Here is a 487,587-nt window from a genome sequence, read left to right as displayed (position 1 = left end):
AAGGATGGCAGCCTCTGTCTTGTCCTAGATCTGCACCCTCTCAACAACTTACTGAAAAAGGAGAAATACAAGATGCTAACATTGGCTCAGAGTCTGTCTGCCCTTGACCCTTGAGATTAGATGGTAGCACTGGACTTGCACAGCACCTACTTCCATATCCCTGTCCTGCCTGTCCACATGCATTTTCTGCAGTTCACATTATTCTGAGAACATTTGGCCTTGCCACTGCCCATTTGTTGTTTTCAAAAGCGATGGTGGTGGTTGCAGCACATCTGAAGAGGTCAGGTTTCTCAGTCTTCCCCTACCTCAAAAGCTGGCTGTTAAAGGCAGCCACACCCCAGGCAGCCATCTCCCTCCTTCAGACAATGGCAAACATTCAGCATTTGCTAGGGTTAACTATCAACATGCTGAAGTGACACCTGGCCCCTCTCAGACGCTCCCTTTCATTGGAGCTATTCTGGATACCGTGCAGTTTCAGGCATATCCTCTGGAACAGCGAGTTCAGGATATTCAAGCTATGATTCTGATGTTTCAGCCTCTATCATGGATGCCACTGAGATGACTATAAGGCTGCTGGGTCTCATGGCCTCCTGCATCCTTCTGGTTTAACATGCCCATTGACATTTGCGGGCTCTGCAGTGAGACCTGAATTCTCAGTGGGCACAGCATCAGGGAATTACTCGGACCTGGTCCAGATACCGGAGGGAACTGAAAAAGATCTGCAGTGGTGGCTCACAGACCATGACTGGGTCAACAGCAGACCCCGCTCTCTTCCCCAATCCAGAGCTTACTGTGGTGACAGATGTGCCACTTCTGTGTTTGGGCAACCATTTGGGAGACATGGAGATCAGAGGACCTTGGTCTGCAGAGGGGTCTCAACTCCACATTAACCTATTGCAACTAGGCGATTTGCTTGGCATTGAAAGCCTTTCTTCCTTCCATCAAAAGAAGGCTGATTCAGGTGTTTAACAGACACCACCACATGGTATTGCAACAAGTACGACAGAATGGGGCCATGGACTCAGTGTCAAGAGGCCGTGTGACTCTGGACATGGCTGGAACATCAAGACATATTCCTGGTGGTTCAATAATCTGGCAGACTTGCTGAATTCCAGAGCCGACTAACTTAGCTAGTGATGGCTCAAAAATCACATCTTCATTAGGATGTAGTGCAAGTCTCTTCAGAGATTGGGGAGAACCTTTGGTAGATCTATTTGCTACCACCGAGAATGTGCAGCGTCAGCACTTCTGCATGCTGGCGTTTCCAAGGAGGCTCTCACTCAGAGACACATTTAGTCTCAAGTGGAGTTCAGGACCCCTATATGTTTTTCTGGTGATACTATCCTTGACCAGAGATCTCAAGAAGATCAAAAATGACAAGACCCAAGTCATCTTAGTGGCCCCGAATTGGGCAAAGAGAGTTTATGTACTGAACTCCGGAGCGTGAGCTTCTGTCCTCCGATCAGTCTGTCCCTTAGGGAGGAACTCCTGTTGGAGCAACAGAACAAGGTCTTGCACCTGAACCTGCACACTTTCCACCTACATGCATGAAGATTGAGTGGTGACTGTTGAGGGTGCTTGAGCTCCCTCCTGAAGTGTGTGGTGTCCTCTTGGCGGCCAAGCGCCCCTCCACAAAAACAATTTACGCCTGCTGATGGGGCAAATTTGTGGCCTGGTGTGCTAACAAATCAGTTGATCCTCTTGTCTGCGCCCTTGCCTGAAGTCCTTTTGTTAGCCCTATTCCGTGCCCAGCAAGGCCTTGTTTTGGGCACAGTTTAGATACCTTTGCACCATTTTAGACTTCCAGTACTTGCCAGACCAAGCTTCCCTGTTCAAGTCAACTGTTGTGACTCGTTTCCTAAAAGGTTTACAACAGGTTTCCTTCTATGCCCTTCATTATTCCCCAATGTGATATTAATTTAGTTCTAACCTTTCTCATGTATTCACCATTTGAGCCAATGCACAGCTGCCCTATCAGACTGCTGACCATCAAATCAGTTTTCCTTGCAGCAGTAACATTTACCCAAAGGGTTAGTGAGTTGCAGGCCCTTTATTTTACCATGAACTGTATTTCACTCCTTCAGAATTCCGCCTGTTATAGCCCACACAAGCAAGAAGCCTTAAGAATTGTTGTCTCAATAGGCACACCACTGTTTTGTTTTTGTATTTTATTACAACTGCTCATCACAAACCATTTTAGGCGCATGCATGTCATGATTCTCCTGAACTCTTCCGGTTAAGCACTAGGCAAAGGAGAAGGTTCATGAAATGTGTCCCTATTGATAAGGTAAAGCTGCACATTGGCCCAAGGTAGCTTTTTACACGTGCTCTCCTTTTTCAAGGATTCCTACTGCAGCACAGGACGTTTTCCTAAGTTGTGCCACAATATTTTGAAGCAGAATAGCCGATAGTCGGAAATTGATCCATGGTGACATTTGTTGATGACAGCTGTATTCATACTGGAGAAGGATGGCTCACGATTTGCCCTCAAGCCCCCTTCCAACAGGAGAGCTTGCACTTTGGATTTCATTTGCTACTGTCCGCATTTATGCTTCTGCAACTGAGTCCGCTGTGGCCAACACCGAGAGCTGCTCCTTAATGGGAATGAAGTGCAGGAAAGCACACTTCTGTGCCCTGCCACAAAGTCTCAAGTGGCCGAGGTGATGAAGTATAGACTTGTGCAAAGGCCTGCAGCTGGAGATCCCATGTTTTGGCCAGGCACAAAGGCGGCCGTTTTGAAGACAGGCAGAGAAGCATCAAACACAGAGGAAGATATCAAAATGAGATAAATAACTGCAAGCGAACCCCTTAAAGGAGTGGGAGATAGGTGACTTAATCCGTCAGCTGACTTTCAGGTGCAGGCAAAACAGATCACCAGAACGAAAGATGCTGAATGCGTTTGAGGCTGGAGTAATGGCATGAGTACCAGTATTCTCTAAACTCAACACCATGTGGCACGAGCTCTAAGGAGAGTCCAAATGTTCTTCATTGCCCAATACATTTTCCAAGAAGAAGACTGCATGTGGAGTTCAAGTTCATTGAGTGATATCTGTTGGCAGTTTGTTTCCTAATGAGAAGTAAAATTCAGTACTATGGTTCCTTGAATTTGACAGGATGCTTCACTGCATGACCAATCGATTTAAGTGGCTGCACAGTGAATGCACTTACTTTTGACATTTCCCAGCTCTTTTCCAAAATTGTAGTTTGGGCCCAATTGTCCATCCACAGCTGTGATATGTAGAGACAGACTGAATTTGCATTAACCCCTCAATGCAATGCTCCCTTTTCTCTCAGAGTCCAATCCAGTATTGGTTCTACAGATCCAGAATGTGGCAGATCCACCTAACTGAGAAGAGCCAGAACTAGGTGTCATCAGTGTACACAATCATCAAAGGGCATCTTCCGGCCATTTTCACACACAAACTTGGCTAAGCTGGCGAATCCAATCCTCCTTTCAAATGTCAACAAGGTCTTTCAGCCTCTGCTCCCCCACCTCTCAAGTGCTAGCGATAGCCTTTACTAACTGACGAAAGTCAACTACTGTTTGTAGAGTGACAAGGCTCAAGGAGAATACCCAAGAAATCATAATAACAAGACCATCATCAGATTACTCTTGGCAGCGTAATATCCCAACACAAGCTTCTGGTGTTCTGCGTGGATTTTTTGGGGAGGTGGGAGAGCGGAGGTGTGGTCAACGGACAGCAAGACAGAACAGACGTGCATTGTATCTTTTCTTCAGGTCTTACGAAAGACATCTCCAACTCAGGCCAACACTCTAGCACAGTACAAGTCCAGGCAGTTTTGGGCATCTGTATTACACATAAAAACATTTCAAAGCAAACAAAGACTCACAATAACAAAGCAGCAGCTAGAGAGACTATGCAAAGCTTTCACAAATGGGGAGGGTGTCCTCTTGTGACCCGCCTCAGTGATTTGGAAAACCCTCCATTTATCGCTTGATTACTAAGTATATGATGATGGGGAAGGCAATTCTAAACACGCTACAATGTACCGCTTGGGAACTCTCTGTGGACTGCAGGCCAGATTTTGCAGTAAATTGCCATTTTAAACAAAACTGCAGCAAAAAAAAGGTAGACGCAGCAGAATTAGGTTGTTCAGCTCGAAAATATAAAGAAAAAAAACAGTAATTCAATGTTTGTCACATTGTCACAGTAAAAGAGTTTACATCTCCCATCACTTATTCACATATTTTGCTGGTAAGGCTCACAGAAAACGCAACAGACAAAGCATTTTTTTCACCTCCGAGTTCTGACAACTCTGCCACTTTTGGGTCTGGAGGGGTTTTCTTTCTAAAACAGATAAGAGATCTCGGTATTTCTCTTCTTCTGTGATATGGATTGTCAGCAAATTACTAAACTTAAGGGCATTTCTAACAGCACTAATGTCACCTTTTTGGTACCATGCGGAAATAATCTTCGCCTCAGTAGAAGACCCTTAGCTCCAAAAAGCGATCCAGTTCACATATATATACTTCTTCCGGTGCGGTCGGTAAAAAGGAAGTGAAACAGAACAAAAGGAAACTGATATGTAAAGAACTCAGACCAACTTCAAAAGACTGCTGTAGAGTCAGATTACTGCAGATGTCTGTAGACACTGAAATCGCATCAGGAGTTTGGAGCCAGACAGGCCAACATGGTAGTTTTGCGCCTCATATGATCAACTTCGATTTTGGGCTATTTAAATCGAAAAGCGCACACAAAGAATAGTCCGTTTCACCCATGCTCAGCAGTGGGGTTCTGCCAAACAATATTGCTAAGTGAAGATCTTAGTCTGTGTGAAGATGACGTTCTCATCATGCCATTCTCCGTTCGTCAGTATCCTTTGGGTGAGGCCGTCTCCATCATCACCAGCTACCTGTCCTCCATCTTGTGCATCTGCAGGCTGAGCGAGGTGAAGCTGGCCAGGAGATCCGTCACTTCATCCACCTGCAAGGGCGAGAGGAGGCAACAGTTAGAACAAGTTGGCATCTCCGTGAGACCAGCACTACAGCAGCCATCTTAAGGAAGCAGGCCATTCATGTGCAACATCGGGATGGGGTTACCTTAGTTGGAGCTTAAAGTTTAATATTTACATTTATTTGTTGACTTCTAAAGCTCGACCTCTGCCCCGCTTAATTTTAGAACACTGTACAGAGGAACAGTAGAGAACAACAGCCAAAGTCAGCCATAGAATTAACCTATACACTACTGTGCTGAAGATGTAATACTACTGGTTAAGCTATAAGCGACTGGTGCTGTGCTATAAGGAGTTTTTCTATAGGGAAAACCGGACTGAAGTGGTACAATAGCGGAACAGTTGACTGGGGTAGTGCACTGGTCATGACGTGGAGGGTGCGTAGGAAGTATGCAAAACAATTTAAATTGCATTTAAAACGAGCGCACACACTCCAAATGGGTATCAACTCGCATCGAATCAAGATGCAAGCACGTTGGGTTGAAATGTATGAAATAATGTTAGAAAGGAGGTGGCATTTCACGTGAAAGTTATGTATTTGTATCTTGGGGAAAACACCAGTAAACAAGGTATATGCCAAGCCGTGCTATGTCCTCTCTCACAGGATCAGCGTGTGCCAGTGATCTGAAACACCCCGAACAAGACAGGCTTGTTCTCCTGTGAGTTTAGTAGAAGGCCAGACAAAACAACGGCTCTGAAATGTCATCCGGGCTGGGAAAGGGTCAAGCACATAATCATGTGACCGAGTACGTTTCAAGTCCACCGGCCACTACGAAGCACCAGCCAGTTAGGGCATTCCCATATCGCCCTACACACCTGTGCCTGGGCCCCGTTCACCACTACAGTGCTGAGCTAACGAGGAACCCTCCCCCACTCCAACTCCACCCCCACTCCCTCCGACAAAGATCTCTCTGAAACACTGGGTGGACTCTGAGCGGATGAGGGGCTGCATCAGCATTCCGTCACCGTGTTTATGGAACGCGGGCTACAATCCCATTTGTAGGTGTGGCTGGTTCGATGCTTACGCATAATTACAGGGAAGCTTCTCCATCGAGGCCAACCCGTCTGTGGAGCAAGCAACAGTGTCGACCTGACCCGACACGTTCCCCTGTAAAACACGCTCCAGGGCAGCGGGGGTTTATTGTGGATACGAGAGCGCGGGCACCACCTTAGTGGTGCACGGTGGGAAATGCGTGAAGGCTGTCATCACTATCCTCGTTCGGGAGGGGGCTAGATGCACGGGTATGTGAGGGCAGGTGTGGCACGAGAATGCGTTATACCAGCTTGGTTTGGATACAGAATTCCCTGGAGACGCGCACACAACCCGAATCTTAATCACTCTTGTATTTCCAAGCTTCTGCCCCACCCCCAGCTGGAGGCCCGTGCTATCATGCCCACCAGCCACTGCAGCTGGATGAATGTCGGTGCTTACCAGCCACAGCAGCTGGCTGACTGTCTGTGCACGTATGAAAGCATGGCGATGATGACATCAGAGCCGTGTGACAATCGACCCCCCCCCCCTATTTCTTTTCCTCATGAATCAGGTTACAGCCAGCAGGGTCGGTCCAAAAATTCTTGGCAACATCGAGCAAAGTTGCATTTTGCTGCCTTCTCGCTTCAACAAAGAGACTGACTACATGTGATGCTTCTAGGTCAAATTTTGGGTTTCCTTGCCGATGGCGCCCTGGTCAGCTGCCTAATTGTACTTTAATGTAGCAGCGGCTCTGGAAGCCAAAACCTAATCTTTGATACCCTTGGTGGGTGTTGTGTCATTCTGTATGGCCCGAGAGGCGAGGTCTGGAACCACAACCATCCTCGACAATCGGGTGAATCCAACATAGAGCCAGGAGGCCCATTTCCATGCCAGATTACCACGATATCCACATAAATACATTCAATTAGTCTAACAGTACGAAATTATTTACAGAGCGGTTAATCTGAAAATGTGGCATGGATCTGGCTCCCTGTACACTTGTGTCATACACCCTTCTTTGAGGTGGGCGAAACAGGCATAAAGGACCCGAGAACATACATAAATGGCCATTCCAGGCACGCCCATAGCTGATGGAGCTGGTTTCCTAGAACAGTATTCCAAGTGCACAGTCGCCACCTGGACACAGTACATACGGTTCTGGTCAACCGCGGAAGGGCTGTTGGTCGAGTTATTCGCCTGCAGGTGGAAAGCCCACAGTCTCTCGCAGGAAGCCTTCCTACTGTGTGAACAGTAAAATGCCTCTCACCATCAGCCCTGCCTCTTCACAACTCCAACATGGCAGAAAACCATGCTTTAAGTAGTAATTAGTTGAAGCTGCATACTTTAAAGCAGTGTTTAACCTTTTGACTTCGGTGGACCCACACTTAATCATTACTGGAACCCGGGGACCCACTCTGAATCATTATTGGATTCCGGGGACACACATTGAGTCATTACTGAAAGCCGGGAACCCCGGCTTAAGAATTGGATGACGAATCGCAAAACAATACACACGAAAAAGACAAAAACAAGCATTCACAAAACAAATACACAAATTCTAAAATATTTTATTAAATTCACAAACAAATATAAAAAAAAGTACGTTTGAATTTCAATCAGAAAGTTGGAGCTAGTCTAAATATAGTTGATGCCACTCCTCATCATACTATATTCTGTTTGCTGTACTTACACTGCTCCAACAAATTAATCTGAGGATACCAATTTAATTTTTAGCTAAAAAATGTTAGAATTTTTAATTTTATGTTTTGCTTCTTAATTTATATACGCTCTGTTAATCTGCAGATATTTTTTAATTTTCTAAGTATTTACGGACACCAATTAGTAGACTGCATGTGCCTCCAGTGGTCCCCGTACCCCAGGTTAAGAACCACGGGTTTAAAGGATTCCTGCACATCAGCTAATTTTCCTGTACTGCGATTCCTGACTCGCTGTCTATCAGCAATTTGGAGTTTCTTACAATGTAACTGTATTTTACTTAAAGCAGCTTCTCCTACTATAGCTCCCACCTTCCACGTGAAATCCAAAAAGCATTCCTGCATCAAGGAAAAGTCAGCAGTGGTGAACAGGGCTTGGTGAGTCTCTCTGTAGCACTCTGAGGCATAGGCTAGGCGCTTCAGCTTCCTAAACACCCAAGCACTCTTTACCTGTTCCTTGGTGCTGGTGATCTGTAAGCGGGAGCACAGGTCATCCAACTGCTCTTTCTGCTCATGGCGGCCTAGTTTGTCCAGGTACTCACGAAGCATCTGGATGATCTGTAGAATGAGGCAAGTGAGAGGGGAAAAAAAGTCAACAGTGAAAGATTTAAAGGGAAGCACAAACCCACGACACACAAGTGAAGCTAAGGATCTGAGACTCACACTGCAAAGCTAAATGACAAGCATGACTCTGGTAGATTAAATGCTAGGAAAAGGAGACCACAAAGAGCGAGAGAAATGATCTTGTGACTCAAGAATTTGTTTCTCTTCTGAAAACTGTACAAGGGCCACGCACATTCATCAAGGGGAAGTGGTTTTTCCAGACACAAACAGACGGTACTAATCTTATGGTGAGTTTGAACTGGTTTACCTCTAGGCACACAAGTCAATTCACAAAATGTTAATTTTTGTTACATTAAAATCAAGGTATCCCTGTGTTCCCACTAAAATGCTTTGGGTTTAGAATAGTAGGACATAGATCATGCCAACGGAAGGGCAGCTCCTTGCACTGCCAACCAGTGTGTATCAAACTTTCCCAAAAGGTCAAGAGGGGAGGCCTGTGCAATCCTTTATTTTCTGCTGAATCTACAATAGGTGTGACAAGTCATACTGAAGTGTAAAGGTGGGCATTGCCCTTTGAAGAGGGGCCAGACTGAGATACGAGATAAGGCTCTCAGAGGTGCATGTACATATAGATGGGATACTAAAGGAGAAATCAGTGTACAGAAGATAACAGTTTTAGGCTCACGCTGCAGGAAGGCAGGCGCAAGATTAAACGCACTGTAATTTTAACATGCTGCAAATACAATTTTAAATTGAGATATACATTTATATCCTACAGCACTGTGTATCACATAAAAGTGTAGCGAAGATTTCATCCTAATCTAGACCCCAGATGGGTGCTAGAAAGCTTTGGAGATTGCGCTGCAGAAACTACAAGCTGCGATGATGGAAATGTTAGCATAATATTGGATGTAATTGGCATTGTAGTCCATATGATGCACAAACCCATTTTTTTATTTCAATATACTTTTTATTGTTTTTTTTTTTTTATAACATATAACATGTGATCGTCAACGCTTTGTTGTTACAGGGCAGCCAAAACTGGCTGTGTTAGCTGTAGTACATTTTCGGTAGCTTGACTGCCCCCCATCCACTGTCATCGTATGGGAAAGAGAGAGTGAAAGGGGCAAAGATAAGAATTAGGGTAGAGAGAGAAAGAGATAGCATGCCAGAAGTTTTTTCTATTTTCCTCGCTAGTGTCTTGATCTCGTGAGGGTGTGCTTTGAGTCGTTCTTCTAGTCCTACTCAGGGCGGCTCATATGGGTCTAGGTACTTTTCCAGGGATGCCCACATTCGCCTGCAGGGCTGTCTCCATGGTGAGTCTCGTAGGGCAGTTGTGTCAGCGCCTCTATGATACGTCACCCAATTGAGCCATCCCTTGAACGTTGCCTTGGAAGTGTCTTTCCATTTGGTGAGTATCATTTTGACTCCAGCTGTTAGAAGGAGATCCAGTAGGTCTCCATCTTGTTGCGAGTCTACCTCTGTTGTAATAAATGCAGTTGCTAGGGTAGCACATTTCGTTTTTAGTGTGCAGCCTAACATTTTGTTTAAGAATGTGAAAATCTTCTCCCAGAATTTTTTTACTTTGGGACAGTGATAGATAAGGTGTGCCAGGTCCCCCTTTTCGTTATCGCAATTCCAGCACTGATCATTGTCCCTCAGGCCCAGGGTCGCCAGGCGAGCCGGGGTCCAGTAGGTTTTGTGTAGAATTTTGTCTGAGCTAAAACCGGAGATATTTTGTTTTGCATGGGGGAGGTCCATAGCATATGGATCTCTTTCTCGCTGAGTGTAGATCTAAGTTGAGACTCCCAGTAAATGAGTGTCTTTTCATTAAGTTTGGTTGAGCTGGATCGTAGTAGTCTGTAAAGGTGTGATACCTGGTGGCCTATTCTGTTGAGATTTGCCATGTATTGGATGATTGAGGGCTTGTGTTTAGAGAGTTTCGCTTTGGCCAGGGCTGTTTTAATTTTAATGAAGTTGTACAGTTCTATGTCTGGTAAATTGTGCTTGTTTTTTAGCATGCTGAAGGTGGAGGGGCTTCTCCCTCTTCTACCCTGGTAGGAGATACCCATTTTTTTCCATGAGTCTATAGATAGCGGTTTACCTCTGTATTTTATCCTTGCGTTTGCTCACAGTGACTCCCACCTTGAGTTTTTTATGCTGTGTTCCATCTTTTGGTCTACTTTTAGTAGGGCATTTCTCGTGTTTTTGAGCATTGGGTTTGCGGCCAGTGTCTGTTTATTGGCTGTTAGGAGAGCTAATGGCTCAAGGTTGTTTAACATGGCACTCTCAATTATAAGCCAGACCGGCGTGTAGTCCTGGCTGGGCAGGACCCAGTAGGTCCCCTGTTTCGCTAGAAATGCAGTTTGGAAAGTTTTGAAGTCAGCCACATTTAGTCCCCCTAGTTTTTTGTCTAGCCGTAATTTTTTAAGGCTTATCCTCGCTTTTTTGTCTCGCCAGAGGAATTTGTTTATCATTTTGTCTATTTTGCGATGGAAATCATCCGTGAGCCCACCAGGTTATAAATTTGGGCGACCAGTCCTCCAACAGCATCTTTGTCTTGTCTAGCATTCGTTTTTCATTTTGTTAGAGTGTGCTTTTGAGGTAATTACCGAAGTGTATACCTAGGTATTTAATGAAACCGGTTTGCCAGGCTAGGCCAGATTCCCCCAGTATCTCTCTAGTGGTGTAGATGTTAGGTGGTTTACATTCTGACTTGTCCTTATTTAGCTTATATCCAGAAAGGGCTGAATACTTCTCTATGGTCTCCATGAGGGCCGTGATGGAGGATTTTGGGCTCTCTGTGACAATGAGACTGTCATCCGCGTCTGCAGCTAGTTTGACTGTGACCTCATTGATGGTGACACCTTTCATCTCCTCATTGACCCCGATATCTCTGATCAGTGGTTCTAGAGCCAGCAGAAACAGCGAGGGGGACAGGGGACATCCCTGCCTTGTCCCTCGCTGTAGGGTGAAGGGTTCTGAGACCACCCTATTGACTACAATTCGAGCTCTAGGTTTTTCGTATAATGCCATAACTTTCCGTGTATATGATTCCCCCAAGTTGTATGTCCGCATGCACTGCTCCAGGAAGTGCCATGATACCCTATCAAACGCTTTCTCAGCGTCTAGTGTAATGGTCACCGCTGGTTCGCCAATCTTGGCAGCCCTTTCGAGTATATGGCACAGGAGTCTGGTGTTATCATGTGATATGCGTGTCTTTAGGAATCCTACCGGTGCGTTACTCATCAGCTGTGGTAGAACCGTGTTAAGTCTTGTTGCCAGGATTTTGGCGTATACTTTGCAATCAATATTGATTAGTGAGATGGGCCCATAGTTTTGGGGCATCTGAGTGTATTTGCCTTCCTTCGGGATAACTATTCTATTTGCTCCAGACATGGTTTGTGAGACCACTCCCGCCCCCTCGCAGTGGTTGAATACTTTTTTTATAATTGGTTGAAGGTGAGTTAAGAAAGTCTTATAGAAGGTGGCCGTGTACTCATCTGGCCCGGGTGCCCTGTTATCTTTAGGACACTTCACTGCCATACCAATTTCTGCTGAGCTTATCTCCCGTCCCAATGTATGTGCTTCCTCAGACGTTATCTTCGGGAGGTTTAGTCTGTCTAGGTATTCTGTGCAACCACCTTCGTCCACAGATTGGTCTTTTTTGTAGAGATCTTCATAGAACTCACTGAATGTTCGTAGGATCTCCTTGTGTCTTGTGTGTGTGATGTTTTGTGAGTCCGTGATTGTTGAGATAGTATGCTGTCTTGGTTTGTGTTTCAGGTAAGAGGCCAGGATCTTCCCTGCTTTGTTAGCCCTTGCAGAGGTTAATTGCTTTATATTTGTTTATCCACATTCCGGCCCTTTCGCTCAAGATTCTGTTGTATTCGTATTTTTTCTTTGTGAGCTCTGTCAGTGCACAAGTCTTCTCTGAGTCTGTGATATGGGTTGCCTCTAACCTTTTGATGTCCTTTTCTAGTTGGTCTAAATGCGCTTTCGCATTTCTGTTAATTTTGGCTTTAATGTCTATAATTGTGCCCCGGATTGTGGCCTTGAGTGTGCATCCCACATGGTCTTAGGGTCCGTGCCGGGTGTATCATTAAATCTGATGTATTCTTTAATGGCTTCTTCTATTTTATCTTTGTTGGCCTGGTCTGACAAGATGTCGCTATTGAACTGCCATCTACGTGGATGGTCTTCGTTGTGTCGCCCGCACAACAATAGGCTGATGCACAAGTGGTCCGAGACAGTTCTTGTCGCAATGTCAGTGTGTTCTATTAAGTGGGTGTGTGTGCCCGAGATTAATATGTAGTCTAGCCTGCTGTACGAGTCGTGTGGGTTGGAATAAAAGGTGTAGTCTCTAGTGTCGGGGTGTTGTAGTCGCCACGGATCTTTAAGGTTGAACCTGGTGCATAGGTTTTTTTAGTGTGATGTGTGCGTTTGGGGGGAGTGAGTGGCACCGTGATTATCTGTCAAGAGTGTAATCTAGTGCTATGTTAACGTCGCCTGCCATCACGGTTAAGTCATTTTGTGGAATTGCTTCCAGTCTTTTCGAAATGTCCTCCCAAAATTCGGAGTCATCAGTGTTGGGGCCGTAGATGTTCACTACATGTATGCTTTCTTCCCCCCTTTGAAAATGCATAACAAGTATCCTCCCTTCTTCATCGCATTGTTGATCCTCTATTGCTACTTTGGAGTTCTTGTTTATCAGGGTGATCACTCCCCGCTTTTTCCCTGTGGCCGGAGAGCAGGCCATCTGTCCGATCCATCTCGCTCTAATTCATTCGGCATCATCTAAAGATAGCCTGGTCTCCTGCAGCTGGAAGACATCTCCTTTTGTCTTATCTAGGTAGTGTAGTATTTTCTTCCTCTTGGCTGGGTGACTGAGACCCTTAACATTTAGGGAGACTATCTTTAGGTTGGACGCTAAGGATTTTGGGCTGTCTTGCGGCATTTGCTTCCAATGGGTGTTTGCTGTTCGCCCAAAACCTCCCTTGCGATGTGTTCGCACTCCTCCCTCCCCCTTTGGTATTCTGCCTAGTAGGTGGGTACTGTCTGTGTCTCCCCCTGTTGGGTCTTCTTCTGTACTCCCCCCCCCCCCCTTCTCCCCGTCCCCAGATCCTAGTGGCATGTTCTTTCTTGCATGCAGAAGTGTAGAGAGAAAGGTTAACCTAGGATAGTGGATAGATTCAGAATAGATTTCCAAAACATCGTATTCTAGACGTGCGACGGCAAGAGCCCGCTCCACCCCCCCCGGGATACTTTGATTCTTTGTTAGTGTTGCTAATACGGATACCCCTCCTCATTCCTTATCTGCCTTGCTCTCTATTGTCCTTAGTTACCAATGTAGGTATTTCCCTCATGGTTGCTTCGTTTCCCCTTATTTCGTTCCTTTAGTCCCCCCCCCCCAAAAGAATCTAATGTTAGATTGTTCTCTCTTGAGTCCCGTCATCTGGTGTTATTCTCGTTTCAGTCTCTGTTTCTGTAGATTCTCTGTCCTCAGCACCTCTTGCGCTGGTTCAAATTCTAGTTTCATTCTTGCAAGTGAGTCATCCGTTAGAGGTAGATATTTGGGACCTTTTGTTTCGCCTGAGGTAGGTCATGTGTACTGAGGTAGAAATGGTTTCAGTTCCTGAGTGTGCCTAAGTGTTCGATTTTAGTCTTTGCTCCTTCAGTCATTCCACTCTTGGTTCCGGCGAGGCTCTCCTCTTGCTCGTTCCTGCTTACGAAATTTCCATCTCTTGGTGTGATGGTCCTTGTAGATATCTGGACAACTCTGTTGGGTCTTCGAAGACGTGCGATCTTCCTTGGTCACGGATTCTGAACTTTGTAGGGCCTACAAATGAGAAAATGATGTTCTCCTTCCTTAGTTTGTCTCGCTGGGCCAGAAACCCTTTTCTTATGTCAACTGTGGGCTCAGAGTAGTCCTGTGTGAGGATTATCTTGTGTCCGTTCCACTGCATAGTTTGGTTTTTTCTAGCCACAGCGAAAATAGCTTCAGTGTGTTGCAATCGGAGTGGTTTGCATATTATGGGGCGTGGTACCGCCCTATTCGTGGGTTTGTAGGCTGGTACTCTGTATGCCTTGTCAAGCGCGAGAGGGTGGTCGAATTTGAGGTTCGTAATTTTGGGGATCATGTCTTCTATAAAGGCCATGCATGACCCTGTTTTGTCTTCCTCACCCTCCGGAACACCCAGGATTCTAAGGTTCCCCCTTCTGTTTCGATCGTCCAGTTCAGCCGTTTGTCTTTGGGGTATTGCCGTTGTTTTGGTTAGATCCAGCAGTGCTTTGTTTGTCTTTTGCTCCCCATCCTCTATGTTGCTAACCCTCTGTTCCACTTCCGTCAGTCTGTTGTTTGCCGCGTGTATTTCCGCTCTAACCGCGGCCAGTTCTAATTGTATTGCATTCGTAGTTTGTTTAGTTGTTTTGGCTAGGTCGTGGACCTCTGCCAATTTTTTCAGAATCATGTCCAGTGTGCTATTGATATTGATATCAGGTCTTTGTTTGATGGGGGAGTCTGTTAGTGTGTTGCTCCTGTTCTTCTTTGACTGCTGCGTCGTTTCCAGCCATGATTGGTAACCCTCTCTTCTCTTGTTGTAGTTTGAATCTTTCGCCCCCCTTTCTGCGCTATGGATTGATGCCTCTGCACTTGTGAGGTTTCTTTATGACCCCTTTTGATTTTCAATTTCTCTTTCAGCCACGTTTGTTGTGAGTCACTGTCTTGTGGGGGTCTTCTGCGATCCTCTGCCCAGAGTGGGTTGTGCTATATTGGGTGCCTTATCCTGATGTTGTACTGATTGCCTACACTTTGCTCGTCGATGCCACCCCTACTATTTGAGGTGGCTGACTGCCACTCGACCCTTCTCGTGTGCTGGCTTAGCGGTGTACTTGCGCTTTATAGGCAGTTGTGTGCTTCCTTGTCTGATCTTTCTTCAGTTGTTGGTTGTGGTGGTCCCCTGTATTGCGATGTCGCAGTTTTCCCGGGATCTGTTCTGTCTTCCTCTGTGTTGGACGCGGCCGTGGGCGTCACCTGTATCTTAACTCTATACTACTGTGTTCCCCGTTGTCGGCGTTGTTCCTGTCACCTGGGCGTGGCTTGGACGGCAATGGGAGGAGTTGCCTAAATCCATCGCTCTGCCAAACCTGGGAGCAAGCAACCAAACGAACATATAAGCGCCGAACTAAGAGTGGGAAGAACCCCACCAAAACACGTCGGAAGGGCATCGGAAGAAGTTGATCTGGGTGACCCAACCCCACAGCGTAGAGAAAACCACCCTCAAAAAAAGGATCCCGCTGTGGGCAGAAGAACCTCAAGATGGCACCCATCAATTGAGAGCACCGCCGCCACAACTGCTGCTGTGTCGCTGCGCCCAAAAAGAAACACCGGAGTGCGTCCCACCATTCAGCGCGACTAAGGTCAGTGCTAGGAGTTTGCGGGGGCTTACCGCCATTTTAGAGACAAACGAGAAACTAACGCGGATAAGAAGTACGGGACAAGGAGTGCTGCGTCTGTGGTGGGAGAATAAGAGAAGCGGGGTCTGCAGACATAAAAGAGCAGAGTCTGTGTGCACATATAGCGCGCGCATGACAGAGGAATAAGACCCCTCCGACAACGCCAATCCTCTAGCAGCATAGCAAAAGGGGGGAAGAAACGAAACTTAAACAGCCAGTGCGGACCGCCATTTTGCAATAAGAAAGACTGGAATAATCGGCAGGAAAACCAGTGCGAGCCCTGTACGGGGGAGAAGAGAGGAGGAGACGATCAATGACGATTAGGACATTATGAGGACAGGATCATAGTATTTGACAACGAAGGACAGAAAAACCATAAAAAAGTGGAGGAACACTGTATACACAGTCTGGATGGGCCAATAACATGCCAGGGAGCAGCAGAAACAAGAGTGACGGAAAAAGGTCTCGCAGATCACCAAGCCTTCAAAGTAGACACAGGATGCCACTTGCGAAACCAGCGAGAAGCGTAACAAGGTCACTGTCAAGGAGGAGCGATCCAGGTGCACGGGTATAATGTGTGGTTGTATTGCCTCTAGTTGACATATGCTGATACAGATGCACGTGTAAAGGGGGCTCTGGTCCATAACACGCAGACCACCATACCTTCACAGTAAGCACAGTGTCACATTGAAATAACCAGCGGAAATGAGAAAACAATGCCACATCAAGCGTGAACTGAGTTAAGGCCACGCAACACACGAGCCCAAACCCAGAGACCTACAACTACGCATTCTAAAAGGGTCAAAGTCCAAACTCAGTGGGGTACATAACGAGAACACTGCAAGCGTGAAGGGCCTAGTCAGGGAGACCAAGAGCTTAACAACAATAGCACAAACCTATTTTTTAATCATATCTGGGGTATCTAATAATAAAGTAAGTTTCCTTGGGTTTACCCCTTGGTATTTTAGTCAATCTGGAACCCAGGTATTATCCAGTTTTCGATTTATCAAGAACTCCCTCCTAATGGGGTTGAGTCCTCCATGGTACTATCAACTTACCAGGGTATGATGAGGTCACGGAGTATGACTTATACCACAAAATGTGGGCGAGGCTTCCTCACCCAAAGTAGAACTGCTCCCTTTTCACATCTCAGGATCATTTAATAGCTTAATAGATCATTCTGGCCTCCCCCACTGTATCTTTAGTGTTTGCTTGATAGCGGGTATATGGCGATATAAACCTCTTCCTTTATGTTTTTCCTGTTTAGAATAAATATATATTTTTTCAAACGCTTCAATTAATGGTCTTTTGGGTGTGCATGTGTCACGATAACGAACACTTTAAAGAGGCAGAATTTGTAATAATGCCCGGGAGCAGATATATAGCCTCAGACACATCTGTGATAACCAGCAAGTCAGAAGGCGAAAAAGCTTGTCCGAGCTCAGAGGAGCCAACAGACTGTAAATGCTCAGCACCACAAGCTTCCCCAGAAGACAAGTTAGTATTTTGTGGTACAGCATCTCCAGAGGGTGATCATGTACTTACAGCAGGAGCCTTTCCCGACAGCCCTTTTCCTCCCATCTTGTGGTAAGTCAGAGCTAGAGCTTTCTGTGCCCTTCCTCCATGTGGGGGGGGGGTGAAATACAAGCTGCAGAGGTGTAGCATATACTCACCTGTCGGACTTCCAGCTGCAGTGCCTCCAGACTCTGCGAGTGTCCCTCTTGCAAGATGTTCAGCTTGGATTTAGCCAAGTGGAGGGGTGTCCGTCCTGCTCGGTCCAAAGCATCCACCCTCGCACCTGATCAGAGGATGGAAATCAGGCATGTGGGTGTCAGGGAGAAACAAGGAAAGACATGAAAACATGAAAAAAGACCAGCAGTGAAGGATGCCTTTCCTAAAGCTAGGGAGATGCAAGGGTTGTAAAAACATCTGCAGGGATCTGCAAAGGTGAGCCACTGCTTTGGAGAGATGCGAAGAGACGAGTAGAATGAGCGGTTTCTTAAGCTGGATAAGATCTCAAAGAGCATTTCAAGTGATAAGGAAGCTCACTCGCACGAAGTTTCGGGAGCAGCTGTTTAAAATGAACTTTCCCTCAACAGATTATGGCCGAAGGCAACAAAGCACAATCTGAAACCAGGCAAACATGACACAATTAAAGTATAAAGATTCAGGGTGAATGAGTCGTTTTAGAAGAGTGGCAGGGCTCAAACAGGGAGCTAAAAAAGGGCAAAGTACATAAATGCAGTGTGTTCTATGGGTATTTCTGGAGGTGCTACACAGACATTCCCATATATCCAGGGCGTCTATTTTTTAGGAGTTGATAGGGTGAGCTCACAGTGTGTTGGACTGCTAAAGACTGAGAAAGAGGAAATTCAGGGGAAGCGAGAAACCAATCTCAAGACCTAAACTCTATTTATTGTGAAGATGGCTTGTGTAAGCTCTATGGGTGAGAGGCAAGAAAAAGTAGTGCACAAGCAAGTCATCACAAAAGGCAGATCACCCAAGTAGATTAAAAAAAAAAAAAACGAGAGCAGGAAGCAAAACTTGTTCTATTAGGAAGGAAACGGGACAAATGACCCGTACCTGGGTTCTGCCTTGAGTCATACAATGAGAACAACAATATTGGCGTATTAATATTTTCTTTCTTTTGAGAACACCGGGGAACGGATAGCTGGTGCAGGACCAACCCTCACAACGAAGTATTCAAATTAATGTGGAATAACTGGAATGAGCAGTTCCTGATACGCCATCTACATAACTCCCTAGGACAGCATCTCTTTTTCAAAGGCATATGGTGAAATACTCTGAATGAGCAAGCGGGAAAATATTTGTTTTTGTGTTGCTGTCCATTCACCTGAAAAAATGAAAACACCTTAACCTTTTGTAATTTTAAATGTAAACTGGTCATCTTTATGAACTCGGTGTGGCATACTGAGGACACTTGTAGGAGTAAAAAAAAAAAAAAAAAAAAAAAACAGAATGGCACAGCACATACTAACTAGAGTGGAAAAGGTGGCAATGTAGTCATAACTAGTAACAATTATTTACAGTCATTAGAAGCAGAGTGCCAATCTGGTCAAAGGCAGTGATGGTGACGGTGTAGGAAATATTAAAGTACGAGTGGATAAACGTGGTCTCCCAGAAACAACACTTCACTTAAATGAGTGCTACCTTGGATCACCACGGTCGTCAAGATGATTTAGAAAAAACTAAAAACCAAATATTCTATCAAACTCACTGAAGATCAACAGCATGCTGGCAACAGCCTGCTCATGTGTTGCTTACATGCGAAAGAGAACAAAGCAAAAAAAAAAAAAAAAATGACGGCCCTTTTGGTTGCAAAGGTATATCGGTTCATACTAAGCACATAGGGAGCTTTCTGTGTCTCCAGGAAGCATCATGGGTAAGAGGCTGGAAAGAGATCAGTTCGCTAGACAAGTTGCTCTTTAGTCTTCTTCTGAAGATGACAAGTTTTAACTATTATTACACACTGACCTCTGAAATGTCACTCCACCAAACCAACTTCTCAATTAATTGGCATGTACACGTTTTCTCAGCGTTTGTGTTATGCTACCTTTAACAAGCAATGAAAAATGTAAGAACGACAGAACATGCCTTGCTTCTTCAGTTTCTGTTTACTAAAACAGTATCACTGCTAAACATTTGCTTTATTTTTGAAGCCACATTTTCCCTCGCTCAGCTAGGTGGCCCATCCATCCCTTTCTCCAATCAGGTCTTTCACTTCTACATTTCACACCTGCTGCAAGATCCTGCCCTTCCTTTTCAAATAAGAGCAACTTGCCTGGCACCTTCCTCTTTCCACAGCTGCCCCCGTTACATTGCACCAAGTGCCTTTTACTATTTGACTGGCACATCTAATATCATGCCTACTCACTTGGGTAGTAGTTTTCCATCCGCTGCACATCGTTACACTATATATCTTAATATTTTGCAACATCCCCTTCATGGAGTCCGCTGTGCAGTGAACGTGCTCCTCATGTTCTTCGGGCCTCTAGTTAAGATCCTTAGTCCCCCACCTATTTTTAGGTCTCGCCTGACCCAGCGCATGCGCTGGTCTGGCGAGACTTATTGAGAGGGCTCCAAAAAGTGCTACCAGGCCAGCCTAGAGCTACAGTGCATGTGCGCGGGCGCGCGCGCTTTACCGCAATTACTTTCACTTTCGTGGCCGCTTTGATGTTTGATCGTGATCGCGATCACTTTCACTTTCGCGGCCCCACCGCCGCTTTGCATAGCCAATAGGTCTCGCTTTTGGGACCTTATAAGTATTTAGTTATGCAACTGTTGCATGGCTAAACACTTATAAGGTCCCAAAGGCGAGACCTATTGGCTATGCCAATGCTAGTTTTAGGTCCTATCAGAAAGTTTGCATGGAAGTAGAACTTTACTCTCTGTACTTTCACTGGTTTGGTGTAAATCGGTTTAGAAGTTTGAGTCGCAAGCATTTAAAAAAAGAAAGAAAAAAAGTGCAGAGTGGGCTGTATAGAGTCAAAACTTTTACTGTTTAAACACGCAAGTCATGACTTGCGTATCCCTTCAGTCACATTTTTAATTTTGGGAAAAATGTGACTGGCTGGAGAAAGATAATCAAAATGTTGTTTTCTGCCATCTTGAAATTCGAGGCAGTTCTGACTCGAGAGTTTTGCACTGTTGAAACAAATGCACAGCCCTGGGAGGACACCCTCAAAAGTGCCTTATCTCAATGGGCACTTAAAAAATGTTACGGAGAAACGTGGAAAATTTAAATCCCACACAAGGAACAAAACACCAAAATTCACACATGAAATGAAAGTCTCTAAAGGTTGGAGAATTCATGAGAAGTCATTTTAGGTGTTGGAATCAAAGGCCGTGCGGAGCAGTGGGTGGCTGATGACAGAGGGTTAGGTGGCTCAACCTGCGCCCAACTCCCGCACTGCACAACCAAAGGCTGTGTAGAAGATTTGGTTGATAATAGTGCACAGTCCATACCATGTGGCAAACCCCTACTGTGCACAGCCAAAGGCCAAGGGGAATTGCTGAAGGTGTGCATTGGATGGGAAGGCTCTTTCCTTAATTTTTGAACTGTATGCAAATTGATGTTGAGAGAACAAGGTTTTTTGGTTTTTTTTATCAGTTAATTCTTTATTTCGGTTACAATAACCATAAAAGAGTTCCATGCAATATGAAAAACAATCATTATGACAAAATGCAGCATTTCTAATGGGTACAAATAATCCATACATAAATACAATATAAAAGGTTTTAAATATTAGTTTAAGCACAATATTGGTTTATCAACCATTTGAAATAAGAGTAAAAAAGTTTAAGAGCCAGGGATAAATGACAGTACCATTACATTTTTTGACCATTTCTTTTCCTAATTATCGCAACATTAAGTAAAAAACGACTCAGGCTAAATACTATACTCTGTGATGTGTCGCCCTTAAATAATCTTCCCCATCCTGGACACACCGAAGACCCAGATTTAAACAGATGGGTTTAATCCATTTTATCCTTGCCCGCATATATGCAGGGCATATAAATAGGACATGGGTCTCATCCTCCTTAGTGTCCATATCGCACAAATCAGATTTATTATTGTTGTTATTGGGCGCCCACTTCGATGTTCTAGAATTAAGTTGTAAAATGCCATAGCGATACTTTAAATACAGTGATTTAGCCAAAGGGGGTTCAATTTCATCCATAAAATATTCAAATTTGCTTCCACATTTAAAATATAAAAATGTAAGGGTCAATGATCCAAGTTTGGGGTTATGTAGTACAGAATTATAAATATAGTCCCAATATGTGTCCTTCAGCAATTTTTTGGAAGAATTAGTAAGAGAATCAGGATCTGTCCAAAAATTGCGTAAGCCCAACTTTATAAACCAGTTTTCGATATACGCTAACCAAACCAGCCGAGTAGCATTCTTTATTTGAATTATTTCCTTCAATGCATCTCTGTAGTCTGCAAGCTCATCGGTGGACCACAGGCGCACCCAGTACAGTAATGGGCGTAAATGAGCATGATCGTCCAAACGACGTATATTCAGATCCCAAAATAACGGCACAAGAGGGGTGCAGCCCGGGACCGCTAGAAGTTGCCTAAATAAGCTGTTTTCTTGGGCTGAAAAGGAATCTCGTACTACATAGCCCCATAACTCTGCCCCATATAGGGTAGCTGATTGGACTTTATATTTAAAGAGCTCAATAGCAGGTGATATTGCTGTAGTAGGGCTATTTTTAAACTTCCTAATTATAGGGGCTTGGTTTTGTATTAATGTTAGCCTCGATTTTTCTATTTGCGGTTTCCAATTCATTTTAGTATCGAGGGTAATACCCAAATATTTAAAATTATTCACTTGTTCAATCTTTTCATTATTTACATCAAAGACTTTATTAAACCCTCTATGGGGGCTAATCGTCATAACCTTCGTTTTGGAAGCATTAATTTCAAGGTTTTTATCCAGGCAGTAGGTCAGAAATTTGTTCAGGAGATTTTGTAGTCCTTTAGGCGTCTGGGAGATTAAAATCGTATCATCCGCAAATAATAAGGCCGGAACGGCTTGACCACACAACTTGGGAGAGTCATGCTCGCAGCCCAAGAGGGTGTCAGGGATGTCATTTACATAAAGAGAGAAAAGGGTTGGTGCCAGAACGCAGCCTTGTCGGACGCCTCTCTTTATATCTATTCTCTCCGATAGCTCTCCATTAGGGCCCCACCTCACTCTTGCATAATTACCCTCGTGTAGCCTGATCAATTGATGGCAAATGTCCCCAGGGGCGCCCATATCCCTTAACCTTTTCCATAGCTGCCCCCTGGGAACCAAATCAAAGGCTGCTTTAAGGTCCACGAAGGCTACATATAGATGGGATTTCCTTATATTAATGTATTTCCATATTAAACATGAAAATCTAAATACCTGGTCTATTGTACTAATTCTGGCTCTAAAACCTGCCTGGTATTTGGTAAAAATAGAGTTATCCTCAATCCACATGTTTAATTTATTAAGAAGTTGACGCGCATAGATCTTTTGCAGGACATCTATCAAACTGATAGGTCTATAATGTGATGGGTTGGATCTATCCCCCTTCTTAAAAATGGTCACAATTTCTGCACCCTGCCAGGTTTCTGGAATTGGGGCACCTCTTGCAATATCATTGCTAAGTAGATTAATATAAGGGGCCCACAAGTTGTTCTCATGTTTCCAGAGATCCCCAGGGATTTTGTCTGGTCCTGGGGCTTTACCTTGTTTGACTGTGTTAATGGCTAGTATGGTATCTGCCAGGCTGAATGTTAACGTTGTATCACAAGTGTTTTGCCCTAGGTATTCATTTGATTTTCCTTCCTCCTCCCCTTCACATGAATACAATGTGGAGAAATGTTTAACACAGACTTTTTCTTCTAAAAACCTGTCCCTGGATTGCACACCTTCTTTGGTGCCCTTCGCTATAAGATTCCAGAACAGCGTTTGGTCTTTTAGTTTACAAGCTTGGAGTAAATCTGCCCAAACTTGTTCATCCCATAGTCTTTTTGCTAATAAAATAGTATTTTTATAAAATGTTCTCTTTTCTCTCAGGATATTTATTTGCTTCCCTTTTATAGCCTTTATTACTTCTAATTTAGCCTGCCGGCAGGCTTTATTATACCAAGGTCCCTCCTTTGGCCGGTTATTCCGACAGAGTTGACCTTTGTTGTCCTCTTTTGAAAGGATTTTTCTAAGTTGCTGCATCAAGTTCCTATGTACTAATATTACCGAATGTTCCTCAATATTGGTATTGACTAAAGGCGACATAAGTTTTACATAGAGTTCATAGATTTCCCTAATAGTACCAACATTACCCATTACAGCAGGCCATTTTAGAGACCTGCAATTGTTGGACTCTAAGGGGTCATGAATGGAGTTGTAATCACTAGGTATCAATGCCTTAGGGAACATGAACAATGAGCCAGTGATAGTCAAAGAAAGAGGAAAATGGTCCCTTTCAATACGGTTGTCCACATTCAGATCTATGAGCATTGGCCATAGATTTAAAGAGACCAATATGTAATCAAGATGGCTAGTGGAACAACCTCTTCCAAAGGTCGGTTTGCTTGGGCAATCAGAAGGGAGTCGACCATTACAAGAGCGTAGTCCATATTCCATAATCATTCTTAGCACCTGCAATGAACCATTTGTACAAGGTGTTATGTAATTTACGTCAATGCTAGGGATGTTATAGGCCTTATCTTCTTCTCCATAAATATCATCTAACCCCGTAATTGGTTCGAAACTCCTATTAAAATCTCCCCCTATAATCAACATAGTTTTGTGATCTAGGCTACGAATAAAGCCATCTAGTTGGGCTATTGTCTCAGATTCTTTATTTGACGAATGGGGTCTGTTGTAGATATTGATAATACAGATTGCCCGTCCTTTAGTATCATGAAATTTTATAGCCAAAATATCAGGGCTATTAGAATCCATTTGTGTAAAGTCAATGCCCAGCGTAATTCTTGCCCAGATTATCAAACCACCAGATGGTCTACCTTTGTTTAAATGTGATGCTGCTATATGAAAAGACCTATAGCCTACTTAAAAAAAAAATTCTACTCCCCATGTTTCTTGGAATAAGATAAGATCCGCATCGCTAATATAATTATGCCATGCAGGATCGGACATGTTTTTCTTTATACCAGCGATATTCCAAGAAATTAGTTTGACCACAACTTCCTTGGTACTATCAGATTGGCTCAAGTCTAAATTTATAACTTCATCAGTTCTTGTTATTGATGAATTATTATTCCCCACTTCTTCTTGCAGGATTGGGTTGTTATCCTGTTTGGCTATGTCCCTAATAGTACACCCGTCCATAGTTACCTCAATGGGGTCGACAATTATATCATTCTCTTTACCATGACTTTCTTCCAGTCAGTTTGTCTCATCTAACCCATATAACTCTGAAAAACGATTATTTATAGGTATCTGAAAATAGGTGTCAGGCCCCCGCGGCATAACTTCATATGCCGGGTTTGCCCGGCATCTATATGTACGGATAGCCTTCTCACTATAAAAATAGTTACGATTTTTAATTCTGATGAGGCCCTTGTCATTATAGTATTCGTCATTGCAGACTAGTGCCACTACATTCCTATCCCTGAAATTAACTATAATCGTGTCTCCTTGTATGTCTTTTAGCTTTCTTCCTATCCAGCCAACCCTTCTAACAAACAATATTTCTCCATTTAAATGTCTAGGGATCATCCTGTTCGTATTCAACCAGAATAGCACCTTGTTCTTTAACTCCTGGTAGGATTCTGATTTCCCATTCTTCAGTTCTGGGACGCCAGTAAGTGCAATTGTATAGGGTAGTGACTCTGGTGGTAGGTCGATTGTTACCAGAGGAGTTTTTATACTTCCTTCATGCTTATGTGTTATTTTTTCTGTGCTTTGTAGTATGGCAGCTCTTTCCTTCATAATCTTCCCTGCACTAGATGTTGGGCTTTGAGCACGTTTTTCTAGTTTTTGTTTATTACAATTCAGACCTTTACAATTTGGTACCTTTGTTGGTTGTACTATAGATACCGCACTTACAGCACTTGCAGCACTTGTGGTGTTTGCAGAATCAACATTAGATGGTGATAAATTCTCTAATCTCCCTCTAACTTCTACCTTTATCAGGTTTTTTAGGGAAATAAAATTATCCAGAGTTAACTGTTCCAATTTCTCCAACTTTTCATCTACCAATTTAATCCTTTCAAGGACTGGCAAAACCATTGACCTAACAATGTGCTCTATATGTGCCAGTGACCCATAGACACCTTCGGTAGAAGCAGGAGTTATAGTTTCAGTAAGGCTGCCTGTAGTGGTTTGAGTAGATCGCCCATGATTATCATCAGGCCTTACAGGTATCCTTTTTAGGTCGAGGACTACCGGTCTGCCGAAAGGCAGAACCGGAAGTTGGAGATTTAATGACTTGGAGAAGAGGGGCTTGAACCAGCCTCTCTTCTCCCCTGTTCTCCATTGGCTGGCCTCGTAAATGCTGGCCAGCCACTGGAGAAGAGGTCAGTCACTCTGATTAGGCCCAGTCCTTTTCGGATCGGGGGGCGTGTTTTTTGCGAGAAGTCTCAAGGAGGAGACAACAGCAAAACACGCCCCCCAATCTGAAAAGGACGCTGCGTTTCTCTGTGAAATGCTCCGTGAAATACTGCGAACAGCGTATAGTCCGTTTTAAAACCATTCCTCCTGGGCCCGGCCAAGCGATTCCCCACGTCTGCTGAGACTAGTGTTTTTCTGGAACATTCTTTCCCCACAAATGACAAATGTTGCTTAGGACAGGTGCTGGGTCAACACCATGCAAGGGCGGGCATTGAGTGCTCAGGATGCACCCGGTGGGTAGCTGGTGGAGCAGCTTAAGGTTGTCCTGCGCGGTGCGAGCTCCGGAAAGCTTTCACAAGATGACAGTGTGGTCACTGTCTATCCGGGCGCATGGTGGAGGCACTAACGCCAATGATTCCTAAGGGGGCTGCCTGGCAGTGGGGTCGGGGCAGCAGCGCTGCTGTAAAGGGAGCCTGCAGAACCATGCCCAGACCTGGCTCCGCGGCCCCGCCATTGCTGCAGCGAGAGAAGTCCTGCCCTAGGACAGGGCACTGCCGCTCTGTTGGGAACACATGAATAGGGTGCAGGCGAGTCTCTCCCCACTTTCGTTTCTCCTGCGGCCCCGCCCACCCCAGCATGCTGCACAGCCGCAGTCTGATCTGCCACAGAAGACGCAAGCAGCACTTCGCGCAGCAGGCCGGCCATAGAGTTATTCAAACTAAAAGGCAGTAAGTAAGTAAAGATTGTGTAACTTGCTAGAAACGGGATGTGAAGTTACTGTGAAGCAAGTGATGTAAGGTCAAATGTACGGACCTGTGGTTCTTCTGGTAACGTGACTCTCACTCAGGCGCGCAACACCCATTGGGCTCACCGGGCTTCAGCCCCCTCCGTCATGTTTGTCAGCCCGGCCGAGACAGCCTCGCGGGCTGGCGTCCGTCTAATTGCAGCTGCACCCGAGTACTTCACAGGTCTTTAAAAGACCATTTACTCGTTAATGAGGATCTTGCTGTGTTACTTTTCACCCCTTCTTACAGCTACTCTGCCTATGGCTGGAAGACTTAGCCCCCCCTGAAATCTTTTTCAGCCCCCCCCCCCCCCGAAATTTGGCTCTAGTTGCCCGCCTGCTCTCACTAGTTCTGTCTGCAAATATAGGGCAGCCCGGTCCATGCTGCTGAATGCGTGACTCTCTTCTAGTGATCAACTGTGTGCATCTTTGGTGAATATGTGTTAGTGTTAGAGGACAAAACGTATGGTAATGTGGCGAAGTGTTAAAAGATATGATTATCTGTGACTGCAGAAATACTTTGTGACGGTCTTGCAGGGACAGACAAGTCTACTCTATGCGGCGTGTGCAGGTGTTGAATAAACAATGGGGCATCCTTACAGCCTGCTCTTGCCATGGGGAAAAACGGGCTAAATTTTGAATATACACATAACTGGTAAGTGAACGTGCCACATGTTCTCTCTGAAGCATCAATAGGCTAGAGCCCCTTAACTGTTTTGTCAGTTTCGGTTAAAACAAAACATAAAGGCAAAGGGCAAACATTACAAAGACTTGCTTCACAGTACCATAAAAGAGGAACGTGCAGTCTTCGTTCTTAAAAACTCCTATATTCTGCAAGACTTGAGGACACTTGCACAGAAAACAATCTTTTCTTGCCACACCTTAAACTTTTAACTTGAGGTGTTACTTAGAGCTGCTCTTCTCCCCATATATGTACCTTGACAGTATTTGTATTGCCATACCAATAAAGAATCTGGGATGTGGCACAAAGTTAGGCTGGAGTGATTTTTTTTCCACCTCCTCGCACTTTGAGTTCTCCACAAACGCTGCGCATTCTTTCAAAGGCGGGAACCGCCATTCTTTGATATGCCTCGCTTAAAAGTATGTAGTGCTTTACGTGAGAGGTAGGTGCCGGACTCAGCTTCTCCTCTGCGAGCTTTAAACATTGTGGCTTTCGTCATGGAGACGTAGAAGGAACAACCTGTGAATTAGATTGCATGGATGGGGTAACTTTCTTTCAACATGTGAGTTGCTAGCTACATTTCCAAGAGTAAAATACCGACTGTTTGTTGTTTTTAAGAGTCATTTGTAACTTGGCTCGTCTTTTATTACTTAATTATTAGTCAAGGATACTTAACTAAGGGCTAAGAATACCAGCTTTAGGAGATTCTGCTTATTTTTTTACCGACCAAGATATTAAATACCATTGATGACATTATGAAACTGTCTGGTGGAAATCCTAGAAAGTGCAGCAAATGTGGCACTACATTTGGGGTGGAGGTTTGGAGAGTGGGGGTATCTGCTCACATCTCAACAACAGCGGAAGACTCACTTGAATTTTGTGCTTTATTAGTTCAAAAGGCATTGTGGAAGCCTCTCTGAATGTAGTTCAATTTCTTACTTCATTTTGAAATAGGTGGCAGTGGCATTTGGTGTCTCACAGCCTGCTCGTAGAAGAAAACTATTTCTTTAAAGCATGAGAGCCCGATTCTCTATCAAAACCTAATCGCGATGGTATAACTGGCACTGTGTTATCTTTTATAAGGAATACTTAGGAAGAGGTAAATAAATCAAGGGAAAGGTCTTCGGTGCAAGGAGAATCAAATAAGAAACAAAAAGGATTTATAACAATGCACCTGTGAAAAGTGCACTATGATTTAAGTGAACAATCCTTGGAACTCACCACAATTTTAAAGATAAACACATAACATTGCATACAGTAAATCTAAAAGGAACTCATTCACATAGTTACACTTCAAACAATGGGGCGGAGCTATCCTTAGAGCCAATTCAAGAAAGTAGAATGATAAATTGTGACTAAACCTGATATAGCTACAACAAACATGTTTTAGTGGATGGGACAATGTTTATAGGCTACTGAAAGAGATCTTAACAAGCATTTACAATGCAATGGTCTCGGCATTGTTAAAGTTAGAGCTATTGGCATTGCTCATGACATTATTTTTGGTTTAAAAACATCTCTCTCTCTCACAAAAAAAAGACTTATTTTGGTGACAGAGACAGATGTTTTAAAAACAAAAATAATGTCATGAGCAATGCCAATAGCTCAAACTTTAACAATGCCGAGACCATTGCATTGTAAATGCTTGTTATAGGAAGTCCTTGTTTGAGGGTTACCGAATCTTGGGTTTTGAATAGTTTTGGTTCCCTCCCTTTTTGTACCGCTTCTATTATTTTCCTCTTCGAAGCCCCGCCAGTTCTTACTCGATTTGCAGTGCGTCTGTTGATCGTTTTGGACGGTGGAGCTTTGGTCGTTAAGGGTGTCTCTTTATATGGCGTCATGTCGCTGTGATTTAAATGACTGATGTTCCCATTAGCAAGCAAGGGTGGAGACCTATCTAGAGCAGTAAGGCTCCCACTCTGGTTCAGTGACGCCAAGGAGGAGAGGGCCAGGTCCTCCGTGGCCACTGAATCAATTGTTGTAGCATGAGTCTCTACAAATATATCTTGGTGCTGCATAGTTGGTATGTGTGGCGCACTAATTGCACTTGTTGCAGAAAGAGACATTACGGGAGAAGGATTTTTTAAGGATGGAATATTGTGACTTCCCTCAACTCCTGGGAGCCCTACATAAGAGTCCAAGAAGGTAGATCCAGGTGAATCTACTCGTTGTTCATTAGAGGTAGGGTGTAGCGAAGCAAGGCGCATGTTGGGGGGGGGGGGGGGAGTGATAGGCGTCTCTCAGTGCTCTCTATGGCAGTTACAACAACACCTATGGTTTTCTGCAACATCCTATCAATCGCAGTCAAACTCGGCAAGGGGACCATGGTATGTTTGTTCTGCGGATCCATAGATCGTTTCTTCGTAGTAGTTTTTTTCCCCATAATTCAATTGCCGGGTCGGCCTCCTAGACAGTACAACAGAAATACTTTGTCAGCAGAATGCGGGATCATCAGGGAGGCGCCTCAATAGACCTCAGGGAGTGGGCCCCAGCCCAGCCTCCTCCGGCCCCGGACGGCCACAGACGGTCCCGCCCTTGTCCCGGGCTTCTCCCGGCGCTACCCGCGCGCGGTCCCGCGACGCGGGAGCGGCGTCGTGAATTTATGCGCCTCCTGGCGCGCAACTCTAGGTCACGTGGTTCGTGACCGCTAGAGCTCCTGGGTCTTGTGGTCCGGTCTCCCCACTGCGGCCGCGCAAGATGGTGATGCGGCGGCGGGAGGCCGGAGCCGCTTCAGGCAACAAGGGAGCAGGGGCAGGCAGCAGGGTCCACGGGTCGTCAGGGCCGAAGAAATCAACTTGCCAGGTAGGTTCACGGGAGACAAGGAACCCGCTCTGCTGCAGCAGCGTCGTGAATTTATGCGCCTTCTGGCGCGCAACTCTAGGTCACGTGGTTCGTGACCGCTAGAGCTCCTGGGTCTTGTGGTCCGGTCTCCCCACTGCGGCCGCGCAAGATGGTGATGCGGCGGCGGGAGGCCGGAGCCGCTTCAGGCAACAAGGGAGCAGGGGCAGGCAGCAGGGTCCACGGGTCGTCAGGGCCGAAGAAATCAACTTGCCAGGTAGGTTTTCACGGGAGACAAGGAACTTAAAGAATACATTTCTCAAAGTAACACCTTAGTTCAGTGGTTCTCGACTTTTCAACTTGTGTGTGCCCTCCAATTAATCATTGCTGGAACCCAAAGACCCCCAGTGAATCATTATTGGAATCTGGGTACCCCATGAGTCATTACTGGAAGGCGGGGACCCCGGCCTTAGCATTTTTGATGATTTGAACTGCAAAACAATACACACAAAAAAGCAGAGAAACAAGCATTCTTCAAACAAATTTACTAATGGTGACATATTTGATTTAATTCACAAATATAAAACATATTTTTAAAAATCTAAATTTTAATGGGAAGGTTAGAGCTTTTCTAAATGTAATTGAGGTAAATCATCATCCATACTATATTCCAAATGATGCACTTGCACTGTTCTCACAAATCAATCTGAGGATGCCAACTTAATTTTTGATCTCCAATTTCAAATTACTTCACACTTACAGCACATATTAATATTGTCAAGTTTACATCTTGCTTCTTTATTTATATATGCTTTATTGATCTGTTACAATGTTATTTTCTAAGCAGTCATGGACTTCTGGAGTAGACTTCATTAACCCCCGAAGGGTCCGCGTACAAAAGGTTAGGAACCACGGCTTTAGATTAAATATTTCTCAAAGAGATACTTTTGAAACCGCAGTATATTATCACGGATGCTCATAGAAAAAGCTCAGGATGTCCGTGATTAGGGCACTGCCATTATAATTGAGAAACAGAAACCTGAACATCTGATGACCATCACAAAAGTTGTTATAATGGCGCACAGTGTGTGTTCAAGTGACATCAAAAGCCCTGTGCAGTTCGTAACTAGGATTTGTTTTTGCACATATTGTTTTAAGATCAATGTATTTGAACCAACTATGTTCAGTCCAACCAGGTGGTGTAGATAATTCACATCTTTGCAATCCTGCATTGGTAATCAAACTAATGGTTAAAGGTGTCCATTTGCAGAGCACAGTTCATAAAGGTTATTCAGTAAAAGTAGAACATGGCAACTGCTTCGAAGGACATTTTAATAAGAAGACTCCATGGTGTCAAGAATTACCACTACAGTCTGGCAAACACTTGGCGAACGAGGACCAGGTACCATTCAAAAACTGGTAATGTACTGTTTCAATTGTGTTCTGTTGTAGTGTATATTTTTTTGTGGCGAAGATGGTTGGTTCCTCTATATTAATGTATTTCTTGGACAACAACCAGACTTGTAAAACACTTGGGCAATTCTTTCACTGGGCTTGGAATTACTAACAAAACAAAAAGTGGACGTTGTTAGATGTACTGTAGGACACAAAGATCGCACATACACCGGAGTTTTGAAGTTGATACCTGAAGGGGGCATTGAGTCCACAGATCTGTTGCCATTTTGTTTGTGTAATAGCAAACATATGTAGACAGTATGCTGGTGTGTGGATACTATCCAGAGGTCTTGATTATTAAGCTCAAACTGTGTGGGATTCTTTTTGTTTACGGGAATATAGTTTTTCTTCAATACAACTGATCCTAAACATAGGTTTTCTAGACTAAGAATAGTACATTTCTTACAAATGTTGTCTGTATCGTGACTTCTATACATCAAGTCGGAGCTTTTTATGTATTTGTGAAGCTACATCTACCTTGTTTTCTCATCAACAGCAGATCTGCTGTGATCTAAAGAGGAGGCTAGTGTGACGACTAGAGTAATGAAATGCATTATCTGAACATACTGGGCCAGATAGACATAATAAAAAATTGTACAAGTACGTTGAGAAATGTCCTCCCCTGCTTAAAGGTGTAGTACATTTTTTATATTCCACAGAGCTTTTCCAGGGACTGCATAGAAAGCTGCTCCAGTGGCAGTAGTTCTGGAAAAAGCTGTGTCCCTTGTAGCTAGTATTCCCACAAAGCAGAACTCTACATGTAGTACAATTTTGCATTTTGGAAGCCAGTGCCTGTGGACAATTCCACCCCCCAACCCCCACCGCCGACCCGCTTTAGGAAAACATTTTCATGTGAGGAAACCCCTTCACCTACACCCCTGTGAACTTTGGGGGTGTTGCAGATCGCTTCCCACCCAGGAAAGGCATTTACTCCAGCTCTTAACGGGTGTAAATTGATTTACACTCAGTCTCTTTTTGTGAGGGTGTAAATGCAGACACTTGGGAGACAAACGTTTACAAACTAAATATCGAAACACTTTGGGCCTTTGTTAACGAGCCCCACAGTGTTTGGTTATTAAAATAAAAAAGGATCAGCATCTGTGATTTGGGCATTTTATTTTCTGGACTCCAAGCGTAAGCCCTCCCTTTGCGCGGGTATCTTTTGTAGAATTCAGAGAAACACTATCGTATTGCGAACGAGTGAACAGTATTGGGCAAAAGAATGAAATTACAAAACAAATCACGAGAAACTTGTTCCGAGTTTCAGAAAAGTTGCAATTACTTAAAGTCCAAAAGAAGAGTCAGCAGTAACATACGGAGAGCTGGTTGATGGGAGTTTTACCCTGTGCAGAGAATCGGCAGCAGGGTGGCGTGGACGGGAGCACGGAGTTTCAAACTGAGGTCAGACAGTGTATGTAATATATATGAAACAAAAAGGTGAAAAACAGCAGAGCGCCACACAGATGGGGTATAAAAGAAGACAATTACATAAAGCAGGGAGACAGATGCACAAAACTACACAGAAGGGAAAGACGTGGCTTGTTTATCTGCCAAGGTCTGATTGGGGGTGGCGGGACAGGGCTGTGGGTAGTTACATCTTAGGGCTAGGGGCGGTAAAATCAATTAAGAGGTGAGATTACAGATAGCTCACAGTGTTTAGGCAGTTAGATACAAAAGGACTGCACGGAGTCTTTCATATTAAGGCAGCAGAGACTTACAAATAGGAGAACAAAGTTTCATTCAGAAACCAGAAAAAACCATAGAGGTACATAAGGGAGAGAACTGTAGGAATCACAAACCAAGGAGGTAAAGAACTGCAATGATTCTATTCAGAGGGCAGAGGGGACTAGAGGGTAATAAGATGCCCATATTTGGAGCTTCAATCAGTCACAGCCACAGTGTTCACAATCCGCTCACATACCTCCACGCAGCAAGGTGGTGATGACCGGGACGTGATTGGTGCAGGCAGCTGCAGGGAGACAAACAACGTTATTCTCAGTTATTCTACTTTATTTCCTTAAAATATCCAGTCACTTTGTCAGCCTCTCAGGAGCCAGTGGTCAGCAACACAATGCTTGGTCATAAGTGCTACCCATTTAATCGGTGTCCTCTTCTTAGGGGGAGCGTGTCACACCTGACAAGTACATGTTCAGTCCCCTGGAGACGCTGTCCTGAATTTGGAACAGTTGTCTAGCCATCATATCCACAGCTGTCCCTGCAGCTCCCATCCCCTGCATATTGGGTGGGCTCAAGGTGCACTGTTGATTCCACCACCATTCCATTTGGCCTAAACTGCACCTATAAAAGGTAACTCCATTACAACAAAGATGCAAATCCTCAGATCTGGATTTTCTTTTAGAAATCAATGTTTTCAGGAGTGTAAATTAATTTAGCTCAACTGAAATTAACCAGGACTAAAAAAATGTATTAGGTTTTTAAACAAAACTCATAACACAAAAACTGCATCCTTGAAAACATGGTATCATCTCCTATCATTACTGAAGATGCATAGCATTAGCCAAGTGCTGGTGAGTGTTGCTCGGATGATTACCCCGACACAACTAGGATGATCCACTGAAATCCCCGACTCTGCGCTAAGACATAGCATGAGACTTGCAAAGCCCCACACAACCACATAATTTGCATGCTTTGTTCCAAGGAACTGATATGCCTTTAGTGAATGAACCTTTACTGAACAAGCAACAAAGGCTGGTTATTGACAAATCATCACTGTTGGACCGATATTTTACAAGGTTTTTGCATGGCCTGCAGGAAATAAACACGAAATCTCACATTATAAGTGGCCTCCTAATTCTGATAGGGTCTGAAGCAGCTGAAATCTATGGGTGAAATTCCAGGAAAGAAAAACAAAATAATTACTGGGGAATTACTCTGGATTCCCGTTTTCTAAGTTAAATAATTTCTCAGGGAAACCTCAGGGTTCCTCTTCTAATCCCGGTTAACTCCCCAACCATCCCATCTCCCACTGGAGTTACTTGTACATCCGCTATTGGTAGCATTGGGGGGTTGCGACCCTAAGAAGGTAAATCGGAGTCACTGATGAGGATCTAGTGTCTGAAATGTAAGAACACAGGGACAGCAAACCTACCAACAATACTGGGGTGGCTCATTGCTTGAAACCTCCAACCTTATGACACTTTCTGGAGGACAAGAACAGTGCTTCTTCTGTGAAGAGTTGCCCCTCTATGAACATTTAATTAATTTCATTGACAATTTCTACCTCATCCCACCCCAGTACTCCTCACTGCCAGTTGCAGATTTCTGCGAGGGAGTGCGGATGTTTATTTGGGTGATTACTGGATTTTTTTTTTTTAAAAAAAGACTTGTTACTAAGAAGGTCATGCACAACAATGAAGGAAACAACATACTGAAGAACCAGGAAAGGGAATGTTACTGATTTGTGATTCTCCCTCAAGACTGGGCCCAAATCTGGGAAATCGCCTGGCTACTGGACTGTAGAAAAATGAAAGAATCTTACTTGCACAAAAATACGAAGTGCAGTCATTAGGAAGCAGCGTCCTCACCTACTGATGCCAGCTAAGGTGGCTGAAAGGACATGCGAGGATGACATCTCCAAAAATGAATACTGCCCAGAAGCCAGGAGGTCACCCAACTTGCTGTCTAGGAACCATCAACACCCCTTAGGTCGTGGAACCTGCTCCATTGCCTACACAAAGGGGGGTGAGCCCGCATCCTCTCCAACCTTTCTCATACCTGTGCTTACGGAGGTTTTGAGAAGCTTGACACCGACTCCTGGCCAGTGGTCCAGTGCCATAGGCTGCAAGACGTCAACCTGATGTCGCAACTGTTGAAATCAACTTTCTAGCTATTAGCGGTTATGGAGATAGACACAGTTGACTTAGTTGGGTTCTCAATCAGTTTCACAGAATGTTCCCCCATTGGATAAAAAAAAAAATCGCTAAAGGGTGCAAAGGTAACTGAAAATGAAGCACCTAAGGCACAAGAACCACAAAAGTTTGTGGGGTGAAAACTCTGGTTCAGCAGGTCCAATAACCCCCTAGTTTTCGAATGTAGAATACATATCTGTAAATAAAGTAATGTTCTTTTATAACGTACAGAACTGTCTTGACATTGAAATTATTTCAAATATTATTTTCTACGATATGTTGTTTCTCAGCATCTCACTTTGCACTACCCACTGCTCAATACCACTACTAAGAGAGTCATATGCTAAAAGGGAGAACTTGGTCATTCGGTATGAGTGCAACAGTATTAGTGGGTAGAAGTTCCCAGGATGCATAACCTTTTGTGTATCACTGTAATGTGAAAAACAGTATAATCATGTATAATATTTTTGATTTACACATGAAACTAATTTTAAATTTTTGTAAGGTGTGGCTCTGCTGCAGAGAGTAGTTGATACTTGCTCCTTTTCCCATCCCATCAGCTCTGGAATGTCGTTTTTGCAGAGCATCCCTGGATGTTCTGTACAGAGGGGGAGGGGTCTCCTTTGTGCCAGGAGGCGAAGGCAATATCTTCACTCCTGAATCTTGAATTTTCTTTCCTCCTGTGGGTCTTCGAACACTGAAGGATTACTTAAACTGCTTACCTCACCTTTCCCCCAGCCTTACTGCTATTTCTTCTACTTTGTAAAGCGAGAGCACACAAATATGCCTCTAGGCAAAATGCCTTCTGTCTGCAAGTGATATAATGTTTTTTGTGGAAATAGCACTAGAAAAGTACAGACGTGTCTAATGCACACACATTTGCAATTTGTCTTTCTTCGTTCACTTGCTGCATAAAGAGCAAACATTGCAGGTTACCTGCCCAGAGCACAGCAAATCAAACACTGGACCTGCTCTGGCATTATATGATGAATGCTAATTTAATATCCTCGCTTTTTCCTTGGTGTGGGCCTCAAGTATTTGCAGCTATAGTACACCCCTTATGCTCTCTAAAGCAAGTGAAATGATAAAGATGATGACAAAAAAAAAGTGGCTTCAGCAATGGAACCAGACAAATTTTTATCCAACACTTGCACAACCTTTCCACTGGTACAGCTTCCCAGGTCATCAGGGCAGGTTGTACAGATGTACATACCAGCATTGAGAGTTGTAAAAACGATTTCAGTTTACACTCTTCTAACAGAGTCCTACATTTGAGAGCTCCCTCAACCCTGAGCACAAGGCACAGTTGCAATCCAAATGAGCAGCCTCTGAGAGGTGGCGAAAATGAAGGAAATATATTAAGAAACGCGCGTATCTTTACAGTAATGCTTCCTTTTACTGGGCCCACTGCTGGACTGTCACTTGTTGCTTAGGCCCAGTCCCCACGTACCTAGAGCCCTTACTTTTACTTTACCCTTACACACAAAGACTTACCCAAATGCAGGGGTGTGTTACCAAGCCCATCCCTCTGGTTCGGGTCAGCACCATGGTCCAACAGCAGGTGCACTACAAAAAAAAAGCAAATCCCTTGTTACAGTACTTGTGTATGACAATGACCACAACATAAGAGACATACAATGGAATACACCAACACAATACTCCTTACCGATTCCATCGTTGCCATTACAGGAAGCGAAGTGTAGTGCGGTACGGCCTTTGTCGTCGGCAGCACAAGGATCCACCCCATCCATGAGAAGGTACTGCACTAATCGCAGAATGAAAGAAGGGAAATTACTATTCACTGCTATGGTCCTATTCAATAAAATCAGTTTGCATTTGTAACCTATTCTTTCATCTAGCAATGCTTAAATTTCAGATTTGTTTGTTTTCGTGACATTATTGGGCACTTATTAAATCTGTCCATGAAAGGTGTTAAACAGTTCACCGTACGGACCGCCGAAAACCCGTATTAGCCAGGCCTAACAATCTTTAAAAAAAACACCCCCCCCGCACAGTGAGACCGCACTCCCAACCTATAAATCTCTATAGAGTAGGAGACAGTATCACATGCACCATTTCACTCAGAATGGAAGGTGGATAACGAAGTTCCATCTTAAGTGACTGTTTCTGATGTTCTGTGCACAGGTGGTCCTCAGTTTCAGATCTGGTACACTTCACAGATTTCATGAACCAGATGACTGTTTCAATCCACATCACATGATGCATTTGCATCCAAACAGACTCAAAGCGAAGAGAAAAAGTGCACTCTGAAATGAGCAGCACCAAGGCCGTACCAGTTTCTACATCATTGCAGTTTGCTGCTTCACGGAACTTCTTCAGGGCTGCAAAAAGAAATAAGGAATGTCAGGAAACTGAGGTCAGAGCCAGATCTTTAGCAGCAGATGGAATGGGATGAACAGGTTTGTAAAGAGACAGAAAACAAAGGGGTCTATCCGGTAGGGAGGTTAGTCGGCATTCCTCCTTGGAAATGTATATAAAGCTTCAGAAGATATCCATATAACCTGAAGCCATTTGTGCCGCTCATTCAAATCGTACAACCTTGATAGGTGCATAACAGCTGGCAGACACAAACAAAATGCAAAGACCATGAAGAAGACACCTCAAACAGATGGAGAAAAGGGACCACCAACTCCACTTTTTAGAAGGTGGGAGCCAGAGAGACATGCAGCCACTAAAATCAGGAAGAAAATGTTGAATGTCAGCAGCTATGGAAGATCAGATAGTGGGGAAGCTGCGGTTGGTCAAAGCTGGAGCGGAAAGGGAACAACGGTGGTTGGTGAGAGACACAGAAGACAAAAGGCTAGACATCATGGAGAGCTCTGTGGGCGGGAAGGCTACAACAGTGGAATCTAAGGCCAGAGCTGAAGAAATACCGATACACGCTCATTTATGTCGAAAATAAAACACAAAAGAAAAAATTATACTGCAACTTTAACACACAAACCCCTTTTTATAGGTCTGGCTTGACAGCCTATGCGATCAACAGAAAAAGAGATTTAAGAAGCACTACTGAGCAAGGGTATTTGACTACTGGATTTGATTGTGCAAAGGTTGTATGCTTCCTCTGAAAAAAGGAATTGTATTCCACAGATTATTCTCGTTTCGGTGGACCGGAGTTGGTTCTGGTAACAAACCAATGATCAAGACTGCAGACATGATTGGTTCAATGGGCAAAGTTATGTCAGATTCTGTAGGTCTAATCTGTTTATTTATAAAGGTAGGATAAAGGCAGTGAGCCTGAATTATTTACTGTGAAAAATATATGTTAAAACAAGCGGGCAGTTATGGATGCATTTCTATTAAACTTTGATAAGGCCTATTGACAATTGTTTTCTAACAGACCCCAGGTAAAATACAGAAGGATGGGGTAATGCATCTAGTAACCCTGTGACTATTACAATAGCAAGGGGTTTCACGTTGTGAAGTCTCTCACAAATGTTACAGGAAGAGGTTTTACATTGAAGTACATACTAAAAACCAGATTAAAGTGGCTTTACGTTCTGAACTCTCTTCCAAGTACAATATAGTGGTGGCTTACAGTATGAACGGTTTCTCAAACACCGAAGGAATGTACTTTACAGTGTGAAAACCCTTGCCGAACACCAAAGGAATGCACTTTACCCTGCGAACACCCTGACAAATCAAACAGTAAGGGGTTTGATGATAGCAGTAGCAAAGGGATGTATACAATTTGGAGGGTTTTACATAGTGAACTCTCAGACAAATGCAACTGGAACAGGTTTAGTACAGAGGTCCCTTTTTAGATCGAACCTGGGCAGCGCATGCTGTATTCGGGTATGAACTTGAAGCTCCGCCCACTCTCCGTCCATATTTTTCCATTGGCTTGTGTCATTGTCCACTGTATACTGTGGCTTTTCATAGGTCAATAGGCTTAGTAGTCCCTCCTTAATACCACCTGGTCTCATTTTGTAACCTCCCATGAGAACATCCCGTTACGTGTCTTGTTACCCGGTAGGCTTTAATTACTGCCTCCGAGCACTATTTTCTCAAATATCTTTGTCCTGCCTGCCGTTGTAGGCAGGAGGCGCTCTATCCTAAGGCTTTAAAAAAAAATCTTTATAGCACGGGCACTGAATGCATTTGCAATGCAATAGGTCTCGCATTTGCGAGAGTTTACGCTATCAGCATTGTAAATGACAATGCCTTTTATTTATCTGTTCTAAAAACAACCCAAAAAAGGCATTGCCATTTACAGTGCCAATAGCTCAAACTCTCGTAAATGCAAGACCTATTGCACTGCAAATGCTTGTTGGGTCTGGCCGCTACTAAATGCTTGCAGTTTGAAAACAGGGAGTTTATGTTTACGTCAATGTATACTTTGGGTCTAGCTAACATGTTTAATACCTACTTTCTAGACGAAGGCCACTTGGTCATGTTTATATTTATGTTGAAGCCAGTAGACTTGCTTTATTGATTTTTAAGCGTGGTGACAAAGGCAGTAGGACTCTCATTTAACATTGTGATGACCTGACTAAACCTGTAGACTTAATCTTTTTTATTATGAAAAGCCTGAGATTTTCCAAAAGGCATGAATGGTACCACTGCTGTTTTTTTTTAATGTTTAGAGCCTGATGGTGCAGAAATTGTTGCATGGTAGCTCAAACATAATGGGAGAAGCCTCCATTTACAGGGTTAGTTGTCCCCTTTGAAATTTCTTAATAGTATGTGATTTGCAGAATGAGTATTCTGAAAGAGTATTATAGGATGGGTTTCAATTTTTAATTCCACCTTCAGTCTTGTGAATGTTTTTAATTTAGATTATAGTATTCAATAGTGCATTCATCAAATACGTTCTCTAGCAGGTTGCAAACAGATCACTTGGTTTTATAAGACTCTTTCCCTATATCTCACTATCACACCTGTGTGACAAAAGGGCGATTGAGGCGGGCAGGGTGTTCCATGAAAATGAGTGGTTGAGAGACCTAGCTTTCCAACACTACAATATACTTTCTGAATACTAAAGTATCCTGAAATGCTAAATTCAAGTTGATTCAATACTTCAAATTACATAGAGCTTATCTGGCCTCCGCTGGCGTTAATAAGTAGTTCCCCTAGGCGAGTGCCTTTTGTGCCTGCTGTTCTGCAGAAACAGCAGATGTTTCTCACATGCTTTGGGCATGCCCCTCCCTGGGAAGTTACTGGGCCCAAATAATAGAACTACAGTCAACCATCACAGTGAAACCCATCCCCAGTGATTGGGAGTCAGTGGCTCTTGGCACTTACCAGTGCCCTAAGAGAGGCAAAGAGGCTTCCACTGGAAGGCCAAATTCACTCCCTCCTTAATGGTATGGCAGAACTTCCTTTGCAAAAGGGTGGAGACTGAAAGTAAAGCCTTGCACAGAGAAGAATCCAGAGGCTTTCACAGGCGCCCTATTGCTGAGTCTTGGAACACCATTTTGGAAAACCTGAAAGTGCCACTTGCAGGGGACTTGGCAACCCAACAACTCATAAGGCTGTCCACTAAGTCTTGTAATGAGCCTACACTACTCGCTAGTAATTCAGACCCTGGCTAGGGCAGCTCAGTGCCCCATCGTTAAAAAGTTGATAGCTCCTAGAAGTACATACTACCTTTGCATGATAGCAATGCATTTATAAGTACAGCGCATCTATCTCATCAGGATCTATAATGGCCATGGGTCACTTTTTAGGTCTCGCCTGAGACAGCGCTTTAGCGCTGTTCTGGCGAGACTTATAGTAAGCGAGTTCTGGAAGTGCAAACAGTGCTTTTCAGGCCCCCAACTACAGTGCATGTGCTCCGGCCGCGCGCACCATTTGGCAGCCTGAAAAGCACTGCCTGATCACTTCCCGGCCCCTTTGATGTCAGTCAGTGAGCCGCGCGGCCACTGAGGACATCAAAGGGCACACCATTTGCACTGTGCCCGCCCCCACTCCCCCCTCCCACTTCCTCCTCATCAACTTCAGTGCGTCACAGATCGGAGAATGCCGGCACGAGAGGACAAACACGTCTTTGAACAATACACACTGGAGGTAACTGTCACAAATAAAAGTGACTCTCATGCGCCGTTATTATAAAGATGGATAAACTTTGAGGAGTTATTTTGAAAGTTAAAATTTATCTTTGCACATCACCAACGCACAAACCTCCTCTAGTTTCTTGAAGTCGTTTTCAATCGGACACGTTGTTGTAGTATCATTACATGAACTCTTCTACATTATTACTTTATTTATTTAATGCGTTTTTATATAGCGCGGACTTTACCCGAAGGTGTCAGAGCGCTTCACAATAGCAGCAGTAATGATACATAAGGAGCAAAAATACAAGTGAGCATGTTACAGAATTATTATTTAGTTTGTTTCCCTTTAAGCTGTTAATACGCGTCCTATTCCATTTTAGAACTATGTGACGGGAAGGCAGTCATTGTTAGCCTGACCTTCCTCGTATGCAGTGCTTGCTGTGCCGTGGGTCCTATTATTCTCTTAAACTTAAAAGAAACAATAAAAGACAGCTGTTATTGTCACCGTCGTTTTCCGACTCCTTTCCTTCATCGCTAACCCGCTACTACAATTAGGTACCAGGAGGGGGTTACTTTTCTGCTGTTTCTCTTCGCTGGAGGAAGTCTTTCACAGTCCAGGAGCCCTTGACACAAGTTTTGCCTTTTGGCACCAAGATTAATGTTTTCTCTCGGTTCATTAATTATACACAAACGGGGAGACGAAGGCGGCCTTGGAGGGGACTTTATTAAAATCACCGGTGCAGCCTACGTTTTTCAAATATCGTCTTCCTATATTTATCACATGAGGTGATAGGAGGCGCCATGACTCCGAGAGGACTGGAAGGGCCAGGGACACAGGCGCTCAGAAATGAGAAAGGGCACTACTAATTATGTTCAGTATTAGATGAAGTTGTGAACTTCATCCGGAAGGGACGTCACTTCCTAGTTGTTTAGGTAACGTGCCCTTACCGGTACCAAAAAGCAGCGGAGCTTGAAAGAGCAGTCTCTTCCCTGTCCGGGGCCCTAATACAGAGCTCCACGCAGCCTCGACGCTGCGCCTTCCCGTCCCACCTCCTTCTCTGGACCCCGCAGCCCCACGAACCTCCACCCATGGTGGAGGCATCGCTGATCAACGTCTCGGACCTACAGCTTGCAACGCATCTGCCCTGCTGCCGGCCTCCCCCGAGGAGACAGCGCTGGACTACGGGAGGCTGATGATCATGGCGCTGCTGCCCATCTTTTACGGAGTCCTGCGGAGCGTGACCTGCGCCAACAGCAAGGTATGGAGCTTAGAGGGTATGGTGTAAGTGGGAAGAGAGTGGACTAGCCTTGTGTGTGCAGGATATAAATGAAGGGGTCTCCCAGCTATGGGAAAAATGGTGTCCTTTACCCAGTCTTGCACCTCTAACATTTGCCAGCAACATGCATTCTAAAACGTTGCTGATGCTGTCTGTCTTGGTGTGAGATGTAATGTGACGCCAATAGTCACTTTACACCAGCACCTCCTTTTTGAAACAACATTTACAGACAGGTCTAGAACGCCAGTGTTTTGAATCTGATGACGTCTCGATTTGGCAAGGAAATGTGGACGAAACGGTTAACACCGAACACTGATTTTAATGTACTTGTGCAAATCGACATTTGCAGTGTGTTTATAGCTTTATATTGACCTTATTTAACTGTTTGACCCCTAACAAAAACATACCCCTGATGTGGCTTAATTCTTAGTTTTAGAAAGCCAGAGGTGGGGCTATAGCTTAGGTTATGATTTACCACGTGGAAGCGAGTGTCGGATTCTGCATCCATTTATGTTTTGTACTATCAACCATTGAAATTAAATGAATGACTCAATAGTTGGCAAAATTCATTGGCACATAATATTTCCCCCACAAGAGGAGCACAACGCGTCTAGTGGTAGAACCTTCAAATTAGTGAACGTCCCTCAAGTCTTTAATAGTTTTCTTCTTCAGGCATTGTTAGTGTATAACAAGTACCTTGGAGAAATACATCCACCTGTTTTCAGCACAAATGTATTTTGCTTCTGCAGAACTCAGAGATGTTTGTATAAACAGTAGGATGTACTGTAGTAGGGTATAAATGTAAATACAAGAATACTATTTACATTATTTGGTAATATCCGCATGGGAGCAGGCCACTCATCTACACAAGTTGCAGATTTTCAAAAGTTTCCTTTTCAAATTAAATGAGCTGTACCTTTTCCTGGTTTTTGGTCCTGGTATATGCTGGACTTATTTGTGGTGTTACTAGGCCTATAAGTGTCATCTTATCGGACAAGAAGCATATGCTGCTATAGCAAACCTCTGTTTTACTGGATAAAAAGTACAGTCATTGCTTTGGGAAATTTCATTGGCTTGATTCCATAGCATGCATAAATTACACTTAAGCAATATCATGTTTACATTTCCGTCATTGCTTGATGTGTTTTGTATGGCCTTGCACAATAATAAGCATGAAGTGTATTGCTTAACAATATTCTATAAATATTTCCCAGTTATTGTTCTGTCGTGTTGCTTAACTAGGCCTCAGTTGACTCTTGAACAATGTTATAAGCCGGTAGGAAATCTGCCTTTTCTATATAGTCACCCCAGATTTTTCGTCTTTTGCTGGACCCTATATTTGTGCTGGCTTTAGAACTCTGTTAACCAGAAATGGAGTCCCATTGCTCCCCCTTTAAACATACTTAAATTGGCTTATTCCTAATTGGCTCATTTAACTTTCCTGTAAGCCCCCAGTATATGGTGTAGAAAGTGTTTAGGACCTGGAAGTTAAATGCTGCTTGTGGAGGACAGCACCTGTTGTGCCATCCACTATAGTAGCTGGAGAAATATGGCTTCAGTCCTACCTTTTGTAGCCGGGCTGCTGCAGTGGAAAACCTGCAGTGCAACCTGTTTGCATAACCCTTTGACAGGTAAAAATGCCCTTTTAAATGTAGTCCAGCTTGTGTAAGCCTGGTAGCCTGCAAGGTAGGTTGCATGGTATTTAAAACAAGCATTTGCAATGCAATAGGTCTTGCATTTGCGAAAGTTTGAGCTATTGACATTGTAAATGACATGCCTTTTATTTTTGCGTTTGAAAAACCTGCAAGCTGTGCGTAAACAAGCACTTTGTACTTATAGTCCATGCTTATGAGAAGCAAGGCTGGCAGTCTCTTTTACTGCCAGCCTTGCTTCTCGTAAAGTGCGTGTTTATGCACCGCTTGCAGGTTTACAAAACAAATGAATAAAAGGCATTGTCATTTACAATGCCAATAGCTCCAACTCTCGCAAATGCGAGACCTATTGCATTGCAAATGCTTGTTTCCCCTCCTGTTTCTCATGTCCCCTCCCAGTTTAGTATTCAGTACTGGCTACCGATCGAGAGGATCGTGACCGTTTAAGGTCCCACATTATAAGGTGACTCCTGCAACACTGCGCATCTACTGATCATCGAAGTAGGCTTAGAATATCTGCATTAGATTACAACAGAAATGCATGCCAGACTTGAATTCAAGATGAATCTCAAAGCCACTACATTTGATTCATGTCTATTGCTGCTGGTAATTAATCAAGATTTCAAATAGAAAACAAAAATGCCAATAAAGTTGGTAACAAAAAAAAAAATAAGTTTTCTGTTCTAAAAGACATAGTACTGGGTTGTATAGTTGCCCTATGACAAGAGTTGAAAGGGGCACCTGGCCCTCAATTTGAGGAACAAGGGTAAGGTGGCACAGGACACCAAAGGAGAAAGAGCACCATTCACACCACTGGAGCCCAGTAACTACTGACTGACATGGGGCATCCCAAGTCGGATTTCTCAGATACATAGCAAGAGATATTGCATTGTGAACTCTGTGAAGGGGTATTACATTACAAACTTGAACTAACTAAACAGGAATGGATATTACATAGTGAATTCGGACAAACGCACCCAAAAGTGATTTTAAATGATGAACTTTCTGGCAAACATAATAGGAAGGCATTTTACACTATGAACTTCAAAACAAACACCATAGGAAGTGGCTTTACTTTTTAGGACTCGCCTGAGCCAGCGCTTGCGCTGCACTGGCGAGATTAGGTCTCGCCTGAGGCAGCGCATGCGTTGCTCTGGCGAGACTTTTAGTAAGTGCGCTTTTGAAAATGCTGCCATGGCCTAGAGCTTGCGGTAACGTGCGCGCGATCAGGCGCTATCTGGCTTTCCTCAGGCGCCATCTCGCTTTCCACCCTTACACTCGCAGAGGCTTTCATCGCTCGCAATTACTTTCACGGCCGCGCGGCCAATGCTTGTTCAAAGATGCATTGCAGTGTGACCCTCATCTAGGCCTCGAAAAGAGCGTGCTAGAGGCTGTCAGAGGAAACATGATGTCATGCCCTTGAAGGACGCAGTAAATTATGGCGCGCCTAATGACCACCACACTTAACATGCCCACCTCACTTGAAAGAGCAGCCAGTAATGAGTTAAGTGTTTGTGTACATCAGCACACAGTAGTGTAACCGCACTCCCGGCTTCTGTGCCGGCGGCATTTATCATCCTAATTTCTCCTTAGCATCTCGAACCGTTTCTGCAGTTGTGACACACACCATGCTTCTGCAGGATGGCAGCAGCCCCGATGATTAATGTGCCCTTTGCCCCCCTAACCGCCAGCCAGAGATCAAGAATTCGAGAAACAGTCCCAGCTAATTAGCGGGCAGTCAGGCCACTGTTTTCCCCCTTCAGCGTGACACACCCTCCAGACGGTGCAAACTATGTGCACAGTGTCTGTAGCATTCACGCTAATGATGGCGCCCTGTTCATCGTCAAGATAAGAGCGTCCGTATCTGTCTCCTCCGTTCCTGGTTTACATTGCATAATGCAATAATCATATTCACACGAGTATATATAATGTGGTCCATTAATAACTGGCTTAACAGCCAGCACTGGGCTGTTTCAGATTTATGCGAAAAGATAAGCCCCTTTATGCATGTCTTGGTTTCTCTTTTGTCTCACATTCTCCCGTTTTCACTCTCACATACCCCTTTCCCCATCAACAGTTCCTTCCCTCTCGTTCTTTTCCCTCTTCTTTCTCCTGTTCCCTTCTTCCCTTTCCCGTTCTTTCTTCCCTCCGCTTCTAACCTCTACAGTCCATTCCTTGCTCCTCCGTCTCCTCGTTCCCTGTAATATTCCCTCCTTCAACACCTGCTGCCTCTCGGTGCTTCGAAGTGTCATTTTGTCGGTATAAGCGCTATTCCTCCCATGAGGGGAGAGGATGTGGCGTAACAGCCAGAGCTGCCGACTTTTCAGTTGGAGAAGCAGGTTCGAGTCTCGGTGCCTGCTCAACATACTGTGATTCTGGGCATATCACTTCATGTCCCCGCGCCTGCCATCAATGAATATGCCCTTGTGTAATACAATTGGCGCTAATGTAAAGCGCTTCAATACATTAGGGTCGAGTTCGCGCTATCTAAAACTACAGAAAACAAGCATTGGCATAGCCAATAGGTCTCGCCTTTAGGACCTTATAAGTGTTTAGCCATGCAACAGTTAATGTTGTTGCACCAAGGATATTGTGCCGCATAACTAAATACTTATAAGGTCTCAAAGGCGAGATCTATTGGCTATGCCAATGCTTGTTAACTATCTTACCAATACAAAAACAAGGTGGTTTACATTGTGAATTCTCTGACAAATAACATAAGATGGAGATTGCATAGTCCACTTTCCTTGGTCTGGAACCGGAAAACTCTTGCTATCGCCAGAGGGTGATTTAAGGTTTGTCTTTAATGCATAATTCTTAACATGTTTGATGGGCCTCTCTAGGTAGACACCACATGGCCATATTTATTTTCACACTAAAGACAAAAGCCTTGAGCTGATGATCAAATGTGGTGGCAGAGGCATTATTCTCTCATTTTAAGTTTTTTTTTTATTTTTATTTTTTAAAACCTTTATTGACATTTTAATCAATTACACATATGGGCCTACAACCCCCGGGGCCGGCCGCTAAACAGTCAGAATAACAGAAAGCAGGGCTATCACAGTCCGTACCTCGGGGAGCAAAATCTTGTCGCTAGCATACTCTCAGTCTCTGAACAGCCCAAGTGGGAGACCAGGATAATAAAGGTTTACATTTTATAATAGAAAAGGATGGAAGGATCAGGTGCCAAACAGGTTCCCAGCAGCGAAAAATGGCAGGCAGAGTGATGAACGTCAACAATATATAGCAGTCTATCTTAGCAATGGCGCTTGAAACAGGAAGTTCAGGATGTGGAGAAAGGACACGGCCATTTGCGCCTGCAACCCCCTGCCCCAAGACCCAGGAAACTCCACGGAAATTATGGCACTCCGGAAACAGCAGTAATTAACAACTAAGGAGTTCTACCATGCTGATCCCAGAAAAAGACAGGGAAGAATAAGAGAAGAAAAAGAGGCCATAGAAAAAGGAGGTGAAAGACTAAAGAATCCCCCCCCCCAACCCCCCACCCTGCACCTCTGCAGATGAGTACGGCCCCTCCCCCCAGCAGTGTGCCTGTCGCCCCGGAACCAGACCCGAAATATAGAAGAAACAGAGAAAAGGAGTAGGAAAAGAGCCCCCACCAGACGGGGGGGGGGTAGAAAGAGTATTAATAAACTGGAGGAGGGCCTACAAAACACGCCCCCGGCTTCTCCCTCCCGCGCCATACGTTTTCCCATAAAGCATACAATAAAGAACACAAAATCGACCCTGTCAAAAAGGAGTAAGGAGCATTACGTACTTAGTACACTAACAGTTATGCCGTGTGAGCACACAAGTCCCGAGCCCGCCCGCCTAGTAGGTGACCACCTCTGAAGGGTCAGCCTCATCCTTGGCCACTCTTTGCAAACCCACCCATGCATACCCCTCGTCCCAGTGCCATGTCCAATGTTACCAGGGAGAGAAGTGTCCAATAGAACTCAGGGGCGACACACACAGGTAGGGTAGAGGGCCCTGAAGATCGACACAGTCAGCTCCATGGAGGATCATCTTTCCCAGTGCCGAGCCAGGATTTACACTGCACACCAGGCCCAGGAAGGCGGAATCAGCCAGGGCGGGCGACCGCAGCCTGGATGTTGCCTGGGTCGTCGGAGGCCGCGCACGGGACAAGGCCACCACCCCCCCACTCAGGCCCGAAACCTCCGGAACCGACCAGATCCACCGCCGGCTGATCGCACGTTAACATACTGTCCGGAAAGTCCAGGCGTGCAATATTCACCGGGGCGGCCACGACACTGTCCCCCCGTGCGCGGCGTAAGAAGTCCCAGTGTACCTGGGGACAGGCAGGCGGCGACTGTTCCGACGCTAATGTCACTCCATCGAGCTTGCTCCCCAACACCCAGGCGCCGTGAATCAAGGTGGAGTGAAGGGCACCGAGAGCCTCGAGAATGTCACCGTACCCCAATACAGCTCCCGGCGCTCGCTCCGCTACGCTCCTCAGAGTCGCACCCTCCCAATCCTGCTGCAACCCAGTGTACAGGATGGTGGACTCTGGCATACCAAAATGGCCGCTGGATAGGTCCATCCCAGATCGGGACCGGGACTCAGACACCAGCGCCTCGGGTTCCATGGCACTGGTAACAGGGTTCCGAGGGCAGGCAAACAATGTGTCCGGTGTGTGGTCACGGGCCACAGTCGTCCCCACCACGGACCAGCGCCCGCGAAAATCCGGGAGCGGCCCGCAAGAATCAGGGCAAGGTACGGGCGGCGTCCGGGCAGCTCACCGGCGAAGGATGAAGCAATCACCGGAGAGTCTTGGAGTTGCCACCTCGGGCACGCACGCGGTCAGCTACGCTTAGGGGTAGGAGCGACCTCGGCGAAGCGCAGTCCGGCATTCGCACCACTCCGGTAGTCCGGCCCCACCCAGTCACCAAAGGCCGCTGTTGTTGCACTGCCGCCCGGCCACGGCGTCCACTCGAGGTCCCGGCTCCAGGGCTGCACAGGCCGCAAACTTCAGACGGACATTCCTCCGGCGATACCGCTGCCAGAAACTTCGGGGTCACACGGCCGGTCGCCGCTCGCGTTCACAAACACGGATAGATAGCGCAGGCTAAGGATCTCGTGCAGGATATCTGTGCAGGGTGCGGAGGTTCACGGAGCCGGGAGCCTACGCTGCCGTCCCGGTCGCCATCTTGGCTCCTCCCTCATTTTAAGTTTTGAAAGACTTGACAACACCTGTAGGCTTACCCTTTTTTAGTGTGAAAAGCCTCAAGCGTTCCAATAGACCCATATATTAAAATTGATAGTGTTTGGGATTAAACCCTGCTGCTGCCCAAATAGTCACATGGTACCTCACAGATAACATCAGACTACATTTACAGGGACCAGTGGCCCCTGCGAAACCTTTTTTTAGGGTTTGTGATATGCCCACTGTTTAACTGGTGAGGCCTCTCAAGGATGGTTTTCAATTGTATTACCACCTTTAATCTTGAAATAGTTGTCATTGTGAGTATTGTATTTGGTTTAATGTGCATTAAAATAATTTTCTTTAAAAAAAATACAAAATTCATTTGTCATTTATGGTGTTAATTTTGTATGTTGTTCAGTTCTAAGTTTCTAGTCCCAAATATATCCCCGAGTCAGCTTTGGACTGCTGTGCCTCAGTTCCCTGAGAATCAGGTTTTACATTTTTAACAAATACACTACAAAGGGGACTTGCGTTGTGAACTCTCTGAGAAATCCAAAAGGAAAGGATTTTACATTGAGAACTTTGTGACAACTGCAAAAGAAAGTTCTTCACTTGATAAACAGCGAATGCCTATACAATATTAAACACCAAGAGGCTTTGTGGCAAATAACTTTAGTTAGTTCAGGTGGTGCTAGAGAGGTCTCCATTTAATTGTATTGTAATTGCTTTTATATAGCGCTTACTACCTCATACGAGGCGTTAATGCGCTTTTTCAGCGAGTAGCACGCTACTCCGGAACCCATAAAGAATTGGTGGTTAATTAGTATTGTGTAACATGAAATCTAATTGAGTGGTGGATATGTTAGTCAGTTATTTGGATTGGGAAGGATAGTGGAGGGATAGAAGAGTGGGAAAGGTTTGTATTTATATAGCCATTGCTACCCTTGATGAGGTGTTCAAGCACTTTTTCAGTGAGTAGCACGCAGCTCTGGAACCCATAAAGAATTGGTGGTTAATTAGTATAGTCAAATATGAAATTAATTTGAGTGGTAGACATGTTAATATAAGTAAGTAACCTCTAAGGTAGGCCTCGTATAGCCCAGGAGGCAGAGTGCATTATATTATATATTAATGGTGTAGATAAATATGTTTGGACTTACATATGTCTACAGTAACCCTGTAAAGCAAGGTTTATTGTAAGTAACCGGCAGTCCATAGGATAACATGGGCTTGCTACTGATCAAACTCGAAATAACCAGCTCCATTATGATATCACCGAATTGAATCATGTTTGGCTTCAAACACTGCTTTTTAGGTCGAGCCTACAGCAGCGCATGCGCTGTTGCTCGGCTTTTACTAAGGGGCTTTTCAAAGTGCTACCCACAAGCTTTTCTTGGCCTGAAGCTTGTGTGCCTGTGCGCAGCCACCATCTGCCTTTATCTCTTTCTCCTCGCTGGCCATTACTTTCACGGCAATGGCTCTCCTCCAAGAATATTCAGGAGAATATTCTGAGTTCTAGCTACCAAAAACTAAAATTCCAAGCAATGACGGAGTGTACTGCAGCAACTACATCAAACATTGGGAGCCCTACATGCAAGGTAATGTTTTTGTACAAAAGGCACATATATTGTCCTTCGAAACTCTCTTACAATACATGTAAAACTTTCGAGATGGCCTCAAAGTCCTTCTGAAATGACTTCAGAGGTTAAAGATGCTTTTCTTGAAAGTTCTGTGCTCAGTTTGGAAAGGTGGCCCAAGAATCCGCGGGTTTGAACTCATTTTTAATACAGAAATAAGCACCGTACTTTCAACTAAGTGCATGCCGACTGTGGAGACCGCTGGAACAGACTTCATTAGCAGCCCTCTGTGTGATTCCCACATCTAGCCTAACGTAGAGATGTGGCTTCACTGCTATTGCATAAACTGCATGGACAGTGTGCGTTTTATACACCACAGGGATAAGTCCATTAGAAGACAGACCACTGCTGGGATCGTGTGAAATCGACAACTGCATAAAATTGCAACTTGTGGAACTTTTTTTTTTAACCTAAAAAGCTTCGGTTTAAGCGGGTATTTCTCGTGGCGGGAAACTGTGAGTGGTTTCTACGTGTAGGCAGTATGGAAGAGCCCACGCCAACTGGCCCTCTCCTGCCCACTCCACCTGGCCCTCTCCTGCCCACTCCACCTGGCCCTCTCCTGCCCGCTCCACCTGGCCCGCTCCACCTCGCCCTCTCCAGCCCGCTACACCTCGCCCTCTCCAGCCCGCTACACCTCGCCCTCTCCAGCCCGCTACACCCGGCCCTCTCCAGCCCGCTCCACCCGGCCCTCTCCAGCCCGCTCCACCCGGCCCTCTCCAGCCCGCTCCACCCGGCCCTCTCCAGCCCGCTCCACCCGGCCCTCTCCAGCCCGCTCCACCCGGCCCTCTCCAGCCCGCTCCACCCGGCCCACTCCCGCCCGCTCCACCTGGCCCACTCCCGCCCGCTCCACCTGGCCCACTCCACCTGGCCCACTCCCGCCCGCTCCACCTGGCCCACTCCCGCCCGCTCCACCTGGCCCACTCCCGCCCGCTCCACCTGGCCCACTCCCGCCCGCTCCACCCGGCCCACTCCCGCCCGCTCCACCCGGCCCACTCCCGCCCGCTCCACCCGGCCCACTCCCGCCCGCTCCACCCGGCCCACTCCCGCCCGCTCCACCCGGCCCACTCCACCTCACGCTCCACCCGGCCCACTCCACCTGGCCTTCTCCTGCCGGCCCACTCCACCTGGCCTTCTCCTGCCGGCCCACTCCACCTGGCCCTCTGCCGGCCCACTCCACCTGGCCCTCTGCCGGCCCACTCCACCTGGCCCTCTGCCGGCCCACTCCACCTGGCCCTCTGCCGGCCCATTATACCTCGCCCTCTCCTGTCCGCTCCAACCCGCCCTCTCCTGTCCGCTCCAACCCGCCCTCTCCTGTCCGCTCCAACCCGCCCTCTCCTGTCCGCTCCAACCCGCCCTCTCCTGTCCGCTCCAACCCGCCCTCTCCTGTCCGCTCCAACCCGCCCTCTCCTGCCCTCTCCTGTCCGCTCCAACCCGCCCTCTCCTGTCCGCTCCAACCCGCCCTCTCCTGTCCGCTCCAACCCGCCCTCTCCTGTCCGCTCCAACCCGCCCTCTCCTGTCCGCTCCAACCCGCCCTCTCCTGTCCGCTCCAACCCGCCCTCTCCTGTCCGCTCCAACCCGCCCTCTCCTGTCCGCTCCAACCCGCCCTCTCCTGTCCGCTCCAACCCGCCCTCTCCTGTCCGCTCCAACCCGCCCTCTCCTGTCCGCTCCAACCCGCCCTCTCCTGTCCGCTCCAACCCGCCCTCTCCTGTCCGCTCCAACCCGCCCTCTCCTGTCCGCTCCAACCCGCCCTCTCCTGTCCGCTCCAACCCGCCCTCTCCTGTCCGCTCCAACCCGCCCTCTCCTGTCCGCTCCAACCCGCCCTCTCCTGTCCGCTCCAACCCGCCCTCTCCTGTCCGCTCCAACCCGCCCTCTCCTGTCCGCTCCAACCCGCCCTCTCCTGTCCGCTCCAACCCGCCCTCTCCTGTCCGCTCCAACCCGCCCTCTCCTGTCCGCTCCAACCCGCCCTCTCCTGTCCGCTCCAACCCGCCCTCTCCTGTCCGCTCCAACCCGCCCTCTCCTGTCCGCTCCAACCCGCCCTCTCCAGCCCGCTCCACCTCGCCCTCTCCAGCCCGCTCCACCTCGCCCTCTCCAGCCCGCTCCACCTCGCCCTCTCCAGCCCGCTACACCTCGCCCTCTCCAGCCCGCTACAACTCGCCCTCTCCTGCCCGCTCCAACTCGCCCTCTCCTGCCCGCTCCAACTCGCCCTCTCCTGCCCGCTCCAACTCGCCCTCTCCTGCCCGCTCCAACACGCCTTCTCCTGCCCGCTCCACCCGGCCCTCTCCCGCCCGCTCCACCCGGCCCTCTCCCGCCCGCTCCACCCGGCCCTCTCCCGCCCGCTCCACCCGGCCCTCTCCCGCCCGCTCCACCTGGCCCTCTCCCGCCCGCTCCACCCGGCCCACTCCCGCCCGCTCCACCCGGCCCACTCCCGCCCGCTCCACCCGGCCCACTCCCGCCCGCTCCACCCGGCCCACTCCCGCCCGCTCCACCCGGCCCACTCCACCTCACCCTCTCCTGCCCACTCCACCTGGCCTTCTCCTGCCCACTCCAACCCGCCCTCTCCGAACCCGCCCTCTCCTGTCCACTCCAACCCGCCCTCTCCTGTCCACTCCAACCCGCCCTCTCCTGTCCACTCCAACCCGCCCTCTCCTGTCCACTCCAACCCGCCCTCTCCTGTCCACTCCAACCCGCCCTCTCCTACCCACTCCAACCCGCCCTCTCCTGCCCACTCCAACTCGCCCTCTCCTGCCCACTCCACCCGGCCCTCTCCTGCCCACTCCACCCGGCCCTCTCCTGCCCACTCCACCCGGCCCTCTCCTGCCCACTCCACCCGGCCCTCTCCTGCCCACTCCACCCGGCCCTCTCCTGCCCACTCCACCCGGCCCTCTCCTGCCCACTCCACCCGGCCCTCTCCTGCCCACTCCACCTGGCCCTCTCCTGCCCACTCCACCTGGCCCTCTCCTGCCCACTCCACCTGGCCCTCTCCTGCCCACTCCACCTGACCACTCACCTCGTCCTCTTTCACATTTCCCATGAAATTCATGGACCTCAGTGCGTAATAATAAAATATAAATAAGTGCAGGTACCCAAACGTTTTTTAGGAGGCCACCACCCACTTCAGCACTGGCGCTATATCACTCATGGCATGGATACTGCCCTAAATTTGGTTGGAGCAAGCAAATTAAGAGAGCCTGCCTTCTACCAAGGGTCAATGTGATACCTGCGCTACCCAACTTTCGAAGTCACATGTCTGATAGATAACTCACTCCAGAGGCCTTTCAGAGACCTTACTTAGATCTGAAGTCACCAAACTGACTGAACTATGACTATCACTCTAGAGTCCTGCTAGTCAGACTAACTCCTGCCTGACATCTGACTGACTACCTCTTGTCCAGCTCTATCAGTCTTTCACTCACTGGAGTTGACCGGGCACTTTTTTTTATCCCCCTCACCCTCTCCTGCCCATTCTACCTCGCCCTCTCCTGCCCGCTCCAACTCGCCCTCTCCTGCCCGCTCCACCTGGCCCTCTCCTGCCCACTCCACCTGGCCCTCTCCTGCCCACTCCACCTGGCCCTCTCCTGCCCACTCCACCTGGCCCTCTCCTGCCCACTCCACCTGGCCCTCTCCTGCCCACTCCACCTGGCCCTCTCCTGCCCACTCACCTCGTCCTCTTTCACATTTCCCATGAAATTCATGGACCTCAGTGCGTAATAATAAAATATAAATAAGTGCAGGTACCCAAACGTTTTTTAGGAGGCCACCACCCACTTCAGCACTGGCGCTATATCACCCATGGCATGGATACTGCCCTAAATTTGGTTGGAGCAAGCAAATTAAGAGAGCCTGCCTTCCACCAAGGGTCAATGTGATACCTGCGATACCCATCTTTCGAAGTCACATGTCTGATAGATAACTCACTCCAGAGGCCTTTCAGAGACCTTACTTAGATCTGAATTCACCAAACTGACTGAACTATGACTATCACTCTAGAGTCCTGCTAGTCAGACTAACTCCTGCCTGACATCTGACTGACTACCTCTTGTCCAGCTCTATCTGTCTTTCACTCACTGGCGTGAACAGGGCATTTTTTTATCCCCCTTTCCCTTTAGGGTGTGACTGTAAATGTTATCAGATTCATTACAGAACCAGGAGCATCATCTGCCTCTCATTCTATCCACCAAACCACCATCACAACAAGCTCTGCACTTCAGCAGGGAGGCCATGCAATGGATGCTCATGCATGGCCTTTGAACTCCCAGGCTGGGCAGCTCGGTTGTCCATCCGTCAGAATCCTGCAGGTCCTTCGGGCTCTTGTTCTACAAACCCGGCAACTTTTACAGCAGCAGAATCCAGATTTGAACTAAGTTGGAATATAGTGCGCCAATCACATGTTGTACGCTGTACGTGGAAGCATACTCGCCCATCCAAGCTCCGCACAAGTCTGGCGTCCTTTATGTACAAAGCAATCTGTGGCATGATAGCATACAGATACAGTTACTATATCACAGCAACACGGATGCCGCCTAACTCCGCCTTAGCCATGCCTTCGCGGCATAGCCAATAGGTCTCGCTTTTGGGACCTTATAAGTATTTAGTTATGCAGCACAATATCCTTGGTGCAACAACATCAACTGTTGCATGGCTAAACACTTATAAGGTCCCAAAGGCGAGACCTATTGGCTATCCCAATGCTTGTTTACCCCTGATACGATTCCTATGCCAAGGGTGAGCTGGCATGCACAGGGGTGCCACCCTGAGTCTGTTCCCCCTAGGAAACAGTAACCCAGTGCATTGGCGGGCATCCCAGAGCGGTTTGCCGCCAGGACAAAAAAGTCTATCCTGCTGGTGTGTTGTGCTAGCACTTCACTAGGTAGTATCCATGCCACATCTGATTATCAGCTTAGCTGCCTGCTGTCCATCTCTAAATAGGTTTTCATCAGAACGGCGGTTAACTGGAAGCAACATGGTCTGCGAAGTACCCCACAAAGCGTAGGAAAACCACACAAGAACACAGGACTTGTTTGCGGATCTTAAATAAGGCTCCCGGTTTTCCACTTAAACAGATTTTTACATATAAATACAGACTGAAAACATTTTGTTTTTGGTCTGTATTTATTTATAGAAACGTGAAAATACTAACAAAACAAATGCTTCTGCCGCCTCTGTGCTCCTCTATAAAATTCGTGTCAGAGACGCACAGGGGCTGCCGGAAGAAATCTGAAACTGCTGCCCTCAAACTGCCGCTCTGGAGAGGGGTGCACAAGTGCAGCTGGGAGCGCCGTGTCTCCAGAGACCCTCCAGCACCCCTCACCCCGGTGGTCACGCAAGATAAATTGTTGGAGCAGTGCAAGCAGCCGATATCCATTAAGATGTGTTTAAAAAACACCCCATGACATTGGCTGCATCCCCAGCAACCTTTTTGTTTTGTTCTATGGGAAAGGGAAGGAGGTCGATGGGGCAGGGCAACCGAATGCAAATGTGCATGTCAATTTAAATAAATGTGGAAAAATACTAGCTGCAGCGTCTGTTTGCTTGCGGCAAAAAAACAAGCATTGGCATAGCCAATTGGTCTCGCTTTGGGACCTTATAAGTGTTTAGCCATGCAACAGTTGCATAACTAAATACTTATAAGGTCCCAAAAGCGAGACCTATTGGCTATGCCAAGTGGCCGTGCGGCCGCAAAGTGAAAGTGATCGCGCTCAAACATCAAAGCGGCCGTAAAAGTGAAAGTAATCGCGGTAAAGCGCGGCGCGCTCGCCCACGCACATGCACTGTAGCTCTAGACTGGCCTGGTAGCACTTTTTGGAGCCCTCTCAATAAGTCTCGCCCGACCAGCGCTTGCGCTGGGTCAGGCGAGACCTAAAAAAGGAAGAATACTGATAAAATGACCAAAAAATAAACATGGATAACTAGAGATGGAAATATTAAAAAATAAAGAATATAAAACAGAGAGCCCTAATCTTAACGCATAACTAGCAAAAGCAAAGATGTGTCTGCCACATGCATCTTGACCCCTAGATTCCTTATTGAACTGACTTTAAGGTGTATAATCCCCATCCTGTGAGGCTGTAGCAGCCTGAACTAACAGGTTACAAGTGGTAGGATACTGAGGAGACAAACTGGGTCTTCTGAAGCAGGTAGATGCCTATGAGATATAGCACAGTCCACCGAAACCCCTGAATCGGGCTCGGCCCATGTTCCTAACAATATGTCAAACAGGGCCTCATTGTATGGAAGAACAGGTTCTTCTCCGGACTGTTCTCCGTAAAGGATATCCTCAATCAGAGAGTTGGTGGGCTTCTCCACCCTAGGCAGTGACAAGTCCAAAACTGCTGCTACTCTCGACAACACTTCTGCAAAGGAGGCACTTGCCTCAGTATCATGACTAGAAGGTGAAAGTAGCCCCAAGGCTGGAGAGGACTCTAGACCACTAGCCTCACCAAGAGCAGATATCCAACTCTCCTCTACTTGTGACTGAATAATTTCAGAAATGGGTTGAAAGAGCCCAGACCTCCTTACATCACCCATTATAAGAGGATGCTCCGAAGTCTGACTCGGAGAAGGAAGTGATAATGCCACAATCCCCTCAGTTTGCTATATTGACTTCGCAACCGACGCTGAGAAGGCAAGGCTGCGATGTGAATCGGAGGAGGGACTTCAATCTACGCCCTTCGATATCAATGTTGGAGTCGGCTGATCGACTACAGACGCCCAAGGTAGAGTCCCCGAACATTGTGTTCATCTGTAACTTTAGGCTTAATTTGTAATTATGTGTGAATTAAATAATCACTTTAAAACAAAAGAGGGTAAAAACACTAAACATTGATTAATTAGAAATTACTGTGCACTTTCTAGTATTCTTTAACTTTTATTTAAATCTTTTAGTTGCTTTAATTTGTAATTTTGCCTTTTCTTTTTTGAACCACTCATTTATATTCAATTTGTGATACAATAAAGTGCTAGTAACTTTGATAATCCTGTTATACTTCTGGAAGTCTTGCTTCAGACATGTGTTTGATTACCAATAACCTTTTGAATTTAAATGTTGATAAAAGGGGGGTATTGGTTCTAAGGAATCATTCTTGGGTCCAGGCCGCTGTTTGGAAGTCACTGACCCCTGGCCCACTTCCAGACCCTACTACTACTACTACTACTACTACTACTATGACCAAAAATGTTGGTGTTACTATAAGCACAGTGTTTACCATCTGACTGCATGGCAAGATGCTCACTGGTACACCCTTTCGAAAAGCTTAAGGAAAATTCATCATTGCCTGTGTCCATGGGCGAAGGTTGGTGATCAACACAGCTATCTCATCCTGTTTGGATGATAGGAATTCGGTCTTTCTTGGTTTACCTAAATAACTTATCTGTCTCCTTCAAAGTCACTGAAAATGCAGCTGCCGTGTCTGTTGCTTAATATAGCCTTAGAGGCCGACCTAGCGGGCTCTGGCCATTATGGGCCTGCTCCAGCGTTAAAGGCCCTAGCCAAAGGCTCGGACCTTTAACAAGGGAGCGGGACTTTCAATGGCCGGTAGAGCCCACTAGGAGGGCCCTAAGGTTATTAGAACATTCCGCCCCAGAGAGAGGAATGTTCTAATTGTTAAAAAGAAAAAAAGGCCTCTTGGAGCCAGAGGGGATTTAAATCCCCTCCGGCCCCAAGAGGCCTTAGTTCACAGCAGCAGCTGTGAATGAAAAACAACATTAGAATGTTGTTCTGTGGGCTTCTACCGGCCCTTAGAAGCCCAGAGCACTCCATTCTCTGCAATGGATTGCTCAACATTCTAATGTTCTAATTGACCTTACAGCGCTTCCGTTAAATCCTATTTGATTTCTCCATAGGTTACCAGTGAATGTTTGCCACTGCTCGTCTCTTTTGTTTTACCTAGTTTTCACTTATTCTCATTTTCTTTCTTTCCTTATTTTCTCTAGTCTTCCATTTTCTTTTTTGTTCTCCTTTATGCTCTTTAGCAATGTTTCTCCTTTTCCGTTCCTTTTCTTACCCTCCTTTTTCCTCTAGGTTTTCTCCCGTTTTCCATTTTGTTTCTTTTTTCTCTTGCCTTGTTTCTCATTTTGTTGCTTTCCTCTCTCACTTTCTCTATCCTTTTTCTTTCTTGAATTTGAATTTAAAATTATTTATACAGCGCACGTACACCAGCGGTTTCATGGCGCTACAACTGACAGAGAACTGGGCAAGGGAGCTGGAGCTAAGTAAGAAAAAGATGAACTGCTAATGAATTAATTGAAGAATTTAGCAAAGAGATGTGCCTTGAGCTGTGTCCGGAAATGCGGGTACAGGGTTGAAGCTCTAAGCTCGAGAGGCAGGGAGTTCCAGAAGATCGTGGCGAGGGTCGCAAATTTCGAGCCTCCCCATTTCTTTCTCTGGAACCGTGGGACTGTAAGAAGGGATTGGGTAGATGAACGCAGTTCCCTGGATGGAACATAAGGGATAATCTCAGATGAGATGAAAGCCGGTGCCGTGCCCAGTCGTGCTTGAAAGGTGATGGAAGCAAGCTTTAACTGGACACGAGCACGGACAGGAAGCCAATGTAGGGACTTTAGGAGGGGGGTGATATGGTGGGACTTTGGAAGTTTGAACACCAGGCGCGCCGCCTGGTTTTGGATCTGCTACAGACGCCGGAGACTATATGCAGGTATACCTGCATATAGGGCGTTGCCATAATCCAGGAGGGATACGACCATGGCCAGGGTGATCAATTTTAAAGCATCAAATGAGAAGAAACGGGACACCTTGCGTATAGTGCGCAGTGAAAGAAAGGAAGAAGAAACCACAGAGCTGACCTGGGAGTGAAGGGTGAGTTGAGAATTGAGCTTAATGCCTAGATTTTTGACTGAGGTAGAGGGAACAGGTGGGGGACCTAGGGAAGGCGGCCAGAAGAGAGGGGACCAGGGGCTGGATGAACCACCCATCAACACCAGCTCGGTCTTGTCTGGGTTGAGTTTCAGATGGTTGTGGTTCATCCAGTCCCGAATATGAATCATGATGGTTTGGAAATTAAGAACAGAATCGGGGGAAGAGGAAAGATTGAAGACAAGCTGGAGGTCGTCCGCATAAATAAATACGGCGACCTCCATTTGTTGCAGTGAAAAAATAAGAGGGGAAATATAAAGATTAAATAAAAGGGGGGAAAGGGAGGAGCCTTGGGGGACCCCGCACTGAACATTGCGAAAGTCCGCAGTAAAATCACCCAGGCGAACTGCCTGGGTACGGTCCCTCAGGAAGGAGGATAACCAAACCAACGCGGTGCCCCCGATCCCCGCCGCCCTGACACGGGAAAGCAAGATGGAGTGATCCACCGTGTCAAAGGCGGCTGAGAGATCGAGGAGGACCAAGGCCTGGGGTTGGTTGGTATCCATTCCCTCCCTGAGCTTATCAAGGACCGAGAGAACTACGGACTCCGTAGAGTGTGCGGGGCGGAAACCGATCTGGCGGGGGGCGAGAGCCCCGTTCTTCTCCACGAAAGAGCTCAGGGCGCAGGTGACGTGGCGCTCGAGTACTTTCGCCAGGAACGGCAGAAGGGAGATGGGGCGAAAATTAGCGGGAACTGAGGGGTCGGCGCCCGGTTTTTTTAAAATGGGGACAATGACTGCGGTTTTAAGTGGGTTAGGTACCACGCCCTGGGAAAGAGAGCTGTTAAGGAGATGAAGGGGGGGGGTCTGAACAGCTGGTAAAGATATGACGAAGAATATGAGCCGGGCAGGGATCTAACGGGGAACCAGATTTGACAAGTGGAATTATGGCAGTCAGAGATTCCTTAGTCAGAGGTGGGAGGGAGGTGAGTTGTCCCTTGGGGGGGGTGGGACACTGGGGATCCACAAAAGTAGGGGAAGGAGGGGGGATGTTAGCTTTGATGGTGACTATTTTCTGAATGAAAAAGTTATTGAGGGAATGACAGAGTTCCTGAGAAGGGGTGGGCTTAAGAGAGGTTCTGTCCGAAAACGCCAGATTGTGTACAATCGAGAAAATTTCCTTCGATTGGTTTTCGGCAGCGAGGATTTTGGAGGAGAAATAGGTGGTTTTTGCCTCCAGGATATCCTTTTTGTATAGGGTCAGGATGTTAATAAACTCCAATCGTAGAGAGGGGCAGTAGTTTCTCCTCCAGGCCCGCTCCGCTTGACGTACCGCCAATTTAGTGGCTTTGAGATCTTCGTTAAACCACTGATTGGCGTCCTTCTCTCGTTTGGTTGAGACCCGTTTCAAGGGGGCGATGGAGTCACAGCCTGAGGAGAGCCATTGTTCAATGGCCGTGACCTGGGAACGGGTGGATAAACCTTGCAGGGAAGGAAGAGAGGTGGTAAGTAGGGAGGATAAACTTTCGGGATCTACTCGTCCCCAGGCACGAACCCAGATGTTTTTGGGGAGTGGGGGCTTGACCGGGGGGTGTATGGGAAGAGCAAAAGAGATCAGGTGATGGTCAGACCATGTACAGGGCGAGATGGTAAGGGACTCTACGGGGCAATTTAGGGACCAAACCTGGTCAAGAATGTGACCTTTGATATGGGCGGGAGAATGAATGTGAGGTATGAAGTTGAGAGAATAAAGGGTATCAGAGAATTCCTTAGAGGATGGGCATTCAGCTGGGTCAGAGGGCCAAAAATTAAAATCACCCAAGAGCAGAATGGAAGAGTTATTAACTGTAATAGTGGCCAGAACTTCCAAAAAGTCAGGGAGAAACAATAAAGGGGATTGAGGGGGGCGATAGATAAGTATGCAGGTGAGAGGGGGCGTGATGGAAGTAGTACGAATAGCTAAGTACTCCGTGGTAGCGACATCTTGCAGGGACAGAGTTTGAAAGGGAAGGTCGGTTCGGGCGATGACCGCCACCCCGCCCCCGGCTCTACCATTTTGACGGTCTGCACGGAGGGCGTAATATGGAGCTGGTAGGGTGGCCAGTAAGGCAGGGAGGGAGTCATCACAAAACCAAGTTTCCGTTAAAAAAAGAAGGTCAGGGGCATGAAGGTCCAGTAGTACCGAAAGTTCGTGGGCATGGGCTACTGCAGACCGGGTGTTCAGATAGTATGCCGCCAAGGTTTTAGAGGTAGCAGGAAAAACATTACCTCTAGAGGGAAGAGGGAGGGCAAGTTGGGGAGGGGGGATGGCGAGAAGAGCAGGCGGAGACAAGCCAAGAGACGAAATACGAGAACAGGTAGAGGCTGGTAGCGACCATGGGCCCCGGAGGCAGCGTAATTGGGCGGGGGAATAGATGGTAAGATGAGCAGAGTGACGTGCCCCTAGCCCTGGACAGTCGCGGATGAGCTTGCCTTAAGCGCGCCTTCGGCGCGCCATCGTCGCGCCCGCTGCACTCGTCCGCTGCGCTTCCTGCCAAGGCACATAATTTATATTAGATGGTCCGGGCGTTGGAGGGGGCGTGGCCAACAGAGATGGGCGTGTCTCGTGGCTCACCTCGCCGTCGGGAATGGCGACCAGGAGGTAGGTGATTCGTTGCAGCGTTGGATCCGCTGTTTAGGGAAGAGCGAGGAAGTGCAAAGAGATCAAATGATTTAAAAGTAACAAAGTATCACACCAATTTTAAAAATATAGCTTTCGCGCCCCCGGCTTTCCGCCTCAGGAGTCTCTCGTTTCATTTGCTCTCTTTGCTCTTTCCTTTTCTCTTGCCTTTTCTTTTTTGTGTTCTTTCTCCTACTTTGCTTCAGTAAACAGTAGCCAGTTTGTCCTCATATCACAGAAAAGAAATCCCACAGCATAACGTTTTTCATTCCCAGGGTTTATTTCCATAACATTTCATTTAAAGTTGAGGTAAACGTCAGCAAAGTTGTGAAGACAAACTGTCCATGTCAAACTGACATTTTTACAAATTCTCGGTTTGTTTTTCCTTTCTCTCTTCTTTCCTTTTGTGTCTAGTTATCTTTTTCTGTTTTAGGTTTGATTTGGGAGAGCAACTATCCCTACACATTATGTGACTAACAGAAAAAAAAGAGCATTCCGATTCACTAGTAAGGTTTCTGGTTTGGCTCCACCCGCATGTTGATCATCCTTCCTACATAATTTATTCAGGTAAAAGTTATGTGCTTCCATTGAAAAAATTTGCTTGTGTTGTACAGTTTACGCTCGATACAGTACGCCTGAGTTGGTTACGGTAAAAAGTAAATCTCACACTTTTCTACCAAACACAGAATTCTTGATGACCTAAACATTTGATTTAGCCGAAAACCAATGCTACAGCCAAACAGCATTGCATCAAATCTGGAACCTCCATTAATTAACTACTGGGGCACCCATGCACACCTTGGGGCGTAATATTCAGCCCTCCTGGAATCATCAACATCACAGGCAACCAATGAGCACCACCCCATTTTTCACCCATAAACTCTCACTACAAAACAGAGCTCAACACCTACAGATACTGGAACAAACCTGACCTTGCTGAAGTCAACTTCTATTTGCCTGTGCTTTCACTTCCCTAGCAAATAATGTAAGGCAAGCAGTTTTAATTGGCTCTAGCAAACATCCAGCAAGCTGATCTCCCTTAAAACATTTATACAACCTAAATAATGCCAGATGACACAAAGGAATGAAATAAAGAGTATTACATTACACTTGACTGCTCTTTAACATCAACTGAATCAAAAAACATGAAGGAAAATATCCACCACCAGAGACTCAACAGTATCAACAAATCTACCATTTAAAAAGCAGAGACCTTCACTACTCAAACTAGATCTCTATTGCAGGTGTCCCAGAAGCGATCTCCCAAGAAATCTCCTCAGCATTCAGCAACTGATATTGCATGTCCACAAAGACTCAGCTGGATAACTGCTACACATACATCTCTGTGACAACATCTCCCCAGCCACAGAAGCCTCCGACTTCTCATTAGATCATTAACCTTCGAGATACTCTGCTATAAGGATAAGGTTGTCAAAGGCAAAGGCCCTTCCTTCTTCCAAGTACGAAACTAATGATATTCTCAGAACAGAAATCTGTTACCTAAACTAGTATCTTAACTGATCATCCCATCCTACAATAAGTGCGTAGGTGGAACCTCTATCTCAGTTTGTGGCTGAACTCTGTAACTTGCTCTGGCAAGAGTAAGGACAATCGATGCCCGTCTGGAATTTTAAAAGACTTTAAAGACCTAGCTATACCCATAAAAGTGGAGAATGATAATGCCCAAAACTCCACTAAAGTGGGCTGCACATAAGAATTGTGTGCATTTAAGTCATTAAGTAACAGAATTCAGGTGTGTAGTCCCTCATGTGTGGACTTCAGTGTTTGACCAAATATATGCCAGACATGGGTACTCCCAGAAATGTGGCCTGGTATGCAATACGGACTGACCCGGAAAAAAGACTGACTATCTGGGCTGGGACAAATTGAGTTAAGTCAGTTTGAACCTGCCCAGAGCAAAAGTCACACATTACTGTACTGCTCTCACAAAGCCTACTTAAAATGAAAGGTGTTAATGTGTGCATGAACCAGCGCTCCAAGGAATCCATTACTCACTGTACAGCTCTTTATGTTTCCAGTAAATATGCAAAAATGGATATTTAATCACCCAGGTCTTCTAGGAAAAGGCAATGGCCTCTTAAAATTTACCGTATTACCATTACTATGCGTACTCACCCACTAGAAGATAACTATAATTAAATTGTATGCCATAACCAGGCTATAGAGAAATGTGTAACCTACTGTACTTCTACTATATATCGGATTTCATAAATGACAAGAACGGATATATAGCTGAACTGTAAAAGACCTATTGAAACAGCACGTGGATTCTGCCAGCATGATCGCTTACAAGACCACCTGCATAACAAACTGCAAAATTAATTGATTGCCAATTTGCATGTCAACATGTTCTAGACGTGACCTCTCTCTCACACATTTCATTCCAAGCTGTGGCATAGGTGCAATGAGAAAAAACCCAGATAAGATCACAAGTCTAGTCCTCATACAAGACTTACACTACACACAAATTCAATATAACCTGTACTCTTTCATCCATTACACCACCACACAGTGGCATGCTATCTGTCAAAGAAAGAACTTCAACCCTTGCTGGGTAAGAAGCACTATATAAGTGAACATACATTACAATGCAGTGCATATGCTTCGGAAAAATTAAACATTTAGATATTTGAAAGAATTCAGATTTAAGAGGGTTATGCAAGGAATACTATAACATTTATATTGCAATATCAGACAACTGTAAACACAAACCAAATCAGCAGTTCCAAGAGGTTCTTACTACTGTTTTTTCATTAGGATCATGGTCTTTGTTGGGGCGGAATTGTCCATACAATGTAAACAAGTGTGTACCCATGCCGAGTGCCCGACTGCATCTGAAACTGGTATCCTGACTTTTCTTTGGGCCTGGCATGTGAGTAGTGGCCTAGGTCTGTGCCTGAGAACACAAGGATCAGAACCTATAGTGCAACCAAGAGGGGCACATCAAGCTTGCTCTCAGATAAATCATTGGACCACTATTTATGCACTGGGTAAGTCATATAAAGTAGCGGTAGCAACAATGCAAGTTTTGTCAATCATTATGATAAGACCAATTTCTCTCTGTCCAGGAAAGTGTGGGCTACTGTCCCCTCTTGGGTAAAGCTCTATTTTTATGTGAGCCACAGATTCTTGCTTAGACATGGTGCGTGCACCTGTATGTGTAGCAAGTGTGTGGTACATGTATGCTAGAACGACTGTGTGTGTGTGGTGACAGCCTTGTACTGCACAAGATGGAGGGTGGATACAGCTTTACAATAGAGTGGTTGTGTACTGACTACATTCCAGTAGCTGGTATATCTTGATGAGTCCACATCTGGATTCCACGGTCCAAGGGTAAAAGCAGACAAAGCCTAGATCTCTTAAAACATTGAAAGATCAATATCTTGAGTCCACATCTGGATTCCACGGTCCAAGGGAAAAAGCAGACAAAGCCTAGATCTCTTAAAACATTGAAAGATCATTCGGATATGCTAAATCTACAAGATCCTTGGCGAACAGCATATCCGACTTTAAAGAAATTTACATGTGGATCAGGACGGTTTGGATCTTCCTCACGCATTGATTTTTTTTTGATCTCTCAGAATTTAGTTTTTTTTCAACAAAATTTCTTTTTCAATGGATTTTCGGATCATGCAATGCTATCTCTGGAAATCCATGTGGGCTCTGGTTTAAAAACACCTAAACGCTGGTTATTTAATAAGCTGCATCTGAATGATGCTGAGTGGGTAAAGTTTATGGATACTGAGATCAGACAATTCTTAATCCAGAACATTCATTCTGCAGAACCCAATATAGTTTGGGACACACTTAAAGCCTTTATTCGGGGGTTAGTAGTAAGTAAAGAGGCAGTTAGTGCCAAAAATGCTAAGATCAAGAAATTAAAAATTGAAGATAAGATCCATATTTGTAATGCGGCCTTTTTAAAGAATCCCTCTTCCACCACCAAAGTTCAGCTTGAACAAGCCAAGCGTGAGCTTTGCACTGTATATAGCACTCAAAGACAGTGTCAGCAGAAAATCTATGAGGAAAGTAACTTTACTGGTAGGCTGTTGGCGTGGCAGGCCAAGGACAAGCAGCCACAAATCAAATCAAAGCTTTGAATTGCCCATGCCTAGCAGGCTTTACGGAGGATCCAGGTGAGATTAATCGTATTATGCTTGCTCACTATCAGACCATCTATGGCCAACTTCAGTCAGTCGATGATCTGTTGTTGACAAAGTTCCTGCTTGAAATTCCACCGCCTATGTTGATCGAAACAGATAAAAATCTTATGGCCCGCTCGTTTTCATTAATGGAGTTGGAAGAGGTGATAAAGAGCTTACCTAATGCTAAAGCATGTGGCCCAGATGGCTTACCCGCCGAATTTTATAAAAAAAAATTTAAGGCGTTTGGTGAATTCTTTCTCTCCTTGATAAATTCTATGCTAGATGGCGGGGGTATTCCAGAATCTTTTAAACAGGGAAACATTGTTAGCTTCCCGAAGAAGAGTAAAAATAAAAGGGATCCCAATTCTTATCGTCCAATTACACTGTTGAATTCGGACTATAAGATTGTTACAAAACTTTCATCTCTTCGGTTCAATAAATATGCGGCAAAATTGATACATGTCGACCAAAATGGATTTTTGCCGGGCAGACAGTTAGCCACCAACACCCATTTTCTAGCCGAAGCCTTGGATTATTTTGAAATTCAGAACATCCCCGCGTTAGTTTTATTGATCGACGCGGAAAAAGCTTTTGATTTGGTTGTTTGGAAGACGTTGTTTTGTATTTTTAATTCTTTTAATATTCCAACGTCTTTTATACTCTTAATACAGAATTTGTATAAGAATGCAGCGGCAAATGTAATTATTAACTCGACCGTGGCAGGGTCCATTAATATTAAGCGTGGCACAAGGCAAGGATGCCCTTTATCGCCAGTAATATTTGCCTTTTTTATTGAACCCTTGGCAATCGCAATACGAAACTCCCCAGATATCCTTCCTCCAATCCAGACTATGCCGTAGTTAAAACTTTATGCAGACGATATTATGTTGTTAATTAAGCCTACAATAGAAGTACAAATCAAAGTCTTCAAACTATTTGAGGACTTTGAAGCATTAGGAGGGTATCGAATAAATAGAGCCAAAACGGAAGTTATACAATGTGGGAGAGCTGTTTTTGATTCACATCCAGATATCCAAGGCTCAGTAAATCTCAACCCAAAAAGATATCTGGGGATTTTCTATTCCGCGTCGTTTGAAGATTTATTTACACTAAACTATACGCCACTTTTAAGGAAAGTTCAAGGGTTATTGATTTGTTGGAATATGCTTCCTTTATCCATCTTCGGTCGTGTGGCTCTTATCAAGATGTCTATTTTACCATTGTTTAATTTTCTGTTTTCTTCAATACCATGCACTTTATCAAGCTCGTTTTTCTCTCACGTTGAGTCTATATTTACAACTTTTGTATGGGCAAAAAAAAAAAAAACCCTCGTTTAGCACTTGGCACTCTATATGAAGATGTAGATAAGGGAGGGCTTGCACTTCCGAATCTGAAATATTACTATGATGCTTATTTTGCACAGTATTTATCGAGGTTCAAGCCTCTACCACAAGCACATTTTTATTGCAATTTCTTTTTTAATTTAATTTGTACTGAAACTCAGATTAACTCTCCCATGTTATTGTTTAGGTACCCAAAGTTGGTACGATATAAATGTCTCCAATGTATTTTTAAAAGAAGTCAGGCCTTCTTTAAAAAATATTCTATCTCAGCAATTAATTCAGCCACCTTAATAGAAGAAATCCTCCCTTTAATAGGAATTAAACAATCTACCCACCTGACATCAAAATGGGCGGAAGTCGGGTACTTTAAAAAATATCAGACTTCTTAAAGGACGGTAACTGGATGACGGTAGCAGAAATATCTTCCAGGATCGCTAAGGATTTTATTTTGGTTAACTCTTATGGCTGTTTATATAAACATTTAGTACAAGTAAATCCCACCTCTTTTATGATCCAAAATCAACTTGTAGAGGATTTGTTAGTTAAAGCAGTCAATAAGAATCCAGGTGCTTGGAAAATTTTCCTGGCCTCTTTCAAACAACTGGATCTTGAGTCAAAAGCAATTAAGAAATGGGCTGATCATGGGAATTGTGTAGTCTCTCCTCAGATTTGATCTACAATTAATAAGTTAAATTTCTGCACTCTCAGAGGGGCTAATTGGCGTAGGATGCTGTTTTTTAGTAAATGGCTATTGTATCGAACCCCCACTGTTTTAGCTAGGATGTTCACTAACCAGTCCTCTCAATGCTTTCGCTGCATGAATTATGCGCACGATAATTGGTCACATAGTATGATGAGCTGTCCAAATATCAATATTTATTGGACAGATATTTTTTTCATTAGAACAAGAGTGCAATATAAAGCTTGAGGTTAATAGTAGGCTAATTTTACTTGGTTATGACCCAGATCTTCTCTTTTCGGAATCCATGATTAGATTACTCTACATAGCAATAGCGATCGCAAGGTCGCTTCTGTTGCAAAATTGGCGTTCGGATTCCATACCCTCAGCTATACAATGGGCCCAGAAGATGAGGAGGGTCAAGAAGAGCGAATATGCTTATGCCGCACGCATTGGACGCCTTAAGAAGTTTGAGAAAATATGGGGAAATAAGTTTGATTTTTGATTATTAGCCTTGGGAGATATATGAAATTGCTCTTAAGACGTGATTGAGTAAGGGGAGGCTTGAGCTCTTTATGAATTTTACTAAAGTTGCCTCTAAGTTAATTAATTTTTTGCTATAGATTGTTAAACAGGCAGAGAATTTGTAATATTTTGTGATCTATTAATCAATTATTTGTGTTGCAATATAATATCATGTTTTTTATCTGGTTGCAATAAAAAAAAATATTAAAAAAAAAAAATACATTCCAGTAGCTGGACAGTCGAGGTGCAGGCATTGAAGTGAAGGAGGATGGAGACAGAGCTTCCCTTAGCAATTCTATGAGGTCCTTGAAAGCAGAGGGCTGCTGAGTAGTCCATGCTGAGCAGTTTAGTGGATTGTAGAGGAGAAGGGTGAGACTGCAGTTCCAGTAATTCAAAAAATAGGTAGAGATAGATGGAGATAATAGTACTTGCAGGACTCGTTGAGAGAAAGTGTGTCAAACCCAACAATATTGTGATATGGCACAGGATTGGTAGCCAATGAGGATAGCCCAGAGTACCAAATTGCCCATGCTGAGGTAGAATTCAATAGCAAGTCCGTCATGTTTTATGTAGGAGTGAGAGAGAAGCAATGTGAGTGATTTGTCTTGGACAGTGGTGCAATCTCACCTGGTTTACCACCAGGACTAGATGCCTACATGGCTTGGACCATGTCAGCAATGTCGACCAGAGCACAAGATGCACTTCAGTATCAAGAAGAAACTGGGAACATCCCAAATTTCCAATTGTCAGAGAAATGTAGGCTGTGGATGATGGAAGACTGAGAAGGTACAAGCAGTGGTGCCCATCGCCTCTGCTCCAGATGGAAAGGAGGATGTAACACCTGAAGTGTTGGATTCTGAGTCACTGCCTGAGCTGGAGGGATTGTTAGCTTTGGGAGGACCAACCTGGGAGAAATTCAGTCACACTTAATTTTGGAAGGAAGCCCAGGAGTGGATCAACAATGTAGTGGTCGGATGACATTATGCTGGATGGGAGGATTGACTGATATAGTGAGCCTGTGAATGCTGAGCGAGGAGCCAGGAAGAGGCTGTTAGTTCCCATAGTGCACATAAAATTCCTGTTATTACTGCCCCATGAGGTGCCTTTAGAGGGTCACTTGGCCATAAAAAATACAAGGAAAGTTTTGGATTTTTTGTTCTATCGGCCCAGAATGAGCAGAGTCAGGTTCCGTAGACCCTGTCTGACTTGCCAACTGAGTGATAAGCCAGGAGGTAGGACCAAGGCACTGTTAGTACTAATGCAATTTTTTGTTCTATCGGCCCAGAATGAGCAGAGTCAGGTTCCGTAGACCCTGTCTGACTTGCCAACTGAGTGATAAGCCAGGAGGTAGGACCAAGGCACTGTTAGTACTAATGCAATCAGAAGTAGGTGCTCCATTGAGTAGGGGACTTAGTTTGGAGGGTTCACTAACAGGTTGGTCCGTATGACCCTCCTTAGCATCAGGATACAAGTTTATCTTGGTTGTAGCCGAAAATGCCACCAGGTATCGCGAGGAGGTACCTTGAGAAGCACAACTGCTAGTTTTGTTTGTCATTAATGTGGCCCTTTTGTTGGGTTGGATTTCCTAAGATGGTGATTTCTGAAAAGGGAAAAAATTTCATTGTCTCTAATATGAAAGACATGTTGCAGCAAGCATGACCTACCATTTCTCCACACCATACGACCCACAGACCAATGGGTTGGAAGAATGCTTAAACTAAACCCATGATGGGAACTCTGCCAGAGAACTTCAAGAGGAATTGGGATCTTCCCCAGTCATGTCTTGTTTGTCTACACAAATTCCCCAGAAATTAATTTGGCTCAGTTCCTTTGAATTTATGTTTGGACACTTGTGTGTAGTCCACTAACCTTAATCAGAGAAGGAACTTCTGAGCCACCACAGTAGATGAGGTAGACAATGGTTTGGCGTCAGACGTTGATGGCACAATACATGAATTAGGCAAAGAAAAACCTTCATGCAAGTCAAGACCTGGTAAAGTAATGGTATGAAATTCCATGAGGTCCAAGTAAGCAGAGAGCTGCTGATTAGGGTTTCTGTGGACTGCCAGCTGGTGAATAGTATGTGTGAGGGATGAGACTTTCTGCTGTTCAAGGTGAGGAAGTTTCTAAGCAAGACCTGTCCACTTGTGACTAATTACTGCTTCAAGAAGGCTGATGAGAGTCAGGTGCAGACATCTCACTTAAACGTTCCCTTGTTTCGGCTACTCCTCCTTAGTGCCAACATCACTGCTTCCTGATGTGATAGCCATCACCTTATACAAAGGCTATGTCTGAGAAATAGCCTGGAAATTGCATTTGAATGAGAACCCACTTTGTTTCAGTCCTATGTTCATCGTGGCCAAGGACGGAAGTCCTCCGGAGAGTACTTGAAGTACTGCTGTGTGGGAACAGCTGGTATCTGCAGGACGTTAGGGGGCATACCTGAAGTGTTAACTTTATGTAGGCAGAGAAAGGGCATACGGACAGGAGAACCCGAGACAGACCAGGTGCTACATTTGATAATGACACAAGGGGGACATTGCCATGCAAGGACATTATTTTTGCAGTCTAATTAGACAATCGCAATGTAAAGACCGGAAAGACCGGAGGGCAAAGTGGGAGCAGCTACGTCTGAAGGGTTTTTAGTAACTCAGGAAAAAAGGCGCACAGTTCAATAAACGGTTATGTGTAAACTAAATCTAAGTGTATGGTGCTACCAGGTAAGGGGATAATTCCCTAAATCCCCTTAATGTGTGTAAGGTCAAGCCCTACACAATGTCAATGCAATGTGAGTCCCGGGCACACGTGAACAACAACTGATGGTTTATAAAGTTTCAAAAAAGTCTCAATGTTTAATCTCAAGTGTATTCATTCTTGTTTTTATTGTTCAATGGAACACACGAAAACCAGCCTACACGTGTTTCGTCGCCAATGGGAGTGATCCCGCGACTTCCTCAGGGCTTAAGCGGCGTCTGAGGAGCAGAGCAGGTAGAGCAAAGGATACAGTCAATCAGGACATCAAATTTTTAAAACTCGTACCCATGTCAAACAACAAACCACCACAACTCCAGAATGTGCATGAACTCATTGTGGGGAATATATCGTATGTGGGTAATTCAGCCAGCACTGTTGAAACTTATAGTTTTAGTTACCTTTAGATCAGAGGTCTTCAAACTGCAGGGTTGCAGGCGGGGCACCAGGCTCTGACCTACAGAAGCATTATGGCTGATAAAAGTGTTTTGTTTTAAGTGGAGAAACATAAGAGTCAGTAAGCCACTATGTAATAGGCCATCACTAACACCTTTTGTCATTTATATACTGTCTGGTAGTAGGCGTCCAGGGGAAGGAACTCCAAACCGGTCTTCCCCACCATTACTGATAATCACACTATGGATGATTTTTTACACTTTAGCAAGGCCTGGCTGACGAGAAGAGAATGTCTGGCAATCATGTATTTGATTGCATTTTTTAAAGGGGTAATATAACAACTTAAATGCAATGTTAAAATATATTTAAACATTGCCAATTTATTAGTTTAAGTTTGAAAAATTTGTTGGGGGGGGGAAGGGGGGGGGGGGGGTCCTGGTGATTTTATGTTTTTTAACCCGAGGTGCGGCGCGCCTGTAAAAAGTTTGAAGACCACTGCTCTAGACATACATGCTGCTTTTAAGAACAAGATTAGTCTGGATAATTTGGCCGTAGCCAGATATGTTGCAATTCATTGTCCTCGACATCTTTTACTTAATTTTTTGTTTCTCTTTATTATTATTACCTTAGCACCAATATACACATGATGTGCTTGTAATACCATGAGTAATGCCATATGATATATGCAATTGTGCTTGCAGTATTACATTGAATATTAGTAGACTATTTAAAAAACAAAGTATTCATTTTATGTTGAGTGGATGGGCGTCTGCCAAGAACCGAGAAGCCTGTCTGCTGAGAGAGGAACGAGGATGCCTAGCCATTCAGAATGACAGACTACCCAGGAGGGGAGGCCTAGCGCGAGAAACAACCAAAGAAAGCAAGTGGCGACAAAGAAGCGAAGCCAGGGGTAACCTGTGCGTGAAGGGGTCTTCCGCTCTCCCCTAGCAGTTCTTGCTGTAGACTGTGCCAAACCTACGATACTGCCAAACAAAGTATGTGATCGACATCCTGTCTTGTGCCCAGAAGACTTGTGCTCCTTCTGCAGATGTTGAAGATTCCTCACTGCAGCCAAGGTTCAACTGTCAAAGACACCCCCTACCAACGACAAGCCCAAGTTCCACACCTGCCATCCAAGCACCCTTCTGCACCAGGCCTAGGGTGGATTCTACTGCCAAAGACAAGTGTTGCTTGCTGATCTCACCCAGCAGTCAAATTACGAGTGAGGTTGCAGCTGTGGTCTCTGCAGTCCAAGAGTCCCCATCAAAGGAGAGGGACCACTACACGTGCCCATCAAAACTGCATCCCACATCCTAGAACTGCACATACAGAACATAGGGAACGTTCAGGGCCCAAACTGTATGTGGAAAGATAGACTGAGGAAGCAGAAAGAATTCCGCTATATGAACTCAAGTCTTTTTCCGGGTGAACTTGAAATGTGGAAGCAAACTAAATTGATGTGTGCATCCACACTATAGGGAATTTTGAGTGAACTGACCATGTGCCTAATCAATGTCTTACCCTGTGTTACACACCCAGAAAAGCAGACACTAAGAAACTGTGCTAAGGAGGTTGGGGGTACTGAAAGATGAACATTGGACAATATTGATCTATCCGTTAGGATTGTGCAAAAGACTGCGGGGGTTGAAATGTGTCATAGAAAGCATTGGGCAACGTCAAACCAAGTGGATAATACAATGGTGCAAGAATTAGTTTGGCTAATGTGACAGATAACTTTTGGCTGATCTTTGGTGAATCTAATGAAGTGTAAAGCATCTAATTTTGCTTTTTAAAATTGATTGATGAAATTTGTGCCTGCCACATTGATGCACTCTACTGCCCATATAGTTATATTTTACGTATCTTTCTACTGATCACCGATCCAACTTCTGCCAGTCCTAGGCAAACCATGGTCAAATACCATAACTTAAGATTTCAAGGCATTAGCAAACAAACTGTTCTTTATATTATTCACACACATGGAGCACTGAAAACGTTTGGTGTTGACCAATCAATCAATCAGGGATGTGTAAAGCGTGCTACACACCCGTGAGGATCTCAAGGCGCTTGTGGGAGGGGGTGGAGGGGTCGTGCAACTACTGATTCAGCCGAAGAGCCAGGTCTTGAGGTTCTTCCTGAAAGTGTGCAGAGTGGGGAAACGTCTGATGTTGAGCAGGAGTTTGTTCTTTGCCGCGATTTAAGAGTAGGCTCTTCCACCCCTTCTGGCTCCGCGTATGCGCTGGGTTTCGGAGAGGGCAAGTTCGGCTAAGCCAAGGTTTCTCTTGGGTACGTGGAAGGAGACTCTTTCGTTGAGGTATTAGAGTACGGTGATGTGGAGGGAATTGTAGGCATGAGTGAGTAGCTTGAAGGTGTTGGAAACAGCCCACTCCCACTCCGCAGGGTGGTGGTGGACCTTCCCGACACAATGGGGTAGCTTGGCTCGAGTGGTCAGGAAACAGGCGCAGTGCTAAGCATACAATATACCCATACAGTAACCATGCGTGCATCCGTTCCAAAAACGACTCTACACCGTAAAAATTATGAAAATATGCTTTCTTTATCTTTCTTCTCTTAGTTGCTGATTGGGAAAATAAATAACAATCACAATATACAAATTCTTAAATAGAGCAGGTCAAATAAATAATTGCTGTTTGCTGAAATAAATAGGGGTGATCATAAATAACAGGGCATAAATACAAGTGCAATATATACAGACAATTAAATACTTTGAGGTAATAAATACTGTACCAATAATTACTGTTCCAATAAATACTGTACACCAACAAGTCCTGTGGACCTATAAATTCAGTGCAACAATAGATAGATAAGAACTTAATAAATACAGTATCCCCAATAAATAATTAGAAGTATACAGTACACTTTGTGAATCAGATGACACTTCACTTCTGAAGGGCTGATTTGACCCAGGCACAGCTTGTAGGGTGTGGAAGGCTTGAGGGGGGCTACTCCCTGGCTGAGGCAAAGGCTGAGGCCTAAACTGAGGTAGATCACAAAGGGGGGAAATTCCAATACCCTGGCTTCCCTCTCCACACAACCTCTCTAGGTTAGTCCCAGTTCACCCCAGGCACAGTCAGGTGGGTTTCAGCTCCTCCCTAGCCCCTTAGAGTAGTCTCTCAGGTCTCCACAGGGCCTTAGGCGCCCTCTACTCCACTTACTGCCCTTTTCTGATGTTCCGACGCCGCTGGAGTCGTGTCGACGCCGTGAGGCGGTTCCGGTTCGGTCTCGGCGGCCTCGGCACAATGTCAGTTCTTTGTCGACGCCGGCAGGCGGTTCCGGTCCGATGTCGGTGGCCTCGGTTCGACCTCTACCTTCGATTCGACGGCGTCGGGCAGTCTCTTCACGATGTCGACTTCGGGCGGCTCCGGTCCGATGGCGCACTCGGCTCCGATGACGTCGGCCGGCCTGGCCTCGCTGTCGACTTCCGGCGACTCCGGGGTGCGATCCTCACCCCCGACCTCCGGTGTTCCTCCTCACAGGTTCCGGGCGACTCCGGAGTGCGATCCTCACTCCCGACCTCCGGTGCTCCTCTACCTCGGTCTCCGACGACTCCGGAGGGCGGACTTCACTCCTCCGATGACGCCGCTCGCTCGACCTCGGTTTCACCTCCTTCTCGACCCTTGGTATTCCTCTCGACCTCCGCCGGCGCCCTCTTATGACCTCAGGCGGCTCCGGGTACGACGTCTGCTACCTCAGTCAGCGCCGCTTCTCCACCTCGGGCTCCAGGTCTTCGGCTACTCGACGCCAGGCTCCAGGGAAACCAGTTCTCAGGTCAGAATCTTGCTGCTTTCTTGGGTCTAAGGCCTGTTCCTGCTGTCCAGGTCCTTAGGATGGTTTTCTTCTGACTTCTTCCCACACAGGGCTATAGGCTGGGATCCATCAGCTGGGACAAGTATCAAGGGTGGGTTTATGGACCCCACTCCAGGCACAAGTTTCCACCCCTGCTGCTTCACTCCTTCCTCCCTCACTATTGTGCTCCTCTCTCTTCACCAGTCAGGTGCCAACTGCCAGCTCCAACTGCCAACTGCCTCTCTTATCCTCCCAACATTCTAAACGGTTTCCAACTGTCACACAGTTCTGGAATCTCCTGGAAGGTTCTGGAAGGTGCTGGTAGGTTCCAGTGGATGCTGGTGATGTCACAGGAGGCCACCATTTTGTGCTTCAGGCCCTCAGACAGAAGTTTCAGGGGTAGCTAAAATGGCTCCCTGAATCTGTAGCAACACGAAAAAGTCTGGTGGTTCCCAAAAAGGAAAAATTCAAACAGGGTTTGAGGCAAAAGTGGGACAAAATAAATAATGATGAGGAGGGACCACCCAAAGGGCTGACAGGTCTAACACGCGTCCCCCCCAGCTGAAAGTGGGGAGAGCTACCCAACCCCTTGGGAGTTCTCATCACTAAGGCGGAAATACCTTGAGAGACCGTCTGCATTGGCGTGGTCCACTCCAGGCCGATGTTCCACCTGAAAGTCCATCCCCTGTAGGGAAATAGACCACCTCAACAACTTGGGATTCTCCCCCTTCATCTGCATCAGCCAGCGAAGGGGTCTGTGGTCGGTCTGAACCAGGAAGTGCGAGCCAAACAGGTATGGCCGCAACTTCTTCAGAGCCCATACCACTGCAAAGGCTTCACGCTCTATTGCACTCCACTTCTGTTCCCTGGGAAGTAGTCTCCTGGATAGGAAGACCACGGGTTGATCCAGACCCTCTTCGTTGAGTTGCGATAACACTGCCCCAATGCCATGTTCTGATGCATCTGTCTGGACAATGAACTTCTTGGAAAAGTCTGGGGCCCTTAAGACCGGGGCCTCGCACATGGCTTTCTTCAATTTCTCAAAGGCTTGCTGACAAGCCTCCGTCCAGACTACCCGTCGAGGTTGTTTCTTGGACGTGAGCTCCGTGAGAGGGGCTACGATGGTACCGTACCCCTTCATGAAGCGGCGATAGTATCCCGTGAGGCCCAAAAATGCTCGGACCTCAGTCTGTGTCTTGGGGGGTTCCCAGGCCATGATGGCCTCGATCTTCGCCTGGAGGGGCTGCACCGTTCCCCTACCCACCAAGTGTCCAAGGTACACTACCGACCCCTGCCCGATCTGGCACTTGCTGGCCTTGATCGTCAATCCAGCTTGTCTCAGGGCCTGGAGAACAGCTTGCAGGTGACGCAAGTGATCCTCCCAGCTGTTACTGAAGACGGCTATGTCATCCAGATAAGCAGCAGAGAAACTCTCCATTCCGGTGAGGATCTGGTTGACCAGGCGCTGAAACGTGGCAGGTGCGTTCTTGAGCCCAAAGGGCATCACACAGAACTGGTAGTGGCCATTGGGCGTGGAGAAGGCTGACCTTTCCCTTGCTCCATCAGTCAACGAGATCTGCCAGTACCCCGAAGTAAGGTCAAAGGTACTTAGATATTGGGCAGCTCCCAGCCGGTCAATCAATTCATCCGCCCTAGGGATCGGATGAGCATCAGTCTTTGTCACTGAATTCAGTCCCCGGTAGTCCACACAGAACCTCAGTTCTGGTTGGGTACCCGGTGGTGCAGCTTTTGGTACTAACACCACCGGACTGGACCAGGGGCTGCTAGAAGGTTCAACCACTCCTAGCTCCAGCATCTTAGTGACTTCACTATGAATGCTGGCCTTCACCTTGTCTGACATCCGGTAGATCTTGGACTTCACAGGTGGGCTGTCTCCTGTGTCCACGTCATGGACGCACAGGTGAGTCCTACCCGGGACAAGGGAGAACAACGAAGAGTACTGCCCCAAGACCTGGCGACAGTCCTCCTGCTGTTCAGGAGTTAGGGATGGGGAGAGAATCACTCCCTCCACCGACCCATCCTTTTCTTGAGACTCAAACAGATCAGGGAGAGGCTCGCTTTCCACGTCCTCTCCTCCGTCAGTCACCATCATCAAGATGACTTCGGGCCTCTCGTGGTGGGGTTTGAGGCGGTTGGCATGCAGCACCCGCAGGGGCTGACGAGGGGTCTTCAGGTCCACCAAGTAGGTAGCCTTACCCTTCTTCTCCAACACCTCAAAGGGTCCTGACCAGCGATCCTGGAGGGCGCTAAGCTCTCCGGGTTCGATCACCCACACCTTCTGGCCAGGCTCCAACTCCACCGGGTGAGCGTTGTGGTCATACCACGCCTTCATCACTGCTTGGCTGGCTTCCAAGTTGTCAGAAGCTTGCTTCCACAACTTAGCCATTTGGCTCCGGAAGGCCAGCATGTAGCTCACCACATCCTGGGGGAGCTTTCTGGGAGTTCTTTCCCATCCGTCTCTCACCAGGTTAAGAGGTCCGCGTACAGGGTGCCCATACAGAAGCTCGAAGGGGCTGAAGCCCACTCCCTTCTGTGGCACTTCCCTGTAAGAAAAGAGTAAACAGGGTAGGAGGACGTCCCATTTCCTCCGCAGGCTTTCAGGCAGACTTCTGATCATGCCTTTCAGGGTTTTATTAAACCTCTCCACCAGACCATTGGTCTGGGGGTGGTAAGGAGTGGTGAACCGGTAGGTCACTCCACACTCCTTCCACATTGCCCGCATATATGCTGACATGAAGTTGGTCCCCCTGTCGGACACAACTTCCTTGGGAAAACCCACTCGGGTAAAGATTCCCATCAGGGCCCTAGCCACAACAGGTGCGGTTATGGTCCTCAGAGGTATTGCCTCTGGGTACCGTGTGGCATGATCCACCAGAACCAGGATAAACCTGTGACCAGCTGTAGTTGGCGGATCTAACGGACCCACAATGTCGATGCCCACCCTTTCAAAGGGGGTGCTAACGACAGGAAGTGGTTCCAGGGGAGCTTTCAGCTTCACCCCTGTTTTCCCACTGGCTTGGCAAGACACACATGTCCGGCAGTAGGTATCGGACGACACTTTCATCTGAGGCCAATAAAAGTGTGGGACAAGACGGGCGAAGGTCTTGTCTTGCCCCAGGTGTCCTGCCAAGGGTATCTCGTGAGCCAACTCTAAAAGGAAGGCTCGATAACGTTGAGGGACTACCAAGGCTCGTGACGATCCATGTAGGGGTGCCTTGGGTTCACTGTAGAGGAGGCCATCCTCCCAGTAAACACTGTAGTTCCCTTCAACGTTCCCTGCTGCCTGGGCTTCGGCCTGTCGCCTCAGCCCCTCAAGGGTAGGGCACCCCCTCTGGCCCTGGCAGAATTCCTCCCTGGACGGGCCTCCCTCCACGTGCCACTCGGCCGGGATGGGTAAGTCCTCCAGATTGGTAACGTCCCCCTCCGCAGACTCCTGGTCCACCACCTCCGGTGGCCTATCCGTCCTACGGGGTGGAGACGCCGAGGCAGGCTCCTCCTGTCCTCGGTTCTTCCCTTGACTGGCAGCTGGCTGGGCCTTTGTTCCAGGCTCCAGCCGGAATGAACTCCCTCTTCGGGTAGTCACGGACCTTGTGCTAACACAGGCCCAGTCAGGTGTACCCAGCATCTCGGTGTGAGTCCGGTATTCCACCTCCTTCCAAGCGTTGTGCTCCATGTCATTGCCCAGCAGACAATCGACTGGCACGGCAGGGCTTACGGCAACTCGAAGTGAACCTGCAACCCCCCCCCATTCAAAGGGAACCTCGGCCACTGGATAGTGACCGGTTCTGCCGTCAGCCATCGCGGCTGGGTGGAGTACATCGGGAATGACTTGCTCTGGAGACACCAGTTGGCTACGTACCATAGTCATACTGGCTCCTGTGTCTCTCAGAGCCTCCCCTCTTTGGCCATTGATGGTGATCCACTGCCCATACTTTGCAGTATTTGCGGGCACCTGGATCTTAGGAACCATCTCCCGTTCTCCCAGGGACACTAAAGTGACACCCGCCCACTCCCTTCCCTTAGTTAAGGGCATCTCCTCCCCGAGCACTACACTAGCTACTCCGGGGGGCTTTCCTCCAGTGGGAGGGGGTGATCGTTTCTGACACTTCGGATCTCCTTTATAGTGTCCAACGCCACCGCACTCATAGCAATGGACAACCCTTGGCTGCTGACTCTGGCCAGGATTAGGGTTTCTGGGTGGGTTAGCCTTAGAGGTGAATCCTGATCCCTTCCCTTGGAAGTTATTTTGGGGGCCTTTGGAGAACTCCTTTTTCTTTTCCCCTCCTTCTTTCTTCTGGGGGGCGCCCTGTCCGGCCTTTTGAGTATCCCCTCCAGTCCCCCTTGTGGACACCCGGGTACTAGCCCAAATGTCCGCCTCCTCAGCAAGCTTCCGGGGGCTGGTCAGCTTGCTATCCACCAGGTGTTGCCGCAGTTCAGGGAAACATTTCTCGAGTAGGTGTTCCTTCAATACTAGGTCAAACAGCTCCTCGTAGTTCCTTACTTCACTGCCCTGAATCCAACCTTCCAATGCCTTCTTTGCATAGTCCAGGAAGTCCACCCAATTCTGTGTGCCCAGTTTGTGACTACCCCTGAACTTCTGTCTGTACTTTTCCGGAGTTAGTCCAAACTTCCTGATGAGCGCCAGTTTCATGGTGGGGTAGTGGGTTTGCTCCTCCTCTTCGAGGGCCAATAAAGCATCCCTACCAGCCGGAGGCATATATTTGTACAACCCCCCTCCCCAGTACTTCACTGGAACCCCATGGGCCCTCAATGAGACCTCATAGGCCGCGAGCCACTTGGCGATGTCGTCACCCGCCCCATAGCTTGCTACAATGTCCTTTGGCAGGTAAGGTTTGGATTCCCTAGTGGACTCTTGGTTTTGGCTGCCACCATTAGGAACAGTTGGTGCCCCAATTCTTAGGATCTGAAGCTCTATCTCTTTCAGTCTTATCTCATGAGCCATCCTCTCTTTCTCCGTCTCATGAGCCAACCTCTGTTCCTCCTTCTCCTTCTCCAGCTTTGCTAAATCCCATGTGAGCTGTCTTTTCTCTCTCCGATCTGCTAACTCCACGTTGGATAAGCCCCCACTAGAGGCACGGCTGCCCCCCCTAGAAAGTGTCCTGGGCCCTGCTGACAGGTTCCCCACCTCAGGTTGGTACATCTCAGCCCCCTCGGGGTCAGGCTCTCCATCCCTGTCTTCCTCCTCAGCCTTGCTTTCCCTGCGTGCCTCCCCCCAAGCCCTTAAGCTGGTTTGAAGTGCACCCTTCTTTGCTCCTGGGGGACAGTACACCCCCTCTCGCTGGCAAAACTCCCTGAGTTGGGCCACAGTGTATGTTTCTAAATCTTCAAGAACAAACTCCATCTTGCCCACTCAGGTTAGCGGACAGGTGTTGTGTGGTAACAATGCAGGGGGGTACCTTTAATAATACCTCCTCCCACCACCAGAGTAAATTTGGAAAAAACAAAAACCCACAATTAGGAAGGCCGCTTTGAGAAAACTCCCGGTGTAGGCCTATGGACTACCCACAGTTATTGTTGAGTATATGTAGGCACAGCTCTATCCCACCGCTGAACACCAATTTATGTTGGAAACAGCCCACTCCCACTCCGCAGGGTGGTGGTGGACCTTCCCGACACAATGGGGTAGCTTGGCTCGAGTGGTCAGGAAACAGGCGCAGTGCTAAGCATACAATATACCCATACAGTAACCATGCGTGCATCCGTTCCAAAAACGACTCTACACCGTAAAAATTATGAAAATATGCTTTCTTTATCTTTCTTCTCTTAGTTGCTGATTGGGAAAATAAATAACAATCACAATATACAAATTCTTAAATAGAGCAGGTCAAATAAATAATTGCTGTTTGCTGAAATAAAAAGGGGTGATCATAAATAACAGGGCATAAATACAAGTGCAATATATACAGACAATTAAATACTTTGAGGTAATAAATACTGTACCAATAATTACTGTTCCAATAAATACTGTACACCAACAAGTCCTGTGGACCTATAAATTCAGTGCAACAATAGATAGATAAGAACTTAATAAATACAGTATCCCCAATAAATAATTAGAAGTATACAGTACACTTTGTGAATCAGATGACACTTCACTTCTGAAGGGCTGATTTGACCCAGGCACAGCTTGTAGGGTGTGGAAGGCTTGAGGGGGGCTACTCCCTGGCTGAGGCAAAGGCTGAGGCCTAAACTGAGGTAGATCACAAAGGGGGGAAATTCCAATACCCTGGCTTCCCTCTCCACACAACCTCTCTAGGTTAGTCCCAGTTCACCCCAGGCACAGTCAGGTGGGTTTCAGCTCCTCCCTAGCCCCTTAGAGTAGTCTCTCAGGTCTCCACAGGGCCTTAGGCGCCCTCTACTCCACTTACTGCCCTTTTCTGATGTTCCGACGCCGCTGGAGTCGTGTCGACGCCGTGAGGCGGTTCCGGTTCGGTCTCGGCGGCCTCGGCACAATGTCAGTTCTTTGTCGACGCCGGCAGGCGGTTCCGGTCCGATGTCGGTGGCCTCGGTTCGACCTCTACCTTCGATTCGACGGCGTCGGGCAGTCTCTTCACGATGTCGACTTCGGGCGGCTCCGGTCCGATGGCGCACTCGGCTCCGATGACGTCGGCCGGCCTGGCCTCGCTGTCGACTTCCGGCGACTCCGGGGTGCGATCCTCACCCCCGACCTCCGGTGTTCCTCCTCACAGGTTCCGGGCGACTCCGGAGTGCGATCCTCACTCCCGACCTCCGGTGCTCCTCTACCTCGGTCTCCGACGACTCCGGAGGGCGGACTTTACTCCTCCGATGACGCCGCTCGCTCGACCTCGGTTTCACCTCCTTCTCGACCCTTGGTATTCCTCTCGACCTCCGCCGGCGCCCTCTTATGACCTCAGGCGGCTCCGGGTACGACGTCTGCTACCTCAGTCAGCGCCGCTTCTCCACCTCGGGCTCCAGGTCTTCGGCTACTCGACGCCAGGCTCCAGGGAAACCAGTTCTCAGGTCAGAATCTTGCTGCTTTCTTGGGTCTAAGGCCTGTTCCTGCTGTCCAGGTCCTTAGGATGGTTTTCTTCTGACTTCTTCCCACACAGGGCTATAGGCTGGGATCCATCAGCTGGGACAAGTATCAAGGGTGGGTTTATGGACCCCACTCCAGGCACAAGTTTCCACCCCTGCTGCTTCACTCCTTCCTCCCTCACTATTGTGCTCCTCTCTCTTCACCAGTCAGGTGCCAACTGCCAGCTCCAACTGCCAACTGCCTCTCTTATCCTCCCAACATTCTAAACGGTTTCCAACTGTCACACAGTTCTGGAATCTCCTGGAAGGTTCTGGAAGGTGCTGGTAGGTTCCAGTGGATGCTGGTGATGTCACAGGAGGCCACCATTTTGTGCTTCAGGCCCTCAGACAGAAGTTTCAGGGGTAGCTAAAATGGCTCCCTGAATCTGTAGCAACACGAAAAAGTCTGGTGGTTCCCAAAAAGGAAAAATTCAAACAGGGTTTGAGGCAAAAGTGGGACAAAATAAATAATGATGAGGAGGGACCACCCAAAGGGCTGACAGGTCTAACAGAAGGTTACTCTCTTCTCGACAGGGAGCCAGTGGAGGTGTCATAGGTGCTAGGTGATGTGTTCATGTCGTGGGATGCCGAGGATGAGTTTGTTGGCGGTGTTCTGGATGGTCTGGACTCAGTTTCCGGAGCAGGGATTTGTTGATTTCGGCATAGAGGGCTTTTCCGTAGTCCAGTCTGCTGGTAATGAGTGCGTGGGTGACAGTCTTTCTTGATTCGTGGGGGGATCCACTTGAAGGTCTTGCAGTGAGTGTTGTAGCATGAGGAGGAGACGGCGTTGATCTGTCGGGTCATGGTGAGGGAGGATTCGAGTATGATGCGGAGGTTGCAGGTGTGGTCTGTGGGAGTGGGGGGACTGCCGAGGGCAGAGGGCCACCAGGTGTTGTGCCATGCTGAGTGGGTGGGTCCGAAGAGGAGGACTTCTGTCTTCTCCAAGTTGAGCTTCAGGCAGCTATTGCTCATCCAGGATTCAATGTCTTTCATTACATCCTGGAAGCTGGGCCTGGTGATGTTGGGTTGCCTCGTGAGGGAGAGGATAATCTGGGTGTCGTCGGCGTAGGATACTATGCTGAGCCCATGTTTTCTGACTATGACGGCAAGGGTGGTCATGTTGATATTGAAGAGTGTGGGGCTGAGCGACGATCCTTGGGGTACTCCGCAGTTGATCTCTGTGGGTTTGGAGAGAAAAGGCAAGAGTCTGATTCTTTGGGTTCGGCTGGTGAGGAAGGAGCGGATCCAGTCGAGAGCGGTTCCCTGTATGACAGTGTCACGGAGTCGTGCTGTGAGAGCGAGGTGGGAGACTGTGCCGAAGGCTGCAGAGAGGTCAAGTAAGATGAGGGCTGCTGTGTGGCCCTGGTCGAGGAGGGTGCAGATGTTGTCTGTGATGGCGAGGAGGGCAGTTTCGGTGCTGCGGAATCTGGATTGGGAAAAGTCGAGGATGGAGTTGGCTTCAATGAAGTTTGTGAGTTCGCTGTTGACGATCTTCTCTGTGACTTTAGCCGTGAACAGGAGGAGAGAGATAGGTCTGTAGTTTTTGAGGTCCGTGGGGTCTGCGGAGGGCTTTTCGAGGAGGGCTTGACTTCTGCGCATTACTAGCCGTTTGGGAAATTACTGGATTCGAAGAAGGCATTGATGGTGCGGCATAGTTCGGGACCTATAGTGGCAGCAGCTCTGTGGAAGATGTGTGGCGGGCAGGAGTCCGTAGGGGCTCTGGGGCAGGAGTCCGTAGGGGCTCTGGGTGAATGCGCTTCATGGCCGAGGCGGTGTCTTCGGTGGTGATCGGGATCCAGGTACAGATGGTGGGCTGGCTGGCTGGAGTTTTGGTGGATCTAATATGTTGATGGTATTCTGTCATGGCTTTCTTGTAGGTGGCCTTAGCTTTCGTGGTTTTGGTATTTCTTCACACTTTCTTGAGGCGTCTGCAGGTGCGTCTGAACCAGGCGGTTTTCATGGGGCGCTGTCTATCGGAGTTACAGAGGGGCGAGTTTGTCTGTGCAGTTGGTGATCCAAGTGTGGAGTTCGTTGGCTGCAGAGTTTACGTTGGTCGTGGTGGGAGGGGGATCATGTTAGAGAGAGGAGTTGAGGTGCTCCTCAGTGATCTTGCTCCAATTCCTTCATGGAGGACATGGTGTATGTTTGTGAGCAATGTTTTTTTCGAAGGAGAAGTATACGCAGTGGTGGTCTGTCCAGGGGGGCTGTGTGGTGAGGCTGAAGTGTATGTTGTTTCCTCCTGCGAAGATGGGGGACGAGGTTGTGTTCTGCCTTGTGGGTGGGGGTGGTGATGAGCGGTTTCATTCTGATGCTGGCGAGGTTGTCCAGGAGAGCAGTGGACTTGGGGTCGATGAGGTTGTCGAGGTGGAAGTTCAGGTCTCCCAGCAGTATGTAGACCAAGGAGGTGATGGCGTGGGGCGCGATGAGGTCCGTGATGGTTGTCGTGAACGCGGTTTATGGACCAGGAGGTCTGTAGGCAAGTATGCCATGTAGGGTAGTTCTGTGGCTAGTCTGGATCAGGAAATGAAGGTGTTCCGTGGGGGACGAGGAGTCGTTCTTGCTGGAAGTGGTGAGTGGGAGGGAGCTCTTGTGCGTGATGGCGAGTCCTCCTCCTTGGTGGTTGGGGCAGTCCTTCCTCAGGATGTTGTCTCCGTCTGGGATGGCGGTGGCATGTTGGGGGCAGAGGTGGAGTTGGTCCAGGTTTCCGTAAGGAAGGCGACGTGTGAAGAAAAGGTGTCGAAGAGGTCCCAGATCTCTACTGCGTGTCTGTGCAGGGTGCGTACGTTGAGGAGGACGCACCTCAGGGGTTTGGGTGCGCTGGTGTCCAACGGTGTGCGGAGGCAGTGGGGGCGCGAAGGTAGGAGAAGGTTTGGCGGCAGTGTCTGCAGGAAAACTATTAGGTGAAGTTTTTCATTTTATGTATATTTGTTGTTAATTGCTACAATATCGGTCTCCGAACTGTGTATGCCTTCTGCTTCATGACTGTGTTCTCAATTATGTTCCCTCAGTTTCATTCGTTTTCGAATCAGACTGTGCCATTTTACCACTTTGATATCTGACCTTGGTGAAGATTCTCAATCTATTTCACGTACTAAAATAAGAGTTGGCAAAGCCAATAGGTCTCTCCTGTGACGTGTATTGGCTTTGCCAAGATAGGTTTAACTCTCTAAATGACTGCCATGCGTGTGCACGTGAGTGCAGCAGCCATCTTTTAATAATAGTTCTTAAAGCCACAGAAAAAAATTGAGGAGGACTGCTATGTGCACAAACATTCCCATGCAGCGACCATTTTGGAATGTTTTTCTTTTCGTTTCAGAATAACCATTTTAAAAAACTGATAACTAAAAGAAAAGATTGTTAAAAAAAACTGGGACGAAAGAGATGGGCGTAGAGGGAGGGGTGAGGTACATTTTCTCATGGAATGCTAAAAGGGAAATATAAAAGTAGCTCTCTCACATTAGCAGCAGAAGTATACGAATCATGCAATCAAAAAATGTTTAGCAGGAATTATTCAGAGGCAGGACAAACACAAAAACATGAAATAAAGCAACTGAATAAGGAGTAGGGAACCGAGATAGGCAAAAAGACCATCAATCATGAACATGGGGCTAACCCAAATTCCACTCTATGAAATGTCTTTTACACAATAGATCGTCAACAACCATCTGATAAAGCTTCTTGTAAGCGAGACTTAAAAATAAGAAAGAGGCGTCAGCCTCAGTCAAACCACAAGAAACTAGCATTTACGAAGTCTCAAAGAGGAGATTCAACAAAGCAAGAACAGTACATGGCCATGGTATCATTATCCTAACTCTCACCATAGACGTCTTTCCCCAGCGGGCCGATGTACCTCCGCATCCTCTTGCAACTCTTGAGTCTCTGGGCAGCACTCCTCCTCTGTAACCGGTCCATTCCAGGGGTTTGCTGCCATATCGTGCATGGAGGGCTGGTGGAAATGTCCAGTGTGATCCCTGGAGTAGGCAAACTAACACCTCCTCCCGTCCAAGCCATCGGGAACAACCCCCCACCTTCTGTTCCCAGAGAGGCGCCTTCACCCTCAGTGCTCTGAACAGGCCCTGACCAGCCAAGACTTCCACTGCCCATGGATCTGAAATGCCCAGCCATTCTTCCTGCCCCTCCGCAATCCAGTCCAGGCCCTAGGGCCCCGCTTTCTACACCCGAGGCTGGATCACCTTCCTGCAGTCCTAGGGTTCCATCCTCTGCTCTCAGCACAGAGACATTTCCGTCCCTGACCTGCTCCTGACCCCTGTGCATTTCGAGGGTTGAACTTCCTCCTTCCATGTCATGCAAAAAGCCCCTCAACCAGCACTGCCCCTATTTGCAAATCACTCCCACTATATACACCTCTATCCAAACGAAGTCACCAACCGGCAAGGACCCTGCCCACAAGTGGTCTCCCCACCCTTATTTAAGCCTCTTAGCCTACCTAGCCCATTCACCCACCTACAATGGCTTATCACTACACCTCCAATGAGCAGCTGAACCCTCTGTTGTGGTCGTCCGACTTCCCCAACGCCCCGTGTGTTCAATGTTGCGCTGGGTTTCTGGTCTCTCAAACCTTAGTTCTCTCACTCACCCCAGCCTTGGCACCTCTGCCCTATAAACATATGGAAATAAACTGAGGTAATATGTTCCCCTTTCAATCGCCTTGAAGTTAAGGAGATTGTAGGTAAAGCGATGGGAAAGCAAAGCGATTTATTGAAGATAAAAACTAGAACCTCCTGTCGGAATCGGGTGTTTTCTCGCGAAACTTTCGCTCTCTCGGTGTTTTACTCACCTCCTTTTCAGAGCATCCACTCCCTTTTCTGAACTGTGCCTCTCAACCACTGCACATGCACTGCGGTTCTGGCATCTCTATGAGTAGTACACTCGACTTTCCTCTACTCTAGACCTCTCTCTCTCACCTCCAATACATCACCCTTTGCATTTACCGTACACAAAGCATTGTCGTCCCAACATTGGATCAAATTTCCTTCTCCATTCCCTATACCGAGTCTCGCTAGGGAAACGGAAAGCGCTATATAAATAGCGATAAAACACAATCTACACAGCACCCCACATTCCGTACTTCAGGCCTCTCGCATCATCTACATTCTTCCTATCATTCTAGTTTATTCGCCAACCTAGCATTGAAGTTACCCAATCACGAGTCACTGTTTGTTAATATCCCATGGATCTCAGCCAATCATTAGCTGCTTGAGAGACGGAAGTCGTAAAAAAGCCAACCAAGCCCTGTTTGGAACGCAGAAAAGCAAACCCGGCTGCACTGTAGCGCTTTTCCGGCAGGTCAGCGGGTAATTACGTCAAAGCATAGACCGAGTCATTAAAGACCTTGGAAAGGAAGAGGTTGAGGTGACGAGTTTGATAGCCATCTTAGAGAATACTCTTTATTAGACCAGTGGAGTAGACAAGCCACATAATACCAAGTAGCAGGTAATTTAAAAATAACAATAGAACGATTCTCGGTAACTATATTTTATATACTGGTCTTATATTTTAGTCTGACCAACTAAAATAGGCAAACATACTCGTAAAACAAATAAGGTTGATTTACTCTTTGACACGTTTTGTTGATTTCTTTGAACGGTCCGATTTGGTATCAAATTTGGTACAAACGGCTTTAGAAACTGAATGCCACTTCTTGTCCTCTGTCTGTGTTGGCAAGCGCAACGGAAGTGACGTAAAATAGCGGCGTCCGATCTTTTCCACTACTCGCGGTATCGTGCTAAGAGCACCGGCTGCAGCGGGAACACCATGGGAGACTATGAAGGGGAGGTAATGGTCTGCAGGGGAAGGGGATCACTTCAACGGGAATTGAGGGAGGTACCTGGGAGGGTATTGCACCCCTGGGTATCCCTGATCTCAGTGCTTTAAACCTCAACCCCAGTGGCAGCATTCCCCTATTTTGTGATAATTGGCCCAAGAAGAAGGTATCAAGTTTTGTGTCTGTTATCGGAGGAACAGCGGACTGTCACACCAAATCAAGCAAGCCCCTCCCTACTTACCTTAAGAACATTTATATTGAACATTTTAGTTATAAAGGAAAAGTACTAACTGGTTTCTTATGATTAGAAATATTTTTGAATGGTCAGAAACCAGGGTTAACGGTGGAATATTCAAAATTAAATTCTCACAACGACAAGTTACATACTTGGGCATGAAATCTGCGAGGAAGTTGTTGCACCCAAGTTTTATTTTTAATGAATGGCATTAAAGAAGCGCCTGCACCTCAAAATAAAAAAGGTTCTTAGGTCCTTCCTTGAGTTAGTGGAGTTTTATGCTAAATTTGTAAGGACATTTTCCATGAAAACATCCGTTAAAGCGGTGTTGTTGGAGCCCACAATTTGCATGATCTAAGGAGTGTGAAAGAGAATTTGCTGGGATTAAAAGCTATATTGTTTCTGCACGTGCTCTACAAGGATTTGATCCACAATTTATTTGTTTATTTATTTGAAAAGTTTTATATAGCGCTGGCTAGACCCGGAGGTATCTGAGCGCTTTACATGAGGACGAGCAATGTTTCAGAGCAAAGTTACAAGTTGCTGGAGCGTAGTTACATGCGTAAAAAACATACGTAAGGGAAAAAGCAGGTAAGGGGAAAGTTTCAGGGGAGAGAGGATAGAAGCAGGGGAGGTAGACAAAGAATGAAAGAGGAGGGGGCGGGTGAAAGAAACACAACCGGGAGACGAGAAAAAACAGTGTCCAACGTCCGGTGTGCTGTGATCCAAGAGGAAATGTGTGGCTCCCTTTACACTGCGGCCTCTCAGAGGGGTCGCTGAGACTCCAGGGTATACAAACTGGATCCCTTCCCAAAAAGGGGAGAGGGAGTGCTTTGGCAAGGAGTGCCATTCCCACACCTCTGCTGTGTGTGGCTCCCTTGACGCTGTGGACTCTCTCAGAGAGGTCTCTGAGACTCCAGGGTCTACATGCTGGATCCCTCCCCAACAAGGGGAGAAGGAGTTCTTTGGTAAAGGGTACATGGTTACAATAGTTATGTTACAGAAGTCCAATAGAGAAGAAACAAGTCCCCAGGAGAGAGAAGGGGGAACCAGGGGGTTGGGAAGCGGTTCAGTATCTCCGTGGGGTACAAAATGGGGCATGTGGATAAGTGGTTTGGATGACCAAGATAGCTAGTGCAAACACTCGTGTCTTGTTGAGTTCAGGATGCCCTGTGTTACCAACCCCTTCAACAGCAGACCCCGTGATTGTATATTGGCAAGGCGTCATGCACTCTATTATGTTTACAGCAAGTCCAGAATATGAGGAGGTCAAATCAGCTAATTGGCACCATAGGTAGTATCGACACTCGTGTCCTCCAGTAGGCCCCAGCGAGATGCAGTCAGGTGTGGCTCATCGGGGGAGGGGGCGCGTAGTCTGTGGGGCCCCTCTTGAATACGTCAGTGCACACAAGGGCCCAGACACAGTTCCCCTCCCCCATTTCAGGATCAAGAGGGAACTGGGGGGGGGGGGGGGTTCAGATGTAGCTTCTGCGCCCGCAAGTGAGACCACAGTATTCCGTCCGGCACTTGCAGGACACAAAGCACTCTCCATTTCAGTACAGCCCATTGGGTCCGCTCCAGTCTCAAGATGGTGGCCCCGAATCCTCTGCACTCCACGGACTGAGACCCACACGTCCAGTAGTCCAGACACAGGGCGCTCCAGTATCCGAGCGGGGGCCGGAGGGGGGTACAAGCATTCACCCACCACCTCCAGGTGTGGGCTCACGGTGGTCCGTTAGGCTGCACTCGTCTCACAGCTCCTCCGCATCGGGGCAATCCGCCACGGTCCGTCTAGTATAAAATGGCATCCCTGGTCTCGTAGCAGACCACAGGCCGGGGACCGCGAGCGCCTCGAGTTAGGCTCCGAGTCTCAGGTGACAAACCCAGCAGTGCCCAGCGAAGCAGGGACCATGCACCAGATAGTTGGGTCATGTTACGAGGCAAGTCGCGTCAGCCGCACCAGACCACCGTAGCGCTCCGCTCACAGGGCTAGGGGGCCGCGGGTTGTAGTGGTCCCGTTAATCCTCCCAACAATGTCAAGAATAACGAGGACCGGTGACCATCCGGTGCAGTGTTTGTACAGGATATCGGGGCAGGTAAGCGGAATTCAGGCTGTTGCGGGTGCAGAGCGGAGCTCAATGTTACAGCTGCGTTACCACTAATGCCAGTAATAAGGATATTGGTGCTGGGCTGTCACAATAGAATGAGGAGAGAGCGGAAGTTGTAGTGGCATTTGATTCTAAAAGTTTACCTCCAGCAGAATAGAAATCTGATGTTATTGAAAAAGAAGCATTAGCATGTGTTTGGGCAATGGGATATTTTCGCCCATTTTTGTGGGGGTAAGAAGTAATAGTGAGATGTGACGATAAACGTTGATCAAGGTGTTAACATTGGATGGGCTAGCCAACGCTTCTCCACAGATAGCGCGCATATCAAAGCAGCTATAGATTTTGTTTATAAAATTGTGTATATCCCAAGAAGGAAGAATGCTGTAGCAGATTTCTTTTTTTTTGTTGTCAAGGATGCCAACTGACTTGACAGAAAATGATGAGTTCCAAGAGGATATGAAGGTGGCAATAGTTTAAGACTGTGGTACTCAAGCGTTTTGCTAAGATATGGGAGGAGGAATGTCGTAAAGATGAGTTATTATAAAGTGTAATTAAATGTATTGAAGGTTGGATGGCCAGTCAAGACAAAATTGGGTAATTTGAAGCCATTTTGGGAGGTACACAATTATCTCAAAGTGAACCAACATTATGTGGGGGCACTAGAATTGTTCCCCTGTGTGCTTTGAGGAAAAGGATTAGTTCAATGTGCCAAAAAGGTCATTTAGGGATTGTGAAAACCAAATGTGCAGTGAGGAATACGTATTGGTGGCTTGGAGTGGATCAGAATGTGGTGAATGTATAATGACTGATAAAACATTAAAAACCCTGAGGCTGCCCATAGCACATTTTGAGTGTCCAAAAGCACCATGGAAAAGCATTATGTGACCCTTTGGTGTTGACAGTAACTACATTATTGTAGTTATGGATGTTTTTCTATTTGTAAATACAAAAAGAACTGTGAGTCTGTCGGGCTAGGTGACCTTTATACAGCTACACCATCATTACTAAACGAAAAATGTGTTTCTACCAAAATATCTCTCTGGATATGTGCATGCATTTAAGATCTGAGAATGCATCAAAGGTTCCCATCACCCACATACAGTGGCTTGCTTCATCATTTGGGAGACCAGGGACTTATCTGAGGACCGGATGCCACCAAGTTGTCATGGGGCAGGGTTCCGAGTTCGTCCCGGATGTACCTATGGCGAGGTTGTTCCAATGAGAAGACCACTCTAGAGATTTGTGTGGGGTGATGTATGCAGTGCAAGTGGGGTGAATGTGATATAATAAAATTGGGAACAAGGCACAAAAATCATTTATTAAAGTGCTACCTTGGTACCAAATTAAAACAGTGCTTTTGGCAGTTTTAACCAATAACTGCGATGGAAGTGGTCGACATGTTTCAGCCCTGGGTGGATGTACCCTAGCTTTCGTCAGGACCGTTATAAGCTACTGCATAATGATTGTGCAAAAAAAGGTAAATCATACAACCTGCACCTGGGATAGGTGTGGAAGAAATTACCTATACAGGTAGAAATAAACATAATAAGACTTAGTGTATCAGAGGTGAAAACCTTGTACATGATAGATCACACAATGCATAAAGTTTGTTATTCAATTTAGCCAAATACATATTAGTAAGAACACCCTTTCAAAACAGTAGAGGTGCTGCAAATTTTCACTTACCCGAATGAATCTGGGTATTCGCCTCGCCTCACCTGGCACTTGCTCAGGCGTCGGGAGGCACCGCTCTAAGGAATGAATAAATAAAATAAAAGGCATGGTCCAAAATTAAAGTGACACAATACCTTAAAAAGAAAAGCGCTTATCCTTAAAACCACAGGCAGAAAAACAATGGCGTAATCCAAAAACGGGGCAAAGCCCTCTATAAACAAGATGTCAGGAAATTTCTGAGGGTTATCTTACAAAGGACAGATAACTAATGTGGTGTTGTTTGTTCGTGTGTAGACGCAAAGATTTAATAATGTCTGTGCTAGTTTACAGACACATGTGCGCTATCGTCTGTCGAAATCAACAGTTAATACGAGGCCACAAGGGGAACAATAGGGTCCGTTATGCGAATAGCGGGTCTATCTCAAAGCCCCTATAGAATAGCGCCAGTAACATAACAAACAAAAAGCTCGTATATACGACAAGGAGTGGCGTGCAGATCGTTGCGTGTATGTACACAGGGCTTACCTCTCCGTCGGTACCTCGGGCGGCTGCTGAGCCAGAGGGGAGGTAAGCACTCCTAATGGCATCGTTCTTTTATACAACATAAATCCAGGATGTCGGGATAACGTGCAAGAAAGGTGCCCAGGAATGACGAAGTCGCACGTGACAACAAGTATCATGGGAATTGTAGTTTGGAAGTGCCAAGCAGTAATACTAATCAAGTCAGTAACGGTTCATAAGGATACAAACATGTATTAGAACGATGTCGTACCTCATTATACAACCCAGAATCCATTATTATGTTGTCAGAAGTGATCAAGATAAAGCGCGCATTCATTATTTTAAGTAATTTTTAAATGTGGCGCGCATTGATAAAGGACGCCCAGAAGTGTCAGAATAACACGTAACCTGGGTATCCTGGGAGTTGTAGTTTTAAGGTGCCGGGTGATACTTATAGATCAAATCAGTTATAGGTCTTACGGATACAATAATGTAGTGGTGTCGTATCTCAATTATGCAGCCACAAAACCTGTTTATGTATTATTTGAAACGATCAAAGTAAAGCAATTCCCGTACTTTGAGTAATTTCAGTTAAGGCGCGCATTGTTAACTGAACATCATAAGATATACCCCAGGCTGTGATGGGATCATTGACAGATGGTATAACCATTTCACTTAAAACCTAGTGAAGCAACTCAGGTTGTGTGAGAAGTCTAACTGAAAGTAACATTAGCACTCTTTGCTGCTGGTCATTATAGCGATGTCCATGGTATTTGGTCATTTAATCCCAGGATGTCGCTCTTTAGTTTGAACACCCATTTCTGCTCTTTATGAAAAAGAAATTTCTTAATGTCACTGATATGTGATGGGATAAAAGGTTGTTCAAGAATAACCCATCTCAGATCTTCAGGTTTGTGATTAAGAGCAAGAAAGTGACTGGTCAATCTAGTCGCTTGTTTATTGCGTCTTATAGTGCTCTTGTGTTCACTGATACGGATTTTGATCTTTCGTGTCGTCATGCCGATATATCGAAGTGAGCAAGGGCATGTTATCTGGTACATGACTTTGTCAGAATTGCAACTTGTATGCTTGCGTAAGATCCAAGGATTGGCCAGCCCTAGATCAACCGATTTGGCTTGATGTGTCTGAGGACATACAGAACAGGAGCCACAAGGGTAGTGGCCCTGTACTGGTGGCAGATCCCACAATGCTGACGCCCCCAAAGCTGGTTTAGTTTTGGGTCTTGTGTGAACAAGATTATCACGCAGACTAGACCCTTGTTTAAAAGAAAACAGAGGGGGTGGGATCTTATCATTACCAACGTTTAGAATGTGCCAATGTTTTCGTACCGACTTCTGAACACTGTTGGAAAATGTACTAAAAGTGGTAACTAACGTCATCCTGGTTAGAGGTTCCTTAGGAACCGCAGGTTCAAGTAAGGCATCCCTGTTGTTATTGGACGCCCGTTTGTGGGCTTGTTTCACCAGACGAGATAGATATTGTCTGGCTTTGAGTTGTTTTGAAAGTTGATCAGCATGTACCAGAAAACTATCCATCGTAGAACAATTCCTACGAATCCGTAAGAACTGTCCCACTGGCAAATTCTATCGGAGTGATTTGGGATGATGACTATGAAAACTCAGGAGAGAGTTTTTCGTCTGAGGTTTCTTATACAATTCACTGGCCAGAGTACCTAGTGCAGGATAGATCGTGATATCCAAAAAGGGAAGTCTGGTCTTATCATATGTGACCGTGAAATTCAGAAAGTCATTCTGAGAGTTCAGCCATGAATGAAAATCCAGGAGGGTAGCCACAGTGCCGTGCCAGATTACCAAGATATCATCTATGTACCTTTTCCAGCAGGCAATTTGGCCGCGGAAGGGATTCTGGTCGGTGAGCACAATGTCTTGTTCGAAACAGTGAACATAGAGATTTGCCAGACTGGGAGCAAAAATGCTCCCCATTGATGTACCGGAGACTTGGAGAAAGATGGTTTCTTCAAATCTGAAGAAGTTCTCCATCATTGCCAGTCTGGCGCATTCCATAATGAAGTATGTTGGTGTAATTGTATCGCGATCTCTATTATCCAGGAGACCCCTGAAACCATCTTTCTCCAAGTCTCCGGTACATCAATGGGGAGCATTTTTGCTCCCAGTCTGGCAAATCTCTATGATAAGACCAGACTTCCCTTTTTGGATATCACGATCTATCCTGCACTAGGTACTCTGGCCAGTGAATTGTATAAGAAACCTCAGACGAAAAACTCTCTCCTGGGTTTTCATAGTCATCATCCCAAATCACTCCGACAGAATTTGCCAGTGGGACAGTTCTTACGGATTCGTAGGAATTGTTCCACGATGGATAGTTTTCTGGTACATGCTGATCAACTTTCAAAACAACTCAAAGCCAGACAATATCCATCTCGTCTGGTGAAACAAGCCCACAAACGGGCGTCCAATAACAACAGGGATGCCTTACTTGAACCTGCGGTTCCTAAGGAACCTCTAACCAGGTTGACGTTAGTTACCACTTTTAGTACATTTTCCAACAGTGTTCAGAAGTCGGTACGAAAACATTGGCACATTCTAAACGTTGGTAATGATAAGATCCCACCCCCTCTGTTTTCTTTTAAACAAGGGTCTAGTCTGCGTGATAATCTTGTTCACACAAGACCCAAAACTAAACCAGCTTTGGGGGCATCAGCATTGTGGGATCTGCCACCAGTACAGGGCCACTACCCTTGTGGCTCCTGTTCTGTATGTCCTCAGACACATCAAGCCAAATCGGTTGATCTAGGGCTGGCCAATCCTTGGATCTTACGCAAGCTTACAAATTGCAATTCTGACAAGTTATTTACCAGATAACATGCCCTTGCTCACTTCGATATATCGGCATGACGACACGAAAGATCAAAATCCGTATCAGTGAACACGAGCACTATAAGACGCAATAAACAAGCGACTAGATTGACCAGTCACTTTCTTGCTCTTAATCACAAACCTGAAGATCTGAGATGGGTTATTCTTGAACAACCTTTTATCCCATCACATATCAGTGACATTAAGAAATTTCTTTTTCATAAAGAGCAGAAATGGGTGTTCAAACTAAAGAGCGACATCCTGGGATTAAATGACCAAATACCATGGACATCGCTATAATGACCAGCAGCAAAGAGTGCTAATGTTACTTTCAGTTAGACTTCTCACACAACCTGAGTTGCTTCACTAGGTTTTAAGTGAAATGGTTATACCATCTGTGAATGATCCCATCACAGCCTGGGGTATATCTTATGATGTTCAGTTAACAATGCGCGCCTTAACTGAAATTACTCAAAGTACGGAAATTGCTTTACTTTGATCGTTTCAAATAATACATAAACGGGTTTTGTGGCTGCATAATTGAGATACGACACCACTACATTATTGTATCCGTAAGACCTATTACTGATTTGATCTATAAGTATCACCCGGCACCTTAAAACGACAACTCCCAGGATACCCAGGTTACGTGTTATTCTGACACTTCTGGGCGTCCTTTATCAATGCGCGCCACATTTAAAAATTACTTAAAATAATGAATGCGCGCTTTATCTTGATCACTTCTGACAACATAATAATGGATTCTGGGTTGTATAATGAGGTACGACATCGTTCTAATACATGTTTGTATCCTTATGAACCGTTACTGACTTGATTAGTATTACTGCTTGGCACTTCCAAACTACAATTCCCATGATACTTGTTGTCACGTGCGACTTCGTCATTCCTGGGCGCCTTTCTTGCACGTTATCCCGACATCCTGGATTTATGTTGTATAAAAGAACGATGCCATTAGGAGTGCTTACCTCCCCTCTGGCTCAGCAGCCGCCCGAGGTACCGACGGAGAGGTAAGCCCTGTGTACATACACGCAACGATCTGCACGCCACTCCTTGTCGTATATACGAGCTTTTTGTTTATATTACTGGCGCTATACTATAGGGGCTTTGAGATAGACCCGCTATTCGCATAACGGACCCTATTGTTCCCCTTGTGGCCTCGTATTAACTGTTGATTTCGACAGACGATAGCGCACATGTGTCTGTAAACTAGCACAGACATTATTAAATCTTTGCGTCTACACACGAACAAACAACACCACATTAGTTATCTGTCCTTTGTAAGATAACCCTCAGAAATTTCCTGACATCTTGTTTATAGAGGGCTTTGCCCCGTTTTTGGATTACGCCATTGTTTTTCTGCCTGTGGTTTTAAGGATAAGCGCTTTTCTTTTCTTTTTAAGGTATTGTGTCACTTTAATTTTGGACCATGCCTTTTATTTTATTTATTCATTCCTTAGAGCGGTGCCTCCCGACGCCTGAGCAAGTGCCAGGTGAGGCGAGGCGAATACCCAGATTCATTCGGGTAAGTGAAAATTTGCAGCACCTCTACTGTTTTGAAAGGGTGTTCTTACTAATATGTATTTGGCTAAATTGAATAACAAACTTTATGCATTGTGTGATCTATCATGTACAAGGTTTTCACCTCTGATACACTAAGTCTTATTATGTTTATTTCTACCTGTATAGGTAATTTCTTCCACACCTATCCCAGGTGCAGGTCGTATGATTTACCTTTTTTTCACAATCATTATGCAGTAGCTTATAACGGTCCTGACGAAAGCTAGGGTACATCCACCCAGGGCTGAAACATGTCGACCACTTCCATCGCAGTTATTTGTTAAAACTGCCAAAAGCACTGTTTTAATTTGGTACCAAGGTAGCACTTTAATGATTTTTGTGCCTTGTTCCCAATTTTATTACATCACATTCACCCCACTTGCACTGCATACATCACCCCACACAAATCTCTAGAGTGGTCTTCTCATTGGAACAACCTCGCCATAGGTGCATCCGGGACGAACTCGGAACCCTGCCCCATGACAACTTGGTGGCATCCGGTCCTCAGATAAGTCCCTGGTCTCCCAAATGATGAAGCAAGCCACTGTATGTGGGTGATGGGAACCTTTGATGCATTCTCAGATCTTAAATGCATGCACATATCCAGAGAGATATTTTGGTAGAAACACATTTTTCGTTTAGTAATGATGGTGTAGCTGTATAAAGGTCACCTAGCCCGACAGACTCACAGTTCTTTTTGTATTTAGATTTAGGATTGGGATTCTTACTGTTTGAGTCTTTAAACCTATATCCCTTAGACCCTCCACTCTGTTTTGAGATGCGTTTATTATTGTTTTTCTATTTGGCCTTATGCTGAAGTAAGATTGACACTGATTGTTTAAAAAAAAAAAAATGTTTTAGACTTTTTATTTCAACGTCAGGGTTTGCCTAAGTACATTTTAATTGATAATACTGTACAATTCACTTCCACCAAACAAAAGAAGTGTATGTAATTGTGTGGCATAATTCTTTGGGCAAAGCTGGCCGTGCCTGGAATTTATTGCCCTTGGCTCTTCGGGCTACCAAGGACCCTCTTTTGTTTAAGAAAAAACTAAAAACACTGCTTTTTTAGTCTGGTTTTGGTGTGCACTTCTTCTCTTTTTTCCGAAGCTAGCGACGAGACACTTTTGAGTAGCCGTGCGCTGTATAAATTAAACATAACAATTAAACATAACATAACATCACTTTATAATCCGTGTGGAAATGAAATGGTGAAGCGTTTTAATGGAGTTTTGAAGGGGGCCATCCAAAATTGCTTACAAAAAATTGTATGAGTTGGGAGAAACAGATCATGAAAATTGTATGCTCTTATGGACAACAGTAGTTACTGTTGCAGGTTACTCTCCTTTTGAGATTATGAGAGGGAGGAAACCTACTTCAAAGTTTAAACCTCATTGGTTAATAGGTGCTAAGATGGTGCATTCGTCAGTGGAGGAAGTACAAAACAATCTACAGAAAAACATTGTGTATATGAGTTACTATGAAAATAGGCACTGTGTTAAACAGTATGATATCAAGGTGGGTGACTGGGTTAGCATAAAGAAACCTCATAAAGGTGTTAGTATGTTCTTTCGATCCTCATAAGATTCAATGCCGGATTCAATGCCTATATAAATTTGGTAAGAATGAAGGATGGTAGGTGTTGGTATTTAAGTAGAGTACCCATGTACCAATTGTAATGGCAATATGCATACACAAAAGTTTAATGTTACTTGTTATGAAAGTGATGTTGAGTATGATGACAAAGTGTTTGGTGAAGTGCTGAAATTTCGGCTTCATCAATGTCAAGCGAAGATGGATCTTCGACTTGTGATGTACAAGTGTCTACATTTGATTCTGATATTGATTCTAATGTTCACGCAAATCTGTTGGAAACTGAATTCCCCGCAGAATCTTCTGTTTCTGTTCCACAGGGAATAGAAACTGAGAAGGAAACACGAGACTTTAGAATAGGGTAACTAAACTTCCTAAAGCTTCAGATCACTTTGTGCGATTATAATTGTTTACTGATGAATAGGAATGAAGGTTATTTACTGATGTTTTTTTACTAAGATTTATCTCTGTGTAGGATTTTATGTCTTATTCACCGTTTTATAAATTTTGTTTATATGTGAGAATAGGTTCATTATAGCTTTTGGTATTAAGGGGGAAAAACTTTAATTCGGTTATAAGGGGAAGGAATTGGTAGTGTTGGGTTGAAGTTGGAATGTAGTAGTGGAATTGGAATGTGGTTGAAACGAAGGTTAGGAGGAGCGGGGGCGAGTTGAAGTGAGAAGCGATGTTGTAGCTGATCCGGTCTGCTTAAGGAATAAATGTGTTTACCTACTCCTTTCTGTGCGTGATTACTACACTTCCTCTCACTCATCTCTCTCTCCTGACCCCACCTCTCCTCCTGACAAACTGCATAGGTCTGGAATGTAGGATGTAATCAGGATTGTAGGACCTTGGTAGGATTTAAAACCTTTTAACACAGGGAAGAAAATAGTAAATCCACCCTCTGAATGATGATTCTGATGACAGTTGCAATGCCTGTCTGAATATGGACCAAAACAAGAGATACATCTCTAAAGACTTTGTCAGCTATATTGTGTCATATTAGAGAGAGAAAATGGGTTTCCTTTAGACTGAGAGACCTATGACCTCACATTAGTCCCTGCTAGGACAATTTCAAAGGCCTTCTAATGGCAGCTCACCTTTCCACTAGTTAGTGAGGGACTTTGTGGAACAGGAATGGAGAGACCCTGATAAAATAATGTTTTAAAGATTGATTACCAGATTGTACAATCTAGATAATATGGAGCGAGTTTTGCGGGGCAATAGTCACATAGATTTTGTGGTGGCCAGTCTGTTCTTCCATAGTAGAGGAAACTATTCTTAGAATACCAGTGTTTCCGTACCTGGACAACTGGTTTCTTCAGTCTCCATCAGAAGGAGAGACTCCCTCTTATTTAATGCCACACAGTGAACATCATCATATGTCAAGGTCCTCTCCTGAGCATTATGAAATGTCAGCATCAGCCTTCCAAGGTAGTGAATTTCATCAGTACTACACTGTCTTCCTTGATTTCTTTAAAAACGGCACCAGCTTGGCCAGTGAATGAACTGCCGGTGACCAGAATCTGGCTAGATGCCACAGAAGAGGAAGCAGATGGATCTTTGACATGTGTGAAGACATGATGCCATATGACTCTGGACCTTTAGTCATAGACTGGCTAGGTCCTCCTGGCTGGGCAGCAATTTGTTAAGTAATAATTGGAGGCGTGCAATCCTCTTCGCCTATTATCAGATTCCTGTGATATGGTATTATTCTTAAGCCTGTTCCTACTTTTGTAACTAAAGTGAACTCTGTTTTTCACAGATTGCAGGAAGTTATACTTCTTCCATCTCCTTATACTGTTGAAGAAACATTTTTTAGAGACTAAGATGTTAAAAGAGCGCTCTCAACATATATCGACAGGTCTCCGAATAAGAGCAAAACTGATCACTTATTTGTGACTTTTGGCCATTGTGGAAGAGGTAAAAATACTACAAAAATGACTTTGAGCAGATGAATAAGGTCAGCCGTACTTTTGGTAGGACTAGCTGGTCCTGGAAATCTTCCAGTCCAATGGAGATCAACAAAAAGGGATGGCTACATCCTAGGCGGATAACAGGGACTATCTATTAATGAGATTTGAAGAGATGCAATGTTGGTCATCGGAGTATATTATTGGTTAGACATCCAACGATTTGAATAGGGTTTCAGACTTGCAATAACATTTGGGTATAGGTGTTCTCAGATCTGCAATGCCATGACGTATTATTTACTAGTTTTCTGGTGTATTTTCTTATATTTATTAAATGAGGGTGTTGCATGTTTAAGATTCCTCCACATGTTTGCTCTTTTTTTATTGTAGAGGGCTGTAGCTTTGGTATATCTCATTAGTAACGACTGCAACGAGGAACATAGGGCTGATGGCCCCATTATTTACTGGTAACCTGCCTTACTCAGTCCATCTCATCCTCATCAGTCATCCATCCATCCAGTCGCCTTAATTTCAGTCCTTTAACAGGGCTTCGACATACACACGGGAAGACTAGAAGTGCCTGCCCTATATGGTACCCAGTGTGAGTCGGTGGGGCTTGCATTTTAGGATCCTCCTGCTCTGTTCCTGTCTAAAGTGGCAGCCAACTTATTAGTACGGACCTTGAAAAGAGCGAGATAGACTACAAATAATGAAGATTACTGTTAATTATTAGTGCCATTGGACAAAGTAGTTTGGCTCTTCTAACACTGGTGTGGCTTCTTGACTTTTTGCCATCCTGCGTCTTCCTATTTCAGTTGTCTTGGATCTTGGCTGCTGGAGGCCCTGGCTCTGATTAGGATTCCTTGTTACATCCATCAAAGTCTGCCTTTTGGCAAGATTTATCATTTATAGCAATTGGGTTTTGTGGTTATCTTTATCATAAGAGAGTGAAAATGGTGACTAAGCTACAGTAAGACGGTAGAAACACTTATTTTAAGCATGAAGTTTCCAGGATCTTTTTTAAAAGTTTACAGTATGCCTCAGACTGTCAGATGAACAAGCAATATGGGGGAATAGCTTTTCAACACCTTTCTTTGTTGTTCTTGGAATACCAATACATTTTTAGGTCTCCCCTACACAGCGCGCAAGCGCTGCTTTGGCGTGACCTCCTGGAATCACTCTGGGCTTTTGTGGAAACTTGTGCATGTTCTGCACTGTTTCCAATCAGCCCTCGTGCATGTACGGTGTTTAACTTGCGGGAGCGAGCAGCGGCGCCATCTGTTTGCAATTATCGCGCACGCCACTGCTCGCTCTCGTAAGGTAAACGCTATAGATGGACTTTAACTTTCGCGGGCTGCGCTTGTCTTTCAGCGCTTGTCCTGCTTTGTTTGCCACAACATGCTGTACTCCAACCCGAATGAAAGCTCTGTGTTGTATTTAATTGCCTCTAAGTGTATGTACAAAAAAAAGAGAACGGCGCAGAAGAATAAAACTTTAATTAGGAAAACGAAGTGCTCGCCATGAAGTATCTCTCCTCCACTCATGTATTAACCCTCTCGCCATAAATCTATCACCCTGGAAGAAATCTGCCTTCTTCGGTAAGCCTACTCAGGGCGCATTATTTTATTCAGTTCGGGGGTTTTAATACATTATTGACTTACGGGGGAATGAGAACGCGGCGGCATCAGGTCCAGGTTGCTTATTCTTCCCTTTTTTTTTTTTTTTTTTTTTTTTTTTAAAACCTTTATTGACCAAGTGCAAAGCATACACAGCTTCTTGCCTACAACCATGTCACCTGGCCGGCAGCAACCACAAGCAGCGCAATAGACAAAAAACATTTGTTAAATAGGAGTAAGGCAGGCTCGCAGCATGTCGCCAACAACCTATATCTACCGGCCGTTGGATAGTACGATAGTGCTGGTGAGTCAGGTAGACAATGGCAATGATAACAGCAAGAAGCACACAATCAATTACCCTGCTAGGTTCCGTTTTCCATTTTATCAAAACCAACTTTCAACTTCAATGAGAACTGTACACCCCCAGTGTGTGTCCACCATACGTAGTATGTGGTGTGAGAAACTAGTGAGCGCAGAGCCATGGTATAAGGCGTACCCATGGTCGGGTACGAATCAACTGTGGGGGTATGTTGCTCTGCCCGTAACTGGTCTAGCCAGTGACCTGGGGGAAAAACTTCCTTGATGCAGTGTAGTGAACGTGAACTGGTGCTACATACGACACAACCTGCGCTGCGGCGGGGAAAGCTCGGTGGCATCTCAAGCTGGGGAAGTGGCATCCCGCCCCCTCCCATCCATGTAGTGGGCGCAGAAAAATCCGCGCACCCCCGCAAGCATTTACTCGGTCCAAGCAAGCGGAAAGCGCCCCGGACACCCAACCCGATGGGGGGGGGGGGGGGGGGGGGAAACAGAAGGGTGAGAAAGAGGGTCAAGGCAAACAATCCGTCGTAACGGTCTATGGGGTAGAGACTGCACAGGGCGCGGCCGAGGGGTCGACACTTCCAGCACCCTCCATCCCGCCCCCATCGGCATCTCCCTCCTCGGCGACCCGCAGGAGATAAGCGACGAGAGGTCCCCAGAGGTCCCTAGGCCGCGATTTAGGGGGCAAGATATCAGCATATTGCTGAAGCCTTTCCTGCCATGTAGACATGGTGCTCAGCCAATCCTTGAATTTAGGCGCCCGTCCACGTCCCCATCTACACGCCACGTGACGCTTGGCCAGCAGAAGTCCCAGAGCAAAGAATTTCCGATGCGTCTTGAGCACCGGGTGCAACCTGCCCAACAGAGCGAGCTCAGGGCAAGGCGCGGTGGGCACCTCGACCATTTCGGACAGGGCCGAGAAGACCTCCTTCCAATAAGCGGCTACAGCCGGGCATAGCCAGGCCAGATGGAGAAAACCAGCGCCCAACCTCCTGCATCTCACACAGCGGTCATCATCTCGCAGTCCGATTCGACACAGTTTGGCGGGGGTATAGTAAAGGCGGTGCAAATATTTAAAGTGGACTAATCTGAGTCGTGCATTCCCGGTGACCGCGGTGGCATGCGAGCAGCTCTCCTCCCACTGTTCGTCCGACATCGGGTTCCCCAGGTCATTATCCCAGTCCGTCCGCGCCCTAAGGGAGGGGGGGGACGGAGCCGATTGCACGTGGGCATACAACATGGAGACCACATGCTTCGGGGTGTCCGTTTGTAACATAGCATGTAGAGGCGCCAAGACCTCAGGCTCGTCCGGGAAATTAGGCGTGACCGCCTTTATGTTCTGTCGCAGTCGGACATAAAGGAACGTCTCCATTACCGACGGGGACATCTCGCCAAAGAAGTGCGCCGCCGAGCGGAAACTCCCCTCGTGATATAGGTCACCCCACGTGCAGATCGCGAACTTTGTAAGCATTTTGCGACCGAGCCCCTCACGTGCAACACTCAGTCGAGGATCGTGTGCTATGACCATACGGGGAGAATACAGAAAGGGGGTCCCCATGCGCTCCGCTATGCGCTTCCAGGCCCGTACCGTACAGTCAACCGTAGTGGGGTCACGTTCTCCCAAACGGACCTCCGAATAGAGATAACCGGAAGGTTGCTCAGGGCGCATGTACCCATCCTCCACCGCCAGGTGCGCCATAAAGGGTGGGGGGTGAAGCCAGTAGGCCGCAAAGTGCCCCTGGGCACAGTCATAGTAGCGCTGGAAATTAGGCACCTCAAACCCACCTTGGTGGTAAGGCAACATAAGGGTGCGCAGCCCAATTCTTGCCTGCTTCCCGCCCCAAACCAGACGAGACATTTGGGAGTTAAGAGCTCGGAAGAAGTGGGGACCCGGGCTATAGGGGATGTTGGTGAAAAGGTATAATAATTTGGGGAGAACCACCATCTTGATCAGGGAAACACGCCCCGCCATGGACAGCGGGAGATGAATCCATTTAGTGACATTCTCGGTAATTTTGTCTAGTGCCGTCCCATAGTTAGCTCGGATTAGAGCCTCTCGGTCTCTGGTCACCCTGATGCCCAGGTATTTAACCTCCTCCGACTCCCACTGCAATGGGTAGTCCAGGGGGAACGGTAGGGTTTTGTCTGTCAAGGGGAATAGGGCTGATTTCGCCCAATTGATCTGAATCCCAGATATTGCTCCGAATTTCGTGATTTCACGTAACAGAGGATTCAGGTTTTCCTGCGGCTTATGCACATAGAGCGTGATGTCATCCGCATATAATGCGACCAGCAGTTGACGCTCTGGGTAGACAAGAGAGCGATGATTGTGGTGCTGCCTAAGTTTAGCCGCGAGGGGCTCGATCGCAACCGCGAACAGCACTGGGGAGAGGGGGCACCCCTGTCTGGTACCTCTGCGGATGGCAAAGGGGGCAGATCGGGCACCATTTAGTAAGACCGCGGCTTGGGGCCGGGTATACAACAACTTGATCCAGTTCAGAAAGCTGAAGGGGATGCCCATGCGCTCCAGCAGTGCCAAAAGGTAGTCCCACTCCAGGGAATCAAATGCCTTAGTGGCGTCGAGGAAAATGGCAGCCGCCTCGCACTGTGGGTTAATATCCTGCAGCACAGCTTGCAACGTGCGCAGATTATGGGCAGTCGCACGGTTAGGGACAAATCCGGCCTGATCCGGAAGGACCAGGCGCTCCATCAGTAAATTAAGGCGTGTAGCCAGTACCTTCGCCAAAATTTTACTGTCCACGTTCAGTAGCGATAGAGGTCTGTACGAATCACATTGGTCCGGCGGCTTCCCGGGCTTCAACAAGGACGTGATAAGGGCTTCGCGCATCGTAGCCGGTAGAGAGCCCTCCTCTAGCGCAGTATAGTATACCTGTTTCAGCACCGGGGCCAGTGTGTGGATGAAAGTTTTGTAGAACTCGATCGGTATACCGTCCGAGCCCGGCGCCTTGCCCGATGACATGGACATTATGGCGTCTTTTATTTCATCTAATTCGATTTCGTGGTGGAGAAATTCCTGCTGTGTTGGTCCCAGCCATGCTATGGCCGTGTCGTCAAGATAATCATGTAGGTTAATCGGTGACGACCGATGTGTGGTGTAGAGTCTAGTATAATGGTCAGTGAGGACCCGAAGCTGATCCGGGAGGTTGCGCTGCGGGATCTCCCGCTCGTCGAGTAGGGAGGCCACGAAATTTCGGTATCTAGGGGGGCGGACAGCCGAGGCCAATGCCCTACCCGGTCTGTCTCCCTCTCCATATATCCTTGCCACAAATGGTGTCCCCAAAAACCTACTCTCCCTATCCGCCGCTTCCGTGTATTCATTCATCGTTTCTCGGAGCTGTGCGGTCACCGCAGTCCCCCGCGGGAGCCGCGTCAGCTCGTCCTCCAGGCGACGTATCTCGAGCTCGAGTCTGCGCAGGTCCCCTCGCAGGAACTTGAGGACCCCACCTCCCTTAGCTATGCACCAGCCTCTCACAGTAACCTTGAAGGCTTCCCAAACCGTGGCAATACTGGACACGGAGTCCACATTGCGGTCAAAAAACTCCGGTATGTCTTGCTCCAGTTCCGCTCTAAAGACCGAGTCCAGGAGATGAGCCGGGTTGAGGCGCCAACCAAGAAAGGGGGAAACTGCCACGGGAACGCGCAGCGAAAGGAGGACCGGGGAGTGATCAGAAAGCGTACGGGCGAGGTGTTGTGTACGGCCGATCCAGGAAGAGAGACCCGCCGTGAGAAAGATATAATCTATGCGGGCCCACGTGGAGTGCACCGCCGAGTAATGTGTACCTTGTCCGAGCGAGGGGTGCGAGTAGCGCCACGCGTCTATCAAGTGGTGTTCGTCAATAATGGTTGATAATGTGCGTTGGGTCTGCGTGTAGTGCGACGCTTGAGGGTGTGATCTGTCCGCCGTGGGCCGAATCGCAGTATTGAAATCGCCTCCCATTACGACATGTGCCACCCCCAATGTTTGAATCTTTCCCCACAGTGTGAGAAACGGGGCCGGGTCGTCTGTGTTGGGGCCATAGTAACAGGCAAAGAGTATCGTGTGTGAGTGTAGTGTCCCCCAGACCAGACAGTACCTTCCGCCCGAGTCCACCTCAGTTCCCTCAGGCACAAACCCCACTCCCCTTCGCACCAGAATCGTAACCCCTCTAGCGTAGTTAGAGTAGGATGAAAATACCCTACAGGTAGCCCAGCGGGATGCAAATAAGGGGGACCCACCCCGTAAGAGATGCGTCTCCTGCAGCATGGCAATGGAAACCCCCTGCCTGTCCAGATATCCCAGGACCTGTCTCTTCTTTCTCGGGTTGTTCAACCCCCGTACATTCCAGGATATAAATTGCAGTTGTATAGAGGGCTGCGAATCAGCTACGTCACCCATTCACCCAGACCCAAACATTTACAGTTGAAAGCCATAGCATACGAGGTCGTGTAGCACTCAAATTCACCAACATGATAAACTCCCACAACAACTGTCCCTTCCCCCCGACTCCCGGTAACTGGCAGTGCCACATCTAAGATCTCAGCAACTAGCCGGAGTCGGTTCCCTCCCACACCGGCAAACCCCCCTAGCCGGGTACCTAGCTCCCTCCCCGTCCCCCCCTCCACAAACAAGACCATCCCTAATAACATGAGGGAAACAACTGACGCCCTCCCCACGCTGCGGAAGGGGGAATATAGGGGTTCGCCCATTAGGGGACGATACCTAGGGGTGCCAGACCTGCCCTCCCCCTCTCTACTTTCACCCACTGGGAACCAGGTATGTGCCTGGTAACACAATGTGGGACAGAGGCGGGTGACCAGGCACAAGTAATGGAATAGTTCAGTTCAGCTCAACACCTGACCTGTTCATCGGGAGTGTCTCACCAGAATGTGTGTCTGATAGTCCAGGAATGTGCAGCAGCAGTGGCCTCTCGCGGCCCGCATGGCGTCCCAGCACAATCAGTCCTGCTGCTCCATTGGCGACGGTGCCCTCGAACGTCCCCCCCCCCGCCGCCTCCGCGGCCACGTCTTTTTTATAGGATTTGAGGAAGTCTTCTGCCTGTTGTGGGGTTTGAAATAAATGCTGTCGGCCCTGGCAAGATATTTTGAGCTTCGCCGGGTAGAGCATGGCGTAGGGCAGCTCCAGGGACTGTAGTTTCTTTTTCACCCCGGTGAATTTGCGACGAGCTTCCTGGACCGAGGCGGTGAAGTCAGGAAAAAAGGATAACGTGGCATTACCATACACCACCGTGCCAATCTCACGTGCTCGCCTCAGCACCGCGTCACGGTCCCTGTAGTTAAGGAAGCGCGCCACGATGGGTCGCGGCGGGGCTCCCGGCGGAGGCCTGGCAGCCAAGGATCTATGGGCTCGTTCCACTATAAGAGATGAGGAGAAGGAGTCTTTCCCGAACAGTTCAACCACAAGGCGCTCCATGAAAATTTCCATTTTCCCCGTATTGGTGGACTCAGCCAGACCCAGCACGCGGACGTTGTTGCGACGGGACCTCGCTTCCAAATCCTCGTTTTTGTCCGCAATGATCTTAAGGAGCCGATCCATCTGGGTCACCTGCCTGGCCGCAGAAGAGGCCCCGTCCTCCAGGGTAGAGATCCGCTCCTCCGTTTCTTTAATGCGAGTGTCATGGTGCTCCAGCCTGGCGACAACACTGTCCAGCCTGGTATTAATGCTGTCCACCTTGGCGTCTATGGAGGTCAGACTGTGCCGCATACCCATTAGTAGAGCCTTCCAGTCTTCGTCGGGTGCCCACGCAGCGGGCATCTCGCTCCCCGACACTGGCACTGTCGCGGATTTCTTCGCGGCCTCGAACGGCAGCGTGGACTGCTTTGCATCCTTGCGACCCATGTTCAGGACCGTCCCTTCCAGCGTCCGGCCCCCTCCGGCTGACCGGTCGATCAGAGGAGCACCCCCGGCCGGCGCAGCAGCCGAGCAGTCCGCAGTCCGCAGGCACAGTCTTCAACTGGCAAATGGCGATTCAGCGCAGCTCCCCCCAACCGAAGGTCCGCAAGCAGGGAGACCCAGGCAGCACACAGCGGGTCAACCCCAGGGCGAGCGCCGCAGTCGCGAGCCCCGGTCAAGGCTCTCAGCATATGGGCGCTCCACAGCTCCTGCACTCCCCCACGTCCAGCGCCGATCCCCACCGCACCCCGCCGACAGAGAAAGGACCAGCGGGGGGGGGGTCCCAGCCGATCCGCCCGTCAAGGATGGGGTCGTGTCCCTGATGTACCGCTCGCCCGCGGTATTGCCACGGAATCACTGGGACACGTGGTGGGTAGGTATGTATAGACTGGGCCTCCTCCGCCGATCCCTGACAGGCCGCACCGCGCGGGGAGCTCTCACCGTCCTCCACGTGGCCCGCAGTCCGCAGCCACTCGCTCCACCGGGGACAGAGAAAGGTAGGCCGTCAGCCGTCTGGGGGCCGCACCCCACCAGGCCACCCACCCAGGGAAGCCACCGGACCGGTGGGATCGTCGCCAGGCCCCGGCCCCGTCCTACCAGAGTCGCCGGGAAGAGGCCGCTCACTCCGCCGCCAGTCACGCCGGCTCCTCCGCTCAAGCACCAGGGGGTCACCTCACGATCGGGGCACAGCAGGCTCCAGCGCTCCCATCCGATTCCCCCGGTGCAGCTCTCTCCCCCAGGGGGGCGCCCCCGCAGCAGCGCAAGGCCCCAGAAGCCTCGGAGTTTCCTGGTCGGCGACTCCGCCTCCCCGCCAGCGTCGAGACTGCCAGTAGCTCCGCTCGGGAAGGGCCGCCGACGATATCTCCGCCGTTCGGGAGGGCTGCCGCACTCAACGAGCACCGCCGTGATCAGCAGACATTCCGGCGTTCAGTCAAAGCAGTTGTGGGTAGGATAGTGCGGTCAGGATAGCTGCAGGATCAGAAGAGTGCCCGGTCGGGCGAGAGCCTTGCTAATGCGCGGCCATCTTGGTTTGGCGCCACCTAGCGCCCCCCAGGTTGCTTATTCTTCCCTTATATGACATTTAGGTACTTGTGAAAAATTATACCAATTATGAATTCAGCCATTTACGGCTTCAAACTGCAATCAGTTGTCAGACTGGAGAGCAGCTGCTGCGGAATATTATTAGCCGGGCTCAGCGCGAAGAAAAGTGCTGAGAGTAGAGACTTTAACCAAAGGGCAATTGCATGAAATTTACTTAAGAATGGCTATTTATCACCCTAGGATTTCCGACTGCTCAGATCCAGTGCAGACACTTTAGGGAACGAAACAGCTATCTACCCGATATAACTTGGCCATTTGAAGGATTTTTTTACACTTCGCTGACATTAAATGAACATTTTTAAAGTCATGTTAACAGCTTAAAGAAGCATTATACCTTTTGATGTGCAATTTGAGCTTCACACTAAAAAGCAACTCGCGGAAGCCCACATGATAGGATCCCTGTAAAGTTTTTATGACCTATGGTTCATCGCTGCTTTTTACACATTTAAAGAGCGATTTCCTCTGAGAGCCGTTTTATCTCGGTGGCTGCCGTGCTCTGCGTGGGATTACAGGCACTTACCTGGCGGAAGGAGATTGACTCGGCCGCGTGGGTTCAAAGAGTGTCTCGTGGTGCGAGGGTCACGCGCGTTCCGTTTAAACATCCTATCGTATTACTCCAATATTTTGAAGATTATACTTACATTAATAATGGTGCGCTACCAGAGTTAGTGCACCAATCCTTAACCCAGGATCCGAGATGTGTAGTTTTGCACCACCCCGTCTTGGCTACATACAAAATTTGCAGCAGCCGATTTTGCACCAAAGTATGCAGATTGAACTCAGTGCAAACTGCAATATAATCATCAGTCCACAAGTAAATATGTTGCAGCGCACAATGGATCGAGATGGTCCAAAGGTTAGTACAAAATTGAACCTGTGCAATCAACACGATTTCAAAATGACAAGGCCAATGTAAACATGAGGCAGTCCGTGCAATCTAAAAATGTCTGAGAAAATGTACATCAGCAGCAGTGCAATGCATGTCGTCTGGAAATGGAAGTGCAAATTTGCACAAGCAGCAGCCAGCAGTGATCTGGAAATCTGCAACAGTGCAATCAATATAATCTGTGAATACCGATGCAAATTAGCAAAACCACGTGCCCAGTACTAATCTACAAAGCTACGTATAAATTTGCAGTAGTGTAGTCTATATAGAGTGCTTAATTTCTACTGGTGTTTGCCTGTGCTCGGCACCAGCACTTAATTGTTAACATCTCCACTTACCACACGGTGGCGCTGTTTTTGTATTTTAAAGGGAGCACATCAGGTAAACTATTAATACCCATTTAAACATAATTGTAGGTTTCGGTGGGCTGGAGATGTTCCAACACCCACATTTATAGGAGTATGATGTTTAGTAGAGAGTGTATGCAGCAGTGATGGCTGTGCCAGTCAGTAGTGCATGCTGCAGCGGCCTCCGGAGCAATATCTTGGTCTCTGGCACGTGTATATTTATAAATTAAGCACTAGCACAATGTCAGTGCAAATTTGCGCCAGAACATCTGCACAATGAATAATAAAGGATCGGGTTTTGATATATTCTGCTATCTGACGTCGGAGTATTTGTGCATAGTAACTCTCACTGTGACCACCATGTTGCACTCACATTGCATGAGCATAATTTGCAACACAAACTTTGATTGTTCAAAGTGCTCCACAAGTTCATTACGTGCTCCAGGCTTTTTTCGGAAGGCAGTTGATGATTATCAGACCGTTTTCATTTAATTGTTTTAGGTTTTGTTACACATTGGGTGGTCTGGTAATGTGCAGATTCGCTAAACACATATAAGGTCCCAAAGGTGAGACCTATTGGCTATGCCAATGCTTGTTTTCTAGGAGATCATGGAGCTATGGTAGAGTTATCAAGCTTGAAAACTTTGTGCAATTAGGCAGAGTCTGAGTAATAGTCACTTGTGCACAGTTATCTTAATTCTAATAGCCAACAGGAGGCAATGCAGTTTCCTTAACAAAGATCAAATGCACTAACTTAATAAGAGTACACACTGCTCTTACTATAGAATTGTGAATGACACAAGTGTTTGTGGCATGATACCATTCTCTCTTCCTAGGTTCTTAGTCTACAAACCTTCTTTTCAGGTTGTGGTCCACTGAATATATAAATTTGGTCTGAACCCACATTTGTGGTTTACTTTGGTTCAAATTAAATGCCATTTTCTTTGAATGACGCCACTGATGGTATACTTTGAGCATGCCTCATAAGTATGTAGGAGTGCATGTTATGTCTTCATATTGGGGCCTGCTATCTGCTTCGCGGTTGCTTCCACTTTTTAATTACCGTACTATTTTATTTTTGCATCTATTGAGGATGTCTGCCTCTCTTCTCTAGTTTACTGAAGTTAGCTATCCCCTCCCTTTGTCTGAATTCGGCTCAACCTCTTGATGGGTTAGCAGGTACAGGATGTATCTCTGACTGGTGGTAGGGCTACCTTCTCTGGCGATGTCTGATAGTTCTTCCATCTTTTAGGAAAGGCAGGCAGAGTTAATCTCCTTGGATGGGAGGTGCAGCTCTCTTTTTCTGGAGTTAGCAGGCACAGCTTTGCTCTTTCTTTTGTCTCTATGGGAATTTGTCTGTTTTCTAACCCAGGCTTTTTAGGTCGAGCCTGGACAGGGCACACGCTGCTCTGCAAGGCGTGCTGTATTGTGGTACGAACTTGAAGCTCCGACCTCTCTCCGCCTATATTTTTAATTGGCTTTTGTGATTTGTTCTTTGGAAACTGTGGATTTTCATTGGTCAAGAGGCTGAGTAGTCCCTCCTTGGTACCGCCTTGTCTCAATTTGCAAACCTACCATGGCGACATCACCTGTTACATGTGTCGTTACTCGGTAGGCTTTAATTACAGCCTCTGAGCACTATTTTTCTAAATGGTTTCCTGCTGTGCTGTTGCAGGCAGGACAAGCTCTCTCACAACACTTTCTGTTTTTTATTTTAAAATAGCGGCCCACCTCTTTCTTTAGACTCGGCTGGCTCCTGTATAGAACGGGCAAAACACACAAAATTGATGGACTGAATGCGGAACAAATCAAAACATTAGCCCCCAGTCAAGAGATCTGGGTTAAATCCATCATTCTTTTGCTCACCATGCCACCCCAGTTTAGATCTGGCCATATGCAAATCAGCCTTGACCATGTGCCTCATGGGAACAGTCCAGCCCGAACTGCCAAGCCAGGTCCTCCCTGGACCGGAAACAAGCATCCTAGGACCGGTTTCGAACTTTCAGCCCTCATCAGCCAGGATAGCTTGATTCCAGTGGCACAGTGAGCTCGTCTGGGCATACCCGGCGCACTTAGGGCGAGAAAGCAATAGACACACAATTGATGGACGGAATGCTGAACAAATCAAAATATTCACCCCCATTCAAGAGATCTGGGTTAAATCCATCCTTCTTTTGCTCACCATGCCACCCCAGTGTATAGAACTGGGGCAGCCGACATTATTGTGAAAAAGGTCATGTGGCGCTTTTACAAAAAAGCATTTCTTTGTCAACTTGACAAACAAATGCTTGTTTTGTGCGCCCATTCAAACAAGCATTGGCATAGCCAATAGGTTTTGCCCTTGGGACCTTATACGTTTTTTGCCATGCAACAGTTGATGTTGCACAAAGGATATTGTGCTGCATAACTAAATACTTATAAGGCTCCAAAGGCAAGACCTATTGGCTATGCCAATGCTTGTTTCCCAATAGATTCTCAGAGGGAGGTCTCTGCCCCTCTAGTGGAGATCACCGTCTATGTATGAAAACTTAGTAGGAGTAACTTTACACTCGGAAATTCTGTCTTAGATGTCTCCACCCACAGAGTGGGTCGAGAGCTCCCCTTCAGAGATGTACCCTTCAGAATTGGTGAATAGTGACATAGTGTAGACTTGTATCTAAATGCAAGAGTGCATTTACACATGAGCAAGTCTACATATCTAAATTTACCTTTGTAAATAGAGCCCAATGTTTCTGACAATTTTAGTTACCTCAGTGCCTTTGTGAGGCAATTCTCCGCATGGATGCTCCAAAAATCAGGCAGAATTAATGCTTGTAATTATTGCTCTTAGATTAAATACATCTTAAAACATTATTCATGTAGTATGCTCTAAAGTGCGGTAAGTGACTAGGACAATATATCACAGCATTGGTAAAAATATGAATGTATCCGTAGCAAAACAAGCATTTATTGCTGAAATCAGCAGCCATCCTAAACATTTCCTGAAATACACCTTTATCCTCCATTCATTTATCAACTTTGAACTAATATGTGTCCTTTGTGGTTCTGATAGGATATAGGCTACATGTTCAATCCGTCCTGTGGCCAAAGATTTGTCCACCATATAATTCTGTCATTTCTTTAATTTACCTTCATTATCTATACTGCTTATTGCTGTGAAGCAGCTGGTTAGTGGCATTTAGCGCTTTACAAAAACTATATCAAAAGTGATTTTAGAACAAGGGTGTTTGTTTTTTCCACATATGTCCACCTAAAGGGAATGTGCCACATATATCTATTTCTGTGCGTACTACATATAATCAACATAATATTTCTTTGTCTAGAAAAACTTTAACATTTAACTCTCATGAATGGACTAAAGGCCTCAGGGTAGAGGAAATCTGTGGCACAGTTGTGGCAAATGCCCCATGTAGCTGGAGTAATCGGTGCACCTTGTTTTCTTTTTCTTAATTAGTATTAAATAAGTTCATTAGCCATCCAGGCTACATAAACCAATTAACCAACAATAAAGGTACAAAAACCTAAATAAGATCATCAATTCATTAAAAACATTCTGAAGATTTTTAAGATCCCACAAGGCTGCCAGCGCTGTTATTGATGAAGTCAGCAGAAAAACTAAATTCATTGGCTGCAGTCATGCATCCTACAGAATTTGCATTATACAGAAAACTAATAAGTGGTTTACGTTCATTCTGGTACTTGGTACAAGTAAAGCAAGAAGAGCTGCTACAAGCCATTCAGTAATCACTTTCTTCAAGAGCATTTTTTAGTGTTCTCTGTTATTAAGACTGAGTGTTAGTTCTCAGTTTCTGCCCACGACCTGCCCCCGTTCCTAAACAGTATCTTTTCAAAATTCTGTTTTGAAAATAATCTCAACACAGTGGACGATCAACAAGGGTTAATACGGTGTCCGGTGCAGCACCACGTATGTCCCATAAGACTCTCGAGAAACTTAGTCCTGGTCCCAGTCACAAATCAAGGTGTAAGTTATGTATTATTTACTAAATTAAATGGCTCTGCCAATTTGAATATATAATATGTATTACATAAACAATATATTAATGATATCGAAATAAATGATAGATAAGATGTAAACGGTTAAACGTTCTTATGGATAATTGACTTCAAATAAGACCAGTATGATAAAAAATAAAAAAAAATATTCCCATTGGGCTATTAAAACCTCATTTAAACTGGCATTAAAAACAGCTTGCCTAAGTAGGTGTTTTTGCACTGGATTTAAATTTGGGTTGTAAAAATGGGGAATGATGGGTGCAGTTGCTTTTGGTGCCCATTGTGGGTGCCTAGTGCTTAGAACTGGCGAAGGGCTTTTTTGTTTTGTTTATTTTACCTTCAGTGCATGGGTTTAAATTATCCTGTAAATGAGGCCTGTAAGTAAATATTCAAATTATCATTGCTCCTGGCTGCCTCATTGACTGATCTTTGGTTGCCATGGCAAGGGACAGACTTTCTGCACACACCTAGCAACAGGTAAAGTACACTACTATTTAAATTTTTTTATCCGCCCTGAGGCAGTTCACTCGCGGCCATGTTGGCAAATAAATAAACCGTGAGCCGCGTACTTTCATTCCTTTCACCACCGCATCACGTCCGGTTTCCCTGAAATTTGCGAGCAACAAGGAGGGCCAGTTTCCATGTCGTTCTAAATATTATGGCTTTTTGTCTCCCTATCAAGATGCGTGCCAGGAACGCAGTTTGCTGTGCTGTGCAACCTTCGCCTTTCAGATAAGCGAGCCCATAAAAACTGAAACTATTCCGAGAATGTTTGACGCGCAGTAAAAGGCAAGCAGAGTTTCTCTTTCCACCCGGGAGGACAAACGCTGCTGCCATATTTGGTGACACGTGGGGCAATTCCCAAACCACTTTTGCATGTGCCTTGGAGATAAGGCGCAGGCGGCGGGAGCGCAGTAGTAATATGAAAACTGGAAGCAGGCACTTTGCTTTCGTTTTCTTTTCTGTCCCTCATGCCTGGGCATGTTTTCCATGTCGAGTGAGCGCCTGATGTTTTGCACACAAATTTATGCAATGCTGTGAAGAAGAGAAATCCCATCAGAACATAGAGGTGGCCAAGCCAACTGATTAACAGAAAGAGAGGCGAGACACAGCGAGGCATAATTTGTCTCATAGAGCTCGTGCATAAGCAGAGTTTTGAAAGAGTTGACTTGTAAATCATGTAAAAACATGCGTTAAACAAGCACAAGCTCGCGCGGCAGCAGGGGGAGAGAGGAGGGGGCCTGCGCGATTCACTTGCGGGAGCGAGCGGCTGGCGCTGCGGTAATTGATAACATATGGTGCCAGCCGCTCGCTCCCGCAAGTGAATCGCCGCATGTGTACCCGTTGCCATTGAAGGCAATGGGACGCGTGCGCGTTTTTGGCCGCAAAGCTGTGCCGATGACTAAAGGTCTCTCCTAAGCAGCGCATTGGTGCTGCGTAGGCGAGACCTAAAAAGGGAAACGCGCTGAGAGCTGCACAAAGGGAAGAAAAAAAGGAAAGCTTTACTGTGGCTCTTCCCGGCTCAGTAGGGGAGCCGATACTATAATATATACTGCACTACAAACTCGTCCCATAATGCTTTGCTTGGCCCTTTATTCAGAACACATTTTTGCCCATAACTCAGCCTCTGGTAGGCCTAGTACAATGGGAACACCACAAAATCATTCCACACAGCATGCTTTTCCATTCTAGGGTTATCATCTGGAACCTCCCCTTTAGTTGGAGGGCAAAATAATCCCCTTTTCCATTGTCAGATGAATTTTAAATCTACCCTTCCATAGTTGGAGCTAATGCTTTACAACTGGAAGGAGGTGTTTAAGCAAATTTTTCCCTTCCTTTAGACTAGCTGCTTTTAAAAATTTGTGCAGCTACGTGGCATGGGGCACGTTTACAAAAATAAAGCATTGTTTTGTCAACTTGACAAATATGTTTTTTTTTTGGTGTAAAAGCGAAAATGCGAGAATTATTGCATTGCAAATGCTTGTTTTGAGTTGTAAGTTTTCAGGTGTGTCAGCCATCTGGGGTTTGAAAGAGTTCCTTTCCTCATTATTGGAAGTCTGGGCTCTTCCCGCTTTCATTCATTCATTCATTCATTTATTTATTTATTTATTTATTTATTGGTGTGTTTTTTTGTTTGGTAGACGCAGGTTTCTGTCTGGAGATGTAGAAGTTATTCATTTTGGCAGTACCAGGCACTGCTCTGGGTCTTCCAAGCCGGGGATCTAGTTTTACCATCTGTTAAGAATGGCAGGCACATCCCATGCTTTGTCTCTCTAAGGCTACAGTTCTCTTCCGGAGGGTTTGGCATTTGCAGTTAACTCCTGTCTTCGTCTGCTTGGTTGTTCTTCTCTCTGCCCTCCCTCCCCGGCTGAAGTTCTACCCCTTTATCTTTGTCTGGTGATGCAGGTTTTCTGTTTTGGTGGTTAGTATGCATATTTAACTCTTTAATGCCCTGGAGATGCAGATCTTCCTTTATAGGATTCACAGCTTTATGGCCTTTGTCAGTATAAGAAATGAATGTTGTTTTCTTTTTCCTCTCAGGGCCTCTATGATCCATACAACTACCAGGCCGAATATGACATGCACACAGGTGAGTAACGTTAACCTATAATGAATGAGGAAATATCACGTGTGTCTTTCCAGCCTTCTAAACCTCTGTACCTTGGCGCATCTCTGGTGAAGTGGTGTCAGATCATTTCATGTAGTGCCATGGTTGCCCCTCTCTGTTGCCTTTAGAGTTTGTCACAAAGCCCTGTTGAGACCCATGAGATAAAGATTGTCAACTAAAAATTAGAATTGTTGCAGTGAAGTGTAGCACTTGACTCCTAAACACCGTACATTTTCAACGTTCTTGTTTTAATAAAGCAAACTCAAATCACCAAATCATTAAGACACTATAAAATCATGCATGCTGTAGCTGGGCAAACAGTTGCTACTTTCAAACTACACACAGAAAGCACTGTTTTAAATTAACGTGATTGTGTGTTCCAGAACAGAAGGGCATACATTCTCTTCATAGCCATTGAACTCCATGATGTGTGCGCTGTAGATAGAGGTATTTGCTTCTCTGTGCACTTGCATGTGGCCAAAGATTTGCTCACACAGTGTGCCCACAGGAACTTGGACCTGGTTAGTGTCCATCCATTCTGTGGCAACTGTTCTTCTTGTGTGACTAGTCCAGCAACAGTGTAGATTGTCTTGATGAAAGTATATCCTCCAGTTGAGTTCATCTGCCATTTAAAAAAAAAAAAATGAAAATGTATTTGGCTGTTCTGGGGGACTTCTGAAAACAGGGTGGTGTGGTTCTTCGAATTTAGGAAAATCTCTTTGGCAGTCGTTTTGGGGCACTATTGAACAATAGAAGATAGTCCGCAATGACACTGGTTGCTTGGGGCATAACATTTGGCATCAGTCTAAAAAGTGGCAATTCTGAAAGGCTGGACCAAACTTGACTTTCTGTAATCGCAAGCACCTGCAGTATAGTGAGAGATACAGATTCTGCGTAGGTGCGAGTGACTGTTACTTTTTGTTGAGATAACTTGGCACCAGTGTCGTGCATGAAAATGTTCTGTTTGGTAGAGGACATTAGGAGTCTCTCCAGTTAGTAAGCAGTTGAAGCTGTTTGTATGGCACCCACTGTCTGGGGACATCCTTCCATGTCATCATTCCATGATTCTTAGCTAGATGACCTCTAACTCAAAATAGCAACAGAAGTACTTTGGTTAGAAATTCTTCAGATCTAGGAGTACTCTGTTGACCTTTCATACATTCGTTAGTTTAGACTCTGGTGCAAAAAGAAGGGAGGTGTGCATCAATAGGGGACTGTCTGTGTGATGCGTTTGTGCCCTTCCTTCACCTTTTTCCTCTCAGGAGACCCAAAGCAGGACCTGGCCTACGAGCGGCAGTATGAGCAACAGACCTACCAGGTCATCCCCGACGTAATAAAGAACTTCATCAACTACTTTCACAAGACAGTCTCCGAGCTCATTGACCAGAAGGTGTATGAGCTCCAGGCCAGCCGCGTGTCCAGTGACCTCATTGACCAGAAGGTGTATGAGATCCAGGACATCTACGAGAACAGGTACAGTTCACCCTGGCAGCCAGCAGTGTGTATGCATTGTTTAGGAAGAATTCTTCTGTTCCATAGTATGTATGATATGGCAGTCAAAGCCAAACACACTCAAATGGAGAATGGCCCAAAGACGCCAGATTTTATTTTTGGGCATAGCTGGACTTGGAAAACAAAACCCTTTAAATTTTATTAGAAGAGAACATTAGAATCTGTCTCAATGGGGTCCCATGGGTAACCGCTGCATGAACTTAGTACAAGGAGCTAGCCACATCAATGAATTAGGTATCTGGTGTATGCGACTCTTGGCAAACAATTTATGATCATGAGGTGTAATTCTGATCTTGTGTGCATGAAGATATCTTGTTTATGGTCAAGGGTGTCCGCATTAGTACAACAGCACTCTGAAATTAAATCTTAATTTTCTTAGAACGTCTTTTGACCATGGGTTTTGGTCAATTGCACATGCACCGAGTTGTACAGTAATGAGTGAAGCATAGGTAGAGCGCTCCATCGGCATGGATAAAGTACTAGTTGGACATTTAGTTGTAGCTTTGGTAGCAAGCTAGATTTCTGATTTAACTCCATATTATTCAGCATCACATGAGCTAGAATACTGATCTTCTTAAACCAAGAACAGGTTCGCTGTCGCATTTCTTGATGCTTGATTAGTTGCAGAAGTTGACTAAAAACTCCCTGGCTTTTTTATTTAAAGTTGTTTGAGAGAATGTCTAAAAATTGCAAAACAAAGCCCCGGGATGGCTTCTCTCTCTGTAAACTTGGAATTCCCAGAGTTCCTGGTCTGTCTCCCTATTCGGCCGCAATGTTTTCAGGGCCGACACCAATGATGTAAACTCACGATCCAGCAAGACATGACTAAGCACTTCATGCCTAATCTAAGACTCACTCAGCTGACCGCAATAAGCGTCGCCTTAACATTTGACTCTTTGATGGGGTTATGTTTTTGCACCTAGTTTGACTTTCTCACAGTACCTGTGTGAAATACATGTTCTTGACCTTGTTGTCCTGAGGAGGACTAAAGATATTGGCTGAAACTCATTGACCTTGACATTGCCACCAAAACTTTGATTGCAATGAATTGCTTCTCTGTAGGGTATTATACATATTGAACGTTCTTCTACCTTACCCTCACAACGGGGTGCCGGTCTACTTTTATGCAGACCACGGACTAATTACTTTAAGTTCAATGTATGTAAGCGAGCAAACCATTTGTTGAGGTCACTCAGAAATATCAAACCTTTCCTTCCACTAAAGGATTTCAAGCAGGTAGTCCAAGCGCTTGTCTTGCCGAGGCTTAACTACGGCAGCGCTACCCTCTGTGGCTTTCCCAAATACGTCCTGGCTCCACTAAAGTCAACTCTGAACGCGGCAGCTAGACTGGTCACAGGCACCAAACGATACAATCATATATCTCCAGTCCTAAAATCACTCAATTGGCTACCCTACGAAGCTCGAATTCAGTTAAAGATTGCTGTTCTGGCTCACAAAGCTCATCACTTCAATACTCCCAGGTACCTCGCGCAAAAACTTGACTTATCCTGTGGTTTAAAAGCCTCAAGAAGGGCCACTACCCTCCTCCTGAAACCACTCATCCTGAACAAAAAAATAACTTGTCACCGAGCCTTCTCCGGCGCTGCACCAAAGATTTGGAACCCTCTTCTACCGGAAGTACACAGAATCTCTTCAACAAAGGCTTTGAAATTGGAAGCTAAACGATTCCTTATGAACAAATTCTTACCCTAAGAGGGATATGTTTACTTGCTCGGATGTTGATACTGCATTTATGTTGTTCCTCCCATTCAAATTGTAAAGCGCTCTGTTATCCATTCGGGATCTTGTTTGCGCTATATAAAACTTTATAAATAAGTGGACACCTGGAAAATATAATTTGTAAGGATTATTGTGGTTAAGAGTTGGTTTATAGTGATGTAATCGGGAGTTATATAATGAATTTATGCCAATAGAATTCAATTAATGTTTTATTGTTTGGACTGTATTTGCATGCATATTTATAATGTGACAAAGTAACTGTGTAAACTGGCGCATTCATGCAAAGCTTTGGCCTGCTAATTAAATTTGTCTATCCAATAATATTTGTTTATTATTGTAGACTGAGTGATAGGTTAGGTGAATTTATCCCTATAGAGAACACTTTTGTAATGATAATGGCATACATAGCTGATCCACAGTTTCTGATAATTGTGATCACTATAAATATTTTGTAGCTGGTGTCATCCATTTTCTTGAGGAGTCTCGACTTGTCCCATTTGCCAGAACTGGCTAGAGTAATCTGCCATATTGGAGGGGGGAAGGGGGGATCACAGGGTAGGGGGGATGTGTAGCTTGTGCCTTAGATCATTTGTGTTGTAGGAGGTTTGCAAAAGAGGACAAGATTTGGGACTGAGGTAGACTTGAATGTCAGCTAATCCCTCAACCTGACAAGTTACCAGCTCACTCAACATCGTCTGATCTGCTGACATCTTCTGAACTTTCTCCTGTAGTTGGGCCAAGCTGACAGAGCGGTTCTTCAAAACGTCACCCTGGCCAGAAGCAGAGTCTATCGCCGCCCAGGTTGGAAATGGTAAGCTTTAAGTGCGCTTCAGCATTAAGAAATGGTCAGTCATGACTGGGCAAGCAGCAAGAAGTTGATAATGGGGATTTGAGGTGGGGGCGGGGTGCAGCAACATAAAGCAATGATGGTAAGATGAGATTGGACCATAAGCTTGAGGAGACTTCCAGTGACTTAGCATTACTATATTGTGTTTCTGAATCTTGTTCATTGTCCACGCCAGATGCTGTGTTCCTGATCCTGTACAAGGAACTTTACTTCCGCCACATCTATGCAAAAGTCAGCGTAAGTATTGCTGTGTGTACAGAGGGGGGAAGGTTGCTGCATGCATGGTGTGATTAGCAGGTTAAATGGATGGTTCTGGGAATGGCACTCTGCTACTCTCACTGGATAGTAATGAGCAGGGAATTGGTAGTGCACAGTTCCTTCTTGACGTATGATCTTTCTTACTAGCAGTGCACACACATAGAAAAAAGAGGGGCAGTCTATCTCGTAGCCCGTCTGCTTTCCTGCTCCAACTCTCTCTTCAGTTGAGGATCCAATTGTCGATAGCAGTTCTTAAGTGGCAGCATGAAAGGCCTGGTGGGGTTGGCTCCGTTTCTCTCTGACTGCAACGCAGCTCCTGCTACCTCTTTCCTGACCTAATGCTTAAGGTTTGACCACTAACACTGCACTAACTATCCAGTGAAATAGAAGCCTTTTGGATAAGATTCTCGTTAAAATTATTTCTCTTTCCTTTTTTCTCTTCTCCTCTCTCCTATCCCCCCTTTCCATTGCTAATGTACCCTTTCAATTGTTGGATTTGGCCTTGATTGCTCAAAACTATATACAAGCTCCCTTCTATGTCAAAAATTTTGGATGGAAGAAAAACGGTTTGCAATAGTAGCTTAAAACATTACAGCAAGTGCACTGTAACGTTATGTTGTCATTGCTTTGCAAACAGTACTGTCTCTACAGCATAGTGCTGGCCATGTCTGGTCAGGTGAGAGTTATCTTGCAAGTATAATTGAATAGTCTCATTTAGTGCAAGCTAGTCCTTGTAGGTAAAGATAGCTTGGAATTTCAGCTCTGCAAGATTGAGCTCTAACTGTACAAAAAAATAATATATGGACTAATGGGTAACTCTCACTTTAGACACTAAGTGGCAGATGTACATACCTTTAGGATAACCATTTCCAAATAGTTTTTTCACCCTTTTTCTTTTCCTGAATTGCCATTTGGTTAGCGCTATACTAAATTTATGAAAGATTTTTCTTATTTAATGATTCCTAACGGCGTCGCAAATCGACCTACCTCATTAAAATTAATGAGGTAAGTCACAACTTGTGACCCATTAAGATTGACAAACATCAAAGGGATGGCGGCCTCCTGAGCTCTGCAGACCACCACGTCCGTGATTGCTTTTCAAATCAAGCAATCACTGTGGCTGTAGGGAGAGGTGGGGCTCCTGTATTGCATTGACTGAAGGGAGGGGAAACATCGCGCGTGGGACCGGGGTAGCAGACGGGGGCACACTGACAGAGGGTGGGGGGCAGGGGGGGAAGGGGCCGGGTGGGACAGCTGAGGGGAAGTGCTGGTATATGTGGGGAATTTCCTGACTGGGCGGGGATTGAGAGCTGGTTGTTGTATTGCTGTGTATGAAAACAATAAAAAAATGTTACAACTTGTTCAAATAAAGCAATCATTTTTTTTCTTTTTAAATGTAATCCGATTTCCTTAAAGGGAAAAAGCGGGATGAGTTTAAAAAATAAAAATGTAACTTATTTTTGTAAGTATTTTTTGACATTCTTTAAGGGTCCTCGTAGAGATCCCTTCCCGCCTGTGAACGGGTTACCACCACTTTTCAATTGCTGGTGAAGTATTAATGTTTGTAACCGAATTTGGTTGCAAAATATTAATACATACTTATGGGAATCCGTATTTAGAAGGGACTCTCTAAACGCGTCCCTTCAGAATATCAAGCGTCAAGCGTCAAATGCAAATTGCAGTTCGGCAACAGGTTGCCTAATAGCATTTTACCTTTTGTACATTAAAACCATTTTTTTTGCCGTTGAAAATGAAGCGATTCTTCGAACCGGACTGTTTGCGACTTCAAAAAACCCTTTGTGAATTTGGCCCTTAGTGTGTGCAAGGGTACCTGTCCATCCCAGTGCGGTGGTGTTGTGTGTTTTTTTTTATTTCTTTTTTATTTTTTTTGCTTGCCCTGAAGTGGACCATACCAGGCGTATATGTCAGGGAAGTTAACTTGACCACTTTCTCTCCGTGAGACATAGATATAACATCTGATGTCACTGTCCTGCCACTTCATGTGGCATAGGTATGACACACTCTGATGCTTAAGGGATAATGCTTGTACTCTAGAATAATTCTTTGATTTGCATCGTCTGCTTGCCTGGAGAAAAGTAGACCTTTTAAGCCATCAAATGGCAGCCATTTGGGTAAGGAGTAATCACTGGGCGTTTAAGCTTCTCTGGTGTTAATGCTCCCGTCTCATCTGTTCAGGGAGGCCCAACGTTGGAGCAGCGCTTCGAGTCCTACTACAACTACTGCAACCTCTTCAACTACATCTTAAGTATGTAATTTACATGTTTTGGCCTGATGGTGGGGAACATGGTTTTCATTCCATTGTGGAACTGTGAATTTCTTAATTTTTATCTGTTTCGCAGATGCTGACGGACCAGCTCCCCTGGAGCTCCCCAACCAGTGGCTATGGGATATAATTGATGAGTTCATCTACCAGGTAACTGCACCTTTTTTGCAGCACTACAGGTAAAGAGTGTTTTTGAATGCTTTATGTACATTACGTATAGCTCCCTGGTTATAAATAGCGCACAAAAGATTTGTAAAGAAACTGAGAGCAGGGAATATGGAGGAGCAGATTGGAGTTTTACAACTGCAGGAACAAGTATGCATGGGAGGACTTTTATGGTTTTGTTGTAGAATTAAAGGGTAACCGTAAAATCAAATCTCCCCTTGGGAAAATGTTGTGTTGCCACCAATACACTCAAACACTATTCACAAAGATCCTGATACAGTTCACTCGGTGCTCAGAAAGATTCTTCAATCAAACTAGTAACCAAGTTTTTAATGATGAGTTTTGTATACACCTTATGCAATTTTATAAGTAGTTATAGTCTCAATTTGTGTAAGTCTGTGATCACATCACCATCATACAAGTTAAAACATTGTTATACAATGGCATATTCAAATCTGGCGCAAAGGAATAACCGAAACATAAAAATGAGACTATGAAAAAGGGAGAAATGTACAAGACAAACTATTGTCTATTTTGGTAGTACTATTCTGTACAAAACATTATGCCAGATACATGACCTATTGTGAAAATGAACCTCTATTGTATAGAGAAATTGCAACCAATTTGGTAAATCAAGAGCATCAACACTTTTTGGTGGACTTCCAATTTTTCCCACCTTCCTCAGGACAGCAACATATATTGTCCCTCACAAATAGCCTAAAATACATAAAACCTGTAGACACAAAAATATATGAAATATAATCCTTATAAGAAAATCAATAGCCCCATCTGGGGCACACTAAGACAAGCTTGCTTCTTCCTCATGGCACAACATCATGTTGCAGAGTGCCCAATAATGTAGTGGTAATTCTATTACAAGCATCCATCATGGGTACTATCATCTGACACACTCCCGCTCCTTCTTTGGATACCTCACCCGTATTCACCTCATTCATTACTCCTCTGTTTGACTACCCAGACACACCATCATCAGATGCATCACACAAACACCCACCTGTGTGTATGGTTTAAAAACTCCTGCCTAGGATCTGTACTCAAAGTGCCCCACTTTACTTTGTCATGTGTGCTGGGATCTATTGAAGAATTAAAGGGTAACATGGACAGGGGAGTATGACATATCGGGACATGCCCCTGACAGAAAAAGGACTGACACGAACAGGAGATGCTGTGATTGAGAGGAATGTAATTGTGAGTAATAGTGAAGATGGGAGAAACGGGTAAAACGTGAAAGCAATGGAGAAAAGCAGACACACTGGATTTCTTACTTCGGCAAAGTGCACACATCTTTCCTTTATTTGTAGCTGTTTGGAGTTGTACGCAAACTGATAGCAGTACAGGTCTTGTGTTCAAGATTGTTGATTCACAGTTGTGAAGCTATTGAGGCTCAATCTGAGTCTTACGCTTTGTATGTTCTTTCTTCCAGTTTCAGTCTTTTAGCCAGTATCGTTGCAAAACCTCAAAAAAATCAGAGGAGGAGATAGACTTCCTGCGTTCCAACCCCAAGATCTGGAATGTGCATAGTGTCTTAAACGTGCTGCACTCTTTGGTGGACAAGTCTAACATCAACCGGCAGCTGGAGGTCTACACCAGTGGAGGTGAGAAAGCAGCAGTGGATTTGTAGTGAGAGAAGCTACTCTCCAACTGGTGGAGATCTTAATCAGGGTATTTGTAAGCTTTTCCTCTTCAAGATTATCCTCAGTAGTTTTCACTCTAAGCAGGAACTATTTCAGGTGCTTGCAATAGCACACTTATCTTTCTTACTGGACATCTGTTGGCTAAACAAGTTGTGGGCCTTGTTTATGGCCTTTTTTATGGCGCAAAATACAGCAGGATCCTGTTTACCTCTCCACTTGGTGTAAATGCAGCCAAGTTTTCAATGAAGTGATAAATCATGGTTGAGCTGCACCAGTTTTAAATCACTTTGTGATTTCTCCTCTCTCACTCAGGGGACCCGGAGAGCGTTGCTGGCGAGTATGGCCGTCATTCACTATACAAGATGTTGGGTTACTTCAGCCTTGTGGGACTCCTACGTCTGCATTCTCTGCTTGGAGACTACTATCAGGCTATCAAAGTATTAGAAAACATTGAGCTCAACAAGAAGGTGAGTGCACTGAGGCTTGCTCTCCCAGCCAATGGGGATGGAAACATGAGTCATTCGATGGGACAGTTCAGGAAATCGGGTTCTACGGGGGGGGGAGGGGAAATAGGCAATGAGGTGACAGCTGATGAGTAAAGGGGCGGCCAAAAGCTAAAGAAAAAAAGGGTCAAGGTGGTCAAGAGAAATGGGGCCTTCTCAGAGAATAGGCGGGTGAATAAGTGCTGTGACGAGTTAGAAAGGAAAAGGGAGATGATGCATTTACCAAGTGGAAAGGGGGCCAATGTGGAAGACGAGGTAGCAATTCATAAGGAGAAGGGTGCAGTGAGGTAAGAGGAGGGGCAGCTAGGAGAAACTAGTGAGAAGATGAAGCGGGGTTATCTGCTAATTGATGGCATGGCAGTGAGAGAGTGAACTGCTGTCAAGGGCTGCTATCTGTTTGGGCCTAAGGATGTTTGCAAACAGGATTCTGCAGTCCTCCAAAAGAGCCAATGCAGCTTAGTCTTGTGTACCTGTATATGCTTCTTTGTTACATTTATTCTTTCTGTTTTCCCACAGAGCATGTACTCCCGCGTGCCTGAGTGCCAAGTCACCACCTATTACTATGTGGGCTTTGCCTACCTGATGATGCGGCGCTACCAAGATGCCATCCGCATCTTCGCCAACATCCTCCTATACGTGCAACGCACAAAGAGCATGATCCAAAGGAGCACATACAAGTATGAGATGGTATGAGCCACTTTACATTCCTTTTTTGTATCCTGCAGAATTTCCTCCTGACCTGTGGTGTTGCCACCCTCTTCAGTACTCTGTGCCTAGTCACCACCATCTGTTTTCTAATCTACCCCCCCCCCCTCCTCGCCTCACGGGCTCTCTCCAGGAGTGTGTGAATCAAAGTAGTGTGTGCAAGTACAAGATGTACAATACTGGCCTTGTCTTAGCACTTCCTCTTTACCTTGCATTATCCATCACCCATATACCCATTCACCCCTTGTGAGAAAAGAAGGATGGACAACTGTGATGTGTTTCAAGGAAACTTAAAAATAAAGAACAAGACCCATGACAATGTAAAAACAGCTCTTTACTGTTGCGGCAGTGAGAGTGACTGACCCCACACAGGTAAACCGTCATTCTCCGTTTGCTGCTTCAGAGGCTGCTACTTTTATACACAGTCAAACAATACTTATTACAAAACATCAAATGATGAGTTACTTGGCGGTTGCAGATTGATTATGGAAAAACACAGCATCACTGGTGATCCCAATTGTAACCTAATTGTATACACATCCTTTATTGCAGTCGTAACAATGCTTAACAAAGTAAATACTCTTCTACTTCTGAATGTTGGTGTATTTGTGGTGAATGCATATTTGCGTGTGCTTTATCATTGTGCTCCCAAGCTCTTATTGAATGAATTCCGTGCTTTCCTGGTAATTCAATCTACTGAGAATACCGAATACATGCCTGTGTGCTAAGACCATAAATTCTTTCAAACTTGCCAAACACAGGGTTTACTCTAGCTGCGACCTTACAAGTTATTCATTTTGTATTCAATTGAACTCTTCACCTCTCTCTCTCATCAGCGCAAGTTTTTAGGCTTGTACTGCTCTTTCAACATGTATAACTTTCTGACGCTCTCTACGGTTGTCTGCTGTTGCGCCGTACTGTTATATTTCATTTCTTATTTAACATTTCCCCCTCTAGTTGTTATTTCAGCACCTTGATCTAAACCTTGGGCTATTCTTGGCACTAGGTGATATATGTTGTCCTGAGCATCTACTACTCAAGTTGGTCTCCTTACTGGAAACATCCTTCCTTCCTTGGTACCAGTTCTTCTACAACATGCTTGAACTAACTGGATAGCACAATACATAACTAATCTGGTCACAATAGCTGGCAACAAGGCTCCCGACATCCAGGATGGCAGAAAAGAAAACCATCTGGTAAACCAATTATCTGGGACACTTCCTTCATCTACCATTTTCTTCTGTAGATTGTGCGAAGTTTGTATAGGCTCTGTCAGAGTTCCATTGTCTGCATTGTTTGCTGGGATAAAAGTACAGCAAGCAGTCCCTATCTTTATACATATTCCTCCTTGCTTGGCTGTCATACGGTCAAGTACACAACAGTGCTGCACTATCCTCATTCCCATAGTAATCAGCTCTTCCTTTGTGGCATTAAATCCATATTTTGTAGTGTTGATGCACTTGAGGAGCTCCCATCAAGCTGTTGCCTTATCCTGAACAAACCGCAAAATGCTTCCAAAGAACAACTGTGCATAATTTAATAACCTATACACTTGAGGAATATCGTTCCAGGTAATAGTGCCATAATACTCTTCAGTTATCTTCCTTCAATTATAACGTAACAGTGATTGGACAGCTTATGGGTGTTCATGTAAACTTGATGTGTTAACTCCAGGAATTACCAAAACAGGGGCATACAAGCTGACCAATGAGCAGAGTCCTCCCCAGTTCAGTGGTAACTGGGTGTACAATAGTTCTCCATACTGCCAATAATAGTCCATGCGGTTGGCGGTCGGTGCCTCCCTTCATTTGGTGTTGTGGCACTACAGTTAAAATTGTGTTCTACATTAACGGTGCCGTTTCCGCTGAAACATAAAGAAACAACTTAATATCATGACGGTCTGATGACTTACTCTACTAAGTGTAACATACAAGGTTATTACCCCATATTCGTGCACACTTGTTTGCTGCACCCTGACTTACATCAGTACTATTCCATAAAGACATAACCCTACAGGAAAATTCGATATCAGAATGCCATTGATTATGGGCAAAATCTGATCTAGTAACTGAATGCTAGCCTATGAGCACAATCTATGGGTAGAGGATTTACTAAATCATTATTACACTCGGTGGGCGGGCATTTTAGTCATAAAAACCCTAAATCTAAGACAATATATTTTCTGCAGTAATGGAATGACCGGTTTTCTTCATGCGTGCTTTCTTCATGCGTGCTATCTCATCAATAATGTCCTGTCTATATGTAAGGATATATAAAACTTCTGTTGAAGAGTAATATTTTCTGGCATTGACTAAAAAAGTTGCTACTTTAACATGTGTTAATTGCATTTGGGCCTTAATCCTACACAAGTAGAGCTGCAGTAGACATAGAGCTGTGCATTGGGTGTGGGGGTGTCCTTCTTTGGTGAATATATCCTATCTGATCCTCTAACATGAGGTGTTAGAGAGCAGGCAAAACATGATTCATTAGTACTCTCGAAACTATGTCTGAGATATGCTGAGACCACATATTATTTGACAATCTGGTATGAACACTGTGAGATACATTAGAATGAATAGAAAGTTCTTTGTTGGTTTGTGAGATTAGAGCTAGAAGATACTTTGCTCTAAAAGAGCAACAATACAAAAGATATTATTGAGACAAAAAAGAAAAGCTATTGTTTAACCTTTGTGCCGTTAATCCCAAAAATTGTCGAAAGGTTAAAGGTGGAGGGGGTATTTTTACGATGACCATCTTCTCCCCTCCTGTTCCATTTACTTTGATGGTGAGGTGAAGCCAATATTTCCTGCCATCTACCTTGAGGGCAGTGGGGGTGCCCATGGTCACAGTAAACGGTCCGTTGAATCTGGGCTGTCTCCATTTCTGGACAAAATTGCGTACAAAAACCTAGTCACCTATGTGCACAACTAGGATGTCTACCTCCGGGGTGGCGTGCTTCTCCTTCCCTTTGGTTGCCTGTTTAGAAATTAACTTTGCAACTTTGATTAATTCACAGAGTTGAACATGTATTTAATCGTTTAAGATTTCTGCTGTTCTTTTTTTCCCCTGTACATTACTCCTAGTGGCGGGTGTTTGTACATTCATGGATCTCCCTGTCACTGTCTGTTGGGTTGTCAGCTGATGATGAGATCCAGGTGTATTACCAAGGGAAAGGAGTGCAAATGGTAGGCAATACAACCACGTCTTATGCAACATGGCACATAGCTTGCTGATCTAATTTTTTAGCAGGCTGTTTAGGCACTCTACGATGCCATAGCTTTGAGGATGATAAACGGAGGATAATGTATGCTTCCAAACATTGTCGTAAGTTGTGTAAAGATTGCGTTAACAAAGGGTGTGCTGTTGTCTGTTATTGCTTCTGGAATTTCCCAGCGTGGAATCGCCTCCCGAATCAGAAAGATAGCAGCTGACTTAGCAGTACAATGATTTCACAATCCTGCTTCAGTCTATTGGGGGAAAAGGACAAACTATAAGATACCAAAAGTTGTTGAAACTTTCCAGCATGTCCACAAAGTCGATATAGAGAGCTTTAAAAGGACCTTGTGGTTGTGGAGTATTAGAATTTATCAATTTCAAAGTGAGCTTGGGAGAGAATGGTTGGCTGACCGTTATGAACATAAATGATATGGATAGCATGTAAATTGGTTATAAACCAGTCTTCTTGTATTTTCATGGACAAATGCTCTCTTGAATTATGGGCTGGTAAATGCAACTGATCTACAGCCATCGTAAGTATCGTAAGCCTTGGGCGTTACTGGTTTACCTGTAGATATTAGTCTATATACTAGATCCTCCCCTGACTGGGAGCACCTCTAGCTTCCCATGACTGTTTCTCATGTAGTGGAGCAGCTTCCTGCAACTCTAAAAGATGTAAACTTGCTGTCTCCGCATAATGAGGTGTTAGATTATGTGTAGTACGGTAAGCCCCAGGCCCAGCTCTCACGTGCCGCTGCCCAGCTCTCCCGTGCCGCTGCACAACTCTGCTTCCTCCCTGTTTTTCAGAGTGCTTTCTCCTGCTTTTCCCCCCCCATCTTTTTCTGAATGCTTTCTCTTGCTTTCCCTCTGTTTTCTGAATGCTTTCTCTTGCTTTGCCTAGTTTTTCACTGCTCTCGCCCTCCTTTGCTCCTGGTTCTTTGAGTGCTTTCTCCTGCTTTTCTATCATTTTTCACTGTTTCTCCTTACTATTTCCTCCCATTTGCCGCTCTCGCTTTCCCGCCTAGCCTCGCCTCCCAGCACCCCTCCCGTCTCCGAGGACTTACTTAAAGGAGGCTGCACCGTGACCACATTGAACAGGTCCCAGACTTGGATCTCCCATGCTGCTGCACCACTCTGCTTCATCCCTGTTTTTCTGAGTGCTTTCTCATATTTTTTCCTCCTGTATTACTGCTTTCTCATTCCTCCCTGTCGTTTTTCGGAGTGCTTTTTCCTCGTTTTTCACTTTCTCTGTCCTTTCCCCCTGTGTTTTTGAGTGCTTGCTCCCACGCTTGCCGCTTTTTAAAAATCTTTCTTTTTTTACTACTTTCTCTTTCCTCTCCCCGTTTTTCTGAGTGCATTCTCCTGCTTTGGCATTGTTTTTCACTGATTTCTCAGTGATGCAGCTACCCGCTGAACCCCGTTTGCGATAGGGATTGGGGATTGCAATTATTTCCCATCAACGAGGAATTCCCAAAAAGTGCGGGCCATAAGCTCGCATTGATTAAGTTCCTGCCCTTTGTACACGGCAAAAGCATGTGCTGGGAATCTTTGGAAAAATTAATAAAAAGTGAATGAATTATCACTGAGACGTCTTTGGACTTCTTACATGGTTTACTCACCGGTTGTCTCATTAGATTGTCCTTTTTAACACCTGTCAAAGACTGCATTTGTATTTAGATCTTGTTCATTACCTGTCCAATACTGACCCTCACGGGTGATTTGCCATGCTTTATAAATCTTGAATGGTTGGTTCAGATCGTGAGACAGTCTGAGCCACTAAAACAGGGACATGTTAAGCCTAGTTGCATCTTTGGCTGTCCATTATGCTAGTGCATTACCCTGTGACACAAAATGCTGTCCATTTGTAGGTGTTACACCTTTGACAACTGCCACTGCCTGTGGTAACTCAAGTGCCTCTATTAAAGTCTCGAGGAGATTCCTATGCATAACAGGTCTTGTGTCTAATTTAAGGAAACCTCGTCTGCTCCATATCATAATGCTGGAATGTACAGTGGTAGTCATAGGCTGAATCTGATTAGACTGTGCAGACTTTTCCTGCTCCTTGCTTAAAAGCAGTCATCAGTTCTGCTGCTTGTTCAGAATAATGTGCTGGTAGTGTTAAATGCGATGCTATGTGGAGTGTATCTGAAGAATCATTGATGTTGTGCTCCGACTACTGCTGCACCTGTGTGCCTCACTTCTGTATCCTGGTCAATAATAGAACTATCGACAAAATAGACCTTTTTACTTGGTATAGGGTCCTCTGTTGGTTGACTAGATTCATTAGTAATATATGTTGCGCAGTCATGCGCATCATCCTCACAGTTTAGTAGGGTATGAGCAAAGAATGTTGCAGTATTCACTGTATGACTTTTCACAACCTTCAAAGAGGTAGTGACTGTATCACTTCCTATCCTGACACACTATGTAGTCAGAGTAGTCTTAGCCTTCTGAATGATAGCAAACACTGCATGCTCCGCATAGAGCATCAAAGCTGCCACCATGACAATGGGGTTACTCTTCTGTAGTGCAAAGGCTGCTGTGGCAAGAGCTTGCTTGCAAGGATACTATCCGCTCATCACGGAATCTGACAGCCCACTAAAATATGCATTAGGTTTGCGTCCTAAAGTACATTTCTGCGTAAGGACAGCTGTCATCACTTGACCATTGCAGATACAAAAGAGAAAACTTTTTAGCATAATCTGGAGTTCCCAAAACTCTGCATTTGGTCTGTCTTCGATTTCTGAAAAGTCTCCTTCATTCCTGGTGTTCACTTATCTTGTCATTCCTATCTCTTGCTTATTTGATAGAAGCCAGCAAAGGCGCTATTAGGGCACTGTAGTCAAACTCATTGTCTCACATAATTACAGAGACCAAGAAACCTCTGCATTCCCTTAACGGTTTCTGGCTCAGTCATTTGACAAATGGATGCTGCGCTCTCTCTGGGGTTCTTTGTCGAACAGAAGCTGATAAATGCCTTAAATAATGCATTTCCTCCTGACAATACTGGACTTTGTCTCCCTCTACTGTGTATCCTCTCTTTACAAGAGTACCCAAAAGAGATATAGTATCTTTCCTACACTACTGTTCTGTAGGACTGCAAACTAGTAAGTCATCGACCTACTGTAACAACATACTATCATACTGAAAGTTTGACAGATCATTTTTCACAACCCTTTTGAAAATGCTAGGAGACTCCCAATACCCTTGAGGTAAACTAGTACAAATACTGAGTCCCCTGATAGGAGAACTCTGTCAAATAATGGCTGCTTTGATAATGAGGGATGCTAAAAAAAAAGAAGGCATTCTTCAGATCTAGAACAGAGAAATATTTAGCAATTTGAGGAATATATGTCAGGATGATGGAGGCGTCAGAAACAATAGGAAATTCTGGTGACACTGTATTCAGGGGTGCAGATCTTGAACCATACTCCAAGTATTAACCTTTGACTGCTTAACTGGGTAAATTTGGGTGTTATAAGGAGATACTACGGGGAAATTACTCCTTGCTCTAGCAGCACCTGCATTGTAGGGGCGATGCCCTCATCTGCTTCTTTAGAAAGAGAATACTGCCTCCCTCTAGGTAAGATGGCACCTTCCTTTAATTTAATTCTAACTGGTGTAGCAGTAAGGATGGGGCCTACATCCTGGGGACCCTTAGTCTACAAGGTGTCTGGTATTTAGGAAAGATCTGCTTTCTTAACAGAATCAAAAGCTCTACCTGGTGTGGTCATCCTTACTTCAGCACTGTCCTCAACTGTACATCTTCCTGAAAGACCAACTGTTTTCTTGGAATTGTCATCAATCAGTTGATCTCCCAATATTTCCCTAACCGTTTTACCTGGTTCAATTAATATAACATATGCCCATAAAACATGGTTATGGTCACTGGCTGTCGGAGCACTGTAGGTTGGTTTTACCTCCTAAGGCCTCTGTGTGCAATATTAATTATGTGTCGGGTATCCAAGAATCTTGCCCTTCTCGTCGGAAAAGGAACTCTGAGTAACTGGACCTCCCTTCCTAGTATCTCTGGCATATCTGCTATGATTGTATACACTGCCATGGTAGATGCTTCCATATCAGCAGGTCACGCTCTAATTTGATATCCAGTAGAGGAATCTGTTGTCACTGCCATAATCTTGGAAGGTAAAACTCAAGAACAAATCATGGGACCACCAGACTCCAAATGAATGTTCATATTTAACTTGGCAATAAGACCTCTCCTTAACAGATTGGCTGGGGCAGCTAGAGAAAACAGCCATCAATGTACCTCCCTCCTATTTCCAATGGTTTGGTAAAGGGAACCCTCCTTGCGTCCCCAGAGAATCCTTGTGTCCATTGATCAATTGGAGTTTGGAAATTCTCCCTCTGTTACAAGATCAGGTTGCTCCTGCATCTGATGAATGCACACCTCTTGGTATTGATGGCTACTGTCACAGTGTGTTCCTTATCTAGCCTGTGCCTCACTGACAATACTGGACACAAGGAAATACTCTGAGCACCTTAATTGCGTGTATCCTCCCACATAATTTGTCTGGAACGGTTTTCCTCCTCTCACAACTACCCCTCCCTGTCCACTTTGGGGTGGAGCCACCATTGGAGGTGCTTGGTAACTTTTCTGTTTCGGCAGTTGTTGTACTTGGGTCATTACAGTTTGGCACGTATATTGTTTGCAGGTTTGACTGTGGCTGTAGTATTGTGTTTCTGGCTGGTTGTAGACTCCTTTCCTTCCATTTTGTTTAGTTGTGCAATCCCTTATAAAGTATCCATATCTATGACAGTAATGACATAATTGGCCCATCCTTTGGGGACCTACCCTGCCTCTTCCTCCTCATCCTCCTCTGCTACTTCCTTGTGCCCTCACACTATCCTGTTGCAGGTACTGTTGTTGGGTAGGCCCTGAGATCAATCCCACAGACATTGCAGTAATCTGAGTGGTGGCTGCTACTATAGCTCCTTCCACTGCTCCTTTCTTTGGCAAAGTTTGCTGCGATAAATTTGCTGCTGCTTTCTCTAACTTTGCTGCTGCTTTCTCTGTTATCTTCTGCTTGTTTCTCGCTTTCTCCTGGTTTTTCTTTCAAAATGGATTATATGAGCCTGTATCTCATGTATGTTATCAAGATAATCCTGTACCCAAGGGTAACACTTTCTTCACTACATTGTCAAATATCACAGCATTTATTCCTGATATTTCCCAACCATGACCTTAATTTTAAGGTCCACTGTTCTTTCATCCTGCTGAGAAATTGAGCGGTTCCTTTATTTGGCTGCATTGATTGAGCCATGAGGGACCCATTGTCCGGCCTGTCAAGATACATTTTCCTCAGCTGATCTCAAACTACTGTCCTAACTAAGTTAAATTGAGATCCACCGTATCTAGTGTCAGTGAGGGTAACAGTTCTCTACCAGCGTTCTGAAAAAGTGTCTGTTTCATCTCCTGTAAGAGACTAAGCAAACTTTTTATGTCTCCTACTGCGAAGGTGATGCCTGCAGCTGCTTTTCAAAATCTCTGGTCCATTTCCCTCCTCCCTCTGTAAGTGGTGGTAACGATTACTTAAGATTTTCCTTGTGTATTTGTGGCCAAGAAGCATAATGAAGTGCCCTAGGTCCCCTGCGTAATGGGGACATTTAATACATGGGACTGGCAGAATTTTTGGTATTGTGCTGTCTGGCATATTTTTGCAAACATATTTCCGCATGTAGGGATGCTCCCAGTCTGGATTACCCTCACCATAAAAAAGGCAATCCTCCGCATTTGCCATATCCCGTGGATCAAAGGACCCTTTTTGTGGCCAAGGACTCATCTGTGGAGCTAACCCTTCTGTCCATTCTGCCAAATTATCCACATATCGTGCAACACTGTGCCAACTATTTTCTCCTTCAGCAACTATCTCACTAGGGGTGAAAGTCGCGTTGCGCAAAACTGATTGCACACTCAGCTGCTACATTGGCCTATCATGTAGTGTCAATCTCCCATAGCCTCACAAGATCCTATCCTGGGGTCTGGTGTTCTATATGTTTCCTTAAAGTAAAACCACTCAATCTGTTGCTCTGGGTTTCCTATCTTTGGAGAGAAAGTCCTGCTATGTTCTCTAGTGTTAGTGCGATTAGGCAATCCCATTGCAACCTTTGTATGATTAAAAATTAATAAGGGGCCTTTCTTGAGTACTAATATATAAGTGGAGTGCCTAGCCTTTGTATGGACTCTACATCCTCCCAAAACCTTCCTAAATTTGCTATGAAAGATCATCACAATATCCTTCTCTCCTTACTTTTCTCTCATCTTTCCTACCCTCCCTTTATGATATCCACTCTCTGGTGAAACTACTACGTTACCTTTCTCCTTCGGCCAAGGTGGTAGATTTGTACAGTGCTATCTATTTCTTGGTATACTGGCCATACTAGCAGCCCTATCCACATAGGCCTTCCATATAACATCATCTGCATCTCTTCAGTGTGGAGTAGACATTTGTTCCCTAACCACCTTTTCTGTTTTGTCTTTTCTGTAATAAACGAGATGTTGCTGATAAAACATGACTGGTACATGCCACTCCACAATGCATCGCTGCACTCTACTCTATATATACCATTCTACTCTGCCACTTCAGTCCATGCCTCTACTCTGCATTACTGTATGCCATTGCACTTCTTCCACTGTACTACTACGCACCACTGCACTCTATGCTGCTCTGCGCTACGCCTCTCTGCGCCGGGAGGGAGATGGTACCTTGTGTGGAAATCCCAAATGAGGGAAAATTTGTATCAGCGTTTTTATAGTGACAGAGCTTGATCTTTCTAGTTTTTCCACTTGGGAATTCATCGATAGCTTGGAGTCCATGGTCATTCCGAGGTTTCTTCGATACTTTAGGCAGTGATGTCAGTTCATCAGGCCAGGCGGCAAGCGGATCATAATGTTTCCAATCGCCACACTGAGTATTTCTGTTTTGGAAGCATTCAATCTGAGATGGCTCCAAGTCATCCACGGCTCTTAGACAACTGAAAATTGGGGATTTTCCAATGTCTTTGCGTGTCATCTGCATAGTTATAGCACGTGAGGTGAAATTGATTGATCAGTACTGGTAATGACTTCATGTAGATGTTGAATAGTATGGGCAAGATGATAGAGCCTTGAGGGACCCCTGCTTTTGTGGAGTATGGTTTGGATGAGAAAGGTGGGGTATGGATGACATTAGTTCTGTTTCGAAGGTAGGACGCGATCCAGTCTAGAGCGGTTCCCTCTATGCCGGCTTCATAGTCTTTGTTTCAGAGTGTCATGGTCAACTGTGTCAAAAGCAGCCGAGAGGTCCAAGAGGAGTAGGGCTGCAACCCCGTTGCTGTCTACTGTATTCTTCAGGTCATCCCACATGGCAAGGAGTGCAGATTCAGTGCCTGTTCCTGGATGGAATCTGTTTGGAAGTCTGAAAGTATGTCATTCTCTTCAATGAATTGTGACATCTGGGCGAACGCTGCTCTTTTTATCAGTTTGCCCAGGAAAGGTCCATTTGTAATGGGTCTGTAGTTGTCAGGGTTCAGCGGGTCCAAGTTTGTTTTCTTCAGTAAAGGGCGTATGTTTTGACTTTTTCATTTCTTCTGGAAATATTCCGGTAGTTAAGGAATCACTTATGATTCCTATTGGAGTGGCAGCAGTGGGTGTTAAAAGAATTGTCTTGAATGTTTGTGGTGGACACGTTCATAAGGGCTGCCGGCAGGCCTGTTTGCTTTGACCAGGTCCATAAATTCATTGTGTGAGATGTTGGAAGGAACAGAGAGGCTGGGTTACAGTATTCTTGGATTGTTGTTTTGTACAAGGGTTAGTGCTGGTGCTTTGTTTTAGTTTTAAGTACGAGTCGAATGTGTCTGCTTTGTCCATATAATGATTTGCCAGTTTGTCTGTGAAATCTTGAGTAACAGGATGAGTTCCTTCTAGACAATTTGGTTTGCGAAATTCATTGAGTATTTTATAGAACTCTTTATTTGCACATTTAGCAGTTTGGATTCTGCCTGAATAGTACCTTTTCTTAGCTTTTTTGATAGCTGACTTGTATAATCTGTTAATTTTCTGTAGGCGAAGCTTGTCTTGTTTGGCATTTGTTTTGAGCGAGGTATGTTGCAGCTTTCTAATTTGTTGTTTTATGTCTTTTATTTCTGTGTTTCTCCAAGGTGCTTTTTTTTTCTTCTGTTGTGTGGTTGAGTGGTATCAGGATGTCAAAAGCTTCCCCTAGCCACTTATATAGTTTTTGAACAGAATGTATTGTTTCCAGATTTGTACTGGGTGTTAGTTGGGTTTTTAAGTTTTCCAAATTGAGATTGTTCCACGGCCGATAGGTGGATGGATGTAAGGTAGTTTTAGGTGAGTCGCTTAGTGTTGTTTTATGTTGGGAAGCAAGTGGGGGTCTGACCATGTGACTGGAGTTATAGTTTGAAAGGTGACTAGTTCAGTATTTGCAAAAATAACATCTAGGATATGTCCAGCGATGTGTGGGTTTGTGGACAATCGGATGCAGGTTCAGTGCGTCTAGGCCAGTGATTGTTTTTGGATGGGTCATATTGGGTTTGTCAAACTAAATGTTGAGGTCACCCCGAACACTTAGGTTGGAGTGTATTGTTATCAGGTTTGAAACTGTGTCTAGAAGTGCGTCTGGGAATGTCGCCTTGCTAGGTGGAGGTCTGTAAAGGAGCAGGAAGTTACAGGAGGAAGACTGTGTAGAATTGCATCTGGTGAGAAGTGCCTCACAATTCTTTATGTTGATGTTGTCAACTTTAGTGATATGTAATGTTTGCCTGAAAACAGCTAGACCACCGCCTATACAATTCTGGGTGATCATTTGATAGCAAACACCACCGAGAGACTCTGCTCTATGGTGGCCGGGCGATAGAGTGGAGATGCAGGGGCACTAAGAAGAGGTGAAATACAACAAAGCCTCATTAACAAGTAAATGGTCTTTTAAAGACCTGTGAAGTACTCTGGTGCGGCTGTGTGTCAGCCCGGGAAGCTATCTCAGCCTGGGCTGCCACATACGCGGGGTGAGGTGACAGAGAACAGCAGGGAGTGAGAGCTGAGTGAGGTGACAGAGGGCAGCTGGGAGTGAGAGCCAGGTGAGAGTCGGTGGGGTGACAGAGAGCAGCAGGGACTAAGAGCCGGGTGAGGTAACAGAGGACAGTAGGGAGTGAGAGCCGGGTGAGGTGTGCGTTAAGAGCCTGTGATGTGATGTTTCCCGCCAGCCTGTAGTCAGAGGGTTGAGCCAAGGCCAGGGAGCTCATGCCTGGTCTCAGCTCTCGCAGCACAGCGCACAAATGCTCGCCGAAGAAAGGCGAGCGGAGGCGGGCAGAGAGCGGAGGCGGGCAGAGAGCGGAGGCGGGCAGAGAGCGGAGGCGGGCAGAGAGCGGAGGCGGGCAGAGAGCGGAGGCGGGCAGAGAGCGGAGGCGGGCAGAGAGCGGAGGCGGGCAGAGAGCGGAGGCGGGCAGAGAGCGGAGGCGGGCAGAGAGCGGAGGCGGGCAGAGAGCGGAGGCGGGCAGAGAGAGGAGGCGGGCAGAGAGGAGGCGGGCAGAGCGGAGGCGGGCAGAGAGCAGGCGGGCAGAGAGCGGGGGCAGAGAGCGGAGGCGGAGACAGAGCTAGATGGAGGCGGAGACAGAGCTAGATGGAGGCGGAGACAGAGCTAGATGGAGGCGGAGACAGAGCTAGATGGAGGCGGAGACAGAGCTAGATGGAGGCGGAGACAGAGCTAGATGGAGGCGGAGACAGAGCTAGATGGAGGCGGAGACAGAGCTAGATGGAGGCGGAGACAGAGCTAGATGGAGGCGGAGACAGAGCTAGATGGAGGCGGGGAGGGAGACGGAAACGGAGCTAGATGGAGGCGGGGAGGGAGACGGAAACGGAGCTAGATGGAGGCGGGGAGGGAGACGGAAACGGAGCTAGATGGAGGCGGGGAGGGAGACGGAAACGGAGCTAGATGGAGGCGGGGAGGGAGACGGAAACGGAGCTAGATGGAGGCGGGGAGGGAGACGGAAACGGAGCTAGATGGAGGCGGGGAGGGAGACGGAAACGGAGCTAGATGGAGGCGGGGAGGGAGACGGAAACGGAGCTAGATGGAGGCGGGGAGGGAGACGGAAACGGAGCTAGATGGAGGCGGGGAGGGAGACGGAAACGGAGCTAGATGGAGGCGGGGAGGGAGACGGAAACGGAGCTAGATGGAGGCGGGGAGGGAGACGGAAACGGAGCTAGATGGAGGCGGGGAGGGAGACGGAAACGGAGCTAGATGGAGGCGGGGAGGGAGACGGAAACGGAGCTAGATGGAGGCGGGGAGGGAGACGGAAACGGAGCTAGATGGAGGCGGGGAGGGAGACGGAAACGGAGCTAGATGGAGGCGGGGAGGGAGACGGAAACGGAGCTAGATGGAGGCGGGGAGGGAGACGGAAACGGAGCTAGATGGAGGCGGGGAGGGAGACGGAAACGGAGCTAGGTGGAGGCGGGGAGGGAGACGGAAACGGAGCTAGGTGGAGGCGGGGAGGGAGACGGAAACGGAGCTAGGTGGAGGCGGGGAGGGAGACGGAAACGGAGCTAGGTGGAGGCGGGGAGGGAGACGGAAACGGAGCTAGGTGGAGGCGGGGAGGGAGACGGAAACGGAGCTAGGTGGAGGCGGGGAGGGAGACGGAAACGGAGCTAGGTGGAGGCGGGGAGGGAGACGGAAACAGAGCTAGATGGAGGCGGGGAGGGAGACGGAAACAGAGCTAGATGGAGGCGGGGAGGGAGACGGAAACAGAGCTAGATGGAGGCGGGGAGGGAGACGGAAACAGAGCTAGATGGAGGCGGAAACGGGGGAGACGGAAACAGAGCCAGATGGAGGCGGAAACGGGGGAGACAGAGCCAGATGGAGGCGGAAACGGGGGAGACAGAGCCAGATGGAGGCGGAAACGGGGGAGACAGAGCCAGATGGAGGCGGAAACGGGGAGACAGAGCCAGATGGAGGCGGAAACGGGAAGGGAGATGGAGACAGAGGGCGAGAGAGAGAGGGAGGGAGGGAGACAGGGAGACAGAGGGCGAGAGAGATGTGTGTATGCCGGGTCTGGTGGCTCAGTGGACGAAGGCGTCCGCTGCAGGAGCCTGTATTTAAACCTCATGGTCACTTTTTTTTTTTGCTCTAACCCTGCCCCCCTCCTCCACTGCCCCGCCCCGACCGGTGCGGCCCTCGGCCTCAAACCACACTGTAAATTTGGCCCCCAAGAGAAAGTTTGTGAGTACCCATGGCCTAGAGGAACGGCTTCATGCAGGACTGGAGCCATATCCTCTCCCAACCATAATTCAGTTATGGATTGTATGTCTGGTTTTGCATCTGTGAGAAGGTCGTAGATGTGATGTTTGTTTTTAGAGAAGGATCGAGCATTTATTAGTAGACAGTTTAGAGAATGGGCTTTGGTGATATTGTGTGGGTTTGTAGCAGGTGTGTTTTAGTGCTGGCATTAGCTGTATTAGGATAGCAATTGTTTAGCTGTTCTGTATCATGTTCCTCATCCAGCATGCTAAGAAGGCATTTTGATGGGTCTGCGTGTGTATGTGGTGGAGAAGGTATTTGAGAGTGAGTTGGTGTGCTGTTGTTTTCCTGGTGTAACATTGTTGTGCAGTAGACATGGGGAAGCGAAGTTGTGAGGTGTGGCACATCGCTTATATTGTTTGTGTGTGTTTAGGGCAGAAGGTGTATGAATTAGGGGTGGTGGTGCAGCATGAGGGTCATTTAGTAAGTTTCTATTGTGTGGTTTGAAAGGTGGGTGTATGTTTGTATTTTGTGATGGTAAGTATTATGAGGTGTTGCGCTTTGAAGATCTTGTTGTGACGGGGTGTGTGTGTGATATTATTTTGTTTTTGAGGAGTAGTGAAAAGGGGTGCTGGTGTAATTGTTTCATGCAATGGATTTGTTTGAATAGTATTATTTATGAGAGGAGGTTGTAAGGTAGAGGGGGTGGTGATGTGTTTGAGTAGAGTGTGTGTTTTGTGTAGGAGGGAGTTAATTAGAAGTAAGAGTGTGTCTTAGACTGGTTTGTTGCAAGAATTAACAAGCATTTACAATGCAATAGGTCTCGCATTTATAAGAGTTTGAGCTATTGGCATTGTAAAATTACAATGCCTTTTATTTATGTTTTGGTTTTAAAACAAATAAAAGGCATTGTCATTTACAAGGTCAGTAGCATAAACTCGCATAAAAGCAGTGTGTGGCGTGCGGCAGTGTGTGGCGTGCGGCAGTGTGTGGCGTGCGGCAGTGTGTGGCGTGGTTTGTAAACAACAAGAAAAGCGGACATCAAAGGAAGGGTGGGAGGGAACGAGCATATGGGGTGTGAGTTATAACGAAAGTTAATTGCTGTAAGAGGGGATGCAGGAAGTGAGGCCGAGCGCGCGCTGGCGAAAGCAGTCTGCTGCTTTCAAGTCCGATGCCAGCTTCGCGCTTGAATGTCTCACATGCACTGGCCATAAACCGCATTCCTAAGGTCTTGTGCCCCTCACTAAATCTCTCAATGCGTGAGGCGGCGCACACACAGAAAGTAGCTGGTGGCAAATGGAATGCACGTGGTTGTGCGCGTAACCGCCACCCGATCCACCTGGGAAGCCTTTGGGAGCATTTTCTGAAGCCCCTACATAAGTCTCGCTGAGCGATCGCTTACGTGATAGCCAGACGAGACCTAAAAAGCGATACATGAAAAATCGCACACAACAAAAAAAGAATTATACTAGAACGACAAAAATTGAATCGGTAAAACAGGAGATACTAGATTTCAAAGTTTAGAGAAGTATTGCGCCTAAAAGCACAGTACGCCTCTGGAGGTCATCGAGCCGTGCTAGACCGGGAAAAATGTATAAGTTCAGGCAAACCGCAATGGCGAGCAGGCATGTGACAGGAACCAGGTTAGTCCCACTGAAAAAGCTATGTTCTCAAAGTTTGGCGTGAAGAGTTCCATTCGCAGTGGAGGAGGCCGCGAGGAGCAGGGAGAGCATCCAGGATGTTCGCTGCTGTAAATAGAAGAGCAAGCCTGGCAACTTTTTAAGCTCAGACCATTCAAGACGGCCAGGATGCAGCTAAATATGTCATTTTAGCTGGCCTGGATGCGTCTGACTTCTTGGGGCGTGCAATGGTGCATGTGTTCTGCCCCCAAGCATGTATGCAAGCTACTGGATTTTCTGGGGATATGCAGGTGTCTAATAGATATGCCATTTGATGGGCCTTATCTTTTTGGCAAAAAAGGCTTATTCAGCCCTTGAGCACTTTAAAAGGAGCAGGGCCATAGCACACAGCTCGGTTCTAGGGCATTTCAATCTCTTTTTGACAGTTTCCTCATCAGTTTCAGCCTTTTCAAGGCTACTCCAGAGGGATGACGTACAGGCAATGCACACACTGCAGTCACCCCATTCCTTTCTTGGTAGAGGACAGGGATCAGGCAGACAATGCATAGTTCACAAGGGTCATCAATCTTCCCAGTCCTCCCCTCCGGCATGAGCACATAAGTCACTCAGTTTGCCCTTAGTGGTGCACACGCACCCTGTGGGAGATAATATCCATCACTTTCTCCTCAGACACCAGTCCATCACAACTAACAGACAGGTACTCCATATATTTCAGCAGGGCTATGCTCCTCCATTCCTTTCTGACCTGCCTCAGCTCTCTCTCACATAAGAGTGGCTCACAGAAGAGCACCTATCCATCCTACTGCAATAGGTGTGAGCTCTAACATTCAAAGGGGCCACTGAGAGGAGTTCAAATTCGGTAAATAGCGACTGGTTGTTACTCCCGCTATTTCCTCAAGCCACAAAAGGATAGAGGCCTTCGTCCTATTTGAGATCTTTGTCCTCTGAATGCCTTCCTGAGGAAGGACACATTCAAAATGGTTGCACTGGCCCAGGGCATGTTGCCTTGAATCTGTACAACTGGATCATAGTTTTTGACCTGTAGAATGCGTACTTTTATGTACCCAACCAACAAACCTTCTGTCATCGTTTGGGTTCTGTTAGACCCGACACCCTTGGACGGTAGTCCCCAAAACGTTTTGCCTTCACCCCTCCCATTTTGCAGAATTTTTGTTGGAACTTTTTCCCGGTCTAGCATTGCCAGATGACGGCGATTGGCACGCTGTGCTTTTATGCTCTAAACTTTCCTGAAACTTTGAAATATGTCCAGTTCTGCTGATTAGATCTTTGTCATTCTGGTATAATTTTATTTATTAAAATATCCTCTATTTTTCTAAATTGGTTTGGGACTTTTCCTGTGTTGTGTTTTCACATCATTACTGTTTGAGTGCTACATAAATACTTTACACATTGCCTCTAAGTTAAGCTGGACTGCTATGAGCCAAGCTACCAGAGGGTAAAACACAGGTTAATTTAGTGATTTGTTGTGGGTTCACCATGACAAGGAATGTGGCTGTAACCTGAATAAAGCGATATCAAAGGGGATGATGGACGGAGCGCTTGAGCAAATCAAACACTCACCCCCAGTCAACTGATCTGGGTTTAATCGATCATCCTTCTTTAGCTCACTCCACCACCCCAGTTCAGACATGGCCATATGCAAATCAGTCGTGACCCTGTGCCTCATGGGAACAGTCCAGCCCGAACTGCCAAGCCATATCTTCCCTGGACCGGAATCAAGCATCCTAGGACCGGTTTCGGGGTTTCACCCCTCCTCATCCAGGATAGCTTGACTGGAGTAAAGCGATCCTGGCTGAAGACACACACACACTCACACACACACACACACACACACACACACACACACACACACACACGCGCACGCACCCAACCACACGCACACACACACACACACACACGCGCACGCACCCAACCACACGCACCCACCCACCCAACCACCCACACATAACCAACCACCCACCTACACCCAACCACTCACCCACCCACACACCCCCAACCACCCACCCCCCCAACCACCCACCCCCCAACCACCCACCCCCCAACCACCCACACACCCCCAACCACCCACACACCCCCAACCACCCACACACCCCCAACCACCCACACACCCCCAACCACCCACACACACCCCCAACCACCCACACACACCCCCAACCACCCACACACACACACCCAACCACCCACACACACACCCAACCACCCACACACACACACCCAACCACCCACACACACACACCCAACCACCCACACACACACACCCAACCACCCACACACACACCCACACCCAACCACACACACCCAACCACACGCACCCAACCACACGCACCCAACCACACGCACCCAACCACACGCACCCAACCACACGCACGCACCCACCCAACCGCACGCACGCACCCACCCAACCACACGCACCCATCCGCACCCACCCGCACGCACGCACGCACCCACCCACACGCACGCACGCACCCACCCAACCGCACCCAACCACCCACCCAACCACACGCACCCAACCACACGCACCCACCCACACGCCCGCACCCACCCACACGCCCGCACCCACCCACACGCACGCACCCACCCAACCACACCCACCCACCCAACCACACGCACCCACCCACACCCACCCAACCACCCACCCACACCCAACCACCCACACACACCCAACCACCCACACACACCCAACCACCCACACACACCCAACCACCCACACACACCCAACCACCCACACCCAACCACCCACACACACACCCAACCACCCACACCCAACCACCCACACCCAACCACCCACACCCAACCACCCACACCCAACCACCCACACCCAACCACCCACACCCACCCAACCACCCACACACACCCAACCACCCACACACACACCCAACCACCCACACACACACCCAACCACACACACACACACCCAACCACACACACACACACCCAACCACACACACACACACCCAACCACACACACACACACACCCAACCACACACACCCACACACACACACCCAACCACACACACACACACACCCAACCACACACACACCCAACCACCCACACACACACCCAACCACCCACACACACACACACCCAACCACCCACACACACACCCAACCACCCACACACACACACACCCAACCACACACACCCAACCACACGCACCCAACCACACGCACCCAACCACACGCACCCACCCACCCAACCACACGCACCCACCCAACCACACGCACCCACCCAACCACACGCACCCAACCACACGCACCCAACCACCCAACCGCACCCAACCACCCACCCAACCACACGCACCCAACCACACGCACCCACCCAACCACACGCACCCACCCACCCACACGCACCCACCCACCCAACCACACGCACCCACCCACCCAACCACACGCACCCACCCACCCAACCACACGCACCCACCCACACCCACCCAACCACCCACACACACCCAACCACCCACACACACCCAACCACCCACACACACCCAACCACCCACACACACCCAACCACCCACACACACCCAACCAACCACCCACACACACACCCAACCACCCACACACACACCCAACCACCCACACACACACCCAACCACCCACACACACACCCAACCACACACACACACACCCAACCACACACACACACACACCCAACCACACACACACACACACCCAACCACACACACACACACACCCAACCACACACACACACCCAACCACACACCCACACACACAACCACACACACCCACACCCAACCACACACACACACACCCAACCAACCAACCACACACACACACACCCAACCACACCCACACCCAACCACACACACCCACACCCAACCACACACACACCCAACCACCCACACACACACACCCAACCACCCACACACACACACACCCAACCACCCACACACACCCAACCACCCACACACACACACACCCAACCACACGCACCCAACCACACGCACCCAACCACCCACACACACCCAACCATATGCACCCAACCGCACGCACCCAACCGCACGCACCCACCCAACCACCCACCCACCCACACCCACCCACCCACACCCAACCACCCAACCACCCACACCCACCCACCCACACCCACCCACACCCAACCACCCCCAACCACCCACCCACACCCAACCACCCACCCACACCCAACCACCCACACACACCCAACCACACACACACACCCAACCACCCACCCACCCACACACACACACACACCCAACCACCCACACACACACCCAACCACACACACACACACCCAACCACACACACCCAACCACACGCACACACCCACCCAACCGCACCCAACCACCCACCCAACCACACGCACCCAACCACACGCACCCACCCACACGCACACACCCACCCAACCACACGCACCCACCCACCCAACCACACGCACCCACCCACCCAACCACACGCACCCACCCACACCCACCCAACCACCCACCCACACCCAACCAACCACCCACCCACACCCAACCACCCACACACACCCAACCACCCACACACACCCAACCACCCACACACACCCAACCACCCACACACACCCAACCACCCACACACACCCAACCACCCACACACACACCCAACCACCCACACACACACCCAACCACCCACACACACACCCAACCACCCACACACACACCCAACCACACACACACACCCAACCACACACACCCACACACACCCAACCACACACACCCACACACACCCAACCACACACACACCCAACCACACACACACCCAACCACACACACACCCAACCACCCACACACACACACCCAACCACCCACACACACACACCCAACCACACACACACACACCCAACCACCCACACACACACACCCAACCACACGCACCCAACCACACACACCCAACCACCCACACGCACCCAACCGCACGCACCCACCCAACCACCCACCCACCCACACCCAACCACCCACCCACACCCAACCACCCACACGCACCCAACCACACACACCCAACCACCCACACGCACCCAACCGCACGCACCCACCCAACCACCCACCCACCCACACCCAACCACCCACCCACACCCAACCACCCACACCCACCCACCCACCCACACACACACACACACACCCACCCACCCACACACACCCAACCACACACCCACCCAACCACACACCCACCCAACCACACACACACACACACACACACACACACAACCACACACACACAACCACACACACACACACACACAACCACACACACACACACACACACACACACACCCACACACACACCCAACCACCCACACCCACCGACACACACCCACCCACGCACCCACCCAACTACCCACACATAACCAACCACCCACCCACACCCAACCACCCACCCACACCCAACCACCCACACACACACACCCACCCACCCAACCACACACACCCACCCACCCAACCACACACACCCAACCACCCACACACACACACACCCAACCACACACACACACACACCCAACCACCCACACACACACACACCCAACCACACGCACCCAACCACACACACCCAACCACCCACACCCAACCACCCACACACACCCAACCATACGCACCCAACCACACGCACCCAACCGCACGCACCCACCCAACCACCCACCCACCCACACCCAACCACCCACCCACACCCAACCACACCCACCCACCCACCCACCCACACACACACCCACCCACCCACACACACCCAACCACACACCCACCCAACCACACACCCACCCAACCACACACACACACACACACACACACACAACCACACACACACACACACACACACCCACACACACACACACCCAACCACCCACACCCACCGACACACACCCACCCACCCACCCACCCAACTACCCACCCACACCCAACCACCCACCCACACCCAACCACCCACCCACACCCACCCACACCCAACCACCCACACACACACACACACACACCCACCCACCCAACCACACACACCCAACCACCCACACACACACTCAACCACCCACACACACACCCAACCAACCACCCACACACACCCAACCACACACACACCCAACCACACACACACACAACCACCCACACATACCCAACCACCTACACACACCCAACCACCCAAACACCCACCCACCCACCCAACCACACACACACACCCAACCACACACACACACACCCAACCAACCACCCACACACACACACCCAACCAACCACCCACACACACCCAACCAACCACCCACACACACACCCAACCAACCACCCACACACACCCAACCAACCACCCACACACACACCCAACCAACCACCCCCACACACACCCAACCAACCACCCACACACACACCCACCCACCCCCCCACACACACCCCCAACCACCCACACACACCCCCAACCACACACACACACCCAACCACCCACACACACACCCAACCACCCACACACACACCCAACCACCCACACACACACCCAACCACCCACACACACACCCAACCACCCACACACACACCCAACCACCCACACACACACCCAACCACCCACACACACACCCAACCACCCACACACACACCCAACCACCCACACACACACCCAACCACCCACACACACACCCAACCACCCACACACACACCCAACCACCCACACACACACCCAACCACCCACACACACCCAACCACACACACACACCAAACCACCACACACACACCCAACCACCACACACACACACACACCCAACCACCCACCCACACACCCAACCACCCACACACCCAACCACCCACCCACACACCCAACCACCCACCCACCCACACACCCAACCACCCACCCACACACACACCCAACCACCCACACACACACACCCAACCACACACACACACACCCAACCACCCACACCCACCCAACCACCCACACACACACCCAACCACCCACACACACACACACACACCCAACCACCCACACACACACACACACCCAACCACCCACACACACACACCCAACCACCCACACACACACACCCAACCACCCACACCCACCCACACACACACCCAACCACCCACACCCACACACACCCAACCAACCACCCACACACACACCCAACCACCCACACACAACCACCCACCCAACCACCCACACACAACCACCCACCCAACCACCCACACACACACACCCAACCAACCACACACACACACACCCACCCACACCCAACCACCCACCCACACACAAACGTTTTTGGGGCTGTCAGCATAAATACTCTGTCACCAAACACGATGAACACCTCGGGAAAGTTTGTGAAGTCACCCCCAATTTTGAAACCACTTGCTGTTGCAGATTGTGTGCTGTACAGATGGCACTACCTTGACACAGCGGACTGTTGCAAGGAATGCTTTGGGCCTTGGAGGCTGACAGACCTCACACATAAAGGAGCACTGGCAATGCTTATAAAATGGATTTCATTTTGAGTAGTGACTAAAACTTTAAAAAAGCCTACAGTACTGAAACGTGCATTTGCAATGCAATGGTTCTCGCATTTGCAAAAGTTTAAGCTATAGGCATTGTTCATGACAATGCCTTTTTTATCTATTTTATAAAACAAACACATAAATAAATGCCATTATCATTTACAATGCCAATAGCTAGTGTTGCATTATTATTAGCAGTGCCAACTGCTCACACTTTTATAATGTGAGACCTATTGCATTGCAAAAGCTTGTTATAAACAAGGAAGCTAGAGTCTTCGGATAGCCCAGTTCTCGTGGTCTTCTACCATGATTGACTCCACGTCACTAGCAAGTGTTTTGTATGAGACATTAAAATTACCAGCTACAATAAATGGGATTCAAATTGCCCGATAGTTGCAGATTCCATACTCCCTTTGGTGGATGGGTTCGAGATACAATCAATGTATACTCTTGGGGCTCAAGGTGTTTTTTTTGTTTTTTGGGTGGGGGTAACACCCAGAATATCCAACAATGGTACCTTTAGCAATTTGATCAGGCAATTGAAAGTAATTTTGATCCACACTACTAGCCCAGCAGATGGTTTGTCAACTTCTTTTGTACTGCAATATAGAAATTACTGTATCCTAATCTTAAGAGCGGGACGATACACCGTGTCTCCTGGAGCATACCTATGTCGTTATTGTCCATAAGGGCATCCCAATCTTAGGTCCACTAATTCGGGTTACAAGCCTTTAAATAGGTTTAATAATATCTGTAGTAAAGTAGCCCTTTTTGACATGGTCACCCACACTTTTTGCCTGGTAACGGAAGTGATGTAAACTGGAACTGTTCGAGGCATGTGGGCTGCTGAATTCATATCTGTGCATAGATCGCCGCCTAGTGTTGGGTCCGGATGTTTGCACGTTGTTGTCCTGGAAGAGTCTTCGAAGTATCCTGGGATAGGTGACTCCTCCCCTGGACTACAGTGCGCATGGGCATCCTCTCCATCCTCAGATTGTTTTTTTCCGCCATTGGGTTCGGATGTGCTATCTTGACTCAAGTTAGGAAAATATTTTATCGAGGCCAAAAGGCCTTTAGTTCGCGTCGGTACTGTTTCTCGATCGGTATCGATAGTATCTTTGTTAGTTTACTAACTTCCAGAACCAACTTTTCGCATTTTACCTGGCCATCGACCCGACATCGACGATGGAATCGAGGACACCATTCAAGAGGTGTCCGGTATGCAATGCGAAATATCCACACATCGACGTCCATCCGGTGTGCAACAAATGCCTTTCGCCGGATCACGACGAATCTACATGCATGGCCTGTGCACGGTTCCGATCCAAGAAGACTCTACGGAATCGACGAGCGGCGAGGCTCGAGGCACAGCACGCGGCACCGGCCCCGGCCGACATCTTCAACGCCGAGACCGAAGATGTCGAAGAATTGGAGAACCTACCCTCCAGTCCCGCTTCCGAACATGACTCCGGCTCGGAAGACGTCGACGAAACACTCTTTCGCAGAGATGAAGACGACACCGAGGTAGGAGACTACAATGAGGCCTTAGGGGCCGAAGAAAGTAGCTCTGGTGACGAGCAAGGCCTACCCGTTCAGACTGAAGAGAGCCCAGTGCAACAGTCTATGGCTCCGGTCGAGGGATCGCCTTCGGGCCTTACCCGAGACCTATCCCGCAGTTCTTCGGCCCCGCCCTCGGACATTCAGCGGCAGCCATTAATGCCCAAACCGGCTGGTTTCCCTTCTTCGAAACCGAAACCGAAAGCTGTTCAGGTTCAATTGAAACCGAAACTGAAAGTGGCGCTGGTCGGATCGAGGACTTCCACACCTTCGACGCCATCGAAACGCGTCGGCGCCGAGCGCACCAAGCGAGACTTCGGTGCCGAACTCGAAGCGGCCGACATCGGAGTCGGCCTACGGAAAAAGGCCGTCGGTGCCACCAAACCTGCTCGGCTCCCGGCGCCGACGCAATTGACTCCGACCCCAAAGGTCAAACTGCCTGCTGCGTCTCACATCGCTTCGACGGCAACACCAAAGCCTCATACATCGAAGACGTTGACGGCCATTCCCGCACCTCGACTCGATGACCCGCCGGCGCCGAAAAAGTCCACGGCCGCCTCTACAGAACCGGTCGGCGCTAAAGACTCGAGGGCGCTCCAGATGCGACCCGTTGCGGCACAAAGCAACAAGACCAAAACAGTCCTCCAGGACACGTCGGGCTCCGAGCCAATCAAAGCTCCAGCAGCCTCTTCGGCGCCAGCCAACATTACTTTTGGCCTACCACCATCCACGGTCCCGAAACTGTTCCAAATCAGGACACGGGTCACCCACACCACGGTCACACCTGCAGACCGCAATGATGAGACGTCTCCATCACATCTCATCGACGCCGACACCGGCAGGATGATTATCCACAAACGGAGGATAACTTCAGAGCCAGCTTTGGACTCCTTCCGGATCCCACTAAAAAGAAAGCTGCCTGTGGTTTCAGAACCTGTTCTTTACGAACCTTTCCAATCACCCTACCAGGATCCACAATCCTTCTCTCCCACACAGTCCGACACGGATGCGTTGGAGGACTACATGGGTGACCAAGTCCCCTACCACGGAGACATGGACCCTGTCGACCAACAGGACCCTGATCAAGCTTGGGATGACCCTGTGGACCCAGGTGCACCTCTAGATGCACAGGACCCGCAACTCTATGGAGCAAAAACATCTCCCACAGAAGACACTGCATCGTTCAACGCTCTAATTGAACGGGCTGCGGCCAATCATGGGGTGCAGCTTCACTCTGACACCGTCGAGGACGACTTTCTTATGGACACTTTCGCATCCTCAGAAAGGCATGTAAAGACTCTGCCCATGTTGAAAGGGGTCCTCAAACCAGCCAAGGACATCTTCAAGGAACCCACCAGGGCAAGGGTGATAAACCCCAGGATCGACAAGAAATACAGATCAGCGCCTGGGGACTGTTGGACCCGGCCTCGTAGCGTGGCTCTACTTGTCCCCGCACCACCTAACCTGGTACCTGCAGCCCCAAGCACACGGCCTAGCCGATCCTTCCCCCCCAGAACACACGCACCCGACCCGGACATCCTCGTCCATGGCCTCTCTCCTTTCGGCCACCCCGGGCCCGCGTGCCCACTTCATGCACCAAGATGGCCGCCCGGCCCCAGCGCGACCCGGGCCTAGAGGCGCCACTCCGGCTGGAGGACATCACGCTTCCAGGGGATGAGAGAGGGAGGAGCAGTTTCCATCGCACCTCTGGACTCCCCTGGGACGATGGGTTTCGATCGGCCCTCCGGCCTCCCTAAGGGCTGGCTCCACGCCTGCTGGGTGTCTGGGACTCCTCCCGACCCGGCCCTGAAAGGATCAAAAGACAATGGCAGGAAATCCCGACAAGCGACCCCCAGGTGACAAGACCCCTGCCTGCACAGAGTCCGGACATCAAAGAGGGGTCGACCTATAACAAGGGGTGCTCTGAGACTGTCCGGCAGATTCGACGCTGGAACAACGAAAGCCTGCTGAGTGACTCGCGGCTCCTGGAAGATCGTAACCCCTCCGAACTTGTGCCTAAGCCTGCTGAGTGACTCGCGGCTCCTGGAAGATCGTAACCCCTCCGAACTTGTGCCTAAGCCTGCTGAGTGACTCGCGGCTCCTGGAAGATCGTAACACCTCCGAACTTGTGCCTAAGCCTGCTGAGTGACTCGCGGCTCCTGGAAGATCGTAACACCTCCGAACTTGTACCTGAGCCCGCTGAGTGACTCGCGGCTCCTTGAAGATCGCACACCTCCGAACTGGCACCTGAGCCCGCTGAGTGACTCGCGGCTCCCTCAGACTCTCACGGTCCCGCCGGACCCCGACTACGACCACGTATCCCCCAGCTCGAGGATTGTGAGCTGTGCGCCGGATACGTCCCTGCCGGAACTTTTGCCAAAGACTGTCCCGCTACCCCCTACCTTTCCGAGACTCTTGAGCCCGCGCTCACATTGTACATATTTTGCCGTGATAACCTAATTGATAAAAGATTGTTTTCTGAGAATACCCAGTGTGGTTACTCTGTGTCGTGTGGTGCCAGAAGTACGATCCTAGCCGCGAGATTCCTCCCCCTGGGGAATCTCCCGCCAGTGCCCGGCTACGATACTACGAGGGTGGGTCTCAGGGTAGTCAGGACCCCCTTCCGGGCTCCTCTGAGGTCGCCGTCTAACATTGGTGGCAAGCGACGGGATTCGGGCCCATCACCTAGAGATCGTACCGTGAACAACGGACGCACTACCGACAAAGATGGCAGAAGGAAGCGCCATGAGCCCCGCAGAAACCAACGCCAACAGGGTGTTCCAGGTGGAGCATCTAGAAGAATATACACACAAGGAGCTGAAGCAATTTTGCAAAGAACTTAAAATCGCTACCACTGGTCTCAACACGAAGGAAGATTTGCAGAAAGCACTGAAAACTTGGGTGGAGACCGGGGCCTCCCGCCTGGAAGGCACGGGGGAGCGCCCCGACGAAACCGAGCCTCCCCAAAGTGAAAGCGGCAGCAATCAGGTGCGAGGCGGCATACCAGACGGGGGCTTATCCCCAGAAGAACTCGCGGACAGAGAGAGAAGCCGCAATCATGAACTAGAGCTGGCCAAACTCAAAATTGAGGGCGAATTGAAGCTAGCGGAAAAAAAGCTAGCAGTAGAACAAATGCGTGTACAAGGCGAACTGGAGGAGAAAAAGCTCCAACGGGAGCACGAAGGAAGGAAGCTCCAACTGGAGCATGAACGCAGCTTAAAGGAACTCGAGCTCAAGGCCCGAAACGAGGGAGGGAGGCCCCCAGGAAACCGAGAGACGGCCTCCCCAGCGGAACAGAAGGTCCACATCCCGAAGGATGTGGTCAAGGAATATTATAAAAACGATGACATTCAGCAATGGTTTCGGGCCTACGAGGTCGCCATGACCTCCCATCGGATCCCGGAGAAGGACTGGGGGGCGGGGTTGTGGGGGCGGTTTCTGAGCGAAGGAAGGGACACCCTGCTCGACCTACCCCTCTCCCTGCAGACCTCCTACAGCCACATGAAAGAGGCTCTACTCACAAGATACGGCCTCACCCCAGAAATGTACCGTCAACGGTTCCGGGACTGCAGGAAGATCCCGGGCACCACATGGGTGGAATATGTAAACTTTTTCAGTCGGGCCTTCGATGGGTGGGTCAAGGGCAGCAAAGTCACCACCCTCGCCGAACTCACTGATCTCATGTTGTGGGAACATCTAGCTGCGAACTGCTTCGTAGAACTACGTCCGCATCTGCTGGACAGCAAGCTCACAGATCCCCGGAAGCTGGCTGTGGAGGCCGATCGCTGGACCAACACCCGGGTCTCCCGGGGCATGGTAGGAGAGTACCCCCGAACCAGTCAGGGACCACCCCGCCAGAGAGGAGGAGGGAACCAGGGAGGGCCGAGAGAGTCCCAGCCTAGCCCCCCGAAGACACAACCTCCACCTTTCCCGGCGCCCCCTCCACCAGTGACCGGGACCCCTGGGAAACGGGGACACCGGGTGACCGTCACATGTTTCCGTTGCCAGAAACCAGGGCACTACGCCAATGACCCAGAGTGCCCCATGGCCGCCCAAGTCCCCCCGACGAGACAGATAGCCAACGTAGCCCTGGGGGAGGAGGTTGAGGAAGCCGAAGAGTGGGAACCCGCAGCGATGGCCCTAGTATCCCTGGGAGATAGGGAGATGATCCCTGGTAGCCTCCTCCCCTCCAACACCCAGAAGTATGGGCAGCTTGTCAAAATCAATGGCCACCAGGTAGAGGCCCTGCGAGACACCGGGGCCAGTATCACCGGTGTCCTCAAGCACCTAGTCCCCGAAGAGCAGATCCTCCCCAACGTCTTTTGCCCTGTAATATCCGCAGACAATAGAGAGAGTATGTGCCAGGTAGCCCTGGTGCCATTTGAGTGGGGAGGGGTGATAGGCAAACTCAAGGTGGCCGTAAGAACCTCCCAGCCGGTCGACTGCCTTTTAGGGAACGACCTAGAGAGTTCCCCATGGAAGCACGTAGAGCGTAAGGCCCACCTGGGAATGATGGGACTCCCCGAGTGGGTGTGCACCACCACCCGATCTATGTCCGCCCGACTCACTCCCCAGAGGGAAGTCGAGAGCACCCCGATCGGAGAGACCAGAACAGTCCCCACCGAGGTAACAATGATGCCACGCGAGTAGCCGGCAGATACAACTGAAAAGATAATACCTGACTGAGGAAAGGCGGATACTGATTAATCTAACAAACTGGAAAAATAAAAGGAACTGGCTTTTCAATCGCCTGAGCACTCTGTCAGATATTATAAAACATACACAGCAAATAGACTACCCACGACCGTAAGGAAAGAGCCCAGACCAGAGAAAAAACAAAGCCACTATTTTATGCCCTGAAGAAGTCCGTGAGGATGAAACGCGTTGGCTATGGTCTGTTTTAATATGTTGAAAGAAAATTTCTGAATAAAGGATCAAAAAAAGACAAGAATCGTCTCTGCTGAAAGTCCATTTCTTGAAAGATTAACTATCGACTTTTATTCATGTCATGCACAAATGTCTAATATGTGTTGCTTCTTGGGTGCTGGACCATTAAATTTTGCTTTAGTCCCCACCGAGGGTCCTTCCGTCCCCCCATCAGAAGGGTCCGTCGCTAGCGATGAACCCGCACCCTCCGACCCCGCCCCGGTCCCTGAGTTAGGGGATCTACCCGAGTTGGCCCAATGGCGCCACGAGGGCGGACCCACCCGGGAAGAGTTTTGCAGGGAGCAAGCCACTTGTCCTTCCCTGGTCGGGCTGCGGCGCCAAGCCGAGAGCCAAGCCGCAGGTGACCAGACCGGGACGCACCGAATTTATTGGGAGAATAGCATCCTGTACAGTGAGCAGAAGTCGGTGGAGCTGGGGTCCGGGCGGGTACTAGTGGTACCCCTCCGCTTCCGAGACTTCCTCCTGGGTTTAGCCCACGACGTCCCCCTCGCCGGCCACCTGGGACAGGACAAGACGTACAACCGTCTTGTGACCCATTTTTATTGGCCTAAGATGAGAGCAGCGGTAGAGGCCCATTGCAAGTCCTGCCCCACGTGCCAGGCTAGTGGAAAGAGTGGAGGGAAACTCAAGGCTCCCCTCCAACCATTCCCGGTCGTCAGTACCCCCTTCGAACGAGTCGGGATCGACATCGTGGGGCCACTGGACCCCCCCACCTCCCAAGGCCACCGTTTTATCTTGGTCCTAGTGGACCACGCCACCCGCTATCCGGAGGCTATCCCACTGCGCACCATTACGGCCCCTGTGGTGGGCCGGGCCCTGATGGGGATCTTTTCCAGGGTGGGGTTCCCCCGCGAGGTCGTGAGCGATCGCGGCACTAATTTCATCTCAAAGTATATGACGTCCCTGTGGCAACAATGCGGGGTGGCCTATAAGTTCACCACCCCGTATCCCCCCCAAGGAAACGGCCTAGTAGAAAGGTTTAATAGGACTTTGAAAGGGATGATCGCTGGCCTAGAAGAGCCCCTCCGGCGTAAGTGGGACGTCCTGCTCCCCTGCCTCTTGTTCGCTTACCGGGAGGTCCCCCAGAAGTCCTTAGGGTTCAGCCCGTTTGAGTTACTCTATGGGCACCCCGTCCGAGGTCCCCTCAGTTTGGTTAAAGAAGAGTGGGAGACAGCACCCCAGACCACCCCCCGAGATGTGTTCCAATACGTCCTTGGCCTCCGGAACCAGACCAGGAAGTTCCGAGAACTGGCCGAGGCCAACCTGGAGGCGAGTCAAGAAGAGATGAAACGCTGGTACGACCAGAATGCCACTCTGGTCGAGTTCCAGCCGGGCCAGCAAGTGTGGGTCATGGCCCCCGTGAAGCCTGGCGCCCTCCAGGACCGATGCACTGGGCCTTACAAGGTGGTTGAGCGGAAGAGTCCAGTTACATACTTGGTGGACGTCCAGTCACCTCGGGATCCCCTCCCGGGTCCTGCACGTGAACCGCCTCAAGCCTCACTTCGTGCGGACAGAACTAAGCCTCCTGCTGGCCACCGATGACGGGGCCGAAGATGAGTCGGATCCCCTCCCGGACCTCCTGTGTGTCAAGGAGCAGGATGGCTCCGTGGAGGGAGTGAACCTCTCCCCAGCCCTCACTGCCCAGCAACAAGCGGACTGCCGCCAGCTCCTCAGACAATTTGCCGACCTCTTCTCTCTGACCCCCCGGGTCACCAACTGGTGTGTTCATGACGTGGACACCGGGGACAGCCCGCCGGTGAGACACCGAGCCTACCGGGTTCCTGACTGGGTCCGGTCCTGCATTCAAGATGAAGTCTCAAAGATGCTGACCCTGGGGGTGATTGAACCCTCTGACAGCCCCTGGGCCAGCCCCGTGGTCCTGGTCCCGAAGGCAGCGGCCCCCGGTGTCGCCCCCGAGCTCCGATTCTGCGTGGATTACCGGGGGCTCAATGACGTTACCCGAGCCGATGCCCACCCCATTCCACGAGCCGACGAACTCATTGACCGACTAGGGGCAGCCCGGTTCCTCAGCACCTTCGACCTCACCTGCGGATACTGGCAGATTGCGCTCACCGAAGGGGCCAAGGAGCGGTCCGCTTTCTCCACCACCGACGGGCACTACCGCTTCCGCGTGATGCCCTTCGGGATGAAAAATGCCCCGGCCACTTTCCAGCGACTGGTGAATAGGGTCCTGGCCGGGTTGGAACAGTTCAGCGCGGCATATCTAGACGATATCGCCGTCTTCAGTTCAGAGTGGAGTGAGCACCTCCAGCACCTCCGGAGGGTGCTAACCGCCCTGCGCCAGGCAGGCCTCACAGTAAAAGCCAGCAAGTGCCAGATCGGGCAAGGCTCCGTAGTCTACCTGGGGCACCAGGTCGGGAGCGGCCAGGTAGCCCCTCTACAGCCAAAGATCGACGCCATCCTGGCCTGGGAACCACCCATCACCCAGACGGAGGTCCGTGCCTTCCTGGGCCTCACTGGCTACTACCGAAGATTCATCAAGGGGTATGGCAGCATTGTCGGCCCTCTCACCGAACTCACATCTAAAAGACAGCCAAAGAAGGTGCAGTGGACGGCTGCCTGCCAGGAGGCTTTCGATGCTCTAAAAAAGGCCATGTGCACTGCTCCCGTCCTCCAAGCTCCCGACTATGCCAAGGAGTTCATAGTCCAGACCGATGCCTCCGAACATGGCATTGGGGCCGTCCTGTCCCAAGTGAATGACCAAGGCCTAGACCAGCCCGTCGCCTTCCTCAGTCGGCGGCTGCTGCCCCGAGAGCAGAGGTGGAGCACCATAGAGCGCGAAGCCTTTGCCGTGGTCTGGGCACTCAAAAAACTACGACCCTACCTGTTCGGCACGCACTTCAGAGTCCAAACTGACCATCGGCCCTTGCGATGGCTCATGCAGATGCGAGGAGAAAATCCCAAGCTACTGCGGTGGTCAATCTCCCTCCAGGGGATGGATTTCACCGTAGAACACCGCCCTGGTACGGACCACGCCAACGCTGACGGCCTCTCCCGGTTCTTCCGCCTCAGCGAAGAGAACCCCCCAAGTTGATGGGCAGTTCTCTCCGGCTTTCAGCTGGGGGGGACGCGTGTTGGACCCGGCCTCGTAGCGTGGCTCTACTTGTCCCCGCACCACCTAACCTGGTACCTGCAGCCCCAAGCACACGGCCTAGCCGATCCTTCCCCCCAGAACACACGCACCCGACCCGGACATCCTCGTCCATGGCCTCTCTCCTTTCGGCCACCCCGGGCCCGCGTGCCCACTTCATGCACCAAGATGGCCGCCCGGCCCCAGCGCGACCCGGGCCTAGAGGCGCCACTCCGGCTGGAGGACATCACGCTTCCAGGGGATGAGAGAGGGAGGAGCAGTTTCCATCGCACCTCTGGACTCCCCTGGGACGATGGGTTTCGATCGGCCCTCCGGCCTCCCTAAGGGCTGGCTCCACGCCTGCTGGGTGTCTGGGACTCCTCCCGACCCGGCCCTGAAAGGATCAAAAGACAATGGCAGGAAATCCCGACAAGCGACCCCCAGGTGACAAGACCCCTGCCTGCACAGAGTCCGGACATCAAAGAGGGGTCGACCTATAACAAGGGGTGCTCTGAGACTGTCCGGCAGATTCGACGCTGGAACAACGAAAGCCTGCTGAGTGACTCGCGGCTCCTGGAAGATCGTAACCCCTCCGAACTTGTGCCTAAGCCTGCTGAGTGACTCGCGGCTCCTGGAAGATCGTAACCCCTCCGAACTTGTGCCTAAGCCTGCTGAGTGACTCGCGGCTCCTGGAAGATCGTAACACCTCCGAACTTGTGCCTAAGCCCGCTGAGTGACTCGCGGCTCCTTGAAGATCGCACACCTCCGAACTGGCACCTGAGCCCGCTGAGTGACTCGCGGCTCCCTCAGACTCTCACGGTCCCGCCGGACCCCGACTACGACCACGTATCCCCCAGCTCGAGGATTGTGAGCTGTGCGCCGGATACGTCCCTGCCGGAACTTTTGCCAAAGACTGTCCCACTACCCCTACCTTTCCGAGACTCTTGAGCCCGCGCTCACATTGTACATATTTTGCCGTGATAACCTAATTGATAAAAGATTGTTTTCTGAGAATACCCAGTGTGGTTACTCTGTGTCGTGTGGTGCCAGAAGTACGATCCTAGCCGCGAGATTCCTCCCCCTGGGGAATCTCCCGCCAGTGCCCGGCTACGATACTACGAGGGTGGGTCTCAGGGTAGTCAGGACCCCCTTCCGGGCTCCTCTGAGGTCGCCGTCTAACAGGGACCCTACTTACATCAGAGGCCAATTACCTCTAGACTCCATTGTCGTTGCGAATGCTCGCAAGAGGGCACACTCGCAAACGACAGGTGACGCTCCTCCCCCCGACAAAGAGTCCAAGGTGTTAGAGACCTCTGGCAAACGGGTTGCCGCCCAGGCTGCCAACATATGGCGCATAGCCAATACTCAAGCGCTCCTCGCTCGCTACGATAGAGCGCACTACGACACATTAGAGCAATTACTCCAACATCTCCCTGACCAATTCAAAGAAGGTGCAGAAATCCTTATCAGGGAGGGACAGCTCCTCATAAACGCATCCATCAAGTGGGCACTGGATGCCGCAGACACAGCTGCCAGGGCCATAAACACAAGCGTCATGCTGCGACGACATGCCTGGTTGCGAATCTCCGGATTCCAACCTGAGGTGCAAAATAATATACTCAACCAGCCTTTCAACCCCGACTATTTATTCGGGCCGGAGGTTGACACCACCCTTGAGAAGATAAAAAAGGACACGGACACTGCAAAGTCCATGGGGGCTCTCCAGACTCAGTCCTTTCGGAGCGGCTCCTTTCGTCGCCACGGAAATAGAGGAGCAGGTAGAGGACAGGGGTCACAGCAGACATACAACAAGGGCAATACACAAACCACCTACGATAAAAACACCCGGGGTGGATGTCGTGGCTCCAGTACAAAGGGCAGAGGACGATGCTACGGCAACACCAGGTCCTCCCCCAAGAACAAGCAGTGACGCCCTCTCCCTTCCTCCCGACCACATAACACCTGTCGGGGGAAGGCTACAAAGGTTCCTGTCCACGTGGAACTCCATCACCACGGACAGGTGGGTCAAAGATATTGTCAAATACGGTTACTGTCTGGAGTTAACCTCCACTCCACCCACAATACCACCAAGAAACCGTCCTATGTCCTCAGAGCACTTAACGCTCTTACAGCAGGAGGTGCAAAGTATGCTTCTAAAAGGCGCTATAGAGGTCGTACCCGTCCACGAGCAGGGTACGGGAGTGTACTCCCTGTACTTCTTAATACCGAAAAAGGACGGGTCACTCAGACCTATATTAGACCTGAGACCCCTGAACCGATACATTCTTTCAGAGCACTTTCACATGCTCACTCTACAGCAAGTCCTTCCGCTTCTCAAGCAGGGAGACTTCCTGGCCACACTGGACCTCAAGGATGCGTATTTCCACATACCCATTCACCCCTCACACAAAAAATACCTCAGGTTCACTGTTCACGGACAGCACTACCAATTCAAAGTCCTGCCCTTCGGCGTGACAACAGCACCCAGGGTTTTCACAAAGTGCCTAGCTACTGTGGCGGCACATCTACGGAGGCAGCACATACACGTCTACCCCTACCTGGACGACTGGCTCATTCAAGCGAAGTCAGCCCAGCAATGTGCCAGCCACATGTCCCGCACCATTCACCTCCTTCACAGTCTGGGATTCTCACTAAATTACCCAAAATCCCATCTCCAGCCCGCACACGTACAACAGTACCTAGGTGCGACTATAGACACTCTGGCGGCCACAGCTCAGCCAAATTTAGTGAGGATCAACAGCATGCAAATGCTGATTTCCAAGCTCAAACCCCAACACTCCCTTCCTGCGCCAGTGTTCATGCAGTTGATAGGCATGATGGCCTCCTGCATTTTCATAGTCCCGCACGTGAGATTACATATGCGCCCGCTTCAGGAGTGCTTAGCACGTCAGTGGAATCAGGCTCAAGGACAGTTGAAAGACCTAGTGTTGGTGAGCGGTCTGGCATACAACTCTCTGCATTGGTGGAATCCACAAAACCTTTGCAAGGGCCGACCGTTCCAAGAGCCTGTTCCATAGATAATACTGACGGCGGACGCGTCTCTCCAGGGATGGGGAGCTCATGTACTCCACTACACAGTGCAGGGACTATGGACAAAACAACAGAAAAAGATGCACATCAACCTTCTGGAACTGATGGCAATCTTCCTAGCTATGACAGCATTCAAAGTACATCTATACAACAAGGTCGTGTTGATCCGGACGGACAACATGACCGCTATGTACTACATACAGAAACAGGGAGGAACACACTCTCCACAGTTGTCTCATCTGGCTCAGAGCATGTGGAAGTGGGCCATTCAGAGGAACAAGTTCCTCATGGCAGAACACCTCCCCGGCAAGGACAACCAGATGGCGGATCTGCTCAGCAGACACAGCCACCAGATGCACGAGTGGGAGTTACACCCATCAGTACTCCAGCCGTACTTCCAGCAGTGGGGTCATCCAGAGATAGACCTATTCGCCACAAGCGAAAACGCAAAATGCCAAAGCTTTGCCGCCAGGTTCCCACATCCGCAGTCGCAGGGCAATGCGATATGGATGAACTGGTCCGGCAGATTTGCGTACGCTTTTCCCCCAGCACCACTGATACCGCTGGTGGCACGCAAACTCAGACAACACTCACTGACACTCGTCCTGGTTGCTCCAACGTGGGCACGCCAGCCGTGGTACACCACCTTTCTCGAACTTTCCGTGGTGCCGCATCAAAGGCTGCGGATCAAACTCGCGCATTTGACGCAGAACCATGGAGACATTCAGCACCCAGATCCGCAACAGCTGAACCTGGCAATCTGGCTCCTGAAGTCCTAGAGTTTGGCTACCTAAACCTGCCACCTGACTGCATGGACATCATTAAGGAGGCCAGGAGACCCACTACCAGAGCTTGCTATGCAGCCAAATGGAAGAGGTTCGTCATTTATTGCAGTAATAATGACAACCCGCTAGACGCATCCATACAAAACATAATTTGTTATCTCTTACACCTATACCGATGCAATCTGGCGTACACCTCTATACGTGTCCATTTGACCGCCATATCAGCCTATCTGCAGACCAGGCAGCACCTCTCTCTATTCAGAGTGCCTGCCATCAAAGCATTCTTGGAAGGACTCAAACGAGTCATTCCTCCAAGCCACCCACCGGCTCCAATGTGGAACCTCAACTTGGTCCTCACACGCCTGATGGGTCCACCCTTTGAACCTCTACACTCATGCGAGCTTCAATTCCTTACCTGGAAAGTAGCTTTCTTAGTAGCGATCACTTCTTTAAGAAGAGTTAGTGAACTCCAGGCACTAACCGTTCAAGAGCCATTTATACAGGTTCACGCCAACAGGGTCGTACTACGTACCAACCCAAAATTCATGCCCAAGGTAATATCGCAGTTCCACATGAATCAAACTATTGAACTGCCTGTTTTCTTCCAAAACCCACAAACTGTCGCAGAAAGAGCCCTCCATACACTAGATGTAAAGAGGGCCATAATGTACTACATCGACAGGACTAAAGCCTTTAGGAAGACAAAACAACTTTTCGTTGCCTTTGCCCCACACCACAAAGGTAACGCTATCTCCAAAGCAGGTATAGCCAGATGGATCGTTAAATGTATTCAAATTTGCTATCAAAAGGCTAAGCGCACTTTAACGATTCCCCCGAGAGCCCACTCAACACATAAGTTAGGGGCCTCCATGGCTTTTCTAGGAAACATTCCCCTGCATGACATATGTAGAGCAGCCACCTGATCCACTACACACACATTTACAAAACACTATTGTGTAGATGTGCAATCAAAACAGCAGGCAGCTGTAGGACAGGCTGTTCTCAAAACTCTTTTTCAGACCGCTGCAGCTGGCACTGGTAGCCGCCGCTAATAAGAGGGCACTGCTATATATTCTATGCACAGATATGAATTCAGCAGCCCACATGCCTCGAACTGAATATGCTACTTACCAGTATGCATCTGTTCTTGGCATGTAGGGCTGCTGACATTCATATCGCCCTCCCTATTCCCCGGCGCCTGTAGCAGCTGCAGCTCTCAGAATTACTGTAAGCATGGTCATCATTTTCTGTATCTACTCCATCACTGCCACAATGGCGAAAAACAATCTGAGGATGGAGAGGATGCCCATGCGCACTGTAGTCCAGGGGAGGAGTCACCTATCCCAGGATACTTCGAAGACTCTTCCAGGACAACAACGTGCAAACATCCGGACCCAACACTAGGCTGCGATCTATGCACAGATATGAATGTCAGCAGCCCTACATGCCAAGAACAGATGCATACTGGTAAGTAGCATATTCAATACTGGATGCCTGTTAACCAGGTCCCCAGTGTCAGAGCTTTTTCCCAAAACTGTACAATCGTTTTCCCCGATTGGCAGAACCTTTAGCACCCTTAAAGTCGCTACTAAATGGTACCTAGGGCCTGAGGTACAAGAAGGTCTCTAAGGGGCCCCTCACCAAGCACATGCAAGGCTGTTGTTGCCGGCTGCATGTCTTGGTGCAGACAAAAGTGAAAACATCCCTGCGTGCCATTTCCCCTAACACTGCATGTAATATTTGTAAGTCACCCTCCAGCGGGCCTGACAGCCCTAAGGCAGAATGCTGAATATTAAATGTGAGGGCATACCTGCATGAGCAGATATGCCTCTGTGCTGGTCAGTCCTATTTCTGCCAGTGCGAGTGACCAGGGAAGCCATTTTCAAACATGTGCTGGACACTGGTGAAAACAAGTTCCCCAGCTACGTGAGGGCTTCAGTGAAGATAGAGATGTTTGATATCAAACATCTTGTATTGATAAACCCACACTGATTCTAGTGATGGATTTACCAATACATGCACCCAGAGGGCACCTTAGAGGTGTCCCCTGAAAACCTACCAGCCTCTGGTGTGCTCCCTGACTGGTTTCTGCTAGCCTGCCACCAGAGCCACTGTTCTGACCTCCCAGGATGAGAGCAGTTTGCTCACAGGAGACCCAGAACAAAAGCCTGTCAAGGAAGAATGTGTCACATCTCCTCCCACAGGGTGACCTGCTAATTAACCTTCCTACACCGGCAAGCTTCAAAGTGGTGCCAACTTTGAAATGCGCATCTGGCTTCCCCTTACAGGAGAGGAATCCAACCCCCTTGTCCAGAGCCCATTGGCACCTGGAAAGGTGGAAAAATTAGCTAGTCAGTAACGCGTGCCACCCCAAGGCTAGTACCACCCCTAAGGTGGGCTAAACTGAGGTGGACATGATTTTTCAGAAGTAGCCATCTTTGTGATGGCATACTTAGGAATTTTGGAGCAGAGGTATGCCAACTTGTAACAGAAAGTGGTCATATAGGCGGCGTAGTGACCCCAAGGGTCAGTCGCCCATTGGCTACTAGCCTACACTTCCCTAGATACCCCTAAATCCAGTATTTAGAGGAGCCCCTGGCACCAGAGAAGCAGATTCTGACAACCTAAAGAAAGAAGATTGACAAGAAGAGTCTCACCGCAAGAACAGAAGCCCCAGCAACTGACTTGGAGCCAACCCTGCCGGCCTGCCTGCTGACTATGCCCATTGCAACAAAAGTCAAATTGTACTGCAGCTGCTCAGTCCTCAAAGCCCTGGAGATCCTCCAGCCTTCGCCTAGGAACCAGGCCTCCTGTGGCACAGCAGAACTCTCCCCCTACATCCTGCAGACAGCAGAAGGAGGACCAAGAGGACTCCGGTCCGGCAAAACCTGATGTCACCAGTCACTGCACCCGAACCCCCAGTCCATGTCGAAACAGTCCAACAGTATTTGCGTGATCCCAAGCCCTCCAGGTACTGAGTCCACTGTGGAGTGCCGCCTCGTGAACTCCCCGATGTAGCCTGCGATCTCTATTGGTGGGCCCTCTCAACCGTGAGTGTTGCCAGAGAGAGAAACCGGACACCCCAAAGACCCTCTGTACCCGGACTCCCCATCCCAAGGAGAAGAGGACCAAAGGTGCCCCCCCCCCCCCACACACATCACAAGAACTGAAGCCACTCGCTGGTTTCACTGAACTGGCATCTGTCACCTCCTGCAGCATTTTTGTACAGGAACTGTTTTCCATAGGATAACATTAAGCACCCAACACCGTTTTGCACCTGGCCGCCCTAGTGCCGCTGGTGGTGTTCTGCTGGCCCTGCCTTGGACCTTGTCCACTATTCACCTTTACTCTTGGAGAAGTGTCCTGTAAGTCTCTGTACTGTGCCAAAACGAAACATTGACTTTTCCTTCCATATGATAACATTTCAGAATTTGCACCGTCGACTTTTGTAGCTTAAAATAATTCATATTTAAAAACTTACTTACCTGAACGATTTTTTTCTGATGCCTAAACCCATTTAGCTCGCACTAAATGTGAACAGCCCAAGCAGCATGACGCGCTGAGCTCCTCTCCCAAGACTTTCCAAATATGAACTGGGAGTGACTTTAACTAAACTTATTGGCAGCAAATCGTTAAGCGCAACTTATACAGCTGACCCTGCCTTTCAAGTTTACACCCATGTGATATTCTCACGCTCGTACCTTCAGGGACTTATTCTGGGTGAACTTGTCTACCCTCAGCTGTTTTCTGAAGCCCTCAATTGCTCTTCCTTGCGCTACGAATAATTGCATCAATTCAGCTTGCTCACCCGTTATATGTCCTGATGATGATCTCGAACAGTTGAGATCGAAACGCTGTTGACCCTTTACAACAAAACTCTTCCTATTCTATAAAGTTGCTTGAGGAGTTTTACACTATTGTTGTCAATGCGATGCCGTTATTTTAAACTTCACCATCACTCTGCACGTCACGCCTCTTTCACTTATTGTGTGAGCACCTGAATTCTATTGTTGTGGAAATAAATGTTTCACATGAACTGACTTATGTCCCTATGTACATTATTAATTTTTTTGCTCCTTTAAAATAATTAATCTTCAACTCTCTAACCATAAGTGCTCTCCTTAGGATCACTTTATTATTGGACCTTTTGGCCACACCTGAACCATTGTTTTTTATTTTTTTACTGCATAAACCCATTAAAGGATAGTTGCGTTTTTTTTTTTATAAATTGGTGTGAATCTGCTTTTTGAATCATGTTTCACTTATTGACCATTCATGTGTATTTTCCTATACGTCTTGCACTCCTCTGTGTTAAGCATAAGGCTGCTCGACCACACCACTCCCTAACAGAGCCTGTTGGGATTGCCATAACAAGCCGCCTGTCCACTCATAAGGGAACCCCTAGACTCTTTATATGATAGATCTCCATATGATATATAAAGAGCCAGCTTCCTACAGTATTTATCCCAGATTGTTGTGGATACTAGGCACCTACTCCTGCTGGGATTAGATTGTTATACAATGACTTTAACTCCTCTATCCTGACTGGCGATTTTACTGATGGGCAGTGTTAAAGAACAAGGCTCCCTCTAAGGTGCCCTGTATTTAAATTGGATGGCAAAGCTTGCTATTGATGAAGCACGAAAAATTTAGTGTGTTGTGTCTTAATTATTGACTTTTGGTGGTACTACATACCATGGAGCTGGTGACTTTTTCCCCCTGGAGTTTCAAGACCATCGTTATTTTATTTTGCCCACCATATTTTAACACGTACTTGGACACACCTACTGAATGGCTGCAGACTTAAAGGACAGGGCAGCGCGTCTGCGCAGCTGTCCCAGCAACTTGAGTGAGGCCTGTACGGATCGTATTTGCTTTCCTTGTAGGCAGCTACACTGCCATTTTTCAGGGGGGGCCTGGCTTCCTCGCGTACAGGGGCCATCTTCTAAGGGTAAAAACCTTCATATTTTTCTGTTTTTATAATTTTAAATTTCCCATTGTTTGGTTTCTGTACTTTAGTTTACTAGTAGAGTTCAAGTCACTTGGGAGGCAGTGACTGGTCCCAGGGGTTGCTAGACACTCGTTAATTTTATTTTACCCACCTGATTTGAACATTTAATTGGACATGCCTACTGAATGGCTGCAAATTTAAAGGACTGGTGTAGGAGAGTAGGGTCTGCTATCCTATGGTCACCCCAAATTTTTGCTTTTTGCTTCACTGGTTTTTGACATATTGAGGCTGTGGGCCTGCCAATCAGACCCCCAGCCTGCTGTTCTCTCTACTAAATTAAAACTATGCACCCTAGGTGCATAACCAATTGGAAGTGGATCACCCTGTCAGCCCCTGTACCAGTGTACACTAGGTACCCAGGGCATTGGTGTACCCAAGGCCTGCCCGGGGCTGAAGCATGTATTATGCCACCCCAGGCTTGGCCTAACAAATCTGACACAACTGGCTGATCACTCAGCTGGGTTAGTTGGTGTAACCACCTCTTACTTAGGTGTAGTATACCTATACCTAACCTTAAATGGGACACCTGGTAACCTATAAGTCACTCCTATGGCAGGCCTTAACAATCCTGAAGGCAGAGTGCTTGGTTCCATGTGAGATAGTGCTCTGGCATGAGCTGAGCCTGTCTGCAGTGGTCGGAACAACTTCCTTCTACTGTTTCCAGATATCGTCATACCATATACTCTTAAGTGCATTATGAACCTCGCGGTTACATGCTAACTTTGGTTTGGCTTTATCAAAACATGTCGAGTAAGGTGTCATACGAATTGGAATACTAACCCCTCGCCAATTCTGGCGACGGGGTTAGCATTCCACCCTTCTAGAGGGACACGACATGTACAGTACCTGAAACCCGGGTAAAATCAGACATAGCCTCAGCTCCACAAAATGGATGCTGCCACCACAGACACAAGTCTGCCCTCCTGCTGCTGGGAGTCCTTCCAGCTTGGGAGGTGTGGACAAAGGGTTTCCTGCCAGGGGAGGAGCGTGCACCACCCCAGACAGGATTTTGTGTATTGGTCAGGTAGGGCTTGAAAGAAACCAGACATGCCTGTGGCTCACAAGGAGCCTCGGGGCATATGCCAGTTCAAACCGGTCCTGGGGCACACCAGTCCCGGGCCTGGGGCGAGCTGGACAAAGGATTGGGGGTGTAACCACCCCCCTTCCTGGTCCCACCCTTAGGGAGGGACCTAGCAGGTAGTCCGGCCCCTAGAATCCGCTTAAAGGTAGGAGCTGTGTCCTAAGACTTCAGACATCCTGGAATCAACTTGAAACTAAGAAGAAGACGGGAACTTCGACGCTCTGCCGCACAGAGGACTGAAGCCAATCTCCCCTGTGGTCAGGGAGTGACCACCTTGCTAACGCAAGCACCATCCAGCGAATCAACGTCTGCTTTGCCGCCGCCTCCCGCCGGAGCCCGAGCCCAGAGACTGACAAGACCTGGACCTCCAGACCTCTCACCGCCCGATCCACAGTCCCTGAAAAGAGGAGACCCGTGGAGGCACCGAGACACGTGGAGCCAGCCATCTTGGAACGACTACGACAAGCTGACAAGTGCAACAACCGAGGCTCCCTCCAAGTTGTGCTTTGGGATCTGAGAAGCCCAACCCTCGAGCAGCATCTGCACCAAAGGTGAGCCCTCCAGCATCTCCACGATCTGCGTGGGGCCCTTCTGCATTTTGCCACTCGACGCGCCTAACCGGTTGCTGGCCCGCTGGCTAGTGGCCATCTTGGCGACGAACTCTACGAAATACACCGCTGGTCTGGTTGCTCCAGACTGGCCCTTGCTCCCCTCCAAAGGAGCAGTTCCTCTGACCTTGCTGGTCAGAGCCATCAGCTTATTTCCTTTCCTACAACAATTGCTTTTGCCAAGGCTTGTTTGCTTCGATCAAGTCGCCGACACCGCCGACAGCGAGAGCCTGCGTGGGACAGCTCGTGACTCGACTCCTGGACGTCGTCGACCTTCAGAGACCACGTGGCTGCAGAGACAAGCTACACCTTTCTTCCTGTTTGCACCCGACATCGCCTGGTACCCACCTGGTGCCACGCTGGTCACTGGCTAGTGACTGTGAACACTGTCCCCTCTGCTTACAGGTCTTCAACATCTCCGATCCACCCTTGGATCCACTGCACCTCCTCCGGGCCGGTCGCCTGCAGCATCTTTGTCTTCAGGCTCCACGGAACAGATAGAAGAAACCCGACGCACTTCGAGGCCTATGCACCCGCTTCCTGTGGGTGAGGTAAAGCACTCCTGTGCCCAAGTGTAGTATTACATCTCTAGTGCCAGTGTTCCAAATCTTGAGTTCCTAGCCCATCCGGAAGATCCTCTTTGCAGTAACTTTGTACTTTTTACGCACCCATTGAAACCTATGGGAGCACGCGTGTGACTATTTGCTCTGCACACGCAACCCGTGGACCTCCTGGTCACTAACTGAAGTTAGCTCCTTGTAGGCCCAGCGATTCTAGAGGCCCTAGGCCTTTTCCCTTTTCTGTTCGTGGTACTTATACCACTATTTTAGTATATGGTTCGAGTGGCCACCAGGGCCTATCCATATAAAGTGCAACTTCTGTGTATTCTGTGATAATCTTGTTTGACGATTTGTGCTCCTGTGCTCATAAAGAGACTAGGGGTTACTTTGAGAAATAAATACATATATATTTTGAATATATATCTGTGTGGTGTCCTTTCATTGGTATAAAAGGGGGTTGCATTTGGTAAAACAGCTGGCTTAACACGCATCACGAGTTTAGCCTCAAAGACTGCTTAGCCTACGCTACCACTAGGGCAGCTAGTCCGAAAAGGTTGACTTACAACCACACCATAAGGGTTGCTTGGCATGGTACAAGGTGGTCACTTTAACTAGTGAACATCATATACCAGGCCAACTTCTCACAACTGGGCATGGCGTCCGTGCCTCTGGTGCACCAAAGGGAAGCCAGCCTGCACCTGGACCGACACCCTGGTCCTTTCAAATCAGATTTACCAAATTCTCAACTAAATCGAGAAGCCATACTAGCGCTAAACAAAGGTAAGAGGGAAAGTTGTATTAACCATGAATGTTCTTTGTTAGCATCATATACCTGTCAAATGTCCCATCATGCGAACTAAAGGTTATGGCTCAGCCCAGCAAGCTTTCTTGAGAGCAACCCCCCATTCATCCAAAATAGTCCCATCTGTACTATTCTAGTAAACGGTTGAATAATGTTGTCAAAGATAACACATCACAGGCGCAGAATAAACAAGATAACAATGTGCCACGCCTTGTCATGTGTTCTGCTAAATAGGAGATCTGTAATCAAACACAGCTGTGAGTTTAATTTTTTATGGAAACCCACAGACCCGCGCCATCTCTTATCACTGAAACCTGGGCCGACTGCACATGCAACATGGATATGCAGGCTGCATTACCACAAGGTTTTAATATTTTTAGATGCAACAGGGAACAAGTGTGGAGGTGGCGTAGATGTTCTTGTCAAAAGACGTAGCATCCAACCTTCTCTGTTTTCCTTTGGGGCAAAAAATCCTTTTTTCATAGAGGTTAATAAGCAACAATCTTTTAAAGGTATGGTCCTATGTAGACCATCTGACTCCAGAAAACGTTTTCCTCACGAAATAGCCATCCTTCTAGAGGAACCTATTTCAGAAGCTAATTACATAGTCCTTGGTGACTTTAATTACCATTTAGAGGCAATTGCAGACCCTGATACTGCAGCACTTCTGCAAACTTTCTCTGCTTTTGGCCTAGATCAAATAGGAGGAGGACCAACACATCAGGCGGGGTCATACCTTAAATGGGATTTTCACAAATAATCCAGACCTAATCAATGTGAAGACATCTCAACTAGCATGTTCCAATCATAGCGCAGTCTTCTTTGAACTATCCATCCTACAGTCCAATTCCAACACAAAGAAATCACCGTCTACTTTCCCCCCACAAGCTTGGTGAAATGTGCAACTAGAGCTTCTTATTGAAGTTTTGGATGACACATCCCTGGTTCTTTCTAATGATGAGGCCGCAGCCAAACAACATTATCGGTGGCTGAAAATGGCTTCTAATCGACTAGCTCCTGTTAGAACGTTAAAATAAAATGGCATAGTCCTTCTGCCCCCTGGTTCCCTCCAGAATTTGGGGAGTGTAAGCAAAATTGTAGAAAGTAGGAAAGGAGATGGAGAACTGCCTATAAAGAAGAGAAGATAAAATATAAACAGTGCATAGCTATCTACAAAGATCTTATCCTGAAAACCAAAGCATTATATTTCACAAGAAGGATCGAAGAAGCTAAAGACTCGACTAAAGAACTCTTTTGGCCAATTGCAGAATTAAGTAATATCTAACACAAAATCTGATTGCTGTTCAATAATTCATAGATACTGCAGCAAAGTTCTTTCTAGAAAAAGTGGAAACAGTCTTTTAAAAAGTTCTGCAATTCGAAGTCTGCATCTCCCATGCTACTTGCTGATATGGTTGACCTAACCCCCCTCCCCCCCCCTCTCTCTTTCCCCCAGAGCAACACAAATTCTGAATGCGTTTACTGCCCCACCCAGTGAGGAGATTAGGAATCTATTGAAAGCCTCCACTTCAGGTTCTCCATACGGTTCCTGCTGGCACAATATAGCTAAACTTGCAGCAGAGGTCATCGCGTCCAAATTAGCCTCCATCTTTCAAGCCATGTGTAAAACCGGCATCTTTCCCAGTATTTGGAAGAATGCAGACTAGATTTCTCTTTTTAAAAAAGCCTCACTGGACCAGAACGACCCAACTAACTTTCTCTTCTTCCTTTACCCTTCTAAATAGCTGAAAAATGTCTGAAAAACCAGCTGGTGACCTTTATTGAATCTAATAAACTATTAGACCACACCCAATAAGGTTTTACAAAAGGGCACAGCACACAGATTGCTTATCTCAAGGCAACCTAAGGGATCTGGCAGGCTTTGGAGCTCGAGCAAATGGTAAGATTGGAGAACGACACCTCTCATTCTTTTTCCCTTTCATTCGGGTCCCTCCGGGATGCTCACTGAGACCTACCCTTTTTAATATTTGTCTCCCTTATGGCTAAGTTGAAAAAAAGCTTTGGATTCTCCCTGACCTCCTATGCGGATGACACCCAAATTATCGCATCCATAGGAAACTAGGCAGGCACAGGGCTCTAATTTCATAATTGCATGTTGGCTGTCCACGGGGAGATGAACTTCAACTGCCTGAAACTAAATGCAAGAAAAACAGAAGTTCTACTTTTTGGACACCAATCCTCTTTTTGGGTTCCATCAGCTTGGCCTTGGGTTCTATCCCTACCCCAGTTGTAAAGGCTCGTAATCTGGGAGTTATTGACAATAAATTAAACTTTACAGATCAGGTAAATATGCTCACCTCATCCACCTTCTGCACCCTTAGAACAATCCAAAAGATCATGCTTTTCATACCTGACAAATTGCAAAAGACATTAATCACCTCTTTGATCCTCTTGAAAATAAACTATTGTAAAAGTCTACTTCTTACTACTCATAAATACAATATCAACAAACTTCAGGTCCTCCAAAATGCTGCAGCTAGACTTCTGCTAACAATTCCCAAATTCTGCTCAGTGCTCAGGATATTAAATACTGCACTGGCTTCCCATTAACGTAAGAATCACCTTGAAGGTGCCTTGTCTAGCTTATAAGGCACCTTATGATCTGAGCTCTGATTTTCTGAGTCATAGCTTTAAATGGTATCGCCCTACCAGAAACCTTCGCTCGGCAAAAGCTAAATTAGCGGAACTACTAAGATTCAATCGAGTAAGGTGGGGTGACAGGAGCATTGTGCTTAAAGCATCCAAAGTATGGATTACATTAACTCACTGCATAAAAACAGCTCCCAGTCTCCTTGCCTTCAGAAAAGCTGTAAAGATCTGGTGGTTTTGGTCCTGGTAATTCTGTGGTCCTGCAACATTTTTAGGTGGAACTGAATAGCACCTAGACTCCTCCAGGCAGCAGCGCGCTCTACAAATCCTGTTAACATATTAAATGCTTTACGTTTGTTCCTTAGATTAAGCTTAACTGCCTAACACGCAACTACCCAGGACTGACCTAAGAGTTTTTTCTTAAAAAACCTAACTGGATCTGATGGAGATTGTGACATTGTTACATGGTGAGTTCTCACAACCGCACCCCATAATAATCTACTTTCCTACACTCGATAAATAGAAACCAGTATTGGCAAAGCCAATAGGACTCTTTTTTTGTTTGCTAGAGTTCGAGCTGTTGGTGTTGTAAATGACAATGTCTTTTACCCATGTGTTATGGAGTGGATGTATGTGGTGTGAAGTGGAAATATGTGGGTTGGATTGGAATTGTTAGTTGTGTTTAGTGAATTTGTTTGTTGAAATTATATGGCATGGTGGGCAGTGGAATAATGTGGTATTAAGTGTCCTGGTATTATATGGAGTGAAATTTTGTGTATCATGGAGTGTAACTATGTGCAATGATATTTTGTGTTGTCGAGTGGTATGTTTTGAAGTTTAATTATGTGGTGTGCTGTTGAATTTTTTTGGCATGTGGAATTCTTTGGTGTGGATTTGATGTATGTGGTATGTTATGTTATTGTGGTGTTGAATTGTGTGGTTTTTAAATTAGATGATGTGGAACGGAACTGTGTGGAAGTTGAATTGTGTGGCATGGAACTGTGTGGCGTTGAATAAAATTATGCTGATTGAAATTATCTGACGTGGATTGTTGCTCTGTGGCATAGAATGGCTTTATGTGGGTTGTATTTATGTGGTATTGAGTAGTGTAATTATGTGGAGTTAAATTTTGTTGCTTTTCGTGGTAATATGTGGAGTGTAATTATGTTGGGTGGTTTGGAATTGTGATGTGGAATTGTGTGGTTTGGCGCACTAAACATCCAGGTATGCTCACAGAATTGGAAGCCCCAGATCAACCTACAGAAAAATAGATAATAAGCAGTCACCAAGAATTAAATAAAGTAAGGATCTGGCTGTTGCCTAAAACAAGCATTTCAATGCACCTCAACTGAAAATAAATATTCTTTTTATACTCCCATCTCCCACACTCTATTGAGCCTCCCCTCATTCAATAAAGCCCTGAGACATTCTTGTCTCAACATGAACGGTGCACTCATCTAAAAGTCATACTCCCAAACGTGGCCATTTATAGGCCACATCTCACCCAACATTCTTCCAGTCATGCATGACTGAGTAGCTATTACAGTAGTGCAGTATAAATGCCAATACAATACTGCTTGCACTCTAATGTTGACGCATCAGTATGTGCCTCTAAGCACTGCCCTTGCTGTAAATACTTGGCCGCCATCTGTGCGTGGGGCCCGCTAAACACTAAAATATTTACAACATTTAGACAGATTAAAAGAGCGTTAATCTAATTTTACCATGATGATACACATTCAATGCTTTCCCCCATTTTAAACGCAAACATTTAATGGTGATTAACAATTTTAAAGCTGGAATTTATCAGTTAAGGTTTCAAATATTTACATCTGATATTTTCCCTGTAAGTAAATGACTGTGCTTGAGCTGCATTAAACTGTGAAGTTACCAGAACCGGGGACACAAAGTGAGACACACTAAGAAGGCAACCTTGTAGAGGCCAAATCAAAGTGAAATTGTATGCTCTGAAACAGAAAGTTGAAAGTCCAAATGAAAAGATTAGGAATGGGGTTGTAATAGGATATGATAAATAATAACAATGTAGTTTGAAAGCTCCTGGTATTGCACATTTAGATAGTCTTGAAACGGTTAATGCAATGGAAGGTGTTACCTGATAAATTGTTTCATCCTTATATTGTACACATGCTGCAAGTTATTCTGTGGCAAGTAAGTGCGTCCTCTGAATATTATCAGTAAACGGTGGACATTTGGTTATTAAACCGGTACTGATGAGGTGCAACCAGTGCGCAGACAGTGTTATCAAGTCTAGAAATAATGAAGTGATACTATTACAAAGTGTTCCATTATGTTGCATAATTTTCATTTTCTTCTCGCATGGTTTACTCAACCCTGCCACATAATTTGTCCCTCTCCTGTCGATTAATTCCAGTGGCTGTGGGTATTGTATGGTATGGGCTATCATTGTATAGCATGGTATGGGCTGTCATATAGATGGACACATCTCTCACTTCCTTTAGTTAACCACCTTAGTTGCAATTTGCATTTCCACTCTGGTTTAGTCCACTCTTCCTCCACCAGTAGACGGCTGTCTGAACCTTTCACATAGACTGTGGGCTTTGGCTCAATTTTTGTTTGAGACCGCAAAGGTGACAAAAACTGGAGGCTTTGCTTACAGGGTGGAGTGTTGAGAACCATGATGGGGACGGCCAGCTCACAGACTCCATGAAGGACCGGAAAAAATATACCAGCCTAGACAAATGTGAATAGAGCCTTGAAATTCTGAGCATATGGCCGCAAACAGGCTTCCAAGTCACTCATGACCTATCATCCAATAACACTTGCCACATAGTGACTTGTAGTCTGACACGTGGGAAGACGAGACTATGCACCTCAGAATGAATGGTGCAGATTACTGTCAGACTGAGTAAATGTGAGAGGATGTGGCAGTGAGAGCGACTTTGAAACTGTATTACTGTACAGCACAAGAAGTAAGTTTGCGGTGATAACGGATTCTATTTGTTCATGCAGTTATGATCGTTTTACTCACTTCTGAAGGATTAAAGACTGAGTGAAGCCACTGCAATTGGAGTCAATGACACAGGTTCATTTAGTGAAACCAAGCCAATGTGAGTGCAAATGCATTGTGAAAGCATTGTGAGCAGAACCAGCTAGTCGAACTAATCCATTCATTAAAATTCTCACAAATGGGAGGAAGTGAATGGTTTTTTTATGAGAACCAGCTCACATTTTTAATAGTTTTTAATATATTTTTTTAAGTTCTGATTGACAAGTGCAACCATTCGTTAACAATGCCTACCTAAAATTGATTTGTCTGTGAACTCAGAAAGATGATACAACGTGCCAGAGCTTCAGAAAGGCTTGTGAAGCTGAGGCAGTCAATTAAATAGGCAGGTTCCAGCTACCAGTATCTGTTAGGTAGCTCAGCAGGTTAATGCAGTTCATAAAAGTATCTTTGCATAAGGTAAATGCCATATGATCACATGCTGTTGCTTGCAACTGTGTTCTTTAAGCTTCATATACGTTGAGCCCCCTTGTTAGAAAAAATGTTGCATCAAATCTGTCTTAAAAAAAGTATGGCTATTTGGCTGCAGAACCGTGCCAGGGAGAAAAGGCTTGCGTACGTTTGTGATCAGGTACAGGACTGTTTGTGAAGTAAACAGGGTGCATGGCACACTTTTATCATGTAGAATAGAGCCATACCTACTTCATGTGTGCAAATCAGTACACACCTGTTCTTGAGGGTATATTGAGATCTGCCTTTAAATGTATATATGCACAGATTGGGAGGGGGTGGTGAGTGGAGGTAATCTCCTTGCATTTGAGAGTGCTATACGTGCCAACATTTTAGAACAGGGAAGTGGTATATTTTGGAAAAAGGTGTAAGGTGTAAGATCATTTTTGTTGTAGTAACATCCATGCAAGAATTATGCTGTAAACCTGTATTCTGCTCTTCTAAAAAAACAGCAATTTTTTTTTTTTTTTACTTTAACTGTAGCTTATATGACATTTGTCGAAATAAAGCTTATATTGATTGATTGAAATAAAATCCGGGGGATGTATTTCCCCCCATATACTTTTAATAAAATGAAAGCCGTTTCAAACATCCAAAGTCTTCCGCCTGAACCTGATCTGTTGCCATGTATGGGGAGACAACATGTTTATTGTGCATGGAGGCGCTTTAGTCAGACCCATGGCAGCCATTCCCTTTCACAGCCTGCTCCTGCATTTGACTTAGACATACTTGGCAGCTGTGCCCCCTCCCATGCCATCAGCTATTCTGATTTCATGTTTTGATGGTTTCTCCATTCCTGTTCGCAATTAGTTCCTTACGAGTTCTCAGAAGAACGAGAGGTGGAAGCCTGGTGCAAGGGAGGAGCCAGCTGGGGGCTTTCCGCTGCCGGGGACTGACAAATGGTAATCTCCAGTGTTAGCCTGTGTAGGCAGCACATCTGAGGGGGAAGGGCACGAGTGTTTGCATTTGAAAATACACTCTCCAAAATCCTGTTTGCATTTTTCTTTATTGATTTTTCATGTTATTTACAAAGTGACACGTATAGTAACAAGGTGGGTAAAGGATCATACCCATGTAGTAACGAGAAGGAAAACTTATCTTGCACCTACTCGTGGCTACTCTTGAAAGCAGACGTGAAAATCCCAGATATATGTACGACGAAAACTGGATGCATCGATCCACTGGTGCTTGTTACCAATACGATCACACATGAATACTAGGAGGAAAAACAATTAAAAGATCGGAGATCACAGTGGACATCACTTGCAGACATTCGAAACAAAACACTGAAAACGGATCAGGACACGAAAGCAAAAAGATCACTCACTATGTAATCTATTATTCTAGTGCAATGACATTACAAAGCAAACCAGGGGAAGGAGGAGGTGTAATAGTCAGGCATGCATAAGAAAAAGTAATAGGAGATGAACAAAAGATCAGTGGAAGATGGGCTCTCAGCTACTCCAGGGCGGAGTTGTATCATTTCATATGCAGAGGCACAATTAGCCACAGTTTGCACATGCTTTTGACCCTTTCGGCGGAACGTACATGTGATTCACAGTACTCCCACTTCTGTCGCTTTCCTTGATAGCTGGGGAGCGACTGATACACTGTGCGAAAACTGCTGGGGCTCCTCATGAAGTTTCCTTTCTGGTACAACGCAATCTTGGAGGCAGTTTCTCGCTTTTCTGTTTTTTACACTCACCACATCACTGTTATAGCTTGGCGCCTTTCCCGCGTGCCTCGGTATGCAACATGGAATTACAGCTGAATGCCAGCTTTACAGGGCTCTGCTTCTCACAATTCCGATTGAGTGTGAGTCAACCATTTTGGAAGGCTGCACAACCGAAATCCTGATAAAAAAGAACCAAAACAAGCTCTATGCCACAGAACGACAACACAAGTTAAACAAAAATACACGGGCACACTGATTATTTAGTGCGCCCTAGAAAAAGTAATTATTTGTCTTTGGAGCAGCAGCATTTGTGACAAGATCAGAACAAGATTAACCTCCCCGTTACAGAAACTGGGATCAGAGCAATCGTTTACATGCTCAAAATTCAAAGGGAGCAGCTGTGCCAAGAAAGCGGTACCTTCCTGAAACACATGCAGAAACAAAAGGAAACCAATTGTGTGCAGAAACCAACCTAAATGCACACAAGTTGAAGGCTACAAGTAAAAGGGACATGCTCTGTAGGATGAAGCAACACTGGAGAAGAACGAAGATAAAGGGAAGATTAACTGCTTGCAAGCAAGCCTTTTGAAAACATTTGAAGAAACAAATGAAAAGCAATGGGCAGCTATAAGCTCACAAAGTATATACATATCTCGAAGAGAGCACTGCCTAGGCTTAACCTAAAAACTGCTTGCATCATTTTATAGCACATATGTGCTGTGTAGGCCTACAAAATGCTGTGGCTGCCACATCACAGTGCCCTTTTCTGTTTGTTTTCTTTAGTCATGATGTGTAGCATGGCAAAAAACTATTGGCAATGCCAAATGTTCCCAAAGACTGGACCGATTTTTCCTTTGCCAAGACTTGTTCTTTGCTGTCTTTTTTTTTTTTACTTCATACCACCTGCCTAACATTTGGAGTTTGTCCCATTCCACACATTTGTCTGGAAAAAATGCCTCGATTTCCAGCTCACTGTATACCATATGCTGGTAAAATTCCCCCTATGTGTTCAATTCTTGAATGTAACAAAGCACAAGGTCTTTACAACCTTTTTAAAAATATTTTATTATTGAGTCTTCTCTATTCTAACAACTAGTGTGAAATACTGCTCAGTTTGATAAACACACATTTCTTTCTCATCTAGTTGTTTACATTTGTCCGTATATAAACAAAAATAAAACAAAACTGCAGGCTGATGCCAGTAGTGGATTTATTAAGATACGCACCAATAGGACACCTTAGAGGTGCCCCCTGAAAAACCTATCCCTATCTAGTGTGCTGGCTGGTTGGTATCGTCCAACCTGCCACCACAGACCTGTTTCTGACCCCTGCAGGTGAAAGCCCAAGCTCTCTGAGGCCTCCAACAATGCCCGCTCTGGAAGACTGTGTTCATACATCCTCCATCTGGATGGCTAGTTATTTAGCATACCAAGGCCAGGGGCTTCAAAGCCCCTGCTACTTTGGATATGCGACCCCGGCTTTCCCCAGACCTGGGATATGCCACCCCCTGCCCTGATACCCATTTGGCACCCGGGCAGGCGGGTGTCTCTTTGGCCCTGAGGTCCCCCAAGAGTGGAGACCCCTTTTGGTTTCTGCTGGACTGGTCCCCCAGTCCCCTCTTGCAGCCTCTTTTCTACAGGTACTTTTCTCATTGTCTACACAGTGTAGCTTCCGAGGCATTCACTGCTGAAAGCACCTCTGCACCCGGACACTCCAGGGCACGTAAAACTAAACTCTTGGTGCTTTCTTGGACCTTGGCCCTTACCCACCTTAAGTCCAGACGAACTGTCATGTAAGTCATTTGCAAGTGACCCTATGCAGTGAATGTATCTTCCATAGAAGAACATTACCATGTTCGAGGCTCATGCCTCCAAGCTGACAGCTGTCATTTTCTACTGTTTCTATTGTAAAGTTTGACATCCAAAGTACTTACCCGATTACCGAGTTTTTGGTTTCTATTAATCTATAAAAAAAAAAATATTTTCTAAATTGGTCTCGAGCTTCTTCTTGCGTGTGTGTCTCATTGACTCTTGTGTACAACAAATGCTTAACACTACCCCTGATAAGCGTACACTGCTCACCCATTTTACACAAAAAAGAATTCGCGATTATCAACTTAATCCCTTTAAGCCAGTAAGGGTCGTCTGGCCTTTATACATAATGTACCTCATTTTGTTACTCTACATAAAAAGCAAGCTTCCCACGCTTGCCATTTGGTCGCTTTCCAGCTGCTTACTGTGCAGTCACACTCCCTTCTTGCTTCAGTCACAAGGATCCAAGAAGTGTCTGGTTTGCATGATTTTACCTAATGATGGCAGCAGACCATTAAAACATACATTTGACAGACTTACTTCAAATTATTTCCACCGTTGCTCAGGGAGCCATGACACGGAGAACGTCTGTGAATAACTGCCACATGACGTTATTTGAACTTGTTGACGCTGTGTTCTGGCGGCTTCTAAAAAGGTTCCTCATTTAACAGATGAGATTAGTGCCAAATAAGTCCCTGAAATTGTTTTTTCTTACATGATGTAGCAACCCTTGGTCTCATGACTACTGCTGGTGACACAAACTGGCAGCATTCCTCGACAAAATGTCTGTCTATCTTGTGATTTGAGTATGTTGTCTTTACTATTTTTCCTACTAGTTGTCTTTTTTAAAATGTATTTATTTACTTGTTTTGGTGTTACTGTGCTTGAAAAGAAGCCTCGAAGTTTTTGTTCCAGTGGCAATAAAAAGATATTGTTGCAGGGAAATCTGAGATACCAAGGGAAGCGGTCTTTTGAACCATAGAATTCTTTTCGCAAGACTGATAGTACTTTGCTTAAGATCCCCTATTACCTTGGATTAATGGCATTGAGGGATGGGACTAGTAAATGTCGCGTGTTGAAGTATGTTACTGAATGCAAAAATATGCATTTGGGATTGTCCTCTTCCTTACGGTCTCTAAATTCATTGCCCGCTATCTCATTTAGACTTTTTATTTTTTATCTTTTGCTTCTCTTATCTCTTTACCACCTCTTTTACTCCTCTTAAAAATATCCCTCTCCTTTCCTTCCCAGTTATGGCATTTGTATTCCTCTCTCCTTCTGGTTCATTGCATTTCTGTTCCCTCTTTTCGCCCCACCCCACCCCTTAGTTCCAGTCACCTTATGGCACCTCATCGCTCCCTTTTGTGTCTTCAGATTAACAAACAGAGCGAGCAGATGCATGCCCTTCTGGCCATTGCACTCACCATGTATCCCATGCGCATCGATGAGAGTATCCACACCCAACTGCGGGAGAAATACGGCGACAAGATGCTGCGCATGCAAAAAGGGTAAGAGATGTATAACACATCAGCAGGGTGTCCCAACAAATATTAAATTAGCTCCTTGGGAAGGGGATTTATTTACGACATAGGGACTCGCATACATTTTTCCATGGACCAAAATATTTGGAGTGTGATGTGACCGAGGCCTGAATTGATGCCAGCAGTGTGGGTTGTTGTTAAGGTGGATGTAAGGAAAGCAAAAAATGTATATCTTGTGGCTGAATTGCACCATATGAAACCAGAAAACATGGGATTAATCCCGGCTTACCCCCTTAAACAAATTGTGTGATCTTCGCTAATTTCCCTCTTTTCTTCATTATTGCATATAAGAGTGTAGTAATGTAGTCCGCGCTGGTATGATGTAATCCAAGTAGGTATATTCAGGTAGATAACCAGTAGCTTAGATCCTGTACAGCAGCCTACAAGTCCTCATCAGCAAGTGTATAAGTGCTGTAGAGCAGCCCCACCAGGAGCAGCCTGCTAGCTGCTCAACCCCATCCACCAACTGTCATCACCCATCCAGTCACCCAAACATTCCACTCATGGCCCATTCACCAACATTCCATACAGAACACACACACACACCCAGGCTGAGCAGCTCGGACAAGATAACATAGGGCATGAATCATAACGCAAGAATACTACATTATCTCTTCCCTATTGAACAGAAGAATAACAAAAGCAAAACATTAAAACTATAAGCATAAAAGTAAAACTATAAACATGAAAGTACAGCAAACGTAAAAAGTCCACAACCCAAAGATGAGGGAAACACCGCCCGCATCATAAAATGGATATGAACTATTACAATAAGAGTCAAAAGCCCAGACCCTGGGATTCACGAGAGGGAAAGGAACTAAAGACCAGAAGGAAAGATGGATAAAGAATACCCATCCCCCTCCTCAAATAAGGCAAAAAAAATGAACGTCAAAATGTAAGCTCTCCATGTGAGGAGACTAAATGTAAGCTCTCCATGTGGGGAGACAAAATGTAAGCTCTCCATGTGAGGAGACTAGTCATGTGGACCAAAGGCACTGAAACCCAATATCCTGCCCCCACTTTTACAAGGGACCACAATGTTACGTATATGCTTTCCATCTGAGGGGGCAAACGAGGACAAAACAATGCTCAACAAAAACCAAACGTGATGGTGTCTTACGCACACAGGAACCTAGACCCTGCAACAAAAAATCGTGCGGCAGAAGGTGTCTTACGCACACAAGGAAAGTGACTCCTTGCAACAGGACAAAAAATGGAACAAAACCCTTAGAGCCCACCCTCATGTAAGAGCACTATGTCACAAAATGTGGATACGGGACTAAATCCCATTTCTGTGCGAAGGGGAAAACAAAACCCATACGTCAAACCCCATGTAGGGCTCGTACCACCAAACTAGCATGCAACACTGGGAATGCAACCCAAACCCATCCTTCACATGAAGGATAAAACCATGACTGCCAGCAACAAGAACATCCCTTGCGTAAGAGAAACACAATAGCTTAACGGGTTTCTAAAGTTGAGAAAAGAAAACATGAGCTACAATTCAAACAACCACATTTTGTCAGTAAACACTACACATTTTTAAGCGAAATACAGCTCATTCCAACCGCAACACCTGTGAGCGATGTCTCACAAGAATTAGCTACAGTCATTTATCTGGGGTGCACAGCAGTGTCCAACAGCTGCTTCTCTTAGAGCATGTATGGCCAATAACAGTCTTACCAAACGCCCAGATCATGCTCCTTATTGTATAGAGAGAGAGTTATTGGATAACCAGACCTCTGCGTGTAAGGAAATAGGCCGTAGAATGTAACCATGTGCGAGGAAATGGCAATGAATGACAGTACCTCGTTTTTTCCAAAATCGACCATCCAAGGTGAAAATGAAGAAAGCGAAAAGATAACTTCACAAGACATCACATCCCGCCACACTTCCCGTATTTACAAAAGCGTTTAAGGCATGGTTGGCAAGAATTACAAGAACAACGCCTCAGATCGAGTATGCTGCAGTAAGTAATCCCAAGATGGAGGCAGACTGTATCACGCCAGGTGGCTTGCGGTGAAAGCGTGCTGCCCAACGTTGCACCGCAGCAGGCTGTGGCGCGAAGAGGAAAGACGTCACAGTGGATCCATGACAGGCAGCAGGACAACGGTATATGTGCACGCGCTACCTATGGCTCACGCCTCCGTTTTTGAAAGAACACATAGCTGGTGAACAGGAACTGTTGCTCAAACAGCAGAAACAATAAAAGACAAAGAATGCCTCACCTGATCCAATTGCCACAGTTAGTGAAAGGAAGCATGTGAGCATGTAGAAGCACTCCGCAACTTGTGACTTATCACAAATAATGACACATCTCTCTTTACCCCGTTTAGCACGTAAATGTTTGGCACCAAAAAACTTTTCAAACAAGTTCACATTCTGCCAGGCACTGCTAGGAAATACGCCCAGCAGCTTGTGAGTTGCGATCCAAAAGTCCATGTGTTTGTTTGTGGACAAACATGCCTCTCTGCGAGTCCCAGTGTGCACGGACCACCGCTCCAGTGCAGGCAGAAAACAGTTTGTAGGCGTTTAAGGTGTAGGTTATGAGGAACACACACACATAGTGCAGGCCCTTCCCAAGTGGGAAACACGGTAACATTTTTACGAGTTTTTGGGTTCTCAATGTACATGAGAAGCATACTGTAAAATTATGATAGATGCTCATGTTGAATGAAATAAGATAACGTTTTTTCCAGAGAAAGGATAAGTCCCATCCATCAGCTAGCTTCTGCCAGATGCAACTGACTTGCTAGTAACTTCTCAGCATTTCATTGCCATGGAGCTAATCAAACAATAACTTGAGCATGCAAAGAAAATAAGTAAATGAGCACTATGTTACACATCTTCCCTCCACACACAGAACAAAAAAAAAGAAAATCTTTAGGTTAAATAGTTCATATTAAAAGGTTCAATAGTTCATATTAAAATCCTTGAATCTAGAAGGTACAATTCTCATTCTACGTTTCCTTTAAGAAGAGATAGGAGTATCATTAGATGTAATCAACTGCGGCTTATCTTTGTCATCAATCAAGTCTTTTAAACAAAGAGATTCAGAGGTGTTTCTTCTTCCTTGTCTTCTAAACCAATAAAATGTCTTGATGTTGAGACATATCCTTGTTGATCAATATCTGGATACACAGGGTAGGTTTCAAACCATCGTCGCCAGTGTAAAATTATGATAGATGCTCATGTTGAATAAAATAAAATAAAGTTTATTTCAGAGAAAGGATAAGTCCCATCCATCAGCTAGCTTCTGCCAGATGCAACGGACTTGCTAGTAACTTCTCAGCATTCCATTGCCATGGAGCTAATCAAACAATAACTTGATCATGCAAAGAAAATAAGTAAATGAGCACTATGTTACACATACTATGCGCAGCGTCCATGTAATAGAATAGTTTTACTGTACTTAAAGGCTCACTCGGCGCAGCATCCATGAAGTTAAAGAAGTGGCTCGCTGTATTTGAAGTCTCAGATCTTGTTGTTGTGGTACAGCACGGTTGGTCTGGGCTGTTCAATTTAAATGGACACTGGTGGGGCTGCCTGGTGTGCTCTTTGTTCCCTTTGAGGCACCTTAAGTTTCTGTGTTGCATCTTGTGGCTCATTCTTGTTGCGTCTTGTTCCTGTTGTCTGCGCATGTCGTTTTCTCCCTGTTGTAGTTTCTTCCCAACATGTTGTAGACTGCATCATGAGGTATCTTTTAGATCACTTGTACAAAAACCGTAGAGCATGGGGAAGTCTTCAACTCGTCGCCAAAATAAATGTAGTAATGTAGTCCACGCTGGCATGATGTAATCCAAGTAGGTTTATTCAGGTAAGTAAACAAGTAGCATAAATCCTCATCAGCAAGTGTACAAGTGCTGAAGCGCAGCCCCACCAGGAGCAGCCTGCTAGCTGCTCAGCTCTATCCCCCAACTGTGGTCACTCATCGAGTCACCCAAACATTCCACTCATGGCCCATTCACCAACATTCCATACAGAACACACACACACAGGCTGGGCAGCTAGGACAAGATAACATGGGCATGAATTATAACGTAAGAATACTACAAAGAGGACCTTGAAATGCATTACTTTAGGATTTGTGCTGTAAAAACCTTCTCCTGTGTTGGATTTTTGTATTTTTATTTGTTTTTATTGATTTTACAAAATCAGTGATCCAGACATCATAAAAAGGCTATAATGACCTACAGACATATGGCCTAGTGGGACATGTGTACAACCAATGCAGGATGATATACTTAACAATATCAGGCGCCTATTAGTGTCATCATATGCGTTATATAGCGGTCTAGGCTCAGCAAAATAAGTCACTAACGGTTTGCCAATACAGATTATTCACAGCATTCTCGTCTATATCAGGAATTCCGCTAATCAAAGGACTATTTGTCAAAGCTGTCAACAATCATTACAATTATAACATCCTAACAAAAAAAAAAAAACCCTTTACCAGCCCCCCCCCCCCTCTCTTAGCGCGCTTGGGTCACCATATCCAACAGTAGCATTTATGTATCGATCATGTGCACAGGTGTGTGTATATCGGTTCCAGAGTCTGTCGTATTTACACCTGTGTTGGATTTGTTAAACTGTTTTTCATGTATGATGGGAACCCAGGCCACCCAAAGAGTGACTCTTCGTTTTCAAACATGGTTTTAGAAACCTTCATTCTTCCTCCTCACTCTGACAACAATGCCATTAGTGAACTATATATATTTTTTTTAAACTTCTCAATGCACTGATGATCTTGCGTACTAAGGCGAGTTGGTTCTGTATGTCACTTTTTGTATTTTGAATGTACTTTATCATATTTTTACACTTTTGCTGCAAGATGCCTTTAAAAAATTAGGGTGTTCCTAAAGTTAAATGGTACAGGACATCCTAGTTAATTCCTTACTTTAACATCAATTAACTCTTGGGTGCAGTGGACTTACTGGAGCCGTCCACAGCACATCCTGCACCAGAGGGATTTCCTTTAACCCCTTGCATGCCCGCCCCTTTCCCCGCCCAGTGCCGCGCCTTGCATTAGCGGGCGGAGTTCATGACGAGCTGGACTCGTCATGGGCACAGCGCCACCGCAGCCCATGACGAGTCCAGCTCGTCATGGGCACTGAAGGGGTTAATTGAATTCAGCCTCAGGAGCTGGAAAGAGACTTCCCCAGTAACCGAGGCGTTTTTTGTTGTTGTTTTTTTTTCTCTTCTCCAAAAGGAAGATCAGCGTGCATGGTTTGCTGAGGTACTTTCACGGAAAGTGAAATGAGACAATTGGCTTATTTCACTTCTACAGCTTTGGTGCTTGGGAGCATACCCCGGCCACTGATGCAGATGGAAGAGGCCTTATTGGAAAGAGGGAAATCGACTGCCTTTCCAATTGTACAGTTCCCTAGTGGATCCCTGTTTGGCAATCGGCGCAGTAGGGCGATCCCCTATTAAGGATCCACCCACCATACACCAGGGATTGTTTTTTCTGAGCCAGGGAAAATAGGTTCTTTACCAGGCAGTGTGCTTTGAGGGGGAAGCGCCCAACCCTCTCAATGGGCTAATGCTCCTCCCAAACCTTCTGCCCACCAATAACTGCCCTCCATCTTCCCCCTTCATTTCCATTATCGGGGCCAGATTGAAGATTATTACCTCCAGTCTGCCCCGGGTGGGCAGAAAGCCCACTGGGCACCAGGGATTTTTTGTGTGGAAAAATGGGTGGGGGTGGCTCATCCAGGCATTGGGTGTAGCTCCACCACTCGGTGACCTGCAGCAGTCATTCATCCCACTCTACCCAGGGACAGGTAAGAGGTCTTTAACTGTAATCTGCCCTGCTGTGGGGGAGTGGAGGTGGGCAGAAAGCCCTCTAGACAGGGAGTTTTTATATGTTCGAGGCATGTGGGCTGCTGAATTCATATCTGTGCATAGATCGCCGCCTAGTGTTGGGTCCGGATGTTTGCACGTTGTTGTCCTGGAAGAGTCTTCGAAGTATCCTTGGATAGGTGACTCCTCCCCTGGACTACAGTGCGCATGGGCATCCTCTCCATCCTCAGATTGTTTTTTTCCGCCATTGGGTTTGGATGTGCTATCTTAGCTTAAGTTAGGAAAATATTTTGTCGAGGCCAAAAGGCCTTTAGTTCGCGTCGGTACTGTTTATCGATCGGTTTTCGATACCACCTTGTTAGTTTACTAACTTTCAGCACCGACTTTTTTCGCATTTACCTGTCCATCAACTACTTCGACGATGGAATCGAGGACGCCATTCAAGAGGTGTCCGGTATGCAATGCGAAGTACCCCCACATCGACGTCCATCCGATGTGCAACAAATGCCTTTCGCCGGACCACGACGAATCGACATGCATGGCCTGTGCCCGGTTCCGTTCCAAAAAGACTCTACGGAATCGACGAGCGGCGAGACTCGAAGCGCAGCACGCGGCACCGGCCCCAGCAGACATCTTCAACGAGGCCGAAGATATCGAAGAATTGGAAGTCTTACCCTCCAGTCCCGTTTCCGAACACGACTCCGGATCGGACGAAGTCGACGAATCACTCTTCCACAGAGGTGAAGACGACACCGAGGTAGGAGACGACGAGGAGGCCTTAGGGGCCGAAGAGAGTAGCTCCAATGATGAACAAGGCCTACCTGTTCAGACCGAAGAAAGCCCAGTGCCACAGTCTATGGCTCCGGTCGAGGGATCGCCTTCGGGCCTTACCCGAGACCCATCCCGCAGTTCTTCGGCCCCGCCCTCAGGCCCGGCCTCGGACATTCAGCGGCAGCCATTACTGCCTAAACCGGCTGGTTTCCCTTCCATAAAACCGAAACCGAAAGCTGCACCGGTTCCAACGAAACCGAAACTGAAAGTGGCGCTGGTCGGATCGAGGCCTTCCACGCCTTCGACGCCAGCGAAACGCGTCGGCACCGACCGCACCAAGAGAGACTTCGGTGCCGAACTTGAAGCGGGCGACGTCGGAGTCGACATACGGAAAAAGGCCTTCGGCGCCGACAAACCTGCTCCGCTCCCGGCGCCGACGCCACTGACACCGAGGGCCGCACCGCCTGCTGCGTCTCGCATCGCTCCCTCGACAACACCAAAGCCTCACGCATCGAAGACGTCGACGGTCATCTCCGCACCTCGACTCGATGAACCACCGGCGCCGAAAAAGTCCACGGCCGCCTCTACGAACCTGGTCGGTGCAAAAGCCTCAAAGGCGCTCCAAGTGCGACCTGTTGCGGCACAAAGCAGCAAAACCAAGACTGCCCTCCAGGACCCGTCGGGTTCCGGACCGATCGAAGCTCCAGCAGCCTCTTCGGTGCCAGCCAACATTACCTTTGGCTTGCCTCCGTCCACAATCCCGAAAATATTCCAACTCAGGACACGGGTCACCCAGACTACGATTACACCTGCTGAGACGTCTCCGTCACATGTCATCGACGCCAACACTGGCAGGATGATTCTCCACGAGCGAAGGATAACTTCGGAACCACCGTTGGACCCTTTCAGGATCCCACTAAAAAGGAAGCTACCTGTAGAATCAGAACCTGTCCTTTATGAACCTTTCCACTCATCCTACCAGGATCCACAACTATTCTCCCCCACACACTCCGACACGGATGCGTTGGAGGACTACATGGATGACCAAGTCCCCTACCATGGAGACATAGACCCTGATGACCAGCAGGACCCTGATCACACTTGGGGCGACCCTGTAGACCCAGGTGCACCTCTCGATGCACAGGACCCACAACTCTATGGGGCAAAAACATCTCCCACAGAGGATACTGCAGCGTTCAACGCTCTTATTGAACGTGCTGCAAATAACCATGGGGTGCAGCTTCACTCTGACACCATCGAAGATGACTTTCTTATGGACACTTTTGCATCCTCAGAAAGGCATGTAAAGACTCTGCCCATGTTGAAAGGAGTCCTCAAACCAGCCAAGGACATTTTCAAGGAACCCACCAGGGCACGAGTGATAAACCCCAGGATTGATAAGAAATACAGATCAGCACCTGGGGATCCTACTTACATCAGAGGCCAATTACCACTAGACTCCATTGTCGTAGCGAATGCTCGCAAGAGGGCACACTCGCAAACGACAGGTGACGCTCCTCCCCCGGACAAAGAGTCCAAGGTGTTAGAGACCTCTGGCAAGCGAGTTGCCGCCCAAGCTGCCAACATATGGCGCATAGCCAACACTCAAGCGCTCCTCGCTCGCTACGATAGAGCGCACTATGACACATTGGAGCAACTACTCCAACATCTCCCTGACCCCTACAAAGAAGGTGCAGAAATTCTTATCAGAGAGGGACAGCTACTCACAAATGCTTCCATCAAGTGTGCACTAGATGCTGCAGACACGGCTGCCAGGGCCATAAACACAAGCGTCATGCTGCGACGACATGCCTGGTTACGAATCTCTGGATTCAAGCCTGAGGTACAAAATAATATACTCAACCAGCCTGTCAACCCCGACTATTTATTCGGGCCAGAGGTTGACACCACCCTTGAGAAGATAAAAAAGGACACGGACACTGCAAAGTCCATGGGCGCTCTCCAAACTCAGTCCTTTCGGAGCGGCTCCTTTCGTCGCCCCGGAAACAAGGGAGCAGGTAGAGGACAGGGGTCACAACAAACGTATAACAAAGGCAATACACAGACCACCTACGATTAAAAACACCCGAGGTGGATATCGTGGCTCCAGTACAAAGGGCAGAGGACGCGGCTACGGCAACACCAGGTCCTCCCCCAAGAACAAGCAGTGACGCCCTCTCCCTTCCTCCCGACCACATAACACCTGTCGGGGGAAGGCTACAAAGGTTCCTGTCCACGTGGAACTCCATCACCACGGACAGGTGGGTCAAAGATATTGTCAAATACGGTTACTGTCTGGAGTTAACCTCCACTCCACCCACAATACCACCAAGAAACCGTCCTATGTCCTCAGAGCACTTAACGCTCTTACAGCAGGAGGTGCAAAGTATGCTTCTAAAAGGCGCTATAGAGGTCGTACCCGTCCACGAGCAGGGTATGGGGGTGTACTCCCTCTACTTCTTAATTCCAAAAAAGGACGGGTCACTCAGACCTATATTAGACCTGAGACCCCTGAACCGGTACATTCTTTCAGAGCACTTTCACATGCTCACTCTCCAGCAAGTCCTTCCGCTTCTCAAGCAGGGAGACTTCCTAGCCACGCTGGACCTCAAGGATGCGTATTTCCACATACCCATTCACCCCTCACACAAAAAATACCTCAGGTTCACTGTTCAGGGGCAGCACTATCAATTCAAAGTCCTTCCCTTCGGCGTGACAACAGCGCCCAGGGTTTTCACGAAGTGCCTAGCTACGGTGGCAGCACATCTACGGAGGCAGCATATACACGTCTACCCCTACCTGGACGACTGGCTCGTTCAAGCGAAGTCAGCCCAGCAATGTGCCAGCCACATGTCCCGCACCATTCACCTTCTTCACAGTCTGGGATTCTCACTAAATTACCCAAGGTCCCATCTCCAGCCCGCACACGTACAACAGTACCTAGGTGCGACTATAGACACTCTGGCGGCCACAGCTCAGCCAAATTTAGTGAGGATCAACAGCATGCAACTGCTGATCTCCAAGTTCAAACCCAATCACTCACTTCCAGCGCGAGTGTTTATGCAGTTGATAGGCATGATGGCCTCCTGCATCTTCATAGTCCCACACGCGAGATTACATATGCGCCCGCTCCAGGAGTGCCTAGCACGTCAGTGGAATCAGGCTCAAGGACAGTTGAAAGACCTAGTGTTGGTGAGCGGTCGGGCATACAACTCTCTGCATTGGTGGAATCCACAAAACCTTTGCAAGGGCCGACCGTTCCAAGAGCCTGTCCCACAAATAGTACTGACAGCGGACGCGTCTCTCCAGGGATGGGGAGCTCATGTACTCCACTACACAGTGCAGGGACTATGGACGACACAACAGAAGAAGATGCACATCAACCTTCTGGAACTGATGGCAATCTTCCTGGCCATGAAGGCATTCAAAGTACATCTGTGCAACAAGGTCGTGTTGATCCGGACGGACAACATGACCGCAATGTACTACATACAGAAGCAGGGAGGAACACACTCTCCACAGTTGTCTCATCTGGCTCAGAGCATGTGGAAGTGGGCCATTCAGAGGAACATGTTCCTCATGGCGGAACACCTCCCCGGCAAGGACAACCAGATGGCGGATCTGCTCAGCAGACACAGCCACCAGATGCACGAGTGGGAGTTACACCCATCAGTACTCCAACCGTACTTCCAGCAGTGGGGTCATCCAGAGATAGACCTATTCGCGACAAGCGAAAACGCAAAATGCCAAAGCTTCGCCGCCAGGTTCCCACATCCGCAGTCGCAGGGCAATGTGATATGGATGAACTGGTCCGGCAGATTTGCGTACGCTTTTCCCCCAGCGCCGTTGATACCGCTGGTGGCTCGCAAACTCAGACAACACTCCCTGACACTCGTCCTAGTTGCTCCTACGTGGGCACGCCAGCCGTGGTACACCACCTTCCTCGAACTTTCCGTGGTGCCGCATCAAAGGCTGCGGATCAAACCCGCGCATTTGACGCAGAACCATGGAGAGATTCAGCACCCAGATCCCTAACAGCTGAACCTGGCGATCTGGCTCCTGAAGTCCTAGAGTTTGGCTATCTCAACCTGCCACCTGACTGTATGGACATCATCAAGGAGGCCAGGAGACCCACTACAAGAGCTTGCTATGCAGCCAAATGGAAAAGGTTCGTCATTTATTGCAGTAATAATGACATTAACCCGCTGGACGCATCCATCCAAAACATCATCTGTTACCTCTTACACCTATACCGATGCAATCTGGCGTACACCTCTATACGTGTCAGTTTGACCGCAATATCAGCCTATCTGCAAACCAGGCAGCACCTCTCACTATTCAGAGTGCCTGCCATCAAAGCATTCTTGGAAGGACTCAAACGAGTCATTCCACCAAGCCACCCACCGGCTCCAATGTGGAACCTCAACTTGGTCCTCACACGCCTGATGGGTCCACCCTTTGAACCTCTACACTCATGCGAGATTCAATTCCTTACCTGGAAAGTAGCCTTCCTGGTAGCGATCACTTCCTTAAGAAGAGTTAGTGAACTCCAGGCACTAACCGTTCAAGAGCCATTTATACAGGTTCACGCCAACAGGGTCGTACTACGTACCAACCCCAAATTCATGCCCAAAGTAATATCGCAGTTCCACATGAATCAGACTATTGAACTGCCCGTTTTCTTCCAAAACCCACAAACTGTCGCAGAAAGGGCACTCCATATACTAGATGTACGGAGGGCCCTCATGTACTACATCGACAGGACTAAACCCTTCAGGAAGACAAAACAACTGTTCGTTGCCTTTGCCCCGCACCACAAAGGTAACGCCATCTCCAAAGCAGGGATAGCCAGATGGATAGTTAAGTGTATTCAAATCTGTTATCAAAAGGCAAAACGCACATTAACTATTCCACCACAAGCCCACTCAACACGTAAGTTGGGGGCTTCCATGGCTTTTCTAGGAAATATTCCCCTGCATGATATATGCAGAGCAGCCACATGGTCCACTACACACACATTTACAAAACACTATTGTGTAGATGTGCAGTCAAAACAGCAGGCAGCTGTAGGACAGGCTGTTCTCAAAACACTTTTTCAGACCGCTGCAGCTGGCACTGGTAGCCGCCGCTAATAGAGGGCACTGCTATGTATTCTATGCACAGATATGAATTCAGCAGCCCACATGCCTCGAACTGAATATGCTACTTACCAGTATGCATCTGTTCTTGGCATGTAGGGCTGCTGACATTCATATCGCCCTCCCTCCTCCCCGGCGCCTGTAGCAGCTGCAGCTCTCAGAATTACTGTATAGCATGGTCATCACTTTCTGTATCTACTCCATCACTGCCACAATGGCGAAAAACAATCTGAGGATGGAGAGGATGCCCATGCGCACTGTAGTCCAGGGGAGGAGTCACCTATCCAAGAATACTTCGAAGACTCTTCCAGGACAACAACGTGCAAACATCCGGACCCAACACTAGGCGGCGATCTATGCACAGATATGAATGTCAGCAGCCCTACATGCCAAGAACAGATGCATACTGGTAAGTAGCATATTCAATTTTTTTATTGCTACAAGGCGGGGATGGCTTGCCCACACAAATGGGCCTACCCTCACATTGGGCATCTCCATCTTTATGGCAAGAAGGCAATTACATTTTTTTTTCTTTATATGTGTAGATATATATATATATAATATGTAGATATGTGTATATATATGTAGATATGTGTATATATATCTATATATATCTATCTCTGTATTGGGCTAAGTCCCAATATCGTCCTACTTCTGACCTGAATGGCTGTGCTTTTCCGGCTCAGGTCAGCTGCCACCTGGGGAAACCTACCAAAGCCAGACATTTCTGAAAACTAAACACCTGGGTCAGTCCAAGATGGTGTGACTTGTGTGGATCCCATGACATTTTCTTACAATGCCCTGAAAATCTCAAACTTTTCCTTAATTTTGCCTCCAAGAAATGTGAGGAAAATGTGTTTTAGTCTAACTTGAGGTTTGCGAGGGCTTTTGGGTAGGAAAACCTGGTGGGCGCCACAAAAGTCACTCCATCCTGCATTTCCCTGGATGTCTACCTTTAAAAAATGTGCAGGTTTGCTAGATATCTCTAGGTGCCTGCTGAGTTAGGGCCCAAAATCCACAGCTAGCCGCATTAACAAAATGTGTAGCAGTTTTCAGTGAAAAAATGTGATGTGTCCATGTTGTGTTTATGGCCTTTTCCTGTCACAGGCACTAGGCCTACCCACACAAGTGATGCACCATTTTAATCAGGAGACATGTAGCAATAGAAATAGCAGAGCATTTGTTATTACCAATTGTATTTCTGTGCATTTGTGCCTTCTGAATGTAAGGCAGTGTGTAATATAGAAGACATTTTGATAAATGCCCTCTGAATCACATGGTAGTATGGTTGCCGAAAAATTCAGAGATGTACAATTAACCACTGTTAATAAACTCTGTATCTAGGTTTCTTTGATACCCATGTTTCACTCTTTATATTTTACCATATGAATTGCTCTATACCTGTACGCAACGAAAATCCATTGTGAGGTGCAGTTCAGTTGTTGGCTCCGGGTACCTCGAGTTCTTGGAGAACCTACAAACCCTTTATATCCCTGCAACCAGAAGGGTCTAGCAGACAGTGGTGTATTGCTTTTGTAAATCGGCTGTTGTGACAAGAATCGATGTTTTTTCCTACTTATTTTCAATACCTTGAGGGATCTATACATGACCTTGTTAGGAATGGGTTTTCTGGTTGGCTAGGGTTTGCGCCTAAACCAGGCAGAATACACCACTCTAGTCAGGATAAGGGGGGGGGCTGCATGTCTAAACCCCTGCTAACCCCCTTGGTAGCTTGGTACGAACAGTCCGGCTTATTCTAGAGGCAGTGTATAAAGCTTTTGCACATAACCAACAGTAATACAGTGAAAACGCCACAAAAGGCCTCCACTCCAGTTTTAGAAAAATATTCAATATTTATCTGTGTTAAGCAAGACCAAAACGAGCAAAATCCAACATACAGCGATCAAAATAATAATAATGCAAAAAGAGGCTTTATATACAGTTCCTTGAAGTTGATCGCTCCGTGTAGGGCTATCACAGTGTCGCGAACAAACAAATCCAACAGTTCAGGCCGGTCGCAGGCCAGCTACGGTGTCGGGGAAAACCTGTAAAACCGTACCTCTGGAGGTGCAGGACGTCGGACCTTCCGGTGAGCTCCAGAGAAGGGACAGCTGTTCCGGATGTCAGTGCAGGAGTCGTCGGGCCCTTGAAGTCACAAGCGTTGCAGGTCGAACTCTGTGAGTTTGAAGTCAGAAGCGACGGCATCAAAGCTGCAGTGTGAAGTGGTGCAATGTGCGGAACCCTCCGCAGGCAGCGGGTCGGTGACGGTCGTCCAGCGGTATCAGTGAGACCTACTGTGCGAAGTGGGGCAGTGCGAAGTGGGGCGGTGCTGAGAGGTCCCAGTGCAGGCAGCAGCATCTGCTTTGCTGAAGTGCTGTTGTCTGTTGACTCCAGGCTGTGGTGTGAGACTGGGCAATGCAGTGTGCAGGGGCCCCCAGGCCACAGTCGCGGTGCAGGCAACGGCGTCCGTTGACGATCTGTAGTCGCTGGCGTTGGTGGGCCAAGGCTGCAGTGTGGAACAGGGCGGTGCATCGTGTAACGTACAAGCAGTGCCCCTAAACCACGGTGCCGGCAGCAGCGTCTATGTATGCTTGGAGCAGTGTCGTCGGTGAGGCCAGGGCTGCGGTACAAAGCGGGAAGGTGCTTCGCGTTCTCCACGAGCGGCATCAACAGGTCACGGTGCAGGCAGCGGTGATAGCGTCATCAGGGATGTCAGGGCGGTGGTGTGAAATGAGGCGGTTCGGAATGCGGTGTCCACAGGTCACGGTGCAAGCAGCGGCTTGGTAATGGTGTCAGGTGGCGGTTGTGGTGCGAAGTGTGGTGGTGCCCTCCACAGTGCCTTCAGGTCACGTAGCCGCCGCTGGCAGCGTTTATGGCATCTGGTTACCTTTTTCCTCTGTGGTAGCTGAAACATCCAGTTCCAGAAGCCGGTACCCAGAAGATTTCTTTGATTTCCTTGAGACTTCCAACAGGAGGCAAGCCATCATGCCCTTGGAGATACTTGGTGTGTATATTTGTGTATGTGTGTGTGTAGATTTGTGTATGTGTGTGTGTGTGCGCATATATGTATGTGTGTGTGTATGTATGTGTGTGTATATATATGTATGTGTTTTTGGTTTTCTTAATAACCGCAGCAAAGCCGCTAATAAAGTTTGCATGTCTGGGGCAAATTGGGCACCCCTCAAGCTTTAGATATAAATGACGTAACTTGCTTTCTATTGTCCTCCCTTACCATAAGTTAAAAGATCATTTCTATTCCTGGTGTGCCTCTCGCCATCGCTCTTGTCTCGATCAGTCAGCAAAGTTTATTTTCTCTTTCCAGTGATGCTCAGATCTTTGAAGAACTCTACAGCTACTCGTGCCCAAAGTTCTTGTCGCCAGTTGTCCCCAACTATGATAATGTGCACCCCAACTACCACAAGGAGCCATACCTACAGCAGCTAAAGGTCTTCTTAGATGAGGTGCAGCAGCAGGCCCAGCTTTCAACCATCCGCAGGTGTGTTCTGCTATCAGTGTGATAAAAGGGAAGGGGGTCTACAAGAGTAAACCTAATATGAGGATTGTTTTTCTTGTGCCATAGTCTACTCTCAATCGATAATTGTTGAAGTCTGATTTTAATAATGCAATACTACTTGAAATAAATCTTACCCAGCATTAGACAAGATCTTTTTTTAAAATATATAATCTGTTGCCTTGCTGTGGCTTAACTACCCCTTTGTCATGGTTCTGGTCTAGCATCAATTTGTGATGATATCTTACCTACACCTCCTGATCTATCTTGTTACAGCTACCTGAAGCTGTATACCACTATGCCGGTGGCCAAGCTGGCAGGGTTCCTGGACCTAACTGAGCAAGAGTTCCGCATTCAGCTGCTGGTCTTCAAACACAAGATGAAGAACTTGGTTTGGACGAGCGGGGTCTCTGCCCTGGACGGAGAGTTCCAGTCTGCTTCTGAAGTCGACTTCTACATAGACAAGGTGAACTTTGTGCCCCTTGGATGTTTTGTTGTTTATTCTTGAGCATGCATGGGGTCACTTAGACCAAGTGATGCAGAAATAATCCCTTCAGCCCTATGGACACATTTCTTAGATCTAGGGGTGTGGGGGGGACATATTCTCTTTATTGATAATGCCTTGAAGGAGCCGGTTTAATATAACAGCAAGAAAGCAACCTTGCAGCAGTGCACATATCCTGCTGCTGAATGTCCCACTCTAGAAGACGAGGGCACAATGCCATAGGAAATGGTGGTGAACACCACAACCGAGCTAAAATTGCAAATTTGAGGACATGGGGCTTCTTGCAAAGCACCGGGGAGAGAGAAGACTCAGCAGTGGTGTCAGTGCCTTATAAAGTAGTCTAGACTTGTACAATGTAACATTGTCAGTCTGTCTGTGAGGGCTGACAGCATGGGACGTGTGAATGTGGCAGAGCAGCAACCATCCTCCTTGATCAGCACTGGATTCCCACTACCATTTGTGGGCTGCTAAAACAGACCACCTTGGTTTTAATTTTTCATCCACAGGCCATAGCTTGTAGTACTTCTAAATTAATTGCCCAAGGAATTAGACGAGCCACGTTTTACTCATAGTGACACCAACTACTAGGGGATAGTAATGCTTCCAAAACAGCGCAGTCCTTAGGGGACCGATATCTTATCTAATTATTGCTCTTAGTGCCCAGGGCTGTGAAACCAACTGAACTACTACACTCTTGGGGAAGAGTGGTATTGATGCTACAATGGGCTCTGCGGAACAGTTCCCAAACTGCTACTGAGGAGGTGAAGACTTGTAGAGCAGGTGTATCTTGGCACTCTAATGATGACTGCTTAATAAAGGGCACTAACCAGACCCCCCAGGATATTGTGGCATCAATTAGTAAATTAAGCGGCACAAATTTGGAAATTTTGCGGCACTTTATTTTGCTAGTCTGCATAAAATAACCCTCTGCCCCCACCCCCCCTTGTGTCTGACGCATGATCCATGTCCACTATAACCTTCCACCCCACTACCTACCGACCACCACCCTGCTGGCATTATTGTAGCCCTCGGTCACACCACAGACCATACTTTTTGGCCCCTGGGAAAATGTTTGGCAGTACCTATGTGTAAGAAACTGGCTCTATATATACTGCCCCAAAGTGAGGTACAGTGTGTATAGAGTCCAAGAGTCTCCAGAGGTTTGCCAGAGGTTAAAGTTAGATAGAACCTTACTCTCTAAAGTGGTAGCTTGGTCGAGCAGTAGGGCAGTATCAGAGGACAGTGTAAAGCATTTGATGTCCACACTCAGTCAGCAAATGATCTCACACACTCAAGAACTGAGCTCTAGGCCAATTGTCTGTATAAACAAATATACTGTTTAATTTTAGAAACACAGGTTTGCATAAAATACTTTCTCAAAATAAGACGCTGTACTTTCAATGAGCAAAATAGACTTTGAATGTAATAAGGTACAGGGGTTGCAATAGGCAACACAATACTTTGTATATCTATAACATTGAGCTCAATGGGATTTTTAAGTAAACTACAATAGAATTACTTTACGACCGCTTTTCTTACTCAGGGCTGGATCCTGGATTCAGCCCTGGTGCATTTCCTGTAAACAGTTGAAAAAATCTTTTTTGTTAGGCGATTTTTAAGGAATATTTGTATGTTGTAAAAATCGACACTTAGAAGAATTTCTGGTAAAAAACAGGCAATATTATCCTATGGAGGAAAACCAGGTTATCGGAAAATCACAGTTGTAACAACTTTTTCTGGTCCGTGCTGGGCACCTAAGTCCAGCATTGGGATCTCTCCTGAAAACAGGTGAGTAATTTCGTTTTCGTTAATCAGGTGATTTTTAGTGAACATTTCAAAGTTTCAAAACTCGACACTTAGAAGAATTTCCAGGTGAAAACCAGTCAATGTTACCCTATGGAGAAAATGTAAGTTATCGGCTTTCAGGTAAGTACGCGGCTGCCAGAGTTAAGGTTCTGGGGCAAGACTCAGGGGTCTCCCAGGTTCAGGATTGTACTGTTACACCCTCAGCGACACAGGGGCAGAGAGAGTAGGCCCAATGTTAGCCTATGGCGGGCAGGGGGCCTTTGGTTGGTGCATGCTAGCAGGCAGGCCACACGGCTGTGGGAGCAAAGCTCCTGGTCACTTAGTCAGGGCAAGTGGGGAAGTTGAACAGGGTAGTTGGTGCACCCTCAGCGGCATTGGGGCAGCCGGGTGCAGTGGGCTTCTGGGCTGTCGGGCACCCAATAGATATCAATGGGAAAGCTGCGAGACGAGCAAAGGCTGCAAACTCTGGGACGGTGATTCTTCAGGTGCGACCACCACTTCGAGGGGTAAGTTGGGAAGCTGTAGGTTGGGTAGACACCCAGGAGTTGGGCACAGGGGGCGGTGAGCCGCCAGCTGCAGGGGTGTCTTTAGGCGTCGGGAAATCTTGCCCTCTGCTGGTCGCGTTTGAAGGGGTCCCTGGTGTTGAGGCTGCAGGCGTCGTCTGGAGCGTCGAGGTGAGTCCTTGGGTGCTGGATTCTTGGTCACTGTCGCCGGGGGGAGATCCTTGTGGTCTTTGTCCATTCAGGCCGGGCCGGGCTCGGCAGGTGCAGTGTGGGCAGGATCCGCGGTTTCAGGCTGGGGCCTGGGGTTGCAGATGTTTGAGCAGTGCCACTACTCATGGGAGTCCCAGTCTTTAGTTGAGCAAGGCAGTCAGGTCCTCCGGGGTTTTTGGAGGTTGCTGACCACTTGAGACGCCGGGGTTTAGCTGGAGCCGGTTCGAGGGTCGACAGGCCGGTAGAGCTGGGGATAAGTCAGTTGGTGTCCTCCTCTTGTTAGCAGCTACACGCAGGTCTTCTTTCTTCTTGTAGTTTTGTAATCTGGATCTGAGGAAGGAAGGTTCAGGGTGCCCCAAAATACAAAATTTTGCGGTGTTACAGGTAGGTAAAGGGCAGGGACCAATGGGTCCCTTCCCTGGGGTTGGTACACCCCCTATTCTGCTACTCTCCAGTGGGAGGGGGCCAGGAGCCTGTCCCTGGTTGGCTGTGTCCCCCCCCATCCTCAAGATGGCGGGGACGCGAGGTTGTGCTTCACCTCACCTCCCCCACCTTAGGAGTGGGATTGGCAGAGGTGGGCACTCCTCTCATCCTCACTAGTTTTTCCTGCTGGTTCTCCCACCCAAAGTGGGGGGGGGGGGTAGAGCCAGTGGGGGCCAGTTGCTGAAAGCAGCAAATGGTCTGGAGAAGCTCACAAAGGCAGCATGCCTTTGAAGCTTCTCCTTCGTGAACCCTGCCCATCTTGGGGGAGTAGGCTTGGCACCTAATCCCAGGATGTGCATTGTTTCAGGCCCCCGAGAGCAGCAGGCTCTCGACCAAGGGGTCCAGAAACATGTCTGGTGGTGGCAGCCTGCGCAGCCACTCAGTCAGGTCACTGGTAATTGTTCGTTTTTCAGGGGGCATCTCTAAGATGCCCTCTGTGGTGCATTTTACATTCAATCCCACACTGGCATCAGTGTGGGTTTAATGTGCTGAGAAGTTTGATACCAAACCTCTCTGTCTTCAGTGCAGCCATTATGGGGCTGTGGAGTTCGTCATGACAACCTCCCAGCACCATATACTCTTAATGGCAGCACTGCACTTACAGGACCCAGGAATGGACCTGGACACTGTATGGGTACAGGGCTCATGCACCTGTACCCTCACCACTGGCATAGGGCACCCAGCTTGAGGGGTGACTGATGTATGCCAGGGCAGTGGTTTGTGGGCATGGCACACAGGGATGGGTGCCATGTCGTCTATTTGTTTTGTTCTGCTCCCAGACACTCAGCCTGCAAAGTGTGTGTGTGTGTGTGTGTCTGTCTGTCTCTCTCGCGCCTCTAAGGGTGGCACAATAAGTGCTGCAGTCCTCGGGGGCCTTCTCTGGTCACAGTGCCCTGGGTACCTATGGTACCATTTACCAAGGGCTGACCTGTGGCCAGAGATGCCAATTGGGTTTAGGCTTCAATGCATTTTTAGGGAAGGAACACAGGCCCAGGCCCTGGGTACCTGATTGGCAGGAGCCGAGGGCACACTCAGTCAAAGTACATAAGCAAAAAGTGGGGGCATACCATGCAAGACAGAGGGCACTGTCTCACACTATGCAATAGGGACTGGTGAGGCAAGTGTGGCGGTGTTGACGTAGGGTGGGGATGAGAAAGTAATCGGGTAAGTGAGATGGGACATAAGTAGATGGGTCATCATAGGTTCATCGTGGCATTATGAACAGTTGCAGATGTGGGGGAGGGAGAAGGCCAATGTATACATCTCTGGCCTGGTCATCTAAGGGTGAGTGACTACTTGACTATGGTCGGTCCCAGTAGTCTGACATGAGGCTGTAAGCATTTTAAGATGAAATCCTATCCATCACTTATAATTCTAGCTCTAGGAGGTGAAATTCAGTAGATTTTTTTTTTAAAAGAATGGTCTGTATGTAAAATAATGTCAAAGCAAATGGGAGGCTACTTCAGTGATTGTGGTGAGAAAGGTAAGGTGGGGTACTGGAAATACTGTCACATGGGGCTGTCAAATTGGCACTGTAGGTTTTTATCAGAGGGTAAGTTCATAGTGATGCAAACAGGAAATAATCGGGGAATAAAGCGGGAAGAAACTGTAAACCTTTGTGTGGCTTATGGTTATGTTTTTTTTTTACCAGACTTAGTTGGCAGTTTTATTCTGCGCTGATTTCGTGGAAGGCAAGTTGTCATTCTGCTACTATTTTTTTTTTTTCATGTCCTTTTTTAATGTCATTGCTGAATAGCAGTTTTATTCTAGCACATTTACTGTGCTGCTAGCACATTTACTGTGCTGCTAGCACATTTACTGTGCTGCCAAATCAATAAATCTGCTTTTCCAATTTGATGACTGTTCAGTTTAAAAACCTGAGTGTGATGACAGAATTGTGTATCCATCCAAAAATCTGATAGGTCTACAGGCATCTGCTTGTGTTCCTCCCCTTCACTGTTTCTTCTGGGTATGTCTGCTTTTTGAAAGTGGGATACTTTACCAGTACATATATAAATCATACCCTTTTGGCTTTTGAAAACAGGCAAAATTCATCCAGTGCTGTTGTGTATTTTAAGCCCTTCTGATTTTTGAAAACTGTAACCTAGTGTTAAGTAAATATGGTTTTGCAGTTGTGCAGTAAGCCGTGTTAAACCAAAAATATCGGGGAAATTAAACCTATTCACCAATGATTTATGGGGCTTATTATCTTCAATCAGAAGAAGTCAGCCAGCATTTTCCTCCAACTTGCTATCAGAATGCACCTTTTTTTTAATATTACCTTCTTTCTGTTGCTTTGCTAACATCACGGGCAGGCGGTGGGGAGGGCAAAAGTTTAAGCATTCTCCAAATTTCGTGGTCACTTTTGTAAAAAAAAAAAAAAAAAGTTTTTTTAAAAGCGTTGCCTTCTCTTTAGGTCTCGTCTGAGCCAGCGCGTGCGCTTGTCTGGCGAGACATTTAGTGATTGAGCTTTAGAAATCCGACAACAAGCTTTTTCTTGTGGCCTAAAGCTTGCGGTTACGCGTGCGGGCACATGCACAGCCACCATCTGGCTTTCCTCTCGCTTCCTCTCCCAAGCGCCTCGCTCCGCCCCTCCCCCACCACAGAGTGCGTCTCGCGGCCGCACGTCTTGTTTGCTTTCCTTCCGTTTCCTGCCCATGCGTGCCTCTCAGTTGTCTGTATTATTTCCTGCAGCCATTTCACTCTTTCTACCTCTGCCAGTAATAGGGTCCTCGCCTTTCTTTCTACAGTCACATCTCCTCTCTTGTTCCTACAACAGATTCCAGCTTGAAAACATTTGGAAAATGGGTCGTTTTCGGAACTTTTGACTCGACTCAATTATTGCTTTTCACTCTTCACTCTTTACTCTTTAGACCCAGTGCAAACTATTTTTAGTTCTCCTACTTCTTCAATGCCCACTCTTCGTTATCTTCCTTTCACTCCTGGCTTCTCCCTCAGTGTGTTTGTATTACATTTACAACAGATGTTTACCTTTGTTTACCCGCAAACTCGTGTAAATGCTGCAGCGCATGCCAAGCCCACCACATGATATTTTTTTAAGGTGAGACCCCCTGGGCTGTCAGGCGTGGTTCTACTTCCTGCTCAATTGCTTTCCTGTTCTCTCCCCTGCGCCGAGGGACACAAGCCCCATTCATGGTGATCGATAACTGAAGCGCTTTGAAATCAAAGCCATGTTGAAACTTTGTGCCGCAGCAGTGCAATGACCGGTCTATATGTTCACCGGTACACAACTATGCGTCTTTAGCTAGAAATGAAGGTGAAAGGCCGACCGACCTAATTTGTCAATGTTATTATGTCTGCTATAGATCCAAGTCCGGTATACTTGTTTATCAGTTCAGTGAAATTCATCCCTGTACCAGACCTTTCTGAATGCCAATATTATCTTCAACACCTCTATCTGTGATTTGGTGCATGTGGTCACCAATTTCTCAGTAATGGTAAATACCTTATATATAGTGCACACCACAAACGTAATTGCTTTTAAGCGCTTCAATAAGAGATATTCTAATTTCCAACTCGTGTAGACATTTATAAGAGTGACGGAGTGAGAAGATCCTGTCGAATTCATGTGATCAGTTGGTGTGGGCTGGCGGTCAGCTCTCAGACTCGGTTAAAATGTTTTTATCTAAGCTTCTCCAAACCCCCGTCTTACCTGTGTAATGCTTTGGGAAAGGCAGAGCTGCGAACTGCGTGTTGTTTTCTTCATAAGTCTGAAGAATTGCGCGACAGCATCCTTGACTGAGTCTACCACACTGACCTTTGCTGAACGCGTGCCTGGGTTAATTGCATCAAGCTGCTGGCCTCGTATGGAAAATTGGACTAACATGGAATTTGAAGTTATCTTTATTTATAAAATGTGCTCATGGTGTCAGTTAAGTGAGGACGAGAGTCTATTTTTACACAGTCTGCTTTGTATTTCTCTCAAGGAAGGTATATTTCTTGGCGTAAGGTGTAATCGCGCTGCTTCGAGGCAGCCATTCCCCAATTAGCTTCAGTAAAACTGCCAATCAAAGAATGTAGCTTTACATTTTTTTATTGTTGTTCATTTAATTGCGGGATAATTGAACTCAAGTAAAATATTCATTCCAGAATACATGGCATTTGACTTTTGAGTATCCTTATCAGCCAGAATACTGAACCGGGGACACAGGAACGTGAACTTGACTGTTCTGGTGCTTACTGTAATTTTTAGATGTGCTTCCTGTTTTTGGTTGAATAATGAAGAGAGGAGTGTGGTGTTATAGCCAGAGATGCCAAGTAGGGAACTAGGTTATAGTCGCAGCATTAGCTCAACATCTTATGATTCTGGGCAAATTACATTATCTACCTTGCCTAAGCAATTAACATGAACTTGTGTCGTGTAAACGGCGCAAATGTAAAGCGCTACAATACAATTGGGTTGCCTTTGCGCAGTATAAAATTGGGGGAAAAAGCGCTGTACCTCGGGATGCTTTTTTCCACTTGCGCAAAATAGCACATTTGCATGTCAAAGTAATATTCACCTCAAGCTCGTTTATTCTGTTGTTCCTTCCAAATAACATCAGATATGTCATTTGTAAAGTTACTTGTATAAGCAGTATTTTGGAACTTTGCTTGCCAAAACAAGACCATGGTTCAGTTTACCCACTTTGTCTGCAGTGGGGACAATAGGGCACAGTACTGCGGAGTTGGGGTGCATTTATTATAGCGATTCTATGATTGCCTGCACGTGGAGAGACTGGTGTGCATTTATTAAAGGGACGCTATGATTGCTGGCAAACGGAGACGCTCTAAAGAGGTTTGATTTGTTGCTGAGCGCTTCAGTGTCAGCGTTTCACAGCCCTTGAAGATTGTCGCATACTGTGTAACATATGGCATAAGCGCATCAAGGACTCCTTTTCCTCCCACAAGGGAAGAAAGCTTCCAAATAATTAATGGAGAGTGATGCGCACCGGAGGCCAAATCATTGCAAACTGAAGTCCTGGGTGATAAAAATCTTATATGTCTTCTATAGACAGAAGAATGTGTCCCATGGGCAGCCATGCATCGCCAGTGAGGTCCCCTCTCCAATCCCACAGGCTATCTGAAACATGTGTCCAACAATGGTCCAGAGAGGCTGGATCCATGACACCTTTTGAGAATAATGGTGATTTATGTTGAAACAGTTCCGATTTATTGTATATGAAGGGATCTTATGTGAATATCCTCAATCCTGGCCCTCTTGGGCTTACGTTGGACACTCCTCCTCTAATGCTAACCACTACCCCACTCAGTGAAAACAAGTATTGGCCAAGCCTACAGGCCTTGTCTAAGCAAGAGCTGTTGGTTTTTGGTACTGTTTTGCTTATCCATGTTGTACAGCATTGCTGAAAGTAAAAATAAAAAAAAAAAAAACGGGCATTGGCATAGTCAATTGGTCTCGCCTTTGGGACCTTATAAGTATTTAAGTTATGCAGCACAATATCCTTGGTGCAATAACATCAACTGTTGCATGGCTTAACACTTAAGGTCCCAAAGGCGAGACCTATTGGCTATGCCAATGCTTGTGTACAATGGTGCCGATTTCTTGTGCAAATCACTGAATCCTGGAGGGTCTGAGTAATGTTGGAGATATACATACACAGTGCGTTATTGAGAGAGGAAGTGCCGAAGCAGGTTTTTTCCGAATGTCTGACCGCAGTGGTTTGCTCCCCTGATCTAGTTAAGACACCTGTCATAGAAATGTGGTATATGTTCTTTTTCGCATAGTCAGCTGATCAGTTGATATGATTTGTTTTTCCTTTCACTCGTAGGATATGATCCACATTGCAGACACCAAAGTCGCCAGGCGCTATGGAGATTTCTTCATTCGACAAATCCACAAGTTTGAGGAGGTGAGACGACATTCAAGGAGAAACTGAAGGAAATCTTATGTGGGTGCAGAGGTTGAGTACTGAGTGCTAGAAATCCTAGTCGGTGCCGTGAGGTGCCACTGTTATTGGGTGCTTCTCTGCTGGTGAGAAGGCTTCATTGATAACCAGGTTTGGTAAACCCTAGGTGTCAGACTTTAATGTGCTGCTAAATGTAAATGACACCATATTCTCACATTGTATGTGGCAAATGGTAAATCTTGCAAGAAAGGTTTCCTCTGAAAAATGTAGTCTTCTAAATGCTTTACAGTTCATGTAGTGCTTCTTAAAGGAGAAATCGACATACCTAGGCTCTGTGCAAAGAGAAAAATTTAAGTTACAGGTGAGGAAGCTATAATATCTAAGGGACTCTTGACAAAAATGGATATTTGTTCCCTTTTTTGTCACATTAATGTGTTTAACATGGTAAACATTGCTATTCTGTACAATTATCCCTTTTCAAAACCTATTCATACAATTTCATTTGAAAAGAAATAACCTCTTGCTGAGACTCTTGAGAAGCAGCTAGGTAACCCTATGTCAAAAGCTCCATCTTCTTCCAGTTCTTCTTTTAGTCAACAGCATACTGCATTCTGGGACTTGTATATATGTTAAGATTATAAATATGGACTCAAAGTGCTGTTGTGTTAAACATAACCCAGGTCCTCATCGCAGCTGTACGAGACCTGTGAAGTGGTTGAGGAAGTTTCTGTCCTCTGTCATGCCACTCTTACCTGCTCTGATATTTGAAGACCAGTGTTGTCATTAGAGAGGCCTAGACGAATAACGCAGAGCACTCCTGTTTTTAGCAAGCTGTGGGATGAAGGTCATTCTGTTTTGTTTTTTTGGGGGGAGGGGGGTGAAACCTCTCGCCATGGTTGAGTGTCAGTATCTGTAAAAGCTCAAAACTGCCATAACCAGAACTAATACTAGCATATTACGTTGATTGCGTGTGTAAAGTGACGTCTCATGCTGCATGTATTTCTGTACCTTGTCTCCGTGGTGTGTACGCACACACGCTGCTGCTGTTTCTGATTGGGTTGCTGTCAGAAGTGTACAGGTAGCGTCGTGCCTTAAAGCGTGTCAGTGTGTTGCAGAACAAGCTGTGGTGAGCAGGGCTAGTGGTTGTCATGAAGATGGTGCTTGCTTTTGGTTTAGGGTAGGGCGTTTGTTCAGAGACTTAGACACACGTTGCGAAGAGGAAAGGGACCGGCTCAAGCGAGGGAGCAATGTATGCCAGAGAGAGGGAAGCACACAAATTGTAGGAGCAGGTAAGAGTGGCTTAATGAAAGTGTAGTGAGCGTGACGGTGTGTAGAGGGAGATGGGAGCACCAGGAGAGCTACTTTGAATAGAATATTAGTGGCAAGATAAGGGGATTGGGTGTTATGGGGGTGTAGGGCAGAAATGGCGTAGTTCGCAAGCAAGTTTAATTTGGACTCGCAGAGAATAATGGGTCCGGTGGGATTGTAGATCTGCGTAGAGGAGTTGAGGGCTAGAGAACCAACTACTGCACCAACACGAGAGTCCTAAAGCTTTCAATGACTGAAGTGGATGCCCTGGGGTAGACCAATCCTCACTCTCGATGTTTGATGGGAAAATTGCAGCATTTTGAAAAGTGAGTTGGGGGAGCAGAGGGTGGAGAGTATGAAGGTTAAAGCATGGCTGAAAGGACATGCACCATAAAGGCAGGCAAGAAAGTCTTGCTCAAACCTTGAATAAGAAAATGTTTGTATTTATTCTACGTTTGTTGGGTATTATTTTTTTTGGGACAATCAGTTAAATACTTTTGAACCATATTTTGCACATAATCATTCAAAAATTATATCTGGCACATCATAGAGTAGCTAAATAACAATGTTTTTCTTCCATGTGTAAGTAGACTTTATTGCTTGATTAGTAAAAATCCTTGCAATGTGTTAAAGATAAATAAAATAATATATCCAAATTTACATAAAAAGGTAATGCATTGTAAAATAAAAAAAAATAAAAAAAGACCGGACAATTAGCACCTTAGCAATGAATCGGGGCCAAATCAATAATAATAAAGTGCAGTAAATTTGGCTATAATGGTTAGAATAGCCTTGTGCCGTAAACATTACAAGCATGTATGAGTAAAGTGTTATGGCTAATATGATTTAAAAGTGTAGCCTTTATCTCTGCAACAAGGGTTTGATCTCTGTCTAGATGTCCAAAGGCCCTGACCAGATGGCATCACCCTGCCCCCTGTTAAAAACAGTTTTAAAAAAAAGTGCATTCGGAAAGAGTGCATTCAGACCAAAGTGCATGCAGAGGCCCAGTAGCAGACATGTTAACAGCCTAATCACCTCCCAGCCCTTCAGCTCCATGATCCAAGGCCTCTGACTTTTTAAAAAAAACAAATTTAACCGGATTGGTTTTTGATGGGTCAAAACAGGCCAGCACTGCTTCCCTGCAGGATCTAGTGCCACTGACAACTAACCCAATTTGTACCACCTCCCTCCTGACCTTCAAAAGGGTGAGGCACAAGCACAGTACATGTATTATGTCCTCTTTTTTGCTGTTTGCAGTGCTGACACATTGCTTGCACTCCTTTTACAGGCTCAATAATAAATTGGGATTGTGATTTCCCTCATCCTTAATTTCATAAACTGTGCCTTTGTCCAGTCGTTGTAACCTTTAAGTAGCACTGTGGTTTCAGGTGTTTTATAGGTGTGGCACGTCATCCAACCATGTTTGCATAGAGAAAGACAGGTCTTGTCCTCTATTAGTGAGAGCTCTTTTGTGCTGATTTTTTGCCATCCTTTTAAATTCCTGATGGCTGATGGTTGGGTCCCAAATGATTGTTAAACCAAGCCTGCTCAGTGCTTGAGGCAGATGGCACTTTCCTGACGACCTTTACTTTGTTTGTAATTCAGTCCATAGGTGGTGGCCCAGAGTACCACCTTTTGTGGCCTCGAACATGTGACAGCTTATCGCAAAGGCCGCTTTCCTTGCCAAAGCCTGCCTGCATGTGCCAAATTCCAATCTTATTTGAGCTGTTGATGTATGAGAGGGAAGCTGAAAAATTGTTCTATTATCTTCAAGCATTGGGTAGCATTTGCAGGGCCCTGAGCGGGCCACCCAGGATGTTAAAGTGAGCGCATTACTGCCAAAGCTTCCCCTGTCAACCCTCTTGAATGCGGATTTATAGTCTATAAAACCCAGGTAGACCGGTTGTTTATTGGATTCCGCCTGATCAAACAGAAGGAAGAGTGTCCCTGCATGCTTCATGAACCCAATTTGGTTTGGCGGAATTATTTTGTTTATCTCCGCCCATAATTGTAGTGCGTCTAACGGCACGCCAGCAAAGTATTTAGTTTTGTTGTCAATTAAAGCGATCCGGTGATAGTTCCCAGGGATCTTCTTATTGCCACCCCCATGAAGATAGGAGCAAGTGTTGAATCATGCCATGAGGCGGAAATGCAGTTCTGCTGCAATATGTTTGAAAAGAACAGAGCTGGTTGAGCGGCCAACATATTGGATCCTCCTTGTAAATAGCTGGTGGTATACCACCTGGGCCTGGTGCCCCCTCTCTGCGTCCCTTGGCAATTTGTTCCTGGACTAGAGCGTCGGGGATGAAACACCACTGAGTAACCTGGTCACAGCTCTTTAAAAGATGTTCCAGGGGTTTGCTAGCCTCCAAACCTTCCCCCTGAATAAGGAACCGATCAGGTTGCAACTGCTTAAAGTGGTCGTACAGAAAATACCATATTGGCTAAGAGATGTTGGAGGAAGCCTCATTTGGAAGTGTGCCACCCTGTCCGTTTACAGAACGCCATAAATTTGCATAGTTTTTTGCCCTGGTGTCGTACAATAGTTTTGTCCCGAACGAGTTCCATATCTCCCTTTGATTTTTTTTGGGGGGGGTTCTTTACTTTCACTGCTTTTAGATGTCTTCTAGCCTCCCTTAAATTACATATTTTGGGGTCCATTGGTGACCTTTTTAGCTGGTTGGTTCATTTTTTGGCACTCCATATTAGGCGGTTGCTTTTCTGGAATGCACCTTTGGGGTCTAAAAATTTGCAGTTTTTCCCGGTACCCGCTTTGCGTGCTGGCCAATTTTTCAGTGAACCTTGCCCAGCAGGACACAAAGTCTCCCTCTGGCTTGTAAGTGTTAGCTAGTAGTAGTTTGGTTTTGAGGCCAGGCTTGAGAGGGAGTTAGTGGTACACTTGTTGCGTTTGAGGTTGATTGTGTGACCTTCAAATCCTTGATCTCCTGAAACATCATACATGTCTAACCCGAAGTTAAGGATTAGCTTTTGAGGGCGGTGGTCACTGTCCATATTTTTGCCAAAGTCAAATGAAGTAGGTAGGGGAGAGGAAGTGGCCAAATGGCTACGGTGGTCGACCTCGAACCTGTGGAATCTGGTTTGAGTCTCAGCAGGGATGCTCAACATCCTGTGATTGTGGGCAAAACACTTAATCTCCCCGTGCTCGACAAAAATGAAATGAATGTGTCCATCTTTAACGCAACTGGTGCTCATGTAAACGTGCTGATAACTTCAGGTCTAGTTCGCACTATATAAAACGTGAAAAAATAAATTAAAAATAGTTATGTTCATTGACGGACACACGAAGTAGTAAGACGAGCCCTGCATTTGACCACGTTATTGCGTGCGCAGCACTTGTTTTAACCTGTTTTATCAAAGTATTTTAATCACAAGTAAGTGAACACTTTCAGTCTCCCCTCACCACTTTTCTCCTTGGACTCTTGGGTCTGCTGCAGGGATTCCGCGATTGCGCGGAGAGAGTTCCTTTCCCTTCTCCAGTATTGTATCTTTTATAGATTCACATGCTTGAATCTTCCCCATCTTCATGGTGGCAGTCCCACGGTAACAGTAAAATAGCAGTATAAAAGCTAAAAGGACAATCTCCCTTCATAATCAGTGGCATTTAGCAACCAGTTATCCTCATTAAAGAACATCCAAACTCCAACCAATCACATCGCAGACCCTTGAGGATCCATCCCCTGCAGGGCCACCATACCTCAGATTTTTTACCGCACGGCGTGTTAGGGAGTCTCCCTGAGCTCTGCTCAGTCACAGTGTTTATACATTGAACTGTTCAACTTTCAGCTAGCAGTTCATTTTCCTTAATCCTCTTTTCAACTGAGGTGCTGCTAGAAAGTGAGTTTACTCCTTTATTTCTGTGTTTACTACAGAATGCCAGAGTCTAAAAAAGGTCTGTTTAGGCCCCGCAAGACTTGTGGAAAGTCAAGGCTTTTCTCAGAAGACCCTCATAAAGAGTGCTTATACTGCTTTTACCCAGATCACAAGCCTGAAGACTGTAAGCACTGCTGGACTTTTGCATCAAAAACCCTCAAAGATCATGAAGGAAGACTTCTCATTTGGCTTCAAAAGAGAAAATCTGTGAGGAAATCTGACTCCGAGAGTGAGGAGAGGTCTCATACCTCTTCTAAGAAAACGAAGGAAGAGGATCCTTCTTCTGATCAGGGAGATACAAAGAAACAAAGATCTCAGAGCAAGGAGTCGTCAGTGGAAAATAGGGCAAACAAAGAGCAACCTGGCTTGTCTCAGGCCCAGGAAAGATCAGGTTCTGCTCCTCTTCTGCGCCACATACTTCCTCACTGAAAATCCGCCCATCGTCGGGCTCGTCAACTAGGCATTCTCCGCCTACAACCGTAGACTCCGTCGACTTTCTTCAGCGACATCTTCGCCGGTCAAGACGTCGACGGCTGTCTCATCGACGAAGACGGAAGTGGTGTCTGGCTTCGGTAAGGAGTTCGTCGTTGAGAGCGTCGCCGTCGACGGTTCCGTTGGGTGCTGCGCCGTCAACGAGCGTCCCCGCCCCGTTGAGGGATATTTCCACGCCGTCGTTGCAGTCTCTGGTGATGACCCCATCGACGAGGAAAATGGACATGCCAGTCTCCAAATCACTGTTACAAGACTTTTCTAAGATATCTCCTCTGCCTCCTTGCCGCCTGGATTTTCAGGTACCAGAGGATGAAGGTCCTAATGGCCCTGCTTACAGACCATCTCAACTGAGTAAAGTGCCAGGAATCTGAAGCTCATCAACCTGATGACCCTTCTGCATACTTGGAAGGTGATTATTCCTTTTCGGACAGACGCTTGGTATGCAGCACTTGGACTCTGTCTGGAACATTACCCATACTATGAGCAGGAAGAGGAGAACCGTTGACAAGTACCCTTTATTAACCTTCCAATGTCACGGACTTAAGTTTGATGTTAAATGACTATTCTAAACAGACGCAGGCAGGAGGCAATGAGACTTCTCAGGCACCCGCCACCCCAGTCCCACTACATTCGGCTCAAAACTTCTCCAAATTATTTCTTCAATGGAACTCTATTTCGTCTGACAGATGGGTGTTAGACGTTTTCAAACACTATCACACCCTGGAATTTCTTCAACAACCTCCCGATTTTCCCCTAAGAAAGACTGTTCACCGCCATCTGGCTCTTCTCAAAAGGGAGATAAAACTCCTCGGCAAACCGGGAATCGCGATAGTGCAGCTTTTACTCTCACTTTTATTTGATAAAGAAAAAGTCTGGAAAATGGAAGCAGGTTATGGACCTCTGGTTGTTGAATAAGTTAATCAAGTCAGCCATTTCGGATGTTGACGCTCCAGGAGATTCTCCTTCTCTAGGATTAAGGAGATTACTTGACCCCTCAATCTTCTGGATGCGTAGTTTCATATTCCTATTCATCCAAAGCACCATAGTTTTCTCAGGTTCCAAGTGGCCGGGTACCACTACCAGTTCAAGGTGCTAAATTTCAGGCTAGAGTCTGCTCTCAGGGTTTTCACCAAATGCTTGGCGCCAGTAGCAGCCTATTTCTGGCGTACTGGTCACCAGGTGTTTTCCTATCTGGACGACTGGTTGGTCAAGGCTCCAACATTTCAAGGTGCAAGAAAGTCCATGAATGGGCGTCTACGCCTTTTTCGCTCTCTGGGTCTCAATCTCAACGAAGAGAAGTCTTCACTCCTGCCTTCCAAGTCTCTAGTGTTTCTGGGAGCGAAGTTAGACCCCAACCGCTCAATCGCTTTTCCCACAGAGGAAAGAATTTCTCGTCTTCTAAGGATGGTTCAGTCCCTTTCTTCAAAAACATTTGTTTCTGTGAGGATTTACTAATCAATGTTAGGGATGTCAACTCCATTCCGTTGATTCCTCGCTGTCTATTGCGGATGAGGCCTCTTCCGGAGCAGCTCGACGCCCCAATGGATACAAGCTTACGGCTCCTTCGAAGACACACTATCAGTCATGCCTCAGATGATCAGGGCAATGTCTTGGTGGACATTTAGAAGCAATCTCTCACAAGGCCTATCCTTCCTTCCACCAAAGCCTTTGATAATGACAACAGACCCTTCCATGGAGGGATGGGGAGCTCACCTCTAAGAGTCTCTATACCACATCAACCTGTTGGAGCTGAAGGCAGTTTTTCTAGGGCTCCGTTCCTTCCTACCAAGGATAAAGGGTTCATCAATCCTTGTCCGCATGGACAACACCACCACCATGTTCTACCTGCAGATCAAGGAGGGACGAGATAACCGGCTCCCTCGTCTGGCGCAACGAAAACAAGTCCAGCATGTTCCAGGGGTGCTCAATGAATAGGCCGATTCGCTCAGCAGAGATACCAAGCAGTGTCGCAAGTGGGAATTGGAGGCAATTCAGCTGGGAAAAAAATACAGTGTGGGGGATTGCCAACCGTGTGTCTGTTCGCTACATTACTCAATAAAAAATGTGAATTCTACGCCAGTAGATTTCCTCAGCCAGGTTCTCTGGGGAACGCCTTCCATTTTTCCAGGAAAGGGACGTTTGCTTGCGCGTTCCGTCCGTTCCCACTAATACCCAAAGCTCTACAGAAGAGGAAACTAGAGCCTTGCCGCATCATTCTCATTGCCCCAGCATGGGCAAGGCAATACTGGTTCACAGAGCTGTTTCGCCTATCAGAGGCTTCTCCAATACGTCTTCATCCTTCGGAACGTCTAAATTCAATGGACCAAGGCCAGGTGATTCATCCACAGATTCACTCTCTTCACTTATTGGCCTGGCTCCTCACCACATGGAGTTTGGTGACTTAGGAATCTGAGGAGTGCCATACCATTTCTAACCAGGCCTGTGCTCCCTCCACAGTCAAGCGTTATCAGCCAAATGGAAAAGATTCTGCTCCTGGTGTACAAAAGTCTCCTGCCATCTGCTCTTTTTTTTTTCTCCGGAGGAGGTTTTGCCATATCTCTTGTCTCTGGCAAAAGCTGGCCTTTCCCATTCTGCGATTAAAGTTCATTTGGCCGCAATTTCAAGGTATAGGAGACGTTCGAGCCAGTAGTCCCTGTGGTCCTGCAGACTAGTGAAGGAATTTCTGAAAGGTTTTTTCAGAGCCTACCCGCCGGTTCGGCCTCCTCCAGTGCTCTGGCAATTGAACATTGTGTTGTCTCATCTCATGAAAGCACCATTCGAACCAATTCACAAGTGTGATCTGAAATTTCTCTTGGAAGGTGACTTTTTTCTTTGCCATCACGTCTGCTAGATGTATTAGCAAAATTCAAGCTTTCACAGCAACAGAACGTTACATTCAATTCCAGCAGGATAGAGTGGTGCTCTGCATCAATCCCTCGTTCATCCCCAAGGTACCTACCACGTTCCATCTGAATGTACCTGTAGTCCTGCCTTCATTTTTTTCCTGCTCCGTCTACACCAGCGGAGAGAGCTCTACATTCCTAGGACATCAAACGATGTTTGAAGTTTTACCTTCAAAGGACTAAACCTTTTCGTAAATCTACTCAACTCCTCAGTGCCTTCTCTGCCCCTAGGAAGGGTCAGGCTTTGACTAGAGCTTCAATTGCTCTTTGGGTTTCTTCTACTATAACCTGCTGCCATTAAAGAACTGGACGCCCGCTTGCTTCTACAGTGACTGCCCATTCCTCGAGGAAGATGGCAAAGTCCTCGCCCCTGTATGCGGTATGTCCCTACCAGACATCTGCAGGGCGGCGACATGGACAAACGTCCATACCTTCACAAGGCACTGCTGCCTTGATACTGTGCGAAAGACTGATACTGGGGTTGCCAAGAGGCTCTTTGTCGTCTGTTCGCTTAAAGTAGGCCTCAGTTTATTGAGGTTTATTAAGCCTTTTTAAATATTATTATTACTTCTTGCAAATGTTTATGTATACTTATATATTTTTTTTTTTACCCGCTAAAGGTAGTTGCTTGTTTAAGTTTTAGGTGATGACACTGTCGCATGGTGGATTGGTTCACCTTTTTTCCCACCTCCCATTTATTATTATGTACTGCTTACTAGTCTGGTTCAAGCCTGTGAATCTATAAAAGACACAATACTGGAGAAAAAACAAGTGTTCGAGGCATATGAGCTGCAGATTACACACTTTTGCATAGATCGCCATCTGGTGTTGGGCCCGGATGTTTGTTTTTCCTCTTGGAAAGTCTTTGGAAGTCACGAGGTCGGTGACTCCTCCTTTGGTTCGTATTGCGCATGGGCAGATTGTTTTTTTCCGCCATCGGGCTCGGATGTAATACTTCGCGCTCCGGTTCCGAACTTTTCCAGTTCAACGATCGGCGCAAAATCCTCGTTCATCGGGATTCTTCCGATACAAATCTTCTTAATCACCTTCTCTTCGACACTTCTTCGATTCCAGTCGTCTACGGCGGCCTTCGGGCCTATCCCGGCTCCGGTCTCGGCTGATGGAAAGAACTCCCTTCAAGAAGTGCCCTTGATGTGGGTCCAAATTCCCCCACACCGATCTTCATGAGGTGTGCAACCTCTGCCTCTCCCCTGAACACGAGGCTCGAGACTGTCCCGCCTGCAAGTCTTTTAGATCGAAAAAGACTATTCGAGATCGAAGGGCCAGACGCAACATGGCGCACTCCTCGACCTCCGCTCCAGTCGACATCTTCGGGGACGACGTCGAAGCTCCGGGACAGCAGCACACCGAAGAAGACGACGACCTCATCAGTGCTTCCGAAGCCGACGACTCAGATGTGGAGGACATCACCCCGGCGCAGAGGGTCATGAGTACTATACCCCCTCCCACACCCGCGCCGACACCCAAAAAGGCTTCGGTCACGCCTTCGCCTCCGAGCCTAGGCAAGACCAAAGACACTGCTTCTAACACCCCACCTTCGGGCCCGGTGAAGAAGCCTAATAAGCCTTCCAGCGGCTCGGGCTCGAGCCAGCCTGCCAGCGGTGCCGAAAAACACCCTTCGGCACCGAAGAAGAGATCGGCCTCCACCTCCACACCGAGCTCCGCACCAAAGCCCTCGGTGTCGAAACCCGGCCTCTCGGTGCCGACCAAACATCATAAGGCCCTCGGCACCGACACTCCCGTGCTGAAGCCTGTCTCGGCACCGAACAAAAAATCGGAGGTTCCAAAAATGCACGGCACAGACAAGCCTAGAAAGCCGTCGGCGCTGACCGAACAACCGGATCCTTTGCAAAAGACACTTACCAAGGATCCAAAAACTGGACATTTGGCACTGTCTTCAAAAAAGAGACATTTGGACAAACCAGCTCCACCTCCAAAGAGGAAGGACTGTGCTACCTCCCCTTTCAGAGTGCCTTTCCCACCTCCTCCACCCTCTCCACCTCCGCCCCCTCCACCTTCTCCACCCCTGCCTCATCGCTCTCCGACCCCGTCTCCAGACCATGATGATCAAGGGGACCCATACTACGATCCAGCAGATGTGCCGCAACACCCCACCCCTACTGGATCCCCAGACCCATGGGATGATTATAACAATCCAGACATCCCAGATGTCCCACAGGATGACCTTTATCCATCCAGGCCATCCCCACCAGAAGACTCGTTAGGTTTTCACCACCTACTCCAGAGGGCGGCCCATTATCACGGGGTAGAGCTACATACTGACCCGGTAGAGGAAGATTTCCTCCTAGACACCTTCGATACTGCACATAGGTCTACTGCTATACTACCTATGAACAAAGGGGTAATCAAACATGCGCCAGAGGTTTTTAAAGACCCAGTCATGGCTAGGGTCCTAAACCCACGCATAGAGAAAAAATATAAAGCCGCCCCCACAGATCCTGCCTACATTAAAGGACCTGCACCACTGGATTCCTTAGTGGTATCCACAGCTAGGAAGAGATCAAATTCTCAGGCGTCAAGTGAAGCACCACCACCTGACCGAGTCCAAGCTCCTGGACGCGTCAGGAAAACTCACTGCGTCACAGGCTGCCAATATATGGCGTATCGCCAACACTCAAGCGCTATTGGCCAGATACGACCGAGCGCATTATGATGAGCTAGAAACCATCGTGCACCATCTCCCAGAAAAATACAAAAATAGAGCTAATGAATTGATTCAAGAGGGAAAAGCCATAACTAATACCTCTATACGCTGTGCCCTAGGCGCGGCAGACCCAGCCTCCAGGGCCATAAACACTAGTGTCCTCCTCCGTCGCCACGCCTGGCTAAGAGTCTCAGGCTTTGAACCTGAGGTACAAGCCTCCATATTAAACCACCCATTTGATCAAGAACATTTATTTGGTCCAAAGGTAGATGAGGCCCTCGAAGATGAAGAAATACACAGATACGGCGAAATCTATGGGAGCCCTACAGTCACACCCTCCTAGGCGCTCCTTTCGCCGCTCTTCCTTTCGTGGCACGGGCAGAGGCTACTCCTCAGATAGCGCCTCCACGTCCTACAAATCCCCTCCTCAGTCCACCTTCACAAGGGGTTATCAAAGAGGCGGCTATAGAGGTAATAATAATAATAAAGGCAGAGGCAAAACAAATACCGCCCGCTCTGCCACACCGCCTACCCAATGACTTCCCCCTGCTCCCTCCAGACCATCCCACTCCGGTCAGGGGCAAGCTACAAAATTTCCTTCACGTCTGGGAGATCATCACCTCAGACAGATGGGTGACCCAAATTATTCGTTCAGTGTACTGCCTAGAATTAACATCTACCCCCCCAAACATTCCACCCAGGCAACGCCCAATGTCACAAGAACATGCCACGTTACTAAAACAGGAGGTAATCTCCCTCCTGCAAAAACAAGCAGGAGAGCAAGTCCCCATCAATCAGCAAAATTTAGGGGTCTACTCCCTGTACTTTCTGATACCAAAAAGATACGAGACTCTACGACCTGTTCTAGATCTCAGGCCTCCAAACACTTACTTACATTCAGACCATTTTCACATGGTAACCCTTCAACAGGTTCTTCCGCTCCTCTCCCAGAACGACTTTCTCACCACACTGGACTTGAAAGACGCATACTTTCACATTCCGGTACACCATGCTCACAGAAAGTACCTCAGATTTGTAGTGGACGGGCAACACTACCAGTTCAAAGTGCTCCCGTTCGGGGTCACAACAGCACCAAGGGTATTCACCAAGTGCCTAGCAGTAGTGGCGGCACACCTCAGAAGACCGCACATTCACGTCTTCCCATATTTGGACGACTGGCTAATAAAAGCCACGTCCTACAACCAATGTGTACACCACACCACCACTACAATCCAACTACTTCACCAGCTAGGTTTCACGGTAAACCACCAAAAGTCCCAGCTGATACCATCCCACACAAAGCAATACCTCGGTGCCACCATAGACACCTCAACAGCCATAGCCTATCCCAATCCTGCCAGGATTGCAAGCATTCAGGCTTTGCGTCAAAAATTCATACTTCAACACTCTCTCCCAGCAAGAGTGTTTATGCAACTCATAGGGATGATGGCCTCTTGCATTTTCATAGTGCCTCACGCAAGACTCCAGATGCGTCCACTCCAGGAGTGCTTAGCACGCCAGTGGAACCAGGCCCAGGGGCAAATGACAGATCTGGTGTTGGTAGACAGTCGCACCCATCGCTCTCTGCAGTGGTGGAACACCACAAATCTTTCCAAAGGTCGACTGTTCCTGGACCCGGTTCCACAAATAATCCTAACAGACGCATCGCTCTCCGGCTGGGGAGCTCATCTGTTACACCTCACAGTGCAGGGCACATGGACGCCGCAACAAAAGTAACTCCACATCAACCATCTGGAGTTTCTGCCAATCTTTCTAGCCCTAAAATCCTTTCAGACGCAGATTTCAGGCAAGGCAGTCCTCATTCGCACAGACAACATGACTGCCATGTACTATATTCAAAAACAGGGGGGCACACACTCTCCACAGCTCTCTCAACTAGCACAGAGCATATGGAGATGGGCAATTCCGCAAAAAATATTTCTCCTGGCCCAACACGTCCCAGGAGTCCAAAACACCATGGCAGATCTGCTCAGCAGACAAACGCAACAGATCCATGAATGGGAACTTCACCCACAAGTTCTTCACCCGTTCTTTCATAAGTGGGGGCATCCTCAGATAGACCTCTTCGCCACCCACGAAAACAAAAAATGCCCAAGCTTCGCCGCCAGATACCCACACCCATTGTCCGAAGACAATGCGATATGGATGAACTGGTCAGGCAAATTTGCGTACGCTTTTCCACCTGCGAAAGCTACAACAGCACTCCCTCACGCTCATCCTGGTAGCTCCAACATGGGCCAGACAACCGTGGTGCACCACGCTGCTGGAACTCTCGGTAATGCCACACCAAAAGTTACACCTCTCACCATGCCTCCTAACCCAGAACCATGCAGAGATCAGGCACCCCGACCCAGCTCAGCTCAATCTTGCGATCTGGCTCCTTAGATCCTAGAATTTGGATACCTTAACCTTCCCCCTGATTGCATGAACATTATCAGAGAAGCTAGACGCCCTAATACTAGGGCATGCTACGCCGCAAAGTGGAAAAGATTTGTTGTTTACTGCCATAACAACACAATCAACCCTCTAGACGCATCCATACAGCACATCATATGTTACTTGCTCCATCTACAAAGGTGTAACCTAGCATATACATCCATTCGGTTACACCTCGCAGCAATTGCTGCTTACCTACAGAACAGACAGCACCTATCACTTTTCAGGCCTGCCATCAAAGCCTTCATGGAAGGCCTCAAAAGAGTAATTCCACCCAGAGTACTACCCTCACCTGTGTGGAACTTAAATATAGTTCTCACAAGGTTAATGGGGCCGCCTTTCGAACCTTTGCATAAATGTGAGCTGCAATTTCTCACATGGAAAACAGCTTTTCTGGTGGCCATCACTTCCCTTAGAAGGGTCAGTGAAATACAAGCACTCACTATACAGGAACCTTTTCTCCAAATGCATCCGAACAAGGTTGTACTCCGCACCAACCCAAAATTCCTACCCAAAGTCATTTGCCCCTTCCATCTGAACCAATCGGTAGAATTACCGTTTTTTTTTCTCACAACCTCAAACTGTTGCAGAAAGGGCTCGACACACACTGGATGTTAAAAGGGCCTTACTTTACTATATCCAAAGAACACCTTTCAGAAAGACCAAACAGCTATTTGTCTCTTTCTCTCCACCACATAGAGTCAACCCCATCTCTAAATCCGGGATAGCTAGGTGGATTGTAAAATGCATACAGATTTGCTACCACAAAGCAAAACGAACGCTATCTGTTCCCCCTAAAGCCCACTCTATAAGGAAGATGGGGGCTTCTATGGCTTTTCTAGGGAACATACCATTAGATGATATCTGCAAAGCAGCGACATGGTCAACACCGCACACTTTCACAAAACATTACTGTGTAGATGTGCAAACCAAGCAACAAGCTACTGTGGGCCAGGCTGTACTAAACACACTGTTCCAAACCACTGCAACGGATACCGGTGGTCGCCGCTAGGGTTGGGTACTGCTATATAGTCTATGCAAAAGTGTGTAATCTGCAGCTCATATGCCTCGAAAGGAATATGCTACTTACCAGTATGCATCTGTTCTTGGCATGTAGAGCTGCAGATCTACACACGCCCACCCGCCTCCCCGACTACCTGTATCCGTTCCAGTCTATCTTATTTAGATACAACACACATGGGTTTCTTTACTATTATTACTACGCTCCATCTTTCCCTGCTGGCGAAAAACAATCTGAGGATGGAGCCGAAGCCCATGCGCAATACGAACCAAAGGAGGAGTCACCGACCTCGTGACTTCCAAAGACTTTCCAAGAGGAAAAACAAACTGCAAACATCCGGGCCCAACACCATATGGCGATCTATGCAAAAGTGTGTCGATCTGCAGCTCTACATGCCAAGAACAGATGCATACTGGTAAGTAGCATATTCCTACTTACCTTTACACTGTGGTTCTCCAGTATTTATATCTTTTATAGATTCATCCATCCATCCTCCCCTTACAGGTGCACCCTTCCATACCTTTTATTTTACTAACTACACTCGTGCCCGAAATCTGAGGTTTGGTGGCCCTGCAAGGGATGGATACTCGAGGGTCTGCGATGTGATTGGTTGGAGTTTGGATGTTCTTTAATGAGGCTAACTGGTTTCTAAATGCTATTGATTCTCGAGGGAGATTGTCCTTTTAGCTTTTATACTGCCATTTTACTGTTACTGTGGGACTCCCACCATGGCGACAGGGAAGATTCAAGCATGTGAATCTATAAAAGATATCAATACTGGAGAACCACAGTGTACAGGTAAGTAACTTTTTTTTTTTTACTTCCATCTTGGAAGCTGGCAGTCCCGCCCTTTCTGCACTTCTGGTTCTGGGGGGCATTTAAACAGTATGGCGCACCAAAGGCAAGCCCGTCTGTGCCCGTCCACACCTGGACGGCACAAGTGGCCAGACATGCTGCCCTTTTTCTCTCAGATGACAAAAATATCCCAGAAAGAACCTTCTCTATGGCTCAACTGCGTGAACTGCGTCCTAAAATTCAGCATGGGGGTGTACTCATAGGATCAACTTCAACACAGGGAGGCCAGCACTAACTTTTGCCCTATTAACGTTCGGGCCTCAATCCCGGGTTCCCTGGGATGGCCCCAGGAGCCGGGAGTAGAAAAGGCATACAAGTTCAAAATCAAGACTACACTTGGATACAGCTCGATCAGGGGGGTGTTGATAGATGCTCGCTCAATGCCCAAACACAAGACCGAGATTGCCCTAACTAGCCAGACACTCAATCTGGGCTGTCTTTTTATCACAGAATCCTGGGCCACGGATCACTCAGGTCCCGACTTGGCAGAGACCGTCCCCCCAGGCTACATTATTCTTAGATGCGACCGCCCTGACAGAAGAGAAGGTGGCCTAGGCCTGGTGGTTAAGGACTCCCTTAGATTTACCCCTAGCTATGTGGAAGGTGCCCCTGGCTCTCTTCTGGAAGCATCTTCGTTCGGATTAAGCTATCTGTAAACTGTAACCTTTCATGCCTTCTGGTATACCGTCCTCTAGGGCCAAGGGCCAAGTTGCTGGAGACATGGTGGCAAACCCTCGAACCATTTGTCACTACGGCTCATTACACCATTCTAAGGGAGTTCAGTTTCCATCTTTTAAACAAACAGGACAATGACTCTGCTCACCTTTTAGATCTTATGACCTCTATGGGATTTGAGCAACTTGTCTGTTCTCCTACCCACAGCGCCGGCTATACCTTGGATGGCATTTTTGCTAACCACAACAAAGCTAACGATTGAGGCAGTTCAGCCTCTCACTTGGGTTGACCACTGGCTGGTCGAGTTTATTAACATTTTCCCTCATCTCACTAAAGCTTACAAGGGTTCCCCCCTAAAACGTATACGTTGCAGGGGATTGAACAAGGTTACTGCCACCAACTGGAAGGCTCCCTTGGTTTCAGTTTCTGATGGAAACCACATCGCTCATCCTCCCACGGCAGAATGTTTTCATAACTGGATCACCGAGGCCTTAGACATAGTTGCTCCATTCAAAAACGGTCATTCAAAGAGCTAAACCCTCTGCTCCATGGTTTTCGGAAGAGCTTATGGCTCTCAGGTGCGAATGCTGTAGGCAAGAGCTGAAATGGCGTGATGACCCTTGTCCTCGGGGGGTGGGGGGGGGGGGGGGGGACCAAGCAGGAATCTTTACTGCGGGAATATAAACACGCCATCTTTCAGGCTATATCTGGCTTCCTCACTGAAAAGATAGTGTCGGCAGACAATTCCTCCAGCATGCTATTCAAAGTCATAAAGGAGATTGCTGAGCCACCAGGGACACAGCTCTTGAACCCCTCCCAAGACTTCTATGACAGAGTAGCACTATACTTCCAGGATAAAGTCCTTAAGATCTTTTATGAGTTCACCCTGACTGGCTACCTCTGTGGAAAGTTCATCATCCTGCCCTCTTTTCCACAAATCGCAGCTCTGCAAACCAAGTAATTCTTACATGGCCTAAAGTCCGGAGCTCCCACCGACCCTTGTATTCCTTCCATACTCAGACTTGCTCCTGACTTAATAGCCAACTTCCTGTGGAAGGTCTTCAGCAACACACTCATGTCCGGCAACTACCCAGCCACCCGGAAGGAAGCAGTTGTCTCACCTTTTCTTAAAAAATTTTTTTTTTTTTAAAAAAAGACGATAACGAGCCTGCAGAGTTGAAGAACTTCTGACCTATCTCCCTTCTCCCCGCTCCGGCTCAAATTTATCAATGTTGAGCTGATGAATCATATTGAATCACAGGAAATCCTTGACGGCTCTCAGAATGGTTTTTGCGCTGGTCACAGCACCGAACCCTTCCTAGTAGGAGCCACCAACTGTATCCGTACGCAGGTTGACCAAGGCGGATCTGTGGTGCTGATTTTGCTCAACCTTTCGGCGGCATTAATTACCACCCACCCCCCCCCCACCCCCCCCACCCCCCAGTGCACATGATCCAGCGACTGCGGGAAGCAGGAGTTACTGGAAGGGCCCTGCAGCTTCTACACTCTTCTATGACTAGCAGAGTTGGTGAGATCGTTCAGTTTCCAGGTGCTCCTATGCAGATGATACACAAATCATTGTTTCCATAACAAATGATTTGCATTTGGTTGCCCGAAAGTTTAATCTATGCATGTCCAGCATTTTATGCTGGATGAAGGATAATTCATTAAAGATCAATGCCGACAAAACCGTGGTGCTAGTTTTTGGACCACAGAATTCCATTTGGTCTAATGCCTGGTGGCCTGCAGATTGCGGTCTCCTTCCTGTACCGGTCAAAACTGCAATCTGGGGTCATATTTGACGGGGGTCCAAGTTAGCGGTACAGTCCGCACCTGTTTCTACATCCTAAAAGCCCTGAGGAAAGTACTGCTGTATATTCCCTCTGAACTGCATCTGCCTACTATTATCGCACTAGTCACCGCCCACTGCAATGCTCTGTACCTTAACATCAACATAGGATCCCTGAACAAGCTTCAGGTGGTACAGAACACGACATCAAGGCTGATTCTTATCATCCCGAAGTATCAATCAGCCAGGGCGGTAATTTGAGCCTTGCATTGGCTTCCCATCAGGAAGCGCACTTCATTCTAGGTCTTGAGTATGGTGTACAAGGCTATGCACAGCAATGGCTCATCACACTTAAAAACCATGTTTCAGTGGTAAAATCCGGGGAGGACCTTGAGATCCTCCTCACAAAAAACTGGGTTACTCCAGTATTGGAACTTTCATAGATTCCCATAGCTTGTATCATTCCCCGTCGTCGGAATGGGAGTCTCGGTACCCAAAATAACATAGCAGTAGGTACAAAAGAGAACGAAAAAAGGCCTAGGCCTCATTCCCTTTTGTAGCATATCTACCTCTTTTTGTAAAAGAGACCAAAATAAAGCAACAAACAATCAGATTAGCCTCACCCCACAGAACCTTCCTAAGAGAGCCTCAGATTTTCCACCGCACGTTGTGCTTAGGGAGTCTCCTTTTGAGCTCTGCTCACTTCAACTCTGACTGCTTTTTTCTAAATTTTTTCTTCAAAATTGTTGGCGTGTCATTCAGGAATGTCTGACAAGGAGAAGAAAGCCCTTTTCAAGCCTTGTTCCACCTTTGGCAAAAAGAGGCTGTACGTGGAGGACAGGCATAAGGACTGCATTTATTGCCTGTACCCGGATCATAAGGCAGCGGAATGCAGGATCTGCCGCACCTTCTCTACGAAGACCCTCCAGGACCGTGAGGGTCGCCTTCTCACTTGGCTCTAGAAGGTGAAGTCAAGGGAGGGTGCTCTGTCCAGTGACAGTGAGGACTCCTCATCTGGCACCTCCTCTCGCAGGTCAGTGAAAAGGGGTAGGGCTTCCCCTTCACCATCCTCTGAACGTCCTGTTAAGGCCTCAAAGAATCCCCCCCCCCCCGTGAGTCTGAGAGCCGGAGTCCGAGTGAATCACCTCTCCACGGTGAAAAGGAGAGGGAAGGACTATCTGCAGCCCCAGGAGTGGTGGAGTCTACTAAGGCGTTTAAGAAGCCCTCTTCTCTCTCTTCTGAGAAGTCGGAAAAAGACTCTAGATCGTCGACGACGCCACAGAAGACTCCGTACTCAAGTACAGAAAGTTTCACCGTCGACGGGCTCGTCGACGGTGCCTTCTATTCACACATCGACGTCAGCGTCGACGAGGGTGTCGACGACTGTGGCGGTGACGACGTGGTCGTCCACGAGCGCTAGGACGATGTCTGCGATAACGACGACAGGAGGAGTGTTGATGGTCTCGTCGGCGGCAGTGTCGATGACGCCCATCTCTTCGACGATTCAACCATCGACGGTGCATCTTCCGTCGACTACCACGTCGACTATGGTTTCTCTGTCAACGCCGACGGTACCATCGACGACCTCTTCGTCGACGGAGACGATTACAATATCCTTAAAAAGAATAACCTGATCTGACGTCACCCTTGCCTCCCGCACTGTTGCTCGAGGAAGAAGGGGACTCTGATGGTCAGGATTCTTGTGGCTATGCCCATAGTCCCTCACAATTGTTCGTCAAATGTCAGGTCACTGATTCGGAGGGCGACAACACTCCTGGGTACTCCTATCACCCATCCTATGGTCGTCAGGACAGCGCAGGCCAGGGTATGGTTGCGGTTCCTTCTTCGCTCCTGGCAGATCTCCAGGGCATGTTGCAGGATTATCGGAAGAGGTTTTCTCAAGCTCCTCCTCTTCCATCTTCGACTTTCTCTGCAGTGCATACTGTGCCTACACCATCAGCTCCTGCAGTGTTTTCACCGGGAGAACCATCCCAGATGGTTTCACAGCCACAGGTTTCCAGCCCAGGTTTACCTCCAGTGGTCCCGGATGTTCATGATGATTCCTCGGACGAGGATCAGGATAATGGCAACAGGTCTTACCAGTGTGTTGAGTGGGAGGACTATGTGATCCCGGATCCTGCTTCACCTACTCCGGATCCGGTGGGTTCTCCCCCGGCAGATATTGGGGGTTTTCACAAGCTGATGGAAAGAGCCTCCAGTAGATTCCAGCTTCCTATGCTGTCAGTTCAAACGGAATGCATCCTGTATGATTTTAAGGAGCCCTACAGGAAAGTGGTTCGTTCCATTCCCATTGTTGGCCATGTCTGGGACGAGGGTTTGAAGGCGATGAAGAACCAGGTTACAGTTATTCTGGTTTTGCCGCGCCTCGAGAAGAAGTACAAGGCGGCTGAGGATAGTCCAGCGTCCTTGATTGGTCAGCCGAAGCCGGATTCGGTAATGTCCCAGGCGGCGCAACGAAAGTCACGTAATCCGTCTGCACCACTAACCACCCCTCCCGATAAAGAAGGCAGGCGCCTTGATAATGCGGGGAAACGGTTTTCCTCTATGGCGAGTCTTTTAGTACGGGCAGCGAATGCGTTGGCGATCCTTGGCAGGTACGATCGCCAAATGTGGTGCGACCTTTCGCCTTATTTGGACCAGCTCCCACCGCAGTCCAAGGCGGAGGCCAAGAAAATTCTACGCGGAAGGCTAAATCGGCGGAGGTGAAAGACTGCGCCATGGATATCGCCACAACAGCTTTCCGTGCACTGGCAGGTGCAGCTGTTCTTCGTCGCCAGGGCTGGCTCCGGGCGACTTGGTTCCGACCGGAGGTTCAGAACAAGATCCTGGACCTCCCGTTTGATGGTGAGGCATTATTTGGGAAACATGTCGACGATGCCCTCCAGGACATTAAAAAAGATATGGAGACGGCAAGGTCTCTAGGCAATCTTCTATATCGTAAGGTTCCTTTCCGTGGGGCCAGAGGTAAGAGTACCACATCCTACAGAGGCTCGCACCAACAGCAACGGTACTCTTCTTATGGTTCGACATCTCAGTCGTATTTCCCACAGTACCAACAACGACGAGGCCAGACCTCGTCTTTCTCTCGCTCAAACACTAAAGGAAAACAAAATCGCCAGGGACATGACACCTCCAAGAGACAATAGCGGCGGTTGCAGGGTTCGGTGGGTCTCGTCCGTACGGACAACACCGCGGCCATGCTTTACATCAACAAGGAAGGGGGTACCAAATCTCTTCCGTTGTCGCAGGAGGCCCAAAGGATTTGGGAATGGGCGATCCTACACGGAATATCACTCACAGCGGAACACCTACCAGGAGTGCTAAACGAAAAGGCGGACAGACTCAGCAGGCTTTCATCAGTCAGCCACGAGTGGGAACTAAACCAGATGGTCTTGGAGGACAGTTTTCACCAGTGGGGCAAACCTTCAATAGATCTCTTTGCTACCCCGGAAAACAGAAAATGCCAGTTTTACGCAAGCAAAGTTCACCATCGCGGATCGCTGGGGAATGCGCTTTCGATAGCTTTGTAAAGCGCATTTGTGTACGCTTTTCCCCTCATTCCGTTAATACCAAGGATACTCAGGAAGATCAAGACGGAGCCGGGCAAGATGATCCTAATGGCCCCAGCTTGGCCGAGGCAGTTTTGGTTCACGGAGCTTCTCCTTCTTTGTCTGGTCCCTCCACGTCCTCTACGGGCGATCCCGGATCTTCTCACGATGTCCCAGGGCCAGATCTGGCATCCAGATCCTCGTTCCATACACCTCTCTGCATGGCTCCTGAGCAGCGAGAATTCCTAGATCTTCATCTCTCGGGCGAAATAAGGGATGTTCTCTCTGGCTAGAGCTCCTTCCACTAACAAGACTTACCGTCTCAAATGGAAACGCTTTTGCATCTGGTGCCATCAGCAAGGTGTGGATCCTTTCTTGTCTCAGCCTCATCAAGTTGTTCCTTATTTCCTGTCCTTGGCTAAAGCAGGTCTGGCTCATTCGTCCATAAAGGTTCATTTGGCTGCAGTTTCTCGCTACAGACGCACTGCCTCTGGGCCTTCTCTTTGGTCCTCTAAAATTGTCAAGCAATTTCTCAAAGGCCTATTTAGAGTTTTTCCTCCCGTGAGGCCTCCGCCTCCCACATGGCATTTGAACTTGGTTCTCACCCAGCTGATGAAGCCTTCTTTTGAACCGGTTCATAGAGTGGATTTGAAATTCCTCTCATGAAAATTAGCACTCCTTCTTGCTCTCACTTCGGCAAGACGTATTGGAGAATTACAAGCTCTCACAATCCAGAAACCTTTCCTCCAATTCAAAAGTAATACAGTAATTCTACGGACTAATCCAAAAATCATACCAAAGGTGCCCTCGGATTTTCATTTAAATGAGCCGGTAATTCTCAAGGCTTTCTTTCCTCAGCCGTCTACACCGGCGGAAAGGGCACTTCATTCGCTGGATGTGCAACGGTGCTTGAAATTTTATCTGGACCGTACTAAAGACTTTCGAAAATCTTCTCAATTGTTTATTGCATTCAGTGCTCCCTGCAAAGGCTTACCCCTGTCCAAGCAGGGTATTGCTCGATGGATCTCCAGTGCTATACAGTTCTGTCATTCTGCAGCGGACAAGCCACTAGAGGGCAGAATTAGAGCACACTCGACCAGGTCCATGGCTTCCTCTACGGCACTCTTTGCGGGGGTCCAGATTAAAGACATCTGCAGGGCTGCAACTTGGAGCAGCGTGCACACCTTTGCCAGACATTACTGCCTGGAGACCTTGGCACAGGAAGACACGGCTGTGGGCCAGGCAGTCCTGAGGAACCTCTTCCATTGAGTGGTGAGCTTTCCTTTCTTCCCTCCTTCCTTTCTTATGGTTCTTTGCACATTTTGCTATGTGTTTCTTATGTGATTGCATTGTATTTTTATGTTTTCTTAAAAATAAAAAAAAATGTGAAATATGGTTACGGTGCATGGAGAATGAGATGTCTCTAGGGAGGCAAAATGTGTTTGACTGCTAGCTACTCTGATACAAGCTATGGGAATCTATGAAAGTTCCAGTACTGGAGTAAGAAACAAATTACTTACCTGTAACTTTGGTTCTCCAGTATTGGTAACTTTCATAGATTCCCATGCGCCTCCCCTGGGAAAGCTCGGCCCTCGGCAGGTTTGGTTGTACTGTTACACAACAGCTACGAAAATCTGAGGTTCTCTCAGGAAGGTTCTGTGGGTTGAGGCTAATCTGATTGTTTGTTGCTTTATTTTGGTCTCTTTTACAAAAAGAGGTAGATATGCTACAAAAGGGAATGAGGCCTAGGCCTTTTTTCTTTCTCTTTTGTACCTACTGCTATGTTATTTTGGGTACCGAGGCTCCCATTCCTACGACGGGGAATGATACAAGCTATGGGAATCTATGAAAGTTACCAATACTGGAGAACCTAAGTAACTTGTTTATTCTCCCAGATTTCACAGATCCTGATGGGGCTGTCGCTCATTTTCTGTGGCAGCCACCAAACTCTGGAACTCCTTGACCCCTTCCATTTCCAAGGTGGGCTCTCTTCCAGTCTTCAGGAAACTTTTGAAAATCTGGTTATTTGCTTCTTAGCTGGATGTTTGTACTTTTCCCCTACTCCCCCATTCACTTAGCGCCTTGACACCCGTAGGTATAAGTGTGCTTTATACATTCTATCCTATCCTATTAAGTAAAGACTGACAAAGGTGTAGTCCATTAAGGAAGACCCAATGGAGTATTCGACCATTTAGGACGTTCCAGATTTCGTTGAAGTGCCTGTCCAATCTTATCCTCTTTGTTCCACCGGGGGTATCCTGAGATGGAATTGCCCAATCGCCATTTTGCACCTCCGTTCTCATTTGAGGGTATTTCACTCATTAGCCACATATTAAAATCACCTGATCTCATGATGTCCATACTGGCATTCTCTGATATGATGTTTAAGATAATACTGATCAACTTCTTAGAGAGAGCTGCCTTCAAATTTGAATTAGGGCAGATGTAAACATGAATTCTTTTCTCTTCACGTGCTGTGCATTATTCCGCCATCTAGTGGTTGGGTCTGGAATTGTTTATGTATTTTCTTGGGTCGTCAACCACAATTTGGTGATGGGTCCATCCCTTGTGTGACCTCAGACGGCACCCCAGAAGTTCCTGTGTGTGGTAGCCATCTTCAGGTTCTTTTTTCCGCCATTTGGTCTGGAAGCAAAGGAGAAACTGAAGTTTTGGACGAAATCCCTAAAGAAAATAAAAGGAATTTGAGAGAAGAAACCTATTGTTCATTGATTGAGAAAACACTGGAGAGACGTTTTCAGTCACCTTTCCCAGTGGGGGGGGGGGAGGGGGGGGGTCCCAAAGGAGCAACGATGCAGATGGATGGAAATATGGCAAAGTAGGGACCATGGAAAATACTCCTTTCAAATTTTCCCCAAATTGCTACCTCAAGTTTGCACAACGCGATCCACATGACATTTTTAACCCTCTTCCTGACGGTTTTCTTGTCGAAGACTCTCAAGGCCAGTTGAAAGCAGAGGGAGAACCTTTATGCAGCCATGCTCCAAAGTCCGAAACAGACCTCGCCGAGGGCCTCTCAAGCGATGAGGACGACCAGAGGGTGGCCGCAGAATCGACACACGGAGGATCGGACGTCAAGATCCTCGAAGGGGATGCCGAGAGGAGGCGTACCACAAAAAAGACGGTGAAGGACAAAGAGAAGAAAACGGACAAGGTAAAAAACCCTCAACAGTCTGGTACCAAGAACCCCGAAAAGAAGGCATAAAAGGCAGCCCAGGTGTCGAAGAAAACGATGTCTGAGGATCGGCCGTGACCAAAAGAAACCCACGAATCCCACCCCAGGGATGCCGACTAGGGAAGATCGTCTAAATCGACGAAGCTAGGTGCCAAATGAGAGGACAGGAAGGGAAAAACCATACCTTCAGAGGCAGAATCTTCCACACCCAAGAAGAGGATCTCTCCAGCTTCAGACGCTGAAAGGGCCCTCGAGGTGGTGAAAAAGAAAAGCCGTCTGGAGGCAGAAATGTCTGCACTCTTCAATGTGAGGAGTTTGACTTGGCGCTGAAAGAATTCAAAATTCCGGCGAAACCCTCCGCTACCGCAGGGGCTAAGGAAGAAGAGGATACCCACGAAGTTCCGGCAACCCCTGAACCTCACGAAGAGTACATGAAAGAGGAACTTTGTGTTCCAGAAGAGGTGGAAGCCTCTAGAACTTTCAAGTAAGAATAGAACAACCTTGAAGCAAAGTCCAGAAAAGACGACCTAACCTTCTACAACAGCCCCATCAAGAGAGCAACTGATACCTTTGGGGTCCCCTTAGAGAAGAAAGGGACTCTTGCTTTCTTGCAAAATCCATCATACAGGAGGGACAAAACATGACCAACACCTGCTCTAGATGCAGCCGATACAGCCAGCAGACAAATGTGCACAGGCACAACGTTGAGAAGGCACACCTGGCTCTGAATTTCAGGCTTCAAGCAAGAAGTCCAAATCTCCATAATTAATAAACTCTTAACAGGAGGTGCCCTGTTTATAAGTTAGGTAGATGACTCCCTACAATAAGTAAATTAAAATGAGACGGGCAGGGCTTTGGGAGCCCTACAACAGAGGGGCACCTTTAAAAGAGGAGATTTTAACGTCTGAAGACCCACAGGAAGGGGGAGGGTTATCAAAAGGTCAACATCAAACACAGTGCAGCGGACAGAAATCAAACCAGCAGTCCAGATACTAACCCTGGCATCAGCAGCCAAGCCAGTCCTTTCGTGGCAGAGTAAGAGCCAGGGGACAACCCTCAAGAGGGCGAGGAGCAAACTCAATGACGTGCCCACAAAAGAAGACCCCCTACACAACACCAGTGGGAGACAGAATAGCGCATCACCAACTTCAATAGGAAAACATTACCACAGACAGTTGGGTTTAAAATGTGGCTGTTAATTCTATACAATAAACAAACCCCTACCAAATCCACCAAGGAAGAAGAGGTTCCAAAGAACAGAACTCTTACAATGTAGACATGAAATAAAGGAACTCCTACAAGCAATAGAAAGGGTACCAAAGAGAGAACACAACAAAGAAAATTGCTTGCCTTACTACTTGGTACCAAAGCAAGATCTCACGCTAAGACCTATCAGATCTCGGATTCATAAACAAATTGATTTGCACGCAGCATTTCAAGACGTCAACCCTACAGAAAGTAATCCCACAGCTACAAAAAAGGGATTTTATGGCAACAGTAGATCTAAATTACGCCTATCTGCTCATCCCTATGAACCATGCACACAAGAGATACCTCTGGTTCATTCATGAGAACACTCCCTACCAATTCAAGGTCTTGCCCTTCGGAATGAAAACTGCACCAAGAGTCTTCACAAAGTGCCTAGCAGCGGTAGCAGCATCCTTAAGAAGGCAAGGAATCCACGTCTAACCCTACATAGACAACTGGCTAGGGAAGGCAAATTCAAAGCAAATATGTTACACACACACGTTCATCAGGTGATCACAACGCTGCAAGAATAGTTTTTTTCAGTAAACCACAACATCCTCAACAAAACCGGAACATGACAAAACCTTCCTAGAAGCAAGATTAAATTCCAAGATTGCACTGGCATACCTGACCCAAAGGAAGAATACAAGCTATCAAACAGCAAATTCACCTCTACCAGAAGGTTCCGTCTCTGACATTGAGGACAATCATGAAACTCGTGGGTATGATGGAATCATGCATTCCCCTCAACAACAATGCATGTCTCCACATGCACCCTCTACTGGAGTGACTATGCAACAGTTGGTTAAAAACCACAGGGAGTTGGGAGGATCTAGAGGTTGTATCAGAAAAGTTTCATACAGACTTACAATGGTGGGCATCTAAGAACATAACACTACGCAGACCTTTCTAATCACCATCTCTCTCAGTGACCAATACAATAGATGCGTCCCACAAGGGTTGGGGAGCACATTCTGATAAGCTGAGGGTATGGGTGAAAGGAACGATGCAGACTCCATAAAGCACATCAGCTTCCTAGAGATTAAGACTGTGTTACTGGCACTAAAATCATTCCAAGCCCACATAGGAGGGAAGACAGCATTGATCCAGATGGACAATACCACAATAATGTTTTACCTCAACAAACCGGGAGAAACAAAATCATTTACCCTAAGGAAACTAGCTCAGGAAATCTGGAAATGGACCAAATCAAGGGAAGCAGATCAACACAGCAGACAGAACAGCATCTCACACAAATGGGACATAAAGCAAAGGAGCCTGCAACAGGTCTTCAACATCTGGGGGACACCAGCAATAGAGCTATATGCAACAGTGGAGAACAAGAAATGCCAGTTCGTCGCCTCCAGGTTACAACACTACCTATCAAAAGGGAATGTCCTTTTGCTAAACTGGTCAGGGACATTTGCATAAGCTTTTCCTCCGATTCCTCTGCTGTAAAGGGCACTGGAAAAAGCCAGACAACCAGGAACAAATCTAATTCTCATAGCCCCTCAATGGGCAAGGCAAATCTGGTACCCTAGCCTACTTGAACTGTCCAAAGGACAGATAATCAAATTCAAGGCAGAGAAGGACCTTCTCACAATGCAAAGGGGTCACATTTTTCACCCGAAACCAGCGACACTCAGCCTAGCAGCCTGGTACCTGAGTACATAGAGTTTGGACATTTAAACTTACCACAAAGAACAATGGAGCTACTAAAGGAGGCATGAAAACAAACTACAAGACAAGGCTACACAGCTAAGTGGAAACGGTACACCATATGGTGTACAGAAAACAGTACCCTAAATTAAATTTTTTACGCAGGAAACCGTGCTCATTTATCTTATGTACTTTCTTGACAGCAACATCAACAACTCAAGCCTCAAGGTGCACCTGTAAGCAATTGTAGCCTACACCAGGGGAGATTTGTGTTAAAGTTTCTTCACAGAACCGGTCATCAAAAGATTCCTGGAAGGATCCAGAAGGATTGCACCCCCAAGAAAGGCTCCAGCCCAAACACCGTCCTAACACAACTAATGACAACCATTTGAGCCCATGCACAAAGCAGAACTCTGATACATCACTATAAAGACTGCCTTCTTAATAGCTGTAACATCTCCACAGAGAGTAAGTGAACTACAGGCATTAACTATTGAGGAACCATACATGCAAATCCTCTAGGACGGTTATCCAAAGGGCAAACCCTCAATTCCTATCTAAGGTAGTATGCAGATTCCACATGAACCAAAGCATATAGCTAGCAGTCTTCTTCAAAAACCCACACACTACTAGCAAGAAGCCTTCATACCCTGGACGTAAGAAGGGGTTTACTATACTATCTACAGGAGGTAAAACAATTCTGTAAGGGTAATTGATTGTTCGTAGCTCACTCCAAGTCCAACAAAGGAGCACCTATGACAAAAGGAACAGAGGCAATTCAAGTATGCACTTTCTCAGTAGGAAAAACTAAAATCTCTACCCAACATGGAAAACTGGGGCAACCCTGGCCTTCATGGCCAGTGTGCCAATAGGCCCTATATATGCAGCGCAACATGGGCATCTCCACACACCTTCACCAAACATTACTGCATGGATATACAGATGACTAAGGAATCTCAAGTGGGAGAAAAGGTACTTCAACACCTGTTCGCAAAATCTTCCTCATCTTACCACAACCAGCCGAAGGAGGGGGAAACCGCTACATAATCTAATGCACAGCATGTGAATCCAGAAAAGGATTCATGCTTCAAAATGAAATGGCTACTTACCAGTAGGAGTAGTTTTGCAGCTTGAAGAGTTTTCTGGATTCACATGCAACCCACCCACTCCCGTCAGAGGAGAACAAAGAAGTGGGGAAAAAAGATCATGTAAAAAATCTTGCTGTCTTTAGTTGATAGTTCTTTAAGATAAACGCTATTTTACCAAGTAAGGAAAAAGGGGGCAAAAAGAATCGAAGATGGCTACCACACACGAACTTCTGGGGCGCTGTCTGACATCGATGGACCTAACACCAAATGGTGGTAGAGACAACCCAAAGGAAAAAGAGACAAACCATTCCGGACCCCGCCATTAGAAGGCGGAATAATACACACATGTGAATCCAGAAAACTCTTCTAGCTGCAAAACAACTTCTACTGGTAAGTAACCATTTGGTTATTCTCTTTAGCTGTCCATTAGTTTTGAGAGATATGCCCACTACTTGTAGCCCTACAGTGTCCTCTTGTTCCCTGGAATAAAAATCACTAGTAGTGGATACGTATATGTTAGAGGTATGTGTGCTGTAGATGCACATGCTTTGCATACTCCTGCCATCTAGTGTTTGGTCCGGATGTTTGCAAGTTGTTTTTCTTCGAAGAAGTCTTTTCCAGTCAAGAGGTAAGGCGACTCCTTTCAGTGATAATGCGCATGGGCATCAATTCCATTGTGAAATTGTCTTTCCGCCATTGGGTTTGGACGTGGTTTGCGGCGTGCTCGTTGAAAACCGTCCTTTGAGATCCCCTTTGTGCGCAACCCCCTGTACCATAGTTGGTATTGTTTTTGTACGCGCTTCACATTCTCCGCGTGTTAAGAAATAGGAAAACTGTCTTCCGTAGAAGAGACATCGTTGGCTGCCCTCGGGCATAGCCACGTCTGTCGACTTCCACTCCATTCTGTATTAGCCAGTCTTCTGCCAATGGAACGGACTCCATTTCAATTCACCCTCGGTGCTGCTCCAAGTATCCTGTCACCAACCTGCATTAAGTCTGCAACTTGTGCGTCTCACTGGAGCACAAGGAAAAAGATTGCAACGCTTGTCCATCATTCCGATCGAAGAAGACTTAGCGGGACTATCTGGCTCGATGAAGGGACATGCAGTGGCAGAACATTGAACACATCCCGATTTATCGTCTAAGAAAATACCAGGCAAGAAATGGAGGCGTCCGCAATGGAAGAGGAGGAGGCCTTCTGTATCCTAGAATCTGATTCGGAACTGGAAATCATGCTAAAGTCCGAAGACGTTCCAGCGGGACAGGGTGCTGTGAACAACAAAGCCCCTTTGCCCCTCAAACTTTCTTCCATCAAACAAGAGGCTTCTGGGCCACTACTGCCTCTGGCTATGGTCTACACCGAGACACTGCTTCTAATGCCCTGCCCTTGGGCTTGGCACCGAAACACAGTCAAGTCTTCCGGCTCGGGAACGAGGTGAGAAAAAAAAACCTTCAGCACTGAAACCTTTGACTCCAATGGATAACCAGCATTGAACATGCAATAGGTCTCGCCCTCGTTTAAGTTAAAGCAATTCTGTTTTTAATTAGGTGGCTTTTTAGCTTTGCTTTTATTAGTGTTATTCAAACTTTCATGCATATGTATGCATATGTATATGTATGCATGCATTTATATAGATGTGCAGATGTATATGTGTATGTATTTATCACCAACTCCATTGCCACGCAGGAAGCCTGAACCTTGGCAGGGCGGTCAGTGCTTCTGGTGCGAGGCTTCCAGATAACATACCAACAATCCTCCTTTACCTTAAAAGAGGCGCATTGACTCTGGTAGTGTTGCTTTCAAATTCCTTTTTATTCGTGGAAAGACACGGAGGCAAAGAGGCTCACTGTTCCCAACATTTCTGCTCACCAGAGCCTTGATCAAGGGAGGCAGTCTCTCTGACATTCAAATTGCCCACGTGGTTCTCCTTTTAAACACGCAGGCCGTATTCTGTTGCAGAGTGCGCAGAGGAAAACTTTCACGACTTTACGTGCATATGTATGTATATGTATGCATGCATTTATATAGATATGCAGATGTGTATATGTATGTGTATGTATTTATATACACATTTATAAATGCATATATATACATGTGTGCGCGTAGAGAGTGGTCGATAGTAGAGAGTGAGTAGAGAGAGTGGTAGAGAGGTAGAGTGAGTGGTAGAGTGAGTAGTAGATAGTAAAGAGTGAGTAGTAGAGAGTAACTAGTAGAGTGAGTAGTAGAGAGTAGCTAGTAGAGTGAGTAGTAGAGTAGGTGAGTGAGTAGTAGAGTAGGTGAGTGAGTAGTAGAGTAGGTGAGTGAGTAGTAGAGTAGGTGAGTGAGTAGTAGAGTAGGTGAGTGAGTAGTAGAGTAGGTGAGTGAGTAGTAGAGTAGGTGAGTGAGTAGTAGAGTAGGTGAGTGAGTAGTAGAGTGTGAGTGAGTGAGTGGGGTAGAGTGTGAGTGAGTGAGTGGGGTAGAGTGTGAGTGAGTGAGTGGGGTAGAGTGTGAGTGAGTGAGTGGGGTAGAGTGTGAGTGAGTGAGGGGTAGAGTGTGAGTGAGTGGGGTAGAGTAGAGAGTGAGTAGTAGAGAGTGGGTAGTAGACACACAAATTATTGACAGAATGCGGAACAAATCAAACATTCACCCCCAGTCAAGAGATTTGGGTTAAATCCACGCTCCTTTTGCTCACCACACCGCCCCAGTTTATGCCCATCCTTATGCAAATCAGTATGGACCCTGTTCCTCATGGGGAAAGTTAACTCAATTGACCACAAAATATACTAAAAATGATCAGATCTAGTTCAAGAACTCCTGAAACCAATAATCCATAAATGAACACTGCAGTCAATGATAGGGAAAGTGAGTGTGGAATTGGAGGCAGACTATGGCGTTGGTGAGAGTGAGGCAAAGAAAAGAAGAGGGGCAGGAGCCAGTCTCATGAGAAGGTGACACTGTGGGCAGAGAGGGGGAGTGTAGCATGGGAGCCAATCCCAGGACACTATGAGTTTGGTGATAGAGGAGAGGGGATGTGTGGGAAAACGTATGACTAAGCAGAGACGAGAAGAGATGTGGGATAGGAGGAAGTCTGGAAAGATGTTTTAAGATTAGGAGAGAGGCCGGGAAAGGAAGAGAAAGATCTGTGTGCCAATAGGTCACATTTGGGAATACAAAGGAGAACGTGTGGGAACAGACCACATCAGGAGTATTTGTGTCCAATTCTAAATGCCTCCTTTTTTCATACGGTTTCCAGTTCTGTAATTTTCATCTGGAGTATATTTTTAAGTCCAGGAGGCCTAACCAGAAGCATTGTTTGGGCTTATTTGTAGTAGTACAGTGGCAAGACGTGTTAGAAACTGACCCATTCCCACCTGGAGGATGACAAATTGTTGGGAAAATGTTTTTTTCAATAGATAAACTGTGAACAAATTGCTGTTCCGACACTGATTCTCCATGGACAGAATCTGCACACCACACACATTCACACCTCTCAGCTCCATCAGGGCCACTGGAATTATGCCCTTGTGCAGCCGCAGCGTTTTTCGTTTAATTATAGATATGCCGCATTTACCACATTCTCCATCATTTGCTGTATAATCTGCAGATTTTAACCAAAAAAATGTTTGTAGCTCAAATGGTTCAAATGTTACTAAAAATGCAGTGATGTGTTGCCTCTTAGTGGTAGGCCCTTTAAAATGCTTAACTGGTCACCTTCCTGATGCTTATTTATATTTTTAGTGTTGAACTGGCACTAATGAGGTGCACCCAATGCCCAGACAGTGTTAACAAGTGTACTAATGTCAAAACAATGAAGTAATACCATTTTAATATGTGCCGCATAATTAGGCTTTTCTTGATGCATAATTTACTGAACCCTGCTTTGTCCATACATGCCACATCATTCCAGTGGCCCTCGCTACACCACTCAGACCTCCATGTCTATCAAAACCATACCTAACCGCTGCAGACTCCTCAGATCCATGTGTCTTGGTTCCATTCATCCTACCTTCACACCTCCCTCCTCTACATATCACACCTTCCCCTTCCAGTCTGCACATCGGCTTCACAGCTTCTACCTCCACATCTCCGAGATCCACAGCTCCATACCACACTTTCCAACCCTGCTGATTTAGAAGGGAGGCTACTACTAAAGCTTTGAGGCTGCAGATTGAACCGTTCAAGAGGTGAACCCCAGCTCCTTGAGCAAGAAGGGAACCAACACGTCTTTGAAAGCAATGCAGTGGTATGAAATGCATGAGCTGCAAGTGCTGCTGAGGTACTGACCTGAACGCACTGTACGGGCTTGTGTGCAGTTTATAAGGAATGTTTAGTAAATATAAAGCTGCTTGCGGCCCACGATGCCGCCTGGGTTTTAAGCCACTTTACCCTTTTCTCTGATCCTGGTACAGTGGCAAGTAATGTGTTTCCTTAGTTCTCAACAGCAGGAGAAATGGCTGTCACTTCTAGAGATGCCATCTATATGCTAGTGAATTTTAAAACTTGAAAAACCCGACCTCTTTTTGCTCACACAATGTTGGCACGTATGTCGCGTCATTGCACGTTTAAATGTTATTTATGTATCACTGACTACCTCTGAGGAGGCGTAGAGCCGTGTGCCAAAGCAGAGCTCAATGAGCGCATACCCTTCATTTGATGACGTATCAAGGACCTTATTTCGGAATTTTAATGGCCTCCGCGTACAGGTCATAGAGGGGCGGCCCTTGAGTGCGGGCTCAGGAATTCATATGGCTGCACAACAATTGATGCCAACAGACTTCCTTCAGTCAATGGCCATGGCACACATGTCTGCAGCCACCCACGCGGCCTTCCCTGCTTCCCTCCGCCAGCCACGGTGCCCGCGCCTCGGAAGTCGAGCCAAATCAGAAATCGAAAGCCATTAGCTGCAGTTTGAAGCCTGGAATGAGCTGGATATTATCTCAAGGCTGGCGCTCAGGGGCAGGCCGTGGCAGCAGCTGCGCCAAATGAGCACAGAGACGAGGGAGCTGGCTGGAGACGACGGGCTCCAGTCTTAGATTGTTTTCTTGCCTGCCTACAATCACACGCTTTTCTGCCTCCTTGGCTTTTCCTTTCGAAAATCTCTCGCTCCTCAGGAGGAGAAAATCATGGGAAGGCAAATACATTGGATATCTATGCGTGAAGGCGTCGGCCTAGCAGTGGGAAGGGTAGGGTTACACTCCAAGTCAATGTCGCGACACCGACTTTCCAGTCCTAGGCTTTCATTGATCAAACTTGAGCATTCTGGAACTTGTGGTTCAGTTTAACTCCAGTCACACCTTTGGAACAGTTTTGCCCTATGACATAGAATCATTGGCTAACAAGCGCGGTCCCGAAAGTGAAAGGAGGACCGTGCTGCAAGCATTGGGATCTCTTGTCTTTATGGGGCCATGTGTTTCAACACATGGCCCCATAAAGATACGAAAACGTTTTTAGACGGGAGGAAAGCAGGCGAGCCCGTCTAAGTGGGCCGTCTGAAAAAGCCAAAGGGAGGCATCATGGAAAGCTCTTTTCCAATGGCTGGCCACCGTTTAGCATAAACGGTGACGCCAGCCAATGGAAAAGAGGGGCGGGGCTTAAAGTCCTTTACTGAAACTCCTCAAAATCATTAAATATCGCCGAGCGAGCTGTGCATGTGCATAGCCACGCTAGCCGAGACCTAAAAAGGACAGGTCCAGCTCTGCACCGAAAAGTTCAGCACAGATTATGCAGGAAAAACTGGACCCTAGGCAGTAGAAAATCTACATTAATCCAGACACTGGTCACATACTAGGTAAACATGTCACACCTTCCAAAAGGAACTTTCCTTCAGAGGATCTAAGTTACAAAATTCCTCTAAAGAAGAAAAAGACATGGCTACAAGCCCTATCCACCCTGTTCCTGAAACCCCTCCACCGTCTTCATCACCACCAGGCCCACACCCTTTAGACATTACATCACAGGGTTCTCCACACACACAGCCTGATATTGATTATAAGGGTGATGATAGTCCTCCACCAATGGATCCATGGAATGATAACATTGATCCTCCAATAGATAATGATCCTGACCTATACTCTACAAAGCCATCACCTCCTGATGACAACACAGCATACCAGGAGTTCATTTCCAGAGCAGCATCATACCATGTGGTCACACTACATAAGGAATCCTTAGAGGAGGATTTTAGGAACCTCACATCAGACGGCACAATCTTTACCTATGTTAAAAGGCATGATGCGACATGCTGATGATATTTTTAAAGACCCTGTATGGGATCGTATTGTAACACCCAGAGTTGACAAGAAATTCAAGCCTCCTCCAACAGATCCAATTTTTTTTTTAGAGGACAGTTGCCTTTAAATTCCTTAGTTGTGTCCAATGCTCAGAAAAGTTCATATTCCCAAACTTCAGCAGATGCACCCCCTCTAGACGAGTCTAAATTAATAGATGCATCAAGGAAACGCATGTCTGCACTATCTGCCAACCAGTGGCGTATAGCCAACACACAAGGCCTATTAGCAAGCTTTGACAGGGCCACTGTGATGTAATGGAGCAGCTACTCCAAAAGAACCCAAGGAAAAAGAACAAGAATTTGTGCAAGAGGGGAAATTATTGTCTAATTCTTCTGTCAAATGTGCACTAGATGCTGCTGATACTGCAATTAGGTGTATTAACACCAAAATTCTTCCTAGAAGGCATGCATGGCTGAAAATCTCAGAGTTTAAACCGGAGATTCAACAAACTATTCTTAATGCCCCCGTACACAAACAGAATCTTTTTGGACCTCAAGTAGATGAGTCACTTGAGAAAATGAAAAAGGACACAGAAGTGACAAAATCAATGGAAGCCCTTCAGTAACCATCCAATAGAGGCTCCTTTTGCCGCTCAGTTTATAGAGGGGGATCCAAAGGTAACTCCTCAGATACCAGGGTGTCCTCATACAGGTCAAACACACAACCCTCACCATCAAGAGGTTTGTATAAAGGTGGGTACAGAGGAAACCATTCCAAAGGCAGATGTAAAGGCACAGCAACATGTACCTCTCCCTCTCCTAACAAACCGTGATTTGCCTACAATTCACTCAGACCATTTTACACCTCTCGGGGGGGAGACTACAATTCTTACCCATTTGTCTGATGTTATTGATTGCCAAATGGGAATTATCCAACATGGTTATTGCCTGGAGCTTACCAGCAATCTTCCCAATATTCCACTTTGCACTCTCAAACTCTCGCTACAACACCAATAGCTCCTCAAATGAAGAAGTACAAGCTCTTCTAATAAAATGAGCTATTGGACCAGTTCCATTAGAACACCAAGGATCATGAGTTTACTCAATTCACTTCCTAATCCCCAAGAAGGACCGGACACTGCGACCTGTCTTAGACCCCAGAACGTTAAACCTGTACATACTGTCAGAACACATCCATATGGTTACCCTTCAACAAGTGCTTCCACTTCTACAACAAAGCGTCTTTATGTCCACACTAGACTTGAAGGACGCATGCTTCCATATTCCTGTCCACGCAGCACATCGCAAATAACTCAGATTTGTGATGGCAGGAAATCGCTATCAATTCAAAGTACTCCCATTCGGAGTGATTACTGCACCCAGAGTATTCACAAAATGTCTAGCAGTAGTAGCAACTCATCTAAGAAGACAACAAACTCATGTCTTCCCATATCTGGACGATTGGCTCATCAAACCCAACGCACAGCAAAAGTGTTTACATCAATTGGGATTTATAGTCCATGCATAAAAGTCCCATCTTCGACCCTCACAACTGCAACCATATCGGGGAGCAACCCTAAACACTTAAACAGCTCTAGCCTCTCCCAATGCCGTCAAAATTCAAAACTTTATTACAACAGTTTCAAAACAACCAATACCGAACAGTCAAAACTTTCACGCAACTACTATTAGGGATGAAGGCATCATGCATAGCAACAGTGCCTCATGCAAAATTACACATGCGTCCTCTACAGGAATGTTTAGCACGTCTGTGGTATCAATCACAGGGTCAATTAACAGATCTAGTGTTGTAGACAGATGCACTCATCGCTCTCTGCAGTGGTGGAACACAAAACCTATCAAATGAGCAGCCCTTCATCGACCCGATTCCACAAGTTGTACTAACAGCAGATAAAGCTCACAAGTTGGGGTGCCTATCTCCAGCATCTAACAATTCAGGGTTTATAGGACACATGACTCTCCACATCAGTTACTTTGAGCTTCTAGTTGTTTATCTAGCATTAAAAGCTTTTCAGCCCCACCTTGTAGGGAAAGTTGTTTTATTCCGGACAAACCATATAGCAGCTATGTACAAAAACAGCAGGGGGGGGACACACTCTACAGTTGTCAGAGCCTCTCTGAACATTTGGCGTTGGGCAATACATCACAAAATTAATCTTCTGGCAAAACACTTTCCAGGCATGCATAACTAATTTGCCAACCTCAGCAGGATGCGGCAACAAGTACACGAATGGGAACTTCATCCCCAGGTTCTCCTTCCATACTTCAAAATGGGGATTTCCGCAGATCTTCGCCTCCAGATTCCCACACCATTTATCCAAAGGCAATGCTCTATGGATGAACTGGTCAGGGATATTTGCTTAGTTTTCCACCTCTCCTCCTCCTTTCATTACTGGTTTGGAAACTCAGACATCACTCGCACTGATTCTATTAGCTCCCAAATGGGCTCATCAACCATGGTTCACCACACTACCAGAACAGTCAGTGGTTCCAAACCAAAAGCAGCACCTCACTTCCAACCTTCTCACAGAGCCATGGAGAAATCAGACATCCAAAACCCAAGGATCTCAACCTAGCGATATGGCTCCTGAAGTAATAGTGTTCGGATACCTAAATCTACCACCAGATTGTATGACTATTTTTGAAAGAGCAAGGAAACCTATCATTAGAGCATGTTATTTAGCATGTTGTGGTTTGTAGACTAGCCTATACGGTTAGATGTTTTACTTTGGTCATTACTGTTTAGAGTAGTGAGTCAGTAGAAACAGGATTATCTGCTAAGAACTGTCTCTTAGATAAGTGAGTGTATTATTTGATACGGTTACAGTTAGCTCTGTGATGTCCATCAACTGTTGTTTTTGCATTTGTCACCCCAAGTGGGACGGGTATGCCCAGACGTGGGTCCCGTGCTCTCCATGCCACTGGAATCAAGCTATCCTGGCTGAAGAGGGGTGAAACCCCAAAACCGGTCCTAGGATGCTTGTTTCCAGTCCAAGGAGGACCTGGCTTTGCAGGTCGGGCTGGACTGTTCCCATGAGGCACAGGGTCAAGACTGATTTGCATATGGTTGGGTTCAAACTGGAATGGCATGGTGAGCAAAAAAACGATGGATTTAGGCCCAGATCTCTGTACTGGGGTGAATGTATGACATTGTTCTGCATTCTGTCCATCAACTGTTGTTTTTGCATCGTACATATCTCCCCTGTCGTGTTTTTTTTTATTTAAATAGTATTGTATGAAGTATATTGAAGTTTACTTTGCTGTCATTTGAGATGTCGTCAGTGATGTCAATGAACATGTCATCAGTGATGTAATGTGAGCTCATACGCATTTTATTGCGGGTGTAAGTTCTAGTTAGCTCAGGTAACTATAACTGCTGAGTTTCTAGGGTTTTATGCAGAGCCTAACTAGAATGTCCCTGTAAGTGTGTGTGTGTGTGATGCTTTTCAGAATTGGAAAGGAGTAGTAAGTCTGTAAATGGACTCAAGGTGAGCCTTTCTTTATATTTATAAACAAAATGTGATGTTTACCTGACCATTGACTGTTCAACATTTGCATGTTTTCATACAGCAGCTAGTTGAAAGCATTTAACTGGTCTGGGATTCAACATTGTTTTTCTTTGCTTTTTTTTGTGTAGCTGAACAAAACAATGAAATCTATGAACCAGAAAGCGTGAATGATTGGAGAGCCCAGCGGAGACTGAAAAACCTTGGAGCTGCATCTGCTGCTGTTGTGTGGACAATTGCAGACAGCTGGTTTTGAGGTGGGAGGGTAGGCGGTAATCAGACAACACAGTGAGGTGCCCCCTGCTCACAGTTATGCACCCCAGACCTATCTTTGCCAAAGTGAACTGGAAAGGTTTGCAAATAAATTGAGGAAACATAAGCCTGTGCTGTGCTGAGGGAGTTTTGCTGACGCATTGCTGCATTCTTAACGAAGATGTAGCAGTGTAACTGTCCCTTTGAAACCTTTTTTTCCCCTAGAATAGAAACGACTATCGGGTGACCTGGTATTTCATGTAGCTCAGCCCTCCGAGATTGGAACGAACTGGTAGTAATCGACCAGGAACACACATCACACAACTGCGCTGACTGGGTGACGAGACACAATCATATTACAAAAAGACTGGGCATGAGAATGCAGGGCAGAATGGAGATAGACATATATAGTGTGTATATGAGCAGATGGGACCGTTTCTAGTATCTTATTGGGACTACTGCATACCCACCCCCTCGCCAATATATTTTATACGCAGTTTTGAAGTGAAACTTTGATGCTAGTCAAGTGAAATATGCACAGCACCTAGAAGCACTGGTTCACCGCAAGCAGCAAACGTTGAGCCTGTGAAGGAATTCTGTACCTCGCACTTGGGGCTAAGTGGGTTTGAGATTTTGGTCCTGAAAAGCAGGCCTTGTTTCTCTGCCTACAGGGAGTTTTCTATTTTTTCAGTGTACCCAGCCCTAGTCCATCTTTTTGTCCCATCACATCATACATCTACTCCTGTTTTGACTACCGCCTGCAATAAAAGATGCAGTTGCTTTGAAACGAAACTTCTCCTTTGTTGTCTTTGTACCCATATTGTTTAAAAAGCAGACCTTTTTCTATGTTACCCATAGTTTGTCACTTTGTAAGTAAACTTTTTTTTTTAAGGGGGTGGGGAAATATCCCCCTCCCCCCCCCCCCCCCCCACCTTCTCCCTTGAGGCCTAGGATGAGAATTTGAGATTTGAAGTATGTTGTGGTCTCTTTGGAAGGGAGATGGGCACATGCGTCAATAAGAAACCACTTTTTGTGAAATGGGGGTGTGCAGATCATAAAGTCCAATAGTCAAGTAGTGATGTAAAAAATCAATTTCTTAATTCCAAATTCTTAAAATTAAGCAAACTGAGACTTCGTTTGCTGAATTTTAAGAATTTGGACTAAAGAAATTGATTTTTTACATCACTACTTGTCTATTGGACTTTATGATCTGCGCACCCCTATTTCACAAAATAACTTTTTGATCTGGAGCACAGTAGCGTCATGCAACGGCTGGCGTTGGGGTAGGCTGCGCAGCAAAATCACTAATTGGAACTGGCGTGGGGTGCAGAACTAGAGGTCTGCCGTTGCTCCACTGGACAGTCAACAAGAAACCAGTCCACCTCGGATTGTTCGTCAAAATCCTGACATGGGACTTCTGCGTGAGCTGTGACATCCACAAGCTAAGCCCCTTGTTCCAGCTCACAGCAGCTAGTGTCTCCTAGCGAGTGGTGCTTGGACCTTTCAAGGTGGAACTAGCAGTCTCTAAGAACAGAGAGCATGTTTATCAAAACTAATCTTACATACACACAATGGTGAACATTGTTAAAATGCATCTTTCTAAATCACAAAAATGATTATGTACAAGATTGGCGGCACATATACTAAAATTGAAACAATACAAGGTCACAAAGCTGTGTTGTATGCTCTAAGTCTTTGTATGGATAAAGAGAATGTGTGTTCTGGTGTGATTGAGTTGTTAACTTGCATAGCACTTACTCCACCCCAAGTCTGTTTCAAAGTAAGCGCCAACTACGGAAGGAGGGAGTGGGGAATGTGTGTGTTGGCTGCTCCCATATGAAGTTGCTTTCTAGTGTATAGAGTCCAGTTGGTGATGATGGAAGAATATTGCTGTGGTGTGATACTGGACTCGTTCAAGAGGAAGTATAGATGTTCCAACATACCTGGGATCCTGCTGGCAGCTGTGCTTGCAAACGGCTGCCGTTTTGCTAACATTGGTTCCAGGTAGATGGCCATCTAGAAAGACCCTCAGACACCTCACAGGCTACCCAGCCGAAGGTCTATGGGTGTAGTTTCCTATACATCTTTTGCACTTTTGACCATTAGCAACTCGCATTGATTGTCACCAGTGTAAGATCTTACCTATCTGTAACTTCACTCACTGTTAGTTAAACCAGATCACATTAATTTATTTTAAAGCTTGCTTTTAGATGTTATCACGGTGAGCGGCAACAGAGCACGTATGTCTTCCTCTGATGCAAACTGAGATTTATCTATACTAGGAACGCAGCCCATGATCCAATATGACTTCACAGTTCATAGTTTATCAATAGAAGAAATGCAGGGACAAACATTAGACTACCTTGTTCCAGTGAACTAGCTGAACCTGCCAGTGTTTTGCAGTTGGGTAACTTCCTTTACCATGTCAAGCTGTTGAGAGAAATGCAACCTAGACATCTGAAACTTTTAATGAGCAAGTTCTTCTAGAATGGAGAACCAGAAGAAAGGAACCAAGCATGTACTTTAGTATCTCAGTGTCAAAATAGGATGATGCTAAACAGTCCAGTGAAAATGAACATACGGGAGACAGTTGTGCCATCCTTTGACAAGGGGTGCCCATGGGCTAGAAAACAAAATGAATAAAGCAAGCCACAAGGAGATGTTGGACCGAGCGCTGAAACTTTTCAGACTCTCACCCCTAGTGACAGATCTGGGTTGAATCCACATCGTTCTTCAGCTCACTTCGGCACCCCAGTTCAGACCCAGCCATATGCAAATCATTCTTGACCTTGTTCCTCAAGAATGACGATGGAATCTACCTACATCTGTGACTGGGGGTGTGTGAAAAATTTCAGTGCTCTGTCCATCATCTCCTTGTGTTTGCTCTTTTCGCTCTTAAGTTGGCAGGGTATACCTAGACATGGGTCACTTGCTCTCTTTACCACTGGATTCAAGCTAGCCTGGCTGATGAGGTTTGTTACCCCGAAACCGGTCCCAGGATGCTTGTTTCCAGTCCGGGGAAGACCTGGCTTGGCAGTTCGGGCTGGACTGTTCCCATGAGGAACAGGGTCAAGATTGATTTGCATATAGCTGGATCTGAACTGGGGTGGCGAAGTGAGCTAAAGAACAATGATGGAATCAACCCAGCTCTGTGACTGGTGGTGAGTGTCTGAAAAGTTTCTGCGGTCTGTCAATCAACTTGGGTTTGCATTGAACAAAAGTAATAGGCATTCATGGCAGGGACGCTCTAAGAACAAACCCACATACCTTCTTCGTCCACGCTAAACTGTTGACTGGTTGCAACTAAGCTGCAAATCACACAACTGTTGATGTACAATGAGCTTGGCTCGAAGATATTGGTCCTGCTTACCAAGGACACTCCAACTGACATTACAACTGAACACTGAGGTAATTGGAGGACTGCACCATACAAAAAACACATTTAGCACAAACATCACATTTGCCCATAACTGCATTTTCATTGACAGTCTATACATGTTTCACTAACTGCAGTATACCTTTCAAGTTCTTTAAGCAGAATTTCTGGGTTTTGACTGCCCATGTCTTTTGATGTTCCATGGAAACTACTGCCTACAGAAAAAATCCAGGACCTTCAATAACGTTCACTCCACAAATAAGCAAAAAATGAAAATACTGCATACTGTAACCATTCATTCCTTCTAAATGGCCAACACCGGTTGTAAGGGGAGTTGCTGGGCCTGTGATGACTACTAACTCCTTCAGCACAGACGCATGAACATTGGTGTCAGGATAGGGAGTGCCTGCCTTGGGGCAGGAACCTCCTCTGTTGATCGCAGGTGAATGGCGCATTTGAGCAAAACCCACCTCTTTAGCAACTGCATTCAAAATTGTTGTCAAAACATATCCCTGGGCATGTGTTTTTGTTTATTTATTTTTTTATTTGTGCTGAACAATTCCTGCTACAAAGCTCAGGAGTGCTGTACAAAGAGGAGGGTGTTTTAATATAGACTACATGTAAGAGGAGGTGTGGATTCAGGGGATTGTAGGGAAAGAGTTGAGTGACTTACTGTAGGGTTAGGCAGTGACATCCAAGGGTAGAAGTAGTGTGTGCTATAAAGTAAAGGTAGGGTATGTTTTAGGGGGGGGGGGGGTAAGGCTGGGAAAGCAGTGGTTGAAGCGCAACAAGGTGGGGTTTGAAGAAATTCAGCACCTTCCAAAGGAAGAGCCATGGGACCTAGTCTTGTAAATTGCGTATGTCACTGACACAGACACAGTTAGACTTTAGTTGTACACGTTTCTTGACCTTCCCTTTGGCTCCTCTTTTGAATTTGGTGATGCCATTAGCTCTATAATTCTTGGCATTGAGTGAACGTCCCACACAATGTATATGTATGCCATTTTGCTGATAATGTCCGGTTAACTTGTAGGGTGCCTCTCTAGGACCTGCATGTCCACCTTGTCATGAACGCATTTGGGACCCTAGAGACACTAGGGCTCTTTTTTGAAGGAGATCCCTGTACACAATGACTTAATGTGGTCTTCTTTAGCATGAGATGGTCTTGTGGTCTGGCACCTCTTGGATGCCAGACAAGTTTGACTTTCTCTTCGTAAAATACTGCCCATTTTCTCATTTATTGTGATCTCGGAATGGCAAAGACCTGATCCTCTAATAAGAAATTGAATAAAATCCTCATGTTTTTTTTTGCTTTGTTTAATTTTTAAGGGCACTCCCTCAAATTTTAATAAGAGTTAATCAAATGTTTGGAGCGTTGCGAAGTACTTCCAAAGTCATTTATTCTTGTATTTGTTTTTAGATTTTCCATTGTGTTTACTAGTATTGACCAAACGTACCGGCCATGCTTGGAGCCCTAGTGCAACATAGAAATATCCCTTAACATTTTTTTTTATATATAAAATGCCACAACTTTGCTAATTTACGGTCCCGGAAAAACTGTGTGAACCTCATCAGGGTTTCCATATGTGTATATGGTAATCCGCTCCAGTAGTGCTGATAAATTTGCCCTAGGCCTAACATAGTACACAGTAATCATAGTTTGCTTTTACATAGAAATGAAGTGGCAGCTGAGAGGCAATGATGTGCAGCTAAGTGGTGGAAAAGTAGGGAACAATTGCCTTCCGCAGCTTCCATCTTGGCACGTCGGGTGAGGGGAGGGGGGGGGGGGGTTATGCTTCATATGGCATGAAAGCTAAGGGCAGATTAACCATTGCTGTCTACGTGGGGCTGTTAATGCTTTATTTCTATTTCACATTAACAGTTATGGAACTAATCCCGTATCTCGCTTCTTATGAAACACACACAACCAGACCTCAATGGTGTGCTTTTAGTCCATCTTTGTACGAAAATGCACCCAAATAAATAAGTTCTATGGTATCATAACAATGTTTCAAATCGCTATACACGTAAATCAATAAAATATCTTCACATGGTCAGCCTTAGGTTGTGAAGTCTATTGCTTGTTGCCCGTTGCAACAGGAAGTGAAATGTCCATGCTCTTGTACAACTGTGCCCGGGCACGTTCACACGCTGGTGTCCCAGTACCGTGCCTGCCCAATCACAGAGCTGCTTTACATTTCTTCACACATCCCAGGATTGTTGGTGTGAGGTAGTCCATATTAAAAGGGAGCGGGGGCTATCATAATGTCAATAATACAAATGTTTTGTTTCCTTTTCTCATAGACTTGAGGAAATTGTGATGTGCGTAGAATCGCGTTTTTTTTGTCTGTAAGATGCTGATTAGAGCTCTGGTTTAGGGTTTCCATATCGGGACATCAGTATAATCAATTTGCCCACGTTTGTTGGGCACTTCCTGCCTGGGAATTATATGCCCATATAGAAGACGTACTTCACTTCCATTATTGGGTTCAAATTTCATGCAAACATGCCCGCTCTCCCAGGTAACTATCACCATCAGTGACTTGAGTGGGATTGTACTGTTGTGTATGCCTTACATTGAAGGTGGACCCCCCCCCCCTCACCAAACTGTAGTGTCCCTGTACTTACTTTTTCTTACAACACGTTACATTTGTTCAATAAATGGCTCTGCATGCTGTGCAATTGATGCATATGGAGATTGAACTAACATTATATGTGTTTGTGTACTTCATTTGCGCTCAAGCACATGCCTGCACGCAAGAACACAGCACTAAGGTCAAAATACAGGCATCTATCAATCACCTGTGACTCACATCACTGACCTCTTTCTGTTTGGGAGTGAGGGTGTCTGTGAAAAGCCATATTCTCTGCCATTGTGGCCTTCTGCAGGTTTCGCTCAACCCTCACTGCCAGGGTCCCCTGGCCTCCTCGAGCTGAAAGATGGCACGCTGTATTGCTTGTCTAAGGGGCTCCCAGTGATATTCGCTGTACAAGAGATGGTGAGGCAGCATCTGCTCCAACCCCCCCCCCCCCCCCAATGGATCAGAGGCTGATGTGGTCCAGATAGTTCTGTATTACCCAGAGAGTCAGGGCGCCTGGCTCAGCACGCAGGAGATGACCTAGTAAATGTATGTCTGCGCCAAGACAAGGTGCCGTTCTGGCCACCATGCAATGCCACTGAACCAAGGCAGGCACACCTGCTGTCAACCTATTTGAAATCATTAGCATGCCATCCTCTCAAGCTCTGAAATCATTCATGTACAGCACTCCTGGCAATCACTTCTCTGTGTTTGGAGATGAGGAAACTGATGTGCTCTAATCTATCAGAGCAAGCAGTTTTCCTACTATCACAAACATTACCAGTAACTGGCTTCCCATCAATCTGACATCACAGTCGCTGCTCTAAATACCCACCTTGTTTAAATTGCTTTCCCAGATGAACTTTTCCTGCTATGTCAAGACCTGCACTGAGTCGATTGACCCCTTTCTTGCATAATTCTAAGACCATGCAAATATGTGTTTGATGGCATGTGTGGCTGTGTGCACATGCTCTGCATACTCTAGTCCTCTAGTGTTGGGTTCTGAGCTGTGCAAGTTGTTTTTCTTCGAAGAAGTCTTTTGAGTCACGAGGTAAAGTGACTGCTTCTCTCAGTGATATTGCGCATGGGCTTCGGCTCCTTTGTTTGATCGTTTTCTCTCTGCCGCCGGCTTCAGACGTGTGTGCCACTCCTCCATGTTCAACTCCGGGACGAGTCTTCCATCCTATCCTGTCTTTTTTGGTATAGTTTGTCTCTATCATGCTTTTCCATTACTGCGCCGCTTTAAAAACTTTCTCTGTTTGAGCACCGACCGGTCACCCTTTGGTGTGCTGCCCTTCTCGGGCCTACCATCTCACGTGTAAAAGATGTGTTTCTGATTAGACAAACACCTTTCGATTTTGGCCACAGGGCCACTTCTAATATCCGCACACTGATAAAAGCGGGTGTGCAACCTCTGTTTCTCTTCTGACCACCTGAGGCAGACTGCAGCGCCTGCAAGTCTTTCAGTTCCAAAAAGAGACTCCAGAATTGAAGGGCTCGTTGGTTGAAGATCTGTCGTCGGAGTGAAGACGACACTACCAACGTTTTTGGTAGGAGCACGCCCAGGAGAAGCCTACTGTGGACAAGGAGGCAATTAACCTTTTGAGGCTGCATTGGACGCTCTTTTTATTCCCAAAAAGAGGAAAAAGCTACCAGTCCTGTTCAGCATCCTCCTCTGCCACCACCATCCCATCTTCCTTCCCCTACATCTCCACATCACCACATCACTACACTCTGCTACACCTCCAGGGTCACCAAGATCAAACGCTGGGGGATTGGATTAGCCGTTGGGGGATCCTGACCCATAGGATGCATATGAGACAGATCCCATGGCTCCAAATGATCCGGATCTTTATCCTACCCGCCCCTCCTGGAGATACTAGTTCTTTCCAGCCGGTCATTTACTAGAGCAGCTACCTATCATGGAATTGAGCTATACAAGAAGTTTTTAGGACAAGACTTCCTCTTTGATACCCTCTCATCCACCCACAAAGATGCACTGTTTTTGCTTATGCTTCTTGGCATGTTACGAAACACTGAAGACATCTTCAAAGAGTCTGTCCGTGCCAGAGTTACTACTCCACAGGAAGATAAAAAATACAAGGCAGCTCAGTCAGACCCCTCTTTATACAAAGTCGGTTATTACCAGGCTCCACGTCTGCTCGTACAAGAGCCAACAGCCAGGCATCTGGGGATACGCCACCTCCTGAAAAGGAGAGAAAGTGTTTTGACACAGCAGTGAGAAGAGGAGCAGCGCAGACTGCCAATTCCCAAGCCCTTCTAGCACCTTATGATAAAGCCCATTGAGATGAGATGGTCCTTGGGGAGATACTGTAGTAGCTCCTCCATCGTAAACAGGTACAACAGATTGTTGCAGAGGGTCAGGCCATCACAAATGATTCCATCAGATGTACCCTAGATGCAATTGATACAGCAGCTCGAGGTATAATACCAGTATGCTCCTTAGGAGACACGCCTGGGTCAGATGTTCTGGCTTCAAGCCAGAAGTTCAACAAGCAGTTCTGAGCATGCCCTTCGACAAACCTCTTTTTGGCCCATAGGTAGACTCCACCTTAGGTAAAATGAAGGAGACAGACACTGCTAAAGCTCTGGGAGCCTTACGAACTACTACACCTAGAGGCTCCTTTCATAGCTCCAGCTACATTGGTGGATCTAAATCTACCACCACAGATGCCTCCACTTCTCAGAAAAAGCAGGGCCAATCCACCTATAGTAAGGGCTATTTCAGAGGCTCCTTCAGAGGTGGTAACAATAAAGGAGTCATTCCACCTCAGATTCCTCCAGCATCCTCTTGGAACCTTAACATTACACTTACTATACTCATGGATCCTCCTTTGAGCTTCTTCACTCATGCCCCCTTTAATTTATTTCATGAAAAGTGGCATTTTTAGTTGCCATTACCTCACTCAGGTGTGTTACTGGGCTCCAGTCATTAACCTTAGAAGAACTTTCCTTTCAAATGCATGAAGACAAACTGGTTCTTCGTACTAACACAAAATTTCTACCTCAAGTAGTCTGTTTCTCCTCCGTCAATCCATTGAGCTCCCTGATCTTTTCCCTAACCCTAATACTGTAGCAGAGAGAGCTGTTCATACCCTAAATGTAAAAAGCGCACTCGTGTTCTAGAAAAATTTAACTACAATTTTCAGAAAAACAAAGCAACTATTTGTAGCCTTTTCTTCACCTCATTAAGGCAACCCTCCATCCAAGTCAGGCATAGCCAGGTGGATAGTCAAATGCATTCAAACCTGCTACATTAAAGCCAAAAGGCCTTTGCCTGTAACTTCCAGAGCACATTCCACTCGTAAAAAGGAAGCAACTATATGCTTTTTAGTAACTATTCCCATTAGCTGACATTTGTAAAGCAGCTACATAGTCTACTTCACACACACATTTACTAAACACTACCTTGTGAATGTTTTAGCACACCAACAAGCCAATGTAGGTCAGGCAGTGCTACATACCCTTTTTCAAACTACTGCAACTCCCACACGCTAGCCACCGCTTCTAAGGAGTGACTGCTTTACAGTCTATCCAGAGCATGTGTATCAACAGCCACACATGCCATCGAAAGGATTGTTACCCTGTAAGCATCTGTTCATGGCATGTAGTGCTGTAGATTCACATGCGCTCCTCCCTGGACGCAATTCACCTTTGCAGTTACATTTCATGCTTCTCTGATACATTTAGCATGGACATCTATATTCTTGCACTCTTCTTACACTCCTTTCTCACCCACCTGCGGGAAAACAGTCTAACAAAGTAGCTGATGCCCATTTGCGATATCATCGAGAGGAGTAGTCTATCTACCTTATGATTTGAAAGACTTCTTTGAAGAAAAACAGATTGCACAGCTCTAACCTCAACACTAGATGGTGGGTGTATGCAGAGCATGTGAATCTACAGCACTTCCTGCCAAAAACACATGCTCACAGTGTAACAGCCCTTACACAACATGATGTGCCAATCCTTCAAAGGTCTGCATAGATCAAACGAAGACTTAAGGGAGCTGGATTTGTTGCACCCCAATATGCTCCTGAGAGACCACTGCCTAACTCCCTACTACCAATACCTTGCACATTGAAGCCTCAGTCAAAGGCCCTTGCAGTAAAGACTTAACCTGTAAATCGAGTCTCCCGATGAACTAATCCACCACCAAGAGGTCTACCTGCAGCACTGGTGATGGTGGTTAACCTCACTCTGAAGGGTGCCTCACATATACTAAGAAGTGCTGAGCATGCAGGAAGATGTATCACAATGCAAAAGGTTTTGTCCAATACAAAGGACCCTCTTGCTCTCCAACTCAGAAGGTCTAAGCTGTCACTCTCACACAGTCACTTTAAGAATTGGGAGACAAAGATGAGGGTAAGGTGGCAAGCGAAGGAGCTGTGCACCTGATCCATGCAGTTGGCATGTGAGAAGATCGGAGCAACCAGACAAAATAACAAGTACACATCTTTGACCAGCTCATTCCTGTCCTCGCTGGCAAAAAGGGATTCTATAAATGTGATCAAAATAACATTTCTTGTTTGAATCATCACCAAGCCTTCATCCAAACATAGTTTGTAAATTCACTGTGGAAACACAGCACCCCTACAACCTTGTGGCATATTTATTTTTTATACTACTCAAAAAATTATTGTTCTTCACCAAAATGTTCATTATGAAGTCTCATACTTTGGCCAATTGGCGCACTGCTGAGAATGTCCTCTCAACCCATGTGCTCTGATTGTCTAATACTGTGGCTAGAGTGACTTAAAGACACAATGGTGGAACTCACATTGATAATGGGGCTCTGTATGACACACTGTGGTCAATGCATCACAATCCAAACACCCTAATGCGAAAGCAGACCTGTCTTGACTTGAAAACGCTGTGATCATGGAAAATGTGAAAATACTCACTATGTGGGCCACCCCAAATGTGATGGCTCATAAAACCCAAGCAACCAGATGAAGTTCGTATCTGTGTGGACCAGTGCCTACCAAACACTGGCATTAAGTGTGAATGTCACCTAAAACCTGCAGCCAATAGTCTTTCAGAGGTCAGTGGAGCCTGTTGGTTCTCAAAAATGGTTATCATCAGTAGCTATTTGACCCCGAGATGAGATTCTCCGGCACCACTGATGTTTTTCTAAACTCTGTCAGATAGTCATTGATATTGGTGATCGCATCATAACCTCCAAGACCTCCAGTAATATGTAACAGAACTCCTGTCTGATGGCTGCCCTGCAACACCCCCCCCCCCCCCCCCCCAGACTGAGGCTTTGCTTTGAAGCAGAAGTGTGAATTTCTTACACGTGTTTATTTCTTTAGCTAAATTTTTCTGCTGCTATTGTGGCACTTAACCAAGTCAAGAAACAAGATATCAAGTCAGCTGCTCCATCACTGTCAGAAATATGTTGCTTCCTGGCATGGTCATGTATTGCAGCCAGTTCACCTGCAACCTCATCTCTCTCATCAAACTACTCTAGGAACATTTCAAATCCACAGTGGCTTTTATGTAAACATTTGAGACCTTGCAAGCATTTTAGATAACCAAGGATGGCCTTTCAGCAGATATCCTGCTCCAATACTTGGACACTACCATAGAAAGCAAATTGTCCCTGAATGCCAACCACAGAGTACTAGGGGCTGTCCTGCTTCATAAGCAAATGTAGGGTATGGGCCCCAATAGCTTTCATCAGTTGGGCGATGATGCACTGAAGAGATTCACCCAGATAGAAAAAAAGCCCTCACTTTCCACGGGGGATGCAGACATGACATCCAAGTATTGGCTGATATTTCTCATTTAATGATTATCATCTAAACCCACACTGCAGCTCCAGGTATAATCCCTCACTGTTATTTACTGACAAGGGTCCCAAAACCTGTCGCCTGTAGTTTTTCACCACATAGTACCTGAGACTGATAAATTGAGGAGAATGTTTTCTTGGTGGTTGTGCGATAACTACCCGTGCCTCTATCTGCCATCCAGTGAGCAACCACATATGCCTACTGTATTCAACTTGACATTCAAGTGACTCACCAAGGGTCTTGGAAACATTCATCTGTGACTACTGAAGCTATCTAGTTTTAACATCCTTACCATGTCCAACATGAATCGATAGTTATTTGTTGTGGGCAACTCCTGAGGGTAAAGTATCTTGTCATTCCATCAGCCCTCGCCTACTGAGTACTCCTGGTATCACAAGTCTGTCACAAGGGCATAGTAAGAACCAAAACAAAATTAAGAAAACATGTCTGGCTTCCTCAACTAAATGACCTAGTGGAGGCTGGTGCCATTATGTGTGTGTTGGACCAAGATGCTGGGCCCACCAGGGCCACTAACCTCCATTATCACAGTAAATGTCTCCCCACTGATTACAGGCAAGTGCAGTCTTTTTCCTGCCTTTCAAGTGGTACATATTTCAAAGTGTTAATTGATGATGACTATTCACAGTATCCAGAAATAGAAGTAGTATTGACTGTCTGCAGAATTCACCTCAAAGCTAGAGCAAGTTGTTTTCACTCCCAGGCAGTTGGAGAAGCTACGTGCTAATAAAGGGCATTTATTCCAGAGAAAAGAATATCTGAAAGAAACACGTTAGTTAGATTCCTCACCTTAGAATATCCCCAGGCGTCAGACTGGATCCGGAAGATTTTTGTAGCAATACCCCTTGCGCGTCGCTAGGCGTCGTCTGCGGCTCCGCGTCCGTCGTTGGCGTCGTGCGCCGGAATGACGTCGTCTGAGTACTTAGACGCCGCCCTCGCGCGCAGACGTCAGTTCTTCTTTATTCCGCGCCAGTAAGCGCCGATCCGGGAGAGCTACACCTTTAGTCATTTTTTGACTAACTTTTTTGACTCTTTTTGGTCACTTTCTTGACTCTGGTGCCGGTAGGATGCCTGGTTTCAAGGCCTGCGACGACTGTCATCGACTGATGTCGGTGACCGATCATCACCGCCGGTGCCTATACTGTTTGGGCCTCGACCACGACGCGGAGTCGTGCTCCGATTGTATGGCCCTGACCTCGAAAGCTCGGCGGGAGCGGTCCCGTAAGCTTCTTGAGCTTCGCACTCGACAACGTCGCTCGTCTGGCTCGAAGTCTTCGGGTAAGTCGAAGCACTCCAAGAAGTCCAAGAGGCGACACCGCTCTTCGGACTCCCCTCGCCGGTCGCGCGACTCGCCCTAGGGTCAGGGTGGTTGCACCCCCGCGGCTCCGCCGGAGCCGCGCACGTCCCCATACCCGCCGGTCCCTGGGACTGACGCGACGCCGGCGGAGGTCAGTGCCTTCCTCTCGGCCATGAGGAGCCTAGCCCCGCCGTCGACGCCCGCCGGCGCGCCTTCGGGCCCCGTGGACTCGACTGGGCGACCTTGCGCGCCTCCGGCGCCGTTGGAGGCTCCGGCCCCGACGCCGCTGGGCCCCCGTCGACGCCGGTCGACCTCGTCACGCCTCCTCCGCCGGCGTCTACACTGGTGCCACCTCCGATGCAGACTCCGGTCGACGTCGATCCCCGGTTCAGCCCCTGTCCGGTCCCGACGCCGGTGCGGCGCCACATCCGACGCCGCTAGAGACACAGTTTGTCTATCGACCGGCTCCGATCATTCCTCCTGTATACCAGGAATCAGATGACGGGGGCGACTGGGAGGGGTCTGAGGACCCTATGGCCCTTCAGGGGCAACTTTCACAGGACTGGGCAGATGAACTGGGGGAGGCCAGTGGTTTGGATACCTCACCGGACACTGGATTCATCTCTCCTCCGACTGTGGCTTCGGAGAAGGGTGCAGCTTTTTCTGTGGTGCTGCGCAAGGCGGCCGCGGCCCTTGGGCTTGAGCTGCCTGCCGTGGCTGTGAGGACTAACATCCTGACTGAGGTGCTTCAGTCTGCCGCATGCTCCACTGAGCCTCTGCTGCAATTCAATGAGGCCCTCACTGACGTTCTGCAGGGCACCTGGTACAAGCCCTCCACAGTCCCTCCTGTGGATAGGAACGTTGCCAGGCGCCACCGCCCTGCTCCGGGCGACCCCATTTTTCTGTCCAAACACCCCACCCCCGAGAGTCTGGTTATCCAGGCCTCTACCTCCCAATCCTCCTTCCCGTCCGCTCCTCCGGACCGGGATTCCAAGAGACTGGAACAGTTCGGTAAAAAGCTGTTCTCCTCGCTCAGTTTGGGCCTGCGGTCTTTAAACACCGCCTGTCTCTTGGACCGTTATTCCCATTCTCTGTGGGATACGGTGGAGGACGTGCTGCCACTGTCCCCGGAGGAGGCCCGGGCACGGCTTTCCTCGGCTCTGGCCGATGGGAGAGATGCAGCGCACCATGCCATCCGATGTGGACTCGACACTACGGACTCGCTGGGTAGGGTGATTTCTACCACGGTGGCGCTTCGACGTCACGCCTGGCTGCGGTCCACGTCCTTTTCAGGGGATGTCCAGAGCACACTCATGGACATGCCTTTTGATGGCGCTCGCCTTTTTGGTGAGAAAGCGGAAAGTGCGCTGGCTCGCTTCAAGGACTCCCGGGCTACGGCCAAGTCCTTGGGCCTCTCGGCCCCTTACCACAAACTTCCGCTTTTCGCTCCTTTCGTGGCCAAGGAAGGGGCACCTCCTCACGTCCGCCTAGCCACCGGCCGCAGAACCAGCCTGCACGCGGTCGTGGACGTGGTTTCCGCCGAGGCGGTACTGGAGGACAACGCGGTCAGTCCACATCCACCCCGGCAGCATCCGCCTCAAAGCCTTCCTAGTCCGAGCTTTCAGGCCCATTCCTCGCCAGTGGGAGGCCGGGTTCGCCATCACCTGCTCCACTGGCGTACCATTACTTCGGACAGGTGGGTGCTGCAAATCGTCCAATGGGGCTACTCCCTCCCCTTTGAGACGACCCCTCCAGCCATGCCACCGCAGCACCACCGTATCTCGGAGGATCATTTGAATCTTCTGCAAGAGGAAGTTTCGGCCCTCTTGGCCAAAGAGGCCATCGAGCGCGTTCCGAGCCCAGAAGTAGGTCGTGGTTGTTATTCCCACTACTTTCTGGTTCCCAAGAAGAGCAAAGGAGGCCTACGCCTTATCTTGGACGTCAGGAACGTCAATGCCTTCCTCCGGAAGGAACGGTTCAAAATGTTGACTTTGGCTCAGGTTCTAGCTGCCCTAGACCCTGGAGATTGGATGGTAGCGTTGGACTTGCAGGACGCATATTTCCATATCCCCGACCTGCCGGCCCACCGGCGTTACCTGCGATTCACGGTGGGTCAGGAGCACTTTCAGTTCACCGTGCTCCCCTTCGGCCTTACCAGTGCCCCTCGGGTGTTCACGAAAGTGATGGCGGTGGTCGCAGCTCATCTGCGCAGATCAGGGGTTCCAGTCTTCCCCTATCTCGACGACTGGTTGTTGAAGGCGGGCTCGCCCCAGACAGTCGTCTCCCACCTCCAGACTACGGCGGATCTCCTGCATTTGCTGGGGTTTTCCATCAACGTGCCGAAGTCACACCTGAGCCCCTCTCAGAAGCTCCTCTTCATCGGAGCGGTTCTCGATTCGGCGCAGTTCCGGGTTCATCCACCGGAACAGCGGGTCCGGGATATACAGGCCCTGATTCCCATCTTTCGGCCTCTATCCTGGGTTTCGGTCAGGCTAGTGTTGCGGCTTCTGGGGCTGATGGCCTCCTGCATCCTACTAGTGCATCACGCCAGGCGGCGCATGCGGGCTCTGCAGTGGGACCTGAAGTTTCAGTGGGCCCAGCATCACGGCAACCTGTCCGACCATGTCTTGATCTCGGAGGGCACTGCACAGCAGTTGCAGTGGTGGCTCACGGACCGCGATTGGGTCACGGGCAAGAGCCTCTCCCTACCGGAGCATGTCGTAATGACTGATGCGTCCCTTCTGGGATGGGGTGGCCATATGGGAGAGGCGAAGATCAGAGGACTCTGGTCTCCGGCGGAGTCTCGCCTCCACATCAACTTGTTGGAGCTGAGAGCGATCCGACTTTCACTGAAAGCCTTCCTTCCCTCTGTCCGGGGAAGTGTCGTGCAGGTGTTCACGGACAACACCACCGCCATGTGGTATTGCAACAAACAGGGCGGGGTGGGGTCGTGAACCCTTTGTCAGGAGGCTCTGCACCTCTGGACATGGCTGGAACACCAGGGCATCACCCTGGTGGTTCAACATCTGGCGGGCTCTCTGAACGCCAGATCAGACAAACTCAGCCGCTGGTGCATGATGGATCACGAATGGCGTCTGAACTCCGAGGTGGCGCAAGGTCTCTTTCAGCAGTGGGGAGAGCCTTGGTTAGATCTATTCGCCACCGACGAGAACGCGCAATGTCAGCAGTTCTGCGCGTTGGAATTTCCAAGGCGGCACTTGCTCGGCGACGCTTTTCGTCGCGAGTGGAGTTGCGGTCTGTTGTATGACTTTCCGCCTATACCACTTCTGCCCAGAGTGCTGAAGAAGATCAGGCGCGACCGGGCCCAAGTCATCTTGGTGGTTCCGGATTGGGCACGAAGGTACTGGTATCCCGAGCTACTCAGTATGTTGACCGATCCTCCGATATGTCTGCCCCTTCGGGAGGATCTTCTGTCACAGCAGCAGGGGACGGTCCTCCACCCGAACCTGTCCAGCCTCCACCTCCATGCGTGGAGATTGAGCGGCGGCAGTTGATGCCATTTGACTTGCCTCCTGAAGTCTGTGATGTCATTCTGGCAGCCAGGCGTCCCTCCACAAAGACGGTATACGCCTGCCGGTGGAACAAATTTGTGGCATGGTGCACAGCAAAGGCTGTGGATCCCCTTTCCGCCCCTCTTTCTGAGGTTCTCCTCTTTCTTCTTTCTTTGGCCCAGCAGGGCTCTGCCTTGGGCACCTTGAAAGGTTATCTTGCTGCCATCTCTGCCTTCTTACGTCTTCCTGATCAGCCCTCTCTTTTCAAGTCCCCTGTAGTGTCACGCTTTCTTAAAGGCATTACTCACACGTTCCCTCCTGTCCCTTTCGTAATGCCTCAGTGGGACTTGAATCTTGCCTTAACATTTCTGATGTGCGCTCCCTTTGAGCCTCTTCACAATTGTCCTCTTCGTCTTCTCACTCTTAAGACTGCTTTCCTGGTAGCCATCACCTTGGCTAGACGGGTGAGTGAGCTCCAGGCTCTATCGTCCAAGCCTCCTTTTCTCTCTGTTCATCCGGACAAGGTTGTCCTTCGGCCTCGTCCTTCCTTTCTACCAAAAGTGGTGACCCCCTTTCATCTTGGGCAATCTGTCACCTTGCCCACCTTCTTTCCACCTCCGCATCCTTCCAAAGAGGAAGAGCGGCTCCACCGTCTGGACCCAAAACGTGCGCTCTCCTTTTATTTGGACCGCACGAAACAGTTCCGGGTGGACGACCAGCTTTTCGTTGGCTACGTGGGTGCTAAGAAGGGAAAAGCTGTGCACAAACTGACCATCTCCCGGTGGGTCGTTTTGTGTATAAAAACCTGTTATTCCTTGGCAAAAAAGGACCCTCCTGTTGGGCTGCGAGCCCATTCTACTCGGGCCACAGCGGCTACCACTGCTTTGGGGCGGGGAGTCCCTTTGCAGGACATCTGTCAGGCGGCGACGTGGGCTTCGCTGCACACGTTTGCCAGGCATTATTGCCTAGATAGCCAAGTCCGGAGGGATGGCTTCTTTGGCCGTTCTGTCCACCAGGACTTTCTGGTGTGATCTTGGTTCGCAGACCCACCACCGGGGTTGGTATTGCTTGGGTATCTATTCTAAGGTGAGGAATCTAACTAACGTGTTTCTTTCAGATGAACAAGTTACTTACCTTCGGTAACGATGTATCTGTAAGAAACATTAGTTAGATTCCTCACCGACCCACCCATCCTCCCCGTTCTGCGAACTGACATCTAGGGTTAAGGCTATCCCTTTCAGGGCCCTAGATTTTTTTGGCACCAGTGTCGGTCTCTTGCATGGCTCTGCGTTCCTGGCGCGGAAAGCTATGTACAAGAACTGACGTCAGCGCGCGAGGGCAGCGTCTAAGTACTCCGACGTCATTCCGGCGCACGATGCCAACGACGGTCGCGGAGCCGCAGACGACGCCTAGCGACGCGCAAGGGGTATTGCTACAAAAATCTTCCGGATCCAGTCTGACACCTGGGGATATTCTAAGGTGAGGTATCTAACTAATGTTTCTTACAGATACATCGTTACCGAAGGTAAGTAACTTGTTCTTATGGACTATCTCAGTTCCCTCAACATAAACACACCCGGGTCACTTCTCTATGGCCCCCAAGTGAATGGAAAACCTGAAAGATTCATGAACGAGGTCTTTTGGCATTGCTTCCATGTCTACTCACAAATAAGAATACTCTATTTGTTCTTGTGGAAATGCCAAAATAATTCCCACTTAACCCAGGACAAGTTCTTCTTGTCCAGCTCTGCTGTGGTAAAACCTGGCTTGGCAGTTCGGACTGGACTGTTACCATGAGACACAGGGTCAAGACTGGTTTGCATATGGCTAGGTCTGAATTGGGGTGGCGAAGTGAGCTAAAGAATGATAATGGATTAAACCCAGATCTGTGACTGGGGGCGAGTGTCTGAAAAGTTTCAGCACTCTTTCCATCATCTTGTGTTTGCTTTGTTCGCCCTAAGTTGGCAGGGTATGCCCAGACATGGGTCCCTCGCTAACTTTGCCACTAGATTCACGCTATCCTGGCTGGTGAGGGGTGAAACCCCGAAACCAGTCCTAGGATGCTTGTTTCCAGTCCAGAGAGGACCTGGCTTAGCAGTTCGGGTGGCCTGTTCCCTCGGGGCACAGGGTAAAGACTGATTTGCATATGGCCAGGTCTAAACTGGGGTGGCATGGTGAGCAAAAGAATGATGGATTTAACCCCGATCTCTTGATTGGGGGTGAATGTTTTGATTTGCTCTGCATTCCGTCCATCAACTGTTGCTCTTGGACTTAACAGCCTTTTCTTGATTAAAGCATCTTTTAACAATTATTTGTGATGGGAAAGGCCCAGAACTAGGCCCACTGTGCCTTGTTGACATGAGGCAAAAAGTTGGTGAACAGAGCAGTATTTTGGCCACAACTTACCACAACTCCAATTATACACACCTCTTTTTCTAGGTGTAAGTAAGTACAAAAGCATATTGCAATCTTGTATGGTAAAATTAATGAAGCAAAAGTAGTATTTGTGCCCTTTTTAAGTGTGGTATGCACCACAAACCGTAAGAGCGGAGTTGCCTCAGAGGGACACTACATACTGAGACATAGCACAAGAACTGACGCCTGTCCCATCCACTGAATCATTATTTGATTGGCTAATATTAACTGAAGTGCTGTTACTGTATTCCCCCCTTGTCCTGCTGCTTAAAGGTGTGGCTTTTGTAATTGAAACTATGATACTGAAACAGTCCTGTAGGAAATCTGCCTGCTCTGCATGGTCACATGGTCACTAGTGAACTCTGTAGAGTGCCTTTGCTCCCCCTTTAAAGATAATCTAATTGGTACATTTAACTTGCGTATATGTCCCTAGTATATGATACCAGGTAGACGTAGGTCCTGTAAGTTAAATGCCAATAGTGGACTGTGGCACCTATTGTGCCGTTCACTAAACTGGCAGAGCATACATTCCTTCAAGTCTACCAGTATAGCCTGACTATAGCACTGTAAAAACTGAGATTTGACCTGTCCAAATAACCCTTTATTCTGATTGAGACTTCCAACAGCAGATTCCTCACCTTTTGAATATCACCCAGATGTTGGACTAAACCCTTGAGCTTTTCAGCAGTAACTATGCTTGTCGGTAGGTGGTGCCATTCCGCTCCGGATATGTGCAGAGCTTATATAGGTGCCACTTTTGCATGCAGGCATCTGTTCCTTTCTTTGTGTGGTACTGGAGCTACAGCTTGTCTGAGTCCCTTTTTACCTAAAATATTTTCAGTGTGCAAGGCAAATGTCACCTCCCAAAATGTCAACCTTGTAAGGATAGTCTCAAGCAGAGTTCTTTGTCCGATCCTAATCCGGTTTGCCTGGAGTTGAGTTGCAATCCTTTAAGGCCTCCAGAGACACTGCATCGATAATCTAGAAGGCTTTACAGGACCACAAGGAGGAATTCTGTCTCCAAGCACTGGAAGATGTCGAGACCTGACCAGAAGTCCCAGGAGTGATCCCATGGTCCATCTTCGTCGCACCCTAAATCTTCAGGTAATTTGAAGATAAAAACATAAATATCCATGTGGGACTCGACCCCTTATTGATACTCATATTCCTGGGAAGGTGTGAGGGTGTCACCATGCCTCTTGATCTGGCTCCCAAAGTTGGCCGGCATCAGAGCCCATCTCATAGCTTGTTCTGGCACAACCTGAGTTCCTGGGGCGGTCTCTGACACAGAGGCAGATCAACGAGTTCCAGAAAGCCATTCTCTTGCTCTTCAGATCCCTTCTCACTCCCTCTGGCACGCCTGAGGGGCCCAAGGAGCAGAAAGGCCTTCCATATAAGACAACGCCAGTGGGTTTGCCTTTGGTTCCAGTTGGACACTCCGAACCCTTCACTGGGCCTCCCCCTGTACCGACTCTGGATTCATGTCTGTTTCCTAAGCATCAACACCAATGCTGACTCCTCCAGTGTCGGAGGATGAGATGTCTATTATGCTCTCCAACTTTGAGTCGCCACTGTTTCGATGTGTAATGAAGCTGCGCTCGGTTTGCATTGAATCACAACTTGACCAGCTTAACATTCCACCTCCACAAGGCAGCTCTTACATTGCATTACTTGTTGGGGATAGATTCTGATAATGACTATGATGCAAGAGATGCCTACCACAAAGAAATCTGGTATGATGATCTCCAAGTTGCCAGGGCTTTTGACACCTCTTCTGATTCTGGCCTTGTCTCTCCCCCAACCTCTACGGAGTCCCTACTACCTTTTAACGAGGCACTCACTGATCTGGCTAAACCTTGCACTGGCCCTCTAGTGAGTTGCCAGATTGTGAGGTGTCACCATCCTGCCCCTGGCGACCTTGCCTTTTTATCTCAGCACCCCTCTTCTGCGAGTTTTTTGGTGCAGGCTTAAACCAGTCGAGCACACCCGAATACTTCCACGCTACTTGCTCCAATAGGGAGTCCATGAGCCAGTAGACCTTTGGGAAGTTGGTATTTTCTTCTAGTAGTCTGGTCTTCCCGTGAGGGACAACCAGTTGCCTGCTGTGCTGCTATTCGCATGCTCGCTGGGATTCAGTAGCCCAAATCCTCTCGTGTTGTGGAAGATGTTTGACCTGTCCTAACGCAAACCATACAAGATGACCACAATGCCACCAAATTCTCAGTTCGATGTGGCCTGAATTCCACAGATTCCATCGGACAAGTCATTGGCATTAGCATTGTCATTTGTCACCATGCCTGGGTACAGGCAGTGGGTTTTTCAAGTGATATGTAGGCCCTCCCTTATGGACATGCCTTTGACAGGACTCTCCTCTTGTGGACAAAGCAAATTCTGCTATGGAGCGGTTCAAAGAGCGCAAGACCCCACACAGCACGCTTCCTGGGTGTATATGCCCTTCCCTGCCAACGTCGTCAATCCTACCGTTTCTTTCGCAGTTTAAGAGGTACCCCATACCGACAGCCACTTCAGCCTCAGCAGCCTCAGCAAGGTGCCCAGCCCTTTTGTGGTTAAGGTTGTGGCACCCACCGGCTCCGCGGTCAGGCACAACATACCAGTCAGCCCACTGCTATAATAACCTGCTTCCCCACCTGCCAAATCCCTTCAGCGTACCCTTAGTGAAGCACAGCCACTTGGTTTTCTGTAGAGTCCAACAATTTTTACTGGGCTGGCAGGACATAACTTAAAACAGGTTAGTCAGGACACTGTCCATAGGGGGTACGCCCTACCCTTAATGGCCACTCTGCCTCACACTCCACCATCCCCACATGACTGATGGAGGACACCAGTCGTCTTATGACAAAAAGTACAAGCCGTTTTGCCAAAGGGGCTATCGAGAGGGTATTGAGACGGTGCCTGTGCCAGAAGTGGGTCATGGCTGTTACTCCTGCTACTTTCATGTGTGCTACCTCATGTTTGTGGTAGGACAGGAGCGTTTTTCAGACCCCTTTGGGCTCAACTGTGGCCTTCAGGTATTGTTGAAAATGGTGGTGATAGCAGCACATCTTTGGAGGTCCGGGGTCCCAGACATCCCCTACCTTGACGACAGGCTGTTGAAGGCAGGCTAGTCCCTGGAAGTTGCCAACCTCCTTAAGACTACGGCAAATCTTCTTTCATCTTTGAGGTTCTGTCTCAACATGCCGAAGTCACACCTGACTCTTTACCAGAAGCTCCCCTTCACCGGAACCACTCTGGACACTGTTCAGTTTTGTGCCTTTATCCTGGAAAAGCCAATCCAGCCATTCAGGCTATGAATTCAATCTTTCTGCCTTTGTCCTGAATTTCACTGAGGTTGACTCGGAGACTGCTGGTACTGATGGCCTCATGCGACCTGCTGGTCAAGAACGCCAGCTGGCATATGCTTGGCTCTACATTGGATGCGATCGGAGAGGTGGTCTTGATGTTGACCCCACAGAGACGCAAGATCAGATTTTGGAGGAGACTGTGAAAGATCTGCAGTGGTTTTTACTGGACCACGATTGAGTCAGTGGCAGACCCTACTCCATCCAGAACTGTTAGTGGTGACTGATGCGTCACTTCTGGATTGGGGTGGCCAGCTGGGGGAGGTGGGAATCAGAGGCCTCTGGTCTCTAGGGAAGCCCTGGCTCCATATCTACCTTTTGGAACAGAGGGACATGCACTTGGTGTTGAAAGCCTGCCTACCATCCATCAAGTAAAGGCTGGTACTGGTGCTTACAGGCAACACCACTGCAATGTGGTATTGCAACAAACAGGGTGGGATGGGGTTGTGGACCCTGTGCAAGGAGGTGCTGCGCCTCACAAAATGGCTTAACCATAAAGGAATTTTCTTGGTGGTGAATCACCTAGCAGGATCTTTGAATTCCAGGGCTCACTAGCTCAGCCTTTGACACCTAGCTGATCATGAGTGGCAATTGCACCCAGAGGTTGTGCAAATTCTCTTTCGTGAATGCGGTGAACGATGGCTCAATAGATTTGCAACTGCTGAGAACTTGCAATGTCAGCAGTTTTAGGCGTTGAAAGTGTCTTTCGCTAGGACACACGTTCTGCCTAGTGTGTAACTCGGGAATCCTGTATGCTTTCCCATCGATACCTCTTCTGCCCGAGTCCTGAAGAAGATCAGGACCGATGACTCAGTGTTATTTTAGTGGCCCTGGATTGGGCACAGAGGAAATAGTACCCTGAGCTTCTGGGCAGAAGTATCTGTCCTCCTATCAGGCTGTCCCTCTGGGTGGATCTGCTGTTGCAGCACCAGGGCAAGATCCTGCACTGGGGCCTTTGCAATCTCGACCCTCATGACTGTAGATTGAGCAATGACAGCTGAACACCTTTATCATTCCTCCAGAAGTGTTTGATATCATCTTGGCAGCCAGGCATTCTTTGACAAAAACCTTATATAACCAGTCATTAGTACAATTGTGTGTCTTGGTACTGCATGTGATAGATTGGCCCCTGCCAGGCAAAGTTATCCGACTTTTTCATATCGGTTTTGTCTCTCGCCCTGCTAAGTTTGGGCATAACTAAAGTGTTTCTTTCCAACTTTTTGCAGTTTCCAGATCAGCCTCATTATTTAAATCATGTGTTGTGGTGTGTTTTTTTTAAAGGTCTACAAGATATGTTCCCTCCTCACCTTTTGTCATGTCACAGTGGGACCATAACTTTGTCCTTAAATATTTGATGTGTACTCCCTTTGAGTAGCTTAATAGCTGTTCTTTCCGGCTTCTCACCCTCAAGATGATATTCCTCGTCGCCATAACATCAGCTCAGCATGAGAGTTTCAAGGTCTGTGTAAACTCACGGTACACCACCTTCTTCCCATACAAACATGTTCTGCGGACTTGAGCATCCTTCCTATCGTAAGTTGTGACTGTTCCACGTTGGCTAAAATATCACCTTACAGGCGTTCTTTGATCTGCCTCTTCCCTCTTAGAAAGTGGAAAGATTCCATAACTTGGACCTCAAAAGAGCACAGAACGTTTCTATTGATCGTGCCAGAGTACCCCCAGGTGGATGGTCATGTTTTTGCTGGAGGAAAAAAAGGACAAGGTTGTGCTGAAAAGAACCATTTCCCACTGGATTGTCGTTTGCTCTAACATCTGCTGTGCCACAGCCATGCTGGGAATACATGAATAGGTATGTGTGAAAACTCGAGCACAGTGCAGATCCCAGGGTGAAAAAAAGATCTTTGGTCCTGAAACCAACCCTCCAAGAGAAAAAAAATAGAAGTCTGGGAAACAAACTTCTGTACAGGCATATGCTCAGGTCCCCTCTCCCCAGGGAGCAGACCTGCCAGCCCTCGAGGGAACTGAGCCCTAGGAACTTGGGCCTTACATGGCAGAGCTCCTAGGCCTAGGGAAACCCTCTAGGGAAGAGGTGTGACCGGGAGAAATGACTTGTCCCACTCTTGAGAGCCTGCAACAGCAAGCTGCTGACCAGGTAAAGGGAGATGTCAGTGACTCCCACAGGACCGACTGGGAGGAGGGACTTCTGTACACTGAGGCCAGAGACCCCAAGCCTGGTGCCACTAGGATATTGATAGTGCCTTAGCAGTTCAGAGAATTTCTCTTCACCTTCGCAAATGGCAGCCCCTTGCTGGGTATCTTAGCCAGACAAAAAGATGGAGTAGGTTAGTCATCCATTACTATGTTCCAGAAAGTGAAGAAGGTTTGCAGCTCCTGTGTCATCTGTCAGGCCTGTGGCAAGACCGGTAACAAACTCCCCAGGACCCCCAAAAAGCAGCATGGAGCAGATGTATACTGGTGGTATGGATCATGCCACCAGGTACCCTGAAGCTATACCCCTTAGGACCATCACTGCCACTGCAGTGTCTAAAGCTCTCATAAGTATCTTTACTACAGAGGGCTTCCCTAAGAATGTGGTCTCAGACGGAGGTAGTAACTTTGTCTGGCTACCTTAAAGCCATGTGGGCTGAGTGTGGGATGACTTATAAGTTTAGCTCCCCATATCACCTACAAAACTATGATCTAGTTGAGAGATTCAACAAGTCTATGAAAGGTATGATCATGGGGCTCCCTGAAAAGCTCAGCACAAGATGGGATGTCCTTTTGCCATGCCTGTGTTTTGCTTTTTGTTTTGATTTGTGTTTGTTTTCACGAAAGGGAGTGGGCTTGAGTCTCTTTGAACATCTGTTTGGACATCCTGTGGGACGTCCACTGAGACTGGTAAGCGAAGGCTGGGAGAAGAACCCAAACTGGACATAGTAGTCTATGTGCTTGGCGTTTGTTCCAAGATGCCTGGGTACATTGAAAAAGACAACAAAAACATTGAAGCAAGCCAAGAGCTCTTGAAGCTCTGGTTTGATCAAAAGGCTTCACTGGTGGAGTACCAACCAGGGCAGAAGGTGAGGGTCTTGGGGCCTGTGACACCTAGGGCCCTCCAGGACAAATGGAGTGGACCCTATTCTTGAAAGAAAAGGGGAGGTCACCTATCTGGTGGACCTTGGAACTCCCAGGAACCCCAAGGATCCATGTGAAACGCCTCAAACCCAATCATGACATGGCTGATGTGACCAGGCTGATAACTGATTAGGATCAGGACGAGAGTGAACCACTCCCTGCCCTTCTTTCTCACAACCCTAATGATGGGTCAGTAGAAGGAGTTGTCTTTTCAGACAGCCTCTCTACCCAATAGCGGGCTGACTGCAGGCATGCCCTGCACCAGTATGCAGAGCTCTTCTTATTGACCTCTGGTCAGACAAGCTGGTGTATACATGGAGTGGACTCTGGGGGCAACCTACTCGTCAAAAATAGAATATACAGGCAATCTGACCAAGTCAAAGAGATCTTCAGGGCTGAAGTCTGCAAGATGCTGGAACTGGGAGTCATTGAACCCTCCGAGAGGCACTGGGCCAGCCCAGTTGTGTTGGTCCCGAAACATAATTTCAAGGGTGGAAAACGAGAGCTGAGGTTTTGTGTGTACTATATAGTTCAAATCTCTTTATTGATTTTCAAACAGAGAAAAATAGCAATACCGTGAACAAGTAGCTCATCATCTGTGGCACAAATATGAATAAACATAACAATTTTCCAAACTCCCCTCTTCCCCCCCCCGGGAACGATAGTGCTGACAGATATAACGAGTAATGAGGTCTCACATGTTCTAATGTAGCAATTTAACCAGTGCTCCCTTGTTTGGAATTAATAGAAACCTCTGTTAAACGAAGAAGACTGAGTTATCTGGGACAGGAGAGTTGGCAGAATTCTGAGGATAATAGATGTATAAAATGACACCAGAGCTCAAGATATGAACTGCCTTGTGCTGGGAGAGTCGGGCCTATTCTTCCCATCCCTAGTATATACCAAAGACTATGCAGCAGCCCTGGTAAGTAGCGAGGTGTCCCATGCCCCAGTGTGACAAAATATTCTGCAGGGCTGCCCCCAAAGCCAATCCAGTCCGCCGTCCCCTACGAGATTTGAGTGGGTAAATGAGTGTGTTGGGCAATCCCTGAATGGTATAATCGGGAAAGCGGGGAAGCTGGGTGTTTAGGTGGGTGTCTACATCATCTAGCAATTGTGTCCAATAAGACGTGAGTTTTGGGCATTCACATAGTAAATGTAGTAGAGTGCCAGGGGAACCACAACTACGCCAGCACTCAGATGTGCGAGCGGGGTTTCCTCTGTGTAGGCAGACTGGTGTAAGATACCAATATGTCTATCTTGGTAGCCGTTTCAGTACTGCCCGTATTGCAGGCTGTATGTCGTGCACAATAGCATACATCTCCCCATTCCTTCTGGGTTAGCGAGCGGCCAAGCTCTAATTTCCACAGTTTCTGGCTTGTTGATTTGACCTGTCTGTTAGCGAGGCATAGAAGGCCATAGAGGTCAGTGATGAGGGGTTTGTTTGATGTTTTGGTAATTAGACATTTTTCAAAGCGGTTAAGAAAGCGTTGTGCCCCAGGGCGAACTGAGGGATGCATCACTGAGTGACTAATCTGGAGATAATGCAGCTGCTCTGTTTCAGGTAGTGCATGGTCAGAACGGAGTTGATCGAAGGATAGGGGATCCTCTTCATCAAACAAGTGGGCTATGGACCGGCATCCAACTAGATGCCAATGCTGGAAAGCTGTTGAGTTCAGACCTGTGATAAAATCCGCATTACTGAAAACTGGCATCAAGGGGGACGGGAACGAAGTCAGGCCATCTCGTTCAGCCACCCGATCCCAGACATCGAAAGAAGTTTTGGTAATAGGTTAGAGATAGAGGCTTTGGGGTCGTGCATGCCTATAGGAAGAGGATTATCCAAAGGTGGTGTCCTACCACCGCCTGGTATATGAAAAGTCAATGCTGTTCAGACTCCTCTCCGGACCATTCCAGTAGAAACCTAAGTTAAGGCCGCCTGATAGTAGCGTAAAAGATTTGAAAGGCCCAGGGCACCCTCAGTCAGGGGCCTGTAACTCACTTCCCTCCGCGTGCGAGAGTGACCGTCTGCCCACACAAAGTGGTTCAGCTCTTGTTGCAAGGCACTGATGGTCCTGGTTAGAGGTTCTACAGGTAAAGCCTGAAAGAGGATTAAGATCTTAGGCAGGATTGACATTTTCAGGGCAGCCACTAGACCAAGCCAAAAGAGGCGATAGGGCCTCCATCTATTTAAGCCCATTTTGTTCTGTTATCGTAGAATCTTATAATTGAGGGAAGCAGTCACCTGGGCCATAGAGGTCAATTGTACCCCCAGGTTTGGGATAGAGGTTGTCACCCATTGTATCAGGTAGCTATGTGCAAAGTCCTTCTGCGTATCCGGCGTAAGGGAAAGGTTGAGGGCCTGAGATTTATGCACATTTTCTGGAAAACCTGCAGCCTGTTCAAAAGCCTCTAATAAAGTGAGGAAGGCTGGGAGAGAAAAGGATGGTTCCTCCAAGGACACCAAAACATCTGCATATAAACTGATGGTGTGTTCCTCAGCATACAACATGTAGGAAGCTGGCTCTGTATATACTATACCAACGCAAGGTATAGTGTGCAGAGAGTCCAGGGAGTCCCCAGAGGTAAGGCAGAGTCATAATGAGGTGAATACTAACAGCTCTTTGTGGTAGTGTGGTCAAGCAGCTGGGCTTATCCAGAGGGTGTGTTGAGCTTTTATTGTATTCACTCAATGAAGACTGATGATACACACTCCGAGACAGAATCCAGACCGATTGGGTAAGTTAAAAAAAAAAGGTATACTTGTATTTTACTTCTAGAACCAAGCAGGACTTGGTACAGGTAGGTAAAATATACTTTCAATTGTAAATCTTTACACTGAAATGCAAGTAGGAATGGGATTTGCAAATATTACAGGTTGGTATGATTTAAAAAAAGCAGCTTAAATTACACCGTAATTACTTTTAAAATACTTTTTGATTACTTTGATTACATTGAGTATTGGGGGTGGTATGCTTAGATACCACACCTAAGAATCTCACAGTACAAGGCAAGTAAGACTTTTCTTGGCTTAAGTTATAGTTATTGTTTTCCCCGTACAAAATAACAGTTCAACACTTAGAACATTTTAGGCCCAAAATCTCAATACCTGGTTTCCTATGGGAGAAAAATGATTATCGGTTTCACAAGTAAGCATACGTCTTACAAGTGGAAGTTTTTGAGGTTAGGACCAAGGTTGCCCAATGTCCAAGTAGGCCATCAAATTGCACCACTAGCAGCACTAATGCGGTGGGGTGCACGGTGCAGGATGCCGGTGTAAGCCAAAGAGGCTGGGAGGTATCTCAGTTGGGGGCTGCTCACAGGCAGGCCACTTGGTCTCGGGAGCCAAGCTCCTAGGGTTAAGGTCAGGGTAAAGGGGGTCCCAGGCCAGCACCAAGTCCACACCACCAGCAGTGCAGGGGCGGCCAAGAGCAGGGTGCTTAAGAGGAGTCGGGAGCATAATGCAATCCCATGGAGGTTGCTGGTTTGGGATTTTGGCTGCAGGCTCGGTCCAGGAAGTCTTCTGGGAGGAACCAACATCAGGGTAGGTAAGATGGAGGTCTCGGAGATGTAGGTGCACCTCGGGTCCTCTTCTCCAGGGCGCCGGGAGGCCGGATGCCGGAGTGCCTTTTGAGGTCAGATTTCACCTTACCTCTCGAAAGAAGCTGGATACTAAAATCACTGTGTATGCCAATTACTGCCAAGCAAGTGATTTTCTTGAAGGCAGTTGTGGGCGACTGGGTGTTCAAGGAAGGAAAGTATGGCCCAGTGCTTGGTAGGATTGTTGAGTTGTGTGGACTATAGGGTCCTTAATGCAGTAACCAAGACAGATGCACACCCATTTCCTAGAGCTGATGAGCTGATTGACAGGTTGGGGGCAGCTTTGTTTCTCAGTACTTTTGATTTAACATCCGGGTACTGGCAGATTGGACTGTTCCCAGGAGCCAAAGCGAAATCAGCGTTCTCAACACCAGATTGGCATAATCAGTTCACTGTAATGCCATTCAGTGTAAAGAAAGCCCCTGCCACTTTCCGAATGTTGGTGAACAAAGTCCTGACTTGGTTGGAATCTTTTAGTGCAGCATATCTTGATGATATTGCTGTTTATAGCTTCTCCTGCAGGATCACCTGATCCATATGGGAAAAGTACTTGAGGCTCTGCAGAAAGCAGACCTTACGATCAATGCAAGCAAGTGCCACATAGGGCAGGTCTCAGTTGTATACTTGAGCTACTTTGTAGGTGGAGGACAAGTTCAACCTTTACAACCAAAGAGCCAGACTATTCTGGACTGGGCAGCTCCAACAACCCAGTCTCAAGCCAGGGCATTCCTTGGCTTGACTGGGTACTACAGAAAGTTAGTGAAGGGGTATGGCACTATGGTGGCACCCCTCACAGACCGAGTTCACCTCAAAGAAACAACCCAAGAAAGTAAACTGAACAGTGAGCTTTCAAAAAGGCTTTTGACACTGAAGGAAGCTATGTGCTTAGCACCCATTCTGAAAGCTTCAGACTATAGCAAGCAATTCATTGTTCAGACAGTTGCTTCTGAGCATGGGATAGGTGCGGTTCGATCCCACACCAATGATGATGGCTAGAACCAGCCTGTTGCTTTTATTAGCAGGAGGTTACTCCTCTGAGAATTGTGTTGGAGTGTCAATGAGAGGGAAGCTTTTGCAGTGGTTTGGTCGTTGAAGTTGCAACCATACCTGTTTGGTCCCCGCTTCCTAGTTCAAAGCAACCACGGGCCATCTCAGATGGCTCATGCAAATGAAAGGAGAAAACCCCAAACAATTTAGGTGGTCCATCTGCCTACAGGGAATGGACTTTACAGTGAAAGAAAGACTTTTTGTCATGGTCCCCCCCCCCAATTTTTGCTCACCAGTACTGATGTTTTCGACTGGAAGTGCACTGGAAGCCTGCTATTCAGGCCCCGGGCCAATGCACTTTCCCTAAACAAGGAAAACTGATACAATTGTGATACAAATTGGCACATACTGTAGCACCCTTGTAAGTCCCTAGTAAATGGTAACCCTTGGTACCTAGGGCAGGGGTACCACAGAAGGTCCCTAAGGGCTGCAGCATGTCTTATGCCACCCTAAGGGACCCCATACAAATTTCATTCAGACTGTTTGACATGGTGCAAACCATGATGAAAACATGACATAGCACACACCCCTGAGTGCCGTTCCCAAGTCACTCCATATGATATATGTAAGTCATTCCTGTGGCAGGGTGCATTATATCCTATGTGAGGGCATACCAGCCTGAACAGATATGCCCCTGTGATGTGTAGTCCAGCCTACTAGACTTTGCAAGTGAACAGGGAAGCCATGTTAAGGCATGTACTGGTCATTATGAGTTACCCGTCTACATAATGGTTTCAAAGAAACCTATTGTGTTTGGTATCAAACACCTTGTCTTAATAAATCCATACTGATTCTATCATTGGATTTATTATGACACGCACCCAGAGGGGCACCTTAGAGGTGCCCCTTGAAAACCTACCAGCCTCTAGTGTGATGGCTGTATGGTGTAGTCCAGCCTGCCACCACAGACCGGTTTCTGACCCCCCTTGCAGGTGAGAGGCACACGCTCTCTGGGGCCAGAAAATATGCCTGGTCCAAAGGAAGGTGTTCACACCTCCTCCAGCAGGATGACTAGTGATTTAGCATTTAAAGGAGAGGGACCTCAAAGTCCCTACCACCTTTGATATGTTACCCCAGCTTCCCCCAGATCTGGGAAATGCCACCCCCTGCCCTGAGGTCCATTTGGCACCAATACAGGTGGGAAATTAGATTTGCAGGGAGGCGTGGTGCCCTACCAGGCCAGTCACACCCCTAAGGTGGGCTGTCTGATGTGACCCACAAAGATGGATTCTACCATCTTGAATTTGCCTTTATTAGAAACTCTGAGACGGGGTTATGCCCACTCCTCACAGGAAGCAGTCCTATAGGGGGTGTTGTGACCCCAAGGGTAAGTAGGTAAGTAGCAAAGGTATGTAGTTCTGCAACTCCCTCGAGGGCTGACCTGTCCTCTCTGCAATTTTGAGGCCAGTATATCTTGTCGGAAACGCTGGGACCAAACCCCTGTGCACTGTGTTGACTTGCCATTGCCAAGCCTAGTTGGCTGTGCACTCCAGAGATCTTCAGGCTAGAAGAAGCTCCAGCATCTCTTCCTGCCAAAAAACAGCATCCTCACTGCATCTTCTGCAGCGTGGGCCTTCATCTTTGGTGAGCTGCTCGAGGTCCTCTTGCGACTCCTGTGCGTCAGGCCTGTGGATCCTCTCAAGAGTCTTTCCCTGCTCCAGTGAGCTCCCCTGCTTGCTCTGGGCTTGCTTTAACTCCCTCTTGTGGTGACTCCCTTGGACCTTGCTGGTCCCAACTTTGCTCCTTCTCTTTCCAAGCCATTTGCAGCTGCCAAGGCTTGTTGGTGCTCCCGCCAGACACCGGCCCCCTGGTTCTCGACTTCCGACATGAGACAGCTCATGCATGGCTCCTGGTCTTCCTCCGCATCGCCAGGTCCTCACAGCTGCAGTGACAAGGTCACAGTTATCACTCCTGAAACCTCCGACATCGGTGGGTTTTGCTATTTCGTGCCTCCTGGTCACCTCCGTGTGGCATATACTCTTTCCACTCTGCTTGTAGGTTCTCGTCTTCAAGAATCCACCCTTGGATTCCACCAGACTCTTGCACAGTCTGCGCCAGCAGCATCTTTTCTGAAGACCTCCATTGTGGCCTATGGCGGCTTCCGACGTCACTTTGCACCTATGCACCCGGCTTCCCTGGTGTAGGTATCCTGGTTCCTGGGGTATCTATGGGTGGGGTGACTCTCCAACTTTGTCTTCCACAGGGTTTCTTCATGGTCTACTGGGAAGGGTCCTTCTTCAAAAGTGCAACAGCGACTTTCCTGTTGACTGCTACTGAGTACGCGGCTGTGTTTTCATTCTGCACACAACCTCTGTGGGGTTCCTGGGTACTTACCATGTGTGGTTCCTTGTATCCCAGCTCCTCTGAGTCTCCTGATCCAAGTCCAGACTTTGGTTGCAGTTTGCATTCCATTTTTTTAGAATATGGTTTGGTCTCCCCCTGGAGACCACTGTATGTTGTGCTTAATTACCTATTGCAATTGAATTGCATTATTGTGTATTTGTGTTTATATCTCTGGGTAGGAGATATACCAATGTATCAGTGAGTGGTGTGTAATAAATTAACATGTTTTTAGATATACACTTTGTGGTTCCTTTTCGTTTAACCTACACTACATGATTAGACCTGGTAAAACAAGCTTCTTAACACTCCTGGATAAGCCTGAAGAGTAAACTCCACAGCTAACATTTGGAGAGCTTTCCGTTGTTGTCTAAGACCGCTAAAATCCCCATATGGGTTGCCTAGATTATTGCAAGTTGCTTCACTTAAATAAGTGGGCACCATATACTAAACCAGCCTCCTACAGTATGTTTCCGAGGGTGCTGGTTTGTGTCTGAGTTGCACAAATTTTGCCACTCACAATGTCTGATTATACCCAAGTTAAGCTGTTGATAGAGTTCCCCTATGGTGGAGGAGGTGAGCATAGATGTTCCTTCCCTGGTACAGCTCTGCTGGACGTGGTTTTCCGTTCGGAACTCCCCGACTCCATCCTTGAATATTTCAAATTCATTTCGGGCTGTGTTTAGTCATGCTGTATAATGGGATGTCTTCAAGGCGTACATCCGTGGAATCAGCTTTACGAAACACATGGGGGTACTCCGCGACATCCGCAATAGCCTGTTGCGCATTTCGGCCGAACTCATTGCTATAGACTGGCCCGACTCCCAACATGCTCTTCCTCCCACCCTTCACAGATACTCCGTCCTTATTGTGGAATTCCAGGACCAGACGGAGAGAGAAACTACCTATCTGGGTAAATACTCCAGGACCTGCAGATATGGCATGAGGGAAAGCCCCCTCCGCACTTTAGCCCATCTCCTGCACCCCAATCGGGGCCCAGAGTGTGTCCCTGAACTCCACTTGGATGATGTCATCTGTGTTACCGCCAGCAAAGATATTCTCTGTGAATTAGTGTTCTACTATACAAGTCTTTATACTTCGCGGGTGGATTCTGAAGAGACCTCACGTTTGACCTATTTTAAAGAAATAGCTATGGTCTGGCTTACACCGGGGCAAATCCAATTCCTGAGTGAGCCATTTTAAGAAAATGCCCTCTTTTTGCATGGTTGCCCCCACTTTTTGCTAAACTGCTGGTGTACTTTGACTGAGTGTGCCCTGGGCTCCTGCCAAACGGGTACCCAGGGCCTATGTTCTTTCTCTAAAACTGCATTAAGACAAAACCAAATTGGCACTCTTTGGCCACAGGTCAGCCCCTTGTAAATGGTACCACAAGTACCAATGGCACTGTGGCCTGGGAAGGCCTCTAGGGGCTGCAGTGCTTATTGTGCCACCCTTGGAGGCCCTGTACCTTCACACACACACACACACTGCCTTTGCAGGTTGAGTGTTTTAGTGCAGAACAAAGTGAAGAGTCAACATGGCACACATCCCTGTGTGCCATGCGTACAACCCATTGCCCTGGCATAGGTCAGCCACCCCTCTAGCTGGGTGCACTATACCAGTGGTGAGGGTACAGGTGCATGAGCCCTGTACCCCTACAGTGTCTAAGCCAATTCTTAGACATTGTAAGTGCAGTAATGCCCTTAAGAGTATATGTTGCTGGGAGTTTATTACGAACTCCACAGTACCATAATGGCTTTACTGAAAACTGGGAAGTTTGGTATCAAACTTCTCAGCACATTAAACCCACACTGATGCCAGTGTGGGATTTAATGAAAAATGCACACAGAGGGCATCTTGGAGATACCCCCTGAAAAATGACCTAACACTAGTGTCCATGCTGAGTGGCTGCTCGCCAGCTGCCACCACCAGACATTTTTCTGGACCCCTGGGTCGAGAGCCTGCTGCTCTCGGGGTCTGAAAAAAATGCACATCCTGGGACGACGTGCTAAGCCTCCTCCACCAGGATGGACTTCCAGCAACTGGCCCCCACCGGTTCTGACCCCCCACTTTGTGCGGGAGAATCAGTGGAAAAACCAAGTTAGGAAGGGAGGTGTGCCCACTTTTGCCAACCCCACCCCTCAGGTGAAGGAGGCGAGGTGAAGCACAACTCTCAGCCCCTGCCATCTTGCAGATGGGGGGACCCAGCCAACCAGAGTGAGGCATATGCCCCCTTCCCACTGGAGGGTGGCATAATAGGAGGTTTACCCACCCCAAGGAAGGGGCCCATTGGTCACAACCTTTACTTACCTGTAACGCCTCTAAATCTAGTATTTGGGGGTACCCCTGAACTTTGCCTCCTCAGACAATAACCGACCAAGAAATAGAGAAGGAGGACCGAAGAGCAGTGCTGAATCTAAGAAGAGGACGCCCACTGACTTGGGCCAGCCCTACCGGCCTGTCCCCACCTCGAACCTGCTCCAGCAAAATCCCAGTGTGTCATGTATCCAGCAGCTTCAAGAACCCAAAGAACCTGCCCTGCCTTCCATAAGAAAGACTTTGTCTCCCTTGAACACCGGATTTGTTCAACCGGAGAGACTGGCTCCGGCCAAATCCGCGAGTCTGCACCACTCGGCACCTGATGCCCCCGGCCTGATTTTGAGTGGCCCAACACCACGAGGAGGTCTCCCCAGTGATCCTGACCTGGGATCTGTTGATCCCTGACCTGTCTCAAGTCTCCAACATATGCCTCTAGCCCCTTCCTAGAGGATCACCCCGACCGGAGTTGCTAAGAAAACCCTGATGCCTAAAGACACCCCTGCACCCGATGACCCACGGCCTTGGGTGGCCGAATCGACGGTGTCCCAGCATCCCCAGGCTTCCCAACTTACCTCTCCAACCGGTGGTCGCCTCCGGAACATCTTCGTCCCCAAGCCTGCAGTGTTTGTTGCAACTGGAGAATCCCTACTGAAAACAACAGGGCACCCGACGCCAAACCAGTACCCTGCCCCCGGCCGCCCCTGTGCCGCTGTGGGTGCACCTTGTGTGCTAAATCGGATCCCCTTTGCCCTGAGCCTAACACTAGGAGCTTTGCTTCCACAACCTTGTGGCCTGCTCATGAGTAGCCACCATCCAGAGGCCCCCAATCCCCCATTGGATAACAGTCAGGGGCGGCTCCTCCATTAGGGCAGAGGAGCGCCACCCCTCTGTTTTCTCGCAGTGCGAGAAGCAGAAAATTAAATGGTATTTTAAATACAATTTTTTTTCTGCTTCTCGCGCTGTGAGAAAGGAGAGGGCAGGGGTATGCCTGACTGGGGAAGGGCGGGAGGAAATGCCTGGTTGGGGGCAGGCGGGTCAGGGAGGAATGGCTTGCACCACTCTGAGTACCCTGACTGCTTGGTCGGCCCTGGGGCCGACCAAAGCAGTCATGCGCACTCTACATTTTCTCTATGTAGGCATTGAAAAAATGGCCTCCCTACAGGTGCCCGGCTGGGTGCTGTTCGGGACTCTGCACCAATCATGTCTTGCAAGCGGGGAGGGAGCAAGCGTGTTCCTGTTCAGGAGCAGGAATACGCAGACCCGGCCCAGGAGCAGAGGTGGCGCGGGACTGATCAGGTAAGATTTATTTTACACACCCCCACACCCTCCTTGTGGTAACCCCCGCGCAACCCCCCCCCCCCCCCGAGAATTGGAGAGCCGCAACTGATAACAGTGGGCCTCAGCACTCTGCACCTGACTGCCCTAGTGCCGCTGAGGGTGCTTTGAGAGTGCATCCTTGACCCTGAGAGAACTCTGGTTCTAACTCCAAAAACCCAACTCCCACAACCACGTACTTACCTGTAAACTAATAACTTAATTTCCTCCCATAGGATTGCATTGACTGTTTTTCTTTGAAAATTCTATGTGTGGAGTTGGTTTGTATGAAATCTTGAAAAACTGCGAATGTACAAAACTGAATTACTTACCTTTTATCCAGGAAATGTCCCAGTGTGATATCCAGTTATATCACACTGAGTAGAAAAAGTAACTTGGAAAGTAATATGAAAAGTAACGTACAAAGTAATATCAAAAGTAACTGTAAAGTCATTTTGACTGTTGACTTACCTGTAAACAAACCAATGGCATCCAACTGCATTTCAATTGTATTTCAACTGCAATATACCTGCAAAGTATTTTTTCAATTACCTGCACCAGGTCTGGCTTGGTTCTAGAAATAAAATAACTAAATAATATTTTTATACAAACAAAATTGGTCAGAGCTCAGTCTTTGAGTGTGTGACACCATTTCTTGCCTGAGTGTGTACAATAAATAAATGCTTAACACTACCCTCTGAAAAACCCTAACTGCTTGCCCACACTACCACAAATGGAGAGTAAGGTACTATCTACTTTCACCTTTGCCTACCTTTGGGGATCCACTGGACTCTGTGCAAACTATACATTACTTTGGTATAGTATATACAGAGCCAGATTCCTACAACATGACAAGTGAAGTATATGCCACGTTGCTGCCCCCCCCCCACCCTCAGACAGAAAGATATTTGGCCGTCCCATCTAGAGCTATTTGCTCGCCTTGGAGTTGGACTCCCAGAGCTAGGACTCTTCCTTCCCACCGTTGCTTGGTCCTCCTATTCAGCCAGTGAAAACACTGTTGCATAGAGCTTGCCTTTTTCTCTTTTTCTTTGCTCAATGTTGATTGTACTTTATTGTGAGTTATCGAAGTGATGGGTCCTGATGTTTGATTTCTTTATATGCTGCATTCTCCAGTGTAATGTAACAACTTGGTACCATTTGTTACTTCAAGCAACATTGAGTATCTCATGTTGTCCATGTTTATTGATGCAAAATGATAGTGTTAAAAAAAGAAAATCCATTAAAAGGAATATGGTGTTTTCTATTTAGATGCTGAAAACCTATCTTAAAAAGTACTTACCTGATCACAAAGATCTTGGTGCCTAAAATAATATTAAAAGCTGTGTTATTTTTTTTATAAATTGGTGTCGGATTTCCTTATTGAGTGTGTGTCTCATCTATTGAGTGTGTGTACAACAAATGCTCAATTCTCCCCTCTGATAAGCCTAAAACTATTCTCCCCCAATACTACTAATAGAGCACTCTGAAATTGTTATAGCAATCCCCTGTAAATCAGTAAGGGTGACCTGGACTCTACATAGTGTAGTTTGTTTTAGTGCACTATATAGAGAGCCAGCTTCCTACATCAGGCAGCTACATGGTCCTCACTCCATATGTTCCTGAAGTACTACTGTCCTGTTATCCAGGTTCGCGGAGAGGGAAGTCCTACAGGACTTTTTGATTTGAGTCCATTTACAGACCTGCCTCTAAAAATCTACTGTTTGGTATCTATTGAAAAGATTAAGAATCTGTAGCTAGGAGTCTCTATCAGAAGCACAAGTTACCTACCTTTGGTAACACTTTTTCTGGCAAAGACTCTATCTAACCGTAAATTCTGCACTGGTCCTCTCTGTTCTGTGCATTGGACTCTAATGATTAATAAAATGCCATGTCTAGGATTCTGCACACTGGCTACAACCAAGTTGCAATTGGAGCTCTCCGTCTGGGGTCCTGGACAGCCTCAAAAACAACTGACGTTAGCTTGCGGGAGTGGCTCCTATATAGACTCTGTACATCATTTCTGGATTGGAATGACGTCAAAGCAGAACCACACAGCGCCACTAATAGCGCTCAGAAGTTTGAGAATCCAGTCTGGGAATATTCAAAATGTGAGGAAACTGCAGTTAAATTAAGTCTCTACCAGAAATAGTGCTCCCTTTTAAATATAAGGTCATCCCTATGTAGGCTTGTTGCCTATAAGGCAGGGGGCATGTTATTTAAAATTAGGACATGTAGAAAATGAATATTACCATGTCCTTGCAGGGACAATGCACGAAAATCTGTTTTTCACTGGGTCAGGCCTAGCTGTCCTATGTAGAAAATACCAGAGTACAAATTAAAAAGCTTAATACTGTATCTCAGGAATTGTATTAGCTAGAAAAACTATAAATCCACTATATTCAATGATGAAGTACCCCCCCCCCCCCCCGACACACACTGCCAGCCCCCAAACCACCACCATGAAAATGCCCAAAGTAGGTAGGGTTGGCTTCAGGAACTTTTACCCTATTGGTTAGGACATGTCCAGGAGTCATTCTCACCCCCTATCTCGTGCTAGATATAAACTTTGCATCGCCAGGCACCCACTTCAGAACACTCCTGGACCTGAGGAAGAAGAGAATTGGAGCTGCAGTATGTGACTTGAGAGGTGTCCTAAAGGACTTGACCTGCTCTCTCTTGTACCTAGGACAAAGCAGTGGACACAGCAGTCCAAAGACTGACCTCCTGTTAAAGCTACAGCGATACAACAAGCTACAAAAGGCAATTTGTTGCAACTACCTAGCTGACCAGTGGCAACTGGACCAGGGCTGCACTCTGCCATTGGCTTCTGGCTGCCATCTTATGGGTCTCTAAGTGCCTCCCCCTGGGGGGCTTTAGAGCTGTACTGCTGTGGTGGATTGGAACTTAAAGGACTAAAGTCAGAAGGTAAACCTCTTTGACTAGAATGAGCATGGGTGGTGTATCTGATCTGCGCTCCATCGCAGACCGGGCCAAATTGCGCCTAGCTTTTGTGACCATTGGCACTTTATGATCCTTGGCGCTCTTCCTATTTAGAACTTTATAAACTAATATTTGTGTTTCCCCTTATTGGCTTTTTATCATTTAGCAGTCATTCTGTTTATTATTTCATAATTTGGTTTGAGATTGGTATGGTTTGGGATTTTGACTATATTACTGTTTTGTACTGCATGAATAATGTATACATTGCCCTAAATTAAGCCTGTTTGTTCTGTGCCATAGCTACCAGGGGAGGTTGAGCTCAGTATAATGTAGTGACTTTGAAGGCTCACTGAAAAAAGGGTTGAGATGTTTCCTTAAGGTGGGTAACACCCCCCCCCCCCCCCACCCCACCACTATAATCCAATTGCTTATAATTCCCATACCAGAATTACATTTATCCAAATGTTATAACCTACGGTTACGTTCTATAATGCTTGTAGAATTAGCACATAACCAGTATATTTCAGGCCTGGCTTGTATTTTCATGCAGCGACAGTTTAAAAAAAGAAATCATGAGAATAATTAAAATCCGGTGTTTTCCCTTTGAAATAAAGACCTAAAGTAATAAATAGTAAAACATGACAAAAGATAGGGGTTTTAAATTAAAGGCGATTGCTCAGTTAAAGCATAAAGGGGATTCCAATAACTGTTATTGGAGTATCCGTTTCTTCCACAATCCGATGCAGGGGCAGTTATCAGTGTGTTATACACTGCAGAATGTGACAACTCTAAATGCTAGACGTACCCCCTCACAATGGGAAATAATATAAATATCATAAATGTTGAACTTTTCATTTATAGCTGAGTTTGCTTTGCTATAAATGATACCTTCGGTTCGAGTTCGCGCTATATAAAACTGCACAAATAATACAATTACATTTAGCACAATTCAACGCTTAAATAAGAATGTTGCAAAAACAACAATTGATGGACAGAATGCAGAACAATGTCATACATTCACCCCAGTACAGAGATCTGGGCCTAAATCCATCGTTTTTTTTGCTCACCATGCCATTCCAGTTTGAACCCAGCCATATGCAAATCAGTCTTGACCCTGTGCCCCATGGGAACAGTCCAGCCCGAACTGCCAAGCCAGGTCCTCCCTGGACTGGAAACAAGCATCCTAGGACCGGTTTCGGGCTTTCAGCCCTCGTCAGCCAGGATAGCTTGTTTCCAGTGGCATGGAGAGCAAGGGTCACATATAATGTATTTTTTCTAATGGTTTTAATTGACTACACAATAAAGTATTTGCAGTCCTTGTGCAAAAATAATCCAAAATAAATGTCACTCGCATAATACTACACTATATCGTCACTAAAATGTGGTGCTACGGGCGCATGCGTTTCAAGCCTCGTTCTGCTACTTGGTGAAAGATTCAACGGCAGGACGAGGCTTGTAACGCATGGATGCGATTGGGTGGCCAGACAAGGGGGCTCGGTCCGGGCAAGATGGCAGCCGGCGCTGTGGCAGCGATGATGGCGGGAAGAGGAGGAGGCGGAACAGAACAGTGAAGGTACCCGTCCGGCTGGGTGCGAAGGAAGGGGGAAGACATTCAGACTCCTCTCAGTCCCGTTTTGTGAAATAAGGATGCAAAAAGCGGAAAACGAGCGGCAGGCATAAGAGAACGCGGGTACTTAAGCATTATGGGACTTGTAGTTTTATCGCTCAGTTCATACTTTGAGCGAGCTGGTATCGAGTTACCTATCTCAGGATGCGTCCGCTTGATCTTAATGTGGACGAGCTCTACCACTTTATCGTGCATTCCTAAGGACTTAAAAATTGTGTTATTTAAACCTTTCAGACAAGGAAAACCCTGTCAGAACTACAAGCCCTATAAAAAATATTTTAGAAATCTGGGGATTGCCGTTCCTAAATGTGACAAGCCCCATGATACCCGAGAGAACAGTGGCCAAATGTCAAACACGTCCTCGATTTTACCTAAAAGTTCTTTTAGCTAGACTGACCGATTTTGACCACAATAGTATTATTTCTATCAATTAATTTGTAACTTCCTAATAAAATTAAAATGCAGAGCTTCTTAAACTACATAGTGACCAAGACCATTGATGACTGTCCGAGAAAGCACTGATAGGAAAGTAACTTATCATTTATATAACTCATAATAAAAAAAATCATTTCTAATTTTATTTATATAGTGCTTACTACTCCTGATGAGGCGTTGAAGCTCTTTTCGGCGAGTTGAGCCAGAAGTGAATTAGTGGTGGATTAGTATAGGGAATATATGTTGTTAATTGAAGCGGTGGACATGTAAGTCTGTTAGTTGCATTGAATAGGATAAAGGAGTGATAGATGAGGGAAGAGTCTAGAAAGAGTTATTTGGGAAATCATAGTGAAATGAGGTTTGAGATGCGTTAGAGAGTGGCGTGTATATGGATACAGAACTACATAAAAACGGAATGCATGTATATGGAAAAAAATAAAGAGATATAACCGTTAAAGTTGTATCGGATAAAGTCAAATATGTACATGCATGGATAAGTATGTAGGAGCTCAGACTTTCAAGTGTTGCTGTACATAAAGCTATTATATTTTGTTTGGGTTAATTGTATTGTTTGTTATTTATGTCTATTTATTTTATATTTTTTCCCCGATATTTAAATAGTGAAACACTTATAGATACAATTGTTATGCTCCTATTAACACAATGTAATAGATAAAATAAAACAGACCCATAAGAATACCATCAAATAGTTTATATGAAAACCATGCAGTGACCTATATACATGTTAAGCATTAAATAATATACATCTATTTTAGCCGTAGGTATTATATACATTTGTTAAGCAGACCTGTAAGAATATCTATATATTTTTAAAACCGTAAGTAGTATATATGTACAAAGCAATGCGCACATCTAAATACAGACATATAATCAAATTATGCATGTTTACGTACACAAGCATATGCTGTACATTTGTTTTTTGAGTATGTTGGTCATGTAGGAAAGAGCCAACTCTTGAGTAGTCTTCTGAAGATAAGATAGTTATCAGAGGATCTTATGTTTGGTGGTAATGAATTCCATAGTTTGTCTGCTTGAACAGAAAAAGAAGTACTACCTGTGTTTTTTTTCTTGTATTATGGGGTTTTGAGGCAGGGTGCCAAACTGGAGTAGAGGTTCTTTTTTTTTTTTTGTATGTGTTTGGTGATTTTATTCCTGATGTAAATATGTTCCGTTCCATATATTGCTTTGTGGGTAATACAAAGCAGCTTGAAGGTGGATCTTCTGGCAAACTGTATCCATTGTAGGGCCCTTAAGGCAAGGGAGATGTGGGCTTGTGGCTTTACATGTTGGAGTAGTCGGGCAGCAGAGTTCTGAAATCATTGTAGTTTTTTCATAGCTGATAAAGATGATCCGTGGCAGAGCCCATTGGCATAATCATGTTTTGATCGTTCTTGAGAGATAGTAGCTTGGAACTTGTGTGAAAATCCTAGGTGGGGGGAAGATGCTTCGCAGACTTTTCATAGTAATGAAGCTTGCGTTTCTAACTTATCCACGTGGTAATTCTTCGATAGCTTGAGGTGCATGGTAATTCCAAGGTTTCTTACTTCCTTGGATCCTTAAGGAGGTAGTTTTGGACGCATTTAGTTTGAGATGGCTCCATGTCATCCACTGATCAACGGTTCAGAGGCACCTGAAGATTTTTGAGTTTTCACTGTCTTTAGGGCTTTCCTGTTTAAGAAGTATTTGTGGGTCATCTGTGTAGTTATAGCATGTGAACTGAAATTCATTGATCATTGTGAGCAATCATTTTGATTCTCTTATCTTGTTTACGAACCACAATCAGGGAGAGGCTTTGCCCTTTTATAACAGTTTTATGCCCCTCCCATAGTGTCTGAGCAGAGTCTACCAATTTCTCATTAGCGGAAAAATATGGCTCTGTTGCAGTAAGAAGACCCCCTTCTAATATGAGGTACCTTAAGATACCAGGGACTAAGCACTGAGCCTCTGTGTAGAGCAAACACAGCCCATGTAGGGGAATGATCTTTTATCCCCTGTGCCAAAAGTAGGGCCCCTGAATAGTACTGCATTTGTTGTGTGAGGGTAAAAAGTTAGTCTATACAAGAAAATCAGACATGTGCTCCCAAGTAGAATATGGATTGTCGAGCCCCTGGCGTTATGCACATGCCATATATCAGTCAGGCCCAGGACCGGCAGGAAATCAGCCATTGAAAGGCGAGAAGAACTTGTTGGTTTGAGGTGCTGTTGGTCTTTTTGGTCACATAAAGGCATGTTGAAGCCCCCCCCCCCCCAACAGTTTTCCATCCGGCATTGGGAGAAGCAGGGCAATCGGGTCAGGACATATAAGGTCCTGAAGACAGAGTGGGACATAATTTGAACAGATGTTGAGTGTTACTGCCTCCCATCTCCCTGTTAGGGCAACATATCTACCATGTGTATATGGCCAAACCCTCTGAACAATAAGTGGAAGTTACTTTAGTGTTAGAATACCCACACCCCTGGAGCCATCCGAATATCCTGCGTGGGCAACCATTTTGTATCGCCATTGATCTAGAGCACAATAGGTAGTACCCAGCATATGAGTCTCCTAGAGGAGCACTAAATCAGGTGCTTGATGTACTGCAATACAAGCCCCCTTTTGATTTTTATTCCTTAGGCCGTTCACATTCTAGGACAAAAGCTTTGTGGCCGATGTGTCAGGGCAGTCTTCCATGGGTTTTCAGAGTCATAGAGGGATGTCGATCTATTTAACCCAACATTAAACCTGGGGAGGTGTGTGAGGATACGATGTGTATGCTTGAATGAATTTGCGATGTCAGTGTTGCACAAAACAACTGAACTTTCAAACAAAAAAATAACAGTGGCAAATAAGAACCCCCAGAACAAACCCACCCCCTGCATCCCTGAACAGCTGACTCGAAACGGCCTGCCCCCCCAAACATTGCAGAGTGCCTGTCACCCCAAATCAATACTAAAACAGTAGAAGACAGTGGCTGCCATAAGCAATTCCCCCGCCTCTCCCCAGAAAGCTTATTCGTTACCAAATGCCATCAGTGTGGTCTGGTGTCAGCAATGTTCTTGGCTGTTGTAGCAGTCAGTCACCAAGTAAAGGAAGTTGGTCCGTTGTAGCGTCAGAATATAGGACAGTTGCGGTCTAGAGAAACATCAAGTTCACCCAGTGCCATCAAATCAGTGTGGTCCTGGTGAGCTGCTGTCCCCTTAGTCTGTTGTTGTAGTGATCTTTGGCTCTCTTGGAGTTCATCATTGTTTTCGCTATGGTCCAAGGGGGTCATGTTCACATTGCTGTTGATGAAATTGATTGTGTGGTCACACTCCTCCAACCAGTCCCACACTGCTTCCGGGGTTGGAAAATGCCAGGTCTTTAATTTCACTACCATCTGCAATTGAACCAGGAACATTTTTGAGTATTTTAGGTGTTGCTGTCGCAGGGCTCATTTAGCTTCAGCAAAACTGCGACCCAGTCTCTGGACACAGAGCGTGAAGTCCGACTAGAAGTTGATGACTTCATTGTCATATTTGACCGGCAGAGTACTGCGAGCCGTCTGGAGAATAACCTCTCAATCTCTGAAGTTAAGAATCCTCACTATAATTGTACGTGGTGGTGTGCCCTAAGCTTGGACTGGACCTAAGGACCCTTTGAGTTAGTTCAAGAGAAAAGTAATTGGATAAGCCTCGGGCTATAGTGCCTTCAGACTATGGCCTTCAACGGAAAGGCCCACAGTCGTTACCTCCTGCCCTCTCAGGGACTCTCAACTATGTGAACGTTTCTCCTTGATTCCCCCTTCATATTCCTCCATTGTGGTCCCAAAGACCTCTGTGGTAGTGCACAGCTCTTTGACTTGCTTCATAAGGGTCGCAGTTTATGACTGGAGGGTCTTGAGCGAGTCCTCTGTGTCCTTCAGTCGTGTGAAGGGAAGTAGGGATATGAGTTTCTGCAACATTTTCCCCAGCTCTCTCCTCGGACTTGAAGTTGCGATGGTTTGTATGTGTATTAACTGGAGGTAAAGCCGAAGAACTAATCATGGGTAACATTGGGGTCACCTCATTCGAAACCTCCTTAAATGGCCACCTAGAAAACCTCAATTTTTTTCAGTTTGCGTTTTTAAATTCTCCTGAAACTTTTGTTTTTATGTTTCTTTAAACCACCCAGCTGAACCATCGAAGAAGGTTATACTTTTGGCTTCTTCTTTATACAGGATATGACAGATTCTAATCTTTGCTTTTCTAAATGGCCAGCAGTAGAATCGGCATTAAAATAAGTCCTATCTCCAGCATCTAATTCTGTCACTGCCACATTTGTTTTTCCTATTTTCTTACTGCCTTTTTTTTAACCCTTTTTTAAACATTGGGAAAATCTTAGCCATTGCTACATATGAGGGGAATTGCGGACTCTAATCCTCAAACAACAAATTCAAGCAAAAGTCCTCCAACATTCCAGCTAGGATTTTTTGATCACGAATCACACAACTTTGGTTTACTAACTTGGACAAAAGCGTTCTAACCCCTCCAAGGGGCTCAACTGATGCTGGCTTGAAAATCGTCCTATCATTAACAGCATTAATATTAACAAAGCCACACTCAGTAACATTCTGTACATCCAATAAAATTGATGACAACATATCCAATACATTATCAGAGCTTGATACAGATTTCTCTAATAGAGACAGTATAGAACAGTGGTTCTCAACCTTTTGACTTTCGAGGACCCCCAATTAATCATTATTGGAATCCCGGGACCCCCACTGAGTAATGACGACTAGCCGAGTGCCCCAGCTTAAGCATTGTCGATGATTTGAACAGCAAAACGATGCACAAAAATACAGAAAAAAGTTCAAACAAATACACAAATGATGACATTTTATTTAGTTTGGAAATACATAAATGATAAAAAAAAAAGTCTTTTCTAAATTTGATTGAGGCTACTTGTCATCCATACTATATTCTGTTTGATGCACTTGCACTGCTTCCATGAATCAATCTGAGGATACAAATTAAATGATCCTGATCAGGGTAGGATCCCCCTATAGACGGACAACTACTGCATAATGTTGGCATGGAGGGGTGGGTGGAGAAATTTGTATTATAATGATCGTCATCAACCCGAACATTGTCAGGGGATGGGGAAAAATCTGCAGAGGCTGCCGCCACTGTACTCCAGAAGTCTAAATCAATGCCTGACAGAATAAAGTCCTCCTCAAGAAGTCATTGTTGACGTTATTGGCTTTTACAGGGGTGTCTTCAGAGCCTGGAGACTGACCCTCCCCCTGTTGCAGTAGGGGAGGCACTGAAGATTACGGAAAAATACATCCTCCAAAATCCTTGTCAGAAGTATGCCCCCCAGAAAATGGAATAAAGGGTGCAGTCCTTTCCTTCAAATACTTATTGACCAATCCCTCTGGATCACATATGCCAGTCAACATCCCAGGGGATTTAGCAACCCACTAGCCATTTTGTCCAATGCTGGAGACTCGTTTGCAACAGGGGAGGAACACACATACTTGCACTCATTTATGCTTGATTGAGTCAACGGTGTGGGAAACTGAGCCAATAAGGAGGCTGCCGGATAAGAGGAACTCCAGGCTTCTTCGTCCTCTTTAGGCATAACTTTATCTTTTCTTCTTTTAATCCAGAAATTTACAGAAGGGATTTATTTGTTTGTCGCTGAGAGCCTCTGTTCCGGCTAACAGATTTCTTAATTTTTAAGTTAGAAGAGATTACACGACCAGAGCGTAATTTCTTTAATGTCATTGTAGCCAGAGATGCAGAGAGCCCACCCCCACACACCTGACAGACGCAGACGGCTCTCAGCCCCCAAAACGCTAGTGCACGGGGGGGGGGGGGGCAAAGACGCCAAGGCCAACAGGTAAATTCTAATCCAATCCGGGGAGTTGGGGGGGTAGCCAGAAATTTCAAAAGTGCCAATATAACCATCAGTAAGATCCTGGTAGCTACATACTGCCTTCTTCCAAGGCAGAAGCACAGTCAGCATCAAAGGAAATATCCAATAAGAACTCTGCTTGTTTTCCAACATCCTCCAACAATGCAGAACACTCAGTCTGATCCTGCACAGCATGAAGTAACTCCTTTATATCAGAAATCAGAGACTGTGCTGTGCAAGTGGCAGAAACACCAGGTCTTGTGGCTAAATGCGCTCCTGCATATTTATTTTTCAAAGCTCAATCCAACTTTTTTTTTATCAGTTTGACCCTTTAGAATTCTGTGCTCAGTCCTAGAGGTACGTCTTACTAGACTCACCATCATAGGCTCCATTTAGAAGCTGAGAAAGATCTGGTAGTGCTAGGGTCGAAACAAACAGTCTTACATACCTGGCAGAATAGACCTACCATGACCGTGATGAATCCTGCTGGCTGTGGCATGCTCGAGAATCCCTTTCTCCCGTTGGCAACCAAGCTTGTGATTGGGGTCTTCAGCAGCTGCTGAGATCTTATTTGGGGCACCCACATAGGATGAATAGTTCTTTTCGCTTATGCAGTACAAAGAAGGGAAATGTACCACACCAATTTGACTTATTTATATACTCAGCTACACAATACCATGAAGGTAGATAGCCTAGATTTCCCCATAGAAACCTAGGAGTTTCCTAGCCTGACTCATCTCATATTCTCTCAGGGCACTCAACTCTGGGTATCGAAATGCTGTACCTGCTCCTTGGTCTCTAGGGAGAGCACTGGGGTTCCCAACAAAAGCCATTGGAAAGCTGACTTATGGGACACACTCTTGAATAAGAGCTGAAACCATTCCCAGGTCATGCAGCACTAGTAATTATCCACAAATAGCAGACAGAAGGTGGTACATTCTTGTTCCACCCGCATATACTACATGCCTGTATCTCTCTACAAATTTGACCCTCTTCTCAACCCTGCATGTCGCAATTATCACAGCTCTGTTGCTGACTTCATTCAGCTTCCCTGGTATTGCCCTGTAGTGTAGGCCTTGCTGAGGAGATGTTGCAGATGTATCATCCTGTATTCAAGGTTGTGATCTACTGCTCTCTTCTAGTGGTTTCTCTTGGATATGGTTTTAGGGCCCTGAGGGGGTAAGGACACTAGCTGCATTGATGCAGCGCATCTCATCCAAATTGGCCTGTAAGCACATGAATGTTGAGACAAACCTGACTCTCATTATCTTCGCCTGCCGTGTTCTGTAGGTAATGTGCTATTTGGGATCTGTGTAATGCTTTTGAGTTAATAAGACTCCCTGAGTACAGTTGAATGATATATTGAAGGAGGTGTGGAACCTAGCTTAACTATGGGTTGTTGTTGGATATTAAAACTTTAAAAAAGAAAATGCTAAGTTATTTATTGTATTCAATAGACAAAACGGTAACAGCAGGTCATTCTGGAATTTGTAGTTTCACTTTTACATTGTAAATCTAGGTTTATAGCCTCCTGTCTATAAAGTGCTGCTCAATAGAAAAGACCGTCTGAGGGTCTCATACAATGACCTGGAACCACTTATCAACGATGGATCTACTTATTCCTTCCTGTGAGAAGGCTATTGGTGACATTGCATGGAGGAGGGTTAGGCGATTTGAGGGGAGTGAGAGGGTAACTTCACCCCCTATCCACCCACAGGCATCATCAGCGAACAGCTGTCACCCACAGCAATAATAGGCTATAATTCCATGGATGTGTTGTTAGAAGTCCATCTCCCTGTGTCAAAACATAAACAGAATGCAACTGGACCTAGACCAGTTGGGCTACTCATACAAGGGCTTGGGCAACTGCAGGTTCTGGCATGCTTAGAGCCATTGGCTTAAAAAAGAACTGGTTAAAAGTAATCCTAACAACAAGGAGTCCTTTATTAGGTAATTCTATCTCCTCTGGGGCATCATGTGGAATGTAGTTTCCTTCACCAATAGCTCCACCTAAGCTCCACCTAAGCTATTCCCTCTGATTTAAACTGCAACATTAACTTATGCTCTGTATGTAGAAGCCTTGACCGTTTCCAAATGTCACTAGTCATGTTTACCCCAGAACCCAAAATAACTTATGTTTGCAGCTCCCTGAGAGTTTCCAGTTTTACATGGCTCCATTAACGTACAGGAGGCTCCAAAAAGCCCTTTCATAAAGAAAAGGTGCTGAATACTCCCAAAAGCAACATAAGTTTAAAAGAAGTAATCCTAAGTTTCCTTAATCAGTTAATGTTTGGAGCCTGAGTAGTTGCAATGAAATATAATAGTTATTTTTCCCACTGGAAAAAAACACAGTTACAGAGATGTTACTCTCCCAAATTAAAACCTAAAACCCGCTGAAGTTGGCCACATACGATCTGCAGCAGAAACCATAAATCATCCCAAAATAAACTGCTCATGACCATACATGTTATGGCGGGATACATCAGAATTGACATCAGTGACATGATGGTGACATTTTACATATCGCCGTACCATTGACATGGCTACAGTATAATTTCTTTGTTTAGATATTTATTATTATTTAATTCAGTTGTGTTGTTAAGTCCAGTTGTTTATTAGTCTAAATATTGCAAGTTCACCAACAACCAAGTGGGAGTGAGTTATGGTTTTGATGGCAGGGGCACGAGTTACAGTTTCTGTATAGGCAGACCTGGAGAATTTTGCGAGTTTTTTGGTTTTGGTTTAGAACCATAATGTCATAGTGGTTAATCGTCACTCCCATTTCCTTGCTTCTTTTTGGCCAGCGCATGTTGGCTTCACTTCCACTGTGTGCGTTTGTCCCTACCTTGGTCCAAGTACTGTATCTTTCCCCAGTGTCTATCCACTGCTTGTGCTTTGGGATCTACTTTTTTCTTTTAGTTGCAGCACTCAATAAGAATGTATGTGTTTGCAGGCTGTCTCTGCTCCACTGACCATCCCGCATTGTTGCATGCACCCGCACCCTCATGTGTTGTTGCTGTAGGCCTGTTGTCGTTGCTTGCCTTGTTCCTCCCGCCCTTCTTCGTTGTTACTTGTATCTTCCCTCCTGCCTCCTCCTGTGCTGTGTTGCTTGCCCCGTACTTCAAAGGTTGTGTTGCTTACCCTGTCCTTGCCACCTTTTTCCTGTTTTGTGTTGCTTGCCCTGTCTGCTGTCCAGCTGCACATCTCTTGTTTGGCTTGCCCTTCGCCTCTTGCCTCCCCACACCCCGTGTTGAGTTGCTTGCCCTTCCTGCCTCTCCCATCAGAAGAAATAAGTGCTATGACACGGACAACGCTGGCCTCATCATTGCCTGTTGTTTTCTAATTTTCAGCCATAACATTGACAAAGCCAATAGCTCTTGGACAAGCAAGGCCTATTGGCTCAAATGCTTGTTTCAAAAGTGGCCCTGCAATCTTTGTCAATGAACAGTAGGATTGGACTTAAGACTTTGCTTGCAGACAGGCCATGCACCAAACCACCCATACATGCAGATCTGAAAACCCTAGGTAGATTGGAGGAACCCAAGCGTCCGACGTGATAGTTTCCCAATTGTGGATGAATTTTGTGAGTCGCCCTCACTCTTTCATTTAGGAAGAAGCTAGAACACTTGTGGAAGAAGTGCCATGGACTTTTGAGCAAGTGCATCTGCTAGAACCTTGATGGTGTGATCCTCCCTCTGGATGTGTAGAACCCACTGAATTTGGACTGGTCCTGCCATTGTCCGTGGCAAGAGCCTTAGCCCCTGGAAGGGGTATTGGAGGGGCAGCGGCTGGTCGAGCGCCCTCTTCGACAACTGGCCCCGGTAAAAACCTTAAGAGCCAATATATTCTTCATCAAAGTCTGTGCTATTTCCAGAGAAGTGAAGGTGGCTACGAACGTCCCCAAATCTTTGACAAAAGAGTCTTCGAAGAATCCCCCTTGTGCAATAGGACCTGCCTCTGAGGAAGCGAGCTCTCCCAGTTTGGAGTCCACTTTAATGAGAAGACACCGCCAGTGCTCTGTCGACAAAGCGCAGTTCGTGTTTCCTAGAAAAATGATGGCCCGCTGGGCCCGTCCCAACAAGACATCTGGAGAAATTAGCGAACCTGATTTCTTGGCTCCCTCTTCCATATCTAAGATTTTATTGAGCAGGCCTGAAATGTCTAGAAGCTTATTTTGACAGGACCATCGCAAGCGGTCAATGCCTTTTTTTTTAGGTCTCACTTGAGCCAGCACATGCTATACTCTGCGAGACATTTAGTAAGTGGGGTTTTCAAGTGCTACCACACGCTTTAGCAGCCGCCAGCTTTCAGCGCTCGAGGCGCCATCTAGAGCGCGATCAATTTCACTTCTGCTGCGGATCACTTTCGCTCGCGCGCGCGCACACAACTCCCGGTCGCGGCCGCACGCCTTACTTGTGTTTTTTTAACTTGCAGCGCGAGGCGCGCACGTGCTTGTTTTTGTTACTTGTCCGCACTCCCTCCCCCACCCTGCCATCCTCCCGTCTCAGGCATGGTGGGAAGTGCAGGCTCCTTTTCGTCAAGCTGCTGTTTATTCAATTGCACTTTGTGTTGCGCCTCCTGTCGTCCGAAGCATGCTCATGTTCAGAGTTCTTTTTTTCACAACCACCAGCCTGTTTATGGATGTGTCTTGTCTTTACGCAGTGTCTGCTGCAAAAACCACAAGCTGTGGAGTCCAGAGTCTAAATTTAACTTGCGCAAGATTATGAATGCCTAGTGCTGCTTTTGTTGAGCTGGATAGAATGGCCTCCTGGAACCCAGCTAATAATTGTAGATTGTGCATTCGGATGCTTTGAGTGCAATGTTGAACGTTCACATCATTGCCCACGCCTGACCCCCACTACAGTGCTCGTCGCAGATGAGGCGTAAAGGGTGCAGCAAAATGTATTTTTCTGTCCCAGAAAGTCTGTGCAGGTGTGGCCGTCCGAGCTGAGGTACCTCTCTCAGACTCAAAGGCATATCCTCGTCAAAAGGGAAGGGTTTATAAGCTCTTTAAAAAGTAACTTCATCGATGACCTGTACGCATGTTCAGGGGTTGGAAGCACCACCTCAGCATTACTGCGCCAGTGCAGCACTACCTCAGCTGACTCAGCACCCGCACAGCACCACTTTAGCACCACCCCAGCATTAGTGCAGCACCACTTCATCAGCGCAGCACCACTCCAGCACTACCTCAGCTTCACTCAGCAACCCCACAGCACCACCACCTCAACATCACTCAGCCCCACCTCCACATCAGCACATCATCAGTGCAGCACCATCTGTGCACCAGCGCAGCACTACCTTTGCATCAGTTTAGAACCACCTCACTACCAACGCAGCACCACCTCCGCATCAGTGCAGCACCCTCAGCACTCGCACAGCACCAGTACAGCACCACCTCAGCATTATAGCAGTATCACATTGGTGCAGCACCACCACCGTAGCATCAGTGCCACACCACCTCAGCAGCAGCCCAGCAACACCACAGCATCCGTGCAGCACCTCCTCAGTAATACTCAGCACCACCTGAGCTTAAGCACAACACCAACACAGCATATGTGCAGCAGCACAGCCTCACTACAGCATCAGTGCAGCACCAGTGCAGCAGAAACTCGGTACCAGCACAGCCCCAGAGCAGCAACACCAGAGCAGCACCAGCACAGCACCACTTAGCACCACCTGAGCACCACCGCAGCATAAGCACAGCACCACTTCAGCTTCAGTGCAGCACCAACTCCGCACCATACAGCACCACCTCAGCATCAGTGCAGCACCGCACCGCCTCAGCACTTGGCCATTTAAGGCTATACATCCAGTTAGTTATTGTGGCATGAGCAGTGGGGTAGTAGTATTGTTAGAACTAGTAAGTTTCTAATTCGAATCACCTTCAGTTAAGCACATAGTAATCCAATCTACATTAATGATAGTATCTTAGAGTAAATATTAAGAATAGTTTGTAGGTAAAGCAATATGGCAACATTTGTTATGCGTGTGCATGCTTTTACAACGGTCTGTGCTCAAGAAACACAAAACAGCTCTACTATTGACAATACATGTGATGTGATTTCTCTGATATTGTTAATTAGATTCCACAAGCCTCGGTTTTGTTCTCTTATTCAAAGCATACACATCTGCAGTCAATGGACCTCAATGTCATGTGTGTCTTTCAAACAGTTCTGATTTTTCAGAAACTCATACTAAGCCACAGCTACATGATGGAGCAACTTAAACTACAAGCCCCAGCATGCTTAGTGTTGTTGAAGTAGAGCAGCGACTTGCAGAACATCACATTCATGGCATGGGGGCATGGCAACAGCTATTTCCCTCGATATAAGTCACAAATTTATTTTTAATTTAGGCATGAAAGTCTTTAACAGCCTATGCTCACCACACATTGTGCATTTCAAAATTCCTTCATGTGGGTTGTCATTTAAGATTTTATGCAGAGTTAGTAATATGGCCGAAGGACAAGTCAAATGAGAGATGCTCAGCAAGGCCTTTTATGTTTTTTAGTTTAGATGCCTTTCATTTTAAGTTAAGGAATACACATAGCAAAACGCAACTTGACAAGAATGTGTAAGACATTCTATACTATTATGTTTTGCTTTGTCTAGCAAAGTCTTGATTAAGTTCGTTGCATCTTTTAGACAGTCCATTTTCATCAATTACTTATAAAATAATCATTCCGAACAGTGTGGTGTCTCTTTTGTGAGAGTCATTGAAGACCTGGGCTGGACCAGAGAAACATTTTGTGCTGTGTAAGTTTCTGTTTTTTTGTATGTAGGTTTCTTCCCTATGTATTCTAATAAGAGCCTGCCGTAACATAGTATAACAATATATATTAAAATTTTTATTTATTTAAAAATATTCAATCTCCGTGAATAAACAACAATTCATTGAGTCCTGTCAAACAGTGCTTGTTCAAACATTAGTCAATAACAGAATACTGACACTTGGCTCGATTCACATAAAAAAACTTAATCGAGTGGCATTGTGTTACTGTAGTGTTAATGACTGGCTCTAAGGTCAGTAATTGGATTGTCTTGTAAAAATATGGTTTACTAGTGCGTATTAAATAAGCTTTTTGTGCAACTCTACTCCCGACATAAGCATTGCTTCCCATTGATTGCTCTCATTTGTTTGAGCCTCCTTGGTCAGCACATGCCAGCTTCACTTCCTCTTCTTGTGCTTGGTCCTCCCCTTGAGAATGGCTCATGTACTGGAGTCCTTCCACTTCTTGCGCTTTCTGGGCTACTTTTTAGGTCTTGCCTAGCGATGCAGCGCATGCGTTGCTTGCTTGCGAGATCTATTGTTGTTGATTTTGCTTGCGAAGGGGGACAGGAGATGTGCACGCGTACGGACAGGAGATGTGCACGCGGCGTTTCAACACAGCGCACGCATGGCACGCTTTCACTTTGCACGCGGCGTTTCAACACCACGCGAATGGCGCGTTTTCACTTTCCAGTTCGCGCATGGCACGCTTTCACTTTCCCTCACTCCCGCCCATTATCCCAGTTCAGAAGTAACAGCTCGACGGTAGAGTGGCAGCAATCGGTGTATTTGTCAAGGGGGAGAGGAGGTGTTTCTATTGCTCCAGTTTCAGTCTCTGTGTTCTGGCTGTGCTGTGTTTTGTTTTTGCTTACCTCTATGTGTGGCAGCATGGGGTAGACGTTGCCTCAGCTGCATTGGGGACCTGGGTCTACCTCTGCCAGGGGACTCCGATGAACAGTGCTTTGCATGCTATGTTCTGGGCAGTACCAGTCCTGTCGTAGGCATCATCATTTGCTGGACCACATAGGGACAGGCGTGCCCCTGCAGACTGCTTAGAGTCTGCTGCAGTGATCTGCCTCTGTAAATGTGCTACAGTAGGGGTCGATTCTGTTCCATAAGTCCACTGCACCTCTGCAATAATATATAAAGTGAAGTCCTCCTCTAAATGGAGTAGTTAAAGCTTGGGAAATGCCGTGGTGGTGGTGGGGAGGTGGGAGCTGTGGACAGGCGAGGGGTTATTGAGGTCAGACTGAGCGAGGCCTCCAGGTAGATGCCTGGAATGTGCTTTGATCATTTTCACTGCCACTCTCAAGTGTGAAAATAAAACATAAGGTCCTCCAAACTCCATGCTAATAGGTAATCAGTCCTAAAAAATAACAAGCACTTGCAGTGCAATAGGTCTTGCATTTGCGAGACTTATAGGTGGCACTAGCTTAATGGGTCCAGGGGGTACAGCTCCCGTGCTATTTAAGTTACAGTTTTCACAGGAATAGCCTTTCTACAGTACTTCATACATTTAGTCATTCCGCCACTATGTCTAACAGTGGCCATCCCTGTACTGTTCAGCGTAGATGCCTTTTAAGGCTGCATACGGTGGAATATTTCTGTGTGTCCTATAGTCACACGAACACATTGCCTATTGGAAGGCGCGGGGATAATAACTAATTTGCCCACAATCACAGGTTGGTAAGCCAACGCCGTGATTTTAACATGGTTCTCTAGCTTGTTGCTCTGCAGCTCTAGTCATTTCGCCACATTTGTGTGCTTTAGGGGAATTGCTAGTGCCATATTGTGTGCCTATGCTCCCATCTACAGTGTGCCATACATTATTTAAAAGCAAAAAGCCACATGCTGCAACTTTTGTCTTTTGCGTTCGCTGTCTGCAAACTCCTTGCTTCCAATTTATTTTGCTCCCGTTCAGCACATTGCGGCTATTCAATCTTTTTTTAACTGCCTTTTCAGATCTTTTTTCCGCTTTTACTTGCAGTTTGTAGCTTCTAAAATTTTCATTGCGCGTTATTGTTCAACTTTACCTCATTATTTCAGGGTAGTTCAGGCAATAGCGGTACAAAAGGGGGTGGTGATGGACGGAGCATCAGAACCAATCAAACACTCACACTCAGTCAACAGATCCGGGTTTGATCCATCACCGTTCTTTAGCCCACTCTGCCACCCCAGTTCAGACATGGCCATATGCAAATCAGTCTGACCCTGTGCCTCATGGGAACAGTCCAGCCCGAACTGCCAAGCCATGCCTTCCCTGGACCGGAAACAAGCTTCCTAGGACCGATTTCTGGCATTTCAGCCGTCTTCAGCCAGGCTTGCTTGAATCCAGTGGCAAAATGAACAAGGGACTCACGTCTGAGCATACCCTGCCAACTTATTGCAAACAAAGCGGTACAAAAGGAGGTGGTGATGGACGGAGCATCAGAACCAATCAAACACTCACACCCAGTCAACAGATCCGGGTTTGATCCATCACCGTTCTTTAGCCCACTCTGCCACCCCAGTTCAGACATGGCCATATGCAAATCAGTCTGACCCTGTGCCTCATGGGAACAGTCCAGCCCGAAGTGCCGAGCCATGCCTTCCCTGGACCGGAAACAAGCTTCCTAGGACCGGTTTCTGGCATTTCAGCCGTCTTCAGCCAGGCTTGCTTGAATCCAGTGGCAAAGTGAGCAAGGGACTCACGTCTGAGCATACCCTGCCAACTTATGGCGAACAAAGCGGTACAAAAGGGGGTGGTGATGGACGGAGCATCAGAACCAATCAAACACTCACACCCAGTCAACAGATCCGGGTTTGATCCATCACCGTTCTTTAGCCCACTCTGCCACCCCAGTTCAGACATGGCCATATGCAAATCAGTCTGACCCTGTGCCTCATGGGAACAGTCCAGCCCGAACTGCCAAGCCATGCCTTCCCTGGACCGGAAACAAGCTTCCTAGGACCGGTTTCTGGCATTTCAGCCGTCTTCAGCCAGGCTTGCTTGAATCCAGTGGCAAAGTGAGCAAGTGACTCACGTCTGAGCATACCCTGCCAACTTATGGCGAACGAAGCGGTACATAGTTCAGGCAATAGTTCTGGCTAGTGTTTTTTATACGTGCCTATATGCGGCGCTCTTATAACCTACAGAAAAATAGAGCACTATACCATAGATGGAAATAATTTCGCCTACTACATACAGAGAAACAGACAGAGGTGCCATTTAAATTTGCCGTTAATAAACAAAGTACAACATACTGTCACAAAAAATGCATTTTCTAAGCAGAACGCAATTTATAATGTATGCAGCAACTATTAGACCATCTTTAGGCATCTTCACTGCATTCCCTAATATCAAACGCACCAATTGGAAAACAGTTGCCTAACTACTTACTTTCCACAGACGGGCCAGACACATGCCCTCTAGCACTTTGTTTACTGTCTCAGAGGCTAATTTCTTAGTCTTATCTATACCACCATCTATTGTGCCCTTGAATTAGCTGCTAAAAGCGGCGTGTTGTCATTGGTAGACCACAAGCGGCGACTTTTTCCGTCTCCGTTAAAGCTTTCAAACATTGCAAACAGGAAAAACAAGCATTTGCAATGCAATAGGTCTCGCAGTTAGTTTCAGCTATTGGCATTGTAAATAATAATGCCTTTTATTTAGGTTTTAAAAATAAATAAATAAAAGGCATTATTATTTGCAATGTCAATAGCTCAAACTTGTGTAAATGCGAGACCTATTGCATTGCAAATGCTTGTTTTTTTAGGTCCTAATACTCGCACATAAGTGCGAGGAGTCAGAGGGGCCCCGCAACAACAAAGATGCGGACTGCGCCCAGGCAACGCCCTTCGGTGCTGGCACATGCATCTTGGAAGTCAGAGGCAGTTCAGCCACCCTTGCCATTGGTTACATGGATGCGCCCTCTTTCAACCATTGCCTCCAACAGAAGTCGCAGAGAGACCACCATCAAAAATATATTTGCATACATGGTGCTCAAAGCTGACAAAGGACGAAAGTCCACTTCTGAGCCCGAACTGAGAAGTGATGATGGCGTAGTAGCAGAGGTTAGGGTTGCCCTATCTGAAGACTTTTTACTTAACACTAGAATTTAGAGTGGAGATTTTAGAATACACAGTGGACGAGTTTGCTGAAGAACTACACAATGCTGGCTGCAGACTCCTTAACTTGAACATTACGCTGACCTTGCACTCAAACGAGAACCTAGAAAATATGTCCTGAAGTAATAGCTTTAGGATTAGGTGACTGCCACTTGAAGCAGAAGGTGCCGACATCCAAGTCCATATTCAGCTCCTCCAGAATGTTTGCAGCGCCTGAATGACCCCTGATATGGCTCGATTGCACTCCTAGAATAAATCCAGGAGGCCAACATAGAGAAGCATCACCAGATGTCCTCACAAGGGTTAATTTCTTTGATGAAAAGGAGAACATAATGTCAATGGCACAATCCTCACCTCATGTCTCCTTTGATGGCCATAAATTGACTTTCTGCAATGACATTTCTGTGGCAACTCATCAAAGAAGACGAGACATGAAGGCAATCATGGACCATCTCCATCAACACGATGTCCCCTATAAGTGGGGTCACCCTTTCCTCTTGATCTTTGAGTTGAACGGCCAGTGACCTTTTGTCAATAAAATACAAGAGGCCCAAAAGATCCTAGATCTTCCCAATGGTGATTCATGTAACGATGGAGGCCCCGACGGCAAACCGCAGAATGCACAGTCCCCAAATGATACACAGGCAAGAAACTCCACAAACGGAATTTGCATCCTTCCACAGAAATATATAAAAAGTGAAAATGGCAGCCATCATAAATGCAGGGAAAATGGGGACCAGGGACCTAACTGTGGTGAACACTGATGGCCCTACAGCTGTACCCTCGCCGAGCCCCGATATCAATCAAATGGACATAAAAGGTTAGGGTAGGCCAAAATATGGCAGTGGAGCATACAACTAAGGTAGCCGGAAAGAAGACATTGGTCCTGGAACCTGATCGAAGATGACTACAACAAACATTAAGATCCAAGTAACACGTTTTAATGTTTTTTCTTAGTTTAAGAACAGTACAGTTTCTAAAGGGGGAGGGAAGTTGGGAACAAGTATCGATGAGATACTTCAAGAAATTGATTCCTATTTGCAAAATGGTGCATGTTGAGAATTTCTCCCAACAACGAAAAGAAGAGAGGCCCATTGGTAGATACAAGCTGCTACACATTAACATTAAACATCATAGATAGAACTACATTATACATACATGGTCAAGATTATTAACGTAAATGTGAGGGGCCTCAATGTCCCTGCTAAGAGAGTGGCATTACTAAATTTCCTAAAGCAATCCAGAGCGCACAGGAGAGACATCTCTTGACGGGGGGGTATGCAGACTCAAATCCTGCCTGTTCCCCACTCAGTTTTTCACCCTGACTAATACGAAGTGAACATGTGTGGAGATTTTCTGTAGTAGAACTTTCTCAGGCGGTATCATAGAGGTAGGCCCGATACAAATGGCATAGAATATGAATTGCAATTCAATAGGTTCTACCTTATACACTATCTTAAATCATATGCACCCAGTACACAATAAGAAACCTTTTTGAAAGCAGCTATTTCTATGGTGCTGCAATTTGCAAAGGGAGACCTATTGGTAGGAGGACATTTGAACATTGCCATGGACAGCACAATAGATAGGGGTGCCATAGGACACAACACCATAGGTATGGCCTCTACCCATTTTAAAGAGTGGCTGAAGCATATAGGATTGTGGGTTGGATGGAGGCAAATGCATAACAACAGTATAGAAATTAACTTACGCTCCGCTGCCTAGCAGTCATATGCTCATCTTGACATTTTCATTCTGGGGGATAGATTAATTGGTTTCCCTGTTTTTTTTGTTTTTTTAAACATTTTTTCTTATTGGGTGGTATCAAAAGGTGAATATATATATACAGTCACAGTACCTTATGATAAATGATTATATTAAAGACTAAGGGCCTGATTTAGATTTTGGCGGACAGGTTACGCCTTCACAACTGTGATGTGCATCCCTTCTGCTGAAATATAAATCCCGTAGGATATTATGGTAATTATATTTCGGCGGACAAGGTATCTGTCACCGTTCTGACGGAGTAATCCGTCCGCTAAAATTGAAATCGGGCCCTAAGACCGTATTCTCTAAAACTATCAGTTTATACAATATCAAAAGTATTAACAACTAGCCTAAAAATACACAGTGTGAACCAGTTAAATACGTTTAAAGTAGTGCTTCTCTAAAATAACAAATTACATTGCACTTTTAAAATTCATCTGAGATTTTGCCATATTCTACTGTTTAACCACCTGAATAAATAAAGTAAATGCAAGGAACTTTACCCTAGTCATTTTTAACTGCCATTGTACAAACAAAGACACCTCACCTATCTTGCAACTCTGTAAAGTAAGCAAACGGGCAATTGACATAGCAATAAAAATTAACTTCCACTGCACTTCAGAGAGAAACATCGTTCTTGACTAAACCAAACCTAATTGTAAGATCTACTGGTGTAAATGGTCTGTTCAAACTTTTACCTATAAATAAGAATAGCTGGTTTCAAAATGCATTGAGAAATGACAAGTGGCTATAACATGTTGCCAGTTCCCCTCGCCCTTGTTGTACCATCTAAAACAGCAATTTAGGGAAGAAGGAAAGAATTTATAAATTTTGAAGTGTAATAAAGAAGCCCTCAAGCAAATACCCAATTTTCCTAAAATTGGCTGGTGTGAATAATTTATAGCAAATGGGGTTCCTAATAAAGATGAAAATAGGCCAGATCAACTATCTGGCCACACACCAATCGAATGAACTCTTAATACACACTATAACCATGAAAAGTCAGCAGCATGGCACCCAAATGAATATGTCCCACACAACCTGGGCAATAGGGCTGAGATCGGGGAAGAAATGAATTCCTGTATGCACAATGATACCCCCAGACCGCAAATATCATATGGGACTCTCTTAAAGCTTATATGTGAAACATCTTTATCACTCAGGCAGCGAGATATAAAGGAAAATCAGAATGGATAAAAGATAGGAGTTGTAAGCCTCATTTAAGTATGTATTTGAACAACACAACCAATCCCCATTAAATAAGAACTAGCGTAAAGCAACCACGGCTAGATCGCAGTGTTGGGCATTCGATTGGAATAAAGCTGAATATGCTTTATTTCATATGAAGCAAAAGTACTACTCTGAGGTCAACAAAGCAGTCAAACTCCTTGCTGTGCAATTATGAGCCTATGAAGTGGATTGGAATCCATTTATATGAATCTTAGCCCACAAATTCCGATAACTTTCCTGTCCATGCTACCATAAAGGAATGAGGTTACTAAGATGCCAAAGTAATTTTTTTTTTGATAAACAAGTTTTTATTGTTTTAAGTGACACAACAAAAAAAACATTGAGCCTGTCGAACCACCAGCTTACAACCGCACAGCACAGGACCACTCCACCCCCCCCGAAACACTCCCCCCGCCCCCCCCCCCAAACAGCATGTTCACAATATATTGCCCAACCATTTCCCCCAGACCCTACGGTACTTCTTAAGACAGCCCCTCGCCTGGTAGAGAGTCCGTTCCTGTGCCGCACACCAGTCCACTCCAGTACTCCATTTGGCCAAGCTAGGCGGCTGTGGGTCCTTCCAGGCCACTGCAATGTCTCGTTTCGCCACCATTAGCGCCGTCATAAGGAATAGCTTCTCTGCGCGCGTGCCATCTAGGCCGTCAGTGATACCCAGTAGGGTGTGTCTAGGGTTATGTGGCACCACCCACCCCAAAACCTCCGTGAGGTCAGCTTCTATGCCACTCCAGTATCCCCCCAAGTCCGGACAAGACCACACCATGTGGATGAAGTCAGCCGGAGCAAAGCCGCAGCGGGGGCAAGCTGCGTCAACGGAGAGGCCCGCACGGTGCAGACGAGCCGGCGTGAGATAGGCAGTGTGAAGGTAATAAATTTGAATAAGCCTCAACTTGGCGGAGGCCGTCACCAGCCTGGGGGCCATAAGGGCATCCCGCCAGTCGACCTCGTCCAGGGGACCCACCCACTCCTCCCAGCTTTCCTTCAGGCCTTCCCGGGGCGTGGGGATATTGTTGATAAGAGAACGATGTATCCTGGAGATACCCCCCCCCCCTCCCCAGGTCGCCCAGCAGGACCTGAGCCTCCGGGGGGCTGTGGTCCGGCAATCTAATGTCCAGTTGGGTGTAGGTGCGTATGGCGTGTCGCAGTTGGAGGTATCTATAAAATTGAGATGAGTGGAGGGAGAAGCGTGCCTGCAGTTCCGAGAATGAGCACATGCGTCCCCCCCGCCAGACATCTCCCAGCTGGGAGATGCCGATTAGGTCCCAAGATTTAAAGCCCTCCAGTTCCGCAACCTCCCGCAGCCATGTCCCATGCCAGAGGGGGGTGGCGCGAGTCAGCCTCCCGGTCCACTGAGTGTGGCGGAGCGCCGCTCGCCAAGCCAGGAAGACCGCTTTGGTGATGTCGGGGCAGGAGGTGGGGATGGGGGCGCCATACAGGCAGTCCTGTAGACGGGAGAAACCTAGGTCTTCTAACTCCACTCTGTAGGCCGGGTCAGACCATCCCCCCCCAAACCAGTCATGGATGACCAGGAGGCGGGTGGCCAGGTAGTAGAGGTAAAGATTGGTCATGCCTAGCCCTCCATCAAAGGTGGGCAGGCGACAGACCGACAGGGCCAACCGCGGTCTCCCGCCACCCCAGAGAAATCTGGTCGCCAACCCATCTAGCTCGCGAAACCAAGGCCGCGGGAAGGACACGGGGATATTTTGCAATACATAAAGGAACCGGGGGAGAATCATCATTTTGTATAGCGCCACCCGCCCCAGCGGATTGAGCGGGAGCGATTGCCATCGCACCAGATCTACCTTGGCTTTCTTGACCAGGGGGGTCACATTAAGAGCCCAGCTCAATTCCGGGAGAAGAGAGACCCAGATGCCCAGGTACCTGAAGGACAACCGGCGGAGGGGAATAGCATCCTGCCAGTCAAAACACTCCCGGGAGGGGTGCAGAGGCACAAGGACCGATTTTCGCGGGTTTAAGTAGAGGCCAGACGCGCTGCCAAAGCGGCCCAAGATATGGAGTGTGCGCGGTCCCGAGTGCGCCGGATCGCTAAGGTACAGCAGGACATCATCCGCGTAGAGGGCTATTCTGTCCGCTCCCGCCACCCCAGAGAAATCTGGTCGCCAACCCATCTAGCTCGCGAAACCAAGGCCGCGGGAAGGACACGGGGATATTTTGCAATACATAAAGGAACCGGGGGAGAATCATCATTTTGTATAGAGCCACCCGCCCCAGCGGATTGAGCGGGAGCGATTGCCATCGCACCAGATCTACCTTGGCTTTCTTGACGAGGGGGGTCACATTAAGAGCCCAGCTCAATTCCGGGAGAAGAGAGACCCAGATGCCCAGGTACCTGAAGGACAACCGGCGGAGGGGAATAGCATCCTGCCAGTCAAAACACTCCCGGGAGGGGTGCAGAGGCACAAGGACCGATTTTCGCGGGTTTAAGTAGAGGCCAGACGCGCTGCCAAAGCGGCCCAAGATATAGAGTGTGCGCGGTCCCGAATGCGCCGGATCGCTAAGGTACAGCAGGACATCATCCGCGTAGAGGGCTATTCTGTCCGGCTCGAGGCCCTGCCATTCCCAGCCCCAAAGGAGAGGATCCGTTCGGATCAGGGCAGCAAGGGGCTCCATTGCAAGCGCAAAGAGGAGGGGCGATAGCGGACACCCCTGCCGCGTTCCTCGGCCGATCCGAAATGGTCTTGACAATACCCCATTAACCAACACTCTGGCGCGGGGGTGCGCGTAAAGGACACGTATCATTCCAACAAACTTGGGGCCGAAACCCATGTGGGTCAGGACATCAAACAAGTAGGGCCACCCAACCGATTAGAAAGCTTTCTCGAAATCGGCAAGCAGGCGGGTGAGATATGGAGATATGCGATGGCGGTGAGCCAAGGCCACGTGAAGGCGACGAAGGAAGTGGCGAGTGCCCCGATCCGGCATGAAGCCGCATTGGTCCGGATGCACCAAGGACGACAAAAAGGGCCGGAGCCTCTGGGCCAGGACCGCTGCGTAAAGCTTGATATCAGTGTTGATAAGAGAGATCGGCCGATAGGCCGACCTATCACAAGGAGGCGGCGTAGACTTGGGCAGAACCACAATCGTGGCTATGTCGGCTTCCGGAGGGAAGGAGCCTTTGGTGACCGCTTCAGCATAGAGGGCACCCAACCGCGGGACCAGGTGCTCCCTGTAGGTGGCATAAAACTCCTGGGGGAAGCCGCGCGGTCCCGGGGTCTTCCCCGCGGACGTGCGCCCTTTCGCGTCCCCAATCTCCTCAGGAAAAATGGGCACCTCCAGACTCTTCCAGTCGTCCGACCGAAGGTGGGGAAGCCGCAGGTCACTAGTGGCAAGCAGAGAAGCCAGGGAAAGGTCCGACGCCCGAGCCCGATAGAGCTGCGAATAATACTGAGCGAAAGCTTCCGCTATTGCCACGGAGGAAGATTGGAGCACGCCGGCAGTCGGCTACCGCCGGGATGAGGCGCGATGCCCTGGGGTAAGTAGCCAGCCGCTGCAGCAGCACCCCATTCTTATCGCCCCACCCGTATACCCTCGCCAGCGAGGATTTCCAGAGGAGCTTAGCCGCATCAAGCGACCGCTGCCGAATCTCCTCACGCAGAACTCGCAGTTGCCGGGTCCCAGCCGGATCACCGGACTCAGAGAGAGATTGCTCCAGTCGCAGCGCGCGGGCTTCACAGGCAGTGAGGCGCTGGAGTTGCTTCTGACGGTGCGGTACCACATGGGTTTTGGCCGCCCCCCTAATGGTGGCTTTACAGGCTTCCCAAAGGGTGCCCGCAGAGGAAACCGATCCGTCGTTGTCACCGAAATAATGCGCCATTGCGGACCCCACCTCCCCACGGAGCGTCTTATCCTGGAGGAACCAGGCGTTGAAGCGCCACATCTGGCGGGCCACACGGGGCGGGGGGCCCAGACCGAGGAGGACCGGAGAGTGATCAGATATCCCCCTAGGGAGGATGCGAATGTCCTGGATGCCAACACAATCGGCGGGGGGGACAAAGATCGCATCAATGCGTGCATGGGTGTGGTGGGCGGCCGAGGTATGAGTGTACTGCCGTGCGCGCGGGTGCCAGGTCCGCCATGCATCGCATAAGCCCTGAGCCTCCGCCCAGCCAGCTGCTTCGCCCGTGCGGCGCGGGGCGCCGATACCGGACCCGAGGAGTCGAGTTGCGGGGCCGAGACGGCATTGAAATCTCCCCCAAGAACCACAGTGCCCGGCGGGAGAGTTGCCATCAAAGACGAGGCCTGCGATAAAGCCTGAGACAGCCCGGAAGGCGGCGCGTAAAGTGATATGAGACTGAGCGGCCGACCCTCATGCGTGCCGCAAACGGCAATCCCCATGCCAAGGGGGTCGTGGATCACCCGGGTAAACACGAAAGGGAGGGAGCGGCGCAGCAGGACGGCGACCCCCCGGGATCCGCGCGCGCCACACCCGATCATACCCGTAGCGAGCCAGAAAGGGACATTTCTCGCCAAGCCGGTGGGTTTCCTGAATCATGAGCACATCAGCCTCCGCGCGCTGGGCATATTTAAGGACGGTGGTGCGCTTGAGCCGGTCCAGTAGGCCGTTCACGTTCCAGGACAAAATGCGCACCTGGGCCTTGGAAGCTATGTCAGCCATGGTAGCGACGGGAACGGAGCGTGCCGGGAGGGAAGCGGCCAGGGGACGTCGGGACTACGGCACCCACTCTAGGGGAGGCCAGGGACAGTGCAGGGAAGCGAGCGGCGGCGGAGCGCGTGTGAGCGGCTGCATGGGATAGTGTGGTGACATGCGATGCAAAGTGCTGCATAAGAGGCTCAGTGGAGAACAAACCCAAACAAAACTTTCCCCCAAGGAGGAACAACCAACGAGTACCCAACCCCAACCCCCCACCCCCCACCCTACACTTCAAGAACGGAAGCATCTGTCGCCCTAACTGAACCAACAATTACAGAACCCCAAGCGTGGGCGCTCGGGTGTAAAGAGCGTGGTGGACCCCTCCTGAAGCACGGATTCCAGTGAGTTGTCCTAGGTTACTACGGGAGCGTGAGAGACTGTAGAGCCCCCCACCCCCGCCGTCGGGCAAGGTCGTCGCCTCCCCCTGTAGGTGCGGGAAACAAACATCAAGTCATATAGCAGGGCTGCGGGAGAGGTCTGACAGGTCAATCTGCACTTTGAGGGGGGTGAGAGACCCGCCCGGCCGAGGCGACAGGCGGCGCCGGGACCCCCCAGCCGCATGAGATGATGTTCCAGACGAGGCAGAGGAGTCTCTCACTGTCCTGCCAGAGATGCTCGCAGACCGGGTCCGGGCCGCCGCCGCGCCCCGTTGCTGCCGGGAGTGCGTGCGCTTCCTGCGCCGCGGTCGTTGGGGCCCAGCTGCGTCGGGGCACAGTAGTGGGCGACACCCCTCCGGGCTGGCGCAGAGGTCTCTCCTCGGTGAGCCAGGTCCAAGCTGCCCTGGGAGTGTCGAAGAACAGTGTCCTGCCCTGGAAAACTACGCGCAGGCGGGCCGGGAATTGGAGCTGGTATTGGAGGCCCAGGTAGCGCAGCTTCTGCTTTACCTCCGTGTAAGAGCGGCGTTGTTCCTGGACCTCCCGGGTGTAGTCCGGGAAGATCATAATGGTGTGGTTGTTGAAAGTCAAAGGGCCGCTCAACCGCGCCTCCCGCAGGATAGCGTCTCTGTCTCTAAAGTTGAGGATCCTAAGAATAAAGGGGCGCGGGGGGGGCTCCCACAGGAGGTTTGGCCGCGAGCGACCGGTGCGCCCTCTCCACCACGAACCAAAGACTTAAACCAGGCTTCTAGGAAGTCGTCGGCTCGGCCAGACTCGACCCCCTCCGGAAAGCCCACCAGGCGGAGGTTGTTACGGCGGGCGCGGTTTTCAGCATCCTCTGCCCGTCTGTGCAGCTCTTTGGAGTGGGTTGTGAGCTCCCGGACCGTGGCGTTGCGGAGGTCCTGCCGCAGGAGCGTAGCGTCCACCTTCACTTCCCCAACCATCCCCTCCAAGGATGTGCGGGAGGCGTCAATGGCCTGGAGGATGGTGGCCAAGTCCATTTTCGGGGCCGGCGCCTCCCCTCCGCCCGCACCCGGCGGGTCCGAGCTCGCGAACTGGTCAATCTTCGTCTGGTGGGACGCCGCCGGCGGTCTGGGGCCTCTTTCTCTGCCCATGGTGGGCCCAGGGAGCATGCGCCGGGCACGAAGGCGTGTGCAATGGACCGGCAGACGGCTCCCGCCCGCCGAGCGAAACAGCTCCCCGCGCCGGGCTAGGGACGGAGAAGTCGAGGATAAGGAAAGGGGAAGGTGCTTCCTGACCCCAGCGAGGGAGTGCCCCAAGTCCATCCGGCACGCACCCCCTCACGCCAGATCCGGGCTGAGCCGCCCTCACTGCGTCGCAGGCCTCGCGCCGTAGTCCACACCCGTGAAGATCACCTTACAATGCTCAGCCCACGGGCCGCCGAAGCGCCGTCCCTCGCTCCAGGTCACAGGCTCGGCCCATTCAGCAGGGACCTCCGCGGCCGCCAGGGTCGGGGGGCGCCCCCGCCAGTCCAAGTACAGCACCGGGTAAGAGAGACAAGGTGTGATGGGGGGGGGGGCCTCCCTGCCGACAATGGCGCCCGGGCAATGGCGCCAGGCAGAAGGTCCGGCACAGCTTTCCCCACACACTGGCGTCGCGGGCGCCAAGGAGACTTCACAGCTCTGTGCGTGGGGACTATGTTAGGGGCCGAGTCCCCCACGCGGGCATCCTGGACAGGTTGATGGGGGGCCAGGAGAAGCCATCCCCCTCAATCGGTGTTGGCCCAGGGCTGGCAGCAGATGGAGGAAGCGGGCGTCAGCGCCGGCAAAACCAGACCCGGTCCTGCAGTCGGGCCCACACAGCTCGGGCCGATCCGCCCGCCGGACAGGGCCGCGCCGTCACCTGTCGTGGGCCTCAACCCCTCAGCAGCTCCGGGGGTGCACACCATCCACAGCCCCCCCCCCAGCTCACTTGAGGTCCGGCACCAGTTCCGGTTCCACTCCGGAGGCTCCTCCGGCTCCCGGCCGGCCGCTGGCAGTCTCGTGGCCTCCGCCCCTCGTGGTGCGCCGCGGGCGCTCGTAGAGTGCACTGCCGGCCGAGGAACCGGCCAAGTGCGTCCCGCTCACCGGCGCAGCTCACGGGCCGCCTATCTCGGCTCCAACGACTCGTAAGCGGCTGAAATCTTCACCGGAGGCAGGGCAGCAGGTCCTCAGCACTCGGCGGGCATTAGGTCGGACCTAGGACGGCCCTGGCGGATGCAGGGCGGATGCGAAGGGTCAAGCATCCAGGAGCCTCACCTCAGTGCGGCCATCTTGGTTAGCGCCACCTAGCGCTCTCCCCCGCCAAAGTAATTTTAATGCATAGTTAATTAAATACTTTTCAAAAATTGATCCACAATAACTAAAAAAAAATATATATATTACCGCACAAGAATAAAAAATCTGCGGCCAATGCAAAATTTTAAAAGACCAGATTTCGTTAAAGGACAAAAATAATGTAAAACATTGAATTATGCTCAAAATGCCAAAGCACCAACACTTTTGGGGGGGGGCGGAGCAAGCACCATGGCCTGAGGATGGGAACGGCATTAGATCCAAGCTGGCTGTAAACCCCTGGCCACCAGCAGCCGCTGCACGCAGACCCGCTTTTCCTTGTTTGCACCCCCAAGCTGTTGTGGTCTCAGCTGAGCCCCTGGCGCCCTCCGGAAAACTTGGCAGAACCGGAGACCCGCATATAAAGGCCATGAGTGCCTCCCGATGCGGCTTAATATGGCGGCACGGCACTGCTGATCAGGACTGCGCTGCCACTCAAGACAACCTGGCCTTGACTGCACGGTGCCCTCCTGGGCCCAGACGAGTGTTGTCTGGCCATGGACCCCAGTGGGGACTCTAGATCTCCCACTGCATTGAATCTCGTTGGAGTTGGATTGGGCCACTACAAGCAAGATGCCGGCTCCACTAGCGTGGTGAGGGCCTTAAAACTATCGGAACTAACCTATGACAGCAGATTCCATGCGACCGCAGTCTTGAGTACATCGTTTGGGGGGGGGAGTGTCGTTCTCTCCTATTTGAATACTCTGTGTCTGGAGCCCCTGGGACTATTTTACTACCTTATTGATCGCCGTACATCAGGTAGGGCATTTATTACAGTACCGGAGCCCTCTGCTGATAATGAAAAATTTCAGAGCTAATGTAACGGAAAGTTTCGATTCTATTAAGGACACGGAGGCGAGAATTAGGCTTTACTTTCTCTGCATTTTATTCCAGCAGCCTTGTTCAAAAGAAGACATAATATCAAACAAACTAGATTTCCCATGAAACATAGGGAAATCAAAGAGAAAACAGCCCAGCTAATCAGGATGTCTCTTCTGGTATAACTGTCCACGCAGACGCTCCTTCTTCCTCTTTCTTCCTGCGACCCATTATCTCCATGTGAAGGCTTCTCCTGTTTGTTGGGCTCCGATCCTGGAAATATGCATAAAGAGAATTTGAGATACTCTCTGATGCAGTGCAATCTCTCATTACTATAACAAGACTTCATAAACAAGAGCTGAATAGCTTTTGAGAACACAATACCAAAATTAACAATCAGAATACATAAGGTCAAAATTACATGTAGTGAATCTCCTTCATCATACTCTGAGTTGTAACTCTTATTGCGGGTGGGTGCTGAAGTAGGCAGAACAGGTGGGCTAATCCTCGCCATGTCCTTAATAGAATTGAAACTTTCTGTTACGTTAGATAGGAAATTTCTCATTCAATAGCAGGACCTGGAGGCGAGGATTAGGCTAGTTTAAAGCGGATTCACCACTGCGATTGACAGAGATGATATAGGCTTGAAGTAAAACCTTTAGAAGGTAGAGTCGGATGACCAGTCCGCTGCATTGAGGATATACTCTAATCTTGCTCCCAGGGCGAAGGACTTAGAAGCCATGGCTCCTCTGACTGAGTGGGCGCCAAAATGAGGTGTTAATTCCTGCATCACCCATTTTATCCATCTGGCAATCATAGGGGAGGAAACCGTTCTGTGGGGCTTGGTTAAAGCAATCAACAGGTGTCTCTCCCCATGGGGATGAAGCTCATCCGTGACCTCTTTATACATTTTTAGGGCTTGGACCACGCGCAATTGTGGTACTCCGAAATTCTGGATAAGACACCACTCTGGAGTTACATTTAATTCTACAAGAAACATTAACGGTCTCCCCCCCCCCCCCCCCCCCCCCCCACCCCCACCCCCACCCCTCCGGAGTAAATTTTTTATCTGTAATGTCAAGAGCCCGTACGTCAGATACCGTGCGGCAGGATATGAGGCAAAGCAGCATCGCCAGTTTCGCTGACAATTGTTTTCTAGACCAATATCTATTGGTGGGCCAAGAGGTGAATAGGTTCGGGACTTTATTTACATCCCATAATACCGAATATCTGGGTTCCAGAGGTAGAGATAATCTAATACCTTGTAGGAGTTTGCAGATCAACAGGTGTTCCCCTATCGAATGACCATTTATGGGGAGATGTCCTGCTGAGATTGCTAACCTGAAGGTATTGTCAGACCTGTTTCAGATTCAGTTTCCACAGACTGACGTGTCTCCAATGGCGAGAGTGCCAATCCGCTATGTGATTGGCTTGCCCAGTGGATGCTCTGCCGTCGGGGATATGTGGTTGGTCAAGCAATACTCTCACAGTTGATATGAAGGGCCTTGGTGGGGAGTCCGCTGCAGCAAGCGCCTCATCCTGAATCGCTGACATCAGAATCGATCACCAGATCGGGTTGGGAGCCGAAGATTGCGCTGCCATTTCATGCCTCCATATGAGAGATTCACCATGTGATCTCGTCCTTTGCCTCCGCAGAAAGCGGGACCAGTTGGGAATAGGAGAGGCCTTTCCAAAGGTGCATTATCTTAAGGTGCTGTAGTGCTCGATAGTGGAGGGTACCCGGGAATATCACCTGAATGGAAGCCGAGAGCAGCCCCACTATGTGGGCCAGTTGGCGCAGAGTGATCTAGGGCTTTGCCAGGGTCCTCTGTAACTCGTGTCTGATCTTGGACGATTTTTGAGGCGGGAGGCTGAGGGTGGCGTCTACCAAATTGATCAGGAATCCCAGAAACTGAATGGATTGGGTTGGGGGTCAATGTGGACTTGTGCGTGTTGATTATAAAGCCTAGCGACTCCAGTAGATCTATGGCCATATACAGTAGCAAGGATAAAGTCTGCAGGCACTGATTCAGGAGAAGGATGTCGTCCAGATAGATGATGAGCTGCACGCCCCGTACCAGAAGGAACTCTGCTACGGGCCTCATCAGCTTGGTGAATTACCAAAGAGCGCACAAGAGTCCGAAAGGAAGGCAAGTGAACTCGAATACTTGAGAGTTTCATTAGAATTGCAGGAAACGCCTGTGGGTTGGAAAAACTGGCACGTTCAGATAGGCATCCTTCAAGTCCAAGCGGACCATCCAGTCCGACCTCCTCAGATGGTCCCTGAGGAGGTAGATGCCTTCCATTATGAAATGACGATAGAGGAGCCATCCATTGAACCCCTTCAGGTTGATCACCGGACGTTGACCTCCGTCCCTCTTTTTTACTAAAAAGAAGTTGCTGAGGAACCCGTTGCGATGTCTGGACTTGGGGACAATAGCTTCTTTTTCTAAAAGACTCGCTACCTCCAAGTCTATCAACGCTTGTTGATCCTGGTAAAAAAGCAGAGGTCTGGGGCCCTGGACCTGAGAGAGGGTCCTATAGAACTCCATGTGAAACACCCGAACCGTTTGGAGCACCCAAGCGTCAGAAGACAGGGCCCCCCAATTCTGCCAACATGCAGCCAAATAGCCCTCAAGCTGGAGACCTTCCACGCATAGAGTTCTCACTTTGTGAATTGTTGTAGTTGTTGTGGCCACCTCTGGCGTCTCTCTGACAGGCGTAGGTCCTGGTCTGATAGAAGTTTCCAAATTTACTGTAGTCCTGCTACTGGCCCCGCTGAGCGTTTCCTCCTCTGGAGGCTTGCTGCTGAAAGCGGCCAGACATGCGCCCCCTTCCTCGGCTGGCATTGGTAAAAACACGAGGTTAAAAATTATTTTAATAGTTGTCTGGGCATTATCTAGGGAATTAAATGTGTTAACGAATTTCCTTAGCTCCTGAATAAATGGGTTTACTGTGCCTGCCTCCGATGTGAAGAGGTCCCCCAACTTTGGGTCAATCTGAATTAACAGGGATCTGCGTCGCTCAGTAGAGATCGCACAGTTGGCGTTCCCCAGAAAATGTATTGTTCGCTGGGCCCAGCCAGATAAGGGTTGGGCGGAGATCAGAGAACCGGAGGCTTTGGCGTCCTCCGCCATATCCATTATTTTGGCCAAAAGTCCCGCCACGTCCAACAATTTATCTTGACAGGAGCATCAGGACCTGTCAATGCCCTTCTTGGGATCGCGCACAAATTTGGCGAGGAAGGTGGCCGTCTTTGCGTCTATCTCTGGGGTCAGGCCCACCTTCCCCTCCAAAGACGACTGAGGGAATTCTGCTTTAAGGCAGTTCCTCACCTTCTTACCAAGGGGCTTTCTAAGCCTGCTGGCCATATAACACGCCACCTTGGGGGCTGGGTACCATTCTTCAGATCGTGGGTTCAACAGATCATCGGGGTCCAACAGGTCAGCTGCTGTGACAGGGTTGGAGCCGGATGGTTTGAGTCCTGCAGGGGTGACGGGTTAGGATGCCAAGGTCTGGACTGGTCTCCAGTCTGACGTGTTTGGGGAGTCATCCCAGTCTCCTGGGTTACCCTGGGGGGGAGTGGGGGGATAGTGGGGGTTCTTCAGAAACATCTTGACCCAAAGGTTTCTGGATAGGCTGGGCGTCCATTCACGCCTTCTTTAGACATTCAAAAGTGTCCAGATCTAGCCTGGAACCCTATGTGCGGTTGCGCTTCTCTGGATTAGAAGTGGTAGGGTTCCCTAGAGCAGTGGTCTTCAAACTTTTTAATTCTGCGGCCCCCCAAGTGTTGAAAAAAAATCGCCGGGCCCCCCCTCTCAAAATTTTTCACAATTATGCTATTAAACTTGCAATGTTTAAATATGTCTAGACTTATTTAAACACTGCAGCTAAGTTATGCCACTGTTTAAGAAATGCAAACAATACATGTTTTCCAAGCATACTATTCTGGTGAGGCAGGCCTTACTAATGTGTAAAAGTATCCACAGTGTGATTATTTGAAATGGTAGTGGGGGTTTTGGAGAAAACTTGGAGTCCTTTCCCTTTTGACACCTTCTCCCAGCCAGGATTTAAATGACAAAGGATGGTACTGATGGCCCATTACAGACCTGCTTACTGCCGCTCATTTTTTTTGGCTGAAAACAAAGCACAATGTTTCTTCTGGCCAGAGCCTGGCGCCCCCCCGGGATCACTTGAGGCCCCCCTTGGGGGCCCCGCCCCCCAGTTTGAAGACCTCTGCCCTAGAGGTAAAGGGGCTTGAGACCCCAATGCGCCTTCCCTCTGGTGGAGGGGTTTTAGGCATTGAGCCTGTAATGCCTTGAATATCTTCTCCAGGGGGGCACTACCTGCGACACTGCTTTGAGGACGGAAGCGTCCATGACCTCGTAGAAGTGTTCGTCAATCGGGAGGTAGGTAATTTCTTCCTACTCCTCTCCTTCAGAGTTCTCCATTCTTGGGGCTTTGTGTGGAATAAGTAGGGCAATAACTTGTAAGGTGGAGCACCAGAGATTCTGTCCCTGAAACAAGTCGTATTCCCCTTTAATACTGTGCAGGGGTCCGACTGTGGGACTTGCTCCCTTATACCAACTATCGAAAAATGATTGGAAACCTGCCCGGGATTGTCCCAATGAATTGACTGTCTTACACGAAATCAGGTATTTCTCCATGGAAGGAAGTCGCAGTATGGGCTAGAAACAATGGTACAGAAACCTTACGAATAATCGCACTTAAACTTCCCCCTTGTGTGCACCTCCGCTGGCCACGCTTCACTGAACGCAGTGAAAGAGACGGGTGCCAGGGGAGCGGGGGTTAGAGACGCCCTGGGTGTGCTGACAGGACTGCATGGGGCTCTTTAGCGATCAACTGACCGTGCCTGCAAGCTAGCAAGAAAGAAAGGCCGCGTAGGAGCGGTAGGCTCCTGCGGCCACCTGTGAAAGAAAAAGCAATTAAGCTTGCGACAAAACCTCAGTGAAGGCACACAAACAGCTAAACATGAGCACGGTCGAGCCGCGAGCTACCGCATTAGTATGCTAAAGCAAACACGTTTATTCACAAAGCAAATACGAAAGATAACAGGGGACTTATCTGAATGCTGCTGGAGCAGCGAAGAAAGAGGAAGAAGGAGCGTCTCGGGGACCGTTATACCAGCAGAGACATCCTGAATGGCTGGACTGTTTTTTCTTTGATTTCCCTAAGTTTCATTGGAAATGTAGTTTGTTTGAAGTTGTGTCTTCTTTTGAACAAGGCTGCTGGAATAAAATATGGAGAAAGTAAAGCCTTGCCTCCAGGTCCTGTCATAGAATTGGGGACTGTCCCGAAATTTTGGTCTTGTCTGTTGGGGGTGCCTGGAGTGGCCCTGGGAGAGTGGGATGGCTGGGACCTCCCAGGGAGCAGAGTGCTATCTTCAGACTCAGTGGTACGCCACAGATGCCTTACTTTGAAATAGGACCACTGTTGACTGCTCTTTCTCTCTGAGCCCTGCAACGGCGCTCCTTTCTCTTCTATGAGGGCTGCCATTGGGCGTGTACACAGCAGACCTTGCGCAGTGTGACCCACTGTACTGTTTGTCCTTTCTCCTGCTTTGGCTCCGTTTCCCCGATTAGATCTCTCCTTTACGGAACTAGCTGGTCCCTTTTGGACTTCAGTTGACCCCTTGGTGGGCCCTGTGTGTTTTGTTGTTTGGCCAGGATGTTTTTATGTCACAGTCCTTGGGGGGTATTAGAGATTTGTTGTTTAGTTCTGCCTTTTGTTGTTTTGTATTGTTTTCTCAGTGAAGGGTGTGTGGATGTGTAAGTTCCAAGAGTGAGCGGTATGGGTGGACCGGTTCATCTGGGTGGGTGGGGGGGGGGCTGAAGGGGGGAGACTCATGGGTTCTTACTTGGACTGGTTTCAGTGGCAGCCCTGATTAAATTGATCACATAGAACGTGCGGGCCTTTCCACTCCCTCTGATTGTTATAACCTGTTGATTTACTTGAAGCGCGTAGGGGTGTACATTGCATTCTTACGGGAAAATTACCTTACAGAACCTGAGGGGCAAGCCCTCTGTGGGCACTGGAGGGGACAGTTATATGCCACTACATACTACTGATTTTTCACGGCGCACCCTCATTTGGATCAGGCCCAGGGTGCCCTTTCATTTACATAGAGCAGTATTTGACCTGGGTGGGTGCTTTGTGTTGGTGCTGGGTCAATTGGATGGTAGAGGTGTTGCCCTGCTGATTATCATTGTGCCATATGTGGATCAGTCTGCCTTTCTGACTGGCTTAGCCCCGCTCCTCCTGTTGATGGTTCCCTACTTGAGGATAGTAGAGGGAGACTTTAATTGTGTAGTGGACCTAGCCTTAGATAGATCACATCCGCCCTTGCATGCTGTGCCAAAAGTGTAAATTAGCGGGAGACTGCCCGCCCGAGCTACATAATGTGATCTTGTTGATCGCTGGAGGTTGCAGAACCTAGAGGCCCTAGTGTATTCCTATTGGTCTGGATTACATGTTTTGAAGTTCCGCCTTGACAGAATTTATAGCTGAAAGACAACGTATAGAAGGTGCTTGGCATTGAGCATTTGTCGAAAACATACTCTGATCACTCCCCCTGTTGTGCTTCTTCCAGTGGTCCACATAAAGACTGAATATCCCTACTTGAAGCTTGGACCCTGCGATGCTTGAGGACCGGGACTTCTGAGACTGTGTGGTCGAACGTGTTGTGCAATATTGGCTTGATAATGCAGGCTTGGCCTCGTCGGTGGGAGTGGAATGGGAGGCCATGTAAGTGGTAATCCAGGGATATTGCATCTCTAATAAAGTTGGAGTGCGCGACCAGTTGCAGTCTGATATTCAGCAGCGGGAAGTGGTGCTTGATGGTCTTCCCCGCAAGCTAGAGAGACCCTAGGGTAGGGAGCGCATCCTGGACGAGAAACCTGGTTGAACGTTCGCGGAAAATTGAATATAGAGCCTATGTGCCAGGGCTGACATTGAGGGAGACAAGACGGGCAGAATGCTTGCATGACTCTTGCAGAATGAGGATCTGAGGCATACTGTTCTTCAGGTATGGGCACTTCGTGATGGGATGTAATAACACAGAAGGAGATCAATGCAGAGTTCTTCCTTCGCTATCGAGATTATTATTTGGCGAAGAATGGAGGTAGTGAGGTGGATATTCTTACCTACATTGTGGATTCCTTCCCGCTAACACGTGAATCTGTAGTAGCGGTTCAACTTGGCATGGATATTACTGAGCAGGAAGTGCGAGGTGCGTTTAAAGAGATGCGAGAGTGATAGTCCCTGGGTCAGATGGTCTGCCCATAGAGTATTATGTTATGTATGCAGCGGACCTTGTCCCTAGGCTATTGGCCTTCTTTAATAACTTTCGGAAGCAGGTGTACTTCTTCTCACTCTCCGTGAGGCCACAATCGTGTCCCTAGCTAAGAAACATAAGGACCCACTGAACCTCAATTCATATCTCCCCCCCACCCCCACCCCCCACCCCTCCTCAATGCTCAACACCGACTATAGGATTCTGAGCAATGTCCTGGCAACCCGGCTGCTCCCCCACATGTGCTCCCTGGTTCACCCTGACTAAACTGGTTTTATTCCCAAGTGAAGCACCATGCCCAATATTCGGGGAAGCACCATGCCCAATATTCGCCAGCTGCTTATGGCTATGGACCAGCAGGAGCGGTTACCATTAAATGCATTGGTCATCTCGGTGGAGATCCGAAAGGCATTTGACTTGCTCTGCTGGAAGTTTTTGTATGGCAGTTTGTTTGCCATGGGCTTTGGAGTGCCCTACGTCAAATGGACAAAACTTTTATACACTAACCTGTTGGCTAGAGTCCACACTGGATCGGTGAGATCTGAGGCGTGCATGGTGAATCGGGGCACCCGATAAAGGTGCCCTTTGTTTCTACTGTTAATTGCCTTGGCCAAGGAGCTGGACACTCCGCCGGGGAATGCACTACCGGGGTTTGTAACTTTCCTCTGATTGTCTCTATCGCTCCTTGTACGTGGATGATGTGCTGCTGTCCATGAGAGAGAAAGACACCAATTTTGTGAAAGCTGTGGCTGCTGGATTTTGGCCATCATGCTGGCCCTAATGTAAACTGTGACAAGTCTTGTGTTTTTCACCTCCGAGGTGACCACGTGGGGTGGAGATCTATTCTGACAGCCCCAACGCTTCGTAGGGAATCAAGCACTATTCTGTATTTTGGGGATGGGGGGGGGAAGCTATACACCACACAGTGAATTTGCTGTGCGAGGATAATTGCTGCCCTACAGTTGTCTCTATAAGATGCTTGTGGTTTCTTGGACCACACTTCGTTGTCAGTGAATGTCCGGGTAACTGTTTCTAAAATGGTAGCAGGCCTGGAAAAATCATAAAAATTTCACTAGACCTGCAGGTCGAGTAACTTCAATAATCTACTCTACCTAACTGTAATGTACTTGATCCCTAAACTGGTCTCAAATTGTGTGATCATTGGCAAATATTTAATTATACAGAGTTGCCTTTGTCTTTATTCTCTCCTGAGTGCACCTTCAAATATGTGAGTTCAGCATTTCTGCTGTACAAAACAAAACGTTTTTGTTTGACTACATAGACTAAACGTTTGCTCCATGTGTAATAAGAATCTAGCCCATATATAGGGTGTACAAGTTCCCTGACTTGCTGCTTAGTTTACTAATCGCATTGCCATCAGTGCAGGGACAGGAATGTTTCTCAGTTTGTTTAAACACTCACTTTTAATAAATATATTATCAAGGCATGATGTTGTAGTTCACTGTCATTTACAGACAGTAAATTTACAAGAAATAGCCAAAAACCTTCCCACTACCTCGCAGCTTTACTGATATTTATCATTTGCACATCACCAAGTAAAGTGTTCTGATTTGTTTTTCATCCTATTAAAATATTTTTTCATCACACAGAAGTACAAAAATGGGCTTTCACAATTACTGAAATATATTTTTAAATGTTTTTACAGCTGACATATTAGCTATTTAAATGTGTGTTAGTAAAAACAGCCTTTCATTTCACACTTCGTGCAGCAGGTTAGACAGTTCACTTTACAAAATCCTGGAACTCTGCAGTCGGAGAAGGAAAATTATTTGTAAACTGACTTTTGACCTCTGTCTCTGAACTCAGCGCAAATGTGGCAAGATTAAAACACTCCTTCACTTTCTGACTTCACAGAACACCTGTTCTTTGACAGAACAGGCGAATAGGTCCTCAATATAGCTCGACCTGATAAAATCTGACTCACCATTGCAACTGGGCGAGTAGATTTTTCGAGGTCTGCGGTAGTGTTGCCTCGACTCCTATATTTGTTTGTGACCCTCCCGGTAGAACTACTGCTGAAGTTCTTTCGAGAATTGGACTGTATCTACTGAGGCTGTATTGGGGCACTTTGTAATGCTGCATGGCACTCCAGAAGCTGCATTTGCCAGTGGCAGATGGTGGCCTGGTTGCACGCGATTTGGAACTTTACTATTTGGCAGCTCAGCTGCAGTGGGTGGCCCCCTGAAGGACTTCTCTTTGGGGAGTAATGAGCCCTTGTGAGCTTGCCTCTACCTCCAAAGACCTGCTGACTTGCGTTTTGATTAAATTTCACGTTTCGAAATATGAATTTATTAATTAGGACGGCATGCTTCATCTGGGGTAGGGCACTGTAAAGGGCACGCACTAAAGTACCATACATGTGCAAGCTCCCGTTGTTGGCTGCCTGGTGAGTTGGGAGCGATGGTGGTCAGGCTTCTGCAGATGGACGGAGGTGGGGATCACTATACTGGGGGATTTATTTGTGGGAGGCGAGGTTTGTCCCTTCTTAGAACTCCAGGAGATGCATGGCCTCCCAGTGGGGCACCTTTTGCTCCACGGAGCTCTGATGCATGGGATACATGAATGGTGGGGCAGCGGAGTTGTGGAACCACCAAAGCATGACTGCTTCGTCACATCTATTTCATTATGGGCCTGATGGGGTCAGTCACGTTGATTTACAGGGGTCTACTGAAGGAGGCGCAGCTGGATCTGATGCATCTCTGTCGGCGCTGGGAGGAGGACTTGGGGATGCCTTTGTCCGATCGGCTTGGAAGAGGGCACTGGAACTCACTCTCAGGGTTTGTATGGATGCTTGCTTCAAGCTAATTAATTTCTACTATCTGCACCAGGCCTACCTCACGGCGAATACATGCCATGTTCCCCGGTGCCGTATCAGGTTATTTTAGATGCAACGCAGACGATGCCTGCTTTTTTCATATAGTGAGGTGCTGCTAGATACTGCTCCAGTACTGGACCACAATCCTCCTGGTGGTTCGTAGGGTTACTAGTCGGGACTTGGAGCCCACCCCCAGGTGTGTCTGCTGGGCCTGCACAAAGGTGGAAGGTGATGGATAGATTTATGGACTTGGCATTGATTCTCACCTGCAGGCCACTTACTATGAGCTGGAAGTCAGCTCGAGGTCCCGATGTGTATACATGGGGATTGGCATTGATAACATAGGTTGAGAGGGAGACGATCTGAAGGGCAGTGGCTAGGGGAGCACGAAAAGTACTGATTCTGCCTGCTTGGGATGCTGTATTGTTGGCTTGCCTCAGGCTGGAACTGGGTTGACTAATTGTTTGAGGACGAGCCCCTCTCGGGGTTCCCTCCCTGGCTGCCGCGACTCAGGGAGTGGTCCCAGCTTTGGAGGAGCCTCCTTAATTGGTTATGAGTTTGTGAGGGTGAATGACCACAAGCTCTTAGATGGGGTTAGATACAAGTACGAGTAAGTGCAGCCCCAGATTGCTGGGCTGGAATGACTCCTCTATGGATAAATGGGTTTTTCTACTGTGGCACCTCCCTCCCCCACACAAACAATTTCTCTTGTATGTTTTTGCATTATTGACTTGTTAGATGCGAAGGTGCTGGACCCCCTTACTATACTATGTACAACAGTTGAATCTTATTCTGCTTGCTTACACTGCTTCACTGCGATCTGTTTTGTTTGATTTAAATACAAATATTTACCTAAAAAATGTACCAACGCTGTTTAGACCAGGTGCACGACTGCTTGAAGTGCCAAAGTATCATCATAGTGCTGTAAAATGTATCCAAAAGGTGTAAACCATCCCATTTTGCTGAAGGACCAGTCAGTTAGCAACTACACGCAATGGGGCAAAGATTTAAAACGTAGATTTGTGCTCAAAAAGTGCCAAAGTGCCAACACTGTTGGGACCATTTGCAAATCTGCATAAAGTGCCATGTGTCGTAGTATCTTAGCACTGAGCTACTGTGTGGATCTCCCCATTTGGCAGACGGATCAGTTCGTTGGCAATTGCTCAAATGAAGGTGGAAGTCTTTCTACTGCAAGATCTAAAAATGTAATCACCTGAAAACACTCTATCTGATAGAGACATCTAGATGCAGATTCCTTACTTTTGAATTTCCTCAAGGCGTCAGCCTGCATCCGGAAGATTTATCTCCGAGCAATACCCCTGCGCACTGGTTAGGTGGATCAGTCGGCTCTGCGCTGACATCAGTTTTTCTCTTTCCACGCCAGTCAAGCACTGATCCATGAAGAGAGCTACCCTTTGTCACATTTTGACAGTATTTTTCTCAATTTTTTGACACCCTTTTTTGATGTGTAGGTATACCATGTCTGGAAAGACTTCAGGGTTCAAACAGTGTGGCACCTGCCACCGCGCCACGTCGGTAACGGACCCGCATTTGATTTTCCTGTGGTGTCTGGAGTGGGGCCACGACTCAGTCATGCTCCGACTGCTGGGCCATGGCTCCGAAGGCTTTTAGGGAGCAGTCCCTAAAACTGCTTGTGGCCCCCTCAGGTGATACTGTGTTGCTCAACTCCTTGGAGATCACGATCCTGGTCGAAAGAGGAAGGTCCCAGCACCGCTCCAGGGGTCCGAAGGCCACTTCATCCCATTCAGAATCATCGGGACATTCAGGTAAGAGGCTGAAGAAGTGTAAGCATGCTTAGACTTCTCCCCATCCGTCAGACGATAGGACAGAGGAGCCGCGGCGTTCAAGGCCTTTTTCTATGGAACTTACGCCTTGATCGGCTCCACGCCGCTCTGATTTTCCAGGAGCGACCCCCGCCCAACTAACAGAATTTTATGAGGACATGCTGCTCGTTTTTGGGCGGCCTGACCCCTCCTGCGAGTCTTCTGGTCCCACAGGGTCAGAGGGGGCTCCAACCGGTTCCATGCCTCCGTTCTTGGTGCTGATGCCCCCCCATGGATCAGGACTTGCGTTGGTCGTGCCACTGCGACCTTCCCCACCGCAGCCCCCTACGCCGATGCTCTTGATGTCAGATGCCCACCGGCGACATCATCCCCATTCTGATCCTGTCAACCCTAAGCCGGTAACGCGTCACCCAACACTGAAACCAGCGTCGACAGGAACTACAGGTCCTAGCTCATTTACTGAGCCTTCATCTGGAGGGCTAGGAATGGTAGGAGATTGGGAGGGGCCGCTGGACCCTTAAGAAGACCAGCCTGATGAGGAAATGGACTGGTATGAGGAATTGGGTGAAGCCAGTGGACAGGCTACTTCTGCAGATACTGGCATGCTTTCTCCCCTTACCATGGCTAAGGAGGAGGGAGCGTCTTATGTTATGGTTCTGTGATTGGTGGCTGAGGTCCGTTCCCTTCAGCTTCTTTCAGTGGCGGTCAAGACTAACATTTTGATGGAGGTGCTACAGCCGGGAGTTTCCTCCTCAGAACCCTTACTCCCATTTAATGAAGTCCTCATGGACCTCCTACTGGGCCTGCTGTGAATAGGACGATTGCCTTCCACCACTGCCCTGCTCTGGATGCCACGAATGTCTTCACTACCCACCATACTCCAGAGAGCTTGGTAGTCCAGACATCTTCGTCCCAAGGTGCTTTCCCTTCCGCTCCCCGGATAGGGAATCCAAAGGCTAGATAGTTGGGGCAAAAATGCATTCTGCTGCCAGCCTTGCGTTGTGGTAAGTGAACAGCGCATGCTGATTAGGCCATTATTCTTTGTGGGAGATAGTTGAGCACGTGGAGGCCCGGGCCCTCCTTTTCCCAAGCAATATCAGATGGCAGAGATGCAGCAATGTTCACTGTTCGATGTTGTCTAGACACGACCGACTCGCTGGGCAGATAGATTTCATCAACGGTGGCTGTCAGACGCCACACCTGGCTGGGAACATCTGGCTTTTTGGGGGATGTCTGGCCTCGCTCATGAACATGCCCTCTGATGGCACACGTCTCTTCAGAGCTGAGACAGACACAGCGCTGGATCGCTTTAAGGACTCACAGGGTATGGCCAGGTCCTTGGGCCTCTCAATGGCCGCACATCCCCAGTGTGCATTTCACCCCGTCCGTAGCTACGGAATGGCTTTCAGCCATGCCAGCCATATCTCAGCCACCAAGCCATGCAAGTTCAGCAACCCCTACGTGACTGCGGCTGTGGTTCGTTCAGACCACGTGCGTCAGGCGGCCAGAGATCGAATTAGGCCACCACCGCCCGGCGTCTTCAGCCTCCACGTCCTCCTAGTCTCGCCCTTCCAGACCATGGGCGTCCAGTTAGTGTCCGGATCAGCCATCACCTCCACCACTGGCAGACCATCACAGCAGACAATGGGTACTCCAGATAGTCCGAAGGGGCTACTCCCTCCCCTTTGAGACCACCCCTCCCTCCATGCCTCTAGCCTACGACCGGCTGATGGAGGATTGTATAATTTTACTCCTGGAGGAGTCATTACTCTCTTGGCCAATGGAGCCATAGAGAGGGTTCCAGAGCAAGAAGCAGGCTGTGGTTGCTATTCCTGCTACTTTGTGGTCCCGAAAACGGACAAGGCCCTTCGTCCTATCCTAGACCTATGAGCCCTTGACTACTCCCTCAAAAAGGAAAAATTCAGATGCTCACACTAGCTCAGGTCCTGTCTGCCCTGGACCCAGCAGGCTGGAATGTAGCGTTGGACTTGGACGACGCCTATTTCCACATTTCTGTCCTGCGTGCCCATCGGTGTTACCTGTGGTTTACTGTAGGCCAGGAGCATTTTCAGTTCACTGTGCTCCCTCTTGACCTTACCAGTGCCCCTCCGGTGTTCACCAAGGTGAGGGCAGTGTTCGCAACTCATCTGCGCAGATCAGGGTTACCAGTCTTCCCCTATCTCTACGACTGGCTACTGAAGGCAATTGGGGAGAGATGGAGGTCAGAGGACTCTGGTCTACGGTGGAGTCCGGACTTCACATCAACATACTGGAGCTCCAAGCAATGTGACTGGCATTGAAAGCCTTCCTACCCCCATCAAAGGAAGGTTAGTTCAAGTGTTCACAGACAACACCACCGCCATGTGGTACTGCAACAAACATGGTGGAGTGGGGTCGTGTACACTTTGTCAAGAGGCCCTGCGTCTCTGGACATGACTGGAACAGCAGCGCATATCTCTGGATTTTCAACACCTGGCAGGTTCCCTGAACGCCAGGGTGGACGAACTCAGCTGTCGATGCCTAGCAGATACTGAATGGTGTCTCCATCCCGAGGTGGCAAATGGTCTCTTTCATCACTGGAGAGAGCCTTGGTTAGATCTGTTCCCTCCGCAGAGAACGCACAATGTCTGCAGTTTTGCACACTGGAGTTTCCAAGGCGGCTCTCGCTTTTCGTCTCAAGTGGAACTCGGGTCTTCTGTATACCTTTCGCACATACCACTCCTGCCCAGAGTTCTCAAAAAGATCAGTAATGACTGGGCCTAATCATCCCTGTGACCCTGGACTGGGCTCACAGACTCTGGTATCCCGAGATTCTGCAGATGAGCATTGATTCTCCGATCAGACTGCCTCTTCTGGAAGATCCTCTGTTGCACCAGCAGGGGAGGGTCCTCCACCTGCACCTGTCAACTCTACGCCTTCTTGCGTGGAGATTGAGTGGTGACAGTTGACAGTTTTCGACCTTCCTGCCGAAGTCTGCAATGTTATTCTGGCAGCCAGGCGTCCCTCTACTAAGACTGTGTACGTCTAATGATGGAAGAAATTTGTAATATATTGCACAGAAAATTCTGTTGACCTTCTTTTTGCTTCCCTTTCTGATATTTTGCTTTCTATTTTCTCCCTTGCCCAGCAGGACTCTGCTCCGGGCACTTTGAAAGGGTATCTTTCGGCTTTGTCTGCCTTCCAGAGACTATCACACCAACCCTCCTTATTTAAATCACCCATTGTACATAGATTTTTGAAAGGCCTTGTACATATGTTCCCACCTGCCCCTTTCATTATGCCTCAGTGGGACCTTAATTTGGTTCTCACTTTTCTAATGTGCACTTTTTTCGAGCCCCTGCATCATTGCCCCCTCCGGCTGCTCACCATCAAAACTGCTTTCTTAATGACAATTATATCTGCCAGTAGGTTGAGTGAGCTGCAGACTTTATCGTCCAAGTCTCCCTTTCTCACAATATTCCCTGACAAGTTGGTGCTTCGCACTGGGGCCTCTTTCCTTACAAAAGTGGTAACTCCATTTCATGTAGTGCAATCTGTCACCTTGCCTACTTTCTATGCACCTCCGCATCCCTCTAAAGAAGAGGAGCGACTCCACCGCCTGGAGCCAAAAAGAGCGTTGTCGTACTACTTTGACTGCACAAAAGAGTTCTGGGTGGATGACCAACTTTTCGGGTGGTACGTTGAAGTATAGAAAGGTAGCGCAGTGCAGAAGAGGACATTTCCCGGTGGGTCATCCTTTGCATCAATATTTGCTGTGATCTGGCCTAGAAACAAGCTCCTGAAGGCCTACAGCTTAATTCCACCAGAGCTGAGGCTGCTACCACTGCATTGCAACATGGAGTCCCAGTCCTCGACATCTGTCAGGCAGCAACGTGTGCATCCCTACACATGTTCACCAAACATTACTGCCTCGATACTCCAGTCCGCAGGGATGGCGATTTTGGCCACTGAGTCCTGCAGGATTTTCTAGTGCAAACTTGGCAGCAGTCCCTCCTCCTGGGATGGTGTTGCTTGGATATCTATTCAAAGATGAGGAATATGCGGCTAGATGTCTCTACCAGATGGACAAGTTACTTACTTTCGATAATGCCTTATCTGGAGGAGACCATATCTAGCTGCAGATTTCTTACTGACCCACCCACACTCCCTGTGCTCGAAGTGTTTCTAGGGTCAGGGCTGCTCCCTTTTAGGGCCGGAGTTTGTTATAAAATACACCAATGTCAGTGCTCTTCATGGCACCATGTTTTTGATGTCAAAAGAAACTGACGGCAGCAAGCCGAGGTGGCGCCTTTATAGGTGATGCAGACGTCACTACCGGCGCTTGCGGCACCTATGACGTTGCATGAAGCCAACCGATACCACCTACCAGAGCCCCGGAGTATTGCTTGAAGAAAAGTCTTCCGGATTAAGTCTGACGCTTGGGAAATTCAAAGGTAAGGAATCTGCAGCTAGATAGTGTCTCTACCAGATAATGTGTTAAGTAAGTTGTTCATTAGGTCTTGTCTACAGCAGCGCACACCAGGGAATTAAAATGAGGACGCAACAAAAGTTTGTGCTCAGAGAGGAGTTTAGGGCAAATACAAATGATGTGCAGTATCGATGCTTGAGCTTGATGGCACCATCTGCATGTTAAATCAGTTGCATCGGCCAACCATCTGGGCTAATAGTCCAGAACTGGAAATACCCCAGACGCTGGGACCTGAACTAAGTCTTGATCGGTTTTGAGTAGCAGCTTTCCAGAAATGGTTGTCTGCTGAACTTCCTATAGGAGTTTATCATAATCCAGGCATGATGTATCTTGAAAAACACATTTTTGTCTTCCAAGAAAGATAAGTGACGCAGGCGGTTGTTGATTTGTTTTTTGAACTCTGCCAAAGAGAGGGGTAGGTCCCATAACTGTTGTGCCTGGAGAACTTTGTAGCTGCTGATGAGAGAGTACCTAAAAACTATTTTCAATCTAAGTTGGTATTTAGCCAAAGTAGGTGATTCAGCTAGGAGGGGGTTAGAGTTTTTTTATTTGAAGAAGTATTTTACGAATGCACCTTGCCTCACATGCTTTTGGTTGCAAGGTCCAACTCGAGCCAAATTTGGGCAAGAGAGGCATTGGAAGAGCAGACTGTAGATTCTGAAATTGAGTGACTTCAGCATATTCGCCTCACGGCTACAAATGGGTTTGCACCCATAAGAGAGATAGGGGAGCAGTTTGGCATTCAACACTTGCAGCAGTGGCCTCATTGACTTGCACCACAGTCCCTTTTGTAATGTGAAGAAGGCTGCCAATAAAGATACCGCCTTATTTTTCATTTCCGCTTTTTGATTAGAAAAGGAGCTTCTATAATCGTTATTTACATCAAGGTATTTGTGCTCGTAACGTTATTTATATGCCAAGGGCCAAACTGTGATTTGGGAGACCACCTTTATCTTTTTGTAATTGATTTCAAGATGGTTTTTAGCAGTTTAAATTCCAGAGTGTTGAGCAGTCTGATAAATCCGACTTTGGTCCGACCTACGAGTATGATATTTTCTGTGTAGAGTATGCTTGCTAAGGACTTCCCTCCTAGTTTAGGAGCGTGAGTGTTTACCTGTCTCGTTCGTCGGAGAGATCGGAGATAAAAATATTAAACAAGGTTGCGGCCAGAATACAACACTGTGTCGGGCCGATGTTCGTGTACACCTACCTTCCTGGATTTACAGCTTTCCTCAACAAGTTTGATCCTAATCCATGTGTCAGAATGAAGCGTTTGGATTGCTGTCAGGAGTTTGCATGGGATTCCCAATTTGCTAATTTCCGCCAGAACAGCGACCTGTTCACCCGGTCACAGGCTGCCTTGAGATCAACGAAGCAGGCATACAGGGTTGACTTTCTGTCATACGCCTTGCTGGCCATCATTACAAGATTTGCTAGATTTGTTAAAGTGCCCAGGCCGCAGCAGAAGCCGGTCTGATTATATGGAATAATTTTCTGGGCATCTGCCCAAGCACCAAGGTCTTGCAATAAGAGGCTGGCAAAGCGTTTTGCCTCATTATCCAATAGGGCGATTAGCTGATAGTTTGACAGGTCGGATTTACAACCACCTTTTAAGATGGGGTGCAGGATCGCCCCTCTCCATCAATGAGTCAGGAAGGGGAAGCAGGAGAAGCAGGAGAATTAACTAAGACTCTAAACCACCCTAGGGCTTGAACCATATCTGGAGTCTGTGACTAGCACTTGGAACAGGGTTCTTTTAACTCACTTTAGTCTTGAGTATATTAGATGGCAGCTATATGTTCCCTTGGGAAGTATGCATCCTCTTTTATCCTTGTTTTCCCATGCAATGAAAGTTCTCCACAGAGTTGGTCACATTACTTGTTTTTTGTAGATTTTATTCTTGTTTTACAAGATGCTTTTTAATACCAGTATTGAGGGGCTGAGAGCTAACTGAATGTAGACCAGCCCTATTGTACTAACAGACTTTGAGCTCACCACTGATTTGCTTTAGCGTTCATTTCTCAAAAGCGCTCTTCGTGTTAGGAGTCATATGGTCTTTTGAATCAAAGATATAACGAGGACAGGATTCTAACATAATGCTATTATAGTTATAAAATTAAGTGTGATTATTATATATTTGCTTTTATGCTCATATTTAATGTTTGATAAAAGCTATTGATTGATTGATTGAGTCAGGAATCGTGTTTTGATTTGTGTTATAGTTGAACGTTGGTGTAAGGGCAGCCGACTCGAAGACAAGGTCCATCTTGAAGAGACATTGTGGCGATCCATTAGGGCCCAGAACACCTTCGGGTTTGCTCTTTATGATAATATTTTCAAGTTGTAGTTCGAAAAATCAAATAGCTTTGCAATGTAACTGCCCTATTGGTGGCCTAACTTGAAAAGTTCTAAAGAGTTTACCTCCACATCCCTTTTTACTCTTCCCAAGCAGCCTCCTCCTACTGCTATGACCTCCAAAACAAACAAAAAAAGAGTCTAAATCCTTCACTCTTCTATCCCTCCACTATCCTTTTCAATCAAAATAACAGACTAACATGTCCACTTCTCAAATTTCATATTTCACTATACTAATTCACCACTAATCCTTTATGGGTTCCAGAGTAGCATGCTACTTGCCAAAAAAAGCGCTTCAACACCTCATCAGGGGTAGCAAGCACTATATAAATGCAAACCTTTATCCCTCTTCTATCCCTCCGCTACCCTTCTCTATGCAAATAACTGAATAACATATCCACCACTCAAATTACTTCCATATTTCACTATACTAATTTTCAACACTAATCCTTCATGGGTTCCGGAGTAGCGTGCTACTCCCCAAAAAAGCGCCTCAACACCCCATCAGGGGTAACAAGCACTATATAAATACACACCTTTTTTCCCTCTTCTATTCTTCCGCTATCCTTCTGAACCCAAATAACTGACTAACCCATCCACCACTCAGATTACTTTCATATTTCACTATACTAATCCAACACTAATCCTTTATGGGTTCCAGAGTAGCATGCTAACCGCCGAAAAAGCACTTTAACGCCTCGTCAGGGGTGGTAAGCGCTATATAAATGCAATTACAATACAATACGCCAGCTCTTCGGGCACTCTGAAATGCCACTGGAGGTGCTCCGTCCATGTTTGCTTGCTAATGCTTGTGTTTGTAGCGGTAAAGGCACCTCCTTCCAATGTGTTCACTATCTTTTAAAAACTCTTGGAATTCTTTGCCTTGCTAGCGTAGATCAGTTTGTCCCAGTGCTTGTTGTATGCCTCACGCTTTGCTGTCCAAATCTGTTTCTTGTGTTCATTACTGATGGACCTAAACTTTTCTTCGAGCAGCCAGTTCATCTGATTTTTTCTCAAGGATCTTTGGAGGCAAGTTTTCTTTCTTTTTCGGTCCCATCTTAGAAAATTACCTGGTGTTTTTTGTTATGTGTCCTTTGTGATATGCAGAGTTAATATAGACATTTCCAAACTTTTCAGTCAAATTTTCCCAGGCGCCCACTGATTTGGTTGAGATTTTCAGGGTCTACCCAAGTAACATTTGCACTGCTCTTTTATCTTTGGCATCAGGTGGCCCTTCCACTTCATTTTTTAAAAGGTTTTGTGATGGCTGTTGTTAACAGGGAGCTTGCCTTCTGGTAAAGCTGCGTACCGGAGGACAGCAGTGTTACTAGAGGAGAGTAGTCTGTTGGGGGTGCGGCTCTATTTTAAAGGAAGTAATGAAGTTTGAAAGCCCTAAGGTGGTCAGGGTGATGCAGGTGCTTGCCAGGCGGACGGTCAGAGGCAAATCAGCTGTTTAAAATTCTTAGATCAATGGTGACACATGCCTTCATTTTCCTATCTCCCAGTTTGTTGGAGCTGGCTATGTTCGGAACCTCTTTGGGAAGACCTGCCATGTCAGGTCTTGCGAGTCGAATTAGTCTTTATATGCAGAAAGGGCAAAGAGGTTCATGCCTGTGTTTTGGAACTTGGGTCATTTTCTTGACTGACCAGCAAGTGTGACAGGTAGTCAACTCCAGTCATGTATGTCGCTCTGGATATGAAGTTGTTCAGGGTTTACCACAGCGTGATCGTGGTTGCCCTTTTTGCTCTTTGTCATGTGTTTGCCAACTGCATCCTTCAGGAATTAAAACACCAGAGCACTAATCCCTTTAGGCGAGGGACTGCAGGTTGATAACTTGTGGTCTTTAAATAAAATTGTTGCATATGCCCCCCTCAATTTGAGTGGTAAGGGTTATTCCCCAGGATGCGAAAATATATTTTTCTCGTCAAGATGGCAGCTGCTGCCTCATTCAAGATCCAATTTACCAAGGTGGGTTTCATTCCCCTTGGGCTCTTTGATGGAATAAACTTTATTTAGTCAATGTGGGCCGACTCGGTGAATTTTAACTCAATAGTGCTTTTTAGGCATCTGATGCTGTTTCCCTCATTCACGACACCATGGAGTCCTCTGGAGATGTAGTTAGGGATAGGAACTGTCTGGAGTTTTACTGGTGGAGCATGCGTGGGGCTCTTTACATGGGGATGAGACGTCTTGCCTGTGCCATTAAGAAGAGAGGCATCTCTGCTTGACCTCTGCATTTTTTTTGCAGGTGTTCTCTAACACAGCTTCTCGACTCCCGTTGGTGCTGAAGCTGGAATAATTGAATTGTTGTTGTCAACAAGAGTAAATTGAGCAAGAGTAAATTGAACTTCGTGTGTTGGTACTTGTACGGAATCAGTCTGAGTTTCAGAATCTGCTGTTATCCCAAACGAGAGACTGTTCACGGTTCATTTTGATGTTTTGTAGTGCCCTTTTGGCTCCACTTTTACCTTTTTGTACCCCGGTAGCTAGCCCTGAGAGAGTCACTCATATTTTGTGCGTGCTAAGGGCTGATGACGTGGCTATGTGTCTGCTCTATGGCTGGTAGTGATATTGTGTTCTTTGTGCCTTTTATTGTTTAATGCTAAGGTATTCATTGTGGAGACTGGATACAATTATACGGGGCGGGGGACCTCGCCCTCCTGTACCGAGGGCTTCATCTTCAGAATGAGTTTGTTTTTGCCCTTGCGCAGTTGTTTGCTCTATCTTTTTGTCAGATGGTGTATCCTATTTTTCTGTCTGGTGAATTTCTGTTCCTTGATTCGCCTTCGGTATTACTATTGGAGGGCGGGTCCTTTGGGCTTGCAAACAATGATTGAGAACTGACCGGCGTACCCTCAGGACTACTGCAGGTGCTTCCAACCAGGGTTCTGGGGGTCTTGAGCAAGGTTTTGTTTTCTAAGTCTTGTTCACTGAATCCACCTGCTGCCTGAACCTTCCGATTATAAAGCTGATAGCTAGGTGTGGGCGAGCCCCAGAAGACTCTTCCTATGTGTTTGTGTGGCTCGCTATTGCATCGGTTTGTCTGGGTGTTAGAGTCCCCTCTGCGTCGGTTTCGCTAGGTAGAGTTGTTGAATACATTTTTACCTCATTGATTAAGGATGGGAACTCAGTTTGTCAATCAGGGGGGGCGCAGGTACAGTAACGCGAGTCAGGCCTGACTTGAGGCAAAACATTCGTTTGCATTGTTAAGTTCTCTAATTTGGCATCCATGCTGGTTTATGTAGGCAGCCAGCATGTATGGAAGATCCACTTGGGTCGCCAGTTTTTCGGAATGAAAATTTAGCCCATCCACGGTTGCTTGAAAGATATCGAGAAGCGAGGCCCAGTAGTCATATTTCCCAGCTCTTTCACAAGATGGGGTTTGTGGCTCCAGTTGTAGAGACATGGGATTTGGAGGTGAAATGAGCATTTGAAAAATACCTCAAAAGGTGTTGGAAAAACCAGAGCTACATTCAGAGGGTTGATTACCCCTGCCTCAAGTTATAGGTTACTGTATGCAAGTCATCAAGCTTCAGGCCTTCTTTGGATAGCTGGAGATTGTACTCTGTGTTACCTGGGATTCCAGTTGAATCGTCCTCTCTAGTGGTTAAATATTCCAGGTAAGGGTGCTCTGCATCTGTCAGAGTCAGGGTGGTAACAGGTACTGACTGGTGCTTGACCTGTGAGGTTGTTTCAACCGTGCGGTTTGAGGTATTTATGAGCTATTTGCTTAGTGAGAATCCCAGAGGTATGCCTCGTGGGGCTAGGAGATGTGCCCTCTACTGGTGTGGTTGTAGGAGTTTACTCCTTCTCTGCTTTCTCCTCCACGTCTTGTAACTTTGCTAGCAAAAAGCACTAGCCCACTTGCCTAAGCCAACCCTGCGCCTAGTTCTGAGAATCCGGGAGAACAATTGAGGTCAAACAGTTTGTTTCACTAGATGTTCCTGGTGGTCTTCAATTTGTGCTGCTGTACGGGGTTGTGCCCCTTTGTGCCAGACTGGGGGTAAGGGCAGTCAGTTCCTTGAGCACAAGCCACATTGTCTACTAAGCTGGCCGCTTCCATACATTGACGGAGCTAAACTGACTTTGCCTAGTGTATTCCCCCTGCTTAAGCACCTTGAGCCGCCTTAAGTAATTGCAATATGCTGATTAAAGTAGACCCGGTGTATATAACGTAGCTGTAGTAAGCGATACTGGAAGCCGATGGCCGCCTCACACGTAGAGGCCACCGCCTCCGTACAGTCATCATCCGTTAGGGGGCCCACATCTTGAGCCCAAATTATGACCAGCGAACAGTAAATGTTGAACAGTAAATGTTAAATATGTTGTGTTCCGCAATGTCTGTCCGAAGCAATTTGACCTACAAGGGGATGAACTCTGGAACATCCGCCAGTTGCCTGACCTAGGGCATAAGGGCATGGCAGAGTTGCACATATTTAAAGAATTGGTGTAGACCAAACTCCGCCGAAAGAGCAGTAAAGGTCTTAAGTGAATCAAGTAGGAATACATCACAGGGCTGCAAGATGCCAGTGAAGTCCCAGTGGCGAAACCCCCGCAGCTCCCCAGTTGCAGATCCATACCCACCCACAGAGGAGTTTCCAGTATAACTAGAGAATTTTACAGTATAACTCTTCCTGTCCAACCCTGGGAGGCAGTTACCTCCTTCCAGACCCTAAGGACCACTCCCGTGGCCGGAGGGAGCCATGGAGGAGGCACCCCATGTATTGTAAATGCTTGAGCGGGTATCCCCAAGCACCCTCCCCTCTGACGCGAACGTTGGGTCTTCGAACCCCTGGAACCACCAGTCATTCAGGACAACCAGCTAGTCCGCTCCATTACAGGATCGCACATCTGGCGTGGCAATACCACAATCGTAGGTTGACTTACAGCATTTAGACATCGTAATCCGAGGTAAGCACTGATTCCACAGAAAACCCAGCAGAAGAGAGTTTGTGTGTGTGAATAGGGATTCTGGGACATGGAATGGGAAGTTTGTAGAGCAACTGGAGGAAAGCCAACATCTTAAAGATAGCCAATCTCCCCAAAAGGGAAAGGGGGAGGAAGCCCCAGAATTATAATTCCCTTCCAGTCGCTCCAGCTGGGGCTGGATGTTTTGCTCCCACACTTGAGCTGCATCTGAAGTGATATAGACCCCTAGGTAGTGGAACCCCAGCTGGAGAATCTTGAGATCCGTCACCCACGACAACTCTGGGGCACCATCCCCAAATAATTACACCGAGGACTTACCAAGATTTACCTGAAGACCCAAGAAATCCCTATACACCTTCAACATCTTAATGCTCGCGGTCATGAACTCTGAAGGCCCTTCAAGAACAGGAGCGCGTCACCTGCATATTACGCAATTCTTTCGTCTGCACTTGGCTCCTACTGTTACCCCCTCAACTGAGCATCCATCCTGACCCACTCTTCCAATAGCTCAACAAGCGCGAAGAGAAGCAGTGAGAAACGACACCCCAGTCAGGTACCTCGCTCGACTCAAAATGACACGGAAGTAGCCCTTACCACCCGCACCAAATAAGTCTGTAGACAGGAGCTTCATGCAGCTGATATACTAGAGTCTTTAATTCATTTTGGCCTAGAGAGAGAACAAGAACGACCACCCGTCTGCGTCATAGGCTTTACGGATGTCTACCTGCAGCAGTGCACTCTCAACAAATTAGTGCCTTGATAGGGCTATTGCATTACTCACCCAATGTATGTTATGTCATGGAGGACTGCCTGGTATAAAACCAGACTGGTCGGGGTGAATCGGGATCTCTATAACTTAAAGCAGTCTGTTGGCTAGGGCCTTATGAGTCACAAAGATCCAGCTGCTGACGTGGCTTCCGTAGAACAATAATATCCGCAGGTCTGAAGGGCAAGGGAGCTGTTTGCCTTCAGGGCATCCCCAAAGACACCCATCAATTGGGGCCCTATGAGCGCTCATGTGGTCTTATAAAACACGGCCGTGAGGTCGCCAAACCTGGTGAATTCCCCAGCCGAAGTTGTGCCAAAGCCACTCCTGTAATGTAGTTCCTATTTCCCTTATAGGCTCTGCGCATTGGAATAATATACACTATAGTTTTTGCATAGGACTAAGGTCAGTATACCTCTATTGAGTATATTAAACGTAATTACTTTGTGTGCCAGCTAACTCAGAGGTCACTAGAAACTTCTCGAATAAACAAGAAGGCAGTAGTTTCAGACAACCGCTTAAACATGACAACTTTGTTTCCCTTAGAATCGGAAAGCGTCTCAGAATCGTGGAAACAATACAGTTTCACCTAGTCAATCGTGCATGCTTAGTTTCTTCAGAGTTACACAGAAATAGATAGACGGGCGATTCAATAAAAGGATTTATTGAACAGTCTTGTTTCTCGTGTAAGAGATATGAGCTGTTACAATCGCAAGACAGTATGCGAGATATAATATGTACAGCTTAAGCAGTAAGAAGAAATAATACTGCAATAGCATTGTTTTTTAGCTATGACATCTATTCATATATACATACATAAATAACACAGGCTAAAAAGTGAATACTCGTCTGATGCTTCTAAATAGTTCTACCCCAGTGTACCTACCCTAAGTTTAGTACAAGGTAAGAAGTAGGTGCTGTTTTCTATAGTATGGTATATACTAAGTTTATATATGTATGCCAAGAGTCCCTCTAGGTTCTAGTCAGCTCCATACCTTAGAATGAGAGAGGTGGGTATTTATTTATTTATTTAGGTCACTTGTATTGTGCAGGAATCATCCCCAAGGAGATCTCTCGGCGCTGGAAAAAGAGTCTTGCGGTCAGCAAGGGGAAAGCATTAGAAGAGCCACGTTTTGAGCAGCTTTTTAAATTGGGCCAGATTCGGGCATTGTCGGATTTGTTCAGGGAGGCTGTTCCACAACTTGGGGGCCTGATAAGAAAAGGAGCGACCCCCCATCTTAACCTTCCTAATTCTATGACCACACAGTGTCTTACGATTGCTGGATCTAAACTGCCGTGTGGTTGATACCATTTAAGTTGATCAGTCAGATAAACCGGCCCCAGTCCATGCAAGGACCTAAAGACCAGACACAGCATTTTAAATGTGGCCCATTTCCTTACTGGAAGCCAATGTAATTGGCGTTCGAGCGGCAAGGAGGGGGTTCGAGCTGGTTTGTCACGAGCAAGGCGGGCAGCTGTATTTTGCACCACCTGTAATTTGGATAAGAGGTCCTCCCTGATTCCTACCAATAGGGAGTTGCCATAATCCAGGCGGCTCATTAGCAGTGCCTGGATGAGGGTCTTTCTAGCACTAAGCGGGATCCATGGGAAGTCTTACTCAACATCTGCATGGTCCCAAAACAGGAGATAGCCAGCGTTTTCATCTGTATCTACATTGAGAGCTGGTTATCTAACCTTATCCCCAAGTTCTTCGCCCAGCTTCTCGGGACGGGGGCCACACCCAGTTCGGGTGGCCACCAGTCTGGAGTCCATAGATCAACAGCTTTGCCAAACAAAAGTATCTCGGTCTTAGAGGAGTTTAATTGTAAAAAATGTCTCCTCATCCAGTCTGCAATGTTAATCATACATGTTGCAAACCTGGCTTTCGTTTTGGCGGGATCATTACCAATATGTACAATCAGCTGTGTATCGTCATCGTACGATATGGTTTCAAAGCCACAGTTCCTGATAATTGAGGCTAAGCGGGCCACATATAGATTGAATAATGTGGGGCTCAATATAGAGCCCTGTGGTACCCCCTTGTCCACCACAACCGGAGATGACACATAAGACCCCAATTGAACGGATTGGGTTCTATCAGATAGGTAGCTTTGAAACCATTTAAAGGCTAAGCCACCGACACCAGCCTCCCGCAACCTGTTTAGTAGTATATTGTGGGAGATGGTGTCGAAGGCTGCCGACAAGTCCAGCAGCACCAGCATAACAGGAGAGTCCCCATCGAGCAGCATCCTGATGGTGTCCGTAACTTCGAGCAGGGCAGCCTCAGTACTGTGTGATGTGCGAAAACCTGACTGAGTAGGATCCAGTATCTTGTTCTCTTCTAAATAGTTAGAAAGATGACGGGTTATTATACATTCCATGATTTTAGACCAACATGGAAGAAGAGAGATAGGTCTGTAGTTTTGCACCTCTGTTGGGTCTGCTGATACCTTTTTAAGCAACGGCTTAACGCGAGATACCTTCCATTTACCCGGGAAGGTAGCTGTAGCTAAAGAGATGTTACATATGCCTGCCAAAGTATCTGCAAGAATAGGAGACAACTCCTTCATGACCCTAGGTGGCAGTGGGTCCAAGAATGATCTTGACTTGGTTTTGGCCAGCAGATCCCCCACCTGGGATCCCGTAATGATGGGAAAGTCATCTAGGCTGGATGTACAAGGGACTGCCCTAGGGGCCAGACTGTCATTCGTGTTTTCTGTTGTCCCGAAGGCACGATATATGATATCAATCTTATCGGTAAAGTGAGACGCTAACTGATTAATATCGCAGTGTACCATGAGGCGGGGGCGCTCTAACCGGAGTTCTTACCCATTTCACTGGTGCAATCAAATCGAGAGCCTCTATAATAGAGGCTTCAACTCGCTCTAAGGCTAAATCACAATCAATCTCGCCAAGTGATGGAGGAGAGTAACGTCTGCTAAACGCTGAGGCAGTTACTCCTTTCCATGCTCTACGTGATTCTGTGCGCTGCTTCGGGCGTTCTGATGACCTCAACGCAATCCAGTAGAAACGTAGTGCAAAATGGTCTGTCCAGTCCATCTCCAACGGGGAGTCTACTCTTGGATCTGACATATTGGAAAAAATAGTGTCCAAAACATGTCTAGCCCGAAGTGTAGGGCTGACAACTCTGGAAAAGAGCTCAAAGGATTCCATACCAAGCAGACTTGCTGAATCACTATTGGAGGTATCACTATCACTATTGGAGGTATACCAGGTATCTCTTTCCAAATCTCAAACTCCAACACCCCGCGAAGGGAGTCAGAACACTGGAAGCTGGATTCTCTGCGAGCAGGAATGACAGCGTCTGGTCAGTGCGTCAGGCGGGAACTCGAATTCCCTCCGAACTTGCCGTGGCGAGCCGTATCGAGCTGAACCGTGCCGTGCTTGCCATGGTAAGGGAAGGTATATTTATACCTGGAAGGTGCTTAGGAATGCTAGCATTGACGTAAAGTCAGGCAGAGGAAGACGTCATGAATGAACCCCTAAGGAATAGTAGTTCATGCATAATAGATGAGTTCTTGGAGAAATCAATAATCCTAGCTAGGGAAAGTACCGACGGCTTAAGGGTCTGGTTTCTAAGAACTCGTTGTGACGTGGGATGGACGGATGTAGGTGACCATGTCTGTATTTGGATAGCATGGCTAATGCCTAAAAAAGGACTGGGATTCTATGCCGAAATAAGGGCAATGCGAATTGTGCTTATATAAGGACATGATTCAGGGAAACCTAGGTACGGGCATCTAAATCGAAACACAACCCCCCCCCCCCAATTCATCCGCAGAAATAGTTGCATCCAAGCGATACCTTTCATTGACCTAGAAGGAACGGGTCGGGAGGTCTCACACATATGCTGCCATCTCTGAGGAGCTCCTCCATCTCTTGACGAACATATATCGTACCATAATAAAACGTAAAAGCATTGGCAATTTGCCGCTCTCTGGCCACTCTCTCACCTAGGGTGTTCGTAATATGTGGGATGGGCTCAAAGGAGGGTGAAGCAGAGCACATCCAGTGCATGGTTTTGCTCGACTTGTCCCCCCCATTGATAGATCCAGCTCAAGTTTTCCATCCAAGCTGATCATGGCATATCCATCAGGGTTTGACGAAGGACAGAACCACTGTGTTCTGAATCCCTAAGAATCGCCTGGTCCGACGTCTCCAAGTAGCAGGACTCCAAATCAAGAAGTCTTGCCTTCAGGTCCTCCACCTCGCCATCTGACCGCATTCGCGAGGCGGCGCGAAAACTATACTGAAACCCTGGGAGGTGGCTTTCCAGGCCTCCCAGAAGGTCCATGGGAGACAACTGAGCCTACATTGTGCTACAAGTATTCCTGAGTGGTGTTGTGTAGTGCCGTCTTAAACTTGCCACTAACCAAGGTCCAGTGACTCAACTGCCACCTGGGTGTGCCTCTCCACTCCCCAACTTCCACCCGCAGCTCCACTGGAGCGTGGTCCGACACTCTGTGTACCAATATATGCTCCTCTTGTATCCTGTATACGTGGGGTCTGAGGAGGAGAAAGAAGTATAGTGTCGAAAAGGTTGTGTACCTCAGAAAAAAACGTTTAGCCCATCCGCATGGAGAGGCAGAACTGCCACACATCTATTAAACCCATTCTATCCATAAAGCGGACCAGTCCCGTTGGGGACGTGGAAGGCCTGGACCCTACAGAGGAACGGTCCAGCCATGCGTCAACAGCACCGTTCATGTGTTCACCGATGAACCAGGATTCTGTTGGGAACTCCAAAAGAACAAAACAGATGAGGTGCAAAAAGGCCTCGGACAGAGGAGGAGGTGCATTGATATGGCCACATACCTACCCAGTTTATCATGCCATGTCTGTATATGTTGGAACTGGATATGACCCCATAACAATATAGCAACCCCTCTGGACCCCCTATGAAACCCAGGGATTGCAACTTTTTTACATTTTTATGTTATTTGGGGGTAGGGAATGTGCCGCCAGAGCCACAGATGGACCCCAGGGACCCATCCCCCAAGACCACGTTTTGTCAAAAAGGGGGAGGGAAGCATGCAACCACCTTCCCGAGCCATAAGGGGCCCTGGGAACCCCATCCCCGGGACCTAAATATATTGTAACCCTGTGACTGTAGCTGCCCCAGGGACTACATCCCGCGGCGCCAGACACATTAGTTTTAGGGGAGTGAAGTGCACGGACTCCCTCCCTGAGTCCAAATGAGCCCCAGGGGCCAAACAGCACCTAGAGGGGAGAGGAGCGCAACCCCCCTTCTCGAATCTTGCAAGGCATCGGGGACCCCATCCCCTGAGGCTGGCTCATTAGCTGTGTCCTGTGGAGCCCACCCCTGGGACAGGGTGGTTTTCCCTGCCCACCCCTGGGACAGGGTAGTTTTTCCTGCCCACATAAGTGAGGGCAGGGAAAGTAGTGTGCTCCCACCCAGGGGAGGGGGGAGCTTTAAAAATGCTTCCACTGGGTGGGAGCACACTTCTGTTTCGAAACCATGATTGCTCCTGCCTGGCGGGAGCAAGCAGAGGCAGCTACTCCTTCCTGGTGGAGCAATGCAGGCTCCCAATATTCTAGGGCCAAAGGGGACCCCCCATTTTTATGTTTGTGGGTGCCCCGAGTGGGCACCCACCTAAGTTCCCCAATTAAAAGACCCTGGGAAATGGGGTCCCGGGGACCTCTTAAAGTTCGGGAAGGGTGCCACATATGGTTGCCCACCAGGGGGTGGGCTTTGAAGCAGGGCCTGGCCCCTCCCCTACAATTAATCTCCCCTATAATTAGGCTCTCCTGTTTTCAGTTTCTATTTTTGGTAAATTCTGGTGGGATTTTTTCAGTGTTTTCAATACCTTACAAAAACAGTGGTTGTCAGTGGTTACACATTTCGCGCCATTAAAAACAACAAAGTGTTTTTCCTGTGTTTATGTAATGTTTTGCTTTTATTATTGCTAGCTTTCTGCACTGATAGTTAATGTGTATAGACAGTGTACATACAGGTATATGAGGTCCAAATAAATATTTACAAGGCAAGCCTATTGTAGTCTACCATACAATACTTCTTTAGTTAGTCTTTGGTCATGTGCGCTTGCTCTTTCCTTCCCATGTATACTTTTATCTTTGAAAAGGCCCTCTCAAATTGGCACTTGAGAAGGGCAACGCCAAAACAGCCAGTACACAATTTGCTATCTCTAGCCACTGACATAGCTTTCTGTGCCAATACTGGTGCACCAGAAGATTGCGATTCTTTGGGAGAGGTTCTGCAACATATGCATTGAATTGGGCGCAAATGCCCTCAGTTATTGAAGCGGTCACAAAACGAAACAGTACTTTTCAAAGTCCAGAGAAAATTCCCTTTTACGGAAGGGATTTAGAACTTGTGCAAAGTACCTCAGTGAGGCTTCATTGACTTTAAATGCCAAGGTTGGTAAAGGGACATTTCTATGCATCATTGCAAGCCATTTCTCATACACTGTAAAATAAAATTTCCTGCATGGCTCCTCAACATTTCTTAGCTTACCAAGTGGCACGAATTCTAACAAGGAACACGTTGCAGTGCCAAAGTCACCCAGCCTACTTCAAGTATATGTTTAACATCTACAACAATTATGCTGAACACTTGCTAGACAAGGGTGTTTTCAGACTTTAGTTTTTTTTTATTACACCCACTACAATCTAAGAATGAAGTAGAATATCCTTTTTTCACATCACTATCAATATGTGACGAAAAATCCTCACATTTCTTGCCTTTGGCATCATCACTAAGCAAATATTCTGTAAACGGTTGCCACAGGATAACAGGGCATTCACAGCCTCTAGGACTGAGAACCACTGGCTAAATGACACAGTTGGGATGACTCTTTCTTTGATGCCACACAAAGCACTAAATGAGAAATATTGCGTTTTAGTTCCCGTGCATAACAAAACAGTGTACCAGAATAAACTATAAAGTCAATAGCATTCTTCAATAACTTTGAAGATTGTAAAGTTGCTTTCAGTATACCTTCCAGCAAGTGGCAAGGATCTCTTACAGGAAAGCACTTCAGCTCACGTATCGATTTTGACAGGTCATCACACAACTTCTTCATAAACGTAGCTGAATTACTGCAAATACAAACAATATCACTCCAATCTTTGTTGAACTTGATAAGAACATTTTGCATCAGCATTCCAAGTGACACTGCGTTCCATGGTTTCCAAACGTCTGGTGTCATGTTTTCACCTCTAACCCAGATGCTTGGTGACCTCACTCTTTTCACATATACCTGTCACTGCACCTTGCATTGAATGTTTAAGACCTGGGATGTTTGGCAATTCACCTACTATCAATACTGACTCGCTAGAAAAGGGGGTTGATGTATCAAAGGCTTTCACCCATTCTCTGTCTGTGGGGAAAATGCGATGGTACATATTGGGAAAGATTCTTATGAAACCAGCCATTTTTCCGATCAGTGAAAGAATCAAACGTAGCCAAAATATCAAATGTGATTTTGATAATTCCTGATTCTCTACAGTTTATAAAATAGTTAAATTAGACCTAAAAGGTGCTTCCAAACCCTGCATCTTTAGACTAAGAACCACAAAACTGAAAAAAGCAAAAGAAAGAATAAACAATATTTTAGTGACATCCCTAAACAACAAAACTCAAGCAGAATATAGTTAGCCCAGTCTTTTTTGCTGCTGTCTTGTATAACAAAGTTATATTGTATTGGCTACTTCAGGAAGAAATAAAAATGACTCTCTCACTCACATTTTCCTATCTTGGAATGACATTTGATTTGTGGTTGCAAAGGTGTGTTTTTTCAGTGTTTTATATGTTTATTTTTATTTTTTTATTAGCATTTAACAAGACTTGCCATTTCCAATTCAACGTACAACTTACAGACTGTAGGACTCCCACAACCTTCATCCAGTACCTTACAAATACATAGTGATGTCATACAACTGTATTCTACTTACAATTGTCAATGTGGTGTACAATTATTTAGCCACAGTTCCTTGCAAATATAGTACCAATTATTTCCAGTAGTGTCTAGGCCTAGATCCGGTGGGCAGCTCCTCATATGTTTGTAACGTGTCCTTGCAGTAGGCCATATCTTCCAACCAACTTTTAGTGGTAGGAGCAGTCTTACTGCCCCAGCTTAGTGATATTCTACGCTTAGCCAGCAGCAAGGCTATAACACAGAATTTTCGCGTAGTTGCTCGCACGTCTCGCAGGAGTCCCAGCAAACAGGTGCGGATCGAACATTCAATGCGGACCCCCACCATCCGCCCCAGCTTCTCCACCAGCTCCACCCAGTATGCATTGATCTGCCCACAATACCAAGCCAAATGTATAAAATTGGCGTTGTCTACCCCACATCTGTGACATCGAGCATGTGCGCGTAAACCATATTTACACAGTCTTGCTGGAGTATAATAGGTTTGATGCAAATACTTATAATGTAATATACGCAAATTACCATTTGGCGTAAGCATACTCGTAAGTGCACAACAATTGGCCCATTCCTCCCCCGTAAGAGGCTCATCCAAACTTGCATTCCACCTTGATAAGGCCTTATGCGCGCTATCGTCAATGTCCTCCTGCAGACTATTGTACAGTCTCGATACCATATGAGCACCACTTTTGTCAGTGAGTAGCAGTTGCAATGTTTTTAATTGCGGCGGTTCCTCCGGATAAGAGGGATAAAGCTTCCATATGGCCCCCTGTAATCTATAATACGTAAATCTAAAAAGCAGAGTCGGATTGCTAATATAGGAAAGGTCGTTAAGACCAACAAAGATGCCATTCTTATACAAATTGCCCATGTTAACAATGCCCACCTGTTGGAGCAGTTTTAATCCCACATCCTCCTGCGTAACTGAAATTTCCGGATGTTTAAGCAAAGGCATCTCAGGAGCATACAGCAGTAACTTACCCGCTAGCCTGCCCATTTTGCGCCATGCGGCATTCGTGGCATCGATGGTATTAATGTCTCGGGAATGCAACGGAGGCCTCCTATACGGCAATATAACCGTCAACGGAAGTGGATGTGCATCGCCCTCCTCTATTGCCACATGTGTTAAGTAAGGGACCTTATGATACCGATAATGTGCATACTGAGCCTGCGCACATAGGTAATATAGCAGGAAGTTTGGAACCTGGAGTCCTCCTCTGGAGTAGGGGAAGAGTCAGGGAGTGTAACTCGATGCGGGCCGGACCGTCCGCCCATATCAGCTTTGTTACCATTGTGTTCAACCGCTTAAATACCATAGCTGGAGGTTCGATGGGTATGTTATTAAAAAGATACAGTACTTTGGGCAGGATAACCATTTTAACAATGGCCATACGATCCGCTAACGTCAGCGGGAGTTGTTATCCAACGCCTGACTTTGTCCGCTAGGGCCCCTATCACCCTTCCATAGTTAGTCCGAATCACAATTTCTGGGTCCCGGTGAAACCAGATGCCCAGATATTTCACAGGGTGAGTGTGCCATTCAAGTGGGAACTCCATAGGACACGGCTGCGTAGTGTCAGTCAGGGGTATGATGAGAGATTTGGACCAATTAATCTGGAGCCCTGAATGACGCCCGAATTTAATGTACTCTCTCAGCAAAGTGGCCAAATGCACTTCAGGGTCCCGCACATATAGCACCATGTCGTCTGCATATAACGAGATATGCAGTGGTCTCTGCGGGACTTGGAGCGCAGAGTAATGATGCCCCTGCCGTATCTTACATGCCAGCGGTTCCAGCGCCAGGGCAAAAAGTAGTGGGGATAACGGGCACCCCTGCTGCGTACCCCTCGCAATTGGTATGGCTTCCGAAACATACTGGTTAACCCTGATACGTGCTGTAGGAGCTGTATAAAGGATCTGAACCCATCGTAGGTAGATTGGAGGAAATCCCATGCGCTGCAGCACTGCGTGCAAATACGACCACTCGATTGAATCAAATGCTTTTGCTGCATCCAACAGGACTGCAGCTGCTTTCGTTGAGGGGAGCGGTAATGTGAGAGTGCGAACAGTGTGCGCGTATTATGAGTGGTGGACCGACTGGGGATAAATCTAGCCTGGTCCGGTAATACAAGTTTGGTCATTAGGGGTTGTAGTCGTTTAGCGAGTAATTTAGCTAATATTTTAGTGTCCACATTTATTAAGGACAGAGGCCTGTAAGACTCGCAGTGCTCCGGATCCTTATTTGGTTTCAAGAGAGCAATAATCAGTGCTTCTCGCAACGTGGGTGGTAATATACCCTGGTCATGAGCGATACCATACATCTCTACAAGGTGGGGCGCCAAGAGATCTACGAAAGCCTTATAAAATTCAGAGGTAAAGCCGTCTGGCCCTGGCGCTTTGCCATTTGGAAGAGATTTAATTACCTCAGTTACTTCCTCTACTGTGACCGGCACAGAGAGATATTCCCTCTGTGAGTCTGACAGCCATGCAATGGCCACATCATCCATATATGACATGATGTCCGATTGCGCAACTGTGGATTTTGAGGCGTATAGCTCACTATATGCGCCCGTAAACGCCTTTAGTATATTCGGAGCATCGTAGTGGAGCTCACCCGCATTATCAGCGACCGCGATTACCGTATGCGGTGCGTGCCCTGTGCAAATTTTATTTGCTAATACTCTCCATGGTCGACCCCCCCTCACCAAAGGCGCGAGCATGTTGACGCTTCGTTAGATATTTAATTTAGTCATCTGCAAACGTTTGGTATGCTGACATCACAGTTCTTATATCCCCCAATAACCTAGTGTTTCCTGTGCTAGCATATTTCCACTCCAAGTCTGCCAGCACAGCTTCCTGCTTACTAATTTGATGCCGGATATCTTTCAATATTCCCGCACTCATGCTAATACACACTCCTTGTATATAGGCTTTAAATGCCTCCCACAACAGCCCAGGGTCGTCAGTGGTGGGCTTGTTCAACATAAAATATTCCGTGATTGCCTTACTAATAGTCTAGGAATATACATTATCAAGCAATGCTTTTGCCTGGAAACGCCAAATATATGGTGGGGCGTATAGTGCGGTATATCCATAGTCAAAAGCACAGGGTTGTGATCAGACAACGTTTCAGGCAAATGACGAATGCTCTTCAACCATGCCGCCAGCCTCTCTATTCCGAGCCAGTAGTCAATGCGCGACCAGCTGCCATGTTGACCTGAGATGTGAGTGGCCTCCCTAGCACTCGGGTGGCGGACCCGCCAGAGATCCAGCAGCTGCTTGTCGGCTAAAAGATCCCGCAGTAATGCCACCGCTCTTCTATGTGGCTCTTGTGACCCTACCGACCTGTCCACTGTGTCATTTAAAGCTGAATTAAAATCTCCACCCCACAGCAGCGGCATCTCAGGTAAGTCATTTATTTTGCGCCAAATCGTTTGAAAAAAGTCATGGTCATCTACAGTTGGCGCATATGTATTTATTAATGCGATCCTCTGACCTCGAAGGCATCCCGTCAGAAGAATATAACGGCCTAGTTCATCTATTTGGGAATTATAGATAATAAACTGCGTCCCCTTTCGCACCAAAATCATTACTCCCCTAGGGTATGTGAAATATGCGGAACTGTGAGCTGTCTCTGCCCATCTGTTCCCTATATCATGTTTGTGTATAGGGGATAGGTGTGTCTCTTGAAGGAACGCAATGTCGACATGTAACCTGTTAAAATATGCAAAAATCTGGCGTATCTTCTTGGGGTTATGCATCCCTCTAACATTCCACGTTACCATAGTGATGTGCACTGAATATGGTCTACCTCTCTCTGACATCAAACATTAACCTTTAAAATGTTGCCGCAGATCCCCTGTTAATTGTACCATCACTTTAAATGTAAGTTTCATGACATCCATAACATAACACAAATGGCCCAGATATCAGCCATGTGTCTCAAGCCCCACAGTCTGCAGAACAAACCCCAACCCCACACCACCCAGTTCCCTCCCACTTTGGCACCCCAATTACGCCAAAGCCATTCCCCAAATTTCCCGAACAACATATCAAACATGTGATGGGGATCACCCGCTTGGGCGAACCCGCCAAGAGCACACAATTTCATCCAACATCGTGGATGTGGTCAGAAGTGAACATTAGCGTGCAGATATATAATCATCTGAAGTCGCGGTGACTAATGCCGCACCAACCTCTGTCAGACTGACCCCACCCCCACACAGAGAAGTAGTTTGCAAAGTACCCACTAGCAACAGGTATTTCTTACGAAGTGGCGGAACGGAAATAATAACCACAAGTAGTATAACATCGTTCCTCATCTCCCCTGCTCTAGGACCATAATGGCAGAATAACCAACAGCAATAATTGCCACAGTCACTTGGATCCCAATTGGTACAGTCTGTGGCCAGTTCAATTATTCCGTTCTTGCCATCTTCCCAGCCAATGTCAATCTTTCCGACAGGAAGAATATAATGCATACATTGGTCATACATTACCATCGGTCAAAGACCTTGGATTGGGTTATCTCCACAGGTGCTCTGCCATGTCTGCGACCGTACCGCAGCAGCAGTGGGAGAAAGGTAACCCACTATTACCAATCAGAGCACAGCGACAACATCCATTAGGGCAATGGTCACCACACACCCACCAATTAGTATCTGGGTTCCGAATTTTGCCCCAGGCATCCGCTCCCGTCGTCTCCTCTAGTCATTTCCATCATCCCAGTCGTAGTGCAGCAATGCCGTTAGCATGTCGCTTCCCCTACGAGGCATCCTCCGTATCCTGTGCCGCTCTCCTCTGCTCTTTACGCTTGGTGATCACTTTTTAAAGAAAGTCCTGCGCCGCCTTGGGAGTCTGAAGGATCGCGGACCTCCCATCATGTGTCACCTTGAGACGAGCCAGATACAGCATCGCATATTTAATCCCGAGCTTGCGAAGCTTCTTCTTGGTCGAGTTAAATTCCCTGTGGGCTGTTTGCACCTGCATAGTGAAGTCAGGATAGAAAGCAATGCTGTTGCCCTGATATGTGATTTGCTGCTTTTCCCGTGCCATCCGTAAAATGGCATCCCTGTCTCTATAGTTCAAGACCCACGCGATGATGGGTCGAGGCGGGGCGCCCGGTGGCGGCTTCTGTGCCAGGGATCTACGGGCACGTTCTACGAGTAGCATCGTCGAGAAATTGGCAGCCTCAAAGACATCCCGCAGCATATCCTCCACATACGTTTCCATTTTTCCCGTGTTTGTCGTCTCGGGCACACCTGCGATGCGGACATTATTGCGTCGCGATCTCGCTTCTAAGTCCTCCGCTTTGTTTTTGATCACTTCCAGTAGTTTTTCCATTTCGGAACATTTGCACGTTGTGGTGTGCGACTCGTCGTCCACTGCCGTTATGCCATCCTCGGCCTCATCCAGACGTTCTCCCTGCCTGTCCAGCTTGGCCGAGATGTTATCTACGCGGTGTGTCAATGAGTCCAACTTCCCATTAATGTCTTGCAGACTTCGTTGTATGGCATGAAGCACCCCCTCCAGGGCCTTACCAGACGCCTCACCTGGCTCCAGCTCCGTATCCGTTGCCCCTTTAGGATTCTGCTTGGCTTCAAATGTGAGCTTGGCCTGTTGTTTATCCGGCTTGCCCATCGTACCCCGCAGTGCGCCCGCTGGGCACGAGCAACACGTGAATCCGGTTGAGCCTCCCCACAGGCCTGGTATTCAAGCACGCTGGGCGACTCGCAATCCGTAACTCTGTAGGTTGCCGCTCACATCACCTGCAGATGCTTCTCCAGCTACTGGTCTGACCCAGCATTAACTCTGCGCATGGCACCCACACACTGCACCCTAAACATTAGCAAATGGCAGCCTCTGGAAGCAAGAAAAAAACATTCTGCCGCACATTTGAGCTAGTGTCCAGCCTCATCCGCGTTGCCTCACGTACCCACTTGCCCCGTGACGCCGTGATCCATAACCGCCGAGGGGTACACTCCGCCTGTTCAGTTCACCGCATCCTGAGAGCAGCCAAGCCTCCAATCCGGTGTCTGCGAGCAGAGTTTGGACACTTCGCCACCGATCCAAGACCCCACGCCCTTCGCAGGGGGGGGCAATCCACTGGCACTTCCACACACCAAGCTGGCAAGCCGCTGATCTATCCGGGGGTAGTCACTGGATGCCCAGCTTCCTGCCCGTGCGCGCCTCTCCCACACAGCGCACAAAGGCAGGGGATAGGACCGGCCCAGCTACTCCAAAGCCCCACCGCAGCAGCGTCGCAGGTGTGGCACCGTGTGAGGCTTGTTAGGGTACGCCCGTCTTCCAGGATGCAAAGTCATCCTAACCGAGCAGCCGCTGCTGTAGCGATGGCAGCGCCCGCCATTTTGTAATGCCCCCTTTGCGCCAGCCACTTTAGAGTTAATTACTCATGCAGCAACTCCGCAGCGTCTCCATTCGCAACCCCGCTATCTTCCACTGCACTCCAGCATGTAGCATGTATGGCTTGCAATGATAGCACGATTACCAACCTCCGGCGGCTCCGTACCCCAAGTCATCCGCTCCGCCAGCTCCGTGGACGCCGCCATTTTAGGATCGCCAGATCCTTACATCGCGTTGATCTTCAAACGACGTTGTGCATGTTCCTGTTATCCACAAAGCGATCCTGTGCATCGCTCTCAGAGCTCAGCACTTCCGATACCTCTGCGTGGTCGGTGGAGGTTTTAAAGCCTCTGCATCACGCACTTTTGAGCCGATTATGTTCCCGACCTGCGGAGCTGTCTCAATCGGCAGCCATTCCGCCGTGCGCCCTCTAGCGCCCCCCCAGTGTTTATATGTTTACACTGGTGATGGCTATTTTCCTTTTCGTGGGGTTTTATCAATTATTATAGGTTTAAACCTAAAACAGGAAAGCCTACCTATAATACATTTATGGCCCTGGTGGATGGGGAAGGCAGTGTTCAACGTTACCTGCTCAACTCGTTTTTCATGACCGGTACCACTGCCTTTTGAAAAACTTCCAGTGGCTGCCTGATTGGCAACCACAGGTCACCGGTGCTTGGATGTTTGCAGTTAGTCTATCTGTTTTAGTCTCAGGGCCTGGTTAAAGCTACGGTGATTGGTATCCAGCAGCCATTCTAGCTTTAGAAAGCTTTGGAGCCGGCTGTGTCCCCTATATCTTCTGTTGCCATACCTACAGCCAGGGCCGGACTGACTGTAGCGGGCACCAGGCGTTTCCCCGGTGTTCCGGAAGGGTGGGGCAGTTTTGTACCAGTGGGGGCCAGTTTTGTTGCTGAGGGCCAGTTTGGTCAGGTTTGATGCAGTGCTGCTCTTATATGTTTTATTGAGGCAAATAAAACTGTAATGCGCTCTGCATTCCCACTTCTTTCTTGCGGTCTTCGACATGTACATACATATGTAGCACAAAAAATGTATTGTCTGTGTGTCTAGTATCAATAATTTGCAACCTTGTTGTATCCACATCACTGCATGCTTGAGAAGCGTTGTTAATGCAATGCTAGTCTTTGCTCTTATAAATCATTGACATGTTAAGCTAATTGTTTCTATAGATGTAAATAATGACTTCCAACAAACAGAATGCCTGGATTTGTTGAGTAAATGCTCTGGACCTTAAAACACTGTTTGGTATATAAGGCACAAACTGGTAATGCTAGTTAGCTACAGTTTTCTTGCATTAACTATGCTCCATTTCTTTTTTTACACAAAACATGCTTTAAATAATGTTGATAATTTCACCAATTTCTATTTTCCAGTGGAATCACAAATGTTTGCTATTGGGCTTTTTCAATCGCATTGATAAAACAAGTACAGGCATTCAATCAGGGGTTTATAAAGCGCGTCTCACCCGTGAGGGTCTCAAGGCGCTGGGGTGGCGGGTGCAGCTCGGGTTCAGTCTAAGAGCCAGGTCTTGGTGTTCTTCCTGAAGGTGTGCAGAGTGCGGGAGCGTCTGATGTTGCCTGGCAGCTCGTTCCAGGTCTTTGCTGCGAAGTAGGAGAAGGCTCTTCCGCCTGCTCTGCAGATGCGTGGGGTTTCTGCCAGGGTGAGGTCGGTGGAACAGAGGTTGCTTTTGGGTTTGGTGTTACCTCTGAAGGAGACTCTTTCGTTGAGGTATTTGGGTCCGATGTTGTGGAGGGATTTGTAGGCATGGGTGAGTACCTTGAATTTTACTCTCTTCTCGATGGGGAGGCAGTGGAGGTCTCATCGGTGCTGGGTCATGGCTCGTGTTGTGGGGTTCCAAGGACGAGTCTGGCTGCGGTGTTCTGTATGGTTCGGAGCTTGTGTAGCAGGTTTTTGTTGATTCTGGCGTAACAGGCGTTACCTTAGTCCAGTCTGCTGGTTCTGAGTACGTGGGTGGCGGTCTTTCTACATCCGGGGGGGATACACTTGAAGGTTATGCAGAGGGAGTTGATGCAGGTGGAGGCGACGGTGTTAGTTTGGCGGGTCATGGTGAGGGAGGAGTCTAGAATGATGCCGAGGTTCTGGACGTGGTCCGTTGGGGTGGGTGGGTTTCCGAGGGCAGAGGGCCACCAGGAGCTGTCTCACGCAGTGGGGGAGGGTCCGAGGACGAGGACCTCTGTCTTCTCCGAGTTCAGTTTTAGGCAACTGTCGCTCATCCAGGCTGCGACGTCTCTCAATACTTCTTGGAAGCTGAGTCTGGTGTCTTCGGGCTTCTTCGTCAGAGAGAGGATGAGCTGGGTGTCGCCGTAAGATACTATGCTGAGCCCATGCTGTCTGACAATGGTGGCGAGGAGGGGCCAAGTAGATGTTGAGGAGCGTGTGGCTGAGCGAGGATCCTTGGGGTACTCCACAGTTGATCTCTGTAGGTTCGGAGAGGAAGGGGGGGGGGGGGGGGAGTCTAATCCTTTGGGTTCTGCCGGAGAGAAAAGAGTGGATCCAGTTGGGCGCTTCCTCGTACACCGGCGTCCAGGAATCTGGCTGTGAGAGTGCGGTTTGAGACAGTGTTGAAGGCTGCGGAGAGGTCTAATAGGATGAGGGCCGCAGTGTGGCCCTGGTAGAGTAGCATGCGGATGTCATCGGTGGCGGCGAGGAGGGCGGTCTCAGTGCTGTTGTTGCTGCGAAATCCGGACTGGGAGGAGTCGAGGATGGCGTTCTCTTCGATGAAGGTGGTCAGCTGGGCGTTGATGAATCTCTCGGTGACTTTGGCTGCGAAGGGAAGGAGAGAGATGGGCCGGTAGTTTTTCAGGTCCGTCGGGTTGGCCGAGGGTTATCTCTGCCCGCTTCCAGTCGTCCACGAAGATGCCAGATTTGAGGGAGGCGTTGATGGTCCTGCCTAGTTTGGGTGCTATGGCGGCAGCGGCGGCTCTGTCGTAGATGTGCAGTGAGCAGGGGTCTGTAGGGGCTCCTGAGTGGGTGTTCCTCATGGTCGTGGTGGTGTCTTCAGTAGTAGCAGGTTTCCAGGTGGTGATGGTCGGCTGGTTGTCGGTGGTGGGGAGGGGGGTGGTGTCCGGAGTCTGTTCCCTGAAGTTGTCGTAGAGGGCCTTGATTTTCAGGTGGAAGTAGGAGCTGAGCTTGTTGCAGAGGTCCTGGGATGGTGTGACATCCGTGGCTTCGCTGGGGGGTTTGGTGAACTGCTGTATGAAGTGAACTGCTGTATGACATCGAAAAGTTCTTTAGTGTTACTTGCGTTGGTTTGGGTTTTGTTCTTGATCGTCCGCTTGGTGGCTCTTATGTGCTGGTGGTATTCATTCATGGCATTCCTGCAGTTGTTCTGGTCTTCGGTGGTTTCCTGTTCCGCCAGAGTTTCTCGAGGCATCTGCAGGAGCACCTGGCTTCTTGGAGGTCGGTAGTGAACCATGCGGTCTTCCGGGGGCGTTGTTTGATGGGGTAGCGGAGGGGTGCAAGCTTGTCAGCGCAGCTGGAGATCCAGTGGTGTAGTTCTTTGGCTGCGGAGTTGCCATCGGTCGTGGCAGATGGGGGGTCGTGGAGGAGGCTGGCCGCGGTCGGGTCGCCGATGGGCAAAGACAGGTTTGCCTTTGGCGTGCCAGCGGCCACCATTAAGTAGGGAAGGGGGAGGGAAGCGCAGCTGGGAGGTGGGAAGCCGGAAACAGCAGGGGGGAGAGGGGCCGCGGGGGTAGCAGCGGCGGGAAGGACAGGGAGGAGGCAGAAAACGGGCACGAGGGGGACAGAATAACAAGAAAAAGGCACAGAGACAGAACGGGCACAAAAGAGACAGAAAAAGCAGAAGAGTGGCACAAAGGCAGACACAGGCATAAAAAGTGACAAAACAAGCATTGGCATAGCCAATAGGGCTCGCCTTTGGGACCTTTTAAGTGTTTAGCCATGCAACACTTGATGTTGTTGCACCAAGGATATTGTGCTGGATAACTAAACACGTGTAAGGTCCCAAAGGCGAGACCTATTGGCTATGCCAATGCTTGTGTTAACATACGCCGGCGCGCGGGCAGCATTTCTTTCTGCAAGAGAAGTGCATGATGCGCTCTCAGTACAAAGCAAAAGGACAACATATGAATGCTGACGTCTGATGACATAAGCCAGAGCAAACACTCTACTTTATTACATAAGCCTCGAAACTTCCAACTCTGCTGCCAATTCCTTGGTGTCTTCGACAATTTAAATTAAGAGTGAAATCAGTTCAATTAAATAAATGCATTTTCTCTACAATTTAGCTCTGCTGTTTCCACATTCCACAAATGAAATAATTTCTGTGGCAATGCAACAGAAGAAGCTGTTAAAATGTAAACTGCTTGGGTTCGAGGTGCCTTGTGAAATATCCACAAATGTGCACAAGATGATTGTTCCCTCAATTCTCCAGACAGGTCTGCAGATGTTGCTAGCAGCGACCAAGGGGAACTACTGCTGATACTCCTGCACAGAGGCACCAAGCAGCTGTACACATTTCACCAGTGACAATTGGGCTATCACTCAAAAACTGTAATGACACCCTTCCTAACAAAATGATTAACTGCATTTCTTACATTCATTTTGAATTACCGGGTTTACGGCAGGGGAAGAAAGCTTAAAATTATTATAGTCAATTAAAGGGTGCGGAATAATGGAAATAAAATCATGTCAGACTTTGTTGCGAATGAGGGAGCGCGAGTGCCCTTTTCATTGCTGTAATATCATATGGCAGGAAAAATGTTTGTTGCAACTGGCAGAATTACTCACCTATCTTCATTCATACAACCGAAACGACAAGATGTTCTGCTATGTGGTATGCAGCGGAGGTTACGATTGCAAAATCGAAATAAAATACTCCGTCTTTCCTTTTAAAAGGCTGAAACCGTGTGAGAATGGCAGCGTTTGTTCATAGTCTGGGGGTGGCAGAACACGCTTGAATACGTTCAGCGAGATTATTACCAGTCTCTGACCAGTTTCGCCCTGAACTGCTTACTAATGTTACTGTGCACTGCCCTGACCCCTCGTCCTCACATGAAAGAGCCCGAGAGATGCCGAGTGAGCAAGAGAAGGAGACCCAGGGGCTAAGGCGGAGAGGGGAAGAACGCACAAGAGAGAGAGGTGAAAACGAAGGGAAAAGAGTCAGTGGAAAACTTGGGGATAGAGGCACAAAATAGTTAAGGTGACAGAAACAAAGAAAGTATGAAGAAGAGAAACAGAAAAGTGGGAGAAAGGATGAGGAGTGAGAGTTGGGAAGGAGAAGAGAGGCAGAGACGGGACTGAGGATGAGAGGAACATCAAAGCGGCCGGGAAAGTGATCGCGATCGTGATCAAGCGCTGCGAGCGATGCGCTTTTAATGAGCATGATGAGGAAAGCCAAATGGCGCCTCTGCTCATAAGCGCGCGCCCGCGCACATGCACGTAAGCTGTAGGCGGTCATGTTAGCATTTTTTGAAGCCCTTATTAAAAGTCTTGCCAGACCAGCACATGCGCTGGGTCAGGCGAGACCTAAAAAGGGCAAAGAGGCACAAAAGAGACAGAAAGCAGCAAAGAGGCACAAGGGCAGACACGGGCACAAAAAGGGACAGAAAGCAGCAAAGAGGCACAAGGGCAGACACGGGCACAAAAAGAGACAGAAAGCAGCAAGTCGGAGCGGTGGCACTTGACGGCGGAGCTGCGGGGGAGAGCAGGTCTCTGACCAAGAGGTCAGGGGTCTTGCTCCACTCCCTCGCAGCGGCCACCATTAAGTAGGGGAGGGGGAGGGAACTAGTGGGGGGGGAGGGGCGGCAGGAAGGACAGAGAGGAGGCAGAAAACGGGCACCAGAGGGACAGAATAACCGGAAAAAGGCACAGAGACAGAACGGGCACAAAAGAGACAGAAAAGCAGAAGAGTGGCACAAAGGCAACAAGGGGACCAAAAGAGCCAAAAGAAATAGCAAAGAGGCACAAGGGCAGACACGGGCACAAAAGAGACAGAAAGCAGCAAAGAGGCACAAGGGCAGACACGGGCACAAAAAGAGACAGAAAGCAGCATAGAGGCACAAGGGCAGACACGGGCACAAAAAGAGACAGAAAGCAGCAAGTCGGAGCGGTGGCACTTAACGGCGGAGCTGCGGGGGGTGAGCAGGTCTTTGACCAAGAGGTCAGGGGTCTTGCTTCCAGGCAAAGCCAGTAGATCTTGTTTCTTGAATGTGGGCGCAGAGCTAATGACTGCCAATCCGTGCTTGCATTAATTTAAGGCCCAAACCATTCAAATGGTGCGTACTGTCCATGTGGTCGTTCAGTGCGTCCGAGTCACTCACTTGGACTCCCAACATGCGGGCTGGGGCCGGAAAAGAAGACTTGCACTGGCTTGTTCTGCTCTTTCTTTCTGCGATGGATCAGGAATGTCAGGCCTGTGTGAGCATGGGCCACCTTAGATCGCAGCTTTGATCCTAGCTGGCTGCGGGAGTCCGGGACACATAGACAACACCATGGATCTACTGACTCCCCTGTCCCACAACGGGAAGCTTCTCCTGTGGCCCAATGGTTGCACCCTGCTGCTGGACCCCCCCCTCGGGGGGGAGTGACTTCTTAGTTGTGTCTGGTATATTTGTATGCTGGTCATGACAGCATTTCAATGTAGTTTATAGTTCTTTTGTAATTTTCATTTGTTTCAGGTCGACTATTCTGAAAAGGAGTGCCCCTACACCGCCTTTCTATATGCTCAACAGATATCTGTTATTTTTGTCGGTCTCATCCTCCCCCAGGTCCTTTCATCTCCCTGAGTTCTTGATGGGACCCTGTCCTTGATTTTACCTTGGTCTCAAACCTGCACTCGTGAGGGTGATTTTGCCCTGCTGGGCGGTACGCTTGCTTTCCTCTGGCATACTGTTTCACCTATAATCGATGCCTTTGCCTGCAACCACCCTCCCCCACGTAATGGCCATCTGTTGACGCACCAAATTACTCTCCCTTAATTTGAGGGGTTTAAACTCCGCCAATAAGAGAAAACAAATATAGCGTTATCTCCATTCACACGACCCAGATGTTCTCTTCCTCCACGAGACTCTTGAGAGACGACAGCCCACATATTCTTTACCTGAAATAACCTCACCATTTTAGCGCTCATGCCATCTCTAGAACTCCATCTGTAGAACAGCAGGAGTGGCCATTATGTGCAAGGCAGTCTTCTGTACTCGCGTATAGTTAAGACAGTACACAATATCGATGGTCACTTTGTGAAACTCCCCGTGATACGCGGCTGTCACCTCATCACACTTTTAAACGTTTTAGAGACTTTCATTGTGACCAACTGTCATCCGTGGAGGGTAATATTGTTATGGGCGGAGACTTAAACTTGGCTTGGACCCGTGGCTGGATCATACCACCGCCTCCTGTCAGGGTGCTGGGGCAATGTCGGCAGCGCCCAAGAGGAATATCACAGAAATGGGCTTGGGAGGTGTTTGGAGGTATAGGCACCCTGACACTCGTGACTTTTCTTTATATTTGCATGTCCATTCATCTTATTCCAGAATAGCCTACCTATTTATCACCCAATCACTTCTCAGAGAAATGGAAACTGTCACCATCCAGACACTTGTGCCAGACTCGGCCTTGTTGGAGATTCCCCCCGTACCGCCTCCGTGATCCAGTAGACGTGGCAGAAATTCGAAAGGCGGTTACCGACTATTTTGAGCTTACTGATCTTCACAGAACTTCTGTTCACACTCTCTGGGATGGTTTTAAAGCCACTATCATGAGTTATTTCCTCCATTCCAATTGCCCGCGCGTGAGAAAACTGACAGGTAGAGACATGTGTTTAGCTCCGAGATTAAAACTCTTGAGCGTCTTGACCAGTCTGCCCCCTCCGGACGGATCAAACGACAGCTGGCTCTGATGCGAGGTCAGTTGCGCACCCACAGAAAGAACAAAGCAGAAATGGCCTTGCTTGCTTTGAAACAGCATTATTATTATTATTATTAGGACAGAGATTAAGTGGGAGCGCTCTTAGCACGTAAACCACGGCAACAGCATGCCTGCACACATGGCAAAGATTTAGACCGACACTGGTGGCTAGGCCACTACTGACCAGCCCAAACAATAGGCCTTTTATGATTTATATCAAGCTCTTTATTTGGTGGACGAGGCCTCTTGCACACTTATAGACTGCTATCTTTGCTCTTGAACTTGGGACCCTATTGATCTGGCAGCGGGCTCTAAAAGACCTTCCTATAGGTAAAACGCCTGGACCTGCTGGGCTTTTGTTTGTCTTCTATCGAGCCTTCCTCCCTCTTATCCTGGACCGCCTCCTTGGGCTTTTTAATACATTCTCGTCTGAATCTGACCTTACCCCAACGATGGCGGAGATTGCCCTCATCCCTAAGCCTAATAAGTATTCTTCTCTGTGTGCCTCCTACGGCCCCATTGCTCTTTTAAACACGGATGCTAAACTCTATAGCAAGATCTTGGAGAATCGCCTTGAACCATATCTCCCTGGCCTGATTGATCCCAACCAGGTTGGCTTCATCCGTAATTGGCTAGGGGTGGATAACATCCATTGGGTCGCCCATTTAGTGGAGAAATTCCATCTCCGTGAAATCCCCTACTTCCTTCTCTCGCTTTATGTGGAGAAGGCTTTTGACCGGATTAGCTGGTCTTTCCTTAGAGCAGTACTTAAGAAAATAGGTTATGGACCGAGCATGGTATCTTGTATCATAGCTTCCTATCATGCTCCCACTGCTGTCATCCAAGATAATGGTCTTAATACAAGGCCAATATACCTAATGAGGGCTAATCGGCAGGGATGCCATCTCTCGCCCCTATTGTTTGCCTTATTGGTAGAACCCCTTGCTATCACCATCCGGCAGATGGACTCCATTGTTGGCATCCTCCTTGGCTGCGAGCACATAAATTGAGTATGTTCGAAGACTATCTTCTGCTTACGCTCACTCAGCCCAAGTCCTCATTCCCGGTAGTGGTCCTTTCTCTGGCGGCCTTTGAACAGGTTTCCAGCTTCAGGGTCAACACGTCCAAGTCCCAAGCATTAAATCTCACAATATCCAAACAGGATCCCCTTGCCATGCAGGCTGTTACCCCGTCCTGTGGGCCCCACATGGCATCCACTATCTAAGCCTCCAGCTGACCCCTTCCCTATCGACCTGGACAAGGGCTAATTTGGGGCCATATTGAAAATCTGTCTTGGATGACCTACGTTGTTGGTGGCCCTTAAATATGTGTTGGCTAGGGCGGCTTAATGCCATCAAGATGTCCATCCTTCCCAGCATCCTATACTTGTTCCAAATACTCCCACCCTCTGTTCCACGTGAGTATATCATACACCTCCAGCGAGATATTTATGCTTTCATATGGGTAGGGAGGTGGCCCAGGTTCTCAAACACTGTTCTGATACTCCATAGGGACCGGGTGGTGGTCTGGCGTGTCCAAATATCCTGGAATACTACTGGGCAGCGCACCATCGCTTTGTATCCAAGTGGGTGGTGAGGGAGAGCGAGAAGCACTGGATCCGTATGCATCGGGCTGTCGCTTGCAGACCTCTTTGGGACCTCGCTTGGCTCCCTAAACATGTGTGACAATGGAGTGCCTACCTCGCAACCCCAACTAGCACCTTCCATGAGATTAGAGGACAAGATTGCGCTTAAACGCAAACTTATCATGTTCCCCTACCCCCACACCCCCTTGGCACGTAATCCAGAGTTCACTCTGGCCCCAGAACCTCACTCATTCTGTAGTTGGGAAGCAGGAGATTTTTGCACATTCCGTGATCTGTTTATCTGCACTTTTATCAAAACATTTGATCACTGTAAGCATGAATTTCACATACCTGAGATGGCTCGCGTGCATTACTGTCAATTGTGCCACTGGGCACTACACCCCCGATCACTCAGGGAGCGACCAGACAATTTACGCCTTTTGAAGCGTTAGTCGGGGCCTATGATGGCACGAGAGGTCTGATCTCCAGCACCTACCATGTTCCCCAACATTCTGGTACGACATGCCTTCATAGAAACAAAGCACAATGGCATTCAGACACCGCTGAGGGTATCCCACAGAAACAACAGGAGATACTCTGGGGAGATATCCCCAAAATACATTGAAGTATACCACAATGTGAGACAGCTTACACACTAATGACATGGTGGTGCAGTACACAGTCCCACCTTCGCACCATTTATCACTCCACATCAGATCTTTGCTGGCGCTGTACAACAACCCTAGGCGATTTTCAACACATTTGGTGGTCATGCTCGGTTATAACCACTTACTGGAAAGAAATTCTGGGCCACATCAAGGGTGTGCTGGGCTTTCCCCTACCTTCCTCCTACATTACCATTATCTTGGGTATACGGCCTATGGACCCTGAGGCTATGACACACACAGATTGGCGCCTTGCAGGTCACATGTTGGGTGCAGCTAAACACCTTTTTTCTTTTCACTGGAAACAGCCATCCGCTCCTCCTGTGGCCTTATGATTCACTCACTTGTGGTACTTTATGGCCATGGAGCTTCTGACCCATAGGATTCCACACACCAAAGCTAAATTTGCCCATACCTGTCGGCACTTGATCGATTATTTTATGCGTTTGGAATACATTTGCTTCAAACCTCCCCCCCCCCCCCCCCAAAAAAAATTTAAGGGACTTCAACTCTTCGATTGAATTAAACTAGGTTGGGTCGGGTGTGACCCGAGTGAGTTTGATATGTCTTTAGCTCCTCCCTCCCCGCCTGCCTCCCTCCCTTGTCCACTGGCCCTACCCCATACACTCCTATCTTTCCATGTGGAAATGGGGCCTCCCTGATGTCAGGCTCTCGCACATCTAGCCTTTTTGCTGTTTATATTCTGTTGTTTGTATTTTACTATTTTGTTCAAATTGTAAAGCCTATGTCAGATTTTCAGAGCTGTTGAGCTAAACTATGACCCTTCTTGTCACATTTGTGGGATACCTTGTTGCGCTATTTTTTGGTGATAACAGTGATTTTATTATTTTGCATTCTTACTTGCAATGTGACTGATGACACTGTATCTGTACAAGTCTCATGTTTCGATTGCTCTCTTGATCTGTAAAAATGCTTTTCAATAAAAAGATGACTAGTAAAAAAAAAAAGTAAGCACGTGAGCGTAAAAATAAAGTCAGCCAATGATCAGCAGTGGGTGAGCTGTAAACTCCTGCATCTCTTGGCAAGCCCAGTAGATGTTGGCATCCAGACATTTGATTTTTTTCAATGCTTGTTCTGTTTTTTCAGTGTTTGTCCACAATAATATTGTTTGGGAAGCTGCTGGGCCCTCATTTAGCTAAAAAAAAAACTGGCTGAAAACAAAACGATGTTTTGGTCTCAAAAAGCACATAGTAGTTCCTATCACTGAAGGGAACTACCTTGCATGTGGATGTGCTTCTTGCGAAAGCGCAGAATGCTGCCACTCACAGTGAAGGTAAGCCAGTTAATGAAGTGGACTGGCCCATTGCCCAATGCTGTAATGACACAGTAACAGATAAAGAAGGCTCGCTGAAAGCCCCTATACGTAAATATATTCTACATTTAATTGTACTAAAATCAATGACTTGGTTAACACCAGGCATAAGAATGCTTACCCTCAACATCATCCCTGTGAACGCAGAACTTTGTTTTTTCTATATAACAGCAGCAAAACCAGCAGATGGCACATTGGAATACAGCGTAAAGCACCCTCAAGCTGAGCCCCTGATGTAGCTGACAATCGGTCTACCTTTTCGGGACCCTTTTATTTTATTTTATTACTTTTTATTCAATACTACTTTACAGGTATTACATTATATAGCGACCTATCAGGATGTGAAACAACGAAAAAGGATAAAGAGCCACAAATTAGCAAACACTCAGGACAAGTAGTGCAGGGTATCACAGCGGTCTAAATGTTTGCCTGTGTGCTCCGCTCATAAGCGTCATCGCTGGGCATATGTTGCGATATACAGAACAACTCCCATAGAGAGAAATTATGTGCAGTAGAAGCAAACATAACAATAAAAAACTAAAATAATAAAACTTGGCAGCGAAAGGTGGCAGGCGATAGCCTTGAAAAGGAGAACTAACAAGCATTTGCAATGCAATAGGTCTCACATTTACCAGAGTTTGAGCTATTGGCGTTGTACATGACAATGCCTTTTATTTATATGTTGCTTTTAAAACAGATAAATAAAAGGCACTGTCATTTACAATGCCAATAGCTTAAACTCTCGCAAACGTGAGACCTATTGCATTGCAAATGCGTTAGGCACCCATGCTATAACATTTTTGAAAGAAGCGTTAGGAGGGAGTGTGTCCTGCCTGCAACAGCAAGCTGGACAAAGCTATTTGAGAAAATAGTGATGGGGTGGCTGTAATTAAAGCCTACCGAGTAACAACTCACGTAACAGGAGGTGCCGCCATGGGAGGTTACAAAATGAAACAAGGTGGTACCAAGGAGGGACTACTAAGCCTATTGACCAATGAACAGCCACAGTTTACAGTGGACAATGACACAAGGCAATAAAAAATAAGGGCGAAGAGTGGGCGGAGCTTAAAGTCCATACCTGAATACACCATGCCTCGTTGAGAAGTGCATGCGCTGCCCAGGCTTGACCTAAAAATAGCAGGCTTTCTGCACATCCAGATACAAAGTAACTGCTTGAAAACAATCATTGGCCTTCCGAGATCAAGCCTTGCCACTCATTCGATTGTCTGTTAGTGGAACCTTGACCTATGCCTCACAACAAACAGGGTGGGACTAGTTCTAAATGTCCTGCCATATTACAATGCATATATTTAATTGTTTTTCAAAAGTTTTGCATGAAGTATACAACCTTATGATTATATCACAGCATTCAGTCAGCGCCCATTAAAAGTGGATTACCTGCTTTGAAAGGACTGCGGTGGTGCAGGTTCTGTTAAGGGCAGTAGAAACAAGCTTTGACAAAGTCAATAGATCTGGCTCTTTTATGCCCACGAAGGTGAACACAGGCATTCAAAAATGCTGCTTAGGTGGGATGTCTGCAGAAAGGCTGGCCAGCGCTATTCGCTGGATGCTTACTCTACAGAATGTTTATATGAAATAAACACCTGAATGTGACAAAAAGCCTGATGGCGGAGCGTGCTGTTCAGGTGTAAAACAGCCCCTTATGCATTCCAATGACAGTACTTCCTTGAAATCAGAATAATACTCCAGACAGCCAATAGAATGATGTGAAAGAGCAATACTGTAACCATTGTATTGCCTAAAGCAGTGCTTCATTTGAAGAAAGAAAAAAAAAAAGAAATGGTGCCAGGGCCCTCCTCAGAGGTCACTTTAACTCACACTACCCATAGCCCCTGTCAGCGCTGTCAATGACAATACAAACACAACAACTGATATTCACATTGCTACAAGTGGGACAATTCAGACTATTCCAGGCCCCCAAAGCTATAGGAATGGTTTGAGCGGCAGGTATTAGTCATTTTTAAAGTGCAGTGAGTTAATAAACAACTATTGTTGTGCTCAAATCCCGGTGTTGACAATTAAGTGGTGGTGCCGACCAACAGTAACCACCAGCTCAAAGTAAGCACTGGCCTGGAGGTTTTGGGGCTGACAAGGATGAGGGACTGTTTTTCTGTTGTTAAACATCTGCAATCTGTCTGGTCTAGCAGTGCCGGGGTGAACATTTCAATGTGTACATCTGAGTTCAATTAAAAGTTCAAGGATTTTAACCAATGGGAGGAAAACTGGTCCAGGGGTAACAAAAATGTGGAGGATACAGCAATAGAAAAGGATGCAGGCTAATAAAGGATTTTTGATGAGTTCAGCAGGAATTAGCAGAGAACTATCCATCGAGGGATGGGTATGATCTTTGTTTGGATGCTGGGTAGTAAGAACGCGAACGATCAAAAGATCTGGGTATATCCAGCACAGAAGTGATGGGGGAAGCCAATGTGAAAAAATGTAGTACCAGAAAAAGTAATGCAAAGGGAAGATTAAAGGACCTAGAAACAAAGCTCAGTAATGCAGACTGGCAGGAAGGATGACTAGATAACTGAAGAGCACCTAGAGATAGAGAAATGCTGCCTGGAAATATAGGATGAAAAACATTAGGCACTATGTGCCTAAAATCTGCGGAGGCAAGAGTCGCTGGCACAACTGGGCAGTTGACTGAGGCAAGCACCACAGATAGCTTGAGGAGGATGAGGATGGATGAAATGTTAATATGGGCCGAGATGAGGAAGAGAAAGACTTGTGTGGTATTGATGAAAGTCAGATATGGGAGAGAAGGTTAAAAACTATCCACTTAAAGAGTTTGAGAAAAGAGGCGTTTTATAGTAGTTGAAAGGAGAGGTGGGTCATCTGATTTTCTTGGCAAAGGAAACACTAATCCTGGTTTGAGGGAATTCTTAGTAGGATTAAAATATGAGGTTGACTAGTGAGGAGAGACAGAATGGTCCTATCTCTAGGTGAGAAGGCCAGTGGCATTATGATTTAGGTTTTGAAAGAAGAGACAAGACAAGCAATCTGTTAATCGGCTGGACTATAGGAGTCGATGCTATGGTAAATGAAAAGCAGAGGAGATTGGTTACATGACAGTGGAGGATGACAGAGCAGAGAGTCTCTGATTGCATGCTTTTAGGATAAAGAAGACGCAAAGTCGCAGGCAATAAGAATGGACTAGGTGTAGTGGAACAGAAGTGAGAGGAGAGTTTGTACTATTTGATTTAGTTCTTTATTTTTTATTTTTTAAAGCTGGGGGTAGAACGTGATGTGGATTTGGCGGAGCTCAAAGTAGCTGCTGCTTGAAGAACCTGTTTGTATTTTTTAAAATGTAGATGGGTGCAAGATTATTTGCATTATTTAAGGTGTGCAGGCATGTGGGTCTTTCGGCTCTAATGGAAAATGCGGTCCATGATTGTAGGGATGATTGTAGCGGGAACAATATAGTTTGGAGTAGTAGAAGTTGACGGCAGACAGGAGGTAACGGTTGAAGTTGTCTAAGAAGGGATTGTCCAGCAGCAGAGCGTGATCATGACTGATGTGGTTCAGGAAAAATAAGTGATTACATCTGGTGTGAAATTTCTATTTAAATAAGGCGATCTTAGTGGTGTGAGTCGGAAGCAGGAAGATGGGGAATGGTACACGAGTTATGGAATGGGCAGACAAGCTGGAAAGAGGCCAGTGAGGTGGATGTTAGCATGAGATCTAGAGGCTTCTCATGTAAGTTAGGGTGGAGAAAGTGAGAGTGGTCAGATAGAAGGTAAGCTCATCTTCAAGCTGTTGAGAGTAGTGTCGCCAAGAACCATGAGAGGAGAGGACAGTGGAGCACAGCCTACGATTGCAAATCATGAGGTGAACGTTGTTATCTCTACGCATGCAGCAAACATTCACACAAATATTCTGGGTAGACATTTTCATCTCGAGCCAAATCTACTGTGTGACAAAATTACGCAATCAGATTTAGCATAAAGAAAACAAAAAATGTTTGCAATACATATAGCTTAAAAACCATGGTATTGGCAAGATTACACTCACAAAATAAATATTATGCAGAGCCCCTGCTATGAAGCTCTGTATAAATGCAACTAAGATACAATGTTAAAATAGTAAGCCAGTCACAGACTCCTCTTTGGACTCTTGGAACCAAATATGGGCCACTTTGTCACCTCTGCTCGTAAACTTCCTAGTTCTCCCTCCCCTGATAAAATCTTAAACTGATTTATCAAGTACAGAATGCCTGCCTCATCTAACAAACTGTGCGCTCGCACATCATTCGTGGGAGATCACGGGTACCCAGAATTCTCAATGGTACACATTCGAATACCCAAGAGTTGCAGAGCTCTAGTCAGAAGCCTATGAACTGCCGAGATGGTAAAAATGCCGCAGTTAATATTCATTCACAGTGATACATTTTCATTGAATTCTCTTCAAATAATGATTCTAAATCCCCTTACCACGGACGCCCGTCACCAAGAGACAGCAGCTGAAGGCCCACAAGAAGGAGGCGAACTCCATGGCTCACTTCGCAGAATCACCTCCGGTCTCCAAAGTTGCGCGCACTGAAGCCCTCATGTTATGAATGAGTATTTATCAACAACCAGTGGCAGGGGTCGATGCCAGCGTCACAAGTGCCACCCCACCATTATCTCAGAGGGCTGTAAATACACAAACAGGCTCCTTAATGATCTGATAGGCACCTGATCGTGTTATCAAGCGCTTCAAGTCAAAGTTTGCCTGCTGGCAGGTGCCCCAGGGTGGGTTCCAAAGGCGGCCATATTCACTGCAGGGCATGATACATGTTGCTTTCTACAAACAAAGGCTGTTTCTCCTATTGATTCCCTGTTTGTGCCAACACCGCGGATTCTTCTGGAAAAACAGGGTTGTAGAGATAGAACAATAAGGGAGAATTGATCCATTGACCTTGTTGGGGGCCATGCCGTGACACCGCTGCCAGGCAGGGAAGGCCGATAGCAGCTAACAGTTTCTAAAGAGCGTGGGAGCCAGCTTGAAAATGTCTGACAGAAGGACATTTTCATCAAGGCTGAACTAACGAGGGCGGAAATCGAAACTAGTGGTGCGGAGGCGAGGGAGCCTGTCGTCTGCCGCGCTGATGCGCGTGCTAGACACGGACGGGAATGGGCATTTCAAAGGCGGGACATGCACCCGTGTTTGCCCAATCGCGTGCCTTTTATAAAAAAAAAACGTGTGATAGCCAATGCCTGCCAGCAAAAGCCTGATCACGCGTACGAGCGTGTGGTCAGCTTTCAAAACCCCCTTACAAGAGGTCTCGCACTGCAACGCTAGGCGCGAGACCTAAGAAGGATCATCAGGCAAAGTAACGGGCATGGCCGGGTGTAAAGCCCCTCTGTTCCCTGGGCATGCTGCAACAGTGCATCAGAGGAGGGGCAAGCAAAAACATGCTGGGGGTAGCAATCTAGAGCAGCCCAGTCTGTTGAAATAAAAGCATATAGTTTCAGCTGTGTTGAGATATCAATTAGGGGCATGTGTAAGGAACCGGCTCTCTTTCATCCCCCTGAACTTACACTCCAAGTCAGTGGCCTCCATCGTCTGCCCAGTCTCCAGCGTTCATACCCACTCGTCACACACAGCCATAGGTTGTACATCAGCTCAGTCAGCCCAGCAAGGAGTCATTCATCCTCCAAAGTCAGCGCAGGGGTAGCAAGGTTCATTATCTGCAGGGAAGCCTCAGCCCCCTCCCCTGACCTTCAACCATCTGTAGGCTTTCCAGCATACCTCCCCACATTTCCAAGTCACGTTCTGTGTTGTCATCAGTGCGTACGGATCGCAATTGGCACTTCTCGGCCACGCTCCACTCACGCAAATCTGCCTTCCACTTATCAAGCCGGGGGGGGGGGGGCATGGCGCAATAGCTAGTACAAACCCCGGAGTGCAAATGTATATCTCATACGAGTTCCCGTCCTGGGTGTCGGGAATATGCCCAGGAGATACTGCCTGACCGACGCTTCAATATGCACAACTGTGGCTGCCTGTAGTACGTGCAGCAACTCCTGCCAATAAGGCTGAAGACGGGCGTAAGCCCAGGTCATATGCAGAAATGTTGCAGGGCCCACTCCACTCTGGGGGCACGCCAAAGAACGCCCTGCATCGAGACGTGTGACAACTCCGGCATTAAGTATGTGCGATGCACGTAAAAAACTGGGTGAGCTCAAACTGTGTGTTGTTCGTGACCTCCACAACCTTCACGAACGCCCGCTTCCATTCACCCTCAGTGCGCGGCGGTGGTAAGTCAGCCATCCATCTGTCCTGAATATTTGACACCAACCCTACGATCCGCCTTCGGGGCTTTATATATGCGGGAAATCAGTTCCCTCGTAGAGCCCGGCTCAAGCAGCAGCGTCATGGTCTGTGTCTTCCCAGGCTCATCCAGGAATGTGGTTTATATCTCGCAAGCTGTGTCCGATTTTTCCACGTACTGTCCCTTTTTAGGTCTCGCCTGGCGTTGGCAGCGCGCATGCGCTGCTCTCGCTATGCGAGGGCCTTTTGCAATCGATTCAACCGAAGCTGAACATGCACGCGTACGGATGGACAAACATGGCTGCTCTCGCCATTCAGACAAAGCTAAACATGCACGCGTAAGTACGGACAGTGGACAGTCCGACGCCATCTTGTTTTGCTTGTGCCAAACAAAATGTGCATGCGTATAGACAACAGATGTGCACGCGCATGGCAGCGTGTTCCCCCCCCCCCCCCCTCTAAATGAAAAACTCAAAGTCCCAGGATTCAAAGAAAACAGAACTGGAGGTCGTTTCCCGCTACCGTGGGACACGCTGGTATCTTTTCCAGTCTCTGTACTTCGTAAAGCTGTGCGGAGTAACAGAAAGCAGAAAAGGAAGTAACCGAAGGCCAGGGATATCAGAAGCTGCAGAAGTGAGAGACATTACCATAAGTCCATCAGTCCCATAGCAGTGCAGCGCCTTTAAAGCAGAATGTGGGAGCAGGCGCAGATCAGAGGCTGCAGCATGCCAGCAGGGGAGGTGGGCTCGGGAGTCACGACCCCCAGGAGAGAGGGAGCGAGGGAGTGGCAGTGCAGGCTCGGCTCCTTCTAGGAACGGAAGTTGGGAGTGGGTCTCACCAGAACTGTTATCCACGGCCCGGACGTACCTTATAAACTTCTGTTTGGAGCACACTCTGAGGCTGCCTCGAAGCACTATCCAGGCAAAAATGTGGAGGACGTTTCATCTGTCGCTCGAACTGTCAATTACCCACGCTTAATCCCGGCTATCTCACTTCACCGACATAGTGTGATCCTTGACAAATCCCTTCATCTCCAAGCTCCTTGGCTCCGATATCGATCCAAATTGGAAGGCTACTATTGAGGTCACGTGAAAAACTGTATATTTTCCTGTGTCGGGGCTTTTTGCCTCTGAGAAAAGTGGGTTCGCTTCTGCAATTTGGGGGTTTCTGAGGCCCCCCCATCCAGATCGCATGAATCTCACGATGACACAGTAGAGATTTCCTGGAAGCCCAACAGCTGGACATGTACTGTTTTTTGCTCTGTGTGAGGTTGTTTCTTGGAAAGAGAGTTTTGGGAAATAACGGCCTTCATCACGTCTTGTTGTTACTTGTTGGCTTTGGGGCTGTCATCGTTGGAGAAGGAGGGACCCCCATGCACAGGCCCCGCGGAGAAGCTTGGAAGGGTGTGTGCTGAAGCTGGGCCAGCTGTTGGACTTGTGGCCGAAACGAGTATGGGGGTCTGCTGATGGTCTGTGGCCTGCTGCTCTGCCAGAGTAGGTGAGTGCAGAACACGTGGGCTGGACGGGGGCTCCCACATACATCTTATGCATGAGGATGATGATGACAACGAATTTTAATAATTGTGATAATAATACGCGCTTGACATAGCGCTGTCGCCGCCTCTAAGCGCAGTCAACAATCGGTGTTAGTAGAGCTCAAGTGAGTGGTGCAATGGGCACAGTGTGGGAGCACGCTCGGTTATGCATAAGCATGTCGCATAGAGACCCCAAGAAAGCGCCGTGCTCCGCCCTGCTGCTTGCCCAGGCCATGTCGGTTTGTTGCGCTCTGCTAAGTTACAGTCAATGGATAAATGTGTCTTCTTACGTACACACTTTGAGCTATAACGGCTTCAGACACGTATTGCGCTTGGCAGATGGGAGAGTCGAGGCAAATGCAGCCCGATGCCCAGGAGTGACATGTCTGTGAGGTGGCATGGGATGGTTTGCCTTACACTTCATTGTTCAGTAAAGTTGGGGGTCTGTGTTTTGCACCCAGGACTTATGGTTCAACAGTCTCCAGTTTAACCAGTAGCGCTTCTCTTCATAAAGCTCTACACCCAAGTTAAGTGGGTGTTGAGTAATTCTTTACTATGTGATGATATACTTTATTTATTATATTCTGCAAATGTGTATGTTATGTGTTGTCACGCGCTACGCTGTATGTCATGATGTATATCATGCTGTGCTCTGGTATATTCTATGTTTTGCTTTGCTATTGTATGCTATATGTGATCATATGTTTGTTATATATTATTGTGTGCTGTGCTCCGCTGCCCTGTGTTATGTGTAGTCCTGCGCTATGCTGTATATTATGCTGCCTCTGGTATAGTCTATGCCGTGATTTGCTATGTTATACTCTGTTATGAAATGTTTTGGTATATAGTAAACTGTGCCCTGTGTTGTTCTGTGCTATGCTATATGCTATGGTGTATAGCCTGCTGGCTGTCCTCTGGTATAGTCTGTGCCATGATTTGCAATGGTATACTGTATGTTCTTGAATGTTATGTTATATAATATATTGTGCCCTGTGTTGTTCTGTGTTATGCTATACGCTATATATCCTGCTGGCTGTCCTCTGATATAGTCTATGCCATGATTTGCTATGTCTTGTGTTATAGTGCGATGTGTTGATATTCTGCTCTGTGTCCTAAATTATGCTGTGCTATGCTGCATATGTTTTAGTTATTTCTAATGTGCTTTTGTGCTCTGTTATGTTCTATGCTGTGCTATGTTATATATATATTTCTTTTCTATATCTCAGGTGCTGTTGTGTGCTGTGCTATCTTATATGCTGTGCTATGTTTAATACTATGTTATATGTTTTCTTATGTTAAGCTGTGTGTTATGGTCTTCTATCTTGGGTCAGACTGAACAGTATAATCCCGCCAAGTCACACTGTTTTCTGTCCTCTTATGCCACACTATGCACCACTGTGTGATACACAAAAGGCGATGGGGTGTTGTGTTATAATATGGGCTCTGCTGAGTAGACTAGAGAATTCAAGAGGGCCCTGCACACGCCTATTATATCCTGCAAAAAAAAGCAGGGCCGCTGTAATTGTGCTATTCTGTCGCCGTGGAGTTTTCCACAAAATTGAGGATTTGCCCCATTTTCCACTAAGTTGCAGACTTTAACAAAAAAATATTTCTAGTTAAGACGTATCAAAGTTAATAGCGCGCTACCTCACAGGATACTGATTCCTGCATTTAAAGGTTAAACTGATAATAAAGTGAAACCAGTCCATATGGTGTTAACAAGGGTAACAACAAGCATTACAAATGCAATAGGTCTTGCCTTTTATTAAGTTAAAGCCATTTGCTTTGCTATACAATACCATAAGCAAAGCAAATGGCTTTAACTTAATCAAAGGCGAGACCTATTGCATTTTCAATGCTTGTTATTTCTTACCATCATGAAGTAAAACTCACAGAGGGCCTCATTTAGATCTTGGAAGCCGGGTTACTTCGTCTCACCGGTGACGGATATCCTGTCTGCTGAAATATAAATCCCATTCAATCCTATGGGATTTATATTTCAGCGGACGGGATATCCGTCAACATTGTGACAGAGTAACCTATCCACCTAGATCTAAATCATGCCCAGAGTAATTTATTTCACTTTATCACCTTTCGCGCCCCTTATGACCTATATCACCAATAATGCTACAAAATTGATTTATTTAATGTTTCTGATTTGAGTGATTACATTTGTCTTTATATAGGCAATAGTTCCTCTTATTAAGTGCACACTTTAGTTTTTATATTTAAAAATCTCAGACTACCCCAGTTGCAACCATTGTTATGCATACTAAAGCCTTCTTTCTTTCTTTTTATTTTAATAATGGATCGTTTTTATTGTTTGTAATGAGCTCCTCATCTGTCGGTGTACATATCTCACAATTTGATTTGCAGTGACTCGCCTCTTAATCACGACAGTGTTAAAATAGCATATCTTAATAGTAAATGTAGTGTATATATATATATATATTCACTTAAAAAGCCATAGGTTTCACACATGTTATAGTTAGCTGGACATTTCACTCGTAAAAAACCAATGAAATTCCCCCGTTATAGTTAGTGCAGGCAACTATAACTCACGCGACCGCAATCCTCTGCTGATGACGTCAGATATTACATCACTGTATTTAGACACTTATTTACCCATGTCTTCTTCCATAAATCTTTAGCTATACATACATTACAAATATTTATTTTTCATAAAGACACATATGTCATCAGTGATGTAATATCTGACGTCATCAGCAGAGGATTGCGGTCGCGTGAGTTATAGTTGCCTGCACTAACTATAACCGGGGAATTTCATTGGTTTTTTACGAGTGAAATGTCCAGCTAACTATAACATGTGTGAAACCTATGGATTTTTTTGACGCAACAACTCCCACAACCCCCACAACTACAGGCACAACAGACACATCAGGCAACCAGTGTAGTATCATTATTGATTACTGATATGGCGGCCCGGGGTGAGGAAGTTGTAAGAGAACTGGGAGGCGCTCCAACCACAGAAGCCATATTATCACAACAACAAACACAAACCCAATGTAATGGAACCGAATGTGGAAAGGAAGCTGCAAGTGGAGGGGGAAGACCAATTATAATTGACGAACGGGGGGAACATGGGGAACATGGAGAACGGAATCTTAGATGTTCAGAAGCGTCTAAAGTTTCAGAGAATCCAGAAAACCTGGAGAGTATTCAAAACACAATGAAACGACAAGAATCGCCGAAAAATGTTGAAGTGCAGAGACGACTCGAAACTAGAGGTTTCAAAGCTAAGGAGAACGAGGAGGGAAAACTGGAGGGCAAAGAAAGAACTTTAAAAAAAAGACAAGAATAAATACAAAAACATGGATAAGAAGTAGAATAAAGGAAAAGAGACGGACAAGGAGATGGAGGAGGAGAAAGAAAGGGAGAAGGTGATAGATAGAAAGATTGGGAGCGGGGGCAGAAAAGAAAAGGAGAAAGAGAGTGAAAAAGAATTGGGAAATAATGATGATAATGATAGCAACAAGAACCTAGAATTAATGGCAAAAAAAGTAAAAAGACTACAAACAATTAAAACTTTAAAAGCTGCGACAAAAATTACTGGGCCGCAGGATCTTTCTCAGCCTAGGATCTTCAATATATTCAGTCCACGGTCCAGAGAAGTAACGAGTGAATTAGTGAAAACGGATAAACAACATGCTATGCAGGAAAGCAACAGGAAACATCCCACTGCTACGAGTAGAAATTACGTTGAGGATTCTGGATTCCTGCCAACACAACCTCTAATATAAATGAAATGCGAGCTACGGACCCTGGTACCCAGCTCCATGACCAGACATTTGATTCAACGCGGAGGAACACAGGGGCTAAAGTGGACAGAACACAAACGCCGATAAAGGATCAAATAGATCAAACAGAAAAAATTAATCCAATGAAACATAATGAAGACACATCTAACTATCTGAAAGAAAATGGGGTCGACAACCCACTATCCCTCTCCCTTTGGTTACCAACACTAGACAGCCGATTTAAGTGAAGATCAAACTTCGGATTCCGGTAGCTCAGATGGTTCGGATTTTTTAGAATCAGATAAATCAAATGCTTCTGGGCAAGGTTCGAACTCAAAGCCAAGACAAAAAAAAAAAAATGCGGGCGAAACTCAAAAAACAGGGTCAAACTATAAATGAAGAAACCACTGAGTTGGGGAGTTACTTGGAACAACCTGGCACAAAAACCAAATTTGCCCGAAAAAGCCCCAATATTAAATCAAAGAGGAAATCAGAACATAAACAACTTCATGAAAATCAACAGGAAACTGGTCATAGAACTGATACGAGCTTTTTGGCAGGACCCTCATTAGCTACAGTGTTAAGTTCCATTAAGAGTCTCCATCAAGATACAAAAATGGATAGTCAAAGGAACCACTCTGCTATCCAAAAGCTACAGGGAGCAATTCAAAAAGTAGATAAAACCTGTACAGAAATTTCTGAGAGAATGGCTACATTAGAAGTACGTACTAAAAACCTTGAGTCCGATGTGGCTCAGCTTCAAAAACAGGAAAAAAATCAAGAGGCAGTTATAAAAGACCTACTGATAAAGTTCGAAGACCAAGAAAATCGATCCAGAAGAAATAACTTGCGCTTTCTTGGAATTCTGAAGGCAAAGAGGACAATGATCCAAGGGGCTTCATGATAAATCTTCTGAAAACTGCCTTCCCGGAACTAAAAACTTGGGAAATAGAAAAAGAAATCCAACGTGTTCACCGATTTCCTTTGATGCTCCCTAAATATCTGCATAAACCTCCTCAATACCCAAGGGCCATTCTGGTTTACTTCGGAAATTTTCTTTTACGAGAAGCTATCTACGATTTGGCAAGACCTACAAAAAAAAGAGAATACAAGGGCTTCTCTTTCTTTACTAGACCAGACTATGCACACGCGACTGTTGAGCGAAGATGGAGGCTGCGACAACTAATCACACCTTTTGAACAATCTGGGGCAACTGTTTTTCTGCAAAACCCGGCACGGCTGAAAATAATCTATAATGGCACAACGAGAAGCTTCATAAGTGAAATTCAAGCCGAGGTCTACTTAAAAGAAATATCTAATACAGAAAAAGGACACAATGACAAATAGCTTCAAACTTTTATCAACAAAGAAAACTACAATCAAAATCCTGGCAACCTGACTATAAGGCTTATACCAAGCTTACCGGGCAGGCACACAGAGGGTGTTGATGCGCACTGATCTGGCTGATACACACACTTGGGTACATGTTGACCCAAGACGCCTCATTGGGTGGGAAGGGGGGGGGGGACCATGGGAGACGAGGGGTCTTGGGGAGGGGGGACCTACGGACCAAGGCCGAACCAAGAGTAGAATGTAATACTCCACAATCAGGGGAAAAAATAGAGACCAAGCTTAATGGTAAACAAGAGGGCATATCTACAGGAATACGGAAATGTATTTTTAATGAATAGGATAAGAATTATTTCATTGAATATATGCGGCCTAAACGATATAAAAAAAAGACAAAAAATTGCTATTGGCCTACAAACAATGGAACCAAATATCATATGTCTACAAGAAACCCACATTGAAGGGGGACAACAACATATCTTAAAAACGCTAGGATATAAACTGATAATTGCCTCTACACAACCTACTAGAACTAAAGGGGTTGCAATTTTAGCTAAAGGGAGAGATCTTCAATTTACAAATTCAATCTCCGATAAATTCGGTAGATGGGCCATTGTGGAATGTTTATATAACAATGGGGAAAATATGATGACTATCTGTACTGTATATGGTAATGTAGGTGATGACCCTGAAGCCTTGAATCACATTACTAATGAATTGGTACATTGGCCATTGCCCTTAATTATTTGTGGCGATTTTAATTTAAACCTTCCGGGGCAATGGTCAACAAATCCGACATTTATTTATCAAGGGAGAAAACCTAGGGTATTTAAGGCATTTGAGGAGTTGTGTTCACTGCATGGGCTGATTGATACTTGGGATATGAATCATCCAGGTGATCATGGATTTACCTTTTATTCCTTCCCCCACTCACGCCATGCACGACTTGACTATTTTCTCATCTCTAATTCCCTGCAGAATAGCTGTACAATCAATAAATTACCTAGGATACTCTCTGATCACAACCCGTTAGCACTTAATTTGATATGTAATAGAAGCACCCCCATACGGAGGAGGTGGACGTTTGAAAGGGCTTTTCTAAAGAACGAGGGCTATAATAACCATATGAGGGATTGGATCTTGGCTTTCCTAGAAGTAAATATCGGCAGTGCTCCGATAGAGATAGTGTGGGACGCATTGAAATCTGGGATTAGAGGAGAAACTCTCCAGTTCTCTGTTAGGTCCAACCGAGAAGGAAAGGCTCAACTCGGTAGATTACAACAGAACCAGAGTATGACAGAGGCAGAATTAGTTAAAGCTGCACTAAATGGCCAGGTAACAGATGAATTAGAACGGGTAGCTGTGGCAAGAAATCGAATATTGGAAGTGTTTATTGAGAAAGCTATTAGTAAAGCTACGATCTATAAAAAAAAACCTTATGAACTTAGCGAACAAGTCGGACACCACCTAGCTGTTCGTACAAGAGAAGAACAGATATTCAATACAGTAAAGAGTATTAAAGACCTAGATAGAGGGATAGGAACGGAAGCCTCTGAGATCAGAAGGGCGTTTGAGAGATTCTATGAAGATCTATATAAAGAGCCTAATAGAGAACTGGAGAACATGGATGAATATTTGGAGCAATATGAAGGATTTTGCCTTACAGAGGAGGAACAGGCTAATCTAAATAGTTCCCCAACGTGGGAAGAAATTCAGACGGCACTGAAATCATTAGCTAATGGAAAAGCCGCTGGGATAGATGGAATCCCTTCTGAATTTTATACAAAATTTGCAATACAACTCAGAATAATTATGTTGGAATTGTTTAGTTCCATTTTTAGCGGCGGTAACCCGCCTCCCTCATGGTCTACAGCGAAAATTATGGTTTTTCCCCAAAAAAATAAAGACCCCATGGAAATGGGTTCTTATAGACCGATTACACTAATAAACGGGGACTCGAAAATGTATTCAAAAGTATTGGCCGCCCGATTAGCCCCTATTATCCATAATATAGTGTCTCCTCAGCAACACAGGTTTATCCCAGGGAGATCAACATCGGATCATGTCCAACGGGTAATATCGCTTTTTGACTTTACAGGGAAAACAGGAGACCCTATGGCTTTAATACTATTGGATGCAGAAAAAGCATTTGATAGGGTCTCCTGGAGGTTCCTTTGGGAAATAATGGCTAGGTGTGGACTCACATCACAGTATATTAGAGCAATGCAAGGACTGTATGTAGACCCTGGAGCCAGTGTTATGATCAATGGGACACTCTCTGAGAGATTTAAGATTACTAGGGGAACAAGGCAGGGATGTCCATGCTCTCCCCTGCTATTTGCAATCTATATAGATGTGTTCATACGGAAATTAGAAAATCATCCATTAGTGACTCCGATAAAGGCATTTAATATTGATACAAAAATTCTAGCGTATGCCGACGATATAGCTATAGTCACCTGTAATCCCACCCAAGCAATGGCAGCGATAGAAGAGGAAGCGAATAGCTTTGGTAAGATTTCTGGATATAAGTTGAACTCAACTAAAACACAGATAGTCATTAATGACAAACTCAAGATGGATGACTATAGAGTAACGGAACATGCTATCTATCTAGGAGTTGATATAACCGCAAGCATAGATAATATAGTGTGCTTAAACTTAGACCCTTTAATTAAGCATACCAAGAAAGAACTAACTCGACTTGATAACCTACATCTTACTATTGGCGGGAGATGCAACGTTATTAAAATGTTATTTCTACCTAGATTTTTATATCTCTTTCGTACAGTATGCCTGGAGTTCACTCCCCAACAGTTTAAAAACATAGAGAATATCTTTTCCAGATTTATTTGGGGTTACAAGAGACCACGCCGAGCTCTTAAATGGCTTATGCTGCCCAAAGAAAAAGGTGGACTCGGAATGCCAAATCTTAAGTTATACTACTGGGCAACGGTAATAAGATATAGTATTGTGCTTTTATCAATAGAAGAGGGCCATAACTCCGATAGCACCACTCCACAAGAATTGATACTAGGGACAGGCTGTGAGGGTTGTCTTTGGCGACACATGAACGACAATTATTTCAAAAAAGTAAAACTCAAGACTATCTCCAATATATATAAAGTTTGGATTAATGTAAGAAAACTGCTAGGACTGGGCCGTTTTTCATGTTATACCCCAATTAAGCTTAATCATGAGCTACCGGCACTATTCCACTACACTTGTATGTCGAGGTGGATCGAGAATGGCATCCACCAATTAGGTTGTTTTTATAACTCTAAAGGACTAAAAACTTTCTCTGACCTCCAGTCTGAATATTCCATCAACCATAGGGAGTTTTTTAGATACCTACAGATCAGGGATTTTTTGCAAAAAAAAACAGGGGGACGTGACAAATTTCAAAATAATACCGTACTAGATACCATATGTAGACCAAGTACCCCTAAAACAGGGGTAATATATGAACTACTTAGGGATAAGTTCCCTGATGACTTGGGAAAACATCTAATGAAGTGGCAGACTTCTCTGGCAATTCAACCGAATATTCCTTTGCGAGCATATGAATTATCACAAGTGTGTTTAATGTCTATAAATCTCCAAGCACAATTTTATAAAACTTTTTTTCCCCTTTATTATACACCATAAAAGATGGCTAAATGGACAGTAGGAAAGGGAACAACCTGTCCACGTTGCTCGACGGGAGCTGCCGACATGATTCATATGTTTGCCTCATGCGACAAACTGTCAGGTTTGATAAAAGAAATCTCTGATTTCCTCTCAGAAATTCTCCAAGGCAAAATATCTATCACTCGGGAGGAAATTGTGTTAGGAGTATCTAATAATCAAAGACCTAATCATATGCAGGGTCTTATTTTTGTAGCTATGGCTGTCCTGCGACTCTGTATAGCTTCAGCGTGGTTGGATGCTACTTCACCGGCTTTTGCACAATGGAGAAGTAGATTTCTAGCAATTTGCACCCTGGAAGTAGCCATATATAAAATTAAAGGGAGGAGAAAAAAGAAAATAGGGATGCAGATCTGGGGTCCGCTCTTGCATTGGCAATTAGAACACACCTAAAACGTTTAGTATTTGTATGGTCTTATTTGGGAGAATACTCATTGTAATTATACAGAATGTGATTAATACTTGCTCTATTACCTTGTAGATTTACTGAATTGGTTTTTTTTTCTTCTCTTTTTTTTTTTTTCACTCTTGTGGATGGGTATGATGTGAAGTAACATCTTGGTCCAAGAGGAGGGTGGGGGGTTTATGTAAATATTATATAATTTTGTGAAAATTGTTAATAAAAATCATTTAAAAAAAAAAAAGCAAAGCAAATGGCTTTAACTTAATCAAAGGCGAGACCTATTGCATTTTCAAAGCTTGTTATTTCTTACCATCATAAAGTAAAACTCACAGAGGGCCTCATTTAGATCTTGGAAGCCGGGTTACTTCGTCTCACCGGTGACGGATATCCTGTCTGCTGAAATATAAATCCCATTCAATCCTATGGGATTTATATTTCAGCGGACGGGATATCCGTCAACATTGTGACAGAGTAACCTATCCACCTAGATCTAAATCATGCCCAGAGTAATTTATTTCACTTTATCACCTTTCGCGCCCCTTATGACCTATATCACCAATAATGCTACAAAATTGATTTATTTAGTGTTTCTGATTTGAGTGATTACATTTGTCTTTATATAGGCAATAGTTCCTCTTATTAAGTGCACACTTTAGTTTTTATATTTAAAAATCTCAGACTACCCCAGTTGCAACCATTGTTATGCATACTAAAGCCTTCTTTCTTTCTTTTTATTTTAATAATGGACCGTTTTTATTGTTTGTAATGAGCTCCTCATCTGTCGGTGTACATATCTCACAATTTGATTTGCAGTGACTCGCCTCTTAATCACGACAGTGTTAAAATAGCATATCTTAATAGTAAATGTAGTGTATATATATATATTCACTTAAAAAGCCATAGGTTTCACACATTTTATAGTTAGCTGGACATTTCACTCGTAAAAAACCAATGAAATTCCCCCGTTATAGTTAGTGCAGGCAATTATAACTCACGCGACCGCAATCCTCTGCTGATGACGTCAGATATTACATCACTGTATTTAGACACTTATTTACCCATGTCTTCTTCCATTAATCTTTAGCTATACACACATTACAAATATTTATTTTTCATAAAGACACATATGTCATTAGTGATGTAATATCTGATGTCATCAGCAGAGGATTGAATTTGCAAGGTTTTTTAAATGCTAATTCGCGCACCGAGCACCCACGGTTCGCGGTGCACGCTCCGTGTGCGCACCTCGCGATTTTTAAAAATCAAAAAAAAAAAAATTTTTTCACCCTTGGTGGTCCTTCTGTGACCCCCTGACCAAGGCTAGGGGGTCAGGAACTGTCCACTCTGCCCCCTTTTCACGTTCTCCACCTATTTTTTTTTTACCCCCTCAGACTGCGAGAGACAAAATGGCGGCCGACACTTCTTGGTTTCGACCGATTCGAATGTTTACCAACATCTAACAACCAATCAGAATTGCGCTCGCGCACGGCAGGGTGCACGCACAGTGCGCGCGGTACACGCGTATAGATATTGATATGCTTTTAAATGCTATTTTCTCAGGAAATACTGAACAGATTTACACCAGACCTGCAAAAGGCACTTCCTTGACCTTATGGCTACCTCTCTGCCAAATTTCTCGTAATTCTGTTCAGCCGTTAGGGCTGTAGCTGCGACTAAAGGTCCTATGGAAAAATGCATGGGGAAAACGCGTTTTGGGACCCCCCCCTTTTTCTCGGCCCCCGCTTGACGAATCACCCCGAGACTTTCAGGGTAGGAGCTGAACGGAGCGCCCCATTAGTTTTGAAAATTTCGCGAGGATTCGTCAACCGGCGCCAAAGTTATTCAAAATAGAATTTTGAGATTTCCTATGGAAACTAGGTTGTAACTATAACTATCTACTGGCGACACGCCCTTTCAGTCAGGAGCACCCCCGAGCAAAAACTACTGCCACTGGGCTGTTATGTTTGCGAGGGGAGAGAGGAGGCAGCGTGGGGTTGCCTGTTAAGGATACGGACGAGGATGCGAGCTGAATTAACACATCCAGGTGAAATATGCAGTATACAGTCCAGCGCCATGAACTGTGGGGCATTATTAGGTGTTTGGATTCCCATCACTGTATGAGGTACCACGTTGGACTGCTAGTACCATCATGCAGTTCTCCTGGAGTCCAGCGGCATTATGTCACCCACCTGACTTCAGTAGGAGGAGCTAAGAGACTGCTTATCAGGAGTGATCTCCGAGCCAACAGATGAATTTACCAGCCTGTGAGACCGGCACTGATGACGGCCATGATGGCTAGAAACGCGTCTGCCATAGTTCCACGGACTGTTTAGTAAAAGCCGGGAGTTTGCTCATAAAATCCTTTACTTTATCCGGAGCTGTGTCCTGCTTGCTTTTTCAAATAAGGTGAGCGTTGGAGTGCATATACAGCCGGTTTTGCTGATACCGGCTTTGGACACGCCCTTTCGGTCAGGAGCACCGTGTTTTCAGCAAATCTTTTGGAGGAGTACGACGAGTACAAACACGGTGCCCCCCCGAGCGAAAACTACTGCCACTGGGCTGTTATGTTTGCGAGGGGAGAGAGGAGGCAGCGTGTGGTTGCCTGATAAGGATACGGACGAGGATGCGAGCTGAATTAACACATCCAGGTGAAATATGCAGTATACAGTCCAGCGCCATGAACTGTGGGGCATTATTAGGTGTTTGGATTCCCATCACTGTATGAGGTACCACGTTGGACTGCTAGTACCATCATGCAGTTCTCCTGGAGTCCAGCGGCATTATATCACCCACCTGACTTCAGTAGGAGGAGCTAAGAGACTGCTTATCAGGAGTGATCTCCGAGCCAACAGATGAATTTACCAGCCTGTGAGACCGGCACTGATGACGGCCATGATGGCTAGAAACGCGTCTGCCATAGTTCCACGGACTGTTTAGTAAAAGCTGGGAATTTGCTCATTAAATCCTTTACTTTATCCGGAGCTGTGTCCTGCTTGCTTTTTCAAATAAGGTGAGCGTTGGAGTGCATATACAGCCGGTTTTGCTGATACCGGCTTTGGACACGCCCTTTCGGTCAGGAGCACCGTGTTTTCAGCAAATCTTTTGGAGGAGTACGACGAGTACAAACACGGTGCCCCCCCGAGCGAAAACTACTGCCACTGGGCTGTTATGTTTGCCAGGGGAGAGAGGAGGCAGCGTGTGGTTGCCTGATAAGGATACGGACGAGAATGAAAGCTGAATTAATATATCCAGGTGGAATATGCAGTATACAGTCCAGCGCCATGAACTGTGGGGCATTATTAGGTGCTTGGATTCCCATCACTGTATGAGGTACCACGTTGGACTGCTAGTACCATCATGTAGTTCTCCTGGAGTCCAGCGGCATTATGTCACCCACCTGACTTCAGTAGGAGGAGCTTAGAGACTGCTTATCAGGAGTGATCTCTGAGCCAACAGATGAATTTACCAGCCTGTGAGACCGGCACTGATGACGGCCATGATGGCCAGAAACGCGTCTGCCACAATTCCACGGACTATTTAGTGAAAGCTGGGAATTTGCTCATTAAATCCTTTTTTTTATCCGGAGCTGTGTCCTGCTTGCTTTTTCAATTAAGGTGAGCGTTGGAGTGGATATATATATATGTATATATATGTGATTCAGACACGTGTCATCATCAACAGCCTTGAAAAAGACTCAGACTAGCGTGCCTAAAGGGGAGAAACACGTGTTGGCTAAATTTAGAAAATGTTTTGTGATATCTGCTATAACCAAAATGCAGAAGTAATATTTAGAGGAGTGAAAGACCTACCATTATTTCGTCTGAATCTAATTTAAAAAAAAGTATTTTATGACAAAAACACGTATATGGTTGTGTTCTTCACCTACACTTTAAGTAATGCTCATTAGAATCTCTCAATAGCAAAACTCTTCATGTTATGCATAACGCTTGTATATCTCTTTTGCTACTCCAATCCTATGGTTTGCATTACCCACATAGTGCATTATATCTCAAAGGTTGGGCACAAAAGATGCTTTGGTTTTAAAACTAACCCTTAAAAGCAACCAGTTCCTCAAGGTGTATATTTTTTCCAAAGCCACAGATGATCTATTGTACATTAGAAAAGCAGTTTTGGATAGCTACATTATTCATTATATCGTGAACTCTGCATAAGAGTGAAACTACACATCTAGCCAGATTGTTAATTTGTTGGAGTTCAGATCTGTCTATAACAACTCCTTCAAGACCTAATGATCCAGATATGTTGAAAGTCCATGCCATTATGGTAGTCCTTGATAAATCTCCGGGTTGCATGTGCCCACTTTTGTATTTTTTGTGGAGAACAAATCCTACTTGCAGGCTGTTTTTTTTTAATACTGAGTAGCCAGCTCAGTCTCTGTTAGACCTGTCAGCCCTTTGGGTGGTCCCTCCTCATCATTATTTATTTTGTCCCACTTTTGCCTCAAACCCTGTTAGAATTTTACCTTTTTGGGAACCACCAGACTTTTTAGTGTTGATGAAGTGTCAGGGAGTCATTTTCCCTACCCCTGGAACTTCTGTCTGAGGGCCTGAGACACAAAATGGTGGCCACCTATTGTCACCTGTGACATCACTGGAACCTACTAGTACCTTCCAGAACATTCTAGAACCCTGTGACAGTGTGAGGCAGGTTTAGAATGTTGGGAAACCATCTCAGGTTGACAGTTGGCAGTTGGCACCTGACTAGTGAAGGGAGAGGACAGAGAAACAGAAGGAGGAAGGAGTGAGGCAGCAGGGGTGGAAACCAGTGCTTGGAGTGGGGTCCAGAAACCCACCCTTGATGCTAGTCCCTACTGACCAAGCCCAGCCTAGTGCCCTGTGTGGGATAAAGACCAGAAAATCATCTTAAGGACCTGAACAGCCGGAACAGGCCTTAAAGGAGAAGAACAGCAAGTTTCTGACCTGTTTGGTGGAATCCTCCTGGAGACCCGACGTCGAGAAGCCTGGAGACCTGGAGCCCGAGGTGGAGAAGCGGCGCTGACAGAAGGCAGACATCGTACCCGGAGCCGCTAGAGGTCGAGTGAGGGCGCCGACGGAGGTCGTGGAGAGACACCGGAGGTCAAGTAGAAGTCACCTGAGATCGAGGTGAGGCGTCGACGGGGGAGTGAAGTCCGCCCTCCGGAGTCGCCGGAAGCTGAAGTGGAGCGCGCAGGAGGTCGGGAGTGAAGATCGCACTCCGGAGTCGCCTGAGGTCGAGGCGAAGCGCGCAGGAGGTCGGGAGTGGAGATCGCACTCCGGAGTCGCCGGAACCCGAAGTGGAGCCGACGGAGATCGGGAGTGGAGATCGCACTCCGGAGTCGCCGGAACCCGAAGTGGAGCCGACGGAGGTCGGGAGTGGAGATCGCACTCCGGAGTCGCCGGAACCCGAAGTGGAGCCGACGGAGATCGGGAGTGGAGATCGCACTCCGGAGTCGCCGGAACCCGAAGTGGAGCCGACGGAGGTCGGGAGTGGAGGTCGCACTCCGGAGTCGCCCGGAAGCGGGGAGACCGTGACCCTGTGATGCTGGAACTCGACATCGAGCCGAGGCCGCCCAGCGTCATCGAACCGGAACCGGCCGACGGCATCGACACGGCGTCAAGTGGAACCGATCGACTCGTCATCGAACCGGAGCCGCCCATCGACGTCGACCCGGCGCCGAGTGGAGCCGAACACCGAGAAAAGGGCAGTAAGTGGTAGAAAGGGCATCTGAGGCCCTGTGGAGCCCTAAAAGACCATTCTAGGGGCTAGAGGGGTGTTAGGACCAACCTGAGAGTGCTAGGGGGGGTGAACTGAGACTGGTGCAGGGACCTGTGTGAGGGACAGTGTAGTTGGTGAGCCAGAACCTTGGGGTACCCTCATTTTACCTCAGCTTAGGCCCCAGCCTTGACCACACTAGGTGGGACATCCCCAGGCCACCCCAGTGACCACAAGCTGTACTTGGGCATGGTAAAATCAATCTACCTCATAACTGTGATCTGATTTGCAATTGTTTGACTGCTTATATAATTTATTGAAGGTGTTTTATTTATTGTCTGACCGTATTTATTCCTGCCTGGTATTTATTGTCTGACAGTATTTATTTGCCCTATGTATTTATCGCACCTCTATTTATTCCTTGTGTATTTATGACCTAATCCTATTTATTGCACCTGTAAAGTGTTATTATTTAATTGACCTGCTATTTCTGAAGAAAATCCTTTTGTATTGTATTTGTGACATAACCCTGCAACTAAGAGAAAATTAAGATAAACACAAAGAGATTCTTTCATAAATTTTTACGGTGTAGAGTTGTTTTTGGAACGGATGAACGCATGGTTATTGTGAGGGTGTGACGTACGCTTAACACGGTGCCTGACCCCCGACCGCTCGAGCCAAGCTACCCCTGATGTGTTGGGAAAAACCGGGTGACTGCTAACCCGGTTGCCCGGGGTTTTCTAACATAATTGGTGTTCAGCGGTGGGATAGAGCTGTGCTTGCGTCCACTCGACAATAACTGTGGGTAGTCCATAGGCCTACACCGGGAGTTTTCTCAAAGCGGACTTCCTAATTCTGAGTTTTGTTTTTTCCAAATTTACTCTGATGGTGGGAGGAGGTATTATAAAAGGTACCCCCCTGCATAGCTTCTGTAAACAACTGTCTTCTAATCTGAGTGGGCAAAATGGAGTTTGTGTTGGAAGATGTGGAAACTTACACTGTGGCCCAACTCAGAGAGTTCTGTCAGAGAGAGGGGGTGTTTTGTCCCAAAGGTGCAAAGAAGGGTGAACTCCAGACCAGCTTGAGGGCTTGGGGGGAGGCCCGACGAGAAAGTAAGGCTGAGCAGGAGGACAGGGATGGAGAGCCTGACAGCGAGGGGGCTGGGTTGTACCAACCTGAGGTGGAGAACCTGTTAGCGGGGCCCAAAACTCTTTCCAGGAAGGGCAGCACTGTCTCTAGCGGGGGCTTATCTGAAGCGGAGTTAATTGACCGGAGGGAGAAAAGACAGCTCACATGGAAGTTGGCGGAGCTGGAGAAAGAAAAGGAGGAATGGAGGATGGCTCACGAGTTGAGGCTCAAGGAGATGGATCTCCAGATCCTACAAGTCGGGGCACACACTGTTCCTAATGGTGGCAGCCAAAACAGAGAAATCACCAGGGAACCCAAACCCTATCTGCCAAAAGACATAGTAGCTAGCTATAGTGCAGGGGATGATATTGCCAAGTGGCTAGCGGCCTATGAGGTCTCTTTAAGGGCCCATGGGGTTCCAGAGAAATATTGGGGAGGGGGATTGTACAAATACATGCCTCCAGCTGGTAGGGATGCATTATTGGCCCTAGAGCAGGATGAGCAGACCCACTACCCCACCATTAAAGTGGCGCTCGTAAGAAAGTTTGGACTAACACCCGAGAAATACAGACAGAAGTTCAGGGGTAGCCACAAACTGGGCACACAGAATTGGGTGGATTTCCTGGACTATGCGAAGAAGGCATTAGAGGGTTGGATTCAGGGCAGTGAGGTGAGGGACTACGAGGGTTGTTTGATTTAATGTTGAAGGAACACCTGCTCGAAAAATGTTTCCCCGAATTGCGTCAACACCTGGTGGATAGCAAGCTGACCAATCCCCGGAAGCTTGCTGAGGAGGCGGACATTTGGGCTAGTACCCGGGTGTCCACAAGGGGGACTGGAGGGGATACTCAAAAGGCCGGACAGGGCGCCCCCCAGAAGAAAGAGGGAGGGGAAAAGAAAAAGGAGTTCTCTAAAGGCCCCCAAAATAACTTCCAAGGGAAGGGAACAGGATTCACCCCTAGGGCTAACCCACCCAGAAACCCTAATCCTGGCCAGAGTCAGCAGCCAAGGGTTGTCCATTGCTTCGAGTGCGCTGGCGTCGGACACTATAAGGGAGATGCGAAGTGCCCGAAAAGACCACCCCCTCCCATTGGAGGAAAGGCCCCCGGAGTAGCTAGTGTAGTGCTCGGGGAGGAGATGCCCTTAACTAAGGGAAGGGAGTGGGCGGGTGTCACTTTAGTGTCCCTGGGAGAACGGGAGATGGTTTCTAAGATCCAGGTGCCCGCAAATACCGTAAAGTATGGGCAGTGGGTCACCATCAACGGCCAAAGAGGGGAGGCTCTGAGAGACACAGGAGCCAGTATGACTATGGTACGTAGCCAACTGGTGTCTCCAGAGCAGGTAATTCCCGATGTACTCCACCCAGCCGCGATGGCTGACGGCAGAACAGGCCACTATCCGGTGGCCGAGGTTCCCTTTGAATGGGAGGGGGTTGCAGGTTCACTTCGAGTTGCCGTAAGCCCTGCCGTGCAAGTCGATTGTCTGCTGGGGAATGACATGGAGCACAATGCTTGGAAGGAGGTGGAATACCGGACTCATGCTGAGATGCTGGGTACACCTGACTGGGCCTGTGTCAGCACCAGGTCTGCGACTACCCGGAGAGGGAGTTCGTTTCGGCTGGAGCCTGGAACAAAGGCCCAGCCAGCTGCCGACCAAGGGAAGAACCGAGGACAGGGGGAGCCTGCCTCGGCATCCGCGCCCCGTGGGACGGATAGGCCACCGGAGGTGGTGGACCAGGAGTCCGCGGTGGGGGATGTTACCAAACTGGAGGACCTACCCATCCCGGCCGAGTGGCACGTGGAGGGAGGGCCGACCAGGGAGGAATTCTGCAAGGGCCAGAGGGAGTGCCCTACCCTTGAGGGACTGAGGCGACAGGCCGAAGCCCAGGCAGCAGGGAACGTTGAGGGGAACTGCAACGTTTACTGGGAGGATGGCCTCCTCTACAGTGAACCCAAGGCACCCCTACATGGATCGTCACGAGCCTTAGTAGTCCCTCAACGTTATCGAGCCTTCCTACTGGAGTTGGCTCACGAGATCCCATTGGCAGGACACCTGGGGCAAGACAAGACCTTCGCCCGTCTTGTCCCACACTTTTATTGGCCTCAAATGAAAGTGTCGTCCGACACCTACTGCCGGACCTGTGTGTCTTGCCAAGCCAGTGGGAAAACAGGGGTGAAGCTGAAAGCTCCCCTGGAACCACTTCCTGTCGTTAGCACCCCATTTGAAAGGGTGGGCATCGACATTGTGGGTCCGTTAGATCCACCTACTACAGCTGGTCACAGGTTTATCCTGGTTCTGGTGGATCATGCCACACGGTACCCAGAGGCCATACCTCTGAGGACCATTACTGCACCTGTTGTGGCTAGGGCCCTGATGGGAATCTTTACCCGAGTGGGTTTTCCCAAGGAAGTTGTGTCCGACAGGGGGACCAACTTCATGTCAGCGTACATGCGGGCGATGTGGAAGGAGTGTGGAGTGACATACCGGTTCACCACTCCTTACCACCCCCAGACCAATGGTCTGGTGGAGAGGTTCAACAAAACCTTGAAAGGCATGATCAGAAGTCTGCCTGAAAGCCTGCGGAGGAAATGGGACGTCCTCCTACCCTGTCTACTGTTCTCTTACAGGGAAGTGCCACAGAAGGGAGTGGGCTTCAGCCCCTTCGAGCTTTTGTATGGGCACCCTGTGCGTGGACCTCTCAGCCTGGTGAGAGACGGATGGGAAAGAACTCCCAGAAAGCTTCCCCAGGACGTGGTGAGCTACATGCTGGCCTTCCGGAGCCAAATGGCTAAGTTGTGGAAGCAAGCTTCTGACAACTTGGAAGCCAGCCAAGCAGTGATGAAGGCGTGGTATGACCACAATGCTCACCCGGTGGAGTTGGAGCCTGGCCAGAAGGTGTGGGTGATCGAACCAGGAGAGCTTAGCGCCCTCCAGGATCGCTGGTCAGGACCCTTTGAGGTATTGGAGAAGAAGGGTAAGGCTACCTACTTGGTGGATCTTAAGACCCCTCGCCAGCCCCTACGGGTGCTGCATGCCAACCGCCTCAAACCCCACCACGAGAGGCCCGAAGTCATATTGATGATGGTGACTGACGGAGCAGAGGACGTGGAAAGCGAGCCTCTCCCCGACTTATTTGCGTCTCAAGAGAAGGATGGGTCGGTGGAGGGAGTGATTCTCTCCCCATCTCTAACTCCTGAACAGCAGGAGGACTGCCGCCAGGTCTTGGGACAGTACTCTTCGTTGTTCTCCCTTGTTCCTGGTAGGACTCACCTGTGCGTCCATGATGTGGACACAGGAGACAGCCCACCTGTGAAGTCCAAGATCTACCGGATGTCCGACAAGGTGAAGGCCAGCATTCACAGTGAAGTCACTAAGATGCTGGAGCTAGGAGTGATCGAACCTTCCAGCAGCCCCTGGTCCAGTCCGGTGGTGTTAGTACCAAAAGCTGCATCACCGGGTGCCCAACCGGAACTGAGGTTCTGTGTGGACTACCGGGGACTGAACTCAGTAACCAAGACTGATGCTCATCCGCTCCCGAGGGCGGATGAATTGATTGACCGGCTGGGAGCTGCCCAATATCTAAGTACCTTTGACCTTACTTCGGGGTGCTGGCAGATCTCTCTGACTGATGGAGCAAGGGAAAGGTCAGCCTTCTCCACGCCCAATGGCCACTACCAGTTCTGTGTGATGCCCTTTGGGCTCAAGAACGCACCTGCCACGTTTCAGCGTCTGGTGAACCAGATCCTCACTGGAATGGAGAGTTTCTCTGCTGCTTATCTGGATGACATAGCCGTCTTCAGTAACAGCTGGGAGGATCACTTGCGTCACCTGCAAGCTGTTCTCCAGGCCCTGAGACAAGCTGGATTAACGATCAAGGCCAGCAAATGCCAGATCGGGCAGGGGTCGGTAGTGTACCTTGGACACTTGGTGGGTAGGGGAGCTGTGCAACCCCTCCAGGCGAAAATCGAGGCTATTATGGCCTGGGAACCCCCCAAGACTCAGACTGAGGTCCGAGCTTTTCTGGGCCTCACGGGATATTACCGCCGCTTCGTGAAGGGATACGGTACCATTGTAGCCCCCCTCACGGAGCTCACGTCCAAGAAACAACCTCGACGGGTAGTCTGGACGGAGGCTTGTCAGCAGGCCTTTGTGAGACTGAAGCAAGCCATGTGCGAGGCCCCGGTCTTAAGGGCCCCAGATTTTTCCAAGGAGTTCATTGTCCAGACGGATGCATCGGAACATGGCATTGGGGCAGTATTATCGCAACTCAATGAAGAGGGTCTGGATCAACCCGTGGTCTTCCTATCCCGGAGACTACTTCCCAGGGAACAGAAGTGGAGTGCAATAGAGCGTGAAGCCTTTGCAGTGGTATGGGCTCTGAAGAAGTTGCGGCCATACCTGTTTGGCTCGCACTTCCTGGTTCAGACCGACCACAGACCCCTTCGTTGGCTGATGCAGATGAAGGGGGAGAATCCCAAGTTGCTAAGGTGGTCTATTTCCCTACAGGGAATGGACTTTCAGGTGGAACATCGGCCTGGAGTGGACCACGCCAATGCAGACGGTCTCTCAAGGTATTTCCGCCTTAGTGATGAGAACTCCCAAGGGGTTGGGTAGCTCTCCCCACTTTCAGCTGGGGGGGACGCGTGTTAGACCTGTCAGCCCTTTGGGTGGTCCCTCCTCATCATTATTTATTTTGTCCCACTTTTGCCTCAAACCCTGTTAGAATTTTTCCTTTTTGGGAACCACCAGACTTTTTAGTGTTGATGCAGTGTCAGGGAGCCATTTTCCCTACCCCTGGAACTTCTGTCTGAGGGCCTGAGACACAAAATGGTGGCCACCTATTGTCACCTGTGACATCACTGGAACCTACTAGTACCTTCCAGAACATTCTAGAACCCTGTGACAGTGTGAGGCAGGTTTAGAATGTTGGGAAACCATCTCAGGTTGACAGTTGGCAGTTGGCACCTGACTAGTGAAGGGAGAGGACAGAGAAACAGAAGGAGGAAGGAGTGAGGCAGCAGGGGTGGAAACCAGTGCTTGGAGTGGGGTCCAGAAACCCACCCTTGATGCTAGTCCCTACTGACCATGCCCAGCCTAGTGCCCTGTGTGGGATAAAGACCAGAAAATCATCTTAAGGACCTGAACAGCCGGAACAGGCCTTAAAGGAGAAGAACAGCAAGTTTCTGACCTGTTTGGTGGAATCCTCCTGGAGACCCGACGTCGAGAAGCCTGGAGACCTGGAGCCCGAGGTGGAGAAGCGGCGCTGACAGAAGGCAGACGTCGTACCCGGAGCCGCTAGAGGTCGAGTGAGGGCGCCGACGGAGGTCGTGGAGAGACACCGGAGGTCAAGTAGAAGTCACCTGAGATCGAGGTGAGGCGTCGACGGGGGAGTGAAGTCCGCCCTCCGGAGTCGCCGGAAGCTGAAGTGGAGCGCGCAGGAGGTCGGGAGTGAAGATCGCACTCCGGAGTCGCCTGAGGTCGAGGCGAAGCGCGCAGGAGGTCGGGAGTGGAGATCGCACTCCGGAGTCGCCGGAACCCGAAGTGGAGCCGACGGAGATCGGGAGTGGAGATCGCACTCCGGAGTCGCCGGAACCCGAAGTGGAGCCGACGGAGGTCGGGAGTGGAGATCGCACTCCGGAGTCGCCGGAACCCGAAGTGGAGCCGACGGAGATCGGGAGTGGAGATCGCACTCCGGAGTCGCCGGAACCCGAAGTGGAGCCGACGGAGGTCGGGAGTGGAGGTCGCACTCCGGAGTCGCTCGGAAGCGGGGAGACCGTGACCCTGTGACGCCGGAACCCGACATCGAGCCGAGGCCGCCCAGCGTCATCGATCCGGAGCCGCCTCATGGCATCGACCCGGCGTCAGGTAAAGCGGATCGACCCGACATCGAACCGAGGCCGCCCAGCGACATCGAACCGGAACCGGCCGACGGCATCGACACGGCGTCAAGTGGAACCGATCGACTCGTCATCGAACCGGAGCCGCCCATCGACGTCGACCCGGCGCCGAGTGGAGCCGAACACCGAGAAAAGGGCAGTAAGTGGTAGAAAGGGCATCTGAGGCCCTGTGGAGCCCTAAAAGACCATTCTAGGGGCTAGAGGGGTGTTAGGACCAACCTGAGAGTGCTAGGGGGGGGTGAACTGAGACTGGTGCAGGGACCTGTGTGAGGGACTGTGTAGTTGGTGAGCCAGAACCTTGGGGTACCCTCATTTTACCTCAGCTTAGGCCCCAGCCTTGACCACACTAGGTGGGACATCCCCAGGCCACCCCAGTGACCACAAGCTGTACTTGGGCATGTTTAAATCAATCTACCTCATAACTGTGATCTGATTTGCAATTGTTTGACTGCTTATATAATTTATTGAAGGTGTTTTATTTATTGTCTGACCGTATTTATTCCTGCCTGGTATTTATTGTCTGACAGTATTTATTTGCCCTATGTATTTATCGCACCTCTATTTATTCCTTGTGTATTTATGACCTAATCCTATTTATTGCACCTGTAAAGTGTTATTATTTAATTGACCTGCTATTTCTGAAGAAAATCCTTTTGTATTGTATTTGTGACATAACCCTGCAACTAAGAGAAAATTAAGATAAACACAAAGAGATTCTTTCATAAATTTTTACGGTGTAGAGTCGTTTTTGGAACGGATGAACGCATGGTTATTGTGAGGGTGTGACGTACGCTTAACACGGTGCCTGACCCCCGACCGCTCGAGCCAAGCTACCCCTGATGTGTTGGGAAAAACCGGGTGACTGCTAACCCGGTTGCCCGGGGTTTTCTAACAGTCTCCGTATTGTAAGAATATCTGTACACCTTACCTTGTACCCGAATCTCACTTTCAAGGGTTACCAGATGAGACCTGATCACTAATGACTCGTTTTCTTTCTTTATCTTACTGTATACCTTCTCCTCCCCTTTTTCTACCCCCTTGTGTCTTCTTTCTCTGTCACCTCTTTTTCTGTCTTCTCCCACAATCTTCCCCTGTCTTCTCCCACAATCTTCCCCTTTTCTGCTTACCATTCCCCGTTTTTCTTTCTCTCCCTCCCTATCCCATGCATCTTCCATCTTTGTTTTGCCCTTCCATTTCTCTCTCTCTTCCTTTCGCCCTTACTACTATCTCCTCTATTTTCACCCTCGGTCGTTCTCCCATTCCACCTTATACTGCAACTTCCATTCTTAACCTACCCCCATCTGTTCCCCTCATTATGTCTAGCTCACACCATCTATCTCTTATACTTTCTTGCTTCCTCAGGGTCTATCCGTGGCATGGATGACGTGGGACTGGCGGCGGGCAGGACCCAGCGAGAAAAGAAGCGTTCATACAAAGATCTGCTGAGAGAGGAAGAAGAGACTGCTGCTCAGGTCCGGAAGACGTCTAAAAAGAGGTCAAAGGTAAGAAATGGGCCTGTTAGTGTTAAAGCATGTTCTCGTTCTTCCTTTATGTCTCATTTTCATTCACTGCCCCTCACTCTCTTCTGCGTACCAGGGGGATCTCTGTTCGCGATCCCCTCTCACTCTTGGTCATCAGCCCATTCCTCTTTTGCTACCTTTTCTCTTCCTCCTTCGTACCTTCTACCATCTCTACTCACCTCTGTTTCAGTGTGGTGCCCTAGGTAGGTTTTGTAGGGAAAATTCCTCTTTTGTGAACACACCTAAACCCTCCGAGGTGGATTCCAGGTGTGAAACTGGAGGATAGATAGCTGGGAGGTGGGGTGGGGTGGACAATGGTCGAAGTTGAAGATTTCCTTCAGGCTGATGCTTCTGGAGGGCAGTATGGCTTTGACTGCTGTGGCATATTAGGTTTGATGCGCATATTATTGACTCTGGCACAGTCTTACTAGCCTTTTAGATCAAGATGTCTGTCTGAAAGGAGCCCTGTTTCCAATCCTTTAGTTTCATTTCAGTTGGTGTGGAAATATTTTAACCAACCCTTACCCTCTGCTCCAGTTCAAACATTAACCTCCTCTCCTATGAGTGGCCCATCAGAGGCAGCCATTTCTGTGGATTAGAGTGGTTATTGTAGAAAAACCTTGCCCACAGGAAAGTTGAGAGATTAAAGCCAGAGAGAGAGTTAAATGGTCCATGGGAACAAATGAGGAGAAGACGGAGGCTCCTCCTCCCACCTTCAGCCACAAGAACCTCCTCTTCCACTCCAGTATACACCAGCCAAGTTCTAGCCGTCTTCTCTTGTCCCGCCCCCTATGGGATATAACCTGCGGGCCACCATCGTCCTCTGTGGTAGACCCAGTTGTCCTGACCAGTCTTTCCTCTGTTTCTAGGACAGTGATCTTTTCTTCCCGAGTCTTGAAGTGTCTCACAAGAAGAAGAAGAAATCAGATGACAGTGACTATGGAGGTAAGAATGAGCGAGGCCAACCAATGTACGCTGTACCAGACTATATTTCTCTCTTTCGTCATAAGGTGTTATCCTGGGAGATACCAACTATTGTAAAGGCATGCAGACTGAGCTGCCAACATCTACTGTCCACACTACACATCGCACATAGGAAAGGCATGGACCCCAATTATGTGGGACATACTGTACTTTACATGGAGAGGGCCATTAAACATCCTCCCCTGCACTATCAAGCAGTTGCCAAACTACCAGTCACCTTCAATGGAGACAGTAGCCATATTTTATTATAGCTGAGGAACACATTGGGTTTACCCTCTGTACACTGCAGCCTAAAAAACCCATGTGCAAATCATGTACCTTAAGTTAGCTGAAAGAGTATCAAGTCCATTGGGGAAATACATAAGGCACGTCATTGAAAAGAAATAGGGCAGGGTGCTCCAGCTTTTACAGGTAACTTGGTACTTATCCAGGTACTTATTTTTTGATATACATACCTTTCTACACAACTCTGACCTCTTGTGTCAGACTAAAGCTTTATAAATCCCCAAAATTGAATATAAATAATTCCTTCTGCAGAAGAGGCAAAGTAAGGTTGTGTTACTCCTATACTAATATTTTCTTATCTTTTGTTATTTTGTTTTTGTTCTCCAAAAATATCCTATCTATGTTTATTTTTTCAAAGGAAATCTTTGGTTTTGTTGTACATGTTTTGTAAACATACAGGTAGAAAAACCTACTATTAATGTTATCATAAAGATGCTTTTTGTCACCACTAAATGTGTGTGCTATACATTTTTGAAGTTTTGGGAGGTGTTTGCATCTTTTGATGCAGTCCCTAAAAAGGGTTGAAGAATGTTGATAAACGTTTTATCATGCATCATTTGTAGACAGCTGTCATTTGATTGCACTAATAATCGTGTCAACCTGTTGCTTTTAGATGCTGTTGTCTCTTTCGTGTTTTTGAACTGATACCATTTTCTTTTTTGAGGCTTAAAAATAACCTTTTTTTAAATTATATATTAGTGACATTTGTTTGTATAAAAAGTGTACGGCCTACCCTCTGAACATTGCTTTCCCTTACACTGTCTTGCAGATTTCTCACCCCCGGAGCCAGCGAAGAAGAAGAAAAATGTAGAGGTGATGAGTGTCCCCTCTGACTCTTCTATAGATGTACTGAAGACCGTTGCTACTCCAGTAACTGCAGGCTCCAAAATGTCTAAGAAAGCAGAGAAGTCCCCCTCCAGCTCTTCATCTTCCTCTTCTTTCAGTCCTCCGGGGTACCTCTCCTACCCAGAAGGTAGGAAGGAACACAAGAAGAAGAAATCAAGTAGCAGCCAGCATTCTCCAGTAGTAGCTGATGACATACTGCATAAGTCCAAGAAGCTGAAGACCCCCCCAGCGAGCACAGAGACATTGACCTTACGAGAGCCAGATGGCCTCAAGATGAAGTTGATAGTCTCCCCAAAGGAGGAGACTGTCCCACCACCTAAAAAAATCAAGAAAAATCCTCAGCCCACACAGGATGAACCCTGCATGTTGTCTCTGTCAGCTGAGCCGACTGCACAGTTTCATAAGTCTTCCCGTAAGAAGATCAAGCTAGATCCACAGTTGATGCCACCATTGCAACAAGCGGATATCTACAGGCGTGAGGGAGAGAGAGGGAGTCTATCACAATTGGAAATGCCTACGTTGGAGCCTCTAGACACAGGCTCTTCATCGGGTGGGGAGCAGGATGCTGGAGAGCTGGTGATAGATGACTCCTCTCGAGGATCAAAGAAGAAGAAGAAATCAAAGAAGAGTAAGAAGAAGAAGGACAAAGAGAAGCACAAGGAGGACAGACACAAAGAGGACAGACACAGGGATGACAAACACAAAGAGGAGAAACACAGGGAGGACAAGCATAAGGAAGACCGACACAAAGAAGAAAGACACAGGGAAGAGAAACGCAAAGACGACAGGCATAAAGATGACAAACGCAAGGAAGACAGACGCAAGGAAGACAGACACAAGGTGGACAAACACAAGGAGGACAAACACAAGGAGGACAAACACAAGGAGGACAAACACAGGGAAGACAAACACAAGGAGGACAAACACAAGGAGGACAAACACAAGGAGGGCAAACACAAGGAGGACAAACACAAGGAGGACAAACACAAGGAGGACAAACACAAGGAGGACAAACACAAGGAGGACAAACACAAGGAGGACAAACACAAGGAGGACAAACACAAGGAGGACAAACACAAGGAGGACAAACACAAGGAAGACAAACACAAAGAAGACAAACACAAAGAAGAGAAGCGAAAGGAGGAAAAATGTAAGGAGGAGAAACACAGAGACGACAAACAGAGAGAGGACAGACACAAGGAAGACAAACACAGAGAGGAGAAAAACAAAGAAGATAAACACAAGGAGGAGAAACACAGGGAAGAGAAACACAGGGATGAGAAACACAAGGATGAAAAGCGCAAAGAGGACAAACACAAAGACAAGAAGCATTCCAAACCCAAAAAGATTCTGGGTCAAGTCACCGGTGAGACAGGGAAGGGGTCAATGGTGCTCAGTGCACAATCGCCAGTAAACAGCATTCCCTTCAACGTGTCACCGCAGATGCTCCCACCTCCGCATGCAGCTCCGCCACCTCCTGTTTTCCACATAGATGCACAGAGTGAGAAAAAGAAGAAGAAAGAAAAGGAGAAAGAGGAAAAGATTGACAAACTGGAGAAGGTAAGTGCATGTGTGCCATAGCAGCTGTTTGTGTCGGATGGAGATGTAGAGAAAGATGATGGAGTCATATGAAGAGGCTTCTTAGTAGAACCCTCTCTCTGCCACTCGTAAAATTCTCCCAGTTGTTCTTTTCTGAACTGTGGATTCTCTGGAGCTCAAACAGACCATTTCACTCTCTGGCACTCTACCTTTTTATTTTTATAGATGTAGTTATTTCCATATTGATTAATCTGAGGTTAATTTTGCCTTTCTCAATTAACAAAGGATGTAAGGCCTCTTTAAGAAGCATTGAGATTGTGACAGCACTATAAATGAAAAAATTACTTTTCTTAGGTTTAAATCTTTTTGATTGTTGTTGTCATTGTGATTACAAATATTACATCCCAAAAAGCAACAAGACACAACCCAACATATTTAAAAAATAAAAGGAACTAAAGGAACAAAAGCCACCCCCCCTCCCCGACGTTCCGTCACCGTGGTTGCTCTAAGGTCTGCCGGTCTCATGGTCATTCGATGTAGATGGAATGGATTCTTGTGGGGCCTCTAGGGGCCTCCACAGGCACAGATACCTGGGGCATGTAAGCTCCCTCATCTCTGTCCCAAGTAATGAATGGAACGGATGCCACAGGTCTGAGAACGAAGCCCGTCTCCCTTCAGTGAGAGGGTAATGCGTTCCATTCCCAAGACATACCACAGCTTATGCAACCACCCTTGGTGCGTGGGTGTCTTATCTGTGCCCCAGTATGACAAAACATTTTGCAATGCCGCTCCCAGGGCTATTCCCATTTGCCTTCCCTTCCTTGATTTAAGGGGAAACGTGAGCTTGTTGTGCAAGCCTAATACAACATACGCCGGGAAGCGCGGTATCTGTGTGTCGAAATGGTTATCTATATCAGATAGTACCCTCCATGCCACAGGTCCTCCAGCAGCGTGAGGATCGATTAGGGTTATACCTGTGTATCCTGTGAGGTGTAAGGTACCAATATGAGACTATCTTGGTCGCTGTCTCAATACTAGAGACGTTCCTTGTAGCATGGCGCGCACGGTAAAAAATGTCGCTCCACTCCCCCTGCGCCAATGCCTGCCCTAATTCTGCTTCCCAATGCCTTTACCATGCCGTCACGATCCCTGCTTCAGGGGGGTATGCTGGTGGTAGAGTTCGATAATGAGGTGTGCATTGGATGTCTTGGTGAGCAACCATTTCTTGTGAGTGGTCAGTGGTCTCCGGGCCCCCGGTCGCATCGAAGGGTGCATGCCCCAGTGTCGAATCTGATAAAAGCGGTATCTCTCAGATTCCGGTAAGGTGAACGCAGAGCGGAGATCCTCAAAGGTCAATGGGCCCTCCACATCAAAGAGGTGCCATATGGATCTGCACCCCTTCACATTCCAAAACGAAAGGCCCTCTGATCCAGACATGGGGTGAACTCCATATTCTTAACTATGGGTGTAAGAGGTGACGGAAAGCTAGTCTGTACATATTTTGTCGCAGTGGAGTCCCAACCTTTTACCGTTGTAATAATGATTGGGGAGTCATACAGTCCGGCTGGGCGTTGGACCTTATGAGGAAAGGGGATTCCCCAAAGCACCTGACCTACAATTGCTATTTCCATAATAAGCCAATGTTTTCCTGACTCCCCCGCGACCATTCCAATAGAACACGTAGCTGAGTTGCTTGGTAATATCGGGCTATGTTAGGGACCCCTAGCCCCCCTCCTGGGGAGATCTATAGCTTACCTCCTTGCTTATCCTTGGTTTTTTATTGGTCCACACAAATTAGCAAAATTCCTGTCGCAAAAAGTGAATTACCCCAGCTGGGGCATTGGGCTCCACAGGAAGTGTTTGAAAAAGATATAAAACTTTTGGCAAAGTATTCATCTTGAGTGCAGCCTCTCGCCCGAGCCAGGAGAGACTATAGGGCCTCCAACGGTTTAGATCTTTATGAATCTGAGAGAGGAGAGACTGATAATTTAGGGTGGCTGTAGCGGAAAATAGCGTTTACAACGCTGTCATTACATCGCGTTACCTTTACATCGCGGTTGTTAAAATGACTGCATTGTTAGAACGCGATACCTTTACATCGCAAGTCATTAGATCGACTTGATGTAGGGGGCGCTCTAACCTAAGGAATAGTATAATTTACTATTCCAACACCTTCCCTACTGTTGCGCAGGCTGGAGTTAGAATAGTAAATTATACTATTCCTAAAACCAGCACGACGCCTACAGCAAGTCGATCTAATGACTTATCAATGTAAAGGTATCGTTCTAACAATGCTGTTGTTGTATTGACTGCGTTGTAAAAGAACACGATGTAATAGCATGAGTTGTAACATGCTCTATTCAACTGTAGCTCGTGGGGAGGTCATCAGCTTGATCCCTAAATACGGGATGGATTCTGTCTCCCAATGAAGTGGGACTGAGCGGGTGAGAGCCTCCTTGGTATGGGGCTGTATGGCTACTGCTAGGGCCTGCGATTTTGCATTGGTAACTCCGAAACCCGAGGCCTCTGCAAACTTCCAGAGTTCAGCGAAAAATGCAGAAACAGAATCACGAGGATCCTCCAGTATGACAACCCCATCATCCGCATATAAACTAATGGTGCGAGTATCCTCCCCCCCCCCCCAAAGTGGACTCCCGATATCGACGGACCCTCCCGCACCCTCTGGGACGTGGCCTCCATATAAAGTGTGAATAGGAGTGGGGAGAGTGGCCACCCCAGTCTCGTCCCTCGAGTTCTTGGAAATGAAGTAGAAGAATGGCCATTCACCCGGACAGTGGCCTCCCACCCCAAACTGCGCCAAAGTAACCTCTAGGTACTTCCAGTGTACCCGGTCGAATGCCTTCTCTGTGTCGACCGAAATCATCACGCTCTCTACCTTCTGGCGTTGTGCCTTGTCAAGGAGGTGGAGTTAGCATTCTCGAATTATCACTGCATTGTCTAGTGACATCCGGGTCCATTAACCCCAGCTTCATAGGTCCCATCCTGCTGCCAATATCCCTGTAAAAAGCTTCAAGAAGTATTCAGAAGAGATATCGGCCTGTAAGAGGTGCAATGCCGGGCATCTTTGCCAGGCTTCAGGATCACAACAATGGAGGCCATTAACATCGTAGGGGGCATGTCGGAGGCCTCACCGATCTCGTTGAAGAGCATAGGATAGGTGCAAAGGTGGTACAAAATATCTTATAAAAGATGGCGGGAAATCCATTGGGACCGGGGGGACTTAAGAAGCTAGAGAGGGGCAATTGCTGATATCACCTCCTCGATGCGTATTGGGCTTTCAAGACTGTCCATTTGATCTGCCATTAATATCGGGAGAGTAGCCCCCTGAATGTAAGCAAGGGAGTCTGAAAAATGTTGGGTTGTGTATAATTTTGCATAGAAGTTGCGAAAAGCTTGTCCTATGTCTGAAGCCTTAGAGCACTCGCCACCTGTCTCATCGTAGCCCATGTGGCACGAGGCCGCCTGACGCTGGACGTGAAGTGTATTTGCTAATAAGCGCCTGCACCGGTCTCCTCCTACGTAAAAGAAATGGTGTAACCGCAGGGCAGCATATTCTGCCCTATCCAGATCTAAACAGGCCAATTGCCGGCACGCTGATTCTAATTTCCGCCACACAACTGTCCGTTTATGGATGCGCTCCAGCTCCCGCACCTACCCTGTAAGGTCTTCCCTTTTTTCCCTCCTAATTTTATTGTCCGCTGCAGATGTTGCAAGAAATTCCCCCCTAGCAAATACCTTAAGCGTTTCCCAAAGTGTAGCGGTGGAGACGTCGGGATCTCATTTAGAGTCAGGAATTCATTTAATACTTCATTGAAGCGTTTTATCGCCTCCGGGCGGTGTAGAAGTGTATCGCACAACTCCATGTGTACACAGGTCTGTCTGGGGAGGGGAGTGCCAACGTGAGCGTCAATGCAGCGTGATCGGAGTGTGAGCGGGGTTCGATATCTGAGGCGTTTATGTTTGGAAGTAGTGAGCGGGACCCAATAAAACAATCAATCCTGGCATAAGTTTTTTGTGCGTGTGAGTAAAACGTGTAATCAGTGGATTGTGGTTGTAATGTGCACCAAAAATCGACCAGCCCCAAGTCCCTGAGCCACCCCCTCCCTGCCTGTGTAAGTGCACCTGCTTGCCCATATCGCTGCAACGACCGGTCCAGCTGGTTATCAAAGACTGTGTTAATGTCTTCTCCCATTATAAGCTGACGATCTGGTGAGTATGTTAAATCCGTCACTTCCCGTCTCGGTAACGTCTCCTGCCCCTCGTTCTGTGCATATATATAGCCAATAGTGTAGGAATGGGCGTCAGTGATAAATGAGTAGGCCAAAAATCTCCCCTTAATTTCAGCCCGCTTCACACCCACCTTACCCCTGAATGTGCCCGAGGTGAGATTTGCGACCCCAGTGGTTTTGGTGGTATGTGAGGAGAACTATTGCTGCGGGAAAGCCCTTGATCTGAGTCTATGTATGTCCCTGGTCAAAAGATGGGCGTCCTGTTGGAGGCATATCTGGGCTCCGATTGCTCTAAGCGAAATAACACAGCCCTTCGCTTAATTGGATTATTCAATCCTAATGATTTATTTTAAATGGTGTGCGCAGGGATGAAGAATATCCAGGGATTTGATCTGAAATTATCCAGTATTTCTTTATTGTTCAAAAATTCAACAGTTCATAAACATCAGTGAATTTCAGCCAACGCGTTTCGTTCTCATTGAGAACTTCATCAGGGCTTCTCAAGGAAGGCCCTTCTTGAGGGAGAGAACATATAGGTTCTCATAGATCTTTAAGAGTACGGTGATGTTCAAAGCTGTCCGGGATATTGTCAGGCCTGATCGTGGCTATTGGGATAGTTCCCTTACATACTTCAGAGTTAATTCCTGAAGTCGTTTGATAGAATTGCCCTCACGTGATAGACGTTAGCAGGCCAGATCGCGGCCTTTGGATTGGTGCTTTTTTGAATTTTATGGCTATTACCTGGAGTTGTTTGAAATAAAGGTTTTGTTCTATATATAAGGTCTCAACAGATTGGTTAAAAACTTTGTCGTTGGAACATTATTACTTCAGATTTCGCTGAAAAAACTCAGAACTATAATTGTAGTTGGAATAAGTTTGTTTTTCAGGTTGCGACACGACCTTCGCTATCTCAAGTTCGTCATAGAACATCACCGTACTCTTAAAGATCTATGAGAACCTATATGTTCTCTCCCTCAAGAAGGGCCTTCCTTGAGAAGCCCTGATGAAGTTCTCCATGAGAACGAAACGCGTTGGCTGAAATTCCCTGTTGTTTATGAACTGTTGAATTTTTGAACAATAAAGAAATATTGGATAATTTCAGAGCAAATCACTGGATATTCTTCATCCCTGCGCACACCATTTAAAATAAATCTTTAGGATCTGGAAAACAGTGGCACCACAGGGCGGTTGGTGTCAGGGTTTGTAGCGTGGGACTTTAATTAAACAGAAAACCGGTACAGAGGTGCAGGAAGGAAAGTCCACCGTCTGGTGTGGTTTTTTTCCCCCCCTATTTGGATTATTCAACCCCTTTACATTCAACGTAAGTATTTTAATGTTGGCCATCAACATGGTGTAATGTGAACCTGAAACTAAACAAGGGGTAACCGTCCCTCAAGCGCCTGCCCTCCGCAAACACACCCGGGGAACCCAAACAACCCACCCAATTGGAGTCAGCTCCTGTATTTAGTACTACAGAGTCATTAAGCCCGGTATAAGGAGCGAACACAAAGGCAAACCCCTAACAACAAAAACTTACATGGCAATCGTCCAGCAGTATGGAGCAAACCAGTTGTCCGGAGCGTACTCCAAAGGGATGAACGATTACCAGTGGCCAGTGTCTCCTCACCCAAACCTAACCCCGCAAATTATGATAGGAACCAGTCGGAAGTCCTCACTGAGCATCTGCTATTTATTCCCTCACTCCACATTTATTCACTGAAAGGGTCCTTTGCGAGGGTCACCAACACCGCTTGCCGTTCTTTAGCTATAGTGTCCTGATCAGGGCGTGACACGCTTGCTGGAGTGTTGCCCACCCATGGCCACTATGCCGGTTTCTGTTTGGTTTGCTCTGTTGTGCATCCTCCTCAAAAGGGACCTCTATGTTCAGAAGTCTACAAGCCTCCACCCCCAAGCGGAGCTGTCAAAGTACACCATTATAGGTGAATATTAGTCAAAAAGGGTGGCCCCATGAGTAAGAGATGCCAGTTGATCGTAGGTGTGCAGTGACTGGCCGAAAAGTTTTACGTTTCAGCAGAGTCGAGGCAGCCAAGTCTTGGTATAAGATTGGTGTTTGGCCCTTGTACTTGAATGTGGGATCATCTCTGGTGGCACGAAGGATCCTCTCTTTAAGTTGGTACTCATGAACGCATGTTAGGATATTGGCCGGTGGGCCGAGGCTGACCTCCGGGGGGCTACTCTGTGCGTGCAGTCCAGTTTTATACGAAAGTCCTCCGCTTCCCCAGAAGCGCACAGAAGAGGTCCATCACCATGGCCTCAATGTTAGTGTCCTCCAATCCTGATGCAATGCCTCTAATGTGTATAGTGTTGCGCCTAGACTGATTTTAAAGGTTCTCTGTGTGCGCCTGGAGGTCGAGATTTTGCTCTCTCATACGAATGACTTTTTGCTGTAAGCCCTCCTGCCCTGCTGGACTCGTTATCCTCTAAAGAGTTTAGTCTCTCTCCTATTGAATCTAGGTCGCGGCGTACCTCTCTGAGTTCTGCCGATTAGTCTCTCGGCGGGAAGCAAAGAGGGACTCCAGGAAGGAGCGAGTGACCGGGCCGTCGACATCTTTGGACCCTCCTATTTCTACTGGTGGCCCCTAGGTGGAGGGGCCGCCCTCAGGGTGCGACTGAGGTGGCTTGAGGAGCATGTCCTTCACTGACGTGTCCTTTTTTAGGTCTTGGCTGGCGTGGACTACGCACATGCGCAGTCTTGCTGGCGAGATTTAATGATTTGGAGTAAGTTCTGTAAAGGGCTTTAAGCCCCGCCCCTCCTTCCCATTGGCTGGCATCACCGTTTATGCTAAACGGTGGCCAGCCATTGGGAAAGAGCTGTTTGTGACGTTTGCCTTTGGCTCTTTCAGACGGCCCACTTGGACGGGCTTGTCCGCTTTCCGGCTGAAGTAAAAGGTTTCTTACCTTTATGGGGCCATGTGTTTCAAACACATGGCCCCATAAAGACAAGAAACCTTTAGCGATGCACGAAAGTAAAAGCGGACCGTGCTTGTTGACTATGCACTCTGTTTCTGTGACGCACTTGCGCTGCGGCTTGCAGACCGTCCACGTTCTTGAAGGGGCTCAAGTCATATTTGCACGGTGCCCATAAGATAAGGGCACATAATGATTAATTCTGTTCTAGTGCTGAGAACCAGTGCTATCAAGAAGCAGCCGGGAGGGGGTGTTTTGATGTCACCTGTGCAAGTTAAGGGTTGTGAAGTGATTGTATGCACCTGCCTCAGCACCTTCTGTCTGGGACTACAATAGAGCCCTAGAGCAGATGCTGTGCGTTGCCGATGTTGGGCCACTAACCTTCCCTCTTCGCAGCCCCTCCCAGGCTCGCCGCCCCATCCACCACCTGTATCCCTCCCTGCACAGACTCTCGTCTCGGGAGAAATCAGTGCAAATCCGTTTTGCACATTTTTTGTTAGAGATTACCTCATTTCAGAAGGAGCAAATAAATTATTCTGACGGGCCATACAATGAGAAAAATGGGTTTTCTGCACAAAAATAAAGCTGATGTGTTCTACCCAATAGCATTGCGTGCTTGAAGAGAAAGGGGGGGAGTTCGTATTTTCTGTGTAGAATGTGACGTTACTCAGACCGTGTTGTGTATGGAGGATAACTGAGGCAAATACAGTTTGTTTCATTTTTCAGAAGTGAAAAGCTGTATGTTGTATGGCCCAAGATACATGTTCGCCAGTCTGAAAGTGCCCGCCTTAAGGCACCGAAATGGTACAAGGCGATTTGCTTCATTTTTTCCTGAATCAAACTGTACCTCGGGTGGTAACCCAGACTGAATCTCCTCCAAAAGGCGGGCGTTTGTCTAGTGCTTCAACTGCAAGGGTTTCCATGAGGTAAAGGCCCCAGAGCTCAGCATCCGAGAAGGCTAGAACTCCGAAGCCTGTGCGCCCTGAGGAGAGTGGCAGGAAACATGCACTACCAGGGTCTGTGCCCGGCCCGGTAACCTCTGCGGCAGTGCACGGATTCGCCGCAGGGTGCTGTGGTGGCCACCCCAGAGTTACATATGCAAAACTCTGACCCCAGGCACAACCTCCGAAGATACTACATTGACTGTAGTGGAATTATTGTCATGAGTTGAAGGAAGGGATTCTACTGAGTGGGGGAGTGAAAGGCTGTGTGATTAATTAGATGAGCGAGTGTGCCAAGGTAGGAATGAGGTGAAACCTACAAAGCTGACACCATGCAACAAATAGCATTTGCAAAAGAGTCGAATGTGTACGTTTTGCGTTTTTTTGCTAAAAGCGATGTCGCTGTGCAAAAGTCAGAGGCTAGCACCCACACTGTTCCTGCATTTAATAGAAGCCACGAGCCCGCACTAGACTGTGTGAGCGACACGGTCGTCAAGTCACAGGAAGTGGTAGGCCTCAGGTCAGTTCATGAACACTAATGTGTGCAGCTCGCTGCACTAGTGGCAGAGATCTGTGTCTATGGTCCGCAAGGGCAGAGTCCCGAGGGCCCAAGCAGCCATTCATCTTTCCTAGTCTGAAAAATAGAATACCACCAAGTTCGGCCACAACTAACACTGCTTATCAAGCACCAAGAGGCAACTTAAAGTCTCGTGGGCGCTATTATAATGACTAATTTAATCGCACATACAATATTATCATGAATATGTGCTTTTAATTTCCAAAGGCCGGCTTCCTGGTATGCTGCCAGTATCTTCATAGTGAATGAATGAAAGAATGAAAAAAATAATATAAACAAATAAACACACATGAATAAATAAAATAGACATAGAATGGTTCACTGTGACCCATAGGGAGAGGCAGCGGCGTCACTATGGGGGTGCGGGGGGTGCGGACCGCACCGGGTGACACCCTCACATGGGGTGACACCAACAGGGCCGGTGTGCGCAGAGCAACCTAACCTTTTAGGAGGAGGAGGTGCCTGTGCGCAGTGCGCACTGTGCACTGTCTCCTCTACTTTCTTTTATTTGCTTCCCTGTGAAATGGATCCAAAAAAGAAAATCACTTTTGCTGGAAATCAATGTCATATTTTTCTGACATTTAATTCCAAAATTCAGCATCGGGAATAAAAGTTTAAAAATATGAAAAATAAATAACTAAATAAAGTAAGACAGAGTGGTAGAAAACTGTCCAGATTGATTTTATTCACACCCAAACACATTAGTGCCACTTTTACAGAGTTTGCCAGTGAAGCGCTATTTTTGTTGTCTTGGCTTTGTTTTCCCTGGGCTTGGAACTAGTGCACCAATCCTGGAGGTACTGCAATGTGAGGATTGAAAAACAAAATTTGTACTGCTGCTCTGTATCTAGGGATGTTGTCTTTTTTTAACCATACTGCTTACGTTGTGTAAGGATATAAGCAATGGCCATTGAAATGGGTCCATTCAGGGCCCTGTGTTCATGTCCTTAACTTTTCAGGCAAAAGCACTCACTGATTTCAGAACAGTGAGTGTAAAAGTGTTAAGGTAACCATGTTGTTCCTGCTCACATTTCACATGGTTTGCAAAATTTTGCATTCCCTATGATTGTTTGCTTTTTCCAGGATGCTGTCACTTTTTTTTGTAGGCCACATATTGCTCTTGCCCAGTGCGTAATTTAAATTGAGCCGCATCCAGGTGTTTATAGCTGGCAACAATTGGTTTGTAGTTGAAGGCAGTCTGAGTTTTTCTCAGTGGGGCAGTATGGTGTTCAGTGGGGGAGAGGATGTGGCACTATGGCCAGAGCTGCTGAATTTGGAACTGGGGAACCAGGTTCAGCCTTAATAACCAGTCCGCCAGACCACTCTCCTGAGAGAGCACTATCTCATGCTAGACCTTAGAAAGCTTCGCAAGACATTAGAAGCCCCGGTGCCGTAGCACAAGAAGGTGGACCCTAGCATGACAAGTGTAGGTTAACCTTCAAGGCTTGTCCACCACTATTCATACTGAAGTTCACCTCCAGTCTTGCGGGCAGGTCTATGAAGCAGTACACCCTAGAACAGTGACCCTGTCACTGAGATCACAGGACCCTTGAGAAGGGCCAGCTCTAGGGCGGTGCAACCGGTGTGACCGCACCAGGTGCTCACTTTAGGTGGAGGCATCATTTTTGCAAGTATATTATGGTTCTAAAAGCGCTTGCTGCCTCCTTCCTGGCCTCCAGTAATTTTCGGTAACAATAAAAATGTCATGATGACTCTGGTGATTAATGTTCTTCCTAGAGAGAGTTCGGAATTTTGTCTAATGGAAGATTTGACTCATGGAAAGGTAGCTCAGAGGGTTAATGTACCTGCTGCAAATAACATGTACCATGCAGATCACAAAGTGCACATAATGTAAATAGGCCAGTGGGCTACTGCTTTTGTCAGAGAGATCCTTTTGTTACTTGCAGTTTATAAGTTAAAATCCTAACATAGAACAGTGGGCTATTAACTGTCATCTACTCCGCAGCAACACAAGTCACATTTTTTATTAACTTTTGATACGTTTGAGCTACAAACAATTTATTAGTTTAAATGGTCAGATCATGCTGCAGATCTTGCATTATTTGGCAAATATGGCAGAGCCATTATTATGTAGAAAACATTTGCAAACTAGGATTTTTAGCCATTCATGTTTGAACTGCTGTTTTGAAAAAGGGAGAAGTGCTGATGACAGAAACTCCATGGCTCGGAGACAAATGGCTTGTGCTTCCACATTTTATCGTATTTGGGGACATTCTGTGATTAGAAGCATATCCCACTTTGTGAACTCATTTAACTGTCAATAACTCATTATAACCTTAAATAATCATGTGTATCCATTGGTTGATAAAACTGGGCAGTGAAACCAAACAAATACAAAAATTTGGGATGTTTGCGCATTCTGGCCACGCCTCTGGCTCTGCCCACTGATCCAATCCTTGGGTTATTCCCGCCCTCTGATTCTCCGCCCACAGTTCCCCTACTTTTCCCCCCCCACTTCGACCACTGATATATCGTGTTGCTGGATAGTGGGAACACCACACCAGTAAAAAGTACCATACCTATGATATGATAAATTCCAATAAACTGTTGACTAGCAGGTAGCCCACTGTACAACCTGATTAATGAATCATTATCACACTGTTGTTAACAGGCACATTTTGTAAATATAGGACCTACATTTACAAACGTTACTAAGGATTCTGTATGGTCCTGTTATTTGCCAACTGTGTCCACTGGCGGACTCGGACGGAGGAGGTCCATGCGGTAAGTCGTGAGGGGGTGACACCATGAGTTACCCGCTCCGGGTGACACCAACCCTAGTGACGCCACTGGGGGGAGGAGGTGCCAGAGGCAAGTGGGCTGCTCCGGCCTTCCAGCCCCATCGTCAAACCTCTAACACCTCAAAGAGTGACTCCACTCCCCTCGCGCCTGATTGGCTGCTCGTCTACTTAAAGGGGCCTTTACCCCATTGGCAGCAGATCAGGAAGAAGCGCCTGGGGAGAGTGCGGCCTCCTACCTGTAGCAGGTCTGCCAGGGAGAGACTCGGCAGCTCAGACACAGCTTAAGGGCCCCAGGACCCCTCTCTGTGTGAGCGAGCCGTGTATTCTCCCTCACCAGGCCTCTGCTCCTGCCCTCGCAACCCCGGCCCGGCACAGTGATGAGCAGCCCCGATGCCGGATACTCCAGTGACGACTACCTGCAGGTGTGGCGCTGCTGCCCGGCTACCCTGTTTTATATAGATACAATGGTTCTGTCGGGGAAGTTTCAATTGCTTTAGGGTGTTCACAGTATAAATACATTACATGTAACACATATCCATAGGTAATTAAAACACACCCAAGCGAAATTTTCAATCGGTATTATTTAAAAAAAAAAAAAAAAGAATAACGAATAAACAAGGCTACAGTTATACAATTGAAAGATTTGTGAAGAAGGAGTGACATGTAGTGGTAAATACAGACGATACACTTAGTATGAAAGATAGAAAAAAAAAAGGTTATTTTGGGAGGATACAATTTTTGATTATGTCCATATGATTGTTCACATACGCTTCATGATCATGTATAAGTTAATTTTTTAACTGAAACGTTGTGTAGACTCATAGTGTGCGTCGACGTTTCGACCCTATGTAAAGCGCAATATTTAATAAGCGTCACGGCGGGTCTTCCGCGGGACAGTGAGCTAGGTATGTAGCCCTGCGCAGAGGGTCAAGAATCACTGCGCGTGCGTTGGGTTTCTTAGTCCAGCAAAAAACGATAAGATTTGACCTCAAAAGATACAAGAATCGTGGAGGTCTGGGAAAATTTTCCAAAGGTTAATCCTTATGGGCCAGTCGGGTGATTTACACGATCTGGTGGATGCACGTCTCTCCAGTTCTCAGTCCGGCTACCCTGGGCATGACGCAGCTCGGGCACTGCCAGTGGGCACCAGAAGCCCTGGACAAGCACCTGCAGAGTACGGTTGACCGAGCGGTGAGCAGAATTCCTAAAAGAGGGATCCCCAAAACTGAGGCCCACATCCGCAGGCCCATGAACACCTTCATGGTGTGGGCCAAGGACGAGCGCAAGCGGCTGGCTCTACGGTTCCCGGATGTGCAGAATGCCGAGCTCAGCAAACTACTAGGTAAGGACCAGCGCCCAGATCCCCCTCTGCCTCGCCTCGGGCGCTCATTAGCAGACTGCTCTTAGTAACGAATGGGTCATTTGGAAAGTTTGTACGAACCCACCCTGCTATTCTAAAAACTAGGAATCACTTGAAAAAATGTACTACTATTAATGAGCCGAATTTTCAACCCTTTGCATAGCAATCAAATTTGATTGAACTATTTAAGTGCTCCAAATGTTGCCAAATATGGGATCTCAGATTCCGTGAGATAGGTTGGTTTACCCAGGATCACACATTTTGCGAGGTTTGAACAGAAGCCTCCTTGCCCATAGCCAGATAGCACACAGGCAGAAGCCCCAGAAGAAATGCCTCCTACACTATTTCCTTAAACAACACTTGTAGTTAACTGTGCATAGTGTCCACACAGTAGAGGCCTCACAGCCTTCCTTTTCTACACTATACATATATTGTGCCTTAAGAACCCGAGGTTGAAGTGAACAGGGCCCGATTACCACTGCTGTATGTTACTACTAATACTGTTAATAAATATTTTCACATTTCTGGTATTTTTAGTGCCTAATTTGAGCCAGTGGTTTCCGGTGCTCGGCACCAGCACTTAAATGTCCGCACCGGCTCCAGTGACAGTCCACCACATGGTGGCGCTGTCTTTAATTTTGAGATGTGCACAACAACCGTGTTTATTAAGACAATATACATTGAAAATTAATACCAGCTTTTCACGCCATTATTATAGCTTTGTGTGTGGCCTAAAATACGTGAATTGTCACGCTTTTAGGAGTGGCATGGTTAGGTGTTCTGTTGGTAATGACATTGGCAGCGCTGGCAAGGGCAATATGTGGTGCAAGCTGCACTGGTCTTCCGAGAAGGGCCTTGGCACTTTTTCAATATTTTTTTTACCAATTAAGAAAGTCCAATTTTTCGATTTAGTCTGTTTTCGATATTGCCTTTGAAGCTAATTATGTTACTAACGCTGCCGGTGAGTTTCGAGGCTTCTGTTCTAAAGTACAATGCATTTCGACCCTATCTCCTCCTGTAGGCTCCGGCATCACCCCGTCCCCACTCAGTCACGCTACTACGCATGTGTTCTACTCCCACCCACGCCACTGAGGGGTGTTGCTATATCTCATCAATGTAAAGCCCTGGCCCTATGAGGTGATGCCCCACTCCTGGGTGATTGCACGTTGGCTGCGCAGTCTTCTTTACGCCTCTCTCTGAACCTGGACAGAGGCCGGGCGATGTGCAACAACTCACTTCCGGTCACAACCGACCCGAGCCTGTCTCACTTGTTTAACCATAGCGCTCCGACGCACTGCGAGGCATATCAAGGAACTCTTGCTTTTGTGGGTTCTTTCCCTGTTTTCTTGAGTTTAACCCCTTCGCTGCGGCACGAATTCCGCCACGGCGTTGCGGGGGTGCGGGGTGAGCGCGGCGCCGCCATGCTCATGACGGAACCACGCCGTCATGAGTCACGGGCGAGCTGTGCTCATGACGGCGTGGTTCCGTCACGACTCCGCCCACTCTCTATTTTGCCCGCACAGGCGGGGAATCAGTGCTGCGTGGGAGGAGCGACCGCCAACGGCCGCAGCATGCCGGAACCACGCCGTCATGAGCACACGCCGCCCGTGGCTCATGACGGCGTGGTTCCGTCATGAGCACGCAAGGGGTTAAACCAGACTGTGTGTGTGCTGTAGATTTGCAGATTGCTTCTTGGAAACAAAGTAGACACTTACACAGAGCGATTTTTGGGGGGGGAACTCCCGTCTCTGTGTAGGCTTAGAAACTCCTGAATGGCGCGCAGTTAATAGTTGATAAAAAGGCACTTGCGTGTTCTGATTTTGCGTTACATTTTTCGTTGAAAATACAATGTAGATGAAAAATATGTACTGCCAGCTTTCTAGCTCGCTGCTTGTCTTTTGCCACTTCGAGGGTGGCGGTGGGTTCAGTGTGGGGGGGGGGGGTGTCCAGCACTGTGCACAGGCTCAAGTTTCTATACCTCACAGGGTGGGTGATCACGTGTTTAACATAACCATGCTATACAGTTTGAGTGCATGAGTGAATCAACTAACGAACACCGAAAAATAAGTGCATGATTGAGTGAACGGAGCAGTGTCTAAACGAATACATACTTTGTGCTTCACGCACCCAATTAGGGTTTCGCGGCGCTTTGGTGATCATGGTTAAAACAGCGGAGGGACTGATTTAGAATTTGAACACTTGAGTGTAAGGTGCTTTTTCCGGAACCCTTTTGAATTGCATAAAGGCTCCTTTTCAGAAAGAGTATTCAGCTGGAGCAAAGTACACTATTTTAAATTGTTCAACTCTGCTGTGTGCAAAAGTTTATTTATCTGCGTTTGCGTGCAGTTTCATGTGCACGCTCGCAAAATTAAAATAGTATTGGAAATACAGGAGACATTTTATTTTGTGGCGCATGCTGAGCCTGTGCACGCCCATTATTTCTTACTCTCAAGATGCCAACAGAGAGCCCTAAAATAAATTATATGACGTTTTCAAACTGTTCCCAACATCGGCTCCTTTGGATAAACCTTACTTGACGCACTGGGGCCACAAGGCTAGATATCGTTGCTCCACCCGTGACCTAGGATCGTTTCAGATCAGCGCAAATCATTTACCTAAGTCCTGTGAATCAGAATTGTAATGCTTTTCTAGACTCTCCATTGGACACTCCCATATTCTAAATGTAATTTCGATAAAGGGATTGCGGCACTTCCCCTGCCAACCTAGTTGTATTTTCTCTTCTGTGCAAACTAGGCACACGTACCGTGCAAACGCACGTTCGCCATTTTTAGGCATTTAAGCATTGAAAATGCAATAGGTCTCGCCTTTTATTAATTTGAAGCCCCTTGCTATCCAATACAATTAGCAAACCAAATGGCTTTAACTTAATGAAAGGCGAGACCTATTGCATTTTCAATGCTTGTTATTTTTCCGGTGGCCATGTCTGGGCTCACGCTCCCTTTAGAATGCTTTGGTTCACTCCATCCAACAGGGAGCAGTGATGAAGTCCAGTCCCTCCTGGGATATCTTTTAGTACTTCAGGGAAGTCTGCGCGCACCTGTCCGCGATCCGCCCTCTCGCAGATCCCCTCACCTTTTGCTCTCGAACTTTGCGTGGAGACTCAGCGGCTCCCAGAGTATCCTGACAACAGTCTCTCAGCCACTCGTTCTCTCTGCCAACATCCCGAAGGAGCACAATCACTGTTCCGGCCTGAGGCCTCGCTTTTGAAGGCCAAGGGGTGAATCTCCAGCTTCACACTCCCTCTGCATGCACCTATGCCCCCAGCCCCCTTGTTGTTGTCTTTGCCCTTTCCCCCACTCAGGGCTGTATCGCTGCCAGGCTTTCCCGCCGTGGCATGTCTGCTGTGGCCTGTCTTGGGCTCTAGAGTTGCTTGTTTTGTGGACCGAAGGACCAATCCTCCTCGCCTCCCCCACCAGGTGCACCGTTGGTCCAGGGGATCCCCACTGGTGTCAGGTACCCCACTCGTATGTGTCTCTCGCCTCCGGTTGCACCCTGGGGGGCCGCACCTCCTCTGGACCCTCCTGCCCGGCTGCTTGCCTGATAGCCCACGAGGGAGCTCCCCAGAGTCAGGATCAGTTCAGCCACTCCCGACTATCGCTGCACACACCCGCTGAATTACTGTGTTCTGGGGCCAGTATAGCTGCAAAGCCGCCCGATTTCCAGGAGCCGCGGGCCTAGGCCTCTTAACCTCCGCCTTAAGCCGCGAGGTCCAGGAACCACGCCCCGGCTGCCGTCTCGTAGGCCAGGGGGTCTCCAGCCGCTCCCCTCAGGCCCGCACCGCACTCCCAACCAGTCACGGGGGGGGGGGGGGGGCGCGTCGCAAGCCTCTCGCCGCTTACTGCGGTTGCTCTGAGGGCAGCGGATACCACATACAGTGTTACCTGCTCACAGCTTGCTTTCATCGAGGATGCAGTTCCAGCAGTCAGCAAGGCCGCCCACGCCTCCTCTCTCCTCTGAATCTGGTCCGTTGGCTGGCTCTTTCACACATGTTCTCTACCGTCGCGCCCCACTGTCTGCAGCCGACCACACCGCTGGTTACACCTCTGGCAGGGGGAACTTTCCCGGCCAGAATTCACCTGCGCTGGTCCCTGGGTCCGCAGCTATGGTCCCGGGCCCGGTCGAGCGAGAACGGAGAGACAGAGAAGCACGTCCTACCGCTCCGCCATCTTGGACACCCCCCATAAATTACATTTTTGTACCTAAATATAATTGCACAAATACTTGTTACGATTAAATAAGTAAGTTAAATGAGAAAAGTCTCTTGTAAAAGGAATGAGACACACTGTTATACTTTTATTTACCTTATGCTTGGTCTCAAAGATGTCAAACAATATCATAGCACCTGCAAATAATATAGCTCATATATGTACAGGTGATGTCCAAGGTAATTTAACTGTCAAGATGATCCAAAATAATAGCTCAATAGCGGGGCAAGTGAGGTTTCCATTAACAGACTATGAAGCCTGCCGTCACTGTACTTGTCAGTAGGTCCTTGCGTACAGCTTCTTAAGCCTTCTTCCGGAGTATTAAAAACCTCTTTCTTTGGGCAAGCAGTGGGTCTGTTGTATCAAGCTATTATTTTCTAAAACTAATTTGTAGTGATAATTGATTTGATCCTAATTATGAACCTGGCAGGTTTCTTACTCAGCAACTTCTTTTTCTTTAGCCTTGATGGGGCATGTTGTGGTAAAATTCAGTCTTAATTTTAAAAATTGACATTTCAGTGCACAGCCTTCTAACGGGCCAAAGGTTTTTGGCATACATTTATGGAATCTAAGCTTAATTCTTCTATGCAGGCTGTCCCCATTATGTGTCTCCAGCGCAGACATTGATCTAAATGCTATGGAATGCAACTGGATTACAGCTGCAGCAGACAATGTTGCCCTCTCAAAAATATCCATTCAAGTATAATATCTTCTATGGCATCGTAACGTACTGAGGGGAGTAAGCTACTGCCAAACAATACTGGAAATTGCTTGAAAGTGCTGACTGAAATCCATGAGCTAAAATTATTTTTCGCCCGAAATAAAGACGTATATACCACTAAATAGGGAAGCATGCTCCCTATACTTTGTTCCTTCTATTGCAACAGTAGAAAATTCCTCAAGGGAAGTCTTCAGGATTATGAAGAGCCTCCTTTCTTTTTTGTGTAATTCCCTCTCCTTGTAGTTTTAAGACAGAATTAAAAAACTTAATAGACCTTTAACTCAGAGAGATGATGTTGTTTTAGGATCTAATCTCTTTTATTGGCAGATCAGAAGAATGATCACATACACAGCAAGTCGCCTTCAACCCAAACCGGGCCGGCTGTGAGGTTTATTTGCATACAGGCGAACAAAGCCATACCCATCAAACTATGTACTCACAATGTAGGTACAGTAATACACAGCTTGCCGCCTACAACCCAGTATGGGCCGGCCATGCTTTGGGACAAGGGATTAAGAGGCCAGTCAAGACTCGTTAAGATGTGCAATGCACTTCCTGTTCAGTATCTTCTCAACGCGTCCTCCGCTTGGTGTTGCTGAGTGTAGCAAAGTGCTATGCATGCCAAAGTATAAGTGAAAACAAGGGAAGGAAACAAACCCAAGTTGAATAGACTCCCAACCCCCCCACCCTTTCACCTTTCGACCATGACCATCCTGCGAATGTAAAGTGCCTAGCTCGGCTAGTGTTTGCTAGGACTCAGTTAATTCACACTGCCCCTGGCACCTCTTGCTCACATGGCAGTAGCCTGAGGATAGCAAGTAGGATGGGCAAGTCAATTCCCTCAACTCTTTGGATAGGATAGCAATGAATGAGGACCAGATTTTCGTATATGCAGTAGGATCAGTGCCAGTCGGCATCAACAGCCTTTCCATGCCCAACAGGGACCAAAGCTGGCGAAGCCAGTGTCTTGGGTCCGGGATTTTGTCTGAGCCCCAGTTGCCCAGGGGTAGCCTATGTGCAGCGTTTAGGGCTAGTGCTAACTATCGACCTCTGGTGGACCGCAGTGGGTATGTGAGTGCGTTGGGGAGCCCCAGAAGATTATACACAGGGAACTGAGGAATCTCAGTATTAAAGGCACTATCGATGCCCTCCAGGGCTGTCTCCCAGAATCTAGAAAGCTTTGGACAATGTCACAAAATATGCAGCAGCGCCCCTGGGTTGCCACAGCCTTGCCAGCACTGGCCGTCACGCTGTGCATTCCATTTTTGAATGCGCCCAGGGGTGTAGTACCAGTATAAGCTAATTTTGTATGCTGTTTGAGTGTGCCCTCAGTTGTGTGCCGTGTGGTGTATTTAATCAAATATGTATTCCCATTCTTTGTAAGGGTTTGACCAAGTTCTGCTTCCCACTGGATCTGGCCAGGGGTCTTGTGGTTACGAGATGATTTCATCAATGGTGATAAATTTCAGAAATGAGCTTCTTATCATCCGCTTTAAGAAACATCCATTTCTCAAAGGGGTCATGGGTTTACTGGCTTTTGGGTGGATCTCAGTGTTAAGCAACCAGTGAGTCAGCTGTGTGTAAGTAAGTAAAGTACTTTATTGCATGATTTGTAAAAAAAACCCTTGCAAACACTGCAGATCAATTTTTTTCAATGTTTAAATTCTGATTAAAAAAAGACCCGATTCCTGTGGATAAAAGCGTCCGACAACCCAATTTATAAAACTCTCTTACGGGTGCATTGTCCATATATCCTATAATGCTAATCACTTAAAGAAGGAAAAAGAAAGAAAAACTCTAGTCCTTGTTTAAAATAGCGTGTGAGTCCAACAGCTATTACGGTAAACAGGGGTCTGAGTCACAGGTTGGTGTAGCGTTGAACAGTTCTCCTCCGCCACTTTTTTTTGCAGCACGGTCCATGAACCTAACCAATGCACAATTTAGGATGGTGTTCCGGGGATCAAAACAAGCCAACACTGCGCCTCTACACGATCTGACCTCCTTGTCGATCCATCCCCTTCGTAGAAGAGCCCTTCTTTCTTTCATGAGGTTAGGACACAGACACAGTACATGCAGTAGATCTTCCCTATGTTGGCCGCAAAGTCAGCATACTTCCAGGGTGCAGTCTCTTTTCCATTTGGGCAGATGGCAGATCAATGGAATTACCCCCATTCTCAATTATAAAAAGCGGAGCTTGGTGCGTGCGTTGAAAGTGAGGGTTAAATAACTCTGAGGTTTAAACTGTGCATAGGTGCTAAGAGACATCCAACCATGACTTCTAGCTGAGAGGCTAGCCCTGTCTTCAACTGAGGAAAGCCTTTTCGCGCTGAGTTTTGCTCGCCTCTTGAATTCATTTTCGCTTACGTGTAAGTCCCAGAGCTCACTCAGGCCGAGGATGCGGAGCCCACTGGACAAATAGCGGTATGCTGCTGGCCATCGTTTTGTATTCAGCTTTGCTCATAGGTGGTGAGCCAGGCTGCCCTCCTTTGACGCCCTCAGCTTGTTACAGCTCATTAAAAAAGTCATCCTTCGGCCCATTGACTGTTTGCAGATGCCGAATTACAGCCTGATTTGTGCCAGAGAGGTATGGGACGGTAGCTGGAAGGTCGTCCTGAAAATTTTTGCGACTATTTTGTCTAGTTGGCCGCAGTCTAGACCTTTTAGCACCTCACTTCCATACGTTAGAGTTGGAATCACTTTTGCCTGGGCCGCCTGAAGAGTTGGAGCGAAGGTCGGGCCAAATAATTTCTTATGTATGGAGCTGAGTGTAAATGCTAATGCAGTTCCTTTCTTTTTTTGTTCGTCCAATTGGCTCTTGTATCAGCCGTTATTGTTGAAGAAAACTCCTAAGTACTTGTGACAGTTGGTTTCCTCAATTCTTTCCGAGTTTAAGACCCATGCCAGCTTCTTGGGCCTTCCTGAGTGAACCGCCAGTATTTTAGTTTTCTTGTTAATGATCTGAAGCCCATTCCTAATTGAATATGCAGTGGTTGCATCCAGAAGCCGTTGCAGGCCTATCTTTGTGTGACTTAAAAGAACCACATCATCGGCATACAACAGATTAGACAGATGAAGACTGCCTAGTTTGCGTGCGTGTGAGTTGGCTAAATTAAGGGCTTCCGGGAGATCCGATAAAAATAACTTAAAGAGTGTGGGGGCCAGAACGCACCCTTGCTTGAGGCCTTGCATTGTCGGAATTGGTCGTGATAGTCTGGAGCCGTCCCCAATCTTAATCCTAACCCATGTATCCTGATGTAAAAGCTGCACAGCTCTCAACAAGCTGTTTGGAATGTTCAGTAAAGAAAGCTTCTGCCACAGCTTTGACCTGTTGACCTTGTCAGACGCCGATTTGTAATCGATAAACCCCATATAGATCGGACTGGTACTGAACTCTGCCTGGTCAATTAAAAAGGAAAGTGCCATCAGGTTGACCGTGGTGCAAGTATTACTTGTAAATCCGGTTTGGTTTAGTGGAATTATTTGGCATGCCTCGTCCCATGCCCGGAGTGAGTTTAGCAGTGTCCCTGCGAAGTACTTCGCTTAGTTATCAATTAAGGCAACCAGCCTATAGTTGCCTGGGGATTTTTTATCTCCTCCTTTAAATATTGGGACGAGGATCGATCCATTCCATGAAGGCGGGATGGTGTTCGTTTCGAGAATGGTGGAATAGAGCGGAGCTAGCTGAGAAGCCCAGAAAGCAGGATCCTCCTTAAATAGGGCTGGAGGGATGCCTCCTGTTCCTGAGGCTCTATCTTTTCGTCCTTTTCCAATCTACTTTTGCACTTGGGCCTCCAGGGCTTTGCTGCCCTCTATGCAAGTAGCCTGATTGTATATTTCAATTTGCCTTTCTATTGCTGGTGCTTTATAGAGGAGCTCTGGCGTTCGATTACCCTTAGTCCTAGGTTGAGCCTCCGGAGCTTTGTTGCACTCTAAGCCAGAATCTTGTTTATCAATATGTTCTTGTGGGTTGTTAAAATGGCTATACAGGAAAAGGTACCATTCTGACTTCAAAATATTTGATGAGGCAACCTTGGGGACTCTGCCCGCTGAACTATTTATTGTGCGCAAAAACCTCGCCAAATTGTTTGACCTTATGTCGTGGTAGAGTCTGGCCCAGAAGGAGTTCCAATAAGCCCTTCGTTGTTGTGAACGGTTCGACTCTGGGGGTGACCGTCACATAGGATTGTACAGTTCTGGAATAGGTATACTGGGGACAGTTCGCAAGGCAGACTACTCAGAGGCAAGTTTGTGGTAGAATGAAATTGCTTTTATTTCTACTCTACGTTTATTCAATTTGTAAGCAGTCCGTAAGGCACAGTCAGGAGTACACACAGTGAACACTGACGTCTCCCAGTGGGTATTCTTCCTCGTGTATCCTTGGGCTTGTTTGGAATACTGCTTGTGTGCTAGGCGGCTCCTCTTGTCTCCGTCCCCAGGTGGCGTTGTCGGTGTGGCATGAAAAGCAAGGGAGACAAGAAAAGCACTTGTAATTGCCTGTTGTGAGGTGCTCTGTGGGGGAAGGGTGTGAGGGACACCGGTGCTCGTTTTACGGAAGGTGCAGTGATCCCATGTTTGACCGGTCAAATAGAGGGGAGAGCCGTCTATACCTTCTCCCGCCTCCCAAACCACCCTGCCATACGCCCGCGTACCTGGGTGAGCCACGCGCCTCCAGGTACGTGGCTGGGCGAAGCGCCTTCCGGTTGGCCTCCTGGCTTTCGTCCTCCGCCTCCGTCCACTCCGTAGTCCCGGGGTCTCCTCGAGTCTTCGTACTCTACGGCGTCTGCTAATCGCTCCGACTCCTCGGTTCCCGGTGCTCTGTCCTCCACGTCTGCTTCTCTTCCTGGTGCGTCGGTCTCTCTCACGTTGACGGCATGGTCCCTATTCATTGGCAGAGGGTAGGCCACGAGGTAGTTGGGGGCGGGCTCCACATCACTTCCTGGATTTTTAAAGGGGCCCGTCCTAGTCAGCGTGTCTGCATGTTGGGTGAGATCACAATCCCACTCGTAGGGCTGTGGGGAAAAGACAGGGGACCGGCAAGGTGAATGTGGGTCTGACGTCACAGGGGTTCCCGCGCCCTCGTGCCACAGTGATCCTTGTGACTCCGGAGCGACCCCGTGACAGTTGTTTCCATTTAACAGCCTTCAATTGGCCTCGGGCAACTCTTAATTTGCCTATTATTAGCGGGTCCATTGGCTTCCTCCTCAGTTCCCGCCATTGTCGGTTCATGTTGCGTTTGGCAGATCGTATCACAGAGTCCCAGGGGGTCAGCTGTTGCGACCCGGTCGCTTTTATGTGTTTTATCGATTTTGCATGCCTATCTATCAAGTTTCTTGAGAAGCTTATCCAGTTTGAGATTGGATCTTCTGTTGTCCTACTGGTATTCTCGATCATGTGCTTTGCGTCCGTCACTAGGAGCTGAAGTTTGTTAACTGAACACTTAATACGTTTTAAGTTGATAATGGAGCATTCAAAGGCTTGTGCCACTGCCTGATCGTGTTGCAACAGCCTAATGCTGAGGGAAATTTCTTGAGGGCTGTAATCGCTTTAGTCTATTGCCAAACCCGAAGCCAGAGACATGTTTCAAAAGGGAAAGGCTGATAAAGGAATAGTCGATCAGAGAAGCACCTATTTTGGATAGAAATGAGAGACCGGGCAACTTATCAGAAAGAAAACACCCGTTAAGTGCTCTAAGGCCAAGATGTTCCAAATTGCCTTGGAGGGCACGGCCCTTTGGGTCCTCCTTGCTCCATCCAGGACGGTCCTGCGGTGGTATGGCCCAGTCACTTTCCTGCAGCTTAACTACCTCGTTCTTTTGTAGGTCAGACATCAGCCACATGTTGAAATCTCCAGATAATATGATGTCTGCATTCGGGAACCCAGATCTCATGTTTAATACTGTCGCGATCGCCTCGTCAGATAGGGATAGCCTAGACGCTGAGTTAGGACGGATATACACGTTCAATAAAATTATGGTCCTACATTAACCTTTGAAAGCTCTGAGTGAGATGCCCCCTAACTGAAGAACCTGGCAGCAGCCTGCTAGATCCCATGAAATAATTGCACTGAAAGCTGATATATAGATGGCTAAGCCGCCGCTACATCGTCCGGAGGATTTCAATTTAATTGCTCGATGGTGATGCATTTTAAACCCTTCGATGTGCTGTGGCTCTGCCATCCATGTCTCTTGTAATAGAATAAGCTCTAAGGACCGTAAGTAGGATACCGTGGCCTCCTCCCCCATTTTGTTTGCTAGCCCATTAATGTTCCAAGAACATATCCTTAGTGGGCTACCTTCATGAGCCTTGTGGCCATTGTTTTGTCATCATAGCAGTCTGGTTGTGTTTAGTGACCCCACCAACCATGACCATGTACTGGCCTGTTCCGATTCTATATTTTGGATGTGCCGACCGTCACTTGCTTTTTTTGAGCTGGAGGTGGGGGTTTTGCCCAGGGCACTCGTCAGGACCGAGTAGACTGGTTTTGGTCCTTCGCATGGGCGCCCTATGGCCCGAGTGATGTGAAGAACGTGTGGGTAGCCTGGTTCCTTACCAGGGATAAGGGAAATGCCCCACTGTTTAAAGGTTTCCGTGTGCCTCAAGATTTTGTTTGATGCCTCCGCAGAGCGCCAGGTGACCTTGGTGGATTGGTTTGTTTTACCCTGGCCTCTATTGAGATGGTGTCTTGTGATGTAACTTCGTTTGACAGGCCTATGGCTTCTATTAGTTTTATGATGTTTCCATGATTTAGTATGTCACAGCTGCCTTTGGACTTGTACTCTGGATAGAAAAGAGTGAAAGTTGTAGTTGCTTGAGGTGGCCTAGTGGTCTGAAGGCCTTCATGTTTGGTTACAGAGTGGATGTTCTCTCGGTCACAGTTAGTAAGGTTGCTTTGGCTCAGATCCCTGTGGCGGAAAGCCTGCCCAGGGGGTGCCTCAGGATGACCAGTCCTAGTCTCTGTCCCCAGCATACCATGCATAGCGAAGTTTCCTGCGCAGGTTTCGGGGACTGCATCCTTAGTTACTTTTTGGACTGATGAAGGATCAGACCTATTCGGTACTCTAGGGCTCTTTTGAGCTGCACCGTGGACGACTTGCGCCCCACTGTCATATACCTGATTGGGTGAATGGGTGCCGCCCAAGTGTTTTGTTGGCTGGCAGCTGGCTTGAGCCTGCTTAGATGTTTAAGTCCACCACCAGCTCTGCCATAATCTCCGGGAGCGTGGTTAGTTTGCCTTTTATTGGTGAACTGTCGCAGCCTTGTCGCGGGAGATCAGCATCCGCTTGGGCCCTCCTAATCAAATTGTTTAGATTTGTGATTTTATCGTCTATATTAGCGACATACACCGCCAGTGTGTTTAATAGGCTGATTTGTATATCCATTTTATTAGCTTGGTATGTCATAGTGTCGGCTGACCTTTGTAGAATGTCCAGAGCTGTGGCCCAAGCAGATTCTTGTTTGAATTCCTCCTTGTTCCCCCCATTTGGAACCGGTGAGGGCGTGGGGTGGTTGTGGGCGACTTCGCCATATGATGAAAGCATGTTTTCCCATTCTTTTGAATGAATGAAGGAGAGAACTTTCTCCAGTGCGCAAGCGTCCTCAGCGTATGGCATAGGCCCCTTAGGTGTACACGGGGCGAGCTCCCTCGTACTGTCCCCACTTTGTGGTTGGTACACTTTCGGTACGTAAGGTGAGTTAGCGGACGTTTCCACGTTTTCTTCTGTTATAGTGCTAAAACAGCCCTGTGTGCCCGGCTTTGTTGTTGAATTGATAAACTCAGACATGCGGTCCGAGCTAGCAGGGTAAATGACTACAGGAGTAGCTGCGCAATTGTTCGTTGTCTCTGGGGGAATTGGTGTGTGCTTTGCAATTTAAGGGCTTAAGCCTAGCAATCGCCGATATCACTTCTTCTATTCGGATAGGTTGTTAGAGTGCCTCTGTTTCGGCAGGTGGGGGAGATGTGACCGCTGCCGACTGTACGTAGGCCAGGGGGTCTGATAATGTGAGGTCCCTCGCATACAGCTCGGCGTAGAACGCCTAGAATTCAGCCGCTGTACCAGAGGCGTCAGACACAGCGACCCGATTGTATTGATTTAACTGCATTTGCATGTTGCTTGCTGCGCAGTTGGTGTGCCAGCATCCGCCCCCCTTTGTTGGTCTCCGCGTAAAATGTATATTTGAGGCGTTGCATCGCAAATGCAGCCCTGTCTAGGTCAAGACATTTAAGTTGCAACCTCTCCTTTTCTAGTCTACGCCAAACTTGAGGGGTCCCAGTGCATATATGGATGGATTCCAATTCCAACACTGATTTCTCCAATTCCCTCCTCTTTTCCTTCCGTATTCTATTGTAATTGGCTGCCTTCGCAATGAGAGCTCCCCAGGCTACCAACTTCAAGGCTTCCCACACTGAGGATAGTGGGACCGCTCCTGTGTTGTTAAGGGCCGGGTAGTCAGTTAGTGTCTTCTTGATTGCTAAAACCACATCAGGGGAGTGTAACAACATCTCACGCAGCCGCCAGTGTGGTGTTTGGGTGAGGGGCGAGAGGGTGCTCATGGTGAGCATGATGGGCGCGCGGTAATGCAGGGAGCAGGGTTCAGTGAAGGAGGCTGTTACCCAGGCCGAAGGGGAGGCTAAAAAGTGGTCTAAGCTAAAAAGTGGTCTATGTCTTATGCGCTGCAGAGCAGAAAGTGTAATCATGTTCAACAGGGTGCTGCGAACGCCAGACGTCGCGCAGCACAGAGTCATCTAACCAACCTAATCCCTCCAGGGAAAAAGCCCCAGTGTGCCTCGTTCTCTGTCCAGAACGGTTCTGTTCTGCCCATGACTATTTTGAAGTCTCCTCCCACCAAAACCGCCTGATCTGGGGAAGGGAGGACTTAGGCTAGGGAATCCATTATAAACTCATCTTGCTGCTTGTTTGGGGTGTATAGCGAGGCTACTGTGACGTGAACTGCTCCAAGTTGCACACTTATGGCTAACAAGTGGCCATTGATCTCGAGATATGTACCCAGGACCGCCCCGGAGAAACGCTTGGCGAGAAGAATAGCCACACCCCCTTTTTTTCCCTTTCCCTTTCCCTGATGACCAAAATTGCTGGGGGAATCAGGTATGTTTCCTAGAGCAGGCATATAGCCCCCTGTGAGTGTTCTAATAGGAAGAGAACTGCCAACCTCTTAATGGAATTGTTGAGGCCTCGTACATTAGGGCTAAGTACTTTGGTCTCCAGGGTCTAGAACACAGAGAGAGGCTAAGCAGTAGTAGGCATAGGGCTCGTAGGGCTGGCTGGGAGGTGCAAAGGAGCCAAACTGTCGGGGAAGGTTCGTAAGGGTCCGGTGGTGTATCATCCTGATCCACAAAACCCAAACAAAAAACTTGAACAAATATATAGACAATAGAGTCCATCATAAAGTGAAGGTCCAAACAAGGCGTAGCGAGTCGTCGGGTAACAGTGGGGTTTGGCGCCCTGTAAGTATCCCTCTCATCTTACCGTACAGTACCTCACGGAGGGATCATCATCAGGTTTGCGGTCGTCTTAAAAGGAGCGCAGCACCTCAGACCATGGTGGCCAGGTCGGGGCGGTGAAGCTCCGTTCGCAGTTCTCGCCTTGACCACCGTCTGTCTCTGCTAGGAGCTTTATCGTCAGCAGGGGATTGGCGGGGATCCTGATCCTTGAGATCTAGGTTGAGGATCTTACAAGCCTCCATCAGGGAACGACGCTGGTATGTTTACCGTTCATTTGAAAGATGAGACAAAATGGGTGGCCCCAGGAGTAGGAGCGCAGGTGGCTGGTAACAGGGCAGAACTCTTTTAGTTTCTGCAAGGTAGAGGCCGCTAGGTCCTGGAATAACTGTAACGAGTGACCCCGTAATTGTATCTCCTGGTCATTTCTGGCGGCTTTGAGGATCACTTCTTTCACTGTGAAGTTGTGAACGCTGACCAGGATGTCTGCTGGTGAACATGGGGGTGTATGTGGAGGAACGACTCTGTGGCATCGATCTATCTTGGTGCTATTCCGCGCGTTTACCCCCAGGATACTGCTGAATCGGGTCTGGACATAGCCCAAGTGGTCTGAGCCCTCCACGCCTGTAGGGACCCCCCCGGATGCGGACATGGGCCTGCAAGTCAATTTGTTGATCCTGCAAACGGATGATTTCGCCAGTGTTTAGCAATGTCTCCCTTTGCTAGCAAGAGCCCCTTGTTGACTAAAGACCTAACACTTCATGAACCTAAACTCTTCCATGATCCCCTCATCATTTTAGGGCAGGGTTCAAGTTGATCTTTCGTCCCACCACCTCTCCCAGGGCCTTTGTTATCTCGTGCCATTATCAAGATATAATTGGGCTTTCCCATATTACATGGAAGTATGTTGCCTCAGAATGTTTATATCACAGACAGTAAGGGTTTGGCATTCTTTCCATCCTCCACAGGTGAACTGGATGATAGCAAATCTATTAAAATATTCAAACTGGATTAACCTGAGGCGAGAAGAGATCGCTAGCACCCTCCGTGCCATGTTGGCTTCTGACCACTCATCATTGTCCATTGGGCCAATATCCTCCTCCAATCTTAGTTGGAAGTCAAGCTGTGTGTCTGGGGAGTTGAACGGTAATGAGCTATAGAGTAGTGAGATGCCCTTATTTACCACTTCCTCAGTTTGATTTCCAGTTCCCTATATTGGGGAATCACTTTGAGTTTGGCACAGTAAAGTTCCAGGGTATGTCTCAATTGTAGATAATAAAAGAACTGGGACCTTTGCTACTGAAATTCTTCTGTTATCGCTGTACATGAGTTCATGTGAACTTGTGACCACATGACCCCTAAGGTGGACATTTTGATCAAATCCCATGGGCGAAACCCAGTGAGTTGTGCTGCATAGGCCAACCATCTTCCCTTCCAAAGTGGGATTGCACATGTTAAGATGCCCAGCCATTTAACATGTTTCAGTGCCACATGCCAACAGATAAGTGGAGTCCTAGGGAGGGGATTGCAAGGCAAAATGCACTCTCACGCCATAAGGAGACCCAAGGGGCAATTGTTTTAAAGAGAACTCTCCTTCCTACGATCGACCGCAGAAATGTGGCCCATATCTTAAATGCTTGCTTTAGCCAAGGAGTAAAGGGACAATTTCCAGCTCCCAGCTGCTGTGTTGTGTTTGAGCAATCTCCATGCCTAAGTTTCGAAAATAGTCACCTGTCTCCCTCATGGAGGTTTTATTTAGATAATTAGGCTTATCTTCTGAGAAGTGTACACAAGAGGTTTCCCCCCAGTTAACCCCTTAAAGCAGAGACAGCATCATAAATCTGCATGAGATATATATACATCTTGCTGATTATATGGGTCCGATGTTCATTTGACATAGTACTGAGAGCTTAAAGGGCCAGTGTACCATGTCAAAAGCCGTCTCTATATCCTGCAGTATGAGGCCACTGCCTCCATGCACATTCTTTGTGCGACCAAGCATAACCTTAAGGGGCCACCAACCACGCATAAGGCCCCTGTGTGGCATAAAGCAGTTTTGATGATCTCGTACCAGTTAATAGATCACTCCTAATAACCTGGTCACATAGATTTTTGCCCAAATTTTGGTTTCTGTATTTGTGAAGGATACAGTGCGGAACAGTCTATGGGATGGTGGATTACTTCTTTTGTTATTGGGCAGTCCAATTCAGTCCAGTCTAGATTAGACAGGACACGAATTTGGAGATCAATCTACATGGGGTTTTCAGTTTCAATTAGGGTGGGGATGCAGCACTGTGGCGTGCAGCAGTGTGCGGCGTGCAGCAGTGTGCGGCGTGCAGCAGTGTGTGCCGTGCAGCAGTGTGTGGCGTGCAGCTGTGTTTCATGTAGCAGTGTGTGGCGTGCAGCAGTGTGTGGCGTGCAGCAGTGTGTGGCGTGCAGCAGTGTGTGGCGTGCAGCAGTGTGTGGCGTGCAGCAGTGTGAGGCGTGCAGCAGTGTGAGGCGTGCAGCTGTGTGCGGCGTGCAGCAGTGTGTAATGCAGCAGTGTGCGCAGCAGTGTGTGGCGTGCGTTAGTGTGCGGCGTGCAGCAGTGTGCGGCGTGCAGCAGTGTGTGGCGTGCAGCAGTGTGGCGTGGTTTGTAAACAACAAGAAAAGCGGACATCAAAGGAAGGGTGGGAGGGAACGAGCATATGGGGTGTGAGTTATAACGAACGTTCTGGCGAAAGCAGTCTGCTGCTTTCAAGTCCGATGCCAGATGGCAGCTTCGCGCTTAAATGCCTCACATGCACTGGCCATAAACCGCATTCCTAAGGTCTTGTGCCCCTTACTAAATCTCTCTTAATGCGTGAGGCGACGCAAGCGCAGGAAGTAGCTGGTGGCAAATGGAATGCGCGTGGTTGTGCGCATAACCGCCACCCGATCCGCCTGGGAAGCCTTTGGGAGCATTTTTGGAAGCCCCTACATAAGTCTCGCTGAGCGATCGCTTACGCGATAGCCAGGCGACACCTAAAAACTATTACACTATTTTGTGCCAGAGCAAATCCAAGAGATTATAGCTCATCAGCTACCATGGATCAAGGCGCCAGATTACTCCTCAGGGGGCTGCTTTGCAACTTCTTGTCTTTATGTTGACAAAATTCAACAACGTAGAAAGGAAACCTCAGGTCAAGGTTCATGGTTAAAAGGGCCAGAGAGTGGGATACCGGGAAGATCCTGTATGTCACAGAATGTCAGGGGACCCTAAGTCTCGCGTGAGGAGCGATATGAGATATGAAGGCGTGGCACAAATGGTGGTCTAGTCAAAGAGTTGGAGCAGGCGAAGTCTTACAGGGGTAAAGTAAGTGAACTCTATACGGTTTAGATATTGGATGAGGGGCTTCCAGATGCACTGGAACCGCTTGTCTGTGTGCGCCAAGGTGTACGAGATCCGCTCCATGGCCTGAATGTGCCAGATGCTGGCGAACCACTGTGACGAGGGGGAGGGGTGTTCTGCTTCCATCGAATGGCAATGAGTTGTCGCGCAGCAAGGAGCAAGTAGCTAATGAGTTTCCAGTCAGCGTGGGTCATTGCACGGAAGACTGAAGGCCGAGTGTCTCTAAAATGACTGTGTGGTAAAAGAGCGGAATCGGGAAACCCACAACCCCCTTAATGTGGCATAGGATCTCCTTCCAGTAGGTTGTGATACCCGTACAGGACCACCAAATGTGTTGGAAGTCTCCCCCCTTCGGGATGGGGTGAGGTACCATTGAAAAATCAGTTTGCAAGCTGTTTCCCTGAGAGAGAGTCTGCGAAATGTCTTGGGTGTGTCCTGCCATAGGGACTCCTACTGCTTGGGCGTGATCTCTGTCTGCGCTGATTTCTGCCGTGCCAACTGATAGGGGTGCATGTGAGGAGTAGTCGATAGCTGTAGTATCCTGAAATGTACTGGAGATGAGGCCTTAGGAGCCTGCGAAAGTGCGGACATGTGTCTCGAAGAGGGTATATGGCTGGACAGCCGCAGGTTACACTGAGGAGTGTAGCGCCCAATGTTGCAGTTGACAATATTGGAGTCGGTAAGAGTCCGTGAGTTAGAAATCCGCCTTAGACTGTGAGAAGGATTTCACGTTGACTCCCGTAAATAGTTCTCTGAGAGTATGACATCCCCTTTGCTCCACTCTTGGAATGCCACGTGGGAGAGCGCTGGAGGGAATTCAGGATTGAGTTTGATCGGCGTGTTTGGGGAGGGAAAGGAGGTCAGGCCTCTCTTGAGCGCCACGCTGTCCCAGATGTCTAGCACTGTGCGAGTGGGGGTGGCAATGTGCTCACTACGGGGTCGAGCGTGTTTAGGCAGCCATGCCAGGTCCCACAGCGGGCGGCACACCACTGCCCTGTCCATGTGGAAAGTTTGTCACTTTCTCGAACCACCTACTCCGAGATATGGCACAAATGAGCAGCTCTGTAGTATTCCAATAAGTTAGGGCAGGCTTACCCCCCTCTTTCCCGTGGGAGCATTAACAAGGTGTTGAATATACGGGGTAGCTTGCCGTTCCAGATAAATGCACGCAGCTCGCGTTGCAAAAGCAGGATCGCGTCTTGGGTTATTGGCGTAGGCAGTGTCTGAAAGAGATAAAGGACTCTCTGCAATATGTTCATTTTAACAACGTTCACCTGCCCAAGGACACATTCAGAGGTTCCCATCTCTGGAGATCCGCCAGGATTGCATGGCGGAGGGTGGCCAATTTGCGTGTGACCAGGTTGAAAGCGTGGGTGTGATGGTGAGGCCCAAGTATTTAATAGAGTCGGGGGACCACTTAAAGGGGGCCAGGTGCTGCAGCGTCGGGAGTTTTTGGGTTGGTTCGGTTAAATTAAGCACAGATGATTTAGTCATGTTTATCCAGAAGCAAGATGCTTCAAACTGTAAGGTATCGAAAGAATCAGTGGATTTAATCCGATTTAATGGTTAAATGGAATTTAATGTCACTGGTGTGCTAAGTCTCGAAGTTGCCACTTTAGTTCCAACTTTAGTTCCCCAAGGTTTCTAGTGCCCGTTTACTGTTGTACTTGGGGGTCTGTCCTGCATACACCTTCCTGCTCTCCAGTAAAAGTAACAATAGAGGCCTGCCACAGGAGGAGGTGTTACCTCCCCAATGCAAGAAGCCAAATGGGTGTGAGCCCAAAAGGCAAGCTTCAAAGGCAAAAGCCGCCTTTGAATGGCAAATCGAGAACACTTGGGAGAGGGGCTGCTCTATTGTTTAGGTAGACTGGCTGGCACTAGGTATAGGGAAGGGGAAGCCAGTTTTCAAACTGGTTTTTTAGGGAGTGTACCCCTCTTTGTAGCCACACCTCTGGGTTGGACTAGGGAGGTCTGGATGCTGAGAGAGGGGCTTTGCCATCTTGGGCATGGGCAGAATGATGCAACCTGGGATAGCCAGATGCCCTTCTTCCCAGGAATCGGTCATCAGGAGGGAGTGAACCTGATAGCCTATTGGCTACCAACTGCATTCAACCGTGAGGGCATTTTCTGAACATAAATGGGCCACCCCTTGCACCCAGAACTCAGATCTCCAATGGACTGGAAGAAAGACCGAGGAACGACTGTCTTGTTGCACCGTGGAGCCGACAAATATAGGCTGCACCGTCATGGAAGGCACCAGCTGCATTTGATTGCTAGCCAAGGAGAGGGACTATGCCTGCCATACCCTGCTCAAGGAGAAGTCATCTCCAGAGCCCAGCCAAAGCCAAGAAACTCCAAGGGCCAGCTGTCTAGCCTCCTCTTTGCAGCACAGGGACATAACATCTAAAGAAGCCTTCTGGGGCAAGTTGGTAGTCCTAAGTCTTCAACCCACCACCAACTGCCACCTTGGAGCACCAGGGACCAGGACCCGATGCACAAGTTGCACCCGAGTTCGCTGAGCCAGGGAGTGTTGTAGGAGTGCAGGTGGGACCCCCATAGGATTCATTATTGACCCACCAAAGATAGACCGGTGACCATGATACCAAATTAGTGGTAGTCCAGTGGCATCTGGACTTTTGCTAGCACTGAGAGGACTTCGAGGTGACATCAACCCAGTGACCAGGATCACCCCACTCCTCTTCATCGTTCAACTCTTGCATCAGGACCACTTCTGTAGGAAAACCCTGCAAAGGATAAAAGTGCCTGGAAGTTACTAAAGACTGCTTTACCTGCTGAGGTAACTTTTTCGGAAGACCTTGCCGGTCCCCCTGACTGGCTCCCCACTGGAGTTGGTTGCCTAAAGTGAATCCAAGTGACTGCATTACACCTGGCTCAAACTTTTTAGTTAAAAAGTTTCTAAGTGTGAAATTCATTGAATTTGCCAATGATTGTTCATGGTTGAGGGAAATGGTTTGATTTACTATACCTTGTAAATTCTATATCTCCGGAACTCTCCGATGGATCTTTTTCATCGTGGTGTCTAAAAATACATACAAATACAGTGCTTTTTTAAGGTCGAGCCTGCGAGTGCATGCGCTAGTGCATATGTCTCGCTAGCGAGACACTGCTGTTAACAAAATGGGCTTGGAGCCCATCGGTTGCTTACCATTTGTTTGTTTGCATGGCACTCTTCTTTACAGCCTCATAGCTCATCAATGCAGGCCTGACATCATTTCTGTTTCCTTCTATGGAGCAGGAACCAAGCACTGATTAATTCAACTTAATCAGTGCCTGTCGGCTGCTCCGGACGTGATTGAGGTACTATTTTGTTCTGTTTAACTTTTAGTGCAATGCAAACAGAGGGCCTGTGACTGGCAAAAGAGTTTCCAGCAGGACAAACAAAATTGAAAAGATTTATTTTCTATAGTTAACTTTCTTTTATTTTGCCAAATCTTCTTTTCTCACTTTGCACTCATGTTTTCTTCTGTTTTTGCTTTGTGGGCGCTGTTCTCAAAAGATGAGGATTATTTTATTGCAAAGCTACATTGTTTGTTTGTTTGTTTCTTATGTGTTATTTCTAAATTGATGCTTTAATACATAATTTCGAAAATGATGCTTTAACACATAATCGTGCAATCCACCCCACTCCAATCCATGCCAATGCACCCCACTCCAACACAAACCCCTAACCCCAGTCCAATCCAGTACACCCCAATCCACCCCATTCTAATCCCCTCACTCCAATTTGCCCCAATCCCGTAAAAATAATCTGCCCCGCTCCAATCCAAAACGATCTGCCCCACTCCACTCTGTCCCACTTCAATCCAAAACAGTCTGCCCCACTCCAATCTCCCCGATCCAATCCAAAACAATATCCCCCAATCCTATCCAAAAGAATCTGCCCCACTCAGTCCAAAACAAGCTGGCCCACTCACTCCAAAACAATCTGCCCCACTCCAAACCAAAACAGTAACTGCCCTACTCCAGTTCAAGTGAAATCTGCAATCTATGTCAAATGTTCTTAAGCTTTGACTTCTGTGCCCCCCATCATTGAGTCATTACTGGAATATGGGGACCCCCACTGAATCATTACTGGAAGCCTGAAACACTGTTCTTAACAATTTCTACGATTTGAATGTAAAAACAATACACAAAAAAGCAGAAACATCAAACAGATGCACAAACGATGCACTATTTGATTTAATTTGCAAACAAATTTAGAAAAATCTGCATTTAATTTTAGAGGGCACGTTGTAGCTTTTCTAAATCTGTTTTTGTGGTATGCCCATATAAAGCCAGTGAAATCTCCTCATTATTTCAAGATTTTTATCAATTTTTACATAGTCGTCTTGCTACTACTTTATTCAAGGATCACCAGATTTCGTTATCCTGGATGAAGGCTCTCAGTGACAAGGAATTAGCATTTCAGTGGTTAACAGACCTTTTGCAAAACAGGACTGCACCAGTCTAGTCTCTTTTCCACCTTTAAATCCACTGTTTGATCTCTTGTATGTGGTATTCCCACAGGTTCCTTCTAACCTCCCCTGCTATTTAGGTCAAAACTTACCAGACAGCCCTGCTGTATGGGTCCAAAGATATATTGGGGACATGCTGGAAGCTAACCTATAATGCATTCTGTCCTTTGCTTATCATTGGCTTTGTCTTTTGTCACTCATATTTGCATACTTTCTGTTTGCTGGCTTTATTTCTTTTAGACTGTCTACTATGAGCTAGGAACGCCCACGGAGCATAGCCTTTTAGCAACCTCCCTGATTGGCTCATTCTATTCTTCCATGACATCTCGCTTTTAGGGAACTCTTAATTGTCTTTTTTTGTGATTTTATTTTCATGAGAATGCATGTTTTAAAGCTGTCTCTCCTTGCATGCTTCTCCCTCCCCCCGTTTCTCTATGGCATCTGTAAATCGTTTTGTGGATTCTGCAGTCACATTTACTGCTATGGTTTCTCCTCGTTTCTTTAGGCACATGTTATGCATAAAAGGCCATGCTTTGCTTAGAGGTTGCTTTTGAAATGGCATGCTTCACTAGCTGTCACAGTATGCTTTCCACTGGGATGTAAGAAGCTGTCATTTTGTTTTTACCACAACTATGATTTGTAGATCAATTAGCTCCTGAAGAGAGCATGATATTATCTTTCTAGCATGCCAATAAATATCCTTGGCCTATTTGCTACTTGACTAGGGTCCTAAACAGACAGTAAAATATATACATTGTCCAAATGTTTGCTGGTAAGGAAAGCACCTGATATCACATTCTTATTTCTTTGGGAAATCTACCAATGGTTTGCAGTAATTAACAGTTCAATTTAGTTTTCTGTTGCATTGCTTTTCTGTTGGATGCTTACGTACCGTGAGCAAGCATTAATTTGATCTCTTTGGATAAGTTGGATAACTCAGTTACTTTCATTTATTTTTTGTCAAATGAATATGCTGAGTGGTGTCCTTCTACATTTAATACAATAATTGTTTAAATTAATATTATTTTGTATTCATAAAGCTAGATTCTTTCCCAATGCACACAATGTTGCATATGTGCTTTTTTGTAAGGAAAACATAATAAACCATGTATCTTTCCTAGTTTGCTTTGGACCCACCATGTAAGGGAGACTGTACTGTTTTCTCAAACGCTGATGTCCTCTTTAATAAACCCTACATTTATTTGGTTATTAGGCACTCTATATAAAATAGTACATGCTATAGGCTGCTGGTGATGGAGCCGCAGCTAACAGCAGCTCAAGGGTCACATCAGCGTCATAAGTCAATGCATGTTTAGTAGGTTGTATAACTTTACCATGCATACCTTTACCACTCATGCCTTTACCACACAAATGCGTTTACCACCCAATTTCATTTTAGTCTTAAATCTATTTCTTAATGAAATGAACCCCCAGTTTTTACCCACCCCTAAAGCCTAAAATTACCTTTTCCACCCTTTATTACTACTCGCCCAAATCCTAAAAGTACCCATACCATCCTTAACCACTACCTGAACCTGAAAATTATCCTTATTACCCTTCACCACTACCCACCCCTAAAATTACCCTTACTATATATCCCAGTGGTGGTTGCCACTGGGTAGTTATAGTTAGGATTGTGTTTCCTTAGAAAATGCCTTTTCATGTTGCTAATAACTTTTGTGGTGTCATTAATGACTCTCCGTGAAACTTTCCAAAAAAAGGGCTTTTTTTTAATCGTTTGCACATTGAGAGTTTCAGGGTGACCTGTCAAGCGGGGTCCAAGAAAGGGTGGGGCAAAATGCTTTTTTTCCCATTCACTTTTCCACAGGAACTGTAGGCACAGCTATAGCCCAAACTGCTGGATGGATGTACACCAAATTTGGCATAAATCTAGATCTTGGTCGAGAAAGAGTGCTTTTTGTATTTTGGTATAAATCCTTTCAATAGTTTTGGAGGAATTTATGTTAAAAGCAAAGAAAAGACCAAGGGAGCAAGGTACATATAACCTGTACCCCTATTCCTGCTGGTGGTTTTTTGTGCTGTGAATTCACAGAGGATCCAAGGCAAAATAAAAAATGCGTGGGCTCCTGCACTTGTTATAGTAAAACCCTCGGTGTGGGCGGTTATGTTTTTGGGGGGGAGGGAGGCACGTGGCCCCTTCCCCATAGCCTCTGAGAAGCCCCGAGGACCCAATCCCTCGGAGCTGAGGCCAAAATAAGGGAGAGACCAGCCCTCCTAGAACCTAATTAGGCCCGGATACCCCATCACCCAGGGCCAACTTGTATGAAAATCAGAAGGGGTCCACATGGCCACTCTTCCCTGAGTCTAAAAAGGCCTTGGGACTCCATCACTCAGGGCCAAGTAATTAAATATAGAGGGGGGGATATGGCCCATCTCCCCACCTGACTTAGGCCCTGGGGACCCCATCCCCTGGGGTCAACATGTATAAAAAAGGGGAGGTTGCCGTGCGTCCACTCCCCGAGTATTAAAAAGGCCCTACGGACCCCATCTCCCTGGGGCCAGCTCACTTGCTGTGTCCCAGCGAGCCCATCGCTGGGACACAGTGTTTTCCTGCCCACACCGGTGCAGGCAGGGAAATTTGTATTTTCTCCCATGTTGTTCCTACCTGAAGGGAACAGAATAAACAGCTACTCCCTCTGGGCGGGAGCAATGCCAGCTCCTGTACCATGCACAGAGCCAGTTGAGGCCACGGGAGCCCTGGGGATCAACCCACACCCCCAACATGTGCTTGGTGGGTGCCCTGGGGGGCACCCACCTATTTACAATGAAGGCCCTGGGGTCCAGGGGACAAAATAGGCTCAGAGAGTGGGGTGCGCAGCCCACATCCCCTTTTAATATGGCAGGCCCTGGGGTCCGGGGGCAAAATAGGGTTGGAAAGAGGGTGCCGCGCAGCCCCCTCCCCTTTTTTTTCCTTCATATTTCAGCTCCAGAGGTTGAGGTCCCTAGTGCCTAATTAGGCTCAGGGGAAGGGGGGTGCACACCCCTTCCCTTTTTGTTGAATTTGGCCTCGGGGGAATTGGCCCCCGGGGCCTAATAAGGCTTGGGGAGGGGGCTGCATGCTCCCTCCCCTTATGTTTTGACCTCAGTAGATGGGGGTCCCCTGGGCACAAAGGGCAACTATACACTGCTTTGCTGAAGGCTATTCGCAGCATGGGGTTTGGTGCATGCGGGGGAGTTGGCCGCAGGCCAGGTCCTCTGCGTTGGTTTGCCTGCCTATGGGGGGTTGGCCACAGGGCCCGGCAGCAGGCCAGGCGGCCAACCACCTCCCACGCATGGTTACAGTCCATACGCAGTGTGGTGTTGGCTGCCTTTGGAGGTGGGGCTGGATGCATGCAGTCACTTTGTCCAACCCCCCGCCACGCCCTCTCCATGCACATCACTTATGACATCTTCTATTACATCATTGATGATATCACTGCAACATTGGCAATAAAATTATCATGAGAAAACTGCATGGCAGAGGCGCGAGTTATAGTTACCTTAGGACACGAGTTATAGTGACTTGAGATTACTATAACTGGTGAATTTCTGTGGTTTTTAGAGTTTAAAATGTTACATTGATTTTTTTTTTTTGCAAAAACAATTTTTATTGCATAATTCAAGCACAATAGCCATCTGCAATGACCAGCATATCATTGGTCTTCTCCTAGTAATATACTCCAGTACATAGTACAGTGCAGACCACTTCCAACTATCAATGCTTTGCCCCCCAACACTCCCCAAACACAAATATTCCCTCCCCCCACCCGCAAGTCAGTGTGCCATAGTCGTAGGTACCGTGAGAAGTCCATCTCGTGAGTGGCCGTGGGAGCGGCCGCGAGCCACCCCCAACCCCCATGATCAGGCGCCAAGCAGCAAGGAGAAGAGGAGCCCTCCCGCCCCCACGTGTGACCCGTCAGTAGCCTTTCCACCGCTACTCTGCTGCATGCTGCTCCTGTGCGTCAATGCCCTCCTCTGCTTCTGCGCCCCACCCTCGGAGGTCCTCCACTAATGCTTCCCATGCATGTGCCATGGCTAACGCTTTTTCATCATTTCCCCGCAGCGCTAGCTGCAGCCTGAGTGTACCCTCGCTACCCGCCCATTTCGTGAAGGTAGTTCTCCACCTCTCAAAGCTGGGGCCAGTTCTCGATTTCCAGTGCAGGGTAATTTCTCTTTTAGCCATCACCAGCCCTAGGTCGCAAAACTTGCTCGTGACTTTCGTGCGCGGCCCGTCTCTGTAACCTGGGCCACGTCAAGTCCGGAATGGGCTTCCCAATGTCCAATTCCCATTTATCCTTCAGCGCACTCAAAGGGGCTAGGTGTTCCATCGCCAGTCTCTGATAGAGGCATGTAACGGCCTTAACCGTGCCCGCCGCCATGACCACATACTGACAGCCGGCAGCGGTTCAGAGAGTCCCGTGTTCCAGTGCTTTTGTAGGGCTGCCACCAGGGCTGCGTGGAGTAGGTAGTCTCCCCTCGGGATCCCGAAGGAATCCTGCAGTCCCTGGAATGGCTGGAGCGCTCCATTGAGGTACAGGTCCCCCACCATCTGTAGCCCTAGGTCTTCCCACCGAGCCAGCCCCGACCAGTCCCCTCCATGGGGGAGGGCCGTGCACATGCCCAATGGGATCTCCGGGGCGTAGGGGTGAACAGTGCCGACCCTCCGCAAGCTGCGGTTCCAACACAACCGGAGCGTCCGCTCCTCAAGCGTCAGTTGCGACAACTCTAGTCGCTGCTGGAAGACAATAAAAGAAAGGACATGCCGCGGGATCACCCTGCCCTGCGGGTCTTCGGGACCTCTAAACTCCCTTGCCACCGCCTGCGTTAGCCATTGCAGCTGGGCCGCCAAATAATACCACTCGAAGTCGGGCACAGCAAGCCCTCCCTCTGCTCTGGGCCGTCGTAGCGTGGCCAGCGCCACCCGCCGCCTGCCAGATCCCCAGATAAAACCCGTGATCATGGCTGTGAGCCTGCGGAAGAACGACACCGGCACCCAAATAGGGAGCGTACGGAAAAAATACAACAATCGCGGGAGCGCCACCATCTTTAGTAGCGCTACCCTCCCAGCTACCGAAAGAGGCAGGGTGCTCCAGAATCTAAAACTGCCCGCTAGACCTCTAATCGCCCTACCAACATTCCCCTCCAACAGATCCTGCTGGGTGCGGTAGATATGCACTCCCAGGTACGGCAGACAGCGAGCTTCACAGCGGATAGCCCCGAGGGCGGGGGGGGTCTCCTCCCACTGTGTAACAGGGTATACAGAAGTCTTGCCCCAGTTGACCCTCAAGCCCGACAAGTGACCGAAGTCCCTCAGTAACGCTTTGGCACCCTGTAAGGCCCCCTCCGCGTTAGCCAGGAAGAGCAGTAGATCGTCCGCATAGAGGGAAATATAATGGGTTTCCCCCCGCAATAACAGCCCAGCATATGCGCGTCCCAGTCGGGCATGGGCCGCCAGGGGCTCAACCGCCAGGGCGAACAGCAAAGGTGATAACGAGCAACCCTGCCTCGTACCCCTTCTCACCGGGTAGGAGGCCGATATCGTAGTCCCCGTTCGCACCCTGGCCACCGAGTTAGCGTAAAGCAACCTCGTCCAGCGCACTAATCCATCCCCCAAGCCGAACTCCTGCAAGACCCTAAACAGGTAAGGCCACTCCACGCTATCGAAGGCTTTCTCCATGTCTACTGGCAGCGTCAGAGCGGCCGGGTAATCTAGACAATCTACTTCCATAACCCGCAATAGTCTCCTGATACACGTCGACGTGTTCCGTCGGGGGATGAACCCAGCCTGATCAGGGTGTATCAAGGAGGGCATATGTGCCAACAATCGCGTGGCCAGGATTTTGCTCAGGATCTTATAGTCCACGGTGAGCATGGAAAGTGGGCGATACGCTGTCCTGGCACTCGGGTCCCCTCCCTTCTTCAGGAGCGGTATAATCAGCGCCTCACGTGTTGAGGCAGGCAACTGACCCTCCTTCCAGGCCTCCCGGTAGACCGACTGTAACTGTGGGGCAAGTTGGTCCGTTTAGGCCGCATAAAACTCCACTGGGAGCCCATCTGTGCCCGGGGTCTTCTTGTGCGCCATGTGCTTGATCGCCACACGGATCTCGCCTAGCGAGATATCCCCCCCCCAGCACCTCCTTGAGAGTGGGGTCCAGTTTTGGCAAGTGGGCCGCCGTCAGAAAGTCCTCCAGTTCCCCAGGGGCGTCATGTAGGGTATTAGTATAAAGGGCGGCATAATACGCCAAGAACTGATCATTAATCTCCCTCTGAGAGTGCACCGTCACCCCCTCCCCGGTGGTCAGCGAAAGTATGGGAGAGCCGCGCGCATCTGGATTCGCCAACCAGGCCAAAAGCGACCCGACTTTGTCCCTCTCCGCATGCGCCCTGGCAAGGTGGTATGCCTTATAGTCAAAACAGCGGAGCCGCTCTACCTGCACTGCCACCTGTTCACGCGCCACAACCACCTCATCCTGGGATCGCTCCCCCAAGTGCTGTGCTCTCTCCGTGCCGCGCAGCGCGGCCTCCGCCTTCTCTATATCCCCTAATAACGTTTTCCGGACCCCGGCCGTGGAAGAGATACATATCCCTCTAATAACCGCCTTGAACGAGTCCCATTCCCACGCCCTCTTGGACGCTGTCCCCGAGTTCTCTGTAAAATAATTTGTGATGCCGTCCCGGACCTCCGCATGGAAGACCGAGTCCTCCAGCATCCGCGGGTTCAGGCGCCAGGTGGGTATCGTCTGACGCAGCCTACTCTAGCGCACTATAATCAGACATGGGTTGTGGTCCGATATGGTTCTCGCCAAGTATTCGCTATGGCGAGTCAGAGCCTGTATGCCCGGAGAGCATAATATGCCATCCAGACGCACATGCAGCTCATGCGGGGCAGAGTAAAAAGAGTAGTCCCTCTCCAGTGGGTGGTGCTCCCTCCATGTGTCCACCAGCCCCCATGCAGTCTGCCAGTCCCGCCTACTCCTGGCCATCCGATGTATTGCGGATTGAGTCAGGGGCGGGTGAGAACGATCTAAGTGGACATCAGTGATGGAGTTAAAGTCCCCCCCAAGTATGGTCGGCCCCTTTAAATACTCCGCTAAGGCGCCCGAAACACGCGTGAAGAAGGCCGCTTGCTCTATATTTGGGGCATAAAGGCTGCATAGCGTCACGTCTCTCCCATCCAGCCGGCCCTGCACTGCCACAAACCGTCCCTCCGGGTCCACGTGCGAGGCGAGGATAAAATGTTACATTGATACTGAACATTTCACCTAGCTATAACTTTACTTTAACCTTTGTTTTTTTCAGTGAATAGACTGACACACACCCACCCTCCCATCCTTCCACCTACCTTAAATATACTAGCATTGCTTGGTAAAGACTCCATGTTAAAGGCTGTTTACTGTTTATTATTGCTTCAGAATAGCATTTTTTTGGCACAGATTTGCAGCCTCACCTTATTATGTTATCATAGTCACAAGACTACAAGTTTAAAAAGCTTTTTTTGTTCAATTTTGCAGTGAAATTGCGGTGGATCTGCGAATTTGGGGCAAAATTGGAAAAAAAACACGTGGTCTCCCGACATTATTTCTAGTTGAACCCCCGGGTGGGCCACGTCCCGGAGGCAAATATAAATATGTATTTCCCCTTCCCCATGGGCAATGTCAGCCGCATGGACTGCCACCTCCCTGGGGCCAGACCAATGTGAAAAACATGAGGAGGGGGGCTTCGCAGGCCCCTTCTTAGGCTGCTTACGCCCCGCGGACAGCTACCTCCCTGGGACAAGGCCATAACAATATAGAAGAGGGGGGGGCACATGGACCCATCCTGGGACAGTGGGGAACCATCACCTCCTAGGGCCAGCCCCAATTACAAAATGGGTAGAGGGGCCATTCGGGCCCCCCCTCCCGGGCCATTTTCAGCCATGGGGACTACCACTTCCCGGGGCATGACCGTATTGTTAATGAGGAGATGGGCCATGCGGCCCCCCTCCCTGGCTTTTTTCCATCCCCACGAACCACCACCCCCTCCCTCCCACCCTACAATACGAAAGGAGGAGGAGCGCGCAGCCGGCAATCTGTAGCCATTAAGGGCTCTGGGAACTGCCACCCCCTAGGGCTGGCTCCCTATGTCCAGAGGCGCCCACCCTCAGGACATAGTAGTTTGCTGTCACTGCGCGGGAACTATGACGGCTTCTGCCAAGTGACAACAAACAGTTGTCTGCTGGGAGGGTGGGAGCAGGAAAATTGCTCCCATTCTCTGGGAGTGGACTTTTCATCTGTTTTCTAGATGAAAGAATTGCTCCCGCACGCAGGGAGCAGCAATTCTTTTTTAAGATCTTTTTATTATGAGAAAAATACAGTCAAGTAGAATGCAGCCATTTTAACATAGCAGTCATACATTTCCGCAGTTTGTCACAATACAGTGTACCAAGTTCAGTCGTAAGATTAATGCATCCCCACAGTTTCACCATCGGAATCATCCATAACATTATTCCCCCTGACTGCTCTTCCGGGGCGTGCACAGGGGCCTGTGCAGATTTCACCCCTGTGAGTGTTGCATTTTCCCCAGACTCTGCTACCACCGCTGCCTCACATTCCGCTGGTAGAGCCAGGGGTGGGCCTCGTAATATGAAAATTGTGGATTTTCTCCAATTTATGGAGTAGCCAGAATATTTACCAAAGTTTGTGAGTATGTTCATAATCCTAGCAATGAAATGATGTGGTGTAGCGACGTTCAGTAAAGTATCAGCATATAGAATTATGCGATCCTCCCATCCCTCCGTCCAACGAATACCCCGTATCAGGGGGTCACTTCTGACCCACACTGCCAGAGTGTGCAGAACCAGGGCAAAGAGTAGCGGCGACAGGGGGCAACCCTGTTGTGTCCATCTCCGGAGAGGAAAGGCGCTTGAGATCCGACCATTCACTAGTACTTGCGCCTTGGGTCCCGTGTATAGGAGCCGAATCCAAGCCAAACATTTGGGGCCAAACCTCATTTGTTCCAGGACTGTGAACAAGTATGGCCATTCGACAGTGTCAAAGGCCATATGGGCGTCTAGGGAGATCACTGCTGCGTTTTCTCGTATAGTATCTTTCCTGCCCATTACCCCATTAAGGTGACGCAGATGACGGGTTGTGTTTTTCCCGGGCATAAAATCGGATTGGTCCAGGTTTACTAAGTGGTAGACATGTTGGATGAGTCTGGAAGCAAGTAGCTTGGCTAGTATTTTGGTCTCCGCATTAAGCAAAGAGATTGGCTTGTATGAAGCGCAATGATCTGCCGGTTTACCAGGCTTATGGATAAGCACTATAGAGGCCAGTCGTTGGTCTTCTGCCAATTATCCTGTCCGCCTGCTCTCCAGGTACATATTAAGCATGTATGGCGCCACTTGGAGGGCCGTTGATTTATATAATTCTATCGGGAGGCCATTTGGCCCTTTTGCCTTTCCCGATTGAATACTGCGGATGGCTGTCACTATTACTTCGACCGTGAGATCGCTCTCCATAAATGCAGAGCCCTCGGGGGACAGCACTGGGAGTGGGAGGTCCGCCAGAAGGGATATTAAATCTTCAGCTGTGGCGGTAGACACAGGAGTGTATAGGCGGGCATAATACTTCGCAAATTTCTCAGCGATACTCCGAGGGTCGCTCAGAGTTTCCCCCTTGTCTGTGGTGAGCGTGCGGACTCATCTGTTCGCACAGTCTTGTATTTCAAGCCAATCCAACAGCTATATCTCTAATTTCATAGATTTTATGTCACGTTGCCGACTGCTTGGCTCTAGCTGCCTCTAATGCCAGGTCCCTGTACTCTTGTCTCCTGAGCGTTTGTATGTGTGATGCCGCGTCTGTGTGGTCGCTTGTCAGTTTAGCTTCTGAGTCTAATATGTTGCCCTCAAGTGTTTCCATCTCTGCCCTCTTGTCTCTTTTATGACCCACCATAAGGGAGAGTCCATGATCTTTTATAACGTCTTATGGCCCTCCCATAAGTGCCAAGCTGACTCCACCAAAGTCTCATTTTCCTCTAAGTAGAATTTTGTAGCCTGCACCAGTCCTGTCCATATCTGCGGAACCTTCAGGCACCACGGGTGCAATGAGATATTCATCAAAAGTGCGCTGTGTCACCGCAGCATATCAAATGGCGCACATCTCTGAAGTTGGGCACTCTATCCGCATGGGTAAGAACGAAGTCAATTTGTGAGTGACTATTGTGAGCCCCTGAATGAAATGTGAAATGTTGTGTCTGCAAGTTTCGGGTGGGCCAGACATCTACGAGGCCGAGAGCCCGTAGAAAAATCCACCAGCTTGGAGTAGTTGTGGTGATGAGTCCTTGGGGGGCTGCCGATCTTGAAGATCACACAGTGTCATATTAAAGTCTCCCCCTATCGGATTCTCTTCCTCCGGAAGGCTCAGTAGGAATGTTCTCAGGTCGGGAATAGCTATTTTATGTAGTGCCGGTGGCATGTGCACTGAGACAATATTCACAGTTTTCCCCTCCCACACAGGGAGCAGCATTTTTGGATGATCCCTGCATGCAGGTGCAATTCTGGCTCCCGCTGGATGCGGGGAGCAGGCATGGACAGTGTGGGCATTGAGGCTCCCCCGATGTGCTGAGTGGGCTCCAGGGCACCCAGGATCTAGTGGCTGGGTCCTGAGGGATGGGGACCTGGGGCCAAAAATCTGCCTGGGTAGGGGGGGTCACGTGGCACCCCATCTCTTCTGTAAAGAAGAAATGATCTTAACTTCCTGGGCTTGGCAAAGGCAAAGCAAGTGTTTTCTCACAGTTTCACATTGAAAAACCATCTGAAATCTTTGCTGGAGGTGAATGCATTGTTGATCTATCGGAGCGCTATCTGTAGTGACTGTGGCAGGTGGGTTCCTTCTTGTCCTCTTCTATTGAGAGCAGAGCCCATGGTTCTCCCTTTGAATAACTACGAGTATCCAAATGTGCAAAATCACCTGGAAGCCTCGCCCATTTGGCCCGTCCACCTTAGTAATATCTAACTTGCACACCCTCACAACTACTCATACAGCAACTTACACAAAGTTACAGACCCATACTGACACTCCTAGTGGTTGTGTGAGTGGCTGTATGTATGAGTGGCTCTTTGTATGAGTGGTTGTGAGTAGTTTTATGGGTCTGTGAATGGGTATGTGAGTGGGTGTATGAGAGGTTATATGAGGGTGTGAGTGGTTCTGTGGAAGACTTCATGAGTGAGGTCACTAACTATATCATGAGTGATGTAATATGTGAGGTCAAAAGCAGTGCAATGCGGGGGCATAAGTTGTAATTAATTCAGGTAAATATAACTTCTGAATTTCTATGTTTTTTTGCATGTGAATCATTGCCTAACTATAACATCCTTGTAAGCTATGGTTTGTCAGTGATTTTTCTATGGTTTTAATTTTATTTCCTATCTATAACGTCCCTGCATGCAACCTTTGATTTTTTACAGTAATATATAGTATAATGTAATATATAACATATAATGTACTCACCACACACACACACTTATAAGATGTATTTATTTGAGGCATTTGTAAACTGGCAGATGGAGACAAAATAGAAAAAATGTGTAAAACCTATAAATAATAATAGTGGGAGTTTGGCCAGTAGGGGGGCTTTAGTAGATTTATTGCAGAGAAAATTAAGATTGTACACTATTATCTGCAAGAACTACTAAGGGGACAGCTGCATCACATACAAAGCTTTACATGTTTTTTTTCTTTTAATCAGTTTTTTTTAGAAACAATATGCAGCCATAGTGACATTACATTGACATCTTAGGCAAAATGTTCATGAGATTACAGCATTACCTTTCCAGCCGTCAACCCAGCAGGAGCCCAGTGGAGTACATTTCAGTAACATCTTAACAATCTTTAGGAGGGTTACTTCCACGTCCCCAGGTCAGGAAACTTCAAAGGTCCATCCTGGTCTTAATTGCCCTCGTTATGCTCCATCATCTCGTCTTCCCCTCCCTCCAACCCCAAGAGTCTCTACCTCCTCAATTCCACCGTCAGAGAAACACATATCTCTCCCCAATATTTATTCCATCGCCCCCACTTGTGATCCCATTTACGTAGACATCCCCTGCCTTTATATACATTTTTTTCGGCAATCATGGCATGGTCCATATCTTTTGCCCAATCTCTCAGTTGTGGTATGGTGTCCACGCCCCACTTCTGAGCAATGTTCCGTTCGGTATACTCCACCACATCGTGGCCCATGATTGTTCGGCTTGTGTGAGGTCCGCTGCCTCCCAGATATTGAGGAGACAGAGTGTGGGAGTTGGATGTATAGGTTTGTCACAAGTCCTAGTTAATTGTCTAGTGACGTCCGTCCAGTACTGTTGTATGTGGGGGCAATCCCACAGGATATGCATGAATGTACCCGTCTGATTGCAGTGTCGGAGGCAGAGTGCATCAGGTCTCCTACCCAACTGGTATAGCAGTGTGGCGTCAAAATTTACCCGGTGGAGAATTTTAAGTTGGACCAGGCGAAGTCGCATCGGGATGGCTACTTCCCGGGGTGAGGTCAACGCCTCTTTCCAGTCCTCATCGGCCATTTCTCCCAGGTCAACCTCCCAGCTCGCCCGCAGTTTCAACATTGGATCGGCCTGATTATTGATCAACTTCTTATATGTGAGGGAGATGGCCTTGCGATTCATAGGATCCATCAAGAGCCTGTCCTCAAGAGGAGAGAAGTCTGGAAGGGGGCTATCTTTCGGGAGGGCGGAGTCAATGGCATGACTGATCTGGAGATACCAGAAATTTTCCGATGGTGCTAGCTGATACTTAGTTTGGAGGTCCATAAACAATGCCTTCTTGCCCTTAACCCACATATCTCCCACCGTGGAAATCCCGATCGTATCTCACTTATCAAACCCCGCATAGGCACTAAGTCGTCCCAAAATGTCTGGCTCCTATAGAGGGGTAGCCTAGGTTAGGCGCCCCTGCCAACCCATCCACCACTGCACCCCATGCCACACCTCCACCGTACACGCCGTGGGACCGGTCAGGCGCAAAAAAAGCTTTACATGTTTTAATAAAACAGTGAGTAATTGTTTTATGCATGAATAGTTACTTGGCCTGAGATTAATTTTAGTTTCTACTTTTAACAAACTTTCTTAATTTTTGCACTTTTTGAACTAAAATCTTGCTGTGTATACTTTACCCGCCTGAAAAGGTTATTTTTAGGTTGGACTTTCCAGACCGCACATGGTGTCTGGTGTAAAAGACATGAGCTTTCCAAGAACATACAGGGGCTTGGAGCTCACCATTACTTACCATTAGTTTCTTTCCTGTCACACTCATTTGTCTTTTAGTTTTTAGATTTTTTTCTGTCAGTTTTGGGTTTGTCCCGGCCATGAGCCCAGCCTCTTTAGTCATAACTCCTACTTTTTTTTTTCTTTAGGCACTCCATGAGAATGCATGTGATTGCCTGCTGAGTGCTCATATCCCCTAAAACTGTCTCTATCCATGTGCTTTTCTCCCCCCACCGACACTTCAGGTCTTGAAAGATCATAAAAATATTACTAGACCTACAGGTCTAGTAACTTGAATAATCTATTCGACCTAACTGTAATGTACTTGACCCTTAAACTGGTCTCAAAGTGTGTGATCCTAGGCAAATATTTTATTTTATAAAGCTGCCTTTGTCTTCATTAACAGATATAAGATCCCCTTCAAATATGCAAGTTCAGCATTTCTGCTGTACAAACATTTGTGTTGTTGTTTTATAGACTAAATCTTTGCTCCATTTATAAGAAGAGTTTAGCCCACATAACATATACATGAACCCAGACTCGTCTCTTAGCTCACTAATAGCACTCTCATTCGAGCAGGGTTAGGAATATTTCTCAGTTCATGTTTAAAAACTCATTTATAATAAATATATTACTATAGCATGATGTGGTAGTGCACAGTCATTTACAGACAGCACATTTTCCATTGAATTGGCCACAAACGTTCCCACTGACATGCAGTTTTACTGATAAAACTATATAGCTACAAACAACGTTTGGAAATTGGGTTTCAGCAACAATATTAATCATTTGCACATCACCAAGTAAAGTATTCTGATGTTACTTCATCCCATAAAAATCTATTTTCCACTACACGGAAATACAAAAATGTGCCTTTGTAACTACTGAAATATCTTTTGAAATGTTTGTACTGTTCACTTATCCCATTAACCGCGGCACAAATACCGCAGCGGTGTGGGACTTTTAATGAGTGGGCGGGGCCACGTCGGCCAACGGACATGCGCTGCACAAGCCAGCTAGTACTTGCGATGGCCGTTGGCCGACGCACGCAGGGAACGGGTTATTAGCTATTTTAATGTTGTGTTAGAAAAAAAGCTTGACATCTTACAGCCTTTCATTTCACATGCTTTGCGCAGCACGATTCTCACACACTTCACTTTACAAAATCCTCTAACCTCGCAATCAGAGAGAAAAGCAAACGTAGAAAGACAAACTGACTTTTGACATCTGGCTCTGAATGCAGAGCAAATGTGATAAGATAAAAACAAGATAAAAGGCATCTTTATTGCACCTTCACTTTGTGCAGTAAACAGAATAGCTGTTATTTGTCAGCTCAACAGAACGGGTGAGTAGGCTCTAAATATAGCTCGCCCTAGGGAGTGGGCGAGTAGATTTCTGAAGGACTGCACTTGTGTCGCTCTCTGGCCAGTGTGCCTCTGTCCACCACATCCACTTTGCTCTCTTTCACTGTTTGCTTATCCCTCCACACTCCGCATTGTTCTCCTTCGTCCATGTTCTTTCCAATTGATTGCTTCTCCCGACCTGCCATGTTGCGTCTCTCCATTCACTCCAGCAACCAGCTCATCCTTTATTTTTTTAAACCCCTCTTCGGTAATTCTACAAGCTCTGAGATTAAGCCCTTTCTGGGAGCTTCCTTTCTGTCAGCATTTTCTTGGTTTAAAGCCGAAACATGTGCAACACGTGTGTAAAAAACAAAATACAAATTTATATTCTGCTCTATCTTTCTAATCAAGTCAATGTGCTAGTTTCATGATATTTTCTTCAAACACATACTCTGAAACTTACTTTGCCCATCTTCTCATTCTCCCAGAAAGTAGAATCCACGAATGCCTTTATTTCCCCTCACCTTGATTACTCTAATGTTGTCTATTAGCCTTTTATGCAAAACAGAGCCTTCAGCTGGTCCGAAAGTTGGTTGCCAGGTTGATAATGGGTCTCAAGTGGAATGACTATCCCACCGGCACTTGTTTCTCTGCATTGTCTCTTTTCATACAGCTCTTTATGATCCCAGGTCATCTCCCCTGACCCAAGATTTTAACACCTTACATCAACTGGGAATTACTTCCTGAAAATCCCTAGGTAAAGTGTGCTATGATTGGTAGCTGTGCTTTTTCTGCTGCCACGGCCATGAAGTAAAATGCTCTACCCATTTTCCTGCGTGCAGAAAGCCATTTGCTGAAATTTAGAAAATCTAAAAAAAATGTGACCTTTTACTCATGAATTTTAATCAGTATTAATCTTACACTTTTTGATTTTGTCGCACTGCTGTGTTTCAGTGCCAAGATCCCCAATGAGTATGCTTTGCGCACTATAACACGTAGTATCATAACATAACAATGACAACAGGGCTTACAAAACACACTTTATAGCTAACACAAATTCAAGTTACACTCCATACATTAACATTGTGTCTTATACAGGGTAACTCTCTACATAGCCCTGTTTTATTAAATACATAACCACATGGTGTTGGATTTCTGACTAAAATAGCTTTGAGCTTTCTACTTAATATAATTTTTTCCGTAATAAATTGTTCTGCAAACGGCAAATTCGACAACTTTAGGTACAAAAATGTCATTTTATTGCAAACATTTGGAAACTCTGAAAGGGTTGAGTTGTTGAACGAGATGGGTAGAAAGGGTTGGAGACGGTGCACCCCTTTTATGTGTGAATAATTTCAAGTAGTGGCCTGGCGCTTGCGTTCACGTGAGCGTGCACGCGCGCATCTGTCTTTGATCGTGATCACTTTCACTTTCGCGGGCCGCACGGCCGTGTCACTTTCACGGGCGCGCGGCCAATGCTTGTTTTTGGTGGATTTGGGTGATGAACAGCTGCCTTTTCCAGGGTGGCCGAGGAGAAAATGCTTATTAAACTCCAGATTTCGTCTTCTAATAAGAGGCTCCGCATCTGTTTTAGACCGCAATGCTTCAGCTTGAGTTGATGTCCTAATGAATGCTGCTGTCGTAATCTGACGTACGTGGTGTTGTTTGCCTGTGGTTTAAATTGGGAACAAGTAGTTGAGCCTTGTTGCTGCTCCCTATAACTAGACATGGAACTGAGTTAGAATGCATCATGCATGTGTTAACAAAAACCTGGCCGAAAACATCAGTATCGCTGTATACGTTATCATCACTAACCGTTACATACTATCCCCTCTGTGGCCCGCTGCAATGACAACACATAAAAACAAAAACAGGGAGAGGGAAAGAAATTTGTTTAATTATTAAAAGTTATTTCGTTCTTCTGTCTTTAAGGACAAGTTTTATACAATGTTATTTTAGCCTCCGCTTTGACGAGTGTCTGTCTGTCTGGCCGTCCATCCATCCATCCATCTATCTATCCTTGCCTCCCCACTTCTTTTCCTCACTGTTTACCTCTTACCAACTGCCACCATTTATCCCTGCAACCATCCACCCACACATCATCCATCCATCCGTCATTCGTCCGTCGGTCCATCCATCTATCTATCTGTCTATCTATGCCTCCCCACTGTTTACCTTTTACCAACTGCCACCATTTATCTCTGCAACCATCCACCCACGCATCATCAATCCATTCATCCATCTGTCATTCGTCCGTCCATCCATCCATCTATCTATGCCTCCCCACTTCTTTTCCTCACTGTTTACCTCTTACCAACTTCCACCATTTATCCCTGCAACCATCCACCCACGCATCATCCATCCATCCGTTATTCATCCGTCCGTCCATCCATGCAGTCATTCCTTCACCCATACATTCATCCATGTCTTTTGGTCGTTCATTCCTGACTACCTTCCTCTTTCCCTACACCCGTCCTTGCATCCACCTGTCCATCAATCAGTCCAATCACCCATCTATCATTACATTCGTCATAACTCCCACAGATGTTAAGCTACCATATTCATTCACTTTTAACTCGATTTTAATATCAGTATTCACTGAGGGCTATATTATCTACATGAAAATAAACTTGAAAATAAGTGGTGGCTTCCGAGGGGACTAATCTTCATAAGCATGCTTGCCCCCTTCGAGTGCTGGATGCTGACTTGTAAAAGAATTACACACCAGGTACCCGCCAATAGGGATTTCTCAAACAGAACCTAGTTATGATGGTTGTTTTGAGTTCTTGCCTTTGAGGCAGATTTAGCCGTATCACCAGACTACTATTTTTTTTTTTTTAGGTCTGGCCTTTAAGACATTTGTTTTTTCTAAACATTTCCCTCATAATCTATCCACTTAGAGGGGCTTTGGTCAAAAAGTCTTCTTCCGTAAATCTGTAAAAAAAAAAAAAAAAAAATCACACAGCCATCAAGGCCGGAACTATTGGTTTTGCCAAAGCTTGTTTGCTGGTGTTTCTGTCTAGCCCTGCTTGTCAATCAAAAATTCAATCAAAACATGGGAGAGGGTGTGGCATAGCAGCCAGAGCTGCCGACTTTGGAAGTGGGGAGCCAGGTTAAAGTCTGGGTGTCGAGTCAACATCCTGTAATTCCGGGCAAATCACTTAATTTCCATGTGCCCACCCAAAACAAGCATTGGCATAGCCAATAGGTCTCGCCTTTGGAACCTTATAAGTGTTTAGCCATGCAACAGTTAATGTTGTTGCGCCAAGGATATTGTGCTGGATAACTAAACACTTATAAGGTCCCAAAGGCAAGACCTATTGACTATGCCAATGCTTGTTGGTGTCTGTTACTTTGCTTAGGCAGCATTAGCAGAAGATCTTGGATTCTCAGGAATTAGTGTACGGGAGGTTCCCGTCTACAAGTAGAATGTAATGTTTTTCATATAAAAAGAAATCCTGATTGTCGGGTGTCAAGAATTTTTTTTATCAAACGGGGAATTTCTTTTCAAGGAAAATATCTTAGAGTGAAAAAGTGACCTAATTTTATTTTAGAACATTGCTTTAGAACAAATTAGACTTTTTCTTGGAGTCTATAAGAGTGAAATTAATACCAAATAAAGAAAGTAGAACAAGAAGTTTGAAAAGGTTAATTCAGCTAAACACTGTACATACCTTTTGAAATGAGTCTGTTCCAATGAGAATTCCCCACAGCAACGGGAGGATTCTGAGGGGAGCAGTGTACCTGCTGGGTGTGTAGCTCCCTGGTTCATTTCTCACAAGCTATGGTTTTTTCATTGGCGGCTTTCGTCACATTTTATTGATTTGGATGCCTTGTGTCTGTCTGTTTTTCTAGCCTAAGAAGAAGAACATGACTGCCTATCAGGTCTTCTGCAAAGAGTTCCGGGTAAACATCAACGCTGACCAACCTGGGCTAGGTGAGTGTGCCATGTGCTGCTTCCCGTCAGCCTGGGGTAGCTGAGTGAGTGGTGCACTGTAATCAATCAACCTAGGATAGGCCAGCAGTATCGCAGTTGCCATCAACCTGGGGTATGTGGTAGTGCAATTTGCCATTGCCAATCAATATGTGGTGGGTGAGTGTGCCTTGTGCTGTTGGCTGTCAGAGACTGAGCTGGGTGAGCTCAGTGAGCTATCACCTGTCATCCTGGAGCAGATGAACATATTGCAAATTAACCTGAGACATGTGAGTGACATGCATAATTGCCAATCAGTCTGGACTGAATGCTGTTTACTAGTGCTAGTCAGGCTTGGTTGTGTGAGTGTAGCGAAAATGAATCTGTGGTATGTGAATGCTGTGTACTGTAAATTGTCTGTATTTCAGTTCTTTTTGGCGTATATGAGAGTCCTGTGCTATTGCCAGTCAACCTGTGGAAGGTGAGTGTGTTATGTGCCAGTGTCAATCATGCATGGGGCCCCTGCCCTGTCCTAGCGTGGCACAATGGCACACTTGCGAAACATGGACTGAAGACTACTTGTGCAAATCCATGTATTTGTAGATGCTTGGGTCAAAAGCGGAGATACATATCATTGCTTAAGGCATTTTTGTCCCGTGTGTTTTTTTTCCGTACAGATTTCGGCGAGCTGAGTAAGAAGCTGGCTGAGGTTTGGAAACAGATGGCAGAGAAGGACAAACTGGTGAGGATCAATCATGCAATGTCTTTTGAGATCCTCTAAATTGTTTGAGAAGAATCACACTTCGGTATTGGAGACTGAATGACAGCTGGTCCGAATGCCTCTTATTAGATGTAACATGACTGTGTGAGGACTAGAGTACCACTGTTTCAAACATTCATGGTCTGTGAGAATGCACACTTGTGTAATTTGTATGGTCACCTTCTGAAACTGGGAGTAGCCCTGCATTGACTGTGAAAATGTGTGTGCAGTGGCATTAGACATAGAGTCCCCCAACCTGCTCTGGTTGTTGCCTGTCACTGTGCTTGATGTGAGAAGTTGGCCTGGTATATGCTGTCCACTAGTTATAGCGGGCACCTTGCACCAGTCCAAACAACCCTTATTGATGATTAGGTTAAAGACAACATTTATTGAAAGCTTTCCTAGTAGTAGCTATGGAGAGCAGCCTTCAGGCTAAGTCTTGAAGGAGTGTAAAGCAACTTGGTTTACCAGATTATAACCTCTTGAATATCTAAATGAAAGGAGATCCACACAAGGTATATATATAAAATATATGCATTAACTAAACAGTCTACTAACCTCTTTATGAGATTAGAGAGCAAGGCACACAATAATACAGCTCTAAAACGACAGAAAATAGCACAATATATAATGGACCCCAAGGGGAGACCAAACCATATATTAAGAAAGTGGTATATAAACCACGACTTGACTAGACACAGTGCCTAGAGCACGTAGAATCGCTGGGACCCCAAGGAACCACCCAAGGTAGTGACACAGGGGACCCACGGGGGACGCGTCCAGTGTGAAAACACAGCCGCGAGCTCCGTACAATCCTATGGGAAAGTCACGGTCGGAATTTTAGAGTTTAGGGACACTTAGGAGAGGACTTGGAACAAACCCTTTTAGACATAGAAGGTTCTAAGGCCAGCACCCACGTGAGCACCAGAGTACTCGTGTTACCTAACCCAGGTAAGCCGGGTGCATAAGTGTCAAATGGTGTCAGGAATCTTCGATGTCGTCAATGGAGAGTTGCTGCAAAGTGCTGCTGCCATGGAAAGGAGAAGTGTCCGGTGTGATCCAAGCCTGGATCGAAGATGTGAAGAACCTGAAAGCAGAGGGGACAGAGTCTGGGTCACTTGCCAGTGACCAGGAGCACGATAGACGAATGCCCACCGATGTCGGGTGTTTCAGGCGAGATGAGGTGAAGTTTGACTCCACTGCCACGGAGACCAGGAAGCGTCGATGACGACCAGAGTCTGCAGGCGAGCTGTCCCACGAAGGATGTCAAGTGCTTGGAGGTCGGTGTCCGGATTGGAGACCAACAAGCCTTGGCAACCGCAACCCACACGATGAGAGTAAAACGGCTTTGGTGTGGACCAGCAAGGTCCTGTGGACTCACCAAGCGAAGGAGAGTCAGGGCACGTCTGGAGCAACCCGGTAAGCCTGTTGAAAGTCAAAGTACCCTTCTCAGGGACCCACAAGTCGACGGACAAGGGATCGCGAAGGGACCTCGAGAGGAATCACTAGATACCAGCCCACGGGTCACTCGAGGAGTGTAGGCCAGCAATCTTCGGTGGAATCACTGCTCGGGGTCTGGACCACAAGTAGCCCAAAGCACAGCCTCAGGGATCACCAAGAAGCATATGCTGCTGCAAATGTGCATGGTGTCTAGGGGTTCGGGTTGCACGGTCCCCATGAGGGCTTTGGATCTCAGAGTTGCTGAGAGCGCGGATCGGCCTCGGGGAAGCTTGGAAACCCACCTCCTGTGTTGCAAAGTCTTTGGAATCCTTCATAAGCTGCGTAGATGCAAACCGTACAGATGCGTCTTTGGTGCCTACCTTGCAAGGGAGTAACTCCTTCACTCCAAGGGAGATTCTTCGGTCATCCTATGTCGTGTAGATAGTAGAAGTTCTGGGATTCTGTTGCAGAGTTTCGTCCAGGTAAATCTAAAGTCCTGTAGTCAGGGGTTCCTACTTTATACCCAAGGAAGGGGTGGGACAAACTCTGGGTTCCCACCTATGGAAGGGTCAGGACAGAGGGGTGGCTACACCCATGTCCTTTGTCCAGTTTCGCGCCAGAACAGGGACTGAGTGCCCCTGTAACCGGTTTGAGCTGGACTATGCACAGGGACACCAAATGTGCCCCCAGTGCAGACATCAAAGCACTCTTGGAGTGCACCCACCCAGCCCCAATACACTAAAGCCTGTCTGGGAGGTGGTTACACCTCCCTGTGACAGGAAACCTATTGTCCAGGCCTCCCCTGCCGGAGTTTCGTCCAGCAGCAGGAGGGCAGACTCATGTCTGTGGCTGGCAGCATCCATTTTGTGATGCCAGGGTCTCTGAAGCTGGTACCGGGTGTACCGGTGAAGTCATGTTTCTCCCTTTAGTAGGGTGGAATCATACCTCCTCCGCCAGTTACTGGCAGGAGGTGTGATTCCAAGGTGTTTGACACCAAACATGACATGTTTCCATGCAGCCATTCCAAAGTTAGCATTTACCGTGAGGTTATAATGCGCTTAAGAGTATATGGTATGGCTACATCACAAACAACCCCAGAATTAAGGTTCCGAAGGCTGCTGAGGGGCTCTGCTCATGCATTGGCACCCTCTCACATAAAACCCAGCACCCTGCCTTCAGGATTGATAAGGCCTGCCATAGGGGTGACTGATAGGTTTATATGTGCAGTGATATGGATAGATATAAGGAACCTATATCTGAGTGAGGGGTGCATACACCACCTTACACAGGCTGCTGTTGCAGACCTGTTTTGTCATTTTGAATGGCTTCCCAGGGGTGGTATAATACATGCTGCAGCCCCTGGTAGGCCTCTGGGGTACCTATGCCCTGGGTACATAGTATACCATATACTAGGGACTTATAAGGGTACCCCAGAATCCAATCTGGAGTGTACCTAAAGTACATGCAATCAATTTAGAGAGGAAGCAGCTAGGCTGGGGCCCTGAATAGCAGGGTCCCAGCCAGACTAAAGTCGAAAAACAGTGAAACATCAGCAAAAAGTGGGGGTAACCATAAGAAGCAGATCCTACTCTCCTACACTTGATGCCCCTTTTTTTCTATTTAAATCGGCACATTGTCTATTCTGTGATACTGTGTGGTATGCACAGGAATCAGGGTCTTACTTTCTCAGGTTGATGCATTGTCGTTTAACGGGGTCTATTTACTCCTATCCAGTTTGCTTATCTCACCTTCTTTTGACCCTTCTTATATATTCACACTTTTCTCAGTTCTCATCGTTCTCCTGTCTGCGTCTCCCAATTCTCACATCTCTCCTTTCCACTTTTCTCAATTCTTATCGCTATCCTATCCACTTCTTCGACTATGTATCTCTTATCCATCTCAGTTTTACCCCTGTTCCTATGGTTTTCCAGCACCAAGCTTTACACCAGAGTTTGTCCATAAAGCCTGGTATCTCTGCTCATAAATCCCAGAAAGAGATGCACAGTCTCTCTCTCTCATGCTCACAGCTATGTACTTCTTGCCAGACTTAAAAAGCCCTTTATAATTTTTGTGGTCACCAAGAGTTTAAACCAGGCGATATATCAGCACCTTCTCTCTGGAGGTTACTAAAATCACCACCACAGACTAATTGCAACAAAGGCAAAAATAATATTTAGTCGAAATTTACAACTCGAAAACCTCTGCAAAAATTGAAGGATTACACTAGGGAAAATATGCAGCAATTGCAAAAGAGCGTAATAAACCTTTGTCATGATTGCCAGATGGCGGCATGCCATCCTGGACACCATCTAGGTTAACTTTTTAAATCTGTGAATCATTGTGTTCTAGAACTATATTCCAAATTGTTTAATTGTAGCTACAACTTCCAGAATGCACTTAGTAGTTATGTAAAAGCTCAGAACTGGGCAGTGGCTAACCTGATAGTACAGTTATGTGGTAAACTTTCACCAGTCGCTATTTGAAGGAAGAGTTCGCTTTCCAAATGGCAGTGATTTGCAATTTAAACAGTTGGGATATTCGTGCACAACCTGAGCGATTTCCAACACAATTCAAACGTTAGCTGACTTAAACTACAACTGAACATTACGAGTTTCCTGGCTTTCCAAACGTGTCCTTTCTGAGGTGTTGGTCGTTTTCTGAAATATATATTCAATTAGTGCATTTCTTTTAGTGTCCCTCATTAAGAAATGGGAGAATAACTTATGCTTTTGAAGCAGCTTACCAGGGGACAGAAAAGTAGCAAAAATATTCCTTCGGGAATTAATACGGAGAAATGTAGTTCTGCCAAAGTACTTCCCCGAGTCCTCTACCACTCCTCTGTGAAAGAGCTCATGTTTTGTTTCTTTGGCCTTAACCTTCTGTCCTCCACCAGTTGCCCTCTCAGAGCTCCCAGTTCTCATCTTTCTCGCTCTCTCACTTCCACAGGTCTGGAAGCAGAGGGCTCAGTACCTCCAGCACAAACAGAACAAGGCAGAGGCCACAACTGTAAAGCGCAAATTCAGCTCCTCTGATGGCACACCAAAGGGCAGAGGTAAGGAGCTCGCAGGGCTTGCTGCCGCTTACACAGCGAGAAGTGAGGCATGCACATTGCTGGGTGAGGTATCCACAAAGCCGGGTGAGGAACATTCAGTGCCCGCTGAGGTTTGATGCACAGGGTAATGCATTCACCGTGCCGGGTGAGGCATGGCAAGGGCTGAGGAGGGATGCTCTGGGTCAGGTGAGTCGTGCTCTGGGTCAGGTGAGTCGTGCTCAGGGTCAGGTGAGTCGTGGGTCAGGTGAGTCGTGGGTCAGGTGAGTCGTGGGTCAGGCGAGTCGTGCTCTGGGTCAGGCGAGTCGTGCTCTGGGTCAGGCGAGTCGTGCTCTGGGTCAGGCGAGTCATGCTGAAGGTTGGGTGATGTTTGCCAATGACCCTTCATTGTCACAGTTGGTGACAGTCACATCAGGTAAAAACGTGTATTTTTTAAAAAACGTGTAAATGCCTGAATGTTTTTATCTTCTGCGTCTGCCAGCTAAGGTTTTCATTGCAAAAATGCTATCTAAGAAAATATTATTGAAAAAAAGTCTTCTTAAAAAATGATGTTTAGTACACGCTTTGATTGCTTAACTGTTTTTGTCTTTTGAGACAATCCTGTTTGAATGATGGCTCAAATTGCTACCAAGCAGGGGTCTTTCTGTTCTTTCTGTTAGACATTGGGGCCAAACCCCTTCTGGTTTATATTAACCCAACCCTCTTTCTAGGTTGGGTTTAAGCAGTAGCGGAAGTGGGCCACAGCAATAGTTTCTAGATTGGATGCATAGCTTGTCTTATATATATATATATTCACTGAAAAAACCATAGGTTTCACACACGTTATAGTTAGGAAATAGCATTTAAAAAACCTTGCAAATTCACTGAAAAAACCATAGGTTTCACACATGTTATAGTTAGCTGGACATTTTACTGATAAAAAACCAATGAAATTCCCCCGTTCTAGTTAGTGCAGGCAACTATAACTCACGCGACCGCAATCCTCTGCTGATGCTAATACTGTATTTAGACACTTATTTGCCCATGTCTTCTTCCATTAAATTTTAGCTATACATATATTACGAATATTTTTTTTTCATAAAGACACATATGTCATCAGCAGAGGATTGCGGTCGCGTGAGTTATAGTTGCCTGCACTAACTAGAACGGGGGAATTTCATTGGTTTTTTATCAGTAAAATGTCCAGCTAACTATAACATGTGTGAAACCTATGGTTTTTTCAGTGAATTTGCAAGGTTTTTTAAATGCTATTTCCTAACTATAACGTGTGTGAAACCTATGGTTTTTTCAGTGAATTTGTACGTTTTTTTAAATGCTAAGTTACTTTACGCCGTTCGTGGCGTGCGTGCCCAGTTAACGCAGTTCGTTCCGTGCGCGCACAGTGAGCACGCGGTGCGCTTCGCGCACCGCACGCCCACTGTACGCAGTTAGTGCCGTGCACGCACGGTGGTCACGCGGTGCGCTGCGCGCACCACGTGCCCACGTTACGCGGGATGGGCCACGTACGCACGATGCGCTTCGCGCACCGTGCGCACATGGGGGACATATTATGCGCTTCGCTGTGAAATGTTTTCATTAGTTATTTCAAAATTTTATTATGGGCCATGCACAAATGGTGTGCTTCAGGCACCATTTGCGCACGGGGTGGAGAGAGTGTGGATAATTTTTTTTTTAAAATAATTTTTGCCGTACGCGTACGGTAAGCGTAATCGGCGATTTTTCGAAAAAAAATAAAATAGTTTTTTTGGCCTTGGGGGTTGTTTGGGGACACCGATATCAATGCTGGGTGGTTAAGAACTGAATATACTGCCCCTTTAGATGTTTTTTGGCTTTGTTTTTGCTCCCCACTCAGAGTGCGAGAGAGAAAATGGCGGCCGCCGCTTCCTGGTTTCGACCGATTCGAATGTTTACTAAGATATAGCAGCCAATCAGAATCGGTAAGCGCACCGTAAGCGCACCGTAAGCTGGCTCAGATATATATATTGATTTAAAGGCTATTTTCTCAGAATCTACTGAACAGATTTACACCAAACCTACAAAAGGCACTTCCTTGACCTGTAGACTACCTCTCTGCCAAATTTCAAGGAACTCTGTTCAGCCGTTCGGGCTGTAGCTGTGTCTAAAGGTCCTATGGAAAAATGCATGGGAAAAACGCGTTTTGGGACCCCCCTTTTATCTCAGCCCCCGCTTGACGAATCCCCCCGAGACTTTCAGGGTAGGAGCGGAGCGTAGCGCCCCACCTATTTTGAAAATTTCGCGAGGATTCGTCGACCGGCGCCAAAGTTATTCCAAAAAGAATGTTGCGGATTTCCTATGGAAACGTGGTCCTAACTATAACTACCTACTGGCGACCGCCAGTAGGTAATATATATATATATATATATATTTTCCAGCAAAACGATACTCACACTCCAGTAGACATGTATTCCAGGCTATTTTATTCCATTAGTGCCATCACCATAAACAACCAACTCGTTTCAACCTCAACGGTCTTAATGACGGTCAGTTTAGTCCCTCTACAATTTCAATTTACATGCAATTGCCCACTTGGCCCTTAATGAGGCATTGTGGGACATGTAGTCCTATAAAAAAAATTACTGTTTGTTCACATCCTTGGTTGTCAAGTATAGGGTAATGTTATCTTAATTAGTAAAGAAAGTATCTCAGACCATTATCAACTATAGTAATGTCAATATTAATGCTTTAATGGGTCTCAGTTCGAGCTGGTTTGGCTCTTCCAATTCCCTGGTTAGTTAACCACTGAAGTTTTCGTCTCTGTGGTTTAGTACCATACTTCGATGTTTGTTTGGCTGAGTGCCATGTGTGTTATAGTTTGCTGGGATTCTCAGTTGATGGTTTAAAGGCTATGAGTCCCATGAATTCAATTTTAAACAAATAGTTCTTTGTTATTGTTCCGGCTGAGTGCCTGACTTTTACAATATGAATGGTCTTGGAATACAGATTCTTGTAACTCTATCACAGTTATGGAAGGTCCCATTGCAGATTATAGGTGCACATGTAATTCTTCCTCCTCGTTCAATCTGTATAGTTGTTTGCTACGGAATTTAATTATCAATCTGGATTCAAGAATTCTCAGTTTTATTGTTCTATCCCCGCTTCTCTCATTGGCAGGTACTGATGCAATGCCCCAGTACTTCATTTGTTGCCAGCTGTATCCTTGATGTGTGTTCATATGTTTTGTAATTGCATAGTTGTGTTTTTATTGCTCAAATATGTTCTAAGATCCTCTTCTTTAATTGGCAGATAGAGCTACTAATATATTTTAGACCACAATTACATACCAACATGTAAACTACATATGTTGTTTCAAACTTGATTTTTTCATTCATGAAGCAAGTTCTTCCCTTAAAGTCCACAATTTCCTTCATATTTTTTCCAATGCAACGCACTTTACGTTTATTACACTTGCAGAAACCTTTTTGATGTTCCTGTAGCCATGATCTGGCCCGTGATCTAGTAAAATGGCTATGTAATAATTTATCGTTCAATGATGGTGCTCCTCTGTAGGTTATGTTAGGTCGATTTCCCAGGTTCCATCCAATGTCTGGGTCTTTCATAAGGCCATTCCAATGTTTATTCATAATCTGGATTATTTCGTGATTCTCTTTACTGTAAATTAGGATCAATCTGATTTCTGAGTTGCCATTGCCTTGCGTATCACCGATTCTGTCTTTCCTGTCTAACAGGGTCTGCTCCTACATACATCAACCATATCTAACAGGCATGGAGAGAGTAAAATGGAAGCTTGCTAGCCCTGGTGAAGGAGAGTTGATGCTTTGTTTCACAAGCACAGATTATCTGGGCAATGCACAGGTTCTGTGTGCTTGAATCATCAAGAATAAAGGGACTCTGAATTGCTTTTCATTCCAGACATACTCTGTGTGTGCTTGATATGGATACCGTCTCTTGGTAGAGCCTTTGCAAGAACTAAACAGATACACACACACCCTCGACCACACTTCACCACATACCTTTCTTAAAGGATGCCACGTGAGGAAATAAACATTTCTCAGACTGTTGAACACTGTGTCATCTAAAAGGCACCATCTGCCTAGCATAGGTTTTGTGACATTCTTTCACCCATTACAAATTATCCACGTGTCTTTCACTTTCGTTTTCTCTCTCCCTCCAGGTTCTTCCACATCACCTCATAAGAAGTCACCCTCTAGTTTACCGGCAGTCTCCTCTTCTCCTGTGAAGGTTCCGGAGACGCAGCCCATTGACGTGGCTGCTCATCTACAGCTCCTCGGGGAGTCCATGAGCCTGATTGGGCACAGGCTGCTGGAAACCGAGGTGGGTGAGGTACGGTTTAAGGTGGGCAAGGTTATGGTTGAAATGGGTAATTTAGTGTATGAGGAGGTGGGCGAGACATTTGGAGACGGGGTAGAGGCAGTTTATCAGTTAGTTTGTCATGGAGTGGACCAGCACAGTCTGCCTGATGCGAGACGTATTATACAATATCTCCTGAGTTTACTGAATATTAATTAAGTTACATTTTCATCAAGAATACATTTGACAGCTGTTATGACCTTCATGGGAGAACCTAATAAGTCACGTTTTTTAAGATTCTAGATATTCATGCTTTTTTAGAAGGCGTGAAAAGAATATATCCACCACATAGACATCCGCCCAGTATGGAATTTGAACGGTTTTAAATAAATTGCTGTTAGCTTCTTTTAAATCAATAGCTGAAGTTACACTAATACATCTGTCGTTAAAAACTGCCTTTTGGAACTATTACTTGCTTCCTTATGGACAATGAAATTAGGTTGCCTTATAAAACTGATCTATTTACATACGCATACAAATATGGTTGTGATGTGGCCACGTCTAAAAATTCCTTCAAGCAAGTTCTGCTTTTCCATTAATCAGAATATCAGTAGCAGACTTTCTTTCAAAAAGAAAGCTCTGTGGCTGAACGGGCTTTACACAATGTTAGCAAGGCAACATTGTGTAACATGGATGCAACAGAATCCGTCAGACAGACATGTTTTTATATTGCATGTCTCACATGTAATAGAGAATTCTGAGACTGTTAGATCAGTTGTAGGGACAGTACAGGTATTAGGAAATACTTTATAAACCAAGCCAGGGGCACATTCCACAAAGGAAATGGGTACTTTATTTGTCTACATTGGCAATGCATTGATACCCGAAATTGGCAGTGCAGCCACATTATGATCATAAAACCTTACTGCATAGTTATTTAATCCAGGCAGAAAGCGGGGCAGACCGCGTTAAGACATTGGTTTGTGCAAACTCATTGTTCACACTATTTCTTAGAGGAAATATGGTTCTGTAATTGATGTGCTGCATCGGAATGTAGAACAGGTTCATGCTGCCAAAGAAACTAGTTACTTTCCTGTAAACATTGTTTTGCAGTTTAAGATTATTCTAGATTCACATGGAACAATCCTGTCCTCACTTTGAAAAGGAATGATGCAAATCAGGTTAGTAATTAGGATAATATAACACACAGTTCAGAATTACCACATATCATAAGAGTTAGAATAACCTAAAGAGGGCTCTAACATGCTGGAGCATTGTAGGCTTACAGTCAACTTCATGAACCATATGGCTTATCCTGTAGTTGATGCCCAAAGTAATTATTTATGAAGAACATCACTTAACTGAACGTCGAGATGATGGAAGAATGTACAACATGTAAATTTACATAAGCCTCAAGCCACACAACTGTTACAAGTAAGTAACACGTTTTCGGCTTCTTTTGAAACTTTTACAAACAAAATAGTGGTGGCTGTTTTTTCCTTCAGTGACATAATTAAGATGATCAAAGTTTCCAGTTGGCATTCCTCTTCACCAGTGAGTTGGTGCCTCTCAATTAGTTAGTTATTTTTATTTTTTGAGTTTTATATAGCGCTGGCTCGACCTAAAGGTAACAGAGGGCTTTACATGTTTAGAGAATAAGTTTACACAAGTACATGACGAGAGGTAAATAGGCATCATATGAGGTCATATACAGAAATATAGGAGCACAGAGTATTAAAGTAGACACAGTGAGAGCATAGTAATATAAATCAGTAAAGTAATTGGGTGCTGGGGAAGAGGATAGAGTTTGAGTTGGCATGGAAAAGATTCCGACTGAAATGTCCAAGAGTGTTGGGTCTCTGGGAGGCGTAAGTAATTGCATGATCTGAAAGAGACAGTTATAGATTCCTTAACTTAGAATTAAACTCAGGCGTCTGACTGGCTCCGGAGACTTTTTTCTTAGCAGTACCCCTGTGCGTCAGTAGGTGGCGTTGGTTGACTCTGCGTCCGGCGTCGTGGTCGCCGGGATGACGTCGCGGTCCCTACTTAGACACTGCCCCCCCACACTGACATCGGTTCTTTCTTTTTCTGCGCCAGCCTAGCGCAGATCCGGAGAGAGCTACCCCTTTAGTCACTTTTTGACTAAGCTTTTTTCGACTTTTTGTCGACTCCTTTTTGAGTCTTCGATTTCTGGTGCGCAAGAGATGTCCCATCGTCAGACCAGCTTCGAGGCCCGTCACAAACTGATGTCTGTGATGGTCCCCCACCTGTGTGCCTTTGGTGTCTGGAGCCCGACCACGACCCAAAGTAGTGCTCCGACTGCTGGGCCATGAATCCTAAGTGTTTGTGGGAGCGGTCCTGAAAGCTTTTGGAGGCCCGGCAGTCGGCTCCGCGTCGCTCCCAGTCTTGCTCGAGGGGAAGGTCTCAAGACTGCTGGCGGAGCCATCACACCTCATCCAAGAAGGAGGCGAAAAAGCACCAGCAACCTTCGCCTTCTCCCCGTCAGGCGGCTGATGCGATGTGGGATTCGGAGCATCGTCGTTCTAAGGCTCCGTCTTTTGTTCCTCCTTCTGGGACGACTCTGCGCCTCCCTCTGTTTCCAGGAGCCAGGGCGTCCCCTGCCCAACTTTGTGCTTTTTACGAAGCCCTCCATAGTATCTTTAAACTGCCTGACTCCGCCAGCGCGCCTTCGGGCCCCGCAGAGCCAGTTGGGGGTCCTGGACCTTCGATAACGGCATCACCGGCCCCGGTGCCAGAGGGCCCCTGCGGATAAAAGACCTGGATCCAGATCGACGCCGATCGACCTTACTCGACCGTCCCCGGCGACGACGCCCCAGGCGGACCCCGTCCCCATCCTCACCCCTGAGATGGACTCGGAGCCGGACCGATGTCAGTCAACATCTTCTTTTCTACCGAAAGTGGTCTTTACATTTCATGTCGAGCAGGCTATCACCCTTCCAGAATTGTTTGCTCCACTTTATCCTTCTAAGGTAGGAGGAGATTATCCATTGTTTGAACCCTAAAAGGAAACTTAAGCATTTAAATTGAACCCACCAAAGAACATCGGTGGATAATCTGCTCTTTGTAGGGTTTTCCAGAGCAAAGAATGTCAAGGCAATACAAAAATGGACAAACCCTCAATGGATTGTTCTCTGCTTAAAAATCTGCTATGCACTGGTGAAGAAGCAGTCTTCAGAAGCCTTGTGTGCTCATTCCACCTGGGCCAAAGCTGCTAGCACTGTATTGGCACGCTATTTGCCTGTCCTTGTCATTTGTCAGGGTGGTACGCGGGCGACGTCACACTTGCTCACAAAGCAATATGAACCTGACAGTTCGGTTCATCGAGAGGGGCATTTTTCCCACGCTGTCCGGCAGGATTTGTCTGAGACAGTTCACAAACCCACGATCTCTGCTATGGTATCTATTAACAAGGTGAGGAATCTATGGTTAGAAGTGTCCATCAGAAGCACAAGTTAGGTACTTTCTCTAACACTCTTTTTTTGGTGGATACTTTATCTAACTGCAAATTCCTCACCTACCCTTCCACCTCCCCATTCTGTGAACTGGACAGTTTTTCCATCTAAAAATGTCCCAATCTGGAAATCTGCACACTGTTCATGTCAACCTTTCGATGGGCTCTGCATCTGAGGGCGCAGATAGGATAGAAAGCAGCTGATATTAGCATGCATGGGAGGTGCTTATATGTGGCTCCACTCGTCACTTCTCGTCACTTCCAGAGCTGAACAACATAGGTGCTGATCAAACAATGTAAGATAAAAAAATGTATGTTGTTTCTTGCTATTTTCGAGCCTGTAGTATATTCCTGGTGCTTCTGGGTATATAAATGTGCCACTCATCCCACAGGCATGTATGCTTTGATGTCCCCAATACCCCCAAATGGCAATGTAGGGTTGTAATTCACAGCAGCCCATTAATTGTTCTGCGTGTAGATGGCTTTCTGTTTATGTCATGCGTGTCTCTCTCAGGGCATGGTTGCGGTCTCAGGAAGTCTATCAGTGCTGCTGGACTCCATTCTCTGTGCACTAGGCCCCTTGGTCTGCCTCACTGCTCAAGTGCCCCAGCTCAACAGTTGTCCCAAGGAGGCGCTGGTAAGTTTTATCTGAGGCCCGAGGGAACCTTCTTCCTGATCTGCAAGACCTCATAGGTATTCGAGCACTGAGGCTCATACACCTTTCTGCCATTACACATCACACACACAAACACACACATTCTGCTCAGTCGGTGCACCACAGTCCTCATCTGTAGCACCCCATTATTTCAGTACAGAGACCCAGATAAATTTGATGCACTTTGCTGGAGACCTATAGCACCCAATGCCGTTTCCTCACTTTGACCACTCCATGCGTTTTAATTCTGACCTACAGGATATCTGCCCTCACATACTTCTCAGTCGTTGCCCCTTTGTTTTTTATTTTTAAACCAGCTCACAACTTTGCCACTGTACTTTAATGGGTGCCCCTATACCAGAACTGAGTTAAGCAAACTTTAATGTATATCTTTATTCAAATAATACATGTGTTCTCACTCTATTCTCTTCTGTCTCACAGTCGAACACGCTGGACAATATTGCCTACATCATGCCAGGACTCTGACGACAAATGCCTCTCACAAGAAAGCACCGGCACTCCGACTTTTCGGCATCACCCTGTGGGATCTTGCAGTTGCACGTTCTCCTGAAGTACACATCATTTTCCATTTTATATACGGACAGCCAACATTTTTGGACCAGAATATTTCTACAGTGGGTCGTCGTCCTTAAATTTTTAAAATATTCGGAATAACTGTTTTTATTTAACTTTTTTATGAAGACTCAAGGTTCTGTGGCAGATGGGTGACAAGCGCAGTGCCCTTAGCGGCTGGAACGTTGCTTCACAAAGTAAATCCAACTGCCCACTAAAGACCGGTGTAGACAATTTTTTATGTCAAATCTGTCTTTCTCTCGGGGGCAGATATCGCTGACTTGTGATTGATTCTGTATCAACACGATTGACTTTTCAGAGTTGACCACCTCCAAAGAAATGAGTCTGACGTAAGGTTCCTAGAGTGATGTCACATCTGAGGGCTGGGTCCTGGAGTGAAGTCCCATCCTGAGCTGTGGGTCCTGCATCAATATAACAGTACAATGTCAGGTCTCTGAAGTGATATCGGGTTCCCTGCGTAATGTCACAGACGGAGGACAGTCAGTTACTGGAGTGATGTTGTAGGCTGACATCAGATTCCAGAAGTGAACACGCCGGTTGAATTCTAGTTCCCGGACTGATGTGACAGTCTTCAGTTCAAAATCCTGGAATGATGTCACAGTTGGGTGGCAGAATTGTGGAGTGAAGTCACATTAAGAGGTCCTACTCCAGGAGTAATGTCACAGTTGGAGGCTTGGGTTCCTGGAGTGATGTTGCAGTCGGATGTTTGTTTCTTGAGTGATGTCGTAGTCTGATATCCTCTTCCTGGAGGGATATTAAAGTTGAATGTCAGGTTCCTGAAATGATATCAGGTTTAGGTTGGTTTCCACCATTTGAAGTCCTGTTCCTGGATTGATCATGCAGGCTGATGTAACTTTATTGAAGTGATGTTGCTTTCAGATGCCCATGTTCCTGAAGTGATGACATGGGCTAGCATCCATTTCTTCTAGTAAATGCAGATTGCTTCCTCTCTCTCTTTAGACGAAGACATTTAGACTTCGCTGTCACTGATATCATCCCTGGACTCCTCAAGCATGAATCTTTGCAAATCTGTTTGTGTGTGTGTGTGTGTGTGTGTGTGTGTGTGTGTATGCCTTTGGGAAATAAATATGAATTTATTATTAAGAGCCATACTCAGCGCTCTACAAGCACAACTGATTTGTAATCCTGAAACTCTCATTCTTGACGCAACTTTGATTAGTGGTCATTCTTAAACCACCCCATCAGCTGCCTTCTGTTCCAGGTCTTGGAGTTGTGGAAAGCAAAACAGAGCCACACAAAGCAGAGAAAGAGAATTCACAGAGCTGTACTGTTTACCGTCTGACACCAGGGCTGGTTTCATCCCTGTACACTTGAAGGATGTACGCAGAGCAGCGGGAAACCTGCGGAGCCAGCCAACAGAGGAGAGAAAGGACCAGAGGAAGGATGTAAGTCTACGAAAAGACAGAACCAGGAGTAACCTCAGCAGCGTTAGGAAGCAGGGCTGAGAACATGGTCTGAGCGTTAGGGAGGAATGGAGTACAAAACGGAGAGGAGGATTAGGAATATGGGCAACGGAAGGAAAAGGGTATGACGAGAACCAGGTTTAAGAGTTACCTCGGTATATCTCGAAATCGGAAGTGGGAAGAACCAGGAACAAGATCAAAGGGTATGAGAACCAGGTAGAAGATGTACAGATTAACGTGGTAAGACGGAAGTGGCGGGGAAACCAGAAGTAAGAGCAACATATGAAAGGACAATTGAGAGATGGGAGAAACAGGAATAAAGTGGGAATAGAACTGTATTACCTGTCTTGTGCTGCAACTACATCAGAGTTCATTGGCGTAAGACTGAACCATATTTGGTGAAATCCGCTCCTTTTGCTCCGTTTATCTCTCCTGTGGTACTCTTTCTGCTTGCATTAAAGGGGCATTCCATTGAATGTTGTTCCAAGAGGTCTAAAAAACCAAGCAAATTATCATCAAACAAGGAAACATTCTGGAATGCCTATTGCCTGTGATTGTTCTCAATACAGGTCAGGGTAAAAATAACAGGCTTTTTTCTCTGCACCGACTGGCCCCTTTAAGGGTATGTTTGTCCTATGCATTGATGTCTCTTACAATTCCAGCGAAAGAAGGGGTCTACTGCTTTAAGGGGTATTGTGTATGGTTTAAGGGTTGTAGAATTGGATTGGGGTAGAGGGTTAAGGTTAATTTTGGGGTTAGGGTCAAGATTTATGGTTGGGTTTAGTGTTTAAAGTTTGAATCTTGAATTTTAGGATTAGGTTTACTGTTTGAAGATTGAGTTCTGTCTTGGATTTTGATTGGAGGTTAGATTCAGAATTGGGTTTGGGCTAGCGTTTACTTGCATGGTTAGGAAGGTTCAGCATTAGGGATGAGGTTAGGGTTTAGGGGTAGGGGTAGGGGTTGTTTTAGGTTTTAGGAGCCAGGAATCATGTGCCTCTCAGCATTGGGAGGAAATTCCTCCTTTCCTTGGTCTTTGTAGCAATAAAGTCAGCATAGGACAAGCATGCTAGTACAGGGAGAGATGGAAAGATCCCTCACTGTTGTCCCTGGTAAGTCAAAATGATATGCACAAGGTTGGACTTTTGCAATGATATCAGTTCAAAATGTCCTACTACTCTCCAGTGTACATAACAAATGGGAAGGTGCACTGAATGATGGGTTGATTACCTATTTTTGACCAAATCTCTGCTTGAGTAAGTTGATCGTCACTTCCATGACTGTTACTCTGGGTTGATCTCATCTTCCATGACATCCCTCAGGATGTTGGAGTGGTACCCTGCATGTTTTCTTTCACTGATGGTGTGCCAGCGGCAGGATCTACTGATCTGCAAGCTATCCAGCAGCACCTCACAACAAAGTGGAACTTTCTGAGGCACAAGTCGAAGGTTTTGGAAACATCTCATCGAACTGCATCAGATACAGACATTTTTAGGCAAAAAGGGGAAGAAGAAGAATTATGAAATAGTTCGCTAAAAACGAGAACCTTCCCACAAAAGTGCTTGTGTTGGACACCGATGCATCGCATAATAAATGTGTAAAGGAAAAAAAGCTTTTTTTTACTTTTATTTAATAAAAGGTACACTTTTCTAATTTGTGCCCTGGTGTCTGATTTTCGCTTCTGACATTTTCCAGCCCAAAACGTGACTATTTGTTACCATGCAATATCTAGAACTCATCCAATCCTAAAAGTAAATGCAATGGTATGTATGCATGAATCCATCCTTTGTGCCATCCAGCCACAGAGATGACATGCTCTGAATCTCAGCCATACAGGTGACAGACTTTGTATCTCTTTGTCAATTGTGAGCCATCCAGCCATAGAGGTGACCGACTGTGCACCAGTTCCAAGCTATTTCAGTCATGGAGGTGACAGTCTGTCACTCTATCAATTCTAAGCCATCCTACCACAGAGATGCCAGACTCTGGATCTCTGTCATATTTCAGTTATCCTACCACAGAAACAACAAGCTCTGTGTCAATTATAGGTCATCTGGTCGTGGAGGTGACAGACCATATCAAATTCATGTCATCAAGCTATAGACAAAGTGTGTGCCTCTGTGTCAGTTCTAAGCCATCCAACCAGAGAGGGGTTAGACTCAGTATCTCTGTGTCAAATCTAAGCAACAAATGCACACTGGTGTAGCACTTCCTGTGAAGAATTCCTCATATTGGTGATGATTATAGTTTAGTGGCCCAATAGTATTGTGTCATGATCATCAGGATGAGAGACCAGCACCCACCGAAGTGGCATGCTTCATCCTAGTGTCTGCACCTCGCCTAGCCAAGGTGCTAGGGTTGACCAGGTGGGCAATCACTGTCAGAGCACTTGATAGAGACCTTTTGGAGGGATATATTTCGCGTTGTTGAAAATGCTACAGGGTAGAACCCTGATGTGTTATAGTAAAAATTATCTGTAAATAAACTAGGATATTTTGTTTGTGTTTATTACGGTAAGATTAGAAACTTGAAGTACTGTGGGATGTTAGATTATCTGTTGCCCCTTGTGTGTAGGCCAGCATGTATCAGCCATCTTCTAGAGCCCTCTAAGGGGGTTTAAGGTTTTTGGTAGGACTAGAGAAGCCCCCATGAGCTTAATTACCAGTCTAATTACTGCACGGAGGAGGGTGTGCATGTAAACAAACGTGAAAAAGAAAAGGCAAAAGATTTAGGTAGGTAATACTAAACCAAATGTTTGAAGCATGTGTGGCTATAGATATATATATAATCTTCATACGCCTGTCATGTAGTGTTTGTACATTATAACTAATTTTTCTTCTAAGATGTTTCACATTACAAGATGTGCTGTGACTCCTCTTGTATTCTACAAAGAGCGTGGGCACCGACTCCAACCTCAATTGTGTTTTTTCACCATCAAGTTCACGGATACTCTTTTCAGTTCCTCAGCATGATCAAGGGCATGTTGAAATCAGCCCTAGATAACTTTAAGAGCCTGCTCAAGCAAAGGTACTAACACCACAAGCCCAGAATAAGTTGAAATCTTCTCCTCATGACCGATTCTACATCCAAGATCCGTCCATCCAGATTTCTTAGTGGTACCTGCAGCATGAAAGTGTGCCTCTGTAAGAGTCACAAGGGACGACCCTGCCAGACAAGGAAAGCTCATCGGTGCTGGCACGTGCAGCAGTGGGAGCAGCTACCCACCGGCATACTGCCAATTCTATTGGCTTGTTGTTGAGGAACCACAGGTTTCATTGGGATAAAATAGAGGCGCTGGTGCTGCATCTCCCTGAAACCTACGGAAAGAGTGAGGAAGGGCTCTTAGATGAAAAGATTATTCCAAATGCAAACATCCATTGTGCATCTAATGCTATGGATACTTCTAAGCTACACCTGACTGAAAACCCCAATCATGGTGAAACCGGTCTTGGGTTGCCTGCGCTACGGTTCAGGGAGGGCGTGGCACAACAGTTCGGGCTGAACTGTTCCTGCAAGAGCAGGGTCAAGACTGATTTGCATATAGCTGGATCCAAACTGAGGTTCTATGGTCTACAAATGCATGATAAAGCAGGCTGCGGTCCCAAGTAATTACCAGTGGCTGAAATTGATTTGAGCGTTCCAGCAATCACTTTGTTGTGCATTTAAGTAGGACACCCCAAGTGCGACGGGTCTGTATTGTTTGTGTTATGGTTCAGGAAGGACCTGGCCTAGCAGTTTGGTCAAGACTGATTTGGCATATAGCTGGGTCCAAACTGAGATGGCATGGTGTGCGAAATAACTATGAAATCGGATGTGGCCCTGAGTAACTAACTACCAGTGACTCTGATTGATTCAAGGATTCAATCCATCACTTTTTTGTATACTTCGGTGCAGATACTACTTTCAGCAATATTAATATGTTCTGCTGCCTGCATGGCTACATATTTCAGGTTCCAAACCAGAGGTTAAACAGCACCTCCTCACCATTCAATGGGAAACATCTCTTTGGCACCAAGTGTATGAGAAAAACGTAAAGAACACTGAGATAGCAAAGTCCATAGGCACATTGCAGATGCTCAAAGGAGGGTCTTTCACAGGCAAAAACCGATGGGTGGTGCCAAGACCACCCCACCCGGTCAGACAGAAATCTAACAACGCCAACAGCAGACCTTTCATGAGTCGCAGACAGGAGATACACAAGGGGCTTATTCAGCGACAACAAGAGCCCGTGGGTAGAGGTGGCTCCTCCAAACAATGACTTGCTGAACTCACTCTAATTTCACAATGTCTGTTGTGGAGGATACTAAAAGATTTCCACCCCTGCTGGGAGGAAATCACTTAAAATCAGTGACTTTTAGCAGCAGTTCAGCATGGCTGAACATCCCTCCCCCCCCCCACATTCGACCCATCACCATATCCTCAGCCAAGACCACCTCAGACTCCTGGAATAAGAGGTTCAAGCGCACCTGCAAAAGGTGTAATACAGCTTGTGCCACCACACCAATGAGGCCCTGGCATTTACTCGCTGTACCTCCTCATTCCAAAGATACAACATTCTGATCAATAGCTACTACAAGCAGTAATGCATAGCACACACTCAGGCAGCCTTCCAGTGCCTAGGATTTACCATAAATCCAAAGAAATCCCACCTCCAACACCAGCAGATCCAGCCCTTCTTGGGCTCAGTCCTAAATGCTGTCACGGGGGAAAGCATATCTCAACCAATGGAGGGTGATTGCATTTCAGCAGCTGCTGCCTTTTGTCAGTCCATTCATCCACTCACTGTAAGCGCTGTAATGAAGCTCTTGGGCATGAAAGCATCCGGCATAGCAATTGTACCGTGTGCCAGACTACATATGCGCCCTCTCCAATAGTGCATCACAAGGCAATGGTCACAAGTGGAGAGTAATTGGTAAGATCTGGTATTAATAAAGGCCACCACTTAACGCTCTCTACAATGGTGGAACAGCACCCACCTGTTATTCGACAGGCCTTTCTTAGTCAAACTTCTGCAGGTGATTATTCTCACTGGGTGGGGCATACAGCTCGACACCGTGACTGTGTGTTTTTTTAAGCTTGTTCAGGGCAATGTGGTCCTCATAAAAACAGACACCGTAATGACCACACATTAAATACAGAAGCAAGAGTGTACTCCCCTTAATTGCCTAAAGCTAGTACAGCAGACCTAACACTCGGCTGTTTGCAACAAGACCCACCTGTTAGCAGAGCACCTAACAGATGGACAACGATCTTGCAGCCCTGCTTAGCAGGATGCATCAGCAAGTACATGAGTGGGAACTCCACCTGCAAGACTCACACAAGTACTTTCAGAATTGGCAGGCTCCAGTCATCATCCTCTTCACCGCCCTAGAAAAACGCAAAATTCCAAGGCTTCGCCTCCAGGCACTTACATACACAGTCCTAGGTCAACTCACTCTTCATAAGTCTTCATTGCGGTATACATGCAGATTTGGGAACATGCACCCCTTTTCAAGATCCCTGTAGTTAGGGTGTTCATGGAGGGACTTCAAATGATGATACCCCCCGAAACACACCCAGCACATGCAGGCGACCTAAACATAGCTCTCACAAGGCTTATGGGCCCACCGTGCAACCAACAATTTCTAAAATGGAACGTAGCGTTTTTAATATCTATAACCTTGCTTAGACACACCAGTGATATAGAAGCACTGGCCATTCAAGAACCTTTAATTGAAGTCCATAAGGACCGGCTGGCCCTCTGAATTAATCCAACGGTCTTGTCCAAGATAGTCTCACCTTTCCACATCAACCAAACAACTGAGCTACCTGTATTCCTTCCTCAGCTAGATGTAGTAGAATGGGCATTACACACTTTTGACATCAAGCGGGCACACATGTCCTATATTGGCAGGACTGAATCCTTCTGCAAAACTAACAAACTCTTTGTAGCTTTTGCTAAACTCTACAGAGGTCACCTTATTTCCAAGCCAGTCATTGCAGATGGATTGTCAAATATATCCAAATTTGCTGTGCTAAAGATAAACACGTGCTCGTTGTATCTCCCAGGGCACACTGCACACAAATAGGGGGCACCCTGTCTTTACTAGGCAACATCCCATTAGCAGCTACTGGTCAGTACCACACACCTTCACAAAGCCTTACTTTGTGGGCTTACTAACCCGTCAAAGGGCTATGGTTGGCCAAACTGTATTAAGAACATTGTTCCAAACATCTGCTGTTGTGTAGTTCCCACTAATCTGTAGATGTGCACGTTTGTTGGACAACTACACTTTGGGTGAGGTGCCTAGACTGATTCCGGGCACCCTCGCAGGATATGTTGGCCTAGAGACCAGCTTGCTCACTGTGTCACCATAATCCCCCCAAACCCTACCAGAGAGTGAATGACTTCTTGCAACCACTAAACATGACAACCCTGACCCCTCAGATATCGTGGTAAGAGATCAGATCCTCTCGCTCAGTCACTTGTGCACTTTTGTTATCAGAAAAATATATAGAGAATACACACTGGGACATCTTCAATATATTGAACCAATGTTATTCTTGTATAAAATACATGTGCTGTGATAATCAGTAGACAGAAGCAGTTGAAAGTGATTACAAGCACCAAAAGAGTAAATAGTAGATACAGTTCTACTATGGTGCTTAAACAGTGTATATATGCAGGCATATGAAACAAGGTAGTAATCCGGCTTACTCCTACTATGATAACCCTACTCTGTGTGTGCCTAGAGTGTGTGTAGGTGTCAAGCCAAGTATCCCTCCAAGGGACGATCCAACCCCATTACCTTGCGGGAGAGAATGTAGGACCCCCCCATCTTAGTCACAACATGGACACTCCTCACGGAGATGTCCGACCACTGCGTGGTAAAGTCTCAGCATGCAGGGACCCTCGATGTCAGCTGAAGTGCCTCCTCTGCTAATCCTATGAGATGCTGATTATAATAAAATGTATCCTTGCGATGTACCTATAGATTAGCAATGTTATGGATTGCTAATCTATAGAACATTTGTACATTCCTGCGTAGAGGCCTTGTACTTGGTGTTCATGGCATCATGATAATGTTATGCGAAGCCAAATGTGTACACAGAAGTAGTTTTAGAGAAACTAATCCAACATTGTCACACACGCGAATATGTGCAAAAGCTCACATCATAAATCCTATTGTGAAACAAGAGGACATTGTATGAAATGGGCCTAATCTGAACACATACTACTGCATTATCTTCCCGCTTCACCTACTTTTAGGAGGAGACCAATTTATAGTCAGTGGAGCACATGTGTCTCTACAGCCATATCTACTACAAACAAAATTTACCCACCCTCTAAGCATCTGTTAGTAGTTGTAGTGCTGTAGATATGCCCACTCTTCAACCCTAATGGTTTGCTCACACTTCAGTACAGCAACTTAAAATGTCCAAGGCATATTACAGCAGTCCTACTCTGTGCTTTACTTTCACTTCTCACTCACTGAGCGGAAAACAATCTAGGGTGAAGCCCATGCGCTTTGTAGACTAAGGGAGTGGACATCTTGTGACTCAAGGCATCTTTAAAGAAAAATTAGCCCAACAGTAGATGGCAGGAGTATGCAGAGCATGTGAATCCCATCTACTGTTGGGCTCATTTTTCTTCTAAGAAGGTTTGAGTCGGAAAACATCCTTGCAAAGAACAAAGGCCAGGAAAGTGCAGGGTGAAACTCTCTGACTGCAAAGGTACCCACTGTCTCTTCTCCTAAACACACTAGTCTTGCCAGAGATGTCCCTGGAATGGCAGAAAAGGCCCCTTTAATTCACACCTGCTATCTGGGCTCAATACCACTCCCTCCACCATAGGTGCCACTGGATTTGCCTGCATACAAAATGGAAGCCAAGCCCACATGCACCACACATACTTCAAACATTTCTGTAATACATATGGACATGCGCACATGCTCTACTCACATTGTACAGTTGGGCAAAGGACAAGGTTATAGAGCATTGGTAGACAGATTGAGAAAAAGAGTGTAAAATGCCAGTAGAGACTTTCCCTAGCAGGCAACAGGTAAAACCGCCCACCCTGCTTAGTGAATTCAGTATTTTTTGCTATTACTATCAGTTCTTTACAGCCCAGTGTGGGAATAGTAGTCATCCTAGTGCAAATAGGGCACGCATGGTGTGGCCCTCCGCTCTGGGTCCCCTCCTTGTTACACAAAAAGTCCTCAGCACAGACACATGACTGTTATATGCACTAAGGTGAGGATAAAAATACCTTGCTATGAAGAATGTGGGGCAGGACTGCCTTCTCTCCAAAGCACATGTCCAACAGTATTTCACTATTTTGTCACTTTAACCCTCATTAAACTGTGCGGACAAACAGTTCATCTCATTAGTACCAGATTAACACCTAAAACACAGCAATTAGCATTGAACGATGACCAGTTACAATGGGTCAGCCACTACATTCACCGTCTGCTGCTTTTTATATCTGATATAGACATCTAGCCGCGGATTCCTTAACTTAGAATATCCCCAGGCGTCAGACTGGATCTGGAAAAAACTTTGCAGCAGCACCTCTGCGCGCCGGGGGACGGCGCCACACGACCCTGCCCTGACGTCGTCCACGTATGTGACGTCAACGAGGTCATATAAGTCCCTCCCGGTGCGCTGACGTGAGTTTCCTTCTTTTCCGCATGCAACGCGGATCCGGAGTGAGCGGTTCCTCTGGCCTGTTTTCAGGCCTTGTAGACGCTTTGGGCTTTAAAACTTGTAATTCCTGTTCGCGACAGATGTCCGCGATGGGCCCGCATCTTATTTGTATGTGATGTCTGGGCAAGCACCATGACTCCACGGACTGCGATGCGTGCCAACACCTGAAGCCCAACTCTCGGCACGAGCGCCGTATGAAGCTTCTCTCGGCGTGGTTGTCCAGGTCAGAGTCGTTTCGCCCCCTGGCTTCTTCAACAGCAGGTCCCTCCCGCCGTCGTTCGACCTCCGGGGTCCGGGGCCCCCGTTCGGCACTTGGTAAGTCGAGGCGCTTGTCGCCAAGGTCTTCGACCTCCCCTTCTTCTACTGTTGTCAGGAGCTCTGGTTCCTGGAACGTTCCGGACGTGCGCTCCCAGCAGTTGCCCTACCCGCCCTTTCCGGGTGTGGGGGCAACTCGGGCCCAAATGGAGGCATATGCCGCAGCTTTTCAGGCCTCCCTTGGGCCCTCTCCCGTTCCTGGGGCATCCTCGGGGCCTCAGCTTGTTGTGGGCTCTCCGACTGACTCGCCAGTGGGTTCGCCCTCGGCGCCAATTGATCCTCTACCCCCCCAGGGACATCGGAGATGTGGTACCGTTAGGGCGCGGTCCAGTTGGGTCCCCCTCTGCGGTCCATGTGGAGTCGTTAGGGCGCGGCCCGCCAGGGTCCCTCTCTATGACCCACAGCGCCTGCGCCGCATAGCCCCGCTGGGCTCCCTGCGGCGCTGCGGGTGGTTGCTGGTGCTCATAGCCCTGCTCTGAGCACACCCAGGCTCCCGGTCAGGCGGTCGCCTGTCCGGGGTCGGCGCCGGGGGCTCGTCTCCTCGGCTCCGCCTCCATTGCTTTCTCTGGAGTCGGAGCCTGTTCATATGCCCCGGGCAGGCGGCCGCCTGTCCAGAGCCGGGGTCGGCGCCGTACCGGCATCGGAGGCTCACCTCCTCTGCTCCGCCCCGCTCCTTTCCCCAGAGTCGGAGCCTAGCCGTGTCGGTGCAAAATTATGATCTCTCCTCCAGAGGCCTCGTGAGGGAGTTCGGCGCTGTCTTCTTGCCCACCATCACCGGACGTACTGTTTTCTGTGCCCCCCTTGGAATTTGGTGAGCTTCCTCGGGAGCTCCCGGATCTGGCGGGCCCTTCTCCTCCCCCAGATCCAACAGGCTCTTCTCCTCCCCAGGAGCAACGTCAGGATCCTCATTCTTCAATGGGGCTCCCTTCTGTGGAACATTGGTCGCACCCTCACTGTCTGGGGAGGGTCAGTTCTCAACCCTTCCCCACTGATGAGTTGTTGTCTCCTCCACGAAGGGCTACCGAGGCCGGTGCGGCTTTTTTTGAGGGTGGTCTCATTGGCCACCCGCATTTTGAGCATGCAACCCCCTTCTGCGCCTTTATCTGTCCACCCCTTACTTGAGATCCTTCATCGGTGGTCCGGGACTGTGGAGCCGCTTCTACCCTTTGAGGCTTCCCTTTATGAAACCCTCTTGGGTACCTGGGTCCAGCCGGCTTCAGGTGATCCGGTGGCTCGTTCAGTTTTGCACTGCCACAGTCCAGCTCCGCATGGTCCTGTTTGTCTTTTTGTACACCCTGATGTGCAAGGGTTTGTGTTGCAGACTGCTTTCCCCTCCCTGCCTCCTCTAATGCTTCCTCCCTCTCGGGAGTCCCGATGGCTAGAGTCATGGGGCAGGAACGTCTTTGCCTCCACTAGTGCGGCCCTACGATCCTTGAATACAATGTGTGTTTTAGCACGGGCTACTTCTGCCCTGTTGGACTTTGCAGAGTCTTTGCTTTCGGCCACCTCTGAAGGTGCTCAGGTTGATCTCCCCCCTCCTCTGGGATAGCTGCGACCTTGCCGAATTCACAATCCGCTCAGCTTTAGATACTGCGGATTCTTTGGGCCCTGCTATGGCGTGCTCTGTTGCCTTAAGGCGTCACGCTTGGTTACGCGATAGTGTCTTCCCCGAAATTATCCGGGAGCGACTGATTGACTTACCCTTTGATGGGGTTTTGCTTTTTGATGCTCACGCCGAGTCGGCGGTTCATCGGCTCCTTGCGGGCTTACATCCTCCCACTTAGGTCTTCTTAGGCCTTTCTTCCGTGGTGGTACTTTTTCATTTCGCATCCTTTAGCTGCGCTCTGTGTTTTACATGGGAGGTGAGCCTTACTTCTTCTTTTCCTGTGGTCAGGGGTGATTACCCTTTTATTAGCATCCCTTGGATGCGTTTTGCTTTGGGCTGCCAGTTGGTCCATGTTCCACAGATTGCTGTGTCTGGTTCTCTGACTGTGCTATTGAGCCGGTGGCTCAGCTCGGTAATGTCATACGGCTCAGAACTCAAGTTCACAGGTTTGGTTTGTTATTGCGCTCTTTTGGCTTGGCGTATTGCCCTAAGAGGTGTTCCCCATTGTTTAGGGGTATGCATACTCCGTGTGGGGTACTGTATGCTATTATATAGCTTTGCTTATTTCACCTGGGCCTGGAGACCCTGTGGGCTCCATGCGTCGCTTGGGTATCCGTTATACGACGTTATATGTTTTTCCCTGGTGCCATCTTCTTGCGCCATGGTCATCCTGCCTGTTGCCTGTTCCACCTCCTTGGAAGGTTTCTTGCTCTCCTCTTCAAAAACGTTTCCTACCTGCCCTAACTGTACTAGGTATGGTCTGGTATGGACATGTTCATGTTCCTGGCTTGCTCTGTCTCTACATATTTATATGTTTATACATTTATGTATATGTGCAGGTGGCTTTGGTATTCCTCTTCCTACATCGCCACCTCTTTTCGGGGCTGCGATGTGTGGGGGAGCTTTTCTGAGTGGTTGCAAGTTGGCCATAAGTTCCTCCTTGCTTCTGCTTACTGGGGTGTTTTCCCAATTTGACAAATGCTCCCTTTTTTCGTGTTCATCACCGTACGTGCCTTTTCTGGACTGTTTGGTCTCGGATTCTGAGGCTCTTTCTTGCGGGACAGCTCTTATGATGGCAGTGGTCCTTGACTACTGCCTGCAATCGATATTGGTTGTTTCTCGCTTTGGCTTCATGCCAGGTCGGGCGCTTTTAGGCTTTTTGTGTAAGCCACTTTGAGGTCTCTGTGGCTGTTTGCCTGCTGCGTGTTTCTACCTGCTTCAGCGGGTTTAACATTGATGCTATTTTCCCCTATTTACCCTTTTTGGAATCGGGTGTGCACTTGGCGTGTTTCTTGTCCCGCCAGCTATTCCAATCGCATTGCTCAGATTCTAGCTCTTGCTTTTGGGCTTTTGGCACCTGCGCCTTCAGCCTTCCTTCTATGGGCTGGTCTGTTAAGCTCTGCTTGCATCCCTTCTGGTTCTTTTGAACTTGAGTCGGTGTCCTGATTGTGCGCCATTAAGCGGAGAGTGGTCCTTCTTTCCGGCTCAGACAATTCTACCTGCTCCTTTTTATAGGGTGTGGTGTAGCGCCATTCTGGCATTTTTAGTATATTTCCCATCCCGTTATTTCTGCTCTTCCGAGCTGCTTGGGTTGCTGTCGGGCTGTTCTGCCACAGCCTCCCACCCTTTATCCGTCACTCTGTTGCCGGATCCATGTTTGGCGCTGTCTGTTGGTCTGTCGCAGACCCACCTCCCCTTTGGGGTATGGCTTTGGTATCTATTCTAAGTTAAGGAATCTGCGGCTAGATGTCTCTATCAGATGTACAAGTTACTTACCTTTGGTAACGATGTATCTGGTAGAGACGCAGATTCCTTAACGCCCACCCAGCCTTCCCGTTCTGCGAGGGCCTTGCCAAGTGGGGTTCTTCGCTGGCCCCCTGTTACAGTTGGCAGGAGTTTTTTCTCTCATAGGTACTTACATTGTTGCGTCCCTTTGAGACTGGCCATAATACCACTGACTCCCTCTCAGGGGTTTCTGTCACAATTCTACCGTTACCTCCCTCTCAAAGGTTTCTTATCTGTGAAAGAAGGCCTTTTCAATTGTCATTCACCAGGAGATTCCTCTTCCTTTTCTTCTTCTCCTGCTGTCTTCTGCCTTCTCTGTTGGCTCAGGGTTCTGGGCTCCTTTTCGTAGTCTTCTTTGGGGCTCTGTTCGCCTCTGTTTCGGACCTCCGTTACTACTGGGGCAGTGCCAGACTTTTCATTCCTGCGGTGGACTGTTGTTCTCTCTGTGCACGGTTCTTGCTGGACGGCACGGTTCTGCATGGCACTGACAGTCTATTATGTCTGTTATTCTGCATAATACTAACAGTCCGTTTCTGTCTGTTGAGATGTTCTTCCCTTCTTACGCTAGGGAAGGATCTTTGCTTAGCTTGCGAGGTTCTTTCTCACAGCTCTTTCACCTATATATAGGTAGTGTCTACTTCTGTCTTTTACGTTGGTGTCTGCATCATCCTCCTTATTTATTCACGGATTTTCGTCCATCGCACACTGTTCCCATACTTTCACTGTTTTTTTATTGGTGGCTCCGCGTTGTGTGGCGGAAAAGTTTCTCTGAAGAAAACTGATGTCAGCGCGCCGGAAGGGACTTATATGACCTCGCTGACGTCACGTACGTGGACGACGTCAGGACGGCGTCGTGTGGCGCCGTCCCCCGGCGCGCAGAGGTGCTGCTGGAAAGTTTTTTCCGGATCCAGTCTGACGCCTGGAGATATTCTAAGTTAAGGAATCTGCGGCTAGACAACGTCTCTACCAGATACATCGTTACCGAAGGTAAGTAACTCGTACTTTAGCATGTTTTGATACTTGATGTGCAAATTGTTTGCTGAAATCTCCAAACTATAAAGCAGGATGAGTTATATATGAAGTACAGTAATCCGTATTTATGCAAAAATCACTGCGGCTGTAGAATCACATAATGCTAGTAGCCCAGCAGGTACTGTATAACTGGAAAAGACAAAGTTGCCCCACTTGTGTATTTGGGTAGCAAGTGTTTTGTTGTTTTATCGTTATTTTATAGGATTTTATTCTGCAGAATTGACCCTCCAGATGGAGTGTCTTGGTGCCATGTCTTATGCAGGAACAAGACGTGGAAGCATTACTGGTTAACCAGTTAGATTTTTAGGGCTTTCTTAACCTTCAAAAGCTGATGGATGGCTAGAGTTTCAAGGTAAATGGAATTCCACAATTTAACCTTGGACTCTAAAACCTCTTCCTCACCATCTAGCCAGGTGGAATGGCAGCACGACTAACATCGCTTTGGTACTAGATTCCAGCCACCAGCTGGGCTTATATTTCTGTAATATCTGACAAATGCAAAGAAAAGCTATAAAAATGTGGAATGAGTTACTACCAATCTCAAATAATAATCACAACCCTTGTCAGTGTGAACCCTCCAAGTAACTAAATTAACTGGAGTAATAAAGTCCAAATGCAAAATAATAATAATCCCAAACCGACCTAGGAAAATAGAGTAAAGGTTGATAAACAAAATTACACCAAAATGACAAAAATCCAATATGGGAACCAGAGATATGATTTTTAAACTTTTAAGTAGAAATAGCACCAAGAAAAACAGTGCCATTAATAGTCCATAGTTGTGGTAGACTGGAATCTAGGTACAATTTTAGGCTGGCTACGATGGAGCACGGGTTGGATACACCAACCAGGTTCGACTTGGCCAAAGATGTTACCATCTGATTTAGTCATTTAAGTCCCACTCCATCCTAGGAGTACACTTCTGAAGCTCCTCAGGGGCATTAATTCGAGACTCGCAGGGTGTCAGGTAGAGACCAACAGCAAGGTCCAGTCCAGGTCCAATTGCTACTGGTCAGCTGGGTAGTTCCAGGACAAGGTCTCTTGTAGCTTCTTGTATCTCTGTAGTTTCAACAGGGGGTCAGCGGCTTTATGGCCCTTGGAGTCCACTTCTTTTTCCTGAGTACAAGAGGGAGCAAGTCAAGTACTTCATGACTCTTCTTAGGTCACAGACAGCAGGTCCAGATCTTAAGTGGATGACTGGCAGAATCACATGTATGCCTGCCACAAGCAGTGGATTGGAATGACTCCTGGGCACACCCTATCCAATGGAGTAAATGTTTGCGAGACCAATCCTACCAACTTTCAGCATTTTCAAGATGGCAAAAGTCTTCAACCATTCTAAACTTGGGTTCTGTGGGGGTGTTCTGAGGGGTGAGGCTGTGTAGAGAGTGTACTATGGCAATCCTAATATACTCTGACATCTAACACTATAAACTCCAGTGTACCCACAGCAAACCTAGAGAAGGAAGTCTGGACAAACGCAGGATGTCTCAGTAAAAAGTCGGTGAATACACAAGAATTGTCTTGGCATGCTGTTTTCTTTCTTTCAAGTGTTACATGTGGTTGAGCAGGCCTGTCAAGCTGGATTGGACAATATGCTACCAAAAGCAGTCACAGAGCGCCCCCTGCATATTCTGTAGGGTTAAGGTGAATCATCTCTGCCCATTCATGTCAACCTATTGTTTGCTCCTGGGAGGCATTTCAAACCTTTTACAGAAAAAAATCAAAAGCTCATCACTGGTTGGGAGCTGGCAGAGGATTATGCCAGCTAGCCTTCCGACAGTTCAGGAAGGTAAAGGGAATCTTTCTAAATGTAACTTTTTAAAATTATGTTTTAAAAACCTGTCTTCATAATTGAATTGGATTTTTAATAATGATAACAATAGTTATCATTATTTTTCTAGTCTCATTCCTGAGATGCAGTATTAAGATTTTCATCTTCAACTCTGGTCTTCTAGATAAGACAGCTAGGACTGCCATAGGGAACAAATTGCTTTTGGGTGCTAGTCACTGTAAGGCCATGTTAATATTGCATTTCTACATGCCTGACTTTTTTTTTTTTCTTTTTTTAAATCTTTTTTTTATTAACATTGCTCAAGATCTTATACATCACATAGCAGTGATCAAAAGGCTCATAAACCATCAGTATGACATTACAGAGTTGAGGATCAGGAGAGTTACCCAAGGATCCCGCTACAACTGCCCCCCCCCGCCTCTCGAGGTTTGGTATTTGCACCATGGGCCCCACACCCTCCTCCATTTCTTCACGCAACCTCTGGACTTATAGACAGTTTCCTCCGCCCTCTGACACCAGTCCAGGTCCCTGAGCCACTGGTCCCATTGCGGAGGCGCGGCCGCCCCCCAAGCGCTCGCAATAATCCGTTTTGCCACCCCAGCCGCTGTAGCCAGCCAAATCTCATGATACCTGGACCAGTCCGTTTCTCCCTTGATCAGCAGAAGCAGCCACCGGGGCTCCAATGGGACCGGCGCACCCACCACCCTCGTCATTGTGTTCGTCACCCTGGTCAAAAATGGCACTATGCATGGGCATTCCCACAAGATATGAAAGAACGTGCCTTCCTCCCGGCAACCCCTCACACACACAGGGGACAGTGCCCTGCCCCATGAAAATAAGTTGGTACGCAAATAGTAAACCCTATGCAGGATTTTAAATTGGAAAAGGCGAAACCGCATCCGGATGGCAATTTCGCGGGGGCCCTGCAGGGCCTCCTGCCAGTCCTCATCCTCCAGACCCCCAATATCCCCCTCCCACTTCGTCCGCAAGGATACCAGGGGGTCGGGCATGTTAATGAGCTTACGGTAGATGGTGGCCGTTAGCTTCCCCGGAATAGGGTCAAGCAAGAGCCTATCCTCTAAGGGAGAATACCCAGGGAGCGAGGAACCCAGTCGCAGGTATGAACGCAGGGCATGTGTGAGGCGCAGGTAATGGAAGTGTTGAGTGCCGTGCATGTGGTACTCCCTCTGGAAATAGTCGAAAGATCTAGGGGCGCCCCCCTTCCATACATCTCCCAGGTAGTCTATCCCAATCAA

The 487,587-nt window shown here is 47.2% G+C and overlaps 3 protein-coding genes across 5 annotated transcripts; 2 read left to right on the top strand and 1 right to left on the bottom strand.

The window, feature by feature from the left end:
- Positions 1–2,153: 2,153 nt before the first annotated feature.
- Positions 2,154–88,588, bottom strand: ANKRD54 (ankyrin repeat domain 54). The gene is made up of 8 exons (XM_085601411.1): positions 87,102–88,588; positions 37,620–37,667; positions 36,992–37,090; positions 36,820–36,891; positions 33,378–33,425; positions 17,355–17,479; positions 8,113–8,220; positions 2,154–4,946 (listed from the first exon to the last, which is right to left on the bottom strand). Exons 1-8 carry the CDS (start codon positions 87,583–87,585, stop codon positions 4,872–4,874), a joined length of 1,059 nt encoding a protein of 352 aa, XP_085457537.1. The 5' UTR covers positions 87,586–88,588; the 3' UTR covers positions 2,154–4,871.
- A 348-nt stretch (positions 88,589–88,936) lies between these two features.
- On the top strand, positions 88,937–248,415 carry EIF3L (eukaryotic translation initiation factor 3 subunit L). Its single transcript, XM_085601410.1, has 15 exons — positions 88,937–89,079; positions 118,263–118,311; positions 119,592–119,802; positions 122,313–122,392; positions 122,604–122,665; positions 124,883–124,952; positions 125,047–125,120; positions 126,580–126,751; positions 127,103–127,257; positions 127,810–127,980; positions 184,036–184,169; positions 199,236–199,409; positions 199,701–199,890; positions 208,724–208,804; positions 247,503–248,415. Exons 1-15 carry the CDS (start codon positions 89,059–89,061, stop codon positions 247,539–247,541), a joined length of 1,683 nt encoding a protein of 560 aa, XP_085457536.1. The 5' UTR covers positions 88,937–89,058; the 3' UTR covers positions 247,542–248,415.
- A 39,701-nt stretch (positions 248,416–288,116) lies between these two features.
- HMGXB4 (HMG-box containing 4) lies at positions 288,117–472,766 on the top strand. 3 transcript variants are annotated; one of them, XM_085601406.1, is made up of 10 exons: positions 288,117–288,221; positions 398,044–398,183; positions 399,071–399,146; positions 400,240–401,876; positions 455,375–455,456; positions 456,110–456,174; positions 460,579–460,684; positions 464,835–464,995; positions 468,958–469,080; positions 469,540–472,766. In XM_085601406.1, exons 2-10 carry the CDS (start codon positions 398,058–398,060, stop codon positions 469,582–469,584), a joined length of 2,421 nt encoding a protein of 806 aa, XP_085457532.1. In that variant the 5' UTR covers positions 288,117–288,221; positions 398,044–398,057; the 3' UTR covers positions 469,585–472,766. The 3 variants fall into 3 exon arrangements, with proteins under 3 accessions (XP_085457532.1, XP_085457530.1, XP_085457531.1); XM_085601404.1 differs by having other exon boundaries at positions 464,835–465,004; XM_085601405.1 differs by having other exon boundaries at positions 288,148–288,338; positions 464,835–465,004.
- Positions 472,767–487,587: the final 14,821 nt, after the last annotated feature.

Source organism: Triturus cristatus, chromosome 4_2 (assembly GCF_964204655.1).
Source record: "Triturus cristatus chromosome 4_2, aTriCri1.1, whole genome shotgun sequence".
Classification (NCBI taxonomy): domain Eukaryota; kingdom Metazoa; phylum Chordata; class Amphibia; order Caudata; family Salamandridae; genus Triturus; species Triturus cristatus.
This window is presented reverse-complemented; position numbering and strand designations above follow the sequence as displayed.

Coding starts and splice junctions, on each gene's coding strand:
- HMGXB4 (XM_085601404.1), top strand. CDS start 398,058: ATGGATGACGTGGGACTGGCGGCGGGCAGGACCCAGCGAGAAAAGAAG. Junction 398,184..399,070: donor CGTCTAAAAAGAGGTCAAAG/GTAAGAAATGGG, acceptor CTCTGTTTCTAG/GACAGTGATCTTTTCTTCCC. Junction 455,457..456,109: donor CGCTGACCAACCTGGGCTAG/GTGAGTGTGCCA, acceptor TTTTCCGTACAG/ATTTCGGCGAGCTGAGTAAG.
- ANKRD54 (XM_085601411.1), bottom strand. CDS start 87,585: ATGGAAGGAGGAAGTTCAACCCTCGAAATGCACAGGGGTCAGGAGCAG. Junction 33,426..36,819: donor TAACACACCCCTGCATTTGG/GTAAGTCTTTGT, acceptor GTCTCCCTGCAG/CTGCCTGCACCAATCACGTC. Junction 4,947..8,112: donor TCACCAGCACCAAGGAACAG/GTAAAGAGTGCT, acceptor TCGCCCTTGCAG/GTGGATGAAGTGACGGATCT.
- EIF3L (XM_085601410.1), top strand. CDS start 89,059: ATGGGAGACTATGAAGGGGAG. Junction 125,121..126,579: donor TTGATGAGTTCATCTACCAG/GTAACTGCACCT, acceptor TCTTTCTTCCAG/TTTCAGTCTTTTAGCCAGTA. Junction 199,410..199,700: donor CAGCTTTCAACCATCCGCAG/GTGTGTTCTGCT, acceptor ATCTTGTTACAG/CTACCTGAAGCTGTATACCA.